Below are 415,513 nucleotides of genomic sequence, written 5' to 3' on the forward strand. Positions count from 1 at the left end.
GGCTGTCACCTCTCAGCCTCCAGACCAGGGACTCCCCCATCCAGCTGGCCAGTGCTGCCAATTGTGGGAGCACACCTCTGCTGGGATGCCCATAAAGGACCATATTTTGAGTGGGAGTTCAGGTTGTTATGAAGGAGATGTGGAGTCACCATCCCTAGAACAGTTTTCAAGAGCAGTGGAGATGTGGCACTGAGGAATTTAGTTTAGTGGGGCACGGTGGGCATGGTTTGATGGTTAGACTAAAAGATCTTTTCCAACCTTAATGATTCTATGTTCCTACAAAGGTGAAATTCTACCCATATGCAGGTGCTTGGAACCAAGCAGCTGTCCCCAAATCTATTTCCAACATATGGAAAAATACAGTGGAAACGGAGGATTGCTTATACATACAAGCTGTAACTGCTTATACCCTGTTTCAGTGACCTGCAGCTGTGATGTCACCTCCCAGAAATGTAAAGCCTCGTTAATGTTTCACCTTCCCCTTTGCTCCTTTGGCTAAGATGTGACATCATGCAGTGCTGAGCAACAGTGGTGAATCAGAGCCTTTGGGACTTTATGTGCCATGATAAAATCTGGGTACCACAGGTCACCAGAGTGTCTGATCCCACTATGAGCTGATCCTTGAGGCTGCTGGAGTCCGTGCTGCCTGCAAATCTGCACCTTTGGGGCAGCTGTGGAGAAATAGAAGTTGTCAGCAGTGAATGATGAACGTCCCTCCTGGCAATCACAAATCCACTGCCTGATGGACAAAGGGCTCCTGTGATGCCTGGAGGCAGGAGGGGACAGATAAGGCTCTGATGGTGCCATTCAGTCCTCAACAAACTGAGTGCAGTGAGTCCCTTTCAAGTTTGCTGTGATCCTGCTGGGACAAAAAAAAAATCCCATGCTAGCAAAGAGAAGCAACAGAAACCTATGGAAAAGAATAAGACTTTGCTTCTTCGGGCTTAGGGGGGACCTAAAATTGTTGGACTAGATGACCTTGGAGGTCTTTTCCAATTTTGATGGTTCTGTGACTCTTTGCAGTGGTACCTGCAGGCTCTGGGCTAATGGAGTGCCTAACATGCATAGAGGGGCTGTGATGAGGCAGGCTGAGCCTTGTGCTGGCACATTTGCTCCATCCCTTTCCATAGTAGGGATAGGGACGGTTCCAGCTGCCCCGTGGCATTTGTGGAGCCCCAGTCAGATGGTGAGGGTCAAAGGTAGGCTGGCCTTGAACCCAGCTCTCCCACCAGCCCGGATGTTTTGCAACACCAGGGGGAAGAATTTAAAGGGTCAAATTCCTCCAGGGTGTAACGTCACTGAATTCAGTTCAGACCTCCAGCGATGTGCTCAGGCAGCCTGGTACCTTAACATGGACGTGTTTAAAGGAATTAATGTGTGACTGGTGAGGAACCAACTGGAGCACACAGCTGGGCTGCCCCGTGTGAGCTGCTTCCAACAGCTGGGATCTTCTCAGCAATGCTGATGTTAATCCAGAGTGGAGAAAATTCCCAGCAGTGTGCAGCACTGGGAGAGGAGCAGCAGGCCTTTCCTCTGCAGATTTCCAGCAAGAGTTTTCCTTCCCAGAGTTTCCTCCAGATACGTACGTCCATATTGTGAAATGCAGCCAACATCCTGCTACTAAAATAAACCCCACAAACGCACCATGTCTGGAACCATTAAGATTAAGAGCTGCCATATAAGAAAAATGTGAGAACACAACAGATTTGTGTCAGACACTCATCTGTTTGAAGAAAGCCCCTTTCTTTTAAGGGACCTTGCTACTGGCTGATGTCCAGATACCGTGGAAAATCCACTCCTCCCTGAGTTCAAAACACAGCTAAATTAGAAACTGAAAAGCCTTTTGCAATGAAATTGAGTTTTATTTAAGCATCATACCCTAGGAGAGCATGATCAGGGCTGCTGGCTGGCCAGGGATGGATGGAGCACACAGGTTTGGGACTGCTGTACAGGGGACAACCCAGAGCAGCCATCTTCAAACAGCTCCTCATGTGTAACCATCTGACTGCTGAGAAAGTTGCTGTTTGTATATATATATATATATATATAGCAAACAATGCTAATGATTTCAGGCTACAGTGACCCCAGCTGCAGGGCAGCCTCTCTATTGGGTATGCAGGGACAGTTTTTCTGTTTAAACTCACAGAAATGTTCTCAAGTTTCCCCGCGTGCTCAGCACTGAGGCTGCACCTTGAGTTATGTGTTCACTGCAAGAAAGGCGTTGAGGTCTTGGGATGCTTGCAGAGAAGGGCTGTGAAGGGTCTGGAGCACAAGGCTTACGGGGATCAGCTGAAGGAGCTGGGATTGTTCGATGTGGAGAAGAGGAGGCTCAGGGGAGACATCATCACTCACTACAGCTCCCTGAGAGGAGGCTGTGGGGAGGTGGGAGTCCTCTGCTCGCGGGTAACAGCAGTGGGATGAGAGGAGATGGTCTCACGTTGCGCCAGGGGAGGTGCAGGTTGGATGTAGACTCTGTAAGTTCATCCTGCAGGTCGCCTGGTTTCTTTGTACCCGGGTGAACTGGTGTTCTGCTGCCTTTTGCACTGCCAGTTATTGAATAGTTGGTTGAAGGAAGGGATGCCATTCAGAGGGACCTCGAGAGGCTGGAAAGGTGGGCCTGGGTGAACCTGATGAGGTTCAACACGGCAAAGTGCAGAGTTTTGCACTTGGGCTGGAGGAATCCCAGGCATCCCTACAGACTGGAAGGAGCGGGCCTTGAGAGCAGCCCTGTGGAGAAGGACCTGGGGGTCTTGATGGATGAAAAACTTAACATGAGCCAGCAGTGTGCCCTTGTGGCTCGGAAGGCAAATGGTATCCTGGGCTCCATCAAAAGAGGGGTGGCCAGCAGGGACAGGGAGGTGATTGTTCCCCTCTACTCTGCTCTTGTGAGGCCCCATCTGGAGTACTGCGTCCAAGTGTGTGGAGCCCCCAGTACAAAAAGGACAGGAAGCTGTTGGAGAGGGTCCAGAGGAGGGCCATAGAGATGATCAGGGGCTGGAGCACCTCCCCTATGAAGACAGGCTGAGGGAACTGGGCTTGTTCAGCCTGGAGAAAAGAAGGCTGCGGGGTGACCTCATTGCAGCCTTTCAGTACCTAAAGGGAGCCTACAGAGGGGAGGGGAATCAACTCTTTGAAAGGGTAGATAACTGCAGGACGAGGAGAAATGGTTTTAAGTTGAGGGAGGGGAGATTTAGGTTGGATGTCAGGGGGAAATTCTTTACAGAGAGAGTGGTGAGGTGCTGGAACAGCTGCCCAGAGAGGCTGTGGATGCCCCGTCCATCCCTGGAGGTGTTCAAGGCCAGGTTGGATGAGGCCCTGGGCATCCTGGTCTAGCATTAGGTGGGAAGGTTGGTGGCCCTGCACGTGGCAGGGGGGTTGGAGCTTCATGATCCTTGAGGTCCCTTCCAACCCGGGCCATTCTGTGATTCTGTGAATAACAGTCAGAACATCCGGCAGCGCAGCTCCGCGGGCAGCGGGGGGCCCCGCCTGCAGTTCCGCCTTCAGCCGCGCGGTGGCGCCAGAGGATCGGGGAGCGCGCTCCGTGCGCAGCCGGAGGGTCGGGCGGAGGAAGCGGGATCCGTTCCGCAGGGTTCCGCTCTCGGACACCGCATCTCCTCACCCTATGGTGCCGCAGGTGGGCTGCCAGCCCTTTCCTCGTTTGATCTGGTTGCTCTTTAAGAGTAAGCAATGCTTTTTAGTTGCTCTGTGTCTCTTCTATTCGGTTCGCCGAGCGCAGGTCAGGCCCATTGACTGCAGCCGTCATTTTTACAGCTGAATCTTTATATTGCTACATAGGTTCATTGAGTTCAGGGCCACAGGCTCAAAAGCAGCTCCCCTGCCCTAATGAACCCCAGTACTTAATTAATGTAGATAAGGCGGGACAAATAAAAACAAGGCAAAACTCCTCCGGCTTTGAACCACCCCGAGGGAGCAGGTCTTGGCACAGGAAAAGAGAGATTGTAATGCTGTAATAACAGTGATAATTAATTGTATTTATAAAGCATCCCTTGATGGTTCTGGATGCTGTACAGTGTTAAGCACCATTGGAAGCAGCAATAACAAGAGGCCCAATAAGGAAGGGCCGCAGAAATTGGTGTCTGCACAGCAGCCATTGGGAGCAGCTGCAGAACTGAGCCAGGAAAGTGAATGGGGATAAATGGGGAAAAATGGGGGAGCACATTTGGGTTGTGAGGAGCAAATCTGTTCCAGTTCCTGGTTTGTGTGTCACGGCCCAGGCGTTATTTCCTCCCCGTATTGCAGCCAGGTGGAATAAAGGCTGGAAAAGACCTCTAAGATCATCTCACTACGTGAGCTAAAGCTGTAGTTTCACAGAATCTAGTCCAACGGTGCCCCTACCACCAATTCTGCCCACTAACCGTGTCCCTAAGCAGCACATCCGTGTGGACCTGGAACACTTCCAGGGATGGGGAACCTCCCAGCTCTCTGGGCAGCCCCTGCCACAGCATCACGGCTGTTTCGGAGGAGAAACGTTTTTCCTAAAACCCAACCAGATCCTTTTCGTCCACGCAACCTTCCTGCCCACACACGGGGCTGTTATTACCATCCAAAATCCGAGAAGAAAACCCTCTTTTAACTCCGTCTGTCAGAACCACAGCCCGACACTTGGCTGCAGCCCATCGATCCCGTGCACTTCTTTCGGGTCCATCGCTCCGCCGTGGATGGGGGTCGATTCGTGTCGTTTTTTGGAAAACAAAAAGCACTTTCCAGCCTTCCCAAAAGCTCTCCCCGTCCGCTCCGACCCACCGTGCCCAGCAGGGCTCAGCATCATCAACCCCCCCCCCCCTACTCAGCACCACCCCGGGGTCGGGCCGGGCGCGGCGGGGGCGGGCCTGGCCGCGCAACAGCGCCCCCTGGCGGGCCGGGCGGAGCGGAGCGGAGCAGAGCGGGGTCGCGGAGCGGAGCGGGATGGCGGGCGCCCTGGCGGAGGTGCTGGGCGAGGTGTTGGTGTCGGCGGACGGCGAGGAGGTGGCGGTGTCGGCGTTGGCCGCCCGCGGGGTTTCGTTGGTCGGGCTGTATTTCGGTTGCAGCCTCAGCGGCCCCTGCGCGCAGCTCGGCGCCAGCCTGGCCGCCTTTTACGGGCGCTTTAGGGGGGAGGCGGCGGCGGCGGCGAGCGGAGCTCAGCGCCTCGAGATCGTCTTCGTGTCGGCGGAGCAGGAGCAGCAGCAGTGGCAGGAGGCCGTGCGGACCATGCCTTGGCTGGCGCTGCCCTTCGCCGAGAAGCACCGCAAGGTGAGAATCGGAGCCGTGGGGGGGGGGGGGAGGCAGAGGGGCTTTGTCCGGGGGGGCGGCGGGGCCGGAACGCAGCGCGGGGGGGGAGAGGAGCTTCCGGAAAGTTCTGAGACCCCGGGGTGGGCGGTGGGGAGCGGGCGTGAAGCTGGGGGGGTGATGGGGTGATGGGGACGGCGGAGGGGCTTCGGTTTCTATGGGCTGTTGGAGGGTGTCGGGTGGGTGGGAGGCTCGGAGCCGGGCTTTGGTTGCTGGTCGAGGTGGCGGAGCTGAGCCGGCGCTGCTCGGTCGCTGTTTGCACAGCAGCTGATATCTGCTACAAGTTACGGCCCCTCGTCTGCGGCGTTTCGGCTGAAAGACGGAGAAATGGCAGACGGTAAAGCACGCAGGGTCCGGGCTGCGAAGGAAAGAGCGGATTTTCAGATTTCGACGAGTTCCCGGCTTTGGTATTTAAAAAGAAGAAGAAAAAAAAAAAGTCTTTACAAATTTAATCTTCCCTGAAAGCCGTTGAGGAATAATGAGAAAGATGGAGCCCCGCCGTGCCGTTTCTAAGCGTCTCGCTGGAGGGTAATTGCAGCTCCTGGCTGAGTGCTGGGAGCTGCACCCCAAAGCTTTGGGGCTGAGCTCTGTAAGGTGCAGCCGTGTTGGAGCATCCCTGGTGCAGGGGAGGCTCCTCCATCCCCGGCGGGCTCTGAGCCCCCAGCCTGCATCAGCACGGACATCTTTAGGGTGTTTGCTGCCATCTGGGCTCGCTGTTGGGTGTCCCCTATCCTGAGAAGCGTCAGTGGTGACATTTCAGCTCGTTCTCCTCACTGCAGGGTCGGTGTTTGGGTGCTGCACTGAAGGCTCCGATTTTCCCATGGAAGCCAAAGCGCTGCTGTGCAGCTCTGGGGTCGGTTTGTGCAGTGAGGAACTTGCTTCGTCCCTCGGAGGGATTGCATCCAAAGCTGATGTCTTTCGAGCCAAAAGCTCTCAGTGCAGGGGCACGGAAGGGTTGTGGTTCCAATTAGAAGCTGGCAGTTTCCCTGCAGAACAGTGCGGATTGTTTAGATGGGGGGACTTTCTGCCTCCCGTATTTGCTTTAAAGATTCCACTTCAACAGAGTTAAACTGTTGGGATACAGTTAAAGTGGAAGGTGGCATTAATTTCATATTCTGGTCAGTGCTTCCGTCTATTAGATTGCGAGAAAACATGAAATTAAAAGATTATAGGGTCTTAAATTCTTATTCCAAGAAACCCTTGAGTTAAATTCAGGATTATTTTTTGTGCGGAGTGTAAAGTAATCGAAGCTTGTGCTGTATATTTTCAAAACTAAGCAGATGTGATGTGGCTTTGGAGGAAGTTTAATCTGCGGATAACAGAGAACCTATTTGTAAGTTATAAGGGCAATTATGTCGGGATATCAGATTTCTAAACAGGAGATTTATAATCTGTAGCTCAGGCAGCTCCAAGACTCCTCGTATAATGGGCTGATTTTTAAATAGTCGGGCTAACGACCCGGCTGTCTAGAAAAGCACAAACTTTCTATTTTTCAGATATGTGCCAGCAGGAGCCGGGGGTGTGCAGCATATGTTCAGTACCTCGCAGGCTTCATTTGTTTTGAAACAAAAGCATTAAAAAAAAAAAATAAAAATGCAGAGCGTCTTCTTGAGTTACGGCTCTTTTGCTCTGAAAGCTCTTTTTAAGCTCAATGTGAGCCGAGCCCGGGAGAATTTTGTAGTTTTAGTGGCAAAAAGGCATCGTGTGGATACGGAAGAGGGATGAGAGAGAGATGTGGGAGATTTGGGCAGGGAGCTGAACCTCATCCCTGAGCGCTCAGCCTCAGTGCATTGCCCAGCCTGGAGGTTTGGGAGAACCACCGTGTGTTGGTTTGTTGGAGGCTGTGACAGCGTTGGCTGGAGATGAGTTGTTGTCCATATTGCTGCTGCTCGGAATTATTGAATATCATGGCTCTTACTGTGCTGGTTTCCTGCTTGTCAGACTGCTGAAATATTTATCAGTGCACGCCTTGCCTTTCTCTGGTGTACATTTGTGGCTCTGGGCAGCCTGGCCTGATGGTTGGTGACCCTGCAAATAGCAAGGGGTTGAAACGAGATGATCATTGTGGTCCTTTTCAACCCAGGCCATTCTGTGATGCTCTGTGTTGTTTTTTTTTTTCTTTACGTTTCTCCCTCTTTCCGAGCTCAGGCGCTGGATTGAAGGACCAGCTTCCTTTTGGGGCTGGCAGTAAAATTCCCAAAGTCCTCAGAGGAAAACAGCATCTTGCTCCCATGGCAATTGGAGCAAGCAGTATGGGCTGTCAGAGGAAACAGCCACTCCTCATGGAATTCCTCAGTAACTCCATAATGCCAGGCTGCAGATAGCCAGGGCGGAACAGTCCACAGCTGAATTGGGGTAACTTCAGCATCCAGCAATTTCTGTCTCCAAACGAGTAATAAAAGAGGGCAGCAGAAGTCAGCAAACACGTGGACGTGGGGAAAGCCTTTGATTGATGAGGAGGATGGCACCGTGCCTCTGTCTGAGCCACAAACAGCCACGTTATTGGCTTTTTTCAAGAGCACCGAATGAGATCGGAGGCCTTGGGCTCTTTATGCACATCCCTCAATGAAGCAGTTTGTGTTTGGCTTTGGGGACAGAATACGCAGCTGTTGGTAATTGATTTATCTTCTGGTAGTGCCTGGAGTTGCTGAGCAAAGCATGAGAGAGAGATGTCGATCCGTGCCTTTGTTGGTTTTTTTTTTGGGGGGGGGTTTGGTTTAACATCACCCTGTCGTTATCTGCTTGCACGAACAGCTGCTCAAATTTAGGAGAATTGGTTTAATGATGGCAGTAATTGCTGGCTGCTGCCCCAGCTCAGTAATGTCAGCAGCCCCATCTGCCTTCGTGCCCTGGCCCAGGATGAGATGGGATGGAACGGGACAGCAGCCCCACCACCTCCTGGGATTCATCTCCAGGGTCTCCTGAACTCCTGTCACCTGTGTTGGGTGAATTTAGGAGCTTGTGGGATGTTTATGGCACAGAGCCTTCTGCAGGAGCATGCCGTGGGTATCTGGAAAAAGACAGTGATGCTGCAGTGGCACAGCTGCCCAGGGAGCTGGAGGAGCTCTGATCCTGGAGGTGTTGAGGGGATGTGGTTAGTGGGCATGGTGAGGTAGATTGAGGTTGGACGTGGGGATCTGTGAGATCTCTTCCAACCTGAATGATTCTGTGATTCTGTCCCCCCAGCTGTGTGTCCTCTTAGTGGGTTTTGCTACAAAAGTGCCCTGTTTTGGTGTCAGGTAGGTGCTGTCACACATCCCTACGTATGGGATAGGGTCAGTACAATGGAGGAGAAATAGGGTCAGTACAGTGGAGGAGAAATAGTGCTGCTGGGTCTGCACTGAATCCCCAGGTATCCTGAGCTGGAAGAGACAGCCAAGGGACCATCAAAGATCATCACTGGGAGAGAAGCACTGCTGGTTTTTTTTGCTGTTTATTTGCCCTTGCTTTTGTTTTTACTTGTTGCTTATTTGGTGCAGTCATCTCTCTCTTTTGAATCCTGGTTTTCCTAATTGCATTGTCTTGGTGCAGCCATTCTGAGCACAGCGCTGTCTGTTCTGTGCTCTGCCTCCCAATTTCTGTTTTCTTTCTACTGTATTTTCTGTGTCTGCTTGAATGTTGCCCATATGCATCCTGGCAAGGCAGAAGTGCTTCCAGTGGGGCTGAAAAAGTTCTCTTCTGGTTTTAAATAAATGCAAAGCACATTTATTACATTTCTGTGATTGCTTTGTGAAGTCTCTGAAAACAATTTGAAGCTCTTTTCTGCTCATGCTGGTAAATATGTTTTGCTTGGTTTTCCTTTATCCTAAGGCTGGATTTGTGTATGCTGGTCTGTATGTTATCTCCCACACGAATACAAAATGTGAGTTCTGTGACAGAGAGGCGTGTGGTCTTTCTCTGTATGAGAGAAAAACCTCCTCTTTGTTTTGCCCTGAGGAGGTGGAAGGAGCTGGCTCTTCCTTTTGGGTGCTGTTTTAGTGGCTGGTCAGATGCAATGGGTGAACCTGACTTGGGAGAGCATCCGTCTGCATTGTGAGTGCATCCCCATCTCTGCAGGTAAAAGGTTGGTCGTGAGATTGATGGCTAAAATGTGTCCAACATCTCATGAAATCTTTTACAACAAGTATTCATTTCCTTATTAGTAGTAGTAGTTCTGTCCTTTGTACCCAAGAAAAAGGCTTTTTTCTTTCTCTCTGCTTAAGACCTCCAGCTCTGCTAAATAAGACTGCACTGAGAATGATTCGGGATGCATTGCAAGCAGCAACTGGGCTGCAGTTATTGAGGTGAAAATGCCATTAAATCACACTGCTTGTTTTCTGGGGAGGTGGGGAGACTCCGACCTTTGCATACAGCTTAAGATACACCCTGCTTTTTAGGGACTTTCCTCTTTGCAGGCACCATCTGCTGAGGTCTGGGAGGCAAAGTGGTCAGCACAGATGTGGGATTTGTCTGACAGCAGATTTGGTAAATCACTTGAAGCAGCTTTTGAGTTTCATCATATAAAAATATCGAGTTAATAACTTTCAGCTGTATCCCTGACTTTGTGTTTTCGGGGTGGGAATGTGTATGAAATCGTTGGCTCGCAGAGACACAGATTTGAAAAATATGGACTTTTCATGACATCAGGCTGTTGAGCAAGAAGCAAGGCATTAACAGCACCGACTGATTCTTTGTTTGCTTTGAAACTCACTGGTTCTGGAACACGGGAGTGGGAGATCTGTGAGAGCAGCAGTGAGAAGCCCATGTGCTGTTTTTCATTGTGGCATCTTAATCCAGATGTTGAAAATGAAAGATGTTTAAAAATGCAAGCCTGACAGTTTTGTTTGTTGCTTTCAGGTTGCAGAACTAAGCGAGGCAGCTTTACTCTTTAAACCCATCAGCCCAATTCTTGGCTTCTTGCATTCTTTTGGAAGCTGAACTGCTTTACAGGAGAAGCTACAGAATTAAGATCAATTCTGAGAAGTACAGCAGTGAACTTTCAATATGACTCAGGAATGGCGATTCAGTGTTTCCACATGGTGAGGACAGCACCAAAACAAGAATTCTCTTAATTCTTGTTAATGACGCTTTTCCAAATTAATTCTAAGCATGTTTTAGACAGCTTTGCAGCTCTGCACTGACCCTCCGTGCAGCTCGCAGTTGTGCAAAGCCCCTGATCTTTCAGTGGAATCCCAGCCAGCATTCACAGGCTGTGGATAAAATCCAGGCCCTACAATACCACTGCTGACGTCCTTGGAGGCTGGGTTTTGCCATACATCCAAAATGTGGCTCAGCGAGCACTTGCTCAGGGGAAAATCCGTGTTGTGCATGTCTTGCTGCTGTGTCATCTGCTGTGCTGCACATTGCATCCTTCAGTTGATAAGAGCAGATAGTCGAGGTGCTGCTCTGAGAGCCCTTTGGCATCATTCCATGGACCTCAGGGGTCTCTGGATGAGGCCCACGCTCTGCTCAGATCCTCCCAGCTCTGCTGGCTTGCAGCTGGGTCTCGTGCTGGCATTTCCTTTGGGTTGTGACCCATCCCCACTGCCCTGGGCTTTTCAAGCAGCTTGATAACATTTAGGTTGGAAATGCTTGTTTTTTCAATACTAAAAACGCTCCCTTTTGTTCCATCACCTGTAGTTTTCTGTAGGTACTTCCTAGTGCTATAGAAGGTCTGTGTGAAATGTTCATTGTTAGCAGATAAAAGTTTTGAGAGCGTCGAGGGATTTGGGGAGTTTTTTGATCCTTTCTCGTGGACATATTTGTAATGTTTCAAAGCAGCTCATGGTGAGGTTAGCTCATGCTGGCCAGGATAAGGTTTCACTTCTGTGTTTTACATTCTTGCTTTTTCAGCAACGTTCCCAGCATAGAAGTTGGGGTATGGTTTTAATCTAAGCATAGTCAAAAGACACTGCAGTTCACAGCGAGCGGACCAGCCCTGCTCCCCAGCAAGGCAGATTGAACAAAGCCATCATCTGTTCTGCATTGTGCTGGCAGATGGAGGGGTGCAGGTGAAGTTGGGTGCTGCTGGGGCTGCAGTGCACCCAGCTGAGCCCTGGAGAGCAATTTTGGGCAGCGTCTGCATGCTGAGGAGCTGCTTGCTGTGCTGGTCAATGCTGGTTGCTTCCTCCTCCTTTTTCTCCTTCCCCTCCCATTTTTATCAGGGAAACAAGTTCCAAGCAAAATATTCCAAAGTGATACTTAATTACTCTTTAAAATGCGACTATTTGTCTTATCAGCCATGTGGATTTCTGTTTGCTGCTTTGATTTGACAGTTAGTAGTTTGTCATTTTTAAAAAGCTTACACACTCCAGGAATCTGTGATTTTTATGCTTTTGAAAGGAGAGATGTTGAATTAACTGCTGCTTTGAACTATTCATGGATAATTTCAGGCCCCCTGCTTTCAGCAACTAACAAGCTGACTCCTGAGCTTTCAGGCTGGGTTGAATACTGAATAATCATGACTTTGTAGCTGTATGTGTTGTTTAAACCAGTTCCATAACACATCACAGCGTAGCACGCCGTGCTTGAGATGCTCTCTAGACAGATTACTTTGTGCTAATGCCATCTCCATGCACGAACAATTAGGGAAGGGAAGAGTAATGCAAACATGGTGAGGGTGTTTGGATTCCTTCTGACTTGTGCTTTGTATACATTAATTTCCTTTAGTTTCCTTCCCCCCCCCCGGCCCTTTCTGGTCTTTATTCCTTAACACTCTGCGTTGGGTTTTATTTTAACTTTCAGCAGGGGCCATCTGATTTTGTTTGAATTCCAGCCATGCCATGCAGCCCTGCTATGGGATGCACTTTCAGAGCCATTTCTGAGATGAGCAGCTGCAGTTGTAGGCACTTGAGGGACCTGTCCATGGCTGCAAAAAGCAAATCTGTGCTGCTGGGACCATTACACCCCTCCACCTCGGTGAGTCTGAATAGGCAACAAAAGGCATGGAGAGATTAACAGCCCAGAGAAGTCATACAGGAAATCCATTTCAAAGGTGGGCATTTAATCTGGATGCATTCCAGATTTGTGCCTTCAGCTCAGCATCTTTCCCCTTCCCTTGGTTCCCTTTCAGGGGAGCTGGGGGCTTTGTCCCATTGGGCTGCAGCAATGCTGGGAATTAGATGAGGAGTTGATGAGTAAGCAAAAAGGTCAGTAGAGTAGCTCTCTTTCCCACTAGAGAATTTATACAAGTATCCAGATTAAAGCATGAGCATCTTGTGCATATGTTCTGCTGTGCAACAGCTCAGCAGATCATCATCTTAAGTTTTCTGAAAAAAAAAATGTAGCGTCTTGTTGTTTGGGTTTAGGGTACATGGAATTAATGGAAGGGTGGAACTTAAACAGATGCAGGAATGTCTTCAGCGTATTCTCATGCCTGACTTTCAACACCACGAACAATTGAAATCAACAATTAATATGTAAAGAATTTGTGGTCTTTATTTAGTTTGACTGCCTGCCTGTTGCTGTTGCGTCAGGGCATTGCATGTTGCAATATGATCAGCCCCCTGCCCGGAGCACAGCAAACCCTTCTGCTCTCAAAACAAAGACCAGAGAGCTCTGAGGATGTGTTCCTGCTCCCTGTGCTGGCGTGGTGAGAACCTGCTCTGTGGAGTGAAATCCCAAATGCTGCACTTCAGGTGAGCTGTGCCACGGTCACTGCAGGGCAATGAGCTGTGCCAGCCCCCAGGAGCTCGAGTGTGGGGGAGCCCCTGCACTGGAAAAGCAAACTCAAAGCACAGCAAATCTTGCAGTGCATGCTCAAAGCCTGCAGAGTCCTTGCAAGGAGGAATGAGCGGAGCCAGAGACCTCCTGTCTGCCTGGGGCAAGGGCAGAGATGAGTTTCCCAGGCAGAGCAGTGCAGCAGGAGGGCAGTTTGTGAGGCTGTGCTTTGTGATTTCCACCCTCGCAGGGCTGGAGTTTGTGCTGCCCAACCATGGGGAGAGAGTTCAGAGTCCTCTGGAAGCGTTTTGTCCATCTTTACAACCGTGGCTAAATGAAATCTGACTTTAAAATATGTTAATGGAGGAACGGTGCAAAGGTCCCTAGTTAAAAATCAGTTTGCCAAAGTTACCAGCTTTTTATTTTGTGGCTGAGGTATTAAAAAGAACTGGCTGGTGGCATCCAGGGATGCCCAGGTGTGCTGGCTGGTGACAGCTCAGAGTGACCCCATAGGCTGCTGAGAAAGGTGCCTTGTTTTATGTCTCAGTGCAAGGATTCAGGAATCTGGGTGAGAATTAGGTAATATTTGCAGAGGAGAGTAGAGTACAACTGGAACTAATTGCAACTGTGTGAGTGAGCTGCTGAGAGAAATTCTACTTCTCCCACGTTCCCAAGAGACTTCCACTGGAGAGATGAAGTCATAGCCATTACTTCATGAGCATTAAGTCAGGATGCTGACAAATGAGTGCTGGTGATCAGTGCCTGACCGGTCGGAGAGAACGTTGCCCCTGGCTTTTCCACTTGCCTCTGCTTGGAGGCTGCTGCCCTCGGCGCAGGGCTGGCAGAAGCAAGTGCTGACACCCACAGTGCACTTAATTCCCAGCTCAGCATATTCTTCTGAGCTGTCAGTGCTTTGTCAGGCATGCCAGCTCTCAAGCGGGCAGCTCCAGAGCCAAGTCACAATAGCTTCCAGAAATTGTACAAGGCAGATGGAGCCTTGGACAGAGGGGTGGGCAGGCAGGCGTGAGCAGCTCTCCTTGTAATCGCCCGAGTGCGACTTGCCAGGATGTCTCCTTCAACACCAGAGCCTGTACCCTGTGCAGGGGGTGTTAATTGTACCCAATGGTCTGAGCCCTGCTTCCAGAGCAAACAAATGGGTTCAGGATCTCACCCCCGCAACTTGCAGCATCGCTACGAGAGTCCCTTTTGGAAAAAGTGTGAAATTTATGGTAATATGTGCTGAGGATCTTATGGCAGGTCTGAGCTGCTAAGTCCTCTAAACCTGAGCCCACAGCTTCATTGACAGGGCCTCTCACTTTGCTCCGCTCCAAGCTTATGGTTTCACTGCTCCAATATTTTTCCATACATGGAAGCATTCCTGCCCCAGCCTGGGCTAATCCTGACATGCCACTGTATCTGGATGTTAGCTCATTTCTTGCAGCTGACACCGTACAAAGGCTGATCTCTGAACTGGCTTTTGTTTAAATAGATTTAAGTCAACCAGCAGAAGTCTCACCCCATAGGTAAGCAGGAAAAAAAAAATAAAAAAGAAAGCGTGGTTATCTAGTTTACCTACCATGCAGGGCTGCGAGGTGGATGAACTGGTCCACGGTAATGCTGTGCTATGGAAATGTGTGATATGTAAATGCCAAAGGGAACATGGCTTGTTTTACCTGGATCTGTTTTGGTTCCCTGGCACAAGCCTCCCAGTTTTGCTGCAGCAGCTTTGCTTCCCTCTGAGCCCATTCCCCACTGGGGCCATCCGCTGTCCCCATCAGATGTGGGGGTAGAAGAGCAGAATCCAAAGGTTCTCCCCCTACCCACGGTGGTGGTTGAAAAGGACTGTTCTGACTCTTCCAAAAGCGTCAGTCTGAGCTGTGAAACAACCTAAACCACATCTCTGCTTGCTTGTTTCAGCCCTAGAAAAATGCACCAGGAGTTTGTGGGCACAGTGTGGCTGGATGATGTGTGGGACAGCAGCACTCCTGTGTGCAGGAAGGGGCTGTGGGGCTGTTCTTGACATTGAATTATTATTGTTTCCTTCATCAGGTTTTTCTGGATGCTGCTCTTAGAGCAAATTGAAGGGCACCAGGCTGCAGATCCTGCCATACGAGTAATGCCTGGGTGCATAGCTTATAGGAGTGCACTTTTATCAACTGATAGCTACTGTTTAACAAGGCAAGGAGCTGATTTTACTCTAAGCTGATGACTGTACGAGCTTATTTTTAAGGGTGCTCCCTCTTTAATTCTGGTTTGTGGCTGTAGGGCAGAGATTGCATTGCTGCCATGTTACAAGCTGCTTATAACTACCTCTTGCCTGTAATCTTTGTGCTCTGGGAGCTCTCTTGGTGCCAGGGGCTTTTCCAATCCTTCTGTGGCTTCTCCACTGCGTGCAATGTGAGCCTGGCCAGCACTGCCTGCTGCCCCCCGCTGCTGCGCTGCACGCTCCCCAAATCGCTTCGTTCCAGGGTTAGAAAAGACCCATTTTTGTGTCCTAAGCACTGGATTTCACAGATACATAAGGGGAGAGGTCTTAATGCCTCGTGCTTGATCGGCAAATTGAAAAGCATGGGAAGTTTTTCATAGGAAGATTTGCTGCCTGGCTTCGCGGTGCGGGTTTGCACAAACATGTTTTATTCCTGTAATGCAGCAGAGCAGCTGGATGCCTCCCACCAAGATCGCTGCTGTTTAGTTCTTTGATTTCTGGTGGAGACACACAGAAATAAATTAAATGAGTTGGGGGGGTTCCAGAGAACGGTGCAGATGGCTGGAAATTAAGGGCTGAGACTACTTAAGTGGTAATGTATGGCATAGTTTGGGCTCCTTTTTATTTAAAGGGATGGAAGAAGCTGTGTGCTGCTGACCAGCTGATCCTCAGAGCTTTGCAGGCCACCTCTCTTGCAGTGCTTTCTTGACAGTCGCTCTCACGCTTCCTGGCTGCAGGTTTAATTATTTGATGCGACAGGAGCACGCAGGGCCCCATTTTGCACAAGGAGCCTGCACACAGTCTGCTCCCAGGACAGGTTTTTGCCTAGAGAGGCAGTTTCCAAGCCAGTTAATTGCCAGGTTGTGAAGCAGAAGGGGATGGGGCTGTCCCTGCCTTTCCCTGCAGGCCAATTCCTGCTGGCTGCATGGTGATGGTGGCTCTGGAAGAGCCTTGTCCCAGTGCCAGGGCAGGCTGGGGACAGCATTTTGCACTGGGGATGGGCAGCAGCAGCAGGAGGAGGGTGGCAGCGATGCCTTGGCTGGGATGTCAGCCTGATTCTGAACTGCAGGAAGGTTCCAGATGTTAGTGTGTTTTAAGAACAGAATGCCCCGTGAGCCGCGTGTGCTGGCTGGTGCTGTTTGGCTTTGGCTGTCCGACCCTGTTCTGGGCCCCATCCAGCATCTTCTTTTTGATGTTTGTGTCTGTGAGGTTTACTGCAGCCTTCACAGCTGAAACAGTGGAGTCTCTGGCGTAAAAACTTTGCTAGGATAAAACTTGATAGGGTGAGAAGCCATCGAATGCCACCCCCATCTGTGGCCTTCCTGCTAATTACCGAATTAGCACCCCCAGGCATTTCTGTTACCTTTTCTTCTTGCTGGCTAAAACTGGAGATCTGATTTACAGCTCTGGAGATATGTTTGGGGAAAATAAATGCCATAAAAACTGCTTACCCATGGGAGATGTATAGCTGATGGCACAAAACCCTTCTGTTACAACAAGAAGCAAGGGGACTTCGTAGCTGCCATCTGCATAAGTGCATCCCGAGCTGCATCTGGCCATTGGGTCCTGGAGTGGAGATTGTGTGGAGCCAGCCCTGCAGCAAGCCACAGACCCCTGGGATGGGCACCCACTGTGTCACTGAGTGACATGGAGCAAAGAGCAGAGCCCAGCGTGACACAGCCATGCTGCTGTTTGCAGAGGATGCCATGGGTAGAGATTAGAAGTTTTTAGTTTTTCTTTGCCAGGAAGTAGCAGTGCTCATTAGCAGTGCTTAATAGTGAAGAATCTAAAAATGTGATTCGTCTATGAACTATGTGATGGTAAAGTTGGGAAAATGTGTGTATGTATTGAATGCTTCCTCTTGGAGGACTGAGAAACCCTCGAGTGCAGCATTTGTTGTTTTGCTAAATTGGGATTGAAATACTGAATGCTCAGAGCATGCTAACACCTGTCTGTTGTAGGAAGAGCTCAATTGCTCAACAGAAATGGCTTTTCATCCGGCCGCACTAAAGAGAAAATAAGGTCAAATCTATTGAGAAGAAAGATTATTGATATACTTTTTTTGTCATCTGCTCAGATTGCCGTTGGGAACCGTGGGAATGGCCTTGCAGGTGCAGCCTGTGGTGAGGGAAGTCCTGCGTGTGAGAAAGCAAGGCAGTTCTGTGCTGATGCTCACCCCTCTGGTATTTAGCCTGGTCTTTTGCTTTTTAATTATTACAGCAATCAGTGCAGTTACAGAGTGTGCCTTGCCGTTGGTGTTCTGTGCATTGTTAGCAGTGTTTGCCAGCCATGGGAAGAAACCCAGCAAAAGGCCATATCCACTTGGAAACCATCAGGTCACCCATCAGGTGACTCACTGTCCACACTGTATGTGCTCACAGCCTGGCAGCCCCGGATCCAGAGGGATGCTGACAACTCGTGCTCTGTGCAAAACGTGGAGCTCTGGGAACTGAGCACTGCCAGAGAGGTGGCAAGAGGCAGCCAAGCGTGGGTTTGGGCAGTCGCTTCTCTTGCTGTTCTGTTTGTTTTCCCTTGTCATTATCAAAGGTGTTTGCTTTGTCCAGAGCTTCCAGCCACACAAAGCATGGGTGTTGTGCAGGGTGACGACGTGGTGCTGCACGATTCCCATTGAGGTCATGTCGTGCTGTGCAGAGCTGCCAGACAACCTCTGATTTTGGAATTGTCGCTTATTTGCACTTTTTTTCCAGTGTCTTGCTTTTACCTTTGAAAGCACCTACCAGCAGAGAGATGGATATTTGTGTGGCAAGCACCAGCTGCAGCACAGAGCTTGTTGTTCAGCACATCCTGCACTTACAGCTCTTGTGCGAATGAATGACTGTGCTCCAGCCTTCCCTGTTAAGAGCCATTGAAGAGCACAGCAGGTTCTTTCACCTCGCTGAACTAAACGCTACTAAAGAAAATAAGTTTTATCAAACCCAGACCTTTTTGCAGGAGTTGCCGTGCTCTTCCCACTGCGCAGTGCCATCCCAGGCAGCACTCCCCTGTTGTGCCAGTCGAGCCCTGCCTGTTTGTGGGGTTCAGAGCCCTCAGAAGAAAGGAGCAAAGCCCCCATAGTCTGGCTTCCAACCTGCTGTCCCCCTGCCTGTCCAGGACCAGCTTGGTGTACCCCAGCCGAGCTTTGTTTTTGTTCAGGTATGAGCTCTTTTCTGTTCTGTTTACGCTCCACTTACCTAAAGAGCTTGGAGCCAGATGGTTTTCCTGCGAAGGATATAATTTCATTGGAGAGAAGCAGGGGTTTGTAAAACAATCCGTGGAATTAGTGGCACCTCAGCTCCTGCAGGGTCTCCCTGTTCCCTTTCTGGAATCTTATTTCTGTTTCTTTGAAAGCTGAAATTTCCATTGCTGTTGATGCCCTGCCAGGCACTCTAGCAGGGTTACTTTCCCTTGGATGCAGTTCAAGAAACCATTGTTCCTTTTCTTTATCATTTGTCATCAAAGCGAGAGGAGCTTTCCCTGCACTTCCCTGCTGCTTCCAGCGCTGGGAAAAGCAGACGGCGTGTCCACTCTTCAGACCTCTGACCAGAAACACCCACTGGAAAAGATTTTGGTAACAGAGGAGTCAAAGCCTTCATATCCTCAAGAAAATATACTTCACTAATTTAAAAAATATGAAACGAAATGTGCTCAGGGTATTGGCAGAGGTCTTGCTGAAGGCCCTCCTCCACAGTTGCGAGGATCTGAAGGTGAAGACTTCATCCAGCACTGGGGGTGTGTGTCAGTTTTATTGTATTTTCCTTGGGTTTAGGATTCGGGTGAACCCTTTCACATGGTCATAGCGTGTAGATTGTTAAAAAAAAAAAAAAGAGAAGTATGTTTAGGAAGGAGAAGAAAGCCTGCAGTTTGCTTTTTGCTGCATGCAAGAGTTGGCTACAGGACGTGCTGTTTTCTAGCTTTCATCTTGGTAATGTGTATGATTTAAGTATGCTGCTCTGGTTGAACACATTCTGCTTCTGCATGTCCACCTGGGTATCCCTGGCATCTCCAGATGCCATTTTACCTTGGCGTAATGAAACTACAACAGTGGTGTTGGGTGGAGGAGGAGTTTTCCTAGAGAGAATATAAAGGTTCTCCGGGTGCTCAGAGGGAATGTATGAGCATTACTGACAGGAGAACTGGCTGAGCAAGTTAGCAGTGGGTTTGAGATAATAGCTCTGTGGCTTTTGTCTACCAGCTCTTGAGCAGTATTTGATGTGCAGACATGTTTTCAGACATTTCTCATAGAGAAGGTGTTGGCAGGTCTGTTGTTAACACTCCTGCCTTTAGGCCAAACTATTGAAATTTCAAGTTCAGCTTGAATCTTATTTCAATGGCTTGGAAGGCTGCAATCTGATGGGCCAAAACATCTTGTCCAACTCCAGCCCTTATTAGGAGCTTAATCCGAAGCGTGGCCAAAGCCAAATAAGGGGGAGGGCAGAAAAAGCAGTAGAATGGAACCAGAAATGTGCATCCAATTTACAGTATTCCTCTGCAGCCTTAATTCAGCCCCCTGCGTGCATTACAATTCAGTTTCTAATTATGGGATCCCGTCCTGCTTTTTCCATGGCACCCTTGCCCTTGCTGCTCACGCAGGGTTGCCAGAGCTTGGGAAGGAAATGGAAGCAACCCAGAAAGGGATGTGTGCGTGGGACCTCTGCCCTGGATGGTGCAGCATTTGGGGGTGAGTTGTGGGAAGCAAGGAGGGAGAAAGCCACAGTAAAGGAGACCAGAGCCCTGCTGGGCTTCTGCCGCAGGGTTTGTGTGCAGCGTGGGGCTCTTCAGGCACAATCAGTGCCTTTATTTCATGGGTCCCAATCCCAGGGCTGCTTTAGGAGTGCTGCGTGCTCCTGCTGCAGATGATCTCATGGGAAGTTGTACGTCAGTCATTTAAGGCACTGCTCACTGCTGTTTGTTTTTTAAAAAGTGAGCTGGAGGCTGCTTCTGGAACTGCGTCTGTGCCTCTTTTCTTCAGCTGTAAAACGGAGGTGTTACGAACGTAGCTCTCTAGGTTTTACTGAAAATAAATGTACAGTCCTTTGAGAAGGATCCCAGCTCTGCAGTAGCAAAACGCCTTCATTTTTGCCTCGGAGCAGCACATGAAAAATCTGAAGTGAGGAGAGCTGAGCACCACACGGTGAACGACTGGAGACAGTTTCTCAAAGCGAATGTGAGTGGTTCCTCACTTCTCAGCTCAGTACCAACTGCATCAGGACTTCATGCACACGTGGTATGTGGAAGACCATGCACAAGTGGATCAGAGTAAAGCTATAGAGAAAACCTACTTCCAGCACATCCTGGCTGTTTAGGGCTTGGCAACCTTCGTGCAGCCCTACAGATATAATATGGTATTAATTACAGGGCTGGGTGAGTAAGAAGTTGTGTGTGGAGGGTACAGGCATGGCTGTGGCATACCTTACAGGGAAGCTTGATCCTGAGGGTGGTAATTCATTTGCTTTTCTGACCTGTAGCAGAAAGCAGGATGGTTTTGGACCCTCCAGGAAGGATCCTATGTGCAGTTGAGGTGGCTGATGCCAGATGTCTGCTTTTTGGCTTACCGGCCGTGGCTTTTGTTTCATCTTTAGGCTGGGCCACTGTTGGAGCCTCGCTTGCAAAGCAGCTCATGTGTCCATCGAAGTCAGAGGTTGAGGAAATTATTTTTTCTGTGGTTTTCTGGAACTTTATACTGTCGTCTGTCTCTAAGGAAGATGTGACGCACGATGGCTTTACAACTATGCAGCTCGATGGAGAGGCACGCAGCTGCCTGTGCTGTCATAGGGAAACTCTGCTGAGAGATTTGCTGAGCTGAGGGGCAGCCTGTGTTTCTTCTCTTTCATCCCAATCTCCTCCTCTCACAGCGTGGGTTAGGAGCTGCAGGCTCTGTACAGGAGAGGCAGTGCTGGCCATGCTGCTGGTTGAAGGGCGGCACTCAGCTGTGCTGCTCCAGGGCTGCACGAGGTTCTGGGCTCAGAGCTCTTAAATCAGCAGATGTTGTCAGGCATGCACAGGCAAAACCTTGCTCTCATTCACTAATTACGAAAATTCCTGGCAGAAGCTCGGTGTGAGTCAGCTGCAAAAAAATTACTTAGGAAAAAGAAGAGTCGATGGTCTAAGGCTGAATTTAAAGCACAAAAAGGGAAGTCGGGGCTTTCTGTAAATGCCAGTTAGCCCACCAAGCACATGTATGGAGAGAGAGGTGATGGGAAAAGCTGGGAGGGGGCAGCCTGAGAATTTATCCTGTGCCCTGCAGCTGGTGGTGTGCAGGGATGGATGGATGGATGGGATGTCCTTCCCATGGCCAAGAAGAGCTGGTGCTGCCTGATGAACCAGGGCAAGGCAGGCTCTTCCCTGCAATCTCTGGGGTTGAGCAGGAGGCTGTTGCCCACTTTGGGTTCTGCGTTTGCTTTCACCTCCTGAACAGCTCACCCAGAGCTCTGCAGGGGCCAGAGGAAGCCTCAGACCTTGATGGGTCTCGAATGATCTGCAAACAGTGCAGTGCATTTGTGCATTTCTGCTAGAGAAGTTGATTTTTATTTTTTTTTTCTCCTCCCTCTGTAGAACTTTGGATTTTATTTTTGTTATGAAAACCACACAACTAATTTCCCTTGGAATCTTTTGCAGGCGTCTGCTCTGAGTGTGTTTTGGCCTCACTGTCCATTGCTGGGTTTGAATCCCAGTCCCAGCGGTGAGAAGTTTTAGAATTAATGCCAGTTGTATTTTTTTTTTTAATCGAATCGCAGTGTCCGCCTGTGGGATTTAAACAAATATCCTTCACTTTGCATTTTTCCTGCAAGTAGACGGGATCCAAAGGATATGCAGCCAACAACAGTGCTTTGGCAAGGATGCAGCATTTCCCCTTTGTCAGAAATGTCTTTGTGTGTCTTTCTGTAATCTAGCATGCACTGCCTTGCTCCTGCTGCTGTACCTGGCTGCTGCAGTCCTTGCAGGATCCATGTAGGAGGTGTGTGCAGTCCCTATAGTGAATGATTGAAGGGTGGTCCTGGTGGCCCCAGAAACATTCAGTGGTAGCAGTTGGTGTGGAGGAAGGTGGGGGTATAAAAACGCTCGCATTTGGAGTGGGAGAGGGAAGCAGAATTCCTGCAAGCAGTTTTTTAGCTTCTTGAGGCTTCTGAACCCGAAAAGCCATCTGTATCCTGGAGGAGGTTTGTATTTATTCCTTGGAATCCAGAGTTTGCAGAGCATGTGCTGGCTATGCAGAATCTCAGCTTTGCCATAAATCTGTTTTTTGGCAGCGCTTGTCAAAATGCCATATTATCCAGATAGGAATAGATAGGGGATTAAAACAGAATCCTTCACTATTTATGGACTGCCTTTGGGAATACGCTGTATTATTCTTTTGAATTGAATGAAAGGTAACCACAACAACCTGCTGCACATGCTAAATCTTTTCTGTGACCCTCCTTAGAGCTGTGGAGGGGGGAGGGGGATGCTGTGAGAGGTTCCAGCCCGCAGACCTGCAGCCATGTGCACGGTTCAGACCTCAGCAATATGCCACCTGCTGAGTGCCTGGGAAGCACGAGGTGGAAAGCCTAATTCAGAGCAGAGTTTGGGATGCGTGCTTGGTTTCTGCACAAACTGGGTTAAATCTCTACTGTAAGTAAGTCTGAGCTTAGAAGAGATTAATTATTTGGTTATGAGGGAGAGGTGTGCTGTTGGACCAGGTGTGCCAGCGGAGCTGCTGGCTCCCATGACCAACAGGAGCTGACCCCAGAAGTCCCTTCTCCTCCTCTTATTGGAAACTGTACGTGTAGGAGATCAGTGTTGCACAGCAGATGGCTCTATTTGGGTTTCTCAAGGAATTTTCTGTGTTTGGGTGTTGGCACGATGTGCTGAACCCATAGCAGCCCCTGGGGCACGCATCTGCCTGCTGCAGGGCAGGTGGGAACGCTGCAGCAGAATGCTGTGGAATGCTGCTTTTCCTTACCAAGCACTTTTTGTTTGTATTCAGGAGCAGCAGGTTTATTACCCGTGTGTGGGGAGCACACCTCACTTCCCTCGTGGTCCTTTTATCTGTGCATGCTGAGAAACAGTAAAACCTGGAGTACCCGCTTGGCCAGCACTCTCTTTCTCCTTCACATGCCTGGTAAATTGGATAATCTGCTCGGCCTTGCCTTTCTGTTTACCTTAACGTTTGTTATGACAAAGAAGATGGATTTTTCCTGGCTCTTGCATGCACTGTATGTAAACCAACAAGATGCAGTACATGGGTCAGCGTGCAGCCTGCTGCCAGCAGGGAATTGGGGCAGTCGGTGCCGTGCAGTGCTGTCAGTGTTTACTCACTGCCTTGTGCCTGTGGTTTGCATTACACCTCCGCAGCTCGGCTCCTCCAATTCCCCAGCCACTCACTAGCACACACAGCTCTGTTCCAGACAGTTTTTTCCATGGAAATAGAGGAATCTAGGAGAAGAGCTACAGCTAAACCTTCAGTGTCCGCCAAACCCCTTAGACCTGGTGAATTCTTGGAAATGAGAAGGAATTTGTCCTTATCTTCAGCTTCTCCACTTTTAGTCCAGTCAAATTGGCCTTGAATCTCAGGATAGTTTTTGCACAGACTTTCCTCACTGTCGTCTTGAATCCCGAGTTTCTCAGCTCTTACAACCCACCTGGGGAATTCCTTTTCTTTCTCCCCATTCCTCTTCGTTGTCATTGTGACCGATGTAAGTTATCGGTGCTAGCTTGTCAATAGAGGCTTGGAAGAAAAGGTTTTGTGCTGTGCTGCTCAGCTGGCTGTATAAACATGAAAGCACCGGGTTTTTAACTAGCTGGATCACATGGCTTTTCCCTGCGAAGCTTTTGCCAAAACACTTTGCTAGATAAAAGAGCTGCTGAGAAAGACCAGGTCACCAACAGATCGTCTGCAAAGGAGGATAACATTGATCTTTGTTTTAGTTTTACTTTTGTTTCTTGTAACTTCTCAGTAAGAGCAGGGAGTTGAGTATGAATCATTTTTATCTCTTGGTCAGAAATGAAGCTGCACAGGGCGCTGGGCTGCCTGGCAGGAGCTGGTAAAGGGGAGCCCAGCTGCATCCCTGCTTCCTCAGACTCTGGTGTCCTCCTTATCCCAGCTGTGGGGCAGCAGGGCACAGGGGGACTGAGACTCGCACAGCCTTGGTCTGCTCCCTATTCAAGTTTTGGGGCAGGTCAGGCAGAGCAGGTTACACCGGTGCTGTGCTCCTCTGAAACCAGGGGTCCTCTCAGACAGCCAGAGACAAGTTATACCTGGCCCTGTGCTTAGTGAGAATGAGGGAAGCCTTGTTTCCTCGATGTTTAAATTGTGATGGCAGCGTATCGCAGGAGGGTGCAGCAGAAACTGATGTTCCCAAGGCTTTCTTCCAGGCATGTCCCCTCTCAGGCTGGAATAACACAACCATTTCTACTGCAAACCACCAGCAAAGCTAAATCTTTCGTGCCTCTTCAGCATTTACCACGGAGAGAGAAGTTTGCACAGCTGTCGGGTAGCTGGTTGGAAGAAATTACAACTCAGCATCTCTTTGATCTGGCTTCTCGCAGCGTGCCAGTCCCTGTCACAGCCATCTCTTGGTGCCACCAGGCTGCAGGACCAGAGCACGACCTTCCCCAGGAGGTACACGTGGACCTGGGTTCTGCTGGTGCTGCAGGCTGAACTCCAGTTCTGCTCAATTGCTTGTGATGTGCTGAGCACGGTTGTTGCAGAGCCCTGCCAAAGCACAGTGCTGTTTAATAGCAAAGTAGCTCCAGGCCCAAACAGGTTTCGTGCTTCCTGCTTCCCTTCCCCAAACTCCTCTTTAAATATCTGAGCTGGTGACTTATTGCCTTGAGTTTGCTGAGCTCTTTGAACTGGAATAAATGACAGGCTCTGGGGATGAGGCCTTTGATCAGGAGCTCACCTCTCACCTTTTCGGGCAAGGCTTTGAGTCAGGTGTGGGATTAAATGCACAAGGTTTGGTGCCCCCCAGGTCACGTCCTGAGCAAGCTGCAGAAGCTGGCTCGGATCTGGGAAACCTGAGTTTTAGATCCCAGCACCGTTCTGTAGAGTTTAAAGGTAAAGAAAGGGCAAAGCAGGCTCTGAGTAAGAGGCAACGCTGTGTTCGTGTTTAGACTTTAGGATTCCAGGGTCTTAATTTGCTCTTTTTTTTATGCAAGATTTCACAGAACAGGGAAATATTTCTGCATCCTGTGTCATGATGAAGCACAGAGGGATGGGAGCAGGCTGGCTCTCACCTGCCTTGTGTCCATCAGCAGTGCTTATCACTGCTCTGGGTGAGTTGTTCTGCTACTTGTGCAAGCAAGTCCTCCCTATCCTGCCTCCTGGATAAGCCTCTTATAGATGATTGAGAGATTCCTGGCACCCATCTCTTTGCGTAATGCTCTCTTAATGTTGTTATTTTGTTAATGAGTGTCTGAAGATGCTTTATGGGAAGGCACTGGCTCTGTCGGTGCAGGCTGGGGAAGATGCAGGTCGCATGTGTTTGGCTAAGCAAGCCTGGGCATGGATCCTGGGGGAAGTGCCTTTCCCATCCCAGGGAGATGCTCAGCACCCAATGCATGGGACTCCATGGGGAGGCTGTAATAGCAAGACTTGGACTGTGAAGCATCAGGAGAATTCTCTACAGAAACACATTACTGCTTTTTACTGTCATTACTACTGTTGGAATAGCGCTTGGCTGCCTGCCTTTGTAGTGTCCCTGAGAGGACAGAGGTTGCAGAAGCCACATGACAAAACAGGACACAATAGAACATCTTGGTGGTGTTTATTTTCTGAAAACAAGAGTTGAAGTCAGAGTTTGAGCCTCGGCAGGACAGAGACCTTTCTGACTGTCTTACTGATGGCGAGGTTACCAGTGAGAGTACATAAATCCCACTGTCAGGTTGTCCCCAAATGCCTGACCTGTATTTCATAGTCCCTGTTGGTTACAGATTGGTGTTTTATGACGATGGGGTCCCAACCCCATTTAATCTGCTTCTGACTGCGCTGCTGTGATGATGCTGTTTGGCATTATGGCAGATTTAACAGTGATGCATCCAGAGCACTTTGTCCTCAGGGTTCCCAGTGGGACTGCAGAGGGCTGGAGCTCGATTCGAAGCTGCACGAGGTCTGGGGGTCTCCTACTGAGCTCCCTCTGCAGCCACGCCAGTGCTTGGAGGTGAAAATTGAGCAGCAGCTGCTGGATAATGAGCCCTTGGGTTTGAGAATTTCTTCTCCCTCAAAGGACCAGTGCAGGGCTATTGCACAGTGCAGCTTTGGGCAACTCCAGCAGGATGTGTGCTGGTGTGCATGGCGAGACGACTGTCCCAAACTTCCTGGCCTTTGATGTGCTGTGTGTGTAATGAGCATCTGCCCTCTAAGAGAAAACAGATTGGAGTTATAAATTTGAAAAAAAAAAAGAGGGAGCAGTTTTGCTTAATCATTTTCACACAGATCCACAGGCATTTCTATGAGAGCATCTGGTTGAGGAGTTTGGGCTGCTTTGAACTCTTGTGTAGCTTCTGCAGTCTCAGGCAGAGAGTGATGTTCCAGATGCTGTTCTCAGCAATCAGATCAATGACATCCTTATTCAGACTTTTCATTTCTTAAAGAAGGAAAGAAGTAGATTGCACTTTTTAAGATTATCTGAAGTATCAGGGATCTGCAAGCATTTCTTCCCTCTCTTATTAGAGTAGAGCGCTGCAAATTATTTCCCCATTTACAAGCACCATTTGGGAAGCAGGAGGAAGTGAGCTGCCTCCCTTTATAGTTTCCTGTTCCCTTCAGGTTCTTGTCACTGCAAGAAATACAGGAATTTTTGTACTTAACTCAAAGATTTTATTTCAGGGAGAAAAGGTGTAATGCAGCAGTGCCCCTCTGTGCAGCTTGCCAAGCAGGCTGTCCTTGTGTGCAAACATTTGTGTGTGTGGGAAAATCACTGAGAGGCAGGGAAAGTGCAGGAAAGCTTTTGGGATTTGACTTAAGTCCACGAATACCCTTCCTGGTCAGATGCTGGTGCAGGAACACAGTTGCACAGGCTGCTCTGTGCCACTTTGCCAATGGGATTTGCCAGAGGCATGTTGCCTGTATACCTGCTTCCCATCTGTAGGAGTGCTGCCAGCCTTGTGGTGTCGAGTGCATTATTTCTCAGATGGAGAGGTCCTCAGGGTCACCGAGTCCCCACATTTGGATGTAGCTCCCCTGGCACCTCTGCAGTGGATCTGTAAGGATTTCCATCACCCCCTGGATCTGCTCTTTCGTCTCCTGCCTTGGCTGAGAAGCGTCAATAGCTGAGATCACAGCTGCAGGATTTTCCTTGGGATGTCCTGGAGGAAAGGTTTCTGATTTTCTGCCTGTAAAAGCCATTGGGCAAGAGAAGGACCCACACCTTGTCCTCATGGAATTGGTACTTGCTGAAGGTCTGATTGCTGCACAAGATACGGAACAAAATTCCATAAAATAAGCCAAAGATTTTGTTCTCATTAGTGTAAAATCATGAAATCTGGTGTTTCTGATGTCGCTAGAGAGAGAAGGAGAATTAACTCCTGGAGAATGTAACCAGAGGATACTTAAAAGGCAAATTGCTCACATACTTTCTTTAAAATTTGCATGAGTGTAGTAAAAGGTCATCGTAAGTGCTGAATCTGCTCCTCAGATCCTCGCCCGCTGGCGGCTGATTGCAAGAGCCTGTTGCTAAGTGTTCCTGGAAACGGAATAAAGATGAAGCAAGATAATTGAACAAGAAGGAGGGAGAGGGGAAAAAGCTTGGAGCTAATAGTCAAACTGTGGAGCTGCCAAATGAGATGAATATGTCGGAGTTTGATTCTGTGGCTGCATCTAATCAGCTCTGACTGAGGGCTGGATGGGAGTGCCCAGCCTGGAACTTCATGGCAGAGCCATGGAAGGAGCTGCATGGATGCCAGCAGCAGATTTGCTGCGTTTTCCAAAGCTCATCCAACTCCAAGCACGCTGCTTTCTAACGTTTAGTTTAGAGCAGAGGACGAGAAAGCAAAACACGCTCTGAAGATGGTTTGTGTTATTTCTGTGTATAAATATGCTGTTCCTGCGGTGTGCATTTTGTTAACCTGGGATCTTTATCTAGACAATCAGTAATCACCAAAACCAACGGGACAAAGCAATAACACAAACAAATCCGGAGCTTGGCTGAGCAGACAGCTGCAGCTCCAGGTGACCTCAGAGGGGTTTTTCTTGCTAGTTTTGCAGCAGGCTCCCTCTTGCTATGTGAAACATGGATCAGGCTGCCTGGAATAGCAGTCCCTCCAGGGGGTGCCCAGTTTGTCCCAAGGCTTCAGCTTGTCTCATGTCAGTGGTTTGCATTTTCTCAGTCAAACCCTTGTGCAGCTCCTGTTTGTTGCTGAAAAGACAAGGAAGCAAAACTTCCTTCAGCTGCGATGTTTTTCTCGTTGGAGCTTTTGTGAAAGTGCAAAACTTTCTCTTTCGCTGTCTCCATGGATCGATTTCCTGGAAATAGTTTCAGTAACTGTTTCTGGAGTGATTTTTATCATCCCAAAGCATTTTACAACCTCTGAATTTAGTAACAGCTGAAAGACAGCCACATCTGAGGAAGGCTGCTGCCAGTGCACAGCAGCATTAGGCATTCCATAAAGGAACACACACTTGGCTTTTTTTTTTTTTTTTAATACAGAATCCTTCTTATTCTGCCAAAAAGACAAGGCTGTGCTCTACCATTCATCCCCTTTGGGTTCAGAGCTCAGCGGCGTCGCGGCACACTGAGCAGGCTGAAATCTTTCCTTCCAGTTTCCAGCTGGGTCTGGCTGTCGGAGGAGGTAATGAATACGCTGCATCTTATCTGACATTTCAACTGCCCCCGTGGGATTCGTGGTGTCATCGGTTTCTGACAGCGGCGTCTCGTTCCTGGCAGGTTCCCTTCGCACCGTGCTCAGTCTCTGTTTAAAATAGCAGCCTGGGGAGAAGGAGGCTGCTCAGTGGAGTCGGCGGTGGGGGATTGGTGTCCTAAATGCCATGTTGTGTCTGCACGCTGACTGATGGACTCGCTTCTCCAAGAAACCATTTATCTCGTGACTTCGTGACTCGAGCCAGGATGGAGCTGGAGCTTCTGACCTTGCTACTGATTTATCACCGCTCCTTTTGCTCTTTTTAATCGGTTCGGCAATCTCAAAGCATCACTTAAGGCTGAAAATGAAGGTTTTCAGCCCCGAGGGCAGCCCTGACCTCTTGTCAATGGATGTGAGATCGTGGTCCCAACTGCACTGCTGGGTGTTGCAGGAGGGCTCCGGGTGCCATGCAAGCTGCAAAGCAAAGCTCCACTCCCGCTCCATCCTGCATTGCTTTCTACTTTCTTAGCTAATTCTGTGAAGTTAGAACAGAGGATTTAATGGACAAACCTGTCCTATAGAGGAGCGGTCAGGTGAGGAAAGGGTTTCTCCTTCTGCTGTACACTGGCTTTTGCTGCTGTTTCGGTATTAGTTTAGCCAGAGCTATGTTTAGGGTTATTCTAGTCTGGTTTTTAACATGTGCAGTTGATTAATTACTAATGCTGGCCTAGCGGTTGCATTTTCGTATTTAGACGTCACTGGCTTGGCTCCTGTCGGGTTTACATTTCCAACCTGCAGCCTTTCTGAGGAAGGATTGGATTTCAGCTTGGGACAGAGGAGGAAGAGGGGAGTGCATCAAGCCTGCACGGTGCATCCTGCAGCAGCTGCTGCCTTCAGGTGATGGCCGAGCCCCAGGTAGCCCCGTGCTGTCACTGGAGGGGATCACTTCCAGCACATGGGGCTGGCTGACTCAAGAACACTGAGATCAGAGTGTGGTTGCAGAGTGAATTGCTTGGGGAGGCTGCAGTGGATGCAGCTGCAGTGGTTGGACCTGGCATGCTGTAACCACTCACTCCCACTGGAGCTCCTGCAGGAACCTATTTGCTTTCAATAGTGCGTACAGTCGCAGTGATGCAAATGCTTTGTTTAGTGCAGCTTTGTGCAATGAAGTGTCACCAGTGATGCTGTGGATGAGCTATTTCATTGCAAAAGGCACTGCATATTGAGCAGGTTTCCCATCTTCTGGTTGTTCTTCATACGTCAGCAACAGTGGGTAGATGCCTTCCTAATTTTACAGTGCTGTTCATTTGTACGCAGTTCAACACTGCAGGGCTTCTAACTTCTTAGATGCTGTTTATTAGAGAGGCAGAAAGTAATACATCTGGGCAACGTGGCAGCTAGTTGGGTCAGTGGCACTTTGTGTGAGTGCATGCCAGCTCCAGGCTGCAGTAAACTTTCTCTCTCCTTTCTTTTTGAGGTCTGAAGGGTTGTCTGAATACGCTGATTTTTAGTGTATTTCAGGTATTGTCTCATTTTCCTGTGATATACATACACTGCTAAGATTCTTGGTATAACACTTCTTGGAAAAAAGCTAAATTAGATATATTTTTAAATGCAAACAAGTATAAAAATGACTTATCTATCCCTTTGGCTAGATATTAGCATAGGTGAAGATGCTACAGCTGGGCAACCTGATCTTATTGTGGCTGTCCATGTTCGTTGCAGGGGTCTGGATGACCTTTAAGAGTCCCTTGCAGCTCAGATGATTCTGTGCTAGCAAAATACTCCTCCTTTGCTTTGGTAGCACCTTCATTCTTTGAAGGCCACACGAGCGTGGGAGCAGTGCAGTGGAGGCTGCCAGTCTGTGGGGTGTCCTGGGGCAGCTCATGGCATCCTGAGGCTGTGGCTGCCCTAGGATGCTTACAGCACCAACAAATGCTCTATTGTCTTCTCAGCAAGGCTGTTTTTTTGTTTTTATCTGATTGTGTAAAGTTCCCTTTCGGATTAAGTGCTGAAAACAAAACAGAAACCACACCAATACCACATTGTGTTTATTAAACAACGACAAAAAAATCCCAATGTCCCTGCCGATTTAAAAGGCTTTTGTGTTTGGTGGGAACTCTATCTAAACTTCGGGCTTTTCAAAAGTGTTTTCTTTCTTGATGACCTGGGATTGCAGGGCATTCGACCTCACGATGACTATCTGCACTGGATACCAGCTGCCTTCAAGTGAACGGTAGCAGCAAAAGTGAACGTGACCGATAGGAAATCCATGCTGCAGTGTTGAGGTAACTCTGGCAGCCAGCCTGCTCCGGATGACAGATGAGACCTGGGACCAGGAGAGACTCTGAACTTGTATTTGACGTCCCAAACCAACCACCCCACCCCTTCCCTTTCCTATAAACGGATGGAAAAATATCCCTTCCCCACAGAGAGAGAGAAATTATTATTTTTTCTTATTACCTTTGTGTTTACATAGCTGTTTCTTACTTAGTGCTAGTCATCCGGGGGCATAATTTATAGGGGCCGTGTATGACACACTGTGCCTTGAATTTTTCTCACAAACATTTGAACTCCCCCCATCCTCACTGCTCTTTGTGTGCATGTCCTGCTGCTTACTGCCAGAGCTCTGCAAATGGGATGAAAGCTGGCAGAACAGAGCTCAACCAGAAAGCATCGAGATCAGACCCTTCGTCGACCAGTCCTGGCACGTGGCTGTTTGATGGGTGTGCTGGGACCGTGAGTAAATATGTGTGAGGGTTTCAGATGCTGACAGACCTCCTGGGTCCTGCACCCATCATTGCTGTGGGTTTCTCTCTGAGCTCTGAGCCTCTGTTTTCCTGTGGGTAAAGAGGGAATGCTTGATCTCTGGAAAGTAAAACATTGTTTACAAGATATCTGGAGATACTTAGGTATAGACCTCCTGTTAAGCAAAGGTAAACAAAGTCATGCTTGTGAAGAAAAAAGCCATTTTGGGGGGCAATGCTTGTAAGAGTATTTCCCAGTGTATGAAGCATGGACAGAGCAGCCTGTCTTACAGCATCCTCCCTAAGTGAGCTGCTGGCTGTGTTGTTATCTGGGCATTCAGACACTGCTTTGCTCTCCCCTCCCTGAGCACAGCCACTCGTTGAAGCCTGCGCACAGGGCAGGCCGTGGCTCCAGGCCCTGAGGCTTTGCTTGCCATAGATCACGTTAACCTCTCTTAAGTCCCGCTCAAATTAAATGTTTTCATATCAGATGTGGGTTGTGGAAGATCCAGTCTGTCAGCCTGAATGTGTGTCAGGAGGAAATGAGGCAGCTTGTGCTCGGAGTCTGGTGTGTGCGCCAGGGCCTGGCAGCCATATGCTGCTCTGCCCTAACAGAAAATGCTCAGATCTCAGCCGCCAGGGCTGCTTCATCCTGGAATTACTGCAGTAAGTGGGACACAAACGTATTTTATCACCTCAGCAGGGTGACAGAGGGTCCACCTGGACCCTCTGTGCAAATCCTGATGGGATTTAACATGTGCAGAGAAAAGCCTGGTTGCACGTGACTGTGGGATGGGGCTGGTGGTGGGGACAGCTGCCACTGCAGAACCCTGTGATGGTGGTGCTGGGGCAGTGATTGGAAACCAAGAGTGGTCAGAGAGAGGAAAATGGAGGAAATGATGCAATGAAAGCATAGGGTTTTGCTGGCTGAGCCCCTCCTTGTACAAGAATTTTGACCACTGTGCTCCTCAGAAATCCATAAAGACCAGTCCTCTGCTGGCAGGGGTTGGCCAAAAAACCCTAACAAAAAGGATTCCTTCCGTTTTACCTTGGAAGCTTTTGGCCTTGTGTGCAGCAGGGAGGAACAAAAGCTGCAGGCATGCAGTGCGGTGGTGCCAGGCTCAGTTGTGAGACAGCCCCACTGCTTGCAGAGGGGCAGCTCTGATATTGCAGCCTTTGGGGGCTTTGGTTTTGGTTTTTGCTTGCACGGCTCACGCAGTTGGGCTGCAGCCAGCGGGGGGAAGTGCATACAATTGCATTTACAGCGATCTTGTTGACTGCAATTCCAAATCCTCTCTCCTCGTTTTATTAATGGGGGAGACAACATCTCTCTCACCGTTGTATTTTGTAATTAGATTTTAATTTCCTTTTAGAGAGAAACAGCAGCACCGCAGCCATGAATTTATTTCAAGCCCACTTGTTTGGCCTTCTGTATGACAAGATCAGACCCTGGCAGACACCATCTGCCCCCAAACTCTCCCTTCTGTACTCAGCTGAGTTTTGTTCCCTCGCCATGCCCCATTCCTGCAGATTGGAAGGGGAAGCCTTCTCCTGAGCTCAGCCTGAATCGCTGGGACAGGCGTTAAGTGGATTTAAATCCACGGGGTGAGGGAGCTGCCTGTTGTTCTGCAGCCTGTTGCTCTTTGCAGAGCCTGGGTGGCCCCTGGTGCTTGTAAACCCTTTAAGGCACGCTGTAAAAGCTGTGATTTAACACGAAGAGCGAGCCAGGACAGAAGGGTCCCTGCAGCGTGGGGCCGTGGGAGCGGGGCAGTGGGGAATGAGGGTGGTGTAGGTTCCGAGGGGCTGCAGCCTCCCCTCTGTCCCTCTGCAGGTTTCCTGGTTGTTATTCTCGTTTGCCACAGGAACTTCAGACATTGAATGGTGTGCGTTGGTCAGCTTAGCCTCCTGGTTCACGTGTTTGTGAACTGATGTGCTTTGGAGCGAGGACTGGGGAGGAGAGGAGGAAATCCAAACAGGATTAGTTATGGTATCTTCGAGAAATAACGAGGGCTGTAAGAGGACTGCAAAACATACAGAATTAATCTTCCTGTGCCTTTTGGCACAGGCAGGTATCGCTGAAAGCTCCCACTTCTGGCTGGAGGCAGCTCTTTAAGCTATGGAGGATGGAAATGCAGCATCTGTTGCAGTCCCAGTTTGCACAACAGTGGAAAAATGCAGCTACCAGGGGACTGGTGAGTAAACCTCCTGTGAAAGCAAGGCTGCATCCCAGTCCCCCCATGCTGCACAGCGAACAGTTGTGTTTTATCTTTACCAGCGTTAACCACTACAGCTCAGAATTTATGTTCATAAGTTAATGCGACCAGGGCTGATAAATCAATCAGCAGAACCAGAAATAGCGACCTGCAGCTGTTAGGAGAAGGAGTTCCCTTTCCCAGCAGTGTGTACTGAGCAGGAGGGGATTTCATCTGCCCCAGCCAGATTCCAGCCATTTTGCTGAGAACAAAAAGCAGCGGTTTGCTAGCAGGGAGACCTCTGGTTTGACACCTTTATTGGGGAAAATTACTCCAGCGTGCCTCAAGGTGAGACATTTCCAAGTCCTCCAGGGATGAAGGATGTGGCACTAGTGTGGAGAGCTGCTCGTCACCAACGTGGATACATTGTGCTGCTGTAGTGCCTGCGGTCTGGGATCGCTGTCACCTGCCAGAGGGTAAAAGGAGCTGGTTACAGCATTGCTGGTTACATCCCTCCTCAGGTCCCGGATGGTTAGGACCCTCAGACCTCAAGTAATAAGTGGTGGTTTTAAAGTCTCTTGCAGCTGGTTGTGGATGGAGGCACGGAGAAGCCCCAGGACTGTGGTTTCCAGCTCCTCCAGCATGGCGTAGTGATGCTTTGCATTATGGATAAGGTTACTGGTGGAATGGAGTGACTCTGTTTTTTCCGCTGGACTGCTTGACTTAACCACCTGCACAGGAGCCAGATCGGTTTCTGTAAAGCCAATCAGCCTACATGGCATCTTAAGAGAGGCTCCTTTTCCAGCAGGCATTTGGGGTTGAGTGTTGAATTCAGCAGGCGTGCACAGTGATCAGGAGTGAGGAGCGCTCGGAGAGGATCAGCTGATTTCAGGCTGAGCAGTCTGTAGATTATTTCCACATCTGTGTTAGCTTTGGCTTGATCCCACAGATTTGCAACAGCTGTTGGGAAGCGGAGCAGAGATCCCCTCTTTAAATGGATGATCAAATCCTCCGAGTGTGGAGTGTGTTATTTCTATGTCATCCTCTTCAAGACAGGAAAAACAGCTTTTAAATGTTGCTGAGGCAGCACTCAGCTCTGCTGCCTGAGCTATCATCCGATCTTCCTGCGGTTTCAGAGCCGGTCGTAATTTGGGTTCTGCATCCCACGCCTCGCCCTGATATGTGGCCTTTGGAGAGGTGTACATCTGCCTGCCTTTGCCCAGGTACCTGCACAACAGCTGCCTCTTTTCTCTTGGGCTCACCTCCCTGCACATCACCGACATCCCATGTTGTGCTTGGAGGGTGATCAGCTCCCTGGATTTTTGTTCTTTAAGATACCAGGTGCCTCTGGTGTCTCTTGTACTTCAGTTATTCCGTGAGGGTATTGACAGAGATTTTTGCTACCAACAAAATGTTCAGAATTCTGATTCAAGGGCAGAAGCAGAGGTGGCAGCAAGTGCATCAGGCATAGCACAGAGTGGTCTCCTCCATGAAGTGTGTGTGCAGGGGGAGAATCAGAGGGTATTTAAATTCCAGAATTAAATACATGAGAAAATCATTGAGCCCATTTCCCATCCAGGCTGCGTCCCTTCAGGTCTGACCTGCAGTACAAGGAGCCACTGGGCTCTGGAAGGCTGAGCCTGTGAGAAGGGCCATCTCCATGGGGATGGTGATAAATCTTGGCGGTCATCCTTCAGAGCATGCAGTTCTCGATTCTATTCAGCTTTCCTAATGCACAGGGGGACCATCAAATCGGACTGCTGCAGTGTTAACAGTGCATTCGTGTGCTTTCTGATACAGGCATCAAAATTAATAATCTGGCTAATGCTTTGGGATGATTAATTTGCAATTCAAGGCTTTTATAATTGGCCTTAAAATGGCAACGTGATTCAGGTCGTCCTGAACAGGCAGTTGTGTGTTTGTTCATCTGTGCCAAACAGTGGTGTAAATGACAGCTCTGGCGGTGTCCATAGCTGAACAGCCTTTCTTTAAGGGGTGCTTTGGGCCCCAGCTGCTGCTGTTGCATCCTCTGACACCCCAGATGGTTGCTTGGTAAGAGCTGCCAGCTCAGCTGGAGACCAGGGACCAACAGCCAGGTGTGTGTGCTCTGTCCATCCCAGTCCATCCCAGCCACAGTGGGTTTGGTTTGGTTTTACCCCATGCTCTGGCTGCCCCAGCTCCTTTCTTTCGAGGCAGTGAGCTGATTCTGCCTGCTGGGCTCCTTCAGCCAAGCCAAACTGCTACAACACACTGCAGTGCCCTCAGGGAGCTGCTTTCCATATACAAAAGGCTTGGCGAAATGAAGTGAAATGTAAGCAACTCTTTGAGGAGAACTATCCAATTGCTAGTTGTAATTTCCTCGTTGTTTGCAGCACCCTATTATGTGCTTGTGATCCTTATAAAGAGCTCTCCCCCACCCTTTAAACTTCACAGAACTGGGTTTTACCTTCTGTGGTTTGACCACACTCACTGCAGGGGGCTGGTTTGCATTTAGTATCTTTTTATTTTTTTCCTTCTATATGCCCAAAGCTATTTGGTTTGTGAATGAGCATTATGAATGAGTTGGCTTATCCCAAGAAGTGTGTCTATTCAAAATTCAGGGCTGGTGGGCCAAGCACAATACCATATATTTCTCTAGATCCTGGTAAATGCAGATCAGCAGCGTCTTCTTTGATTGTGTTAACACTTTCCTTCAGAGCCAAGAGGATTTTGAATACATTGAAAGCATGTTAGTTCTTGTAACTCACTCAGATAGCTTTTATGTTGGAAATACTATTAAGTACAGTGCCAGCAAAACCTAAATGTGCTGCATAGACCCAAATGCTGCGGGAAGCAGCTGCAAAGCAAAAGGGACACAGCAAAATCTCGACTGGGACATGCAGCGTGTGGCCATTCCAGCCTGCAGGGCTTTTGTTTGGGGTGGGCAGAGGACTGCAGCCAGGCTGGCAGCACGCAGTGCAGCCCCCAGGCAGATGCCAAACCCATTCAGTGGCTCCTTGGGAACACAATTGGGAAGCCCCAGTTACGACAGAGTCATGTTTCTGTGTGTTGGCCTTGTTTTCGGCATGGCTGTGTCTTGGCAGAGGTTATTAAATTTATTTAATGAACATCGAAATTGGAGAAGAGGAAGCAGCCAGGAAAGCATTACAAATTGCTTTAGAGCAGTGGCATTAAAAGTATTTGTGCTTACCGTATCTTCTAAACAAAGCCCTCAAAGCACAGTACAGGGCTGGGAAGTATTATCCCCTTTGATTTGCAGAGAGGCAGATGTGTTTGAAGGAGAAGCCTGTACCTACATCCCTGTTCAAGCCTGCAGCAGGAGGCAGGCAGCGTGCAGTGGCTCCAGCATTGTCCTGCATCAACTCCATTTCTTTGCTTATCTCTGAGCCCTTGTCTAAAAGATGGTAATGCCCCAAAGTCTTCCTGTTCACGCTGCCAAGCTTATCTCTCTTTTCTCTTCTTCTCCCCTCCCTCTGTGTTACAGCTGAAACTGTGGAATAAGTACAGAGTCTCCAACATTCCTTCCCTGATATTTATCGATGCCTCTACTGGGAAAGTGGTTTGCAGGAATGGCCTCCTGGTAATCCGTGATGACCCAGAAGGTAAGACCTGGAGTCCTGTGCCCTAGATACATGGGTATGCAATGCCTTGTTATTTTAGCACTGTTCTGAATTGCCTTGGAGGTTTTTTAAAAAAAAACAAAACACAACAACAAAAAGAGGAAACAAACAGCTATTGTCATACTTGACTAATCAAGGCACTGTATTATTTTCAGTATAACATTTTCTGCATCATTCCTGCCAGATCTTGTGTTTTGGTTTTCTTGTTCGGAAGAACAAAGACTTCCCCTCCAGGATTTTTGTCTGAAGTGCTAATGAGGAAAAAGACTAAGTGAAACACAAAGTTTAGATTTTCTGTGATGGAGGCACACAGATAGAACCTGACTTTGTGTACCTCGGGAACAGAATCTTTCCTAAACAGTGAGTGGGTGCTTATCACTGACATCACACAGCCTGTTAGGATGAGTTCTCCATTATTTGTAAATGAGACAGAAAAATGCTATTGTTCTCGATTCCCAAAGTTGTGTTGGGAGTTAATTTTAAATCCTTCTTAATTATGTTTGTAAAAACCTAAATGTGCAAAATGCATGCCCTCACATCCTGCAGACCTGATGTTCAGCTGTTAAACTGCCCATGCAAACATCCCTTCATGCAGTAGATCCTGCAAATGGTGGCTGCTGGCAGGAACTGTGCAGCAAATACCAGTTATGGCCTGGGCCATCTGTGATACTTCCTCATCTCTGGCTGAATATCTCAGATCAATTTCTGTAGGAGCTGGCAGCAGATGATTCTGAGCATGTGTTTGTATGTATGCACACACATATTTATTTGGGGTGCAGAGGATTAGTGCAAGTTCTAGAAGTTTGTGTGTGTTCAACATGAGGAAAAAAAAAATTAGTCCAGTGATATGGTTAATTGCTATAGTTAAAGCCTTAAATTTAGAGGAATTAGTGCTGTGATGATGTGTCCTGCACCATCTGCTTCTCTGTTTGTGTAGAATGGCAGCTGGTTGGGAGGCAGGGTGGGTGCAAGGATTGCAATCAGCAAAGTGGCTTTAATCTGTAAGTGGCAAACAGTCTGTCTGTATTCCTGAGCACGTACCACCTTGCCCCCATTGTTAAAACAAACACTGTGGATAAGGAAAAGATGCAGTATCAGGCACAAAACCAGAGCAGAAGTTGCTCTGACTTGGGCAAGGATGCAGGTATCCGTGGAGCTGAGGTCACTCTGGGTGCTCAAGGCAACACTGTGGTGGTTGAGTAATTCTGCATCCCCTTTTAATGGGGTGAACCACAATAGGATCCCTCAAATAGCACCCCCTGTATCTTTTCAAATGGCAGGATGGCTTTTTAGTGAAACTTTTGAAGCTGTAAATGCTCCATATGCTTCCTATTTTGTATTATTATTATTTTTTTTTTCCACTCCAATCCCAACCCTCTCTAGGTCTGGAGTTCCCATGGGGGCCAAAACCCTTCAGTGAAGTTGTTGCTGGACCTCTGCTAAGGAACAACGGCCAGACACTAGACAGCAGTGCTCTGGAGGGCTCTCATGTTGGGGTCTACTTCTCTGCACACTGGGTGAGTGGTGGGTGCTCTGCAGAGCAATTGTGGTGAGCTCTGGGCAGCCCTGGGATGAGGTGAAGAATCATTGCCAACCTCTGCAGAACTTCTGCAAGAGGCTGAAGACATCAGGATGGTTGGTGCATATATAGTTAAGATGCCCTGGTCCTTTTGGGGGAAGCCAGCAGCGTTACAATTGCATGACATCCTCATCTGATCCTTCAGAAGGGGAAGGATTTTCAGATTTCCAAAGTGGGACAGGTTTTGTCAGCAATTTCAGGAGTTAGTGACCTCCTACCATTAACACCAGCCACATCCAAGGCTGTTTCCTGGTTCTCCAGAAGAGAAGAGATCACGTTTGGCTTTCAGTGATGGCTCCATCACCTGGACAGTGTGCCCATGTGTGTTGTTTTGCAGTGCCCACCCTGCCGAAGCCTCACACGGGTCCTGGTGGAGTCGTACCGGAAGATCAAGGAGGCTGGCCAGAAATTTGAGATACTCTTCGTTAGTGCAGACAGGTAATGAAGCAGTACCTCTTGGTGCAGGCAGAGCTGGCTGCCACACAGCAACCAGTCTTGGAGATATTTTATCACAAAAAGCGTGCTGCAGATCCTTTCTTTGTGTTTCCCAGAGGCAGTTGCTGGTGGGCTTAGTGCAATGGGGGAAGAAAGGTCTTTGTAGGCCAGGTTTTTAATGAGGATAAGGGATGTGGCAGGTAGAGGGGCAGCACTGAGGATCCTGCACTGTTGTGTTGCACAGGTCAGAGGATTCCTTCAAGCAGTATTTCAGTGAGATGCCCTGGGTAGCTGTCCCGTATGCGGATGAAGCCAGACGGTCACGCCTGAATCGACTCTATGGCATCCAAGGTAGGAAAGGCCCTTCTGATGTGCAGCTCTCCTTTCTGCTGCTTTAGTTGAACATTTGTGGTGTCTCCTCTTGTTTAACTAAAACAAGAAAATGGCAAAGCAAAGCGCGGTGCCCCCAGGCAGAGCTGCTTCATGTTTCTGCTCTCCACAAACTCGCATTCCTACCACCTGCCAGGCAGGCTGTTAATCGAAACAGGACTTCCATAAACAACCTAATTCTTCCTGGAAACTTGGAAGCTTTTTTTGGCTTGGATGTTTTTTACCTAATTACTGATTTATTTATTTTGTCTTTTCTTGAAGGTTTAAATTTCGTTTTCTTGCTGTTTTATGTAATGCAAAGGCAGGCGATCATTCTCTGCAGAGGCTGAGGAAGATGGCATCTGGTTTATGTTAGCAGCATGAATTACAGAAGAGTGCATGTTTGATGTAAACCATGGCTTTGCCTTTACTGTATGCGTCTGTGCCAGAATCCAGCAGCCTCAGCTGCTCAGAGGGCAGGGAGAGGCTCACTCTGTCTGGGTGTTTTGAGAGTGTCCCAGAGATGATAAAAGTTCCCAGCAGCCCTCCTGGGAACCAGTCTGTTGTTCGTGCAGAGGATGAGGTGCACTGCAGAGAAGTGAAAGGTAAATAGCTTGCAAGGAAGCTTCCATGTGTACGTAGAATTTCTCCTTGTACATAAGGAATTAGGAGATAAAGAGCCACCAGTCTTGCTGCAAACTCTGTGTTTCTCATTGTTTCAGTGCAACATCAACCAGGTGGGTGCAGGCTGAGGCAGGCAGAGAAACAGGAATGTTGCCAAAGGTGCCTCGTCAGTGAGGGTCTGTGGACCATCGTGGTGGTCACGTTTTCCCTCTTGTATTTGCCTGCATTGCTTTTGCAAAGCGTCCTCAGCAGAAGGGTCCCAGAGTGGCCAAACCTTTGAGTGCATTCATTTCAGCTTATTCATCCGTGTTGACTTTAATGGGATAGTTTTGCTGATATGAGCATTTGGCAGAAACCCAGCGAGCAGAAGAAATAATCCCTCTTCAGAATCCTCCCCGAACATCCCTTCTGGGGTGAGCTCAGGTGCCAACGCTGTGCTCTGTTCTCTGACCTCAAATCAAGAGTAACTGTTAGCCTGCTTTAAATAGCCATCATTTTGCTTCTTAATTACCTTCCCACGAGGCAAAAGCTTTCCATATTCATCTGTCTTTTTCCCCAGCCTGCTCAAAACCTTTTCCAGTGCTGGTTTCGGTGGAGCCCTGCAGGACTGCTGCCAGTTTCGTTGGGACTTTCTGTAAATAAGGTGTCCAGACATGGATACTCAGCACTGAGCATGCTGTAGCCAGGGAAACAGTAACAACAGCTTTCCCTTTAACTTCGGCCGCTGTCTCCTTAAATGTCTCTCTTGGTTGTGTGCTGACCTGAAAATGTAAATATTTGCTGTTCCCATGTGCCCTGACCCTTTCCTCACTGACATAGCTCCCATTTTACCCCTGGTATTTCCACGTGACAGGGATGCTTTACTGGGGACGCTGACACTGGGATTTGGGCGTGTTTGACTGCAAACCCTACTTCTTCACAGTTTTTTCATAAAGTAGGAACCTCCCTGCAAGGACGAAGTGTGATGGTCAGTCATGTGGAAGTGTAGAGGAGGACTGGTTTGTACTGTTTTGGGGGAAACCTCCTTCCTGCTCCCAGTGGGTGCTGGGTTGTCACTTATTCCTGTGCAGGCAATGACTCCTCATCCTCACAGACCATTCTAGCAGTTTTGCTCTGTGAATGCCTGCTTGGCTTTCCATGTTTCCTGCCAAACTTGGACAATGCTGTGCTGCTCCTGCAGCTGCCTTTTGTTCTCAGTCCTCGCAGCGCTGTGCAGGGAGCAGCATCCATGCAGCCCTGTGCAGCCCTGCTGGCCTCTGGCACCAGGCAGCCCCTATGTAGGAGCACGTGCCTCGGGTTGTGTCTGCAGGGTGGCTTTTCCTCTGATTTTTCTCAGGCCAGCAGAGCCCTTCCTGGAGCTGGAACAACAAAAGAACTTGTCTTCCTGAACAGCGCTGGGCTGCTGGAAAGCAGCAAGACAGTCAGACCTCATGTTGTTTTAGTTCTGTGTTGGCCCCTACAGCATTCAAAAAAGTCAGTGTAAAATGTAAGTTGAGTTATTGGCCTTTATTTGGGTTGACTTGAATGCCTCTATTCATAACCCATGTGCAGTCGGTGGGCTGTACCATACCCACCTATATTAAATTGCTTCTGGGTGCAGCACTGTCTTGAGAGAGAGTTGTTTCTCATATCACAGCTTCTTATAAAGAATTCTGCATTGTGTGCTTCCGTGTGGCTGTCATAGATGAAGTCTCCTAACTCTCCTTGTTGGGCAGGGAGTGGTAATGAATGCTATACTTAGATGGGAATTGTCCTTTATTGCATGTCCTAGGAGAGATTTTGTGATCCTGGAAGTTCCCTGCGGGATGCATTGCAGCACTGTGGGATTTGCAGTTACCTGGGGGGACTTCAGAGACCTGTTGTTTCAGCCCTGGGCTCTGTTCCAGACACCCACTGGTCACTTCGCAGCCCAGATGGGAAGTCATGACCAGGAGAGGTTTCCTGTGCTGGGTTTCTGAAGCTTTCTTCTAAAGAGGTCAAAAAAAACCCCAGCAATCAAACCCAGCGTTGTGTTCTCTGAGCTTTTTATTCACGGTGATTTTGATTGCTCAGCCAGCAGACTTAATGCAGATGAGATTTCCATGTCGGATATGGGTTTTAATATATAAATAAATGCATTGCCAGGTTCAGTAACAAATCACTTGGCCCCCATGTTTTCTCAAAATGCTCGCCTCGTGGGAACTGAATCCATTTTCTACTGCGTAGAGTCAAACTGAGCCCGTCTATGCTAATTCTCATCTAAAGCTTATACAATATTCATTGCAGAACGTCTGATCTATGATTCTTCTTGATAACTAAATTCTGGTGTTATGACTCACAGCAATTACCAGAGCCCCCAAAAGGCTCTAAAATAACACGTAGTGGCTGTAGGTGAGTAGGGAGGTGGGGAAATACCCAGGTTAGCAGGTGTGGGTTTGGTTTAAGGCTTGCTGGTTAACGATGCCCAACCAGAGATGCAGGGGATGGAGCTTAGGAGACCAAGAGAGTGCTCAGTATGCTCTGGGGTGGCTGTGGCAACAGGGACAGATGCACTGCAGCAGCCTCAGCCTTCACCATATGGATCCAGAAAGGAAAGCAGAGCTTTGTGGTTGATGAGGAGCCTCTGATGCCAAATGAAAGGTGAAATTTATGGATCCTGCATGTCACATGCCTCCCAACGGGCTGAAAATCATGAAATCAGCCTCAAGTTTTCAGATGTGTTATTGGCATTCCCAAACACGTTAAACACAGGGTGATTTATCTTAGAGTCTTATTTTCTGAATCTTGGAAGTTTTAGCAGCTGGGTGCTTTGGTGTGTGTCTGCAATGCAAATCTAACTGTTCAGAATAGCAGATGAAATCACTGGTGTCTGTGGGGTAGCACTGACAGAATGACCTGTGTCTAAAGCAGGCCCTGATTATTTCCAGGTCAAACAGGCTTCTTTGCAGCCTGCTTCAGTCTGCTGGATTTTGGGGCTGGCTGGCCAAAGGAGGTGCAGGAAGGGCTGTGGCCTTGCTGAGAGCTGATCCCACAGACCCAGTGCTGCGGCTGGCTGGCTGCATCTCTCAGATAATGCAGGTCTGGAGGGGACCAAATAGCAGGCATCCTGAGTGGGGATGAGAATCATAAATGGATAAAGACCTGATTTATGTGGGGTGCTGATCATCATGTGCTTTCTCTTGGCTTCAGTAGTATTTTGTGATGCTTTGTGCCTTGCAGGATAGGGACAGAGAGAGTTTTCCCAATCCCTTCCACTCTGTTTAACCTCTCCCTACCCTGGAGCTATTTTGAATACCAGAAGGTAATGAATAAGCCTTTCTGTGATAGAAAATCTCTTTCTTGGCATTCCCTTAGGATTTGCAAGCCCAGCCATCACGCTGTGTTACTGTGCAGCTCCTGCAGCTGACCCAAGCAGCTCCGTGCATGGGAGGAATGTGAGCAGCCCTGTCTGGGCTGGAATGAGGGGAATGCAGCTGCTCGCCCGGACCTGCAGGCAGGCTGGGACAGACAGTCAGCCGTGTATTTCCTAGAGAAATGCCTAGAATTCAAAGGGCTCGTGAGTAACCCAGTGTTGTATAGGGGGACAGTGCCAGGAGACAGCAGTAGCACACGCTGGTTTCTCCTGCACAGAAAATGATTTGATCGAGTATTTCTAATAAACCTGGCTTGAAATGAACCTTTGGGCTTAGAGGCGAGGGTAGGAAGACGTGTTGTCTCAGTTTGCTGCTGTGATTTGGAGGCTGTTGCTGGGTGGATGAGGAAATGCCTGATAGCAATTGGGTTGAGCACTGAGTGATGAGTATCTGACAGCAGAGCCTGGTGCTGACACTGGCTGCCTGGCCCCTGTCTCTTGGGGCCCGGTATCAAATTGTCTCCTTCTTCCTTCCTTTCGGGATGTTTTTTTTGTGTCCTTTATGACAGAAGAACAGTGTTTTTCCCAGATGAAGTCACGAGTGTGAGCCATTCCTGTTGGCTCTGACCACCAGCTCCTGCAGCTCCATCCCCCTGCAGGTCAGGGGCAGCCATCAGCATTCAGTGCAGAACCAGCCTTCCCTGCAGGCTTGTCCCAAAAGCAGCATCTCACTGACATTCAACGCCGTTCACCTCCAGGGCCACACTGCAGGGACTTGCCACAACTGTCAATTCTGGAGCCTGGAAGCCTCCTCTGTGTGCTACTGGCTGGGACAGTCACCAGCTGGTGTCCCCTGCATAGCATCCACCCAGCCAGGTGTTGGGAATTCACTTGTGCTAAATCTCAGCTGCTTGCAGCCATTCCTTGCTTTGTTCCAGCCAGCAAGTCCCAGGGCCAAGGCCCCACAGCCTGCAGAGCCAGCAGCCCACTGCCTTCTGGTGAAACCTTGCCTTTATTCCCAACAGTTTGACTTGCGTGTCGTTAGGGCAGAGCTGCAGCTGGTCCTGATGTGAAAAGCTGCAGTTCTTAGGAGCCTGTGTCACATCTGCTGTGTTTTTCTAACCTGTGCTTAGGTCTTCCTGGGAGACCTGTCTTTAGATGTCTGCTGCAGCCAGGTGGGATGAATGGAAGTAACATTAAAGCCACACTCTCTGCAACCAAGAAGAAAAATCCCTTAGCTATTGCTGGGATTCCTTTCTCTTCTCACACCCATCCTGGCTGGGTTTTCAGGTTCCCGTTTTAGTGCACTCCTCATAAGGCTTTTGTTTTATCCTGGGGCTTTCCAACCCTATAGCTCTAGGCAGAATGGCCTAAATTGGCACTCTCTGACATGCATAGCCCTATTGTTCTCAGGAGAGAGGGGCTATGCCACATCTGCCCTATCACTCTTTGTATAGAGGGACATATTTAACTGATTATTTCTGTTTCTGGTTTGTTTCTTTGTTTTCCCTGGATGAAGCAGAACATGCGTTCCTCCCTCTCCCAAGGGCTGCTGCAGAAATAAACAACTCAGGACCCCCATCCTGCAGACAGGAGGGCACTCAGCCCGGCTGTATTGGGGCTGGAGGAGCTGTATTGTGCTCAGCAATGAGCAGCTCTGGGCCCCAGCTGGGGAAATCAGCTTGGATGAGTGCCAGCGATCTGCAGGCCAGCACTGGTGTGTGAGGGATTCTCAGTTTCCCCATCTGCTCCAATGCTGTCCTCTGGCAAGGACGTGGCCCTGCCCAGAGGTGCTGGCAGCATCCTATGGGCTGGCAACACAGCCAGGGAAGGCTCAGTGCATCCATGTGCATGCATTCATCTTGAATCTTGCAGTTTTGGTGTGAACCTACATCCGTTTGTTGGATGCCAGCTTTCTGCCCTAGACAGAAGGCACTTTTTTGGGTTAAGGGCACAGCTCTGCATGGTCCCCGTGCCATCTGGTGTTGCTCAGCTCCAGGGGACTGCAAATAATGGTGCGTTCTGCAGTCTGAGCAGCTGCTGGTGCACACACAGCTGGAAGTGCGATGTGCAAACCCACCAGGACAGCATTTTTAATAACTTAGGAGCCGGCTCCAAAGTAATAAAAGGTGAAATAATTACCTGCAAAATTGATTTGAAGTGCAGGAAATATCCAGCAGCTCTGCAACCCTGTGCCTGCTGAGCTTTCCCCACAGCCGCAGTGCTGTGCTGGGGCAGAAACTGCACAATCATTGGAGCAGGGTCCCAGCATCACATCCCCTGGTCCTCTGGGGGCTTGGGGAGGGAAGGAGCAGCACAAATGAATTAGCACTGAGCTTAACTTCCCCTTCTCTTAACCACCGGGCTGGTGGTGCCAGCAGAGCTGCCCAGCTCTGTTCCTGCTCAGTTCACCAGTTCCTTGGGGCATTCCCAGCAGGGACCAGTAGCCCTGTTTGGCCATTTCATTCAGTGAAGGCTGTGCTGCCTTCTACTCCTCAGCCTTTCATCAGCTGGGGACTTCAGATGTCTGCCTCTCCATACACAGAATGGTGTCCCAGCCGTGTAACATTCATGACCTGCTGGACCCAGATGTGTGCTGTGAAAATGATGGGATGATTACTTCTGTGTCGGAAGGGGCGTGGGGGTTCATGGAGGAGTTCATGGCTGCTGAAATGTGGGCTTCTGCTGGGAACAAACACACCCTGCTTCCTGGCTGCTGCTGCTTGCAGCCTGCTCTGCCACAAGGCTTGCTTGCGATGCTTTGAACCATGAGTCTCCAGGCTGGGGTGGTGATGTCAGGGTGCTGAGCTCTGCTGTGCACACAGGAGGCAAGCTGTAGTGAGCTCCTGAGCAGGGTCCTGTCTGCTGTGCCACAGTTTGCGTCAGGCAGCAGTGAGTGAGCTCTCCCTGTAGTCAGACAGGAAAGGAAGGCGATGCCAGAGCCTGTCTCCCAGCTTCCTGCTCTGGCTCCTCAATTACTGCTCTCCCAGAAACAGGATCCAGGGATCCCGCTTCCCATCACAAAAGCTGCAATGGCAGCACTGACACTGGGCTCCTGCCAGATCAGAGGCAATAGGACCGATCCTTTTCCCCACCCCCTTTTACTTCCATATTAGCACTTTGGCACTAATCCCTGTTTTTCTCCTGTCACAGGCATCCCAACGCTCATCGTGCTGGACTCCCAGGGAGAGGTGATCACACGGCAGGGGCGGGTGGAGGTGCTGAATGACATCGAGTGCCGAGAGTTCCCCTGGCACCCCAAACCTGTGCTGGAGCTGACGGACTCCAATGCTGTGCAACTGAACGAGGGCCCCTGCCTTGTTCTCTTTGTAGGTACGGAGCCAAATCCTGGCAGGGAGGGGTCTGTGTTCTGTGAGGGCTCTGCAGCTTGCTGCCACCCCTTCGGGGACTCAAGAGGGTGACAGTCCTGGAACTGGCTCCCTAATGGAGCATAGGCTGCTTGCAGCTCCCAAGGGTTTGTGAGAGCCATGCCCATGACACAGCTTGCCCATTTCTGCACCTCCAACTCTGCAACTCCAGCCCTGCAGTGAGGGATGCTGAGGAGCAGCCATTTGTAGCAAAGAGGAGCTGTCGTAAAAGATGCTTTAGTGGTGGCTGTGGTGAGACATGCTAATTAACACTGAAGAGTGCTAGAAATGTACTGGTGGTGGCTGAGAAGGGGAAGGCCTTTTCTGGAGCTTATACCTGAAGCTTAGGAGGCAGAAGGGTTGTAGCTGTATGCTGGCAACTGCAGCTCAGGGCTTGAGTTTCTTGGCTGAGCAAGGTTTGTTGGTTCTTGAGTGTCCCCTCTACATGGGGATCTGGCTGCAGGACAGAGCAGAATTCCCCTCCCAAGCCGGTGTCCCTCTGTTGCTGCTTACCCACCCATGAATCTCCAGCTGTGGCTGGAGATGGGCCTGGAGCACAGCTGTGTTGTCCTAGTCCTTCCTCTCCAGCAAGAGATGGTGAAATCTCACCAGTGCTTTGACTTCCATGGTGTGTGCTCCGAGCACAGCATCCCAGTGAGCAAGAGAGCCCAGTGAGAAGCTGGAGTTGCCCTGATCAGAGTGCAGTGAGTTTACTGAAGAGCCTGTGTCGCCCTGAGCCTGCTTGCCAGGCACTGGAGTGTGCTGGGGGCTGCTGGGACGCAGTCAGGGCTTGTGTCCTGCTTCCTCACACACCCTTTGTTAGCGAAAAATCCTTTTCTGCAGCATTTATGATGTGTCTCTTGCTCTTTCCCTTCCTCCCTTTCAGATTTCCTTTTGACCCTGATTATTTATTCAGTAGAACCCAGCAGGGGATGTGAGCACAGAGCCAAAAATACTCTCCTCAAGCTGGGAGGACTCGCTCTCCACGCTGAGTGTGATTGATGGGGGCTGTTGCTGCAGGCCTCGGGAAAGAGTTATTTTTGCATTGCTCTGAGCAAAGTTTTTCTATCACCTTTCTGCAAACAGCGGCCAGGGCTCTCTCCTGGGTCCAAGGGTTTGCTCAGCCTTGGTGAAAGCCGCTGGTGCTGCACTAAGTTATGCACTGGGAACGTGGGGATGGAGGCTTCTGGCCAGCCTGTGTCCTGCTGAGAGACCCCCAGCAGCACTGTCCTTGTTTTTTGGGGCAGTGCAGAGCTCAGTTGTGCTTTCTGTGTTCAGTCGATGTTGGGGTCACCTGGAGATAGCAGCATCCCCAGAAAGAAGCAGCCCGAGGCACTGGGAGGGACGTGGGATTTGCTGAGTGCAGCGTGTGAGGTCGGGGCTGTGTCAGTGGGCTTAGCAAAAATCGGGGGTGAATAAATGCTGAGCGGTGTACATCTGCCGCTGGAGAGTTTAGGGCTGGGTTAGCCAGAATGTTGAGGGCTGGCCTGGAGTGCAGCCAGCAGCGTTTGTTAGCAGAAAAATCAATCACCGCATAAGCCCCACAACTCTACGTATTTATCTCTGTCGTCCACACAGGACACATCCAACAATGCAGCATGCAGTATCCTCAGCGTTCTTGTCTTTGCTTAAAGAAGCCAGGGAGGAGGTGGGGAAGCATTGTGCAAAAGCTCTGGTACTGGGAAGTGCCCACCAGGTGGTTTCAGGGGCTCACACGAGCTGCACACTGCCAGGCAACCAGGATCCTCTTTTTCTTGGTTTTTTTTTTTTTTTTTTAAATTATTTATTATTATTTTTTTCACGCTAAAAGTTGTCCCCAAATTGAAATCGTTTCATCTAGGTGCTGCTCAAGGACGCTGTCTCTCTTCTCTCCAACTCAGTATTTGAACTTCAGTGGTGGCTGGCATTTGATTGATGTTTCCATCTCTTTCTACTCTACCTCTGGCAAATCAAAGCTGCCTTTACAGAGCCGCCGCCACGGAGACTCGAGCAGAAAAGCTGCTGAGCAGCCGTCCCAAGGCGGAGGGATGGTGGGTGGCGGGCAGGGTGGCAGGCAGCTCATTTGTTTGGTCTTCAAAACAGCCCAAACCTTTTCAAGCTGCACACCAGCTTTGTTGCTTCTGTTTGTCCCTGTGCTGCAGCAGCAGCAGCACCAAGGGAGCAAGCGGTGAAGTATTTTGGGAGCGGGCGCTGCTCTTCTGTTACATGTTTCCCTGTCTCACATGAAAAGTGCAATTCAGCTGCTCCCTAATTGCTACACAGCCGCATGGCTTTGAAGTTGCTGCTGTGTGTTCGGACTCCTATTTCCTCCGTGTTGCTGCTGTGGGGTAGAGCTGCCCGTGCCCCGGGCTGTTTGCATCTGTTTGATCCTAACCTTCTTTTTGTATCGTCTCTTTGCTTCGTCTCCCCACGTCTGTGCCCTGCAGATTCAGAGGATGACGGAGAGTCGGAGGCAGCGAAACAACTGATTCAGCCCATAGCTGAAAAAATCATTGCCAAGTACAAAGCCAAAGAGGAGGAAGCACCGTTGCTCTTCTTTGTGGCAGGCGAGGTAAGCAGAAGGGAAATGTGAGAGCTCCCTGCAAGCACAGGGCTGAATCCTGCGCTGCTGGGGCTGGTGGAGACAGGGCAATTTCCATCCTGTGTGTTGCTGAGCCATGGGCCTCAGGGTCTGAGCTGGGTTAGGTTGTGCTGTCTGCTCTCCAGGTGGGTAAACTGAGACTCGGAGCTGCAGCATCCGGTCATGGAGCTCAGCTGAGCTGAGTGCAGCCTTGCAGCCTGGGTTGGATTCTAGTAGCCGTGGGATTCTTTCTCGAGTTTTGCTGTAGGTTGCCCACAGTACTTTGAGTCTTGGGCTTGTACAAAGGTGGGAAAGCCTCAAGGCCAGGAAGGGAACTGGTGGGGACGGGCAGAAATGGGTGCTGGGAGACAGGAGTGGGTGGCAAGCTCCCACGCTGGGGCTCCCAGCCCCATGCGGCCACTTCAAACACTGGGGCTGTGTGTGCTGGCTGCACGGGCAGCAGTCCCAGTCAGTCTCTGCTTTCAGTCTGTGTTGGCAGCCAGGTCAGCCTGGCTGTGCTTCCCACCTCACTGCAGTGCTGCTGCTTTTCTTGCCACCCTGAGTGGAGGGAAGGGACCAGCACTCTAGCCTCTTCCCTAATGGGCTGGCAGCCACCCAAAGTCATCGTGGTGGTGCCAGCGCGAGCTGGCAGCATAGGCTCTGCTGGGAGCTGGGCCAGGCCAGCCTAGGCTGCCTGGAAGGGGAGAGGCTAGCGGACCAGAGCCCTCCCACGTCGCTGGAGAGGGTTTTCCTCATCACAGCTTTGAAGTGAGGGACCCCAGGGTGCACTCGCCCAGTTGATGGGGCAGCCCCTGGCTGTGCTGTAGGACGAGCCTGGCCTGCAGCTGGTTTGCATGCTACTGCTTGTCCAGTTCCTGTGGAGGCAGCCCTAAACTCGTGGGGAGAGATGATTTCTGTGCCATGCAGATGATGCTGGACAAAACTGCCTTTGGGAATGGGCAGGGGAGCAGATCTGCAAGGCCAGAGGCTTGACTGCTGTGGTGTAAGGTGCTTTGTCACAGCGCTCTCTCCTCTTGGGCTTCACCTGCGTGGGAAATGAGTGTTTCCCAAGCTGCCACACTACTGGTGGCTGGACTGGAGCTGGGAACGTGGTGCAGAGTGCCCAGAGCCAGGGTTCTGCTCTTGGCCCTCAAGAAAGCAGGACGCTCTTGTCCTCTGTGCAGCGCTTCATCCTTCTACAGGCTTGCAAACCAGAAAGGTTTTACGTAAGGCTCAAAAAAGCTCCCGGCTCCCCTCCTGTGGGACCCAGGAAGGTGGGAACTGCCAAGCTGCTATGCGCTTGCTCGCCCGCCCGGCCTCCATGCTCACGTCACAGCCGCAGTGCGCACCAGCGGGTCCCCCGGAGCCGCCCAGCACACAAAGAGGCCTGCAATGCTGTACCAGGCTCCCCCCACACTGAGCCCCCACCACCACCACCCTCAGCCCCTTGGGCCCCCTCCACCCAGGCACTTGTGCTCCCATGGCCGGTGACGGGTCTCTGAAAGTCCCAACTCGGCCCCACGCCCTTGAATGAGTCTCTTGTTGGAAGGGCTCTATGGTGAGGGTCTGGGAGCTGCCCCCCTCCCCCAGAGCCTGCGAAGCGTTTTCCTCCTGCTCGCTGGCTGCAGCTGAAACATTGCCGCTATTCATGCAGCTCCCGACATCCCTGCGGCAGCAGGGCCGAAGAATGGGGAGCATCCGGCACGTCCCATTCATCCGTCACCTCAATAGCCCTGGCTGCTGGCCTCGGGTCTCCGTTGGCCCCAGTGCACAATGCAACCAGGCCGCGGCCAGAGCAGGCGCCTCCCATTCCTCTCCCAGCGCCTTTGGGCCGGTTTTGCATTGATTAAAAGGTTTCAGTTGCTTTGCAGCGATCACATAAAGGACGAGGCATCCCAACACCTCGGCTCTGGGCTGGTCCCAGAGGTGGGAAGCGCTGGGGGGCCGAGGTCACGGGCCCAGCCCTGCTCTCCCTTCCCTGCCACGTGGTCCTGCGCCAAGAAAACCCTGCAGTGGAAGGGGAGGCGCGATAGGAACCACCCTGCCGGCCGCCGCCCCGTGCTGCATTGCTCCCAGCCGCCTTTGGATTCCTTTATTTCCATCACTGCTGTTGGAAAACTGCTCAGAGAAATGCCCGGTTTTAATGACCACGCAATCTGGACGCGGCCCCTGTGTGTCCCCACATCTCCCTGCCATGCTTAGGAGATGAATTGACCCAGCACCGACGTTTGAATTCCACAGCCCCAGCAGTGATAAATGAGTTTTCCCCTTTGCCCAGAGATGTGATCTGTCTGGCTGCTGAGCGCGTTGCTTGAGTGTGCTATGGGTTCTGGGCCTGCACTCACACACTGTGGGTCTGCCTGTGGGGTTGAGGGGTCCTGGGGGTGTGAAGCAGAGGAAGGAATGGGGTGGAAAGGGATAAGAAGCAGGGTGAAAGTGAAGCCTGGGTTTGCTCTCTAGGTAGATGGTAGGGCTCAGCACGGCCCAGCACTCTGTGGGATGTGTGTGGGCTGCACAGCTTCATGGAAGCAGCGCTGCTCCTGGCTGTGTAGCTCTGCTGATGCTCCTTTCTCCCTCTCGTTTTGGCCTCCAGGATGACATGACTGACTCTCTCCGGGATTACACCAACCTGCCTGAGGCTGCACCCCTGCTCACCATCCTGGACATGTCGGCCAGAGCCAAGTATGTGATGGATGTGGAGGAGATCACGCCGGAGATCGTGGAAGCCTTCGTCAGCGACTTTCTAGCAGACAAGCTAAAACCCGAGCCCATCTAAGGGAGCTTCTGCACCAACAGACATTATTTAAAACTAGGTCTCTCTTCCGCCGCTCATGGATTCTCCAGCGTGTTCTCACGCCCGACCCAGTATCCAACCTTCTTGTGGTGCCTTGTTCTACGCAGTGAATCCTTCTCCTAAGCAAACTCCTTGAGATGCACTTTCAGCAGGGAGTCGTTGGCGTTTGGAGACTTCGCTTGTGCTTCATGGTGATATATTCTCTAATAACCAGGCCAGAACTGTTACCATTCTTACTTTATACATGGCACTAGCTAGCAGGCAAATCTTTTTGCATGGTGTTCTTCCCAACGTATGCATCAGGCGGTGGATGGGGTTCTCGGGGCTCTTTTCTTCTCCTTCTCCCCTTTCTTTCTTTTCCTACAACCTCTGCTGACTAAATTACTTTAAGGAAGCAATAAGGAAATTGTCCCCTTTGCCCCCGCCCCACCTTCCTTCCCCACTCAAGTAACAGTGCCCTGATGAGGCCAAACAAAGTCTTAACTGCTGACAACCTCTGAAAGACCACAGCGCAGCCAGGCTTTTCCTCCTCAGGGTGAGAACTTCCTGGGTAGTTTTCCCACCCCACACACCGACAGCCTTATGCAGCATTGGCTGCGCACGTCGGGGGAGTCCAACCCCCCCGTGGTACACAGATATCCCCTCCTGCACTGAGCCAGGAGCAGAACACCACCAGGCTGCCCTCGTCTCCCCGTGGTCTCTCCCTTGTGCTCTCCCTATCCCCTCTCCCTCCTGTTCCTTCTCTCTGGTATGAATTGTCGACCCCTCTATGTTAGTTGTTTTTTGTAGGTGTGTCCCAAACCTGACAGTAATGGTGCTGTTCTTTAAAAAAAAAAAAAAGAAAAAAAAAAGAAAAAAAAAAGAAAAAAAGATTCCTCCCCAGTCCTTAGCAACACAGCCAAGCCCTCCCAAAAGTGACATTGTAAAAACTGTACATGGTGATTGGAACTTTGTAATAAAACTGATCTAATAACCGAGCTGGGAGGTGCCGGTTGCCGCGTCCCGCAGCCCAGCACAGACCCTGGTGCTGTTTCCATCAGGGTGGTGTCCTGGAGCTGAATACTGGGCGTTGTGTGAGCCACCACGTTTCCTTTCAGCTCGTTTGTCAGCAATGGCAGGATTACAGCCTCTCCCTTTATCACTGTTACAGCAACCCACCCTGGCAGGAGTTGGGAAAAGCAGCCAAGTGCGGAAAGGCAGAAATTGTATAAATCTCTCTTGTTGTTTTACATGTTTCAGATTCTCGTGTTCGGTGCTGGTTAGCTGAGCTGTGAGGCGGTCAGGAAGCAGCAGCACGGTGGAGCTGTTAGCCACAGCTCACTGCCCTCCCCAGCACTAGGCTGGAAGGTGGGGTCCACCCTGCTTCCGTAGCGCCCCTGATGAGCTGAATTAACTCAGAATCCCCCTTTACTGGGGATTTTTTGAGGGAATTGGTGAGTTACCATCCACCTCAGGGTTAAGGGAGCGTGCAGTGTGATTGCAGTCCCAGTTCCTGCTGCGTGTGAAGCAGCTAGGCAATGGAATCACTTCCAGACCCCACTGCCACCTAGCGCACATTGTCTGTCTACTGCAGGTTCCTGCTGGTTTGGGGGCAATCTTTATTTGTTTGTGGTTTGAAAGACAGTTACAGTGAGGTTGGAACTGGAACCACGGTGCCTGTAGTGTTTGGTCATGCAGCAGTGGATGATGATTGTAGGCAGGGAGAACCCATATTCATTTCCCTCTGGACATTGTGGTTGGGGCTTCCAGAGAGGCAGCAATGCCTGCCACAGTCACACTGCTCACTGCTTGGTAGGAACTGGAGCAAAGCAGCAATTTTCTGCCCTAGAATTGGGTTGTTTGGGGTCAATTTGATGGGAACCAGGACAGAACCAGTCTCTGGGGATAGAGCTAGTTGGCTGGAGCACTTTCAGCTGTGAGCTAATGCCTGCTTAGTCCTGAGCTATCAGGGCTTAGATGTGGAAGAGGCTGGCTGTCTTTGGGTGTCTCACAATCAGACCTATCAGTGACCTTTCAGTGGTAACAGGAAACAGGAGCCAGCAGTGGGCTGAATGAGCAGCTCACGCAACTCGCAGCCATTGAAGGCAGGTGGCAGCCAGCACTGTCACAGGAGCTATCAGTCAACACACAGCTATCAGGGAAGCTGAGAGCATTATGCAACATAGGCAGGAGCCTCCAGTCCTGCATCTGTGGAGGGTGTTACTGCAAGTTACTGCTGTCCTCAAGGAGATATGGATAGGGCCCCCGGTCTTATTCTCCTCAGATGGATGTTCACAGTGAGCAGCAGTGCCTGCAGCTCCCTCTTCCTGTCCTTCATTCATAATTTATCAGTGCTGAGGCCCAGCTGCCAGAGCTGAGCTGCATGGGGCAGGCACTGCCACCTCCTGGCAGCAGCACAGTTCTTGGTGTTCAGGTACCCTGCACCACAGTGGGGTGCCTAATGAGGGCACAGGGTTTGTGTAAGCATGGACTGGAGCTGCTCAGGTGACAGCTGTCAGGCATTCCTAACCCAGAGCCACAAGTTCAGTGGCTCCTGTTGTCCCCAGGCAAGCAGTACAGCAGTACTGGTGGTTGCACAGCCTAAGGGCTGCAAGAGGAATGACATGCTTTGCCAGCAGCTCCTGGCCAGGCTGGCACTGATGCTACTGCAGCTGCTACATGAGGTCTGGTGTGAATGGAGCTCTGCTCACCTCTGCAGCATACCTGATGAGGCACAGGGTAAACTGTGTCCCTTCTCCCACCCCCACACGCACATACACAGGTAAGTTGGGGAGCTCATGCTCCACTTGCACTAGCATGGAGAAAGAGGGGCTAGCTCCAGGCACAGCTATTACTAATAATGTCTTAAGCAAACAAAACCAGGCTGCTCTTTTATTAATTAATTCCTTTGCGGAGTGCCAAATGGAAGGGGTGCTGCTTCAGCACCCAAGTCTCAGCAGTTTATCCCACCACTGGGAACTTCTGCCTTTCACCTTCTTGCTTGTGCCTCCATTGCAACTGCCTCTTCCCTTCAAACAGCACTATGGCAGCAGCTACAGCAGAGTTCAAACTGTCCACACCAGGCACCACAGGGATGACCAGTCTCTTCCCACCTGTGCTGGCTGCGAGGTGAAGCGCGTCTGGGCTCAGGCCGTGGGTCTCTCCACCAACCACAACTGCTGCTGGGGACCGTATCCAGTTCTCATAGTAATACTGTGCAGCAAGCTCTGAGGCGCAGATGCCCTCCATTCCCTCCTCATCCTCATGTTCAGGAGGAGCAGCCTTGCTTTTGGGCTTTACAGGAGCCTTTGGGTTGCCAGAACGGGAGCCAGACCTGCCAGCTCCCTGGGACGTGGGTTCTGTCTCAGCCTGAGCCCCTGGGTCTTTGTTGTCGGCCACGCAGACCCGCACACCAGAAGGAAGGTTGCTAGGAACAGATTCCCAATCCAGATTGGCAACAATGGGCACACGGAAGTGAGCTCCCATACCTGCACGAAGCACCTTTGGCTCCCATGGATCCACACAGCCTGAGACAGGGGAGGAAAACAGTGACAGTGCAGCAGTTCCAGCAAAGATGCACTCAGGAACTGCTTTCCACAGCAAAACCTGTCTGTGCTGGACACTGTTTACAAATTCCGTGAAACAACATCTTTAAACACTGCCTTACCCCAGAGATCTGTCAAACTAAACACTTGTCCTGGGAGAAAGGCCCTTACCTTTGGTTAGCAGCACTTTTTCACAACCTGCTCCTGCTGCAGATCTCAAAATAGTCCCCAGGTTTCCTGGATCCCGGATGTTGTCGCAGATGAGGACTAGGGGCAGCTGGGCAGCAGGGTAGGACATCTTGGCATGGTCAGGCTTGGAGAAGATCCCTGAGGAGACAAAGTGCTGATGAGCTTTGGGTGATGCACCACGAAGAGAGGGCTGGCTGTCATAGCTGTAGATGTGCTGGAGAAAGCCTCAGGGAATCGTAGAATCACAGAATCATTAAGGTAGGGAAAGACCACAAAGATTCCCAAGTCCAACCACGCCTCATTCCCTCCAGACCCCCCTCAGTACCTCATCTCCATGGTTCTCAAATGCCTCCAGGGATGGGGACTCCCCCACCTCATGGGGCAGCCTGCCCCACTGCTTGACCACTCTTTCAGAGAATAAGCTTCCAAATATCCAACCTGAACTTCCCCTGGTGCAACTTGATACCATCCCCTCTCGTCCTATCGATGTTACGTGAGAGCACAGACCAGCCCCCACCTCACTGCCATTTTTCAAGTCACTGTAGAGATCAATGAGGCTTCACTCACGAGGCTGAGGGATCTGAACCATCCCAATTCACTCACCTGCTCCCTCTAAGATTTCTGCTCCATTGCTCATCTTTGGACACACTGCTTAAGGGACATTTGTGAAGAGTTTGTCACTCCACAGAGAGAACCATTTCCCAGCAGAGCTAAAGCAGAGTGCTGTGACAATTGAGCATTAGCACCCTGTATGACTCCAGCAGCTGCTTTCACAGCTCTCACAGCAGGCCCGATGGAAGGGAGCTCTCCCATTACGCTGTGTTTGACACACTGCCAGAGCTGCTAGAAGCCAGAGATCGTCGTTATCCACTTATTAGCTGTGGAATGACTTCCCCCTGAGCGCTGTTGTCACTGTTTCTATCACATCTCACCTATCATCCCCTGTGGGGCCACCACGTCGGACCAGCACTTGATGTCCTCGAACCTCACCCTCACCAGACGGGCTCCCTTCAGCGGTGCTGGCGGCAGCTCCCTCAGGTGCAGGGCAGTGCTGAAGAACAAAGCCCGAGGCACGGCGCCCGCCTCCAGCGCGTCCCGGATCAGCCTCTGCCCCTCCAGCAGCACCTTCCCGTGGCGGTCGCGGAAACTCCGAGACTTAGCGATGGTCACCACTTTTCTGGGGAGAAACCGAGAGTAGAAAGCGTGAGTTGAGGGGAGCGCTGCCGTGACGGGGCCGCTCCCGCCGTCGCGCCTCACCCCAGGCTCCTGTCACCGGGCGACGCCTTCTCGTACCACAGCCCGGGCCCGGCCGAGCCCCGCTCCACAGCCGGGGGAGGCGGATGGTGCTCCACGGGGCTCTGCTGCGCCTCAGCCCGCTCCTTCCGCGGCGGCAGCACCCGCACAGGGCTGCGCCTCAGCGCCCGCACCCAACGCCGCCCCGGGGCCGCCCCACCGGGCCCAGCCAGCGCCCGGCTCAGCACCGGCACGGCGCGCCTCAGCGCCGCCATCTTGATCCGCGACGTCAGAGCCGCGCCGCTGTCCCCGTAACGTCATCACTCTGCGCGGCGGGAAGGTCGGATGCGATGACGTCATCACTCTGCGCGGCGGGAAGGTCGGGCACGATGACGTCATCTCTCTGCGCGGCAGGGAGAGGCGGTGGCGGAGGGATGGCGGTGCGGCGCGCCTTGCACTTCGTGTTCAAAGTCGGCGACCGCGCGCGGACTGCGCGTTTCTACCGGGAGCTGCTGGGCATGAGCGTGAGCGCCGTGCGGGGGGCGGGAGGACTGAGCGGGAGCGCGGCCCTCAGCACTGAGGAGACGCCCTGCGCTGCGGGAGGAGGGTGAAGCCGGGCAGAATCGCGTTTGCTCTCCTTTTAGACAGCACAGCCCTCAGGTCGGCCCCGATTACCCCCTCCTTCCCTTTCTTTTTTTCTTCTTTTTTTCATATGTATGCGTTTAATTCGTAAGGTTCTGAGGCATGAGGAGTTTGATGAAGGCTGTAAGGCCAGCTGCAATGGGTAAGTGCGTTGCCTGAAGCGCTCGTTTCCCATAAGGCACCTCCCAGTTCTGCCCCGTTATTTGATGATGAATCCACACGGTATTAAAAATTCACCCCGTGGTGCCATTTCTGTGTTAGTGTGGGGTTTGCATTTGGGCTCTGATATAGCTGTGTTACGTTGTGTTCTAATACTGAACCTCTGGTGTGAAACAGTTGGGGTTGGACATGGGAATCTTGGTTGTTTTTTCCCACTTGAATGATTCCGTGATTCTACAGTCATGGCAGCTTTACCTACAACAGCCCCAAGAGCTCTGTAAGTGTCAGCTCCTTTCCAATGGGAGGTGCCAGGCTGACTGTGCCATTTGTTCTTGAAATGATGCTCTTTGCTGAAGCATTCGTGGCTGCATCTCTTGGTGTTTGTTTCTCATATTCATTCTGGATAAATCTTCTAGCCCTTATGATGGAAAATGGAGCAAAACAATGGTGGGCTATGGGCCAGAAGACGACCACTTTGTTGCAGAGCTGACTTACAACTATGGGATTGGAGAGTATCGCCTTGGCAATGACTTTCTGGTATGTGCCAAGCTCAGCAAAACCTTATTATGATAAGTGCTTTTATTTTCTCATTAGGAGTCTCTTATATAGCTTATAACAGATTTTTTTTAATACTGTTTGATTTATTGAACACTTCTTATTCCTGCATTTTAGTTGTCTCTAAGCTGGAAGAGCAAAAGGTAGAGGAGCTTTGTGTTCATGTAGGATTGTGGAAACACTTCCTTTAGCACTTCCCCATCCGTGGTTGCTGTGTGTTTGCTATCAGATCTGGCTTGAAGTGGTCAGCTAAGAAGGATTGTGCTGTAGGGAAACACACATTTGTTATTACTTATTCATTTGGCTTTTGCTAGCTGATGGTTAATGTGTTTGCTCATTGTTTCTGTTGAGCTAATGTTTTTTTCTGAATTTGAAGACAAACATCTTCCCAGGCTGGTAGAACAGGAATTTGGTTTTCTACTTCTGTACAGTGCATTGACACAAATTCTTTTCCCATTACATTTCCCTTTGGTGTGAAAGAAGAGTAGAGTAGTATGTTCCAAAAACATGCGAGATGCAGGGTTAGCCTAAGCTTATTTTCTAGGAGCAAGTTACCTGCTTCTCAGGAGGTTGTGTGGTCAGTGTGCTTTATAAAGTAGTCTGGCTTATTTCTATAGAGACAGACTTTTCAAAGGTAGGGCTTCACCCTATCTAGAATAGTCAGTTATCCTTGACCACAGCCACAGACTGTGGCTAACAGAGCCTGGAAGAGTGAAAGCAGTGAAGAATGAGGTTTTCCTGCTGATGCACGTGGGTGGGAGTTGCAGTGTCAGCACAGCTGGGGAGGTGGCTTCTCGGCTGTTGTTGCACCAGTGGATTTAGTGTTGTCTCTTTTGTTCTTGGCAGGGCATAACCCTGGTGTCCAGCCAGGCTGTGAGCAATGCTAAGAAGATGGGGTGGCCCCTCAAAGAAGTCACAGCCGGTGTGTTTGAAACTGAAGCCCCAGGTGGATACAAGTTCTACTTAGAAGACAAGGAGCAGAAAAAGCAAGGTGAAATGTACACGTGCTCTTATTTGTGTTCAGAAGATATTTACAGGTTGGGTATTACAATTGGATGTGCATTTGTCTCAATGGCATTTTATGAAACAGGGACTGTATTGTTATTTCTTTGTTACTTTTCTTCTCAAGATTGTAAAACAATGCATTTAAAACTATGATTAATCTTGTAACTGTTCTCCATTTATTGCACTCCTACAGATCCTGTGCTGAAGGTCACCTTGGGTGTCTCTGATCTGCACAAGTCTGTCAATTACTGGTCTCATTTGCTTGGGATGAAAATATATGAGGAGGATGAAGAAAAACAGAGGGTTTTGCTGGGCTATGCAGATAACCAGGTTAGTTCTGTAGAAAACCTTCCAGTTCTTTAAGAGTCACGTCATAGAAAGCTTTCATTTCATGAGAATTCATGAGGATCTAAATCTTAAGATAGAAACAACTGTGCACTTCAGAGCCTGCATGCTTTAATTTAACTGCTTTTTTTTCTTTTTTTTTTTTTTTAAACCAAAAGCTGTGGTTTGCTCTGGGAATTTTGATTCATTGGGAAATATTTGTATGGGCAGTGTTGAAACAGTCTGCAACAATGAGAAGCTGGAACAAATGTGGCACTGAGAGCAGTGTTCCATGCAAGTTCGTTAGGTTTTCTTGTTTTCCTTCAGTGTAAGCTGGAGCTGAAGGCTGTTGGAGGAGCAGTGGATCATGGAACAGCGTTTGGAAGGATTGCCTTTTCCTGTGCCAAGGAAGAGGTAATAATCATGCTTTCATTACCTCTCTCATCATCCAGCTGAGTAGTGGGAGATAGATGCAAAATCTCTCAGAATTGATCAAAGTAACACTGATCAATTTCTCACAGAGGGAATGTAATGGAGTTGCAGGTAACAGGAAACTGTAACTGAGCACAGCCTGAATACATCCTAGCTTCATCTGACTGGGGCTGATGTTGTTTGTGTTCTGTTTAAGTTGCCAAACATTGAAGCACTGATGAGAAAGGAGAACCAGAAAATTTTAACGCCTCTGGTTAGCTTGGACACACCTGGCAAAGCTACAGTGCAAGTGGTCATTTTGGCTGATCCTGTGAGTAGCATCAGAAATAGTAATAAAGTCAGTTCTAATTTCTCTGCCCCAGTTATCTGCCTGACTTGCTGTTAAATTTGGTTTAGGATGGCCATGAAATCTGTTTTGTGGGAGATGAAGCATTTCGAGATCTGTCCAAAGTGGATCCCAATGGTGACAAACTGTTAGATGATGTAAGTAATGGTCTGCCTTTTGTTTTCATCCTGATTCCACCTGTAGAATTGAATTTTCTTTGCAGCAGAAAATATTGGCTGTCAGTGCCTGTTTTCATTACTAGTATACAAGAAACAGTTTCTTCATCAGGATAGCTTTCCCCTGCATTATAGAGCCTTACAGTCAGCCTGTTGTTGTGGGGCAGGGTGGTGAAAGTGGGCAGCCCAGTGTTTGGAATGGCAGCTGAATCAGTCAAACGTGCTCATGTTTTCCTTTGTGCAGGCTATGGCAGCTGACAAGAGTGAGACGTGGTTTGCTGCCCGAAATATGAAGAAGGTGTCTGCATAGCTGGAGGAGGAACTGGGCTGACTGGTCGTCATGCCTTGGTTTTCATCTGGGCAAAACTTGCTGTGCTGTCCGTCCCATGGGAGGGTGCAGTCATGTCCCATGCTCTTCTGTTGGTTCCTTTTCAGCTTGTATCTCTTTCATTTCAAGCTCCTCTTTATTTTCAATCAAATATCATGTGCTCCTTCATACGTGAGTGTAAAGTGAGGGGGATGTTGAGCATGTGGCTTCCAGCACGGGAGCTGCAGGCTAACACCTCGTGTATCTCTACTGTGGTTGCACTTGAAGGAGAAGTTGCCAGATTGATTAGAATATCCAGATCTGTAATTAATGAGCTGTAACCCTCCTGACTGCAGTGCAGGGCTGAGATATTGGGGTATCACCAGCTGTAGTGCCTGGCATTGTTGGGCAGGCTGTTTGTTTTTGATCTCTCTCAATGAAAAGCAACAGCATTAGCAGTCGCTGCATTGTGTCAGTGCCTGCAGTGAATGTTCTGAATGGGAACAGTTCTTGATGTGACTGTGTTGCTTTCGCATTGATGCAGTCAATGAGTTGGGGCCAGATTAGGGCTGGTGCCATTGTTGGAAATTTGCCTTTACTTGAATAAAAGTAACAAGTGGTGTCTCCTAGGGGTCTGTATTGGGACCGGTGCTCTTTAACATCTTTATCAATGACATCAACAATGGAATCGAGGGCACCCTCAGCAAGTTTGCTGACGACACCAAGCTGAGTGGTGTGGTTGACACGGTGGAAGGAAGGGATGCCATTCAGAGGGACCTCAACAGGCTTGAAAGGTGGGCCTGGGTAAACCTAATCAGTGCAGCAAAGTGCAAGGTTTTGCACTTGGGCCGGAGGAGTGCCAGGCATCCCTACAGACTGGAAGGAGCAGTCCTTGAGAGCAGCCCTGTGGAGAAGGACCTGGGGGTCCTGGTGGGTGAAAAACTGAACATGAGCCAGCAGTGTGCCCTTGCAGTTTGGAAAGCAAATGGTATCCTGGGCTCCATCAAAAGAGGGGTGACCAGCAGGGACAGGGAGGTGGTTGTCCCTCTCTACTCTGCTCTTGTGAGGTCCCATCTGGAGTACTGCGTCCAAGTGTGGAGCCCCCAGTGCAAGAAAGACAGAGAGCTGTTGGAGAGGGTCCAGAGGAGGCCACGAAGATGATCAGGGGACTGGAGCACCTCCCTTATGAAGACAGGCTGAGGGAGCTGGGCTTGTTCAGCCTGGAGAAAAGAAGGCTGCGGGGTGACCTCAGTGCAGCCTTTCAGTACCTAAAGGGAGCCTACAGAGGGGAGGGGAATCAATTCTTTGAAAGGGTAGATAACTGCAGGACGAGGGGAAATGGTTTTAAGTTGAGGGAGGGGAGATTTAGGTTGGACATCAGGGGGAAATTCTTTGCTCTGAGAGCAGTGAGGTGCTGCAACAGCTGCCCAGAGAGGCTGTGGATGCCCCGTCCATCCCTGGAGGTGTTCAAGGCCAGGTTGGGTGGGGCCCTGGGCAGCCTGGGCTGGCACTAAATGGGGAGGTTGGTGGCCCTGCATGTGGCAGGGGGTTGGAGCTTCATGATCCTTGAGGTCCCTTCCAACCCGGGCCATTCTGTGAAATCGGGGGGGCGCACACCTCCGCTCCGCCAGGGGGCGCTGTGGGACCGCGGCGGCCGCCTCTCTGCCGGAGCGCAGCGCGCGCCGCGTTGTCTGCCCGGAGCCGCCGCCATGGAGCCGGGCGGCGGGAGCGGGGAGCGGGTCGCGCCTTGGGGCGTGTGCGAGGAGACCGCCATCCTGCACGGCGCCTTCCTGCTGGCCTCCAGGCTCCTCCAACCGCGGCCGCTGCGGGAGCTGCGCAAAGCCGACTGGCCGCTGGTCGGGCCGCCCATCACCGACGCGCTGAGGGAAATCGGCGCCCGCTGCCCCTCGCCGCGGCAGCACGGGCTGTGGAAGAAGGAAGCCGTGGCCATCGTCTGGGCCAAGGTGCTGCTGCCCGCCCCTCCCGCCGCCTCTCTGGACCGGGAATGGAAGGAAGACGCCTTTTTCTCCGTGGGCGCGATGATCCCCGACGTTAACCGCACCGTTCTCTTCGAGCTGGTGAAAGCCCTGGCCGCTCCCCGGCTCTTCGCGCAGCTGCTGCTGGCGCTGCCCCGCGCCGTGTGCCGGGCTGAGCTGCGGCGCCTGGTGCGGTACGTCGGGCAGGAGACCGACCCGTCGGATGTCAGATTCCTCCTGGATGTGTGGTGGGAGGCGGTGAGACGAGGGCGGGATCCGGAGGACGGCACGGTCGCCGCATTCGGCTCCCTCGTGCGTGAGCACGGCTGCGAGCGAGCTCTGGATGACGGCTTGCAGCCACCGAAGCGGTTCAAGGAGGACCCCGGCTCTCTGAGTGGCTCTGCTGCTGCTGACGACCTGCTCGTGGTGCTCATTGAGGGGTTAAAGCAAACCTACGGGAGCATCGCCTCGCCACGCCTGAAGTGCTACGCCCTGAGCAACCTGGTGGAGCTGCTGTCTGTGTTCACCGAGCTGGAGCCACAGGGCAGCCCCCTCACTGTTGCAGAGTACCTGGCCAAGGTCAGCACGGTGGTCAGCCTTTGGAACAGTGATGCTGAAAGCCAGCACCACCACAGCGGGCTGGATGAGAAAGTGAAGGAAGCTGAGAGGACCATGAGTTTCTCATCTATGGCTAAGCTGTCACGTGAAGAACTCATAGCTGGTTTGGAGTTTCTGCACAGCTTGTTGCGTGCTTGGGGAGAGGAGCTGCAGGGCATCCTGAAAAGTGCAGAGAATCAGTGCTATGAGAGCTGCTGGCTCCTTGATACTCTTCCCACCTTCAGGAAGGTCCTGGTTTGCTTCTCTGATACTGGAGACCTGAGTGAGGACGAGATGCGTGTTGCATTAGAACTGGCGCAGGCAATTGATGACTTTCTCAAGGAGGTCAGCACCACCCAGAAGAACAAGGATTTGGACACCAGCCTTGCATCTTCAGTTGCCATGATAATAATTGAGCAAAAGCTGAACCGGCACATGGAGATGTGCTCCATTTTTGCTTCTGAAAAGACCTGGGCCTTTTCAAAAGACTGGGTTGACTGCCTTGTGAAAAACAGAGCTCTTTTCCAGAAACCAGAGCTAGTTTTGAAATTGCTGGAGACTGTGGTGAACTTTGCCACATCCTCCAAAGACAGGGGGGCCCAGGAGATGCAGATGCAAGTGACCAAAACCATCGTGGAGTGTTACAGTGAGCTTTCTTTAACAGACAAAAACGAAGTGATCTCAGGTGTTCTGGAGGCTTGGGGTGCGCCAGGGCTCTCCCTGAACTTGCAGGTTGTTGTGGATGGGTTCCAGGAGGACCTCAATGTGACTTTCAACCAGATCACCAAAAGTGTATCTGATGAAGGCCTTACCAGGGCTGTGGCTGCTGTGGCTAGGCTTGCTCTGCTGCACCCTGAGGCCACTGTGAAGCAGATTTGTAGTCTCGCTGTAGTCAACCTAGGAGCTCACCAGTTGCTGGCACAAATCCTCTGCTCTTTCCCAGCACTGAACTTCCTGGAGGTGCATGATGATCCAGGTACACCACACAGCCTGGTGGTACGATGTCTGAAGGAAGCAGCATGGGAGAAGCTTTCCTCTGCAAGGGAGGAGGAGCAGTTTCTTGAGTTTTTGGCCCTTCTCATGCATCCAAGTTCAGCTGCCCCACTTGTATCACCTGCAGAAGTGACCAAAGCTTTTGTCCTTCCCTATTTGAAATCAGACTGTGCTCAAACTGAGCTGAGCCTGCAGATCCTCAGTAAAGTTTTGGAGATACAGTCCTACCCAGAAGAACACTGGATCAAGTCCTGCCACCCGTTCCCACTTCTCCTCAGCCTCTGCAAGCTTCTAGATGGCTACACAAAGTACTGGCACCAGTCCAAGGACCAGCTCTTCCCATCCCTGGAGATCAAAGACCTGGTGCTGAATGTCCTCGGCCGGCTCTGTGAGGTAGTGACTCCAGAAACTGCCTCCTCCCCAGAGGTTTGGGTCCAGTCTCTGGCCTGGCTTCACAGGAAGGTGGCATCACTGGATTGGACCATTGGTCTCCGTCTGAAGAAGTTTTATGGAGAGCACTTCAAGAACGAGGTCCCAGCAACGCTATTTGAGATCTGCACGCTCCCTGAAGATGAATGGACATCCCAGCCTTTGCCAGCCTATGGGCCAGGCAGCGGGCTGCTGGCATGGATGGAATGCTGCTGTGTTTCCACTGAGCTCAAAGATACGATGCTCTCACTCCTCGTGGTCAACGTGGACAACCCTGAGGAAGTGAATCTCTTCAGCAAAGGCTTCCTGGTGGCTCTCGTACAGGTCCTCCCTTGGTGCAGCCACAGTGAATGGAAGAGGCTTGTGCACGTGGTCACAAACCTGCTGGAGCGGCAAGTGTTACATGTGCCATACACACTGGAGTACGTGCAGTACATGCCCCTGCTGAACCTCCGGCCGTTTGCCTGCCACCTCCAGCTCTCTGTGCTCTTCCTGCGGGGCTTCCAGCTCCTCTGCAGCTCCAGCTGTTCTACCTGGCTGCCACCACAGGCTTGGCTCCACGTGGTCCAGCTGTACTGCAGCAGCCTCACAGACCTGCTGAGCTCCATCAAGAGTGCCACAGGGCCCCCCTTGCACCCCAATGAGGACAGGAGCTTCACGGAGGAGGTGTCCTTTGTCTGCATCCAGGTGTTTTGCCACCTCCTGCACGTTGCAGCCATGCTGCCTCCAGATAGTGGATGCACTGAGCTGGTGGTGGTGGTGGCCTTGGAGGTCCTTTCTCAGTACGAGGTGTTCAGCTCTGCAGATACATCCCCCAGCAACATGCTGAGGAGAGCCAACGAGAGGCACTTCCTGGAGTCCATCACTGACAACATCAGTGACAAGGCACTGTGCAGCCCCCTCCTGCAGAAGCTCAGCAAGCTGGGTGCTTAAGCAGGCCACTTGGCCAGGGACAACCTGAAGAGTCAAAGGGAGAATCAGAGGAGAGCACTGACCCTGCTGCAAGGGACCACTATCTGAAAAGCTGTAAGATCTGTAATAAATCTCAGCTATTTTTCACTTTTGAACTCATTTCTTCCCTGCTCTGTTCTCTCGAAGCCTGTCTAAACAGCAAAGTAGCCATGTAAGCAGCTGTAGACAACTATTGCTGCTGCAAGCTGCCAGTCCCTTGGCCCCAACCTTTCCCAATAGTGGTCTGGAGTTGTAGAGAGCTCATAAAAAGCCCTCTGGCATCAGGGAAATACTTCTGTCGGGCTGCCCTCTCCTCACTGCAGCCACACTGCTGTTTGTGTCAGAGCAGGATGCTCTGCAGGATGAGCAGGCACCTTGGGCAATAGGTGTGGGCTGCTGCCCTGGGGTGGTACCCAGTGGCAAACTGCTGCCTAAGTGCCTCCCCACCCAGAAATGAATGGCACGTGGGAGGGAGGCATCCGGTGGTGTGACTCAGGAAAGAAGTCTTTTATTGATCTCTTCTGATAGGTGCAGTAGTAAATAGGGCAGTGTTAGTGCAAACTGAGATGCCTCAGCGGATTTTTTGTCTTTACATAAGGCACGTTATCTGTAATAAAAACAGCCATATACAAATATTTGCAGTGGGTAGCAAGCGGTTTATAACAGCAGCTTGTCTCAGTGATTAATGTAACAGTAGTGCTTGTGCAATAACCGACTGTGTGCTGGAAGAGGCTTTTTAAAAATTATTATTCTTTCCAGTCTGCACAGCCATGGCTGGGACAAGATCTGACACCCAAAAGAAATGATTCTCCCAGACTTACAGACTCGCATCTCTTCCAGCCATCCTATTTAGCTTTTAGACAGAATGAAAGGCACAGAGTGGGTGCTGGTCTATCAACTGCTGGTGCAGCTGGCTGCCTTGGAACAGAGGAAACCCCAGGCTTGTGCAGGAGCTGCTCAGTTTTATGCTGTGTTCAGAGAAAGGAGGGCTGCTGTCCAGCTTGTACACACCTGCTGGGCTTGATAACTCCTCGCTGCAGTCATGGTGCAAGGTGAGCACAGAAGCCTTGCCCCTTTTTCACTGTACTGAAGGTGGAAATGGGCTGAGCTGGTTAGTACTCATTTCTTCTGGTGTTGCTGGTTCCTTATGCACTGACCAGTTCCTTCCCTGCCAGCTTCAGGCAGGCCTCCCTTTGGGGGGGACTGGGATGGGGCAGGAGGGACAGCTGGAGCTCAGGTTGTACCCACACAGAGTGCTGCTGGTGTCAGCTGAATGGAGAGCAGGGGCAAGGAAACGTGTTGGGCTTTCAGTTACCTTACAGAGGTAATGAGGCAGATGCATTGCATCCCCACGTGCAACTGCATCAATGCAAGAGGGCTGAAACCAGCCATCACCTGCCACGGAAGGGCTCTGCGTTGGTGGGATAGGGACTTTGCAATCTCCTGCCCTTGTCCTACCCTTCAGCAATAGCCCTCTGCCTGCCTGGCTTGCTGTGACACAGATCCTGCTGGGGGCTCCAGAGCTGCCCTACACCCTGTCAGCCACATACATCAGACAGTGGTACTGAAAATCCCCTTTAAGTTAAGTGGAGAGTCCCAGGTGAGCTTGAGCCCAGCAGCAGCGAGGTGTGGGAAAGTCAGAGGCTGAATGCAGCTGTAGTGTAAAGGCACTGTTGGGGAACAGGCTGTGCAGAATCATGGGGCCTGGCTTTGCTCCCTGCTGGAGGAGCAGATCTGAGCCCAGCAGGGACAGAACACAGCTCCCACATCCCCAACACTGCTGCTTGGGGCTGGGCACGCTCCAGCATCGCCTACACTGCTGCATCCGCTCCACAAGCTCCTTTGTGCCATGCCTCACTGTGCTGCCATCAGCCCTGAAAGATGAGGGATCTGTAACAATCCCCTCTCGTGTAACCATTAGTTTGGTGCCGGAGCACTGAACCCCAGAAGGAATGTTATGCTTATGGGGAGACCTCCTCCTTGCTCAAGGTGCAGGAGCAGCGTGGGAGGAAAGTTCCCCCTAGCTGAGACTGGCACTGCTGACAGCAGGGCTGCCTCGTGGTATCGACGCTGCTGTGCTCCCACGATGGTTCCTGCAGCGCTGACTTTGCAGGCAGAAGAGCTGGGGAAGGAACAACCCTTCTCCAGCCTTCGTGCTCTGCCAGCCATTACCTGCTCTTGTCAGCAGGCGAGCTGCCGTAGAGGCGGACGGCTTTGCGGCAGATGAGTGTGAACCAGTAGAGCTGCGGGGCGATGAGGGAGGCGTTGGCTATGTTGCAGTGCAGGGGGATGCGGAAAGGCACCATGTAAACTGGGATTCCCACCTGCCTGCCATAGGCTGCGTACATGAAGGGGAAGAGGAGAATACGGCAGAGGAAGAAAGTCACCAGGATGAGGATCCCGTTCACTTTGTGCAGCAGCGTGTCCTGCATCTTCAGCTGGGAAAGGAAGAAGGCGAGCACAGGTCAGTGCTGTGTGAGCAATGCAAGGGGGACTGCCTGGGGTGGGGAAGGGGAGCAAACCCCTACAGGCTCCCAGAATCCCCTGGAGGCAGCAGGAACCCAGGCACCCACCCTCCTCGCATACCTGCATGAGGATTTTGCCCAGCGATACAAAAGGAGTGCTCAGCTCTGCTGTGAAGATGCAGCCCACGAAGAAATCCCCCAGCTCTCCCCTGAAGTGCTGCAAATAACAACATGAGTGAACACAGGGCCTTCCATACTGTGGCATGTTTCATACAAAGGGATCTGCTAACAGACCTTGCTGCTTTCAGGAGAGCTGGGAGCTGACACTGAGCACCTCACATCTGGCAAGCAGAGATGCTTTCCAACGTCAGCTGAAAGGGTGTTGATCGTGATGCCAGCCAACTAACAGGCACAGACCCAACATACACAGCTTGAGGAAAGCTCCCTCTTGGTCACTGTATTTAGTCTCAACTGATGTCAGTTCCTTGCCCTGGGGGTGTTTATGAAACATGGAGATATGCACCACGGGACGTGGTTAGTGGGCATGGTGGGATAGGCTGGGGTTGGGCTCGGTGACCTTAGAAGTCTTTTCCAGCCTTTAAATGATTTTATGATCCCCCCCAGTCCCCTCTGCGTTGGGTTCCCACCTGTCTGAATTCACAACATCCATGCCTGGCCCTCACCTGGGTGACAGGGGTGAGCACGATGAGGATGAAGAGGTGGTGGGTGACCATCAGCCGCTCCTGCAGGAGGAAGCTCCGCACACTGGTCAGTGAGTGCTTCCTCTCTGCTATGCCCTTCTCTCGGCTCTTGTGCCAGTGGCAGAGGTACATGACGTAGATGTCGTAGGTCATGTAGGGAACCAGGACCCAGACGTACTCCACAGCCAGCCAGTGCCTAGGGAGGGAGAGCACAGATGTGTAGCAACGGGTCTGGGAGGCCCACGAGGTAATGTTCTCACGCTGTGTGCCAGGAGAAGTTCAGGTTGAATATTAGGATAATTTATTCTCTGGAAGTGTGTTCAGGCAGTGACACAGCTGCTCAGGGAGGGGGGGGGAATCCCCAACCCTGGAGGAGTTCAGGAACTGTGGGGATGTGGTGCTGAGGGATGCGGTCAGTGGGCACAGTGAGGTTGGACTTGATTGTTGAAGTCTTTTCCAACCTTAACAACTCTATGACCAATGAGCTGGGTGGGTGCCTGGTGCCCTGATTTATCTGGACGAGGACCCTCAGTTCAGCTATTCCAGAGAAAAGCTACGTGAAACTGGAATGGTACAATGGGTGATTCCTGAGCACAGGCACTGAGCCGGGCACGGCTGCCTTTATCGAGTCGGTGCTGTTTGGTGCCTGCCTGAGCTGTGCAATCAGCCCTGCGTCAGGAGCAAAGGCACAGTGCAAACAGCACGAGGTGAGGAGCACCCTCAGCCTGGGGCAGGTGTTTGCTGGGGCTGTGGCACCTCCCCAGATCAGTGCTCATCTGGCAGCTCTGCAGCAGGTAATCCTCTGCCCTACGCCCTGCGTCTGATGGTAGGAACAACACTGTGACCGTCTGTGTCAGCTGCCCACCCAGAGGTGAGTGTTTGTAACACACCCAGAGAGCAGAGTTAATGAAAGATGCCCAGGCTTTGGAGAGTGAAGAGCAAAGCCTGTAACAGCGGCAATAAATCCCTGGGAGACGTTTTGTCTGTTGGGAAATAATTGCACGCAGATGCCTGTTCCCAAAGAATGTCGGAATCCCAGTTGCACAATGTGGCAGCTGTAACCCCTGCTCTGCAGGCAGCCTCAGAAAACACCACGTGAATGGGGCTGGTAGGGAACTGCTGCTGGAGAAACGTTGCTTGGGGCCCAATGAGCCTTCCATTGCTCTCCTGCCATCCCAGAGGGATTCCCCTGCACGCATTCCTGCTCAGAGTGCTATTGGAGATGCAGAGCAGGAGGGCTGAACTTTTCAGGGGGTTTTGGAGGGCAGAGGCAGTGCCAGCAACGTGACGGCTCTCTGCCTGTGTCAATAAGCTGGCAGCCTTCATGGTGCTTCCTGTCCCGCTGCCATTCTCTGAGCCCTCCCCTGCTGAGCGTGGAGCTGCAGCTCCTCCAGATTCAAAGGAAATCTGGGGCTCGGGCTGCGCTTTTGCACAAAGCCAGCAGCCTCCGTAGCAGCCGGGCTGGGGCTTCTCATCTGCACTATTGGTACTGCGCGGGGCTGCTTGCATCCAGCAGGGCTGAGTCCAACACTGAGCAGCAGATGGGACCCTGCACAGCCGGGTACCGCCCCACGTCCAGCTCTGCTGCTCCGGACCATAGCTTAAAAGCCATCGCTGTTGTTCTGTCCCCACACGCAGCACGGGCAGCCCAGCCTGATGGTTTTTCCCATTTCATCTCCGTGCCTTTTCCCAGCAATGGTTTCCCATCCCGGGCTGCTCTGTGCGCAGGAAGCGGGAGCTGCCCCGCTCCGCTCCATTATCACCGGATCTCCTTCATTCCCAGGGCCGGAGATGCCGCACTCCGCGCTCCCGCCGCCCTCCGCCTGGCCCCGTTACGCCCTCGGGACCGTTTTCTATGGGCTTTCCGCACCGATTCCGGAGGGCAGGAAGGGCCCTCCCCGCCCCGTTACCTGTCGTGCACCACATCCTCGCAGCTAAGCACCACGGTCAGGCCCGACACCGTGGCCATCGTGGCCTGCACCGTCGACACCAGCCTGCAAACGGCAGATGGGAACCGAATCAGGGCCAACCGGGTCAGGGCCCATCCCTCCGGCCCCCCAGCCCCGCCGCACCCCGCGCCCCGTACCTTCCGCTGAGCAGGACGCGGTCCTTGAGGCTCCATCCCGGCGCGGCCCAACGCAGCGCCCGCACGCAGAACGCGAACAGCCCCGGGAAGAAGGCGGACGCGACAGCCAACGTCCGCCACATGGGGCCCGCGCTGCCGCCACCGCCCGCCGCGGGACCACGGCGCCGGGCGGCGGGAGCCCCGCCCCAGCAAGCCCCGCCCCCCCGACGCGAGGCCACGCCCCTTTCGGAGACGCGGCTTTTCCCATAGGCCACGCCCGACACGAGGCCACGCCCCCATCCCAGCGTGCCCCGCGGCCCGGAAGCGGCGCGGCGCCATGGAGGAGGACGAGTTGGAGCTGGCGGCCGGGTTGGAGGCGGCGCTGGAGTTGGCTCCTGCCGTGCAGGCCGCCATCGAGCAGGTGCGGGGCTGGGGAAGCCGCTCTGCACGGGGCGGGGAGCGGGAGGCCGCCGGTGAGGGCCTGCCGGGCTCCTGCTGCGTGGGGCTGGGCCCGCTGTTGGTCCCCGCCGCAGTGAGCAGCGTGTGAGGGGCGGCTCCGCCCTGCTGGGGGCCGGGAGGTTCTTGGTAACGCTGGGCTTCGCTCTCAGTGCCTTTTTTTAAGCCGAGAGGATGCGGCTCATCCAAATTCAGGCTGACCTTGGCCTTGGTGAGCGCAGCGTGTGGCAGCCCCGTGTCCTGCGGTGTCCCTGGAGCCACATCTCTGACCCTCACGGCTCGAATCACACATCTGTTGTTTTCACGTGGGGTCGGCATACCTTGCAGTGAGCTGCAGGGTAGTTCTTACCTCCGGGGTAACTGAACGAAGGGCCTGCTGAGGATGGCAACGCCTTCCATTGCTTCCTATCCCTCCCAGTGTTTCAGTCCTGCTGTGAGCATTCCCTTTGGGCAGCACCTGCTGACTTCTGTTCAGCAAAGTGGGAGCATGCTGGCAAACTTGGGGCAGTGGTTTCTGTTGGTGGGTTGTGGTGAAGATGTAGGAGCAGTGGGTTTCCCAGCCAGTGTGGCTGCTGGCAGCATTGGTGTCTGTTTCTGTTTGGAAAGTGAAATCCTTGCTGGCTTTTATCTCCTCTACATCTCCTTGCTTCAGCTGCTGTTAATGTTTGTGGAGCTTTGGGATGTGTAGAGCAGGGCTGGTTGTGGTACTGTATCTGTGCTCTTAGAACAGGCTGATGTCAGAGCACTTTCCTCACTCAGGCATGACCTCATGTGTACTTAACAGGTTCCTGCTTCTCTTTGGCCACCACACAGCTGTTGTGTTGGACAGCTGGGACAGCAGTACTCCGTCAGTAGGTTGTGTAAGGTCATAAATCTCAGAATCATTCAGGTTGGAAAACACCTCTCAGATCCCCAGGTCTAACCTCAGCCCATCCCACCATGTTCACTGACCATGTCCCTCAGTGCCACATCCCCACGCTTCTAAAACACCCCCAGAGATAGGGACTTCACCACCTCCAGGTTCTTCTTTAAGCATCCTCATAAAAACACTGCTTTTATTCTCTAAAAGTGTAAACAATGCATGTGCCCAGGTCACAGGGCTTTGTGGAGGCTCTGCCTGCAGAGGGCTGCTGTGTTTACTGGGTGTGGTTTTGGCCTCAGAGAACAGAACTGATGGCTGTGTAGACATGGAATAAATACAGTACCAGGGAAGGGAATGCAGCATGTTTTAGTCTGTGGGGACAAAGAGCAAACAAAGCCTGACAGCTGCATTGGCATTGTTTGAGGTGTTCTGATGACAGATGAGATCTGTTTGCACCACATCTTCTCCCTTCCCTTTTTCATGGGCAGCAGGAATCACTCAGCAGTTTCTGTTTCTCTCCTTTTTCATGTGAGGGGGGCAAACCCAAAGTCTCTGGACAACTCGTACAACCATTTCCCAATTTGTCATGTTTTGCATTACATGACTGCAAAAAGCAACTCTCCTGTCTGTCACCACAGGGACCCCAAAGCTCAGGCAGAGAGAAGGGCAAAGCCTCAGCAGGGCTGCCACTTCCAGACGACAGAAAAGCATTGGAATGCTTTGAGATGCATAATAAATGGCTCGTGTGTCCTGGGAGTTTCTTGTACATGATGGATTATGCCTGTGCTGGCTTTGGAAGCATGCATGTACATTATCTCTGTGTTATGAGGTGTTATAATAGGTTGGGGACCCCTGGAGAACACTGCACTGCTGTTTGTGCAGCCTTGTCAGAATGATGCTGTTGCCCAGCAGTGCTCCATAAAGCAGTGGGTACTCCATAAAGTTACAAAAACTAAAGTTGATGTGTTGTTGATTGTTTTTTTTTCTTCCCTCTTCTCACCCTTCAGGTATTTCCCAGCCAAGACCCCCTGGACAGAGCAGATTTCAATGCTGTGGAGTATATTAACACTCTCTTTCCCACCGAGCAAGTAAGTTGTGCTCACAGAGCATCCCTCTCCTCAGTTTGAAGGGTAACCTGAAGGCATGCTTAAACCTATATCTCAGTTTTTTCTTCTAAACATTACTGTGTGTAGGAATACTATGACAATAATCACTTCTTAAATTAGCGTTTCATGATGTTCACTCATGCAGTTTCTTTTTATGTTTGCTGAAGTAAAAGTTTTGCTTCCATCTGTAGGCATGAATTAGCTTTCTGTACATACTTTGGCAGTACATCTCACAACTTGCTGTGTATTAATCGTTAGGAATCCTCAGTGTTTTTCACCAAATGAGGAAGTTGTTGGGTCTGGGATGTCACCAAAGAGTCATCCATGTTTGAAACCCGTTTCTTCTTCTGAGATGTAAAGAGTGAGATGACCACAGGGTCTTTATCCACCCTTGGTCTTCCCCACCTCAGCCCCAGGGGCACTTGTGAAATAAGGTATTTCCCAGCTGAAGGTTAGACTGGGAGGCAGTTCCATTGCAGGTGTTACCATGTTTAAGACCTTCTTCAGAAGCTGTCTCTTTGGCTTCCTGCTGTCTCTGTTTAGTTTCCTGTCGGTGCTGGCTCATCCTTTTTCCCTTTGACAGTGGAGAGCTGCTTTTCCTCCCAGTAATACCTCCTGTATCTCCAGCAGCCTCCTGCATCCAAGTGCAGGAGACCAGGGAAGGCCAGAGCTCTGTGCTGCCCACTGGAGGTCACTGTCACCACAGCATTTCAGGACAGCTCCTGCTGAGACACAGCAGGAATCACAGGGACACCCTGCAGCTAAATTGTTCAGTGTCTTTTTCTCCACCTGTGAAAATCATTGCTTTCCTTTTTGTAAAGTGTGGTGCATGAGAAAGGGTGAAGTGTCACAGCTGATGTGGGTCAGAAGTTTTCTCCTTGTAACATTCTTTTTGGTTTTTCCTCTTGTAGTCTTTGGCAAACATTGATGAAGTTGTCAACAAAATCAGATTGAAAATAAGGTAAGTGTTTCTCCATTTCATTGCATCTCGGGTGGAGTATTCTGGTTGCCACCAAGGCTTCATAAGTACAGCCTATACTGTAGCTAATTTGAGTTAATTTGCTTAAAAGACAAGGACAGGATCAACCTCAAGTCTAATAGAGTGAGAAAGAGACAGAACTATATAACTAATTTTAGTTTTCTGTATTTTGCTCCTCTTTGTAATGTGTCCCCTTCAGGTTATTTTAGCTGGTGAGTTGTGAAGTAGACCTTTGAAAAGCAATGGTAGCAACAGGTACCAAATTTTAGTACAGTTTGGAGGTTGAAAGGACAAACTGTCCAGAATATTTGGTTGCTGAGAAGTTTATTTTGTTTGCGAGGTCAAAATAGCCATTGTTAAAAACTCTCCTTTCATGTGGTTATTGTTGTTATTCATACTGTAAATATAAAATGTCAGCAGGAAAAAAAACCTTAGATTTTCTGTGCAGTTTGGCATTGCCAACTTGAAAGAATTGAGACTGCTCTTTACTGTGTGAAAAAAAAGAAATTGAAACTGACAAGGAACAATGAACAGTATTGCTTAAGGGAGGAGAAATGCTAGAAGCTTCAATTAAGTTAGGTAATTGGTTTTTATTTTTGCAACAGGAATTTCAAATTGTGTAAGATATTGATGTCCCACAGAGAGAAAGAGGGAGGAAGAAATATGAGTATGGTGTTGGTTGGTAACAGCAGCTTTCAGTTTTTTAATCCCTTTTGTAACTCTCAAGGTTCCAAGATGATTGGGCATATTGAGAATGGATTTGACATGATTGTTTGTTTTTTTTTCTCTAGGAAGTTGGATGACAGCATTCGAACTGTAGTGAGAGGACAGACCAACGTGGGACAGGATGGCAGGCAGGTACATGCACCTCATCTCAGGCAAAGCCAGTGGTTCTCATCTTGTGATGCTGCATTGAGGATTGCTCTGGCGGGCAGAAACCTGTTCTCATAATGAGGGGGGTGTTTCTGCTGACTTCCTGAGGAGCTCATGGAGCAGCTTAACCTGCTTTCTGATTGCCCTGCAAAGGGAAGCAAATGAGAAATCAATTTCAAAAAGCAAGAGCAAGAACAGGAGGCTTGCAATTGTGCTATTGTGTGGCTAATTATAAACTAACTGGATTAAACAGGTAAAAACACATTTGCTATTGAGTAAGAATCAATAAAAGGATATTTTGCCTTTTAACTAGGTTATTTGCTGAGGTATCCTGGGCTGCTGTGACTAAGCTTGATGACTGACTGCCAGTTCATCTTGCGTATCTTATTCAACTCCCAGGTTTTCATTTGTCTTTGTCTTGACAAATGTGTTTGCTCAGAGTATGGTATTGACCAGCACAGCTATGGCTGTGGTGTTTGTGAACACTGAGCTTGTGATATTGAACACCGACTCTGTGATATTGGATTTTGAGGTATCATTTGGTGCATCTGTATTTCCTGTATCTGTTCAGACAAGGAATATTAATGTCTCGATTCATCCATCATCATCCATCTTCAGGGTAAACAATGATTCTTATGTTTTAGTACTGGATTTAAGAATAAATTGCTGGGTTGGGATAGTCATTGCCGATTCAGAAGGGCTTCTCCAGCAATTCTACTCCTTGCTGCAGTAGCAATGGGTGTATATTTGTTCTTTTCCTGTGATAGCACCAGCTCCAATTTCACTTTTTTCCCTCTTACAAAGTCTGTTGTGTTGAAGGAATAATTTCTGTGCAGACTGGACGTTAAGGCTGAGCAGGAAGTGGTGAGAAACTCTGCATAGGGAACAGAAGCAACTGAGATTAAAACATACATTGTTGGCTGACCTCCAGGGGGCTGTTCATGCAGCCCTGTACTCCAAAAAAAAAAGCCATTTCTGTGTTTTGACATATTTCCACTCCTTGACACACTGAGACCCCAAAACTGTGCAGTCTATCCTTTCCTTGAAAACCTGTGCTGTAAACAGAAGTGCCCATGAACCTTGCTGTTGCAGCTGCTTGAGCTCAGAGTGCTGTGTGGTTATTGAGAGATTGGATCTGGAAGGTGTTTGGAAATACCTCTTGTTTTCAGTGATGTTCTCACCTAACATTGCACCATGCAAATGGTAATCAGAGTTATCTGACTGCGTGGTATCAGAGCTGAAGGAGCTGTACTTGTCTGGGGGGGGAACAGTACCGTTATTTTAAACATCCTTTCTATTTCTGACTTCCCAGGGAAACCTGAACCTCAGATGCAGGGGTAGGACAGCAAAACAGTTCCTGTTTGAGCCTAAGCGAGCCAGGAGAGATTCCCTGCCAAGCCTCCTTCTGTGCTGTCTGTATTAACTGTGCCCTGCCAGCACTGTGTGTGTGTGGGGCACCCAAACTGGGCACATAAGCAGCTACTGTCCTTGCAGAGCACATGCCATGGAAGAGAAGCTGATTCAGGGCACTCAGCCTTGGCTTTTCCATCTCCTGCCAGCTTGAACTGCCAAATGGAGGACTGGGAGTCTCATACAGGCTGTTGGTTCAAGTACTGCCCAAATCCCTGGGATTATATATAATTTTAAGAGTGTATTAGGAAACCAGTGGTACCAGGCAGGTCACTAGAAGACAAACCAAGGCTATTTAGCTTATAACAGCTTGCATTCTCTTTGAGTGTCATTTACCAAAGCTGCCAGCAATGTAGCTTTCCTCAGCCTTGCTGAGAGCTGCACCTTCACAGCTGTCCAGGAGAGGGGAGCCCAGCCTTGCTTTTTGGAGCAGCGTGGTGTTTTGCTTGATAATTGACTGCTAGCAATGCAGAGCTGTCTGAATAGTGCTGTGTGCCGTTCTCCCAGTTAGAACAATCTGAATCCATCAGGCCCAGCAGTGAGTATGTGGAATGCAGCTGTGGGAATGTGCTCTCCGTGCTCCTTAACCAGAAAGAGACCTCAGGGTTAGTGAGTTCAAAATCCTCATTGAAGATTAAGCCCCTGCGAGTCGCCTGTGCTGATGGTGTGGCAGTGGATGATATTTGTGTCCCATCTCTGGTGTGAGACAAGGAAGCAAGTTTGGGAGGTGAATGGTTGGGGTGGGAAGGATGCCAGAGCAGCTTTTTATCATCAGTCTTTAAGTTTTAAACAGTTTCCCAAGTAGTCTTCATCACGTGTTTGTATCAAATAGCATTTAGGTGTTAGATAAAGCACCTTTTAAATCTAAAAAAAAAAAAAAAAGTCAAACAGATGTGGCCCCAAAGAGTAACTTAAGTGGCTCTAAAGACAGGAATGCTCTCTTGTCTCTGTGGAGTGTAATGTGTCTCGGTTCAAAGCATCTGCCTTTGAAATTTTGCCCTAGAATTTCCTCCGAGTGCAGGAGCCTTAAAATAGTCTGGCTTGTTTGGCTTCCCCTTCCTGGTGAGATATTTCAGTGGAGAAATCTGCAGACAATACTGTGAACTCCAGAAATTAACTCACTAATAATCCTTTTATGGGAGGAAACAACAGTTGTGGGTGGAACATTCCTCTGCAGGGTGTAACAGCATTTTCCTTGGGAGTCCCAGACTTGGGCTATTTCTGATGCCTTGGGAGAGGCTGGGAATGCAGAAGCTGCCATGGTTCTGCTGTAGCAATCCATGGTTCCAGCCTGCAGATTTTGGGAGCCAGCACTATCCCGTTTTCCCTCAGTAAGGTTTTTCTCAGCTCTGTTGCTAAGCTGGAGTCTGAGCTGACCTTGCTGAGAGCTCTTATTGTTGTGGCATAATTTCCTCTTTGCCCCAGGGTGTAGTATAAAAAGTTCCCATAGATTTTTCCACTGGATGTGTAACGCGCTCGGTATGTTTTTATTTGTCACTCTTTAGTTGTGTTTATTGCTGAACCTTCTACATCGCCTGGCTGTAATTTTTTTGACAGCTGCTGACATGCCTGTGCTGTTTGTTTGGCTGGAGCTGCTTCACCTATCATGCACTGCCCTTGTAACAAGCAGTCTCTGCATTTGCCATCTAGCTTCATTAACCCTTGGCTGTATCTGCTCAGCCAGACACAGGTGCTTGCGTCAGCAAAGGTGAGGCAGCTTTCTGTGCAGTCCATTTGGGGAAGGAAATGAGAACCCAAGGGGAATTCTAGCATCCCCTCTGGTTTTGTGGCTTTACAGTTTGAATCTTAAAACAATAATAATAATAATAATAATAAACCCTTTGGCTCTGGTCCACCTTCCCTTTCTAACTTGTACACCCAAAATGACTGAATTTGAGTAGGGAGGGACTGTTCTAAAGAAAAGCTTTGCCATTCATAAAATGGATCCACTGGAAGAAACCCTCCAGGACCACCTAGTCCAGCAGCCTGAGCCCTGCAGGGCCAAGCAGCAGTCACTGCAGCACGTTGCCCAGATGCCTTGTAGCACTTTACATATCCTGGTGCACTGGGACCCTGGCTTAGTCAATGCTACACGAAAGTGCTGAAGAGGAAGTGGAAGTGCCCTGGGCTGGGAAAGCCTTGCATGTTTCTCATGGCTGAAGATAGTAGCTGATAGCTCAGATTGCTTTGCTTGGCTCCTGCTTCTTTGCTTTGCTCCATGAGAACAGTAAGTTGTTTTTTCTTCTGAACTACAACAGCGCAGAAAAGAGGTGGCAGCTGCTGTGGTTAAAGAATACAAATATATTCTTGCTGCCCAGCCTGAACCCAGCACAGCAGTAGATGGCTTAATTAGTCATCCCATACTTTGGTAACCACTGCTGTCCTCCCTCACTGCATGTAAAAATAAACATGTCTGAGCTCTGCAGCTGTGCAGAGTCCCAAGCAGCCCTGTGTGCTGCAGCCTCTGCGGAAGAAGGAGATATGTCTGGCATAGAGAAATGCCCACAGGTTATTGGGATTGACAAGGTCATAGACAGAATGATGTGAAATACTTCTTTTTTGTTTTAATAGCAAGCAGGAAACGTGTTGCAGAACTGATACAGGGAGGAAAGGAGAGATGAAGATGAGTGGCGAGCAGGAAAAGAGAGTGATGTGCAGATGCTGAGGATGGCAGCAGGAGGATGGCACTCCCCTTCTGCTGGTGCCAGCCTGGCTACCCAAGTTCTTACTGATATGGCCACTGGTGGGTGCAGCAGTAGGCAGAGCTGTCTTTGTGCAGTGCCTGCATTGCATAACCATGCTTAGCAAGCACACTGTTGCTTCAGGTCCCTTTCCACCCCCACCTGTTTGTGTTGGGGCTTGGTGATCTTCTTGGTCTTTTCCAGCCTTAGTGGCTCTTTGATTCTATTCTGAAACACAGACAGGCAAGTAGTAGATTTCATTGTGTGTTTTAAGGTGATGAATGGATGAAGGTTAAATTGCTGTGTCATTTTATATATTAAAAAGGAAAAGGCACACCACAGGTTCTCTAAGATTCCAGCCCAGCAACTGAAGTCCTGTTGTTCTTTCATAACCAGTGAATAATCACCAGAAATTGAGCTGCCAAAATGAATAAAAAGTGAGAATCATTTACAGCCATTTCCCTAGTGAGTTGTGACAGTTGGGCAATGTCCTTCCCCTTGAAGAGGCACAGAGCTTTTTCTAGCCCAGAACATGTTTACTGAAAAGGATTTCAGGTGGATGGCATGCCAAGAAGAAATAGTGCTGTTTATTATCCTTCTGGCTCCTGGCCATTAAAACTGGCATCTGCAACTGCACAGAGAGGTTGGGCAGAATTTCTGCCATCTGCCACGACGCTCAGTTCAAGGCAGGTCTGTGCACGACCTTGTGCTCCTATGTCAGGAGGTGATGGATGCCTGTGTCACTGCCCTGCCACCCAGGGCTGGGCACCAGGTCACGTTTTGTGCAGGCAAAAGACATTTTGTTTGTGACAGTGCAAGCTGCAAAATGAGGCTGGGCTGTGCCACAGCCCAGTTTGGTTTCGATGCCAGCAAAGTGAGAAACCCAGCCTGGAAATAGCAGTCCTGACAACAGGCAGGAGGTTCTGCGTTACTGTGGATCTTATTCATTTTAATTTTTCCCTCTTTTTTTCCTGTTTTTGTTATCTTCTATTTTTGATGTGTGTTCAGGAGTTGAGCACTATGTGAGGTATCACCTCTTGCTTCACACCTCGTGTCTGCCAGCATTTGTGCAGCTGTTCTGAGCACAGGTTTTGATTTCTAAGCATGATTCAGGGGTTAAGTGAAGGGACAAAAGCAGCAATTTTAAGCTTGGTGCAGTCTTGGACATAATCTGTTGATTTAAAGCATCCTTAGTGCAGCCTTAGTGGTTAGAGCTAGAACTGATGACAGAAAATTGTATTCTTTAGCGATGATTGTGGTAGTTACATAGTATTTGATCAAGTGCTAGGGTTGAAATTTGCTAAAATTAAAGCCAGGGGTGCTGAGCCCATCAGATTTGTTTGCCTTGGGAAACATCTGGCTGTGTGTGTGCTGTCGAAGAGCTCCCATGGACCAGCACCTCTGCTTGAGTGCTACAGCTAGAGCTGCAGTGGTTTATCCATAGCTGTGAAACTTAAAAGTCTTCTCTAAAATGAAATCAGGCTGAGAATAAAAATGTATTTCCACCCTTTCTCAGTCTGGAGAAACTCTTTGTATGAGATTTCAGTGGCACAAATTAGGAGTCTGGTCACAGTAAGCACGAGTTGCTTTGAAATCTCTGCAGCTGAGGCCCTTTTGAGATTTGGGAATGGGAACTTGTTTTCAGTCATGGTCCAGAGATGCTCATTGATCAGGGCTGTAAGCGTGGCAGCAAATGAAAGAAGCATTAATACACTGTGTTCAGGAGCAGGGACCAATCCAGAAGCATTAAATTCTCAACATCCTGACCACAGCCCAATTTGTAACATTAAAAATTCATTTGGATGCTGTGAATTTGGCAGATGTGTCAAGTGTCTATAAAGTACTTAGCAGAGGGCAGCTTTCTGATGTGAGTAATGACATCCAATTGAAATATATATTGGCCAGAATCAAATAAAAAGAGCGTGTCTCTAGAACACCACCAGTGACATATGGAAGCTATCAAGGTATTTTAACTGTTTCTGGGACAGAACAAAGCTGATTCAATCCTAAATCTCAGAGTTCCCTAAGCAAGCAAGCTGCCTCTGAAAATGTTCTCTTTCCCCAAATGAATGACATCTGGTAATAACACTCTCCTTTAACTGCCCTGTTTGTGTGACTCCTGGCACTTTGTTGACTTGCTCCATTGCAGGGACATGCAGTGCATGGCTGGGAAGGATGGGACAGCACCATGGCAGATGGTGAAGCTGTGCCTTGGGTAGAATGGGGGATCATAGAATCATAAAGTTCGGAAGAGACCTCCAAGATCATCAAGTCCAACCATCACCCCATCACGCCCAATAAACGTATCCTCAAGTGCTGCATCTACATGATGTGACACCTGGGCCATACCTGCTGTCCCATTGGGATGACAGCCAGCATGGCTGTGTTCCCCTGCAGAGCTGTGGGGATTTGCAGGCTGTCATTCAGGCTTTGTTTTTTTTGGCTTGGCCATTGTTGCTATGGCTGTAAATCACTGCAAGGTTAACTTCCAAAGGAGCTTCACTTTAAAATACTGAATTAAAGTTCATGTTGGTACTGCACTGTTAGACTCAGTCTCTTTCCACCTCTCACTCAGGTTATTTATTTTCCCCATTTTTCTGGTTGGGAGATCAAGCTGAAAGATGCCACAAGAGATGATGCCCTGAGAACTGCTTGGGTCAGCGCAACGAAGATATTTTGTAGGTAGTTTTTTCTTAGTGATTCATGCTCTACCTTTACTCCCCTATTGTTCTGTAGTGTGTTTGACAGGCTTGCTCCTGTTGCATCTCAGGGTGAAGAGGTTTAAAGAGCTGTGGCTGGTTGATGTGCTGTGCTTTTTCCCTGCTGCTTTACAGAATGTGTTGACTTGTGGAGCTCAGTGTCTGCCTGCCTTACCTGGGCTGTATGCAATTGGGCTTTCCAGCTCCTGTGTGAACTTCTCAGTGTTCTGCTCTTCATCCCTGCTGTTAACCCAGGAGCAGGGGAGCTTCATTGCATTAACACAGAGTGGCTGAGGAACAGGGCCAGGTAAAAATGCATCACATTAAATGGAAAGATCCTCTTCCTCACTCCAAGAACTGGCTAAAGAAAGCCAGAGTGGGAGAAAAGCAGAATGCCCAAAGCCTGTTGCTTTGTCTTGCATGCTCTCCCTGCAGCCTCTTGCTGTGTTGCTGCCCTCTTTCCTCCCTGTACCACTGCTGGGTGCCCTGGGACGAGTAGCTGTGGCCTCTCTGGGCAATAGGCTCCTGCTGGGGCTGTCCTCAGCTGCTGCTGGGCGTTTGGGGAGTGCAGAGGTTGCATCAGGTTTCATAAATAACGCTGCTGGGTTAATTGTAGCTTGCAGGCTCAGTTGCTGATTAGAGTCATATGATGTTGTTCCAGTACATCGCAACCCTAATTTCAACATCCTCGTTTCATATAACCATGGGTGATGACGTATCTGTGTATCTCTTCATTTATTAGTAGTCCTCAGCCCTTGAGATGCTTTAGGAAAGGAAGTGCAATAACTTCTGTAAGTCAGCTGGGAGTGCCATCAATTTGCATATAGGGCGAGGAGACAAATTGATGCTGCACAGCAAAGCCTGCGTCAAGAGCCACAGAGCAAGGCTGGTTGCTGCTCTTCATCATGTAAACCAGTTCTGTCCTTGAGAGCAATTCCTATTCTCTTGGTATTGTTCTGCTTTTAGAATTTCTGTCCAAAACCAAGAGCTGTAACAAAATGCTTTTAACATTCGTGATTCACTGTCTTTACAGGAGCAGAGTGTGGCTTTACTGGAAGGGAAATGCATTCTTAGCAAAATATAAAGTGTAGTCTTTAACACATCTGCAGTTTCCCATCTCTCATTTTTATAGGCAAGAGAATAATCATTTATATAAACTAAAAAAACCCTTCTTTATTATACCTTAAAGAATTAGACCTGTTTCCTTCCTTGGATTGTCAATTCCTTCTCCCTGAGTAAGGAGCACCACTGATCAAATATGAGGTGGTTTTGCTCTTTGCTTTTCTCTACCTTCACACTCAGCAGAACGGTGGAGTGATTGGGTGTAATTTATTTCCTTCCCACACGTGCAGTATTTTACTTTCAGATGCTGCAGTTGAAATGTTGCAGCCAACATTTTCCATTGGTTTCCTGAAAGAAGAACCATTACAAAGTTTAATTAGGCTTTGCGAGCTGAATAAGACTTGCAGTTTGTTCTCAGCTTCCCCTCAGATCTATCTGACAGTGCCCTTCTGATTAAGAAAAAGGGATTTACACAGAGTGTTACCTTGGGCAAATCTGATGGATGCTTCAAGGAACATATTTTCATCTTTATTATATAAACTATATTAAAAAAAACCTGCAAGCACATTGATGAATTAGTTTCTTCTAACTCAAAAAAGAAATGTGCAGCTTGTTCATGAGAGCAGCCCCTTGAACTGGTTGCAGATTTATGTCTTGATGGCTGGGCGAGTCTTTGGAAGCAAATTTCAAGAGATGAAATGAGTGTTTATGAACGGTTCTGCTTTACTCCAGCCTGTTAAGTTCTCTGTTGGGTTCTGTGTGTGGTTTTTGTTTTTCTTAGCAGCTGTAGGAATGCATGCCCTCCCCTGAGATGCACACAAGACATGGATCAGTCTCTCCCCACATTCTGGCTGTGCTGCTTGCACAGCAGCAAGAGGCTTCAGGGCACGTGTCATCTCCTTTGTGTTTTTCCAGAGTCTATAAGGAGGTAAAAGCAACAAACATCAGGACCAGGTGATGACACCAGTTCGCCTTCTCTTGGCAGTTTTCAGTGTACAAGAACAAAACCCTGTTTTAATTTGCTCAGCGTACCGGAGGCAATGTGCTCATTTCCTCTGGAGTGCAGGAGGACCACGTGCCTCAGGTACAGAGCTGACTTCTTTATGCAGACCTCCTCAGACCCTGGGAGAAGCAGTGCTGTGTGCCCACAGAGGCACGTGCTGCAGCCAGGGGCTGCGACTGAGCACAGAGGCTGCAGTTAAGTATGTTGAAAGAACCATTCTTTGGGTTGTGTTTAATTCACGTGCCTTTAAATGGGATAGAAAACCTTATTCCGAGAGGGGGCCAGGCTGGAGCCAAATGAGAAGGTGGTGGTGTTCATTTCTAATAGAGCTGTCCCTGTAGCTTGGTGGAGTGCTCATTTCACTTATTGAACATGCCATGCGATAGCTGTGTGACACTAATGGATAAAGTGTTAACTTTCACATGATTCAGAAGATATTTCAGAGGAGACTTTCCTCTTCTGGAAAACGAATTATCAAGTGTTTCCAGCTTTTAGACTTTTTATTGTAATGCAGCTACATTCCAACAGAACCTCCTGGCAGATAGTTTGCTGATGCGTTTTTAAAGGAAGGTGCGTTACGTTTCTTTGCTGGAGGAGCCTGCAGCTAGCATCATAACCTTGGTCATGGGGCTGGATGGAAAAGGAGGGACAGAAGCCTTCCTAACAGCGGGAAACAAAGTGGAACTGGAGCTAGAAAGGAAAATGGGATGAATTACTGCAGAAAACATTGTGAACACGTGATTTTTGGATATGTGGCTCCACTCCCTGAGTCCACATGGATCTGTGCTGTCTGGGTAAGGGCAGATGCACCATGGCTGCATGAGGGAGACCAGAAGTTTGCAGGAAAATAGCACAGAAATCCAAACCAGCTCTTTTCCATGCTAGATCTATGTGGGTACTGCAAAACTGTCCTGCAAAACCTCTGCCTTTGCTTGTCTGCATGGGATCAACAGAATAGGCGTTGGTTGTCCAGCAGGATGATATCCTGCAAACAGTACTCTGTATGTTGTGTATTTTTGATTGAGAATTGATCGAGCGTAGAGCTTTCATTTGGAGGTTTCGTTTCCCTGCTCTAAATGCATATTGATCAGGAGTAAGCTCTACTTATTTTTCCACACTTAGTGAGGGGACGTGCACTGCAGTAACCTTAACCCCAATGGATCACATCACCACGGTGCTTCCGTGGATTATCTCAATCAGATTTTACAGAGCATTATTGTAAAGTGGTTATGGAAGCATCGATTCGCTCAGGCTTGAAATCCCACCCTACACCTTGTTGTAGGTTGGCTTTTGTTGCACTGATGATCTTTGTAACAAAACAGCTCCCCTTGCTGACCCAGCCCAGGATGCTGTGAGGAACAGCTGTGCATTCTTAAAGGTGAAAACTATTTGTGAGCTTTCTTTCCACTCTGACCTTGTTTCTTTTTCAGGCTTTGGAAGAAGCCCAGAAAGCCATTCAGCAACTCTTTGGTAAAATTAAGGATATTAAAGACAAGGCTGAAAAATCAGAACAAATGGTGAGTAGTAGTTCCCCCTTAGTCCTTAACAGGGATAAGACACTGATTTCTGCTTTAGTCCTTGTTAAGAAGGGAACGTTTTTGTCTTTGGTTGTAATTTGCTGTCAAGCATGTGTTGAACCTGCATCCTTGTCCTTGTGTTCATTTGGCTGTAGAGCTAACATGGAGTTCTTAAGGGAAGAGAGAGCCCATCTTAGCTCCTTACAGTTTTGGTGCTTGATATTTAGCCAGATTCCTGTTTTTTTCATTCACTAGGTTAAAGAAATCACACGGGACATCAAGCAGCTGGATCATGCCAAGCGCCATCTGACCACCTCCATCACCACCCTCAACCACCTGCACATGCTGGCAGGGGGAGTGGACTCACTGGAGTAAGCACATGAATTCTGGTGGCACTTTGACCCTGCTGAGTTCTTGATTTCAGAGCAGGCCTATAACAGCTGCTTATATCTCTGGAGGGAAGTTTACTTAATAGGTTGGGAATGAGAGTCTGGCTTCATGAAAGTGCAAGGCAGTCTGTTGAGTTAGGTGTCATCAATAAGGATGTGCTCTTCTGAGGCTTGGGGGATTCTTAGCAGCCTTTAACTTCAGTGGGATCTCTCTTTCTGAGAGGTCTGCTCTAGTTCTGAAAATGAGTTCAAAGAAGCCGTGCAGCTTGTGCTGTGTACAAAGTGGGATTAGATATTTCTGATAATCCTTCCTCGTTGTCTTTTTTTTTTTTAATGTGCTTGAGGAACGCACAGGCTGAGGAAGTTCAGCCTTTACATGTTGCATCTGTGAAGCTGCAAGACCCAAGCACAGCCTGTTCTTGGATTGCAGCAAATTCTGCACGAACACTGGGTTGTCAAATGGTCAGAATTAAATTTTACTTGGGCTGCTGTCTCCAATGGAATGATCTGAAAGGTTGAACTAAAAATCAAGTTGGTTCTTCTATCAGTTCCCTGTGAAAATTATTAACAGAAAAGTCAAGGCTAATGGCTTTTCAGTGTAACAGTTCTCCCTGTGAAGCTTTAACTCACACTTTGTGTGCCATGATGAACGGCATAACTCAGGTCATTACAGTGAAATAGTATTTACTGCCTCCAGACCCTTACTGAAAAGCGGATGCATTTGGTAGTTTACACGTTCTTTGCCAAGTGTTGGTTTGGACATTTATGTTTTCTGAAGCGTTGTTAGATGTGTGCTGGGTTGGTTTATTTTAGCATCAGTTAAGTGAAATTTTAATGCTGTATTGGAATGTTAATGAAGAGTTGTGTATTTTAGAAAAATGAATGTCAGTGGAGGCCATATGGATGAGGTAACCTGGGAATTACCACCCAGAATTTTCATCAAACTCCCTTTTGTAAATGTTTAATTTCCTCTGCAGGGCTATGACCAGAAGGAGACAATACGGGGAAGTTGCCAATCTTCTACAAGGCGTTGTGAATGTGTTGGAGCACTTCAACAAATACATGGGGATTCCTCAGATTCGACAGCTTTCTGAAAGGTAAAACAGTCAAGCACTGACTGCTCACATCCCTGCTGTGCTGGAAGCTTAGGCAACGCATTAGGCAGAAGCAGTTCCTAAGGATGGTGGCCCTTTGAACCCGTGGCTGTGGCAAACCCTGAGGTGAAGCTTTCTTTGCTTCCTTACCCTCAGTGGTGCAGTTGGTGACAGGGTGAGTTGTAGTGCAGATCCAGCAGCAAGTGCCTACTGCTCTCAGCAGTGGCATGTGGCAGCTCGGTGTGACAAAGCCACCAGCTCTCCTGGACCTTGGCTTTGATTTGTGACTTTGCGTTTGGGTTTCTCAGGAACAGGGCCCTCCCTCTTCTAGGTAACATGTCTGTCCCAGCCCAAACCTACTCTTCTTGCTTTACAGCAGGCTTCACTTCCCTTGCACCACACGCCTGACATTTACTTAACAGCCTGTCGTAGTGCTGAGCACAGCTCAGAGGTTAAAACCACTTATTAACATTAGGGATGAACCTTCTTAATAATGCAATCGTATCTGATAGCATTTCTTTCCAGCTTGCAAATTGCACATCTGTCACCACCATCCTGTTGATATGTGAGGTTACTTTGCTCATTACAGAGGTGGCTAGAGGAGTCTTCCAGGTACTAATTAATTTAGTGGTGACTCCCTTTGCTAAGATGGCAGCTGTACTGTGTAGTGATGGAAACAGTGTTTGAGTGATAACTGTAATAACTCTATATCAATCTGTTGGACTTCCTTTGTGGTATAGATACCTCTTCCAGAAAATCCAGATGGAATCCATGACACTGAGCAAAATAAAGATCCACCCTAAATTGAGAGGGAGAGGTGGAGCCTTGTTTTAGCAAAGTATTTGGCCATAAGCATTTGCTTAAATGAACATCAAAGAGAGATAAATTCAGAAGAGCACTGACATTTGTTTAGGTTGTTGTCTGTTCTGACCTCATGCTCAGGAAGATAACTTGATATATTTTCTTCCAGATTGGTAGTGACAGAAAGCTGCTGTCATTGGCCATGGTAAAGCCACGGATAATTGAAGCCTCTGTGCAGAATTCTGGCTGGCTTTCCCCTTCTAATGGACGATTATTTAATGCTTTTACAGTTGCTGATAATTAAAGAGATATTGAGTCTCACCAGAAAGACTGGCAGAGGCGTGGAGGAGAACTTCCTTTGTTTTTGTCTCCTTTCAAGATGAGGGTCTGAAAAGCTCAAGACTTTCCCCTATTTTTAGAGCTGCCTCTGCAGAGCTTTCCTTCCAGTGTTTACACAGCACGAGTTGCACCATCTGGTAGTGATAGAAGACACTGCTGGTGGGGTGAGGAGGGCTGCACGGGTGGTGCTGGGAGCTCTGCACTGCTGACACCTACAGCAGGTTCCTGCAGGGAGGTCTGCCTGAGGCCATGTCCAGTTGCAGCTTGGCTCCATGTGGAGGTAGGAGGGCCCAGCTTGGAGCTGACTTTCCTCTCTCTTTGCTTGGAAACACTTTCCTGATTCATGAAACATCAAAGGAAGTTTACCGGGCTTCTCTCAGTGCTATTTTCAGACTGAAATTGCTGGGGTTTGGTATCTCCTGGGGTTGGTTTAATAGAGCAGCTGAAGGCTCTTGTGAAGGCAAAAGTGCATGGGTAGGTTTTGGCACAGACAGTAACCAAAGTCTATTATATACAGTAAATTTATTTCATGCAGTGCTGAATGAGCAGATTCTCTCTTTATTAAAGAGCCTTTCTTCCTTGGTGTGGATGGAGCAAAGCCAAATATAAATGGGAGGCCATGGGAAGAAGTGCCTGCTTGGTGTTGTTGGATGGGAGCTGTGTCATGGGGTGCTCGATTCAGTTGAAGTTCCTGCTCCTGGATGCTGTGAAACTAATGATGTGTTTTCAGGCTTGCTTTTCACCTGCTCTGTCCCCTTGAAAACAATCAAAAATCCTATTGTAAGTATTCATTGGAAACCTGACTGAACGCTCAGTTGGGTTTTTGTGGACGTCCCGCTGGGTATTCATGTACAAAATAACACAGTTCACATTCAAAAGTGAATATTTTCTTAATGATATTCCTAAAATGACTTCAAATTTGGTGTAATGGAAGCTGTTTGTCACAGCAGAAAGTGATATTTTGTTCTCAATTCCCTTCTGTTTTCCCTCTGTAGAAGGAGCATACAATTAGCGGTCACCAACCCACCCATGCACGTTGCTGAAGCCTGGCAGAGAGTGGAGAAAAGCTTGGAAAGTATTTCCAATAAAGATGATGCTAAGTTTGCCCCAGCAAAACGGGCTCGCTCAGCCCCTTTGCATCCCAGCAAGATGCCAGGCATGGTTTAAGATTTCTGGTAGCTTTGGCTGAAGCAATTGTGGTTTCTAATAATTTATGTCATTTGAGATTTAAGTGTGAGGTTTGTTTTGTTTTGTGGGTGTTTTTTTTTCTTTTTAATATTATTTTTGTGGTGGAGAAACAGAACAAAAGCCACTAATAGTAAAACAAAAGTCAGGAAAACAAAAATCTCTAACCCTCATGTAACCAAGTGTTTGGGGGGAGGTTGGCTGCATGTACCTAAAGCTCCAGCTGCTTTGATTTCCCTGCCTTATCCTTATTGTGCAAAGCATGCAAAAATGTGCTGAAACTTATTTTGCTGTTTTGCCATCGAGAGATTATTTTTAAGCAGGTCAGGTTTAAAAAAAGATATTTCTCTTAGCATCCCAGCTCAGCAAGGCGTTCGTGCAGGTTTCTTAATTGAAGGATATGAGAATCCCCATTAAGAATACCCTTAAGTACTTTCCTGAATCAAAGCCTAAAACAACAAAGCCTGTGGACAGGGCCTTTAACTGCCTGTCCGTGCCTCTCTTGAGTTTGTTGAGTCTTCAGGAATCTGGCTGCTCTGCTGTTCAGTGTTTGCACTGCAGCTGCTGCCTGATGGGGAGTTCCACAGCTAATGGCTCCAGTTATTTATACAAACTCATTCATTCCTGTGAAATTCAAAACTTCTTGTTTCTTCCTTGAAAAGATGCACTTTTTCAATCCATTTTAAGCATTTAGTTTTGTTTTGTTTTGCAGGAGGATGAGAGGGCTTTGTTCTGTGATGCTTTCTCACATTAACTGATGGGGTTTACTTGTGCAGTCTAAGCAGGATTATGGCTGTAGTTGTGGCTGCTGGGCTGAGTTCTCCTTGCTTAAATTTCTTGCTCCTTCTAATTCAGCATTTAGCAAATCTCTTTTGTTTTGCAGTTATTAGGGTGTTAGCTGTGGATCTCTACCTGGAAAGGTATTTGGGTTTCCAAACATTCCTGTGAAGCAGAGAGCTTAAGTGAGACTTCTGTCTGACATCACAGGCAGGAAGCTTTTCAAGCAGAACCTCCACACAGAAATCCCGGATAAGACAGGTCGTACATACAGCTAAATCAGTTGTAAAGTCACATTTCAACCATAGCTTTGGAAGGACTAGTACTTTCTCCATTTGCCAGCATTCATTTAGCCAGGCCTTTCTCCAGCATTGTCAGCTCAGCTCGTGGTGTTCCAGAGCAAATGAACCTGGAAGGAGCAGATTAAACAAACAGATCGTTCCTTGTTGATGTTGAGGATTTGTAAACAAAAAAGAAAGCAAACAACAAATTCTTCCCACAGTCTGAACAAATGCCTTCACAAAACCCATCCTTTGAAACATATCAGTCTCAATGGAAAAATCTGCTGTTTTGAGTAATCAGTTTAGTCCTTCAGGTGTTTCCGGCATTATAAGAAGTGATGGAAGAATTCAAGGGCTGCAGAGGGGTGTGAGGGCCTGACTGTTTGTTTTGGCTCTTTCCAGCATGTGTAGGCATTTCCATTTCTCTCAAAGTATCAATTAAGCCATATTGACTTTTATTTCTGGAAATTGGAAGCCTTATTCTCCCAGCTAAATAAAGAGCATGATTGTGGTCTTGTCAAACCTTTTCATCCATTTCATACCTTTGCTCTTATGCTTCTTAAGTCAGGATTTATAGGATAAAACCGCAGCCAGCACAACTCACATGGATGCATTTAAAAATAGGTTGGTGCACCTGGAGCTGTGAAAGGTTCATTATGAAGATTGAGACGTTCGTGTTAGAAACATGCTTTCTGAAACTCGATCAACATCCACAAATGTAAAGACCTGGCATTAAAAGCACTGCGCTGATTTCTCAGCTGATTAACTGGCTGTTATTGAAATACTAAATTTCAGCAGCACGAGAGCATCAAGGACTTGTATTGATGCTGTACAGATGGAGTTGTCATCCAAGTGTCGTTCAGGGAGAAAATACTTTCACAGTTTTGACATAATGCCTTCTTAGTGTGGGTGGTTTTTTCTTTCAGGCTGATTTTTTTGTCCTTTAAGAAAACCTTGTGGAGCTGCTAGCTTTTTCAGTCCCCTTCATAGCAAGGTGTGCAAAATGGAACAACGCTGTGTTTTTTCTGTCCTCATCAGGGTGAAGGCAGCACAGAATGAATTAGGACAGCAGATCCTGGCTGACTTTGAGGAAGCCTTTCCTTCCCAAGGTACAAAGGTAAAGTTCTCACTTGCTGAAAACTTGCCAACAGAATTGTCCTCAGCTTCTATCTCATTTTACTTCTGGATCATCGTGGTGACTTTCAAAGTCAGACTATTGTTAGAACACACCTGTTGTAGTGAGGTCTGCATGCTAGTTAAGGAATACCACAAACGCTGTGTATGTGACCATATAGACTGCAGTGGGGCCATGAACCCGTAGCATCTAACCCAGGTGTGTCTCCCCACATTACTGGTTATTTGTCAGATGTAAAAGATCTTTGCATGTCTAGGGGAAGCCAAGCACCAGCTGTCTGTTGACACGCTGCCATCAAATTTGTCTCTGGTTTACTCAGCACAGATATAGATCTGGGCAAAGGATAAGGCAGCAAGCCTGCTTCCCCCAGATTATGAATCCAGACGTTTGGGAGCAATATGGGAATAGGTGTGAAATAGAGTTGATTCTAAAGAAAATGCTAGTTCTGTCTTCCAAAATACCAGCTCTACTGGTTTCTTCACAAAACTAACAGAAGTACAGAAAGGAGGAAAGTAGTTGGAACAGATTCTTGGTGAAGGGCGGATCTGTGTGTACATGAAGCAGCTTCAAAAGAGCATTGTTGTTGTTTTTTTTTAAAAAGAATGCTTCTAAATCTTTTGTATTCTCCACTATCATCTTCATATGGGCCAACACAGACCAGCAGGTGCTGCTTTGTGTTGCAAGCTGATCATTCCCAGACTGTATTTTCCACATTTTTTTGGCCTTCCTTTTGCAGAAAAGAGGTTGTCCATGGCAGCCCCTTTCCTTTAGCTGCTTTTCAGAATATCTAGGACAATGAAAGGATTTGCAGAGGAGACAGGATGACTGTTCTTATTTGTGGAAGGAGGTTGCAGTACTTCTACAGTAGTTGAGCCACAAAACAACTTTTATGGCCAGGGAAGCGGAGGGAGCTCAATTTTCATCCAACAGAAGAAAGATGGTTAAGTGATAACACTGAGAGCACGAAAAGAGAGTAATGGAAAAGGATTAAAACAAGATGACGTGGATGCAGTACAATTTACAATTGCCCTTTCTGTTGTTTAACCTTAAATCATCTGTTTGTTTTGACAGAGACCTGGTGGACCCAGCAATGTCCTGCGTGATGCATGTCTCGTCGCCAATGTCCTGGATCCCAGAATCAAGCAGGAAATCATCAAGAAATTTATTAAACAACACCTCTCAGAGTATCTGGTCCTTTTCCAGGAAAATCAAGATGTAAGGAAGGCATTGTGAGCTACATTGGGATTTTGTAAATGCTCCTGCAGAGCAGAGCAAAATGCAAAGTTCATGTTTCCTGTGGCAATCTGGGTTTGACCTGAGAGCTGGGAACACTGACGTGGACAGGCTGGTGGGTTGGGAGGCTACCAGGATGACTTCCTCTCCTCTTAGAGCTTAAGTTCAGAGATCAGCACTGTAACAAATAAATAAATTCAGGTTAGATGTGCTTTCTGCCCTCTGAAGTGTTGGAAGTTTATTCTGATAGTTGCAAACCCAAAAATCTTAAAAGTAAAACAACGCTAAGAGGAGGAAAAGGGTGGTGGGGGACTCCAGGAAACGGATCAGTCTTTGTAGCTAATTTTTAAGCTTCTTGTCCTGATGATAGAAACATTCCATCCTGTGCATGTTGCAAGAACTCCTTTAGAAATATGTAGGAACACAACCCCAGAGTTTGAAAAACATTTGTTTTTTGGGAATCCAGGAGTTCCTGCATTTTCATCCCATTCACTTGAACCTCTCTGCGAAACAAAGCGGATGGTAGGACTGTATGGATTTATTATTGGGCTGAGTTTTCAGCAGTACCTTTGTGCAAGAGGAGATTTTCAGTCTAGCACGAATTTGGACACTTCTCGAATTGTTAACAGCTGCTGCTGTTAAAAGTGGTGTTGTCCTCCTCAGGTTGCCTGGCTGGATAAGATCGACAGGCGCTACGCGTGGATCAAACGTCAGCTGGTGGACTATGAGGAGAAGTACGGGCGCATGTTCCCTCAGGAGTGGTGCATGACGGAGCGCATCGCTGTGGAGTTCTGCCACGTCACCAGGTAGGCTCATGGTGCTCCCTGGCAGAACCACGTTCCTTCAGAAGAGGATTGTGGCATGTCTTCTGCCAGACAGGACACACAGCTGTGCGACTTTAAAGGCAGCATCCAAATATCTGTGTAGAATTGCCTGTGGTTAAGAGCAAGAGTGAAAAACTTCAGAAGGTGTTGAAGAGAGCATCTTAAGAATTAGCTTGATTTATGTGATGAAAAGTGTTGCTAGGGAATAGAATGAGTTACCATCTTAAGTTTTGGATCTTTCTCTTTTTAGAAAACAATGTTGTTTTTCCTGTTTTGTCACCCTCTTTCAGGACAGAGCTTGCCAAGATAATGCGTACAAGAGCAAAGGAAATTGAAGTGAAATTGCTTCTGTTTGCAATCCAGAGGACAACCAACTTTGAAGGACTTCTGGCTAAGCGCTTCTCAGGCTGCACTCTGGCTGATGGCACAGTGGTAAGGGGGATTTCTAAAGAGCAGACCCACAGCTTCCTAGGGGGAAAAAAGGGCCCAAATTACACATAGCTGTGGTAGTGGGAGACCTGAAAGGATGTCACCTGCAGCCTCCCCTGGCAGGTAGAACATTTAGTGTGACTGTGCTCAGTGGGTTGTAGTTGGGAAGGAAACTACACAAATTGTGTACTTTTTTGGTTCTCCTGGGCACTGTTGTTTGCAACTGAAGCCACATTGGTATGGAGAGCCACAAAATAGTTATGGTGTGGTGTCTGCATCATAATGTTTGTTTTCTGTGTGTTGATGACACGTTATAACCAAACGTTGTCTCTTTTGTTCATTTCTTGTTACCACATGTTTACCACAAGGTACCAGCTTTCAATCCCACATTCTCTTGGGTTAGTTTTTCTTGTAGGGCCATTGATAACTTTCATTTTTCAGTGTCTCGTCTGGCAGACTGTAAAGGCAGAGCCAAGAGAACCTCCTCAGTGAATTTCTCTGGGGTCATCTCCATGCTTTTTCAGCCTGAAATCTCAGGCAGGTGCTCTGCCAGCTGAGTGCCCTGGGAGCATGGAGCACACGTGTGACTCAGAAGCTACTGCTTTGAGGTTCACTGCTCTGTCCAGCTGGTGTCTGGAAGCCTACTTAGATGTGCTAATTCCCCCTACAAGATAAGCCTGCTGGGCCTGGTTGTTATTTGTTGTGGATCAGTAGGTGCTGCTAATTAAAAAAGGAAGTCCTGTAAGGTTTTCCTCCTGGCTGATTTTAAATCTCTCAAGAACACAGCCTTATTTTTATGACAAATTTCATACCAAATTTGCAACTTTAATTAGATTTACTTCACTGGTTTGTTGTTGTCCTTATGGAAAAGATAGGCACAGAAGCTTTTGTAACAGAAAAAACAGGAGGGGAGGATGTACGTGGCTTGGAAAAAAAAAAAAAGGTAGTGTTTCTCCTTCCCTCTTTGTGATGTGCCCTGAGACTTTGACACTGAATGTGTGATGGGGCCAGTGAAGGGACTGCTTAATCCCACTAGCCCACACCAGAAGCTGTTTCCTCATGAAAAGGTGCACCATGAGCAGGAGCACTTGGTCCCCTTTTCAGTGTGGCTATGCAGCTTGCCTACAGTTGAGTACTTCCACAGCTCTGGTCCTTTACTAAGGAATAACTAGAGGCCAATGCTCTGCTGCTGCTTCTTAAGCTCTCTGGGCTCTGGAGTGTGGGCTTTGAGGGGGTGGAAATTTCTCATTCATCAAAATGTCCCTTCCAGGGATGATTAAGTGAGTGAGTGTGAGCATAGAGGGCTTCACAGCTTAAATGCTGAAGAGGAGGTCTGCAGTTGCCTCTGTGCTTGGAGAAGTCAGACTGCTGTACAGTGCTTTGAAGGTCTCAGTAAAGCAGCACATGGCTGCAGCATGTGGACAGGAGATAAAGCAGGCTGTTCTCTAAGGAGCTTCCTTTTTTGGTGTGTTCTTTACAGAAGAAGCCAGAAGCACCTCCTCCTTCTACCAACCCGTTTCTAGAGGATGAAACTGGGACAGAGACGGATGAGATTGTAATTGAAAAAAGTGATACAGACAAAGTAAGTCTCCAGAGCTTTCCACTTGTCAGTGAATCAGTCTCTGTGTCAAAATCTCTGGTGGTATCTAAAGCTTTTCCAATGACATTGATTGGAAAGGTTTGTTTTCACAGCAATTAATTTAGCACAGTTTTGGTTCCCTGGGCAGCATGCTAGTTCCCAGTATGACTGATTTGCTGCGGCTCATTTCACTGAAACCAAAGCAATCTTTATTTCAGTTAATAGTGCAGGGACAGTCCCAGCATGTGAGTAGGATTCTGTTCTAACTCGTGCAGCAACAGCTCAAATGTAACTGCAGGATTTCTGTTGAAGAAAGAGGACCTATCACAGCTGAGTTTTCAGATCCCAGGAAGACCTTCTACTACATGGAGCTGCAATTCATATTTTGCCTTGTCAACCAAGGAAACTAAGTTTGGAGTCATCAGACACCTCGTTGAACTTTCAAATGTCAGTCTGAGGCTTTTGCTCCAGAGATATTACTTTTAGGATTTATATTTGTGGTGTTTTTCATCCGCTGCCTCTGTGTTGCAGGTAACACCTAACTGCTTGTAAAAGCACTGAGTTTCCAAAGCACTCTGCAAATATTAAAGGAGTGAATAGTGAGCATTTTTGTTTTAATTGGCATGGATATCAAAGTGTGTGAGCTCTCTATTTTTTACTCAGCAGACAGGCATTTTCTAAGCATTCAGTTCTATGTTGCTTGGGACAGGTAACCTCTCTTTGCTCAGTGACTTCACAGTGTATTTCCAGGTGGTATCCTGATCCATGATGAGGGCTCTAGGACCTGCTCACATCCATGTCCCAGTAATCTGTGGGGTCGTAGCTCACTTTTCAGCAGAGTTGGGTGTTATCCATCTGGATTTTTACGTAAGCAGGGCAGCCTTCTGCCCTCCACCAAACACCTCAATACTTGATTTCCAAAATGCCAGCAGCTGCTTAGTGCTGGTGAGTTGATGGTGGAGGACTCATCTGCTGCTGACACCAGCTGAAGAAGAGAAGGGAAAGGAAGGGTTGAAGATGAGGAGTTCTGAGTGGTAGAGCTGCCCCAAGGCACCAGTCCTGAGAATTCACTTGTGAGTGTAAGAGGGAACACAAGAGCAAGGGGGAGAAAAATCCGTGTTAAAAAGAACCTCTGTGAGTGATCCTAGCAGTTAGATTTAAACTGTTTACTTTGGATGGTAATGAAAGGAAACTGGGCCAGCTGCAGGCCTCCTTACTGTGACAACAGTAACCTTTTATTATTTCCATCAAACTCGAGGAGGAAATAGCTTAAACATCTGCAGCTTTTGGACAGGATTGCACACACCAAAATACAGCTTCAGCGCTACTGTTAAAAGATTTAGTATTCTCTCCACCAGACATGCTGGGAGCAGCGTGATGCAAAGACACACTCGCTCACACAAGAAAAGCAGTTGTGCTTTAGGATTCGGCTCTTCCAGCCTGGTAAATCATAAACATAACAAATGGGCAACCTTGTGCTGGCACTGCCATTGCTGAAGCTTGGCGGCTGGAAGGTTTCTGTAATTACCACCTATTGTTTTCCTTCCAGCTCTGATGAGCACGTGCATCTGGCAGAAACTGGCAGGCACTGGCAGAGGACTGGAGCAGGGAGTGCTGGGCAGTGACTTTCTCCCAGAGCTGTAGAACTCTCATTCTGCAGTCCTGCTGCTGGGAAGGTGAATGAAGCAAGGCTGCCAGGGCTGGCCTGGCCTCCATGAAACCAGCTTCTTGCTTGAAGTTTGCAGCCATAGGTTCATATCCGTTGTGTCTTTGAGTCTTAATTATTCCTGAGAAATCTGAGCCTTGCAGTTTCTGCAAACAGATCAGTGGCAGCATTCCTTCTTATTTAAGAGAGGGTGTCCTTCAGGCTCTCTTGTTTTGCTTTTTTTTAGTGCTTTAAAAAAAAAAAAAATCAGCTGGAAAAAATCGTATCTTTGTTAGCTGAGAGCTGATCTTGTCTCTTTGGAATGGAACTCTTGCCTCTCTGCACAGAGTTCTTTGCAGGCAGTGAAAAACTGTCAACTCGCCAGCAAGCAATGGGGAGAATTGTTTGTCATCTCAAAAATAAAATGTGGCTGTAGGGCAAAGCTTAAAGCCTCTGTCCGGCCTGATGCATGTGCATATTGAAGCATGGGAGTAGTCCCAGTGGCTTCAGTGAGATGTGCTTGGCCACTTTACAGAGCACAGTGCTAAACTAAAACTCAACTGGATGGCTCCCAAACGGCATATGTGCTTAATACTCTAAATGTGACTTCAGAGTAGAACTCTGCATCCCCAGAAACATGTTTTACAGTGAAAGCAATCCTGTAACGTTGCCTGGATGATTCCAAGTGCAGTAATTACATTCCGTTTATCTAAATAATATTCAGATGAAGTCTGTAGTTACTTTCCTTAACGTTCCAAAACTTAGGGATTTTTCAAGGTTACTTGCAGATAACTGCTGCATTTCATTTCAGTGGTGACTGCTTCTGCTTGAAGAGAGCAGTGAGGTTTCCTTATTTACAAACTGCATTAAGCTTTTATTCCCTACTGATATCTTTTAGCATGGAAAAGTCTTCCCTTGAAGGATACAGGCTACTTTACGAGTAAAAAAATAACTCTAGAATGCTGATGGCTCTTTCAGAGTGAGGGAGGCTGGGACACACTGACCTTGTCTATACTGCCTCTGGTTATTTGTCAACAAATCTCAGTGCTGTATTTCTGAGCGCTCAGATCCTCCATGCTGCTGCATTATGATTTCTGCTAGATCTTACAGGGCAGGTTTGAAACCAATGCTGTAATTGCTTTCTTACAGCCAAAGAAGCCAAAAGTCCCGGACAATCCTTTCCATGGCATTGTTTCCAAGTGCTTCGAGCCTCACCTTTATGTGTATATCGAGTCCCAAGACAAGTGAGTAATGGCATCCTCTTCCAGTTTTGTTTGCTTTTGAATGTGCTTTGCCGTTTGTTGCATTGTTCTGGGCTCTGTATGCAAGCTACAGAAGGTACATTTCTTGTAAGTTTGCTTTCTTATTTTCAGTTTATGAGCAAAACTCATGGTTGGAGAGCAGTAAAGAAATACTGTGCATTCCGAGGGCTGTGGATGTTGGTTTCAGCTGAAATTGCCAAAGCCTGCAGGAATGATGCCCGCTGCTTTTCTGCGGAAGAGGCTTTAGTGTTTCTGAAATTGCTTCTGTTCTCTCTGCAATTCCCACTGCAGACATAGGGCTTCCTTCTGTCTCACATCTTCCACAAATAGTAGGTTTGTAAAATACACAAGTGGCTCCGTGGCAGAGGAGCTTCAAGGTTTGCTTTAAAGAAAGAAGTTATTTGAGATTTTCAGATGAAAGCTGCTGTAGATGAGCTGGCTGTGAGATAACATTATCATTGGTCACAGATTAGGGCTTTGTCAGAGGTTTTAATCCCTAGAACCCTACTTCATTTTCCTCTGACTTACAGCAAAATAACTTCAATGAAAGGAGCTTTCAGCTTGCAACTAGGAGAAGTTTTTAGAACTCTCACCGCATTTTTTTTTGTGCAACTTGATTCACACCAGGATTTAAAATCCATCTCTGTGACAACTGCAGTGTCAGCTGGAAGAGGAGATAGCTGAAAAAGGTTGAATGCAATCATTTAGTGTGGGTTAGTGGCTGGAAAAATAAAGTCAGGCGGCTGCCTCGTGTACCTCAGCTATCTGTGCCCTTCTGTCTTCCATGGATTTACACACAAGTGTGCATAAGTCAAAGCTCAGAGTCTTGATTTTGTCCATACTGCAAGATATCCATCTTGAGAAAGGCTTCAGACCTTTAATATGAATAATGATGAAAATTACAATTGCACACAATAGTTTGTTGTGCTGAGGTTGGGTTTCACTCTGTTGTAAAACAAAAGGAAGCGGATTTTTTTCCTCTTTTTCAGTGATCCAAGCACTAACTTGTTTGAATATTTCTGCCCATCTCACTGGGGGCCATTTTAATCCCCGTTTTGGTAATTCTACCCCACTGTGCTCCCAATCCTTTCAGTTGCTTTTATTTTTTTCCTTTTCCTTTTCAATCCTGAGATGTTTTATATTAGCTTTATAGCCACAGGCTGAAAGGAGTTCAAAGAGAAACTGCCACAGTATTCCCCATGCTGCCCTGGCTGCCAAAAATTGCTTTTCTTTGATTCTTCACTCTTCTTCCCCCTTTGAAATTGTGAAGAATCTGTTACTGATGTCTGAAAATGAGGAGTTCCTTAGATAACTGTATGCTGGGATTCTGGATAAAGGAGGCAGTGTGGCAGTTCACTGTTGGCTTAAGTCTGTGACAGAAAGCTGCCTGGTCCTTTTCTCCTGAAAAATTGTTTCCATACCCGTTTAAAGAAACACGGTGCCAAAATCTTTCAGGTGTCTCCTGTTAAATTGCTATAGAAGAGCTTTAAAGATGCTGTTCTCCACTCGTAACTGCAGTGTAAATATCAGATTTCTTAACAGTGAAGCAGATTTCATTTCTTTCCCCACAGGGATATACAGGGATATAGCATTCAGCTCTTCCTTGTGATCTGCTGGAGCAATAGATGTGTACATGTGTGAGCTAAGCCCTTCTGCTGGAGCAGTGGCTCTGTTGGGTCTGCAGTGCTGAGAGGATGCAGAGCTGTGTGCAAGCATGCTGAAGTGCTTGTGTTCATTCAGATTGTTTAGAAAACTGGCACTTTCTCTTTGCAGCATTGTGAGCAAAGGGACTTCCATAACACCCAGCCCATGGAAGATATCCTGCCAGTGATCCAAGCTATCTCAGAGCCATTGCCCTTCCCCCTTGCCCAACTGATGCCAACTGTTCACACCACTCAAGAGATCGAGTGACTGAGTACCATGTTCTTCTTTCTGAAGAGTGCATAGTTCCTCTTGTGATGGCCAGAGATTCAGAAAAATCACTGAATAGATTGAGTGAAATTTAAAAGAGGAATAATAGGAAAGGGAGGGCTTGGAAGCCAGAAGACAGTTCTGTTCATATGATTTCATTTAATGTTTTTTTCCTGGTTAAGTTTGGACAGTTCTTGCTCCCAGTAGGTGTGCTACTGTTAGGAAGTATCACATCTGCACTACTAGAGAACAGAGCCTTTTTGCAGAACCTGCATGGAGAGAATGTTCATTTTCTGTTGCTCTCCTGCCTTCTTTGTGTTTCCTCTCCCAGTAGGTTTTTCTGCCAAATGCTTTGTGCTTCCATTGTCCAACCAACACATTCACAAAAGGCTGTCAGCCTTCATGTTGTCTTTGGGCCAACTGAAACTAAGGAAAAAGAATCATTGACATCAGGTGTGCGCACAGTATCCTGATGTTTTGCTTGTTTCCATCTTGCAATAAAATGAGCACATTCTTTGCCTTTGCCAGGCACTTTGTCCAGGTTAGGATCACAAGAAGCACAAAGTTCTGGCACTGCTCTCCCAGCTATTTTGGACAGCTGCATTTGCTTGTGCATCCCATTGACCAGACCTCGGGAGGGGGACCAGAGAAATGCAGATACATTTCACTTTGCCTCAGAGTGGAGGAGAGCATGTGGAGTAAACATAATGAAAAGCCATTGACATTCCTCACTGTGCCCTGAGAGCCTGAAAAAAAAACAAACATGTGGCTGGTGAGTGCTAAGAAAGCTCCACTTTGTTGCACAGATGGAGTAAAGTGCAGATGCAGAGGTAGAGATGCAGCTGTTTAATTTAGTGGGACTTTTGACAAGGGGTAAGCCACGTCTGCTTTGCTAGGGAACCTGAAGGAATGCCTGCAGCTCATAGCACATGTGAGCCCTCCTGCAGCACCATCTGTGTGGTTGGCGTTCAGCCATGGGGGAAGGGAGATTTTGCTTTACTGTGGTCAAGTACAGTCAGTGCTTCAGTTCACTGTTCAATTGCTCGTGCCAGTGTAGAGATCTGTCACATCAGTTTAGCAGCCTGATGGTTTTACAGTTCTTGTTGGAACTGTGTATTTGTGGAATCAGAGCTGCGAGAAGTCCTCAAAGCAAAGCAGCCATCTATCTGAATAGCTTCTGAGCCAAGTTCAAGCTTGAGAGTCTTGCTTCACCCTTTGGAGCCCTGGCATTACCAGCATAGCTCTGTAGATTAGCTTGGCCCAGGCAGATCATCTGTGGTAGGAGCTCATCCTTTTGGTGCAGCAATCTGTATGTTTACTGGGGAAGAGTCACATCACCTTTCCTTCTGGACCTCTGCCATGCTTAGATGTGTTTTTGTCTCTATGAAACGATGCAGAGAAGCTTACTGTTGCCTAAAGATCAAGATGTTTGAGTAAGGACCAGGTTTTAATAAATCACTGGAGACAGCAGTATGTGGTTCTCAAACAGAACCACATGATGGCTAATGGTGTGCCATCTCAAGCATGTGCCTTTGAAAGCTGAATTCTGGAGGCCACTGATCTTCAGATTCTTCCTGCTGCTTCTGCTGGTGCCAGCAATGAAACCTGAGCACAGCCTTCATGTGCTTGCATCAAATGCAGCAACACAGTCCTCGTTGCTGCACAAGGCTTGTGCTGAGATGAGAATGGGCTGGAATACTGACTGCTAGAATGTGTTTTTTGGTGTCGTAAGACAAGGCATCTCCCCAACATTTTAAAGTATCTTTCCATTGTTTCTCTGTGACAGGAATCTCAGCGAGCTGATCGACAGGTTTGTGGCTGACTTCAAGGCCCAAGGGCCTCCCAAGCCCAACGTGGATGAAGGAGGAGCCGTCCTGCCCAGCTGTGCCGACCTCTTTGTGTACTACAAGAAGTGCATGGTGCAGTGCTCCCAGCTCAGCACGGGTGAACCCATGATAGCCCTGACCACCATCTTCCAGAAGTACCTTCGGGAGTATGCCTGGAAAATCCTGTCTGGCAACCTGCCCAAGTGAGTTGAACTTCCCAAATGCTGCAGCACGGTCTGGTGAGACATTCCAGTGAGGAGCAGATGCTTTGTGAAGATAATTAATAAATACAAACTTGTTAACACTTAGTTTTTGCTGTCACGGAAACCACATAGCAGCAGGGTGGCTACATTTACAGCCAGGGACCAAATGGTCATTCATGGCATTGGGTTTCTTTTTTATTTTATTTTAAGGGTTGCTAGAAGTTAGCTTCATATTTGGCTTTGATTAACAGTCAGATTTACAGTTTGTTGAAGTTCCTTTTGAAATGCCAGCCCAAGACTTCTGCTACTTGGGTGAAAAAAATAATATTGTGATTTTCAGCTCTGTTGTGTTAAAAGCTCAGCATTGTGCCCAGATGCAGTAATTTATAATGAAGGTGGTTTATTTGTGTGATGCCAGAGTGCTCACCTGTAGCTTTGTGCTCTATGAAGTTGTATAAATGCATGAATAAATTATGAAGATGTAAATGCAGTGAAAATAAAGGAAATCATGTGTAGGTCATTACTCAGGTTTTTGAGATGCAGTCACCTTAGCTACAGATAACTTTGTATGCTATTTACCACCTTCAGTTTGTTTCCTTGTAAATCTTGGAACTATCAGAATGAGTTTTCTGAAGCCAGTAAAGTCTTTCACAGATGGAAGGGAGAGGGCTGCGTCCAGAGAATTGGGAAGATAAATTTAATGTGCATTCTCCATTAGACATCAGTTGCATTCTTTGTACACGTATTTTTGGTGTGCTCCATTTTTTGCTGTCCAAGATAAATAGTGGTGTCCTATTTTTTTAATGGATTTGGATTATTAATCGTTGAGGCGTAAGGAATTTCTTGACTCTGAACTGTTAGAGTTCTTTCTTTGTTGATACACAGCAGTTAATCACTGGAACAGAGGGGAAAAAAGCCACATCTTCTATAATTTACTGTGTTGATATTATCAGTTTTTTTAAAATGGGTTACCAAAGTTTCAAATGTGTGTTGGCATCTGTTTGGTATTGAGAAGATAAATATGAGAAGGAACCTGATAGGCATTGAGATTTTCCTGTAATCTTTAATTAGATTTTGATTAACTGACAGTGAAGGTGAAGTTAGCTGGAGAAAGCTGCATTCAGTCTACATCCTTACCTAACATGCTGTGAATAACTGAATTGTCCTTTTGCCTGAAGTTTTGCTATCAAGTTCTGTCTGTCTTTCTAAAAGATACTCCCTAACCAAAATAGCAATTCCGTGTTTGATGCACAAAGAATCATACACTGCCCTTTGTTGCATGAAGCATTGGACTTAATGGTCATGAAGACTTTTTATGGCACTAAAATCTAGAAGTAATTTTGCAGTATGTATCTGTGTACACAAGAAAGCTTTACAGCTTTTGTCTTTTTTCCAGGACAACTAGCAGCAGCGGCGGGCTCACCATCACTAGTTTGCTGAAAGAAAAGGAAGGCTCTGAAGTGGCCAAGTTTACTTTAGAAGAGCTCTGCCTCATTTGCAGTATCCTTAGTACTGCAGAGTACTGCTTGGCAACCACACAGCAGGTGAGCTTTCCTCTCTAGCATTTCTGAGGTGACACCCGGGGTTCACTGACTGAGTTGTGGATGCAGTTTGATCACAGCTTAAGTTTTAAGAAGCTGACTTTTCCAGGATGCGAGGAGGAATTCTGATCTTTTTGTTGCTTTTTTGTTTTCTAACAGTTGGAAGAGAAACTCAAAGAAAAAGTGGATGCAAGTCTGGTGGAGAGAATCAACCTGACAGGAGAGACAGACACCTTCAGCATGTACGTAGGGCAGATGCATCTTCCCACAGTATATCAAACATCCTTGTTTGTCAGCCAGATGGTGCTGGAGTAATTTAACCCAAAAATCCCAGTGTCATAGGACCCACTCAGACATGCAGTCTAGGTATAGGCATTTCCTTGGTGAAGGAATGGTCTGGAGCTGCAGTAGTGCAGACATCAGATGTAGTTGTTCCCCATCATCCTAGCCAAAGGAACGAGAGCACTGGAAAGAGGAGAGGAAATAGTGAGTTTCCATTTGAAACATCATTTGCATCTTGGCAGCTCTGTGAGGTAGCTGTTACATTTCAGAAAAGGAAGCTATTTCAGTACATTCCTTCCTGCTTTAACTTCCCACTGTTAATCAGCAGCCTTGTCAGTATGATCAAACCCCGTTTCAGATGACATAAAAGACTGATTCAATCTTACATTCAGGGATTGTAATTGAGAGAAGATTATCATTCATTAAAATAACTTTTCATGTAATGATGCTAAAAATATTCTCCTCTAGCATCATTTGCTCTCCACTACCATCAACATATAGAGTACTTTTTGAGAGAAGTAAATTGAGGCAAAAAAAAAAATTGTTTTGCCTCATGTCAGACAAAAGCAAACCTTGGCAAAGATGGGGAAATAATCTGGATTGCCAGTTCTCCCTTAATCTAAGATTCAGCCCAGATAGCAGCAAGATTATGTTTTTTTCAAAAGACTTCCTTCCTGTGATAGCTCTTGTCTCACTCCAGTGGGCAGGCTTCACTGAATCTCCATCCAGGTTTTTCATGTGGTGTTGGGCTCCGCTCCATGCTGCACACTCCCTTTCCTCTAGATAATTCTCAGACCTTTTTAAGAGTGAATCCTTGACTGCAAAATAGAGCTGCTATGTCCTCTAAGCCAAAGCAAGCAAGGTAACTGGGAGTAGAAATAGAATAACACCATGCAATGGGAATTTTCCTATCATGAGCCAGGCAAGAGTGAGTTCTGCATTTCCCTGTGACCTGTCAGGAGACATTTTGTGTCACTGCTCAGTTTCAGCAGTGGCTGCCAGGCAGTGAAGTTGGTCCTAGGCAGCTAATACTGCATGTTTTGGAAACTGCTTTAATGTATAGCTTGTATTTGCTGTTTTAAGACATCTTTAAAGTTAAACTGTCAGGCCTGATGTGATGTATCTTGTAGCAAAGACCTTTTAATTGAGGTTCAGTCTGTTCCAGAGGAGAGCACTTTGTTCAGTCTGCTGTCAGTTTAAGTCATAGCTATAAAACTCTCTTTGGCGTTCGCTCTTTCAACATCAAACAAGTTGTTTCTCCTGAGATTTGACATCCTGTTAGTCAGGGTCATAAAGAAAATAAAATGTTGCTGCTTACGTACCCTGAGAAGGGTTTATTTCATCACAGATAGTGTGGAGCTACCACCAAACACGTTTACAGCAATGGGCTGGGAGGTTTTTACCTCTGTGGTAGGTAAGCATTTTTGGAGGGAGGCTCTTCTTGAAGCTCAACTGAGGGAAAATTGCTGTCCTTTAAATCTCTGTCCTGCTCTGTTGTGAGGCTATGGGCGGCCTTTAATAGTCCCTTTGAACTCCTGAACTTTGTAGGTTCTGTTAGAATGCAGGCTGCTTGCTTATGGCCTGGGCTTTCCTCACTATGAACTCCTGTGTATCTGCCTGGGATTGTATGGGTTTCATTCCCTGCTGCTGAAGTACTGCTCTAAGCTGTCTGGAGTGAAGGTTTCGAGTGGCTTCCAGCATAACCAGCATCAAAGCTCTGGTGGTGTGTTGTGATGCATTTACAACACATTTGCTGCTTTACAGCAGGTGTGTGTAGTTCAAAATGTAGGCAAATAGGTTTTGTCCCCATCTGCAACCTTTTGGTCAGCTATAAAAGTGTCCTCTCTTGTGCAGCTCCTGATGAATAACATACAGATTTTCCTGGGTTCTTTTCAGTACAAGTTGTAGCCATGTGAATTCACATCATAATGCCAAGTTCATCTAATAGGTTTTCTTCCTTCCACAGCCAAAGAAACCAGTTCTGACACTGAATATTATCCTAAAACTTATGCTTGATTCTTTCTCCAGTGTGATTTCCAACAGCATACAGCTGCTAGTGCAGGACTTGGATGCAGCCTGTGACCCTGCCTTGACTGCTATGAGCAAGGTAAGAGTGGATTTGTTGGGGGAGAGGTGACCTTAACATGCACATCATTTACTTAGAGGTCTTGTTTGCTGTGATTGCTTGATTTCATTCTTTACTCTGAGTCTTATCCATATACTGATTCCTTTTGGAGCAGCAATTACTGTAGCTATAAATATATCTTTCACTCCAAAACCTAAAATTCATGTTAGAGCTTTCATTCTTTTGCAGCACATTAAACACACAAACAACTGAATGCTTTGTGTATCTATCTCAGGCTCCCTAGTGCTAATGCTAGTGAAGTCCTTAAGATGTAGAGAACTTTTTTTAGCATGAAATTTCAAATGTGCATTCTCATTTGCTGCCTCCTCTTTGAGGAGGGGTTTCACTTGGCTGTTGGTTTGTGGCTGTTAGGTGGAGGCAGTCAGAGGGTAACGTAGAATTGGGATATTGAGCCCCATTGCTTCTGTACTCCTCCTGAGGATGTACAGAGCCATTGCTAGAGAGGCCCACATGAGTTGAGCTGAAGGATTTGATTGCAGTTATGCTGTTGGCTTTTATGTGTTTGAAATGCAGAGCTGTGTTTTCTTGCCAAAGTATTGTGAAAACCCAGAGGGTTCTGGACAAAGGTGAAGACAACAAAAGTGAATTGAACTTTTTTTGTTTTTGTTTTTAAAGCAGAAATATTAAATGTAGATCTCCATTTCGGTAGGATCGTGCCTTGAAATTTACTAACTTCTTTACTTTATGATATATTCCAGCTGTCACTAGCCCCACCATCCCCAGCTAATATTGGAAGTGGAGCACAGCTAGCAAGAGAGCTTGCACAAGTCCCCCACGGAAAGGGGACTTTTTTCTCAGTAAAATAACACTATTAGGGAGGGCTCAGTGCTTCAGGTGTCACTTGTTTGCCATGACAGTTCCTTAGATCCTCCTGAACCCACCCAGCATAGTAGTGCTGGAATCACTCAGCTCTGTTTATACTCAAGTAAACCACAGCCTTGGGAAAGCAGCAGCTGGTGAGCCATTTGTTTTTGTCTTTGGAAAACTAGTAAGATGCAGCATATGTGATGGGACTGATGATTTATAAACAAGCGAAGTGCTATGAAATTAACTAAATAAATACTTGTCACTTGTGCACACATTCCCTGTTCGCTTTATACAAGTTTTACTACACCTGGGTTTTGGTGCAAGAGTTTTTTCCCTCACCCCCTTCTTTAACATTTGGTATTTGGAAGTGTAAAATCTCAGTCTGTATTAAAAGCTGTTGGTCTGTCCCAGGTTTCTGTAACATGAAGGTGAGTCTGTCTCAAGGCTGCTGCTCCATTAGGGCTCTCCCATTGTTCAATTCCTCCTCATTTATTTCATTCTGATGTCCAGCCCTGATGCTCCGGACTGAACAGTGCTGATCCTTTCTTTGAATCTGATGTACATTTGTGAATAGATGATGGAAATTCTGCCAAGAAATGGCTTGCTGCCACACAGTACTTCTTGTGGATAACAAAGCGCTGTGAACATGTTGTGGCATTTAATTATCTGGTGTGCTTTTTAATTGTTGGGATGAGAAGCAGCTAATCTGCATGAGGTATTTTTGCCCCAATTAAGCTTATGGATTGCACTGGATAAGGTTTCGTTTATTTGCTGAATTAAACATCGATTTATATGTAAAACTGCATGCAGAACTGGGGAATGGGGAATATTTTAGTAACTCAAGTAGATCGCTTGCTGCTTTTAGATTTTGCTGAAAACCTTTTGGCACAGCTGTAATTTCCCACTTCCTTACAATTGAATGGACAGCAGCAAGCCTTTAAAAGCACAGCTTTAATATCTCCAATGCATACAAGGAAAACCCAAGAGCAGAGCGATCAGAGCTGCCAGCTGCTAATTAAAGTCAGCATGAGCGTGTTGAAGCCTGGATCCAGGTGCTCCCTGCCCCCTGCCTTCACTTTGCTCCCTCCTTGTGCACTGATCCGGGGCTGTGGGTGCTCTCTGCGCCCAGTAATGCTGAGCTGGCAGTGGGATGCTGCATAGGGAGATGTGGTTCATCCCCAGTGAATCCACAAAGTGACCCATTTTGCTGCAGACACAGGATCTGGTGGTTCCTCTGCTCTCATCCTCGGGGTGATTTTCAGCTAGTGTATGTAAACTATGTGGATATCCCAAGAAAAACATAAGATGGGGGAAAAAGAGGTATAAATTGAAAATGTCAGGAACAAAGCTTTACCAGAAGAGTTGGGCTCATATTTCTTCTGATGACTTTTCAGTATGTGTGCGATTTCTTGCATTGCAGCTACTGGGTTTTTTTTTTGCTGGTGAAACACATGCAAAAAGGTCTATTTTTACTGTGCGTGCTTTAAAGTCTCAGTTGTAAAGTATTGCTTTTGGAGTGAAAACCAACAAAACGAAAAAGGTTACTCTGTTGTTGTTGTAATAAGTCAGCTCAGCAGTCCCTTCCTACTTTTTGGCCATTCCTACAGATGGGGATGTTCATCTAGGTCTGTTGAGAAGAGCCAGCACTGAGAATGCCCAAATCCTGACTACTGAGTATTTTCTTCAGAAGTTGGATATTAGGAAGTGTTTCTTCTCAGAGTGGTGCTGCAGTGGCACAGCTGCCCAGGGAGTGGCGATGTCCCCATCCCAAGGTGTTTCAAATCTTTGGGATATGGCAGTGAGGGGACGTGGTCAGTGGGCATGGTGGGGTGGGTTGGGGTTGGCCCTGGGGCTCTGAGAGGTCTTTTCCAACCTGAGTTATTCTACGAAGCAGTTGCCTGCTGAGCAGCCTTCCAGAGAAAGGGAAGAATTAAAGCCTGTAGAGCAGGTGATAGGAGAAATATCCCTTCTGAATGTGCAGCTCCTGGGAGATGAGCAGTCTGGGTTTTTGGTTGGTTGGTTTACATAAGGACAGCCTTGGTAGGATGCGTGCAGACTGTCAGACACTGTGGTTTTGTAAAGAATTTGGCTTCTTTTGCCTGTTAACTCACTGCTGCTGCATGTTGTTTGGATGGGATTTAATCAACTGGGAGACAAAGGAGCTGTAATTAAATTAAAAACAGGAATAAAGAAAACCCTTTACATGCAAAATTGAGAACTTGAGAAATGTTTGAGAACAAATGCCCAGTCAAAAGAAAAACTAGTCACCTACTGCATCTGTCCAGTTGTCTGTCCTGGTTGTCACATTTTCCTCCTGTTCCTGAGCTGCATCTCTCAGTGAGCTCCATGAAGCATGCTGCAGGGTGCATGAACAGCAGCCATGCTGGGAGCACTTTGCTTGTGTTCCTCATTGAGGCTCAGTTTTGTACACAGATGTTTTGCCAGAGCCATCAAGGACTAAACCCAAGTGCTTCTTCTTTCCTAACGCCTCACGCTGTGTGTGCTCCTCATGTTTTTTTCACATAGAGCCCTGAGAAAGCCAACAGAGTCACACATCTGGCTGACAGGGGATGGTCTGTTGTGTTTCTGCTGACAGTAAATGAAAACAAAATGAGAGCTTGAGTAATTTTTTTCTTTTCCTTGTGTGCTTGGGCTGAGCTGAAGTTGGCATCCCAACTGGTACACTGAAAGTGTTTCAGTGTGAGCTGCATTGCTTTAGAGTGTTTTGGACTTCATTTCTGCCTCCTCCACTATCTGTCATCGGTCTCTCCAATATTAAAGCCTTGGCTGCCGTGCAGGAATCCAGACTTTGCAAGCTTGCAGTTATTTTCTCAAATGCCTATAATCAGGATTTATATGGGCACTTCATCCCAAAAAACTGAGAGCTGTTAAATATTAAGGCAGCCTAGGGTGCTCCAAAAGCCTCTTAATGCTGGTGTTTCCCATTACCAGTCATAGTCTCACTGCTCTGGTGCAAAAAGGGCCGTTCTGGGTTTTCCTTCTTTGTATTTTGTTCTGTTTTTGCTCAGTCAATACAGTGACAAGGCATATGACCTCGACGGTGGTGAATTGCAGAGACAGTCTTTTGATAATTCCTCAGAGATCCTTCTGCAGGAAGCTTGTATAGTTTTCCTTACGTATTGCTTGAATCCTGGTGAGTTAAACTGCTTGTTTGTTATCTCCTCTTTGTGCAGATGCAGTGGCAGAACGTGGAACATGTTGGTGACCAGAGTCCTTACGTCACCTCAGTGATTCTCCACATCAAGCAGAACGTCCCCATCATCCGTGACAACCTGGCATCTACCAGAAAGTATTTCACTCAGTTCTGTATAAAGTTTGCAAAGTAAGTTACCAACATGGCACAGAATTCCTCTGCTTTTCACCAGTCTGTCTGTGCATGACCATTGTTTGCTTCCTAATGTGCAGGCAGTGCTTGGGTGAAGACCCTTCCCATCCAGGCACATGGGGTAGGGCAGCAAACACCTGCAGCTGCTGGCAAAATTAAAAGGTAGTTCAATTTCTTGTCTCAAGAAAGGTCTGGAAACATCATAACCCCCCAAATGCAAATATCTGAGTGTTTTTCAGGCAAATTGTCTGATACTGTGAAAGTAAGTGGAAAATGAGACAGAAAATTCCTCTTGCCTTTGTATTCAGGGCTGAGGGTGTAGTTCTCCAGCACTTCTGGAAATCCAAGCTTTGAAGCTGTGTATCCAAAACCAAAATTCAGTTCTCTGGGAAGATGTTTTCGACTCTTGCTTGCTTGCCTGAGGCCATTTGAGCTCTGCATCCAATGCCCCAGGGAAAAGGCACAGGAGGACTTGGCCTGTTGTAGCTGCATGTGGCTATCCTGGTAGAGCCTTGGGAGCAGCACCATACATATCATGTGTCTCCCTTTTAAAATACTTTCACATTTCATTCAACCATAATAAGCTAATCATCCTGAAATAAACCGTATGGCCTGGCAGTTACTGTGTGGATTTGAGAGCAGTGCTCCAGTTCCTGCTTCAGCAGGAAAAGCTGCAGTAGGCTCTCCTGAGAACCATTAACTTTCGCAGCGGGGAGCCTGGCCTCAGCGTTTCATTCCCCCTTTCTATCTCTGGGTACTCATTAGTTTGCATTAAGGAGCAGTTACTGATAAATCATATTATGACATTGGCCATAATCACTGTTTGAAAAGCTGTCCCAGTGAAAATGTATTGCACTTAAGCCTTTTATGTGGTTGTGCTTGAATTTTATATTGCTCACATAGTGATAAATAATAATAGAAAAAAAATTTACTCAGCTGTTCACAGCACACTCATAATACCTCAGCTTAGTTGTCTCCCTTTTAACTTTATTGCTAAGCACATACCCTGTAAGCTCTGGATAAAATACCTCAGTCTCACATATGAGAGGAGTCCAGATCTGAAGTGTGTGCCTTCATCAGAGCTTACTCCATGGAACACCACAGAAAGCTGCATTCTATATGTTAATGCCTGCATCTTTGTGACCTGCCAGCCACTTCTCAGCTCTAATGGATTGCATCGAGGGCTAGGGTTGAGTTACAGGACCACGGGGGAGAAGGCATCTAAAGTCACCAAATTTAAAAGAGAGATGTGAGCCAAGTCTGGAAGGAGAAGAATTACCGTCAGGAATTGCATCAGTCCTCTAATCTCATCTGTCATTTTTGCTTTGTTTTGACCCATGTACAACCCTCACTGCCCTGAATTAGTGAGAGGCGTGCAGCAGCAGGCCCTGGGGGTTACATGGAGGAGGGCTGCAGCGAGGAGCTCTGTTGGTTTGGAAGCAGAATGCTGAGCTCAGCCTGGGCGAGTCCACAAGGGCTGGGCATGGCGTAGTGCAGCACTGCAGTGACACGGGGATGCTTGGGATGACATCCCATCATAGCTCATCTCCCTGCCTGCCCTGCTCAGCACATCAGCGTGGGGGATTGGGAAAACACAGGCTGAGCCCCTCCCATCGGATGGGAGCCTCTCTCATGCTGTGGTTTCTGTGCTTTAGGTTCCTCGTCTGCTTTATTGTTACACGAGGGACTTGTCTGCTTCGATGGAGTCGGTTTTATGGCCGAAGCTGTAAATGATTTCTGGCATCCAGTGGAGCTCTGTGGATGTGCAGGGAGTTAAAGGCGTTCGGAGCACAAAGCTGTGTGCTGAGCACTCAGTGCTGAACGTGCACGTATCGCTCACGTTGGGTTTGCTTCCAAGAGCCAAACTCTGAGTCCTACACAAGAAAATCGAGTGATTTTTTTTTCCACTTAAGTGCAACTGCTCTTAAAAAGGAAAAAAAAAAAAACCTAAAAAACCAGAGCAGCCCTTGGATCTTATGGTTTGTCTCGTCTGTCCTGCTGGAGCTGAAAAGCTGTTTCCAATAAGACAGCATGAAATAACAGGCATGCAGGGATGGAAGGTCGCTTTCTCCTTCTGCACTGATTGTGGGTGGCCATCCTAAAAGGCCTGGGAATAGTTTTATGTGAGGCAGAGTGCTGGCTGTGGGATACCACGTGGTTATACGGTGCTAAAAAGTTTCTCATGCACAATGTGAGCATCAGCTCCATGCCTGACCTTACAGAGAGCACGAGCATTGGACCCACATGCAGATCAAAGGTACAGGAACCTCCTGTGCTCTTCCCCTTGGACACACTGCTGCACCCGGAGTTGCTGGCATTGCCTGAGCTCCAGCTGTACTCAGCACTCACTAATTGCCTTCTGGAAATCATTCAGACACCTGAAAAATGGACTTCTAAGGTATAACCTACCTCTAAAGCTATCTCTAAATGCTTTCTTACAGGAGGAGACAGGGCTTGTTTTTCTCCTCTTATTTACATTCTACTGCCAAGGCTGTTTCTCCAGTGGCCAAATTCAAAGTTGCTTAGGGCAGCCCAGTAGCTGGTTCTCAGCAATGGTTTGAACTTGTTCTACTTGATACCTCTCCAGGAAAGGATGATTCAGTGAGAGAGGTCACAGCTGTGTTTGAGTGAAGGGAAAGGGAAGGAGATTTTGCTTGGGAAGGCTCTTCCTTGAGCCATTTCGTGCTCTTTGCTCAGCAGCTTGGCATGTTCTATGCCTGAGTTATGCTTTTGTCATTTGTTCATGAGAAAGGGTGAAAAATAAAAGTCCTGGCTTAGAAAACAGGTGTCAGGACAAACAAGACGCTGACGGTGCTCCTTTGTTCATTGGAAGGGAAAAAATAGCTTGACAGATGGGAGGGGGAAACCACACTGAATTCAAATCATCACCATAAGCAGCGCCTCATTGAGAAAACAGACCCAACTGTGAGACTTCAGGACAGAGATACTGAAACTGAAGAATTGCCACCATGTTGTGGACAAGGCCCTGGAAATAACGTGAGCTGCATCCAGCTGATGAGGGCCATTATCTTCAGCTGCTTTGCCACTGGAGCACGAAGCTACCACAAAGCCTGCTAACAAGAAGGAAAAAGCCAAAACCAGAGTTCTGGGATGCTTTGTCCAATGTGGTGAATATTGGGCACGGCTTCCATCTTTACCAAGCTCTCTGCTATTGAGCGTATGTACCTGGAGCATCTTCCTGAGTCTGAAAAATAGCAAAATAGGAGATTGGTGTTTTCCTTTTCACAAAACTTTGTTGGCTGGAAGCTCTCTGGAAGGATGCTGTCCTGTGTGTATCCCTGCAGACCTCCAGCCCTGGCTGGACCTCAAGTTCAGTTTGTAATATACATGTTGTGGAATTACTAGTGTGCAGTAAAATGTCAGTTCTGGATACAATCTAGATGCTTCCACTCCATGTCCATGAATAGCTGTACTAATCCTGGTGTGTAGAATGTACCATAGTTGGTTTGCTTGTTCAACTTGTGCTGTAGTACTTCATATATAATTTACAGCAGTTCATTTATGTGCAAATTCTCAACTTAAAAATCATCATGGATTAAAGCAGAATAATTAATTTCTGTTTATTATTCTTAGCATGCCTAGAGTCAGCTAGAGAGCCATGCACCCGCTGTGCCTTTGTGGAAAGCCATGTGCTGTTGTGGTCCTGCATGCTTTGTTAGCCCAGCATCCTACATGATCCAAATACTGACATGAAGTGTCATTCTGTGTCTCTTCTCTGCAGCTCTTTCATTCCCAAATTCATCAACCATCTCTTCAAGTGCAAGCCTATCAGCATGGTGGGAGCAGAACAGGTAAGAAGTAGTAATTGTGTTCTAAGTAGTATTTCACCATTTCTATATTCAAGAAGTCCATACAGATGTTGGTAAAAGGGGCAGAATTTGTGTAAACTCAGTGCCTGCTCAGCCATCGAGCAGAAGGTTGCCATGTCCTGAGCCCTCTGGCCCCAGGTGCTGGTCCCTTCTGCTGGGAGGTTGTGAAGATGCAGGAGCCAGAGGGCTGATGACAGAGTTTGTGTACTGGCCAACAGGGAGTGCAAACAGATTTTTGCCTCCTATGGTTTTCATGCTATGTAAGAATGGCCATCATCTTCCTTTCCTCAGAACTGTGCCAGGAGGTTGGGGTCATGGTTACAAAGTGGGATGTTTTCTCTATTTTGTTCCCAAAATTGCCAAACCTGAACTTGGTGGGAGTTTGGAGTCTTGCTACGCAAGAAGTGTTGGGGAGCCTTAAGGCAGAATGGTTTCCTTTCCATGTAAGCGAGCATGAAGAAGTCTACATGAGAAAGAGAATTCCTCAACCAGGAAAAAAATCCATGGGGTCTGTTGGGATCTGCAGGAATCTTGCTCTGAGGAACAGCCTGACACAGCACCAGGCTCAGCAGCTCTGCTGTGCACAGAACTGCCCCTTTGTGCTGTGGTTTCCTGGCTTCCCAGAACCATGCTGATAACATCAGTTCATCTCCTGCAGTTTCTGACCTCCACCTCTTTAGACGTATGGGAAAAGTGCAGTACTGAGGTTAATTTCACTCTGAGACATCCTAATCCCTTGGACTTGATTGTCAGGCAGGGGCTGAGCAGTCAGTGCTGAACATAGGGGCTGCTGCTTGCTGCTGGTCTGCTAAAATGCACCATGCAGCAGCTGAGAGCTGCAGTCAGCACAGGATGTTGTGCAGTTCTTAGGGTAGCGATGTTGTGTTGTAATTTTTTTTAACGTAGAAAAACAATGGGTTGAGTAAATGCAGAAAACTTGATGTAATTGCTCGTTAGCTGCAAGAGGAAGCGTGTTGGTAATTCATTTGACCTTGGTATTTAAATAACGATCCAGCTACAGGTAATCAGGATTGTTTATCCTGTTTATAGTTCTCAGTTCTTACTGTCAGAAGGAAGAGGAGGGAGGAATGCAGGCTGTGTGTGCCAGGTGCTGTGCTGCCCCAAGGCCACAGAGCAGTGCTGTTAGAGCCAACAGCTGGTGCTGATAAATAGCTGTGGGTGATCTTGTCTCCTTGAAGTGCCATTACATGGGTCAGCCCCTCCTGTCCCTGCAGTCCCATTACCAGGATGCTTTCAGCGTGAGAAGTATTAAACTTTTGGCGTGTTGGATTATAGCAGCTAATGGAACTGTGTAGAAGGGACCCATGTAACAGGGTGTGATTAACTATTGCAGCTGCTGCTGGACACTCACTCACTGAAGATGGTCCTCCTGGATCTGCCCTCCATCGGGTCCCAAGTGGTGAGAAAGGCTCCTGCCAGCTACACGAGGATAGTGGTGAAAGGCATGACTCGGGCTGAAATGATCCTGAAGGTAACTCAAGGCTTTTGATAACCTGCCAGCCAGACTGCTGGCCTGGGAATCCGAGCAAGCAAATTCCAGGGGGCCCTTGCTCTGAACACAGCACTGCAGATTGCACGTGAATGTATGCGTGCTTGTACGGGTGTGCTGCCAGCTGCTGCAGAAACCTGGCTCGTCGGCCTTGGTTTTGCCGCTGCTTCTCTTTTAACACCACATTTGGGGTTTTATCCTCATTTTTCAAGATAGCTGAGTGCTCAGGTTCTGCTTACTGGGAGAGCTGAGGCAAGCAGGTTCCCTTGGGAGGTTGTGAAAATCAGAGCTAACATCCATGAGTATCTGTCTTAGGGCAGACCCTCCAGTTCAGGTTACTCCAGGCCTTTGTGCAGACTTCATCCCGCAGGGGAGCCAAGCTGTGCTTGAGTCACCTGTTTACTGTCTAGTGCAACAGCCAGTGCAAACATGTCTGGGTTACTGTATTCACCAGAGCCCTTTTTCATTTTCCAGACCTGGTGCCTGGAAAATGACCCAAAAGCTGTGTGTTGTCTTCATAAAAAGTAACGAGCAAAGCAATCTCCCCTGCTTCCCCTTCCCCCTCATTGTCTTTCTGCAGCAAGAAGGTAGGTCTGAGCCCAGGAGAAGCCAAAGGAGTTCTGCAGTTGTGCTGTGCTGGGCAGTGGGTTTGTCCCCTGCTCGCTTACCACACTGTGAGGATGCTTCTGACAGTGATTTGGGCTCTCTGTGTTCGGCTGCTTCTCCATGTTGCTTTGCTCACACACCCAAGGCGATGTCATGGTTGAGTTTGTGTTCTGGATTTGTAAATCAGTTCTGAAATTCTCTGCTTTTGGGATGAAATGACTGAAGTGTTATTAGATAAGTTAAAGCAAGTCTAAATTTTTTGTAGGAATAGCCTGAAGAAAAATACCCTTTTATTGCCAACAGGAGCAGGGAACGTTGTTGTCTCTCGTGCACAGAATCAAGTCTTTCCTTGATGCTTACACTGTACATTGAGGAGACTTTTCCTTAAGAAATTCACTCCATCAAAAGGATGGAGTAATACACACAGGGGTCACAGGCTCTCCTCCATAGTACTGAGATGGTTTAGAAGTGATGCCTCTGTTGCACACAGTGCCACTGTGTGTAGCACTGTGTCCTGGCTTGTACCCGTACAGCTAATTCAGTGGGAGGATCATTAAGCCCATGGATGGCACAAACATGTTAATTCAGCTAAGCTGCAGAAAGCTCAGATGTGAGCACGGAGGAGGGAGTTAAGAAGTGCACATCCTGCAGAGCCGTTTCCTTTCTTCTCTGGCTGCAGTGTCTGAAGTTCCAGCTTTTCATCTTAGCACTGGATTTTTACAAGGGCTGTAAATTAAGGATTTATAAGTGTATACATGGCTATGATGTTTCATTGGTCTGAAGTGCAGCGAAAGAAAGAAATGTCTCAGTGACAGAATGTAGCATGAGTTGAGATGGGTCAGTGGAAACATATGGAAACATTTTCAGAGATGGGGAAGAGTCTGGTCCTGTGCTCTTCCTGTCCTATTTGTTTGCATGCACATGCATGCATGACTCCTGCTGCCTGATCCCCTGCTGGGCAGGGGACTTCCACTCACATTTACCTGTTGGCACATGCAACATCTTACTTGTTCCTTAAACATTGTATTTTATGAGAAACAACCAGTCCTGCTGTCACTCTCAAGCCTGAACTCAGCACTGCCTTTCATTCCTAGAATTTGTCTGAGCTCCTCTGTTCTTGCCTTGGCAGGTGGTTATGGCCCCACATGAGCCCCCAGTTGTGTTTGTTGACAACTACATCAAGCTTCTTGCTGACTGCAGCACGGACACTTTCCAGAAGATACTGGACATGAAGGTTAGAAGCAGTCCTGCAGAACTTCTACTCGTTTGTAGAGCTGCTCTGAGATTACTGGTGAAATAATAGTAGAAATAGAAGGGATCTGGGATTTGGGAGTGGGAAAGACATTTTTGAAGGCAAATGTATCCTCTCTATCATGAAAGTGTGTAGAGTTGCTCCTGAAGAGCACCGCCTCAGTTTGGTTAGTGTGCTTATAGCTATATAAGCTGTATATATAAGGGGCAGAGCTCAGCTGTCTCTGTGTCACTGAGAGATCTGCTGTTTGGAGGGTGAGCAAAGGAGATTTGAAATGAGTTTTCCTGCGGTCATCAACCCATGTGCCTGCTCCTAGATCTAACCTCATTGCTTCCCTTTGCTGTGGCAGGGCCTGAAGAGGAGTGAGCAGAGCAGCATGCTGGAGCTTTTCCGCCAGCGCCTCCCAGCACCTCCTTCTGGGGTGGAGAACAGCAGCTCACTCTCACTGAGCACCCCAACACCTGAGCAGGAATCCTCCCGGATACGGAAACTGGAGAAACTCATCAAAAAAAGACTTTGAGCAGAAGGAACCTGTTGCTCAGGACTAGCTGCAGGCACTGGGAGAGCACAGATCTTGGGAGTTAATATTTACAGAATGCTGCTGGAAGATCCGTGTCCCATCGCTCTCACATGCCCTGTGATCTGTTGCCCATCATGTGCTGTGGTACTGCTGCTCCATTGAGACCAAGGGAGAATCTGACCATGGTGTTTGCCCTTAGATAGCTTAGCGTGGGTAAAACCCAGGACACTGTGGTGGAGGAAACAGAGGCACCTGGAAGTCAGCATCTACAGAAGGGGTTTAGGTGCACAGAGCATCTGGCTATGATGTGCTTGTCCCAGCCACCAGCCCAGTGAGGCTCTCCTGCTGCATCACTATGGATTTTGCCTGAGAACTTGGTGTTACTGCTCGCTCCCTGTTGCAGAGCTGCTCCTCTGTTTCATTATTTATTTGGGGATTGGGAGGGACAGAAAGAAACAAAATAATACTAATGATAATAATAATCTTTAACAACTGGGATTCAGGCATCTGAAAGCTCCACTGCAATTGTTGGAAAGGCCCAGGACAGAGCCATGATGCCAGCACCAAGTAGGATCTGTTGGGATGTCAGCATCCCTGCCCTGCCTGTGGTGTGTCCCAGAGGAGGCTCAGTGCAGGCACTCATCACCTCCTCTCTACCAATGCTGGATTTCTTCCTGAACTCCTCTGTACCCTTCTCTTGGGACTCTGAAACTGTGTGCCCACTTAGTAAATGATTGAATCTCACATGGACTTTGGGGCCAACAGACCAGCTGTGCCTGCTTTATGTTAACTCAAGCTTCACAGGTATTTGCAAGGAAAATGTCATGTAACAGTCCTGTAGGTGAGGAGTGAATGCACTATCAGATGCCTTCCAGGTAGGGTCCCAACCTCATTGAATTTGGGTCTTGTGACTTTAATTTTTAGGGGACTGGTCACTATGGATGTGTCACTGTGGACATCAGTACTCACTGCTGCACAGCTGGGAGGGAGGGGTCAGGCAGACTACAGGAAAATGAGCTCTGTCCACCCAGCCCCTGAGATTCTCTGCAGGGGGAAAATGAGAAGTTCCCAGCACAGCTGCCATTCCCTGCAGGGGCTGTATTTTTGGGGCATGGGCTGCACCCCTTCCTTCTGCCCATTTGGTGATGGTGGGAAGGCAGAATGCATGCCCAGCATGGTAAAACCCTGTACTCCTTCTGCACAGCCAGCAAATCAGCCTGCTCCAAGCAGTCAGGAGATGGTCACAGGATTCGAGCAGAATGAACAAACCCACAGAGAGGAGATCCTTACTAGGCAGGTATCTCCTAACAGCTCCATGCACCCTAGCCCTGCAGTGAGGTGCATGCCAACAGGTGAGGTAACACTGTCTCTTTTGGATGTGTTTTTGGGGTCCCCAGGCCAGGATCCTGCAGTGGGAGGTAGCAACGAGGAGGGACAGCATTACACGTCTCCCCAAGCCCATTTATTCACTCATTTCTTCTAATTTCACATCAGGTGACAAAAGAAGGGTATTGAAAAGCTCATTGGGATTGTGAGCAGCCCTTCTTAAAGGACACATTATCTCAAGGCACAATGTGAATTATTGTTGTTGGATGCAGTGGTTGGGGTGGGGGGAACATGGTGCTGCAGAGATTCATTATTCCCAGAGGGGGGAAATAATTTATTTGAGATAAATTTTCGCTATGTCTGTGGATGACTCTCTCACTGAATTATGAATAGCTGAAGATGATGTTCAAGTTATCGTCATGTGTCTTTCCCTGAAGGCTTCTCCTGTTTCATTCTCTGTGTTTCATTCTGGAAATAAGAGGAAATAAAAGGAGAAATGGATTTTTAGTTTCAGCCCTTGAGGAGTGTTACGGGTCTGGATATTTGGAGTTCCACTTTGCATTTTTCTATTTCCAGTTTTGAGGATTTTGTCCCCCTGACTTGTGGGTATTTATGGGGTTTGGCACGTCTGTATGCATGTGTCAGCTTTTGGCATTTACCTCTCTGGGGAATAAAGGAAGGTTTTCTCCTGTGTAAAGTGCCACTTTTAACGTGCTTTGGCCGAGGTGTAATTCTGGCTGTATGTTGGACTGTGACACTGAATTAAATGGTTACTGGATGCTTCTGGATGCTTTCTGTACAGCTGCACACAGCAAAATGCAGCAGTTCCTCACCCAAAACGTGCTGTGTGCTGGGGCTTGTGCTCCTGATTGCTGTGACTCCCTGGCAGCTCTGCTCCCTCCTGGCTTTCCCACCTCGTTGGCCTCTGTAGCCCCGGTTAGGAGCTTGGTATAGAATTAGCCTGGAGAATTAGTGCCTCATTTGCTTTTCTCTGGAACTGCTGGGTTTGCTGCCTGTGCTCATTCATGGATCTCAGCCAGAGAAACTCTGCTGGCCCTCAGCTCCCAGGTGTGAGCGCATGGGGTTGGATTTGGGGCTTTGCCAGCTTTTGCTTTGCAGAGAGCTGGTGCCATCAGTTCTGGGGTTGTGGTGACCAGGTGCCAGCATGACTCAGTGCCATCACCATCATCCTTTAAGAGAAGAACCTGAATCCCAGTGCTGTGCAATTCCCAAATCTCTGCGATTCCTGCTGCTTCCAAGCGTGGCTGCGAGCAGAACTCAGTGTCCAGCTCATTTGTGGTCTGCACCCACGGGAGCAGCCTGGTATTTCCCATCATTTGGAAATAATTTTCCATCGTTATCGAATAACACAGCATCCTTCTGATTTGTTTCACCGCAGGGATGACCCCCCTGCTCGCTGTCAATGCAGCTATTGTTTGATTGCTGATTACGCTGAGCGAGCCCAGCCCTGGTGGAAAGTCCTTTATAGAAAGAGGATCTTGATAAGAGACTCAGATCTGCTTTGTCCCAGCCGTGGGCAGGCAGTTAAAAAGTAAATAATGTGGACAAACAGGGAAAAGATTTCCAGTGCCATTGGTGATGCATAGATCCACAGGGTATGAGAGGTTTAAAGAGAGAGGCTTTCAGCAAGTGTATCCTTGTTATCAGGGAGCTACAATCCTGCTTAACCCTTTCACTTTCATCTAGCAAAGAAGTTATCAGCCCTAAATATGGGTTGCAGGGCAACTTCAGGCTGCTCAGACCCCTCTGCTTCAGCTGCTAAACCCAGAAACAAGAGCCAGGAAGGGTCCAACACTGCAGGAGCAGCACTGGGGACACCTCTGGTCCTGGAGGCAGCCGCTGGGTGAATGCTACAGGTCATCCCTGCTGTAAACAATGCTGACTTGGTTACTGGCAGAGCAGTCGTAGCTCAGGAGCTCCACAGCAGCTCTGAAACAACAATTGCGTTCATCTGGAAACTGCTCCAGCAGTTCATTTCATAAAGGGCTTTTATGGGAAGTTTTGGAGCAAGAAGCGATCGGCTTTCCCATTGCTCTTCTTAGGGAATGTGTTTAAATCAAAAGGAACCGAACACCTGTCCAGCACATTTGCTCAGACCCCAAAGATTTCAATTAATTTTTTTTTTTTTTAACATCCTTTTTCTTTCCATCTGCTTTTTTTTTTTTTTTTTTTTTTTTTTTTTTTTTTTTCCAGCAAAGACAAACAGCCTCATAGTATTTCTTCAAAGGAATGTAAATTCCTTGAGGAAGTATCCGGAGTTCCCAGCACAGCATAGCTGCAAACCACAGACGCCTACGGCTGAAAGCTCCGCTCTGCTTTCAATTTGGGGGCAGTGAAGGAATTCTTTTTAAGGCTTTGGGTTCTCTGGTGCTGAGCCCATCAGGCCAGACAGCGTGTTCCTGCACGGGGCTGTTTGCTTTGGCTGCCTGCAGGCATTGCTTTCCCTCCACATGAGTATTCCCCCACCGAATCTGATGACATGGCGCAATTACTTCATTAGGATTTTCCAGAAACCCTTCCTTTAGTCTCATCGAGTGCTGGAAAGGCCTCTTCTGTTTTCTTCTTTCACCTTCTGCAGCTTTGCCTGAATAATGTGGCTGAGGGTGGCAGCGCTGCCGCATGGCTCCAGCTCTGCAGCGGGAGCTGAAGGCAGCTCTGCGATGTTTGAAGGGTCTTTGTTTGAAGCCTGTCTTTGATTCCATACCTCTGGGACCTTATTGCTCGTTGTGGACAGGAGGTTGATTTATTCTCCCAGGTAACAGTGATAGAGTGAGAGGTGATGGCCTCGTGTCACGCAAGGGAGGGTCAGGTTGGGTATTAGGAAACCTTTGCTCTCAGGAGTGGCGCTGCAGCGGCACACAGGGAGGTGAGGTGTCCCCATCCCAGGAGACGCTCAGAAACAGCGGAGATGAGGCGCTGAGGGCACAGTGGGATGCAGTGGGGCTGGACGTGGGGATCTGAGAGCTCTTTTCCAACCTGATTCACAATTCCCCACTGCCTCACCACCCTCGCAGCCGGGTGCACGCGGGGCGTTCAGCTCAGCACAGCGGACGCCCACCGGACGCCCCACGGATCTTTTCCCCACCGCTCGGTGAGGGGCTGCGAGCCCCGCGTAGGCCCCGCCCCTTTGCTTAAGCCACGCCCCCTTTGCTCTAACCACGCCTCTTCTCGTGGGCCTCACTCCCTAAGCCACGCCCACGTCGCTGTAACCACGCCCATTTTCGTGACCGCGCCCCCGTAGGCCACGCCCCTCCCGCCGCCGTCCGGGCGCAGGGCGCGGAGCGGGCCGGGCTGGGGGCGCCGCCATGGTGGGGCGGCTCAGCCTGCGCGACGTTCCCGAGCTGCCCGACGCCAGGAAGCGGGGCGACGCGGGGCTCGACAGCCCCGATTCCGGGCTGCCCCCCAGCCCCGGACCCGCCCATCCACACTGGCCGATCTCCGCCGGGAGCCCCGAGCGAACCGCGCACAACGGACTGCCGGAACCCGAGCCCCACGCGTCCATCTCCGCGGCTGCGGTACGTCCCGGGCGTTCGGGTCCCTCTGGGGAGAAACGGGAGGGAGGTTCGGCTCGTGGAAACGGCGGCTGGGGCCGCGGTCTGGGGTCTGGTGCCGGGGCAATCGGCGGCTCCCAGCCCGCGGCAGCTCGGTCTCCCGTCGGAGTTGGGATCGTTGTGTGACCCCGCGGTGTCCCGAGTCCGTCCCGGGTCTGGAGCCGGTGTGCCAAAGCGCTCCCAGCCGGCAGCATCCGCGCATGGCTGCGGGAAGCGCTCCGGAGCGTTACTCCTGCTGAGGTACGGTACGAGTGTTCGTACTGCAAAGGTGGAATTGGGACGGGCTGAGCGCCCGCGGGGGGATCGGAGACCCTGGGGACAGCGGGGAGCCCGGCGTTGCCCTTCCAGCAGAGGGCACGGGGCTGCTGTGCTGCTCGGTCCTTCCCGGTGTGGGACCTCACAGGACCGTCGCTGCTTTGGTTTAATGCTTTTGGGACGGTGCTGGGGCACAGCAGCCACGTGAAGTTTGCTCCTTGCCTTCCCTGTGCCCTGCATTGTTCCCGAAGGGAGCACTGTGCCTTCCAGAGCTGCCCCGTGCCCTCTTCTTTGGGGTGATGCTGTGCCCTGTGGGCTGCACCCCCTGCATTCTGCCCAGCAGACTCTCCTATACATAACAGGAAGTGCTGCAGAATATGCCAATGCTGTGACTTAACAGGCATCATTTTTACTTTTCTTGCAGAATTCCACGTTCTCTCCCAGCCCTGCTCTCTCCAGCTGCACTCCAAGACTGTGTCCTTTATCCTTTGGCGAAGGCGTTGAGTTTGACCCTTTACCACCAAAGGAAATAAGGTAAATACTGCGTTACACCATCACTGGTTGGAAGGAGTTAGCACGTAAAGGAGTAGCTGGGCCTTATCAGTGCTGTGAGTCAAGTTAATTTATTTGCAGAGCTGTTGCTCACGCAGCTGTACATTCCTGGACCTGGACATTTGCACAGACTGAAGGAGTGTTCAGCCTCTCTTTAATCCCATATGGTTTTTTTCCAGGAAGACTTCCTGTGTTTTACAGCCCTGCTTTTACTCCTGAACGCTGCCTCTCAACTCATTAACCAGGAGAGGACCTTCACAGAAGCCACCTCTTTATTAAGGGAAAGGAATTGTCCTCTGCCCGGTGCAGGAGGGGCTGAAATTTGCAGTCCTGGAGGTGGGAAGGAGCCCAGTGGGGCTGTTTGCACCGAGTGAAGGCCAACCCAGAGCTGCTGCAGTGTAAAGGGGATGAGAGATGACTCTTGACAGTGGAAAACAAAGAGAATACAGTATGGACTTAACACAGCACAGAGTAGGGATGCTTCTGTGCAGAGCCTAAGGGTGAATGCAGCCCTCTAGATTGAGGCACTGGAGTCTGTAGGATGGCTGTAGGCTTCCCACACTGACCTGACAGTGGTGGCGGGGAGGTGATTCAGAGTGCTGGCAGTAGGGCTGAGGAGCAGCACCGATACTCCATTTCCCACAACCTGCACGAGCAGAGCTCTCCCACGTCTCTCCCCTCCTCTCTCTATTCCAGGTACACCTCCTCAGTGAAATACGACTCAGAGAAGCACTTCATCGACGACGTCTACATGCCCGTGGGCTTCAGCGTTTCCTCCTGCAGCCAAACCATCGTCTGCGTCCCCGACTGCACGTGGCGCAGCTACAAAGCCGAGCTGCGTTTCCAGCCCCGCAACAAAGCCCAGCGCTTCACCAGCACCACCATCGTCTACCCGAAGCACGCCAAGACTGTGTACACCACCACCCTGGATTACAACTGCCGTAAATCCCTGCGGCGTTTCCTCTCCAGCGTCGAGCTGGAAACCTCTGAGTGTTTCGGGAGTGATTGCGTCCTGGATGGTTGCTGAGTTTTGCGGCCATCCCCGATGCTCCGATCCATCCCGCTCCATCCCGCTCCTATCGCTCTCTGTTTGCTGCGCTGGGTGCAGAGCCCACCTTTGCAGTCCCCACCTCTTGCTCAGCTCCTATTCCTGCTTTAAGCGTCAGAACGACCCGAAGGTGGTTTTCAGTGGGGGTGTGACTCAGTGAGGGATTTCTTTGCTGTTAAAGGGTTCCCTCCCCTACCCCGCGGTGCGGATGGAAAGAAGGGGAAGCGTTTTCCCAGAGGAAAAAATAATAGAATGTGGGATAGAATTGGGCTGGGGGAAGTGTATTGGATGCTTTGTGGGGATGTGCAAAGATAAGGGCTGTTCGCTCTTGCAGACAAACCACCAGGTCGCTGGGTTATGTACAGCCAGAGCTGTCATTCATTTTGGTTCGGATTATGGGACTCTCCTCTGGAAGGATGGCCTCCTGGAATCTGCTGGGAAGAACTAACAGAAAGTCTGGGGTGCTGTGCTTAACAGATCTGAGATGTTAACGGCATTCGTGTCTGGTCTGAAGGCGTGATTTGGAAAGAAGTGTAGAGCAGGAGAGAAACTGCTTTTGCAGCTCCAGGCAGCAGAGAAGGGATGAGGATGGGGTAACAGCTTGGGCTGCAGGGAACCGCTGCCATGTGCAGCAGGAGAGTTGTGGGGCCGAAGGGAACAACTTCAGGTTGCAATGGCAGCTCTCAACCTGCATCTAACGAGGATTTAGTGAGTTAGAGACCCAGGGGCCTGTCCTGGAGCTGTGCTTACGGTGTGTATGTGCACATGGGGTGAATGGTATGGAAATGTACTTTAGCATGAACTGATCTGGGAGACTGCAACAGGGAAGCAGGTTTGAGTTGGTGCGGGTTTGAGTTTTGTCGTCCTTTTGGTTTTGTACTTATTTATTAGCTCAGAACGGAACGTCCTTCATCTTTGCTTCAGGTAACCAAATCCCAAAACAGTTCCAGGGTGGCACAGGTTCAGGTGGGCTCTGCTCCAGGATGAAGAGCAGCACGGTGTTGTCATTAAACACATCAGCTTCAGACAGCGGAATTTAGGGGATGCATCTCAAATCCACACCAAGATGGTCCCTTAAACACAACCCCAAGGTCCACTGGGGCACGAGGTGGCACAACCTGGTTTTTATGAAGCAAGCCGATGCCTTTTAACGTATTTTAATTAGTAGAGATACTTTTTACATTATTTATGCTCCAACATCTGCGAAGCTCTGGTCAGCTCTGTGCAAGTGCTCTGATGGCCGTGGAGTTTGTCCCCCCCTCTCATTTTCAGTTGTCTTTTACTTCACTGATAATAAACCATCTGAAAAGCGTAATGCAGGGAGGCCTCGTTGTCTTTCATTCCTTTTTCACTCAAAGCTTTTCCGTGGTTCTTATGGTGTTTGCATAGAAATAAATACATCATTTCCCCCCCCTGCAAATATCCCATTCTTTGTGCGGTTACAAACCGGTGAGCAATGGGTGCTGAGCTGCACAGCTCTCTGAGAGCTTTCTGCTGCCAGCTCAGGCTGCAGCTCGGAGGGCTCGCTCAGAATTCAGGAGCTGTTTGCTGCCTTGGAAAAGAACTGCAGCGATGCTCTGTGTGATGGGAGCGCAGTGATGGGGGATGCCCTGCAGTGGGGTGGTGTTGCTGCAGGTACAGCTCGTATCGCTTCCTTCTGTTCAGCCTGTAGGTTTGCAGCCTCTCCTCCTCTGCTGCGGGGTCCTCCAGGATCCCATCCCACCGAAGGCTTTCGTTAAATTGAGCAGAAAGGCTGAGATCTGTTTGGCTGGAGTCTGAAATGGTGGAAGCTGACGCCGAAACTGTGCTGACCTCCGTGCCCACCTGTGTCCCTTTGGCGTTACTTTGGGCTGAGTCAGAGTTCCTCCCGTGGCCGAAGTCCTCACGGTGTGCAGCAGGGTGAGCCTTCTGCTTTCTGTGTTTGCGGTGGTGTTTTCCTGCTGGTGTGGTATCAGCCCAATTAGCCAAAACCTATACACTGCACTCAGGCTTTTCTGCTCTTTCTTTGTAACAAGGATGATGAAATAATCCTGTATTTGCTATGCCACGCACGTGTCCATTAATAAGGAATCAAAAATGCTACCGACATTTGGGAAGCACAGATTTGTGTGTTAACCTAACAGCTCCCACACCTGTACTGTGTGCTTACATACATGGCCACAGATGGAGCGCTCGGTGGGAGCTGTGTAGGTCCACATCTGGCCTCGAGCTGTGGCTGGGTGATCTCTCCCCAGCCCATCTCACCTCCCCAGCCCATCTCACCTCTTTGCATGGCAGCAGTGCTCTGCTCTGCTGGCATCTCCAGGCCCCGTGTGCAGCCCTTGGCCCCCTGACGCCCGCCTGCCACTGTGGCAGCTCCCAAGCCTGGGAAGGGAGGGAAGGGATTCAGTGGTGAGATGTTCGTTGCCCCATAGCCCCATCTGCCTGCCCTCAGCACATCACCTCCTCTTCCCCAGCCCCTCCATCTCGACCCTCCATCCCCTTCCTTCCCATCCATCTCTCTGCTCACCTCCCCGTTTTGTTCCTCTCCTCAGTGCTCTCCCCTCCATCTCCCCGCGTCCTTCTCCTGTTTGGTGATGTCTCCAGGACAGCCGTGGAGCCAGGGCTGCCTGGGCTTGTCCTCTTGGCTGGGACCCAGCACTGCTCTGCGCATGGCTGTGACACACAGTGCTGCAGAGGGACCACAGCTCAGCCATGGGGCTCCACGGGGCTGCCATCCCCTCATCCCCCCCATCCCCTTAGTGATGGAGGGCTGCAATGGCAGCTAGGGGACCACTGTAGGCTTGCTGGAAAAGCACACACAGGTGACATTTTACTGAAGCAACGCACCTCCCAACACCAGGTTGGCATGAATTCCTTTCATTGTGACAAAATCCGATTTTCTGACCCCAATCCGAGCCCAGAGCTCTGCACAAAGCCCCATCAGTGCCACTTCCCAATGGTGCACACAGCCAGCACGCTCCACCCTTCGGAGCTTTGTAGGGTTGGTTTGCTTCCTTCTCTTTGTTTATTTTGGTTCTCTTGGTTTATTTTGGTTCTGTTTGTTTACTATTTGGCTTCACTTCGTTTACTTCGGTTCTTTTTCCTTTTACCTCGCTTTCTTTCCTTTCCCCTTCACTTCCCTTCTGCTTGCTCCCCCCTCCCTTCCCCTACAGGTGCCTTCCACCCCCCGCCCGGCCCCGAGGCCGCAGCCCCGCCCCGCTCCGCTCCGGGGCGGTGCAGCGGCGCGGTGCCGCCAGGGGGCGCTCTGCATACGGGGGCGCCCGGAGCGGAGCCGAGCCGTGCAGGTGCGTTCCGTTTGTGCCGCAGCCTCGAGGGAACGGACGGACGGACGGACGGACGGAAAGACAGAGGCTCTGAGAGGGGACGAAGCCGCGGGTGGTGGGGCTGAGCCCGACGCTGGGAGCGGGACTTCGGGCGGAGCCTTGCGGGGAATGGGCGGGGTGCCGGTCCCCGTGCTATTGCTGGGAGGAGGCTCCGAAAGCGGGAGGGTGTCCCGTAAACTGCTGCCAAGTGCGCCTGCAGCGCGGCCGGGTGACGTGCAAGGGGCTGGGAGGGAGCGGAGGAGGGTTGGGGAATGGGCGAGAGGTGCGGGGCCGAAGGTCAGCGCTCCCCGTGAGGCTGATGGGCTTCGGGTGCGGCCGCGTGCGGGCACCGTCCCGCTGTTGCTCCTTTGGGTGCTGCGCTGTGCCCGTCCCGGGGCGTCGGGTCTGCGCACATCTCCAGCTCTGGGTCAAAGTCCGCGGTTCCCTCTCGTTCGCCCCGGCGGCGGCCGGGAGTCTCCGGCAGCCGCGTTCAGCGGGGATGTGTGACCTCGGGGATGCTCAGGCGGCGTTTCCCCAGCGGCAGTGGCCGTGGCCGCCTCAGCCGGCGGCTGGCAGGGCAGTTCCTGGTTCGTGCAAGGTCACCGCGGGGGATGGCACACGGTTCCTTGGCTCTGCCTTTCCTGTCTGCGTCCAATTCTTTCTAAGAAACTCGAGGCTGGAGCTGCGTGTTCTGCCCGGGCCTCCTGAGCTGGGTAGTGCATCAGCATAGAGAAATTAGTTTCTCTAATTGGCCGTTTAGATGCTAATTTGCTTCTCGGAGCCCTGTGCCAGGTCAGGCTGCTCCAGAACGTGAGTCAAAGAGCTGAGCAGCATGAATTATGCACCCAGCAAAGCACCTGCAGGGCTGAGGCTGGATGGATATGGATGGACCCACGTTTGCAGACCCACCTGGCTGCCCTCCCCTGCACTGTGGGCTGCAGGATGAGTGGATCTGCTTGGGCAGAGCCTGCTCCTTTGTGGCTCACCATATATCAAGCAGCCACGTTAATGGGTGCCTCTCATTAATACAGGCTCGTTGGTACCGTGTGCCAGTTTTCCTGTAGAGCTGATTTTATCTTCCTCCTCCCAGGACTGGCATGGACCTGCAGGGCATTTTGCTTTGTAATGTCTTTAATAAGCGCCGTCTTAATGCAGTTGGGCTTCTGCCATTGCTGCTGTGCTGGAAGCAGCTCTGGGGCATGGGAACTTTCTGTTTTATTCCCCACGTGCTCTGTTTGGAGGTGGTCCAAACCCGTGGGGATGTGGCACTGATGGATGTGGTCAGTGGGCACGGTGGGCAGGTTGGACTCGATGGTCTGAGAGGTCTTTTCCAGCCTTAATGATTCCATGGTTCTGTGATTGTATGAGCAGCAAAGCCCTGATTGAGGCTGGTGCTTGTTTGGGCACAGTCACATCACTCGTTGCCTTCAAACAGCCTCATGGCCTTCCTGCACTGATGGAGCCCAGCCTGGTGCCCTTATCTCCCTCATTTCTCCTCTGTCGTAGCAACGGGAACGAATGCTCTCTCAGTTGCTAAGGTTATGGGGGATAATGGGGTCTGGTGCCAGAGCGGAGAGTAATTACAGCATGTCTTTGTGGGAGTGGCTGGAAGGGACGTGGGGCTGAGATGGCACTGATGTGTGTGGTGGTCCTGGGGGAAGCCATGAGCTCGGAGCAGGAGAGGTAATTACAGCAGCTGGGAAGCAGGAGCTCAGCTCTGTGCCACTGCTTCGTTTTTGTTTCATTTTAAAGTATTTAAAAGAAAAAATAATTGCCTAATTAATTTCCTATAAAAACAAATTAAAACAGATTGCGAGCCGCTTAGCTGAAATAACCAGGCCGTGAAAACTGGCTGGGGAGCTCCTGATGGGTCTGTGGAGGGCATTGTGGTGTTTGCAGGGCTGCGAGGAGTTCATGGTTTGTGGGCACCTGCAGGCAGCTCAATGTCAGCAAAACCTTTCAGCTTTAGCTGTGATGTAGTCACCATTTGAGGAGGAGGATGAGAACCTGGAGCATTCCCCAGGGCTGCCCAGCAGGAAGGGACCCCCAGTTCTCCACTGCAGGATTGTCACCAGCACAGCCCTGCTGTTTCCCCTCTGCAGAGCTGCAGAGTGGTGTGATTCCACATTTTCCCTCTCCCCCCCTCATGTTGCTGGCTCACTGCTGAGCACAGCCAGGTGCACACAGCTTTAATGAGGATTTGTTCTGCCTGATTTCTTCCATCATAAGGAAAGGAGCAAACAGGTGGAGGGCTGTTCAGCAGGTCGCAGGATGATGGGAGGGAGAGAACTCCCTTGCAGACCATGGAGATGACTCCCCAGCCTTGGTGTTTCTGATTAGGCTGATTGTGCTGCACTCCGTGTCCTGGACAGAGATAAGAGGGAGGATGCTCTGTGCTGTCCCCATTCTGGTGTCATCAGTCCTGTGGCCATGCGTGTTCCTTTCTTTCCAACCCCGTTACTGTTCCTGTTCCCCCCCAGCAGAGCCTGCAGTCCCATAGTGTTCTTATTTCCTCCACTGAAGCACTTGCATCTAACTGAGCATCTTGCAGAGGCAAAGTGCAGAGCCATCTGCAACGTTCTGACTTGCCTTCAGCCCCATTGGAGCAGGTAAAGCTCTGCAGAGCAGGGCAGGATGCTGTTTCCCACCCTGTGTGCACAGCAAAGTGCTTGTCATGGAGCTGACTTCCAGGTAGGCACCTCCCAGTGCTGGGCACTTTTGGTGCACGGGCTGTGCTTTGCTCCACGTTTGCCTAGTGGAAGGACAGGCTGGGCTGGAGCAGCTCTGAGATCCTGATGGAGCTGCAGGTGTCCCTGCGCCTTGCAGCGATTTGAACCAGATGGCCTTAAAGGTCCCTTCTGTGATCTAGGGCCGACCCTTCAGGATGAGCTGCACCATGTGCTGTGCAGCCCAGGTCAGCGCTCCATGCCAGGACTGATTGCAGCACAGGGTTGGATCGATCTGCACGAGCTGCTGCTGCTATAAAAGGGCCAAGGCTGTGTGTGCTGCAGGGCTCTGTGCCTGGCACGGAAGCTCAGTGTCAGCAGCAGGCGTGGGTGCAGGCGCAGAGCCACAGCACTGGGTGAGTGTGCTGTGAATTGAGGCTGGAACATGTGTTTTCTTGGGAATTACGGCGCGGTTGGCAGGTGGTGGGACTTGCTGCTGTTGGATCTGATGTGTTGTTTGCCAAACAGCATTAAGTGCGTTATCTCTGCTCAGCAGGTATGGTTTTAAAGCTGGCATGTGTCTGTTGTGGGGAAGGTAAGTATTAATACTTGGAAATGTATGCATTAGGGAGCTGATCCGGTGGGAGGAAGGCTCGGTGCATCGCAGTGCCTGGGCTGAAATCTGCTGGCTGCCCTTCTGGGTGCCGGTGTGAGCGCAGGAGGAGCGCTGCTGGGAGAGGTGCTGCCTCCAGCACATGCAAACAAGCTGCTATTGTGGGCTGTGTTATAAATATCTGGCTCTTACACTGGCAGCTTTAATGAACGGAGCACCTTGCCACTGTTTGTGCTGATTGTCGCGTGGGCTTTTGTTTGTTACCCCCATTAAGAGGTGAAAACCCAACAACCGCCGCGTCCTCCCGTGTCCTTCAGAGCCACTGCAGTGCTGGGGCTCCGGAGGTGACGGGGCAGAGATCGTAGCAAACAACACTTTTCTCTGGCTTTGAAATGAAAAATGGCAGCGGATCTGACAGCCCGTGGCCTTTTGCAGAGCGCTATAAAACCTCAGCTCCCAGCTTTGTCTCGGTGCAGCGTTAGGAGCTATTTATTGGCGCGTATTTCACAGAGATGATGGCATGCTTTTATTGCTGTCTGCGGGCGTGTGACGCCGGCGGGTCGCCTCTGGGACATCGCTTTGGGACGGCTGTGCCTCACGGTGCTTTTTCTCCTTCCAGGTGTGCCATGGCCGACACAATTTTTGGCAGTGGGACGGGCCCCTGGGTGTGCCCCAATGACCGGCAGCTGGCTCTGCGTGCCAAGTGAGTCCCAGCTGGCTGAAGGGAAGAGCAGCACCTTTGCAGCTGTATATATACACCTTCTGTGTAGCTGGTAGCATCCCCCAGTGCTCTTTTGTTTTAGGATCTTGTCACCTGGTCTTATTTTCTCCTGAAGTTAAATGACTGCGTAACCTAAAGATGAAGGGATGGAGATGAGTCAAGTGCCAGAATTGTATTTCTTACTCGGATGCTTTGCTTCTCTGGCGCTGCCACTGCTCCTGACTGAGCCCTGGGGTCAGCTGCTGGAAAATTATGGGTCATTCCATGTCTGTCTGAGTGCTTCTGCCTCCACCTGAGTGCCTCATTACAATAGCTGGGCGCGATAGTGCCCTGCGTTCTGCCAGCAGCCCTGACTTCAGCCAGTGACCTCTAAACTCCTACTAAACGGTTATTAATTGAGCTGTGAAAGCTCTGAGCGAGCCAAGGAGAAATGTCAGCTTAGTACATAGGCGTGCAGGGAAGTTCCTAAAGGCTTCAGATGCTGGAAGGAAGATGGTGCAGGTAGTCCTTGTGCGCTGCAGTCTGCTGAGGGCTTCCGTGGTGCCTGGCATCAATGCCCATTGCTGCAAAGACAGGGTGGGTATTAGGAAAATTTCTTCTCTGAAGGAGCAGTGCTCAGTGACACAGCTGCCCAGGGAAGGGGGAAATCACCATCCTGGGGATGTTCAACAACTGTGGAGATGTGGCACTGAAGGACGTGGTTTTTGGGCATGTCTTGGTATGGCAGGGCTTGGGTTTTGCTTTCACAGCTCAGTTTCTCTGTCTGTCTCTCCCCACAGGCTCCAGACAGGCTGGTCAGTGCACACGTTCCAGACAGAGAAACAGAGGAAGATGCAGGCTCTGAGCCCACAGGAGCTTGAGGTCATTTTGGAAGTCATCCGCAAGGCAGAGAAGCTGGATGTTGTGGAGCAGCAGCGCATTGGGTACGTTTGCTTGTTCCTTCCCTATGGGAACAGTGCAGACAGAGGTGCAGCTCTCCCAGTGTCTGAGCTGAGCCTCCAGCCCTTAGGGCATCCCTTCAGCTCATTTTCCCCCTGCCGTGTTGCTTGTTTGGAGGCAACAAACACTGGGAAGGTTGGAAGATGGTTTCCCATGCCTTCCTGGAGCCTTGGGGCTTGCTGTGGTTGCAGCCACTGACCCGGTGCCACTGAATGCAGCCTGTGATAAGGCAGCTGCTGAGGCAGTGGCTGTGGAATGGGCTCAGGGAAATGCAGAGCTGTGCAGCTGCATCACTGCTGGTGGACAGCACGGCTCCAGCCCTGGCAGCACGCTCGGGTTTTCCCTTGCCTGCAGCAGCAGCCCTGTGGGATTTTGCCTGGAGCAGTGAATGGGTTTGTGTTCTACTTGGCTGAGTTCTCTGGAAGGGGTTTGTTAGCTTGAATTATTTCATTTACTGGCACCTTTTCCCTTTTTGCTGCTGTAGATTTCTATTTGCTCTCAGTCCTGCTGGAGATCTGGCCTCGGCTGGGTCTGCAGTCAGCCCAAAGCAGGGAGACCAAGATCCAGCTCATAGAATCACAGAATCATTCAGGGCTGGGAAAAATCTCTCCGATCCCCAAATCCAACCCCACCACCTCCCTCAGTGCCACATCCCCACGGTTCCTAAACACCTCCAGGGATGGGCACTCCCCCACCTCCCTGAGCAGCTGTGCCACTGCAGCATCACTTTTCCAAAGACAAAACGCTTCCTACTAACAAGCCTGAGGAAATGCTTGAATACAGAGGCTGAAGCGAAAGCACATTCAGCCCCAGCAAAAAGCCCAAAATCCCGGAGGGGAGGCTGAGTGGGGCACACACCCGCAGGTACTTGGCATGACTTCTTCCTGTAGATCTGGAATCACCTCCACTTGGCTTTGTTCCCTGCAGGCGCCTGGTGGAGCGGCTGGAGAACATGAGGAAGAACGCGATGGGGAACGGGCTGTCGCAGTGCTTGCTGTGCAGTGAGCTGCTGGGGCTGCTGGGGAGCACGTCAGTTTTCTGCCAGGATTGCAAAAAGGTGGGTTTGCTCATCAGGGGATCTTGCCTGGAGCCAGCAGGGCTTTGTGAAAGTGGAGAGACGGATCACTCTGTGGGGTTGTGTGTCCTGCTTAACTGGGTCGGTGCTGTCAAGCTGTAAGGTTTTCTCTGCTTACTTCATTGCTTGCAATCCTGGAGTGCCTGACCTACGAAAGGTGGAGATGTGGCATGTAGGGATGTGGTTAGTGGGCGTGGTGGGAGTGGGTTAGTGGGGATGGGTTGGAGTTGGATGAGGGGATCTGAGAGGTCTTTTTCAACCTTCATGGTTCTATGACTCGTGTTCTAAACTAGTGTGAAGTTCCTGACCCTGACACACGAATCGCCCTGTGTGTTGGTGGTGGGGTGTGTTGGTGGGTAGGCTGTACAGATGCTGGAGTATCAGCATGCAGGAGAAACAGCTGTGCTCCCCACACCCTGCACTGCTGCCTGGGATCCCAGACAGGCAGGGGTTAAGCCTCACTGCTGTGGAGATGATGATCTCCAAGGCAACCACCTGATCCTCCCTCTGCTGGGAGGCTGCTTCTCCAGCACTTGAAGGCCATCTTTGCCAGGAAGATGTCTCTGTAAGTGGCTTTGCCTCAGTGTGGTGAGGGTCCCTGTGGGTGCCACTGCTAGGGTGGATGGAAGGGTCCCTGGGGAACTATAGCTAGGGGAACTATAGCTAGGGGGACTCTCACTTATGCCACCCACCCCATCACTGAGATGTCCTATGGATGCTCTGCACTAACATGTGTTGGGAGCTCTGTGTTGGGCAGCTGTGATGGAGAAGCTCCTGCGAGGTGCCAGCATCACTCCATCCGTGCTGCTGTGAGCACTGCTGCCTTTGCTGGACCGAGTCTGCTGGCTCCTGCTTTCAGAAGCAACTGAGGCTGGGGTTATTGCACAGGATCACGCACAAGGCAGTGGCAAACACCCAGTTCTGAACCCCTGGGTCCTCAGCTGGGAGGAAAGCAGATCTTATAGGAAGGGCTGGGAAAGGAAGCAGCAGGAAGGTGCTGAGGTGCAAAGGGTCTGGCATGAAGGGGAACTTCAGGACAGCTCCTGGAGAGGAGCGTGGGCTCTGTGCAGACGTGCCTGGGGAGAATAAAGGGCTGCTGGGCAGACAGGAGGCGGCTGGCTGCTTCCTGCTTTTCAAGCATGCAGAATAACAGGATGTGCCGTATTCCTGCCTCCTTCCCGTGGCCGTTCTGCTCTCACCTGAAGCCAGCTAGGTCATGTTGCTGCAGCACTTGCTAACCTCTGCCCTGTGAGCCCCATGCACTGATGCATGGAGGCAAAAGCTGCGGGGTGCCCTGGGCTCGTCCCCTTTCTGTTTTGGTGTCAGCCCTCAGCAGAGCACGCAGAGTGGGCTGGTGCTTAAAGCTCATCCCCAGCCCAGCAATATCCATCACTGATACAGTTTTAGCACTATAAGCTATGGATTTTATAAGTTGGTATTTTTCTTGCTAGCTTTGCTCTCATACCATCTCATTGGAAAGTCATTGCAGCCCATTTAGCCCAATGACAGGGACTGCTGTAATGATACATCTGAGATGCAGCAGAGGACTTATCTTCCACGAATCCCTTCTGCTGAATAGGGGCTTTATAGCTCTTGTTGCCTGATGGATTTTCTAAGTGCCACTTCCTGCTTCAGCATTTATAGGTCAAAATGAAGAATGATTTTAATATTGTTTTTTTATTACCTTGGGAATAAATGCATTATGGCAAGAAAAAGATGTTTGCTAACACAGACTTGTTAACATTAGCAGTAGTTAGAGCATAATGTGCAGTTTACCATGCAGAGGGTATCAGGACCACATATAAAAGAAGTAGGAGAAGAAAGTGCTTTATCTTGTGTTAAATTAGGAATGAGGCTGTATTTAGTGCCCTTGGTTTTATGCCTTCTGAGGATGTGGGTGACACTCAGTTTTCCAGGTAGGCTGCAGGGAAGGGAGGAGGAGAGCCCGCTTTTTGTGCTGGAGGCTTCAGTATTTATGGCTGGGAATAAAAGCACTTGGAAGCTCCCACTAGAGGGAGCGTTTGAATGTCCTATACGTGCAGGGATCGGGATCTGTGAGGGCATTTATGGCTGAGGTGCTCCCTCAGATTTTGCTTTGAAAAGGGGAGAATTTGGGGTAGTTATGAAGATGATAGTTGCGGTACCATTTGCTGCCTGCACTTGTTGGCTTGGGCAGCACCATGTTGAATATCTAAGCACCAAAGCACTTAAGCTGCTCCTTTATTCCTCTGCCCTTCCTAAAGCACCACAGGCATCGACCCTCTCTAAGTCAGGCTTTGCTTTCCAGGCTGTGAGCAGCTTTTGCTCTGTGAGGATCAAAGAACTCATCCCATTTCTCTCCCCACTGCAAGCCAAGCCTGATACACATCCGCTTCATTATATGATATGAGGTGATTGGGGTTGTAAATGGCTCATAATGCTGGCGGAGATGTGAAAGGTCCCTCGTGCAGCAATAAGCTGCCATGTGCTGCTATCAAGCATTCTGCTCAGGCAACGTGCATCCGTGCCCGCTGCCTCGGCAGCTACAAATCAATACTGCCAAGCTGCTGAAACCAAAGGGAAGCCGGGGGGTTTCAGGCTGTACGTAGGGAAGGGAGGAGAGGATTTATGGTTTTGCACAAACTTGTGCTCGTTTTGTGCTTGGTTGCAGCTGCTTTCCCCACCACGGCGATTGGGTTTTAGGATTTGGAGGAATAAAAAAGAACAGGCCCTGGGAGTGTCTGTAGGTTGTGAGGATCGATTTGTGCTGTCCAATTCTCTTCTCACCCGCAGCCAAGGGCTGTGCTGTAGGTTTGCCTTTGTCTTGCACCCCCATAGACCTGAAGCATCTTTTTGGATGTGCTTATCCTAGATAAATAAGAGAACTGTGCCATGTTTATTTACTTTAAGGAACGCATTAGAGCAGGTCTGGTGGGGCAGGTGCTTCTCAGCCTTCCTCTGCTGAGGGCTGTATGGACTTGAGCTGTTGCTTACCCCACCTTTTTTTCCCCCCCCTTCTTTCAGAAAGTTTGCACCAAATGCGGCATCGAAACCTTTGGAGCCCAGAAACGTCCCCTTTGGCTGTGCAAGATCTGCAGTGAACAGAGAGAGGTAAAATGCAGCAGTGCACTGGGAGAGAGTGGGCTGCACTGGGATGGAGGCTTGGATGGGGTCTTTGGGCTCAGGCCATGCACAGGGTGGTGACAGTTTGGGATGGGATGGGGGGGAATAAATGCTCTGTCCCCTGCCCTGTGTGTTGCTTTGTGGGGTTTCCCTAGCTGTGGTTATAAAGATGCTGTTGCCTTTTGCTGCCACGCTGTTTTCCTTCTGGCTCCATGCAAATAAGCCTGGCTAACGTTGGTTCTTTAATACATCTGCAATATTTGTCCCTCTAAAAATAACTCAATTGCAGCTTTCAGCTCCATTTCCCCCCCCCCAAAACCCGCCTTTAAAATCCCATCGCCACCATGTGAGACTTCTGATGCAGGTCTCTGCATTTCTATATCCTTCATCCTTGACTTTACACTGCTGTAAATAATGGCCTGCCTCATCCTCCTCTGCCATTCAGCCCCAGGGCTCATTGCTCTGCAGCGGAGCTGCTGAATTTGGTGATGACAGAAGGATTTACCCCTCGTGGTCCTTCAGCATCCACCCAGTGCAGCTATTCCTGAAACCCGTCCGTCAGTTTCTGAAGTGCAGTGAGATCATTTCTGCAGGTGTTTGAGGCAGAGAATGTCTCTGTAGGAGTTGTGGGAGTGTAGCACAGCTCAGGTTTTAAACAGGAGGAGATGATCTGTGTGGGAGCACCCAGAAAACTGCTGTGCAGGTAGGATGAGGGCCGTGCCCACCTTTGGTTGCTGGGTGGCAGCGTGGCTGGGGCAAACAGAGGGCATCCTGCTGCTAATTGCTTAACGAACTGCCTCGTCCAGATGCTGTGCAATCCAGATGGCCATTCTGAAGTGTGGCAGGTCAGGGCAGTTTCCGTGTTGTGCTGGGAGATGGGTATGGAATTGAAAGTGACTTCATTTCTTCTTTTCATATTTTTCCCCTCGCTCCCCAATGTTTAATTGCTTTTTTTTTTCTTTTCCACTTTCTTATAAAAATAATGAGCAGCCACAGACAGAGAAGAACATTATCCAGTGTTACGTGTGGCCGTGTCAGGGTATGGTAACCTTCAGATACGGCCAGAGCGCTTCTCCAATGAAAATGGATGGAACTTTCCCCCTGAGACAGCCTCAAACATACCCACCTCTTACCTCACAGCCCTCAGCTTCGTCTGTCTTTTTCTGATTCCTTTACAAAGGTCAGTTCAGGTCTGTCTCCTTCCCTCTTTGCAGTGGCCTGGCTTGTCCCTGAAGCCATTTTGGGTGCCATGACAGGACAGAGTCCATGCAGAACAACTCTTGTGTTCACCACCAGTTCCTTGTCTCTGTCTGTTGCTGTGATCTGGATCTGCCTTGTGTTGCCATCTGCTCTGGACCAAACCCATTTGGCCATGCTTGTTGCTGAAGGTTATATTTGCCATCAAGGAGTGCAGATGGACACCTGCTTTTTGGGATCACGGAGTCTTGTTTCTATCTGGCCTTTGAATCTGTTGTGTGGTGAGGGGGTATTGGCCCAGTTTTGTGTCCTGGGATCCAGACAGGAGCCCACAAAAACACCTGGGGTCGTGTGATGCATTAGCAAGCCATTGTCACCTTTCTGAGGTAGGTGATCCCAGCACTTGGACTGCAGCTGTCCCTTTAGCCCTGCCATGCAAAGAGGGAGCAGCTTGTGGCCTTTCCTCCTTCTTTCCCTCTGCATTGCATTACCTTTCTGGAGACCAAACGTGATCTCCTGGAACAAGTCAGAATGTGAAGGCAGGGTGGTGGTGTTGGACGTTCACATACATCAGCTATCAGCTCTCATCCCTCCATCTTGTTGTTATTTATCCCCGTAGGCTTGGCTTAAGCTAGTGAAAACGTAGTGACATGGTTTAATTTTCTTCGCTCCTTTGTTGTGTGGACAAAATCTGTGATGGTTTCAGTTGTGATTAAACCATCAGTGTGTGACCTGGGTCAAAACGAAGACCAATGTAACAGGCTGTTGTTTACAAGAGTTTTTCAGTGGGAGTCAAGTGCTCGATGCCCACAGATCCCATTGGGAACCCCAGCCTCTGCAGCTCCAAAGTGTTCTTTGCTGTTTTGTTTCCTTGAAAACCTCCACTGGGAAGGCTGTGCTGCATAGCAGTGAGAGCCAGGTTGCTCTGACAGTCTGATTTCTGGAGAGTGGAGGTGATTAATGGATTCTGCCTGCTGCCTGCATCCCAGTCATCCAGAAGCAAAACGTTGAGTAGCACTGGAGCTGCTCTGTGTGATGTGTGCTTGCACAGGGAGAAGCACTGCATTGTCACCGTGCTGGGACCTGGCAGAGCCTGCTGGCAAAGGGAGCATCCCCAGGGGCAGCAGACACCTCTGAAATAAGGCAGAGCCACAGCTAAGCCAGGAGCAGCCTATTGGAGAGACACTTGTCCCAGTGCTTGCAGAAACATCCATTGAAAAAACACTTTTGTTCTTCCAGGGCTCTGTGGGCATTTTCCTTTGCAACATCCTCCAAGTGTGGCGGAGCTATCGCTGCCATGGATTGTGTTTTATTGCTCCAGAAGCAAATTCCATGCATTTTATGTTTGCTTTCAAAGGGACGGAACCTTTTTTCCTATGTGCTGCATCACCTCTCTTGGCTTTGCACCTTCCGTTGCCTATCTGGAGACCGAATGCAGAGGGTCAGGCATGCATTGTTTGCTGTGTGTTTTGGCTGATAGCAGCAGGCTGTGCACAGCACCTCGCTGAACCACCGCTTCATATATGGGTTTTTTTTTTCATATCCATAATTAGCGATGCTATCATCGTAATTAAAACCCTCTTGGAAGCATTCGTACACATTTACATTTGAATTGACACATCCAAAATTGTAGTGATAATGAAAACAGTTTAAGTAGGGTGGGGGGAGATGGCTTTTTTTAAACCCCATCAAAAATGAAGGAGCGTGTCAGCTCTCGGGACCTGCTAAAGTTTTAATTTGCCCCTCTGCTTCATTTTCCCTTTAATTTCTTCTCCTTTGCTAAATGACATTTTCATGGCTGGCTGCATCTCTGGGTTTATCAAAATAAACCGTGCAGAGGAAAGGAAGATTGCTGTGCTGGAACAAACAGCCATCTCCTCCCCTTTTGCCCCCAGGGTTTCCCTTTTCCCTTGTACACTTTGAACATCATGAAGCAACATAGCTCAGGGTTATTCCAGCCTGGTACGGCCAAACAAACACCGTGCTGACAGAGGGGAGTGTTTATTTCGGGTGGCTCTGCATGCAATGGATGTGCACCTGTTTGCAATTCAGAGGACTCATCAGTAGCCTGCCGTGTTATTTTGGGGGGCGGCAGCAAGTGGGACGACTCCAAATAGTGTCCTTAGAACAGAGCCACGGGGGAAAAAGCCAGATTGTGATTGAGAGAGGAACGATAAATGGTTGGAGGAAGGCAGGCACTGCTGCTGGAGGAGCGCTGGGGTCGGAGGTGAAACGCGTTCTGCTATTCCAGAAACAAAGCTCCAAACAATTTCACCGCCTTTTAATTTTCTTCATCCTCAAGTGCCGAATGTGGGAGTTGACAACAGATTGCTGTAAATAATGTAATTGGAAAGCTCTGCGTTATGGAAAAGCAGATGAATGCAAATAACGAGGCTGAGGAGCGCGCTCTCTTTCTCCCTGCCAGCGGTTTGCTGCGTGCTGGAGCTGTGGCAGCGGGGTGGGTGGGATGTGCTGCGTGAGGGCAATGGCAACCGTGTCCTCCTGGGTTGCAGGTGTGCTTTGTTCTGCTAAAAGAGCCCACAGGAACTCACAGCAGCGGCTTTCTCTCTCGCATGGGGACTGCAGAGCTGGGGGTGATGTCTGTGGGCACGGCGGGGTTGGGTTGCAGGTTGGACTGGGTGATTGTAGAGGTCTTTTCCAGCCTTAATGATTCTGGGGTGTATGGCAGCCAGAAGGCTGGGCCTGGTTAGGAGCTTGTTCAGTACCCTTGTTTTCAGAGGGGGAAAGCAGAGTTCTGCAGAGCCCTGAGCGGGGCGTCAGCAGGACCTGGTGATTTTCCATTTGCAGGCTGTGCTGAGAGTGCTGGATAAAGTGTGCATCTGCTGCTGACTGCCAGCATGCAGCCTCATCCTGTGGCTGTGCTGGTGGATTGGTGCAGCTGTGATGGGGGTGTCGTTGGGGTCACAAAACGCGTTGAGCTCTCCGGTCTTGTCATGGCTTTTGAATAGTTCTAAGTAATGCAGAGAGGATCTCTGGCTCAAGCAATTCCTCTTCCCCATGCTTTGCTTTTGGGTGGATGAGTCGTCAGGGGAGGCAGAAGGACAGCAGCCTGAAGGCAGTCGATATTTAGCATGGATTTCTGTTGTGCTTGGCTGGGGAGCAGCAGGATTGCTCCTGAACCACCGCAGGGATGATCCTCTGTGCTCCAGGCTTCTGCATCCTGGGTTGGGGTGGCACTGATGCACATCTTTGTTCTGTCAAGGGCTGGTGAGAGCAAAACTCTTCTCCTTGCAAAGAGCAAACCTGCTAATAAACAGGACTCCAAAGCACCGTTATAGATGTATTAATTTAAAATCAAGTAGGAGCTTTGCTGTTGGGCCACTCTGGCAATCAATGAAACGAGCATCACGAGCAGTCAGCGGCATCGATTCGTTGTGATGGATGCAGGCTGAACCCAACCTGCGTGCCCAAGTGCAGAACAGCACTGGAACCCTTTGTCGTTGTGGGGGGGGGGTCGTGCTGGAAACCTACAGGGAGCAATGTGCTGAGTTATTGCAGGGGGGAGCATCTCCCTAAAGCTGCAGCTGTTTTAGAGCTGATCTCAAAACGACTTCAGTACTGCTGCAATGGGAGCGAAGTATTAGAAGTGAATCTGTATGCTCAGAATCGATGTTGTATTACTGGATGAGAGCTGGGTGTGTTGTATCACTGAACTCCTTCTCTAGCTGGGCTCGCTTTGGGGGTAATGGGAGAACCTGGGGGTGACCAACCTTTCCTTACTGCATCCCTCGCTGTGTCTGATTGGTTTTATGTTCTGCTGAAATTGTAGTTCGCCTGGAGATAATAGGTCTCTCCAGTGCTTCAAATTAAATTACAGATGTTGCAAGGTCTGTTCGGATAACAACTGTCAAGAAAGGCTGCTTCCTCCCCAGCATTGCCCTGCAGGGACCGCGCATCCTCCTGCAGCACCGCGCTGCTCGGAGTGCATGTTGCTTTCACCTGGGTTTCATGACCCTGACCATTCTAGCTCTCTGTGTTGATGGCTCTGCAGGAGGAACCGGGCAATCTGCTGAGTGATCTCCTCTCATCACTGAGATGGTGATGGCAGTGCTCTGCTTTCTGTGCTGAAAGAGCTGTTTGCGAGCGCCAGGTGTTGTCGCTGCCCTCTGCTTTGATTAAGCCCTGTGGTTAAAATGCAAGCTGCAAACTTATTGCTGTAATGAGAGGTATCTGCATTTGTACCTGCTGCCATCGTGGTGATGCTACATATAAAATGCTTTGAGAACTTCAAGTAGAAACCTTTATGATCTCCTTTGCTCTGAACAGAAGTACAAGGCTTCTACTTCCTTGCATGAAATGGTGATATTAACTTCTTTTTGCCCTGGCTGCCTCATTAGCTTATTATTAGACTGCTGGAAGGCACAAAAGAATTAGGTTTTTGGAGACCATTTCTCCTTGTCTGAGCTGCCATCTTCTCCCCTTCCTCTTGGCTCTCAGCAGGCTTTGTATTAAATAGACTTAACAGAGCGTCTTCATCATGAGCCGCATTAAAACTCGGTTGAAGAGTAGAGGGCGTTCTTACAAGAAATATTACAGTTCAGCTCTCTCAGCTCACTGCAGGATCAGATTATTTGAGTGTTCTTGTTCTGGGGGGGTTTCAGGCACATTCGTTAGGTGCAGCACTTGTTCATCACGGCTTCAGGTGTTGGTTGTGTCTCTGTCTCCAACAGGTCTGGAAGAGATCCGGCGCGTGGTTTTACAAAGGGCTGCCCAAGTACATCACACCTCTGAAGAGCAGCAGCAGAGCTGGTGAGGTGCCCTCGCAGCCCTGGCAGAGTGAGGCTGCTGTGCTGGAGGCAGGGAGCGTGGGGACGGGCCGCTCCTTCACCTGGGCCAGGGGCAAAGGTTGGTCGTGTGCTCCTTGAGATCAGCAAAGAGTGGAGGACTTGGGGAGGGGGCTGAGCTTTGCAGCCGAGTTGTTCTCTACGTGCACTTTGGAAAAGCTGTTGATTAACTTAGCCCCGTGCAGGGCTGGAGCCGGAGCACTGACAAGCCTGAAGATTTATCAGCTCCATCACTCCCATCCTTGTTCTTTGAGGTAGACCTTGATTGAAGTAGACCGATGTATCACATGTGGCATCTTGGATCACTGCCCTATCGGATCCCATTCACAGCACTGCTTTGTAGGGCCTTCCCTCCCCCCCCCCCCCCCTGCTTCCATCTGTCCGCCCTGTCATTGCTCATACACCCACTCCAGTGCTGTGCCTGGAGTCAGCTGGGGGGAAGCAGCACGGCATTGAGGAGCTGAGCATTCAGGGTCATTAGCACAGCGGTGGATGGATGCTGCCGAATTAAAGCTGCTGCCAGTCTGCTTTGATTTCTCTTCATTTCTTGCTGGTGTGCATTAACAGATCTGGCTGGCCTGTCTCCCCTTCTGTCTTTTGCTATTAGGCCCCTTCAATTGGAGAAGACCTCTCTGGTGTACCGACAGCGTGCGCTCTTCCACATCAAGCTAAATCTTATCAGTGTTGCAGGGGGAAATAACCTTTTAATAGACAGGACTCGGAGGATCAGGTTTACAAGGCTTCTCTTTAGGCTCCAGCTAGGAAAGCGCTCCCAACCCGATTGTAACTTTTGTAATTAAAGGCAAATTAGATCAACAATAGATGGTTGTGCTTCCCTCCTGGAGATGCTTGGAAGGGGCTGTCTTAGCAAATGAACTGATTGATGAGGCATTCTCTGTGCACATGATGAAGAAAACACCACGAGTCAAAGATCTTGAGCCCAGACTTGTCCTGAGTTTTAGCTGAGCCTTGTTTTGGGGGAATGCCTTCCCATACATGTTGGCAGGTGCAGGTGGGGATGATGACACAGCTGCCTTTGGTAAGCTTTGGTGTGAGATGTCTTTCTTGCTGTGCTCCAAGTTTTGTCTGGCTGCTATTTTATGAGTGGGACAATAGTGATTTATGGGTTTATTTTATGGTGTTTTCTTCCCTTATTGCCCTTCTCTAATAGGCTGCCTGTCCTCTGGATGGCTTCCAGTGGATGTTGGTGGCTGTAATTTATCCCTGGGATATGCAAGCTGGGAGGTTGTACGTATCACCCCTTCTTTGCACCTGCCAGCACTGGGACTTCTGCTCTTTGGCTGTGATGAGCTTTCTTCTCAATGTGGATGGGATGTAGCTGTGTAACCAGCAATAGGAGGAGAAGTAATGGCCTCATGTTGCACCAGGGAGGGTCAGGTTGGATATGAGGAGAAAGATTGGTGCAGCAATGGCACAGCTGCCCGGGGAGGTGTTGGGATCCCCATCTCTGGAGGTGTGCAGGAACCGAGGGAGGTGGTCAGTGTACATGGTGGGGTGCTTGGGGTTGGACCTGGGGATCTGAGGGGTCTTTTCCAACCTTAATGGTTATATGATGTCCCCTGGTGAGCCCAGGAGAGACGAGCAGTGATGTCCTTCCACATGCAGCCTTTCAGCAGGGGCAGGGCGACACTTAAGTGCCTCTTTTTGGGGAAGTGATCATTGAGGGGTTCAGGAACTCCCCGCTGTGCCTGCTGCACAGGACTGAGGAACTGCAGGAATGTGCCTACTGGGAGCAGAGCCAGCCCACCAGGAAGAAGTTTTATTTTTATACACCCATTATTTCTCTCGTGCTCGCTAACGCTGGGATTTGCCATTGCCTTGAGTTTTTCTGTAATAAACAAGCAGTTGCCATGGGAACCCTGCTATTAGTTAAGGCACAAATGTATTGTCGTAGGGAGAACAGCAGTAATATTTCTGGTGCTGGGGAGCAGCTCTGCTCCATGTGGTGGAATGTGGGTGGGATTCTGCACCGGGTCAGGCAGGATGGGGAGCAGCCAGCAGCAGGGCTCCGAGCTCTGAGTTCTGCAGGAGGATGGGAAGCAACTGCATGGAAATAGGAAAATAAGGAAGCATGATCCCTAAGCCGTTGCACTGCTTGGCATGAGGGCTGCGTGCAGCCACGCTCGTGCCAGATGCATGCATTTAACATGAGAGCTGAACCCCAGCTTAGTGCTCCCTTCACTGGGTGCTGCCTTCCCAGCCCAGCTGTCCCCATTGCTTCCTGTGCTGCTGGAGGCTGAGCTGTGTGATGGAGGGAGTTGTTCCACGAGTGACCCGGCCCTGTGGGGATATTGCTTTTGCTGCAAGCTGCATTTTGGCTTTTTTAGGGTTTTTTATTATTATTATTATTTTTATGAGCTTTTTTTCCCGTCAGCTGGAGATGGAGAGGAATAAATCTGTTGTGTTTTCTATAAGTACAGCCATCCAATGACTCTTATTGATATATCAGCAACTGCTGGAAGAGCAGATTTACGACTTCTGGGCTCTGGGAAGTGCCAGTAAAAGGTCTGTGAGGTTTGGGAGAAAAATTACCTTAAAGGGAAACATCGGTGTGGTGGGTAAAACACATTTCTATTGGCAGCAAAGGAAATGAGAGCAGGCAGGGCTGCTCCTGTGGCGCAGGTTCCTCCTTGTCATTAATATCTTTCTCCTCTTGTGCTGGACCGCTCTGAACTGCTGAGTGGCAGAAGGGTAGGCAGCTAAAGTCACCTCCATTGATTCATTGGGGCCTTCTCTAAATAAATCCTGACTTCCAGCATTTTTTAAAAGATTCACGGAGGAAGGAGCTGTTGGGAGGCAATGGGTGTTGTGAATTCTGGAGGCAAACAAAAAAAGAAGAGGATTGGAGTCGAGATGCATCTGGATGCCTACCTGTGTGACCTGCTGCAGGGAGCCTGCTTTAGCAGGGGGGTTGGAGTGGGTGGTCTCCAAAGGTGTCTTCCAACCCCTACAGTCCTGTGACTCTATGAGTGCCAAGGTGCAGTAGGACAATGGAATGGCAGCTGAGGTTTGGGTTTTGTAGCAGCAAGGTACACACACGTTGTTTGTGCCAGGGGTCTGCTAGTGTTGCTCTGGTGTGAAGTGTTTGGGGGCAGGAAGGGGCCGTGCTGTGGGGTTGGCAGTAGGGCATCAGCAACCTGTCCCCAGGGCACAGCAGTCCCATGCACAGGGAGCTGCACATCAGCACAGTTTGCAATAACACTGGCTTTAATATCCTCAGACATGGTAACTCTGGAAAAGCTCTATTTTAAGTATGATTACACTTTTTTTTTTTTAAATTTAAATAAAATATTTTGTGTAGTACAGATTGCTGACTGAATGCAGGTGCAGAGGTGCTTGGCAGCAGTGTTGGACAGCTTGTGCAAGGGGAAGAATAGCAGCCCTCATGCCCTGGGCTGTGATAAAGGGTTTGCAGCTCAGCAGGTTGCATGCAGTGAGTTTAATGCTGATGAAGAGAGGTGAACTGACACCTCTACCCTTGCACCCACGGCCCTGCAGCAGTGTGAATCCAGGTTGTACCAGTAACACAATGCAGGGGCAAAGTGGGTAACTCCTTCCTCAGCCTCAGCACTTCTGTTCTGAGATCAGGCTGTTAGTAAAGTCCAGGAGCTGCTGGGAAACACCTTTCTCATTTTGCACTGAGCAGCTGGCAGCCCAGTTATTTGTATGGAGGAGAGGTGCTCACATAACAGCGTGGAGAAGTGGAAGCAAGCTGCTGGTCTGGGGGTTGTGTCTGGTTAAATGAAGCTGTCAGCCTTTGTAGAAACTATGGAGGGTGGGAAGCAGTGGGAATAGGGCTGGGATTCATGGAAACAGAGAGACCTTGGAATGGGAGGAGAGTCACCTTGAGGAAGAGGAGATGCTGTTGCCTGGGGGGCATATGAATGATATAGCTCTGGGCAGTGTCTGCAGAGGGATGGATTGATAAAGTTGGGTTTTTCGTATCATCACTGTGGGGTTTTTCTTGTTTGATGTGCTTTGTATTTACCTGGTGCCTTCCTTATAGATCTTGGAGCCTCTGCAGGGGTTCTGCAGCTTGGAGGAGCCCAGGGCTGGATCTGCAGCCTGAATTACCAACTGTAAATCCTCTTGCTGTGGAGCCAGGACTCTGTCTTGTACCCAGCCCAGCCTTTAGCATAGAATCATAGAGTTATTAAGGTTGGAACAGAGCACTGAGATCAGACTGCAAACTGCAGCAGGAAGGCTCTCTCTGGTGTCAGTGGGAGCAGTGTGTGCTGCCTGTGATCCTGGATGAGACCCGGAGGGGAGCATTGGCAGTGTGTGCACCTGCTGCAGGTGCTGGCACTGCTAGGGTGTGTGTGCTGCTGAGCTGTAAATCATCTGGAAAAAAATGTGCCTGGTGTTTGAGAGGAAGCACAAACAGCTGTGAAAGAACTGCAGGTAGTGCTGCTTTTGGAGAGGGAGATGCGATCAGCGAGTCAGCGTTTGTTCGTGTTTTATTTGGATCCATCTGGCACCCTCTTGGTAAGTGTTATGAACATTGTGAATAACTGTCTCTCTCCTCTCCTCCTCCCCCTTCATCTTTCTCACAGTGGTTTCTAGCGACAGCGACTCGGAGCTCAGCTCTTCCAGCCAGGAGGACGGGCCCTCATCTGCAGTGTCAAAAGGCTCTCCAGGAGGAAAGCAGCAAGCAGGACAGGGTGAGGAGCTAACATTCCATGTAGGTTTTGCCACTTGCTGCCACTGGGCTGCGTGGGATTGGCCCGTTATCACTCAGATAGCAGCAATGGGTCGGACTGCTGGTGGGTCCTTTAAGACCTGGCCTCATCTGCTTCTTTCCCCGCTAAACACCCTCTTCTCTCCATTGTGTCCCACAGTGCTCTCTGGGGAGCCCAGCCGTCCCATGAGGGTGTCTGGGAGCCACAGCAGTGCAGGCAGTGGGCAGGGAGAGAGCTGCCATAGTGACCAGGGAGCAGATGGGCACGACAGCAGCAGCGGCAGAGCCCCAGGTAAGCAGAGCATCCCCTGTGGGGCATGTCCCTGATGGGGGATGCCATCCCTCTAAGCTGAGCCCTCTGCAAGGTGCAGCTCTGTGGCCTGGCATCACCTCTCCCTGCTGTGCTGGTGGCAGGCGCTGTCACGGCGTTACAGCTCACTCCTTCCCTCCTCCTGTTGTGCAGAACCTATTCTACAACATGAGTAATGGCCCGGGGTTGGAGCTTCCTGCAGCCAGCCCAGGAAGCACCAAGAGCCTCGAGCTGTCCCCTGCAAGGAGCTCCCATCTGCACAGGGCTGAGTGCTACTGCAGCAGAGCGCAAATCCAGCAGCTTTATGAGACTGAAAGAAATTCTTCCTAATGTTACATAGCTCTTAAAGCCGAGCATGGCTACTTCCAGAGCTCTGCAGTGAAGGAGGGGGGAAAAAAGAATAAGACACCTTTCCCCCTTGACAACCTTGGAACAATTAAGTGACTGCGAGAGCAGAGCTGCCATCACATTTGATCTGGAGCAGCTGAAAGAGATGCAAATGTTCTCTCTCTGCAGTTGCTGTTAATGTATTCCATAACCCCTTAAGTTATCATTTAGCACTGCTCCCTCCAGAGTGCTCCTGCACCCCGTGAGCTGCCACTGCTTTGTTCTCGAGCCCTTCTTGTGCTGCAGGTGTTGGGGTGTAAATTGGATTAGAGAGTTCAGGTTTATCCTTCAGTGTAACATGGAGCTGTGGTTCCCCTCCCCACGCTGCCTGCTAGGAATAGCCTTCAACTGAAGGCAAATTTCAGGGATTTGCAGTTCTCTTTAATTTTAGGGTTTTTTTGTTGTTGTTTTTCTTGCAAAGCAATTCAGCTGAGTGATGCTTCTGCTCCATCCATCCTCTGGATTACAGTGCTGCCCCAGACTGGTGGTTTATTTTTAAGCCCCTGCTGGCTTTAGGTTCCCATGGAGTGCTGGTCTGTGGACTGTGCTGAGGGACACAGGGCTCTGTGTGGATGTACTGCTTCGTGGTGCTGCGTGGCTGTGCTGTGATGCAGCTGATGGCTGTTCTGGGTGCTGTCTGTACAAGGTTCAGCACTTTGGAGCTTTCCTGCTACTTGAGCTGGCTGCTGCCTGGCCATGACAGTGCAAACTGTGTCTCATAGGCACAAAGTGCCTTTTTTTTTTTCTCGGAAAAAAAGCCCTTTTATGCAAAGCTTGGCAGGAGGAGACAGTGCTTTCCAGTGGGAATCTCTCATTGCTGGCAGGAGAGAGCTAAAATGCCATGCAGCATGGATGTACATTAAAAAACCTGAAAATTGTGATGATCACATGAGTCCAGTTAAAACAGTCCCTGAGATTCAGAGGGCATCCTGCTGAGGAGAAGGTTAAACCAGAATATTGGTGGAGAGCTTCATTATGGCTGGGGCCATTTATGTCCCAGCTGCTGCAAAGAGGCTGCTCAGCTCAGGGTTTGCAGGTGGAGGTGCATCACCCCTTGTGCCATGTGGCACCATAAGGATGTTAAAGGCAGATCTTGCTGTTGCTTTTTGGCTCTGAAACTTTGTAGTGCTATCTGGGGAGCAGTTTTTGCTTTGTATTAGCACCTCAGGTGTTGCTCTGGCAGTGATTTTCTTCTTTTTTCTCATTCTCACCTCTGCTCTCATTCTGCTTTCAAGCACAGTGTGGCAGGACCATTCAGCACCCTTAAATCCAAGGCTGTAGGGAGTGATGCTGCAAGCACAGTCCTGAGCTAAGGTCACACAGCCAACAAGGCCAAGGGAAGACAAGGAGCTGTTAGGAAGAGTTCTACAGGTTTCCAGCATGATGCTCCAGCTCCGGCTGGGGATTGGTGAGGCAGATAATGAAGCCTGGGCTTTGTCATGGAGTGACTCATTGTCAGCGCAGCGCTGGGATTTAGGCAACCTCAGCCCTTGAGCCAAACTTGGAGAAGAGAGCAGTGAGTTGAGGAGCTGCCAAGGGCTGCTGGGTTGGTTTTTTTTTTGCTGCTTGTTTTCAGAAGTGTTGTTTTTTGGGTCCCGTTGTCTCTTCTCATTGTGAAGGTCCAATTCCTGGAGGTGGAGACTTCTGGAGGTGCCCTCCAACCTTAAGCACTGTGCCTGCTCTGAGGCTGTTCTTCCTCTTTCTGTGGCTCCTGTCTTCCTTTCCATTGAGCACCATGGGTGGATGGATGGTAGGGGTGGTCGTGCACTGGTTTTGCAGAAGGCTGTTATCATGAAGAGAAGGAAAATTGCAGATAAGAAATGCTTGTTCTCCCTTTCCCCCTTCCTTGCCCCTGCCTGGGTGGGGAGAGACTCCTTTCTCTTCAGCTGTGCAGTTGATGTGTTGTTCCTTTAATGGGAGAAGAGCAAAAGCCTCCCTGTTCTTAATTACGACGTTTTTATTAACGAAAGGGAAAATTAAACAGCATTAAACAAAGAAACCAGCCATATATTTTGATGGATTTCATTAGCCCATGGAGAGCTTTTAATGGAGATTACAGCTTTGGGTTGGGGCTTGGCTGCTGCAGGGAGCTTATTAAGAGCACAGGAGATGGGCTGCAGTTCTTCTTTGGTGGGTCCCCACTGCAGGGCACTTGTGGAGGAGTGGGTGAATCCCACTGGTGGTCGCTGGGGCACTGAGATGGTCTGTGGGCAGGGTAAGATGAGGGAGTTTGGGCTGCAGGGCTGGAGAAAGGCATTATTTGTACTTCCCCTCGATGTGGCAAGGCAGCCACAAGACCAGCTAATTAGCAGCGTGCATCTGAGTGCAAATCACAGTCTCTCCATCTCTGCTCCTGTGCCGTGTTGTCTAAATCATTAATACTTAAAGAGAGGTGCAGCAGCTGGCGGTTAAGCAGAGCCACGTTAAGCAGCAGCGTATGGGAGCTGAGCACCAATGGCAGATCCAGGTGGGCTGAGAGAAACAAGGCAGCCAGGGGCTCTGAGCAGAGCCCTTCTCCCCATGCACCGAAGCTGCAGCTCGGGGTGCCATCCCTCTGCATGGAGCTGGGAGCACAGCCCAGAGCTGGGCAGGGAGCACTGCTTCCAGCACTCATCCGTTGGGGAGATTTGTGCCCCATCTTTCAGGAATTGATTGGGTTTAGGAAGGAGGTGGTGTCACTGCCTCCGTGTCTCAGTGCCTCCTTGGTTGGGGTCGGCATCGATTCTGACTCATAAATATGCAAGCTGCTAATGCAGGAGATGGGCAGAGCTGCTCTGTTATTATTGTGACAGGGAATTCTCAGGCCATGTTTGAAGTTTAAACCATTACCGTCGTCTTTGCCTTCTCTTCTGTCTCTCGGATGTCTGGTTTGCTCCCTCAAGGATGATAAGGAGGTAATATTTCACTTCGTTGGATCTACTTCATTCCATGCAGGGGAAAAAAAAAAAAAGCAACAAAATTGTCCTCACATTAATTAGGCTCCAAGTGAGAGAGTAATTCTGTAATGACTTTCGTGGTGGCAGTCTTTGGGGAGGTGACTTTTGTTTTCCTGCACTTGGCAAGAAAGTTGCTGCTGTCTCTTCTCCCTTTAATTGCTCTCCTGCCCCATTTGTGCCCCGTTGATGTGGGGTTGAGCATTCCTGCTGCTGAGGATGAGCTGTCCCTCTTCCACAAGTGGAAAAAACTGAATTGTGCCTTCATGGCTGAGAAGCTTGGAGCTGCCTCTGCCTTCCCCTATCGGTGCTGCAGAGCAGCAAACGCTCCCCCTGTATTTATAAATAAAACATGTCTTCCAGTAGTGACAGAGCTGGGAAGTGATTCAGGGTTTGTGCTTTAGGTACAATGCGCTGCTAAATAGGAACCTCAGAAGAAGCCAATGCCCCCTCCCACGTTTGAAGGAATTAAAATGTTTTCATTTTCCAGTGGTAGAACCAAAACATTTCCATTGCTTTGAGCCTCGCCTTCAAGTCGGCTTCTCAAGCCTTTCTTCGCTTAAAAAAAATAAATTACTTTCACCATTTCTGTAATTCTTCACGGAGTTTTAAATTGAAGGCTTTTTCCTTGAAAATAGAGGGATGACAAAGACTCATTCTCTTGTCTCTTTCACTCAATATATCTGGAACGAGGTCTGCAGCTGGAGATGAAGCTCCTGTTTTTGTGCTTCCCGCAGACAGTCCTGGTTGTCTCTCCTGGACCCAGCATAATTTGTGTCCTGTTCGATCCAGAAAAGGGTCCTTTGGGCCCCATGTAGAAGAGAGAATGGCCTCAAGTTGTACCATGGGAGGTTCAGATTGAATGCTAGCAAAAACTTCTCCAAAGAGCAGTGGTGTGTTGGCACAGCTACCCAGGGAGGTGGTGAGGTCCCCATCCCTGGACATGTAAAGAACCATGGGGCTGTGACACTGAGGGCTGTGGTCAGTGGGCAAGGTGGGGTGGGGTTGGACTTGAGCATCTGAGAGGGTCTTTCCCAACCTGAATCATCCTGGTATTCATGAGCCCTGCTGTCCTGTGCCCACCACCCCGCTCACATCCTGGTCCAGCTGGGGCAGGGCTGGCTCAGTGGGTGCTGTTTGGAAACCTCTGGGGCTGAGGTTTGAATTTCTGCCTGCCCTGAGTGATGTACCAGAACACCAGCTCCATCAGCACTGCTTTTTCTTTCTCCTCCTTTCCCAATTTGCCTGTCTTTTCTTTCTTTAATAAAGTTTAATGGGCCCTGACTGCTGACAGCGTGTGGAGTAATGATGCACAGTCGTTCTCTTCATTATTATTTTTAGGAAGCTCTTAAAATGGCACCAAGGAACTAAAAGCAATCTCAGATAACTTTTATCAAGTCTCTCCACTCTTTTTCACGCAAAGAAGGGCAACAAAGCAGGTGAAGGGACTGGAACATGAGTGTGGCAGTGATGCAGTGGCACAGCTGCCCAGGGAGGTGGGATTGTCCCCATCCTGGAGAACCATGAGGATGTGGCACTGAGGACTGTGGACATTGTGCATGGTGGGCTGGGGTTGGACATGGGAATCCCAGAGGTTTCTTCCAATCTGAATGATTCTATGTAAACTTTTGCTTGTCTTTATTTTGAAGGCAAACGGGGCACCCACAGCAGAACCCGGTGTTGACAGAGGTGAAGATGGAGCTGAGCTGCCTGAACCCAACGCTTACCCTCTCCTACAGACCTCACTGTGGACATTGCCTGGCACCAATGGGGACTTCCTTAAGGCCAGCCCTGCTCCTGGTTTGGCATGGTGAAGTTTGCAGTGAGCCCACTGGTCATCACGCCCTGCACTGTGGGCAATGCAGCAGGGCCAAGAGCAGTGCAAGCACTGCAGCTCTGGGTGGGAGAACACCCACACCCACAGCTGGCTGCCCAAATCAGCTAAAAGCTTTCCAATTACTTTATCTCATTAAGCTCTGCAGATTCTCCTCCCACGTGCACACCTTGTAATCTCCTGCACAAAACAGGGGCCTGCATTGTGCCTTTTTCCTGGAAGTCTCGAGCATCTGGCTGTAGTGATGGTGTCACAGTGAGTCAGGCTGAGAGCTCTGCCCCAGTCCTGCTGCTTCCCTGGGATGGACAATTGCCCTCCGAGGCCTGGCTGATGAGAAAAATCAAATCACCTGACATTTCTAGAGCAATTAGATCTTTAAAGGCTTGAACAAAAGCTCACTCTAGGCAAGTAGGAGTCTGTGCATTTTTATGAAATGCTTTGAATCTGACCCCTGTTTTGCTGAAGAAACGAAGGATTCCAAAAAGTTCCCTCTTCAGTCGTGGATCTAAAAGCAATTCATGCCTGTTAATATCAACCTGTTCCCTTGGTTATTACTCTTTTGTTCAGTGCTCCTTTGCTGCTGGGCTCTTCGTGTGCATGTAGTGTATGCTCTTACAGATGGCTGCAGCACGAAGATAAATGAGATCGGGTGCTGGAATACTCCAACAGAAGATTGGAAATCAATCCTTGACTTTCTTTCTAAATGAATATCATCCAGCAGAGCACTGTTCCCCTACTGCTTTTCCAGCTAACAGTCTATGGCACATTGCTGGGAAAGTCCTCCCAACTGCTCCTCCGTTATGCTTCTGCTCTTTGGTAAACAAAGGCAAAGCCTTTGGGTGACACAGATTGCAGGAAGAGAAATGCCTGGACATGAGTTTCACAGCATTGGTGTTGAAGAGAGCAAGGGATGAGCTTGTTGTCCAGTGAGGGATGCTCCAAGCAAAGTGGTTGTTAAACCTGGTCACCAAGCCCATTCTGCCATCCATAGGAAGACTGCATGTGAGGTAAGGGAAGGATCCAGCCCAGGAGAACATGACCTCCCCATCCCACTGTGACTGAACACAGCACTGTGCACATCGTTTCTATTTTCAAGTTCTCCTTCCCCTTTGTCACAACTCTCTTGGTTGTATTCTGTAGCTCATGCTGATGTCTGTTCACTTGGCTCAAAGAGGGCAAGAAGGGCTCAGTGCCTGGTGCTCAGTCTACTCTGTTTGTGTTGCATGGTGCTCAATCTACTCTGTTTGTGTTGCTTTTATTGTTTTGTTGTTCTCCTCATCTCCCTCCCTTACAACTTTTATGTAGTGTTTTACTACTGGAAACAATAAAGCTTTGGCTCTGGAACAACTGTTTACCATTCTTGAGACAGGAAAGCACTTTTCCCATTCCCAGGTTGCAGATGCTCTCCAAATCCTTCAGCTGGCTCCAGCAGGGAAAGAGAACAGCCCAGCCATGGAACAGTGGTTCACACAGCAGGAGTGTAATTGAATTCTGCATTGAAAGTTGTCCTTTGTTGTATTGCCCCTCTTTGGTGCCTTGGCACAGGTCTGCTCCTCAGCCCCTCTGAGAGAAAGGTTTACCATGCCATCACTGAGCACAAACCAGCACTGGATGTCACCCTGTCAAGTGCTGTCCCTTGGCCTCCCAAAGCTCATCACTCGCTCTGGTTTGACAGTCAGCTCAAGGTAGTGTTCTCTGCATTGCTCACTGAGCTGCTCCATCTTCCCTTCCACCCTGAGTTCAGCTTCAAGGTTTCACGCAGCTTTTCCATCTGTTTGGCTTTTCCTGTTCTAAAAGCACCTCGGATGGTTGCTGTTGGGGTTGTTGTGCTGGGGAGCTGCTGTCAGTCCAAGGATGGAGAACTCCCAGAACCCACCATCTCTTGTGCCATCCTGTCCATGCTCTGCTCGCCATGACGACAACCAGCACATGAGGAAGTCAGCTGTGGGATCTCAGAGCCGAAAGCCCAGGGTGTGAACTGCCAAGCTTGGGTTTGCTTTGTGCAGCTACAGACTGAAAGGAAAGGGAACTCTTCCTATGTAGGAGCTGTGTGCCATGGTTCAGCCAGGGCACATAAATCCCACTGGTATTCAGATAGGTGTTTTTCATGGATGCGATGGGAGAAGAGGTTGGGAAGCTGTCTGGAAGGGCTGATGCTGCCATCAGATAACAAGCCTTTCAGCAGGTTGCAAGATGCCAGGTGATGGGTAAGCATTTTGCAGGAGGCTCCTCACTAGAGCTGTTGATTCGCATTCATCCCTGACCACGGGCTGATTAGCAGTACGTTCAGGTAGCACTGAGATGCCTGCGATGCTTGAGAGACAGAAGATGATGATATTGCAGTGTACACCCACAGCAGCCCGGAGGTGGGAGCACAATGTGTGCTGCCTGCCATCACCCAGGCATCCCCACACCCAAACCCTTGCTCTGCACCTTCACACTGCAGAAGAAATTCCACTGACTGCCTTCATAGCAGGGAACCAACAGAGCCAGCCCAGCTGTGTGACACCAAGGTTCTGTGCTTTTTGTTTGAAGGCACTCGCATTACATTTCTTTTCCTTCTCCCTATCCCTGCCTGACAATGGGAGCTGTCTGTAAAACCTTGCCCTGCAGCAGATAGGCAGCACTTCTGCCCCTTCCCACTCTCATCTCTGTGCTGGAGCTTTGCTGCTGTTCAGGGTCTTCCCATCAGGACTGACTGCAGCTCTGGGCAATTCTCACTTCTCCTTGCACACAGTTACAGACCCCTGCCCCATCCTGCTGGAGCAACCTGTTCAACAGGAGCTGCTGCTGCCTCTAGGCTGGGTTTGCACCGTGGCCATTCTCATGCTGCCTCAGAGGATGGAAAAATAAACCAAGAAATGCAAACAAGGGCTGTAAATCTCCCTGGCTGCATCTAGGTGATATCTGTTTAATTAGCATCGCCAAGCCACCTTGATGTAGTAAGTGCTAAGTAGGAAACTCACTAATTTTCTCATTTTGATAGCAGATCACTTGCGAGCTGTTCAGATTCCCACCTCGTGGCTGTTTTTTTCTGCACTCCCCATAATTGCTGTTTGCTATGCAAGGAATGAGCTGCCGGGCTCAAATGCCTCTGCACCAGGAGGAGCTGCCCCAGCCCTCTGCACACCTGGGTGTGCAGGACCTGGGGGGCTGCAAAGCTCTTTTACTACACCCAGGACCCCACTGTAGTCAATGGGATGCTCTCAGGGCTGGTGCTGAGCACAGCTGCTTTCTATTCCCTCTTACCACTGTGCTGTGGCTTTGGGTTGTTACCCATGGGACAAATAAAAACACCTCTGAGAGGATTTGGGTTCTTCTTATCTCACCCCTGCATATTGCAGAACATGGATCTTTATAACACTGGTGATGCCTTGAGTTACGGGATGCTCAGCCTCGACCTGCCGGGGCTCCCAGCACCACATCCCACTGCTCCACGCTGACCTATCACTGCAGGAGGCAGAGGGATTAGGATGATGGAGTGCTCTGAGAGGATAAACAATAATGATGCTACATCGGCGCCGCCCAAACAATGCCTCTCTCTTTCATGTTTTCTTTTTCTGCTCGTTTGCCATTCGAGCGTAATAAGATCAGCGCGGATAATTTGTGTATTCATACAGAGCATCATTTTCCCTCCTGTGCCTCACCAGCTGCACTGCAGTCGGAAAGGCAAATGCGCACTTGCTTTTGCATGGTTATGAATGGGTGCATCTGTTTCTCAAAGGCAGGGAGAGGAGGGCGAGAGGGCTGGAAAGGGAAGGCAGAAATCACATGTAGCCCATCTCAGTGCTTCTGCAAAGTGGGAAGCATACAGGACTCTGATTCTTGCAGCAGGCTCCACGCCCCACATTGGGGTATTTGGTGCCAGTTCTGCTCTCACTGTGCTGCCTTGTATCCACTCCATGCACAGCTTTGGGAAGAGCTGGGCTCTGACCTCTTCAAGCACCAGCAGCTGTGTTCCCAGCTCCATGTACCCCAGGCTCTGCCCCAAGGTCCTTGCAGCATCCCCAGTGCTGCAGGAAGAGAAGCAGCAGGCCTGATTTATTGGGCTTGCCTCCCCTCCCTGCTTTTTCTTTTCTGAGATGTCCACTACAAAAGGGAAGGAGGGGAATGGGGTTAATTTGCTGCTGTTATCTGGTGCCTCCAGCTGGGAGCCACACTGACAGCCCCAGGCTGATCAAACACACCGACAGTCAGCATTCAGCATCCCATCTACACAGCCATAAATCACATAGGTGCTCTGCCCCATGTCTCAGCAATGATGCATACGTGCACCCCCTCCTCCTGGTGCTGCACTCCCACCTTCACTGCCTGTGGCCCTTGGCATCAGCACCTGGTGGCAGCCATGCAAACATGCTCTTCTTTTGAGCCAGAAATTTTGGTTTCCTTCCTCTCTCCCACTAAGATCAGGTCCATTTGACCTCTCAGACAGGTTTGTCTCCACTTCTCATACACAAGTCCAGAAGTTTCCAGGTACTGAGATTGCTTTGAGGTGAAGTACCATGCGTGCCAGCAAAAGCATGAGCTGCAAGTTCACTAAAGTCACACAGAGCTCCCAGCTGCCCTCCAGCCACTGTTCTTGACATGCTTGTTTAAAGTCTTGAAACATCCCCCACTTTAATAGCTTGGGCCATTAAAGCAGACGGATGCTATCTGGCAGGCTTTGAAGGCTCAGAGGATGCTCAGAGCAGGTGGGTGGGAGATGCTGTGGCTGAGGCCAAATCTCTCTGCTCCATACTGCAGCACCAGGGCTGTGCTTCCTTGCTGCTGGGATGCTGTGCAGCCCAACATGTTGGGGAGTGGGGTTCCTCAACCTCCGAGATGCTCAGAGCACAGCACTGCTTTCCCCTGCAGGAACTGCATTTTCATGCCTTTTCTCTGCTTTCCAACTTCCAAACAAGAAGAGAGGAGCCAAAGAGATGTATTTGGTTTGGGTGAACAGAGCCCAAAGACATCAGACAGTGGGACTGGAGAAGCACCCTGTCTACACAGCAGCATTGCTCACTGCAGCAGCTGAGCACTTCAAGCTGTGCTGGGCTCACACATTTAATCCCAATAGCCTCCCATGTGAAGCTGCGTGCATCTCACAGGCTTGCAGATAAGTCCTTGTTATTTGTAAAGCATGCAGTGGTGCCCAGGCTGCAAGTTGCATTTGGAAATGGACCAACTTGCTGCATCCAAGCTTTTTGCCCAGTTTTATCAGTGTTTGGAAGAACCCAGGAGGAATATAGTAGCAGCTTTAGGGCTGGGGTTCTATGATGTGATGGAAATTACAGTAATACCAGCAGGGCAGCACAATCCTAAGCTACAGCAAATGAGAACAAGCAACAACAAAGCACCCATAGACATAAAAGAAGAAAATCCACTTTTACCTTTGGAAGGTCTGTGATAGACAGGGATCTCCAGCAAGATGCCCTCACCTCCACCGCCAGCCCTTAAATGAGGTCTGGGAAGGGGTGGATCCTGGCTTTATCCCTTCTGAATTGCAAACACCTGAGTTCCCCTGGGTTGGCCCTGCCTTCTCACCAGGTGCTCAATCACTACTTAGAGCCCTGACTTAGCATTTCCACTACAGGTGCATTAGGAAGCACTCAGGGATGCTCTTTGAGTTAGGAATCAGGACTCAAGTAATCGAATCTCACTCCTCCCTTCCTGTAAAATCAAATCACTGAATCATAGGACACAGGGTGAGATCTCAGGAAGGGCTACCCACACATATGGGGCTGTGCTGGCCCTGTCCTCAGCTGGGTGTTCCCATGATGTGATTAGAAGAGCTTCATTGGGATGCAAATGGATGTAAATTCATGTCAACATATGTCCCGGTGCAGGTAGCGACTTGTACCCAAATTATGCAAATGTTCTAATCCAATAATGCTAATGTCATGATTAGCCAGCAACACGATGTTCATTGTATGGTTCCCTGGCTCTTATGCCTGTCACTGTCAGTGTGATTACACCGAGCAGAGACCCGTGATGTCTGAGAGTGGTGCTGTCCTGGGGATGCTGGGAAGGAAATGGACCCTGGGAATGTGGTCTTGGAGAGCCCCTTCCACCCCCAGGGAGGCTGGGAGCAGGGAGCAGGCTCGGGAGAAGCCCTCAGAGCATCAGCAAGAGCATTTCACAACATCCATGCTGTGATCGGATGAGCAGGACTAGCAGGGCCATCTAGTGACTCCTCTGTCTGCTTAATGACCTGGGAGGTGCCTCCCAGATGGCTTTGTTAGAAGAAATGGTTGAAACCTGCCCGCTTCTCCCTCCATCATCCCACCCGTGAGACCCTGCAGGTATGGGGCTGAGCCAGGAGGGAGACCTGCAGCATGCAGCACAGCTCAGCACAGAGCTCTGGGTCTGTGACGGGCACCTTCAGCACTAAGCAGGGACTCGGGTCGGATCACTTCTGGCAGGATATCAGCCTGATGTGTAGGTGGGAGAGGAGCTGCTCTAATGCTCCGTAATGCAGCCCAATTGCTCTTTAATTCTGCCAAACTGAGATGTTGTCTCACGAATCCCTGGAGCTCAGGACGCTGCTGGTGATGGGTGGCCTTTCCCTCTGCTGGCATCCAGCTCCCTGCCCAAAATGCACGACGCCCAAAATGCCTCCTCCCACCGAAATGCCAGCAGAAAGTCTATCAATTTCCATGGTAACAGGGCCAGGCCCTAAATGCTGATGTTAACTCTGCTCCTGGACATGAACTGAGCCCGAATCACAGCCCCTGCTGAGGCCCCGCTGCAGGATGGATGGCAGCTCTGCTCTCCATCACCTGGCCCTGCTGGGAGAGGCAAACAAACCAGCACAGAGGCGAGCCAGCTGGGTAACCTCAGAGGATGCTGACTCCAGCTCAGAAAGGCACAGGGAGCAGATAACATTAGCCTAATAGGAGTTGATGCAGCACAGAGCTCTCCCTTGCTGCCAAGAGATCGGCGGTGCAGCAGGTGGTGGCTTTGCCTGCAGGTAGCAAAGTGCTGGCACAGCCCCGTGCCCGACCCCAAACCCCGGTGTGCTGCTGCATCCCGAACCTATGGAGTGAACCAGGCACTGCTGCCCTGCATCCCCACAACCCGGTGCTTTGAAAATCACAAAACGAAACGCCGACTATTTTGGGATTCGCATGGAAATGGCAACATATGCTGTGCGTTCAGCATCACGCCCTGCCCAAAGTCGGGCTGTTTTGGGCCCATCCCAAATGGCTCTGGATACAGCCAGGGAGCAGCCACCCCTGCTCCTCCTAAAGCTGTGACACCAGCCAGGATGGAGCCTCTCAGCACAATTCAGCCCCATTTCCCAGTTGTCATTACCACTGTCACTTTGGTTAGCCCACACAGGGGATGTTGGAGCAGGTTGGATGTGACACACACTTCCTTGGAGCCGAGGGCAGGATCTCTCACTGCTGCTGCTGCTGCTGTGGGGCACGCATTGCCAATCAATTAAGCCCCTTCTGCAATCATTTGAAGAAAACCAAACATGTTTTCTGTCTATTAGCAGGGCAGGCTGAGGACAAGGCAAGCCCTGAACACCCTGAGGTCACGAAGGGGCTGGGGTCCTGGTGTCCTCTGCTCCTCCTATCTCAAGCAGGCAACCTGTAACGCCTGCTGTGCCTTCAGTCAGGCCTGAAACTGGTGGGGCAAGAGCAGAAAGGATGCCTGAGCTGTGCTGCCCCATGTCACAGCTCTGGGTTCCAGCAGAGGTTTGGTTTGGGGTCAGTTGTTGAGTCTCTGATAAGTGATGGAGATGAGCTGTCGCATCGCCGCGCTTTCCATTTGGAAAGGAATGGATTAAGCAGGAATCAGCTCTCAATTTTGCCGACTTAAACCTGGAGTTTGACAGCAGAATGGGATGCTTAGCGATTGCTACAGCTTTGGCTGAAGTGTGTGCTGAGGGCAGGCTGGGTTTTCAGGTGCTTGCTTCATTTATGTGCTGCCTCATCCCGTTTGTGCAGCACCGCAGGGCTGTGTGGTGCAGGGAGAGGCTGGGATGTGTGTATGCCACGCTTCTGCTCCTTGCTCAAAACACTGAAATTAAGCTGAAGCCATTCCAGGGCAGGATCCATCCCTGTGCCAGCATTGGAGCTGGAGCAGCTCCTGCTTTCGCCCTTCTCAGGGAGGGGTGAGGGATCACAGCAAGTCACATTCCAGGGCATTAGACAGACGGTTGGAATTAAAGGCTTTACCTGGCAGCCGGCTTTGTATCCCCGAGCCCTGCAGTTGTCTCCCAGCCTGGTGCTATTTCTGTCCCATTACCTGCTGGCCATCACATGAGCCCACATGTGAGAGCCTGCGGGGCTGCACGGCCCCGGCGGGGTGAGCAGGTGGGAAGGGGAGGCTTAGCAAAGACAATCTGCTTTGGTTTGTGAGGTGGGGACTGGATAAAAGAGGAGGAAAATCTCCAGCTGCTTTCAGGAGGCTCGGGACCTGACGGAGACTGGAAATTCCCACCTGGGCTATTAGCCTTGTTTTTGTTTCTTTCCATCTCTGTGTCTGGGGACGGGGCTGCCCTTGGGGCCAATCCTGTCCTGGCAGCAGGGAGCTCTGCCAGCCCCGAGTGCTGCCTTTGCTTTTCCCTCACTGATCCCTACATGCAGCCTGACTGTATGGCTGCACCCTGAGGGGCTGAGCATCACCCAGCCGTGCTGCCGGGGCTGCAGAGCTCAGAGTCTCACCCCAACCCCACAGCCTCTATTTCCTGACTCGGCAAAGCAATCCTTCCCTATTTGAGTCGTAAGCTATTGGAGAACACATTTGAAATAATGATGCTCGTGTAATGGCAGTAACGACGTTAGGCGCTCGTACGTAACTCGATTTTATTTATTTATTTATGTGCCCTTTATTTAAGAGGGAATTTGCTGCTATTTTCTGGGCTTCGGGCCCAATTTTCTCTTCTTGCTGCCTGCACCGCATCCTGGAGGCTGGGCCCAAAGATGGAGGCTGAGTGTGGGAGCACCTCCAGGCCGGGCAGCACAGAGCCTCCCCCCCCTCACCCTCACCACCACCTCGCTGCGCTGTGTCCAGATGCAGGGCAATGACAAATTTGGATGCTTCTGGAGAAACGTTTTGTTTCCAGGCGAGGAACGAATGAGGGGAGTTTGCCGAGTGTCAGAGCGTTATGAGTCAGGGAAGTCCATTAACATTTACCAAAACCTGAATGAGAAATGGAATTTTTCATTAGACAAAGAGGTGGTGCGTCACTTTGCTGGGTTTGGGGGGAAGATCTCCAAAGAACGAAGCTTTATTTTTAGGAGACATCTGCATGCCAAGCTGCAGGAGGCTGCAATTCTGTGCACATTGCCGTGGGTTCTGCATGCTGGTGGGTCACCTGGTGGTGCTGCCCATGGTTAGCATGACGTGGCTGTGACACCTGGCGTGTCCCCATGTCACAACAGAGCCAGCATTGAGCTGCAGCACGGGAGCTGCCCTGTCACACGCAGGGGGAGCTTTTTGCACCACGCTCTCATAGCTGTTCTCTTCCAACACTCCTTGCTCAAAAATCCACTCCTGGCATCACGTGGAAGCGCAGATGTATTGATGGAGCACAGGAGCTGAGGTGGAAGCACCAGTTGGAGGCAGCTCTGCTAGCGTGCTGCAGCGTTCTCTTGCTGCTGCCTCACTGGGCAGCCTGTCCCTGTCCCTGCCCGTGTCCATGTCCCTGTCCCTACCCAGGAAGCATGGGGACATCACACTACGATGCTTTTCCCTCTACCTTGCTCTGTGCCACAAGCATCCAAGCACCACGTGTTGCTCCATCCCCTGGTGCAGGCATTTCTGCAGGGGGCACAGAGAGGGCTGAGCGCTCAGCACGTGGCGCAGCACCTCCTGGGCACCGCCGTGGGGCACAGGGACAACGCGGTCCCCTGAAGCCAGGTCAGCTCCATCCCAACCCACAGCTGTGGGGATGCAGCACAGCGGGGATGGGGCTCCTTGTGATGCGTTGCGACCTTCCTTCTTTTGAGGGGCTCGGGAAACAGAGTGTGCTGCAACCGGGAGCCAAAGGAATCGGTGAGGGCTCTCAGCCCCCCGGGGCCGTGCTGGGGAAGGGGCAGTGAGCAGATGCCCATCCCAGAGTCCAGGTCCGGCCACAGCCCTCATTCCTCCGCTGCCGGTGCCGCTTTGTTGCTAGCTGGTGACATCACCCAGAGCCCACCCCCTGCCTCCCAGCCGTCGCTCCGTCTCGCTCACTCCTTCGCAGGCAGAGCTGGCAGGATCGGGGCTGTGCGAGCACCGGGGCGAGCGGCAGCAGCATGCGTGCGGCGGCCGAGGCTGAGGGCACGAGAACCACGTAGGAGCCCGGCGGAGCCCGTGCCCACCGCCACCACCGTCGTGGCCTCCTCGCTTCTCCGGGGACGCCGGGACAGCCGCATGCATGACACTCCGAAAAGGAGAGAAAACGACCATAAGTATCCAGGAGCACATGGCTATCGACGTCTGCCCCGGCCCCATCAAACCCATCAAGCAGATTTCCGATTACTTCCCCCGCTTCCCCCGCGGGCTCCCCGCTGCCGTCGGCCGCAGCGGTACGTTGCGTCCTGCGGTCAGTCAGCCCTCGGTCGGCCCCACCGAGACGCCCCGTGAGGATGACGAGGATGTGGACCAGCTCTTTGGGGCGTACGGCACAACGCCCGCCCCTCCGCCAGCCAAGTGCCCTCCAGCCGAGGAGGCGGTGGACCCGGAGGGCTACGAGTCCGACGACTGCAGTGAGTCGCCAAGTTGGCGCGGGGAGTTTGCGGGGTGCGGGTCTGCGGGTTGGTCCCCATCTCGCTGCCCTTCCTGGGTGCCGACTGCCTGTCATGGCATTGCACTGCAGCGGTGACAAACCCTGTGCTGTCACCGTGGTGCTGCCCCTTGGGGGGAGAGAGGAGGGGGTTGGAGCATCCCTGCCGCAGCCAGGCTGGGCGCTGGACCCAAACTGGGGAAGTCTCCCGAGAGCCACCAGTTGCTGCGTTTGCCGTTGCGGCCGCTTCCCTGCCTCGGCCCCGCTCGGCTCCTTGCCCTCTCCGGTGGCTGCTGGCTGGGCTTGGACCCTTTGTTTCATCCCTGAGGGGTGCTCAGCCAGTGATGGGCATTGCCCGGCTTGGAATGGCACCCACCGGGAATCGCTGCCTTCAACCTCTGCAAACTCTGCTCACCATTCTTCACCCACTGACACAGATCTGCATCGCAGGGGCTGGGGGCATCCGAGCCCGGCTCCAGCAGATGCAGGTGTTTGCAGCTCAGTTTAACCCCTCCCCACCCAAAACGTCCTTCCCACCCGGCTCAGCTTGCAGGCTGCAGAGCAGCTGCTGTCTGGCTCTGCCAGCCGTGGCGGTTGGGGTAGCATCACTGCCCTCCAGCTCAGATACAAACCAAGGTCTCCGCTCAGCCCAGCCCTTAGGAGCCAGATCCTGCCCGGGGCTGAGCACAAAGTTTGCAGCCCGGAGGTGATGGGGGAAGCAGGCAGTGCTGCTGAGCGGTGCAGCATGCCCATCTACAGGGCAGGGGCAGGCTGAGCTCCCACCGAGCAGAGCTGTTTACGGCCCCGTGCCAGGCAGGCGCTGGCTTTTCCTGTGCCAAATGTTCCAGCCCCACCTGGGCATCTCTCCCGGTGCTGGGTGGCTGCCAGTTGGGTCCTGAGCACTGTCCCAGGCAGTGAGCTGCTGTACCTTGTGCTGCCTGCATCCAGGGGATGCTGGGCTATGGGTGTGAGCCCCATCCAGGCACTGCCTCCTTCCCAGCCCAGAGTTGGGGTCGTGTCACCCTATGAGGAGGAGGAGAGCAGCTATGTGCCCAGGGAGCCATTCCCCACTAAGCCATGTTTGTCCCAGCCAGGCAGTTAGCAGCGACTTTAACCGGATTTGGGTTATTTGCTGCTCTAATTATCAGATTGCCTTGACTCGTGCTGGCAATAGGAATGGGGGCAGTCGGGCTGTAGGGCAGAGATGTGCATGGGAGCTGATGTGCTCAGGGCCACGTTGCTTCCACCAACACCCGTGGGTGCTGCCATCCATGCGCTGGTGGTGCTGGAAGCTGTGGGCTGGGTGCTGGGTGCCAGCACTGGGAGCAGCGTTCCCTGCAGTGTAACAGGTGTCAGCAGCACTGCTGGGCTCCTTGGTCAGATGTGCTGGGTCCTCCCCTGGCATGGCAGGCTCTCAGCCAGGGGACAGAGCAGAGTGACTCTGGCTGCTATTAGGACACAAATGCACAGGGTGAGCCTATCCCTCCTCTGGGGTCAGCAGCCATCCACAAAACCAGCTGAGGGCTTGCTGGCCCCGTTTCACCACCAGGGAGCTGGTTGGGGATTTGTGATGAGGCTCAGCTGGGCTGGGGAGTGTCTTGCAGTCCCCCACATCCTCAGTGGGTGATTCAGGTCTGCATTAGTCACCTGCACTGCGCATTCCCTGGGACCCATCCCAGTGTGGAAGGCAGGTTGGTGGTGATGGTTTAGCCACCATCCCTGGTGGGGGTGTGGGGATGGCAGTGCTGGGGCTGGGACAGCACCCATGGGTCGCCCACTGCAGTGCCAGGTGACACCTGTGTGGGTGTCTTGAGTGCTCACATCTCCACCTTGGCCTCTGCTTTGGTGCAGCCAGGCTGGGATGTGCCAAGTATCATTCTTTAGGGATGCTCCAGACATCATTCCAAGGGATGCTCCCTGCATCACTCCATAGAGATTCTCCCTCCCAGTGCAGCCCCACAGAGGTGTGGGGTTTGTCCCATCTCCTATGGGTGTCCCTTTCTGAGCAAAGAAGTCACAGTGCTGGGAGGATTCGAGCTGCCTCTGGTTGGGGAGATGCAGCATTTATCCAGGTTTCCCTACACATATTCCTGCCTGGTGTTACCTCCACAGCTCCAAGCCACAGCCGCTGTTCCTCCCCATCCCTTTGCCCATCCACCAGCTGCCAGCCATGGTTTCCACCCCTTGGAAGTGAGGGAGCTCAGTCTGCAGCTCATGGCTGAGATCGGGGCACTGGGGTTATTTAGGAAAGCTCTTCTTCATCACAAAGTTACAATTAGGGAGGCAAAGTGATAATGTGGGTATTAATTACTGGCTGCTTAAAGGATGGGCAGGATAATGATGGTGTTGTGGGGTACCAGCAGATGGGGGAAGCAGGGGATGCATGGAAGGGATTTGTGGGGATGGGGATATTGACATCTGATCACAACTCCTTCACACATTTATAACCTGTGAATCATCTTTTCGATCTGGAGAAGGGCAAAAGAAGTACAGGGTTTTGCTCAGCAAACTGAACCAACCCCCACCTGGATCGGCCCAAATCACACCATGGTTCTGCTGGTGCTGACGGCACACGCAGAGTCGGTGTCATCCCCAGCATGGGGACAAATGGGGCTCTGGTCAGCATCCATCCTCCAGGGGATTGCCAGCACCAGGGGCTTTCCGCATCTTTTATCTCTGTATTTAAGACTGAGGGCAGTTTATTTTTTGGGGGGGGGAGGGGGGAGGTGTTATTAATTGCAATACTGTATTTCATTAAAGGGAGAGAGAGGGAGAAATTTGAAGGCCATCTCCAAATTGAAATTGCTGAAAGTCTAATTGCTGCTGACATCAGGGACCATTTAGTGCTGTAAAACATAATTGCATCTCTGAACTGTTCTGAGCAGATAAGTGTTCCTCTGAACACTCCTCCTGGAGAAGACAGAGGAGCTGATGAGCATCCATCAAACAGCTCCAGGAAGGAGCAGCTCCCTGCGCCGGAGCGTGCCAGGGATGAAGAAATATCGATTGCTGTCAATCTGGGGAAAAAAAACCCATCCCATCAAATGGGCTGTTGGCCGGGGGTGAACCCAGGGGCTCTCAGAACCCACCGGCCATGGTGATCCATGGCTGCCCGGCTTGGAAATGGCACAAATCCTCTCTGTTCTTCCTGCGGAGTCATTTGCTGACATTTTGCATGGGGCTGTAAGCGCACAGAATCACTCGCTGCCTTTCAGGACCTTTAAAGTGATCTCGGTCGCAGAAGGAAATGAAAGCAATGGAAGAATGGGGACTGATCTTTTGTAGCACATTAAAAAATACCCAGTTTGAAGGTTACTGAACCTGTGCCTTCTGTAAGGGAGCCCTAATCCAGACAATCCCCTACCGTCTCTTTACCGCTCCGCTCTGATCTCCCTGGCACAAAATCCATGAGCAGATTATCTTGGGAGCACCAGCGCTGATAAGCAGAGGGACTTAAGGCCTTTGGGCTTCTTTTTAATTAGTCCTGTAGTGGGTTTTTGCACTTTTTCGCAGCGCACCGCTTTGCTGGGCTTTCTAATGGCAGCGACGATGCAGAGGGTTCCTCAGTTTTGGAAGGGAAAATGCCATCTCTGCCTTCCTCTGCGAGCTGTGCCCAAGTTTCTGTGCTGCTCTGGGGCCACCCGTGCCCAAAGGTCCATGGTGGAAGATGCCACGTTCCACGCAAGTCAGATTTGATTCTCTTCCTAGCACCGTTGGTGGCACCTTCCCATCCACCTCTCCCACTTCGTGGCTGGGAAGGAGGGTCGGAACCTGCTAATGAGTTCACAGCTCCTAATGGTTGTTTTATCACTAGAGCAGAATAATCATAATAATAATGATACCTCCTGCCTGCTGTCTGGTGAGCGCTAAGCTGCCTTTGTAATGCCTGACAAAGGCATTTATTTACATTATTTTTTATTTGCAGTCTGTGTGATTAGAGGGCAGCATTCAGAATAGCCCAGCAGAGTTAAATATGTCTGGTAACAGTGCTTCTTGCCTAATTGCTGCCCTTTTCTTTTTTAGGCACTTGCTCCCCTAATTAAAAGCACAATCCACTTCCATCTCAGCTGCGAGGATGGCTGGGAGGGGGAAAGCAATAACCACAATAAGAGCAATGAAAGCAATAAAAGCGGACAGCTCGGTTTCTTGGGAATCAAAACTCACTTGCTCCTGCACCACCAATGCCCATCCTGTGGTGTACAGCCACAAGTGTGCATCTGCTGCTGCACTGCATGGCTGGACATGGAGCTCCATTAGGATTTCCTGACCAAATCCAGTTTCCACACCAAGCCTTTAATTTGTTTTATCAATTACCAAATCCAGCCATCAGAGCCTCTTTCTGTGATCAATACCAGAGTGTGCTGGGGCTGGTGGGAATGGAGAGGCTGTGATTGTGGAGGGTTCATCTTCCATAAGCAAAAGGCTGGATTTGTAAAGTTTGACTTTGGCATAAGCCCATGATTTCCGTGGTGATATTTTGGATGGTTTGGATAGACTGGGTGGTTGGGATGGTGATGGTTTGAGTGGTTTGATGGTATGTTGGTTTGGTAGCAATGGTGTGGATGGATTGGGTTGTTTGATGGAGTGGGTGGTGATGGTTTGATGGTTTGGGTGGTTTGTTGGTTTGGGTGGTTTGTTGGTTTGGGTGGTGATGGTTTGGGTAGTTTGTTGGTTTGGGTGGTGATGGTTTGGGTGGTTTGATGGTTTGGGTGATGGTTTGGGTGGTTTGTTGGTTTGGGTGGTGATGGTTTGGGTGGTTTGTTGGTTTGGGTGGTGATGGTTTGGGTGGTTTGTTGGTTCGGGTGGTGATGGTTTGGGTGGTTTGATGGTTTGGGTGGTGATGGTTTGGGTGGCAACGTTTTGGATGTCAATAATTTGGATGTTTTGGATGATTCGGGTGGTGATGATTTGACGGCTTGGGGGGAAGCATCTCTTGGGCTGAACCCATGGGGAACTGAGGAGTTGTCACATGTTCAGCCTCAACCTGCATCCCTGCCATCTTCCTGAGCCCTGCGGGTGAACTCCGCTGATTTATGACTTACCTGAACTGGCAGCTAACGTGCCATGAAATTACTCCAGAGCAAAGGAGGTGCATTACTCTGCCAGAAACCCCTCTGAATATTTGCTTTCCTCTGAAGGAAAAATATTTGCTCAGGAGCAGTGATTTCTGTTTGCTAGCAAGCAGACCTGTAGCTCGCGTGTGGCCGGGCTGGAAGATGGCTGTGAAATTGCAGCACAGAGCTTTTGATCCCCTGCATGGCCACCACCCCCGCAGAGCTGCTCTGCAGAGGCTTTGCAATGGGAAGAAAACCCCCAATTTCCTGCCATACGCTTTGTGCAATTTACCTCCTGGGCAGCGAGCCCTGCCTTGGTGTTAAGCAAAATTGCTCTGGTTTTTTGGTTGTTGTTTGTTTGGTTTTGGGGGGAAGCAGGGAGGTAGGCTGCTCTGGCTTTTTCATTTCTTCCGTTGGTGTGACTTGCTCAGTACAAAGGGAAAGAATTTCTCAAATCTATTTAACTCTTGCTGTTGAGGACCATGTATTGCCCTCCTGCCCTTTCCCCTTGGACCCATGCACTGCTGCAGCCAGATTGCCAATGCTGTAAGGGGACACTGCTCTGTTTGAAAGCAGTTTTGTCATCTTAATCATTAAAGTATTTCCATTCTCACTGGGCTTAACATACAGTTTGGAACTGGGAGCAGATCCCATTGGCAGATCATTTATTTGAAGGTATCAGTGTGAAAATACGCATGAGGGGCAGTGTGAAAATACACATGGCAGCAGTGCTGTGGGATGTGCTGAGCATGTGTCCCCATGGTGACTTGGCCACACTGCCCAAATCTTCCCAGGAATGGGGATCAGCCCCCCAAGAGACCTTCTGCTTTGTCCCAGAGCCCCCTGGATGATGCTCTGCGTTCCTCCAACGCTTCCATTCACTCCTTGTGGGCGAGAAGCCAGGTCTTACTGGATGTCTCTGATGAATAATGCCCCATGTCTCTTTCACAGCTGCTCTGGGAACACTGGATTTCAGCTTGCTCTATGACCAAGAGAACAACGCCCTGCACTGCACCATCAACAAGGCCAAGGTACGTATCGGCACCGGGTGAGTGAGGAGCAGAGCTGCAGTGGGCATTATAGGGCCATCAGAGCCCTGCTGAAAGCACGAGGCCCTTCCTCATGCCCACATCCCTTCCAGCCCCAACTCCATCCCATGCCCACATCCCCTCCAGCCCCAACTCCATCCCATGCCCACATCTCCTCCAGCTCCATCCCATGCTTGCATCCCCTCCATCCCAGCCCCAATCCAATGCCTCGCTGGCTGCATCTATTTATGTTTTTTTTTAGCAAAGCTCCCAACCCGATGTTGTTATTGACTTAACGCTGTGACCGGCTGTCAGTTTATAAATGGCTCTTTTAAATGCTGCTAATCACTGCCACAAAGTGCTCTGCCTCAGCTCCTTTGCCGTCTGCATGATTGAAGCAATTAGGGTGGCTTTTTTTTTTTTTTTTTTTTTGGTTTGGTTTGGTGTGGGTTGTTTTTGGTTTTGTTGGGTTTGGGGTTGTAGTTTGTTTTGGTTTTTTTTTGCACATTTCAGAGCAGAACATCCAGCAGAGGTCCTGACTGTGCCTCTGAATGCATGGAGCTTCGGGCACTGCTCAGCTCCTGGCCTTCACCCAGCCCTGGGGCCCGGAGGGACCCCTCCCCACAGTGTTGGGAAGGGCTGGGGCTGCTGGGCCAGGATCCCCTTCCATGCCCTGAGTTTCCCTCTGTGCACTCAGTAGCTGACCCTGCACACAGCATCGCTTCACTCGTGGTACGGGACACCCCCCGCCACGCTGACATTCAAGCGTTGCAGTCCTGTTCATTTCCATTCTGCTCTCATTCTCCCATTTTTCTCTTTTATTTACATCGCCATCTGCTCGCTCTCATTTCATCTCTCGCCTGGGGAAAGCTGCCAAAACTTGACTACAAAAAGGTAAGGGCCAGGACACCGGCGGGCGGCGCTGGGCAGGAGCTGCAGAGCTGTAGGGTGGTGCTGGGACACACATTGCCCTGGGCTGGGCTGGGCTGGGCTGCTCCAGCATTTGTCTTCCTTCTTTAGACCACCACCCCCCAGACAGTCCTCTCTTTTCCTTTTGTTCCTCCTGCTTCTCTAGTTTAATTCCCAGCAGTTTCACATCAGCTGGTGTTCCTCCTGAGTCCCAGGTTATCGCTGTGGAGGGGGATGCTGGGTTCTTGAATGCACCAACCTGGGTTAAACCCCACCAGCTGTGGCCCTTTTCTGCTCTGCAGCCATCAACTGCTGTGCTAAGCAGCAGCTCAGGGCTCATCCTTCCACGGATGGGTCTCTTTGTGCCTCAGTTTCCCTAACAGGGCACAGAGATACCTGCCTTGCCACTAAATCCTATTGATAACCCCTCAGCTCTCTCAGAGCAGTTTTATGGCCTTCCATGCAGTGAGGATGATGGCATTCTCACACCTGGGGTCTTCATATTACTCCCAACCTCTCACGGAGCTGGACATGGCATTGGGACCCATTTTGCAGGCTCCCATCCTCCATAGCACATCTGTTAAAAAAGCCTTTAATAGCATCCTCAGAAGGTAATTTAATTGAACTGAATGGATGGGTGAATTACGGAGCTGCCTCTCTCTCTCTATCCATTTTCATGGGAATTTGCTTGCTCGCTTTATGATTTCATTTGCCATGTAGCATCCAGGCAGGTGGGGCACGGAGCCTGCGGGCAGCACCTGCTTTTCCCTGCTCTGAGTGAGCACTAAGCCCCAAATTAGGTGCTGAGCCCCAAATCAAGCGCTGAGCCCATGCTGGGGCCATCCATGTGTGCCATGAGTGCCCATGGAGCTCTGATCTCCCTGTGTTCCCCATGGCAGTGCTGGGGAGGTGATGCGAGCTGCGGTGCTGTCGAGGCAGAGCCATGCAGCCTACATTCACTGCTGATATTTTTATCCTGCTGGCTCTGGGTGAGAAGCCAAATCCTCTTTGCTGGGCACCGTTTGGCCGCAGGGCAGAGCCCTCCCCGAGGTCAGCACATGGTCCTTGAGGCCCCAGGCTTGACAAGTTGCAGATGGAACCCAGCTGGGGACACTTGTCCCATGCACATGGAGCATGCGGCCATTTACCCATCTCCTCACTCTGACCCACCCTAAAGCAGCCCCTGCTTGTGCTCTCATCCCACACCGCCTTAGGGGCACAGCTCTGCCAGCTGCAGCCATGGAAAAGCCCTGCAAGGCTCCCACGCAGCCTGGGGGCATTTCTAGGGCTGTGATTCCCATCTGGGAACAGAAGCTCTGTTTGTTATGCTCCTGCATTGCTTCCCTTCACTGTTGAATTGGATTCATACAGGTTTGGGGCATCGCCCTGCCATCGCTTTCAGCCCCATTGTTGCTTGGAAGCCACACACAAAACCCATCATCAATTGGCACTGTGACCGTGCCATGGCTGTGCCACTCCAGTGAGGGCAGGGAGCAGCAGCACAGCCACAAACAGGAGTGGGGATTGTTAGCTGCTCTAACCCTGCTCATCACTCTCTCCCCCAGGGCCTGAAGCCAATGGATCACAACGGTTTGGCTGACCCCTATGTCAAGCTGCACTTGCTTCCCGGGGCCAGCAAGGTGAGATGCACTCATTTCTCCCTCCCTCCCCATCACTTTCCCCGCTGGATCAGTGAGGGTTTCCCCACTGGGAGCTGGGAGCAAACCAGCTCTGCTTTGCTTTGGTTTTGTCTTTCTTCTTCTGCATGTTGAGCCCCTCCGATCATAATAACGCGTGGTATCACTCGTAAGGGAAATATTTCCATCTCCCGAAGTTCAGTGCTTGCTGGAGAGAAGAGTAATTAAAGATATTGATGTGTAGTGAGAGCGCGGTGTAACTGATGGGGATGCGGAATTTAAATGCTAAATGTATGTGTGATGAATATTAATTGCGCTCTCAGTTTACCACCGAAGGAAAGACCTTTTGAGGGGAGGCGTGTTTACTTGTTACGGTTCAGCCAAATTAATTCATAACGTTCAGGGCAGCAGAGGGAGTTTTTAACCACATTCTGAGTTCCGCGGGAAATAGGAGAGCTGTCAGCGCTTCCATTGCGCACCGCTTCCCTTCTTGTAGGCACACAGCTTAGGGGGGCTGGGCAGCACTGGGGGAGAAGACACACACACCAGGGCTGAGTATCACCCCTCCACTCCAGGGTGAAGGCTCAGGGTCTGTTTTCCTCTCCCCAGCCCCCAAAGTGTGGGTCCCACGCTTGAGGCTGCGCCTGCAGAGCTGCAGTGCTGGGAAGTGTTCCCCCCGCTAACAGAACGCATTAGAAGGGAGTTATTTACAGTTCTTATTTTGAGTCAGCCAGGGTTGGGAGCTGTGCTGGAAGCGGGAATGCAAAGTACCAGCCAGAACTGCAAATTGGTCGTTTTTAATGAACCTGAAAAGACGTGGTATTTTTTTTTCCCACCCCCCCCTTTCGTTCCTGCTGTATAAATGCAATCCCTGCTCTCGCTGCCTCTGCCAAGACTCTGCTGCCTGGGCACCAGCAGGGGGGATGCAGGGCTGGGTGCTTTGGGAGGGGATGGGGGGCTCCCCATGGGGCTGCCCGGCTCCCACTCACCTCCATCACTTTTCCAGGCAAATAAGCTGCGAACCAAAACGCTGCGCAACACTCTGAACCCCACCTGGAATGAGACCCTCACCTACTACGGCATCACCGACGAGGACATGATCCGCAAAACGCTGCGGTAGGGCCTTGGGGACCCCCTGCACCTCTCCCTGCACCACCCATCATTTCCCTTCGGAGACACGGGTACCTCTTGTCCCAGCTTTTGGGATGGGGCAGTGAACCGTTGCGATAAGAGATGTGTGTTTGGATGTATTTCTCATCATCTCTGGTTGAGGTTTGGTCCCTGTGAGCTCAGCATCGCACGGCATCACACGGCATCACAGTGCTGGGAGAGCATCCCGTGCAGGCTGGGAGATGGGGATCTGTGTGCAGACAGGCTGTCGTATCCTGGCCCCATCCCATCGTGGATCCATCCCACAGCCAGAACCCAGCCCTGCTGCTCCAAAGCTGCCCGTGGAGCTGATGGTTTCCCCCATGCCCGCAGCGCAGCCCTGCTGGGGGAGCAGAGCCCACCTGTTGTCACAGTGCGTGTGCAGATGAGGAATTCAGCACCGTGGGTTATTATTTCACATGGAAAATATTAGTCATGCTGAAAGTGCCGCAGGCTCGCCGGGCTGGAAAGCCTCTGGTTTATTATTATTAGCGGTGGGGATTTTTTTTATTTTTTTTTTTCCACTGCGGGCTTTGAAGTTTGCAGCCTCTCAAGCGTGGAAATCAGTTTGGGGGAGATGTTTGCTGAGATATGTGCTGAAATGCAGCAGGGAGCCCAAAGAATCACAGAATGGCCAGGGTTGGAAGGGACTTCAAGGATCATGAATCTCCAACCCCCCTTCCCAAGTGCAAAACTCTGCACTTTGCCGTGTTGAACCTCATCAGGTTCACCCGGGCCCACCTTTCCAGCCTCTTGAGGTCCCTCTGAATGGCATCCCTTCCTTCCACCGTGTCAACCACACCACTCAGCTTGGTGTCGTCAGCAAACTTGCTGAGGGTGCACTTGATTCCGTCATCGATGTCATTGATAAAGATGTTACAGAGCACCAGTCCCAAGACAGACCCCTGGGGGACGCCGCTCGTTACCTGGACATGGAGCCCTTGATGACCACCCTCTGTCTGCGGCCTTTCAACCAGTTTCTTATCCATTGAGTGGTCCACCCATCAAATCCACATCCCTCCAATTTGGAGATAAGGATGTGGTGGGGGACCGTGTCAAAGGCCTTGCTCAAGTCCAGGTAAATGACATCGGTTGCCTTTCCCTTGTCCACCGATGCCGTCACTCCATCATGATGGAGAGCAGCTCGGCAACCACCTCAGCCAGCTCCTTCAGAACCCTGGGATGCACTCCATCCAGCCCCATAGACTTGTACACATTCAGTCACTTGAGGCAGTCTCAGACCTGCTCTGTCCTGGCTGCGGGGGGTGGAATTTACCACCCCGGTCCCCACCCAGAGGTTTGCCTTGCACTGCTGGCTCCCTGCATGGCTGATGCAGGGATGCTGTGCCCGGTGCTGTGGTGTCCCTTCCTGCAGGATCCTGTGGTCACAGCTCTGCCTTGGGATGGGTTTTGTGCCAGGAGAACAGAGAGAAGCAGTGGAGCTTTTGCTTTCCTTGGAAGTGGCTCTGGAGAAGAACAATGTTAGGGTAGAAGAAGCATCCTGCCAGGGCTGCTGCACTGCATGGGCTGTTCCTCTGCTGATACAAAGCTTTGGGCTCCCGTGGCTCCGTTCTTAATCTTGCATGGAGAAGCCAGCACTCAAAATTTGACTGCTTTTCATTTCCCCAGGAGCCGTTTCCCATCCAAGGGAGGAGATTTTCTTTATCCTGAGGCACCTCTCAGATGAGATGCAGCTCCTTACAAACAAGGCACAAAGTAGAAAGTGCAGCTTTTGGTGTAATTCCTCTCTCAGATTTCCTGCTTTTTGGAGGAGGGGATGTTTGGTCGGGCAGAAGGTGCACATTGCAGCTCCCAATGGATATGGAGGCAGATGTGTCCGGGTGGCAGCTCTGATGGGATGGGGCTGAGGGGCTCTGGGCACATTGGTGCTGGGCTGCAGAGGGGCACAGCTGTGATTGTGGAAACCCTTCCACGGAAAAACAACAGCGTGGATCAAAGCACTGCAGTCTTTGCTTCCAAGCTGCTCAGGGACCACGGGGCTTCAGGGCTGCTAAAGGGCTCTCAATGTTCCCTGCTCAGCTGGGCTGCTCCTGGCTGGGAACCCAGCACCAAACGTGGCCCCACAGGGCAGCAGTGATGTACAAGTGATGAGCAAGCAGCATTTTGTTAATGAAGCAGCCCCCTCAAACTCCCCCATCCTTCGGGTTTCAGGAAATGCAGCAGGTGGGAGGATCTTGAAAGGTCTCATCCATTCATCAAGCAAAGTCCTCACATCCAGTCCCAGCCTGAGCAGCAGGGCTGTCTGCTCTATGGGGCTGGGGGTTATGCAGGGGGCAGGAGAAACCAATAGGGACATGAATGTGGGTAGAATTCGATCACCTCCATTTAAATAATCCCGTGTAATAGGCACTAAATAGATCACATTGGTAATAAATACCAGAGCTGGCCGGGGACAGGATCTGATTATTCATATCTAGATATATTGGCAGAGTGATGCATTATTCATGTGCTACTCAGCGTGCCCGCGAATGCCAGGAATTCTTTGTTTAATCATGTGTTTGACAAACACCGTGACTCATTACATATATTATTCAGAAAATAGTATTTGATCGGGTCCGAAAGGCACAGCACAGCTCTCTGGGCTGTGGGGTCCCAGGCTGCTCTGTGCTGGAGCCGTGTGGGCATCGCACTGCTGTGGTTTGTGTGCTCAGATGCAGAGCTTTTGGGATGGAGCCCAGCAATGAAACCTCACTTTGTTCCAGGGAGAGCTGGGCAGTCCCAGGCCGCTGTCTCTTCCCGTGTTCTTTATGACATGTAAGCATCATCTACGTCCTGCACATCCGCTGAGAGCTATCCAAGTTGCTATAGGGACCGCACGGGATCTTAGAGACAGGCGCAGCATCTCTGGCATCCGCTGCTTGCTCTGTGCACGCAGAAAAGGGTGGGGGGCCCCAGATGAGTTCCTCACTGACCTCATCCTCCTCTTTCTGCACCAGCAATAAGGCAGGAGCCGCTCCTTACGCGGGCTGACGCCGTGAGTCAGCAGTGGGGCGGCCGGAGCTGCAGTGAGTCAGGGCCGGAGCAGTGGGAGGGCAGCGAGTGGGGATGCTCGTGGGCATCCAATACCCCTTCACAGTGCTCCCACAGCCCAGAACCCCCACTGGGAGGTGTCAGAGCGTGAAGAAGCGAGTTGTGTTGAAGGGAGAGGCGTGAGGGGGTGATGTTCCCGTTCAAGGGCTCACGCAGGGAGCGAGGGCGGCTGCTGGATTCTCTGTTTGTCATAGAGCTGATTTTCTAACCCAGGGCATACGAATTCCATCACAACGATTCCTTGTAATAAAATTCAAGCCGGTGTAATTGCATTATGCCCATTTCCAAGGGCAGGGCTGGGTTCGGAGCTGCACTCATCTGACTCACATTTCGGCACTGATGGGGCAAGGCACTGCCAGCCCATTGTGGTTCAATAGAGAAGAACCAGGGCTGGGGCTGGCAGAGCAGCAGGCTGCCTTGGCTCTCCTGGATGCTTTGGGGAGGCAGCCAGGAGGGTGTAGGGCAGGGGAACGTGTTACTCACATTGTCAGAAGGTAAAATCTGCATTGGCCTGGTGTAAGAGCAGAGCTGGCTCTGCACTCAGTGCTCCCTCCCCACACACACAGGTGATTGCCTCTTGTCTGCAGTTACTGCTGCTCCTCTGCTGGTTTGGGTCTTTGAAAGAAAGAGAGGGGGAAGTAGAATAAAAACATATTGAGCTCGCATTTCAGATTCTCTTTGAGGATTCAGCTGTTTGGTGGGGTGTTTTTCTCCAGGAGTATCTATAGTAACGCTGCATTTGGCGATGGTTTTCTGGAGAGTGCTTTCCCCACGGTGAAAACCCTTGGCCTTTTTTCCCAACTCCTCTCCCTCTGCCTGCTCCCCTGGCCTGGTGCTCCCTGTGCAGCACTGCTGAGCCATCCCACACAGCACCTCTCCAGGTCCTTCTCCTCTGGTGGTCAAATTGCCAATGGATGAACCACCCATCCATAGTGAAACCACCCATGGATAAACAGCTCACACATAAAGCATCCATGGATAAATCATCCCTGAAGAAACCAACCATGGAGAAACCACTCATGGATAAACTACCCATTGATAAACCACCAACAGAGAGATCCTCCACCCATGGATAAAACTCCCATGAAGAGATCATCTACCCATGGATAAAACCATCCATGGAGAGATCCTCCAGTCATGGATGAACCACAGTGTGCCATTTGTTCCACTGACATGGGATTTTTGGGCACTATTTATCTGTAATTAAGTTTCCCTCTCCCAGACAGATCCCATTTACCAAAAACTCTTAAGGCAAAGAGCAGTCCTGCTGGAAGAAGTGAGAGATGGGCAGCAAGGGGAATGTCAGACAGAGAGGTAAACGGGCAGCGAAAGGATGGGAAGCTTGTAGGAACATCTAAAAAGGGGGGCAAGGAGAGACTGGAAGAGAAGGGAAACATTGGTGATGTCCCCAGCAGCAGGGACACAGAGAATAGCTGTGCCCTGCTCATGCTGCCCTGTGCTCCTCCCAGGATTTCTGTCTGTGACGAGGACAAGTTCCGCCACAACGAGTTCATCGGGGAGACGCGGATCCCGCTGAAGAAGCTGAAGCCCAACCAGACCAAAAACTTCAGTATCTGCCTGGAGAAGCAGCTGCCGGTGAGTGGGAGGGGTCACACTGATGTCCCCACGGGGCTGCGTGACACCAAAAGCACATTGCAAACAGCACTGAGGCTGGTTTTGAACCCGGTGCGTGCTCATGGAGTAAGCGAGCAGCCCCAGACTGGGCGCATTCCCTCCCCAGATAGACAAAACAGAGGACAAGTCGCTGGAGGAGCGCGGCCGGATCCTCATCTCCCTCAAGTACAGCTCGCAGAAGCAGGGCCTGCTGGTGGGCATCATCCGCTGCGCCCACCTGGCTGCCATGGATGCCAATGGATACTCCGACCCCTATGTCAAGACGTGAGTGATGCTGCCAATGCACCCCACCCCTGCCCCTCCCCAGAGCGAAAATTAAGTGATCTCATTACGGGATGTAACTCACACCCATCCCTCACCCCTTGTCCCCGTCCCCCGTGTTCCGACCCAAAATTCAGCACTTATAGGGATGGTGTTTGTTGGGATGATGCTACCGAGATAAAATGCAGCCTGTGGGAGTTCAGTGGTGGAGATTGTTGGCAGAATGCTTCCAGATTCTTTAATTGCTGTTCAGGAGTGGAGACATTTATATAAAAACCCACCCCTTCTTTTCTGAATGCTCATAGGAACAGCTCAATCCCTAAAGCAAAAGAATGAGTCCTCATTTTTCGTGGTATTTTGGACGCTGCCGTGCGCATTGCAGGCAGTAGATCATGTCTGCAGGGCTGGAAGCTGAGCAGACAGACAAGCGATGTTTCTCAGTGCAAATCCTAATTTTTAATGATGAGCAAGAGGTGGAAAGTGGTTCTAGCATGGGAACGGAGCCGGGGCACAGCAATGGGGAGGATGCTCCTGCTGCCTGCTGGCCCTGCGGCTGCGTGCTGATGTGGTGAGCCGTTTCCTTGCAGTTATTTGAAGCCAGATGAGGACAAGAAGTCAAAGCATAAGACGGCAGTGAAGAAGAAGACGCTGAACCCTGAATTTAACGAGGTGGGTCTGTGGTTCTCACCCAATGGGCTTTTCTCAGTGCTGTGAGTGAAAGGCAAAAATAAACCAACTCGGTCACTACGGGAAGGGATGGAGATGAGCTCCATGGGCACTGGGCTCTGTGTAGGTTCAGACTGAGCACTCGTGGTCTTCCTGCAGGAGTTCTGCTATGAGATAAAGCACGGCGACCTGGCCAAAAAGACCTTAGAAGTCACTGTGTGGGACTACGACATTGGGAAATCAAATGACTTCATAGGTGAGTGGGGCCCCTTGGAGCACCACATGTCTTACAGCCGTTGTGGAGAACAAACATTCCTTGCTTTCCTCTCCTTTCCCAATTTCTCCCCTGGCTTTTCTCCCAATGGAGAAGCTGTCCTACCTCTTCCCCTTCACCCAACACCTCCCTTTTCCTTCTCTTTGTTCTCCTGCTGCCCCTGTGCCATGCTGTTCTCCACTTTATCCCCCTTGCACCTCCTGTCCTGCCTCACCGCCGTCCCTCCGTCCCAGCTGCTTCTTTCATGCTTCACTTCTTCCTCTTCCCTTTCTCCAGCTGAGGTTTCTCTCCTTTTCCCACTACCTTTTGCTCTTCTCACGCTCATTTTTTTAATCTCCGTCTCATATGCCTACTCCTTTTTCACCTGCTGCCCTTCTCCATCCTCCTGCTTTGTGCTCCATCTCCACGTGCCTTCCTGCTGTGTTTCTGCTCTGCTTTCCTCCTCTTGTGCACCTGAGCCTCCTCTCCCTGACCTGAGCAGGCAGCAGCAACTCATCCCCCCCTCCTCGTTTCCAGATTATTTTTCCTGGAAAAAAAAAAAAAAAAAAGAATCCAATTGAACACAGAGGTTTCATTTGTCTCTGTTGGATGTCTGGGCTTCAAAGTACCACCGAAGCGATGCTGTTAGCAGCTGTGGTGATGTGCTGCTAACAGGAACCCAATAGCTCTGCTGCCACAACTGCAAATGGGTCCTGCAAGCAGGGGCCTTGGGGAGGGCTGGCGTGGCTGCGTCCTGCTGCGCCCCAACGTGTCCTGTTGCACACCCACCTCTTCTCTCTGTCTCTCTCAAGGTGGAGTCGTGCTGGGGATCAACGCCAAAGGCGAGCGGCTGAAGCACTGGTTTGACTGCCTGAAGAACAAGGACAAGAAAATCGAGCGCTGGCACACGCTGACAAACGAGCTGCCGGGGGCTGTCCTCAGTGACTGAGCACCCCGCACTGCTGGGGCTCACAGGGCTGCAGGGCACAGCCCTGTGCCGTAGAGGGGAGCACTTCCCAGGGAGCAAGGCAGAGGCCACGTGCTCTGCTCGATGGGTTCCATCCCCTGCAGCTTTTCCAGAACGCCTCTGTGCACCTTACACACACCCACAGGCATGCACGCACGTGCACACACACACATGCACGACCACGTGCTTGCACACACGTGCACACGCACGCACTCAGCACACACCTGCATGCACACAGGTCTGACTCCTCTCCCAAACTCGTCGCTGTACCGACTTACCTTCTCGCTGCCTTGCAATTCAGTGGCAAAAATGAATGCATCAGTCTTCGTTTGTGTATCTACTACGAGCAAAAGGCGTCACTAAAACATGGGACTATTTTACTGAGGCCACCGTGCCCCGTTCCTGGTGGTTTGTCAGTCTTTGTGGTCTGGGCCTAAACAGTCTTTTATGCATTTAAAGCTCCTCCGTCGGAACGACTGTGTTCTCTGGTAACATGGGAAGGCTGTTTGCTTTTCTTCCAGACAATTTGTGCTCGCTCTCTCTGACAACGCAGCTCGGCCTCCCTGGGATCTGCCACGAGGAATAAAGCAGGAATTTTTCCTGCTCCCTTCCGCTCTCCCTGCAAACCCTTCCCCGGAGCCTCCCAGCACACAGAACCCAATGAGGCACCGGCGGGTGACAACTCTGCCAAATGCTGCTGCACCTTGCCAGGAATATCAGAAGCCTTTAAACCACAGTTCCTTCGGAGGATCTGCTGTCCCGTCCGGTCTCAATCTCTTCCCTCCAGCTTCAGATCCGTGTAGCCGTGTGCGCGTGGGTGTCGACGACTTCCTTTCTGAAAGCAATCAGATCTCTGGAAACCTCTGCTGACTTTTCCAAGTTCCGATAGCGTTACACTATGTTTGATATTGGGGTCGGGGAGGAGGGAGGGAAAAAAACGTTCATAGGGTCTTTTTTAATAACTTCATATTTGTAATGCATTCTACAGATATGCATGGATTTTACTGGGATGCCAGCAGCGTGCCCATGAGGATGCTCCTGGTGCTCCGGCCCCGTGCTGCCAGGGCTGATTTTGGGGTGCAGGAGCTCATGGAAAGCGGCCGTCAAGAAGTGATGGGATGGAGCACATCCCGCTGTGGCACGTGGGGTTTCCTCACTTTGTACCGAAGCCTTTTCTAAGCAGACTGTCCGTGCATCCCAGCTGCATGCAGAGCGGTGGTCGTCGCGCCCGCCTTGTGACATGTTTGATACCGATGTTTTGCTACCATGTGAAGGCTGCAGAAATCGTCCTTACCTGCATCCTAAAGGAATTTTTGTATTTCAGTATTATCTCTCTGTGTACTTTTTGTCAGATTTGTTAATATTTATAACGAGAACCCAAAATAAAAAGGGGGAAAAAAGAAAAAAAAGAGGTGCAGCTTATGAGTCTCGCCTTGGCCATACCCACCTAATGCTACTAAATCAGTGTACGGGGATTGTTCTGCACTGCCTGCTCCTTTCTCCTGGACAGATCCCCAAAGGGGACTTCCAGGGTGAGCGATTAAGCAAGGGAGGATTAGATACCAAACCTCTAAGACCCCATTAAGGTTGCATCGCTCAGTGCTGCATCAGCAGAAGGCCATTAGGAATGAGCCATGCAATGCCCTGTGCTGCATTCAGACCACGTTCTGCATGAATTGTTCCACTGCAGACGTTGTGAAGGGGCAGACTTATCACCCCAGCCCTGCCACACCGTATATATAGAGCTTAAATACATGGCTTTATGTATTTGTAGTAGTGTATATATACTTATATATTTATACTATCTATTTGTACTCTATATCAAACACAGTGTGATTATATCAGCAGTATACAGCGTGTTTATCACGTAGCTTTACAGCTATGGCCAATGGGGTTCCCCCCACCACCATCACCCCACACTGTGCCCACAGCACCAGGCTGCATTGTCACAGCAGTGCTCACGTAACCAAACCTATTTACTTGATTAAATGAGGCAGAAGGCAGGCAGCAGGTTTTTGGCTTAAGTCACCCTTTATCCCCCTTGGAATAAAGAGCTGATTACTTTGAAAAAAAAAAAAAAAAAAAAAAAAAGGAGGGTGAGTTATTCAGATTAAAAAGAAAAAGCTTAAGGTGTTTCAACACAAAGCTCCTCTCTGGGGCTTTATAAAGAGGCAGCTTTTGGGGAGGGTCCACAGGTGCTGTGCTGCAGGAGCACCGATGTCCTCCAACAGCTCCCAGGCACCTCCCAATGGGACCCCAGGGCCTTTTGATGGCCCCCAGTGGCCCTACCAGGCCCCACGGAGCACATATGTGGGGGTGGCCGTGCTGATGGGCACAGTGGTCGCCTGTGCTTCATTGGTGAACGGGCTGGTCATCGTGGTGTCCATCCGCTACAAGAAGCTCCGCTCCCCACTGAATTACATCCTGATGAACCTGGCCGTGGCTGACCTGCTGGTGACTCTGTGCGGCAGCTCCGTCAGCCTCTCCAACAACATCAACGGCTTCTTCGTGTTCGGCAGGAAGATGTGTGAGCTGGAGGGCTTCATGGTCTCCCTGACAGGTAAGGACACGGAGCTCATGGCCTGGGGGGGGGGCTGGCACAGCAGTGTTGGGCTGGGCTGCAGAGTTCTGGGGAATGCAGCCCATCCAACCTGGCCTTGAACACCTCTGGGGGGCATCTCAGGTTCTCTGGGCAGCCAGCATCCCTTCAGCACCCTGCCACAAAGGGCTGCATCTCAGGGGGCTGTAGGCCAACATCTGGGCTGTGTTGGGCTGGTGCTAATTGGTACCAGGCTGAAACGAGGTCTGCAACCACGGCTGTGATGCTGAGGGGTCCAATGCTGCATAGCTTCTGAACGGTCCCAAGCTAAACCTGGCTGCCACCATGAAGCTTCACAGTCATCACATTGCCAGCTTGCATCTTCAAGTGCCTCCCAGCAATCCCTTCCATAAGGAAAAATGTGACATATAATCACAGCAGAATCTCCTCCAGGAGCTTCCTGCCACCCATCCCAGCACAAGGCCTGGGACCACAACCCCCCTCCTCCTCCTCCTCCTCCTCTCTCCCAGGCATTGTGGGGCTGTGGTCGCTGGCCATCCTGGCCCTGGAGCGCTACGTTGTGGTCTGCAGACCCCTGGGGGATTTCTGCTTCCAACGGCGGCACGCAGTGAGCGGCTGTGCCTTCACGTGGGGCTGGGCTCTGCTCTGGAGCATCCCACCACTGCTGGGCTGGAGCAGCTACGTGCCTGAAGGTAGGAGGTGGGCATCGGGTGGCATCCATTGCGGCTGTGTGCAAGCAGGGAGAGGCTGGAGAGCACACAGCACTCATGTATGGAGATTGTCTGGAGAACTGAGAGGTGCTTCGGAGCTTTTCACTGCTGTTTGTTGTAGGTTTGTGTCAAATCTGGTTTGTTCCAGGATTGAGGACATCGTGCGGGCCTAACTGGTACACGGGTGGCAGCAACAACAACAGCTACATCCTGTCCCTGTTTGTCACCTGCTTCGTCCTGCCGCTCAGCCTCATCCTCTTCTCCTACACAAACCTGCTGGTGACCCTGCGGGCGGTACGTGCTGCCCTGCAGCCTTGGGGTTCTTTAGCCAGGGTTCACACCCCTTCCCCAGGCAGTGCCTAAATAAACCCATTAGGTGATGCAGTGCTTTGGGTTCTCTCTCGATACGACATAACCCAAGATTCCCTTTTCACTGGGGCTTGCAGTTCTGCTGTTTCTGTGGGCTCTCTGCAGACCAGCAGCTCCTCTCCAACATCCCTGACTCCCCGCAGGCTGCAGCACAGCAGAAGGAAGCTGACACCACTCAGCAGGCGGAGCGGGAGGTGACACGGATGGTGATTGTGATGGTGATGGCCTTCCTGCTCTGCTGGCTGCCCTACAGCACGTTTGCCTTGGTGGTGGCCACCCATAAAGGCATCACCATCCAGCCGGTCCTCGCCTCCTTGCCCTCCTATTTCTCCAAGACAGCCACCGTGTACAACCCCATCATCTATGTCTTCATGAACAAGCAGGTGAGAAAGCATTTACTTAGCAAAAACAGCTTCACTGGAGCTCTTTAATGCTCTCACAAAATGAGGAGGAACTTCCCATCCTATCTGGAAGCACAGACAGGCTCAGCCTAGAGGGTTTTGGAATAAAATGGGACGGGATTTTGCCTCCTAACCCAAGCATCAGCTCATTTTCTTCTTCTGCAATTTTATGGGATCAGGCAACTTTGTTTTAGACCACAAACCACTCATTAAACACACAGAACACCACTTCTAACATCAATAAACTGCTGGTGTCTACAATTAATCCCAAATTAGCCCCCATCAAACACAAAACACGATAGGCTGAGGTCAGATTCCATCCCAACACCCAATTCTCCCTGCCCTACCCAGTTCCAGAGATGCCTGCTGGAAATGCTGTGCTGTGGTTACCAGCCTCAGCGGACAGGAAAAGCCTCACCAGGGAGACCTGAGCCCCACGCAGGTGTCACTGGGCTGAGGAACAAGGTGATGCCAGCACACCCTGTGTAACTGCTGCCCATTCCTGCCTGCAAAATCCTCTGCTTCAATACAGCACAGCCTCACCAACACGGGCACAACGGAGGGCTGGGGAGCAGTGCTCCATGGGGACCCAGCAGCCCAGAAAAGCACAACATTGCCTTCTCGTGTCAGAAGAGCCCCTGGCATAGGGTGAAGCACAAGCCTTTATTCCACCCCTCTCCTCCAGCTCCTCACCTCACAGGATCAGGAAGATGAAACATAGCAGCTGCTTTTCCCCCATGCAACAAATCACAAGCTTGGCTTTGTGCAGTCTGGCTTTATCTGGCACCTGCAAAGCATTACATAGGAACCAGACATACATTGGCTGTCCCTGTATAGACTGAGTTCTGTATTTGCATTGTCTGAGCTTGCTACAAAGCCTCAAGCCACAGTACAGGAGTCAATTGGGTATGTTTAGGTGCAGACTGCATTAATAAACAGTAACAAAAACTTAACTAGCTCACCTTCATCTGCTTTACCAGCTGGCAGAGGGTCCCACAGAAAATGTTTTACCTCCAGCTACTACAGCTTGCATGATTGCTCTCATAGCAGGTGCCACAGATGCTGCCACAAAGGGAAAGATCAACATGGGAAGAAAAGTTAGATACAAAGGTATTTATTTGTATTTAAGGCAGTAAGGAAAGGTCACTGATCTCCCAGCAAGGCTCTGGGATCACGAAGACAAAACAGAGCAGAGCCCCTGCCCAAATGGCTGAGATGTTAACAGGAAGCAAAAGATGCCAAAGCTTTTCAGAATAAAAAGAAATAAAACCCCCCAAACCTGCATGGGCTTCCAGAGCTGCTCTGCTAGGATCCCCTCGCTTGGAGTCTGAAAAGCATTGCTCACCCATGGCAGCAAACACACAGAGGGGTTAGAGAGAATCACAGAATCACAGAATCACAGAATGGCCAGGGTTGGAAGGGACCTCAAGGATCATGAATCTCCAACCCCCCTGCCACAGGCAGGGCCACCAACCTCCACATTTAATGCCAGACCAGGCTGCCCAGGGCCCCATCCAACCTGGCCTTGAACACCTCCAGGGACGGGGCATCCACAGCCTCTCTGGGCAGCTGTTCCAGCACCTCACCACCAGTAAAGAACTTCCCCCTGACATCCAACCTAAATCTTCCCTCCCTCAACTCAAAACCAATTCCATTTGTCCTCCTGTTAATATAGAATATAAAATAAATGCCCTTCCTTCCAGGAATTCTGTAGTAATGGTGTAGCAATGGGAACAGCTGCATATGATATTCCCCCACCAGTATGCAGTCTGCACCTTGATAAAAATCAGAGAGAAAGGTAATTTGGACCAGCATACGGTGAGATTTTGGGTACAGAGGCTTTTCCTCCCTGAGTTTCAGCTTCAAAACAAAAACATAACCAACCAACAAAGCCACATCAAAAAAAAACCAAGTCCAGCATGATGACAGGTACACAGGAACTGAGGACACAGCAACTGCTTATGGGACGAGCACCTGCTTTTGTCCTTGCATGCCTTCACTTGATGAACTCCCTGCAGGGCTCTGCAAGGGCCTCTAAAGCCACAGCAGCAGGGAGACAGGGCACCCATCATCACCAGTTCCCATCCCCATCCCAGCTTCCCCCTGGGAAACCTCCCCTCTGGTGCCTCAGAGAGACATCAGAACAGCTCAGTATCCCTGTTTTAATTTAATTAATTGGCCTCTCATTCTCAGGGAAGCTGAAAAGCAGCATTAGATGGAGCCGCCTCTGATCTTTTCTGCTGTCTTTCGTTGGTCCTTGTTTTATGCTTCCTGTTAATTACAGCTTTTGTGTCCATGCTTTATGTTATTAGGATGATTTACATTCATGCTAAACTTAATTCTGGAAAAGTACAAGCAGCTTAACAACCAAAATCTCCAACTGCTCTGTTCCGGCCTTGATAAGGAGAGCAGACAGGCTACGGACTGCTAGAAAGGTTCTCTAGCAACAGAAATAAAAATTCTCCACATTAAGATTAAAAAAAGATAGGAAAATGGTTCACAGTCTGCTCACCATTTGGTTTGATAGATAAAGCAGAAAAAAAAAAATCCAAGGAGCTAAGGAAAATTTCACATGTTGCAAACCAAAGTGATCTTAATTATGTGCGTTAAAACTCACGTGTGCTTGCTCCACTCCTCTGCTCTGCTGCAGACCAGCAAGTTTTAGCTGTTCTTTTCTTTAATTCATACATGAAGACACTGCATAAACATTGTCCAAAGCAAGAGGTAATGGTCCTCAGGCACTTCTCAGCTACAAGGTAACAAGGGCAGGATCACACAGCAAACGTGATTTGACTTCTGCATGCTTTTGTCACTACTGTATGTTCCTTGCTGCCACACAAGGCTCCCCACAGCCCCCTGCCTGTGCAGAGCAAGGTCTTGTTGCAGCAGTTTGTGTATCAAGAGTATGATGTTCCACTGCCTGCAGTGAGGATGCACAACACCCTTGTACGTGGAATTGTCGAATGCACTGCACACTATTTCCCGTGCACTGACACTGCTCTCACCCCATGCACCTCCTTGCTGCTGGTCCTTTCGACCTAAATCCACCAGGACTTGCCTAAAAGGATCAGACATCTGTTTTTTCTTCATTTCTTCTGAAGGAAGCTCCCCCAACTGTGCTAGTTTGCAGCATCTACCTCAGTATCTAGTTGAATACGTAACTTGATGATAGGAAATAACAGTAAGAAGTTAAAAAAACAGAAGAATAATCACATGGGAGCACATTAAGCTTAGACATTTTTATTAGTATCGTTAAACCAAATTAACAGTCACAGATAGGCAAAATTTCCCTCCTTGATCAAGGATGGAACAGAAACACATGGCACACAAAACTGTAAGAATGCCCATAGAATTGCACTGTGTTCAATAGAGATAAGGACAACCCTTGCACATCCTGCACCTGGACAGTGTTAATCACAAGAACAGTTAAACATGAACTCACTGTGCCCATCAAAAGCTGATCCAAAAGTCAGTTACTTCCCAGGGACCTTTTCTGGACCACAGAAGTGTGGTTTAATTAAACAACAGCTATCTCAGTAATGCTAACTTTTCAATATTCTTGTTGAATGCTGACAGGGAAAATATTGGTGCAGTTGCATCTTTGAAAGAACACTGCTTTTTTCTCATTAACTTTCTGCACAGCAATTAATTCCCTTTATCAGTCAAATCAGTTCAACACTAGATCACAAAAGCACTAAGAGAAGAGAAAACAAGAAATTACCCTTGTTAAATTTAACGAGCAAAGAAAAACATACACCACGTGGGCTGCAACACAGCACTCCACACTCCAGCAAGGAAAAATTAGATGAGTCTGAGCAGTAACAGCAGTTCACAGAATTACTGTCATTTTGTCTGTAACGCTGAAAACTGTGTAATGCAAAAGAGCAAAAAAATTATTTTGCTTATGAAAGTGTGCATACGGAAAAACAAACAGGCAGCTTACTGAGGTTGCTCTATTCAGAACACAGATCAGCTTTGCAGTATAACTGATATGAAACAGTGGCAAAGAACAGTATAAAATGCACTACGAAGTAAAGCACTACGCTTTTTTTCAGTACTTGCTGCTGCAGATAAAAAGTCTGAGCATCAGAAGTCTTTGTGACCAAAAAAGGGCTGCAGTTCATAGGCTGAATACTGTACCAGCAGCAGTAAGCAGCTGATGTATTAAGATGTATTCACTATCCATTCTAATCACGTAGGAGAACCGTTCTGATCCAAAACAATTACCCTGTAGGAAAAAAAGGAAGACACAGTTGAGAGAAGTTACACAGTTGTGTTTTTTTTTTTTCTTCCTTGTATCAGACCAAGTGTGGAAGAGAATGGGACTTCATACTGCACCCCTCCTGCCTCCTGGGCATGGAAAACAAGGATGTATCTCACAGGGCCAGAGGACACACAAATTTCTGTGAAAGCTCAATTTAAGTCATAGAGGTGCTCACCTGAATGGAGAAGTTGAGGACTGCTGCTTCCGTAAGCGGAATTTCTGGACTTCAGAGTGCTTGCCTTAAAAAATAAAAATAGATAATTAAATTTAAAAAGCACATTTAAATTCAGCTCAAAACCAAAACCACACACAGTCACACCACTTCAGAGAGAAAGCTCTGGTTTCATCAGCACTGCAGATTCTTTTGGCTAGACCCATTCAGTTTCACCTGCAATCAGAAACCTGTTTGCAGAAAGATACCTTAGCTGCCAACTGTGTAAAATGACTTCACTTCTGACACAGAATAGAGAAAGCCCTTTCATTTGAGCCTTCCTCCCTGCTTCCAGTTTCTATTAGAGGAAAGCCTGGAGAGACTAGACTGAGAGGCAGCTGTTTTAGGGATCTGATGGCATTAGCACATGCCACACAGGTACACACCAAATGAGGGTGGTAACAGACCAAAGTGCTCACAGTGTGAAGCCTTTAGGTGCCTAAGCCAGAGAGGCCAAGGACAAAATGGGACACAGGTGCAGTAATGTGAACTGTCCTTCAGTAGAAGTCAGTAGAGGAAACTGCACTCTCACTATGAAACATACTCTCTGCAAGCATTCCAGAGCACTGTCAGTCTAAACTGATTTAAAAAACAAAAGTTTCTAAGCATCTCTGGAGAGATCAAGTCTGCAGCAGCTTCCTCTCTTTCAAAACCATGGGGTAGAAGCAATACCCAGACGGAAAAAATGAGGAAAAGCAAAACACAACACTGTGCATGCTTGACAAATTCAGTGCTAAGAACATCATAAATGAGATACTGTGCAGTACAGCACCCAGAAGCTTTACAGATGATGAGGACCTTCTGAACTCTCAGCACAGCCATCTGCCTCATTGCTTCGTGCCCTGGCTCCACCTTCCTCTACTCCCTTCTTCCTTCCAACACCTCGTGGATCTCTCAGGCTCGCAGCCCTTAAATGACAGAGATTTACATATCATTTTTTTGTATTTTCTTTTAGAGAGGATGAATACAGAGTACTAGAATAAAAGCCACTGGAAATATAAGATGCTTTTTTATTTTTGCCCTGGGCTAATGGGCATCTGACCCGACCTTAACACAATCTCTTCCCACTAAATCTGCAGGTGTGCCTTACCTTTACATTCATAAGCAGACTCCAATGATTCCTTGCATGCATTACACAAATGTGGTTTGACTGTGAGTGTGAATGGGCTTTGGATAGAGCCATTTATGAATACAGATATATATATATGTATATAAATATGAAAACACAGACTGCAGCAATCACACTGCCCTATCAGCGAGATTCTCCTGGTTATCATGAGATTTGCCTTAAAAATAAATAAATCCTGATGCTGAACAGTAGACTATCTTGTGTTCCTTAGTAAGATATATGTTAGGAATGACTTATGATCACTCACTGGCATTTACTGTGGAGCTGCTGAGTTTAAATCTCTCATGTTTGAGTTCTTAAAGTGATACAGATATGGTGTTTGCCATTTTCTTCATTTCTTCCTATACTGCCAAGGCAGTTTGGCCTTCCCAAACTCTTTAAAGTGTTTTGGTCGTCTTTCTCCCTAGAGAGCTTTCATGATTCTATTCTCTTCACATGCATTCCTCTCACCACCTTAGGAAAAAAAAAATTATCTACTAATCTGATAAATTTTCTCCAATTTCTATGAAGATGATGCACTGCTTTCCAGGCCAATTGGAAATGGTTGCTTTCTATCTATAGGAAATTCTCTTAACAAAATACTTTTTTCTCTCTCAGTTTAGTACTGAAAGTTCTGATGGATGCCTCCAAGCAGACTTCCTTGATGCATTATTGCCTAAAGAGCAACAGCCCATTTTCTGACAAGTCCATCATAGGTCTGAACACAGAACATAAACAAAGTGAATAAAGTAGCAGTTATCAGCTAACCCAAGAGCAGATCCCTGAATTTCCTCATCTTGCTGCTGTTCTTCAATTTGCTCATCTGGAGAAGCAGCACAGAGAACTCTTTCTAAGGCATCATCAAGAGTAGAGTGAGCCCTGTTGAACAGAAGAGTTTAAATGCATGCTGCCATATTTAATACTACACATTTTCAAACAAAACAGTCAAAATGATCACAGTTCTTACAACAGCTGATTTACTACAAGCACTGGATCTTGTTATGGTGTCCTGGACCCATTATTCTAAACCTTTGTAATTCAAAATGATATATGCTGTTATCATCCTTGTGTTTTCCATACCTTTCTGTTTCCTCTGCTAGATTAAATGTCTCCACAGTCCACACAGCACAATCACACTTCTTGCTTATCTCAATTTCTTCTTTTGCTTCTATGCCTTCCATTTTAATTTGATCACAATCTGTCCACAGAAAGATTTTAAAGTCAAAGGTATGAAAGGAAGATAGTAAATAAACTGTGGCTTTATTTACTGTGCTCAGGAAACATGCAGTTGTCTGCTGTTGAGTTACTCTTTCCTCAGCCATCTGATCTTTTACCAACTAAGAAAATCTGAATTATTTACAGCAATAGGTGGCCAATAGCAAGATGTATACAAGTATTTTACTGCAGCACAATTTTTAGATTCGCAAGAGTGAACATTTTGCCTCATACTTAAATGAAAAATGCATGTGGAAATTAATCTTTAATCTTACCCCTTACAATCCCAGATACGGAAGAAAAATCAAAAGAAAACCTGTGGATGTTAGCTTTGTTACCCTATTTAGCAAAATCCAATGATATTCTCAACTCCCCAGACTTATCTCGCTAAGTTCTGTTCTCTACAGCATGTGAATATATTCAGCCACCTTCTGCTAAGCTACGATAAGCAGGAAGCAGTAGGCTGTCACAAAAATGGAGTCTGAAATAGCTGTACTTTATGCAAATACAACAAAACCACCGTGATTGAAGATTTGAAGCAATTCTTTGCCACCTAAAAACGGGATACTCCTATGAATAAAGTCACAGTAGCTTCTACCCTCTGGGTAACAGTTTTAAATGAGAGCAGATCTAACAAAGCTGTAGGATAACACAAACAAGTACCACTACAATTCTCAAGTGACCATAACATTCAGCCAACTCGTGTTCTGTCATTTTTTTTCTTTTATTTTTCTTCTAAAAACCCTTCACTTTCTGACTCATTGGAAACAAATGCACAGTTTATAAAGACTTAGGTTTTCTGACATTTTCCTGAAAGTCTAAAAATGATTCCCACTTACTACGATACACAGTTTCAAAAGTAACATACACCACTATCTTTGGTACCTTTGTAACAGAACAGGAAACATGGCACTGATTATCCCAACAGATGCTATTTTCTTATGCCATAAGATCACAGGCATTATTTCATTATGGTGAATCAGGAGCATAAGCAGTTAGTGTGCACTGGCTGCTTTCAGTGGAACATCTTACATCAGCTGCACACCACCTATACCTTTGTGTATTTCATCACTTACATTTGAACACAGCATACATTACTGTGACACAACAAAAGCAGATTCATTTGGATAGTTCAGATCTCAAGCCTCCCGTATCAAAACTTAAGAGGTGAATGCACAGAAAAAGCCACTGAACACTGATGGAGGAGGCACTGTTTGTGAAAACAGCCAATATGATCCTACTGAGTAAGATCCTCTCAAGTTTCTGATGGATTTTCCAAAACAACCACGATTAAGAAAATAATTTTAAAAGCTGGTTACACCATGACAAGTATTCAAGTAGTTCTGCAGTAATGTCAAAGCTATTTTTTAACCCATAATATTCATGTTAGGACTCCTACTAACCATTTTTTTGCACTCTGCAGTCATGCAATCCCTCATCCACAAAGTCTTGAGCAATGGAATCTTGCTGCTTTAAACACTCTGTTAGAAACAGCACATTTCCTTACTTCTAAACAATCTGACATACCACTTGACTTCATCCACCCAAACATAGATTAAATTTCTACACAAATTATAATAATTCGTTCATGTGTTTATCTTGTAAATTGTCTTTGACCATTATTTATTTACTTGATGACAGCCTCTACATGTTCCTGTTCTGCTGAATGAGGAAATAAAAAGATTAGAATTGTCTGGGTGCCTCCTTTCCAAAATAGCATAGGATCTATGCACATTTAATTATCCTTATGTCTTGTGTTTGTTTAGGAAGAATTTATGGCTGAAAAAAAAAAAAAATCAGTGAAATTCTCTTTTCTGTAATTTACACCAAAAAACCCTCTTTCAGTGCATCTCCAGACAACGCCATAAAAATATGTGACTACAAAAATAAATGTAAATCACTGAGACTAAGTTCTGCAAAAATACCTAAGGGATGCAGCTACCTAGTCTGCCTTGGTTTTAATGAACATGCACAGCTTCATGACACCTTTGAAAACTTCAGTCTACGCAAAATTTGTTCCAGTGCTTAATTACATCTGTACTCAACGAGCAAGCTGCTGTCAGCAACAGCAACTAACCATTATGTGAGATGCAGAAGCTTCAAGGACAAACTTAAATAACTGACGTTTGTTTAAGCTGTTGATGCCTAACTTCCCATTCTTATGATGACCTGACTGCAACTGATTTGGAAGCTCTCGTGTATTTTAGTAGAGAATGATTTAGGAAAAATCCTGATTGTGTACTGAAGTACTGTCCTTGGCTTTAAAATGCAGCTGGTGCATCTTGTATCATTTTGGGTGAAGTGTCTCTTACCAATTTCATCCAGAAGCTCTTGGGCTGGTGCAGGGAGCTCATCTGGGAGGTGGATAGGTGCCTGAGCGAGCGCTGAGATGGGGGGAAAAAAAAGTTAATTAGCAGTGATTAATTCTTAATAACTGTGATATAAACTCAGACTACGACAGCATCTTGCTGACATATTTCATTTCTCAAACCTCATGAGCCTGGCTCATTCACATTTTATCAAATATCTTTAAGTATCACCAAAATGGAAGAAGTATTCGGAGCTAGACTTGCACATACAGTTCTCAATTCTGCACTGCTAATTTTAAGCCAATAAAAGGTCAGATTAAAGGTCAGCGTTCCTAGCCTGCAAGTGCAAATGCACAATTTCTAATGTCACCATCACTAGCAATACACAATTGAGCACACAATTAGTTACTCTTACAAAAAGAAATGCCCAGAAAAAAAAATCTACAAAATTCTTTTTCAAATGTGTTTATCCATTTACTGATCACTCTATTTGGGCTGGGGGTGGGTTGAGAGACTTACCAGGTGCCTTCCTGGTGCTTCTAGAGGATGAAGCAACAACTGACAATCCACCCTGTGTAAGATCATACAGAATGCAAGGCAAACTGAAGAACTGCTGTTCCCCCATTACCACCTTTAACATATCAAGTCAAAAATGAGTTAAGACATTAAACAAGCTCTTAAATTTCTAAATAAGCTTTCCAGTTTGTTCAGAAGATGAGAAAACAGGAAGCATTCAGGTAAGCCAGATGTGTCAGAAATTTTGCTTAGGCTGTTTTTTACTCATCTTTTTGATGGTCATTAAGATACTGTCAGCTACACAATCTTCATTTAGTTTGACATTCTGTATGGACAGTTGGACAGCAGTTCTCTAGAAGGACAGATCTGACAACTTCTATTTTCTCATTCTGTTTTGAATCTTTAATTATTAAAGCCACATACATCCATTTACCAAAAGAACCCCCTAAAAATCAAAGATTTGTAATCAAAGGCAAATCTTCACAGACTTCAAAATGGAAGCAGGTACTTCAGGCACTTGGATCCTAAAAGAAAATTTTAGGCAAAGCAGCAACACCATCAACTGTCTCTAAAACCAATCAAAGGCGTACTGAGCTGCTAATGGGCTTAATGAATTTCAACAGTTTTCTATGCAAGCCTAAAAACACAGAGCTGACCTGATGACACTGAATGCAGTTGCTACAGTTCTGGTTGAACAAATTCTAATTTAATATTTAAATGACAACTTCATCACTAAATAAGAACCATCACACATGAAAAACATACAGGAAACTGGAAAGAAAAGCAGCAATTCTTTATCACCAGGCAAGGCCACTTTGATGCTGGTCAATATTTGCACTGAGTTAAGTGCAATTCAATTTCCTGGACTTACAGGCTCATTCAATCCAGGAGAGCAAACGCCTGGAAAGGCAGAGAGAACTTCAGTGCTCCTTTCCTCTTCATAGGCTGTGGTGAATGTCCTGGACACTGCAGAGGAAACCTCTTGACAAATGCACGAGGAAGAATCCAAAACTACTTCATGGCAGCATCTGTGTTTCTCAAAGGCTAATGGAATTTTTTCCTCTAGAATTTTTTAAAAAAAAAAGTAATAGCAAAACAGAAAAAACATTTCTGCATTGGTACTACATGAGTGGAGTTTCTCTGATTTGCATAAACAGTTTCTACTTGGCATAAAACACTCAAGCAATTTGTCCTCCCTCCTTTCCTCCCTGCAGTTACCTGAACTGATTGGAGTGCTGACACTTGGGGGTACATGACTCACTCCGGGCGTTTTACAGTTTATATCCTTGTAGTAGTGCTCTTCCTCACAGGGAATACTTGACAAATCCTGAATATCTGTCATTGATCTGAAGCATTGAAAAATGTTCTGACAGTTAGAATAGCCAGTTCTTTTACTTGTAAATCACTAAATTCTGCTACTTTCATGTTCTTTACATTTTACTTTTGTTCAGTCTTATCCACTTTTCCAGAAGACAATTGCTTTGACAACTTCACACAGAATTCAAAGACTAAAGATCATCATCTTCTGTCTGCAAGATCACTGAAAAGGTTAATTATTAGCCTTCCCCTTCTTTACAGAATTTCATTTTAATAACTCTCTTATAAAAGAAAGCTCAGGAAACTGCCTCCAGAAAGGACAACAGCTTCAACTGTGAACCACTAGGAAAAAAACTGTCTCCAAAGTCAAATGAAAACCTCAACATTTCACAAACAAATAAAGAATCATTAAGAATAATGTAAGATCTTAGGAGTCTGTAAAATAATTATTCAGATTAGCTGAAACTGCTCGGGTTCTGCACAGGAAGTGATGGACACTCAAGTAACAAAAACTCCTGATTTGCTGTTGGACTGGAATTACATAAGATATACCCTGGTTTATGTTATATTGTCCTCACAGAATCTTTACATGATCATGAATTCACTGTTATCAGTGATTGCTATGCAAATTTCCATTTTCTGTAAAAAGAATGTAACTTCAATAGTTGAGTCACAAACTTGGTTTGTAAATTTTTCCTAAGAAGATAAATCACAATACTATTTCTGTAATGCAATTTATTTAACTACAGCCTAACAATCCACTCTTCAAAGTGATTTTATTTCTTCTGCATAACATGCATGGAAGAAGCAAGGAATCACAACGCTAACATAAAAGAGGCACACACAAATTACACTGGGTTAATTACTTGTTACACTAATTTAATTACTCATAAACATGAAAGTATTCTGAACTAAGCTAAGGACAACTACGCGATGGCCCTTTTATAACCATCTCCCAACTTCTTTCAACATCCCAGTTTTCCAACTCTCAGCTTCAGTTTGTCATATCTTCCTGTTTCACATCAACACTGAACTTTCACAGTGCTAACAGCCAACTTGCAGCAGCTTCAGCATAGAGCAAATCTGTGGCTCTTACGTGTCTTTTTCTTTGGAGTCTTCCTGTGGCTCCCTTGATATCATTTCTTGTGCTGCTTCAACACTGGAATAAGGGAAGAGAAAGCAGGGAAGGTCACTGTCACTCATCTTCTCAGAAAAATTGTGAAAATAAATGTGTTTTGTTTCTTCTCTCGAGAAGTTTAGAGGATGATCTTCACTCTGAGGTAGACTGCAGTTCATACAAACTTTTTGCTCAAAACTTTAGAAATTGGAGAGAGAGAGAGTTAGGAAAAAATTATTTTCAGCACACTGTATCCAGTATAGAGAAAAAAAACCTACACAGCATGTATTGCTTTCGAAACAGACCGAAAGCTAAATACACATCTGTAAATATACATCACTACACTGCTTTATCTTCATTTGATTAGTCAACATTGTTATCTGTTCTCTCAAACTGTAACAATCCCATTGAAGGTCAAAGAGGCTTTAGTCTAATGGCTAGAGAGCAAAAGGCCTCTGCGTCCTGACAGCCACAGCTCAGTTCCTAAGTGACACTGCAACAGGGAACATTACTTTTTGCCTTTAGGCCAAATATTTATATTCTTGCTACCTACCTTCAACCTTTGACACTGGTAATTCATTTCCTCCAGTGGAGAGGAGAGAGTACAAATACTGACAGACAGTGTCACTCCCACTCCAGAGCAGCTGCTAACTGGGGGAACACAAAGCAAGCTGACTACCACAAGGAGGCTACAGGCTTTTAAGAAGCCCAAAAACCACTGCTGAAAGACATTCAGGGAGAAGACTGTTTCTTTTTAAAGGACAGTACTCTTTGCAGCACAGAGTGGTGATTCTGGCAGACATTTCTGCTTACTACTAGAACACAAAACTTACAAAAATAATGGATTAAAAAAACCTCAGTGCTTGACAAGTGAGTCTGCAAGTTCCCCAGCACAGGCTAATGTTATCTGCAGGAAAGATGCCGTGAGTGTACTTGCACCACTCTTCCCAGAGAAGGGAAAAAGGCATGATCTCCATGCCACTTGAGCTCTGAAACCACAGCAGAACAAAATCAAAACAGATGATAGAAGCCATAATGTGAATTATCTTTGCTCTGTTTAAAACTGATATACTGTATGAGTGTAAAAGAAATTGTTATATATGTGATTTATTTCTCTTATTTTACTGCTTATTGAAGGAAACAAACAAAAGAAATATAGTGAACATGGTGAAAAAACAAAACCCCAAGAGACTCATGAAAGCCCTTTTTTTTTTTGGCAATGAACTATGTTGTGTAGGTGATGATTAAAAACACCACTGGCACCTTATTTGAATATTAGATATTTAAGCAGATTTAGTTATGAGAGCATACTTTATAACTATTTATGCTTGGAGTAACTATGAAAATAAGTCTGTCTACCTGGCTACAGGCATATGGATAAGCTGATTCACTCCTCGTGTGTTATTGCCAGAGTTCTGTGCTGCTGTGCCGCAGAGTAATATTTTTCCTCCTGAATACAAATAACAAATGTTCCCTGTTATTGGGTTTTGCAAGTACAAAGGAAAGTGACACAACTCATTGAACAGGAAATTGCAACTTTATTAAATTTTTTAGCTCTTCTGACCTTTGTTGTTGTCAAGAGACAAATGTGTTTTAAAGATGCATTTTCATAAACATACCACAGCTGCCAGACAGTCAACCACTAAAGCACTGGGGAATATCACAACATTTACACATTTGAGCTAAGACAAGCAGCAGACTAGAGAAACAACAACGATCATTACATTACTCTGCACACAGAATGTCAGCTCTTAAAGCTTTTATGCTCAAGATGCTTTTAATAATATTAATGTGTAAATACAACTCTAATTCCCAGCGCCACAGCAAGTTGCATGAAAACATTAAACTTAGCCTTAAGGTATAAAGGAGTAGGATTTGCTCGCTTGCTTCATCAAACAGCAAGAACATAATCATTGCATTAAGTGATATTTCAGTGATTGCAGTGTCCAAATTTCATCTTCCAAAATCAGTTCTCAGTGTAACAAAGAGATGCCAAGTGACCCCAAGCTTCAGCCTTTTAACAGGAATGCTGCTGACAAAAAACGTGAGCGCAACAAGATTTGGTCTCCCCAACTTCAGAAGAGCAAATTTACCTGATACCTGAATACCTGATCCTGCATCCTCAGGCATCTGTTTCTGTAAAAAACAAAACAAAACAAAACAAGAATAAAACATGAGTGCCTGCTAATTTGCCTCCAGGATTTGAGGTCTAGAGCAGGGAGCAAACGCAAAAGGAAACAAATGCAATTTCTCACTGGTAAACTGCAACAAGTAGGACAACTCACACAGGATGATATTCACAATAAGCAGCATGGAGAGAGCTTTTCAAGAGCTCATCAGCATACAGCAAGGATTGGAATTAGTAGACTGTTTAAGTTTCAAAATTTCAAGAATTGAATGAAGATTGTTTTAAGACTCTTGAATACTATGGCTTACAGAGCTGAGAAGGAAAGGTTGACATTACCAGCAGCCTCAAACTTTTCTCAACAAGAGAGTAATTTTAGGGCTCCACAGGTAATATGTTCACTGGGAAATCAAATAAAGTGAACATGTCCCTCTTGATTTGAGAGTTTGGGTGTTTGCTTTTTTTTTTTTTTTGCTTGTTTCTAAAGGAGTAGGGTCAGAATTTTCTTATTTTTAGATAGATTTCAATTTGTAGATATTCCTTCAGAAGATGACAAAAACTTACTCTCACATTTTCTACAGCTCTTCTTCAAATTAAATGGGAGCATAATAAAATCACATGCAATTCAACTTACGTCCAATGTTCCTGACACGGACTTAATTCCTGTTATGTTTGTGTCTTTTACCTTTAGTTCTGAGCTTTCCTGAACAGCAGGAGGAAGGAAATAATCAGAATCTGGAGTCAAGAATTCTTCAGACTCACTGGGATATGAATTAAAGGAACAAGGTAATTCTCTTGAACGCCCCTGTGAAAGACACTAGCATTTAAGATGCTGTCTCCACCCTCTGTTGAGTAAACATTTTAGTCCATAGTGTTAAACTGCATCAAATACAGTGATACATGATTTGATCATTCTCTGTTTCAACTTAGTTCCTACTCTTCGTATTACTCTGACAGTTCATAGAAGAGGAAAGAAAAAAAAAAGTTGAGATGACTGCTGGTCAGATCACAACTCAAAAGATGGCTGCCTCAGTAGTTTGGTGAGTAATGTGAAGAGACTGTTCTAAACTGTAACTAGCAGCAACCAGATTTCTTAAACCTTTATACATACCCTAGAGACAGTCTCAATTTGTTGAAAAACGACTGAATTCTTATGAATAGGTAGTCCAGATTCTGCCTGTTCATCTTGTGATGGTGACTGGCAACTTCCCCCTAGGATGTCAGAATAGAATATGATTATTAAGGCAAAAAAAATAGGAAATGAGTGGTTTGATGGAATAAAATCACAGTGTCTCAAAAAAAAAAGAAAAAAAGAAAAAAACAAAGAAATAAGTTAAAACACATTATTAATCAAAGCAGGCAAAGTTTCCCTAATTCCTTTATCCATAACCATTATAAAAGAACTGTCCACTACTTCTGCTGGTAAGGTAGAAAACTGGTAGCAATCCAGTTTTGGATTAGAAAGAAACAAGAGTGAGAGCATATTCATGAATTTGAAAACTTTAGCTCTCACATGCTGGTAAGTGGTGATCAATTATCATGAATGGTCTTCAAGCTCAGTGGAGATTTCATCCATCTATTAACGTGTAATATTCAGTTTAGCCCACATTCAGCAACAACTGAGCCACTAACTTTGCTTTTGGGGAAGGACTCTGGAAGAGAAGCGGCCAATTATTCTAACAAAAATCACAGAAGCTGAAATCTGCTGGGAGATAGAGACAAAAAAATTTTTTCAGCCTTACCTCCAGAACTTCTGAATATAGACTCCAGATCACTCTCCTCAGATTCAGATCCATCCTCACAGCCCACATCCCAAGGCTCAGCACTGTCACCTGTATGCCATCCATATCCTCGTTGGTCTCGATCTTTTTGGACTCTACTAGTGACATGTTGAAATGCTTCCTTTATACTCTCCACTTCACTTTCAGATGTACAATCACTGGCTAGATATGGAGCAATCAGTTCTAGTTGTCCTGAGGCCACTTTTCTAGCCATTTGCCTTACTTCAGCTACACAAAAAGAACAAAGTTACCAGCTCACAAAACACAATCTGGATTCTGAAACCTTTCCCTGTGTTTCTTTGTGTTCTGCATACTTGAGAATGCTGAAGTTACAGCCTGTGTGTTCCTTTATAATGAAAAGAGCTGGAAGCTTCCTTCTATTTAAGTTTACAATCTGCATAAATCATACAGATAAGCCTTTTTTTATGAACAATTTCAGTTAGTTTGCATTTTCTATTATCCATTCTGTACTGCCATCCACTGGTCGTTGCTGTGCTGCTCATTCTGAAGTCATGGTCTCCTACCCTCACATCCTTCTAAAAAGAGACAGATACTCTTTGAGCTTTATAGTCAAACTGTCTTAGTGTGGTTGTGATTACTCCATATCTTGAATGTGCAAGACACAGGATTCTACTCATTTGCTTTTTTCTCCAAAAATAGCCTAACAGAGCTACAGCAATCAAGGCTGACAGACCTTTCTTAGGTGACAAAAATGTATTAAGTTTTAACGCACTCCACTACATTGAAATTTGCTACCATTAATGCTGAGTTAACACTGATTTACTTACTTCTCCATTCTGGCTGCAACATCCTTCTCTCCTTGTTTATTTTTGTGCTGCAAATTTCAGGTGCTGGTTTTGGATAGCACCTGTAACAAATCATGAGACAGGACAGTTTTTTGTAAGGTAGGGCCTAGTCCTACATCTGTCAAAGCTGTGGTGTTTCTACCGAGAACTGAATGAGGCTGTGTGCAGAGAGGAACCCTTACTAACTTCATTATTAGACTGCTCTCCTTAAGCACAGTCACACTTTCAGAAGACTGACCTCCATGAGCAAACCATTTGCAATTTGTCTGAACACCACTTTTAGAAGTAAGTGTCCAGTTGCAGTAGTTACTTTGTCAGTTCTGCAGCTGACAGTGAGTCACAGAAGAGACCTAATTGGACAGATGGCTTTTGGCTTACTGGGAAGAAAAAAAACCATCCAATGCTATCTTCAATCCTGGATGTATCTGCTTTTGACAGTGGTTGTAGCAAGATGAATCTACTACAATTAATTTTTTGTGAATATGATCAAAACTCACCACCTCTCTTCTTTGCTTCCACTTGCTGCAGAATGTGAGTCACTCCCTCTCTGAATCTGAAAGTTGAACTTTTTTTTGCATCTAACAGATACACGTGGGAGTAAATGCTGAAATGAGTCCAACAAGCCATGATTCAGCACACTGGGCTCTCAGTTAATTACTAGCTGAGCTGTCTATGACATACTAAGAACTGGACAAGACAAACTTCTTTCCCTATGTTTTTCTTTGCTGAAAGGATGGCAACTCCAGCCTTTAGCCTAGCAAAAACTCTTCTCTGGATTTATACCAGGTTTTACATATGTAGACAAACTGTCACAACATCTGGTTCCTATGGCAATGAATACACTTAAATGACCCAAGATTAGTCCCACAGCAGACAACACAAATTTCTCTTTCTTGTTTTGCTAAGCATATCAACTGTTAATTTTAAATAATGAAAATGATCTAGAAGTCTTTATGAAGTGACAGCTCTTATCTCCTTAAATAAAAACATACAAAAAAAAAAAAAGGCCCTGCACTTTCCCCATTTTATCACAAGATTTTATTCCCTCCTCAGCCACTGTTACACATATATATTTTGACTCTTCCCTCTTCTTGAGCACCATTCATAACTACATCCCTTCACCATAAACCTGCTAAAGAACAGGAAAGTGATAAATGCTCCATGTTTACCTCGTGGTCTAGGTCCACTTGATCATCAAGGCTTTTCACCTCACTGAAGCTGAGATCATGCTGGTTGTCCTCATTTTCACTCTTACTCCTCTGATGAAAGCGTTTCCACTTTTCATTCTGAATTGCCAACGTTTCCTCTGTCGTGTTTGAAACAATCTGGAAACCATCTCCACGCAGAGCTCCTTGTGACTGGCATGTCACCAGAGGTGGAATGTAGTCACTTGATGGCGGACCTACAGCCTTCCATAAAAAAGGGTTATTGATATTTTGATAAATATCATCAGATCTGTTACAGGGTCTGTCACAAAAAACTTGCTTAGAAAGCTGATTTGTCCAAATTCCCTGCAGAAGCTTCCTCTGCTTTTCAGCTGCCTCTAATTTGTCCAGTTTTTCCTCTGTTCTGCACAGGGACTCTGCTGCCTGCTGCAACATGCTCTGAACAATCTTTAAATTAAGGACACATTTACTGAGGTGATGTTCATTTGAAGACAGAGTACTCCTCCTGCCAGCATCTCCTCTCACCTGTGCCAGCATGTTTAGGTCAGAGGCCTCACTTTTCCCTTCCTCCTCTTCTGTAGTGCACTCCGCAACTGACTCTGAAATGCTGCCTTCCTCATAAACTGGCTTTTCCTCACAGTACATCCCAGGGGACAAGAACAGGTCTCCAGGGACATTCTCATCTTTTTTCTTTTGCTGTCTTTTTTTATCCTTCAGTGTTCGATTTAATTCTGCTCCTTCTTCCAGGAAGTCTTCATCAAAGTCAGGACAACTGGCAAAGACTTCATTCATTTCAAAGCTACAGAGGCTGTCATCCACATCACTCACACTGCAGGTCATCTGGGTTTCAGAAGCTGCATCGTGACTGTTTTCCTGTGCAACTAGCTGCAGACTGGTGGGTGCCTCAAGGTCCACTAAAGCATTATTCTCTTCAGGAAAAATAGGGTACTTTGGGACAGCAGAACTGTCTGGAAAATATGATGTTAGTGTTTAGCTATTCCTCCAGATGCCCATCAGACACAATACTTTTGTACTTTTAAGGAATCAACACCTTTGAGAGATTACATTAGCAACACTTAACACCTCTGTTGAAAGCAGTGTGCCTGAACTTCAATTATTAACCAGACAAACAGTCTTGAGTTTACATTAATTATTAGCTAGAATTCAAGTCTAAATGCTTTCTTTTTTTCAAACTATGTCATAAAATCTCCAGATGCTCACATTTTAATTATTTACATCAGATCTTCATGAACTGGGGAACACACTAAGTGAAGGACACATGACACCTTGCTAAAAGAAACTTACCAGCCTCTGTTATCCCTTTTTCATTCAATTCCAGTGTTCTCTTCTGGTAGCTGAAAGTTGATGACAAACAGATGTTTATATCTGCAAAAACAGCAGGCCTCTGAGCTTTTGCCATTTCATCAGCATGAGAACTCTGAGACTTAGTCAAGTCCTGAAAGACAAGAAAGACCATTAAAGACTCCTATATTTGAAAGTTCAGTGACTATCTTCTGTTTTAAAGTGGTTTGTCTCCATCATCAAAGAAAGATACTCAATGTTCAGGTTTTACACAAAAAAGCCTTCCACATAGAGTTAAGCAGAACAACTTGAATCTGAATGGACATAAAACTGCCATTCAAAAACCACAAGATTCACAAGTTACCTTTAAATCATTTTTCAGTATGTACTGAATATCCTGAAGGTTCATGGAGCGGTTCTTCTGCTTAGATTCTAGCCCTGACTTTACAATGTCATAGTAGGGTACAGGAAGTCTGACATCTGCTTCCAACTGCTGTCCTGAAATTATGAGCTGTTTAATTACTGAGTCTTCAATACCTTTCCAGGGAAGGGTCTCTGCAATACATAAGCAGACACTTCACATCATAAGTTGTATCTTAATGCTAATGGAGAGAGGGGGAGAAGAATCGGAAACAAAGAATTATTACTGCCTACATGTCCTGTAATTTATAATTAAAACTATAAAAATATAATTACTGTTTGTAAAATTACTATATTTCACTATAATAAGAACAGCACTCAATCCAGTCTAGCATATCCTCTCTATCTTAGTCAAACATAGACCCATATAGGGAGCTGTGCACAGGACAGTCACACAGTAACCCACGCTCTGTATTGCTCATTCCCAAACAGCTCATCTTCTAGGTTTAATTTTCAGGATAATTGCTTATTATACTTCACTGTAAAAATGGTTGAAGTCAACATATAACAGAAGTTTTCCTAAACGTTTTCTTAATGATGAAAAGGAGAAAGGCTATACAGACTCATCTTACATATTGCAAATAATTAACTGAATGCTCCACTGTCCTTGCATGAAGATGATAAACAGCAGCAAAACACCACACAACAAGATTTTATCTCTGTAATACCTACCATTAATCTCATTCTTCAGTTAAGCAGTTTAAAGTTTTTCAATACACTTTACAAGTCTCCAGCAGTCCCTGCCATTGTCATCAACATCTGCTTTTTGTCAGGAGGGTTCCTTCCCCACCTTAGCTCTGTATGTGCAATAACTGCAAGGTTTTAATGCAGCAACACTGCATTACAGGAAAAATAAACAGCCTGCTCTGAAAACATTCAGTGAGCTACTGTGCTGACAAAAGCCTAAGCCTACACACATACCTGTCAAGGCTTCTTGCATTACTGTGCAGAAACTATAAATATCCGATTTCACCGTGACATTCTTTTCAAGGATTACTTCAGGAGAGCACCATTTATACAGCTGGGCTGGCACAGGAATACGTGTCAGATCACTGTGTTCTCCACCATCCTTGCTACATGAAAGGAGAGAAAGAAGTTAAGAAGTATTTTTGCTCCTTTCTGCATATTTCCATTGGAAAATCTTGTTTATTGCCAATTTTACTCTCAGTGAAGTCTAACTGATCTTAGACTTCCTTCCTAATCCGATTGCACTACAGGAAAGAAGGAAAAAATGTATGTAAGTATAAGCTAGTTAACCCAAAAATTTTAAATGTTTTTCTCCTGTAACTCTTTTGCCTGATTCAGAGGCAGAAGAATGTCCTTCTTGATGACTAGATATCTACTAATCAGCAGAATTTAGCACTAACTTTGTCTTTATGTTTCCATAGTAAGGCAATTCTCTACCTCTCTATCATGTATTCCATGTTGCATAGCTTTGCTTCACCAGAAGAAACAATCTGAATAGCATAGGAGGTAATTGTACGGTGGATAAATCCACGGGAGTGCAGAAAACGTAAAGCATCATTGATTTGAAGAAGTACATGCAGAATTGTCTCCATGCGCAGCACTGGGAATTCTGTACGCTGAAAAAAACCCACACAATTACTGATTTTGCACTGCAGGTCTTCAAAGCCTGATGCAGTGAGAAACCATTGTTGTACATTAGGAGGCGAAGAAAGCAAAATGAAACATACTGTAGTAAAAACAACAGGAAGTGCACCTGCTGAATAACGTGCAAGTTCTGGGTACCAAACTATACTAACACATTAGGGGGGTGACTATGTCAAAATTCACCCTGTAGCACAATCAGCTCTTCGACTCTTCTGTCTTTAGCTGCAGTCCCTACAGTATCTTAGCTCTTTGTATTCAAACATTCAAATAAGTATTGTTTCAAAAGTATTCCAATTACCCTTTCATGCAGGATGCTGTACAAAGAACCAAAGTTGACCCTCTCGTACACCAAACGGGTTTTCTCCAAATCATTGGACAGACAAACAGACATCAACTGCAGCAGATGGGGATGACGGAGTTTACTGCAAAGGGAAAGGAAATAAGTTATAGTGAATTTGAGATCAAAATCCTGCCCTTCTGGGTCTTTTTAACAATACTACATATATACTTCCAACTTATCATCTGCACAGACAAACTGCTGCTTCTAGAGAAATCTAAGCAAGCTATGAATGAAACATGCAGTGAAGCATTTGTATGAGAAGGGAATATCACTTTTTTCTGTTTTATACATAGGGGAGAAAACAGAGTAGGAAGAGATAGAAGAAAAAACAACTGTATTTCTCATTTGGAGAGAAATCAGAAATGCAACCTGACAGTCTGCTTGAGGTTAATCACACTTTCTCCCACTCACAGACCCCAGGAGCACTGACAGCCACGGCACATTCATTGTCTCTTACCTACTGTGTTGCTGCTCTGCAATGAGAAGATCAGCTAAGCGTAGCTTACTACAGTTCTGATGGGGCTGAAAGCTGAGTTCCTTCACTGTCACTCTGCTGCTCCCCCACATCAAGCTACAAGGATAAGAGTATCTGCAATATGCTCTTTACAGAAGTTTTTTTTCCCCCATCTTAAAGTACTACTTACAGAGACCCCTGTAAGACTTTGTAGGAGTCCTGATGTTAGTAACAACACCCTTATTTTGATCATCCAGACAATAACACATCAGTGTTTTATTGCTATTACTGTATCAGTGAATAACCACCTATGTGCTGGAAGGGACAAAAGCAACCAAAGGAGTCTATAGACAACCAGACTGCAAAATAAAGTTGTGACAGGAAGTACTGGAAGAGTATAGAACACACAACAAAACCAATCCGAACAAAGCACCTGTTTGACAATTTGCTACTTTATAGCAACAGCTGCACATGAAGAGGGACTGAAGTCCCTTTGATGCCACTCACTTTGTCATGGTCATGCATGGCCCAACACGGTAAGAAAACGTCGGTTCATCATCTGCCTGAACCACTTCTTTTTCCCCAATAATAGGGAGAGATGCCAAATAGCCCAGATGCCCACTGCCTGCAAGATAGAACTGAAACAACACCAGCACATAAACCAAAAGGAACATGCAAGAATTCCAGAGGTATCACATCTGCCAAATCTCAGCAAAAACTTTGAAGCAATCGCTGCAATGGGAATGTTAGCCAAAGCACTGCAATAAAATCTTAAGGTATCTAGTGAAAAGCTTAACTTTCTGGTGAAGTTGAAATTAGGAAAGCAGAAACAGTCACGGCAAAGGTTTTATTGTTTCTTCTAAATCAGCCTCCTCCAGTAGGGCTCATTAATAGAGGTCTGAATAGCTGGGATTTCCACAGCTTTTTCCCCAAAGGGCATTCTTGTGAAGAACACACAACTAAAAAAAAAAAAAAAAAAATAGGAAAACTGTACTAATAACATTAGAAAAACATTATCCATAGCATCTTACCTTCCCAAAACCAAAGCTATAGATGTTCTTGGCTGCATTAACTCCACCTTTCAGAAATCTACCCAGAGGACTGTCAGCATTTCTAAGCAACAAAAACATATAAACAAGAGGAGTAACTAATATGCCAAGGCAAAGATAGGGCACAGAAACAAGGCAGCAGTCATGGATTTCAAACATCATGCCTGGTGCATGCATTACACAGCAAGTGTAATGAAAAGGCTGAAATCCCAAACTATTGTGCAAGTAATTAAAACCCTAAAAAAAAAACACAGACTGTTATGAGAGGCATTTGTTTAAAGCAAGGTGGCCAGTAATGCATACATATAGACACCCTGCACCACGTTTTCTTCACAAGTATGCATTTTTCCTAATATCTGACATAAAAGCTCATGAGTGGTTGGAAACACACCTCTAAAAGATTTACAGTGGCCAACGAGGTCAAGAAATAAGCTCCTTTTAAGATAACATGGAGGTAAGAATCCAAGAAAGTCAATTCCTCGATGCATGAGAATATTTTCTTACCCTTGAACAAGGCCACCAAACCTGGATGGACTGGAAATCAGTGCTTTTGATGAGCAAATCTTCCTCAGTGGATCACAGGGAAAATTCTGAATGGCAGCCTGCATGTGGAATGTACAACGCTGTATGAATTCCAGCATCTGGGTGGGGAAGGGAAGGGAAAAGGTTACTTCAGAACTTCAAAAACAAGGAGCTGTCATTCTCCTCTCTTACAAGTACATGTGATGGTCCTAACAAGTTACAGGCACAGACAGGGCCTCAGCAAAACCTGACTTTAATCTCAATCATTAGGACTTCAAAATGCTGTTATGAAAATTTAAAAAAAAAAAGTTACTGGATTTCTCCACTTTAAGATGTGAACCATACCCAGCACATACTCAATGTATATACACTTCAACAAACACCTACCTGAGCACTGCTTTCTTTTCCAGCTGACATAGCCCAGTACTGTGGATTTTTCCCATTTTCATCGTGCACTCTCAGATCACCTCCTTCATCCAGTAACTTGCTAAGAACCCACTGATTTCCTGAGAAAGCTGCTGCATGGACCGGAGTGCTTCCATCATAACAGCGACTGGGGAGCATTAAAGCAGAAATGTTACAGCCAACCCCTACCACAACCAAACAGCTGAGCCTGAGGAAAAAAAGCTGCATACCTGTAGTGTTCATGTATAGCAAAGCAGTAACGTGTACCATGACACAAGGAAAATTAAGCACCTGCTTACCTTTGAGGAGCTTTGCATAACATAGACTGAAAACTCTAACACATTAACTACTAGTTTCAATTTAAATAGAAAGAAATATTTGTGCACTTAACTGGTTAGGGTCTGAGCCATAATCCAACAGCACATCCACTATTCTACCAAGGCCTAACAATGCAGCAGTGAAAAGAGAGGTCTGGCCCATGGAATTTACAGCATCAACAAAAGTACCTGCAAGGAAATCAGAGATGACTGGGAGTGTTTTTCTCTCCTAAAAGAAAGAAAAGGGAAGGGAAGGTGACTGCCACGTTCCTGCTGAGATACCGGGAATAAGAAATGTAACGATATAGATTGGAAAGCTAAGATGGTATAAGCAATCTTCCTTGTAACTTTCTATACACACCACCCGTGGCTGACGCAGTGTTTCTATACGAATCAAGTACAAATGACAGAAGCAAAGCAACAGCACAGGTTTGCACAATTAACAGCACAACGCTCCACTGATTAAAAGAAGTGAATTCTTCTAGAGGAAAATACAGAAAGAAGAGTGTTCTGCCACCTTTAATGGATTTGTTATGATTACGTAGCAGAATAAATCAATACAGCTATAACAATAACACCCTCAGAAATAAGTTTAAAAGCTGCTTTTCAAACTTCCAATAAGGCACAAACCACTCAGCCTGTGTTCTCTCCCTCCCAGACCCAACACGTGGGACGGGAACGGTCATCAATGACGAGCGGCTCCTGCACAAGCAGCACCGCACGCCCGCTTCACGCTCAGGAGAGAACACGCTGCTCCTCCTCGTGGTTTGTGACGCCGGACACTTTCGATCACACTCCTCTAGTTACCAACTACAGAAATGATCCCTGAAAGTATAGTCCTAACTCACCGCTCTCCACGCCGCGCACCGCATCGCCGCGCACCGCCCTGCAGCTCACGGTCACCGCTCGCACCGAGCCCCACTCCCGCCCCAGGCCCCGCACCGCCCCCCCGCACACACCCGCGCTCCCGCCGCCAGTGACTCCCAACCCCGCTACGGAACCCCGAAAACGCAGCCAAAGAACCCTGCTAAGACACGTCCCCCTCATCTGCATATTCCGTCCCGAACTACCAATCAGACGCACAGCTCTAAGGAAGGGGGCGGGTCCTAGGCTCCGCGCATGCGCAATATCGCCTGCTGAGTGCAGCTCCGGCTGCGCCGTCCGAGCGCCAGCGGACCCGGAACTGCTCTCGGCTCTGCCTCACAGAATGGCCAGGGTTGGGAAGGACCTCAAGGATCATGAATCTCCAACCCCCTGCCACATGCAGGGCCACCAACCTCCTCATTTAATACCAGACCAGGCTGCCCAGGGCCCCATCCAACCTGGCCTTGAACACCTCCAGGGATGGGGCATCCACAGCCTCTCTGGGCAGCTGTTCCAGCACCTCACCACTCTCTCTGTAAAGAATTTCCCCCTGACGTCCAACCTAAATCTCCCCTCCCTCAACTTGAAACCATTTCCCCTCGTCCTGCTGTTATCTACCCTTTCAAAGAGTTGATTCCCCTCCCCTCTGTAGGCTCCCTTTAGGTACTGAAAGGCTGCAATGAGGTCATCCCACAGCCTTCTTTTCTCCAGGCTGAACAAGCCCAGCTCCCTCAGCCTGTCCTCGTAGGGGAGGTGCTCCAGTCCCCTGATCATCTTCATGGCCTCCTCTGGATCCTCTCCAACAGCTCCCTGCCTTGTACTGGGGGCTCCACACTTGGACACAGTACTCCAGATGGGGCCTCACAAGAGCAGAGTAGAGGGGAACAATCACCTCCCTGCCCCTGCTGGTCACCCCTCTTTTGATGCAGCCCAGGATACCATTTGCCTTCTGAGCTGCAAGGGCACACTGCTGGCTCATATTAAGTTTTTCATCTATTAAGACCCCCAGGTCCTTCTCCACAGGGCTGCTCTCAAGGACCGCTCCTTCCAGTCTGTAGGGATGCCTGGAATTCCTCCGGCCCAAGTGCAAAACTCTGCACTTTGCCGTGTTGAACCTCATCAGGTTCACCCGGGCCTACCTTTCTAACCTCGAGGTCCCTCTGAATGGCATCCCTTCCTTCAACCGTGTCAACCACACCACTCAGCTTGGTGTCGTCAGCAAACTTGCTGAGGGTGCACTCAATTCTATCATCGATGTCATTGATAAAGATGTTACAGAGCACCGGTCCCACAACAGATCCCTGAGGGACGCCGCTCGTTACCTGGACATGGAGCCATTGATGACCACCCTCTGTCTGCAGCCTTTCAACCAGTTTCTTATCCATCGAGTGAAGACCGAGGCAAAGAACTCATTCAGTACCTCAGCCTTCTCTCCGTCCGTTGAAGCCAGTTCTTTTACATTTACCAAAGGAGGTACACTCGCTTTGGCCTGTCTCTTCTGGCCAATGTACCTGTAGAAAGTCTTCCTGTTGTTTTTCACGTCCCTCACCAAGTGCAGTTCCGCCTGTGCCTTGGCTTTCTGATCCCACATCTGCAAGTCCGGATGGCATCCCTGTATTCTTCCCAGGTGGCATGCCCTTGTTTCCAGAGCTTGTACGCACCTTTCTTCGCACTCAGCACTCACAGCAGGTCTTTACCGAGCCACACCAGCTTCCTACCTCCTCTGCCTGCTTTCTTGTTGAGAGGGACGGAGAGTTCTTGCGTTCTCAGGAAGGCATCCTTGCAGAGTAACCAGCTCTCCTCAGCATTTTTGTTTTTAAAGACAGCATCCCAGGGGATCTCGGCCAACAGTCCATTGAACAGCTTAAAGTTTGCTCTCCCAAAGTTCAGGGTCCTGACGCCACTCTTCACCAGGCCCACATCCTTTGAGATCACAAACTCGACCAGAGCGTGGTCACTGCAAGCCAGGCTGCCCCCAACCTTAACACCATTAATGATTTTCTCCACATTGGTGAGCAGCAGGTCCAGCAATGCTTCACCTCTAATTGGTCTGTCCAACACTTGGACCAGAAAGTTATCATCAACACATTCCAGGAGCCTCCTAGACCTCTTGCAACTTGCCGTGTGGTCTATCCAGGAGATATCCGGATGGTTTAAATCCCCCATCAGGGCAAGAACCCGCGAGCACGAAGCCTCCCACACCTGAATACTCGGCAAGGGGGACCGGAGACAGCTGTGAGTGGGGGCTGCGCTGACAGCGAGCAGCTTCTGCCCCAACCCTTCTACACCAGTGGAGACACATCCGGCCCCAAAAGCTGCTCCGGGTCCCGGGCTGCACAACAGGACTGCGAGCTCTATCCAGAAACCAAGCAGCATTCTCAGCACTGTTACCATTCACAGTTACATTTCAACCTATTTTTAGAACGTTTAATTAAGGCACAAACCACTCAGCCTGTGTTCTCTCCCTCCCAGACCCAACACGTGGGACGGGAACGGTCATCAATGACGAGCGGCTCCTGCACAAGCAGCACCGCACGCCCGCTTCACGCTCAGGAGAGAACACGCTGCTCCTCCTCGTGGTTTGTGACGCCGGACACTTTCGATCACACTCCTCTAGTTACCAACTACAGAAATGATCCCTGAAAGTATAGTCCTAACTCACCGCTCTCCACGCCGCGCACCCCATCGCCGCGCACCGCCCTGCAGCTCACGGTCACCGCTCGCACCGAGCCCCACTCCCGCCCCAGGCCCCGCACCGCCCCCCCCCCCCCCGCACACACCCGCGCTCACGCCGCCCCCCGGCCCCGGTGCGGGAACCCCAAAAGCGCGGCGCTGCAGATCGGACACGCGCCCTCATCTGCATGTTCCGCCCCGGCCGACCAATCAGAAGCGCCGCACTCAGGAAGGGGCGGGGACACCGTCCCGCACTCGGCCCGCAGCGCGGCTCGAGCTCTGCGCGCAGGCGCGGCGCCACCCGCACTGCCTGCGGTACCACGGATCCAAAGCCGTGAAAATGCTGGATAAAATCCAGGAGAGCTACAGAAAATGACCGGGACCTGCAGCATCGCGCTGATAAATAGCGGCTGAGAGCCCTGGAGAAGACTGAGCAGGGATCTGATCAATGCTTATAAATATACAGTGGGCAGGACACAAGTGGATGAGGCCAGGCTCTTTTCTCTGGTGCCCAGCAACCGGACAAGGGTCAGTGGGCACAAACGGGAACGCTTTGAGAGTGTCGGAACACTGCAGCAGGCTGCCCAGAGAGACGCTGGAGTTTCCTTTACTGCAGGTATTCAAAACCCACGTGGATGCTTTCCTGTGCTTTTCCTCCAGGGAACGTGCTTTACGGGGTTTGCATTGGGGGACCTCCAGAGGTCTCTTCAAACCCCAACAATTCTGTGATTGCGTGATTCTGCCCAAACCCTCCTGTGCCAGCGGGTAACGTACCCGGCCCCAACATCTGCCTCACTTCCAGGGCAGCGTTGCAAGACCGGGAACAGCCACCAGGCGCTGCCAAACCCCAGCGCGTTCCTCCCGTCCCTCTGAAGAGCAGCAAAGCAGCCCCGCAGCGGCCCTACAATTGCACAGCTTTCCCGAGCTCGGCAGTATCTGCAGCACAGCACGCACACCCTGTGGCATGGGACAAGACAGACCAGCTACTGCCTCCTACATTTTACAGCACCCACAAGTCGCTCTGCTTTTCTAAACCTTTAATAAGGCACAAACCACTCAGCCTGTGTTCTCTCCCTCCCAGACCCAACACGTGGGACGGGAACGGTCATCAATGACGAGCGGCTCCTGCACAAGCAGCACCGCACGCCCGCTTCACGCTCAGGAGAGAACACGCTGCTCCTCCTCGTGGTTTGTGACGCCGGACACTTTCGATCACACTCCTCTAGTTACCAACTACAGAAATGATCCCTGAAAGTATAGTCCTAACTCACCGCTCTCCACGCCGCGCACCCCATCGCTGCGCACCGCCCTGCAGCTCACGGACACCGCTGCCCCCAAGCCCCACTCCCTCCCCAGGCCCCGCACCGCCCCCCCCCGCACACACCCGCGCTCACGCCGCCCCCCGGCCCCGGTGCGGGAACCCCAAAAGCGCGGCGCTGCAGATCGGACACGCGCCCTCATCTGCATGTTCCGCCCCGGCCGACCAATCAGAAGCGCCGCTCTCAGGAAGGGGCGGGGACACCGCCCCCTGCTGGAGGGCGGCTTCGCACAGACGGACGCGACGGGGAGCGGCGCCCGCAGCTCTCGACAGCACAGCCAGGCGGTCGTGCTATGGAGTCACACTCAGAGATCAGAGCGTGAGATTTAAGTGTCCAGTAATAGTTAGGAAAACCTACCTTCAAGCCTACAATTAATCTTCACAGTCATATTTCTTCCATCTCTAGAGAATATTACGTCCAAAGCTCCCTGTGTTATACATGCTGCTTCCCTTCCGTTGCTGTCTTCAGCACTTTCTGCTCTCTGAATCACGGATTTAGGCACATTTCTACTTAACAACTGCACCAACTACCAGGGTTCATTTGTGCCATTCCTCCCATTAAAAACACCAATATCTAAACCCACACTTTAACCGCCCTGCTGAAAACTTAAGATCCCCTCTGCACATTCCTAAAGCATATCTCCAGAATTTAGTTTTACAGAACCTCCACCACTTGCGCCTGAGGTCCTGTAAGCCTTACAGCCAAAAGCACATTTTATTAATTAGTGCCATTTGCCAAGAAGGCACAAATGTAACAGTTTTTGTAAACGCATCTCCGCAAGAAAACTGAATTGATGGACAGCATTCTGATTCTACGTATTTTTTTTCCCCTTTAAACACAGATGTGAGCACGCGGTTCAAAGCAGAGCTTTTCTGCAAGGCCCTTTCTAAGCGAGTTTTTACCTTTCTTCAGCAGCTTCTTCACCTTCCCGCAGTTCCCCTGCCGGACACACTCGTGCAGCTGAGCTTCCAGCGAATCTCCTTTCAAACTCCCGAGCTGCACAGGGCAGGGAATGGGCAGAGGCAGCACGTGAGCCATCCTCCTCCTTCAGCACGAGGGCAGGCTGCGCAGTGCCACGGCTCCAGGTTACCTCAGGCTTCAAGAACTTCAGGAGGTGAAGCTGTCAGCAGCGGCTGAAAGCCCTGCCAACACAGAGAGAACGGCCATCAGCACGGTGCGGCTGCTGGCTGCTCCGAGCCGCCTGAGCGCGGCCTGCGAGCTCGGGCAGAGCCTTGCTAAGAGCAGATGGCACAGGAGGCCACCGGGCCACCCAGAGAGCCGCGTAGGCATCCGAGCTAACACGGAACAGAGCCGGCATCGCTTCTGGCTCATGGCTAGCTCGGCACCGCCGCTCTTTGATCCATTCCCGTCCGCACGGCCACCAAACCCGCCCCTCCTCACCGCTCCCTCACGGCCTCGCGCCACCACCGCCCAACGGCCGCAGCCCCGGTCACGTGCCCACGCGCCTCGCGCCTCCACAACCCGCGCGTGCGCAGACACTTCTCTCGCCGCCCCCCTATTCCTTCCCATCGCGCATGCGCACGGGCCGCTCCGTCAGAGCCGCGCTGGCGCCGCGCGGGGCGGTGTGCGCGGCATGCAGCGGGACGTGGGCAGCCTGCCGCTGAGCCCCGCGCTGCGCGCCCGCCTGCTGGCCGCCGGCTTCCAAACAGCGCAGGAGCTGCTGGAGACCGGTCCGTGCGGGTTGAGCAAAGGTACCGGCGCGGGGCGGGCTCTCCCCGGCCTGCAGGCCGTTCCGTGCCTCGGCTCGGCGCGCTTCCCGTGCGGGAGCTGGAAGCGCCTTGCGGCGGGGCTGTGCTCGTGTCAGGGCTCAGTGCTCGTGTCAGGGCTCAGTGCTCGTTAAGCACCTTGAAAGGCTGAAGCGTGTTGCCCGTCCTGGGGTTTCTGCTGTGGCAGCTTCCCTGGGGGACCTGGGGCACCTCCAGGGAGTGGGAAATGGTCACTGGTTATACTGAGGATAAGCACTGGGAAATAAAACAGTCATGTTCCTCCTCTTAGCTGCACACGTTACACGAGATGGACCTATGCGAAGTTCTAAGAACTGCTTTTCAGGAGGCTGAAGCCTGCCTGTCAGTCTGCTCGGCGGCCCTCGGTGGTAACAGGTTGTAAGCATGTGAAGACACTTGCAGGCACTGCTGTGTTTCAGATCTGAGTGCTGTGCTCAGCCCTGCGCTGCCCCGCTGCTCGCTGTGATCTGTGGGTGCTGCTGCTGCCCACCGGCCTGCAGCCCGACTGCTCTCAGCCACTTTCTTGCTTCAGACGAGGTTAATTCAGCAGCACGCTCACTGCACAGTAGGTGAATTGCTTTCCCCTATCCTAAGCGTGGCTGTGGACGGCCGTTTTGCAGATTGCACGTTGCCTCCTGATGCCTCAGCTGCTCCAAGTTCTGCAGATCGGATCGTTAGTTCTGAATGTGTTGGCAAGCTGTGTGAATTTTATGCTAAAAAGATTAATAATTCTGTGTCACGCAGCAGAAGTATCAGGTTCTGCCAAACAAGCTGTGTTTTCTTTTTGTATTCTAAATAAATTGTTTGTAAAAACAAAGTAACTTCTCACGACTTTGCTTTTTCTAGAAATTGGGATCTCCAAAGAAGAGGCGCTGGAAGCATTACAGGTTGTCAGGCAGGAATGTGCTGGTGATGCAGCAAAGGCGGCTGGGGGGTCAGGCAGCACCAGGAAGTGCACAGCTCTGGAACTTCTGGAAGAAGAACAAGCACAGGGCTTCATCATCACCTTTTGTTCAGCACTGGACAACATTCTGGGAGGTGGTGTGCAACTGACAAAAATTACTGAGATCTGTGGAGCACCTGGTGTTGGGAAAACACAACTATGGTATTTTTTTTTTTTTTTTAGATTAGTTCTGTGCAACTGAGAATCACTTTTCTTTGCTGAATTTAAGGATAGTGAGAGTTCATCTTGTTATCGTGGCACTATTCCTTCCTATTGCTGACCCTATTCCTTAGTAGAAATGTAACAAGTTCAGAGGGGGAGATTTGTAATGTATGTATTTATCTTTTTATCTTTGTTTTCCATGACAGTATGCAGTTGGCAGTGGACGTCCAGATCCCGGAATGCTTTGGGGGTGTAGCTGGGGAAGCAGTGTTCATTGATACTGAAGGCAGTTTTATGGTAGACAGAGCAGCAGATATTGCAACTGCCTGCGTGCGGCATTGCCAGCTTATTGCTGAAGCTCATCAAGAAGATGGTACGTTGCTAAATCATTTATTTCTGTCTAGTGGGCCATTTCCAAAGAGTGAATTTTGCAGTTGAAGGGTTTCAGTAGCAGTGCTTGCTTAAGCAGTTCTTGCTGCCAGCCTCTTACTTCCATCTCTATGTATCATACCCAGAACTGCGTCAGTGTGACTGTAGAGCCATACTGCAGACTGAGCTGATCTCATCTAAGAGTAACTTTTTTTCTGTGTGATGTTTCATTGTGGTGCTCTGGTTTGAAAGTGATTGAAGAGTTCTTTTTCATATGTTAATTTTTCATTTTTTGAGCACTTCCTTGGAGGCCCCAGTGTATCTGTGTGCTAACGCTGAGCGAGCATCTGCTCGCTACCTTCCTGACTTTCAAACCAGATGGAAGATATGTTTCCCACACTCTTTACCTTCACTGGTTTATCTTAGCAGTTTCTGGGAGGTTTGCTGCTATTGTTGCTATACATGGAATGGTAGAATAATTAGGGCAGCATATGCTAGTACCTACAGGTTGTTGACTTGGTTATTTGTCTGTTTATTCTCAGATCATCTAAAAGCTTTGGAGACTTTTTCTCTTGAAAGTATCCTTTCTCACATATATTACTTCCGTTGCCGTGACTACATAGAGCTTCTAGCACAGGTCTATCTGCTCCCAGACTTTCTTTCAGAACACTCAAAGGTAAGAGTTATTGCAGAACTGAAAGGTAAGGGTTATCATGGAGTTACCTGAAGATAACACTCATTTTTGCATTAGATGCTTTCAGGAATATTCCTCTGATATAATAAGAGTAACACATTGGTACTTCATCAGCTTAGCAATAATGCATTGGCTGATGCCAGAGTACAAACGTGAAGTTTGCTTACTTGTTTGCTTTCTGTTCCAGTCCCAATGACTCTTGAGAGTAATTAACTTTGATTACCAATGCTGCCACCATCCTGAATCTCTAATTTCAGGTAAAGGTACTGGGTCTGCATTGCCACAAAGGTTATATTTCTTCGATCACTAAAGTAAAAATCACCACAAAACTGCTGTACAGGAGTCTGAGCTGTTTGCATGTGGCTACTGTGCAGGGGGTCAGAATGACCTAGTGCCAGTTTGTTCTTCCCAGAAGGAGAACCGAAAGCATCCTGTACATCTTGGCATCCAGAAAGTGACTCTGATTTCTTTCCAGTACATCTTCTGTTGCTACAAGCAACGAAAGCCTGCAGCTTAACTCTTGGGTGGACCACAGCCAAAAAGTTGCCTAGTATCTATTTCTTAGTGGAGTGCTATAGCAAGGCAGATTTTCTCCACCTCCTTCCCAGATTTCTAGATTCTGCATGGCAGATCTCTACATAGCAGATCGCTCCCTAGCAGGATTTGGAGAACAAAACTTCTGCCTCATTGCATCAGAGCACAAATCAGTGTTGTTTAGTTGAATTGTGTTTTGCATCTCATTTCCATTTTTGGAAGCTGTTATGATCTTGAAAGCACAGATGGGAGTCTTACTTTTGCTTAGTATAGTCTGGTATTTCCCTTTCTCTGCCAGTTACTAACGGTGCCCTGTTGTGTTTGCTCTTGTGGAAAGTACATGGCTTCATTAGCACAGTTACGCTGGGCTGCAGTTCTTTGGTGCCATCTGTGCTGATTATCAATGCTTGGCCTGGAGCCTGAAATACTGAAGGTTGCAGGAAAACTGTATGACCTTCTGGTGATTCCTTGGACAGGCTATAAGTGACTTGACAGATTGCTAACTGAAGTCCAGATCTCATTAAAATTAGTGTGATCCGTCTGCAGATCTGGTGCTGAGATTGGAACTACTGGAAGACCTCCAATAAGAGTTGTAAGAGAGAGACAATGGGTAACATGCATTACTTTGAGAGCTAGTTGGTATGAAAAATACCAATAATATGAAAAAAAGTTAGAAAATGTCATTGTCATAATAAACATAATTCATTATATCATGTAAAAACAAACTGGCATGTGTGAAAGGTAGGTGTTATCAAGCTTTCTCGAGTAGATCTAAAGCAGAACTAGGCCATATTATTTGCTATTTTGTAACAAACGCAACCAGGAGAAAGTAAACTAAATTACATCTTACCTCACTATATTAATTTGATAGGAAAGTAATTGAGCTATGTAAACATTCCCTTCTAGTATGAGTCATGCTCAGATTGTTAAACTGATTGTTTTTTTCCAGTCAAAAAATTACTTGAGGAAGATGAACAGGCTCATAGAAATGAATTTGCAGAAAGGAGAAGAATTTTAACAGGAGAACATCATATTTTAGTTCTAACTATTTGGCGTTCTTTGTTTTTTTGTTGGGTTTTATTTTCAGTTGGAGCCTCGGGGCCATTTCACAGCATGATATTTGTTGCAGGCTTGTATGTTCCAGCCACAAAGCTACTTTCCTGTAACAAGTTAAATCAATAGTACAGAAAATCAGAATGTTCTTTTTTTCCAGCTTGTCTTGTACGTTAATGTAAGAACTTGTAGATATTTGGGATTTTAGAGACAACATGTGAACACTGGGGCAATCCATCTCCCTTCTGTATTTCAGAAGAATTTGTGTCATCAGAACAGCTACAACAAATGAAGTTAGTATAAATCAAAATCCCACACTAATGTTTGCATGGTGTCTCGAGTGTGATGAGCCTGCAGCAGCATTTTATTCTACCTTCAACTAACGATCACTACAGAAGTAATAATTCAGCAAAGCAAACATCTCCAGGCAAGGCAGATACTCAGCTCCATTACATAGCATCTGGAATATCTTTAGGCATCTGTTAAAATGCATGTTTTCGGAACAGACAGGATCCACAGAATCTGATGATCTTAACAATGACTGCAAACAGCATGTTTTCTAGCTGTGGTTTGGACTTCATTTTTTGAGGTAGAAGGTAAAATAAAATAGTGTTTGTGGAGAGTTGACAAAAGTACATTTCTGATTTTCCTCTACAGCTTTTCTTCAGGGCCTTAAGTCCAGCTTTGTCATTTTGTATTCTGTACCAGAGATAAGTGAGCTTTAAGTGAATGAGATTTGAAACTGGAAAGAGTTGGAAGAGCAGCTCTGCTCTGAATTAAATAATGGAAAGGTTTAGAGCAACATTTTGTTCAAGTTAATGCAGATGCAATCTGAGCTTGTCTGTGCATAATGCAGTACTGCACTTACCCAGTGTGTTTGGAGCTTAGGACTCTTTACTCTGTGCTGTTTTGTATGCTGCTGTTTGCCTCCAATATCAGTAAGTGTTGTGCTGTCACATACATCAGAGCATCAAATAACATATTACCTTATATAAAACATTCCGAAGCTCTTAAGAAGGAATCTTACAGCTCTTTATTATGAAAGCAATGGTCATTTTTTCCCTTTTCTTCTATATTTAGGTCCGACTGGTGGTAATTGATGGAATTGCATTTCCCTTTCGCCATGACTTTGAGGACCTCTCACTTCGAACACGGCTTTTGAATGGTCTGGCACAGCAGCTGATCATCATAGCAAATGATCATAAATCAGCGGTAGGTCTGGGGCAGAGTTACATCATAAAAGAGTTACCTGGGAATAGATGCATAAGAAAGAATTAAGCCAGTGTGATTTGTAATTGTCTAAATTAAATTAAAGTTGATGGGATGTCCTTAACTATAACATTTGTCAGTTTGATTGGAAGTATAGATGGGTAGCACAGGCAAAACTGGGTAGATGGAAAAATTGTGGTCTTGCCAAAATAAGTAAAAATTGAATAAAAAGTGTCCTGGGAATCTCAAATCCTACCATGTCATTTTTTTCATCGTTTCACATCATCTTCTTTCAGGACATGGTTGGAAATAGAATGCTTCTTTACTATTTTCTGCCTGCAAAGTGCACGCAATAAAATACTTTGGAATATTTAGCAGTTACAACTCCTGTTAGTTTAAAAATAAATCTGTTCCTAGGAAGGAAAAACAATTATCTGCTGGAGTTTGGTTTGCTGTTTTGGCACCCATGGAAACCCGTTGCTGCTTCCTTCCTGGGCATTGTTGCTACACCATTTGTGCTGGTATGGAGGCCCACCAAGGTGCAGCCGGGTAGCCAGCAGATGGCACTCAGAAGCTGCATCTGTTCCAGAAGTTGTTTTGACAAGTCTTTTGAAGTACAGAAAAGCATTGTTCAGGAATTAGAGCTTACACAGTCTCAAAATGGTGCTTGCTCCTGTAGCTGTTTCCAGGTGATTTGCTTCCTTGTCGCCCACAACTCTCTCATGCAATTGGCTTTTGTTCGTAACTGCTAAAAATAAGCCTTCCCTTGTGCATCCTCTGTTAGCTGCAGGAAGAGAAGGAGCACAGCTCCACATTCTGCTTTGGTTCAGTGATTGTGCTTACTGCTGAAAGTGTTTCCCCCTCTCCTTCGTGATGTGAATTATGAAGGTTCCTCCTTTTGGTGTGGGCACCAAGGGAGACAAATGGTATGTGACTGCTTTGTTGGCACAGCCTCCTGTTTTGAGTGCTTTCACTCATAAATTGGGTACCTGGTGACCTTGAAAGGGAGTGGTTGTCATTGTATAGCTTTTTTTTCTTTGTTCAAGGGAAACATAACTTTTCTATTGAACAAGTGAGCAGTTTAGTACAAACAGTTGCTAAATAAACACTTGATAAAGAAGTAATCAATCACAGAGCTTCAGAAATGGTTTAGTTCAGTGACCTTCTTGTTAGTATTTGAGTTAGACTGTTTGCGAGCTATGTGGAATTAAATTCAGCTGGCATGCCAGAAATTGCTTGACTGACAGCAAAGCTGGGCAGTCTGAGTGCTCTGATATGGCAGGAAGTAGGTTTCTTTAGTTTCTAAAGCTGAACTCAGTGGGTTGTGCTGGAATACCCAGAAACAACCCTTCTCCAACAATGAGATGGGCAGCCTTGGTGGAATTGTTATCATCTGTTCGGGATGAGGAACCTTTGTCAGATGTGCAGGGTGTGTCTCAGGGCTTTCAGCTATAGAAACGTTTTGGTATGTGCCCCGTGTGCTCAGTGCTCTTTTCTGACTACAAGCATAACAAACAGTGAAAATCCCTGGAGTTTAAGATAGATACCATTTTTTTTTATTTTTCATTTTTAATGAACTTTGCAATTAATATTCCTGGCTCTTTTCTGTCTCACCCACCCTCATTTCTACCAGAGATCTAACCTAGACTGTCTGTGAACCTCCTACGAGTGATTCGTGCTGCGAAAACACTCCCCCGCTCTGTCTGTTCACTTCCATCCTGCTTTGTATTGTACTCTCTTGCGCATTTTTAGACTACAAGGTGCAGCAATTCTGTTAATCACTGGGTTTATACATGCTTTGTGCAGCATCAAGTTCACTTAAACTACAGTGACTGAAGTGTTATCTCTTTATAGAGGACTAGTACAAGACGTGCATCTAAATACTGATCCAAATGGTATTCAGTACAAAGACAGTGGAAGATACGAGTTACGTCCCTTGGGAAGGAAGAAATTTGGGGGAAGTTGGTTTTGTTTTTACTTTTATTTAACCCTGAATGAAATAAATGCTCCTTTCATGCAAGCTGAAAATATGTTTTTCAGAGTTTTCTTATTTTGTTTTGGCTATTGAGGAAAAGATGAGGCACCTTTATAATTTCTTCTTGTTAACACAGACACTTCATTTCAGTTGGCAAGAGTTTTGCTCAAGTAGCTACTTGATTGATAAAAACTTTTCAGAAATGCCAGCCTTCTCTCCCATTACTGTGTTTGTTTTCTGGAAATGTTGTTTATTTGCTTGTTTCCTCTTTCAGGTTGTTCTGACAAACCAAATGACAACAAGGTTTGGACAAAACCAGTCCGTGTTGGTACCTGCGTTAGGTAGGTGTTCAGCTTTTGCACTGTGTGTGATTTCCTTACTTTTGGCATCGGGAACAACAACAAAAAGTTATTAGTAAACTCTGTATTAGATCTATCAGTGTTCTTTAAGAAGACAATATCACACTCTAAAGAGAAGCACATGGTATTAAGAATAGTAGCTAGATTTAGACCTGCAGCAAATGTGTTGCAGCTTTCCCCTGAGGATGGTAGGTGTGGAGGTATTCCAGCTGCAGCAGTGTCAGCTAAGGAGGCCATCAGCCCTGCTGGAGGTCGCTGCCACATCCTTTGTGCTGGCTGAGCTGTTTGTTTGTCTCCTAACCCATTTTCTGCCAAAAGTGGGCCAGGTAAGCTTCCACTGCTTAAATAATAAGTAAGCTGCTGGCAGATGAGGTAATTGAGATGAAACTTGCTGGTGATGGATCATACAAAGAATGTAGGAATGGCTGTATGGGCTTTAAACTTCTACCAGAAGGACTGTGATGAATAAGTTAAACAATAACAGAAGAACACATGTCCACAGCTTAGTGGTCACACACCTCAGAATACACTGAAGTTATCCAGAGAATCATCCACTGCCTCTCCAATGAAATTTAAATTGGTTATTTTGCCATTACACTTGAACATGTTTCCATTTACTGTTTGCAGAAGTGTTTCATATTTGGTGCACAGCTGGAACCATCTATCCATTAATCTCTGCTGTTATGATACAGAGGAAAGTTCTGTGTGGGATCCTTACCTACAGCCTGCTCATAGTGAATTTAGTGTTCTTTTTAGACTATTCCATTTTGCCCTGTGATGAACAGAATACTTCATATGGAGTCTTCTGCTGTGGTCATAGAACACAAATAGAAAATAGAACAGTTCTTCTGAAGTAGAGATGTAGACAAATTAGGAGTTAAATGCTGAGCTTTTTCTTCTTACAGGTTGTAACTACATTATTTTGTGATGCAGTTAAAGGGCACAAATTATCTGTCCACTGCTTCAGTTTTTGTGAACTAAGTAATGAACCTCTTGTTCTGCAGAGGAAGGAGAGAAAGGAGACAGAACAATAGCAGAGATGTTCTCAATGTCTGTACAGGCATTGAACCATTTGGCAGAGATGTAAGATAAGATGAACAAATACAGATCATCTCCTTGGAGAATGTGGAATTTTGAGCTGTGCATGCAGATAAAGAACCAGCTTTCAGTACCTGACCCTTTTTGTCATTTTTGCCTCTTGCTCTCTGAAGTATTAGTTATTTTTAGCAGCCTTTCTGGCTATAAACTGAATTAAAGCTGATAGATTCCATCTTTAAAAAAAAAATAATAACCAGCAGTGTTTGAGATCCGTTGTGTTTAAGTCATAGGGACAGTAAGGAGTGTGAAAGGATTCAGAGTAGGCTATAACTCAAAGACATCAGGTATTGTCTGGTGCATGTATTTATTTTCACAAACGTGTAATTTGACATAACTTCCTACTGCCCATAAACTGATTGTGACTCTCACCAGAATATGCATAACCACATGGTGTAGCTAAACTAAATAGGATGTACTCTTGCAAAATTGAGGGTTTGTAGCAGCTGGTAAAAGATTCAAGTGAGGAGGTATTCTGCTCATCCTAAACAGCAATATCTCAAGTTGAGTACTTTGGAGTGGTCCAAAGCTCTTTTCAGTTGGATGTGAATTTATTCCAAAGACTCAGTACAAGCATTGAGCTGATGGATTACAGGATGGTTTTTATGACCCACTCTTAAGGGAGGCTGTTTCAAAAGCCTCATTGTAAAGGCTGAAGAACCTCATACTTTTCTATGGTTGCTTTTAGCCAAGAAGCTTTTGAGTGGTGGGTCAGGAGCAAAACTCCAAGTAAAACCAATCCTACTGCCTCCCCTACATATTTTTTTTTCCCCTCATTGACTGGTAAGCCTTAGAAATTTCTAAGATTTTACAAGAACATTAATCTCTAAACTCTTACTCATCTTCCTAGCAGAAGGGAAGTTCTTAATTATGATGGGGGAAAAAAAGCACAGATGCTGCAAGGTATTAAGTCAAAGCCTTCTAGAAGGCAGCTCTCTTTCTCACTAGTGATAGCTAAGCTGGCTGTTCCTAGACATTTCTACTCGATATATTTAGAAAAGAGGTCAAATATTAATCTGCAAACAGTTTTAACTCAGAAATGTCTCATTTTACGGTAGCATTTTTCTCTCATATTCAATATAGCTGGAAACATGCTGGTGTGGAATTTATACCCATTGTAAAATGTGTTTTGATCTCTGACTCAGAACTGTATCTGATAACCAAAATCTCTAATCTCAATTTCAGTATAATGGAACAGAGTCTGGCAAGACGCCTGGAGGGTCCAGGTCTTCCCTATCATTGAATCATGTTTTTCCTTCTCCGTGCTTTAATGAATACCAGAGCACACAGGGCATGTGGGCCTGTTGACATGATGGAGATCCAACAAATAAGTGATTCAGAAGTTAGAGCTGTGTGCAGGCTTGCAGCACTTAACCCAAACGACTCTTTTAAAATCTAATCCATCTTCAGACTGCTGAATGTCTCACGGGATAAACAGAGAAAAACACCCAATAAATCTGTCTGTAAATTGTCTGAGCTTGCCAGGTGTGAGCTGAAGCAGTAGGACCATTTCCCATGAAATGCAGTAACATTCCAAACTAGCTTCTTTTTTTCTTTTCCCTTCACTTACGGTTGTGTTCTTTTGCATTCTTCTGTCAGAAGTGGAAGACTGCTTCAGGGGCCCTTAATACTTTAATAATCATTGACTTTCTCCCAAAGCACGTATCCCAAAGGGAGTGATGTTTGCTCATAATTATGCTTGAGAGAGGGAATGCCACAATTTTGAAGTAGGATTTAGACATACTACCTAGACTTCTTTACAGTAATAAGAAAGATCTTTTCTTCGCAGTGGCTCTGTTTTCAGGATTTGTCTAGTACCTGTCCTTTATGAGGTAAATGCACATTTCTTCTACAGATACAGAGGTGTTGCATCAAGCTTTCTATAAGACACAGAGATTATTCATTGTTTTGAACTAGATGTGAAATCCTGGTATGTATGAAAAAGATGGGAGTTGTTTCTGCAAGAAAGATACATGTGCTTAATCATGGTTTTAGGGTGTGTTGTTGTTGTTGGTTTTTTTTTTTTTTTTGTAGACTGGTTTAATTTCAGTTCAGTTTATGAAGCTGCAGTTTTTTAAAGGAGATGAATAAAAGGTCATTTTTGTTATGCAGGAGAAAGCTGGGGACATGCTGCTACCGTGCGTTTAATCTTTCACTGGGACAACACTCAGAGGTGAGTGAAAATACAGGCCAGTAAAGGTACACAGAAGGACTGACAAGTGTGACATTGGAGAATCTTTTTCAAATGGGCTTTAGTGGCCAAGCAGTTTTAAATTTGACTTTTGTCCTTGGTCTTCTGTGACCCAGGCTGTTGAAGCTTAAGAAAAGTTGTCTCGTTTGAGCTAAGGCAGTGTGAGCCAAACTGTTCTGCTTTTCCTTTTTGGTGTGTTTTGTTGCTGAAGTGTTGTGCCATGGCCAACCAAGTGATTGTAATGGCACTTGCTCAGACACAAGAATCGTTGCTTCTACGGGGGTTTGGCTCTATCAAAAATTCAGTCTCACCATATTTTGCGAGCAGGGAATGGAATTTCTTTACTTCAGTCTGCATGGTGCAGTCCATGTAAATTCATTTGATGCTAAAGAAGGCATTCCATCTACATACTAATTTTTAGGAAGACTGCATAGGCCCACTGACCCCCTGCACCTCAGTGGCAGCTGTTGGCTCTTTCTGCTTTTAAATACAACGTGATGGCTCTGGAAAACTGAGCAGCTGCATAAAGTTACAGTAAACTGTGGAGGGTTGGAAAGAGAGCCACCTTACTCACAATGTAGAGTGCACCTATGGGAGATGGGTTTAGAAGCCCAAAGGAGAGAAGATGGCCCTTCTAAAAATGGTTTTTCAGTTTTGCCTGTTGCAGTGAGATCTGTTTTGTTTCTTGGTACATTTTTCACCTCTTCACTAAATTACAAGCGTATTTCTATTTCTTAGTCATTTGGGTTCATCTTGCATTATAATATCACAGTGCTGCAACTTGGGACTTAAGTAGCCTTCATTTGAATTTTTTAATCCTTTTGCAAACAGTGAACAAAAATGCTGCTGGAATGTTGTAGTGCACAGTTCTGCTTGTTAAACTTGAAGTGCAGTGACACTTTCTTGTGGAATTTTGTTTTTTAAATTCTAAGAATTCTGAGGGTGAAAGCAATGCAGAATGATTACAGCTGGCTGTTTAGTTTAGAATTAAATTTGCACTGATTAGTTAACAGTCTTTATAAGGGAGAAATTGCATCAACATGATGATTACAGAATGAACAAAAGTTAATTTTGTATATCAGAAGTGAAGAGCTTTTTTTTCTTTCCTTCTGCAGCACAGCTAGTAATTTGGGAGGTGTAGGTTCCAGAAATAAAGCTGAGGACAGGCAGACGTTTTATTTACTGTTATAAATATGCAGCTAATATGGAGCAAGGTCTGCAGAAGCACAGCAATTTGGATTACAGTTGTATGTATGTCTGTAAGAAGCAGAAGTAGCCAGATTCTGCTGCGTTTCTAGCATAAGCTACTTGGACCTGATGATTCGTTGTGGTTATTCTTGTTTTTACGTTAGGTTACTGAGGTGCAAAGCTGACCATTTGAGCATCCATTTGTCTTTTTTTACTGCACTTTGACTAAATATGATACCCGTCTCTTTTCTTTGCTACTGGAAATGTCAGAGCTTAATTACAAGGGTTCTCAGTGCAGTGAGGAAAGATCCTTTTGAGTCAGAGTTATGCAGCAGAACTCCAGCTGAGCATTTGTAAAAGCATGGCTTCTGCAGCTTTGGATTTAGGCTATTTTGTAAAGTACAACCCACCACTTAGATGTTCTGAGGAATTCCCTGCGTAGCTAATATGAAGTGGCAGTGTTCCTCAGGCTGTAATTACGTGCTCTCTAATAGAACGGCACCTCAGGGAGGAAAAAAAGAAAAAAACAAAAATAATTAACAGGATCCTTGGCAGACTGTCCTGGTACAGAGAGAACACTTTCTGTATTGGCTTTGCATTGGTGTAGTTCTGTGCAGGTGGGCATGGTACAAACTAACAGCCTTAGAACTGGTTTAAAAATCCCTTGCTATTGAGATATTTTGCAGTCTTCTCTCTGTATGATGCAAGTACCTGTTGGGCTACGTGCAGGATAAGCTCAAGTCAAGATGCATTGCTTAGACTCTAAACGCATGAAGTCAAGGAAGTGTTAGAGAAGAAATAGAAGAAAAGCTATTTACTCCCTGTTATGCTGTTTGTCACTGGCAAGGTCAGGCTTAAAAATAGAACATTTTGTTCTTGTTCCGCATCCACCAGGTTATATTGTGAGGTTGTGAAATACCTAGGAAAAAAACTCCCTGGAAGTTTTTGAATTCTTGAGGGTATCTCCCAGTGTTGAGAGGCCAAGCAAAAAATAGTTGCTTTATGGAGTAGTAGAATTGTGCTTAAAATCGTTTTTGTTTGCATTTTAAGAAAGTGACATTTGAAATTAATTCAGAATTAACGTTGTTCCAAGAAGGTGAGGAATTACTATAATGAAGCAAGGCTAATTAATTGCTCTTTGTTAGTAGAATTGTATTTGAGCTGACAGGTTGCACAGGGATGGGATTTTGGCACCCAGAATTTATATGACCACTGTGAAAACGCACACAGAAATTCCACTGGTCACCTATGACATGACTGTGGGAAAACTTGGGTCTGGTCATTTGGTTGCTTATAATTTTTTATTATTGTATTCACAGATAATAACTGTTTGTTTTTTTTAAACCAGGTTGGCAACATTGTACAAATCACCGAGTCAGAAGGAGTCAACCATACCATATAACATTACAGTTAGTATTTCTTCTGGGATGGAGATACAGAGATGGGAATAAAGTGTTGGAAGTAAAGAAATTGTCAGATGCAGGCAAACCTGAGAATGCTGTTTGCTTTCTTTGTGTTGCCTTTCAGCTTCTTCCTGAAGGTAGCCAGGAATACCAGGATGTTTCCAGATTAACAATCAGATTTACAGGCAACCTGTGCCCATTTCTGCTTGTCCTTGTGTTGCACAGTTTATCTGCCCTTCATTTTAACTCTTGGCCTAAGTGCAGTTACAGACGAGAATCTTGCACTCAGAGCCTTCCTTCAGGAAGCCAAGCTGCTTTCTCCCGTCAGATTGTTTGTTTCCCCAGTGGCTGGGGAAACTTTATCTGTTCCAATTTGTCATTTTTAGGGCAAGGGTGACCAGAATCATTCATGGCATTCTAGAGACCTCCAGATCTCTGCTCTAAGTACATTGCCTGATAAAACAGAGGTTGTACTTCTGTCTTTCATAGCTCTGTCCTACTGACCAGACCATATATACAGAAGTACATATTATTTCTTCTGTTGTTATGTATAATGAGATTCCAGCTGGAGTCCTTATTCAGCCGTAGGGTAATCCTGTGGTTGTTTTCTTTTGTTGAGTGCTTAGATACATATTGAGAATATATATTGTTTAAGCTGTTTATAGGTTAAAAAACAACTCTCAGTTCTTGTGTCTTCAAATGACAGATACATAGGTACATGCCATAACTGTTTGCTCTGTGTCCTCATGGAAACACGTTGCCATAGCATTTCCTGCAGATTTTAATGCTGCCCTAAAATGAGGTCCTCAAGATATTGAGCAGAATTCAAGGGTTTTTTTTTTCCAGCTCTAAATGCTCCCACTATTTTTATTTACTTATTTATTTATCAGTTCTGTAAAGACTGGACAGGAAAATGGGACCACATCCCAAGGTTGTTTAGATCATGTGATGCAGCTGTGCAGCCCTCTCTGTGCAGCTGCCAAACAGATGGATTCTCTTAGTTTAATTGCTATTTCAGCTTTATACATATTATAAAACAGCTATGCTGTCTTCATCCATGTGAATGTACACAATCTTGATGTACAGTTGACAGTTAATCAAAGATTAGTTACAACTTCGGACTATCCCTGTGTTTTTTCCTTTAGTCCTGTTGAGATGCTTCAGCAGATGTTTCTATAAGTAAAAAATGTGTTATCCCTTTTTCTGTCATGAAAAGCAGGTCTGATAATAATTGTTTGCTGTTACCATTTCTCATTCTCATCTCAGTAATTAAACTGGAAGATGTAAATATGTGTTCAGTGCTTCCAAGTATGATGCAGGACATCTGTGTATAACCAGTAGACAATCTAAAAAAAAAGACATTGAAGATGCATAGGCTTATAATTGCTGTTAAATTCAGTGCAAATCAGATATTTGGTACTTCTGACAACTGGTTGATCAGTGCTTGTGCACTGATGGAGAAGTATGGGACTGAGTGCCTGAAGCTCCAGTTCTTTTCCAGCTGTTTCTTTTCCAGCACATTGGTAGGTCAGCCACCAGTCCGAGTGAGCCTGAAAGCTATGGAACACCTATCAAATGCAGTAATAATTCTTTCATAGGCTGATGAGGATTCATTCTTAAGTGCAAAGTATAGAAATGTAAATTGATTTAAGCACAAGGGAGTAAATGGCTCATCTGATTCATCTAAATTTCTCAGGTAATATGACCCGATCATTTGATCATGAAAAATAGGGATCCAGAACTTGTATTGTGAGTAAGAATTGTTCATATTTCCCTAAATTTTGGACGGTCTGTCAGACTAACGATGAGAATGCCTTTAAAGTAATAAAGGCATCAGTTTTGATGTAGTCTGTAGGTGCCAGGAAACACTGAAGAACAACCCAAGATGAGCACATCTGTGGTAGGAGCTATGCAGGTCCAAGTGAGCTTTTTTCAGCCTTAGTTCTGCTAGCCATGTTTTCTCCATATAAAACTGCTAACAAGCTTTGTGTGTACTTACAAAATTCTTGTTTTCTTTCTCACTGGAGAGAGCCTGTATACATGCCTTTAACTAAACGCAAAACGTCCATACTAAGTAGCCTGCTTCATCATGTTCTGGCCTTTATAGCCACTGGAATGCTTTTACTGAGAGTCTAGCATGCTAGATTAAGTGGATTCTTGGCTTTGATCCACCTTTGTGCCTAAGGGAAATAGCAGAGATTAGATGCAAGCAGCAGTGAAACACTAAACTTGAAGATTCCCCATTATGCTATTTAGAATAGCACTTGTGTTGCTCAAAATAGCAGAGGGACCGCACAGGTTCTGCCCTCGTGGCACCTCTTGTTGTTTGTTCCTTTCAAAACATGGCAGGCTACGTGAGGTGAGGCATTTAGAAATAGAAATACAGAGACGAGACACAAGCAAAACATTTTGATTGGTTTTATCTTGGATTCATCTTGGTGCAGGACATGGTGGCATTTTGAAAAAGTCACACATCTGGTAGTAATTCTCCCTGATTTTTCACACTGCGCTAACCTGAAGTGTCAGCCTTCCTGAGGTTTGCTCATCCCTGCGTTGTCTCAACCTGAGCACTTAGGATCCTCAGAACAGTTTCTTTTTCTGATTAACACTTTTTCCTCTCTTGAGTCTGCAGTACAGCGAGTCCTTCACTCAGCTGTCAACAGTGCTCCCTACACAGCATTTGGAGATAAGGCAGTTGAAGGCTTCACATAACGTCTCAATGTTATGTAATAACTGATGACATTTAGCTAACTCATTTTTCAGATCTTCCATCTTCTAAAATCTTGTAAGATCATCAAACTGTGAGGTAATGTAACAGAAAATACCAATGGAACTAAGCTCTCCTTAAGCTCTCTACTATGTAGCAGCATCTAGTTTTCAATTCTGCATTTAGGTTTTGGCAGTTAAAGGTACCCAGCCCATTGTGTCCCATAAATTACTATTCTGGGACTGTCCCTGCTGACTGCAAAGGCCAAATGAGGTATCCACTTCTCTTACAAGCTCTCCTCAGTGCTTTCAGTTCATTAAATAGATGCATGAAACACAAAGAGGTCTTAGAAGATTTTCAGTGTTGTTTCTGAAGATGGCTGAGGCAGTTAATCCAGTGGTCATCTCCTTGCTTCTGCAGAAGTTTGGCTTGAATCTGGGCTGAAGGATTTGGCTTTTAATTTATTTAAATAAGCAGCATAAATTAATTTGCAGAAAAGCACCGTTACGTAGTCAGGGATTGTTAGAGTAAAATGCAAATGGTAGCCTTGTTGGTGAAAGGAAGCAGGGACAGTAACTAGTGGCCACCTGTGTTGAAAACCTTTCAATGCTGAGCTTAACCTCATCTAGAAGCATTCTGCATCCACTCTTTTAAAATAAATGATAGCATCATGCCTCATTCTGATCTTCTGGGAACTAGAGTTACTCATGCTCTGTATCTATAGAAGTAATACCACGTGATTTTACTTATATATTACAGCCTCAGGGCTTCCGAGATGTGCAGCCTCCACCTGTCACCCAAAATGCAGAAGGTACTGAAATGAACCCTCGCAAACGGCCACGGAGAGAAGAGGAAAAACAATAGTGATTCAAAAGAACCATTACAAAAAGCTTGCTGCATGGGAACAACCATGGAGAGAGCATGCAGCCAGAGGCTGCCTGAGAGGTTCTTTAAATTCCTACTCTGGACTTTATTTTATTGTTAAAACTATAATATGAAATTTTTTCTGGCAGAAAAATTATCTGTGTATGGCATAATTTTACTTTTATAATAAAATCTATTTTATATGATGAGGTTTCAGCTTTTTTTGAGATGAAGGATACAACTGCTTGGGGTTAAAAAGCAACAAACAAACAACAACAGGAAATGCAAGCATCCAGTGCAGTGTGTTTAATGACACAGTTCTTGATCAGTCATCTGTTTCTGTGTGCATCTGAATTTTAACAAGGTTCCATGCAGCAATCTGCTCAGGTGCCTCAAATCAGGGCAGAAAGCTGTGGAGCTGCTGAGAGATGCTTTAAGATAAATGCGTGCTTTAATGCTATGCCAGAATGGGGCGTTAGCCCTTACCTGCTGCTAAGTCCTTGATCAAGGGCAGTCAAGCACTGTTTTGAACTTCTCATTTATCTTGTGTTGATAGCAGTAGAGACAAAAAGGCTAGATTTGAAGGACAAAAAATTTAATGCAATTTTATGTTTCTATTTTGGTAAGTGAGAATGTTCTATCACTACTCAAGCTTGAGCCAAACTGCTGTTCAGCCCTTAGCTTTCCATATTCTTTTACCAAAGCATTCAGAGTGAAAATTCTGTAATTGGAACGTGCTTTGTTTGTGGCTTTCATTTAACAAAGAGGAGACCTAGGCTTCTTAGACACCAGCAGTATATTAGCAGCTTCAGAATCTAAACTAAATGAATGATTATCCACTGAAAAAACAGCAGGGATTTGTCCTTTTTTATTAACAGGAAACAAATCAATAAGATTATTTGAGGAGAAAAAAGGTACTGCAGTGCAAAACGGTAATTTCTTCAGTTGTGAGAATCATTTGTCAGTACATAAGCATGCATCTGACCCCCTTTCTGGCACAGTTTGATAATGTTATAGCTGAGGAAATTCAGCCAGAAGAGTAAATGGGAAATTCAAGTTGTGGGAGTCACTGTCTTTAATTTTTAATTTAGTAACGCTGAACTGACTTTGCCTTGAAACAAAATTCAGCACTGAATCTGAGTCACAAAAGCTCTCTATTTAAAAAGCTGCAATAAAAAAAAAAAAAGTGACAGTGATTTTTGGATCATTATAGTTTTAAGATATAATTTACATAATAAAATATTAAAAGGAAAAGTAGTCAGTTGCCATACAGCAAACCGGGCTCTATCAAAATTTTAAAACCATGAGTCAGGGAGAAGCTCTCAAGCAAGCATGACAGAGAGGAAGAAAGGCAGCGGGATGCGTGACTCAGGCAAACATTTCAGTGCAGGAGACACAGGCAAACAAAAGGGTCCTACTGCATGTGATGTCAGCAAGCAAATGCTCCATTTGGGAATAATAGCTTCCTACGTATTGCAGTGCAGGAGGGGGAGCCAGCACAGTGCACATGCTTACGTAGGCACAAGGAAAACCATGCACCACGAATGGCGTAGCAGTATTTAAGGAGCGCTGCTGGCTACCAGTGATGGCTGCTACCTGATCTGTTTGGTACTTATGAAAACATCCATTTCTGTCAATATATTGTTTTGATTTAATATCCTCAGCACATCCTTACATGTGCAAAGACATATCCAACATACCGTTCATTTCATCTGACTGTTCTTTTTATTTTGTTTGTAGTAGAATAGCATCCAGAAGCCCCAGCTGAATGCTGATCCTGTTATACCAAGGCAGATCTTTTTGGCCAAGCAAATGTTAGATCTTCCAGTATTCCAGATGCCATAGATGCCAAAAAAAAAGGGGGGGGGGAAGTAAAAAAAAAAAAAAAAAAAAAGTAGTTATTTGCGTAACAGAGGGAGTTATAAAACATCCAGAGAAATATTGGAAGCTGTCTATGCTGAGATTTATTTATATATTTACTTTAATTGAAGTTATATTAAAAATCAGCTCTGCAGACCAGAACTAGAGAGAAGGATCTGTTGGCGGAGACAAAATTAGATTAAATGAGCCAGATTTTGTTCTCATCTGCTGGAGAGAAGGAAGGAAGCTGTTCCAGGCTTAGAACTGCGTATAAAGAAATGATTTGACCATTGCCTTACCAATAAATCTTCCACAGCAAGTTGGTATTTTCTTATATGTGCCTGGAATTCTGCATTTCAGAGCGCCAGTGCACAACAGTGTGCAGCAGAAGAGAATTTTATGACTGCTCAAGAAGTAAGATTCTAGCTAGCTACTTTGTGGCAATGAATCAAAACTAAAATAGGTCGTCTGGTTTGTTGCTGAAGTTCCACTGTTCTGAAAGGCAGCAGATTTAACTGTCATGCTGAGTTTAATATTGTTCAGTTTTGTAGGGTTGACATTTACTTGTGGTGTAGGAACTTAGTCTGTCACCACAACAAGAACACAGTATGTACCACAAGGCCTGGCAACAAGAAAACATTGTGGTTAGGAGACACTTCCCAAGCCCAGAATCGTGCTCTGAAACTCTTCAGTTTGGATATGGAAAATAATTTATTTCTTCCTGATTTCATGTGTTCTGTGCCTTTTCCATTATGAGACACTCAGAACCCAACCAAATTCTATGTAGAATATTATTAAGAAAACCTAGAGATGAAATAGCTTAATGGAAGACAAGAAGATGTAACCAAGGTTCAAGTTATGCAGCCAAACAGCTTTGCATTAAAGTCAGTTACAAACTGGTTGACTAATGTGGATGGATGCTGAGCTGCTAACCCAAATGTCAAACACAGCTTGGAGAGAAACATCTATTTTTCTGTTGAATTTCAGTCACTGTTCTTTTAGTCACTAAATTCAGAATGAGATTTATCCAAAGGCATTTCATGGATTAATGACAAAGGTGAAATCTTTACTTCCTCCTTTTCTATCTCCACCCTTTTTCTGAACAAGAAAAGATACGTCAGCTGGAAGGACAAATAACTGTGTTCCAGCTTCTCAGAAGTGATTGCCTCATGCTCAGGACCATGATTATTTAGAAAGGCACATGAATTTATATTATATTGCTTTAACATCTGTTAACTTTATATGAAATATCTTTAACTTAAGGTTTGACGCTTTTTTGCCCTACAACAGAGTAGCTAGATGGAAATTAAATGGAGCAGTTACATTGCAGTAATACAAATACTACAACAGAATATATAAGGGAAATTGTACTTCTCTTCACAGTACAAGAACTAGAGAAATTAACCTGTGGTTCCCAACCATTCCAAGTGCCACCTCATGGTAGGGGAACATGGGCCACCGGCTGCTGAATTTGGCATTGTCACAGGGCTGCCAAGCAGCCTGCCCAGGCCTCCTCCACACCAGCCTTCCCTGTGACTGGGAACCAGTACCAGCTGCTCCCTGCTCCTGGGCTTCCCCTCTCCCTGGCTCCCAAAGCTACGTACTCAGTGTCTTGTGGCTCCCGGCCATAGAGCGATTTTGGACCATTAGGGTCAGGAAAGTTGGCTTGCCTTCGCCAGTGAAAGATTTCTGCACTGATGCTCTACACTGAAAAATGAAATCACTGGGAACTGGCCCACTTCCCAGTTCTGAATTTCACCCACAAATGCACCCACTGTTAAATTGTAAGCTACCATTTTGCTCCCTGCAAGCAAGGAGTATTTGTACAGTATGCCCAATCTATTTATTAGAGCTAATAAGCTCCACACAGTTGTAACAATCTACAGAATTAATGTATAGCATTAAGAGCAATCATTCAATCACTACATAAGCAGCATAAAGTTAGATTATATGCCAAAAGGATGCATTGAAAAATATGTATTTTCCTGAAGTCACACTTCAAGAATTATAGCTAGTAATGTTAATTTATTTTAATTAAAAATCCTTGCCACTGATTTAAATGGAGCTTGAGAAGCATCAGGATAAAAAAAAATAATTAGATTTCAGTTTCAAACAATGAGAAGGGGCAGTGTTGAAAATATAAAATATCAAGTAACGTAGATAGGAGCACAAAACAGAAACTATGGGCCGCAATAAATGGTTCTAACTGGATGTGGGTGTTTTTTTCACAGCCTCCAGGCACATTGTTTGAATACATGCTCAGCATGGTATCTCACATGACTTTATTTTGGACTTCTAAATTTACAACTTGTGTACTCCTAATACTCTAATTTATTTAGTGTGAACCACTGCACTTTTAGCAACATAGTTACAACTACATTTCCTTAGTGATTCAGTTTTCATTATATATGTTGCTAAAATAAACTGTTTTGGGCTGGAGAACAAGTTGTCTCCTTAGCATAGAAATTATGCCTTTACTGTGATAGTCAGCAGGAGATTGGAACATTATTTGTCACACCTTTTTTCACTATGCAGGCTCACTGCACATTTGACTATAAAATGTTATGGGAGGAATTACATAAATGTCTCTCTTTAAAGTCATTCATTCATTCATTCATTTCGTATAGTTAACCCAAACTCCTATCACTGAAGCACATTATTTGAGGTTGTTCAAAGGAAATTAGCATACCTATTTTCAAGTCTGTGAATCCTACAGATTTTAACTGTACTTTTATAGCACGTGTATTATAAACATAATGCCTGTATGGCCACAGTAGTGATTGCATGGCGGTACTCATGGAATTCAATGATATTTTTTCTTTTTGCTTTTCTTTCCCTTTTTTTAATAGGCATTTCTAAGGAAGTGACTGTAAAATTTAAAGTCTCGTGACTGGAGAAGGATATTACAGAATCAAGAATTGAATCTGCAGTAAGATGTCGATAAGTCATTTAAAGTAAGCCTTAAATCCCACCAGGCACCTTAACGAGCCTGGCTTACACTTTGTTTTCATTTTAGAATGAACTTCACCTCTATCCTGGAAGGTCAGAATATGCACACGCTGTGAAACTCCCTGAACAGAGTGTAAATGTGATTTAAGTGGCATACGGTCTTTTTATTGCCTCTGCTGAACAAAAGTGAGCTTCAGGCTTAGAAATTCCAGTAGTGCTACATTCACACAGTATGGTGCTGTTGGACGTCAGCCGCAGATGAAGTATGCTACAAAAATGGAAAGTATAGAGGAAGAGCCTGGCACAGAAACAACGTCAGTGAAGTCTGTTGTTTGCTGATATCCAGGAGGTCTGCACCCTTCAGCTGCATTTAGCAGTAAAAGGAAATTATGATAATGAAGAGTGACTGATAGCTGAAGTGGATCAACCTTAACAAGTTATTGGACTGTGGTGTGCTCCTGCCTGCAAGGTATCTCATGATTTGACAACATCCAGACCACATTATTGCTACATGTGGTCAGCCGTGTTTTGCTGAGGTAAATCCATGGGCACTAATCTACAGGCACACTTCAATCAGTCAGTCAAAGATTTTATGATGCAACAAATGACCTTTGTTAATGGAAAACAAGGTATGTTGTGCTATATCTTGCCATGTCTGCTCTGACATTGTTCCAGGCACGTCCCATCACTTTGAAAGGCCCAGCTTTTCATTTGTTCTTTTTTCCACATACTTTTCTCCAACAGATTTCCAAGTCTAACTAACCAGGCACAGACCAATATCCTATTTCTCACTATTGCTATTCAAAAGAACCCCTTTCCTAAGCGAGGGTATGAGTGGAATACTGAAAAATGGAATTTTCCTTTAGAATGGGACTGGAAATTTCCATGATAGCTGGAAGTGGGATTTGGGCCCGAAATCTGTATTTTGCAATGAACCTGGTTATCTCAAAATAGTCAATGAATAATAAACTCAAAAAGCTGACTTGGCCCCAAAAACCGTGAGAGGAAGAGAGACTTTGGTTCATAGGAACATTTGAATAGAATAACTGTTAATTTATAACTGTTAAGTCATTCTATGGTGAAGGTTCCAGCACAGTTGTGGTGACTGAAGATACTGTGCTATTTCAAACTGCAAAGGAGCAAAGGCTGAAGCTAAGAAAATCAATTAGAGCTTGATGAAGCTTGTTAACAAGAGCCTTCTCACTGTATTCCTTCAAAATTCTCACTGTTCTTACTCTTAAACAATTGAAATTATTTTAGTGAAATTGAACAATAATAAGATCATTGAGTTTTAAGAGCTATAACAAGAATGCAGGCTTGTATTCACATTCACAAGGTGACAGATATTGATCATATGAATACACAGAATTTTAAGCTCTTCCAGCAGCATATTACAAGTATAATTTCATATATTATCCCATATACAACACTGCAGGAAATTCCACAGTAGAATTGCTTTTGAAATGAGAGCAGTCAAAGGCTTTGAAATACATGCATTTCTGATGGTTTCATCTGACCAGGAAAACAGAATACAGCTTCTAAAATTACCTCTGGTTTACTACAGGAGCCCTGCATTTTTAAGAGATCACCTTTGACAGCAATTTATTCACCATTAGGTTTTCCCATTATACTCCTTCATACAGTATCAGAACATACAACACAGGTATATTATTGTCAAATGCTTTTCAACAACCATTTTTTGTTTCCTACTTGTCAGTGCAGAAGAATTACTTCCAAAGGTTACACAGAATTAAAAAGCACTTCTCCTTGCACTCCATACTATTCAGGTCACCTCCCCGAGGCCTGCCTAAATCCTGCTTATTTCTCACCAGTATAACAAGAAAGAGGAAGATACATTTTCAAGACTAAAATAAAACAATCTTTTTCTAACATGGGACTGTAAAACCTTCTTAAAACACAACAGGATGAAACAAAACAGAATACAAACACACGCATTTCCTTCTCAGGTCAGGTGCAAGCCTTATCTTCTTTTGACAATAAGATGCAAACCAACAATTTCAGACTCAAAACTTTATGAGTTTTGAGTTTCTTTCATTCACCTGACCTCAGCACACAGGAACCATTCATGCTGCTGCTACCCAGCAACCCAGGCAAGCATTCTAATTTTAGCTTCCAGAGTTACTAAACACTAAAAGCATTCTCTAATAGTCCCAAACACACCTCCCACCGATTAGAGCTTTACTTGATAATACGTTACATGTAGAGCTTCCTTTTCTGGACAGCAGCACAGAGCACTCTGGTCACCTTCTGTGGCAATTGCCCACCCTGCTGTGTCTGCACAGCGAAGTGAGAGCAGATTCCTGGCTGCCTGACTTAGCCCTACCACCCACAGTTACCATATGTTCCACACTGCAGGTTAATAAGAATGGTTTTTCACCTTCCCTCCCAGAAACAAACATTGGCATGGCTTAAGGCCATAAGTTCTTGACTGAATACCAAAACAAAACAATATTAACACGACCACAGTGCCAAAATTTGACAAAGTATCCCGAGTACAAAGTTCTACTCTATTCATTTTAAGCAGCATCCTTTGCAATGGGACAAATGATGAAAAGCACATGGGACTGCCAAGATGAATCAAGGACATCTGGTAACTAACATTTCACTGTGAAACAGGAGGTATTACTCTCAGATATACTTCAGTTTTAAACAATTAGAAATACACAATTAACAACAACAACAACAAAAAGACAACTATCTAAGATGCTTTTAAAATCTTTTCTTGGATAGCTTAATTGCTTTTTGTCATACAACATGAAGCTTATCATACATCTTGTTGATGCTGCTTTTTCCTTGAAGATTATCTAGATCACAGTTTCTTGGGAACTCCGACTGTCTCCGAATTACTACTGAATAACAGCTAATAATGAACTCACAACTGTTATTTCGGATGCTTGCACTGAAACGCATTCTCCCGAGGGCTGTGACTCACGGATGATGCAGTACAAACCTAAAGAAAGAAGAAAAAAAAAGAAAAAGAAAAAAGCAATGATGTCATCAGCTGCAGCCACGGGCTGCCTCTTCAGAAAGAGCTGCAATCATTTGTACCCCTCAGCTCGACCTGGCATCCTTAAATAACGTTACACTGAAAACACGTAGCCGGCAGAGTGACGGACGCACTTTGAGGGATGCTCTGGGGAGAAGCCGTGCCATTTGCTGCCGCCTTAAGAGCTTTTGGCAGCGGAAGACCAACTGTGACAAATGGCAGTTTTAACTCTCGGGGCTTTTACATATTCACAAGATTGCAGTGCGATCAGCCGATGGAAACACTGCAAACACTGCAATCAGTTTGGCTCCGAAGTAACCGTGCCCAGAGCAGGGCAGGGGCACCGCAGCAACGCCTGCCAGGCGGAGAACAACAGGTTCCTCGCCCCAATCCTTCACGTTTAGGAACAGTTCCGCACGTGGCCATTTTTTCAGGGCGCAGCAGACTTTCGGGGTGTCATTCCTCCCCCCGTGCTCAAGCTGTTTTAACCCTAAGACCATCAGAGCTGCTCAACGCTGATATTTACCGACCCCACAGCTCTGAGAGCAGATTTCTGCCAGCAGCGAATAAAACAAGCCGAGAAACGCCTTCCGCGAACGGCGGGCGCTCATCGGCCGGGCGCTGTGGGCGCTGTGTGCCTACGATCGCCCCGCCACCACACGCCGACCGCGCTGCGTCACAGCCGGCCCGTCAGGCGGAGCTCAGCAGAGCGGCCGCTCTCCGGCCCGGGGATGCCCCTCATCCCCTCGGGGGCTCCAGAGCGCTCGTTTTCCTCACAGAAATCGGCTCTGCTCGCAAAGCCTTTTCTGGAAAGCGGCCCCCTGGGGCTCCGCTCCGCTCCGCTCCGCCGCCCCGTCCCGTCAGAGCCCGCGGTAGGCGACAGCGGCGGCGGAAACGATGAGCGTAGGGAAATCCTGAGGCGGGGATTAGGTAATAAGGAACGCACTCTCATGTTTCCTCCGGGTTCCTGTGAGGAACCTACGCGTCTGGCTGTCTTCGCGTGACTCATCACATCGGCGCGGCCGCACTCCGTCTGCTCGCCCCCGGCCCTCCCCTCCCTTCCCGCCTCCACCTCGGCCCCCTCAGCGCTCGGCCGCGTTCCCGCCTCTGAGGCGCGCGCGCGCGCCTCCCCCCTTCCCCCCCCGCGGCGTGCGCGCCCCCGCAGGTCCTGCTCGGGAGCGCGCGCGCAGGCGGGCGGGCGGGAGGCGGCAGCCGGCGGCGGCGGGCAGGGAGCTCTCTGCGGGCGCAGTGCTGATCCGCCGGCGGGCGGCTCGGGAATGCGAAGCGATGGCCGCGGGCGGCTCGGGCAGTAGCGGCGGAGGAGGCGGCGCGGAGGAGAAGAGCTACCGCCGTTTCCTCGAGCTGTTCTTGGGAGAGTTCCGCGGGCCCTTCGGGGCAGAGCCAGAGCCGGCGCCGGCTCCCCCCCTCCCGCCGCCGACGCCGCCGACACCGCCGCCTCCGAGGAGGACCCCGGGGCTGAGGGAGAGGCGGCGGCCGCCGAGGCGGAGGAAGGAGACGCCGCGGACCCTCGGCCGCCCACCCCGCCGCCGCCCCCCCCGCCGCTGCCCCCGCTGCCCCGGCCGCTGTCGGAGTACATCACGGAGGAGGAGGTGGAGGGCGAGTGCCTGGACCTCTGCCTGCAGCAGCTCTACAAGTAGTGAGTGCGGGGCCGGGGGTCCGGAGCGCGAGGCGCCGAGGGGACCCGGGGGAGGGGGGGGGCGGGAAGATCCCAGCCGAGAGCGGGACGGGCGCGGGGCGTCCTGAGGGGCGGCGGGGCTGCGGTGGCCGCGAGCCGAGCGCTTCCCCACCGCCCCCTGACCCCGACCGCGCTGCTCTGCTCCGTCTGAGGGCTGCAGCGTAACGAGGGAGCGGAGGGGATCCGTTCCGAGTGCGGAAAGTCTGCGGGCGGGGAGCTGGGGGTGAGCTGCGGCGCTTTGTGCAGCGCTGGGCAACGAGGGCGGCGTGAAGCGTTTCTTCGCGAGCCCCGCTGGGCTGGCGGCACGGAGGAGGAGAACGAAGCTGTGATAAATCCGCGCAGCGCGGATAATTGTAACGGGAGGTGAGCAAAAAAAAACCGAACAAATAGGGAAAGAATGGGGTTTTACAACTGCTAGGTGAGCAAAAAACCGAACAAATAGGGAAAGAATGGGGTTTTACAACTGCTAGATAACGGTTGTGCTCCGGTCCCGCACTGCCCGGGGATCGCACAATGGGAGCTGAGCACAAAGCGCTCCGCTCGCAGCGTCCCGGCCGGCAGCAGGGAATGGTGCGGGGAGCCGCGGGAAGGACGGCGCATCCCCACCGCCTATCGACTGCGTTTGCTTGCTTTTAAACGCGCTTTGGAAACCGGATCAGTTCCAATAAAGTTTTAGATAGAGAACGGATTGTTTTGAAATGTTACTTAAGGTGCGTCTGTTTGGTGATTTTGAATGCGACTCCGTGTGTTTCTCTCTGCGTGTCCACGTAACCCAGGACAGGCGGGCTCCGCTTCCCCAGTTTCTGAGGTCCCTCCCTGTTCGTGCATTGAATTACTGAGCAAAAGACCTTTTGAGAGGATTCCTTATGTAGGGGCAGCTCTTGCCAGGGCTTTTGTGTTGTTGGCTTTTTTTTTTTTTTTTTCCTCCAGCATTTGTGTGAATCTTTTGCTGGTTATTGAATGGCTGATCTTCGTGGCTTTGTTTATGGTGAAACCAAAGCGGGCTGCCTTCTGCAGGCGTCTGCCTTGCTGAGCAGAAGGCAGTATCTGCCTCACAATAAAGGGAGCAGAGGATCGTTTTGGAAAAGTTGTTTGCCAGAGGCGTGAATGCTTTGTTCATATTTGGAAAATGCGTTTTCAAATAGTAAATCAATGTGTTTTATCTGGTGATTGGTAGGCATTGATTTGTATGTAGCTATCTAAGATAACTGCAAGATGCAGTTCTTTGAAACATTTTAAATATTATAAACCAGATTTAATACAGGGAGCTGAACTGAGGTAAGTACAAGTCTGCAAAAGTGCTCTCCGTGTGAAGCATTGACTCTGCAGTCATCAGAGAAACGTAATGCTGTCAGAAGGCCCTAACGCTGACAGGAGGAGAATGATTTCCACATTTACAGCAAAGGGTTCCAATGGTTGGACGGCCACAGGGATGAGAAACTTCGTGCATGTGAGCAAAGCCTCTTCTGTCCAAATGGTTGTGGTTTTGTTGAAGTAAACAACAGAACAGAACCCAAGCAAAGCAGAAATAATGCTTGTGGAATTCATGCAAAGGGAATGTTTTATTGGTGTGTTATTAGCAAGACAGGCTGTATTGGGAAGGCACGCTTTCTGTAGCTGTAACTGTGTATTATCTAATGGCTGGTGTGCACCATGTGTAGAATGAGCATAAATCCTCGTTCTGTGAAAAATCCAACAGCTGTTTTCCAGCTATTTTAAGCGCACTACTTTGGCTCTTTTTTTTAAGGCAAGTGAGAACATTTCAGAAATGGAAGCATATTGCCAATCATGAAAACATGTAATAGTCGAGTGCTATTGTACAGATCAGTGTGAGGAGAGTTCCTGTTTGTGAGGTTGTCCTGCTGTTTTCCAAAGGACTCACAGCCCCTGTTGAGATTTCCAGTTCCTGATTTCCTTCTAAAGACAGCATATGTTTGGAAAATTAGATTAATGTAATCTTTGTGCTGTCTAAATGCCACAAAATGTGTACAAGCGTGTGAGCTTTCTTAGTGATCCTTAGCAGCATGGAAGTGATTAATAGGGAGTATATTAGATGAAGAAAATGAGCAAAAAGGGAATAAGTTTGAGGACTCACGTTGGAACATTGGATGGCAACTTGAAAGTGGGGTTGGTTGGTTTGTGTGTGTGATTGTCTCGTGTGGAGTCTTACTCCAGAGAAAGCTGTGTATTTTAAACCATTTCAGTGTAGCAGCCAATGTATTAAGGACTTAATCCCACAGCTGTTCAGTGAGCCCCCATGGCTTGCTTGCACTGAATCAGGAGTAGACATCATTACTGGCTGCTTTTAAAGAAAGAAGTTACTAACTTGAAGTAAACTTGCTTGTCATGATCTTTTATATTCCTCTTCCTACTGATGCTTTATTAAAAGCCATGTATTTAAGAAGCAGGTTCTTCACAAGTCATCTGAGGAACTGATCAATGAAGCTGTAGTTGCTGAGGACAGGGCCAGGCTGTGTGGAGTCACACACCCTTACAAGCTGTGTCATTGGGAGGAACAAATTTATCTTGCTGCTACATTTTTTCCTGTACAAATGACATTAAAAAAAAAATAAAAAAAAATCCAGTGCTATATTTTCCAGACTGACCCTCACTTCTTTTTTTTTCTTTTCTTTTTTTTCCCCTGAGCTTTGCTGGGAATAGAGTCTGTGCCATTTGCTGGTTCGGGTTTACTTCCAGGGACTTTGGTGGTACTTTCAGAACCATCTTTCTCAAGCTGAGGAAGCAGACTTATTTCTGCAGTGTTCAAATCTGAAAAAGATCCTTGTTCACCAAAAGTTTAAAAGTCGTCTTCATTGCTTAACTGAAGAGCTGATGGCCAAGTGGTAATCTGACTCTTGGAAAATGAAGAGACATGTGAGCATTGCTCTCCTAGAGCTCTTAGCAGAATGCTGTGCAACATTCCCAGGGTATCATAGATCCCAGGATGAGGATTAAAAAAATGCAAGAGATGGTGAGATTTTTAACTTCAATTTCTTTATTTCTAAGAGGGTATATTTTGACTTAGGTTTGAGTAACCCATATAGTCTTACCATGAAAGATCAAGCAAAGCAACATAGCTTGGAGTTATGAAAAATATGGACACTAAATCAGTGTCTTTTTTTTCTTTCTCTAAACTTGCAGTGTTAAGTTAACGAAGAAGAACATGGTGTGTGTGAGCAGAAATTTTTTTGTAAAGTACACTCTGTAGCAGAAAACAGAAGTTCTGTCTGCTGCCTCCATCACTGTGGAGCAAAGAGGCTGCATCTTTCCCCGGAACAAAGCAGAGTGCATGTTTTTAATTTACTTTCTTAACTGCTGCTGTATGAAAGCTGGCATTGCTGTCGATATCTGTGAACTGAAATTCATGAGTTGTGCTAGATTTTTTTGAACTTCACCCTAAATAGGCTGTGATGTTTTACTCTTTCATTTGTCTTTCATCACTTCTATTGATTGCAATTTAAAAGCCCTTATAGGAAATATAATTATAATATAATTATGCTACTTGCTGTCTAATATTTGCCACACACACAAAGTAATTGTCACCCTTTTAGGATAGTACATGTTTAATGTTCCTTCGTGTGGATTTACAGTAGAAACCATGATAGTGATGTTGGTCCACGTTCACAATGAACAACTGAAGTAGCTGCTGGTTGTACCTCTTTTGGGGATTTTCATGCTGGTTTGTGTGGAGGTTTAACAAACCAGCTCTGCTGCAGTCCCATCTGTACCTCATCCTGCTCCTGCATGGCAGAAGGGCTGTGCTGGTCTGAGGAAGGCTGCTGCCCTGCCACAGGTAGCAACCAGTGCTGGGGAGCAGCAGCAAGCATGCAGCTCTGCCATTGAGGTGGGGGAGCATGGCTGGGCTGTGTGCTTATCCTCACACCCGAGGTCCTGGAATTCCCTGTGCTGCTACTGAATTCTGCCCATGTTCCAGATGATGGTGGTGTGTTAGAGTTCAGTGATGGGTGTGTTTCATACACCTTAAACTGGAAGCGGATCCACTCTGCAAATTGCTGTTTAGTGATGATCACATTCAGAACCCAGTGATGATCCTACAGCAAGAGATTCCTGAAGTCGCTTTCAAGGCATCTTCAGTTCACGCTCCCACGTGTTTAGAATTACTGAATCGAATCAGATATTTTGATCTGCCTTCTAAAAAAAGTGCATCCGCTGAAATGAGCTATTTAAATTGCAGATTTACACTTAGTAATGGTGAACATATATGGTGACATTTCCAAACTTCTTACTAATTTATGAGTAAAAGGATGTGGAGTTTTTCAAGTGCAGTGGTGACTGCTCGGAAGCTGCTTTATGTAGCACTCAAAAAGCTCACTCAGTGAACAGATTATGGGACTGCATTCATACCACTGCTTTTACTTCTCTGAATGCTCCTATTACAACAAACCAAAGGAAATTAATTTTATGAGGAACCAATTCACGCCAAGGTTTTTTGACCCACATGAAACGCATGTAGATCCTACTGATCCCAGTCATGCTGTTCACTTTTGCTCACACATTAATTAAGCAATTAGTCCTGTGTTTACACATTCTTTTATTCAATCTTGTATAACCACTGTTGAAACTAGTTTGGCTTATCAAGAAAAAACGCGTTTTTGAATGTGTGTAATAACATTTATTTGTGATATGATACTTCTCATTGGGAAGATATTTGAAAACCTTTAACTAAAATCTTTTGTCTATCTCTCGAAATTGCTTCTAACTGGCATTGGGATGTGGTGAGCAAGTTAGGCTTCATTCCTTTGGAGTTTGTTTGGTGATTCTGCTGTACGGCACGAAGCTCCGTGTGCAGAATGTTTTCATCCTTAGAATTCCTGCCTGTAATTACCTTTACCAATGGCAGGGAATTTCTCCACCTACTCCTCAAAGAACCCATTGCCTTTTCTGTTGTGGTTCTTTCCACAGAAGACCTTTTAAAATTATGTTTCTCGATGCTGAAATTAAATTTTAGTTTGCTTTTCGTTACTTTAATAGAACTTTCAGTGTCTTGACTGCTCTGTCACTGCAATGTGTTTTCATTCATTTTTTCTTGTCTTGCTAAATTGCCTACATGATCGCATTAAAAGCAAAAGCAACAGGGCATGTAGTACACATAATGAGAATTCCATTTATTCCTCTATTTGATGTCGTTCTGAACTAATCTCTGCCTGTTCTGCATCATTCTCTTTCTTCATGTTTGTTTTTTTTTTTTTGTTATTATTGTTTTCTCCTCGTAGTATTCTCACTGATTAGCAAAGATAGGTGAAAAATGAGATGAGATGGAATTAATGCTTGAAAGCATCAGCTGTTCTTTGTACCATGCTGCACGGCTGCCTTATGCAATGCAGCCATAATTATGTAATGCCAATGGTTCCAAAATTAAAGTGCTCTGGACAATCTGTGTCTGTGACACGTTGGGAACCTCTGACACACTACCAAACTGCAAATGGGCATTCCTGCCTATCAGCACGTGGCTCCTCATCCTCCACTGAGCTGAAATCAGCTGCTAAAGAAATATTTTAGATTTTGGTTGTTACAGCGCATTTAGTGATGAGATGAAATGAATGCAGATTGTGGGCTTGTTTTACAGCAACATTTCTGCTGTGTCTTTGTACTTCATTAGGAAGAAACAACATCACCCACAACTAATAAGGCATTTTATAAAGAAGCAATCATCAGTCTCGTAAATTAGAACTGCAAGGGAAATAGATGCCCCTGGGTACTTCAATAATTAATACAGAAGTTAAACGAGCTCACTAGATTGCAGGATTACCTCAGTTTATGTTTATATTGGATGGAAAACAGCTCAGGGCAACTAATGATTGAGTAACTGAACCAATGTTTCGAGCTGCAGCACTGCTCAGCAGTTCTGAATTCTGCTGGGGAAGCCTGAGATGTTTTGTGGTGGAGCACGATTCAAAGTTAGATGCCAAACTTTGGGCATGGGAAAGCTGTGCTTGGATGCAGGAGAGTTTGGATTGGGAAACATTTGCACTTTCTTGCAGCAGTAGTTATAATAAAAGGAATATTAGATTAATTGAGTGAAATGGTGGGTAGCTTCTTGAAGTTCATTTTCCCAGGGGATGTGATTTTGAAACTATTTTTACTTTTTTACTATTATCTTTTGTGATCCTATAGGTTCTGTTAAATTGTATCTTTTTTTTTTTTTTTCATTTAGTTTCTTTTGCTCTTATTTTACATAAAGAATTGGAGACCTTTCCCTCGTTTGAGAGCATGGTTTTGTATGGGCTGTGCTCTTCCATCACGATGTGACTAAAAATAGGAGCAATGTATAAAAATAGGACTTGGCATTTGGGATTCTTGGCGCTGTTTCTGGGGCTGTTCCTTTAACCTGGGGCTGTGACCTTCTTACTGAGGTTCAGGAATCTGAGATGAACGTGATGAGTTATTTCTCATCAGTGTTACCAAAACGATGCATTCTGTGCATTGTGTTAATTAGTTTCCAGTGTGATTCTTTTACTTTCAGTCCTTGAAACTGTAGAGGGCCCAAGCCCCCACATTACAGCCAAGAATTCAGCAAGCAGTCATGCTTTGCTTTTTCTGTTTATGAGGAGATAACAGACAAGGCAACTACATTTTTTTTCCATGTGTACCAACGTTACACACAACAAACTTTTGCTCCCTCAGCCATTGCTTGATTTCTTTTTTTTTTTAATTATATGAGAGCTCTGCTAAATCCCGCAGTAGGAATTATATTTTTAAATAAGTATTGGATTTATTCGTTTATAATAGATCCTGAAGATCAGGTGATGCATTCAGTCCTTTTCTGAAACCTATGAGACCTTCTGAGAACAATAGCAAAGTATCTGAAATTCCCACCTGCATAAAAAGAAGTATTTCCCATACAATTAATCATGCACGCTTACACATAAAGCATGATAAATGTTTTAAACTAAAGCTTTTTCTTGTAAGTAGTGTCACTCTGAAGTCATCTAATTGTGCTGGAAGCAAGTCTGACTGAGCACAACTATTTACATAGAGAGATTCCCATCCCAAAAACCTGATGCTCTCGCATGTCACTGCCATTTTCCTCTTGGAAACTGTGTGAAAATGTGTGCTGAGTCACGAGAAGCCAGAAGTCCAACATTTCTGGAGACTGGGAGGCTCTCTGCTGTCCAGTGAACGTATCCATGTGTGGCTGTGTGTGTTTGGTTGGGCTGTTGACTCCTGCTGTTTCTCTGCACTGTGCTCCATGGGGAAGAAGGGAGGTATCTCTTATCAGACAAATTTAATCTCATCACTTCTTTACCCTTCCAAAAAGCTGAGTCAGATTTTGCAAGGAAATAAATTGTTAATATTCAGATGTGAATTGTTACTAAAATTACCCCTGACAGAAACAAGTGCTGGTATAAAAACTGCACTGAACTACCAAGATTAGTCCATGTTTACTTAAAAAAACCCATCTCTTACAATGTCTAAAAGAGTTAGATCTTGGATTTTAATTGAATATTAAAAATGTGACTGACAGGAGTGATTCCAAATACTTCTGTTCATTCTCATGTACCCCAAAAGGGTGAAATCTGAGTTAGATTTTCTCTTTAGAAGGCAAAGTGAGATGTACTATCATTCATAATGTCTCTCTCTCAGAGCAGCCTCATTCTCACCCCTAGACCAAATACTGGACATCTTTAAAATAATAAATCAAATAATAAATAGTTTTAGAGTGAGCTCTTCTCTCTGGCCTTTAACCTTTTACCTCAATATTAGCAACCATGTACAATTCATGGAAAGAGGCATCCTTCAGCTAACCAGGGTTAGACTCATCTCTGTGCAGCACTTGTGCAGTTCCCATTGAAACGTGGAGAAAAGAATCTGGGAGAAAAACCCCCTGCCAGGGCTGCTGGTAAGAGCTGAGCCCACGTTAAGCAATCTGATCATCTCCCCAGAGCTGAGAGTGAATGTTAAGTGCTTTATATTTTCCTCATTGGTGTTAACCTTTTTTTAGTGTGACTGATTCTGAATGACCCAAATGATCATATAGAATATTTAAAATCTTGCTAATTACACTGTACACTAATTTTAGGATAATAATTTTGGGTATTAGGTTCTTCTGGTGTAGCACCTCGCAAAATGGAGTTGGTGCCATTTGCGTTCAGTTTGTCTCTGTCAGTGCTGCTGATGTTTGTGACATACAGTTGAGTCCTTTTTTAAAACTCGGGGTCCCAAAGTTCTAAATCTAACTTTGGGCATTATAGAAAATCCACTTTATCCAATGAAATAACCAAACCTCAAATTTTCCCCCTAAATCTTTTGAACTCTCAGCAACTGATCAGTGCCTTTATGAACAGAAATGACTTAACCAAACAGAAATTTGGAATAAGAAGGAAGGGAGAAGCTGTCTTCCAGTCTCATCCTCTTTATTACAGAGCAGCTCAAAGTTTAATTCTGGAAGCAACTCCTTGTAGAGGGGGTTATTGGCAGTTATCAATTCTGAGAATATCACCATCTGAAACAGATAACAAAAAACATCTGTTGAGAAGCAGAGAAAGAAAAAGGAAAGCGCTTTGAGGAAGTCTGTTTTATATTTGATTAGGTGATTTCTTGTCTTTGCAGATAGCATGAAATAATAAAACAGAAAGAGGAAGGAAGATGTAACTGATATCAGCATCTGACTCACCCGTGGTCCTTGCATTCGTTCTTTAGAGACTTGTTCTCAGTCTGTGAAACGGACCTGCAAAATAGCAAACCTCATCAGAGGTCCATTTTACCCCCGTTTTATTACAGCAGTCTTCCTAAACTGAGCCCAGGCTCTGAGGGCTGGTTGTGCACTGCTGTATTCGTGTTTGCTTCCCCTGCGTGGAGATATTCGGGCTGTGCCACTGCTCTAAGTTAGAGATCTGGTTCTTCCCTATGTCCCTCTCTATGGGGTTGCTCTTAACACCCCGTTAGCAGTTACAGATGCTTTTCAAGGAGCTGTTGTAGGCCTCAAACTTTTCTTTGGAAGGACTGAAAAGCAATTCAGCTGCTTCCTTTTAGTGCTGAGAGGGGCACAATAGCATTCTGCGTTGCCTGTGGCTATCTAGCACATAGAGAGAAAATGTTCTGAGGTGTTAAATCAGGGGAGAAAAAATAAAGGCTGCTTCTTCGTGGGAGTAAACCCCGCATTTCTGTAGGCTGGAAAATGAAATTAGATTAGATTTGTTGGAATTAATAAGCAAATACTAGCATAAGATCATATAGCATTTAAATACAGTATGCCAGCAGCATGTTTTCCTCATTTTTCAATATGTTCACTACTGCAAAAAATGAAAAACGCTGTAGCTTCATGTTGTTCTGTTAGCCTTGTGGTGTGTTCTATAATGGGATCTTGTTGCATGTTGTGATGATAGGCATCTGAAGGTTGTATTCATACTTTCAGTAGAATAAAGAGTCAGAGTGTTTGCTGGAAAGAAGAAGAAAAATTGCTGCAAAATAGATCTTGTGAGGATAATCAAGAAAACTCAGGCTAAGCAGATCTTTTGCTAGAAGCAGTGCCACACAATTGTATCCAGCTGGAGAGCCTGTGTAAGCTCTTCAGAACATTGAGCAGGAACCAGTATTTACTGTTCCTACTTGCTCATTTTTGGTAACCAAGCAATGCTATCCATGGAGCAGTTGCTAGTCTCACTTAGCGCAAGGTTAAGTGGCACGATAAAACCATTAGAGTGAGAAGTCTCAAACAGCTACCCTTGTAGTAACACCGGTGGCAGCAATAAATGTGGAAAATTTCAGGAAGATGCCAAGCTAGACAACGTGTTTGGAGGTTAATTTGCATTTTCTGCATGCCGACAGCTTCCAAGTTATGTCAGAGGAAGTTTGAGGTAGATTAAAAAGGAAGAAGATGTGACCCTCAAAAAACTGCTACTTTTGAATCCGAGAATAAACGAACACGTCCTGTAGTTCCATAAACTTGTGTTTCAGAACTTCATTAATTAATTTCCCGCATATTAATCCTTCTGCTGGAGGTAAAGATTTGTTTAACTTTTCCATTCTCTGAATAAGGAAAACTAAGTACATAAAACTGAGCAGGAGGTTGGGAAACTTTATAGTCAAAACAAAGCAAGTTCATCTTGATTTGAAAGTAAACGTTTACAAGAGTTCATCTGTGCTTAAGAAAATCATTTTCTTTCTGAATCTTCACTCCCCACCTTCTGCCCCTCCTTCAAACATGTCGTGTCTTCCTGCAAACAAGACCTGCAGGGAAAGTATGTGTCTGTGTGCCTTGTGTGTTGGGTTCTGGTGTTTGTGGGCTAAATATAAAGGTCACTTTCTGCCATGTATTGGTGATGTGAGAAGCTCTGAAGAAATGGAAGAAGATGGTATATCTTGAAGTTCTGTACAGTTCAGAATATGGGATTTGGGAATTTTTTGGACTTTTTTTTTCTGATTTGTAGGTCTTGCAGTGTCACTAACATGCATTTTCAATGGTGTAAATGTAACTCCCCATTTCTTTCTGTGCACAGTTAAAAAAAACAGTTACGCTGCTGTCCATGATAATAACAGAGTCCTAGTGCTGGTGTGAGTAGGAATTACAAGCTACTGCTGTCAGTATAAGGGTAAGTGACATGGTAGAGTACAGCATGGTGTCTCAAACTGTTATATGACCACAGATGACTCTAAACCCATCCCAGTTTTCCCCAGGTTTGACTTTTATCCTTGGCCATATTTGCTACTCTGATGATGCAGAGCTGCTGCTTCCCTCTTCCTGAAATATATCTAACCTTGAAGAAACAAATCTGGATGGTGTATAATCCTAAGTAGCCACACAGAATTGTAATTCTTTCTATCAGTTATCTCTATTTGTGTAAGTTTCATTCAAGCCCTGTAGTGTTGAAATTATAGATTCATTTTCATTAGCTCAGGGCAAATTAATTTCAAGGCACTGCAGTAGGTTGTACTCGTGTTCTGTTAGCCAACCTGACAATCGGGTTCAGTTGGAATGCAAAGGTGCAGCAGCAGGACTGTATCCCAGTATCTTCGTGTGACAGCTAGCAGAGGAATTCATTTTTGAAGCAGAAGAAGGGAAACTGGAAACATTGAGGGGGTGGATGCAGACAGATATGACAAGATTCTAAGAACCTGGGATTCCTGACAGCGTAGGCCTTCAGAGACCGCCCACTGAGCTTTGGCAGGTAATAATCTAGGAAATTATAACACATTTATTTTAAATGAAGCTGTTGAGATGTTTGATCTGAGATCTTCATTACACATACAGCAATGCTTTTACTCCTAGAGCTCTGTTATTTTACCAAATGGTATTGAAGTTGAGAAGAGATTTCAGAATGGGTTTTGTAATGATGTAGCATCCAGTTAAGTGAGTAAAGTGTGACCAAATTCTACAAAATCTAGCATTATAATACTCTTATCAAAGAGGAAGGTTCAGCCAACTTGATCTCTTGCTGAATGGTACTGGCAAGCATCCTCATGCCTTTGTGTTCCACTGTGGATGATTATATTGTAAAAATCTGGTGTGCAGAAGAATCTTTCAGCTAAAGATCTAAGACCTAATCTGCCCTCCAACTCCAGTGTTCAAAATATTCTATCAGAGCAGTAATACTATGCAAAAGATGGAAATTACTGCTTGTTTGTAAACATTTTGTGTTTGCATTGTGTTCTGTAGCCTCATGCCTTTGTCACAAAGCCACCAGACAGATTTTCCTTGTACAGATAAGCAGGTGAAGCTTGCTGGCTGGAACTCTGTATGCTATTACAAAGGATCCCATCTGCTTCCCCTCCCCATCTCACCATGCCTGATCTCTTCTTTTGGACCTTGAATATAAAGCAGCATGTGCATAATTGGGGAAAGGAATATATTTATTGGTGGCAAGGGAGTTCAGCCTCTACTGGGGGCAAATGGCAAGGTACATAATGAGGTTCATAGCATTAAGATTTAGTAGCATTTGAATGGAATTCCTGTCAGACCGTTGCTGTGATAGGAATTATCAAAGAGTACTCACGACTTATCTATCTTTGGCAGAGGACACAACTCCATTTAACTGTCAGTGCATCTATAATCCTTCCTAGTCTGGAATAGTTGATAGAGCACCAGCTATCTTGGGTTACATTTTGTTGGACAGAGTAAGAACTGTTTGTAGAACCAAAGAAGGTAAATGTAGCTATTTAATCAAATAGCACTGAGCTTTTAGAATTGCATAGCATAATCTTGGGCTTTTTTTCCATTTGGTAACGAGCCTCAGTACTGAATTGGAGATAAGATGGGGAGATAAAGAGTATCAGAGTATCACAGACACAAACCAGCTATTCTGTAGTTATTCTTGCATGTGGAAGTCTTAATAAACTGACTTGTGAAATGTTCTGGCTATTTAGTACCTATGTGGTGTTGTGAGAGTGGTATTAAAGATACCCTGGAGGGAAGACATTGTTACAGTATTCATCAATTAAAAACTAACATAAAAGAACAAAACAACCCAGTGCTTGAATGGTGTTCTGCAGGCAGGCCAGTTCTAGCTCTCCATCATGTCTGCTTTTGTTTTTCAAAACATACACACATGCAGGTGTGCACACATACTTTATAAAAACAAACAAACAAACAAAATTAGGGCTGTAGGTAATGCTGTAACAGCTGTACATGCTGTACACATTTTCCTTACAGTGTCTTCCAATGCAAATAATTCTTGCTGAGGAAAGGATTAGTGCAGAGCTGCTTTTCTGGTTTCTGGTGGTTGCCCATCGGTGCTCAGCTAAAATTGCATGCTGCTGGTACTTGTGATTTGTGTGGCAGTTGCATGTGGCAGTTGCATATGAAGAACCAGACCGATGTCACAGTTCATGCTATCTCAGCTCCTTGCCAAATGAGCAGATAGATGGTCATCACTTTCAGCTATCTGGATACAGCTGCCATTAACTTTTGCCATTCTTACTGCAGAGAATACAGTAGTTTAAGTCCTTACCTATCCGTAAGATGCACGTTAAGATGAATGAATAATTCTTCTGCTCTTCCTACAACAAACAAACAGATTTTTGTCTTCTCCTGTATCACAGGCCTCATGCAAACAGCTCAAATACAAGCTCAAATATTTCTACATTTCCTTTTCAAGTCAAGTGTAATAGAAGTGAAATCTAGTAAAGTAAATGTTGATAGATGGAATTTATTCCTCGTGTCAAACTAATGAGGCATCACAAATATATTTTTGAATGTGTAAAATCCACTGGGGGTAATTGCTACAGTTGGAAAGAAGATGCAGAGCCTTCCTGATCCACTTGTCTTTGAGTCAGGAGCTCACAGAGCGAGTCACCATTGATTCAGATTTTTTCATCCTGCAATGGTACAAATAGATTCTTCTTCAAAATTCTCCAGAGAAGAGATATGACAAAGCAAACCTTCTTTTGTTTGTTTGTTTGTCCCTAAAGATGCAATAAAAATATGGAAATGGAACAGTGTGTTGAGGGGTGGAATAGCTTAGCACTCCCATTTCTCTGCAGCAGACATCCATTGTTTGCATGGTCTTGGCTGAGAGTGCTTTTGTGACTCATCAATGTTGTTGCTTCATCCACCCGATTGCCATCCAGTGGATTTTTCTTCTGAAGAACAAGCTAAAGGTTACCTGCGTGAATTATAGAGTATATTGATAATGAAACTGGTCTTGATCTGTGCACTGATGTGCAAGTCTGCAGTCAGTGATTAGAAAATGTCTGCTAGTATTTAGAAATGTTTGTCATAACGCAGGGAGTTACAAAAGCAATTGGTAGGCTGGAATTCCTTTCATATGGGGTGCTCATTTGTGTCTTAACAAGATGCTTCTCCTTAGAGGAATAAATACAGTTGAAAAAACTGGTTAAAATTTGGTGGTTTTGCTTCTGTGTATTGCTGTTCATTTCTGAACAGCTTGGGTTGGGTAAGTGAATATTGGCTGTCTATCAATTATCAATATTATTTCTGCAGTGACAAGCAAATTAACTTTTAATTGCAAAACCTCACAATGGTGCACATGTATTAAATCAGCTAAAGGTTTGTTACTGATGTTGATACCTTACTGGGATGTTCAAAATTCAAAAGAATGATAGTTTAACATCATGTTCTTTTAGATACAGTGGTCTTACTAGTTAAAACTTCCTGAAAATTGAAATGTAACTTTTAAGGTCATTGTTTCTTGTGCATAAAAATGGGAAGAGGAAGATGATACATTTGAAATGGAGAAGAGCATTGCTATGGAAAACATCAGCAGAAATTGTTCCTCTCCTGTATACACAGGTTCTGATTTCAAAGGTAAATATCCTGATATTTAATGCTGTGGAATTTATCCAGCTGTAGCAAATGCTTTTAGCCCCAGTTATCATCTTCTGGGGATCAGCTTATCTGACTTGGAGCTAAATTGTGAGAACTTGACACTAACATTTATTGTGGACAGGAGACCTAGGAGCAAAAGCAGTGCAAGTGACAACGTCCTGACTTGCCAAGAAAATTTCCTTGCTCTCCTTCCTACATTCAGCTTTTACATCACCATTCTGTCTTGGGCAGTGTGCAGGTGTCCTTCAAACCACAGGCACAGTATGGACAATTATTTGTTGCAAAAAGCAAAACAGAAGATGAAGGCTCTTAAACAGGACTGTACGTTTGTGCCGTTGATATCTTTCTTTAGCAAAGCTTCAAAATAAATGTTAGTGTTTTGAATCTGGCTTTCTTTTGGTGGGGTGGGATATGCCTACAGCACTGTGGCACTGAGTAACTGTGCTCAGTTATTGGCACTGCTGCTGCAGTGTTTTGGGTGAATGGCTGAATTTTGGCTTTGCACTGTGAAGGTGTACAACAGCATGCAGCTTATCTCCTAGGCTGTTGTTTTCTCACAAGTGCATCCGGAGGTGTTTTGTTGTTTTTTATAAATAAAAGCTTTTAGGTGTTCCTGAAAGAGTATCAGCAGTTCTATTCCTTCAGTTACTTCTATTACCCCTTTCTGTACTTTTTCTTGTCTTCTCTGTGTGTGCATTAGGAAGGGGGAGAGTGGAAGGAAGGAAATTGAAACTGAGTCCAAATCATACATTGCATTCAAGCTACATAGGAGCTGGAGGTTTATTAAGCTGTATAATCATGTTTCTATTTCTAGTGATTACTACCATTCTATTGCTTTCTTTTGCTTTAGTGAAGAGTAAGCTGGCATTTTTATAGAACTCTTTATTACAGCCTACAAGATGTTTCTCCAGCTTGGTAATAGACAGTTCAGAGCCCACTGTTTTCTATATGGAGTTGGATATTTTTCCTGAGGTGCATCCCCTTACATTTATCCAAATACAGAACTGTCTGTCACTCTGTCCCCATCCTCTCATATCGTGACGTTGCTGCATCTAACATTATTGTATCCTGAAGGAATACTGTATTCAGATATGTCCTTTAAGAGAATGCATGTATAGCACTGATTAATGTTCAAATGCTAAACAGATCAAAATAGTGAAAATAAATTGCTCCTCTGTTAAGTATAGGAGAACGCCCATGAATTTTAAACAACCAGCCTCAATTATCCTTCCTGCTGTGGTGCCTTCATTCAAATAAGCCCGCAGCGAAGCGCTTGGCCTAAAGATGTTTCTGTGCTCTGGTCTCTCCATGGAAACAGTCTTAAACCATAGGAAACAATTCAATTCTAAAAAAGCTGAATCTCCTTTCCAGTTGGCTCCTAAAATAGCTTAATTCAGTCTTACATGTGCTGATGGCAGGTTAACTAGGCAAAGGCTGAAGGATGATGTTGGAACCATTTTAACAGAGAAAGCTGAGGCCGTTGTTATGCCTGCCATTTCACTTACACCTCAGCTAGGGCTCTCTTAAAGAACAAACTGGTTGTTCACTGCTGAGTTTTCAGAAAGATGAGGATTGTGAGCTTTGCTAAAGCTGAATTGTGGACTCCTGCCCTTAGTTGGTTATTGGTGTTTGTTGGTTTGTTTTCCCCAGTTGTAGAAATGACAGCGAAGGTTCCATTTTCCAGCTCTTTCGGCAGCTGTGTGTCTGGTTGATCTGAACACCTTTGTTTGTATTTTCCTGTTCTCTACAGACCAAAATATTTTTTCTGAGAGATTCAAGAAGGAATCAACAGTTTGTTTTAGTCATAATTATCCTGAATGTGAGCCCCAGCAAACAGTTCAATCACTATTACAATTAAATTTGTCTTGTAGGTCCCTTTGGAACTGCATGTTTGTTAATTTCACATCCTTTTTTCCTGCATATCTCTCATATATTGCATTTTCTTTGAAAAATGATCACATATGAAAAAACAAACCCAATTATTCTGACCATATGTCAGGGCTACTCAGCAAATTATAGTTTGTAAATGTGACAGCTCGATCCAAAGGCATCAAAAAGCCACTCCTGCTTTTGTGATTGTAGGTAGCAATTACAGCTGTGAACAAATGAGGTACTTTGCTGGTATGCTGATGTCATACAAAGCCCCCACTATTCACAGGACTGGAGCTGGGACAAAGAGATAAGTCAGGACTTTCCTGAGCAAATGCCAAATCCTTTGTGAACGGTCTGAAATGCTGCTAGTGAAATGACTAGATGATGTTGATTCCTTATCACTCAGAGAAACAGCGAATGCTATACAATTGTTCCAGTCACGTTGCCATGACATGACCTCCTTTGGGTAAATTATGCTCTCTTTTCCAAATCAAAACTATTTTTATCGTAATTTTCAGGGCTTTTCCTTATCTTAGTCATGTTTTCCCTCTCTGTTCATGGCCTGTCCCCTCCATTCCTGCAGCTTGACATGCAGCAGTCCCTCTGTTCACCTTTCAGACCCTCTGTGCCCATTGCATTTCCTCTGCCCTTGAATGATGCTCTGTTTTCCTCTGATCTGTCAGCCCTTTCTTCAAGGTTAATGTTTCTATCCTCCTTCTAATACTCTTTTCTGATCTCTTCACTGACTTGCTCTTCTCTGTAATATGCCAACCTGTGAAAATATATTTACTTGATAGGGAGAATGACCAAGAAATATACGGATAATTAAAATAACATAATTTCCCTTACTGCTCTATGTCTGTCAACTGTCCTCCTAATTAAGCTAAAGATTTAGCCTATTTTTGTCTGGATAATTGCATGTATCCTGTTATGGGCCAGCAACTGAGGCAGATGTGAATTTCACTTTATTTTGGAGGGTATAATTGCACTTTGTTCAGAGGGTGCATGGCTATTTCCCTTTCATACAATTCTGTGTTTTTCTAGTGGTTTTTCATCCCTCAATTTTCAAACTTATCATTCATCTCCCTCTCTATTCATGCTCTTCACATATATTAAGGTTTTCTCTTGAGTCATTTCTTAGCATGGGAAGAAATGTAATTCCACAATTGACTGATTTACCAAAAGCTCGGCACCAGCCTGGGTTATCCTGATTTCCTATTCCTGCTGTGAAAATTTCTTCCTTTGCCAAGCTAAGGTATGGCAAAAATCCAAAAGGTTTCATGTTTTCGGTTACACAATTTTTAGCATCTTTTTGGTATCACAGGAATATTTTTTCTTCTACTCTGAAATACTTAAAGAATTCAATCACATTGTTACCCATTCCCCTACCTCAACCACTTCCTTCTTACCTAACCTCTGTAACTGCAAGGTAAATCTGGGCAATACTGCTGTCAGCCTGGAGTATGTGTTGGGTCTGGGTACAAGTGATGGATGATACGTTTGTGAGTAAGAATAGATGTTTCATGCTCTGGTTCTACTGTACAGATCTGCTGATATCAAAGCAGGACACGACAGCAGCCGACGATGTTTACATGCTTTTGGAGTGTTTTTCCATCCATGGGAGTTGCATGGCTGCAGAAGGGACTGCGGGATGAGGAATGTGATTTATCTTCACTAACTAGATTTCCTCAGTGGTTAGCAATTGGGAGGTAAAAAACTGCCTGGTACTGTAATATAATGGAAGGCAGAAGCCAAAGTATTTGATCTCTGATAGTTACTGTGGCAGCTACAGCCATCTGGAAAGAGAGATTTCAAGTGCACAGCAGAAGGATCAGCAGAAGACTGCTGTATCTGCGAGGAGCCTGAGAGAGTGGCTGACTGGAGGCACCAAAATGTCTTGCTGCATCCCTGCACCGGGCTGGGAGCAGAGCGGTGTGGAGGTAAGAGGAAACCTGTACAGCTGGAGCTGCCCTTTGGATCAGTGTTGTGTTTTTCAGGGCTGTCAGACCAGTGCTTCTCACATGCTGTAAAATTTAAAACAAATTTGGAAATATTTCAGATTTGTGAGTGTACACAGCCTAATCTGTTTAATTGCTGCCTGACAATATGAAATCAGTTTTGAATGTATATCATTCAGTAAAATAATAATTACCATAGCAACACACACTACATCCGAAAGATAGCTCATCCCTACAAAAGCCCAGAAACAGAAAGCCTGAACTCTTCACACAGCACTAAGAGCAATTAGTGAGGTTTCTTCTCTTTTTTTTTCAAATCACTGTATTTGAAAGAGGCCAACAGATGTTGAAAGGTAAACAACAATCAAATGTTCTTTCTCTCCTTCATCCTTAATTAGGCAGAAATCAGTATATTGCATCTCTTATGGCAGAGATTGAGAGTGATTTTTGTGCACCGAAGATAAAAGCTCAGTAGAGACAGGAAATCAGCGGGGGGTATCGTGATGGTATTTAAGTCTTTCTCGCCCTCAGCCCAAAGGAACAGACGTGTCCTGCGGCTGTTTCCCTCAGGGTTCTTTGCAGCAGCCGCCCTTCTGGCTTCCAACCAGCAGCAAAGCTCCCCAGCAGCCAGCAGGATTTGTACAGGGACTTCCACTGCACGTTAGAATTTTAAACTTGTTCTTAAAATACGGCGGGTCAAATAGAGATGTCACAGTGTTTTATTGTGGCTCTTCTGCGTTCATTGATATATGAGGACTTGATTCTATGAGTGTGTTGCTTGTGAGTATGGGAAAAATACAGAGAGGCCATCTCTGACCATCCTCACAGAATGAAGTAAAATCTTGTTTGGAAAGGGAAAATTTTGTCAGAGAAAGAATAAAAGGCTAGCAGTGTTCTTAAATGCTTAATTTGTTCCCTTCTGTAGTTTAAAATGACAGAAGTGAGGATGAACAGACCATGCCCTGCAGGGAGTAAAAAGCTTTGGAGGTGCTTGACTGATAGACGACTACACTAAAAGTGGTTTTCTTTCCAGAATTAATTTAGAGATCACTAGGTCTATAGTATGAAATCTGTGCTCTCTTGCCTTTGGTTTAATTTATGTACGTCTGTATTCTATTTTTTTAAATTCATTTTTGTGCAGAGGAAAAACAATTTTCAAAGATGAGCATATTTACAAAAGCACTGGTGGATGTGAAGTTGCTTTCTTGCCCATTCCGTCAGCAGCAGAATTGTTCCATAGGTGCAGCCAGGGTATGTGACTGAAAATACATACTGAAATAATTGAGGATGTGCTTGCAGTCATTCTTGCAAATATTTAGGAACAATGAAAAGCCAGCGTCACAGCTTCTTATTCTTAATTTATATAAACATGTGATCATTGCTTCAAGTGAAAAATCTGTTTCCTTTTTCTGGCACTGCAGAAAGGCGTTTTAGTGAGACCCAGAGGCAGTTGCATTTGCTGTCTGTCTGTAGCAGAAAGTGCCATTTTTCCCCTGCTCTTCAATAAAGAATCCATCATGAATGCTTTTCTCATAGGCACTGAGAAGTTCTGACATACCTGAGCACTGTAGATGATACAGGTACATAAGAACATCCTGCTAGCTCCACTCATTTGTACCATCTCATTAAGCATTACTTAAGAACAGGATTAGAAGCTAAAACCAAATTTGGCTGTCAGCTATGTGTGTGTAAAATTATTTAATGTTCTTTATTGATATAAATTAGGACTGTGTCAGAAAAATATTTAAATTTACTTCTTTTTTTTTAATGTGAGAAGGGCTATGGACTAATGGATCATGTCAGTTTTCACATTCTATTCTGGACACTCAGAGTAGCTTCATGTAAAGCAATCTAGCCACTTTTTTTATAAGTGTTTTATATTCAGAGAAGGGAATTATTTCCTTGGCTACCTGCTCAACATGTATGAAATGCAATAACAACTGTGAGGGAGGAAAAAATAGGCATTTTTTATCCAGATAAACCCGAGGGAGCATGCAGTGTATCTGAGTGTCCAGAAGGGGTGAAGCCAGGATCCACCCCTTCCCAAATCTCACTTAAGGGTTGGCAGTGGAGCTGAGGGTGTCTTGCTGGAGATCCCTGCCTACCTGATGCCTTCCAGAGGTAAGCAGACCCTGTGTGTCCACAGCTTTGTTTCTGTGTCCACAGCTGCTGCTTTTGGCTTTTCCTCATTTGCTGCAGCCAGAGACTTTGCCACTCCACTGTTATTGCTGTACTTTCCATCACGTTATAGCATTACAATGACTCTCCCTGGTTTTTGTCCTGTTTATTATGCTACAGTGGATTTCGTGTTTTTATCTGCATTTCTGTGGGGAAAATTTGTAGTTTTCAGTTGCTTGGTTCCATAGCAGCAACCAAATCACTTGGAAGGACTTTTTTGGGAAGCAAGAACATGCTTATATTTGCAGCTTAAATTGCTTCTTTATTCACTTCTCTTTTTCCTAGCCTTTACTTTTCTGTGTTTCCATAACAACAAACAAACTCTTTCTTTAGTAACTTAGTATTTTTCAGCAAAGTACTTGTTTCGTTTCCCCTCTCTTTGCTCTTCTTTGGATTGATATCAAAATGGGTACGAATTGGAAGCGATGGTTTGGAAAAATGGTTCTCTTTTCTCTCCTTATAGAGCATTAGTAAGGTATTCATAGGTCAGGATTGCTTCTGACTGCTGTCATCAGATCTGCCTTTTTTCCAGGGTCCATTCCTATGATCTTCACATTTTCCACAGTTTTTCCTTCTCTTGCTGTAGATGCAAACCATAGCAACTCAGCCTTCAGCCAGAGAGCACTGCGAAGAGCTGCCAGTGCCTCCCTGAGCTCTGGCAGGAGGTCATGGCTTGGAAAAGAAGTGGCAGGCTTCAGAACACCCTCTATGCATTGTCATATTCCTAACAGCCAGATTGAACTGACCTTTGCTATCGGTGGCAAACTCCAGCCAATGCACCTTTTGGCAGTGCTTTCTGATTAAAAGGGTTTCATTTTATTATTTTTAGCCACAGTTGTCAGTTTGAAAGCATTAATTTAATTTTGTGTGCGCGTATGTCGTTATCTCTAGGGAGGCTATTAGTGACATGAAGGATAAAATGCAGAGAAATTTCATGGCTTTTCATTGATTTTTTTCTTTTCTTTAAGCCATTTTATTGCTATTTTTCTTTGAAATGTATTTAAACCTTAGTTTTCACAACTATTAAATTTTTATAGCAGCTTTCATCTGGTCTTATGAATCACACAGTAACTGCAAACAGTGCAGTGTGACATTGAAGTTTACCAGGTTCTAAACTTTTGTTTGGTTTTAGATATTTACTAAATCACCTGGAAAAAAACTGTAGGAGAGGGATTGAGTGTTAAATTTCATTTTACTTCTGATTGTTAAGAACTGATTCTGTTTATGAAAGGTAACTTTTTAGAATTTCTGCACATGGATCGGTGTCACTTATCTAATTTGAGTGCTGGTAGTTTTTCAATGATCAGGATACCTACTGAAAAGCTGTGGTGTTTTCTGTGGTATCAAGCAATGCGCTGTCTTTGCAGTGCCCTGACTTTTGATATCAAACATTTAAAAAATAGAATAGCTAATGGTATTTAAGTCTGAGTTGTTTTTTTTTTTTTTTAATACTGATTTGAAGTGTTTATCTTCTATCACATAGTGTCTGCTTTATACCATACCTTTAGTATTGAGTCAGACATCCACCTACTGGTCAGAAAACCTGTTGGGAAGTCTGTGTTGACATGGAAATATTTTTTCTGATGTTTTTTGCATAGTTCTTTTTATTTTTGAAATATTCCTCATAAAATTACTGAAATTCCCTACAAAGGCAGGCCGGACCTTTTGCTGCCCGCTTCCTCCTCATTTTTTGTGCCAGAGCTGTAAACCCACAGGCTGTGTATTACAATGTTTTGTTTAACAAAATGCATCTCAAGATTTCCCTGGATGGAGATCTTATTTCATCTGGTATGAAAGTGTTTCCTTTTGGTATAGTGGTTATTGAAACCTCCTCCACTGGACTTTGGCACTGATCGTTATTCTGTACCCCAATTTATTTTCCACTTTCACTAGCTTCATTAAGTATCTCTATATGAGGATTCAAAAGATGGGTTGGAGGTCACATCATCCTCACCAACTTGTAATTATGTCCCTATTAGCTCTAAAATCAAGACTTATCTTATTAAGTAAGGAGATTTCCCTCCTGCTCCCTTGGGTATGCTAACCTGATTAACACAAGGTCATTCTTGTATTCTTTAAGTTGCTTGAACTACTTGTTTTTTGCCTTATCCTAACAAATATGTTGTCTTCTGTTCTGTACAAGTAGGTTGCCCAGTGTGTCACACCTCCAAGTTCTGCATACTTTATACGCTGGCCTTGTATCACGAAGATGGATATAACGTGCTGCAATCTCCAGGTTGATTATTGGCCCTTCTGATCATTCTGCATATGGTTCTTGATCCTAGAGCAGAAGTATTCTGTTATGTGTTGACTGTGTTCTGAGGCTGTTCTGCTGTGGGCTATTTTCTTTATTTCCTTACCTAATAACTGCACAGCATCTAGGTATGTTCATTGGTCTTGCAGAGGTCAGAGAGCTGTTTAGCTACCAGGGCTTCCTGGCCGGCATCTCAGTACAATTTTAAGACATTGGGTTTCAACTGTTTCAGATTTCTGCTCTTCTCAGTTTTGTTTTGTTCTAGAGAATTGTGGAGAAACTATAGCCTTGGGCCATTTAGTCTATGCTTTCTGTGATTCTTCATGCTTTGTATATTAAACAGCATGGAATTTGCTCTAAAGATCAGTACCGTGTCCAATTCTCCAACATACAGCTTAAATACAGATTTCAGAAGGTGGGCACAAAAGATCACTCTTCAAAGTGTGGAATTCTTGTCTGAGAGAAGAGCAACACCAAGAATGTTCTTTGATATTTACCAGGCAATTGAACACTTCTCTCTTCAGGAAGCTTTCCAATAAACTGAGCTTAGAGAGTGTGAGCAAAACTATTGTCCACCCCTGGGCTGTAAATACTCCAGGCAACCAAGTTATATGCTGGATATAGTAGGGCATTTGACTGTGCTGGGCAATCAACTGGAAGCAAATTATTAAGAAAAACTGAGACTGGTTTTGCCTTTTTTATTGCTAACTGTTGCCTTAAGCTGTAGGCGTCTGTGAATGTGAATGTGAAAAGTCCCAGGCTAAAGCACTGGCAATTTACCTGTCTCTGTATGACATTAGTAATTATTGATCAGCAGATGCAATATGAACAATTCTGTACTGTTTTAGAAGCAGTGGAGGCGTTGGATGCATTTACAGTAATTACATATTTACAGCTAAAATCAGAGCAGGGAGAAAATAGATTCAGGAGGACCCTGCTCACAGAATGTCATGCCCTCCTCTTTTGTGACTGAAAAAAATAAAGCAAATATTCTTGAAATCTGTGTTCAACAAAAGTACATGCACTTATTGCTTCTGTATAATGCACCCGTTGCCTATTTCCAGCATCACAGTGGAATCTCTTATTTGTGATTTCTGTTCAAAAGTAACAGGTCTTTTTGGAAACAGTGGGATAGGATTTTTCAGGAGTGCACACAGTGCTTTGTGACTCCTCGTGCTCAAAAAAGACTTTGCACTGCTGGAGGTTACCTCTGCTGGAGGAGGGCAGGGCTGTGGTCTCACCAGGCTGCTCAAAGCCCTGCTGGCTATGGGAGCAGAGCTTTATAATAAGCACAAGGATGTAATTCGTTCTTTCCCAATCTTCACGGGCAATGAACAGTTCACTTTAGCAATTTGCTGTAATAATAGGATATTCCAAATTATGGGGTAAAAATAATAAATACGTTGCTGCATAGAAAGTGAGTTTTAAAATGAAGTTTTCTAATTCAGATGTCAATTTTTGCACTGCATAGCTCTTTGATCTCCATTTTATGTCTATTTCCAGCCTTAGAGATATCTGTGATTTGGGGGCTTGATTCTGGAAGGGGATGAGGTAGATCAGCTTCTGTTGCTGCGAGTTTCACACCTCCCTGTGAGGAAGCATGGTGCTCTACCAAGGCTCTTGGTTGTTAGCAAATATACTAAGCCAGAATTCCCTATTTTCTGTTGCTATGAAATCTGTTGAGCTGTGGCATGTACAGAGTATCAAACTTTGTAGAGGAGACTTTCCTGAAGCCTGATGAGATGTGAATCCTAAATACGAGTTTGCTCCTGTATTGTGTTCTCAAATATTGATCTCGATTTTTATGTGGAAGTAATGCACGGGGATCTTCTTTCATAACTTCTTCAGATTTTAAGACACAGTGTTTTTTGAAATGATATAGAATTGCTTTGGATCTGTATCCTTCACCTGGCTGACTGGATAGGACTCAGAAGCAAGGGCTGAGGGATGCATGAGGTGCAGAGGAGGAGGATCCCTTACTGCAAACTGCTGCCTGCATTTTCTGATTATTTTGAGTGCTCTACATCTTTAAACAGTTCTTTTGGAGAATTCTGAAAGTTCAACACACTTTTTATTTGCCATTTTTGATTGGATGGGAAAGTTTTGTAGAGAAAGCTGAGGATGGTTAGCTGCTTTTTTATATGTTTGGCTGGCACAGCCAAATGCTGGTTGTCTCAAGCTGTCATGCTTTGTTCTACAGAAAATCACACATCAGCTTCTTGGTGCTCTCCTGTATTGCTAAAGTTTTGACAAATTTAGAATATGAAGGTGGTATCTCTGAGATCAAAGATCTCAGTTATGAAGGCTTGTTGTGCCCTTGTTGTTCCAGTGCCAAACTGGAGAGGAGGAGGTGTGTTTGTATGGGGAGAGTGTGAGACTCTCATTGCTCCTAGCCAAATTGTTGCTCATTTTGCAGCTTTCTGCATTTTTTCTTTTTTACCAGAGATTATTCAGCTCTTGAACCTGCTGGACTCTGACATTTGTCATTATATTAAAAGCTTAGAAGAAAATAAAACACTTTTTCTTATGAGTGAAATTCAGACAGACAAATCCAGCTGTTGCATGTAAAAATAACTGCAGATGTCCTGAACTATAAAAGGTTTTCACAGGTTGTTATAGCAACAGAAATTCAGTAGAACTTTAAGATTAGATGTGGTGTGTTTTTTATATGGTGTGGTTTTTTTTTTTTTTCCAAATTGTAGTTTGAAAAGCAAGCCAAATATTAGCTTTTTTGCTTACAGACTACATGGAAAGAACTTATGGAGTATATTATAAATTTCAACTTGCAGGTTATTTCTGGTGTTTTTGCATGATCTGAAATATGAGCCAACTTCTGTTAATGTGTGGTCAGCCTGAAATATGCTTCACGTTACCTGCATGGCATTCTGAGCATCCCTTGATGTGGGACATCTGTAGCATTATGCACACCCAGGAGATTGCATGATCACACTCCTAAAAGAAATAGTGCGTTGTGGCTGAAGGTTTGCAGTTGTGTCGAGGAGTTTATTCAGATACTTTGCTATTAATGACTAGGTTTTTTGACTTCAATATATAAATACTGCTCCATGATTAATGGATTTCTGTAGCGAGTGTCAAAGCAGTGAGCCTCACAAAGCGAGCCTCTGTTCTTCATCAGCTTCTGCACCAAGAGTGGTTTGCATCTGGTGCAGTGCCCTGTGGTTCCCTTCCCTAAGTTTTGAGCACTGACACGTGACAACAAGGCAGGATTTCAGTAGAAAATCTTGTCATTCTGAGTACTTATTGTTATCATTGTTCTTGTATCTTTTAGGCCATTGGTTTGTAAGATGCCTGCCATTACTGGCTCCCATTTCTATCTGTGCTTTATCTGGCCAATTTAATAATAACATAAACAACATTTAAATTAAAATCCATGTCCTTACCTTTGGAACTAACCTGAGTGGCAAATTGCTATTCTTTTCATGCTATTAATACTTAGCTTCTCTTGCCCTTCTTTTTTCTCCCTTTGACTGTCAATTTAAGTATTTAAACTGTATGCTCTTTGGGTCAGGAAACATTTTCTGCTGTGCATAGTAACTATTATTTGAAATTCTACTGGAATATAAGAAATAAACAGACACTGAGCCTCCTGATCCATCTTGGTTTTTTTTCTGTACATTCATAGGGGACTAAAGTAAAAGCATTGCCATAGAGGACTGTGTGTTAAGTAAGCCCTTCATTTCCAGGCACCACCACGCTGCTGTTAGCACCATTTGTTGCTTCGCTTTTGCTGCTGCTTCATCCTGCTCAGCCTTTGTGCTGTGCCTCCAAGCTGCCCTGCTTGGCATGCTAATCTCCAATTGCTGTGCTGCTGTAACTGTGATGATGAATGGAAGGAATGGTTACATACCAAACAGTTCTTGAGATGTTCTGTTTGCAAGAAGGGTCAAAACCTGAGGAGAGCAAAGCATGGAGTTATCTTTCAGAATTTTCAAAGGAATCTTGATTTCTGGAAAACCTGAAGTTTTGTGTTTAGACCTTGAAGTCCCAACCTACTTAAGATTTGGTTTCTTAAAGTGTACACAAATTCTGAGTAAGCACAGAAAGCCATGACTGACTCATGAGATTTCCATCAGTGTTTAAGATCTGGTTCGTATCAGGATAGTCCATTAAAGACATCCTCTCAGGCATGTGATAACATGATATCCTGTCTGAAAAGAATCCTATTTTTAAAAGTGTCCCAATTACATAGAAAATAATTTTATTCTGTAACTTGGGGATAATTTTACTAGATTCAGTTCAGGAATAGACCATCTTATTCTCAGTCATGCATTCCCTGTTTTAATTAGCAAATAATACTCCAGTTTAAAAATACTGGTAAATACTCCCCTGAAAACATCCACTTGCAATTAAATATTAAATGTAGTTTCAGTTAATACCATCATAGTCTTTCTGTGGGACCTTGCTCAACACTCAACAAACGGATGTGAGAGCTTTCAGAGTGAAGCTCTGAATTGTCTGCCAGACTTCCCATTATTCATAATCAAGATTTTTTTTTTAATAAGTTGACCTGTTTAAGGATAAAAATGCCTGTGAGTATAATTAAATTGAATTCTGTGCTTCAAGTGACCCTCTGATTCATGGGCATTTGCAGTAGGAAGAACAAAAATAAAATTAAAGCCTTATTGAAAGATACAGTAATTAAGTCTCTCAGTTCTGATTATTACCAGCAGGGATGAGAACAGTAGATAGACAAAAGAATATTATTGAAGCAAAAGGCTGCCCCTATGATGTGCATCTGCCTACATGGCACGGAATAAGTTCTCATTACAGAATCATGGTGTTGTGTTGTTTTTTTTTTACAGACAGATACAGAAGTGTTGCTTCTAGGATTGGTTCTTCGCAGTCTCATGTCTTTCTACAGCCATATGTGAGGAACCCCAACTGAGGACTGACCGTATCACCAATGTTAATGCCTGGGAGAATTTGCTTTGCTAGAGAGAGGGTTGCCTTCTCTTTCCTTGAGTGTTGAATGAAATGGTGAGAGATGGAGGCTCTGTACCTGAGAAAAAGGGGCGTTTTTCCTGAGAAGCCAATCTATTACTTGGTGCTTGTTTTGGAAGATTAAGCAATAGGGATTACCTAAACTGATTCTAAAGGCATGTCTTTCTGCTGCTTTAAACTAAGGGCCTGATTATAATTCTTAATTAGTTACCTAAATACCCATTGATTTCAGTTAGGACACACCAATATCTTTGTGATCAAGCTCTAAATTCTGTATCCAGAAGACACTTTATGTAGGACAGATGCTGGAAGGGGCACACAACATTGCACAATGTTACTGCAGGTTACATTATGAGGTTAATTAATAAGGGCTATGCTCTGGAGATACCGTGTCTCTTGAATTACCCTCTTTCCTTCTAAGGAAAAGAGCTAAGGGAAATTTCACATGTTTTTAATAGAATAGAAAAACCGTAGAAAATAGGGCTGAAAAGAAGCTCAGGAGGTCATTTATCCACGTTTCTACCTCAAGGTAGAACGAGCTAAATCTAAACCGTGTCCTGAGAGGTATTCTTCTGACCTCTTCTGAATGCCTGGCAATGGAGATCCCACAACCTCCTTACGTGGGATGTTCACTTCTTGGCACTTTTACTTACAGATGGGAGGTTTTCCTTAACACCTCTTCTGGATCTCCTGCTATATTTATTGATTTATTTAATAATACTTGCTTCTTTCTCACTAACACAGAAGATTATATAAAGCCTGTATCTGCCTCGTTGTTTTGCATGTGAATTTTCACATTTCCCTATGCCTTGTCATGGGTGACATTTTCTAAACTTTTGGTCGTTTTCATTGTTTTCCTTTTATTGTCCCTCTGACATTTGCTGTTCTTAAGCTAAGGTCTTGCTGCTGAGGTAGCTTGGCCGTGATCTGACTGGAGGGAAAAAATACCAGAAAACAGGCATTGCTCCTTGAACCCAATGGGCCTTACAGGACGGATGCATGTATATCCAGAATGGCTGCAGTTTGAGAGATCTTCTGTTGGTAACTTTAGCACAGACAGGAAAATAAGTGAGCTGAGCACTGGCTGGGGGGGCTCTGCTGGCGTCATTGCTTTGTGAGTGGGACCAGAGGCCCAGAAGTGAACTGAGGCATGTGTGCTCTCCTTGGCCATCTGCTGCTTTTTGTCACTGCCTCTAAATCCCTCATACTTTGATCTTTTTTTTACACTTTTTAAAAATTATCCTTTTATTTTAAAGCTTCATGTATTTTCTGTCAAATTAAGTTAGTGTTTTAGTGATGTGTGTAAAAGGGGGATAAAAATCTGGTTGTCAGAAGTGGCATGAAGTCTGATCTAAAACCTATGCCACGATGATGGAATGGATTCACGTTTATTTGTTTATATCAAGATAAAATAATAACATTGAGATAACATTATGCATGAACAACCTTGAATACTGTGCCAGTGGCAGCAAGATGGTGACTGTGGAATGGCTTTAATAACGTTTTCTGAGGTTAGATTCAGTGTTTTACCTGAGACTGAGGGCACTTCCAGAGGAAGACGTGTCTGCCTCCAGGCAGGTCTGGTTGGGAGACTCTACTGGAAGGCTCAGTCCCAGTTCAGTCTAACAGCAGGTTTTGGTCTTGAATGTATGTAAATCTGAGTGTCTCCCACTTACTGAGGGATTCATCATGAAACAATATGTTGTGAGAAATCTGCTGTCTTAGATTCTTTAAAATAGAATACTTCAGCGTGCCCTTTATTTCCAGTAATTAAACATTGAGGTGCTATGGGAACATCCTGTAGTACAGCCAGCACTTTTGTTCCCTTGCTTTCCTCTGATTCCCGAGCACTTCATGTTTCTTCTCCTTCTCAGTATATCATAGCAACTGCATTTGTAGGAAATGCCTGAGACATTCACATCATAAGAAAGATACCTTTAATTCTTGTAGTAGCAGGTATGCAAACTGATCTCAATCATTCTATTAAAAAATTGTGGGTTTTTTTTTTTCATGGTAAGCCATGGGAGCTCTCTAAACTGAAGAGTTTTCAGATTTGTCTTACTTACACTGCTGTTTTCTTTCCTTGCAGACCTTCTGTAATCACTGCTGAACATGAGAGAGAACTTTGATCACTGAGGTGTTAAAATCAGTAAGACTCACCATTGTTTTCACTTGGGATCACAGTAAATTCAGCATATGGACTAAAAAAGGCACATATACTCTCATCTTTTCCAGCCTAAATGAAGTTTGCTGTCAACACAGACATTTTCTTTGTACCAAGGCTATTTAAGAAGTTGCTGTAAATGCAAATATTTGTTTGCAGTTCTTCTTCTGTTTTCCTTCTTGCCATTTGCTAGAAAGGTTGGGGCAATGTATTTTGCAGGAGGAAATATACTGAAGGAACATTGCTTAGGAGGAGAAAGAATAGCTGAGGTCTGAAGTCCTCCATCACATGTGGAAACCTCTTTTCCTTCTGTCCGGGACTAGGAGTGTTTGTCACACCGCCCACTGGAGATTAATTAATTTTTCATAGTTTATGTAATAAGAGGAAGATGAGAGAAATGAGTCAGTTACTTCACAGTATTTATTAAAATTTCCCCCTGGATCAGAAACTCTTAAAAAAAAAAAAGTAATATACTTTTCTGTGTTTACTAAACTAGGCTCATTTTTCCTGTGACTCATAGCTAAAAGGCAGAAGAGACTCCAGAAGAATGGTGAGGTACTGCATCGTCCTTGACAAGCCATGCAAAATATCAGGAATTAATATAAAGCTATAAACAGAGGACCCAGGCAGTTTTCCTTATTGGATTTCCCAGACTTCCTGCCACAGGCTGTCCTTGTGGGTAGGAGAGCACATTCTGTCCTGGCTTTTAGCAGCAGAGCCAGGCCAATTTGCATTCTTGTGGGCATTGTTTTCCTCTTCTTTGTTTTGTGGTTACTTGAACCTATTTCTCTCTTCTATTGTCATAAGCATTTTCTCTTCCTACCATCTAGCCTTTATGAAAGTGTATCAGTGCTGAGGCTCCAGCCTTTCTGTATTTTATTTGGGAATGAGTTGATTTTCTATCTGTCTTTGGCACTTAATAAAAATCTATAATTTAAATGAACGATTTCAGCAAAAACATGGCATGGCTGATGATTATATAACCAGCTCTGATCAGAAAGAACAGATTGAATGTTAGAAAACGCAGAGTTTTGGTACAAGGATGACATATTTGTCACCACAGCATTACTACTTTATAATGGAGCTCTGAAATACTCGTTTAATTTCCCTGATCTCTGAGGAGTTCACGTTGCTGCCTTTGCATTCCTTCACATTTGGTTTACTGCTCTAATTTGAGTTAGTTTTTATGTTTTCAAATGGAAAAGCAAAGGTAATGGCTATATGTAAGCATTAAAGGCAATGTAGGACTGAATATTCCTTTTTTCTAAAGACAGTCTACAATATTTTATGCTTGTGAAGGTTTTGAAGGTTTTTCTTTTTGCTTGTACTGAAAGGAAGAGCTGAACTTAATTACAGCAGGTGCTTCATTAAGATTTCTGGAAGTTTTGAGCATTCTCAGAAACTTCAGGAAACATTTGGACCCACATGACTCTTTCAGATCCCTTGTAATTTTTCTATCTGCTTTTCTAATACTTTTTACAGGAAGATTTTAGAATATTTGTGACTGCATGGACGAAGCAGGATTCTTCCTACATTTTCTGTATAGGTCTGGAGCAGCTGCATAACTCTCAGTCCCACAGAAGCACTCATCCTACAACATAACCTGAGCCAAAGAAAAGAGAAAGTCCTGAGGCACTTTGGGCCTGGAAATTGAAGCAGGAGAGCATGAGGGAGAAATAAAGAATTCGCTAAAATAAATGAAACAAAGGAGATTCTCTGTCTCACTGCAAGGATTGTCCCTCTTTGCTGTCTGCCACTGCTGCACGCTGAGGATCCTAATTGCCACCTTTTTATTGCCACAGCTGTGTGTGCTAGCGAGGTGTTAATAGTATTTGTGTGTTAAAATATCTTGCAGTTGTGTGTGTATAAAGATAACTAGTTTTGTCCTGCTCCATATGTGATACACAAACAGGAATTATGCAGTGCTTATTCTGTGCAGTTGGTTTATGAGGCAGTATATTAGTAGTGTGGTAATATGGTGTCCTTTCCCATCACCTTCTAGCCAAGGATTAAAACATAGTTTCCAGGTATTAATGAATTAAATTTCATGGTGTTCCTCCAAAGCTTGAAGGCAATAAGTTTATTTGACACCCAGATAGATGGATGTGTGGAGATTAAATGATTTGCTGGAAGAAGTGTCATTTGTCAGGTGCAGAACTGGGAGCAGTGCTTAGTCTCCTATCTTGTTACATCTTCCAATTTACTACTGCTGTGTTATTATAACTTAAATCTTGCTTTAACAGTTACTTCTCCTGCGTTATCTCGGAGCTCAGCTGGTGTTCCTAATCTTTCTTTTCTTGGTATATTATTTTCAGTCTAACCAATTGCAGTTGGTCACTCTTGTATCTCTTATGCTGACTCTGTGCATCAGTAAGAGCTCACTGGTGCAGGTGCAGCACCTGTATGTTTGTTTGAAAGCTGTCTGCCCTCAAGGCAATCTTTGTACTGCCTGACTGTACTTCTGATAGATCCAGTTGCACGTTATTAGCAGTCTCTTACAACTAAATCCAACAAAATTCATTGCTATTTTTCAGTATGGATTACAATACCAATTTTTGTTCGTTTTTTTTTTAATATTTGGTGCTTTGTTGATAATGAGAAATTCTCACAATCCTGGCTGTTCTCATGGCCTGTCTACAATGTCACAGAAATTCTGTTCCAATGAAGAAATTACATTTGGGTTTCATCTGTATGTGATTACTTCCTCCTGACTTGGCATTTCATGGTTATGCAATTGCTATTCTAATTTACTGTTATCTTTAGTCCTGAACTCTACTTTTTGGAGCCCTCCTTACTTTTCTTTGTTTCACAGAGGCTGCTGTCATTGGTGGGGTTGGTACTGCTGTGTGTTTGGGGAGCAGAATTGATTGAATTTCTTCATTTTCAAACTATTACTTGGCACAGCATCTTAATGATGTTGTTTCCAGGCTCACTACGTGCTTTTGTGTGACCTTTGATCTTCTGTCTGTTTTAATAGTTTTCCTTCTTTACCCACAGAATCTGTGCTAATTGTTCATATTTAAAAACACACTGACACAGATGTGTTTGCCTGTATTTCAGTTACAGATGCTGAGTGTTTTCTTTCAAGTCAGCGTTAATAAGAACGATGAGAGGATGGTGATGTTGTTTGGGGGATGAGATATCAGGGTATGCACAAATCTCATTGTTTTCATGGAAAATCCATCATGGAATCTTCAATCATGGGACATTCATGTTACTGGGTTAAATTTTAGCTTGGAAAACTCCAGTTCTTATAGAGATTCCCTCTTGTTTCTAGCATAGACCATTTTTTTTGCTCTTTGTTCAAAAAAGTTGTGTCTTGTTTCCATCCCTAGTCAGGAATTTGGTCTTTTTCATCCAACGTAGCCTGCATGTCTGTAGAAAGTAGAAGTGATCATTTACCTTTAGATTATAAATCCTTTGGGTAAACATAAAGCACTGTAGGTGCTTTTGGAGACAATTATTTGTCCCCAAAGTTTCCTTATTTTTTGTTAATATTTTGATTTCGTATCCTCTCTACATATCACTCCCTGCTTATGGTATTACCATTGTAATTGATAGGGTGACTCTGAGCAGCTCTCCTAACTGCTGATCCTGTGATGTCACTCCATTTGAAGAAGCTTTGAGCCCACTCATCCTTGTGGGTGAGTCAGTCCTCAGCACTGTATTATTTACAATCGTGCTTCACAGAGCTTCAAACAAGTTCTCTTCTTTGAGGAAGATATCTTCTGATCTGAGCAAGTTTCTGCTAGATCCTGAATTAACCTCCAGATAACGTTGTTTGTTTGCATTTATTTATCTTTTGTAAAAATAAAACCTAAGTTTTACACAGACATTACATGATTCCATGTTCTGCTCTGTTTGGCTGTATGCAGCATGGATGATGCAGGTCCAGGCACTCGGTGACAGCAGGACAGTAACACAGACCTTCACCCCTTCCCACTTTTCCATTACACAGGTCATGTTGTCTACAGGCAGTTGTGTGCCTTTCTTGAGGTATTATGTAACAGAATCTTTTTTATATTTAGAGCTTGTCTGCCTGCTGAAGAGATCACAGGTTTAATAATAAACTAAATGGAAAAGACAACAATCTTCTTTGAGAGAAGCAGACGACCAAGTGTTGGGTTATTTTTATGGTAGCTGCCATAGAGTGGGGACAGCCTTATTGCCCTGCTGTGGGTGAGGTGAGTGGGTCAGTGCAACATGGCTTGTACCAGGTAAAATGCCACACATGAGACTTAAAGAAAAGACTGGTTCTTTTGCATTAGCACAGATCCAGTTTGTATTCCACCTGCCCATTCATCACAAGTTGTGTTGAGCAGTCCAAGGTAGGAAAACAATGCCTCTAATACAAAGATTTACTTTGTAATGCCATTGCTGTTAGAGGTGGTAGCTCTTATAGCAGATTTGGCTTTAAGTGGTGCTGTAAATAACTTTGTATCATGTTTTCTGAATTTTAAATAATTCACTGTATCTTTCAGGACAGGAGAGAGGCTGCAGCACAGCAGACTGGTTGGGAATCCTCAGCTTGCTCAGAATGGATTCATACAGCCTTTGTGCGCAAAAAGAGCTATATATAGATGCACACTGCAGGCGAGCTGTATGCTGTGCAGGCTCAGGACCTGCTTTACCCAAAGCAAAAGCCATATTCTTTTGAGCATGGTCACTCCTGTGTCGTATGCTATCCTCAGCACAGCTGTCACTGTAAAACCAGAGTGCAGGTTTTAAATGAGTCTTTGAACAGGGAGGTTGGAGGCACAGCCATGGAGGGGAGTGGGGAAGCACAGAGACCTGTGTCTCTTGAGCCTGGCAGCTTGGATACTATGGCTTATTCCTACAACCTAGCATGTGATGGAGACAGTTTCAGATGCCCTATACCCTCACGTGAGCTGAGAGTGATTTTTTCCCCCTATTTCTTTAGTATTTGTGTAGATAAAGGTTTCTGTTTTTCTTGTATTGGTTTAGGTTTTTTTACCTCTCCAGATTTTCAATTTTTTCTTCTTTTTACTCTTCAGAGATGCCACAAATTGCAGCATTTCCTGCTATAAATAGATCCATATAGAAAGCGAAGGTGAACTATAAAAGGAAAACTGTTTGGTTTAAGCTTATGGTGCTACAACTACTCCTCCAGTTCTTCTCTCTGCAGTATCCAAGTGTAAATCTCTCCTTGTCATTTGTGGGCACAGCTCTGTCGATCCTGCATAGTGGGTTTCACATTGGCACAATCCCCTGTGACGTGCATACATGGTGGTGAAGCAGGATGTTCCCCAGACACAGGTCAGCAGACACACACTATCCCATCAGTCACTCAAGACAGATCATTTCTATGCATTTTTAAGCCACAAGGAGCATAACCTCAGCTGCCATGTTTGACATAATTTGTCAAGTGTAGCCAAGATAATTTCTGTCCCTGTTTTTTGTGTGTGCACTGTTTATGATGTGGTCTCTCTAAAACATGGGCAGAAAGCAAAGGTGAGGCTTGAAATTTCCACATTGCGCTCTTGACTGTGAAGTTGGATTTGTGAAATGAAGATGATAGCTGGGCTTCTTTTTGCAGCAGAAAGATGAAGGAATATAGGGAAAGAGAACAACAACACTAAGATTAATATAATTAGATAAATAAGTATCTCATGGCATGGATTTTGATTTGACCAAACAGGTCATGTTCAACTGGTACACATATATATATCTTTCTCTCTTACTATGTATGTATGTATAATTATATTTTGACAAGTCTTTCTTACGTGCTCTTTGTGAATATCATCTTTGAAGATGGATAGTGGTAGGTTTGGCTGTTGTATTTTCAGGAAATCTTCTAAACCAGCATTGGAAGCAGAGGATTTTACAGCACCAGCCTGTGGAAAAACATCTAAAGGCTGCCATTGTGTCATTCAGACACAAGAGCAACTGAAAGCCCTTATGCATTTCATCTCCTTTTCTGTTCCTCAACACTATAAATAATTCAGATCTGTTGGCTTAACTACGACTGGCAACTGCTATTTATTAAGAATGACTGAAATAACTATGTAGCTCAGTAGAGTAGAATGCATTTGGGACTTTAATATGAAACAGAGTGGCTAAAACATTTTGGTTGTCCTTTGAAGAAAAAAAATCTTAAAACCTACTGCCAATATCCCCTACAATTCTGCAAAGGATAAGTGTCAGTGGGAATTAGGATGTGATCTTCCCTGAGTAGGCAAGGGTTTGCTCACATACAAGAGCATGCATGCTGATCTTGAAGCACCATTTCCCCCTTCAGTATCTTGTTCTGTGTGCATCATTATCAGTAATTTTGAAATTGAGGTTACAGTTAAATCTTTAGTTTGCTCCAGTGTATAATGTATGTATGTATTTATGGTTGTGTTTATCTGTAAAATGGTTTTTAAACACTTTGTATAGATTTTGTTTTATTTTAGTAGGCAAAAAACAGCAGTAATTTCTAGTGATCAGAGCCAAGTGAATTGCAGTTCTCATTTCTTTCCTGGTTTAGGGTTAATTAACAATACCCACCCCTCCTTGGTGCTATTGGCCATTAGAGTTGGAATGGCTTTCTGAAGGTCGATGTCATTATCCCATTTCTACAGACAAAAAATTAATCCATTGGAAGGGCTACATTCAGGCAGGGTATTGCTAGAACAGAAATAGAGTATGTTGCTGTGGAGTGGCAGATATTTGGCTGTACATCATAAGATGTATTACTGCATAACGTGAGAACGCTTTTGCAAGTCAACTGATTATAAATGGTGCATTTGGAATAAATTCTGTATCACAAAAGAGTTGACATTCAGGGCTCGGATGACTAATTATCTAATCTTACATCTGGCATAAACACCCAAGCCATTTGTACAATGAACTGCATTTCACGAGAGAGAGAAGGGAGAAAGAGAACATTCTCTGCTGACTCAGTGGTCGTAAATCTTCTGGGGTGTGTTTTGCTTATATTTGATATTTGCCCAAGGGGCTGAAAGAAGTAAAGTGATCAAATGTCATTTGAAAATCCTGGCCTGCAGCTTCTATTTTTCTCATTTACCCGAAGACAAATATTTCAGTACAGGCACAATTATTTGGGGAGTAACTCTGTGGGATCACTGAATGAGCACTGTAGATTTATTACCTTCACCCTTTATTTTTTTTGAGAACTCATTTTACATTTATTTGTTTTAATAATGACCTACACTGGAGTTATAAGGGAGGAGAGCAGTATGTTCTGCTATGAAGCCCTTTGTTTCATTTGCATGAAATCAAGCTGTAAGCTACAACACTGCTCAATACATTTTTCCTTTTTGGCCAGCAGTCAGAGAACTTTGGCATGGGAATCTGACCTGAAATAGAGTAGATGCTTTGCATGGGGTGATTCTTATTGAGCTTTTGTTTCTGGGCATGTTGAATTTGTGGTATTTCTCTTCAAGGTAAGGAAATTAGCAGTGATAGCTTATTTTTAACAGAGAGAAAAATAGGAGATGAATCAGCTATAAGTAAATGATATGCATGAACTTTTCAGGGCAAGGAGTGCCTGCTGCAACAAGGCTTTCTGCAGCACAAACTTTTCTAGGTAGCATGACATGAATATGATTTACTAAGGAGAGATTATCAGAAACTCCAAGTAGGGCATAAAACACTGAAATAAAAGGAATATAGGCAAATGTCTTCAGGACAGATTCAGACTCTCTCATTGATTTTAGCTGGCATCTCATTCTGGCTGGACAAAATACAGAATGTATAAATTAAATATTATGTATACTATGTATGGGGTTTTATGCTGGTGTTGGCACACTTTCAGAAGTAGAATTAAATTACTTTTTCCAATAAGGCAGCATAAATTGAGGCATGGATTCCTTTCTTTGCTAATGGAACTAGTAGAAAGATATTGAATTATGCTGACTTTCAAATTGACTGAGAGCCAGAGAGAGAAAAAATCAATGACATTTTTGATGTCCCTTAGAGCTTTTTAACAGGGCCCAGCCTAGCAGGGAAACACACTGTGAGATAATAGCTGTTGACATTTGGTTTTCCAGTTAAGAAATGTGTTTCTTCAGGTAAGCAGGCATCCTGCATAGTCATAGACATCGTTATCCCTCCGAGCACAGGGATGCTAAGTAGGCAGTGACTGGTATTTGAGATGCCAGTCAGAGGATCTTGGTTCCAAGCTATGCATGTCACTCACATGTTAAGCATCTCTGTCTAAACAGAGAAGGCACCATGTGAATATTCTTCTAGAGAGATTGGCTTGAATAACAACAACAAATTAAAGCAGAGAAGGATCTTTTATTTCCGTATAAATTCCTGGAAGTACACGTGACTCGGGTGGTGAGAGACCAGCTATGTAAAAACAACCAAAGATCTCATCAGTATGATAAATGTCCATCAGGTAGGTGACTTGTTGGTATTTTTAAATATTTGCAATATTTTTATAATTTTGTAAACATATACTTGATAGCAGCAGCTATACTTTAATAAAAGATGGCCCGATCCCTCAGAATCTTGCTGCTCAGATGGAAAAGGTTCTGATTTAGATAGCGACTAATGCATAGATACAGCCTCAACAGCTCGTTGTCGTGACTGAGATTCATGGATGCTGGTCCATGTCTGTAATGAAATAATTTCTCTTTGCCTTCCTTCAAAGTTCAAGTTTACCTTCTATTTAATAACACGTGGATATAACTCACCTCTGAAGGACTCTAGTCCTGGAATGGGATTTTAAGAGCAAACTCTGTATCTTCAGCTCTTTGATGTAATGAAGAAAACTATTGTATCATCACTTCCGGGAATTCAGTTTCTTGCAGTAATTTTGCTTTCTGCTCCTTGAAGATTTGTCTTGTTTTTCTAAGGGTTGTTCATGTTATCATAGGCTTCTGTCATTTTAAAGGCAGGCTTCAATGCAGGTGGCATCAGCTCTGCAGAGACTGAAATACAGGTAACCTCAGAGCTGCAGTGTTGTGAGAATGAGTCAGAGAAATCAAAGAATTAGGCTTCAAAAATAATATACAGATAATCCCTACGGCTCTGTAGAGGCTGTTTTATGTATTTTGTATTCACATTTCACCCTTTCAGTATCAATCGTTATTAGTGATAGTCATTAGATCACAAATATTTGTGTGGATGGTTTGTGATCAGTAGCCATTTATTTTTTTTAGATGTACACCAGTCTACATGACGTTATAGCTCATCACAGAGACACAGGTGATCCTGCCATTTTGTCTTGCTTTTAGCTTCTGGCTTTCTGAGCTGTCATTCACACCCTTCTGGAGGAAGTAAGGAGCAACTTGCTGCACACAATCTAATTCATGTGCTGAAGACAGTATGCTAAAACTCAATGACCTGTGCCACAGGATACAATTCTACTATTGCCATTCTGAAAGTTAATTTCAGAAGTCTGGTTTGTAATGGAAGAAGGCTGTGATGCTTGCATGTCCTGCCTACCCACCAGGTTCCTCCCACCAATCAGCTTAGCCTTGCAGGCTGTCTTCAAACTAATTTGAAAGAGGAACTGCAGTCTGCAAGATAACTAAATATAATTTTTTGACAACTGAAGGCAGAATAGGTGAGAATGGTCCCTCCAAGGTAAGGGTGGGCAGGACTGAGCCCTGATGCATTCACCTGGCAGCCTCCCAGCATGTGTGCACCTGTCTGCTCCTGCTGCTCCTGTCTCTCACTTGGCCACCAGGAACTTCTGGTGAGCCAGATGTTGGAGCAGCGTGTTATGAAGCCTGCATGGGAAGTGTGCTGAAACACAACAGGGAGGGGGAAGTTGGATGCGAGGCAGCACAGCTGGAAAAGTGCCTGGTCTTGGGTTTGGCACCCACTGATAGCTCTTGTGCCAGCTGCCTCGGTGGATGGGAGTCAGCACAGCACAGCCCTGCAGTGCCTGGCTGGAGAGGTGGGGTGTCCCTCTGCAGGCAGCTCTCCCAAGGGGTCACAGAGAAGAGGATATAAACCATCATTTCCAAACACTTTCATGCCTGATTTTTTTTCACTTTTGTGCCAACGTTTTAATTCTGTTCTCTGCCCTGTATTTTATTTTTATTTTTTTTTAATTAGACAGTTTGATGTCCCCTGCAGCACAGTGGTTTCTTTACTTCCTTATTTATAAGTTCCTGTCAAAAAGCCCTGGCAGGTAAGTGCAGCACCTGAGCCCTTTTGTGGGATTGGTGCCAACACACTCTAATTGAGTTGTGTTTTTTTGCAAATGTTTCCCATTTGTTGGCCAAACGTAGTTTCCTAGAGTTTTCCATTTATACCTATTTCACACATGCTTTACTAGGGAGAACAGTTTGTTGTCTCTTCAAATCTTTACAAAAAAAAAAAAAAGAGGAAAAAATACAAATCTTATTTTCTTAGGTAAGGGTGGTTTATCTCAGTTTGTGAACAAGACAAAACCCAATGTCTTTGCATGTCCTTATAGTGATTAACAAGTGATAGACTGTTTCTAAGGGCTTTTTAAAACAGTTTACTGTTGTTTATTTTTATAAGGTGATTATTTTAAAATAGAGAGCATGAAGTATTTTTAACTAAGGAATAATTGCCACATATGAGCTTAATAGTAAGGTTTTATTCTATTTTGTGATACAGGGTTTCAGTGATTGCAATTAAGGAGAACTTGTACTATTTACCATCAGCAAAAATCTCCAAACCTAATAAGAATGTAAGCGAAATTATTGTTCTCATGAGAATAATTTCACCCTCATTCACTATATTTATCTGTGGAGTCTTTGGGACATTTCTGAGATCATAACCTCCCCGAATGCCTTGACAAGTAAGATGCAGCTATTACAAAATTAATACAGCTTTATAACCAAGTCTGCTGAGCATATTGAAGCTTAATCCAGCTGTTAAAGGCACTGTCTGAGCAGTGTACCATATCTTTTTAGGTCTAGTTAAGATAGACTTAATTACAGGAAAATATAAATTGCTGCATGCTCTCTAGAAGATGGCAGTGAATACAATCCCAAAGGTTAATTATTTAGTAAATAAAGACCACTGCAGTTTCTGTTTAGAATATGGGCACATCAGAAACCGTGTATTTCTGTAATGGTTGTGTATTATATTTCTGTTGCTTACAACTGTCAACACAAGGACAGAATCATTTTGAATGTGACCAGGCAGCTGTCTCTGTGAAGCCTATAGATAGCAGCTTCCTTGTGTAGAACATTTTCAGCTCCTTCAAACAGATTTATCAAGCATCTTTACAGCCTCAACCCTGCCAGCTCAAATGACTTCTCAAGGAGCTTTGGTTATGCAATCTTTTAAGAAGTGCATTGTTGTTTTTGTTTGTTTCTTCTCTTTGTCATTTGTTTGCTTTTTCTCTGTTTTAGTAACTCACTGCCACAGCTAAAATCTAGTGCAGGGTTTCAGTGTGTTTCAGGAAAAACATACCCATTTGTCCACCATGACAAGGCTTTAAATAAGCTTCCAAGCTTCCACCTGCTGTCAGAGCAGCAGGCAGCACAGGGCAGAGCAGTGAGCTCATGGGGGAAGCAATGCTTTGTGAGGGAAGAGAGGAGAACCTTCAGAGACAGCAGCTGGAAATAACATTTGTCTAGCATAATTAGAATAGCACCTGTAATTGTTGTGGGATCTGAGGGCTGCTTGGTGGAATATTCCTTTCTGATGTACAGATGTTAGGAGACAAACAGAAAACCCTTGGCTTGTGCCTTGTTCCAGTGGCTATCCCCACAGCCAGGAGGTGGCTGAACAGAGCTGGGTAAGAAGCAAAAGGATCTTCCCAAAGAATTTCTCTGTTGATTATTGCTGCAGCTCACAGCATGGGAACTTTCAGTAACAAAGACTTTAAAGTTTTCTTCAAAGGGCTTCCAGGCTGTTCGAGAAGCTCCATCTGGAAAAGGTCTCATGAGACTTTGGAGTGTTTTGTAAATACAAGCTGGGGACAAATGAAGGCTTTCTTAAATTGAATTCTTGCAAAACTTGCTTTCTAACAAGAACTTGCAGCAGGCCACATTAACACAGGAATGTTTACCAAATTGCATCCCTGGTGTAATGCCTTTTGGAAAGGGTACAGTTAGCTTGTCATCCCTATAAAGACTTCTAATAACACAGTAAATTAGAGGTCTTAGGGGAATGTGCTGTAGTTGGTTCTTTTCAGGTCATGTTCTTGGTCTTGGATCACTGTGTGAAGCTGTATACGATGCTTTATACTGTTTGCCTGTGGATTTGTTTTGTGTTTCAGCAGATTGAATAGTATTTCTATTTAAATCGTGTTTCATTCCAACTACAACAATTGGTGTTCTGTAGTGTCAGGGGGTTCTTGAGGTAATAGGAACACTGTATGGTTTGTGATTTACTGCCCATTTTAGCCTTTGAGAGCCATCGGTACACTTCAGTCCATTTTTTCTTGCTTTGTTTGCGTCAGTGATGCCTCGTCAGTTACACCACACTGTGACAGTGGGAGCGTCCTCAGCCCTGGTGGCTCTTGATTGTGGATTTTGCTCAGAGGCACCAGAATGCCTGCAGCATCGTTTTTCTATCATCAGTGCTAATGCTCCAGCAACACCAGTATTACCAAATCTAAAGACCTTGATGTCTGACTTTCACAGTTTTCCCATCTTTGAAATGCTTCAGCTTTTCTAAAAATGTGTTTACTTTGTGCAGGTGTTTGTGACTGTGCGTTAGCTGCCCGCATCAGACAAAACCTGCCTGTCTGGAGCTCTTACTTGTCTGTACATTCCACTTAGTGCTTCTGGCAGCAAATGAGAACAGAGAATATGGAGCAAGTAAAAGCTATGAAAGCTCCATAAATCTTATATAGATTGAAGATATTGCCTGCTATCATCTTGATATTTTTCCCTTTGCTTGTGTTATATTGAAATCTCAGCATATTTCGTGAACATTGAATTAAGCCTCCTACAGTCTTCCTCCTTCTCTCTGCCGGAAATGACATTATCACCCCCTCTTTGGAGCTGAGGAATTGAAGGTCTGAGTAGTGAAGTGCTTGGTCCAAGGTCAGCTCGGAGCTAGTGGCACGGCTATGAATAGACACAGACATTCTAGCTCTCAGTTCTGCTAAACAAGATTGTGCCCTCCTGGTTTCAGTTCATCATAACTTGATGACTGTTAATATTTGAACATAAGAACGTGGCAGAAGAATTAATTTTCAACCAGCCAACAGGTAATCCTTTGTTACACCAGCAGCAGGACACAAAGTACCTTCCATGCTCTCGTGGATCCTGTCTGCTGTTGCTTGCTTTGTGTAAGGGAAGATGTGAGGATGGCTAAGGACTACTAGAAAGAGTTATCATTTGAGAGTGGGTCTTTGTTGTTTAGTGGGATGTGGTAGGTACTTGCCTGAATGTTCACTTTCATGATAAAAATGAAGATAATGGACCTGATTCTTCATTTGTCTCATTATAGCAATAATGAAGTATCCTGATAAAAGTCAGACTTCAAAGTCTAATCTATTTTAAAAGCAGTCAGAAACTCCAGTGCTCTCTTCTGCTTGCTGAAGGGGAGAAGTAATTCCACTAAAGTCCTCTGAGAAGTAAGAAGTGAATTTTGTTGTGCTAATCAGGAAGAGGAAGTCATCTGTCTGCAGCTGGTCGCTTTGCTGCTTACATGGCATAGCCCTATAAAGGCTACATAAGAAGCTTTGTGATGAACAAATGTCAAGGGCAATTAATTCTTTGGCAGGCAGCTGTTATTATTAGGACAAAGAATGGCCAGACATAGAAGGAAAGCCTTCAGCTGATTTGTTATTCTCTACCTTTTCCATCAAAACTGTTAAGTCACTCAAACCCCAGCAAAGAACTTTTATGCAGCGAGAATTTCAAATTTGCCATCTCCCTTTTCTAAGTAGGAGGCCCTGTATTAGGTTTAGAGCACAGAGGAATAGCTCAGAGAAAATATTTGGAAATTCTTCACCACTTTAATGCTATCAGCAAGAAGAGTTGTGTGTTAGGTTGGTAACACAATAATATGTGGGCTGAGTTAAACCCACTTCAGACTGTTTTTCTCAAAATTAATTGATAGAAACTGCCCACTTTCAGGCTTGATTTATTACCTTAGCAGAGTTATTCCAGGATTGCTGCAGTGCATCTGTGGGTATTCTAAACACGCCCACAATGCCAGAGAATCAGGAAGGATGTACTTAAAACCCCCTAATTTATCTAATAACATCTCTAGCAGGTTTTTTTGTGTGTGTGTGTAGGTTTAGTATTGTAATGGGAATACATTCTTTGGCTGGATGAAGAGCTCCTGTGTGAGACTGCTAGCACTGGCTGCAGGGATGTGTAAATAGCATTTGGAGCTGATAGGGGAGATGCTCTGACTGGCTGCATAACTTGTAAATGTATATTTGAGTTTTGTACTTAGTATACTTAAAATAACATCTAAATTTGCAGATATAAACACTCACAATTGTGTCTTACAGAGGTGGCCATCCCATCCCATTTTGGCAGCCATCGTCTCAGTTCTCAGCAGTATTCCTTCTCTGCACAATAGACATCTTGAGGGCTCATTTATAAGGGGTAGGAAACAAATTTGGTCCTTCTAAAGCTGCCTGCACTGACAAGTTGAGGGCAAGCCCTGGACTGGGGATCAGCTGGGATTCCTGCAGGAATCCTGTTCTGTTCATGCCTGAAGCGAGCTCCATCTGAGGGCAGTATGTTTGTAAGTGCTTTCAGCATGGATTCTTGTGCTGTGCTTTATTTAGGCTGTACCGTAATAAATAATCTTTCTATGGATTTTTTTTAGAATGCTGTTCTCGTGTGTTGCTAACTGCAGACATAATTATCCCATCCCAGGCGTCACAATCTCTCACTTTTGTTGTAACATGAAAATTGCATGTAACATGAACAGCAACCAGTATTGCTGCTCTGGAGTGTTGAAGCTAATAATAGAAATAAGAAACCTGTTCTTTGTGAGCTAAATAAAGGCAGACAAGACTCGATAGAAAATCAGCTTCCACATGCACCCAAAGTAAAGGAGATCCCTGTGTTCCTCCTGTTGATCACTTACCACCGGGCACTGCTGTATGTAAATAGGATCAGAGTTCCTGTGCTGTGCTGGGAAGAGCCAGTCCTAAGGCAGCTGATTTCCTCAAGCCGTCGTGCTTCATTAGCAGGCGCACTGCTGAGGCCTGGAGGTGCTGCGTGAGCAGAATGCTCAGCTGCTAATTCTAGGAAATACTCTTAGTGATGGTGCAGTAACACAGCACAAGTGGCTTTCGGCGTTACTCGGAGGGCTGGAGCTTGTCTTGTGATGATATATCACTTGCAAAAAGATATTTATTGCTAATCTTATATTTAAATAATTTATAGATATGTCGAATTCTGAATAACAAAGATTGCATTTCATATACGTTTCCTGAATCTGCTGCATAATCCTACTGCTTGTAGCAATGTTTGGTGTCAGTAATCCAGCAAATGTTATAGTATAATGGTTTTTCAAAAATCCCCAAGTGCAGTTGTTTTTCCTGGGCAGCAAATCAAATGTGAACGCAAGGGATGGGTGCCACCGTGTTTCGAGGGCTCCAGAACTAATCTGATAGATCCATGTGTACAAGTTTGTATGTTCTGGATCTTGGGTGGATACTTCTAGGCTGATGCCTCCTCTCCATCCTTGGTAAAAGCATGAGCACAGACTTCCTGGTCCTAACTGTAAGAAATAGGCTCAAGAAGTGTGTTTGCTCATTGCCTGCTCCTTGGACTGGCTGATGCGCAGTTCCATTGTTGATGGGCTGTTTCTGAAAATGGAATTAGCTTGTATATCTCAATGTGGTCCTGCAATGGTAGACACATCTTATGCAGGACATTGTTACCCCTCCTGATTACTGTGGATACTGGAGGTTTCAGGCTGCATCAGCAGGAGGCACCTGGAAAAGCTAAGTCAGGCAAATGGGAAATACAAAGGTATGCATAAATTAAGGGGTATTAAACTCCTCTCGAATGAGAAAATGTACATTCAAGTGGCCTTGGTTTGCTATAGATTAATTAACCTTGGGATTTATCAGGTTTAATTAAGCTACAGTGAGTTAAAGCCACTTTACTCTTGATGGAGAACATTCACGAGGGAGCTTAATTCCCTTTTAACCTTATGCAATGCACACAGACTTCGTACTTCCTGTGAGTTTGCCCTAACTTTCCTTGGTGTTGCTTATGTTTTGGAAACTTTGGAAACTGAGGAGTTCTCTTATCCTTTGGAATCCTGGCTCCATTTCTTAGGAGGAGCTAGACAGAGTGGACTTATGATAAAAGTGCATAATGGACACTCAGAAAATATGCAGTACACAAGGATTGTGTGACAGACTGCAGGGGGTTAAAGTTTAGATTTGAAAAGCAAATAAAGGGTATGAAGCAAAACATTAAAACGTAAGAAATGGAGAAAATAATAATGAAATGGGGCCATTAAAGTCTGTTGGTAAGCTTGGGGAGGTCCTGCTGGGAATTGTGGTGCTGTCTGACAAAGACTTAGAGGTTTTACAAGTCCTGGACAAGTCCAAGTTCCAATTTTTCTATAGAAAAGGATTGTGATATATTACCGTGACTGCAAATTGCTTTGCTAAATATCTTTATATGGGTTTCTTTTTTTCTCTTTTCCAGTAATTGCCCTTCATTTCTGGCTGCTGCTTTAGCTAGAGCAACTTCAGATGAAGTCCTTCAGAGTGATCTTTCAGCACACTACTTACCAAAGCATGTGGACAATGCTGATGGGATTATACGTAAGTACATCTGTGCATAACAGCGTGCAATTGCATGTGTTGTGAATCTTTCTTTTACACCACATACCAGAATGTCTTACAGATAATTCTTAGATCTTAAATTCATCAGTGCCTTGAGTGATCCATCTAGTCTGACCATTTGATTTGGTACTAGATTTTCCCCACATTAGCTCCTGCTATCAGTTAGCTAAATAAGGTTGGACTTCACTCCTAACATCATCCTCCATTGTGATATAAAATAATGGAGAATTTACCACACCCCAGACAGCACTAGTGGCTAGTTTCCTAGTCAAAATTTTCTTAGTTTTGACTCTTAACTTGTCTAATTTCAACTTTTACCACTGAATTATCTTTTTTCATTTTATTCCTTTCTCCAGCTATACTCGAGCCTTTTATTGAATTTTTGCTCTATAGACCAGATCTAAATCACTCCTTTATTTTAAGAGCATCTCTGTAAGGACTAGGACTATATCTGGTGGCCCTGGATTTCTTGATTAGCACTTGCAACAACATGTCCTGCTGCTTTCCTCCTGGCAAGCACAAGTTGTTCTTCTTCATCCTTAGAGGAAAGTCAAGTATGTGTAGGAAGAGATTACGAAAATAATTCAGAATTAAGTTTAGCTTTTACTACAGCTCATTTATTTATTTTTTACTTTCAGCAAAGGGTAATACAAACATATTTCATGCTGAAGAGGAAAAATTCCTTTTATCCGTATATCTTTGTTAGCTATCAAAATGTTGGCAGCATCCAGCTCAAGGCTGTGTACTTTCCATGCATTAAATAATTTCATAATTCTGCTGACTAAACAGTCTTGAAAAACTTTCTGGGATGCTCATTATGACACAGAGCAATGTTCCTCATGCTTGCTGAGAGGAATTCTGCCATTCCATCTGGAAAATACTGTTGCCAAGCCACTTTGCCCATTCCCTCCTTTTCTGATTTTTTTTTTTTTAAAAAAGGGGGGGGATTCTGGGGATAAGTAAGAAATATAAAATTGGCTATTTGAAAATTAAGATGCTGGTGAATTTCTCAGAAGCCTTTGGAAAACTGAAAAACATGCGATGGGTTCCCTTTTTTAGGTATTGCTGCCTCCTCCTGCTGAGCAGGTAAATGGAATAGATTTGTCATTGTTCTGGCTGAGCAGCCTTCATTAATTTCAAATTGAGATCTCAGAGACTTGCATAAATATTTGACAGTCTCCAAGGAAATGTTGACTAAGCCTCCACGCTGAATATCTAAAGAGTTCAACAATAAAAAAAAAATCACACCTACAGAAATTTCCATTTAAATCTATTTAAATCTGTAATATACAGATGCCAACAGAGATTGGGTGGCATGTGTATGGGCTGTAAGCAGCAGACACTGAAAGTTTGAGACTTCAGACAGTATGTTGAGTTCAATTGTCATAATGAAGGTACTTAAAGATGAAATATCTCTTTGCAGACTCATTGTGAGGTATTAAAATATGAAAATAAGGAGGTAGAGAAAGATAGAGAATGTATTCTGGACCATAGTAAAGCAATGGCTTAATATAAATACTGCAATTTCACATATTTTCACACAAGAAATGTACAAGGTTTCTGTAACCAAGACAAAAATTGGTCATTGACTAGTCAGAAACCAGAGTTCTTATGATCAAGGTTTTCCTTAATCTCATCTCTGTGGCGTGTCAAACCTGAGTTCTGATCCCTGTTGTCACACTGCCCAGATTTTCAAGAGAGGTCTTAAAATTTAAGTACTAAAAAGCAAAATCTGATTACTGGTATTCTCTTTACTCTGATTTTCCTCTAAACCATGTCAGCGGTCTTTAGGAACAATAATGCCTGAGCTGGATTTCCTACTAGCTGTGGTACAATTAAGCACTGCCTCCAACACCAGGGATTTTGGAGCAGCAGGAGGGAAATGAAATTCTCCATGACACAACCACAATGACAGCTGAGTCAGCTCTGGCTCAGTGCTGCTGCATTAACGAGTGATGAGTAATTTACAGCTGCGAGGGGGTGGTTTGACTTTTGTGGGCCTTTCTCCTGTTTTAACCTGAGGAGCAATTATTGATGAGGCTGACACTACACATACTCCCCATACTCCCTGTACTCCCTGCTGGGGAAGGATATTTAGGATTTCAACACAGCAAATCCATTTACTGCATTCTTCCTTCGGAGTCATGCTCTGAATTGTAACAGCCACATGACATTGAAGTGTACAGTGTTTCCCATTATATATGCCCATTGGAAAAAGAAATGGAAGACTAAATCTGTGGAGTTTCCTTCTGGAAAATATAACTTGGATGCTTCAGGCTGTACGTGTTCCCTCTTTAAATACATTATCCAGCAAAGAGATTTCTAGTGACACTGGTGGGAGTGGTATAGGTGTTATGGGAGAATTGGTATGCATTACTGTAATGGTGGTGGGATGACCTGGTCATTTGCTTTTATTCATTTTATTTCTTGAAGCTATGTGACCAAGAAGACAGGACTCCTCCTTTTGGTTACATATGTAGCTTATTTCCAACTTCATGATTGCTCTTGCAGGTCAAGCTTGAACCAAATGATAATCAGCAGAAGCCAGGATATATTTGCTCCTAGAGATCTTGACTTCTGAATACAGCTCATGTCTTGTGCAGACCTAGTACTGAAATCAGTAAATGCTGCTTTATAGGTTCTTTACAGAATTTCTGTGAACTGAGAGATGGTGTAGCCTCTTCTCCTTATATACAGCTATTCTTCTGTGAGCAATGACTGACATTTAGGGATTGTTGTTCAACTTTGAAGATCTCTGGCATTGGTGAATGGTCAAGATAAAGGAGATTTTGATATGTTCAGCTCTGATGCTTACTGTTTTCCTTCCTTGAACTTCAGAATGACTGCAAATGCCTGAATTTTCACATTTAAAAATGACTGTTTTTCAACAGTGACAGAACAGCATTTTCTTAAATGTAAGACCTTCGCAGTTTTCTCATTTGTGCAGACTTGACACACTGTTGATTCAGGAACTGACAATAATATTATGAAACTGAGAAGGTACCTAAACGTGTACACTGCTGAAAGATCTTAAAGTAATGCTATTATTTCTGCAGCTCATTTACTGTATTGCCTCAGTTCTGCAGCGAGATGTTGTTTTTAATGGGCACTTTGGTCTCAAACAGTACCTGGCTGTGATGGTTTGTGCTTTCTGTGTGTGATCCTGTATGCCATGCAGTCCCTATCAGAGTGGCTATGCCACCCTGTGCAGAGTTACTCAGGGGATCAAATGCTGAGGGAAACACATTGCTTTTCATTTTTCCTGATTCTGCAAATGAGTTCCCAAAGGCATGGGGGCATGTTTAAATTAAAAAGACAAACGATGAGCTTCTCACTGATGAATGCTGATTATGATAAGTTTGGCTTTCTCTTTTCATGTATCAGCAGCCAGAATTTCCCTCCTGACATCCATCTCAACTACTTGGCAAAAATGGTTTTGTTTCATCTTTGTAATGTATGCAAGAGAAAAAATCTCAATAACACTCTCAGCCTTTTTTTGTGTGTGGTTTTTGTTTTCCCCAGAGATTGAGACAGTGAAACTAGCCCGCTTAGTTTTTAGCAAACTCCATGAGATCTGCAGCAACTGGGTGAAAGAATTCCCACTCCAGCCGAAGCCACACCGCTATTATGAGACGTCCATCCACGCCATCAAGAATATGCGGAGGAAAATGGAAGACAAGCATGTCTGCATTCCAGACTTCAACATGCTCTTCAACCTTGAGGTAAAGTGAGATCGTGTGGAAGATAATGAATACATTCGCCATTCGTGGGGGAACTAGACAGTCTTCTACTGTGAAAATGAGAACCATACCTGTGGGGGACCTGGGAAAGATTGGATGTCAGGAGGCAAGCCTGGTTGTAAGTTAGTTCAGTTGATTCTGTAATTATAGCAGCTATATGACATGCAGTTTCTATGTAGTGTATATAGAATAAAAGAACAATATCTGCTAAAATGCCACCTAACTAAACACAGTATGTATGTGCCCTATCCTGATGTAACCATTCATGCAATGGCTGAAGAAGTGACCTGCCATCGTGCAGAAAGCATGATGTAGTGTTTTTTGATGGAACTGGCAGCCAGACTTCCCTTTTCTATCAGCCATCAAGTGCTCATGCTTGCTCTTCCTTCAGATATAAAACTGGACACTGAGGAGTATCAAGCAGAAGAAGGTGGCAAGAAATTTACCATTGAGATCAGATTGCTGCATAACTGATTCTTTATTACATTCTGTCACTTTAATAACCATTTTCTGTGCCCTATCCAAATTCCTACCTTTAAATGATACTAATGCAAGCAGAGGCAGATGTTTCCTCTGCCTGTCAATTGTCAGCTTTCTTATTCCAGTTTGTGTTGGAGCCTGTTACTTAAAAATTACAATGTACAAATACTCCAGTCATTGAGATGGCTGTCAAGGTTGAATTGGCACTGACAGTGGGTTGGTGTGTTATATGTATGAATAGGCACAAGAGTTGCTGTCTCTGGGTGCAAGGCATTGTTTCTTTGTTTGAACAGATAAGGGGAAGCAGAGAAAATGTGACTCTAGGATGAGTGATTCTGCTGTACTTGATTTGTGAATGCAATCACATTTAATTACCTGATGAGCGGATACATATGGGTATTTTAAAAACAGGCGTCTAAAGTGATGTGGATTAGAATTAAAAAAAAAATAAAAAGAGAGAGAAAGCAAGCAGAGGTTAGCTGGCTTCACATTTTAACTGTTCTGGCATTTTATCCCTAGTGGATTTCAGTCTTGATGGAGACTTCACATAAACTGTATTGGATGTTCTTCTTCGCTCTCTGTGATTTTCAGAGTCACAAAAACTTCCCTCTATTTGATGGGAATGGCACTTCCTATTTGAGTTGAGTGACTGAACTGTAGCAAATGGAACATAAGGAGCACTGAGAGAGCTATACAGGTGATTCTTGCAGGGCATTTCCTGCCATTTGCAGGTAGAATTCATTAGCAGTGAAGTGGGAATTTTTGTCCATATTTCCCTTTGATGCAAGTGGAAATAGTCTTTGTACTTTGTTTTTCCAGTGGAGATTGCCTGTAAGTGCAGTTTAATGCTGGTGAATGCTCACAGAGGACATAACAAATCTCAAGTTCAAAAATTTCAAGGACAATCTAATTAACTGTTTGCATTGCTTTCTCCTTTAGTTGTTTTCTCAATGTGTTTTCATTGACAGGACCAAGAAGAGCAAGCCTATTTTGCGGTGTTCGATGGCCATGGGGGAGTGGATGCTGCCATCTATGCCTCCATCCATCTCCACGTGAACATGGTCCATCAGGAGATGTTCCAGCACGACCCGGCAGAGGCGCTGTGCCGAGCTTTCCGGGTGACGGATGAGCGCTTTGTCCAGAAGGCAGCCAGAGAGGTGACTGAGTTATAGGGGAGACAAAGGCTTGACTCTGAAAGTATTAATTGACTAATAAAACAAAACAAAATCTCATACTCATGAATATCATACTCATGAGAGAGACACAACTTTCCAGCACATCAGGCTATTGAAACAAGACTTTGACAGGAACTTTGTTAGCAGGGGTGCACTAAGTGCTGTGCACAGCCTGGGGTCAGCAGGGGGCTGTCCATGCACAGTCCGTAGAGCTGATCCCACTGGTGATCTTCATGTTCCATAAAACCTCATTCCATGCACTTCTTACAACATCCAGTTCATTAAGAAGGATGCTGCTATTCTTACGCTCAGACACTAACTAGGTTTAGTCCTTGGGGTGTTGTGGGTTTTTTTTCCCCTCATTTCTACAATGTAAATCTTCCTTAGCTCTAAAAAGCTTGAATAAACTGATTGCTTCCTCAGCCTCCTAAACCCATGTAACAGCTGGGTTAAGTGGAGAACTTGAGATGCAGATAGGAATCTAGCATAGGAAGTCAACTAAAACAGAAGCAGATCTCACTAGCTGAGCCCGGCTTCTGAAATGCAATTCCAGTTCAAGACAAGTCATAGGCAAAAATCAGTGACTCGCAGTGGCCCTGAGGGGCTCCTAACAGTCAGAACAGTAAGGAAAGTGCTGCCCTGTTTCTCCTTGGGGAACAGGCTGCATGCACTTTAGAAAATCAACATGTTCTGTTCTTGAGTTAAGCAGAAAAGTGCTTTGAAATTGTTCTCATTGTCTTACTTAAAACTATAGGCATATTTTTTTCCCATCCAGAGCCTGCGTTGTGGAACCACTGGGGTGGTGACTTTCATCCGAGGGAATATGTTACATGTGGCTTGGCTTGGGGACTCGCAGGTTATGCTTGTGAGGAGAGGCCAAGCTGTGGAACTGATGAAACCCCACAAACCAGATCGAGAGGTGAGAACAGCTTGTTTTAAATCCACCTGGGCAGTGTTTACCATGGAAGCTGACAGATGTCATTGTGATATGGGCTGTTTGGATGCTGAGTGTCATTTTGTCAATGCCTCTCACAGAGACAGAGTGTGTTCCAGTTTATCTGATTTGATTGGAAGTTAGTATGAATTTGTGTGCAAACCCTTTGTTCGCATCTCAAGGGGCTTGCAGCCCTCACCCTGCTGTGTTTTGTGGAAAACATCAGGTACTTGTTGAAGCATTCAGAGGGAAAGTACTAAGAGCTCTATTCAACCAACTCCTGTGCTGTCTTGCTGTTTAGGATGAGAAGAAACGCATCGAGGCGCTTGGTGGCTGTGTGGTCTGGTTTGGAGCCTGGAGGGTGAATGGGAGCCTGTCAGTCTCCAGAGCTATTGGTAAGAATGGGCTTTAGTTCCATTTTCTGCCTTGCTTTTGCTTTTTATCAAAACTTCTTTCTAGTAATCAAAACATGAAATGCAGCTGAAGACAGAACTGTGTGCACTGAACCTCTATTTTTGCCTCAAGTTTGAGGGGCTGTTCCAAATAATTTCTAACCTGAGGAAGAGAGAGCCATTCGCTCTATGCTGTGTTAATAAAAGGGCTTCCAGATGCTGCAGTTGCAAACCCACGGTCTTGTGTACGTGTTGTTTTTCCACAGGGGACGCTGAGCACAAGCCATACATCTGTGGGGATGCAGACTCTGCCTCCACTGTACTAGATGGCTCTGAAGACTACCTCATTTTAGCCTGTGATGGTTTCTATGACACGGTCAATCCCGATGAGGCAGTCAAAGTGGTGGCTGACCATCTAAAGGAAAATAATGGTGACAGCAGCATGGTAGCACACAAATTAGTGGCATCTGCTCGGGATGCCGGTTCCAGCGACAACATTACTGTCATTGTGGTATTTCTCAGGGACATGAATGCAGCAGTCAGCGTTAGTGAGGAGTCAGACTGGACAGAGAACTCTTTCCAAGGTGGGCAAGAAGACAATGGGGAGGATAAGGAAAACCATGGAGAATGCAAGCGACCGTGGCCCCAGCACCAGTGCTCAGCACCTGCTGACCTAGGCTATGAAGGACGAGTGGATTCCTTCACTGATAGAACTAGCTTAAGCATAGGGTCTGGCATTAACGCATTTGATGATCAAGGTTATTTAGACCTGACAAAAACAGAAACTAGTACGCCTAATAGTGCCAAATACCTGCCACCAATTCAAGTGTTTAGTCCTGGTATACCAAAGAATGCAAGTTTGATTAATGGTTTAACAGTGAAGAATGAATCACCAGAGAGCACATCATGGATCTGTGGACAGAACAACCCCGGGGAGTACAGCGCTCCTCTTGGTTTGCATGCTGCAGAGGAGAGCATCTACAGGGTGAAGGGTTTAACCCCCATCTTCTTTGGGCTGGAAGATGAACTGTCCAAGTCCTTGGGAAAACGAGTTGCATTCTTTCATTTCCGATTCTGTAACGGGAAGAGGAGACGAGGAGCCAGGCTCAAACCAAAGCTTCACACGCCGCTCTTGGCTCGTGAGCCTTCCCACAGAGAGGGGTCAGGTCTGCCCTTGCCTGCCCGAAGCCGTGGTAGCACGAGGCTGTGGGTAAGACACTCCCCGTGGTGGAGGCTGCCTAGTCCTAACGCTTACAGTGAGAGCATGTTTTTGATGCGAAGACAAAGTCATTGTATACCAGATGCATACCTTCATCAATGCTGTAAGATGTAACTGTCTCCCTTGTGTTTCCCCTTCAGACTCCCAAAATAGACATTCCCAAAATAAAACTGGCATCATCAGGAAGCGAAAAAAGGTGGGCATTTTCAGAAGTGTGCTACAGTCCCCTGCAAAGCTCAAACCATGTGTAAATAGATCTAGGAATTAACAAATATAGTTGTTTCAATTTCCACAAGGTTTGCTGGTGGTGCCACCCGAGCAATGCCACAGCCACCCGCACACACAGTATCTAGTCACACTCACCAGTGAAAGCTGAATAGCTGGGTCCTGGGAACAGACACTGGGAGGGAACAGTCCTTGAAACTGCAGGAAGGTGGACCCACCTGAGATGCATCTATGGAGCAATATGTCAAGAAAGATTCTGGTTTAGAACTGCCAATTTTTTTTAGAGTGGGGAGGAAGTTTCCATAGAAGTCCAGGTTGTGTGGGTTATTTTGTGTTCTGCTGTTCTGCTTTCTGTTTATTTCAGGCTATCATTAAGATGAATCAGAAAATTACATCCACTTTTGCAGGTAAAAGACTAAAAGCCATACAGGGTTTTACCAGGTAACTTAGGAATGGACAAACTAAGCTCCTGCTACTCTGTTCTCAGACTCCGATTGAGGTACAGACTCATAATTTACCTATTTTTTTCTTGTAAGATAAAATGTGGAATATGAAGAAAACTGTTTTTGTAGTTTTTAAAAAATATATATTTCCTATGGCTAGAGGTGCAGCATAGGGAATTTCGTATATTTCTGGTGCTTTTAGTGGCATTTTTCTTCTTTGTCAGTTTAGGAAACTGTTCTCAGTTGGTTTTGATCAAATATGATTGTGCTTCATGCTTTGAGCCAACCTCTTTCCACCGTAACTTCATCTCAGGTCTTAAAAGAAACCACATCTGTGGAGATGTTCAGTACAGTACTACTGTCACTCAACAAGGCAAATCAGAGAACTGCTTACTAGGAATAACGAGCAATTCAGGAGCTGTTTGGCTGCAGTAATGATTTCTAGATGGCAGTGGCATAATTGAATATCGGGTTGCAGCATGAAGGACAGTCAGATGCTGCATCTACAAGGAGCATCAGTGCTGCAATTTGATGCTTTCCACAATGTGTCAGAAGGGCTGCTGGAGCAATCCAAAGCAAATGGAAATGCCATGGATGCCTATGAGCAGGGGATGTGCTTGGGGCTTAGTGCAGGAGGTAAAATTCTCTGACAATCCACAGCTCTGCTTTGGTTAAACCTGAATTCAGAAAGACAAGTGAGGAATGTCAGTAGACCCTATACTAATTAGCAGAGAGCTGCTGATCAAACTTGGGATCAGACAGTGCCCGCCAGCTCTGCCCTGCTCTTGAGGTGATGTTAAACCCTTAAGGGAGCATTGAATGAGGACGTAAGTAAGCAGGCTATTCCCATCAGCTCCACTGAATAGGCATCCTGTTACTATTATTTGTTACAATAAGACGCTTGGAGGAGTATGAATAAATAAGTCTTTGTGAGCATTTATTGTACAATTCATATCATTTTAGCAGTAATAATTTAATAACAGTATTAGTATTTAGCTAGTATTTGCAAAGTATTTTAATATTAAGTAGTCAGGAGATTATCCAACACAAAGAGATGGCAAGGTTTGAATTCCGCCAATTTCTGCTTCTTCTGTCTTTTGATGCACTATTTTAAAAGCAATTTTATGAATAGCAAAAGGCTTTGTGAGTAACCAGGAGTTGGAGTGTGGCTTCAGATTCCTTTGATCTTTTTCAGACTTTTTTTTAAATCTTGTGGGATCATTGGCTCTTATCTGTCATCTTAGTAAGCCTTAGCTGTTGTCTCTGTTCTCTTTAGCTGCAGCATATGTTCCAAGTCAGATTTACTAAGGAAATTTGAGAAACGGTGAAATATGCAACTCTGGGGCATCTCTATGGTGCCTTTGTGTTAAATTATTCACAGTAATAATAATGCATTGAAAGTCCATCTTATAGCTGACTCATGTGTCTGAGAAGAATGGTGGTGGTGTAAGTGCAATTCTTTGTATGATTAAACTAGAATGGCAAACTGTTACGGATGACAAAACTTCTTCCCAGCCTGCTGGAGCAGCTGAAGAGCACTGGACTGCATGTGTGCTGTTTGGGGAAGGATAAAGCTTTTTAGGTGTGGGTTCATCAACAATAACTCTGCTACTCATACCATCTATCTTGCTAGGACAACAATCTGCCATCGTAGTTCCAGTGTGGTCAGGTTAAAAACAAACAAACAAACAAACACAAACCATTGTATAGATAACAAGTGTTCATTTCTTCACTAAATGCATATTTATAGAGTAGATAGGAACCATTTGTAAGGTAAGTCCTTTAAAGTTCTATAATATTAAAGTAGTGGTTATTGGTCTGATATATGCTGCTCTTGATTCTACACACTAGACAAAAAAGCAGTGCTTTGTGAAATGCAGTGTTTTCTCTTAATGCCACTGGTGATAGGAAGTAGTTCTCTTCAGTTCAGAATCCTGTGCCCTTATTTGCTGCTTGCTAACGTAAGCAATAATCCCCCTCTAATGGTATCTAAGTGTTCTGTATCTCGTACTTTGATTGTCTATCTGGTGACAATGTAAAAATATTAGGCTAATATAAAACTATTTAATTGTATTTATTAACTGTTGATACTGAGATCGTCTGTGACCTGTGTTTTGTATTTTTATCGTGTATCTTAGTGGTGGAATTTGTATCACAAATCTTTCCAATAAAGAGCTGAAGTATCCCTTTCTGCATTAACACAACCCGCATCAGTTTCAGTTTACGTATTGAGCGTGTTTGCAGAACTAGGAGGTAGGTAGTGAAAACGTTTCTTTTTTAATTTATGCTGGTTTTGAGCAATGGGCTTCAGGCTGCCTGAAGCTGCTCCAAACTTGCTTGTATGCTATTCACTGTGAGTGCTAGAGGGGTTCACTTCATCCCCACTCTGTTATGTTTCCTGTGCACACTTTTTAAATGTGCAACTCTGAGGAATGTCTGCGTTGCAGAGAGCAGTATAGCACCAGACCAGGGAGCTGTTAACCCATTTCAATTTGCACTAAAGGTGGGTGGAAACGCATGTATATAACTTTTCTTTTACCTAGAAGTGCCATCAATTGTCCTTGCAACTAAAAACCATTCAGTATTTGATTTAGATTGCATTATTAACACTGAAGGACAATGTCAAAGCAGACTAACTTATGCCACATTTATAGTGGTACACTGTCATAGAAACTCCACTCTGTTTTTGGAACACTGTGTGTCAGTGAGAAATGCATTGTCCTATGGGCAGATAAGATGAGGCATAACAAGTTCCGTGCTTAGAGATATGACTGCTGTAGTTCAGGTCCACTCTCTCTTCACTAAATCTTCCCTACCCTGGCAATGGTCTGCAGGAAAAAATGTAAGAAAGATTGGTCTAAATTAGAGGCTGTTTTAGCACAATTTATTCACTCAGCACTAGTCCCATAAGCAAAGCCATTAAGGGGGATACCCCAGCTTTGTTCATGCCTGTAATTTAGGGCAATCTTTCTTCAATTCATACCTTCTTTACAACAGGAACAAAAACTCTCTACCCTTGTACTGTGCAATAAGTAATAATGAAGCACCAACACAACCTCCAAATGTACATATTCTTTTCCAGTCCCTGATAATCAGGCAATCGCACTATAATACTTGCCAGCATTAAAGCTAAAGAAAATATAAATCCCACCTCTTAGGGTCTAGTACAACTATTGTATGTCACAACTGCATCTCGTTAGTGGTTCTTTTGTTTTTTGTTTTGTTCTCTCCCTCTCCTTCACTCCAGCAGAGATCCTGAAATGGGAACAGGGGAAGCTGGCTGAGCCCACCCTGCGTACCTCCGCTCGTAGATGGCCAGGTGTGGGTCAGCTGCAGCACTGGGTGCTCCTGTTGAACCATCTGTAGTACCTGTTTGTGAAACTAACTTGTTCTCTATGCCGTGAATAAATTAAAGCTCATCATTTAGCAGTGTTGGGACTTTCCCTTCACAATTCTGTTCTACAGTTCACATATGAGTTTATAGTTATAACCATGTATTAGTCATCCATATTTTATTTATGAAGCTGTTTATACGAAAACTGTTGAAGTTTTACCAGTATCTTAATAAAACAGTAATTTAAACCACGATCCAGCTTGTCTGTTCCTTTAAAAGCTAATAAAGACACTTCATCCAGATGGTGGTTGCTGTCCTCATTTTGATGAAAGATTTTCTTTGTGCTATATGGAGAAGAAATTCTATATAGAGAAGAAAACATAACTCATTGCTGGGCTACAAGGTGGGGTTGCTGGGAGAAAAACTGCCCATTGCAGCTCATGGGTGATCTGTTTTACAGGTACACAGGCAGTGTGTGTTACAGCACAGGCACTTTCAGGACCAGCTCCAGAATCAGTCCCTTCACTAAGGCTTCTGAACCCGTTTCCCTATCTCTGGCATAAAATCAAGCAGCATGCAAGTTCTTCATGAGGTCAGCAAGGCATGAGAACACTCTTCCTCCTGTCCCTGCAAATGCTGGGCACCAACTCCAGAACAGATGATGTGGCTAATTCAAATAGTTTCCTTCAGCTTGGGCCCTTAGTAAGAGTAAAGCATCTGTGAGTGTTGAAGAGGCAGAGCTCAGCAATCACTGCTAATTGAGCTGTATGTAATAATCAACATGCCACTCTGTGCTCATAGTGTGCAGCTCAATGCAGGCCCAGTACTCAGCAGCAGGAACAAGGTGTGCATAACCCACAGCAAAGCTGCAGCTCCTTCCTTCAGCTAAGCAGCAGAAAGACTTACTGCAGAAAGAGCAGCATGGGGCAGAAACTAAGAAAGAAGGAGGTTCTACTTGAATGCACAGTTTTAGAATTCTCTATGGACTTTCATCAAATAATTCAAGACAAAAAAGAAGTCAGCACTACCACAGAAGAAAGTTCTATACTCAGCCAGGCATCACCACCATTCACTGCTGAAGAACAAGTCAAGCTTGATAACAGGGCACTGCTGCTCCCAACAGATGGTCTCTGTTATATTCCATATTTACAAACATCTCAAACTTCGCACCAGATTTTAACATTCATTTTATTAACAAAGTGCAAACAGTTTTAAACTATGAGTTGTACAGCACTTACACTGTGGGACATTCATACAAAAATGAACACCAGTAGTCAGATGAGACGAGGGCAACTATCAGATACAGTTATTCATGCTTTTCCACTAATCAGTTATTCAGCTTTCATCATAGCTTCACAAGTAGTTTAGCAGCTCAAAAATGCAATGCACAGCGGCAGAAAGTTTGGCAATGAGTTCAGGTTGGTCCACATCACAGACTGAGGAAAACAACTTCTGTGCCCACCACTTCAGCCCACCTCCATCCGCTGCAGCACAGGGAGGCAGCAGTCTCACACCATCCATTCATACCCTTTACAGCAAGGACATTCAGACATTGACTATTATTCCAGTGACAACAGAACGCATCCTGGAACAGGGCTCCAGCACCTTCTGGACATCTTTACAGGGCAGCTGGAGCTGGCAGAGCCAGCAGGAATGCAGCCTTTACAGTGAGGCCTTCAAAGGTCATTTTGCCCCAGTAACAGACTTAAGATGACTGCAGATGAACCACAGAATGGTATGACAGAATGGAGTGCACACACAGCCATGAACAACTGCCTTGGACTAAGCTCCAGTGAATAAATGTATGTCTTCCCAGGACGTGACCCAGCAAGTCTTCAGGCCCCAACGCAGTCCTCTATCTGGTGCAAAGAAAGCCAGCTTTCAGTGATACCCTCATACTAGGGTACCCCTAAGGCTTCAACAGACAGAGCCTGACAATCCAAAAAAATCTACACTACATTCCAAAACCCAACCAGAGCTCCCTACTGGTAATTACATAAGCATGCTCAACTCAGCTGCTCTCTCCTCAGCACCACGTCATTTCTAAGGACTGCCTTAAAAGCACAGATAGCTGAACAGCCATGAGGAGGCGGGTCAGCCACACATCTCCCTGTGGCAGGCTGTGCAAACACCCATCTGTCTACTGGAAATAAAAGAGGAACATTTCCTTTAATTTCTGCAGCTCCAGGAGCAGCAGGGAAAGGTGCATCCTGCATCCCAGGGCTACAGCCACTCCAGCAGCCAGCTAAGACAAACAGTTAGAAATACCTGGTGGTGTCTTCTCCATTAACAAAGCTGCGGTCATCAGAACCAACTTGATCACCTCCTGGGAACACTGAGCACCGCTCTGAAGCTGAAAACAAACAAACCAACATTTGTCACCTTCATCAGGTGAGCAATTGGAACAGAGCAAGTTCACTTTCCATCAGCTGCAAGCACTGCTGTATCGTCCTTAATCACCAACACAGCTGTACCCAATGCCTTTGACACTACATTAGGACTGCCACAGGGCTTTAATTTAAAGATCACTTCAGTCAAACACGGATATGAGCGATGCTTTGATTATTCTGAGTTGTCAAGTTTTAGTGCCTGCTGCAGACATGCAACAAAGCAGTAAACCAATTACTTAAATGAGCTGTTAGGTCATGCTGCTAATGCTGTGCGAGATACTTACTCGAGCCAAAACCCAGCGTCATCCAGCATCACCTTACAGGTTTTAATTTCATCAGAAGGTTAAAGCTTTTCAGAGAAACATCAGTGCTGTTTTAAAAACTCATCTCAGGTGCTCAAAGCACACTCCTACCAATTAAGATGCAAATTCATGCCTAAGACATTGGTTATGTCCCTGAAGTTGCAGCCTACTTAGTATCAGTGCTGGTACATAGGGAGTTCCAATTCAGGAGGACTAGAGCTATGGGTTTTCCAACGCTTCCCCTGGGAAACTCACCTAAGCTGACTTCTCAAGGCTACAAAGAGTTCCTCTCTCCTGTTTTGATCTGTTTTTAATTAGGATCCCAAGAGAGGAGTTCTAAATCTTATTGGCTCTTACTTGTGCTTAATACCTCTAAAGCATCACCACTAATCTCTGCCTCAGCAGCAGCCTGCATTAACAGGCACACTGAGGCATCCACAGGAGCACCTGGGAAGGTTTGCTCACACAACCCATTTACCTTCACTTGAGGACTGCACAGAGAAGGCATGGTTAAACCCCTCCGATGTGGAGTTAGCATCCTCCTGCTCTTCATTTTCTGTGTCACATTCAATGTCACTGTCACTGCTCATTCCTGGCAGGAGATGAAGGACATGCTTCTGACATGATCCACCTGCCAAAGAAATGAAACAAATCAAACAAAAGCAAAAACAGTGGTAAGATCTCATAGCTAAAGCGTTTGATTTTCTCACATGCAAGAGTTATCAGATACCAAGAAAAAGCACGTTCTGAACTGACTGTATTTACTAGAGCACTAATGAAATTGACAGAACAGCAGGGAACAGCTTTGGAACCAGTCTAGTTTTGCAGTGCAGTGTAACTTAAGAGGAGCAGTTCCAACATGTCACCAGCTGAGTGCAGACTCAGGTTCCTTCCTGTCTGAGCTGCACTCCCTGCCAGCTGCTCTACAAGTAGGACAGAATATAAAGGTGGCTTTTTGAAGGTAAAGGATACTGCAACCATCTACTCAGATATACCAACCTGCTGTTCAAGCAGCAATACTCTGTTATGTGTCCTTCCTACAAAAGGGAACTGCAGCTCTCAGTAGTCAAGGTAGTTTGTTTTATTTTGCCAGAACATGAGAGTACATTGGAATCAGGCAAAGACCTCCACCTCCCTTTCAACCAATTTTAGGGCTGACCAAAGGAGCACATTCTGCTCTTCTACTTCTCCAGAGTTGATACTCTTTGCAAAGAGAAAGCAAGCAGTTAAGTGAGATGCCAACTCTACTGTAGTTTTTCCTCTGAAAGGAAGAAGTAATATTTGTTTCCCAATGTTTTTAACAATGAAGTATTTTAGTTTTTAAAACATTTTCCTGTTAGGACTCTCTGCTATAATAGGAGAACTGCAGGAGCACATCATGATCACGCTGCAGTGACTAAGAGCAGAAATTCAGTTTTGTCACTGAGAGACCTTCTGTAAATGCCAACTCCCACACAATATTGCACACTGCAGATAGAGATGGATGCTGGCACCTTAATATAGGCTTTGTGCTACAATTCAGTCATTGAAATTCAAATTAGTGCAGGGGTGGAAGGCAGGAGAGTTTTAGCAAGATAAGAAAAAAACTCTTTTACGTGGACTTTCAAAAAGAATGCCAATAATACTTTTTTCCAGCACGGAAAGGATGCAGGAAGGGAGGGGGGGAAAGTTTCCTCCAAGTCTCTAAGGAAACTGGTTTATGTACCACAACACCCAGTACAAATGGACTACTGAAGGAGGGATTCTAGTGCAAATGTGGAGGTAGTTATCACTGTGGTGTGTCCCTGAAAGCAGAAGACTTAAAAGTCAAGGTCCTGATTACTAGTTTAACTAAATAAGAAGTTATTTTCAAGGTCATGATAATAACCAGCACAGCAAAAGACCCTGAGGTACATCAAGAGGTAAAAAAAAAAAAAATGAGTCCAGAGAAACAGAAGGCACCTTGTCACATTACCTGCTAGGTCTTTACATTCATGCTGTACCATAAAATCACTATTCATGGACAGCAGTGGCACAGAGTTGTTCCCCCCCATTTAGATTTATACTACAGCTGCTAAACGTTACAGCAAAGTTTAACAGCCATGGAAACAGCTGTTGTTTTTCCATCCTTTCCCCTTCAAGTTACTTCCATTACAGAAATAATCATAGACTGGAAGCACTGTAACACTGCATTCATCATCCTTTACAACATCCAAGTTACCTTCTTCTGGTCCTGCTGAAGCACCCTCAGGAAGCACACCCTGCAGATCACCAGTTTCAGAGCTGTCTTCCAAACCTCCTGACTGCGTCCCCTCTGTGCGATATCCTTTAGAATTTGACCTGAAAGAGTTTAGGAGAGACACAGAAATCCACATTAGAAATTTGGCTTTCACACAACTCTGGAAAAAAAAAAAAACTCCTTTCAGGTCACATCTTGTTTAATTCATTGTCACATTCACTCCCAGCTTTGAGTGATTTAGAAGTATTTAAAATCTCAAAAAACCCTCAGCATTTATGGTGAATATATGTTAAGAAAGTGATTTTTTGTTATTTAGAAAAAAATTAAGCACTCCATTGCACTTGGCTTAGTTACACAACAGTTATTATGAAACTGCTGAAAAGTCACAGTGAAGAATTTTCTCTGAAGAAATGTTCAGTGAGATGATATTATGGCACAGAATTGTGGAACAGGAGACCGTGCCCACCTTTCTAATCAAAGTAGCAGACTACATCAACAGCTGATCAAAATTAAAGAAAAAAAGAAGAAAAGTACAACTTGTACTTTGGTTACAGAACCAAAAATTGATATCCATACGGAAGAACAGCAACCAATTAAACTTTGAAGCAATTCCTCTTCTGTTACAAGAACTTCACTTCAGCAGATTGGCATTTTTTTCTTCAAAGATCAAGGGAAAGGAGAGAAGGAAGGACAAGACGAAGGGGAGAACACACAAAAATCCTTACCCTAGAGCACCAGATTTTCTGGTCTTCTCCACAGCAGCTAAACCATTTAAGCCAGAAACTCCCACATCAGAATCTGACCCTTCACAAGGCCTTTCCTCTGGCTTAGGCAGTGCCTCAGAAGCATTACTGCTAACCAGGGGCCTGGGGCAGTGATGCCGACTGCTTGACTTTGAACTGCCTACTCCACCTGAGAAATGAGGGAGAAATGCTGAAAGCACACCCACTTTTAAGAGAGTAAATCCAGTCATTTTACATCACTGGTTCAGTTCCAGACATGTGTACAAGCACACCCTCCACTACAACCTTACATTTTTAAGCATCACACAGAATGCAGGTACCATCTGTGCACATTCTCTGACCACACACACAGTCTCTGTTTCCCCATCTCACGCAGTTAAAGTTCATCTTCTAGTAACACTCTTCACTATTTTTCCCAGTTACAGATGCAAGGTTGTTTGGCAGCAGGAAAGCAGCCACTCAAGCTGTGAATGATGCTGAAGTCAGGCACAGTGGTTGGTTACACCGCATGCACCATCTTCATGTGCTTCCCACAGCAGACCACTACCAGAGGTCTGTGCTGGTACAGCAGCACTAATTACATTTGCAAACAGATCCAGCCACATATCAGCCACATACAGGACTCCTCAAAAACAACAACTTTTGTACAACAGATGCAACACACCACAGAGTACAGATGACCTTGCTTACCTTCACAAGTTTGCCCATCTCCCTTTAACCGAAGATTACTATCCCCACAGTCCATAGCTCTTCGGAGAGACAGACTCCCTGCTGCTCCGGAGCGAATAGGTTTGGGTGAATTACTCTTCTTACTCACAGCTGCAAACACAGTTTAAGATGCAACAAGTATTCAACCAAACTGCTTACAGCATTCTGTGTTTGTGCTCGTTTTAAGGGAAGTTAATGACTAAATGAGACCAACATGGAGCTCAACTCCCCACCGTGCACAAAACTCCTCCACCCTTTCTGTGGAAAGACATAGGATGGAGGAAAGCTTAAGTAAGCTGGGAGCTACCAGCCCCCAAGCTGGAAGGTAGAAAGGATAAGAAAAACTAAAAAAGTTTTCTCATGCTGTTTGTGACTTCTCAAATTCACTATTCCCTGAGCTTGTGGCAGTGCTGCAGGAACTTATCTAAGTGTAGGAATGAGGAGTGGTAACTGGAACAGCAAAATACCAGGTTTTGCTGTAACCACATCTCAATGCAAACCCTAAGATTGTTCCTTTTTTTACAGAGCATCTACGTCCCACTCCCTCCTCTGAGTACTTACAATTCCTGATGTAACAACTGGTCACTGAAGACTTGGTCAGTAGTTCCATTCCTATTTCTTGCAGCTTGCTGCAGCCGTCTGTTCCGCAGGCAGCTAAAGCACCTTGCTCGATGGAGAAGAAGTTGGGCTGCCCATCACACGAGCCAGCATTGCTGCTCCTTACTTCTGATAGTTGGTTTTTTACATCAGACATTTTGCTTCGTACTTCAGCCATCTGAGTTTTAAGTCTCTTCAGCATCTTCAAGTCAGGCGGCACGCGCCACATGGCCTGGTGCCTCCGCAGGTCTCGATCTTTTAGAGAGTATGATGATGCTTTACCAAGGAGAAGAGTTAAAGAACACAACAGGTAAGTAAACTGTTCTCAGATAAAAAAAATGGGCATTTATTTTTAATAGCCGTAAGAGTTTTACCTTTTGCCCTACTGTAGATAGGAGAGATAAGATGCTTTCTCTTGTACACCTACAGCACTGTAATTTAGGATGCTAGTATTGCACAACCAAGGAACAGCAGATTTCTATCCTCTGCCTGAGGAAGGGCATAGCCCTTGCTCTTTACAAAGAGCAGGACCTCTGATACTATGGCATAAATTCTGATGACTGACCTACCCTATACTGCCAGACAAGCTTGAGTTCATGAGCCTGGTTGCTAGTTAAAAATGCCAAATTTGTTAAATGTTTCTATAAAATGTGTTAAAAGCCCATATAAGATTCTCATACCACCACCACCACTTCACATTAACATATAAAACTCAAAGAAATCTGAAACTAGAGGAAAAATTCCCTTAAGTACATAACACCACAAAATTGTGCCAAAGAACCAAGACCTGAGAAAATCTGCATACTGCTTAGATAGAAATTGATCACCTTTGATGTCTGTTTGAAGTGCTATAAGTTCTATAACCGTATTATTGCAAATTCAGCTGTTCAGAGCTTTTAAAAACCTTCAACTTAGAAAGTGAAGCTCAGCAAACTCCAAATATATCCACAGCTTTTTCTTATTTGCATGACTTGAATAAGATCTGAGAACAGTCAAACCATACACATACATCAGCACCAGGTAACTCCAGCTGCATGGCTTGTAGCTTAAGATGACCAACAACCCATTCAATACAAAAGATGAACCTAATCTTGCCTAAGTAGTACAGCTCAAAATGCAGCATCTTCTCAGTTTGACCTGTTGGATTTCATCACTTTCCTGCCTGAGCCTATGTCCTTTTTGCCCTTGGCTTGCTTTTTTACACAGTTTTCCAGTTTTAAATGCCTTTTTCATAGAGAAGTTAATTCCAGGATTTATCTCCTCACTGACATACACTGTGCTCCCAGTAATCTCAACCACTAAATGTACAAATTGTGTGAAGCAAGAGGTGTAACTGTTTTCTCAGCAGATAGCTGTTTTGAGTTGTTTTGTCTTCCAGTGCTAACCCCTTCTAGAAAAGGGCCTTTCATTCATCTCCCACAGCTACTTTGAAATGAACTGCATGAAATGCATCACTACAATGTTAGTACACAAAACAGCCAGCCAGTTCAGTCACATCCCCTTAGACAAGGCAAGAAGATACTCCCTGATAAACACTTCTGTTTTCAGTTGAGTCATACAGCGTTCTCATGCTGAGGTCACCCATCAAGACAAAGAATGTGTTAAGATGCAGCATACTGATGAGCACAGATGAGGATATGAAGAAGTCTAGCTATCAGTGAAAATGATGGCCCGTCATTCTCTTTCTCCCTCTCCACAAATCTATTTCTGGAATTGCATTCTCAAGAGACAGTTCCAGTTTGCAATGAAATTGAGATCTGATGTGCAGTTACCTCTGTTCTGTAGAAGAGAGGCAGGTGGACGTGGCTGGAGGCCCCAGAGGTTCTCCATACCATTTCTGTCTTTCAGATCCAACAGGTGGATTAAAATCAAGGGATCAATATCTAGTAAACTGCTGCTAGCTGCTGAGCCCAGGGCACTTCCTCCTCGCCTTGAAGGTCTTCCACTTGCACTGGTGTAGCCATGGCTGGTACCTAAGGAAGAGTTATGGGGAAACAGCATGCATGTAAATGCTGAGAGTTGGAAAGTTCAAGTAGATTAGGCATAAAAGCATTCCAAGAAATGTAACAAAATATCAGTGTTATTTCATCGACTTATGCATTCTGAAAGCAGTCAGATATACTTCAGCAATCTTTCAGCTAAGGACCGCCACAGGAGAGGAAGGGAGAAAAAAATAAGTGTTTGGCTCATATCTTCCATGTAAATCTCTTAATAAATAGATTGAATAGATCAATTAACAAATCAATACAAAGAGCATTTATTCTCAAGGCACGCACATGAACTTTCTACCTTTTTCACCTTCCCCGTTAGATTTCCACTGCAGCATTTCTGGTGAATGTCAGTTCTGATCAGGTCATCTCTATGGTTATCTCTACCATAGAGAAATATGCATACATTCAACATTTCAGAATCTTATTAGCCTATTGCTCACAGTTTGGGTTATAATTATCTTCAGAAGACATGAGATCTTAGAACACCTTTCTATTTTAACAATTTAAATATCTTTCTTCTTGACTTTTTAAGATTATTCACTCCCTTCCACATAGTTCAGGTTTTATAGTGCACAAAAATCTAGAGTGAATGCATCACATGCTCGGAGGCCACACAGATATGAGTAAAAAAAAAAAATGTCTTGCAAATTCATTTTATTGAAATTGAAGGATTTTTTCAGAAGGAGAGAAGTCTCCCTCCTAACTTCCACATATTTTAAACATCTCCAGATTTCCCCCCACCCTTTTTTTTTTTTTAAATCAAACCAATGAGATGTTTCTGCTACACTGCAATAATCAGTGCAAACTACATGATGCAGCACTTCCAAAAATAGAAATGCCTGCAGAACACACAGCTTGACGTTGCTTCCAAAAAGAACAGGGGAAGAAGTCCAGCAGTGCTTTGCATATATAGGAATTCTGAAGGCTATTTTTCATACCTGATGCCCCAGGAGCAGCAGCAGCTGCTGCATCTTCCATGAGATCTCCTTCTTCCAACTCCATATTATTACTATATTCCACATCATTTTCTCCAGACCTTAAGAGAAGATTGGGATGGAAATGGCAGAACACAGTTATTAGATTCTGGCTGTTCCCATTAAATATTATGGTACACACCATTGAGAAAAACACAAAGTGAATAGTTCCTTCTGCACTCCAAACTATATAAATTAGTGTGTTAATTGAACAACTGACTCACTAACCAGGAGTCTAGAAGTATCACACAAATCCATGCTGTAAAATCTCATCCTGTAAACTTTTCTACCTGGACGTGTTACAACACATTCTCACGTTTTAATGGACATTCTAGATTTGACATTAGTGCATCAGCTAAGAATATTAAGTTCTCTGCTTTTCAGTAACTACCTGCCCTTATTATCACTCCCACTGCATCACTTTCTAATACCAAGCTCTATTTCATTGTGGTGTTGATCAGTATAGAAACAAATTCCTTACTGTTTTGTCAAAGAATCAACAGCAAAGGAAACAGCAAAGGAAGAGACCAGAAAGTAACGATCCAGTGCCTGAAAATTCTTTACCATCAACTCTATCAGCTTACGTTGTTTCCAGTACAGGAAACATCCCTTATGTTGCACTGACTCCCAAATATACTGTAACTTTGTGTAACAAATGAATCTTTATTGCTTGGGAAACACAAGGTGATTATGTGGGATACTCACATAGTTTCTTCATCGATATCATTCTCTTCAGTGTTGCTGGTTGCTGTTGAACTAGCTGAAGAGCTGCTGCCATCAAGGTGGTTCACCTCATCTTCTCCAGCAAGGTCCACATCCAAATCACCATCAGAGAGTTCATGCTAAAGAACGAAAAACCATTTCACTCAGACAGCACTGCTTTCGTCAAAAGCTACAAACAGAATCCTCCCCACAGAGGTGTCACACTGACACATAGAAGTTATGAGTCTGAAAACACAGTAAGAGCTGGTAACAAAGAAAGTTACATTTTTTAGCTGCAACTGGGAAACCTCCTTACAGTGGGATCAAGTAGCTCTGTTCCAGAACATCTCTAAGACATCTCTTGCTAACTGTCAAACCCATTGTCTCCTATTTCCACAAAGAGATTAAGTCTCATTTACAATTCAAAACTTCATGAATGTTTCTACTGCTAACCTATTATAAAAAGCTACACAAGAGAAGGCAAAATAAAGACAGTTCCTACACTGAAGTCTTCATGCTGTATCTTCTCTTCATCCTCTTCCTTGTTATCTCGCACCAACCCCGGAGCAGCAACACTCTCAAGCAGTGCTTCAGTGCTTGGTCCAGACTTTTTTGATCTTGTTTCTTGTCCATCATCATTCTGGGGACTGAGGTGAGTGTCTGGAGGTGAAATGCCTCGTGACTTCTGAGTCCGGGAAAGCTCAATAGCGAGCCTCTAATTAGAGAGAGGCACAGAAACACACGCAGAAGATAACAATGGAGCAGCATCATTGAATAAATCCTTTTTGTTGACTTGTACATATACTATATTAAATGCCATCAAAGCATATGTGTAGCTATCCAGGTAAACAAAAATGCCAAATATGAGCTCCATAACTTAAAACAGTTAATTACGAGGCAATAAGAGGTGATTTTATATTGATGTACATCAAACTTACTTCTTTGAGATTATTTATTTGTTGGATATAACTTGTCTGAGCAGCTTCCAACTGAGCAATATACCAGTGTTGATCTCGACACTTCTGGAAAAAGGTTGGTGAGCGCACCTGAAACCTTCAAAACAACATTTGAGAAGTCTCGATTTTCTGACAAAGTCAGAAAAGCCCTGCATAAGAACACAGGATGACCCGAAATGCCATCTTAACAGACATCATGCAAGGGCAACCCTGCCCACAGCAGCAGGGTTGGAACTACGTGATCTCCAGGGTCATTTCCAGCCCAAGCTATTCCATGATTCTATGAACACATACTTCTGTACTCACTATCCCGAATGCAATGAACAATAATAGCAAAACTATAGAAGAGACATTACATTATTGTCCCAAACCAACACTAGCAAAATCAACACACTACAAAGTATTGAACAAGAGTAGGTCTGTGTAGTGATATCTGAAGTAGATGAACAAAGTTTCTACATTTGTCCTAATATTGCAGTTTCCTTTGCCAGCATTACCTCTCTTACATTACAGACTTCTTCCCTTCATTCCCAAAGCTCTCCCATGCTAACTACAATTCCTAGAGAGAGAGAATACATCCTCTTTCTTACTTGAGTTACTTACATCTCTCTGCTCAGGGAGCATTAGTGTCAAGCATAGCTCCTTCTCAAATGAATACCAACTTTTCTCAACTCACTTTAGCAAGCTTGCTCCTTTTATATTTATGACAGTAAAATCCATTTATGAAAATCACGTCACAATTACTTTAAATTCAACTAATTGCTTTTTTTACCTCAGTAGTACATATACTTCATGAAATAATAGCACAAAACTTTCTTTCTTACCTTAGGATCACAGTGTCATTTTGTCTGTTCAAATAGCCTTCGTTGGCTAACAAGTCTAGACGAAAGAATCTGTTGTAACCCCAGCATTCTCCAACTTCAAAATCAGAGGCAAACTCTCTAATTATGTTTTTAGTGGGATCGTTGGTGGACTGGTGAACCATTTCTACACGGTACTCATACCTACACATAAGAAGATCACAAGGTAGAGATCAAAACAAAGAGGTCAGAACTGCTGAATGCACCAAGCCAAAGCAAATTGCCCTTTCTGAGAAGCTAGCATGTCCACCTGGAGAGATGATTCAGTTGTAAAATGTTACTGAAGATAAGAGAACTGGGGAAATAAGGCAGTAGCAAGGAGTAATGTGGTAAACCAAGTCTACAATGGAATGCTAGGAGATAGATTCTCTCATCAGGTGTTTAGCCAGTTTGCTTCCTTCCTTGAGCAAGCCACCGAGTAACAGCCTGAAAATATTTTCAGGCTCAACAGCCAACAGGAATCTCACCAGTCTTTTCAGCACCAGTCTTTTCACCAGTCCCCTGCAACACTACAGGACTCAAGGCCGCTCTTTTCCAAACCCTTCAGATGCTTTAGCAATAGAAAAATGAAAAAACACAACAACATCAGAAGTCCTTGCTGTTCTCAAAGGAGGTTTGCTTACTTGGATGTCTCTGGCAAGCCAGCTGACAGCTCCAAGAACACAGACAGGTAGTAGCCCCGTACGACTCCATTTCCATCCTTGAGAAAACATAAAATAAAGAAATAAGTTGATTAAAAATAAAGCCAAAACCAATAAAACCCACCTCTACACACTCTTGAAGGTTTGGGAAGTAGCTTCAGGAAACAGTTTCAATCAGATTTTCAGCAGTAGTCCATTTCATATACTACAGCTTTGTTTTGTTTTTGTTCTTTTTTTAGTCTTCTGTGACCTAGAACTCTTCCTGTAATTTGAATCAGTGTAGTGTTTATGCACTTCAGATGTGAACTCCATTTGTATCACTCAAAACTCAAAGCAGAGCTTTAGTTATTCTATTAAAAATTAGGAGTTCACTCAAGTGGCAGACTGAATGGACAAACAGTTGTCAATGTACTGGAACACAATTAACATATCAATGAAAAAGCAATAAAAACAGCTCCAAATCTACACATCAGTTTGTATCTGTCCAGTTTCTCCTCGAATTCTCAAGATGAAAACAGCTCAGGTCAAATATTAGTTCTGAAGTACTTTATGTAAAGCCATACTTCAAAGCCACTTCATTTTTGAAGGAAGAGTGATTTGTACTTCTTCAGAAGAACAAACAATGAAAAAGTTATGTCAGTTAACAGAGAAACTGTGTCTGAATCACCAGAAAAAAAACATTGACAGAACTTCTTTACACTCATTGCAATCAAGAACAAAGAATGGCTCAACTTTAACCCTCTAGATTGAAGAAGTGATTCAACTTACCATCTGAAAATTAATTTCAAAGCCTTCTAACAGCACACCTTACACAGTCAATCCTGAATGTACATCACCCTGAAGACTTGCACAGCAGCCCACCTATGTACTGCTAGAATACAGTGCTGTGCATACACATTACCCAGATTAACTTCACTGAGAACATTCAGTAAAGGATATCTGGAGGCAGGGAGGGAACACCCCACTGGCTCATGATTAATTCTGCAGCCTTATGTTCCTCCCCTCCCCCATCCTTCTACCTATGTCTGTCACACAGGGAAACTAAGTGATATTTCCTCGCAGGAGAAGCATATGCAGGTCACTCAGGGAGTTTGGATGCAATGACAATTTTAGTTGAAAATGTAACTCACTGGGTAAACTTTTAACCTCCAACAAAGTCCTGACACTTGAAGAGGTGGGCTGTAAACAGGATCTGCTCGCTGACGCAATGTACTATTGAGAGAGGAGAAAAAACATTTGCTATTGGGACAAAGCAAAACCCTCCATGCACTGCACATACATTTGCACTCTGTAGGACCATCCTTCTTGCTGCACAGAAGTGTAGCAGCACGAGGCCACGCACAGTGTTAAGTGTCCTTAAGAATATATATTCCTTGCAAAATTATCCAATCTTTTGTATAAAGAGCAATAAGTACCTCATCTTCATAATGAAAAATCCTTATCAGTTTCCAATTTAGCTAGGGTTAACTGCTGCTCACCTGGGAAATAAGATTTTGACTAAGTTTGTCACATCTAACAGCTTTCAATGAAGACTATTCAGTGTTTAAAAAAAAATATCTCAAGTGCAGAAGAAACAGAGAACAGCTTCTGAGAGTCAAAGAAATATCACAAGATCCATTCTTACCTAAAGTTTTCCAATACAAAAGTAGTTGAGTCATAGGCTGGAACCAATTCACTGGGAGGAAAAAAAAAAAATGCATTAGAATACAGTGAATAAGGTGACATTAAAAAATCCCAACTTCTTGAATTGAAGCACTTCAGATCACCAGAGCCACTGACATTCACTAGGACTACACTGGGTTCATTCAGCACTTCTGAAAATTCCATTTATAAACCACTCCCCCCAGCACCTCCCCAAGTGATATAACACAAAATCAAGTATTTTATGTTACGAAGAAAAAGCAGCTAAAAATATTTGAAGATAGTTAAAAAATTTGCCCCATTACCTGTAACTTCTAATAACCTCTTAATAGATTGAATTTAATATCAAATTCACTGGTAGTACTAGCAGCATGAAGCTGTTGCTGTTATGTATAAAACTTAAATGCTTCTGCTTCAAGAGCACAAGATACCTCATTGGAAGATGAATATTCAACTTAAGTTTACCTTAGAGAGATCTTTAAATTTTTTTCAGAAGACATCTGAGGACAATAAAAATATTGCAACTTGAGATTGCATTTAAAAGCAGCCTAGGCTGATTGAAAGATTTCTTAGATTTCTCAGGTTTGCAGTTTTATGGGTATGACTTGCAGCCAGCTATCTTGAACTCTGCAACCTCCTCAGAGGCCAGCACTAACAGCACTCTCTTTATGAAGAAGTGTTAGGAAGTGATTTTGTCTAAATATTCTGAATTAAGGTGACCTGCAGAGGCATCTCATGAGAACCTTGCAATTATACACTGAATGATCCCATTAATTAGAGAAAAAGGACAAACCAATAAACCAACTGTAAAAGGGGAAAAAAAACAGTCTAGTCAGCTGGAACCCACTGTTCTGACTCCCCAGCAGGGATACAGACTTATGACAAAGGCCCTGCAGGAACAGAAAGCCTAAGAAAGGCGTAGGCTGCTAAGGGAAGGCACACAATTGGACATTTCTGGAGTATAAACTTGGACACAAACTGAATCAGGGATATCAAGTTCAACCCCCAGAAATGAATGGAACCATGCTACCAGATCTCTCACATTGCAGAGAAGCATGACTCCCCTTCACCAGAGGTGGTTACCAGGGAATCTCTCTGAAACCAACCTAACCATCAGAAATTTATCACCCGTTCCTTTAAATCCACACATTAAAATACCTGCCCTTGTTTTACATAAGGCTTATGCACATCAACATACATCCTACCTCCCAGACTCACTACGATGTCCTCCTCCATATAGCTGAGATCTGTTTCATGGGATGTAGGATATCCTTCTCTAATTATTTTGTAACTAGCAAAGCAGTTATAAGATGCCTTTCATGTCCAAACTGCAACAGAGAGGAAATGCAACACTTACCTTGTGAAGTCAGGAGGAACAGGAGTAGTGACAAATGAGGCCATAGGCTTCCGGTGAACCTGCTGGAACATCATCAGGATCTCTGAACTTTTGGATATCAGCTCACTCTTACTGCATGACCGTAACTATCAGGGAACACAGAAAGAAGATACTTGCACCATCACTACAAGACAGATGGCGACCACTGTGGACTTTAAACAAATAGCTCTATCAAGTAACACTAACCCCCTTCAAGTAACACTTGAAAAATAAGTAAATAAGAAAGAAGGTCAACTGAAGAACTAGCCATGTGGTTATACATACAAATGTTACATTTCAACTGTTTTCATAATCACCTGATGTTCCACTTCTTGAAGCAGGGATTCCAGAAGCTCAGTTTCTTGGGTAAGAGATGTCTTTTGACCTGTTTAAAGACAGGAAGACCTGTTTAAAAACAAGATGACACACTCCCAAGGTTGATTGAGAAAGCATTTTAGAAGCAAGCCTACGTTTTTAATTAGAGCTGTAGCAATGAACTCATTTGAGGTTAAGACAATATTGAAACATTCTCTGTGTCCCAGAAATGGCAGGTTTGTTGTTTCAGGGCACTTTTTTGAACAAAAAGCAGGACTGACTTCACTGCATTTGCTTTCCTCCAGAAATGTCTTTTATGTTAGCAGACACTTTGCAAGTCCACTATTTCTCCAGACTTTGATTATTGTTTTCTTCATTAAAAACAACAACAAAAAGAACAGCCAACCAATGGAAAAAAGAAAAGAACATTTAAATGTGTTTGTGAACTTCAATTAGCATGAAGCCTGAGACAAGGAAGAGCTCTGTCACATGTCTGTTTTTCTCTCGTGGGGATTTACTTTGTCACTATCACACATTAAGTGCCCAAAGAACACTTGGTAATCCTTAGAAAAAGAGGTGTTACACAGGAAATGTTCATCTGTACATGCAAATAACCAAGGCATTCTGCCACAATTCTAAGACTGATCTTCAAGCCATACACCTTAAAACAAACCTTACAACACGGATACAGGGCCAACAACATATTCGTTCGTTTGCTCTGATGTAAGGGTTGTGTACCCTTCCAGACTGAGTTCAGATGTGTAACATTTCAATACTGCCTAAAGAGCCTGGTATCTCACAGAGCTGTCATCTCTAGTACGTGCTGTGTACTTACTGACATGAAAGCACATGTGGAAAAAGCAAGGCACATAGAATGATAGAACATAGAAGCACAGATGAGAGACTGAGTGAGCAAAGCATGCAGGGAGCTACTGCCTGCTGAGGAATACTGAAAGTTAAAATAAAAGTACTTTCTAAGAGTGTTGCTCCTGGAAGCTTCAGTAACCATCATCCATCTCACCTCTCTTGAAGGAGAATTCAAGTGACCAGCCTCCAGTCAGCAAAAGCATCAGGAACTAAACTACCAACTCTGATTCCAGATGCCATACTCTTCATTTGCAGACTGCCCATATGCTTGGCTCTGAATGGTTGCTTATCAGGCAACAATGAAGACTTCAAGTTCTTTCAATTACATTAAGAGGAGGCATCATAACAAAAATGTCTCTCTTGGCTAACACCAATGATCATGGAAACACGCTGCCACTGTGAGAAAAAGTGCTAAATATCTTCCAACTAAATGTAAGTGTTCTCTGAGCTATTTATTATACAGGAGAACAAGAACAAGCTGCCTCCAGCAACTCAGGGCTGCAACACAGTAACTACAATATTAAATACAAAACCTACTGTAGGTAGTTTTCTGTCAGTTTCCCAGCTTAACCCCATTAAATGGCACAAGCAGTCACAATCCAAGGCCAAGAAGGTTTCTAAGTACACTTACACATTTTGAATACATTGCTCCCATTCATAACAGATCAGGCAAACACCCACCCATCAGTGTTATAAGCTTATTCTTCAGCTGAGTGTCCAGCCGGGCAATCATCATCTCCACTGCATTCCTGATCTCCCGAACTCTTTCATCCTTTGCACTACGCACTGCCTCCACATTCCTCTCCTAAAAGAGAGTCCAGGAAAAAAAAAAAATGCATAAAGAGGGACTACTCACACTTTTACACATTTTACTCATTAAACGACCCCAGAGATTATACAGCGGTCTTCCAGACCCAGAAATCATAAATCCATAGAATGGGTTGGAAGGGGCCCTACAGATCACCCAGTTCCAGCCCTCCTGCCACGAGGCAGGGCTGCCACACATTAAATATGGAACAAGGCCTCCTAGAGCCCCTTCCAGCCCTTCCTTTTGAGAAAAAATAAAAATCCTGGTCTTAATGAACTCAAGCTTGCACGTTTAGAATAAGAAAACAGGAATGTGTTTTGAGATGAGCTACATTACAGGTTATTCCTGTTGCCAAACTAAGTACTTCATTATGTTGTTTCATATATCCTTCAACTGTTATTGAACACAGAAGCGTGCCCTCTGGTGGGAGACCAAAGGTTAACAACAAACTTGAGCAACGTTTTCTCAATACAAATTCACCAAGCAAGGATTATTCAGCATCAAGTTTAGAAAATACAACTATCAGTGCTTCTTCTGTAACTTCAGCAGTATAGGAAAAAAGAATTACTTTGTTGGAAACAGGAACAGTTGGATAGAACTTGTGCCTTCTTCTTGCAAGGGATTTCTCTACACTTTATGAATGCTTCCAAGTGAACCATTTGGTTCTGCACTGAAGCAGAGCTAAGCCACCACTGCATGCAGCTAACAGCTGCCAGAGCTACAGCACACCCAGGAACCACTGACACTCGTTCAAAAGCAGGCTGTATTTAGGCTCAAGTACACTTGTATTTTATTTTCCCAAAGGAAGGGGAATAAGATCTGCTATAACAAAGCATTTGTGTGGTGGTTTGGCACAGCAGACAGCACGTTTTGTGTTTTACTGTTTACAAAAATAACCTTTCAAAGAACTGCTTGAGTTTAGTTTGACATACCACGCACCAAAAGATGCACTCTGTGCTAGCCAACACACACCTTTCTCTCTGACAATTGTAAAAACACTAAGAATGTGTAAATGCAACTAAGAAGTGAAAATTTCTGAGATAATCTGTTTACTTTCACAGAATCAACTGTGCACAGGTACCAAAAATATCTCTGAGCATATGAAATTGTATATTATTTCCATTATCCTCTGACAATGGCACACTGCAGGAAAACATGGTGTTATTTTGAGTCAGTTTCTTACCACTTCTTGCACTAAACTGATCAGTTCCATGAGTCTCCTCCTAAGCTTTGCCACTTCTTCATTCACTTTTGTGACGTGTTGTTCATATATTTCTGCCAATGGCTTAAAAGTATGTCCTCCATGCTATTAAAAATGATAATAAATAAATCAAGAGAGGAGAACAGAACATATTCTAACTTCAGTCTGCTCCTATTAAATTATTGACAGAGAAGGGAAGAAAGCCTCCTCATGTATCACTCATTCTGGAAAAGTTCCAAAGCAGACAGCAAGTAGGAAGTCTGTCTTTCGCCTCCCTTCATAAGAAGTCATGAATTTGGCTTTCATAACATCCAAACTTCCTGTCAAGAATTATTTGAAGTCCTCCAAAAATAAACTGCTTTATTCACTGGGCAGCTCTAACAAATCAAATAGAGACAGAAGGATTATTCCTACTAAAACACCCTACTCAAATAAAAGCAGCATCGTGTTAAAGCAGCATTCAACCACCTATATTCCAAGGCATTGCAGCAGTCTCTCCCTGAAATATTCTACTGAGAGTATAATAAACAGTGTGGTGAACTGCAATGCTAATACAACTTTGCAGATATTCAGGAATATTATCCAGAATGCTTCCATAACGTATTATCTAAATACTTTGAGGACGATTTCTTCCTTTACCCATAAAATTCCTCACCACCTATTGTTTGTCCATCCTGAAGCTTTTTACCTTCCTTGTTATTTTAGCCTCCTTTCAAAAAAAAAAAATTATATATATATTATATAATTTATATATATATAAATATATATTATATATATATATGTAATTTATATATATATATAAATATATACACACACACACTTTGCTTCTCTAATTAGAAACACAAGAGATTACCTTTCAAAATTCACATCCACATCAAGTTATAAAAGCATGCACAACTATAGCACTGGCATGGTAACTCAATAGCCAAATCAAGTTTTATAGCTTCTCCACTTCCTCAGACTGCAGCTGGACACGATGCTGGCAGCTCCTCACTGCAGCACCCTGCTGCATTCCAGCAGGCTGCTCTTACCATTCCTCCCCAGAGAGCACACTGGTGGCAGATGCACTTCTTACAGGTCCAACAGAACACACTGAGCTTTTCGTGATGATTTTCACACCTCAAGTAAAACAGAAGAACAACATATCAACCACAAGGAATACCTACAATAAAGCCCAGAACTCCATAGAGCATAAAGCAGTAGCATAGATTCGCAAGAACAGTCAACAAAAATCTTTTGTAAAATAAACATCCTTAGTATTGTCAGGAAGTATTCCACAGAGAAAAAGTGTATTAATAAAATCAGATTTATGCCTAGCAGGTAGAGGTTACAGTCCCTGAATCAAGTTCAGAATCCTATGAGCAAGCCCTGCACAGCCCAGGCAAACCTCCAGTGTGTCTCCCCTGCTCTTCCACCAAGTTTCAGGTATGGAGAAGAAGGAACAGAACACAAAATTAGTCTCTGTCCATTTTTCAATGCTTCTGCTCACATTTTTTCTCATTTAAGCTCTATTCATCCCAGTGAGAAATAGTATAATTTAGGAGCTTTATGTGCTACTATGACAAAAACAAGCTCCAACTTTCAGAGACAACATGATTACATCCATTAAGCGATGGCACAATTCAGCCTTTAAATCAGAAAACTGTTTGTTCCCTGAATTAAAAAAAAAAAAAGATGAAATTAAAAGTTCATTCCCATAAGGCAACCTGCAAACCCTTCACATGAGGAATGCTCTACTTACTTGTCTTTCTCATTTTCTTCATGCTTTGTGAGACTGCACAGCTGAAGCGTATCGAGCTGCTGTGTGACCTCCTCTGCCCAGCGACAGTTGACGAGCTCTCGGAGCTGCAGTGGGGCTCTGCAAGAAGCATTGCTAAGAGTTACAGTGAGAACTGTGCTCCAGGAGCCAGAAGAACACACTGAGATGAGATCAGTTCACCAAATCCACATCACTCAGGAAGTCAATAACTGTTTCAGATAGCGATGCAGTGTTTTAAGTTGACTTGCTCTTACTGGAGGAAGAAAGGCCAAACCACCCACAGCTACACAGGGACACCAGAGCTACCCTTACAGTCACATATTCCTGGGTAACACTTGGCAAATATTTCATTTCTCAGCACTTCAACTCCTCCCATTATTCAGCAATCCCTACAGCTGTGCTTCAATGAACACCTCCGTAGAACACAGAAATACTTACCTCCTTACCAGCCTTTTAGAATTACACATTAGCTACTTTCAAAGCTGAATATGAAGTTCTGCAAAAATGATTGGCTGTTTTCTCAGATACCTCCCCTTCCTAAGGGGAAAATACATCCCACCTTCGATTCACACAGATAATGTATTCCTGGTGTTCAAAATCCCTTACCTACAATGAGGGCACTGAGCTCTTTGTTCTGTCAGCCAACGCTACGAAGTAAAAAGGAAAGTTTTTAAAGAAACAGCAGGGAAAGAACTGCAAGCAAGAACAATCTATTGTTATTTATGAGTTAATTCTTTTCATTACTCTTCTACTTTTCCTTTTTTAGAGATTTGAAATCAAACTATTCAACCACTTGTTACGAAAGAAGCTGCTATTTGTATCTTAGAAACAGGACAGCTGCAGTCCTCAAATCAACCCAGTTAAAACAAAAAGAGGAATTCTGCAGCACCCAAAGTTCCAGCAGCAGCCACATACATACCTGGTGCAGGTTCCCAGAGCTCCAGGCTAACAAACACCTCGCAACAAAAGAAAGCAAGAGATACTTCAAAGACCAGGAATTCCTGCTGTAACTTATTTCCCCCTACTGGCACACAAGTCAGACACCTGCAGACCAACAATCAACCCCACGGGGACCCTCCGAATGTCTCTCCTCCAGAAAGTTCCACACAAAGACAAGTGGCTGAGGGAGGAATGTGGAAGGAAGGGTGACGACACAGCTGTGCCTCAACAGCAGATCATCAGACAGCCCTGCAGCGAGGGCTGCTGAGCACAGCACGGCCTGCTGAGAGCACGGGGCAGGGATGAAGCAGGGCTCACAGCCCCACAGGGACGGCGAGACAGAACGCACTGCCTGCTGTAGAGCAGTTCCTACGCCCGTCCGTTCACAAGTTAAGGATAACGAGGAGCAAACTCACCCGAATGCAGCTGAAGCAGCACAGCTTGGAGCAGTGAGGGCAGAGCCGCGCATCGCGCAGCTTCTCCATGCAAATAAAGCATCGGAACACCTCGGCGATGCTCTGGAAAAGGGCAGGCGGTTGTTATTACCAGCTACCGTCACCCCTGCCTCACACACACACACACAGCGCCGAGCTCAGCACACCCCGCCGCGCACCTCGCACGCATTTTGCGACGCTCTTCTCAACGAGCCGTTCCTCCCTTTGATTACTTTCCCTTCCCGAGCTCTGCGCCCCCCCGGCTCCGTTACGGCCCCGCAGCCGCGCCGGCTCGCTGTTCTCCAAGCCCCGTTACGCCGCAGAGCCGCGCGCCGCCCGCACAGCGCACCTGGGCCGCGCCCTGACGGAGCGCAACCGCCGCCCGCCGCTCACCTCCACGCTCTGCTCGTCCATGGCCGCGGCTCTCCCGCAGGGAGCGGTCCCGTCCTCTTCCCTCCCCGGCTCTCCCGCCCCGCGACGGCGGAAACGAGAACGCGGGGAGCGCTAAGAGCCGCCGCGCTCAGGCGGCGCACCGACGCCCCGCACCCGGCCGGCCGCAGCCATAGTAGCGGCAGCGGGGCGGAGCCGCCCGTCAACGAGCCCGCCCTGCGCAACGCACTGCGCACGCGCGACCGGGCGGGAGGCGGGCGGGCTGAGCGCCGCGCGCGCTGCGCCGTCCGTTGCCGTGAGGCGTTGGCGGCGCGTGCAGCGCGGGAACGGCGCTCAGAACTTCTGTGAGGTGCGGGGATCTGCGCGCGTCTCACCCCGCACCGCCACGGCACCGAGTGAGAGCTCCCTCGTTCGCTGTCATGTATCACAAAATCAGGAGCTTAATGAGCTTAACACCTCCTGCTTTCTCAAATTTGGTGTCAATCGACGAACCAAACAACTGAGGGTGGTCAAAGGCGGCTCCGAGCACAGGGCAGAACCTCCCAGCTGTGTGGGGCTGCTGTTGTGCTGAGGTGTGCAAAAGGCAGCAAAGGCAGGGCCGGCAGCCACCACACAGACAGCAGAGCGATAAACCTATGGACACATCGCTTTGCTTCCACCATTTATTCAGGAATGTGAGTACAGTGAAGTGGCCTGGGTTATTTGTCTTAAAAACCCCGCTCAGGAATGCAATGAGATGGAAATGACACCTGGTTAACAGTGCTGTTCAAAAACCGCGTGGGCTGCAGTCGTGTAAACGTTGTAAACATCCACGGGCAAATGCCAACCTCAATGGGTTTCATTCTGCAGCTTTTCAAGTACTAGAAATAGCATTTGTGTACAGAGATATCAACAGCCTTCCAGCAGTGTTCTGTAACTCCCAGCCACCAAATACTCGTCAGTGACACATGGCCAAGGTGCTGTGTGCCCAACGAGGACGGACCAGGCCTTCATTTACACGACTAATTTAACATTGCCTTGTTTGTCAAGTTCCACAATAGCAAGCTCTTTCAAGATCCGTATCCTTGTGTCAGTGGCTTTCATGTTCATTTTGTTCATCTGTGAGATGCTCAGTGCCGCTCTGTAAGGCAAGAACAAAGTGCTGAGCACAGCAGGGCATGGAGCAGCAGGTCTGACAGAAAATGGCAAAAAAAGCACTTCTCGTTTAAGGCAATATTTGTGCACGTGCTCTGCCATTCTCACGTTTATTCCAACTGTCATCAGGTTTACCAGGCTGCATTAAACTGGAACAGTCACTTCCTGACACAGCTTCATAATACAGAATTCCTGCATCTAAAACTTTCTGACTGTTATCATCACCACAAAGAACACATCCAGTGAAAATGAGCATAAAAGTCATTTGTATACAAATGAACTCAGGGTTTTGTCTGACACTCTGTGGTGCACACCCACCCAGAAGGGTGCAGAGGAGCACGATGAAATGTCAGAGTTACTGTAGAGCAGCAAGTGGTAAATGAGCTGTTTCTGTTTCATTTGAAAATGCTGAATTTCTATGCAGCATATACAATTCTTATTAACGAGTAGCTTTAAGTCTTACCTGTTCTTATTTACAACAAAGTGGTTAAATAAATCCCTGTACAAATTGTTCAAGTCTGCTAATTTAACGGTGCTTCTGATACTCCTTGGCACAGTCAGAAGTGTTTCTTCAGACAGTGGTTTGAACTGTGACTCTAAAAAATTGCAAATAGAAGATAGTTGGTGCTTCAGAAATCAGGGCAAAGAAAAAGGATACCTGCACTACTTATTAACAAAGCTCCCAAATGAGTCTAAAGGAGGAAGGAGAGGAAGAAGATACTCCCCCCAGACTATCATTATTGCTACAGACATAGTGAAATATAATGGATTTAAGATCTGATGTGGATTTGAGATCTGATGTGCATTAATAGACGTGGTGTCAGACATCACTTGGAAAAAACAACAACAAAAAAGAATTCCTTTCTGTAAAGGATAAATGGATTAAACAAGGGTTATTTCTGTGGTAAAATAGTACACCATCTTCTTCCAGACCATAAACATAAGACAAGAACCCAACAAATCACAGACGCACACATGCACACACACACACAAAAAAAAAACAGCAGGAAGAATCTTCCACCACTCACCTTCAGCTGTGTCAGGGTCTACAGATTCTGAACAGAATGGCTAAAAATGAACAAAAGAATGTCAGAATTTCTTGTGAGTTTGGCTGAGAATTTAGGTTTTTTTACAATTTTATTTCTGTGTGAGCTATTACATCTTATTTGTGTAATCGAGGATCTTGCAGCCACTGAAGCCAACAGCAGAATCTTAGGCATTGAACAAATCCTGGTTTCGAATAAAATATGCTTAAAATGGAAACAGAAGGACTCATGCAAGTCAGACTGAGCCCTTCAGCTTTCTCCTTTGCATTCCAGTGCAGGTCTTGCAGAAATCACTGCACGTGCAGAAAAGGAAAACAACAGCTTTCCTATTCTCAAACAACCTTTAGAGGCTGACAGTTCCAACAAGCAAAGGGAGCTGCATCGAACTTTCCTCAGCCAGAAATGCAGCACTGACCAAAAAATCCCATAAAATCTTCACTATTTTGCTATTATTACATGACCAAGACCAAATCTTTGCAGGTAATTATATTAAAATGTTGTGCTATAAATAGATAGGGGAGAATATCCAACTTTTTAACAAGTGTTAGTTTAGATCTGTGTTGTACTGCATTACAGTTTAAATACACTTAAATTATTGCTAGTCCTATCCCAAACTGCACTGAATTGAATCCATCACATTCTTTGCTGCCATCCAAAGTCTTCTTAAATAATGTACTAAGAGAACATTTCCCAATGAGAAAAAAAAGAAGAAAAAAAAAAAGAAAAACCAAGCAAACAAACAAGGAGAAAAGTCTTCTGTCTTAACAGTTTTTTTATAGGCAACTTAATGGGGAGAAATAACCAACTTAACCAGTAAACAATAAAAAAGTTTGTTAGGAACTTCAGCACCATTTCTGAAAAACTCTACTCAAGGTATGAAGGTACCAAACCAGCCCTTCTGATGTCAGCTGAGCTGCTCAGGACTCACAGCTTCTGCAGTACCAGTGCTCTGTGCCTCATTACCTTTTCAACCAGTGATTCCATTTCTTTAGCAGTTTGGCAGCCTAACTGCTGTGCTGCAGCCTGTTCTTCTTCTGACAGAGGCAAGCGCTAGAAAAAAAAGACATTTGTCATATTAACCACTGACAGTGTAACTTTAACTCCAAAACTAAATACTACTGGTTTAAACACTGAACAATGAATCAGACTGGCTTCAATCTTATCAACATTTCTACTGGTAAACTGTCTTATCTCTGAAGCATCCGTGCATGCAATAGTTTCCAATTAAACTACCCATGTCTACACAGAGGTTACACAAATGCTTGGTCACGTAGAGCAGTGAGAACCAAGTAAGTGACACAAAAGCACTACCTGGAGATCAGTGCGCTGCTGCAGTGCCTGAACGATCCTCATGGTGTTCTCTAGAGCAGCACGGATGCCATTCATGGATTCTCTCTGCTCTAAGGAAACTTTTTCCAGCTGCATACATAACGTTTTGTAACGAGATTTTACCACGGAGAGTTCTTCTAAGAGAGCAACTGGGTTTTCCTATGTAGAAACGAAAGGTCCATTTAAACTGTCCAATAAGAGAAAATACCTGGGCATGTAAGAATTAAAAGCATGGGATTAAGACCAACTCTTTACAATAAAAGGTGCAGCTGAGAGTATCTCTTTTTTTCACAGGCACAACTGGCAGATGCTGTTAATAAACCAGTACAACTCCGTGGTCCATAATGAATAAAAGAGGAAGCCTTTATTGTGATGACAAATATGATGTGGCTTTTCAGATTTGGAAGAAGGTAAAGATTTTGAAATAAAAGGGTTATAAATCCAAGACTACGTGTCACAATGCACGTGGCAACAAGGGCTTTTTATGAGATTTTCACATGCTGCCATTTGTTGTTTCCCTCCCCAGCACTGTACTTGGCACTGCTGATCTCTCTGCTCTCAAACTGAGGCTGCACTTCAGCTGAGACAGGGAACATCTCTAAGTGCTAACACGTGCTAACATTACTGCTAAACTTACTGCTTGCCTCTCAACATAAAACATGGGGGAATTTCACTGTATCAGAAATGTACACTTTCTGCTCATTGCTGCACTGAATTCAGATACCTTGGTGTAGATGCAGTAAACATCTTACAACTAGATGAACATTCACATATTTTCCGCTTAAGGAAAAATAACTATTTATTAACAATTTCATGTAGAATGCCATAAAATCTATTCATTTAATTCAAAAACACTACCTCTGCTGCTGGATTATCAGGAAGACTTTTCATTATCTCAAATTCCAGTCTGTGTTGAATATAATCCAGATCAGATTCTGCCTTCTGGAACTGAAATATTCAGGGTTAGCCACAATATATTACAAACAAAACCCAAAGACCAACCTCAGCCACTTGCATTCACTGTCTGTATTTCAGGAAGGCAGAAGACAAGTGCCTGCATTGTAAAGGTTGATGTCTTTCCAGCCCTCCCTGCCCCTCCATGCAAACCTCTCAGGACAAAGCCAAGCCCTGCTGCAGAGGGAGCTGTCTCAGGGCACCACAACCATACAGCTTTTTGAAACTGGTCTTCAGAGCTTGCAGATGTTCAATTTGTTCTCCCCAGACACAAACATATTTCCCCGCAGTTTGTAAAGCTTTTCCTCAGTCAGCTGCTTTGCTTTTCATACATTAAGAACTCTGCTAGCAAAACTGTAATGCTCCATTATTTACACAGCAGAAACTAGGAAAAAAAACGGAGGAGTGGAGTATAACAGATTTGGCTGTTAATTACATGAGGAGTTAATTCTCCCAGACGATTATAGTAACTGTCACACATTCCATTATCCCCCACTAAAACAGACTGACAAACAGATAATACAACTGATGACAACACACTGCTTTCCTTGGGATAAATAAGCCACCAGAGAACGATGTCACTGCCTGTACGCAGCCTGCTGACAACATCAGTACTGCAACTGTAACACCTCTGGAGGACTTCAAGGAAAGGCGTTCAGTGTAATCATTGGGGGGTTTTACAGTGACAGAACAGCCTGTGATAAAAGTCAAAACTCTTGTAATTTACTTAGCTCAGTGTTGTTGTCACTAATTGTATCGAGCTTAACTCTGAAGTAATCAATACAACTTTTGTAAGGATCAAAATAAGGCTGTATTTGTGAAAGCTCCTTTGATTATTAACTACTGGGAATGCAGACAATGAATATGGATGGATTTCAACGTTATCCACGAAGATCTGTTCTTGAAATATTTCAGTATCGATCATGTGGGAACACCAAGTGAATGGTAAGCCATGAACGCTGTGCTGCTGCTGTCCCTCAGGTCAGAAAAGGGGACAGGAATGTGCTGTGTATCCATCCTGCAACCCTGGCTTCACCCTGGCTTCACCATTGTGCTCAATGAAAACACAAACGCAGTATCAGCATTCCTGCTTTCTCCTGAAACTGTACTAACTACAGACAAAGGTTATTATCAGCAATTTCAGAACATTTTTATAGGCCCCAAGGATGTATCATCATCCGCCTTCCTTTAATTTATAACCGTTTATTTCTTGTAGTATTTATGGAAACATACACCTCCAAAACCCCCAAGTGAAGGCTATGGGCTGTGCCCACCTGTATGACGAGTTCTGCACAGCAGTCACACAGGAAATGCAGTTTCTGAGATGTAAATGTGTAACTTACTCACAGGCTGAGAGGAAAGCAAAACAATTGGAGGCACCACTCACGCCATCGCTGCACGCTCTGCTTTCAGATGCTTTGACAATACTATTGCACTGCTAGCTGTGAAGTACAGTAGTGCAATAAAGTCAGAGCATTCGTTAGCAGCAACAATTCTCAACAAGCAGTCAATACACCCAAAACATGTGTTGGAAAGAAGTAAGTTGAACCAGGTGGTGCTTGCTGTCGGTCGTGGACATTTAGGTAAAGGAATTCACCAAATCCAATTTGAGAGTTGTTTTTCCAATCACCTCCACTCTCAGACACAACAGCACTTATGGATGCAGCTCCATAGCAGGGAGCACTGCAGACAGCACTGCTGGCCAATGCCCTTTTAACATTGCACTGCTTTGTGTATGATCACTAGTAGTACAACATAAAAAGGGCGCTGGACAGACACCGCTCAGAGGAACAGGCAGGATCACCCTTCTACAAATGGTAGCAGAAACCAACTGAAAGGCTCTGAGTGCAGCACCTGCCCACTTCTCCACTTCTACTAATTTTACTAAATGGATGTGTGCAGAATTTAAGTTCTTTTCAGTGCAGGCTGCTGAAGTACACACTGAAAAGCACTGCAAGTGAGTCAGCTTTACAGTTTCTCGCATAATAAATCTCACACTGTAGATGTGGTGGTTCATTCAACTCTTCATGTTTTGTGCTTGAGCACTAGGCTCCATTAAATGGAGATGACCATTCACATTGCTCGTTGTAAGCTCCTACAAGTCAGTTTATCCCTGGTTCCATGAGGCTGAGGCAAAGCTCTGCACAAAATGCGTGTCAGAACCCCTGAGGAAATAAGAAGTGTTATTTCACCACTTCTGTGGGGAGAGCCAACCTCATGGGCAGCCCAGGAGGAAGAAGCAACGAGCAGAAGGGAAAGCAAGAGGCATCAATGAACACAGATGCCATTGTATATATATAAACTTGTTGACAAAGAGTTATTACACTTCTGTAAGAGGTTTGCACATAGGAAATCAGTTTCCAAATGGATTCCCCGAATGATTTTGGATAAAGACCTAGCTATTTCTCAAAACTCCTATCATCCACTCTGTGTCCCTTCAGCAATGTTACTGCGTTCTGATAAGAATTAAGAGACTATTAAACTCGTTTTTCCTTTTCTTTAATTAGGAATTGAAACCAATGCTTTCAGAATGGGGGAACAGCAGGCAGGAATCGGCTGTGCTACTTCCCTGTGTTTGTCTCTGCATTGAGACGTCCTTTGTGCCATTCACGCCCCTTTCTGCTCTGTAGGTACCTAACGGACAAGTTCATAATAATTTTATGATCATTTATAATAACTTTACATGTTTGGGATTCCAAGAATTCCTGGAAGTTTCCACCCAGAGAAAAGACACAAAGGAGCGCCGTGCTTGACGAGCAACTCCAGTGAGAGCATTCAGCTCGTGTAAGGAATGAAATGATCTCATTAAGCATCTACACGCATAAAATATTCCCGAAGGGCTTCAGATAAAGGAAAAAAAAGAACCAAACAAACAAACTATGCATGTAACAAAACTACATGAAACAAAACCAAAAATAAAAACCACACACACAAAAAAAAAAGGTTGGGACGCGAAAGGCGCCGCACAGAACTCCAGCCGAAGGGCTCGGCAGCCCCGTGTGTGTGAGGGCGCAGCACCGCTTTCCTTCGCTCTGTAACTTTCTTCCCGCTGCCGGAGGACGGGCAGCGTTACATAACGGCGCCGGGCCGCCCGAGAGCAGCGGAGCGCGGTGAGGGCCGGGACCGCGGGGCCGGGCGGGAAGCGGAGCCGAGGGGAGGCCGGGGCGCGGCGCCGCCTCAGCGCTGGGCGGGAAACCGCCGCCCCGCTCCCCCTACGGCTGTGCGCGCCGATGGGAGCGGCCGTCCGGCCTCCGCCCGCCGGCCCAGGTGTGAGCTGCGCCCCCCCCCCCCGCTGACCGAAAATGGATTCGTCCGAGCGCGCCGCGCTCCACGCCCCCCCGCCCCCCAACCCCTCCTCGCGGGGCGGCGGGGAAATGGAGCGGCGCGGCCCGACCCCTCCGCGGGGCCTCCAGCGGGCGGCGGTGCGGAGCGGAGCGGAGCGCGGCTCCCCTCAGGTAGAGGGGAGTGGCGCGGCCCCGCCGCCGCGCTCAGGGCGGAACGGAGCGGCGCGAGGAGCCCCGCCCCCCCGGGCTGTGGGGGGGGCGGCGAACAGAACGGACCGGCCGAACCGCCCGAGCTGGCGGCGGGCGGCAGCCGCCCCCTGAGGGCCGCGCCCCCGGCCTGCCCCTCCCGCGGGCTCCGCTCGGGGCCCGGCTCCGCTCGGCGGACGGCCGCTCTCCGCCCTCGCGCCCCCGGCCGCGCCCGCGGCCCCTTCGCCCCGCTGGACCGCGGCCCCGGAGCCCTCCGAGCCGCGGCCGCCGCCCCCCGGCCCCGGCCCCGGCCCCGCCGCCTCCCGCGCTCACCATGGTCTCGAGCCTGGTAACCGCCGTCTCCATGTTGAATAGTTGACATTCCTCAGGCGGCGGCGGGGAGATGCCCACCCCCCGCCCCGCAGGGTGGGAGAGCCGGGGGCTCCGATTGGGCAGCTGTCACTCGGAGCTCCCTTCCCATTGGCTCGCGGCTGACAGAGGGCGCTCGCTATTGGGCGGGAAGGAATGTAAACCCTTCTCTGAGGTAGAGGGGAAGCTATTGGTTGGTGGAAAGGCTGCGGGCGGTGAGTGGTTGGGGGAGGGAAGTCCGCGAGCCGCCATTGGGACAGAGTGGAATCCAGACGCGATTGGGCGGAGAAGAGGGCGCCGGGCTGCTATTGGCGGGAAAGGGGAGCTCCGCGAGCTGCAGCCTATCGCAGCGCGGCGAGGGCGCGCCCTGATCCAATGGCGGAGCGGAGCAGCGCCCGGCCCACGATTGGCCCTTTCTCCTCTCCCGTCGAGCTCGGGCCCGGCGGCCAATCAACGCGCGGCTGGCGGGGGCCGCGGGTGGAGGCGGCGGAGAGCGGCGCTGCCATTGGCTGCGCGCGGCGCGAGGAGCGGTTTGAATCGGCGGCGCCGGGCGGGAGGTGAGCGGGCTGGGGGGGGCGTTGCGGGTACTGAGAGACCCCGCGGTAACGGACCGCCGGGGCCGCTTCCGGCGGTGTGCGGGAGCGGGATGTCCCGCTGCGTTGTGCCGTCACGGCGCCGCGAGAGGCGGCCGCGCCGTGCGTCCGCTGGGAGCGGCTCCGGCCGGCCGCGTTAACGCCTCACCCTCCTTTACAGCAGCGATGGCAAAGCGCAGACGGCGCCGCCGAAAGCCGAGAGGCAAAACCAAAGCCGCCCCGCAGTCGCAGCGCCCGGCCTGCGGCACGGCGCCTCCGTGCGATCGCGGCGCTGCCGTCCGCCCCGGCGCGGCTCGCCTTTCTCCGGTCGCAGCCGCAGCCCGGCCCTCGCTCTGCCCGCTGCCTTTGCCCGCTGCCACGCGCGCCGTTCGGCCTTTGGCTGCGGTCGCGGCGCTGCTGTTCCGCTGGTGCCGCGGCGCTGTCACTCAGGTACGTCTCCGCTTCGCCGTGCTGCCCGGCCGCGGGGCTGAGAACTGCGCTGTGAGTGCGGCCGTGTCCATTGCAGCGCCTGAAGCACCGCGTGTGTTGGGTGCTGAAGGAAGGGAGCCTATAAACGGGAGGGGAGTCAACTGTGGGAAAGGTTAACGACTGCAGGACGAGGGGAAATGGTTTGAAGTTGAGGGAGGGAAGATGGAGGTTGGATGTCAGGGGGAAATTCTTTACAGAGAGAGCGGTGAGGTGCTGGAACAGCTGCCCAGAGAGGCTGTGGATGCCCCGTCCCTGGAGGTGTTCAAGGCCAGGTTGGATGGGGCCCTGGGCAGCCTGATTTAGTATAAAATGTGGAGGTTGGTGGCCCTGCATGTGGGCTGGAGCTTCGTGATCCTTGAGGTCCCTTCCAACCCGGGCCACTCTGTGATTCTGTAACATCTTCAAGTACCTGAAAGGTCTACATTAAATGTGTGAAATGGAGCTTTTGTACTGCAGCATCAGGAGGATTTGCAATGTCTGAAGGCACAGCCTTTCTTTAATAACAGAGATGACCGCTCACGGTTGATGTGAATCACGCCTTAGAATTCATAAATGGAGTTCCTGCTGTTCCTTGGGTTCCTGCTGTTTGGTGAAACTGTGTATCTTAATGCTGTGTGTTCTGCTGACTTCAGTGAGAACTTTGTGCTGGAGCTGCCAACAGTAATCAGAGCTCTCTGGAAATGCAACTTAGTGGAAAATATTTATGCGATTCCTCTTTATTTCTAGAGTTTCACAGTGGTTAAAGAGGTGATATTTCCTTCACAAGTCTACTTAAGGGAGCTAAATGCATTCAAAGAGCAGCTGGAAAAGCTGGAAACTGAATTTTCCAGACTACAAGGAATACTGCAGGTCAGTCTCAATCCCAGTGGGCAGGGTGGTGGTTTTTTGTATCAGTGGGGAGGAAATCAAGATCTCCTCACTGCAGAGTGTTTCACCTCTCTGCATACAGCATTGCTAAGCTGCAGTTACTTCATGGCAAAATGGAGCTGGTTTTCCAATGACACCTTGTACCTCTTTCTGGATCAACTGAAGCCAGAACCTCCTTTCTCAAAAAATTCCATGTGCTTTTAGCAGTGGATTTAATATTCTTTTATTTATGTTGTTTTCAGAAGAGTGGAATTACAACTTTGTCTTCAGAAAGCTCTCACTGTCAGAGATGCAGTCAAACAGTTCTGGGTGCTCCTGTAGAAATGCAGCCAAACCCTCCACCATCAGTTCCTGGGCCTCCTGCAGTGCAGCTGCAGCCCACAGCTGTGCCTCCTCCTCCACCTCCTCCACCACCACCACCACCACTGCCACCACCAAAACTGCCTGCAGCACCTCTCCTCCTCAAACGTGGTAACGGCTCTAAAGCACTTCTGGTAAGGATTGAGGTGGTTCTTCTACTTCACTCATGGCTGAGTTCTTTTGTGGGTACGTTGGGAACATATCTTTGTGAATTAGCAGCCCCTTGCTGATCCCAATCTCCCTTCCAACCATGCTTTGTTCTTAGGAGCCGTCGGTAAAAAAAGATGCACCGATGCACATCACTCTCAAAGATCTCCTGAATGTAAAGCTAAGGAAGACAGACAGCAGCCTGAGAGCAGACAAGGTGAACCAGAGAACACGTGGATAATGGTGCACTGGGGCCAACTGTGCACTGGAACCAGTGTATTTCCTGCAGTGCTTGTTTTGGCCCCTCAGAGAATTTTTCAAGAAATTAACTCTTTCAAAATCTCAGTGATGAGCTCTAAGGAATCCTAATTCTGTATGTTGGCACTGGAAATGAATAAATGAAATGACTTATGCCAGTGTCAGCTGACGCGCAGCACAGCTCTTCTGATTTTAGAAGAAGGGCTTTACAGTATCAATATATTTTGCAGTTTCTTTTGCCTAACTGAGGTCTTGTTTAAAAACAAACAAGTGCAAACAAATAGAAGTTTATCCAAGACATATTAAAATCATCATTCAAAAATGCATGAAAGCCATAAGTCACTTAAATCTTTCAGGATGTAAATCTGAAATAGGTCTGTGATCAGTGAGGCCTTCTAAAGTTTATCTGTGTAACATTATTTTCTGTCTTCAGGCAGGATCCCCAGAGAGGACACACAGGGCATTAATTACAGTCTCTGATTTACAGAGTGTTAATCTGAGATCCAAATCCAAGCCATCAGCTCGCATTACAAGCTCCTTAACGTAAGATGCTTTCATTCTTTCTTCAGTATTAAATTCTGCCCTTCAGAATACATCTTTCTGTTCAGAACAATGATGAACACGGAGTGGAAGATGTTTCATTTAAACCTGTTTGTTTTGTTTTTTTACAATAGTACCCCACCTAAAAATCAGTTAGATCTTCGGAAACATCTTAAGAAAGTCAATATACAAAGGTAAGCTGCACTCTGTTCTCTTGCTTTGTTATTCTAAATAAAATCAGTGAACTAATCCCAATTGCCCTCATTTCCAACCTTTTCAGAAGTCCTGGTGGCACTCCACTAAATAAAGAAAACACTGAATGTGGGACTGGGTTGACACCAATTATGACACAGGCACTACGGCGCAAATTCCAGGCAAGTCACGATGTCTTTTTGGAACGATGAGCTGGCTTTAAAATCCATGCAGTTTCATATGGATTTTTTTTCCTGCAGTGCAGTTGTATCAGTGCCCAGCCCATAATTATCACCCAGCGTGCTCAGTACCCACAAATAAAGGTGTTTGTTCTATCACTCCCATTTTAATGGTGAGGAAACTGCAGAATGCGAGTGGTGTTGCCCCTCTTCCAGCAGGTGATCTGACCTGGCTAAGGACAAAAACAGCTTTCTTTATCACCATTCCAGTACTGTCAGCACTATCTCTAAGATCAGAGATCTATCTGAGTACCAGGAGAACAGAACCTGAGGATTCATCATAACTTCTACCTTAAGGATTGGCCGCATCTGTTCTCTTTTATGAAACATCAGTTAAGAATTACATTTTGTCTCAGTAGCAATTAGTACCAAGCTCACATGCCAAGGTCTGACCCAGCTCTTGTGTTAACAGATGGCACATCCGAAGAGCCCCTCACCAGCCCGGCTGAGCGCTGCCAACAGCTTTGATGAGCACAAGTAAGGTTTACACAGTGATGTGTTTTCATTTATGGTCAGGGAGCTGCTTGGATCACATTTTAATGTCACTGAGGCACAACGAATGTGTGTGAGTGCATTTGGGAAGGGGGCATTCTGAAAACACGTTATCCAAAGCCCGCCCTTTTCAAAAGCAACATCTTCCCACTGTGTCTCGATCTGGTTTTGTATTTTGTAAGACAAAATGAGGTTTTCTCAGTATTTTAATACCTGCCTGCTGCTGAAACAGGGACTGTTGTGTTCCTGGTGCTGATTCTGCTTGTAATATACATGTGTTTGTTTATGGAAATTCAGTATTTTTTATAACAAGACTGATCTTGCAATTGCACAAATTCCAAGCAAAGCAGCAGTTGTGCCCTCTGGTGCTCCTGAAGTGAACGTTTACAGTCTTCCACAATTACATGGTTAAAAGCACACGAGACAACTGCAGTCTGTATCGCTTTGGGGCCAGATGAGGTCACCTCTGCTATTAAAGGCTGCACTGCTTGGAGGCACAGAGAGGAGCTCACTGCTCAGCATGGACACGGCGTGGCCTCGGGACAAAGTCCTGCTATACAAGGACTGGATTTCAGCCACACTCAGGCCGCTTTCCCAGGGCTCAGCCATACATCTCTGCCAATGGAGCATCACCGCAGAGCTTCGTGGGAGCAGCGGGGCCGTCCTGGGACTGGTGTTGCTCTGCCCGCAGTTCTGAGATCACCCAATGGCGAAGCGCTCCGCTCCTGCACTGCTTCTCGTGCAGTGAACTCGCGTCAAACCGACCGACCCCGCGGTCAATGTACCCGCCGTCACTCCGGCCCGTCCCGCAATACACGCGTTTCAATCGCCGCGCGTCCAATGCTCGCAGTGCGGGGCGGAGCGGCGCAGGCGCGGCGGCGGCGCAGGCGCGGGGCCGGGCGGAGCGATGGCGGGGCGGATGGCGGGGCCGGGAAAAGCGATGGCGGGGCCGGTGAGCCTGCGGGAGCTGCTGCTGGCCGGCAACGAGGCGAGCGGAACGGCGGCGGCGGGGCCGGGCGCGGCGGCGGCTCCAGGAGAGGAGGAGGTTTGCGTGGTGGGCATCTTCGGCAAAACCGCGCTGCAGCTGTGCTCGGAGAAAGCGGCCCTGGTGAGCACCGTGTGCGACCGGCAGGTGTTTCCCCTCTTCGAGCGGGAGGAGGCGGAGGAGGCGAGAGGCGGCGCGGGGAGGGAGGGCGAGGCGGCCGGCAGGGACTACAACCATCTGCAGGCGTACTACAGCCAGGAGAGCCGCGTGCTGTACCTGGTGCTCACCTCCATCTGCGATACGCCGCAGCTGCTGCGGGCGTGCGGGGACCTGGCGGCCGCCGAGAGCCGGGAGAACGGCCCCGGAGTGCCGCTGCCCCACGCCGAAGCGCACGAGTTCTGGAAGCACCAGGAGAAACTGCACTGCCTCAGCCTCCTCTACCTCTTCTCCGTGTGCCACATCCTGCTCTTGGTGCACCCGACCTGCTCCTTCGACATCACCTACGACCGCGTCTTCAGGGCGCTGGATGGGCTGAGGCAGAAAGTGCTGCCCTCCCTGAAGGCTGCCATCAAGGACTGCCCTGTGGGCAAGGAGTGGAAGCTGAACTGCAGGCCCTGCCCGCCGCGCCTGCTCTTCCTCTTCCAGCTCAACGGGGCCCTGAAGGTGGATCCCCCCCCGGGCAGGGGCCAGGATCCCTGCGGTCACCTGGAAAAGCCCCCCACCAAGAAGCACTCCCCCAAGAGGAGGCTGCAGCACGCCCTGGAGGACCAGATCTACCGTATCTTCCGCAAGAGCAGGGTGCTGACCAACCAGAGCATCAACTGCCTGTTCACCGTGCCTGCCAACCAGGCCTTCGTGTACATCGTGGCCGGTGGGGCGCAGGACGGGGAGGATCCCGTGGCCATGCTTCTCGATCAGCTCAGGAGCAACTGCACCATGAGGGAGACAGAGTCCCTGCTGGCTCCCACCCTGTCGGGACCCCGGAGGTATCAGATGATGCGTCACGGAAGGCAGCAGCTCTCCTTCTATGCAGAGAGCAGCAGCAGCAGCTCCAGTTCCTCGGGGCAGCTGGTGGACTGTACCCTGAAGGAGTTCCTGTGGCAGCACGTGGAGCTGGTGCTCAGCAAGAAGGGCTTCGATGACAGCGTGGGGAGGAACCCGCAGCCCTCTCACTTTGAGCTCCCGACCTACCAGAAGTGGGTGGCTGCAGCTCTAAAGCTGTACGAAGTGACCATCGAAGGCAAAGATGATGACCCGACTTCACTCACTGGTGAACTGAGCTCAAAAATCATGGGCAGCATCAAAGTTCTGGAAGGTTATTTAGATATAGACACCAAATTCTCCGAAAACCGTTGTCAGAAAGCCCTCCCCATGGCCCACAGTGCCTATCAGTCCAACCTGCCCCACAATTACACCATGACAGTCCATAAGAATCAGCTGGCCCAGGCCTTGCGTGTGTACAGCCAGCACGCCCGCGGCCCGGCCTTCCATAAGTATGCCATGCAGCTGAATGAGGACTGCTACAAGTTCTGGAGCAACGGGCACCAGCTTTGTGAGGAACGAAGTTTAACTGACCAGCACTGCGTGCACAAGTTTCATTTGCTTCCCAAAGCAGGTAAAGAAACTCATTTGCTGTTGGTTCTCTCTGCTTAATTTTGTGCCTATTTTAAATCGCCTTTACCTTCAGTGACCAGTTCAGGCCCTGTGTTCTGAGCAGTGTGTTGCAGGTGGTGGGAGCACACACAGTGCAATTGCAGTGCACAGGACAGGGTATAGAAGGAGCTATAGGTGGTAAGGCCTTGTTTCATGCTGTCAGTGTTACAGAGGCATAATGTCCAGTAACTATCCTCATGTCCTTATGCTTTTGCATCCTCTGAATTCTATTTAAAACAGACACCACTGCCCCACTCACAGTAAGTAAAGTTTAGGAGCAAGCCTGCTCAGTAATAACTTTGATTCTGCATTGCTAATTGAAGGTGTTACACTGGAGCTCTTCTAACAAGAGATACAGGGGATAAAAAAGTTCTTTGGGAAAAGTTCTTTGCCCTCTGCCTCCTTCTACATAGCTTGACTGAGTGCAATCAAGGGATGGAAACAGAGAGATAAGTGTTGCAGGCAGAAGAACTATTTATACCTTGCAAGAAGCTTCTAAAAGCAAAGATGATACAGTTTAGAGGTGTAATCTACACTGGAACTTTGTATACGAGGGGGGGAAAGAGAAAAGGAGTTGCTGGTTTTGTTAGGTAAACAGCAAGGAAGAGGCAATGGATGAAGGGAGTCAAAGAGTCTCTAGAAATAGTGAGCGTTTTATCTGATTGATTTTGCTTCTAGGGGAAAAGCCAGAAGCAGACAGAAATCCCCCAATCCTGTACCACAACAGCCGGGCTCGTTCCACTGGTGCCTGTAACTGTGGAAGAAAACAAGCTCCTCGTGATGACCCCTTTGACATCAAAGCAGCTAATTACGACTTCTACCAGGTAATGATTGAGTCTCTATTTTTGCTTCATGCGGTGTTTTTGCATCATCAACACAAATCAGTGTCCTCTTAACCTTATCAACTTGTAAACGTTGCTTAGGGAAAACGTGCCTGGAAGCACGATGGGCTGAAGGGGCAATTAAAGTCTTCTCCACTGCATGCTAATTGCACGTGGTCTGTTTTAAATCCATCATGCTTAGGCTGTCCTCCATTTGCTGTTTTGATTCTCGCATAGCACAGATCTCTTGAGCCTGAATTGTACCTTCTGAATGGTCTGACTGCACTCTCCCATCAGTGAGAAGTGACAAGTTAACCACGTTTTGTTTTTCATAGCTGCTGGAAGAAAAATGCTGCGGGAAACTGGAGCACATCAATTTTCCCATATTTCAGCCAAGCACACCTGATCCAGCACCTGCGAGGGATGAGGCATCGCCTGCCCCTCCAGAGGGCGAAATTGAGAAACTTAAAGAGAAAGAACCTCAGACTCAGGGGGAAAGCACAGGTCTGAGCTTAGCCCTCAGCCTGGGTCAGTCAACGGGCAGCTTGGGCACTTACCCACCAGATGCCCAGGGAGGAGGGGACAATGCAGAAGGTCAGGGGCAGAGTGGGGAGTCCAAAAGTGAGAAAAGGCCAAGCCTGGTGGATCGCCAAGCGTCCACTGTCGAGTACCTCCCTGGGATGCTCCATTCAAATTGCCCCAAAGGCCTTCTGCCAAAGTTCTCCAGTTGGTCACTGGTTAAGCTGGGGCCTGCTAAGGCTTATAACTTCCACACAGGCCTGGACCAGCAAGGCTTTATCCCGGGAACAAACTACTTAATGCCTTGGGACATTGTCATCAGGACAAGAGCTGAGGACGAAGGAGACTTAGATACCAATTCCTGGCCTGCTCCTAACAAGGCTATTCCTGCAAAAAGAAGTGCAGTTGTGATGGGAAGAGGAAGGCGGAGGGATGACATAGCTCGAGCTTTTGTAGGCTTTGAATACGAAGATGCACGTGGAAGGAGGTTCATGTGTTCAGGGCCTGATAAGGTCATGAAAGTGATGGGAGGGGGGCCGAAGGAGTCTGCCATCAAAGCCCTCAATTCTGACATGCCACTCTACATCCTGTCCTCGACTCAGGGACGGGGACTCAAGCCCCATTATGCTCAGTTCATGAGACTCTTTGTGGTGGTTCCCGACGCTCCGCTGCAAATAACACTGACACCTCAGGTAAGAAATGGAAACTGTTACCTAAGGTTGAGTGCTGCAGCATTAACTGCAGGGCCAGAGGGCACAAAGTGGGAGCCAAAGGGTGCTGGGGATTTTTCCCTGAGTTGGAAATGTTCCTTAATGCTGACAGTGGAACTCGCTTCTATGATGGGATACATTCAACTACTCAGATAGGATCCTGTTGTTGTTAGAAGTTAAGGAAGAATGCTAATTGAGACTTACCACCAGAATTCCAGCAGTAATATAAAAGCACGCAGTTTAGCTCAACAGTTACTTAATTTCATTCTTGTCCTCCTGTCTCACTGATTTCTGATGTTTTTGTGAAAGCCATCAGACTCCACAGGGAGCATTTCAGTTTATCCTTTTGGAGGAAGGTGGGATGAAGTGGAAGAAAACAGATGCAGTAAGCAATTTGTCATATTTGAAACTGAGGCAAGAACTGAAGGCTCTGTTTCTGCTGGCATCATTTTGTTGCTTATTCCCAGCTTACATCTATATGACACCTTATGACTCCTAAGAGTGTAAAAATATTTGGAAAATTTGCTATGCTATGCATTGTAAGTTCCACACATCAGTTCCTCGTGTGAATAAGGCTTTCTCAGTTTTCTAATATGGCTTATAGATGACCTAGAATAAGTGCTGCTCCCATCCTTCACATGGCTTTCAGTAACAGCTCAGGTGTCTGTGCTACAGCATTGGAATCCCATTAATGTGGTGGTTAGTACTGCCTAGAGGGAGATGGGCTTGTGATTTATTGAGAGCTGCAGCCTTAAATCCAGCATCTTGCCTATGGTGGAAGCCTGTGGATGGCTCACAGAAGTGAGTGGCGCAGTGGTTTTTCCTGCAGCCTGCTGAAGTGGGTGAGATCCTGACTGTATGCAAGACTTAGTAGACTTCCTTGGATTCATTTGGCTCTTAAGTCTTCATTTTTCACACAGAGGAACAGGTTGCCCGAGGAGGCTGTGGATGCCCCATCCCTGCAGGCATTCAAGGCCAGGCTGGATGTGGCTCTGGGCAGCCTGGGCTGCTGGTTGGCGACCTGCACACAGCAGGGGGTTGGAAATAAAAGAGGATTGTGGTCCTTTGCAACCCAGTTCTATGATTCTGATGGTGATTGACGATCTGCTCATTTGCTGCTTCTTCTCAGGTTCAACCCGGGCCACCACCCTGCCCTGTGTTCTACCCTGAGAAGCAGGAAATCACTCTTCCATCGGACGGGCTGTGGGTGCTCAGGTTCCCCTATGCGTACGTGACAGAGCGTGGGCCGTGCTTTCCTCCAAAGGAAAGCCAACAACTGATGAGTTACAAAGTTCTCCGAGGGATACTGAAAGCGATGACGCAGTAAGGAGTGCTCTGGGAAATGGCTTTGAGTTTAAAAAGACGGTCCCAATCCAAATTATGGAGTTAGATTCGTGGTATCACTGATTTTTTTTTGTGATTCCCATTGCGTTTCCCAGGAACACAGACTGGAAATAAAGGCAAAGTGAAGAAGGGAATCCAAGAAAAACGCGATTTTTTTTTTTTTTTTTCCTGTTTATTCAGGTTTTGTATGTAAAAAATAAAAGCTGGTTATCACAATAAAGAGCCTGTACTACTGATGTTTGGGTGATAATGCTTCTCCCTCTTTCTAAGACTTATCAGAGGGTGGTGAGGCACTGGAACAGGTTGCCCAAGGAGGCTGTGGATGCCCCATCCTGCAGGCATTCAAGGCCAGGCTGGATGTGGCTCTGGGCAGCCTGGTCTGCTGATTGGCGACCTGCACACAGCAGGGGGATGGAATGAGATGAGCATTGCGGTCCTTTTCAACCCAGGCCACTCTATGTTACTATTAGAGAACGCTTAGCAACGAGCACAGCCTACGACCACGACTCGTCTGCTAGATGGAGCGGTGGTACCCAACGTCTCCAATTAGCAGGCGTGCATCGTTTCATTACCCGCTTTGCATTTCGCAGCGCGCACCGGCAGCTGAGCGCGGAGCCGCGCAAAACCCAGCGCCGGGATCCGCGCCTGCGCGCTGCCGCCTCCCCGCGGCCCGGGGGCGGAGGGAGCGGTGCGGCTGCGCGGCCGCAGTGGAAGCGAGCGGATCCCGCAACGCCGCCGCCCCGCGGGGAGCCGCGCAGGGCCGGGCCGGGGGTGGGGCGGCTCGGCCGGGCGGAGTGCGCGCTCGGGGCGGCCGGAGGAACGCAGGATGTCGGCGACGCTCTACGTGCTGTCCACGCTGGGAGGATACGTCCTCACCTCGGCGCTGCTCCTCAAGTGCCCGGGGCTGCTCCACCGGCCCAAGCGGCAGCGCTTTCGCTGCCGGCACATCTCGCACCGCGGCGGTGAGTGGGGCGGGGGGCGGTGATGGGGGTCCCGCGTCGCTCAGCGCTGCCCCGCCGGCAGCGCGGATCTCGGCCGAGCCGTGCCCGCGGCGCGCTGCTCTCAGCCTTCCTCCCCCCGCCTAATTTTAGGTGCCACCTGCTGACCGCCGCTTCGTTTCAGAGCCGAATTAATCTCTCGGCGTCAGCCGCGATCGGCTCCGTGCGGTGCTTTTCCTCCTCCGGGCGCTGCGTTGACGATCCCAGCTCCGGCAGCGCGGATCGCTCCGTCCTCCGCGGCCCCCAGCGCCGCTCCGCAGTGAGGATGAGCGCGGTGGTAAAAGCGCTCCTCCAAAAGACCCCAAAACTTTTGGGTTGGGGGTTGTTTTTTTTTTCCCCTCCCTTCTGCAAAGGGGGAGCTGCAGAGGAGGTTTCGTCCTGTGCTGGTTCAGCGGGGGTCAGCGCCGAGCCGTGCTCGGTTGGGAGAAACACCACCCGTTGTCTCCTCGGGTTTTGCCCTATATTCAATGCGAGGTGCCATAGGCTGAGTGCTGTGGATGTGCTTTGAGTGCGGTTCCATCATTTCTCCTTTCCTGTGAGTTATTCGCGCGACGCGGAGCTGAGCTCTGAAAGCTTTTCCTGCTTGGATTTCTTTCGTTTGCTTTATGGGATACGCTGAGCTTCTTATAACTCATCACCTTAAATATAGCACAAAGCACGCTTTGCTCGGCACGTGGCTGCTGCTTATTTCCTGCTGGGCAGTTAATTTTGATTCCCACCCATTCATTAATCGGGAAGCCATTGCAAACTTGCAATGGGTGACTTTGCAGGCACTCGGTGTGACCTCCTTAATCTGCTTTTGTTCACGCCTCTGCGCTGCAGCCTCAGCTCAGACACAGCCCTGATCCTCCGAGGGAGCACTGAGAACGGCAGGAAAGCTTTCCCTAAAGGGAGCGTTATTCATCGGGTGCTTGGAGACAAAGTCCGGCTCTCGGTGCTGCCCCGTGTCTTTGTGAGCAGCACGAGTGCACCTGGCTGGAAATAAAGCCCGAGTGACGTCTGGGCAGCGTTGCTCATCGCCTGCCATAGGGCTGAGGATTGCTTACATTTCATACCCTGCAGTGTTTACCTCGGGATGGATTCCTGTGGGACTCTGCTGCTCCTCGTGCTGCAGCTTTACGTGCAGTGTCAGGTTTCCTCATTGCATTGCTCCAATTGACTGCAGAGCTCAAGGTAATGCTTGTTTGACTTTTTCCTCCCCGAGGTGAGGCTTGGCATGCTTTGGTTTGGCTGCTTTCTTCATGCAGGACTCTTATCTAAGTTTATGGTTCCTCAACAGAGGCCTTTTTCATACAGGAGCTTTCTTATCTCAGTTCATAGTTCTTCTGTGGATGCATCCCTGAGTTATTTCTTTACTTTTGGCATAGTTTTGAAATTGCTCATTGCCAGGGTCAATAATGAGATCCTGATTCTCTGTGCTGGAGTCCTCTGTCAGCAGCAGCTGCACCTCAGAGCTGTTGTTTGACCAAGGTGGCATTGTGAGGTTTGTGTCAGCCTGTGGGAGATGTCATGCAATGGCAGAGTGGTTGAAGTTGGAACGTGTCTCAGTGGTTTCCCACTGAGCAGGGACATATTTTCATGTAGCAGTCGTGGGTTGGACCTTCTGGAGGTCTCTGTGTCCAACCATGTGCTCAAAGCAAGGCCACCCTCAGCAGGTTGGTCAGAGCCCTGCTTGGTGATGAGTACATCCAAGGATGGAGGCTCTGTAGCCTCTCTGGGCAACCTGTGTTTGATCACTCTTCCAAAAAGGTGTTTGTTTTTTTTTTTTTCCTTGTGCCTAAAGTGAATCCCAGGGTTTCAGTCTGTTCCCATTGCTTCACCACATCTCAGTGCTGCCCCATGGCAGGGCTGGCTCAGCTTCCATCCCGCTGGCTGTTTGTACCTGGGGATAAGATCTCCCCTGAGCTTCTGTCCCTCAGGCAATGATCCCAGTGCTCTCAACCAAGGATACCTCACTGCTTAACTTTCACAGCCCTTCTCTGGTGGATCCATGTCTCGCTTGTACTGAAGAAACTGGATTTAGTGAGGGTCATTCGTGTCCCACAGGGATGCTTGCAAAGCTTTCTTGCTGGAGTTCCCTTTTCTGGTTTACAGAAGCCATATTGCTGATGTACAGCTCCCATTTCAGCTGATCTCTGAGTGCTGTTCCTCACTTCCCCATAACACAAGTCAGGCTTTTTGCTTCCAGCTGGTTTGAGTCCCCACTCCTCCCTGCCCAACACACAATCTGTCACAGGAGTCATCAGAAATCTTCTTTTTGTACATTTCTACCCATATATGTTGGGATAATGTGCTGGCTGTGGTTTCTTTCCGTCTCTCCCAGCTCAGGATATAGGGCTGTATGGTCACAGTTATCTAAAACTTTTACATTGTAGTTAATTTATAACTAATAACTTGTGTGCTATGCAGGGCTTTCCCATCTGTTACCATCTGATGGGATTCTCATGCTCTCCTTTATTCCCATGTTGCTTCTACCACTTCACCTCTTCCTGATGCTAAAGCCAAACTTCATAAAACATCACTGAATGCCAAACTGCAGAAGTTGCAGTGGATTTACCATGTGTTAAACCACAGAGGTTTGGTCATTTGGATTCTGTCAGTTAAGCCCCTCTGTAAGCTTACCAGCACAGGTAACCCAATGAAAACAGCTGTAAATTGCCAGTTGGATGCATGTAGAATTGCATTGCTTTACTGCAGTATTGCAGATTTGCACAAAATAAACACAGACTTAGATAAGTGTGTATTGACAAAGCCTCGTTAATGGGCAGAGCCTTGCTGCAGCTCCTATAATTGCTGTTTACAGAGCCTGTCCTTCCTCACTGCAGAGTAGTTGGGATTTGCATCAATATCCTTCCTGGTCGTTCCCTGTAGCTTCCTGCAGTTCTGCTTCTCCATACGTAGCACCTTTCAGAGGCAGGGTGAAGGCACAGCCCTCACCATGCTGATGCTTCAAAGGTTTCCATGTAAAGAAGGATGAGTTGCAGGGTTTATTTCTGCCAGAGGAAGAAATGAATTGGCTTTTCCTTTCTTTTCTTAATGTGCTTCATTCCCCGTGTGTGAGACCCCTCTCTGCCAGCAGCTTGCTGACAGCTTGCTGCTGTTTCAGGAGCACTGACAGAAGAGGTGTCACCTTTGCTAAAATAAATGCTCTCATTTGTGTATTCAAAGCATGCACATCTAAGGTGACAGCCTTGGCTTCCCCCCCCCCAACTCTGTCTTCATCCTAATTCCTCAAAATGTGTTTCGAATCTAAAACCTTTGTATTTCTTTCCTCTACTGAGGTGAAGGAAAGGTTTCAGTGCCTGTTCTTGTTGTTTTTATAGGTGCTGGAGAGAACCTGGAAAACACGATGGCAGCCTTTCACCAGTGAGTAGAAATGGAACCTGTATGCCTGTGTCTGTAGTGTCCTCATTGTCTTTAATGAGCGAAGTAATCACTAATGATCTGACTTCCACCAGTTTGGGTTACAGCACTGAAGTCATCTCCTGTGCATGACTTGCATGAGTTGCTTAACTCAGGCTCTAATTTCACACGAGGAAATCTGGGGTCTCATTTCTTCATCTTCCAGCAAATTAAACAGTGGTGCTTCCCCATGTGATGGAGATTACATCTGTTGGGTTGTCATTTGGAAGCTATTTTTGTAAGTAGTACCATACCTTCTGAGAAGGTAAAAAAAAAAAAGGGTATTTCAGATTCAGATACCCACGTGCTGCTGCCCTTCAGGTCATCTGAATTTTGGCTGCTGTATGCACTGCTCTCCATACTCTGTGGTTGAATGGCGTTCAGTTCCCTCCTCTGTGCAGAAGGTTAAGAATTCATCTCCCACGAGGACTGAAGTCTTAATGTTAATGAACTTAATATACCATCTGTAAAGCTATTAGGAAGGTTTGAGTTATGTTTTCTCCCCACACACACACAGTTCATTTGCACAACGTGTGAAAGCCTCTTATCTACGGGTTTACAATCGAGTTGGTACTGGAAAGCCCTTTAAGCCTCCAAGCATTTAAGAAGCAGTGCATTCTAACAGCATTCTCAAAAGCCCTTGGAAAAGCAGCACGTCTCAAACCACAGCTGCCAAAGAGCAGCAACCAAATTATGTGGGCTCCTCTTTGTTCCTTTGGGGCTGCTGTTTGGGTTTAACTGCACAGACTGGGCTCAGCAGTCTGCACAGAGCCTTGCAGGCGGAGCAGTGCCAGCTTCCCCATCCAAACAGTGCCATTGAAAGTGCTGCAGTCTTTTTCTATCTCCATGGAAGCTGAGCAGAGCTGTGTGTTTGGTTCCTGCTGGCCTGCCTCTCCCCAGCTCTGCTACGACGCTTTCCAGAAAGTGCTCCTTTTTCAACCATGCCTTAATTGTGATGTAGCATCACACTGGATTAATATGGACAGAGCTCTTAAAAAAAAAAGTTGTGCCACAGCTGATTTGTATTTAAATCTCAGAGGTAAACTCTGTTAAGGACTGTCCTGGGACTCAGACCGTGCTGTGTGATGACACTGCTGCTGTTCTGACCACTTTAATTACCTTTCTGTCATAGAGTAACACGTGCTCTGAGGTCCAGATCAGTTTTAAACTGTTCACAGCTGCCAATTGCAAATAGCATCACTGTGTTCTGGAGAGCAATTAGTTCTTTGTGCCAAAGTGGTTAAAAACATCCTTGTGGACTCGTTGGGCTCTTAGCATCGTATGCTGTGAATGCTTCTGTGGTGGTTTGAGATTTTAGAATAATTACTGTTAAGCTAAAGAAGACAATTGCAGTATCTTAAAGTACCTGGGGCTCTGGCACAAAAGATACCCCAGCAGCTCATTCACAGACACAGCTGTCCTTATTGCAGTGTAGGTTAGTGCTGTCCTGACAGGAAGCTGCTAAGTAAACTCTCCAGATATTTTTATCTTGCTTCATTTCCATTTCTTTTATGATCAGGCTTGGTTTAGAGAGAGAGTTTTAAACACTGTGTTTACAGCAATGAAAGATCCTGGTCAGCTCAGCATTTATAAAGCCTATACCTTTATTAGGCCTTGCCATGGCTTGAAAACAGCTGAACTTCAGTGAGCAAAGAACTCTGCCATCCTCATTTGCAAACGTGTTCTGCTTTACAACCTGATCTCAGAAGGCACTTTACTGAACCTGGAGCGTTCTCTGTGGTGATACAGATCTCACATTGGTACAGAGCTGTAGAGCCAACGATCCATTAAACTGTGATATTTCTATATGTTGAGTGGCAGGTTGCAGCAGACAAAGTGCCAAGGCTCCCAGTCCAAATCCCAGCTGTGATTCACAGTGCTTTGTTTATTCTTGCATCAGCTTTCTGCTGCAATAGAGTTATTTGTTCCTTGCTTGGCAGTATAGCTGTGAGGATTTGTTACATCATAAAGCAGGCAAAGTGCCTTCACTGAGGCTGAATAACATACGTGTGTTAGGCCTGGACCTGTACAAAGTACATGTGTGCTTCAAGGCAGACTTATTTTTTTTTTGCTTCCAGTGCTGTTAACATAGGAACAGACATGCTGGAGCTGGACTGTCACCTGACCAAAGATGAGCAAGTGGTCGTGTCCCATGATGAGAATCTGAAGAGATCGACGGGAGTCGATGTCAACATATCTGACCTCAAGTACTCTGTGAGTTGCAGGAACACCTTAGTGCTCGGTGGTGCTTAGGAGTGTGTTTGTAGAATGGTTGGGGTGGGCAGGAAGGCTGTGTGTGCGTGCAGAGCCAAAGGAGGGGAAGCTTAGCCAACAAGTTCTCCTATAACCAACTACTCGATGGGCAAACTGGAAGAGGAATCCCACTGCACTGCTCTGCTGAACTGCCTTTCCATCCAGTATAAGTGGAATTCTCAGTTTTCGGGGGGTGTCTGGACACACTGTGCCTCATTCAGCAGCAGGTAGCAAAGCTCCAAGAATGCCACATAGTTCCAGAATGAATGAACAAAATGCACAATTGCTTTTTAGGCAAGAAATAAGAATTGATTAATTTTATCTTTAAAGATAGCTTACCTGGCTTATGAACGTTTATCTGCTTTTCAAGAAGAGTCGTGGTTGTATCCCTGCATTTAAGTCAGTGTTGTTGTTTTTTTTTTTCCCCCTTTGAGGAACTTCCACCATATCTCTGCAAGTTGGATGTCGCCTTTCAGAAAGGTGAGCTTTTGTCCTTTGCTGTTTAGGTTTTGCAGTTTTGGTAACTCGTTTTCCATCTGGCAATGTCTTATTTTGGCAAAGGGAGTGGAGAAGTGTGTGTTTGCTTCCACCAGGATCTGGACAAGAGAAGTGTCAAAAAGCAGATACAGTCGTTTTGGTGATGTGTGGTGATGCACAGACCCACAAGCAGTTTCAGACATTAAAATTTGGGGATTTTGCCATCTGTCCCCTCTGCTTAGGGAGTCCTCTATGGGCATTTTCCTAGAAAGAAAGATTTTTCTTCTTGCATTTGCAATGTGGCAGCTGAGCCCGTGCTGGTTCATTCTTGGTTTGAATGATGCCTGCACTCCTGCTGTTGCAAAAATAATGACTAAATCTTGTGCAGTTTGGACCTAGACATCAAAATATCTCAGTGCGTTTTCACTGCAGGAATGAGCTTTTCATAATTACTTACAACTGTGGGTGAAGTTGGTGCTGGTGTTTCGTTGGATGGTTGATTGAATTTGGAAAACGTGGCTTATTTCTGTGCATTGCTTTTACTGCTGAGATAAGAAATGCTCTGACATCTCAGATCTGCCTGCAGTATGTTATAAATGGCCACGGTGGTGACAATTCTCTTATTTCCCCAGAAAGTCACTCAGAGGGAAAAGATAACCGCATCCCTCTCCTGAAGGAGGTGTTTGAGGCATTTCCACAAACTCCTGTCAACATTGACATCAAAGTGAACAACAACGTGTTGATCAGGAAGGTGCGTGTAAAGGTGTGAGGCTGAACCTCGTGTGAGGACGTTGAAGCTCCAAAAGAAAAGAGATTCTTGGAGTTGAAGTCTTCCTAGAACGTGGATTTCAGACTGCTGGCATCCTTCACGTTAGATTCCACATATGGAATAATGTGGAGCATAGAGATCTAGTGCAAGATCTAACCATGTCAGCAGACAAGGGAAGAGCCCCTGCTTTCATCTATCTGGATAACAGTAGGGCCTTTGGCCCTGCCTCCCATGGCATCCTTCTCTCTTTGCCCTGAATGTAAAGTAGTGTAATTATCTTAAAATGGGAGAGGATGTAGGAGATCTGTCTTTCCTGTGGTGACTTATATAGTAAAAAAGTAGCAATTAAAATTCAATTATTCAGCGTGTAATAGTCAGTCAATGAAAGCATGTTGGATTTCTGCTTTTTGGATTCTATATTGCAGGTCTCAGAGCTGGTGAGTCAGTATAAACGAGAGCATTTGACAGTATGGGGGAATGTCAATTACGAGGTGGTATCCAAGTGTCTTAAGGAGGTAAGAGTGGATCCAGCTGAGCTTTGTTCTTGCCCTCTTGTTGCTGTGTGATGACATGTACAGAAAGCACCCCGTAAATCAAGACTGATGGAGCCATGCCAGCCTCTTAGTAATGATCTGAAATTTTGCATGGGTGTTGTATGTACAATAAAAGCTGTTAGAACAAATCAAGCTTCGTTAGCACCCATACATTCTGCAATACAACACTTAGGGAACAAAGCTTAATTGTTCTGTAATATATGGAATCTTATGATTTTTATGCCAGGACCTCCTGTTGCCAGGGTTGTGCATCATTCATCTGGTGCAAAAGCAATTCTTATAAAGACTGCTTATTGTATGTTTCTTTTTATTAAGGTAATGGGTTTTGAGGTTAGTTGCCACTCACTTATATTGGCATAAAGCTGTTTTACAGCTGTAACTGCTATTCCTTTTTGTGCTAAGAAATTATAGAGTTTAGAAGTGAATTAAATTATGCTTAGTTCAAAGGGAAGCTGATATGGTTATCTTAACCACGATGAGGTATAATTGTTCATTCCTGGTTCCTGCAGAATGCTGACATTCCCATCATCTTCTGTTTGCAACGCGTCCTTCTGCTTCTGGGCCTCTTCTACACCGGTCTGCTGCCATTCATTCCTTTCAAGGAAGAATTCTTGGAAATCCCCATGCCTTCCATCATCCTCAAGTGAGTTGGAGTTGGTTGGTAGGTGCCACGCTGAAATAACTGTAAAACAAGCGGGTGATGATGGCAGCTTGAGCATTGAATTGAGCCATGAACAGAGAGTGAAGTGGAACGTTTCCAAGGGGAATATGCTGCACAAGCAGGTAGGCAGACAGTGATGTGGTGCATTCTGAAGGAGCTGTGTCACAGCTTACAGGGAAGGAGCACAGTTCTGTTGGAAGCAGTGCTTTTACTTCAGACTGGAGTGGTAGGAGGGTCCCAGGTATTGAAATTTTCATTTCCTAAAGAAGAAAAGGGACACTGAGACCTGTCTGAATCGATGACTGAGGTGATGACTTCACTGCTCTCAGTGTTCTGGGAGTTTGACCATATCATATTAAAAGTTTTGTAGCGATGCTTCTCTTGCAGAGGCAGAATTCAGTCCATTCATTTCTGTCCATTAAGTGGGCAGGGTGATGGTAAAGAGTATGCTCAGCATCTTTATAGTTCTATCCCAGAAAATAGCAAATAGTATTTATTTCCTGTTAGGTCAGCTGCTTTGGGGTATTCATAAGTGAAAGTTATGCAAAATTTCTGGTCCTCTATGTTTACAGAATCACAGAATCACAGAATCACAGAATGACCTGGGTTGGAGGGGACCTCAAGGATCATGTAGTTCCAACCCCCCTGCCTAGCAGGGCCACCAAACATACACCTTTACTAGATCAGGTTGCCCAGAGCCTCGTCCAACCTGGTCTTGAACACCTCCAAGGACGGGGCATCCACAACATCCCTGGGCAGCCTGTTCCAGGACCTAACCACCCTCCTAGTAAAAAACTTCCCCCTAACATCCAACCTAAATCTTCCCTCTTTTAACTTAAAACCATTTCCCCGTGTCCTGCTATTATCAGCCCTTATGAAGAGTTTACTCCCCTCCTGGGAGTAAGTTCCCTTCAGATATTGAAAGGCTGCAATGAGGTCGCCCCGCAACCTTCTCTTCTCCAGGCTGAACAAACCCAACTCCCTCAGCCTGTCCTCATAGGGGAGGTGCTCCAGCCCCCTGATCATCTTCGTGGCCCTCCTCTGGACCCTTTCCAAAATCTCCATGTCTTTTTTGTACTGAGGGCTCCACACCTGAACACAGTACTCCAGATGGGGCCTCACAAGAGCAGAGTAGAGAGGGACAATCACCTCCCTATCCCTGCTGACCACCCCTCTCCTGATGGAGCCCAGGATCCCATTTGCTTTCCGGGCTGCCAGAGTGCACTGCTGGCTCATGTTAAGTTTCTCATCTATCAGGACCCCTAGGTCTTTCTCTGCCGAGCTGCTCTCAAGGACAACTCCCCCCAGCCTGTACAGGTGCCTGGGGTTCTTCCGGCCCAAGTGCAAAACCTTGCACTTTGCCTTATTGAACCTCATTAGGTTCACCCGAGCCCAGCTTTCCAGCCTGTCAAGGTCCCTCTGAATGGCCTCCATTCCCTCCACCGTATCGACTGCACCACTCAGCTTGGTGTCATCAGCAAACTTGCTGAGGGTGCACTCCATTCCCTCATCGATGTCATTAATAAAGATGTTAAAGAGCACCGGTCCCAAGACAGACCCTTGAGGGACACCGCTCGTTACCGGCCTCCACCTGGACATAGAGCCATTGACCACCACCCTCTGTCTGCGGCCTTTCAACCAATTGCTTATCCATCTAGTTGTCCACCCGTCAAATCCACTTCCCTCCAGTTTGGAGATGAGGATGTGATGGGGGACCATGTCAAAGGCCTTGCTCAGGTCCAGGTAAATGACATCAGTTGCCTTCCCTTCGTCCACCAATGCCGTCACTCCATCATAGAAGGCCACAAGATTAGTTAAGCATGACCTTCCCCTGGTGAAGCCATGCTGGCTATCTAGGATCACGTGCTCGTTCTTTATGTGATCAAGCATATTGTCCAGGAGGATCTGTTCCATAATCTTCCCAGGCATGGAGGTGAGACTCACCGGCCTGTAGTTACCCGGGTCCTCCCTGCTCCCCTTCTTGTAAATGGGAGTGACGTGACCCTTCCTCCAATCGTCCGGGACCTCACCTGACAGCCACGACTTCTCAAATATGATGGAGAGCGGCTCAGCAACCACCTCAGCCAGCTCCTTCAGGACCCTGGGATGCACGCCATCTGGCCCCATAGACTTACACTCATTCAGTCTAAGGAGGCACTCTCGGACTTGCTCAACCCTTACAGTGGGGAGGGATTTACCTCCTTGGTCCCCACATAGAGGTATGGGGGTGCAAGACTTAGGGACGTGAAAAAGACTAGAATCCTGGCCACAGTGAAGACCGAGGTGAAGAACTCATTCAGCACCTCAGCTTTCTCTTCATCTTTTGAAGCCATTTCTCCTTTTAAATTTACCAAAGTAGGTACGCCCGTTTTGGCCTGTCTCTTCTGGCCAATGTACCTGTAGAAGGTTTTCTTATTGTTTTTCACGTCCCTGGCCAAGTTCAGTTCTGCCTGCGCCTTGGCTTTCCTGATCCCACGATCAGGATGTTTAACATGGCTCTAGCCAGCTCTGAGTTCAACTATTGTTAGTGTGGGATGTTTGTGCATAGCAGTGTTTGATAGCATCTCCTGCAAATACCACCTTCAGGCAGCTGGTGCTGGTGCCATCCAGGTAGCAGTACATTGCAATGCTGGACAGATAACTGATTTTTGCACTTTTTTTCTTTCTTAGATATGGGAACAGAACAAATTAGTTTAAGGCTAAGGAGAAGTCAGTACCAGAATAGATCTGAGATTTCCTGTGCACTTTGTTTCTCATACTATACTGAAAATGTAACACCCACCCCTGCTGCTCCTCTTAAGGGTGGCACATTTCTCTCCTGTAACCCAATTCTAAGTCGCTGTCTTGAAGTCAAAGGGAAATTACTGCTCTGAGAAACTGCAGGACTCATTCTTCACGTTTCTTTTGCAGAAACATCTCAATACTTTAATCACTGCTCTGCTCATTTTTTATCCTCTTCCTCAACAGGCTGAAAGAACCAGAAAAGATGTCAAGAAGCCAGAAATTTATTATCTGGCTAGCTGACACGTAAGATTTTAACCTTATTAAATGTTTCATCATATTTAGTTTCAGTATTGACAGTTGGCTTAAGCAGTGAAGAGCAAATGATGGCGACAAGTATTTCTTGGGCTGGCATTTCTTTCAGATTCTTCTAGCATTTTTTGTCAGTGCAGCATAAATCATATTCAAATCTTTCCTTTATGTTCCTGTATACTTATTTTTTTCATGCAGGCACACAGAAACATACTGAGATACAGTAACAGTGCAGAGTATTCCAGTGTGACTTAAAATACTTGAGTGCCTGTTCAGTTGTTTGCCATGCAGGCAGATGCACAGCACAGCTCTGTTGTGTTTCATGGGGTTGTGGTTGCTTCCTGATGTTATCAGGTGCTGTTTGGCTCACACAGAGTGTTGCATTTTAAGGCTATTTGTGCTTCAGAGGGAACTTGGACAATTTCAGAAGATGCAGTGAGCATCTGCTGCTGCTTCTGGGTTTGCCATCCATGTGCTTTATTAAGTGGCAAATCAGGAGAGTTCTCTCATCTGATGTGAAGAACAAAAATCTCATCTGAAGGCTGAGGGATTGATGTATTGGCCACGATACAGGGGTATCTGTACAGGAAAGAAGGATTTCATCTTCAGAACACTGATACAAATAGCCATGATTAATTCAGACTGGAAATGTTAGGTGGGCTTGAGTTGTTCAAGCTTCTTTCTGTAGTTGAGTTTGTAATCACTTTTTCTTGTGGAAACCATGGAATCTAAATGCTCTGTGGAAATTGTGTTACAGAACATCAACTGATGTTAAAAATCCCATCTGTGCTCCTTGTTCTTGAACAAATATCTTTCTCTGTTCTGCAGACTGCTAATGAGGAAAGCACTTTTTGATCACCTCACTGCTCGGGGCATTCAGGTACAGTGTGGCAAAGCTAGAGGAAATCTGCTTTAGAGAATCTGGGGAGAATCTGAACAAGGCAGACGTGGCCTTAAGATGGGTTTGTGTTCTCTGTTGCTTTCTGTGAGGATTATTTCAGTTCAAATCCTTTGTAGAGCTACATAACCTGAAGCAAATCTTCATTATTTGGATTGGGGGAAGAGTAGGGGATGGATAGTCTTAAGGTACAAAATGTGCAAAGCTGCTTTCCTGATTGGGGCTTTTCTTGACTTTTGGAGATGCCTGAAGATTTGGGTGACATTGGAGTTGAATTCAGCCAGAAAATGTCTTCCCACACACTGTTTGCCTTCGAGGAAGGATACATTTGTGTGTTTTGGCATTGCAGTGTGACGTTTTTAATACGTGTGGCATCATCTCTGTCACACATGAAACAATCTGGGTCAGCAGTCACTGCTCTTTATTTGAGTATTCCCTGTAATAATGGGCCTTTCTGTATTGCAGGTATATATTTGGGTACTGAACGAAGAACAAGAATACAAGAGAGCATTTGATCTGGGAGCAACCGGAGTCATGACAGACTATCCAACAAAGCTCAAGGAGTTTTTACACAACTACCCCGTGTAAATACAGGAAAACAAGGAAGACTTTGCAGAGCAGATGGAGCCAAGAAATTTAATCAAGAAAAAAAAAAAAAATTGAGCAACGTACACAAATCACATTGTTGGGAAGGTGATTCTTGACCTTGTCAGGTTGCAACCTAATGTAAAGGCTGTCTATTTATTTTAAGACTTTAATTACATAGTTTACGTTTGTAAATAGATCATGTAGCAAAGGTGCACTTCACTAATAGTCCTGACTAAGAAGAAAGTTGCTGGATACGATACCTGTAGATAATAAGTGTTGTTTTATCAGTCACAAGTGTTCCTAAGCAGACACCTCAATTACTCCAATTATATTTTAGTGTGCAGAAACTAAAGGGTTTCTGAAAGTGTACCTTTTGTGTATGTACTGCTTGTGTTGCTTTTACTTTTCGGATCACTTGAAGGGTGAGAAAGAGAAACAATGCACAGGAGAAATAGAAAGCAGAATCTGTGGACAGCCAGACAGTTCAGCCTGTGAAGTGTAGTAAAAGCAGTCACTTTTTTCTTTCTTTCTCTTTTTTTTTCCAAACCAAAACTAACCCACTTGGTCAGTGTAGGTTTCCTCAATTATTCTTACAGATAAGAATGTCCAGCTTCAGTTACAGCTGTATTTAGACTTCTTTTTGATGTGATGGTAATACAGTGACTCACTGGCCAAGGTCCAGACACAGCATTTAAGCTTGCTGCTGAGTTTGCTTGGTTCTTCCACAAGGATCTGGGTTTGCCCCTGGTTCTGAGCAGCCTGTCAGGCTGCCATGGCCTGGCAGCACTGAGCTGCACAGAGAGGAAGATGGGTATAGATGACACTTCCTTTGAAATACTCTTTTTCCCAAAGGAAACTGATGTTTTTAGGAGTCTTTTTCACTTTCATCGTTCCGACACCTCTTGGCTCGATTAATGGGAAGCTGTTTTTTTGGATGAGGGACCAAAGAAGACTTTAAATTTGGTCAGGAGTTTTAGGAACAATGTAAAAGGTTTGTTTTAAATGAATTCACCCACAGCAGATATATATATATATGCCTGTAAAAGGAGCAGCTATCAGTCTAGGATGCCTGTAAGTTTTAGTCTTTTTTTTCTCCACGTTCAATATTGATGAAGCTTATGGGCATGGACTCAGAAGTAATTTTACCAGTAAAAGCCAGGAATCCCCAAGTGTTGTGGAATGGGGAGGGATAGGAATGTATTTTTAGAGCTGAGTGCTGCTCTGCCCCTCTGAACAGATGCTCTGAGTGTCAGCCTGTGATGCCCCCGTGTTTTGGCATTGACATGTTAGGGTTTTTCAGAAAGAATTTGACTCTTTTTTAGCTCAGTTATTCACAATGACATGTATAGAGCCCAGTCATCGGGTGGTACTGCTGGAACACAGCTGTTGTGTAGTGATGATAGTATCTCATTCCTTATGGACCTTCATGTGAAAATGATATCACTTAATAATAAACACAGTAGCCAGAACAAGAGATACATTCACTGCAAGATATACTCATTACTCTAAAAGTCTGTAAAGCAATGAATTTTTTCCCTTCCCATCTGAAACTTGGAAGGGCTCTTGTTTCACTACAAGGCTGCTGTGCCATACCTGTAATTATGGAGCATCTTTGCTATTTCATTACACCCATCATGGTAGATTGCCAAGTCCATCTGAATGGATAATATTCATTTGTGTTGTGCACAACCACATTTGTGCAATGTCCATTTAAGAGAAGGGAAGTTCCTTTCCAAGGAGTTCTTACAGATGAAGTAGAAGGCATTACTGCATTTACACTTTAACTGAACGTGTGACAGTGGTGGCAAGTGAGTTAATGGTGTCCTTCTCAATGTCTGCCTACTTAAGATGGCTGTAGATTCAATTTCCTTTTAATTTAATCAGGCTTGTTGTATATTGAATGGCTGAGAGGAAAATGTAACTTCCTACCTGCTCATAGGAATAAGGATTACATGATTTATCATGTGCTGTGCTTCCTGTTTCCACTTCAGACCAGTTATGCTGGTCAGGTAACTGCTAATAATCAATCTAGCAATATTTCTTCCTGTTTTCTAATATTCACAGAACAGTTTCAGAATGGGCTCCATATGGATCTCAATAGGTAAATGAAAAAGCTTCTACCCTCTCTGTTTGAATTTGGTTTACTATTCAATTATAGCTCCAGATCCTACATTTTTGTGCAGCATATTTTTTTTTTTCTACTCAGTTTTATTGCTGTCCAATTTCCAACGTGCACATCTCCACTGAGATACAAATGCAATTCTGGTTTTATCAGATGCTACTGAATAGCACAAGTTAGGACTTCTCTTAGGCTAGGAATAGCTGAGTTTTAAAACACCACTTTTGATTTCTGGACTCGATCTCTCATGGGACACATGATGACTTCATTTTCCCACTGCATAAGCAAACTATTTTGCTTTATTCTGTATTGGCTGACAAAACACTGCTATTAAAATGGACTTTATTTTTACATTATAAGCTCCCTGTTTTGCTGCAGGAGTGGTGTTGGGAACTTGTGCCTTCAAAGATGCTCAACACATTTCTTCAACCACTGCTCTTCCTACGCCTGCTGTAGCTTTTGACTGGGCTGTTCAGACATGAGCTCTCTTTGATAAATCTGCTACTTAACACCTGAAGTTTAAATAAGATATATGGAAAGCAGGGGCTCAGTGCTGAAAAAAAAAACTGCTGAATTCCTTCAGTCATTGGTTTGGACCACAGTAAAGGAGCTGACAGCATTGTGTGGAAGAAGCCATGAATCTGAGCACCAGTGCACAACAGGCCATGCTAACTATCTGTAAATAACATGGAATTGAGGGAGCTGTAGGATGTTTGCTCTGAATTGCTTTGTTTGAATGTTCCATGTGATTTCAAAACCACTTGTACAGAAAACCACTTGTTGGGGTCTTGCTCAGCCGTCCAGGAGGATGTTCAGTTAATTTCTGTCTCCCAGGAGAGATTTCTTTTTTTTTCCCTTTGGGTAATTTTAACTCTAAGTATTGTTTAATACGTACTGCAATGTTCTCAATCTTTTGCAAAATAAGTCATGTATGAAGGATGATGCATGTATTCCATGCACTTTTAATCTGCTGAAACAGTTTTGGACCTCTCTAGCTGAAAATCTGTGAAGTGATTTTATTTTATTTTTTTTCTTTTCTTGTAAGGAAAGATTGATGCTCTTGAAATGTGACACACTGAGATATCTTTGCTCATAAAAGATCTACAACTAAATACTACTTCCTTATGAATTCTTTGTGTGATTTCTGTCATGGAACTGTGCTTAGGATGTAGTAAACTTCCAGATCTTGATGGTGGCCTTTGGACGGATGCTCAGAAAAAGAAGTTTCTTATATACATTGAACTGTTTGGAAACTTTTGGCACTTATATTGGTTTTCCCATAGTAACCATAGCATCTGCCACTACGTGTGGCTAAAGAAAACCTGCAAAGGAGGTAAACCTGGCTTCTGTGTGCAGAGCCTTCAGTAACAAACCTCTGCCATCAGATCCCACTTGATTTATCTCCGGTTCATTTGAAGACAGAAGCGGTAGAGGATAAACTTGATCATAAATGGAAAAAAAAAGAAATGTGATCAGCATATTATGGGGTATTAAAAGCCTCTGACGGGTGAGAGAGAGCTGCTGGTGGCAAACAACCAGCTGTGTTCTGAATGTGGTTGGTGCTGCTGGATCGCATCGTGAGAGCAAACCTCCGTGCAGGCTGTGTGTCCTGGGCTGATGGTCTGCTACAAGCACAGCACTGACGCCAAAGCGCTTTTCCTCGTGATAAGCTGATGAATATTTCCTCTGCTCCTCCGAGCTGCGAGCTTTGCTGCCGGGTTGCCATTGATTTACATTTAGTGCTGGGTATTAAGGTCAAGCGTAACTGCAGAGCCTCGAGGCTCTGTATTAGCTAAGAGGTGAAACAGGCTTTTTTTGTAAGCAACAGCGTTTAGTAACTTGGGAAGAATTTGGGCAGGCGGATGGGAGGCGGCTTCCCCGGCGGCTCCGGGCTGCCCTTCGTGTCCCTGCGCTCCCACCCGCCCCTGTCGTACCGCTGGAGACCGCCAGGGGGCGCTGCAGCCCCGCGGGAGCCCACAGGGACCGGGCAGCTGCTGGCGGCTCCGCGCTGGTTGCGGAGGGTGCGGCGTAGCGAGAGCAGCGCTGTGTGTGCGTTGGTGCTGCGAGTGGGGAAAAACCTTTCGCTGCTGCCAGCTGAAAGCGTCCTTCTTTGATCTGCCGTACCTGAAGGCGTTGCTTTGAGCTGCCTGAAAAGGTTTGCGGTGCCTTCGTTGTATAACTGAAGAGGATGAGCCGTGCTCGAGTGAGGCATCTCGATTCACGAGGCCGGCGGCGTCAGCTGCAAACAGAATTTGCGAGCGCTGACAGGGATGTTAACAGATCTCACGGCGACCGATTTAAGTACTGTGCAGCGCTAAAAGTCTCGGGTTAACAGGAGGGATTTGGTGCTTTCCCCCATCTCAGCGCTGCCGTGGTGCATCAGATAGCACCATTAATTAAAGACACGTCTTTTCAGAGGGGGCAGCGTCACGTCTGTTGAATAACTGGCCTTTAGAGGTTTATCACGTTCGGTATCAAAAGGCCTCAGGGCTGCTGGGAGGAGCCCGTGTGCCTGCGCCTTTAAGAGGAAGCGGCGCTGTTTGTTATTCCCCCTCCGCGCTGCACGCCGGCACCGCCAGCGCCGCTCCCATTGGCTGCCGCCGCCCAGCTGCTGCCTGCGCGAGCCCGACGGCGGCGGGGCGGGGAGGGGGGGGGCGCTGCGTGCGTCTGTCTGTGTGTGTGTCCGAGACTGAGGGGAGGGGGGGCGGGAGCGCCCCTCTGCCCCGCTCTCCGATTGGTGTGAAAAAAATGGGCTGCGGCCGTATCTAACCAATCGGCGGGTTGTTGCTATGTGCCAGCGGGCGGCGATTGGTCGGCGGTGGTGTCACTCGCGGCCGACGGGGAGGGCGGGCGTTCTTATAAGGGGAGGACGCCGGTGGGAGGGCGCTGCGGGGCTGCTTGGTGCGCGTCTGCGGCCGCGCTCCGTCTGCGCTGGGGACGCGTTTCGAGGCGGCCGCGCAGCGGCGAGTGAGTGCCGGGTGGGCCGGGTGAGATCGGCGGGACTCGAGCTGCGCCATCAGCCGCTTCCTCCCATCCCTTCATCGCGGCGTGGGCCGCCGTTCCGCCCGGCGTCGCTGCTTCAGCGCCGCGCGTCCCGCTGAGGGCCTGGAGGGGGGGGGGGGAGGTGATGGAGGGGAGCGGGGATGTCGGGCGGGGAAGCGCAGCGCTGAGCTGCGGGGCTGGGGTGAGGCCCGCCGTGCTGAGCTGTGGGGGCTCGGAGGGGATCCGGCCCCGCTTCGCTGTGATGGGGGTTGGGGGGGCGAAGGGCCGCTCCTTTGTCTGCTGCCTTCCGATGGAAAGTTTGGGGTTCGGTCCAGAAGCAGCTGGGAGGTCGGGGATGGCAAAAGGAGCCGCGGGGCTGGAGCTGAAGGTTGCGGCGTGTTGGATTTGGGAATCCCGAAGAATCCGTGTTTTGTTTATAATCGTTTTGTTTCTTTTCAGTTTGAAACACAGTCGTAGCGATGTAGGGAAAAAAAAAAAGGAGTTTTGGCCTCTGCCCCTACGGCTGAATCCGCTGCTCTGCCGCCTCTGCGTGAGGAAAGCTGTGAGCCGTGCTGGGCTCACGCGGTGCTTCCCAGGGCTGTGCTCCCAATAAGGATTTTCTGCTAATGCGTTTACAGTTACTTAAAGCTCTGGGTAGCACAGAGAGGCCTTTGCTGAGTTAGGAGGTTGGAAAGGAGCAGATGCTGAGAGCTGTGCTTACGGTGCGTTGAGAGGATTCTGCCCGGATCGGATGCGTTGGGTGACTTCGTGTTTGCAGAGCAGCCCTGTTTATTTTGTTTAAGACTTCGTGACGGTGGGATCCACGCCTCTGGTTTCCTTTGAATGCTGCTTGTGTGTAATGGCAGTGCTTGAATGGGGAATTAAAAGGATGTTCTTTCTTAAAAGTGAACCCTTGGTGCTTTGAAAGTAACGTTGGGAATAGTGATGATGTCCAGCACTTCTTTTTTTTATATTATGATTGGATGGGGCCCTGGGCAGTCTGGTCTAGCATTAGGTGGGATGGTTGGTGGCCCTGCATGTGGCAGGGGGGTTGGAGATTCATGATCCTTGAGGTCCCTTCCAACCCTGGCAATTCTGTGATTCTGTGGTTCTCTTTCATGGTGCCAATGTTGGAACAGTTGGCAAAAACTGGTCACTGATCTCCCTTGTGTTCTCTGGATCACAGATCTTGACTAAGTGATTTCCTTGCTGCTTGGTGTGGGCATTGAGTCAGGGCTGCTCTGCAGAAGGCAGCGTTGCTACCTGTAATTCCACATTCCCTCAAAGGCTCATGGATGAATACCTGCTGCTGAGAGAGGATTTAATTAAGGAACTGGTCACTCTGGTGTAGCTTTTTAGAAAGTGGGAGCTCCTTGATGTAGTGTGGTGCTATACAAGTGTTACGAGGCTTGAGGAGGAGTGAAAAACATGTATTTGTTGTTCTTGCATCATGATCTTACCTTTTGCCATGTGTTAGAAGGCTCTTGAAGAAAAGTCAATAAAACACAGGCCTTCATTGTGCTCTGGTCATGAGCTGAGCTGGCAAAGCTTTGTTAGCTTGAAATTAAAGTGAGTCTTCATTAGAGGTCAGCTGTGAAGTGCCAGAAAAGTGGAATTCATGAGTGATCACAAAGTGGAGCTTTGAGTGGAAAAATTGAGAGTTGTTTCTCTTAGCTGCTTTGAAGCTAATCAGTGAGGTGCAAGGCAGAATTGCAAAGCAGAGTGGATTTATCACTTTGAAACCACTGCAAAACATACAACTTCCTTTCTATTCTGTAAGCCAGTCCTTCAGTTTGTTCCCTTTTTTCTGCGCTTGTTAATTCTGAGGTCTTGTCTTCTAGATCTAATGACAGTAACAAAAGGCAAAGGATGGGTTTTCTTTTCCTGAAGCTAAGTCCACAGAAGAGATCTGACTGTTCACACTCAAGGACTTTTCATTTCCTTAGAACACATCTTTATCTGGAAAATCAGTACATGTGCTGGTGGTGTGATGCCAGCTGAGCACATGGACCTCTTCTTACAGAAACAAAGCCTTCCTGTAGTCTGGCCTCTGGTGGGAGGAGAAAATGCTGTCCAGGCAACGGCCCTACAGCGTGTGAGCTGATTGCTCCCCTGTTCTGGTTGTGCCAGAGCTGTCTGAGCACCTTCAGCAGGGCAGGACGGCGCATCGGAAGCGTGGCTGGACTGGCCGAGCCACTTAAGGCTGCAGGAAGTAACGTAATTAATAAGACTTAGCTCTCCCACATCTTGTACCCGACAATCTCAAGTCACTTGACAGTGCTAATTAAAGCTAATCACGCTCCTCTGTTTTTAGTAAATAGCTATTATCCCCACTTCACTCTTGCTTTAATGAATGGCAGTGTCAGGCGATGTGAATCACTGGCAGTGGTGGGAATGCAACCAGTGCATGATGCCTTCCTGTCCTTGGGCCTGCCTGCATGTCTGCCTGGATGTGGCTTCTCCACGCCTGTTCCAGCACTGTTACAGCACATTAGAAGGTGGGATGTCCTGCTGACTCACAAAAATATATATATAACTTTTCACCTGACTGTGGTTGCCCTTGTGCAGAACTGATCTCCCCAGGTCTTGCTAAGGCTATTAAAAGTTGGAAAAGTTGAGGATGCTTTGAGTTTGCCCTTCAGAGGAGGCTTTGATCCTCTGAGGGGGAAGGCAGAGCGGTGTCAGAACTGCACTCTTGCTTCTCCTGTTTCACGTTGGCAGCGACTTCATTATGAGGAGAAAAATGTAGTGTGGTGTGACCTAGGGATTGCACAGCTCAGCCTCAGAACTCTGCAAGAGTTAAATTTCACCAATGAAATGTTAGTAGAGGATGGCTCAAACAACGTGGTATTAAAAAAACAGATTGTCCAGCCTCACAAAAAAAGAGTTAATAATTAACTATGAAAAAAAAAAAATTAATGAGAATCCCAGGAACTCCCGGCAGAAGCATTTGTCTGTAGGCATGGAACTGTGAGAGGCGAGTCAGCTCACATACCTTGGCAGCACTGTGCAGGCTGGTGAGGGATATCCAGGAAGAACTAAACCACAAACTGGTAACAGCTGACTTGACCATTTAAACTCAGTTCGGTTATAAGGTGTCTGTTGTGTGTGAGGAGTGGAGCTGTAAATCTTCACCTGTGTTTTCTCCCTTGGCATAGGTACTTTGTGCTGTCAGTGGAAATGTGAGCTAGAAGAGTGATGACTGAACTGCCATGGAAAATATGTACCTCATTAATGTGGCAGCTGTTGCATTGAAGAAAGAAGGAGGTTGGTCAGAATTTGGGTTGTTATCCTTTGTATTAGTTAGAAAAGGAGGTCTGGTAAAAAGTAAAGTCATTGACTCTCCCATAGCACATGCTTCTGGGCAGTGCAGACCAAAGTGATGGAGCCCTCTGTTTTGTAGGATGCTATGTATGCATAACTTTAGCAGAACATAATATCCTCCACGTGCTGCCACAGTGTTGAACACATAGCAGGAAGATGGCTGTGGATTGAGAGCTGCATCTTGCTGTGTGCATGAGCCATGACTGCTCCCTTGCCCTGCTGCATTGGATATACCTGGCCAGTTTGGAGGAAGGATTCCATCCCTCAGGGTGGGATGCTGGCATGACTTTTCTTGAAATGTAAAGGAGGAAATGGAGTCGTTTGTATTTTAAATGAGTTCAGTGTGCAGTTTTTATTTATTTGTGGCACAAGTGGGATTTGCTGGTAGGAGCAGAAATGCTGGCTTGTTCCAAATCTGTCCAGGCTGCCGTGCTGCTTTTCTGCATCTATGTGTCCTCCTCCAGCTTGGCAAAGTGATGCTGGCATCTGTTGTGACTGATGGTGGAGCTCAGCCATGACTGGTACCTGCCAGGCGCAGGTGGGCAGCGCGCAGCTCTGATGCCTGCAGTGCTGCCTGTCCTCAGCAGCGCAGGCTCTTCTGCATTGCAAAGATGCTGCTGCCAGGCAACTCGCAGGCAAGTGGGATGAGAATTCAGGCAGAAGTGTCAGTCATTCTCCTGGCAGAGGCTGAGCCTTGCAGTCTGTGTGCATGGCGTTTCAGAGGCAGGCCCACAAACGGTAGCTAATTTTGAAGGCATCCCTGTAAGATGATGTCTGTCCTGGCTGTCCTGCATCTTTTCGAACTGATGAAATTGTAGAGAGAAGCATTTTTCTGGATTTTTTTTTTCCCCAGATTTATTTTTCTCCCTTGCTTTTCGTTAGGATGCCCATAGTGTATTGGATTGGGTTGTTTTGAACAGGGTGCATTGTCCTCTTGTGCAGGGAGAGATGAGTTAGCAATTCTGATGCTTGGTGGGCCTGAATGGGCTGAGTTCAGCCCCAGCACTGTAAATAAATCCAGCAAGTTCTCCTGCTAGTCTGCAGCCACATCTTTACAGTGTCTTGCTGAGATACTTTAACCTGTTCCTTTTGTTTCCAGTCAGTTGTGAGCTGTAGCTTAATGCAAGAAAGCTTCTGCTGAGAATGCAGCCATCCTCTGGAACTGCTTGTAGTGACAGCATTGCACTTGAGCTCCTGAAAATGCACTGATGTGGATGTTGGCTGCTTTTAAACCTTTTTTTTTTTCCTGTTTAATTTGATTGAATCTCCAAACTAGCAAAAGGTAAATCAACTATTTAAAGAGCAATTTAAAAATCTATTTTCTTTTCCCATAAATTACTTTCGTTGGTGGACGAAGAGCATTAGTTTGTACAGTAACAAAGCCAGACAGACTTTGTGGTGGTGGGGGGGCTGGGGAGGGGGAATTAACCTAAGTGAGACGTGAAGATTTTCTGTTTGCTCCTTTGATTGGTACAACTGTGGTGTTGTTTTTAGCGTGGATAGCAGAGCTGTAACTGATGCTTTTCCTGACGAGCTGTGTGGAACATGGCAGTTGCAGCATGGTTTGTGTGCCCGTCCCTGATCCATGATGGCAAGGTAGCATCTGACTGCTGCTTTCTGTATCTCTTCTGGATGCCCTCTAGTGGTTACGTGCCGGTTGTCTGCAGTATTTTTGGTGTCAGTGTGGTGTATTTCCATCCACCTCTGCAGATGCTTTTTCTCAGCGTCACAGAGTGCTTCCTGAGGTGAGGACTGTCTCCAGGCTGTGGATGAGGGAGCCAGGGCCCTCAGAGATGAGTGTTTCATGGGGATGTGCCCAGAGGGATAACACGAATGAAGTTTATTTTATTTTGAAGGTGATCTAAGAGAGAAGCCTTCTCTGTCCTGTTTCTGTAGTGCAATTCTGTGCACGAATCTGAACAAAGTAAAGGTAAATGTAGTCTGTTGCTTCACTGTTGCTTTCCTTTCTCCGTAGGCTTGCAGAGGTTGGAGGATGAGCTGGAGGAACACAGGCATTAGGAGAGGACACTTACAGTTCATGTATCAGTAATGACTTCTGTTGACCCTGGCAGTACTGCTGGTACTTCTTACCAAGAGTTTGAACTTGGTGCATTTCAGATACTGAAGAAGTAGGGGAGTGTTACTTACCCCCATATTTTACTTAAGTGTCTTTTATTGTTTTTTCCATCGTGTTCCATGTTTAATTTCAAGATGATCACCCTTTTTTTCAGGGCCTTTGACTACATATATGATCCCTTGCTATCTTCAGATCTGGCTTCAACTTTCCAAAGCTGTTGCTGACCTATGCTGTGGTGTGAATCTCCCAGACCGCCCCAGGATCCTCACTGCAGAACTGCATCATCTGAGTGCAAAGGCTCCCAGCTCTGCCAGCTCTCTGGAGCTTCAGCATCTGCTCTTCTGACGTTGATCCTGCAGGAATGGGAGAACCCAGCCTTCCCTCTTACTGTGTTGTGTTAGAGACCAGCCTCTCTCAAGATGCAGTGCATTAAGCATTGTTCAGGTAGTTTCCACATGAAGAAAGCACTGATAAGTACATGTGCTTGCCTCAAGCCTTTTATTAAAACCATGCTAAGAACCTGGAGCAGTGTTGGCTGCTAAGGTTGGTGACCTTGTGGAAACAAAGAACTCCCCAGTCTGATTCCCCCTGTGCTCTAATTACACTCAGCATAAGTACATCTCTAGTTCTTCCTATGTTAATGAGAAGAGACACCAAAGAAGGAAGGTTGGGTTTCCAGACAGATGGGCTTTTTCAGAACTGCTCCAGGCAGCTTTCTGTGGCATTTGCTGTGTTCTGCTAAGCATTCTACCAGCTAAAGTCTTAAAAAGCAAATAATCTGTAATACAAACCCTCAAACCCAACAGACCTGCTGTTTGTCCTTTCAGAGTGAGCAGGAACACTTGCCTCTGGGCTGCATTGCACATGGGTTTCATGCAAAACGAGGCTGTATAATAGCCTTTGTTCTCTGCTGCTGTGGCATATGGGCTTGTACCAACAGTAACCTCACGTAGCCAGCATTTGGCACAGACTTCGCCTTTCTCCTTTTTTGTGTTTCCTGAATTACTGAACAGCTTAATGTGAAAAGTGGCTGTTAGGCAGATGAAGGGTGAGTGCTGAGCTGAAAGCTGTCTGAATAGCAAAATGTCATGGGTTTTTTTCTTCTTGAGGTGATATCTGACTTTGCAGGACTAGGCAGGGCAGCTGTGACATGCACAGCGCTCTCCAGTGGTTCTGTTTGCCACAGTAGATGATGCAGATAAGCTTTTCCCTAGAATTCATTCCTTTTGTCTCAACCAGTTTTCTGACTTCTTGCAGGTTAATTAGTACATACAAATTTCTGTTCCAATGACTTGATTGCATACATTCAAAAATGGAATTTTTCTTGAATTATAAAAGAGAAATACTGGATTATGTGGAATACAGATTCTCATCTCTCTAATGGCATTGGGCACAATAATTAAAGTCATCAAAGCTTTGTTTTTTTAAAGATAATCCTTATATGATGTATGGAGTTCTTCTCAAGTTTAGTTGTTTTTGTTTTTCTTTTTAAAGTGGTTCCTTACTTAGCATCTCAGCCATGTTTCCCATCAAGGCCTTACCTCCCATATCTGTTCTCTCCTGCCTTTAGTGAAGTGATCCATTTGTTTTGCCTTCTCAGCACAGTACTGAGAACAAGAATCACAGGACGTCTCAATCTGTGCCTGGATACCTTCTCAATTCAGTTTGTCTCCTGAAAGGCCACATGTTTTTGCTGACATTAAATGTGTTACGAGGTCAAATGAATGAATTCTCATGAAATATTTGTGCAGAAAGGTGCAGCAGGTTGTGTGTGTGTGTGCACTGTTGGTTTCTCTGTGATACCATGTAGCTGTAGTTCTTCCTGTTCTACTCATTGTTCCAGAGCACTGATGCTTAGATCAGCAAACAACAAATAAGGCATTCATCTTATGTTATTCTGGCTGGGCATTGTTTGTGTCTCCATTTGGTTTGTAAGGTGCCTGTAGTGCTGCAGTGCTGAGTTGTTGTAGTGGTGGGCAGCTGATGGGAAAAGAAAAGTTTGGCACAGCAGCCTGGGAGGAAAGTATAGAGCTGCTGGCTGCTGTGTTTAGCTGCTCAAGGGAGGAAAGAGAGATCATCACACCATTTGATGAGGTCAGTGTAGACATGGGTTTTAACAGTCTGTTTGCTTATGCAGAAGTCAGATGAAATCTTGCTTGTTCCTCAGCTGGTCTGTCTGCTGTAAGGTGTTGCTTTCTGACACAGCTTTGCCTTGGAATCCGGTTGTGTTTGGTCTTCATTCTGATCTGCTGAGGTCCAGAGATGCAGCTGTGCACCAAACAGGGCACAGGTTGGTCAATTCTACCCCCGACAGAACCTTTCTGCCTCAACAGGAGCAGGTTTTGTTTCTGACAAGCTGGGGAGTGAGCCCTTCTGTGTCAGGATGGGCCTTCCAGAGCTCTGGCTGTAACTTTAATTGCAAAAGGTTAATCTGATTAGTTAGTGTTTGCAAAGAGCTTTAAGGATGAAAAGTGCCATGTAAGTGCTGACTATTATGATGGTGATAGATGGGCTTTATCAGCAGTTTTCAGGATGAGTAAGAATCTTTTTCCCATTTGAGTAGAGGAGGAACTGCCTTCTGAAAAGCAGGAAAAAAAATATATATTTTTTGGGGGGGAGGGAGAGGGGAGAACCTAAACCAACAGACCAAGTATCAGGTAGGCTTACCAGTGCCTACCTCCTGTTGACCATATTGTGGTGAGCATTGGGCTGTGCTAAATGGTGCCCATGTGTGTATGTATGTCTGTGGCAGCTCACCAGTGTACTGCTTGCAGTACTGTGCTGGGAAGCTGTGCACACAAGGCAGGCTCTGCAGGGCTGCCCAGCCTGCAGTAGGTCTGGAGGGGAATGCCTTTAGAAGCACTAATGCATCTTGGGTGCCTTGAATATTCCTTTTCAGCAATAACAGGAAGATGTAGGAACAGAAGTATTAAGAGACTGAGCTTTCCATAAATGATGCTTTGGTACCAAGGTGATGAGTTTTGGGGTGGGTTTTGTTTTTTGTATATGTATCTGACAGTGCTCACGCATTCCAGCAGGCAGCAGTAATGGATTCACAGCCTGATTCTTACTGCTCTTTCAGTCTGAAGTGCTGTTCAGTAAGTGGGCTGTGGGCAGGAGTCCTGCAGGACCACCTCCTGCTGCAATTCTCTTGGGTCCTGCCTTCAGTTCCTTAATAAACATTTTGGTTTCCATCACACTCTGATGGAACAGTTTCCCCTTCAGCAAATGGAGAGATGCATTTGCTTAGAATGAGTCCAGCAGCACTGTGCTGTGAACCCTGAGCTTGGTGCTTTGCTGGGGCTGTGCCTGTGGCTGCCCATCCTGGTGAGCTGCAGCACAGCCAGCTCAGCATGCAGGCTCCAGGGAGCTCTTCTGTCACAGAAGGGACCTCAGCTGGCTTTGCTGTAACCTGGAAGATAATCAGATACACTTCAGGGCAGTTGGACACACTGGCTTAGAGACCAGCTTTAAGCTTTTCTGCTTTTCTGTTTCGTTCCCTTCAGAAATTTCCATTGCAGGTCAGGTTTGGGTGATGTTTTTTTCTTGTTTTTCTTTTATTTTAAGAGAGGGGATTGTTGCAGTATTTGATACACAAAGTGCAGACTCAGGAAGTGAACACAATCACTTATTGTATGGAAGGGAAAATCCTCACGGGAGGAGCAGTCAGAGCCCATGGTTAATTTCTGGAGCATGCATGCACACCACGTACCAGGCAGGGAGGGGAGCTGCTTCACTTCTGCTGCTGCTTTCATTTGTTACCTGGTAAGGTTTGTGCGTGCAGAATCTGAAAAACTGATTTCTGCCAGCAAAATGACCCAGGCTTGAGCTGCCTAGCAGGTTGTATCAGATAATGTTGGATAGTAAATGGGTATTTGCATCCTGAATAGGATTTGTAGCTGTGTCCCCTGTTACCAGGGGTAATCTTGGATGCTGCTCCTCACTTTGACTGCTGTCAGATATTCTGAGGGGGGAAAAAAAAACACCAGAGTGCAGTTGGTGGAGCAGTTCTGCCTTCAGAGCTCACAGCAAATTACAAAGATGAGCACGGTGAAGTAATCCTCCATTTCCCGTGTGGAAGCTGGAGCAGATGGGAGGGCAGAACTGGTCTGGTGAGTCGTGCACTTGCTGGTGGCAGAGGAAGCCCAAGCTCAGCTCCCAGCCTTCCTGCAGCCCAGCGTGCTGCATTGCACAGCATCAGGCCTGGCTTTCTCATGAACTGCTGGAGTCTGGCTGCTCCCTGGGCTTCTGCAGCGCTGGGCCTGGGTGTGTGCTGTTCCCTGAGGTGTCTGGGAGACGAGACTTGATGAAAATGAGCTTTTTAGCATCTTTGTATGCCTGTAGTTCTTTCCAAATCCATTAAGTGTTGGAAGAATGAATAGAGATTGTGAGCGCTTGAGTGATAGGAAGATGGTAGATAGCGGTGGGAAGATGTGAGGGCAGGCAGCCAGCAGGCATGGATGCGTGTCAGTCTGACCTGCAGACAGCACACCTCTCCCTGGCTGCTTACTCCTCTCTGCTTGCCATCAGACTCTTGGCAAGGAGACCACCGTAGCTCACGTTGCGACACCTGTGCTGAGCGTTCCATCTCTGCTCTGTTTTAAACACAGGTCTTTGTGAAACCCTCCGTTCCTTAGACCTGAATCTCTTCCTCTGAAGCTGTCACCAGCGTGTGGAGCCTGCCCCACACCCAACCCCTGCCAAACCACGGCCTTTACCTGTGTCTTCCGGTGTTTCCCGTGTGACCCATCCTGCGGCAGTGCCTCCTGGGCTACCCCGGAGTTCACGCAGCGCTCGGTGGCTCCAATGGTGAAGATGACAAGGTCCAAGACTTTCCAGGCATATCTGCCTTCGTGCCACAGGACCTACAGCTGCATTCACTGCAGGGCTCATCTTGCTAACCATGATGAACTCATTTCCAAGGTACGTACTTGACCTCACCCTGCGGGTGCGGTGCGTTTGCTCGTGCTGCTGATCAGTTTCTGTACAGGTGAAGGCCTGGCCTTCAACTGCACTACAGTTTCTGCTCAGAAAATGGGCTCTTAGACTATAGGATCTGTATGTGAGCTGTTGTTTTTCTTTAAATCGCTTGGAAAATAGCTGCAGGAGATGGGTTTCCAAACTGGGGGCCCTTAGAGTGCTTCCTGGGGGGTCTGTTTCTTCCCGTGATATTGGCTTCTCCCTCTCGTTTCCAGCTGTAAAACTGCATTAACTGATGGCTGGGACTGCAAGTTGCCTTCCCAGTACTTGTTTGTGTACATGCTTGTCAGCATTGCCAAAGGGTTTTTGCGTGATCAAGAGCTGTAGAAGTGCCTGGGAGTGTTGTCTCTGTTAAATATTGATCTGTTCCAAGCAACTTCCCTAAAGCCCTTACTTGAGGGAAGATTTGCTGATGCTTCTACTGAAATGTTAGATGTCTTTACTAAGACTGTTGAGTTGTTGTTCAAACGCACATTATTTTGACAGCCTCTAAACTAAAAAAACTGTAGAGAAAATGTGAGGGATGGATGCTGGGCTGTGCTCCGTACTGGTAAGGTTGGAAAGATGCTGTTCTCTCTTACGATCTCTCAATCACAAAGGAAAGAATCTTGAGGATAAGCTGAATAAAAAGCATTCAGAGACAGTAAGTTAGGGGTCTTTGCAGGGGGAGCAGGCCAGTTAGAAAGGCTGAGGTGCAAAAGCTGCTGCTAAACTTTCTTGGAGCCTGCTGTGCCTGGCTGTGGTCAAGCATCAGATTTCCAGCTTTTGGCTGCCTTGGCGATCAACTCTTCCATAAAGTTTATTCAGCTCATAAAGTATGCGTTCAGAAAAAAGCAGACACACTGTAAGATTTATTAGCTGAGATGAGAGGAAATTGCACTCGAGCTGTGTGTATGTGTGCAGCTTAAACGAGTTTAGCTTCTGGAGCAGCCTTAAGAGAGGGCAGGATCACAAGGCACAGAGGTGCTCTGCCTGGTGGAAAGGGTATCATGCTTTCCCCTTCCTGTTTGCACAGAAAAGATAAGAATGTGTCACCTTGCATCAAGGGCATTGGTTGTACAGCTAGAAAGATCCTCTCAGATTCTTTATGTTAGGTGCTCAGATGTATCATCTTCCATTGGAGGCTGCCTCCTCCTCCTCTTGATGTTGCCTTTTTGGGTTGATCTGCACCTCTGTGATGTTTTATCTCTGTGCCTAGCAGTTGAATTTCAGCATTCTGCTATGAATTTCACTGATTGCAGACTGTTACAGTTGTGTTGGTTTTTTTTTTTTTCAGCTTCTGTAGACAAACCTCCTCTAAGGCTATCACATCTGAGTCATTCTGGGCCTCCTGGGGGCTCTTCTTGTTCAGGGGCAGCAGTTCTCAGCAGAGGAGGGCTGTAAAGCCTCCAGGTTTTAAAGAGGAGGAGGTTGTACATTTCCACAACAGAAAGAGGTTTTGAAATGTTAATGTCAACAGCAGAGAGAGCTGTGTGTGCCCAGGTCTGGGCATGAAGCACATCCTGCCTCTCAGACCAGCTGGGTGCCTTCAGGCCCTTGCTCCTGTGCTCAGTTCTGATATTTGTAAAATGAAGTAGTCACTCCACTGTCCCTCCACTGGGAGAGTTGTTGCAAGCTGGATTTTGGGCTGAGAGCTGGGTGAAGAAGGAGATGGGTTTTACTTTGTGCTCATTGTAGGTCAGAATTTGTGCTTTGCTCTTTTCAATATGCCTGGGCCTGAGTGAGGGAGAACACTTGGCAATGCGTGCCCATTGGTTTCATCTTTGACACTTTTTTCTCCTCCTTGTTCCACGTCTGTGCCCCTCATGTTCCTGTGTGCAGTGCAGCCAGCTTTACAGGTAAGTAGCTTCCAGCAGGACAATACCACTGCACCCTGCTTGGAATTTGAGCTCACAGCCATCAAGGCATACAGGATCTGCCCAGGAATGCTGACTGCTAAAATATCAATGCAGAAGAAAAGATGAGAAGACACGAAACAAAGCTGTGTGTTGAATTATGGCAGTGTTAGCTACATTGTGCTGGGATGCTTGTGTCTGCTCGTTGTGGACTGGGGTGTAACCTTGTAGAAGTGTTGAGAGAGAGCATTGCTGATGGAATATTAGTGGGTCGTGCAGCTTGAATCCAAAGGCTTTGGGGTTTTAGGTTTTATTTCTCACAGTTGTAAACCTCAGTAAGATACATTCTTAGTGTAATTGGAAACTTTATAAAAATAATTGTGCAATCATAATTTGTACAACAGACCATTAAACTGAGAACAGAAGGGCAGTCCCTGCCTCAAGGGGTTTCCAATATGTGCAGAGACTTTCCCAGGCAAACTTAAATAGTCATCTTTTTATCTGTTTGAGTTAGGATTTAAACATCTCCCTGAGGCCTTCTGCAGTGCTTTCATCACAGACTCATATTAGCATCTGAGAACCAGGAGGTGGAATTGCCACGCTCATTTTCCATATGAAAATCTAACAAACTGAAGGAACAAGCGCCGTGAGGACTGAAAAAGGAACAGGAGATTATTTCAAACCAGTGTTTCTCAGGCTGCAGTGTATCCCATCTTGAACCTGACTGTCGCTTGATTCAGAGCAGCCCAAATGACACCATCTTTGGAAGCCCTCCCCGGAAAACAGGCTTTTATGTAACAGCAGGGTGTCGGTGTTTTTGCTCAAATAAATTAATTCCTATATTCATTTTGCCCCAACTTGTACAAAGACCACATGAGAGTTGTGCTGCTATGCGTGCTGTGAGCCTTTAGCTCCTTTGGCTACATACAAATGGCAGCACTGGCTCATGCTGCTGGCTGAAGCTCTAGCTGGAGCTGAATCTCACTATTGTTCTGGGTCAATCCATACTTTATTTCCTCTTCATCTCTGTGTTTCTCCTCTTAGTCCTTCAGCACCAATGTTAACTTTGGCTTCAGCGTTTTGCTAGGACTGGATATCAGAAACTCTTCAACAACAGTGCCTTTGCAGGACTGATTTTTTGCTTTCTTTCCTTCTTCAGGAAAACCTTGTGCATTAAAATGGACGGAAGGTTTCTCAATAACCCACTGCTATTTAAAGAAAATAATCGATGCTGAAGCTTTTAAGAAAATCTGAAACTGTTATGTGAAGCCAGTTACTAAAATGTTGCCTGTGCACTTGGCCTTTTATCTTCTGCAGCCAAAGGGAGAAAGTGGTTTAGTGTGTCTGATTTGTAATGAGATCCCAATTGTGGGCTGGGTCGTCTGGCCAAGAAAGGTTTTACTGACTTCGGAAATAGAAGGTGATCAGATAGATGGGTGGAGTGAATAACTAGTTTTCATTTAGATATTCCTTCAGTGCCTTGCATTAACATGAGTGGAGGTTCTTGTTCCCTCGTAGCAATGGATGATTTAGGAATGAGTGCCAAACATAGTGCATACTCTTATTTCATTGCTTTTTCCAATGCCTGAGTGGGCTGAGACTCTGGGAACACAGTCTAGGCCTGCAAAAAGTTCCTGTGTGATGCTGTATAAGTCACTGAATGTCTTTGTTCCTCTTTTCCCTACCATACCATTGAAATGCTGCTGTTTTCTCCAGTCTGCTTGGAAGATAAAGCTCTGGAGCAGGTACTGTCTGCTCTTGTGAATTAGTACAGTATGTCCTAATCCCCTTTGGCTTTACTGTAAAAGCCAAATATCGTGCCAGGCAACTGTAGTTTAAAAGCATATTTCAGTGTTTCTTATTTCCAGCTGCCAAAAAAATGAGTAAAAGTACTTGTTGTTGCATTTCTCTTTCTCAGGCACAACATCCCATGGGTTTTAGAACCTTTAAGAAAAAAGCATTCTGTAGTCAGCGATGGCATAGCTCCTATGGGAAGGGGATGGAAGGGCTTCTCTTGAAAAGTGTGCCTTCTGCATCACTTCTTAGTGTGGCTGGGGAACAACTAACACAATAGACATTCAACAGTGTAAGGAGCACTTCCTCTCTTTTTTTCAGACCAGCAGATGCAGTGCTGGTTTCTACCTGCTCTGTGCCTTTCAAACTGTCAGTCTTTTCTGTAGGAGTTCACATGTATCTGGCATCTGGTAGAGAAGAATGGGAATGAGCAGAAGGGCCAAATAAAGCCACATTGGTGTCTTGGTTGCTGACTTTTTTTTTTGCCATGTGAACAGTAATCCAGCAGAAATGTCCCTGATTATGGAAGTATGTAGGGAATGTCTTGTGGGCGTCTTGCAGTTTCTTTTTCCATGCATTACTGTGATCCAAATGCTAAATATTATGCAGTGGTGTATCTTCTGAAGTTGGCCTAAGGCTTTGCCTAAGAAGTTTAATGCTTTCCTTTGATGTCTGCTTGGGACCCATACTGAACATGAATGCAAAATCCTTCGACACAAAAGGCTGTGGCAATGCCAGCACAGAGAATTTAGGAAAAAAAACAACATTTGTGTGTGCTTGACTTTCTCAGCTGGGTTGGATGGTTAGCTGTAGAGTACACTTACAAGCTCTTTGCCTTTTGAGGCAGGAGTTGTGTGGTTCTCAAGCAAACCTCACTCCCAATCATTATGCATCCCTGCTCATTGTGCATGCTTGGTGAGCAGGCTGCTGAGCTTGTTGGTACAGTAGTCTCAGTGATCTTTATGGCATACTGAAAGCTTTGCTCTGTGTTACAACTGTGGGATCTTAAAGGATGTGAGACTTTGGTGCTGGCTTTCAAATAAGTTATGTACGAATTTAGCTGCTTCAAAGCATTCCCCTGCACCTTGCAGAGGTGTTGTGTGTGGCAGGCTCTGTGGCAAGCAGCAATTGTTGGGCTTTCCTTTTGTCTTTCCCCTCTGGGCATGTGAGGAAGGCAGTGTGTGACGTTCCTAGAGCCACGCTTCTCATGCAGCAGTGCTGCCAGGTCAGCATTTGTTTGTCAGTTCACCTTGAAGACATGAAGTTACTTGCTGGGGGGGAGGGAGAGCATGCATGCAAGCTGAAGAATAACCCTAAAATGGTGATGTGTGTATTTCAAAACTTAGGTCTAATAGAAAAAGAATTCCAAAGCTAGTCAAGGGAGAAATCCTGCATTTCTAATATGGGGACAAGCTAAATACTGTGGGGAAAAGTGTATGTTCCTTTTTGGGATGAAGTTCTTGCCATTTTTCATCCCACTGTGTTTCTTTTTCCTTTAAAATTAGGTCTTGTTTCTTCCCAAATACGAACTTCAGCTCCCAGCTTGGTGCTAATGAACTCTTAAGGTCAGGAGGAACTATCATATCTAGCACAGGCCAGTGGGTTTCATCATGATTGCAGCATGTCGTCCTGAAAAAGTATTTAGTCTTGATTTGAAGACTTCAAGGGAGAAAATTCACTGCTCTCCTTGGTCACTTATTCTAGTGGTTAATCATCCTTACTATAAGTTGGAGACATCAAATTTAGACTTGTCTGGCTTGTGCTTCTAGTCATTGACCATTCCTTTCATTATTTAAAAAAAATAGATATATACTGCCTACTATTGCTCACTATAAAAGCTGCTGGTATACAGTAACCCGGGTCACTCTTGATCACTGTTTTGATGGGCTAAACAGATTCAACTTTTTCTGTCACAATGAGATATTATTTTTTCCAGTTCTTTATCATTCTTGTGGTTCTTTTCTACATTTCAACATCATTTTATAAATGGAAACAGGGCCGGTTTCATTGTTCCAACCTCAGACTGAACAGCATACAGCAATAATGTCTTCACAGTGTATGCATTTCATAATTGCATTAGTCTTACTGGCTCAGCTCTGCACAGTAAGCTTCTGTTCATTTATTCTGATGTTAGCTCCTTATCCACCAGGTTTATCCATTTTGCACACGTTTCTAGCAGCTGTCCAGAGGCTTTTGCATCCTTCTTTTCTGCCTTTGTTCCCTAATGAATTGTCTTTTAGATATTATTTGGAGCTTTGTTCCCCGCTGCAAGTATTGCTAGAATTCAAGCTGTAAGTGATGAGCAGCAAGGCAGTTCTGTAAGAATTCACGAGTGGATCTTGGTTTAGTTTTACTTTCTGCTTCCTGTTTCACTGCTGTAAACTTTGAAGTAGGTTTCCATGCAGCTTAAAATAAAATGGGCACCTCTTCCCTCCGTGTGCTGCCCAGAAGACAGCCCTGGCTGGGCAGAGTTCCTGCAGGCAGGGTGCTGTTAGGGACAGGCTGGTGTCTGCTGGCCTCAACTGCAGCATGGGGACAGGAGTGGGTCTTGGCAGCTCTGGAAAGCTTGTGTTTGAAAGGAGGAGGAAGAATAAACAAACAAAAGTGCCCTTTGCTGGAAAAAGTCAGAATATGAAATCTGAGCGGCATAAGGAGTATTTGTAGTACCTGTTCCATAGTGCAGCTACCTAAATTAGATTTTTGTTCTGTGTAATTGCTTCCTCTGGGGCTTAGCCTGCGAGTCACTGTGCTTCCTCTATTCCAGCTGGTCTTAATGGGAGTGGAAGGCAGTCAGGACCAGGTCTCTGATTGAGGCAGGATGTGGCTGCTGAACAGAGAGAGCCCAAGGAAAATCGTGCCTCCTTGTGTAATTGTGTTTATACAGCAATTAATTGCTGTGTGATTTTTGAAGTATTTCATTCTGTTCCAAAAAGGAAAAAAAAAGGTAGTAATTCAAAATGGTTAAGAAATCCTTGTCAGGGAAGATAAAAATGGATTTCTTCATCAATCACTTTCTTTATGGAAATAAGTCTCCTTTCACCTGCTGCTTCCTCTGCCTTAAAATTGATGACCTGAGCATAAATAAAAGAGAGTTCCCATTTATTATCCAGGGAACTGCTGTGGACACACTGGTTTTGCTGAGAAGCAGATCTGCTCTCCGTGTCAGCCCTGGTGCTGTTGTGAGCTCAGTGGCTGCATTAATGGAATACGGTGTTCTGCTGATCTATGGATGATTGCTATTATGCTGCTAATTAAATATCTGTTGCATTAGCAGTTTCCATCTTCTATTCCAGTTCTGTCTTGTGTTTATCTCTAAAGCCCATATAGTAGCAATAATTAATGTGGAAAGAAAGGGCACTACCCCTTCCCTGCCACTCCTTTTCCAAATAGTTTCTTTGTTGGATGCTTTGAGGCACCATCACCCTACAGGAAAACAGCCGTGCATAAAAAATGAGGGGAAAGAAAAACACACTGCTGCTGTAGCAATTGTAGATTCACTGGAACATACATATTTTTTTCATCATTGTGTATCCAGGAAGAAACTGCTGTGCTTTGTTCTCATCCTGTAGATTTTTCCACAGTAAGTAATAAAGCGCTGCTGTCTTCTGCACCAAACTGCAAAGGGTTGCATTGGGTGGATGTTGTTGGTGGCTGAAGTGCTGGGGGATTCTCTTTTGATGTAGGGGAGTTGTACAGGAATGTGGGCAGCAGTCACTCCCATGGGATCATGCATGGCTTCTCCCACATCCATCACTCTCTTCTCAAGCTCAGAGAAACCCTCTCTTTATCTCACGGAGCTGCTCTGGTTTTGTGTGCCTCCTTATATGTGGAAGTAATGATTGTCTGCTTCATTCTCACTGTATTCCCACCATTTTTCATTCCAAAGTCAAGTTTTGAAGTACACCAGCAGCAACCTGAGGCCACCAGAGATGGCAGGAGAAACCCCAAAATACTGTGAAGTCATATAGACCTAATAAATTTGGTTTAATTTTATTTGTCTTCTGTTGTCTGTGCCTTTAGCATTCGCATTTGGAGATTTCCCTTTGAAGTCTGTGGACTAGAAACACAAGAATAAAAGCAGAATATAGAAGTTCAGGGCTTACTGAAGGATGGCTGAAATGCATAGGGCTCGTGATAACTTGGTGGGACTTTGAGTTGTGTCAGAGCTTTTGGGGCAATGAGGGAAGCCTAATGGAGGGAGAATGGGGCAGAGCTGTTTGCGTATTGTTTCTGAATGTTGAGATGCTTTACAGAACCTTTGGCTTTAGCTTAGCAGTGTGGTTTAAATAGGTATTGGAAATCTGTGTACCATAGGGAAAAAGAAAAAAAAGAATGTTCACTTGTCTCCAATACTGATTTTTCATTACTGCAAAGCAGGGAAATCTCTTGCTCTCTGCGCTGCTGATAATGGGCAGGCTCAGTGGCACGCTGCAGAGCACACAGTTCCCTAGCACTTCTGGGAGTCTTGTGAACAATGCTGGTTTTTCTTAGCTTTATCTCCTAGAAACCTGAAAAGATGAAAGCATCTCAAAAAAAAAAAAAAAAAAAGAAAGTTTTAAAGAAGGTTTGTGGCTGCAGAGAGAATGAAGGCCTTCAGTGAGCGCTGCTGCTGGCAGGGTAGGAGCTGATAACATCTCCTGTCAGCATGAAGAACCATCACAGTGACATCATCCATCTCTGAACTGCAGCTCCCTTCCCACAGCCCGTGTAGTCTGAGATGCAGGCAGTAGCAAGCTGCTGCTTTGAGGGTGAAGCACAAAGTAGTTATTCACTGTGCTACAGCAGCATAGGCTGCTAGGGAATAAGGCCGTGCCGAATTAATTGAATTTACTTCAGAGATGAGTTTGGTTCACTAATTCCATATCGACTTTGGGCTTTAAATGGTATTAAGGGCCTGTGTCAAAGCTCAGCGAGAAGTCAGGAGTACAGCTGGAGCAGGGCAGGGGCATGGCTGAGCACCAGGTGGAAGACCATAAGCAGTTCCATTGACGTGGGTTTGTATCCAGCATCAGCAGAGCAAAATTGAATCTCAGTTAAATCAGATCATTGGCTGTCCCTTGTGGGGAGAGCTGGGTGCAATGAATGAACCCTGCGCAGCCTGGTGGGTGTGAGGGTTGGCTCACTGAGCTCATGCTCCCCCAGAGCTGCAGCACCTCTTCCTTATTCCATTTCCAGTTTCTTTCCACTGCACAGTGACTCATGAGTAATCTCCTGTTAGAGCCATCCTATACCTAGTGCTGTTACTAGGCGTACTGGTTGCTGTAAACACATAGCAAGCTTTTTTTTTTTCATCCATTCATTTTTGCCATAATTAATAGGGCTTGAGAGGTGTCATTCAAGCAGAGCTTTCAGTGTGATGTTGGTTGTTGGGTGGGACAGCAGCTGAGAAGATTTGGGGTTTAGTGCCAGAGACAGTGAACTGGAATTATTGAGTGTAAGAACTGCAGCTTTCTTGCTGTAATGGGGCTCCCTTGGGTTTCCACATGTTCTTTTTGGGTATGGGGAGCCTGTGTCCTGGAGCACAGCTTTGCAGCAAGCTCACTCCAGTCGGATGGATGTTGCACTTGGGCTGTACTTAAAGGTGTTCTCCCCTTTCAGGCTGTGTTTTATGTTAGCAGAAATCTCATCCTAAGGTGTTCAGAGCCTGAACGTGCCTGGAGGTGCAGGCAGCCTGTGGGCTCCAGTCCTGTCTGTGTGCTTGCAGTGAGAACTGTTTGCAGCTCTCCTGGGGTAGCTTGCAGGGTCACGTTCTGTTCCTTCTTCCCTCCCTGGGACCCATAGCCTTTTCATTTTTGTTTTATTGGTTTGCTAAAGGGCTGCCAGCTGGACATAGGTAAGGGGCAGCACTCTCTGCAACCTGCAGAAAGCAGGCAGCAGTATGGAGCCATTTAGTCCTGGCAGCTGGTTTTCCAGATGATTCCAGACAGCTCTTTTTGTGTTCAGCCTATTGTCAAAGCTGTCACAGAGACTTGGGATGTTAATCCTATCATCTGTTCGCTGAGTGGGCTGCATGCATGGTGAATGGGAAGCTGTAGGTACTGAGAGACAGGGTGTGTAGGTGCAGGCACATTCAGTATCTATGCTGATCCCTGGCTGTTCTGATCGAACCTGCAAACCCCCTTCTGTTTCCAGTGGTCACCAGTGACAGGAAGGTGCAAGTGCTGAGCTGGTGGTGGAGGAGCACAGCCCTTCTCACATTTGCCAGGGTTTCCCAGGGCTGTAGCTGCACTGAGGAAGGCTTGGAAAGACTTGAGCATCTTGCCCAGGAACCACAGACAGTGCAAACAGAACGGTGCAGTCAGCACTTCCACTTGAGGTCAGAATATAGCAAATGGACTGAACTGAAATGACAGCTCCCAAGGTCGTGGGTATCGAATATATATGGATTCAGCTCTGGATCTTGCAAGCTGAGTCTGTCTGTGCTGTGGCAAACAGCATGTGCCTGCCACAAAGAGCTCCCACTTTAGATGCTGGATCCACACTATGCTTCCTTCTGCAGTAGATCCGATCTGCTGTGAAGCCCCAGCTCCTGCCTTGCAGTCTGCTTCTTGCTTGAGCTCTCATTCTGCACTGTGAGTCTCTGCCAGCAAATCTAGATTAAGAAATCCCAACACAGAATGATTTTTCTCTGCCTCCGTACTGTGATTATTTAGCAGTTTGTGTGATTGTCCTTTAAGCTGGATCTGTGTTACAGTACAGCAAGAAAAGGATATTTAAATCCCTGCATGCACAAAAGTAGTATTTGTTTTTAAAAATAAGGATTTCAGAGATCTGGTTTGGAATCAGCGTGACTGAGGGGCTGTAATGAGGGTCTATAGATTGAATGACAGGAACTTCTTCAACCACAACAGCTGCCAAAGGCATCTTCACATAGAGCTCCTGCTGGAAAAAGAGGCAGCTCAGCAGCTGGGAGGTGCTCCCACCTGGGTGCTCAGCCTTGCAGCTCTTGGGTGCCTCTGTGCTGATTGGAACAGCAAAGGTTTTGAGCAATCAGGAGCAGTAAGCTGTTGTGTGCTGCACATCACAAAAGCTTGTTTTGTTTTTTAGAGGGCTCACGGAGGACAGAGAGGGAGCACTTTGTTGCTGGCATATACAGATGTGTTTCCAGCCAGACATTCAGTGTTAGTGATGCAGAGAAAAATATGTGCTTGGGTTTTCAGCAGGAAACAACAACCAAAAATCCTTTCCGTTTCTTTCAGTTGGAAAGTGATGCCAGGATCTGTTCCTTTAAAGAATCTGAAGTCTGGATTTATATGCATGTGTGAGATACACTTTTGAATGTATGCCTGGAAAATCTACACAGAGAGAACATACAGCACAGAATGTAGGTCTTACTGCTGACCTCACTGTCCAGCAAACACCAAGTGTGTTGCAGAAATATTTTTCTGTGTGTATTTAAAGCAGACAACTCACTACAAAGAAAAGGACATCTGATTGTATAAAAATAGATTTGTTTCTCCTGGTTTTGTAATGCCCATTACAGCATGTGCCATTGTTTCTGGAGCCCCAGCAGAGGAGGGACTTCTCCAGAAAATGCTGAGGTTGCAACACCCAGGTAAAACCTGCCTGTGTATCTTTATAAAGATACTGACAGCTTGCTCTTGCGGACAGCAAATGCATTAGTGACTTTGAGGTGCCTGCCAGACCTTCCTCATTTCTTTTTATGTGATTTGCCAAGGCCTTGGCTAGCTGGAGGGTGGATATCAGGACAGGCAGCAGCACTGAGAGCTGCGTGGTGGCACACAGAGAGGTCCTGCTTGGGCAGAAGGTTATTTATGGGACTTCTTTGTGGTGACCACCTCAGGTGCCCTAAAGCTCTGGCTGAGCTGTAAGGAAAAGTGTCTCTGGGGATGCCACTGTCCTGTGGGGGTGCCCAGGGAGCCCCAGGCACAGAGCCAGTGGGTATAGTTTTGTTGTTTATTAAAGACAGGCATTTGCACAGCAGTAATGGAAAATCCTATTTCTGTACCAATAAAAACTTTGCTCCCATGGTTGTTTTTATTGGCAAACTTACTCTCTTTGGTGTTTATGGAAAAGTATTTACTGGAAGGGCTGGATGGCTAGCAGGCTTCATCTGCTTTCATTCTGCTTTGATGACACACATGTTCCTGGGGGACCTTTTGTTTCATCCCATACCCATCCACAGCCTGAGGGCTGCCAGGGCCCTGCTGTTCAGTGCAGCAAGGTGGGGTTCTGTGTGTGTCTGGCCTCTGTCTCCTGCCCTAGGGGGCAGTGGGCTTTGTGCTGTTCCCATTTCCCACCCAGGTGCTGAGCCAATGCTGCCTACACCTCGGAGCTGCCAGGCCAGCCCTGCTTGGTGTGTGGGTATCAGCCAGCTGACAACAATAAGGGGCTTGAGGGCTGCAGAAAGATTCAAAGAAACTCCTCTAACAAATGCAATTACACGAACATACTTGAGCCATGTGTCCTATTTAATTCCTTCCCAAGAAAAGAGGCATTCCTCAAGGCACTGCTTTTGTCTGAGTGAAAGAGATATCCATGTGCCTCAGGCATCCATCCCTTCTGCATCTGAATGCCTCTTCTGTGCCCTAGGAGGCAATAACATGGGGCTCCAGACTCAGCTGAAGAGCAGCTTCTCCTCAAGGACTCTTCTTTCCTGGCAGTGGCTTGTTCCTTGTCAGAGTGGTTTTAAATTGCTCCTTCAGTGATTGTTGATTTCTCATGCTGGTCAGGGCAGGAGCTGTGAGTGCTGGTGGTGTGGATGGGGCTAACAGCTCCTAAGGCAGCTCTCGCTTTGCTTCTCCATGAGGCCATCTGTGGTCATGCAGAGAGTCACTCAGGTTGGAAAAGAGCTCCATCTGTAAAAGCTGAGAGTTTAGGAAACCCATTACATAGCCCAAGGTTCCTGGTCAAAGGGTTAAATGATCCTGAAAAGCTTCTCTTCAGCTCTCCCAGCTCCTCAGCCCTCCATGCGTGCGTTCCCTGAGGTATCTCCTAAGGTAACTTGTGTTCAGACAGCACCTGTACTCTTGCTCATAAGCACCAAGTGTTTAATTCAGCATGTGCTTGTCAGAGCGCGTTAACATCGCAGGTAGCACTTGCTGTGTGTGAGCTGCTGCTGCCTGCGAGGCTCTGGGCAGTGTGATGGGACAGCAGAGCAGCCTGCTGGCTCCCAACCAAGTGCCAGCTCTGCAGGACTTCCTGATTTTGCAGCAAGGCCTTGGGAGATGTGGGGCAGAGGGAATGTGCCCAGATAGCATGAGAGCAGACATGTGCTCAGTGTCTTGCACAGAGCTTCTAGGCTTGGTTCAGTTCGGCACGAGCCCATGAAAGAGAGAACAGCTGAACTCTTGGAAATAGGCTCTCACAGCACGTAGATGCTGGAGATAGCAGGTGATAAAGCAGGTGAGGCTGCCAGCAAGATGTTGTGTGGGCAGAGGAGCCTGAGGCAGCTGCAGCCTTCCAGGACAGGGCCTCTCTTCATCCCTGCTTGTTGCCTGATGCTGTGCCTCTTCCACCTGGAGGCACCACTCAGGCCGTGGTAATGGGCAGTACTGACCATCTGTGGTCATAAATTAAGGTTTTGGGAGTAGTTCCTGGTTTAGCCTTATTTCTGCCAACCAACCCATGCTGAATTTTGTTTTCTTGCCTTTCAGTCCTTTCAAGGAAGCCAAGGACGAGCGTACCTCTTCAATTCAGTGTGAGTAGAACTCCATGCATGTCACCTTTGCACGTTTTTATGATGCATTTAAGAAAACTCTCCTAAGTAGTACAGAAGAGTTTTCTTGTAGAAAACCTCTGCCCAAGACTTGTGAGCCTGCTGAAAACAGTTGGAGAAAGGCAGGAAATAGCACTGATTCATATTTGATTTTACGTTCAAGTTTCAGATAAGCAGCTAGGAAAAGGTGTTCTTTTTCATCATCAGTTTGAGAAATCAGAGCTGAGATGTGACTCATCTCTTTCCAGAGAGGGAAGTTGGACAGAGAGTCAAGGCTCTGTAAATGCAGAGAATATGAAATACCTAAGTGCAGACTTGTTTTTAGAGCTGGCATAGAAGTTAACTGTGTTACCCAATAACTGAAAGTCGTTTTGATCAGACACTGCTGGGGTGTCTGTCAGAACTGCTTATTTTAGTGACATTTCCCAAATTCCCATTTGGGAAAGTAGAAGTACCATTCTGGCAGTTTGGAAACAAAAATCTTTCTCAAGTGCATCATTAGTGCAGTGTACTAGAATGTTATTAATCTTCTGCTCAAAACTTGTTAGAACATTCAGTCAAATAAAGATTCTCTTTTACCTTTTCATTCTGTTCTGGAACTGCATGAGACTTCTTTCAGGAACAGCCGTGGTACTCAGTATTCTGAATTTCCTGCTTGTCCTTTCAAACACTGCAGTACGCTCAGCTTCACAACAGTGTCTTGCTGTAGGAAGATGCACTAACAGGGAGCTTCTCTCCATTTTCTCCAGAGTTAATGTGGGTTGTGGCCCTGCAGAGGAGCGGGTGTTATTAACAGGATTACATGCGGTTGCAGACATTTACTGTGAAAACTGCAAAACCACACTGGGCTGGAAATATGTGAGTATCAGCATCATTTGTTTTTCCTGTGGATGTCTTTGCTGCAGCTCTTGCTGAAGGTTTGTGTGGTAGGACGTGGTCTGGTGGAAAGAACATCGACTCAGGAACCAGAAATGTGGATTTTGGTCTGTAGCCACATTGTTTTTCCTTTCTGCATTTCCATTTTCCCTCCTGTCTTTTGTTTATTCTCTCCATTCAGACCGTGAGCTCTTTGTGGCCGAAGGAAAGATGTGTTTCATCTTTCTAAGAATTTCTGGTGTGGGTTTGGTTTTGGTTGGGGGTCCCTCAGTGGCAATTGATATAAAATTCAGTCAGCCTTTGTGGTTTGCGTTGTCTGTTTTTCCAGACCGTCTCAGAATCACAGAGGGATCCACATATTGCTAATCCTGTGTCCTTCCCACTAGAAATGCTATTGAACATGAGTTGATCTGTTTGCTGTCTCTCGCGCTCCATAAATTCAATTACCTTCAAATAAAGGCTTATGCTATGTTCTAATTTCTGCTTCAGGAGGCACGCGGTATTCTTGTTTGTCAGAACATTTTGACCACTCTCTAAACAAAACATCTATTGCATCTGTGGCCTCTAGACAGAAGTATTCTTTAAAGTCAGTCAGATCCGTGCAGAAACACAGCGTGGATCTCACGAATGGAGAAGGACGCTAAGTGCATAAATTGAGTTTATTGTGAAACAAAATACAGAATTCCGTAAACACAGCAGTAAGCTCAGGTCTCTCCAGCAACAGAATTGCATCCTCTCAGATGCACGACACAGGTGTGCATGCAAACAGTGAGCCTGAGCTGGAGCTGAACTGCCTTTGAGGATGCAACCAGAATGCATAAGTGGAGCCTCTCCTGCTTAGAGATCCCATGCTTTGTTCATCCTACCTCTGTGTAGAACGGCTGCTTCCCAAGGTGCCACTCAGCTCCATTTCCAAGTGAGGCTGACCATAGCCCAGCTCACTCCCAGTGCAGTGTCTTTGCAGCAAGTTTCCCCAGAGTAGCTCTGGATTCCTAATGTTAATAAACCCTCAGAGTGCTCCTGAGAGGGTCAGATTTTATCAGTGATCATTCCTGAGGCATAGTTCAAGGAGCAGTTGCCATTAGCCTGCTTAAAGCTGCATGCTTACAAGGTGCTGGTTGTGCCTTTTCAGCGTGTGAAGACGACTAAAGTCAGGTTTAAGATCGTTCCAAATGTAATTTTTGCAGAACACCCTCAGGAGCTCCTGCAGTTTGACTGTCCTACCCAGCAGACAGATCTCCTTGCCATGCTGGGACCCAGACCAGCATTCCAGGTTCTGTCAGTGTGACCATAGCTTCAGGTATACTGATCTCATTCTTTCTTCTTCTTTTAGGAACACGCTTTTGAAAGCAGCCAGAAGTATAAAGAAGGCAAATACATCATTGAACTAGCTCACATGATCAAGGATAATGGCTGGGATTGAACGGAGGGAGCCCAGCCCTACCAGTGTGTAAGAGAATGCCATCCAACCGAACATTATATCCAAGAGTGAGAGAGTGACTGAACGCTTGGTTCCATGCATTTAGAGGCTCTGCAATCTGGGAGCATCTTCACACCCTTCTCCATCTTTATTGGTGACTGGCCTCTAAATTTCTGTCTCTCTGTCTCTTTGCTTTGTATCTGTTTGTGAGTTGACCCTGGCTGCTTCTCTCTCTGTTCTGGCGTTGGCTAAGAGAATGCACCGAATGCCCGACAGCCATTCCATGTTGACGAATGCTTACGTACGAACTGAAGTTGGCTCTGTGGTGGCATTTTTATCAGCAGGTCTCGGTGCAGGAGGAAGACCTGAGTTTTGGGTAGGAGAACGCGATAGGGGGTGGGGAGTGGGCCCAGAGGGAGGTCATTGGGAGTAAAACTGCACTTCTCCTTTAAGTCCTGGTTAACCAAGGCTTGAAACTGTCTGCTTGTCTAAATGGACAGAAAAATACCTCACGGCTGCATTCTCTCCGAAGCATAAAACTGCTGCTCCACTGGTGGAGCTTCAGTCTAAGCTGGCTGAGCACAAGACATAACCAGTTCTCCCTGCGAGTCGCAGATCTGTGTTTTGTTTGCTGTTTATGAACTTGTTGTCTAGGGGAGGGAGGGGAGATCTGAAGGCTGGAGAGATTCCCTGCCTCTCCTTTTTCTCTCTGTTTCAGGGTAGGTAGGCCAAACGTCCCAACAGAGCACAGCTGTGGGAGCATCCTCACAGCTGGAGAAACCAAATCCTGACACTTGAGCCCTTCAGAGAGAAGGAAAAAACCACTTAAGGCACAAGGAGGCTGGAGCTGAAGCTTAGAAGATACAACAGGAAAAAAAAAAACGAAGGCAGGTGCTAAGTAAGAAAGAGGAAATTATGTCAGAGAGGATGGGGACAAACTCAGTAACGTAGGGTACCCTTTGACTTCCTGTACTCTACTGGGTGTCCTTGGGGTTTTTTTTATCAAGCCTTCACGAGTAAAAGTAGGAAAGTGCTGTTAGAATATCTTTCAGTCCCACGCCCCAGCCATCAGCTCTGCTTTTGGAACCTTTCAGAGAAATGTTGTGAGAGGGGGGAAAGGAGGGAGCAGAGGAACCTGACAGTTTAGCAGTATTGCACAGGTGGATATTTCAAGCCATGAGCTATCCCCCAAACCTTCCCCCCTTTTCCCACTCCCTGAAGCCTACTGGAGGCACAGGGGAGACGAGAAGGAAAAAGGAAATTAAACTATCTTTCCTCTATCCCGAAATTGTGCTCTGGAGTTTAAGTGGGAGAGGTGGATGTGGTTATTGTAACTGCAAAGGATAAGTCCTTTGCTGTGAGGTTTTTCAGACTGATGAGTGTGGACCTTCCCGAGGTGATGGGTGGGGAAGGAGCACCATGTGCGAGCAGGGAGCTGCGATGGATGTAAAAGACAATGTGAAGTTTGCTCTGCAGCAGTCCAGCCACTGTCTGGTGCACGGCTCAAAGACTGTTGAACCGAATTAGTGTTATCTCTCTGAGTGAATTTTCTTTTTGTTTGTGGAATTCTTTCAAGTAGGTTAATCCACTGGGGGAAATCTTTCTTAATCCAGAAAGAAAGAGTATTGTGCAGGGGTTTGTAGCTCCTTATGAAACCGAAGCTTTGGAGCTGTAATCTCTTGTTGCTTGTCCCCACTCCGAGATCCCGTGAGCTGGGGACCAGAGTGGAGGGGCTGGCAACAAAATCATGTGCTGTTCATGAAGGAGATGTGAGCAGAGATGCTGCTTATGGGTTGGGGTAGGCTTTACGTGTTGGACCGAAGCCCCAGCCTGCTGGCCTGTCAGAGCAAAAGCTGCTTTTCTCTTGAACCACTATTTTGTGACAGCGCGTTGTTACACCTGGCAGGGGAAGGTGAGCTGAAGGCTGCTGGAATGGGTGGAATTGGCTCATTTTGTGGCTAGCCTGTTCAGAGATAGCTTCTGCCTTTACCCTTTCTGTTGTGGTTGTGTAGCGGTTGCTTCAGCTTTCATTTCTGATCATCTCTGCTTCCATCATCCACATTGCCTTAAGCGGTAAAAACCCAGATAAAATCACAAGCTCTGCAGTAGCCACCAGCTTGTTGGCACTGGCCTGGTCCCATTGTCCTGTCCTTTGGTTGTTGATCTGTGACAGTCGATTGGGTTTTGCCTAGTGGGAAGTAATTTGCATTCTTCAAAGAGCTCCTGGTCTCCCGCATGCACAGCCCTTGAAGTGCAGTTTGTACCTGGGAGGAGAAGTAAGGGATAACCCCAAGTTGTTAATATGAGGTTGAGAAAAATCCCGTGCGTGGGCTCACGGTTTTAAGTTGGTATCACCTCTAAATAAGATACCAGATACAAATGCTTTTATCCTTATATTTGGGACAAGAAAGGATGATGTTCCGTCAATCAGGCTGTTTTTAACCGTTCCCTGGGGTTACGCTTTTAATGGCAACCAGTCCAAGCCTGAATATGGCAAGATCTTAATCTGGTTTTAATTGGCTTTGTCTCGTCAGCATCCACAGATTTACATTGCCCAGAATGTGGCCTCATATCCCGATAGGAAAACATGAGTGTGTGCCCATGGGAGCCCACACCGTGCACAGAGTCACCCACAGGCTGCCCCATGGCTTGGAAAGCAGCGTGCTCAGCGTAACCAAAGTCTGCACCCTGTGCTGGGGTTATGGATAGCCCACAGAACTGCTCCCTGGAGAAGCATGGGCTGTAACGTGGGGCAGCCTCAGCCCTGTGAGCTGTGCTTCCATCATCCCACGCTGCCCCAAAGCTCAGCTTTCACCGAGTTCCAAATTCGTTGTGCTCGGGTGGATTATCTGCTGTGAGATCCCCCTCCCTGTAATAAATACCTGTAATAAATGGTAATATATACAAAGCAGGAAGAAAAAAAAAAAAAGAAATCATGTTATCTTGTGAAGTATACTTTTGTAAATAATATTTAATTTAAAAATAATAATAATAATATATTTGGTGCCGTTTTCTCAGAGCCCCTCCCTGCGAGCACTTTTCTCGTTGTTTATAAATGATCCCCATTCCTTCTGCATCAGTTGGGAAATACTTTGAGAGGGACACAAACACACACATGGATGTTTTTCTGCTGGGCAGCCCTGGATGCTGGGGATGTGGGGGTTTAGGGAGATTTGGGGGCTGGTGGTGGATGTGGGGGCTGCCCATGCAGTGCTGGGCAGGGATGCATATGGCTTGGATGCAGGACAGCTGATCAGCTGTGAGCTCAGCATCACCACTTGGAGGTTTGTAAGGAGCTGTTTTTAAACTGAAGGAAGTCTTTGGACACAGATCCCAGTTTTCTTTTGTTTCGTTTTGTTTTAATTTGTTTTTAAACCAGGCTGCTACACAATGAACTAGAGTGCAAGTTTACCTCTCAGGCAGCAGAGTTCGTTTCTTTGTTTTCCCTTCTGTCCCTGTGCCCCCCCTGCTCCCCACTCTCTGTTTTTATCTCGTTGGGTCTCTGATCCCAAAGCGGACCAACAGCGTGCACAGCTGGGCTGCATTGCTGAGCAAGGAGCTGTTTCCAGCACTGAACTGCTGCTGCACAGCTCTGATGCTGGCACACATCATTTAAGGACAGACAGGGGAAAAAAAAAAACAAAAAACAAAAAACCACAAAACCTACAGGTGAAACTTGTTGTTCTCGTGGTGAGGATTTTGTCTGTGTGCATTTTCCTGCCTGGTGTGTGAGCGTATGGACAGCACTGTGCTGGCTGGGAGGTGTGCTCTGCTCTGCTCTGCTCTGCTCTGTTCAGTGGGAAGGAGCTCCCAGCAGGGCCAGGCCTTGGGGGCTGAGCACTCAGAAACAATGATGTTACACATAGAGGCTGAAGAATCCTGTTTAAAAGAGGGGGGAAAAAAAAAAAAAAAAAAGAAATCATAGCGAATTCAAAAAAGAAATCGACGTATTTAATGCAAGCAGAATGGCACTGTGTGTGGTACAATCACAAAGAAGCTGTTCTCATAGCTATGAACTGTATTTATCCTTTGTTTTGTTCTTGTAAGGAAATGGGAATGCTTTCCCCGCTGACAAAACTAAAGGACAGTGTTTCCAATACCAGCCTGTCTATTGATGCTCTCGTGTTTACAAATTGTGTATACTTTTATTTCTTTGATCTTATTTTAATTTTATTTTTTGTCGTATTCTTTCAGGTCATTTGCTTCAGTAATAAATGCGATTGTTTGTTTTCAAGTAATTGGTTTCCACCTTTTCATGTATTTGTACATTGTATATAGTTCTTCAGTATTAGAGGGAGCCGTATTGTTTGTCATATTTACAATATGTGTTGGTGCTCATTTGAGAAAATAAAATTTTCAAGTACTAAAGCTGTTGTTCTGTCTTGCTGTGTCCATCTCCTCCTACACTGCAATTCTTAAAGGCTGAGGGCAGCAGAAGCTGGCTGTGGAGCACATGGTGCATTTAACTCAGAAATAGTCCAGCTTTGCACTCCTTGCTGTGCCATCAGTGCTAGGCTCCAAAACCCCTTCAGCACTGCATGAAGGCTGTGCTCACAGAGCAGTGTCCCACCATCTGGGGAGCAGCTCATGCTTCAGCAATGGGAATGCAGGCTGAGGGTGTGCTGTGGAGCATCCCCTATGGATGGCAGGGCAGCTGCTCCATCCTGCACGTGCTGTAACACCTTTCTGAGCTGTTTCTTGCAGCTGCCAGTGCTCCCAGTGTCCATCTGATCCCTGGGACCTGATCCACGCTGCCTACCCATCTGAAACCCCAGCGAAGCACCAGTCAGGTTGGGAGCAGCACTTTATTTCAGGTGTTTCCAATGAGCTGCTGCAGGCACTGTCCCCGTGCCCTGACCCTGTGGCTGGCAGCTCACTGGGATTCTGGAACTGGCCAGGTAAGCTGGGGGATCTGGTTGGGTCAATGCCCCCAAACACAGCAGCACCTACAAACAGATGTGGTCACAAGGATGGCAGCGTTTCCGAAATACGAGGCCATACCTCTGGGCTCTTCATAGCAGACTGTGGAAGTGGCCATAGGCGTGTTTTTTGCACCCTGGTCAAGACAAGCATTTCCTTCATTAACAGAGAGCTCACCACATCCCATTGCCCAGTGGGTGCACACATGGCAGGGCAGACCAAGGCTGAAATCCTGGGGTTGCTGTGACCTTTCCGTGCAGCCGGAGGACGGCTATAACGGGAAACGCGGCTCAGCGCGGGCAGCCCCCGTCACAGCCACAATGATTTCTGGAGAAGACAATCGCAGAGCTATAAATACTGCAGTGCTATGGCCTTTCATCCCGGGGCAAGAGCAATCGGACACCCAGGGCAGCTGAAGCCGGACTGCAGGGTGACCAGAATGTCCCTGTCCCCATTCCTGCGGGGACGCGGGTGATGCTGTGCTTCCCTGCCATCCCTTCTCTCTCTGTCCTTGATACTCTGTGTCCCTTCATGACATCCAGGCTGTGTGTCCTTTCTCCCAAGCCCTACATTGGAAAAATGCCACCTTTCAGCCAGCACAGGAGGATTCCTTTTTGCCTCGTGGCACAGGTTTGGGGCAGCGCTCTGCTGGTGGCACCAGGAGACTTGGCTGCACTCACTGCACATCAGAAATAGCTTTAAGCTTTGCTCCCTCTGAAACTTCACATAAAATCCCCATGATTTCTGCACAAAACCCCACGGGGAGACCTCCCAGCCCCGCTGCTCATGGCTCAGCCCTGGGCAGGAGCTGCTCCTCACTTTTTTCTCCATGCATGGAAATGTTGGTGTAGGTGCAGTGAAAGGTTGGGAAAAAAAAAATAAAAGTTCTTCCCCAGGGGCTCAGCCTCACCTCATGGAAACATAAAGAATTTCTGTGCAACATTTTGGACGCTTTTCAGAAATAACAGAGAAGTATAGGAGCGTGCTTTTATATAGCTCTGCTTCCTCGTCAGGCTCTGGTGGTGTTTTTTTTTCCACTCGGATGAAGGTTGTCCCAGAATGGTGTTATTTTTGCAGAGGTTCCAGGACAGGGGCTGAGATCTGGGTGCCCCAAGGGCTGCAATGTGGGGGTCCTGGCTGTGCCCACATCATGCAGAGTTGAACATGGGATGCTCCATGCGTGCATTCCCTGTGGCTGTCACACACACCTCGCCAGCTCATCATAAATCACTGCAGGTCTTTCTCCACCAGGCAGGGTGTGAAGGTGAAACCAACCTCATGCACCAATGCCCAGTGGGGATGAGCACCCACACCCACAGTGCTGCTGTTGCTGCAGGCAGCGGGGCCATTAGCAGGGCAGTGATAGCATCATTCATTCAGTGCCACCTCTTTAGTCACAGCCACATCACACCCAGCATTCCCATATGTGACCACTCGCATGTCCCATCCCATCCTATCCCATCCCATCCCATCCTATCCCATCCCATCCTATCCCAACCTATCCCATCCCATCCTATCCTATCCCATCCCATCCCATCCCAACCTATCCCATCCCATCCTATCCCACCCCATCCCATCCCACCCCATCCCATCCTATCCCATCCCATCCCATCCCAACCTATCCCATCCCATCCTATCCCACCCCATCCCATCCCACCCCATCCCATCCTATCCCATCCCATCCCATCCCATCCTATCCCATCCCATCCTATCCCAACCTATCCCATCCCATCCTATCCTATCCCATCCCATCCCATCCCAACCTATCCCATCCCATCCTATCCTATCCCATCCCATCCCATCCTATCCCACCCCATCCCATCCCACCCCATCCCATCCCATCCCATCCCACCCCATCCCATCCCACCCCATCCCATCCCATCCCATCCCATCCCATCTCATGCTCCTTGGTGTCCTAAAGCCAGGAGCTACCAGCACACACAGGCACAGCACGACCTCCTCGCAGCTGCAGCATCCCCAGCCCTGCTGTGCACAGCCTATGCTGAGCTGCTGTTCCCCCTGTGCCCATCCCTGCCCTGCTGCTGCCCTCCCCAAACACCCCATGCCCCCACATCGCAATAAGAAAAATCCAGGGACAGGGTAATGTTCAAACCTGGGGAAACAAACATTGCTGGCGAGGCTGATGGAGGGGAGCGTTTGGTTTGGATTAGCAAGAAAAGCTATTTTGAATTCAAGTCTGGAAACGTTGGAGCTAATCCCAGGTGAAAGCTGATTAAGGGCTGGATGGTGGGAGCAGATCCCGCTGTGTCTGTGGCTGTGCTGGGGGAGCTGGGGCTGTGGGGTCAATGAATGGGCAGCACACAGCCAGCACAGCCCTGTGGTTCCCAATGGGGTCCCAGCACTGGCACTGAGCGCAGTGAGCACGTCTGTTCTGTGTGCATCCAAAAATATTAAGGTTTTGGCCACTGCTTTCAGGGTCCTGTAAATGAGTTCTGTGGGGCTTGTGCCCTGCATGGGCAGCACTGCTAAGCAGTGTTATCTGCAGGCCTGCCTGCTCTCAGCTTTTTACATCTTTTTCTCCATCTCACCCTCGCGAAGCATCCACAGAAGCACGGTGTACCAGCAGCCCTTTGGCCGAGCCCTGCGGCTTCCCCAGGCAGCACAGTTTGTGCATCGCAGCTGGAAAACCACAGCACTTCCTACAGGTATCAGTGCTGCATTCTTTCCTGCATGGCTCTGCACTGCCAGCACTACTTCTCCAGCTGCATAAACAGCAGGCAGCGCTTTGGCACACGGCGTCCGGGGTAAACACGACCTCGTTTCCCTTCCAGAAAAATATTTACTTGCCTCTCTGGGCTCTCTCAAATTGAAAACACGTTCAGAGCAGGCTTGGATGGAATGGCTTAGAATGGGTTTTTCAGCTTTTCTCCCCCAAACATCGCTGCAGGGAACCTTGGGGCAAAACAGGGCTTCTTACAGCCCCGGCTCTGGAGGCTCTCAGCACAAAGCACTGCTGAGTTCAGGCTGTGCAAACAGCCCATGTGCCATCAAAGCCCCGGGCGAGCTCTGCATGCAAATCCTACATGCATATATTTGCATATATCCGAATGCAGTTGGTGAGGTGGCAGTGCTGCCTCTGTTCAGTGGTGCCCGACCACCTCCTGTAGCCACACAAAGGGCACCGCACTGCCGTTCCCCTCGTATTTACACCCTGCAGAAAATCAGCCTTCCCTCTTTGCTGGAAAGCAGCATTCTGCAGTTGCTGTGCAGCACTTTGGGAAGCACCGAGGGTAAATTCAACCCCACTCACATTCAGCTGTGCTCCGTACTGTGAAGCCTATGCTTAGGATATATCCATTCTTGGACTCTTTGGAAGCCTACAGCCTGAGCAGCTCTCTCTGATCCCTCATTTTCTTTTCCAGGGCATTGGAGCAGTGCTGCTCAGGCTGTGCCCAAAGCACAATGCTGGGGACGTGCGGGCTGAGCCGTGCCCATGCAGCCACGTCACTATTTCTGTCCGGATTAGAGGGAAATTAAAATTAATCCTCAGAGTTCAGGGAGATCTCTGGGGCTTAGCATTTTTTTTTTTGTTCTGATCACTCATTATTTTTAGCAGCTGCTTTTTATTTTTAGCAGCTCATAAGCGCTGCCAGTCCTCATGCTTCCCAGCCCTGAGCAATCAGCTCCTTCCCTTCCACTGCACATTAGCACAGTGCTCTTCTTGAGTTCCTTCTGCAGTGTTGCATCCCTCCTTCTCCTACTTGGAGAGGAAAACCCTTTCTGTGATCCCCTGTCCGTGTGCTGCTGCATCCCTGCAAACCCAGGGTCTATTTGGAGGTGGCTGCAGCCGCTGTGCTGCTCCAGGCAGCAGTGAGGATTGATTTCTTGATTACAGTCTAACACGTGCTGGTATAATTAAGGAAATCTTCCTGCTTTGGAAAGTCATTAGGAGGCAGTTAATTGGGATGGGGCTGGAGGAGATGCGTGGTATCTCCAAAGAGCTGAAGCCCTGTGAGCCCTGAAGAGGCCAGGAGGGAAGCAGAGACATTCGTTGGGTTTGGTTTCACATTTTGCATCTTTCCTCCTTTTTCTTTTTTTTGCCCATTATTACATACTCCAAGGTAGTCTGTGTGTCCCTACACAGCATGTCCTCCTGCAGCCCCAGTACTGCTCATGTTTTTAGGCTCCTGCTCACTCCCCAGTGCTTTTCTGTGGATGCTTCCCATCCAATACGTGGTGCTCCATCCTGTGGTTCACCCCTGGGTGCTGGCTATGGGATGCCCCTGGTGCTGGCTATGGGATGCCCCTGGTGCTGGCTATGGGATGCCCCTGGTGCTGGCTATGGGATGCTCCTGGTGCTGGTTATGGGATGCTCCTGGTGCTGGCTGTAGGATGCCCCTGGTGCTGCCTATGGGATGCTCCTGGTGCTGGCTATGGGATGCCCCTGGTGCTGCCTATGGGATGCTCCTGGTGCTGGTTATGGGATGCCCCTGGTGCTGGCTATGGGATGCTCCTGGTGCTGGCTATGGGATGCCCCTGGTGCTGGCTATGGGATGCCCCTGGTGCTGGCTATGGGATGCCCCTGGTGCTGGCTATGGGATGCTCCTGGTGCTGGCTATGGGATGCCCCTGGTGCTGGCTATGGGATGCTCCTGGTGCTGGTTATGGGATGCCCCTGGTGCTGGCTAGGGGATGCTCCTGGTGCTGGTTGTGGGATGCTCCTGGTGCTGGCTATGGGATGCCCCTGGTGCTGGCTATGGGATGCCCCTGGTGCTGGCTATGGGATGCTCCTGGTGCTGGCTATGGGATGCTCCTTCCTGCCTTGGCAAAGGTAGAATTCAACTCACAGCCCAGCAGCTCCCCATGGTTTGTTCTCTTTGGTTTTATTTGCAAAATGTTCATTGCACAGTAAATGGCAGCTCTGCCAAGTAGGTGGGATGAGAGGATCGACTCACGGTCGGATGAGGGAAACATATTTTGAGGCAGAAAGAATTAATTAGGGAAAAATCCATCAGCGTGCGCTGGTGTGAGTTGTTAACACAGGGAGCAGACGTGTCTGATGGGCTTCTCATAAGAGAACTGTTACAGAGAGACGAAATTTCACTCTCCCAGATGCGAGGTGCACCAGGCTGTGCTTTTTCAATGGGCAGTGAGGGTCAGAATGGGAAGTGATGGCAGCTGGGGCCATCACCCTACATCATCTACAGACCCATTCCAGAACTCCCTTAGCTCCTACGTACGTATGTGTGAAGCAGAGTGCACAGCATCAGCCATCACTGGGTCCATCTGTTTCAGACACAGCCGCTGTTCTGCTGCCGAAGCCATTAAACCTCTGGCGAAGCTATAAAGGCACAGTGAGTCATTTTTTTTCAGCATCTCAGGAAATCCTCCACTTTGGATGAGATCAGAAGAAGCCATTAGCGAGGAGGGATGAGGATTCATCTCCAAACAAAGGCAGATACAGGGTAATTGCAGTTCTATAGACACAGCATCACTTAAAGAATTCAACGGTGCACTCAGCATCTGGGGAAGCATCCAAACTTTGTGTTCCATCTAAAGAGAGATGGATGAAATCCACTGGGAGCCTCACAGCTCCGCACTAATCTGCACCATACGTTTCAGTTCGTCCATTGTAGAAATAGAGAACAGGTGGGGGCTGCAGGCCTGGCTCAGGTTCCACGCTGCCCATCGGTGCTGTTTAAGTCAAATCAGGTTTTAAGTCCAATTCATTTCTGCTTGTATGGCATAAATTATCCCCAGGGCTGGAATCGTTAAAGCACCACATCTGCTCTGTGAGGCTCAGACCATGACTTGCTGGTTCTGCAAACAGTGTGAAATCAGCAGCAACTGGGAGCGTTTGTAGTCAGGGCCAGAAAGGCCCTTAGCATGCACTGACAGATCAAAGTTCCCCCTATTTGTAGAGCTTGGTAGCCCAGGGTTGTGCAATATCCCCTTCTCTGCGCAGTGTGTGGAAGTGCAGCACTTGCTGTACCCGTGGCCATTAATGGGAAGCACAGCACAGCTCCTGGCAGGGCTGTGTGCTCAGCCTGCTCATCCACTGCCTTCCTTTCAGAAGCATCACTTCAGCTGAACAAATCACTAAATTTAGCAGTGAGATCACGGGCTCAGGTTGCATTTCTGCAGAAGGTCAGGCTGGAGTATCTCATGGTCCTGCCTGCCTTCCATGGGGAAATGCCATTTGGAATAGAGCTGCCCAGCACCTTTTTGTGCTGGTGTGCAGCTGAGTGTCAGCTCACAGCTGAAATACACCCAGCTGCTTTTGTCGTGGGGGCACAGAGTGGGAACATCCCATGCAGAAGCACTTTGGTGTCACTGAGCCTCGCTGCTGGAGCAGCTGCTTGGGAGCAATGCCTGGGGACAGTGCACTGCTGGGGGACAAAGCTGCACAGGGCAAAGGCTGGGGTTGGATGTGGGATTAGTGGAGAGAAAAGATTGTCCATTAAAATTTGTGAAGGATTCTATTTAAGGGCCACGTGTAACAGGGCCATGATGACACAGGGACAGGGGTTTGGGTTTGTTTCTGTTTGGCCATTAGCAGGACACGTGTGGCTTTGCTTTGGTCACCAACAGCTGATGTTACCAAGGAGATAAACGTGGGGACAAGTGGAAACTGCAAAATGCAACCTCTGCTCCATATGGTCATAGATGAAATACAAAGGCTGCTCTCTTGTAGTCTGTTTTAGAAGACAATTCCAGGTCAGTGCTGGTGCTCATTTTAACAACCCAGGTGTTCTGCACCTGTTCAGGTCCTAAGGAGACCATTCCCCCCTTTTGGTGCCCCTTCATTAAACCCACATCTCAGAGCAGCAGCACTGCAGGATCGTTTCCAACATTCCACCCTCACCTCTCCACTGCTTGTGAGGATGGACGGACAGACAGACAGACAGTGCCCCATATGGGAATGCAGACAGCTGAGCCCAGATCCCACAGCCTTTCCGTGCAGCCACTCTGAAACAGCTGCAGCTCCAGCAATGTGCTTAAATATCCAGAGGGTGATGCCTTCTTTCTGCACTGCTCATCCTCTGTTTTAAGAATAACACTTTTCTGATAAGGAATCAGAGCTGGTGCCACAGAAATCCAGCTGACAGAGCTGCTGGTTGGCAGGCAGGAGCTTTGGGCTGCACTGCTGGTTGGCGCTGAAATTAAAGCTCTGGGATCTTTCTTCTAGAAAGTGGGGCCACTTTGAGATTCCAGGCACAAAGCAATTATCTGTCTTCACTCACTCAGTGTAATTAATAGCTGTGCTTTCCTCCATGTGCATCAGGGGACACCACGTTCATCGTGGCACGCTCTGTCCATAACAAGAACTCAGGCCTTTCCTCTGGGAAGAGCAATGAACCAGCTGTGGGATTTGAGTATCTCCTATATCCCACTGTAACTCATCAGAAGAGAAGAGATATCCTCTGCTCAGGAAGGAAAAAGGATCCTCAGGAATAACTGAGCACAGGAAGCTGGCAGAGCTACAGCCCTCTATCACCTCTATGTGTAATTTGCAACCCTGCACAAAGCTCAGCCTCAGGACAAAAACAATCCCAGTCTTCTTTTCTAGCCTGAAAGTCACCCACTGAGTTTCCCCATGTAGCACAGTGGCAGGCAGAGCAGCTGTGTGAGTAGAGATGCATTTTTAGAGTTCTCAGAGCAGGGCACTGTGCTGGGATTACTGGGCTCCTCTCCCAGCTCTGCCTTTGATTTGTGGGTGTGTTCAGCCCCCTTAATTTGTTTCTATTTTCCCCATCTGTGAAAGTGAGATAACATCACGAGGGAACCTAACGTTTATTAGGCAGAGGGAAACCCTTAAATGAATGGCACTGTATTGCAGGAGGACAAAATTCAGGGCTGCTGGGAGGCTGATTAGACCCAAACCTGCTATTCCCAAGTTAGGAAGATGAAAAAGAAAACTGAAAAACCTTTTGTAACCCAATGTGTGCCATCACAGTCTGCATCTTCCTCAGCACTCGGGGCTGCAGATGGGTTACAGCAACCTCACTGCTGGGCTGGTGGCTTCGAGGGCTCACAGATCAGCAGTGAAATCACTTCAGGCCAATGCTATGTGTCTACCACAGTCCAGAACAACAGATTTATCCCAGCAGAAAACCTTCGTGTTGTCCAAAGCTGGGATCTGCACAGAAATGATTCTTCCTGCAGTGGGTGGACAGCTGGTGGAGCTATAGGGAAGGGATTTGTCTTTCTATCTATTTCTTTTGCACAAGTTGTTTCAAAATAGCACAACCCCAGATAACTTCTGTAGCTGCAGTGCTGTGCTGGAGGAATTACTGCAGTTACTCCTCCCCAGCTGTGTTGGTAAGGGCAGGAAAGCAGTTAGCATGCCAGGCGCTGCACAGACTGAACAAACAGGCTTTTAGCAACACCTGATTTCAGCAGAAACAACTATTTACAGGGCTTAGGACCCGGTTTTAGCAGCGATGGGGCGGAGGTGAGGATTTCCCTGCAGGTGAACCTCCATCCCTCTGCACCAGCGCTGCAAGCTGGGGTTGCTGGTCCGGGTTTGTGCGCTCGGTGCATTGCGCGTACACGGCGTGCCACCTTCAGGCTGTGTGTGTGAGTGTGAGCTCGACTCTGGGCTGCACAGCCGTGCTGCAGTGAGCTCTGCCGGATTGCTGCGGGTTTCTCGGTCCGCGTGTCAGGCGTGCCCTGAAGGGGAAGCGCTGCGGGTGCGTCGATGTCACATCACGGCTCAGGAGAGCTATGCCCGCGCTGGTCACCTCGCTTCAGCACTAAGAGGGGGAATATGGTGGATTTGAGGGGAAAATCAAAGCTTTCAGCTCAATAACGGGGGCGTGCCGCCATGCGGGACCGCCCCGAAGAGAAGTGGATAAAGAGGGGGCGTGTCTATGTGCGGAGGGGCGTGTCTATGTGCGGAGGGGCGTGTCTATGTGCGGAGGGGCGTGTCTATGTGCGGAGGGGCGTGTCTATGTGCGGAGGGGCGTGGCTTGCGCAGGCGCGTGTCATCGGCGCCGCTTCCGCGTGGCGTGACGTAAGCGGAGGGCGGGGCTTAGCTGACAGGGCGGCCGCGCGGCCCGGGGGTCCCTGAGGCGCGGCCCCCCCGCCATGGAGGGTGGCGCGCTGCCCATCCGCCGCCACCGGCGGGCCTTGGTGCGGGCCGTCAGCGAGCGGCCGTTCCTCATCGTCACCGGCGAGACGGGCAGCGGGAAGAGCACGCAGCTGCCCAAGTACCTCTACGAGGCAGGTGAGGAGCCCCGCGCGCTGCGGCCTCATGGCGGGCGCGGCTCCGTGCCGTGAGGGCCGCACCGCCGCGGCGGCTCCGGCTCTGTCTGTGAGTCCGTCCCTCTTTGTTCTCCTCCCCGCAGGCCTCGCCAAGCACGGAGCCATCGGGGTGACCCAACCCCGGCGCGTTGCCACCATCTCTGTGGCGCAGCGAGTGGCCGAGGAGATGGGCTGCGCTCTGGGCGGCGTTGTGGGGTACCAGGTCCGTTTCGACGACTGCAGCTCTGAGGTACGGCCCGCCGTGCTGACCAGAGGGAGCCGTGAGGTTCCTTTCAGCCCGAGCTGCTCCGAAAGTAATGCCCTCCTGTTTTATTTAAAACCGTTCCTCCTTGTCAGATCGCAACCCCGCCTTTGGGAGGGGCCGTTTACGAGGGTAGGTGGTAGAGAGAAGATGGTTTGAAACCGAGACAGGAGAGGTTTGGGTTGGATATGAGGAAGTTTTTCAGCCAGAGGGTGGTGATGCACTGGAACAGGTTGCCCAAGGAGGCTGTGGATGCCCCATCCTGGAGGCATTCAAGGCCAGGCTGGATGTGGCTCTGGGCAGCCTGGGCTGCTGGTTGGTGACCTGCACACAGCAGGGGGTTGGAACTGGATGAGCATTGTGGTCCTTTGCAACCCAGACCATTCTGTGATTTAAGTGGAAAATACAACAGGTACAGAAAGCACAACAGCGCTGTTTGATGCAGCAAATTCTCAGCTGCCAAATGCTATTTTTCAGTGTAGTCACCACCATTAGCTGTGCGTTCTTGCCAGCGATGGACAAGAGTCTCTGTGCCACGCTTGTACAAATCTGCACCAGCTGAGGTGACCCACTATCATCACTGCTGAGATGCTCCACCTGCCGCCTCACTGTGCTCACATCCACTGCTTGGTGTCCATCCAAGTTCAGCAAGTGTCATGAATGTCAGCGGGTGCAGTTACACACTTCCATGTCAGACACCATTCTGCCAGTCTGCCCCTCTGCTGCCATCTGTTGCACAGCAAGAGCATGTAATGGAATAATGGTGGGAAGTTCTGCCAGTATCTTGGGCCAGCATAATAAAACAGGAGGCATTGCTTTTGGAGCAGCCCTGTATAATTTTGAGATATGTATCCTATAATTCATTTGATCAGGTTTTTGAACACGTTACAAATGAATCGTTGCCAAGCATGAGTGATGATGTGCCTGAGCATGTGTGATGCAATGTCAGCGTGTGTGTGCTGAGTAAATACCTGATTTATGTAGCTGTAAATATCCAGCACAGCAGCTGAATGTCTAATTAAACTTCTCAGGATACTGCCATCAAGTATATGACCGATGGCTGCTTACTGAGGCATATATTGGCAGACCCCCTTCTCAGCAAGTACAGCATCATCATTTTGGATGAAGCCCATGAGCGGAGCCTCAGCACTGTGAGTGTTGCCTTCTTGAATGCCAGTTTTGTTTGGTATGGTAAGGGGGAATTTGGAATTCACTGGTAAAATTAGTAAAGTTGTGCCTCTCTTTCCTTCTGGTCTATTTTCCCAGAAGTGCTTTACCCTTTTGTTGTCCTAAGACCATAGGATCACTGCTTGGCTTATTACATGCTGTGTATCCTGAAAGTAAGATTCTGCCTGTAGTCCAGTTGGAATTGTTGTAGCTGTTGTTCTGTTTGACCAACAGTTATACCTTGGCTGGCATTTTGCACCTCCCAGTGTTGTCAGGGTTTTGAGATCAGTACAGTTAACACTAACTCCACTTTTAAAAACAACAAAACCTGCACACTAACAGGGAAGGCCCTGAAACATCTCTCTCAGTGCAAGGCCTAACGTTTCATAGGGTGTGTGTGTGACTGCTCTAAGAGATTATGGCCGTTGGGTTTATGGAAGTATCTAGACTAGCCTAAGTACCAAAATGTCAGTCTGACCCTTTTGTGGCAAGCAAAGTGGGATTCAAGTGACCCAGTCCTCACGACTCTGTGTTGTGAATTACAGATGTTGGATGGGAGAGATAGAACATGAGGAAGCCAAAGAACTGCCAATAGCAGGAAATCTATGTCTGCAGAGTCCTAAGGAGTGTGCCATGAGAATGGAAGAAAGCAAACAACCTGTGGCTCAGGCTGGGGAAAAGGCAGAATGCTTTCTGACTCTAAGTTCTGTCCTTGGCCATCGGAGGGTATTGCAAGTAAATGAGCAAGAGTGATGTAAGAAGTCAGTGCTGCATCACCTGTAACTAAAAGGAGCAGGTTTTTAATCCTCTGTGGTGCACAGTAAAATAGACTTACTGAAGTCATAACAAGAAGTAATAGAGCAAAGGAGGCTGCACGCTCAGGTAGCATCCTGGGTGAAGGTAATGACTTTTTTTAATTGTTGTGAGCTAGTGCTTGCAATTGAATTGGCCATGCAAATATAAAAATGAAAAGCAAAGAATCTGATTTATAGGCTGTGAGAAGAGCTGATGAAACATTACATTCTGGAAACCTTTCATCAGGCACTTCTAGAAGGACTGAGGAACTAATATAAATTGCTTCTGTTTTCTGTTAGGATATTTTATTTGGCTTGTTGAAGAAACTATTTCTACAGAACAAGCCACCAGGCAGGAAGACAGAAATGAAAGTAGTGGTGATGTCAGCCACCCTGGAGGTGGATAAGCTCTCAGAGTTCTTTGGGCATTGCTCAGTGCTGCATATTCCAGGAAGAAGTTACCCAGTAAAGGAGATATTCTGCAACCTGCTCAGCCCACGGGATACTGGAAGCTCTGCATATGTTACAGAGGTTTGGCCTGTTTTGCTTGATTTGTATCATGTTCTCTGCTCTTACTGTGGTTATTGTCTGTGTAAGACCACAAGAATCATCTGTTGGATTGCTGTGTTCTTAACATCTTCTCATGATAATGAGGAATAATTAGTATTATGAGGATTTTGAATGAGTATTTGCAGCTGATGTTGGCTTGTTTGTTGCTTGTTTCAGGCTGTAAAAGTGACATTGGATATCCATTTGAATGAAGCAGAAGGTGACATCTTGGTTTTTCTGACAGGTGAGAATTTTTATTTTGACAACTGATGGTTATTTCAAGCAGAGTATTGCACTATCAGCAAAAACAGTGCTGCCTTCCAGTGACTTTCCAGTCAGCCTCAGAGCAGTAAGTAGAGAAAAGAAAGCTGCAGATTGACAGACAACTCTTTCGAATGATAGTTCTTAGAGCACGTGTAGGTATACCTGGCCCTATGAAGTATGGAAAATATTTACAGGATTGGTACATGTTCTTTTCTTTCTTTGCCAGAATTACTCAGCATTTATATTGTGCCAGATTTATTCTTTATTTGTGTGATTTTGCTTTGATGTTAATTCAAGAAGGTGAAAATTCTGTATCTCAAAAAAAAAAAAAAAAAAAAAGCATCAGCATATGGACCAGGCACACACAGTGCATTTATGTTTTAAGGAAAATCCTCAGTAAGAGGCAGTGTGGAAGGACTGGATTGCCACCACCAAGCTAACTAGTAAATACTGCTTCCTTCTTGCAGTGGGCTGGGTGACTGTAACATTGGCAAGTCAGTCTTGCAGAGGTGTTGCAACTGAGGAAGAGAATTGTAGTTAAATAGGTCACTTAAATGCTCTTGTGTGTTTTTTTAGGTCAAATTGAGATAGAAAAAGCCTGTGATCTCCTTTTCAAGAAAGCAGAGACTATTGATTATCGGTATGAAGTACATGATCAATCTGTTGAGGGACTGCTTATCTTACCATTGTATGGGTCAATGTCAACAGGTAAGAGCATGTAGTATTATATGGAACTTAATTCTTGTAAATGGTGTCTGCAGGAGTTATTACAAACAGCATCTTACCCAAATATTTTCACTGTGACTGGAAGGAATGGCATTCATTAATCCATTTGTTTTAGCACTCTTCTATTTTGTTGTGTTTTGTTTCTGTTGTGTTCATGAGCTAAAGAAACTTGAGCTTTCTCTGAACTAGCTCAGAAGGCTCCAGCCAAAATTCCTATCTGCTGGAAGTGGTGGAAATGGCAGGAATGGCTTCATATAGTATCAAGGTTTCCAGTCTAGAATGAAGTGTTGCAATTCTGAAAGGTCAGGTGTCTTATTTAGGCCCTCACATTTCATTTTGTATGGGGAAAGACACCACCAGTATTTTGTCAAAGACAAAATTTGACCTGTAACAGAAGACTGAAAGAATACAGTTACACAATATAGAAAGTATAGGTTATCAGTGTGAGTCACTCTTATATTTGGCAGCAATACAAGAGATAATTTTGAAGAGTTAAAAAATAAAGCACTTTGCTCTTTGTTGAACAAAACTGCTGTATTTTTGGATGATCTTGAGTGCAGTGTTTAAATATGTAGGTGCAATTTGTAGGTCAGGAGGCTGAATGAGTGTTCAGAAACTCTCTGATTCCTAACATATGCTAAAATCTTGAACTGTTTTGTGTTTCCTTTTCAAATTTCATTGAAATGAATTTCACTAAACATCTGAGGAAGTTTGTTTAGTGTCAGAGACATGATTCAGTGTCAAAGCATTGTTTTACTGACTGCCTATCATTTTAGATCAACAGAAGAGAATATTTTTGCCAGCTCCCAAAGGAATCAGAAAATGTGTGGTATCTACAAACATTGCTGCAACATCTCTGACCATTGAAGGAGTCAGGTATTGTTTCCTGTCCCTCACAAAAGGTGTAGCAGAGGGAATAATTCAGAAAGCTTTGTTCTGTACCTGACCAACAGTTACCTGCTGCCTCTGTGTGTGTGTGTGTGTGTGTGTGTGTGTGTGTGTAGGGGATTAAAAAAAATCCTTGATGCTATTGGATAGTCCTACAGATGACTAATATTGTTGGAACCTAGTTTGAAATTGAATTTCAGCTCCATTCAATCAGCATAATCTCATTGGGTGTGGGGAGGTATTATCTGTAACATCCTGTAGACTGTAGCATGGCAGGGCTGCAGCTAGCCAGCAAATTGCAACTCCCTTTTTGCAACAGTTGTAGCAGAAATGTGTTCTGGCTCTGATTGTATGCCATGTGGCAGCTGCATGTCAGTCTGTTGAGACCTCTGTTGTTTTCTTCTCTGACAAATCACAAATCTTTTCCAGGTATGTTGTAGATAGTGGATTTGTGAAGCAGTTGAATCATAACCCCCGAGTTGGCTTGGACATACTGGAGGTGGTTCCCATTTCAAAGTAAGTTTGATAAAGATAATTTGCATGGTGTTCCTGGGAGTTGCTCTGCCAATATTGTGTATCAGATGCTCTTCAAAAATAATAAAACAAAAAAAGAGGGGGCACAAAGCCATTTTGTTTGGTGCTTAAGATGTGGTTCAGGACACATCATTTCTCAAAGATACAGGCATTAAGAAGGACATGAGAATGCACTGTCTGTCTCCTGAATAGTGTCTTATGTTTGCAGAATATAACAGCCTGATTCAGAGGAGTTTAAAAAAAAAAATAAAAAAATCTTCCTTTGCATAATAATGCTTCTTCATTTTGATGTTTCTTGTATAGCTGGGTTTCTCAGTTGCTGCACATCATATTATGTCTTCCATATAAAAGCACAGAAATTGCTATTGTTTGTCATAATTACGTGCTTTGGATAATACCAGAATGGCTCAAGATCTGTTTTCGTTTGTTTGTGACTGGTTTCATTTTTTAAATTTTTATTATTTTTTTTCCCTCCCTGCCTTTCTTTTTTGGCAGGAGTGAAGCAATGCAGCGAGCTGGCCGAGCTGGCAGGACATCATCTGGAAAGAGCTACCGGCTATACAGCACAGAATTCTGGGAGCAGTGTATGCCTGATCACACAGTTCCCGAGATCAAGAGAACCAGCCTGACATCTGTGATCCTGACCTTGAAGTGCCTTTCTGTGCATGATGTCATAAGGTAACCTCTCTGAGGAAGGGGGATTATTGTTTTCTTCCTGAGTCTCAGAGGCAGGGCAGCACAGCACTGGCTGCCTGTTGGCAGGAGCCAGGATTAGGTCCCTGGCCAAGTGTGATGGTGCAGTGCAATCAGCTTGTCTGCTTTTCTATTCCTCTCAGAGTCTTTAATGACAGATTGGATCCTGAGGCCAGGTTCATCGTAAGATTCTGCTGAAGCTGCCTCTTCATCTCTGAAATCATTAGTGTTCCACGTGTTCTTTAATTGTAATTCTTCACCTTCAGGCTTTATGTACTATCACCCCTGTATGCTGAAACTGCTAGTGCATACTGTGGTCAGTAGTTTCTACTGGAAGGTTACAAAAGTATTTTAATAAATATGAAAAGTAGCAAAGTTAAACAGAATCTGAACAGTTAGATTTTTACTTCATTTTTTATTGTAGATTTCCCTATTTGGACCGTCCTGAAGAAAGGCATATTTTGGAAGCTCTCAAACAACTTTACCAGTGTGATGCTATTGACAGGTAAAACTGAAGGGGTGTGGTAACTACGTGAATTGAAATTTAATGGTTCAATTATTGTTAATGAGTTATTCATGTGGACTGAAGGACTTCCCCTAGCAATAGATTGTTTCCTCATTTCACTAGGAAGTTAGCTACTGGATTTTAGTATACTCATTGTAAAAAAATTAGGGTTAGAGCATGGCTTAGAACTTGAGAGAGATTAATTTCTTTGCATTGCCCCAGAGTTCCTGAGTAACCATGTACAAATTACTTCAACTCCCTGGGAATAGTTCCTTATCAGAAAGTGGTGTGACGAAGATGCTGATGCAGTGGCTCTGAGGCCCATCCATGGACTCAAGACAGGAAGGGAGGTCTTACCCTTAGCTTCCAGGAATTCTTCTTGCAAATAAATAAAAAATCTTAAGTATCTGCTACGCTTAAAAAGGCAGCTTAGCCTGTCCTGAGGTAGGCATAGGCAATCTGAAGGAAGGTGATACTTTTTGTCTTTTCTGCTCTTTATCCATGGCTGGCATTGTACCTGCACATTCTGATTTACGTTTAAACCTACTTCTGTTGAATCTGGTGTTTGGATCTTTTTCCTGGGATAAGGAGAGGCCACGTGACGAGACTGGGTGAATTCCTGGTGCAGTTTCCCCTCCCTCCCAACCTGTCCTGTGCTGTCATAAAAGCTGCTTCTCTTGATTGTGAAGATATGCTGCTTCCCATTGCAGCCATGTTGTCTGTGGAAAATGTCTTCATTCGTCCAGGTAGGAAGCCCCTTACCTCAAAGCAGCTTCGGGTGGGTGGGGAATTCTGCTTGGATGGGGACTTCTCATACAACAGCTAGGCAACACACAGTGCTTCATTTGGAGACCTTTTCTACAGATTCTTTGTGTTTGTTTGGGGGCTTTCTGGGCTACGTTATCATGTGCAGCTTTCTGTGCTGATAGTTTGAGGCCATTCATATCTTAGATGTATCCTAATGTTTTAAAATGGGAGCTGATTTTGCAGTTTGAACAGTGGCAGAACCAGCCTTTACTGGAGGACAAAAAGTACCTTGCTGGGGAACAAGCTGGTCTCCTCAGTTTGGTCCAACACTGTTGGAGACTAAGTATTCACCTTAAATGAATACCTTAAATAACTTGTATATTGCAGTGTGAGGAAGATTCCTCAAGTGCAGTGCCTTGTCTCCCAGGGGCAGATCTGTAGGGAAGAATGTTAAGCTTAGGACAAATATGCAGGTGCCCTTAGTGTTCTTACAGCTTTTTGTGCTCTTGGAGGCAGGGCGTTTCGCATGCTAGGAATTGAAGACTTTGGAATTGCCATTGTCCAAAGTAGCATGGAATTGGGTTGTATTTTTTCCAAGGCTGTGAGCTGTAAAGTGACATATGGGTAACTAATGGATTGCTGAGAGGTCATGAGAGAGAAAGCTGTGCTAAAGAAGGAGGGGAAAAAAAGAAAAAGACAAAAAACACACCACAGCAGATGTTTTGTTGGTGGTGTTTGCTGTTGGTTTAATTATAGATCAGATAGGCTGGTTAATTACATTTTAAGGAATGGGGTCACCTACAGATTGTTCAAACCTCTGTTTAACTGATTAAAGCTTTCAAATTATTGTGGGAAGCTCAGTATGTAACTGCCTCTGTTTCCAGTGTTTTTCTAAATGGGAAAGGTGATCTTGCTGCCATTCTGACCCAGCACCTCTCTCAGATGTTAATCTCAGTTTCCCTTGTCCTCCTCCCCATCTCATTTTCCCTTCCCCTTGATCCTCCAGCATGACATCCCACCCCCAAGTGGGTAGAGACTGTATGTAGCACAGTCTTTGTGGGAGACCTTTGTCCCTTCAAGTCACTCATTGGCTCATGTCCAGTTATCTCTGTAGTCTATTAACTGTGCCCGTTAGTGCAGTGACTGAGGACGCTGCTGATAGTATGGATAGTCTGGTTCTGTTCAGGAGTCTTTGCCAGTCCCACAAGTGTGAGTTTGCTTTTCTCATCCTCCATCTGGCAGTATGCACTTGTTATCTGTTCAGCACATGCACACATGGTCATCACTCTCCATCACACATTAGGACACGAACACAGACTTCCCATTCAGACAGTCGTTCGTGTGTGATATGGATATGAACAGGTCCCCTTACTTCATTCATAGTGCCCACAAACTTCTGACATCTGCAATACAGCCACAATGCAGTGTGCCTTTGCCAATCACTGTGTGCCAAGGGGAGTAGATTGTACTGGGGAAGGAATTCTTTGAGTATTCAGAACTTGGAAGAACATTCTGGAAATACTGTTTTTACCTTGTACGTTCCTAGTGTTTAGTGAAGGCAAATTCCCACTAAATTCATGGAGAACACACACACACACACACACACACACACACACACACACACACACACACGTATTTTTTTTAAGACCTGTTATTACAGTACAGAACAAAAGCTGAGAGTCGTAGATTAGATGCTATGCTGGGGTGTTTGCCTCAGGACAAAGCTTTTACTTGATCCCTGTGAGCTGTTTGTTCAGCATTGCTTCTCCTTGATCTTTTCATGTTAGCATCTGAATTGACTACGAGAGAGCAGTACACCATAACTTCTCATAGAGACTGGTAGTCTTCATCTCTAACTAACTGAGTTTAATGGCTGATTTAATAGCATCTACATATTCTTGTTACTCTGTAGTGGAAGGGAGGGAAGAACTTTGAGTGCAGCACTAGTTAAGATCCTGCACTTTGGAGATAGGCTTGTAGGAGAAAGAGGAGTGATAAATAAAAATGACTTTGTTAAAGTGAGATATCACTTATTTCCTCAGGTGATCCTCAGAAGCAAAAGGAGGCAGAACTTCAACACCAGGAGCTTTCCTCGCAAGTGGGAGGATGCAATGACTTTGCAACCCTCTTAAACATTTTTGAACAGTGCAAAGCAAGGTATAAAATGATTCCTGACAACAACTGGCTTTGTATTGCTTACAACTCCCAGCTGCTGATGGTTTTAAAATGTGTTCCATATATGCAAGTGTATGTGCTCATTTGTAATTGCAGATTTATTTCTTATTGTGATCTGTAATTTGAATCAAAACACCTATTATTTAAACTAACAAAGTGTCTGGTTGTGCAAGGTTGCCTTCTTTGTACGATTGTGACAAAAAAATACAGGCAACTTTCTGCCTTCACTTTACAAAGGGCTGCTTTATAATACAAGTATTTCTGTTCCCAGCAAGTCTCCTTCAGCATGGTGCCACAAATACTGGATCCATTGGAGAGCTGTAAAATCTGCTCTTAGTGTGGAGAAACAACTTCGGGAAATAACCAATAAACTGAAACAGGTGAGAAAATACACTGTAAATCATAGTTATGCAAGTTTGTGTTTAAGATTTGTACTGAAACTTGGTCAGGTGGTTGATACCTTTCTCCAGTAGAAACTAGTTCACTTAATATTCGTTAGAGCATCTTGCTGCAACTGTGTAACCAGCATGTCTAGGGGTGGCAACACGCAGGAAGGAGTGTTTTCTTCCTTTCCTCGTGGTTTCTGAGGGGTGAAAAACCTCGGGTGTAAAATCTGTGGGATGGAGGGATTTTAGAGATTCTTTGGCAAAGATCCGTTCTCAAGTTATTTTCTTATTCATCTAGCTGCCTGACTTCCCTAAAGAGACTTTTGAAGGCTCTAGAACTGAACTACTAAGGAGATGTCTGTGTGCAGGATACTTTATCAATGTAGCAAGGAGGTAAGTAATAAATCTTGGAAAACTTGAGGGGAAAAGATACTATTAAAAGATATAGCTGCATGTTGAAACAGAATAGCAACACTGTGCTGTTGTTAAAAGTAGCAAAGTATCTGCACAGGGCTAGAAGTTTGCCCTGCCTTCTAACCCTCGTTACATCACTGGATAAGTTGCTTACTCCTTGGAACAGTAGTTCTTAAAACATCTGTTAAATGAACTTGCAGGCTGGTGACTACTTCCAGGTATTAAGTTAAAACACTTTCAAGATGTCAAATTATCATGGCTGTCAAAGACTGCAATCTCAAACCCTGCTATTCATTGTGTTGCTGTACCTACAACGTTACTGTAGTAAATTAGATAGATGTGTGTTATTCCTCATCTGTTCTGTGCACTTAATTCTGGAAGGTTCTTTCCCTCCTTCTAAATTTGAATACTTTCTGCTCTGCTGCTGCTGACTTGCTTAATTTGCGTTGCTCTCTAATTACAGCAAACCATGATTCAGTACATAGAATTTTTCACAACCCTTTTAGGTCTGCAGCCAGGACCTTCTGCACAATGGACGGACATGGCAGCATAGTCTATATCCATCCTTCATCTACAGTAAGTTGCCAAGTTTTATTCATACTGTAGCAAAAGGTCTGTAAAAGGAATTCATGTGAATTCTGTAAAAGAGTGCATGTGAAATCCTCCTCTTTGATTTGTGGTAACTTATGTCTGGGAGAAACACTGATGCAGTGTCACAAGAATAGAGTATTCATTTTGAGAGTGAGGAAGAGACTTGCATCTTCAAATCAGATAAATGTTTGGTTTATGAAATGAGTGCTATATAGGCTGAACTTTCCCTCTGGCTGTTCTTGGATTTCCTGGGCAATTTTGAACAAGTCTTGCTGCAGTTTTTCTCTCTGAAAAGTTAAGGTAATGTCAGCTTTACCTCATTCCTGGATCTAAAGCTTTGCAAGATACTGTAGTTGAGAGTGCCTTTGATTTTTTTTTTTTTTTTTTTTAAATCAGTTTTGAAATAATTTTTATATTTTTAAGCTATATAACCAGGAAACTCGACTTGAGTGGATTATCTTCCATGATGTCACAGTGACATCCAAAATCTATGTCCGGACAGTGTGTCCTGTTCGCTACGAGTGGGTGAAAGACTTGTTGCCCAGGCTGCATCAGATTGATGCGTATGAACTGAGCAGTGTGGCACGGGAAGAAGTAACTGAAGAGGAAATAACCAGGTGGAAACATAAGGAGGATCTCAGAAGGCAGTGTGGTAAGCACATTACTAGTCTACACCTATGTCACACATAGTTTTCTTGGTTATGTTGAACATGTGTGTATTGTGCCATGAAATGCATTCTGGACTAGTGTTAATCTTGATGTGCTTCACATGTTTGATATATGTTGTTCCTGTCTGACTGCTATATAATCCTTCTTCTTGTGCATGTACTGGTATTTGCCTACTGGTCCTTTTTGTGCACGTAGTCGTGTTTGCTACTGGTCCTTTTCATGCTCTCTTCCTTTTGGTTTAGTGCTGCTGACAGAAGCAGAACTCAGCCAAGAGTGGAATAAAAGCATTTTGTCTGCTATTTTAAGTTTGCAGAGGATATCCAGTCATAGAAATTAGGAGTTGCTAAAATAACACTGACCTGAGGGAGAAAATCCCAAAGGACTATTTAAAAAAAAAAAACAAAAAAAACCCTCATTTTGGTGAAGATCTCTTCCTGACAATAAATTTAGTGCTGTATGTTTGAATAATTTGTCATTTAATTAAAACTGGTGCGTGCTAACTGATCTGGCTGCTTGGCATTCTTTGGATTTTTCTGTCAGCAGGTTTTGTAGAGCAGCCAGATGTTCAAAGGGCCTCTTTACTCTGGAGCTGACCCTTCTAAAATGTTAATGTAATGTACAGCACTAGCAATATAAATTCTCTTCAGTTTCCTTAAAATGGAAAAACTGTAGACTCTTGTGCTGGGACCAGGAACTGTTTCTCTCCTGTATTGCTGTATAAAACAGGCACTTTAAACAGTAAAAATATAAATTGGATTTGGCTGATAAAACTAATGGAAAGGATATTTGAATTGCTGGAAAACAGAGGGGGAGTCTCATCTATTAATCCTAAGTCCAGAGAGCTGAGGGTATCCTTAGTTCTCCTTACCTCCTTTAGCTTTTTGACTTTACCTGGCGATTATAAGTGAATTTGAGATCATCCTTAGAAGTGCTCCAGCTTTAGGAAAAAGCTGGGGGGGGGGTTTGAAGGGCTGACAAAAGCTTTGAATTAGTGCTTTTTCTAAAACAAACAAACAAAAAAACCCAAAATTTGAAAGGTGTCTCCTGCTTTTCTTTCCTTCTGGGAAAAAATATGCTCCCAAGGTCTTTGCTCCGTGGATGCATTTCTAAGGATGTCTGAACAGCAATGTTCCCACTGCTTTATCTGTGTGTTACCTTCCCTCCCTGTCCCTCCTATCTCCAGAAACTTATGGTTTATTCTTTATTCTTCTCTAAACTTTTTTCCTGTTCCCATTGCTGTCCTTCTACCTAAACCTGAATTTGACATGTGGAATTTAGAGAAGAAATGACTGCACAGAATACAAAGATGCATAGTAACTCTTACAATAAAAAGCAAGATGTGCTTCTGGGGGGTAGGACAAGCCCAGCCACAAATATTGACATCTGATTTAAAGCATGATTTATTTATTTTTTTCTCCCTTTCGTGGTACTGTCTGTCCTCTCTGAAAGACATCTGAATGACTGGTGCTTGGGAAACATCTAGAATTGTCTTTTTTTTGGACATTGTACAAATAGGAAGAATTGTAATGCTCTTTTTGCACACGAATAATATATGTTTCCCTTTCTCCTTACAGAAGGAACCAAAGACAGCCCTGCCAAGAAGCTGGAGAAAAGGAATGATGATAAATCAATTCAGGATGCCCGAGCTCGCTATCTTGAGAGAAAGCAGCAAAGAGCACAGGGTTTAAGTGGTCCATTGAAAGAAGCAAGCTAACGCTTGTGATGTTCTGCTCCCAATATTAGGGCAGGCAGTTGTTCTGGCTGTGTTTGCATAGGGCAAAATGGCTATCTGGAATGATGGAGAAGTTCTTGTGGTAAGTTGGACTGCTGAGGTGGGCAGAGATGATCATAATTCCTGCATTTTGTGAGGAAAAGTTACCAAGCTGAACTTTGTTGCCATGTGTCACAGGCAACGATCTCATGACGTCAAATGTGGATGAAGACACAATACCTACTGTGGTGCCAATTCTGTGGCATTTAGTTGACTTAGGAAGGGCTCAGTGCCTTTTAATAAATCTTTCTTAAAGTTTCTTTTGTTTTTTAAAGCTGTGGAACTGTCACTTTTTGTCCATGTTACCGTGTATGGCTGTGGCTGTACCTCTTTGTCTGATACTAAAGAAAACATATAGGAAGTGCTCTTTTAATGATAGATCAAGATGATTCCAGATTCAAAAGGACGTTTGCCATGTGCATTTTCTTCCAACTGTATATTCCTACTGTGTACAGCAATGGTTTGGGGTGAAGATGTCTTTGTACATAACACATTTTGTAAACGTTTTTGTATTTTTTTATTTTTTATTTTAGTCAGGGATAACTTAGCAATGTGTGGTGTTTTCCATTCTGATAAATTCCAGCAGGCAGTGCAGCCCTCAGCCAGGTTACATCCTGCAGCCTGGCAGCGGGCTGCAATTCTCAGTCTAGTGGCTGTTATTTTTGAACTGTATGGATTTAGGTCTGAAAAATGACTGTTTGTATAAAGAACACGTCGAGAACCACTACGTTTTTCTTCCCAACAGTAAAGATGCTTTGTCATTTTAACTTTATTGCTGAGGAACTAGTCTCCTTCTCTCACCTTAATCCCAGGATGTAAATGTTTCAGTAAGTCGTGTTCTGAGCTGATTTCCCAAGCAGGGGAAGGAGCTGCTGTTGCTGTTTTGTGCCTCTTGGGTGTCAGCTTTGGGGTTATCTCGTGGGTGTTGTGGCCACCTCTCTCTTTGTAAAGGAAGCAGCAGGGCTGTGCCTCCCTCCTTCCACCACCGTACTTATTAAAATGGAAGGAGCTTTGTGCCTGGCCTTGTGGGGCTGGAAGGGGGCCGCAGGGGTGAAGCCAGCAGGCTTTATTCACTCCCAACCCCTGCA

General features: G+C 46.4%; 20 protein-coding genes, 3 long non-coding RNA genes and 3 other non-coding genes across 63 annotated transcripts; 16 read left to right on the forward strand and 10 right to left on the reverse strand.

Moving 5' to 3' along the window:
• Positions 1 to 4,857: 4,857 nt before the first annotated feature.
• NXN (nucleoredoxin) lies at positions 4,858 to 53,754 on the forward strand. The gene is made up of 8 exons (XM_031591573.2): positions 4,858 to 5,250; positions 37,330 to 37,447; positions 38,849 to 38,982; positions 39,382 to 39,482; positions 39,724 to 39,830; positions 46,957 to 47,136; positions 49,598 to 49,722; positions 52,325 to 53,754. Exons 1-8 carry the CDS (start codon positions 4,927 to 4,929, stop codon positions 52,505 to 52,507), a joined length of 1,272 nt encoding a protein of 423 aa, XP_031447433.2. The 5' UTR covers positions 4,858 to 4,926; the 3' UTR covers positions 52,508 to 53,754.
• Positions 53,755 to 55,367: 1,613 nt separating this feature from the next.
• On the reverse strand, positions 55,368 to 57,771 carry MRM3 (mitochondrial rRNA methyltransferase 3). The gene is made up of 4 exons (XM_031591574.2): positions 57,496 to 57,771; positions 57,171 to 57,415; positions 56,221 to 56,376; positions 55,368 to 56,031 (listed from the first exon to the last, which is right to left on the reverse strand). The coding sequence occupies exons 1-4, from the start codon at positions 57,744 to 57,746 to the stop codon at positions 55,466 to 55,468; spliced, it is 1,218 nt and encodes a 405-aa protein (XP_031447434.2). The 5' UTR covers positions 57,747 to 57,771; the 3' UTR covers positions 55,368 to 55,465.
• Positions 57,772 to 57,831: 60 nt separating this feature from the next.
• GLOD4 (glyoxalase domain containing 4) lies at positions 57,832 to 62,025 on the forward strand. The gene is made up of 9 exons (XM_031591576.2): positions 57,832 to 57,995; positions 58,206 to 58,255; positions 58,689 to 58,809; positions 59,674 to 59,818; positions 60,026 to 60,162; positions 60,484 to 60,570; positions 60,785 to 60,898; positions 60,985 to 61,071; positions 61,334 to 62,025. The coding sequence occupies exons 1-9, from the start codon at positions 57,861 to 57,863 to the stop codon at positions 61,397 to 61,399; spliced, it is 942 nt and encodes a 313-aa protein (XP_031447436.2). The 5' UTR covers positions 57,832 to 57,860; the 3' UTR covers positions 61,400 to 62,025.
• A 102-nt stretch (positions 62,026 to 62,127) lies between these two features.
• On the forward strand, positions 62,128 to 66,458 carry GEMIN4 (gem nuclear organelle associated protein 4). Its single transcript, XM_031591569.2, has one exon. The coding sequence runs from the start codon at positions 62,911 to 62,913 to the stop codon at positions 66,322 to 66,324; it is 3,414 nt and encodes a 1,137-aa protein (XP_031447429.2). The 5' UTR covers positions 62,128 to 62,910; the 3' UTR covers positions 66,325 to 66,458.
• A 2,043-nt stretch (positions 66,459 to 68,501) lies between these two features.
• Positions 68,502 to 71,782, reverse strand: TLCD3A (TLC domain containing 3A). Of its 2 annotated transcripts, XM_031591572.2 has the most exons (6): positions 71,595 to 71,782; positions 71,419 to 71,502; positions 69,491 to 69,704; positions 68,929 to 69,024; positions 68,667 to 68,780; positions 68,502 to 68,585 (listed from the first exon to the last, which is right to left on the reverse strand). In XM_031591572.2, the coding sequence occupies exons 1-6, from the start codon at positions 71,714 to 71,716 to the stop codon at positions 68,511 to 68,513; spliced, it is 705 nt and encodes a 234-aa protein (XP_031447432.2). In that variant the 5' UTR covers positions 71,717 to 71,782; the 3' UTR covers positions 68,502 to 68,510. The 2 variants fall into 2 exon arrangements, with proteins under 2 accessions (XP_031447432.2, XP_031447431.2); XM_031591571.2 differs by having other exon boundaries at positions 68,502 to 68,780.
• Positions 71,783 to 71,857: 75 nt separating this feature from the next.
• On the forward strand, positions 71,858 to 120,813 carry VPS53 (VPS53 subunit of GARP complex). 3 transcript variants are annotated; one of them, XM_031591567.2, is made up of 22 exons: positions 71,858 to 71,994; positions 73,899 to 73,979; positions 74,909 to 74,958; positions 75,768 to 75,834; positions 86,135 to 86,221; positions 86,477 to 86,592; positions 87,588 to 87,707; positions 92,126 to 92,204; positions 93,294 to 93,437; positions 94,119 to 94,261; positions 94,570 to 94,711; positions 96,189 to 96,290; positions 99,082 to 99,176; positions 102,892 to 103,134; positions 104,531 to 104,678; positions 104,835 to 104,917; positions 106,986 to 107,064; positions 111,105 to 111,253; positions 114,999 to 115,068; positions 116,441 to 116,578; positions 118,332 to 118,436; positions 118,804 to 120,813. In XM_031591567.2, the coding sequence occupies exons 1-22, from the start codon at positions 71,911 to 71,913 to the stop codon at positions 118,972 to 118,974; spliced, it is 2,496 nt and encodes an 831-aa protein (XP_031447427.1). In that variant the 5' UTR covers positions 71,858 to 71,910; the 3' UTR covers positions 118,975 to 120,813. The 3 variants fall into 3 exon arrangements, with proteins under 3 accessions (XP_031447427.1, XP_089978434.1, XP_031447428.2); XM_090122308.1 differs by having other exon boundaries at positions 96,192 to 96,290; XM_031591568.2 differs by lacking the exons at positions 114,999 to 115,068; positions 116,441 to 116,578; positions 118,332 to 118,436; positions 118,804 to 120,813 and adding an exon at positions 112,912 to 113,163.
• A 2,745-nt stretch (positions 120,814 to 123,558) lies between these two features.
• RFLNB (refilin B) lies at positions 123,559 to 127,042 on the forward strand. The gene is made up of 3 exons (XM_031591566.2): positions 123,559 to 123,836; positions 124,552 to 124,661; positions 125,376 to 127,042. The coding sequence occupies exons 1-3, from the start codon at positions 123,627 to 123,629 to the stop codon at positions 125,704 to 125,706; spliced, it is 651 nt and encodes a 216-aa protein (XP_031447426.2). The 5' UTR covers positions 123,559 to 123,626; the 3' UTR covers positions 125,707 to 127,042.
• Positions 127,043 to 128,987: 1,945 nt separating this feature from the next.
• RPH3AL (rabphilin 3A like (without C2 domains)) lies at positions 128,988 to 159,695 on the forward strand. 8 transcript variants are annotated; one of them, XM_090122540.1, is made up of 9 exons: positions 128,988 to 129,014; positions 132,931 to 133,014; positions 133,812 to 133,955; positions 134,899 to 135,028; positions 138,050 to 138,136; positions 144,037 to 144,211; positions 148,725 to 148,832; positions 149,010 to 149,141; positions 154,129 to 159,695. In XM_090122540.1, exons 2-9 carry the CDS (start codon positions 132,938 to 132,940, stop codon positions 154,161 to 154,163), a joined length of 888 nt encoding a protein of 295 aa, XP_089978666.1. In that variant the 5' UTR covers positions 128,988 to 129,014; positions 132,931 to 132,937; the 3' UTR covers positions 154,164 to 159,695. The 8 variants fall into 8 exon arrangements, with proteins under 8 accessions (XP_089978666.1, XP_031447422.1, XP_031447423.1 ...); XM_031591562.2 differs by lacking the exon at positions 128,988 to 129,014 and adding an exon at positions 129,023 to 129,261; XM_031591563.2 differs by lacking the exon at positions 128,988 to 129,014 and adding an exon at positions 129,023 to 129,240.
• A 4,722-nt stretch (positions 159,696 to 164,417) lies between these two features.
• Positions 164,418 to 182,951, forward strand: DOC2B (double C2 domain beta). The gene is made up of 9 exons (XM_031591564.2): positions 164,418 to 164,998; positions 171,021 to 171,100; positions 173,572 to 173,646; positions 174,650 to 174,759; positions 179,313 to 179,439; positions 179,585 to 179,742; positions 180,327 to 180,408; positions 180,565 to 180,661; positions 181,471 to 182,951. The coding sequence occupies exons 1-9, from the start codon at positions 164,668 to 164,670 to the stop codon at positions 181,605 to 181,607; spliced, it is 1,197 nt and encodes a 398-aa protein (XP_031447424.1). The 5' UTR covers positions 164,418 to 164,667; the 3' UTR covers positions 181,608 to 182,951.
• LOC149915318 (uncharacterized) lies at positions 177,566 to 181,530 on the reverse strand. Of its 2 annotated transcripts, XR_016459231.1 has the most exons (4): positions 181,448 to 181,530; positions 181,044 to 181,205; positions 178,327 to 178,458; positions 177,566 to 177,676 (listed from the first exon to the last, which is right to left on the reverse strand). It is a non-coding gene; the product is annotated as an uncharacterized LOC149915318 (long non-coding RNA). The 2 variants fall into 2 exon arrangements; XR_016459232.1 differs by lacking the exons at positions 177,566 to 177,676; positions 178,327 to 178,458 and adding an exon at positions 180,132 to 180,447.
• An 891-nt stretch (positions 182,952 to 183,842) lies between the features above and the next one.
• Positions 183,843 to 186,617, forward strand: LOC116227984 (pinopsin). Its single transcript, XM_031591565.2, has 5 exons — positions 183,843 to 184,185; positions 184,695 to 184,877; positions 185,044 to 185,189; positions 185,408 to 185,647; positions 186,017 to 186,617. Exons 1-5 carry the CDS (start codon positions 183,843 to 183,845, stop codon positions 186,152 to 186,154), a joined length of 1,050 nt encoding a protein of 349 aa, XP_031447425.2. The 3' UTR covers positions 186,155 to 186,617.
• A 2,272-nt stretch (positions 186,618 to 188,889) lies between these two features.
• On the reverse strand, positions 188,890 to 216,404 carry TEX14 (testis expressed 14, intercellular bridge forming factor). Of its 18 annotated transcripts, none has more exons than XM_090122532.1 (33): positions 216,278 to 216,403; positions 215,967 to 216,018; positions 215,779 to 215,872; positions 210,095 to 210,209; positions 209,686 to 209,851; positions 209,281 to 209,417; positions 208,759 to 208,840; positions 208,235 to 208,365; positions 207,731 to 207,844; positions 207,232 to 207,355; positions 206,727 to 206,905; positions 206,244 to 206,395; positions 205,267 to 205,457; positions 204,906 to 205,056; positions 203,604 to 204,568; positions 202,932 to 203,038; positions 202,417 to 202,496; positions 201,590 to 201,856; positions 200,959 to 201,059; positions 200,533 to 200,652; positions 199,816 to 199,858; positions 199,082 to 199,172; positions 197,702 to 197,764; positions 196,507 to 196,634; positions 196,160 to 196,350; positions 195,292 to 195,403; positions 194,776 to 194,847; positions 193,867 to 193,944; positions 192,329 to 192,446; positions 192,017 to 192,127; positions 190,939 to 191,048; positions 190,105 to 190,168; positions 188,890 to 189,893 (listed from the first exon to the last, which is right to left on the reverse strand). In XM_090122532.1, the coding sequence occupies exons 4-33, from the start codon at positions 210,181 to 210,183 to the stop codon at positions 189,857 to 189,859; spliced, it is 4,374 nt and encodes a 1,457-aa protein (XP_089978658.1). In that variant the 5' UTR covers positions 210,184 to 210,209; positions 215,779 to 215,872; positions 215,967 to 216,018; positions 216,278 to 216,403; the 3' UTR covers positions 188,890 to 189,856. The 18 variants fall into 18 exon arrangements, 15 of the variants coding, with proteins under 15 accessions (XP_089978658.1, XP_089978659.1, XP_089978650.1 ...); XM_090122533.1 differs by having other exon boundaries at positions 203,604 to 203,843; positions 204,126 to 204,568; positions 215,779 to 216,018; positions 216,278 to 216,402; XM_090122524.1 differs by having other exon boundaries at positions 202,932 to 202,987; positions 215,779 to 216,018; positions 216,278 to 216,404.
• On the reverse strand, positions 210,649 to 210,861 carry LOC116228247 (small nucleolar RNA U3). Its single transcript, XR_004166729.1, has one exon. It is a non-coding gene; the product is annotated as a small nucleolar RNA U3 (small nucleolar RNA).
• Positions 213,327 to 213,539, reverse strand: LOC116241222 (small nucleolar RNA U3). The gene has a single exon (XR_004169469.2). It is a non-coding gene; the product is annotated as a small nucleolar RNA U3 (small nucleolar RNA).
• On the reverse strand, positions 214,609 to 214,821 carry LOC149915319 (small nucleolar RNA U3). The gene has a single exon (XR_016459291.1). It is a non-coding gene; the product is annotated as a small nucleolar RNA U3 (small nucleolar RNA).
• Positions 216,405 to 216,420: 16 nt separating the features above from the next.
• On the forward strand, positions 216,421 to 233,554 carry RAD51C (RAD51 paralog C). 2 transcript variants are annotated; one of them, XM_031591558.2, is made up of 9 exons: positions 216,422 to 216,588; positions 217,468 to 217,726; positions 217,933 to 218,099; positions 218,638 to 218,771; positions 221,457 to 221,588; positions 223,835 to 223,901; positions 227,127 to 227,187; positions 229,742 to 229,802; positions 233,263 to 233,554. In XM_031591558.2, exons 1-9 carry the CDS (start codon positions 216,471 to 216,473, stop codon positions 233,365 to 233,367), a joined length of 1,104 nt encoding a protein of 367 aa, XP_031447418.1. In that variant the 5' UTR covers positions 216,422 to 216,470; the 3' UTR covers positions 233,368 to 233,554. The 2 variants fall into 2 exon arrangements, with proteins under 2 accessions (XP_031447420.1, XP_031447418.1); XM_031591560.2 differs by lacking the exon at positions 229,742 to 229,802 and having other exon boundaries at positions 216,421 to 216,588.
• On the reverse strand, positions 221,492 to 242,280 carry LOC116227981 (uncharacterized). 2 transcript variants are annotated; one of them, XR_016459230.1, is made up of 3 exons: positions 242,130 to 242,280; positions 241,074 to 241,147; positions 221,492 to 221,625 (listed from the first exon to the last, which is right to left on the reverse strand). It is a non-coding gene; the product is annotated as an uncharacterized LOC116227981 (long non-coding RNA). The 2 variants fall into 2 exon arrangements; XR_004166692.2 differs by lacking the exon at positions 221,492 to 221,625 and having other exon boundaries at positions 239,476 to 241,147.
• Positions 242,281 to 242,680: 400 nt separating this feature from the next.
• PPM1E (protein phosphatase, Mg2+/Mn2+ dependent 1E) lies at positions 242,681 to 300,014 on the forward strand. The gene is made up of 7 exons (XM_031591350.2): positions 242,681 to 242,840; positions 289,063 to 289,181; positions 292,725 to 292,924; positions 294,391 to 294,579; positions 295,373 to 295,516; positions 295,833 to 295,926; positions 296,190 to 300,014. The coding sequence occupies exons 3-7, from the start codon at positions 292,859 to 292,861 to the stop codon at positions 297,254 to 297,256; spliced, it is 1,560 nt and encodes a 519-aa protein (XP_031447210.2). The 5' UTR covers positions 242,681 to 242,840; positions 289,063 to 289,181; positions 292,725 to 292,858; the 3' UTR covers positions 297,257 to 300,014.
• TRIM37 (tripartite motif containing 37) lies at positions 299,277 to 324,181 on the reverse strand. 3 transcript variants are annotated; one of them, XM_031591540.2, is made up of 26 exons: positions 323,959 to 324,119; positions 323,548 to 323,649; positions 322,799 to 322,839; positions 322,175 to 322,291; positions 321,465 to 321,552; positions 320,416 to 320,538; positions 319,106 to 319,229; positions 317,560 to 317,627; positions 317,225 to 317,349; positions 315,851 to 315,901; positions 315,357 to 315,438; positions 314,209 to 314,285; positions 313,550 to 313,729; positions 312,708 to 312,822; positions 312,272 to 312,484; positions 311,773 to 311,909; positions 311,032 to 311,129; positions 309,875 to 310,075; positions 308,067 to 308,378; positions 307,488 to 307,616; positions 306,780 to 306,966; positions 306,037 to 306,155; positions 304,315 to 304,467; positions 303,413 to 303,497; positions 300,962 to 301,065; positions 299,277 to 299,364 (listed from the first exon to the last, which is right to left on the reverse strand). In XM_031591540.2, exons 1-25 carry the CDS (start codon positions 323,977 to 323,979, stop codon positions 300,981 to 300,983), a joined length of 3,033 nt encoding a protein of 1,010 aa, XP_031447400.1. In that variant the 5' UTR covers positions 323,980 to 324,119; the 3' UTR covers positions 299,277 to 299,364; positions 300,962 to 300,980. The 3 variants fall into 3 exon arrangements, with proteins under 3 accessions (XP_031447400.1, XP_089978765.1, XP_031447402.1); XM_090122639.1 differs by lacking the exon at positions 322,799 to 322,839 and having other exon boundaries at positions 323,959 to 324,181; XM_031591542.2 differs by lacking the exon at positions 299,277 to 299,364 and having other exon boundaries at positions 301,014 to 303,003.
• Positions 324,182 to 324,540: 359 nt separating this feature from the next.
• Positions 324,541 to 328,066, forward strand: LOC116227977 (uncharacterized). Its single transcript, XR_004166689.2, has 3 exons — positions 324,541 to 324,629; positions 327,759 to 327,874; positions 327,991 to 328,066. It is a non-coding gene; the product is annotated as an uncharacterized LOC116227977 (long non-coding RNA).
• On the reverse strand, positions 324,604 to 332,362 carry SKA2 (spindle and kinetochore associated complex subunit 2). The gene is made up of 7 exons (XM_031591544.2): positions 332,222 to 332,362; positions 328,323 to 328,412; positions 327,447 to 327,623; positions 327,099 to 327,185; positions 326,118 to 326,157; positions 325,553 to 325,685; positions 324,604 to 325,075 (listed from the first exon to the last, which is right to left on the reverse strand). Exons 1-7 carry the CDS (start codon positions 332,252 to 332,254, stop codon positions 324,949 to 324,951), a joined length of 687 nt encoding a protein of 228 aa, XP_031447404.1. The 5' UTR covers positions 332,255 to 332,362; the 3' UTR covers positions 324,604 to 324,948.
• Positions 332,292 to 336,840, forward strand: PRR11 (proline rich 11). Of its 3 annotated transcripts, XM_090122641.1 has the most exons (10): positions 332,292 to 332,814; positions 333,014 to 333,279; positions 334,045 to 334,167; positions 334,428 to 334,679; positions 334,811 to 334,909; positions 335,384 to 335,493; positions 335,625 to 335,684; positions 335,771 to 335,864; positions 335,943 to 336,034; positions 336,132 to 336,314. In XM_090122641.1, the coding sequence occupies exons 1-9, from the start codon at positions 332,292 to 332,294 to the stop codon at positions 336,030 to 336,032; spliced, it is 1,617 nt and encodes a 538-aa protein (XP_089978767.1). In that variant the 3' UTR covers positions 336,033 to 336,034; positions 336,132 to 336,314. The 3 variants fall into 3 exon arrangements, with proteins under 3 accessions (XP_089978767.1, XP_089978769.1, XP_089978766.1); XM_090122643.1 differs by lacking the exons at positions 332,292 to 332,814; positions 335,943 to 336,034; positions 336,132 to 336,314 and adding exons at positions 336,334 to 336,398; positions 336,756 to 336,840 and having other exon boundaries at positions 332,828 to 333,279; XM_090122640.1 differs by lacking the exon at positions 332,292 to 332,814 and having other exon boundaries at positions 335,943 to 336,316.
• Positions 336,841 to 337,320: 480 nt separating this feature from the next.
• SMG8 (SMG8 nonsense mediated mRNA decay factor) lies at positions 337,321 to 342,660 on the forward strand. Its single transcript, XM_031591543.2, has 4 exons — positions 337,321 to 339,013; positions 339,730 to 339,875; positions 340,208 to 341,083; positions 342,231 to 342,660. The coding sequence occupies exons 1-4, from the start codon at positions 337,321 to 337,323 to the stop codon at positions 342,426 to 342,428; spliced, it is 2,913 nt and encodes a 970-aa protein (XP_031447403.1). The 3' UTR covers positions 342,429 to 342,660.
• Positions 342,661 to 343,136: 476 nt separating this feature from the next.
• Positions 343,137 to 359,364, forward strand: GDPD1 (glycerophosphodiester phosphodiesterase domain containing 1). Its single transcript, XM_031591538.2, has 10 exons — positions 343,137 to 343,407; positions 346,767 to 346,809; positions 348,924 to 349,059; positions 349,533 to 349,578; positions 350,208 to 350,326; positions 350,770 to 350,859; positions 351,408 to 351,541; positions 354,527 to 354,586; positions 355,421 to 355,472; positions 355,956 to 359,364. The coding sequence occupies exons 1-10, from the start codon at positions 343,272 to 343,274 to the stop codon at positions 356,076 to 356,078; spliced, it is 939 nt and encodes a 312-aa protein (XP_031447398.1). The 5' UTR covers positions 343,137 to 343,271; the 3' UTR covers positions 356,079 to 359,364.
• Positions 359,365 to 361,051: 1,687 nt separating this feature from the next.
• Positions 361,052 to 391,083, forward strand: YPEL2 (yippee like 2). Of its 4 annotated transcripts, none has more exons than XM_090122277.1 (7): positions 361,065 to 361,164; positions 366,479 to 366,632; positions 366,735 to 367,024; positions 371,191 to 371,503; positions 384,807 to 384,850; positions 385,618 to 385,726; positions 387,078 to 391,083. In XM_090122277.1, exons 4-7 carry the CDS (start codon positions 371,387 to 371,389, stop codon positions 387,165 to 387,167), a joined length of 360 nt encoding a protein of 119 aa, XP_089978403.1. In that variant the 5' UTR covers positions 361,065 to 361,164; positions 366,479 to 366,632; positions 366,735 to 367,024; positions 371,191 to 371,386; the 3' UTR covers positions 387,168 to 391,083. The 4 variants fall into 4 exon arrangements, with proteins under 4 accessions (XP_031447397.1, XP_089978403.1, XP_089978404.1 ...); XM_090122278.1 differs by having other exon boundaries at positions 366,479 to 366,583; XM_090122279.1 differs by lacking the exon at positions 366,479 to 366,632 and having other exon boundaries at positions 361,072 to 361,164.
• A 9,968-nt stretch (positions 391,084 to 401,051) lies between these two features.
• On the forward strand, positions 401,052 to 414,685 carry DHX40 (DEAH-box helicase 40). Its single transcript, XM_031591535.2, has 17 exons — positions 401,052 to 401,273; positions 401,395 to 401,540; positions 402,584 to 402,703; positions 403,814 to 404,044; positions 404,240 to 404,306; positions 404,903 to 405,034; positions 405,829 to 405,928; positions 406,370 to 406,456; positions 406,970 to 407,152; positions 407,592 to 407,672; positions 408,261 to 408,418; positions 410,462 to 410,576; positions 410,866 to 410,974; positions 411,279 to 411,373; positions 411,901 to 411,970; positions 412,409 to 412,637; positions 414,229 to 414,685. The coding sequence occupies exons 1-17, from the start codon at positions 401,135 to 401,137 to the stop codon at positions 414,366 to 414,368; spliced, it is 2,202 nt and encodes a 733-aa protein (XP_031447395.2). The 5' UTR covers positions 401,052 to 401,134; the 3' UTR covers positions 414,369 to 414,685.
• Positions 414,686 to 415,513: the final 828 nt, after the last annotated feature.

This window comes from Phasianus colchicus, chromosome 21 (assembly GCF_987193195.1).
Source record: "Phasianus colchicus chromosome 21, bPhaCol1.hap1.1, whole genome shotgun sequence".
Lineage (NCBI taxonomy): Eukaryota > Metazoa > Chordata > Aves > Galliformes > Phasianidae > Phasianus > Phasianus colchicus.

What these genes read in the sequence shown, in the direction of transcription:
- DHX40 (XM_031591535.2), top strand. Translation starts at nt 401,135, where the DNA reads ATGGAGGGTGGCGCGCTGCCCATCCGCCGCCACCGGCGGGCCTTGGTG. An exon ending in TCTGTGCATGATGTCATAAG is followed by an intron (nt 407,153 to 407,591) that starts GTAACCTCTCTG and finishes TTTTTATTGTAG; the next exon opens with ATTTCCCTATTTGGACCGTC. An exon ending in TAACCAATAAACTGAAACAG is followed by an intron (nt 410,975 to 411,278) that starts GTGAGAAAATAC and finishes TTATTCATCTAG; the next exon opens with CTGCCTGACTTCCCTAAAGA.
- RPH3AL (XM_031591561.2), top strand. Translation starts at nt 132,824, where the DNA reads ATGATGGCATGCTTTTATTGCTGTCTGCGGGCGTGTGACGCCGGCGGG. An exon ending in CAGCTGGCTCTGCGTGCCAA is followed by an intron (nt 133,015 to 133,811) that starts GTGAGTCCCAGC and finishes CTCTCCCCACAG; the next exon opens with GCTCCAGACAGGCTGGTCAG. An exon ending in AAAGCAGCAAGCAGGACAGG is followed by an intron (nt 148,833 to 149,009) that starts GTGAGGAGCTAA and finishes TGTGTCCCACAG; the next exon opens with TGCTCTCTGGGGAGCCCAGC.
- LOC116227984 (XM_031591565.2), top strand. Translation starts at nt 183,843, where the DNA reads ATGTCCTCCAACAGCTCCCAGGCACCTCCCAATGGGACCCCAGGGCCT. An exon ending in GAGCAGCTACGTGCCTGAAG is followed by an intron (nt 184,878 to 185,043) that starts GTAGGAGGTGGG and finishes GGTTTGTTCCAG; the next exon opens with GATTGAGGACATCGTGCGGG. An exon ending in ATGTCTTCATGAACAAGCAG is followed by an intron (nt 185,648 to 186,016) that starts GTGAGAAAGCAT and finishes TGCCCTACCCAG; the next exon opens with TTCCAGAGATGCCTGCTGGA.
- RAD51C (XM_031591558.2), top strand. Translation starts at nt 216,471, where the DNA reads ATGCAGCGGGACGTGGGCAGCCTGCCGCTGAGCCCCGCGCTGCGCGCC. An exon ending in TCCGTGCGGGTTGAGCAAAG is followed by an intron (nt 216,589 to 217,467) that starts GTACCGGCGCGG and finishes TGCTTTTTCTAG; the next exon opens with AAATTGGGATCTCCAAAGAA. An exon ending in CACTGGGACAACACTCAGAG is followed by an intron (nt 227,188 to 229,741) that starts GTGAGTGAAAAT and finishes TTTTTAAACCAG; the next exon opens with GTTGGCAACATTGTACAAAT.
- TRIM37 (XM_031591540.2), bottom strand. Translation starts at nt 323,979, where the DNA reads ATGGACGAGCAGAGCGTGGAG. An exon ending in GTTCCTCCTGACTTCACAAG is followed by an intron (nt 315,902 to 317,224) that starts GTAAGTGTTGCA and finishes TTTTCCTCCCAG; the next exon opens with TGAATTGGTTCCAGCCTATG. An exon ending in GGAGGTTAAAAGTTTACCCA is followed by an intron (nt 314,286 to 315,356) that starts GTGAGTTACATT and finishes TGTTTTCTCAAG; the next exon opens with GATGGAAATGGAGTCGTACG.
- DOC2B (XM_031591564.2), top strand. Translation starts at nt 164,668, where the DNA reads ATGACACTCCGAAAAGGAGAGAAAACGACCATAAGTATCCAGGAGCAC. An exon ending in GCACCATCAACAAGGCCAAG is followed by an intron (nt 171,101 to 173,571) that starts GTACGTATCGGC and finishes TCTCTCCCCCAG; the next exon opens with GGCCTGAAGCCAATGGATCA. An exon ending in TGAACCCTGAATTTAACGAG is followed by an intron (nt 180,409 to 180,564) that starts GTGGGTCTGTGG and finishes GTCTTCCTGCAG; the next exon opens with GAGTTCTGCTATGAGATAAA.
- SKA2 (XM_031591544.2), bottom strand. Translation starts at nt 332,254, where the DNA reads ATGGAGACGGCGGTTACCAGGCTCGAGACCATG. An exon ending in TTACCAGGCTCGAGACCATG is followed by an intron (nt 328,413 to 332,221) that starts GTGAGCGCGGGA and finishes TGAATATTTCAG; the next exon opens with TTCCAGAAGGCAGAATCTGA. An exon ending in CTGATAATCCAGCAGCAGAG is followed by an intron (nt 327,624 to 328,322) that starts GTAGTGTTTTTG and finishes GTTTCTACATAG; the next exon opens with GAAAACCCAGTTGCTCTCTT.
- VPS53 (XM_031591567.2), top strand. Translation starts at nt 71,911, where the DNA reads ATGGAGGAGGACGAGTTGGAGCTGGCGGCCGGGTTGGAGGCGGCGCTG. An exon ending in TTCCTTCCCAAGGTACAAAG is followed by an intron (nt 92,205 to 93,293) that starts GTAAAGTTCTCA and finishes TTGTTTTGACAG; the next exon opens with AGACCTGGTGGACCCAGCAA. An exon ending in CCTTGACTGCTATGAGCAAG is followed by an intron (nt 107,065 to 111,104) that starts GTAAGAGTGGAT and finishes CTCTTTGTGCAG; the next exon opens with ATGCAGTGGCAGAACGTGGA.
- RFLNB (XM_031591566.2), top strand. Translation starts at nt 123,627, where the DNA reads ATGGTGGGGCGGCTCAGCCTGCGCGACGTTCCCGAGCTGCCCGACGCC. An exon ending in CGTCCATCTCCGCGGCTGCG is followed by an intron (nt 123,837 to 124,551) that starts GTACGTCCCGGG and finishes CTTTTCTTGCAG; the next exon opens with AATTCCACGTTCTCTCCCAG. An exon ending in TTACCACCAAAGGAAATAAG is followed by an intron (nt 124,662 to 125,375) that starts GTAAATACTGCG and finishes TCTCTATTCCAG; the next exon opens with GTACACCTCCTCAGTGAAAT.
- NXN (XM_031591573.2), top strand. Translation starts at nt 4,927, where the DNA reads ATGGCGGGCGCCCTGGCGGAGGTGCTGGGCGAGGTGTTGGTGTCGGCG. An exon ending in TCTACTTCTCTGCACACTGG is followed by an intron (nt 38,983 to 39,381) that starts GTGAGTGGTGGG and finishes GTTGTTTTGCAG; the next exon opens with TGCCCACCCTGCCGAAGCCT. An exon ending in CTGCCTTGTTCTCTTTGTAG is followed by an intron (nt 47,137 to 49,597) that starts GTACGGAGCCAA and finishes TGTGCCCTGCAG; the next exon opens with ATTCAGAGGATGACGGAGAG.
- TEX14 (XM_090122521.1), bottom strand. Translation starts at nt 215,914, where the DNA reads ATGGCTCACGTGCTGCCTCTGCCCATTCCCTGCCCTGTGCAGCTCGGG. An exon ending in TACTGAAAAATGATTTAAAG is followed by an intron (nt 205,057 to 205,266) that starts GTAACTTGTGAA and finishes CTTGTCTTTCAG; the next exon opens with GACTTGACTAAGTCTCAGAG. An exon ending in AGAGCTTCTGGATGAAATTG is followed by an intron (nt 193,945 to 194,775) that starts GTAAGAGACACT and finishes TGTTTCTAACAG; the next exon opens with AGTGTTTAAAGCAGCAAGAT.
- YPEL2 (XM_031591537.2), top strand. Translation starts at nt 371,387, where the DNA reads ATGGTGAAGATGACAAGGTCCAAGACTTTCCAGGCATATCTGCCTTCG. An exon ending in GCGTACCTCTTCAATTCAGT is followed by an intron (nt 384,851 to 385,617) that starts GTGAGTAGAACT and finishes CATTTTCTCCAG; the next exon opens with AGTTAATGTGGGTTGTGGCC. An exon ending in CCACACTGGGCTGGAAATAT is followed by an intron (nt 385,727 to 387,077) that starts GTGAGTATCAGC and finishes TTCTTCTTTTAG; the next exon opens with GAACACGCTTTTGAAAGCAG.
- PPM1E (XM_031591350.2), top strand. Translation starts at nt 292,859, where the DNA reads ATGCGGAGGAAAATGGAAGACAAGCATGTCTGCATTCCAGACTTCAAC. An exon ending in TCCAGAAGGCAGCCAGAGAG is followed by an intron (nt 294,580 to 295,372) that starts GTGACTGAGTTA and finishes TTTCCCATCCAG; the next exon opens with AGCCTGCGTTGTGGAACCAC. An exon ending in CCCACAAACCAGATCGAGAG is followed by an intron (nt 295,517 to 295,832) that starts GTGAGAACAGCT and finishes CTTGCTGTTTAG; the next exon opens with GATGAGAAGAAACGCATCGA.
- MRM3 (XM_031591574.2), bottom strand. Translation starts at nt 57,746, where the DNA reads ATGGCGGCGCTGAGGCGCGCCGTGCCGGTGCTGAGCCGGGCGCTGGCT. An exon ending in GGCCCCACAGGGGATGATAG is followed by an intron (nt 56,377 to 57,170) that starts GTGAGATGTGAT and finishes TTGTCTCCTCAG; the next exon opens with GGATCTTCTCCAAGCCTGAC. An exon ending in AAAAGTGCTGCTAACCAAAG is followed by an intron (nt 56,032 to 56,220) that starts GTAAGGGCCTTT and finishes CCCCTGTCTCAG; the next exon opens with GCTGTGTGGATCCATGGGAG.
- TLCD3A (XM_031591571.2), bottom strand. Translation starts at nt 71,716, where the DNA reads ATGTGGCGGACGTTGGCTGTCGCGTCCGCCTTCTTCCCGGGGCTGTTC. An exon ending in GAGGATGTGGTGCACGACAG is followed by an intron (nt 69,705 to 71,418) that starts GTAACGGGGCGG and finishes CTCCCTCCCTAG; the next exon opens with GCACTGGCTGGCTGTGGAGT. An exon ending in TGGGCAAAATCCTCATGCAG is followed by an intron (nt 68,781 to 68,928) that starts GTATGCGAGGAG and finishes TTCCTTTCCCAG; the next exon opens with CTGAAGATGCAGGACACGCT.
- SMG8 (XM_031591543.2), top strand. Translation starts at nt 337,321, where the DNA reads ATGGCGGGGCGGATGGCGGGGCCGGGAAAAGCGATGGCGGGGCCGGTG. An exon ending in TCATTTGCTTCCCAAAGCAG is followed by an intron (nt 339,014 to 339,729) that starts GTAAAGAAACTC and finishes TTTTGCTTCTAG; the next exon opens with GGGAAAAGCCAGAAGCAGAC. An exon ending in AAATAACACTGACACCTCAG is followed by an intron (nt 341,084 to 342,230) that starts GTAAGAAATGGA and finishes GCTTCTTCTCAG; the next exon opens with GTTCAACCCGGGCCACCACC.
- PRR11 (XM_090122641.1), top strand. Translation starts at nt 332,292, where the DNA reads ATGCCCACCCCCCGCCCCGCAGGGTGGGAGAGCCGGGGGCTCCGATTG. An exon ending in TCGGCGGCGCCGGGCGGGAG is followed by an intron (nt 332,815 to 333,013) that starts GTGAGCGGGCTG and finishes CCTTTACAGCAG; the next exon opens with CGATGGCAAAGCGCAGACGG. An exon ending in AAGAAAGTCAATATACAAAG is followed by an intron (nt 335,685 to 335,770) that starts GTAAGCTGCACT and finishes CAACCTTTTCAG; the next exon opens with AAGTCCTGGTGGCACTCCAC.
- GDPD1 (XM_031591538.2), top strand. Translation starts at nt 343,272, where the DNA reads ATGTCGGCGACGCTCTACGTGCTGTCCACGCTGGGAGGATACGTCCTC. An exon ending in ACGATGGCAGCCTTTCACCA is followed by an intron (nt 346,810 to 348,923) that starts GTGAGTAGAAAT and finishes TTTTGCTTCCAG; the next exon opens with TGCTGTTAACATAGGAACAG. An exon ending in TATCTGACCTCAAGTACTCT is followed by an intron (nt 349,060 to 349,532) that starts GTGAGTTGCAGG and finishes TCCCCCTTTGAG; the next exon opens with GAACTTCCACCATATCTCTG.
- GLOD4 (XM_031591576.2), top strand. Translation starts at nt 57,861, where the DNA reads ATGACGTCATCTCTCTGCGCGGCAGGGAGAGGCGGTGGCGGAGGGATG. An exon ending in GCCTTGGCAATGACTTTCTG is followed by an intron (nt 58,810 to 59,673) that starts GTATGTGCCAAG and finishes TGTTCTTGGCAG; the next exon opens with GGCATAACCCTGGTGTCCAG. An exon ending in TGGGCTATGCAGATAACCAG is followed by an intron (nt 60,163 to 60,483) that starts GTTAGTTCTGTA and finishes GTTTTCCTTCAG; the next exon opens with TGTAAGCTGGAGCTGAAGGC.
- GEMIN4 (XM_031591569.2), top strand. Translation starts at nt 62,911, where the DNA reads ATGGGGAGGTTGGTGGCCCTGCATGTGGCAGGGGGTTGGAGCTTCATG.